The 576716-nt window shown below is 43.9% G+C and overlaps 10 protein-coding genes, 1 long non-coding RNA gene and 1 other non-coding gene across 26 annotated transcripts in view; 6 read left to right on the plus strand and 6 right to left on the minus strand.

The window, feature by feature from the left end:
• Window positions 1-4422: 4422 nt before the first annotated feature.
• On the plus strand, window positions 4423-26866 carry ctu2 (cytosolic thiouridylase subunit 2 homolog (S. pombe)). Of its 4 annotated transcripts, none has more exons than XR_003979673.1 (16): window positions 4423-4668; window positions 4755-4829; window positions 6028-6106; window positions 10223-10282; window positions 10448-10508; window positions 10600-10709; window positions 11935-12200; window positions 13525-13660; window positions 13788-13919; window positions 14009-14100; window positions 16239-16336; window positions 24526-24605; window positions 24752-24851; window positions 25035-25101; window positions 25224-25282; window positions 26607-26866. XR_003979673.1 is itself a non-coding variant. In XM_030379366.1 (16 exons), the coding sequence occupies exons 1-16, from the start codon at window positions 4613-4615 to the stop codon at window positions 26683-26685; spliced, it is 1554 nt and encodes a 517-aa protein (XP_030235226.1). In that variant the 5' UTR covers window positions 4423-4612; the 3' UTR covers window positions 26686-26866. The 4 variants fall into 4 exon arrangements, 2 of the variants coding, with proteins under 2 accessions (XP_030235226.1, XP_030235227.1); XR_003979674.1 differs by having other exon boundaries at window positions 25224-25294; window positions 26607-26696; XM_030379366.1 differs by having other exon boundaries at window positions 24526-24597; window positions 25224-25294.
• Window positions 26867-46586: 19720 nt separating this feature from the next.
• Window positions 46587-73451, plus strand: LOC115560388 (transmembrane protein 41A-B). Its single transcript, XM_030379793.1, has 5 exons — window positions 46587-47060; window positions 48976-49126; window positions 71994-72155; window positions 72890-73028; window positions 73203-73451. Exons 1-5 carry the CDS (start codon window positions 46924-46926, stop codon window positions 73418-73420), a joined length of 807 nt encoding a protein of 268 aa, XP_030235653.1. The 5' UTR covers window positions 46587-46923; the 3' UTR covers window positions 73421-73451.
• A 5898-nt stretch (window positions 73452-79349) lies between these two features.
• On the minus strand, window positions 79350-127113 carry LOC115560384 (integral membrane protein GPR155-like). Its single transcript, XM_030379789.1, is given in 15 exon segments — window positions 79350-79369; window positions 82461-82820; window positions 85019-85143; window positions 85213-85370; window positions 85500-85583; window positions 93984-94139; window positions 121869-122043; window positions 122116-122183; window positions 122455-122601; window positions 122886-123023; window positions 123026-123066; window positions 125610-125739; window positions 126015-126154; window positions 126708-126862; window positions 126968-127113. Coding segments are annotated over 15 exon segments (2043 nt in total).
• A 21996-nt stretch (window positions 127114-149109) lies between these two features.
• Window positions 149110-151632, minus strand: LOC115560080 (uncharacterized). Of its 3 annotated transcripts, none has more exons than XR_003979676.1 (5): window positions 151400-151632; window positions 151236-151300; window positions 151034-151111; window positions 150527-150874; window positions 149110-150425 (listed from the first exon to the last, which is right to left on the minus strand). XR_003979676.1 is itself a non-coding variant. In XM_030379377.1 (5 exons), the coding sequence occupies exons 1-5, from the start codon at window positions 151410-151412 to the stop codon at window positions 149659-149661; spliced, it is 1257 nt and encodes a 418-aa protein (XP_030235237.1). In that variant the 5' UTR covers window positions 151413-151632; the 3' UTR covers window positions 149110-149658. The 3 variants fall into 3 exon arrangements, 2 of the variants coding, with proteins under 2 accessions (XP_030235237.1, XP_030235236.1); XM_030379377.1 differs by having other exon boundaries at window positions 151034-151108; window positions 151236-151289; XM_030379376.1 differs by having other exon boundaries at window positions 151236-151289.
• A 10486-nt stretch (window positions 151633-162118) lies between these two features.
• Window positions 162119-163272, plus strand: LOC115560392 (uncharacterized). The gene is made up of 2 exons (XR_003979746.1): window positions 162119-162326; window positions 162932-163272. It is a non-coding gene; the product is annotated as an uncharacterized LOC115560392 (long non-coding RNA).
• A 12003-nt stretch (window positions 163273-175275) lies between these two features.
• On the minus strand, window positions 175276-217385 carry wipf1b (WAS/WASL interacting protein family, member 1b). Of its 2 annotated transcripts, none has more exons than XM_030379798.1 (9): window positions 217218-217385; window positions 202682-202793; window positions 201810-201939; window positions 201086-201202; window positions 200248-200926; window positions 199638-199738; window positions 198189-198410; window positions 197467-197580; window positions 175276-176788 (listed from the first exon to the last, which is right to left on the minus strand). In XM_030379798.1, exons 2-9 carry the CDS (start codon window positions 202742-202744, stop codon window positions 176739-176741), a joined length of 1476 nt encoding a protein of 491 aa, XP_030235658.1. In that variant the 5' UTR covers window positions 202745-202793; window positions 217218-217385; the 3' UTR covers window positions 175276-176738. The 2 variants fall into 2 exon arrangements, with proteins under 2 accessions (XP_030235658.1, XP_030235657.1); XM_030379797.1 differs by lacking the exon at window positions 217218-217385 and adding an exon at window positions 214280-214470.
• Window positions 217386-218355: 970 nt separating this feature from the next.
• Window positions 218356-222702, minus strand: LOC115560394 (tubulin beta-4B chain). Its single transcript, XM_030379799.1, has 7 exons — window positions 222516-222702; window positions 222238-222346; window positions 220968-221078; window positions 220465-220709; window positions 220050-220372; window positions 219499-219843; window positions 218356-218917 (listed from the first exon to the last, which is right to left on the minus strand). Exons 1-7 carry the CDS (start codon window positions 222570-222572, stop codon window positions 218773-218775), a joined length of 1335 nt encoding a protein of 444 aa, XP_030235659.1. The 5' UTR covers window positions 222573-222702; the 3' UTR covers window positions 218356-218772.
• Window positions 222703-223326: 624 nt separating this feature from the next.
• trnam-cau (transfer RNA methionine (anticodon CAU)) lies at window positions 223327-223398 on the minus strand. Its single transcript has one exon. It is a non-coding gene; the product is annotated as a tRNA-Met (tRNA).
• A 1061-nt stretch (window positions 223399-224459) lies between these two features.
• Window positions 224460-247223, minus strand: cryzl1 (crystallin, zeta (quinone reductase)-like 1). 3 transcript variants are annotated; one of them, XM_030379673.1, is made up of 13 exons: window positions 247058-247223; window positions 245569-245817; window positions 237759-237831; window positions 237482-237526; window positions 231785-231853; window positions 231510-231643; window positions 231249-231360; window positions 230975-230992; window positions 230798-230896; window positions 226693-226805; window positions 226362-226467; window positions 226186-226231; window positions 224460-225099 (listed from the first exon to the last, which is right to left on the minus strand). In XM_030379673.1, exons 2-13 carry the CDS (start codon window positions 245632-245634, stop codon window positions 225003-225005), a joined length of 978 nt encoding a protein of 325 aa, XP_030235533.1. In that variant the 5' UTR covers window positions 245635-245817; window positions 247058-247223; the 3' UTR covers window positions 224460-225002. The 3 variants fall into 3 exon arrangements, with proteins under 3 accessions (XP_030235533.1, XP_030235531.1, XP_030235532.1); XM_030379671.1 differs by lacking the exon at window positions 247058-247223 and adding an exon at window positions 245077-245154 and having other exon boundaries at window positions 245569-245812; XM_030379672.1 differs by lacking the exons at window positions 230975-230992; window positions 247058-247223 and adding an exon at window positions 245077-245154 and having other exon boundaries at window positions 245569-245797.
• Window positions 246143-334647, plus strand: itsn1 (intersectin 1 (SH3 domain protein)). 5 transcript variants are annotated; one of them, XM_030379666.1, is made up of 46 exons: window positions 246143-246332; window positions 254932-254987; window positions 255183-255278; window positions 255444-255507; window positions 263625-263776; window positions 266311-266496; window positions 266740-266818; window positions 266991-267094; window positions 267232-267295; window positions 267670-267807; window positions 268554-268642; window positions 268820-268959; window positions 269192-269314; window positions 269858-270007; window positions 270475-270615; window positions 282954-283041; window positions 283459-283598; window positions 299584-299720; window positions 300095-300375; window positions 301521-301681; window positions 302676-302690; window positions 303167-303408; window positions 303553-303727; window positions 304176-304262; window positions 304417-304580; window positions 304908-304987; window positions 305215-305387; window positions 315599-315644; window positions 315757-315878; window positions 316755-316878; window positions 317576-317770; window positions 322557-322678; window positions 322970-323076; window positions 323264-323365; window positions 323572-323653; window positions 324440-324538; window positions 327805-327888; window positions 327981-328064; window positions 329317-329448; window positions 329690-329770; window positions 329901-330022; window positions 330251-330333; window positions 331401-331484; window positions 331712-331776; window positions 332284-332392; window positions 332547-334647. In XM_030379666.1, the coding sequence occupies exons 2-46, from the start codon at window positions 254960-254962 to the stop codon at window positions 332693-332695; spliced, it is 5289 nt and encodes a 1762-aa protein (XP_030235526.1). In that variant the 5' UTR covers window positions 246143-246332; window positions 254932-254959; the 3' UTR covers window positions 332696-334647. The 5 variants fall into 5 exon arrangements, 4 of the variants coding, with proteins under 4 accessions (XP_030235526.1, XP_030235528.1, XP_030235527.1 ...); XM_030379668.1 differs by having other exon boundaries at window positions 299584-299639; XM_030379667.1 differs by lacking the exon at window positions 302676-302690 and having other exon boundaries at window positions 246144-246332.
• A 23170-nt stretch (window positions 334648-357817) lies between these two features.
• Window positions 357818-446542, plus strand: pdxkb (pyridoxal (pyridoxine, vitamin B6) kinase b). Of its 3 annotated transcripts, XM_030379045.1 has the most exons (12): window positions 357818-357929; window positions 358126-358388; window positions 366039-366093; window positions 366876-366980; window positions 374818-374901; window positions 375570-375604; window positions 375896-375981; window positions 376911-376956; window positions 436247-436358; window positions 436657-436793; window positions 441063-441129; window positions 442580-446542. In XM_030379045.1, the coding sequence occupies exons 2-12, from the start codon at window positions 358308-358310 to the stop codon at window positions 442693-442695; spliced, it is 924 nt and encodes a 307-aa protein (XP_030234905.1). In that variant the 5' UTR covers window positions 357818-357929; window positions 358126-358307; the 3' UTR covers window positions 442696-446542. The 3 variants fall into 3 exon arrangements, with proteins under 3 accessions (XP_030234905.1, XP_030234904.1, XP_030234907.1); XM_030379044.1 differs by having other exon boundaries at window positions 357864-358388; XM_030379047.1 differs by having other exon boundaries at window positions 357864-358388; window positions 375929-375981.
• Window positions 446543-482821: 36279 nt separating this feature from the next.
• LOC115560067 (inactive phospholipase D5) overlaps window positions 482822-576716 on the plus strand; it is a 188147-nt gene continuing 94252 nt past the window's right edge. The window contains exons 1-4 of the mRNA XM_030379363.1: window positions 482822-482968; window positions 560098-560234; window positions 566233-566419; window positions 570366-570474. Of these exons, the coding sequence (XP_030235223.1) occupies window positions 482963-482968; window positions 560098-560234; window positions 566233-566419; window positions 570366-570474 (439 nt within the window). The 5' untranslated portion in view covers window positions 482822-482962. The remainder of the gene's footprint in view (window positions 482969-560097; window positions 560235-566232; window positions 566420-570365; window positions 570475-576716) is intronic.

The raw sequence follows: 576716 nt of genomic DNA on the forward strand, positions 1-576716 counted from the left end.
ATGTGACCCAGACCATATTTCTCATTTAACAAACATGTGTAGCTTATAATGTGTTGCATGGCAGAGCAATTATATTCAATGGCTTAAAATAAACCCATCTGTAAAGATCAGTGAATGCATAGAAATCAATGACAAGTGGTGTAGATGGTTTTCCCTCTGTGCAAGGTCATTAGCCCAAGTCCTACAAAAAAATAACGACTGTAATAGCAGATGTTGAAGTTGTTAAATCGTTAACTAACCATTTGTATGGAACAATCGGTTAAGGTAAGTTAAGTGCTTGAGTCTCGACACTTTAGAGAATGTCTAGCGCGCAACTTACCCGGGCTCCAGCGCCACTTTCCTTACCAGGTGAAGCCTCAGGTAGCCTAGGACCATTCATACAGGAGCAAGCAAGAACGTTACCTTTTTCTTTCCTTGGGAAACGAAAAGACGGAAAAGACGTTTCCACTGTAAGTGCAGTTTATCATTGCACATTTACGAGGCATTTCTTTTTTAAACTATCTTTATTTTCGAAAAATAGACAATGACAGATTAAATGATATTGAGCGGGATATTGACTGTATTATTTAAGGTGGTCATACCGTACCTACCATATGTATATAACACATTGAACATTGAACACAAGAAATTGAAGAAATTCAATTTATGCCCATGTACTTTCACCATACCTTTTTTGACTAATGTACGGCCAACAATGTTTCTAATGTGAAGCTTCAGTTTGACGCTCCGTTTTCCCTTCGTCGCATACCTCATCCACTATCCACGATAATAATCCACCGGACCACGACGTGATGTTTTTAAAGGGTTTACTTGTCCAACGCAAAATACAAAAAACAATCCTTTTCCACAATGAGGTTCTTATTAGAGGTACGAGAACGAGAGAGAAATTGAGAGAGGTTATCTAAAAAATAAAAGGGCCTGCAGGAAAATATAAATACAGTAGCCTACGCAAAAATTGAGTTAACACGTTTCTGAATGCTCTTCAGCTTCAGATGCCGTCAAGAGGGGTCTCTGGTCGTAATCAGTCGCAAGTCCGTCCCTGACCAATCAGCGTTCATTAGCAGAATGCTAGCGTGTATGGCCAACAACGGCCCAAACTGTAAGAAATCGAAAGGACATAAGTACTCACTCATTTGACTTTTGAACCATAATCTATATTGAACTTGCGGAATCTGCAATAAAATTTGCGATATTTCAACGACAAGCAGGTGAAAGAGGCATAATTAGCCGTTTAGCCCCATAGACTCCCATTCAATCTGGACTCGCCCGCGATCACCCCCAGTGGATGTCTCATGGAACTACAACCAAAATCGGTACAATGGGGCGTATAGGGAGTGCCCAGGCTCTTCGTAGACGGGCTCTGGTACTGTCGTAAAACCCGGAAGTGTTCTTGATGCGTGCTCGATCTCGCCGTTTCACCCATGGACATAATAAAGGATGGACCACGGACTGGAAAATGGCCGCCCATTCATTCCTATGCAAACTGCTCAGTGGCGCATGGTAACATACAGGAGCGATTTGCTTCCGCGTTATGGGGCCAAGACACGTGACCTATTCCGTGACGTACCGGATGCAGAGATCTTCTTCTTCTTCTAGTTTAGTGGTGGATCATAGTTTTTCCCCATATACCGCCACCCACTTGACTACTACACAGGAGTTTGTGACAAGGACGTTGGCAAATGATACTTTAAATCGTAAAAAAAAAAAAAAAAACTAACGAAACAAAATAAAACAAACTAACAAAGAAATGAATAAATAAAAAATAAAATAAAAAAATATATATACTTAAGGTTAAATTCTTCTAATTAGGTTAGTATCTTTTAGCTAATTTATCAGCAATTTCATTGCCATATATTCCATGGTGGGCTGGAATCCAACAGAACTGAATAACTAAACCAAGGCTTATAATATTTAAAAGAAGATGCTTTACCTCTATCACCAAATCTTCACGTATTGAATTATCTGTTATAAAACTTAGTATCTACAACCCATCTAAGAGCGGTTATTATTGTGGCCATCTCGATTGAGTATACTGATAAAGTCACCCACTCTATATCCATATCCTTTTTCAAATTCTGGCATATATATGCCAATACCACATTGTCACAAACTTAGTATCTACAACCCATCTAAGAGCGGTTATTATTGTGGCCATCTCGATTGAGTATACTGATAAAGTCACCCACTCTATATCCATATCCTTTTTCAAATTCTGGCATATATATGCCAATACCACATTGTCACAAACTTAGTATCTACAACCCATCTAAGAGCGGTTATTATTGTGGCCATCTCGATTGAGTATACTGATAAAGTCACCCACTCTATATCCATATCCTTTTTCAAATTCTGGAATATATATGCCAATACCACATTGACACCATTCTATGATAGCTGATAACCAAGGTACACACTGTAATACAATAATCAAGAAGACATACAGGCAGTTCAAATAAAAAGAGATAGAACTTTATTGATCTGGAAACTTCATAAATATGTAAGATTGCTCCATATCATACCATAGTAACATAGTAAACGTATGTAGGCCTAAAAAATTCAGTTCAATGTTATTGCTTAAGAAACAGATTCCTTCCAACTAACTATTTTACGAAGAATGCAATCAATAATTTATATAAAAGTAAATGTTTACATATCGACCAGCAACAAAGTTGGAGTAGCCTACCCAAATATTGAATTGTAATACACCAACATTGTCAATTGTCATACATAGCTAACCATAACCCTGTCATACATAGCTAAACAAGCAAATGAAAATGAAATACCTACCAACGCAACTGAAATGTTAATATTAGACAATTAACAATATTATGAAAATTACGTAGGTCTCCCATAATCATTCAGGTAATCAATACGTCCGTGCCTGTTACAGCTATTTCAATGATGTGTGTTATATATCCGTGTTCAACGCCATTCATGTTAAGTAAAAGGACAAATCTCAGACTTTGGAAGTTAATGGAGTTAATTCGGAATTTAATTTAATTCGGAAGTTAATGGAGCCGTGCACTTCAAAATAGGTCCATAGCAAGGAGCCGTTTGTTTCAGTACGGCTCCTTTCAGCTGCCCACCCAACATCAACTGCTAATAAAACGCTTGAGGAGGCGTTTTGAAAAGAAAAAACTTACATTTTTTTAGAACAGTGTAGAAAGATAATTATGAGCCTTTGATTGATATCCAGACATTTTTTGCGGAGACACAATCCTGTTCCCCACTTGTATTGGAGTGGACGGCGATATCTACTTCTGGGCCACATGAAATGACGGACCCCCGTCCACTCCCAGCTAAAACAGCTGCAATACCAGGCTTGGCCTCTGAGCACGGGTGGATTGCGGAAGTATATGCCTATCCTGGGGGCCTGGTTTCACCGAGCATGCATCGGAGGTGGCTCGTGTGTACTTGCAACCATGCTTGCAACCGCTATAAATCCCAGGATGCATTTCGCACTCGCAGCAGTACGATGGCGGACAATATGGAGAAGACGCACAACTGTAGCTTAAGTTACTCTTAACTTATATATATATTTATATAATATATAATATATAATAATAATAATATAAGATAATATATAAATATATATATATAAAGTCGTGTGTGTAGCTTATACACATGACAGGACACGCATATCTTTTCAATTTTTATTCATTCAGAATATTTACATACTATTTGAAAATGAAAGAGGCTGGGATTTTGTTTTATATCATTTGTTTATATTGTTCAGTATATGCCTAAATGAGGCCGTAGCACAGTTAACGGACGAGCAGAGGTGGTGACGTCATCGAGTCCGCTGCTGTTCCTATTGCAGGTACGTACTCGCATGCTCGCAAGTCTGTGCTTGAAGTACGGACTTGCCAAGTACGTACTTGCAAGTCATCGAGTCCGTAGTACGCGTGCTAGGAATTGAGAAACGCCCATACATTTAATGATGGAGTCTCCGGCTTTCGTTTAGAAATGTCAACAATTTATTTGGGAGTTAACATAGAAAATGTAACATTCAAAATTAATAAAAAAAAACTTGATCAAGGAAATGTAGCATTCCACATCAATACAAGCTCCAGCTTGTTTCCGGTTTGTTTACATGATGTGGGCGCATCTGTCTGCGTCACACAAATACCCGGCGCATTTACTGACGCAAATGACGCTTAGAAATGTTCAGCGTAGTTTCCGAATTCTCGTTTGTTCCCTATATAGTGCACTTAATCATAAACACTATATCGGCCGATATATCGGCATATCGGATTTTTAAATCACAAAATATTCGTATCGGTATCGGCCTTAAAAATCCTATATCGGTCGGGCTCTACCACTTACCGTTTAAATACGTCTCCTAACTCCCCCTCAAATCTCCCCAATTCCCCTCCACCAACACTAACCATTTAAAGACGTCTCCTACCTCCTCCCTGCAGCAGGGGGCGCTGAGGGGCTGATCGTTGTGTGCTACACCACTAAATGGGAAAGAAGAAGACAGCCATTGAACCACATGAGGAAATCGCACATACATATTGATCATCTCAAAACACGTTCAGTGAATGGAGAACTTTGTGTGTATTTTTGTCTTGTAAATGTATTTTATCCTGCCGATTGATACCAACTCAACATGTGCCAGGTCGACGAAGAATACAATGGTCTGCTGGAGAGCCCAGTGGCTTCCAGGTGAGCAGATTATCTCTGATATAATTGTATATATTCTATATAATATAAACTCTGTCTGACAGCGTCTGCGTGTCTTTGTCTTTCAGCGCAACCAAAAAGTGTAATAAGTGCAAGGAGACCACAGCAGCGCTGGTCCTGAAGCCAGGAGAAAGCCTATGCAGGTAGGATACATGAGATTTTATACTGCATCACACAAACGCATGGTATACTTTATACTACACGCACGCACGTACGTACACGCACACACATCGATATCACATGTGTTTGGTCCAAATCATATATGTCAAGAATTAAGATTAAAAAACTAAAATAACGTCGGACATAATGGTTTAGATCAAGGCTGCAGATAGCCATAACCGTCCCAAAACCCAAAGCATCTTGGATGAGCCTTTTTGGTTTTATAATGGAAACAAGAGATAAGGGAGGCATTATATTTTTCTAATGTGAGTTAGGTGGAGCAGAGGGACATAACATGACTGATAGGAATGGCCTCTCTGAACTTCACATGAGGTCTTCATGAGTTGTTTCTAGTCCCAGAAAACAAAATTATAATGGACTGTGGTCAAGCCATCCCCAAAAGGTTTTTACATCATTGTTCAGACATAGTCCTCCCAATGTAGAACTGTTAAACTTTGAAATTCTCTACAATGATTCAGTAAAAATGCTTGTGGGTAAGTGTATGGTCAGAGATATTTCCTGATCTCAAATATGTCTGATTTGCATTTTTATGTGCATTTCATATTTACCAACGAGTTAAAGCTATCTTGACAGCAGTTAAAATGTATTGCATTCCTCTTTTTTGCCTTGTCTTTTGATGATTTTAACCGTTCGTATCTAAATTGATCATACAAATAAATCGACACAAGCCATCAACATATTTGCATTAACATTTGAGGCACATTCTTAGTTTACCTTATGAAAATATCCAACATAAACAGAACCTAAACCTATTATCTGAGTTTTTTCATGTGCCGTTTGGCTATGTCAATCCTTTGTGAGCCTGTGCACCCAGCATTATAAAGTAAAACAGGATGAATACAAAGGACTTTATTTGAACCAATTATGAAAGTACTTGGTTTCTGGCAGGCCTACAGGAAATGTGTGGGGAATAAACACAAACAGAATCTCACTATAGAGGAGAAAAGCTGAAGCAGTCAGTGAATTCTCCCCGATCCCAACTGCATGTGCTGAAGCATCCGCAAGGGCATATTCCGTCACTTTAAGACTGCCGATTATGTACTGCACAACTTGGCTCCATTGATGTCCATTACGTTGGATGCATTGTATTAGATTCTGTTTTTTATAGCAATAGTACAATTATTGTGTTCAATATATATGAAATTATGTTTGTTTTTTTAGGGGCTGCTTCAAGGAACACTTTGTACACAAGTTCAGAGCGATGCTTGGCAAGAACAGGATCATCTTTCCTGGGGAAAAGGTAAGCTGTGCGTGTTTTAGTTCAAAATAATAATTATTATTATGTGTAGGCTTAGATCAGACAGACTAGGTTAAGTGTGAGTCAAAGCTTTTAAATACAAGAAAAATGTATCTATCCAAATATAGTAGGTTGGACATTGGAAATCACAATAATTATAATTTGTATAATGTTCAAAATAATTTTCACCTCCAAGCAAAGAAACAAACAAAAACGTCTGGTAGGATTCAATGTCAAACCAGGTCAAACAGTTCGCTGGTGATGCATTATCTTGGGGATTGAAGGGAAAAACGGTCTGTCTAGTTACTAGACCAGATAAAATGAGACGGAGAGGTAATAAAGTCTGTCGGCACGAGGACCTTGGATTTATTAAGTAAAGTGGCAACGGTTATACAGAGTCATAAAGCGTGAGAAATCGAATATGTCTAAGTCCCTAATCAGCGCTGATGGTTCGTCCGGAGCTTCGCCTCTGTGGAAGGTCTGCTTCAGAAGAAGTTGAGTCCCTGTGTGATACAGTTTTATGCTGTATCCTCCTCTCGATGAGGTGTGTGCTAGGGATCGACCGATACAGATTTTTTAGGGCCGATACGATACCGATATTTTTTCATCAGCCTTAGCCGATACGCCGATACGCCGATACCGATATTTAGAGCCGATACTACATTTTTTTTTTTTTTTTTTTTTTTTTGCTCCCTCAATCATAAAAATTACACTGATAACAAATGTTACAAGTCTCAATTAAAAAAAAGGAACATTTATTGAACTTAAATATAAAAAACTATATTTAACAAATAGTAAAAACAGGTGAGGTAGAACAAGTAAAAAAAAAAAAAAAAAAAAATCGGCGAAAATCGGCCGCATATCGGCCGATACCGATACACGTAAAAAACGCGAATATCGGCCGATAATATCGGCCGACCGATATATCGGTCGATCCCTAGTGTGTGCGTTTGAGGTGTGTGTGGTTCTGTGTGTTTTTGCTTGGCCTTTGCCCCCAGGCCCTGGTGTGTATCCCTTGTGTTTTTCCTAACGGGAGAGAGCTTCGAAATGTCTCCTGTGTGATCAATTAAACCGGGGAGTGCCCCCCCGAAATGTGGCTTCTCAGGCCCTGGTGTGGGCAGGGGTATCTCTTGGTTCCTCCTGGTTCCTCCTAACGGGGAAGAGCTCTCAAAATGTCTCCTGTGTGGTAAATTAAACCGGGGAGTGCCCCCCGAACTGTCTCGTGTGTGATAATTTAATGTGGCTCTCAGGCCCTTGGTATGGGCAGGTAACGGGGGAGAGCTTCAAAGTGTCTCCTGTGTGATAAATTAATGTGGCTCTCCCGTTCTTGAGGATGACTGGTGCATTGTCTGAGTGTCCACCATCTGCCAGCCTGGGAAATGGGGCCTTCGGCTCCGGCCTTGACCTGACTATATATTATCATGTTTGTGTTCGTTGAGTTAGAGCAAGAGTTGACTATATTGTAATGTGTCTGCCCTGTGATGTGCTCATCAGGCTAGGGTAGGAGTTAGCTATATTTGTAATGTACATGTGATGTACTCAGCAGGTTATTTTTCCCAACAGGATTAGGGATAACTCGCCGTCAATGATTTGATCCAACTGAATAAGCCTGACCTACACATAAAAATATAATTTACCCACATGCAATATATAGACTAGAAGGCTATCAGCAGGGGATACTATAAATGATCATAACAAATATATTTTCCATTGAGAACACATTTTATAATTGTAATTAGGGCTGCAGGATATATCGGCTATGTACGATATATCGATATCATTTCCAAGGGGATACAAGATTTGACAATATCGTTTATATAGATATGCGTTAAAATGGCCAGTTTCCCCCTCAAGCGTCTGCAGCGCTTGCTTTGGAGACTGTGAGCGCGACCCCTCCCCCTCTTACTGTCTTTCCGAACGTGCCGTGTGCAAAGACGCCTCATTCCCGCCCCCGCCGCCCCCTCACAACACAACAAGCATGGATGATACCCGTAAAGAAAACGAGACGGCGGCGGGAGACAAAAATGTTTCAAAGAGGAGAAACCACGGCTCCATAATGTGGAAATAGTTAGGGTTTAAAAAAAACAGATCAGCAACAGCTGCAGGTCATCTATAGAGAGTGTAGCAAAACCGTTGCGACTAAAAGTGGAAGCACGACAAATCTGTTCCACCATTTACAGCAGCGGCACAAAAAGTGTAGTATGAGGAATGCGTAAAACTCCGTGGCTGTGCTGCTGCATCACCGGCCGCGACAGTATCTTCTGCCCCGAAACCAGGGCCGGCGCTCGGCAAATGTGTTGGGGGCGCCCTCTGGTGACGCTCTTAATTAATTAATTAAAATATACGAAACAAGCTAAATGAAACCAAACATGTTCCCAAATGGAACGGAGAAGGGAGGGGGCGGGGGATTAAAGTTACGGCGCACTGAAACCCTCACCGTAGTATGCAGGACAATGAGACGAAGCCAATGCTTTTAATGGTAGCTAATGTGTGTAACCTACAGCTTTATATTGTTTTGCATAGGTGATTATTTTGTGAAGAAGGTGAAAAACGTCCCTTTTTTTTTTTTAAATGTTCATTCAATTCTGTTGAAAATAACGATACAAAATCACATGTTGCAGTCATACTGACCTATGTTTTAGTAAAAGTGCTTGCAACATCTCACATGTGGCTTTTGACTTACAAAAAAAACATCTAACCCACTCTATAGAAAATATCGAGATATATATCGTATATCGCTATTCAGCCAAAAAATATCGGGATATCATATTTTGCCCATATCGTGCAGCCCTAATTGTAATACACTTCAGGGTTTCCCACAATTTGTGGATGTAAGGCTGTGCCCTAACATTTTAATATTCCAACCATTCCCAGTCTACCCACATTTTTTGCAAACCAATTGTCGTTATTAACAATTATCAAACTATGAAGGCAAATTATTTAGCTTGCTTGATTGGATTCATTTTTTCTATGTGGAGACTTTGCCTAAACCTATCTCTTCTAAAACCTCTATCCTTGCTTTACCTCACTTTATTGGCTTGAAATATTGACCTAATATTAGGTATTATGTTTTGCTAAGGTCCAATAATACTACACGACTACCAAATGATTATATATTCGGTGGTATTCACTCCACAACCGGTGTCCTGGTGATGTATAGTTAATTGAGAAAATACGTATGAACTACACCTCCCAAGAATATCTTTCACGGAATAAGAGGTAGGTCCTTCCCTTATAAATTAATATGAACCTGCCCCCGACATAAATGTCAAGTTTTAGTCTGGTCTTTCTTTTCTTGGCTAGTAGCAGAGAACATTATAGTGACTGTAGTAAACATTAACAATTTTTACAACTTTTTTACAGCAATGAAAACAATATTCTACATGAGGTAGTGCGCTTATTCAATAGAATGAGATTAACAAACTTTGTTTTTGACTAAATTTCAAGTCAAAAGAAAACTAGTGCGTACACATTCTGAAGCTCAGCTTGAAGAGATGCATAAATACGGTACTTGGAAAGCAGATATAATGTTTTCTGGGAGTTTCTTTTTTGTTGCAGGTCGGTTCTCCTCTGCTTCTCCCTGGTACTATATGAGATATAACACTTATGATCATGGTCAAAAATATTTCCTATCAACTGAGACTCTGCTATTCCTGAAGGACTTTTAGCTCAGAGGGGGATTAGTTTAGCTTAAAGTATTACAAATGGATATGGGGATAATAATAAGACAGCGCTCTTATCAATAAGTTAAATGCGCCCCCTGGTTTAATTCTTCACTGATGTTGAAGCGGGAGCTCTCGCCAACCTCCTGAAATAGTGGTGTCAGTACTTCTGGGGCTTTGCTAAATCTATCGTTTTTGTACCTTTTGTGGACTGTTTTGTAACAACACTTGCATAAGGGGTCCTGCTGTTTTCTTTTTCAGTCTAAGCCGTTAGTTTCTATTTGCCAAATACACAGATGTTCCCATGGCCATATTTAACTGTTGATTTTGACAGTTTCTGACATTTAAATGTTGGACTTATTTGTCCTTGTTTCATTTTTTACTCTTGCAATATTCTACCCTTCGGTGGTGCTGTGTCATTCCAACGTCTTAACATTTCAAGACCTCCATTTTCCAGGTGCTTCTGGCTGTGTCTGGAGGTTCCTCATCCTGTGCAATGCTCAATCAAGTTCAGGAGGTATAATCACATTCATCCGCTTTCATCCATATTAAACACTAATTTCAGGTTATATGTTGATTGATTCTTATTGAATATATAATATTGCATGCAATGGTATCAAGAAAATGGATTCTGAATTGCGACGGTTTTGTTTCCCTTTTATCAATGATGTTATTTCGGCAGGGTCTGGGTCAAAATGCTCACAAGAAGCTGAGATTCAAGCCTGGAATTGTTTACATTGATGGTAATTTGGTGTGAATGATTTGTCGTTCTTGAATATGGTGTACCAGTTTATTGTGCTGTCCCTGTAACATTGGCTGTGTCTTCTCTCCCAGAGGGCTGTCTGCTCGGCCAGTCAACAGAGAAAAGGCAGAAGACCATGGCACAAATCAACTCTTTGTTTAAAATGACCGGCTTTCCTCATCACATCATACCACTAGAAATGGTCAGTATTCCAAATAGTGTGGATTTAAATTATAATGGTAATTATAATGGTAATAATTATGATGGTCAATATGACAAACCAAAGAATGATTTGAGGGATTTGTTAGCCCCAGAGAAGAACATTTACATTTACATTTAGGGCATTTAGCAGACGCTAAATGTTCTAAATGTCGAAGAAGCTGTATCTTTTCTCGGGCAAACAAATCCCCTAAATGATGGTTAAGTTTGTCATTGACCATCTATACAATGACTCATCTTGCTTCTCCCATTCAAATGTTAATGGGAAATATGAGGAGAAAATTGTAAGTAGCTTTTTAATAGGCACATGTCAGAAAAACATTATGAATGCAGTCCATTTACCATTTTATGAATGCATGAATATCATGACTTTGTTGAGTCAACCAAAGAAACGAGTATGCCACTACAAGTCAGCACTATAGAATACAACAGAAGAGCAGTTGGCCTACATTATGTTGTTGTTTTTTATATAAAAAAGCAAATGGGCCCTCACGATGGATCCTTTGATTGACTGCTGCTCCACTTGGCTCTCTACTCTAATATATACAGGGGTACAGTGGTATATAAAGTTGACTAAAAAGAGAAATAAAAAATCATCTTTTGGAAATCGATATTAATGCCTTAATTAAACAAATGAGGAAAAATCCAACCTTTTAGGCCACCAATTTTCTTTGTGAATGAAAAATGTATCGTAAATAAATAAATGTTCCACATTAAATTACAGGGTGCATAAGTATAGGAATAGCTGTAAGTAAGCCTAATGATTTCCCAATGCAAATCAAACCAGCTAATAGGCTAACTAAAAAGAACCATGCCAACTCTAGGTATGGTGAAGGGTATGTGATGATGTGGTGCTATTTAAATTACGAAGGCCTAGGTGACTTTATCAGGATCCATAGTATCCTGGATCCATGAAATACATGGCCTTTAAAAATCTGTACATGCCAATCTGCCTGCCTCTATGGGAATTTAACATAGGGGTTCCTATACTTATGCACCCTGTATTTTAGTGAAGAACGTTTATTTATTTACGTTACATTATTCATTCACAAAGAAAATTGGTGACCTAAAAGGTTGTATTTTTCATTTGTTTAATTAAGGCATTAAGATACATTTAGAAAAGATGATTTTTTTATTCCTATTTTTAGTCAACTTTAGCATGGGTGCATAAACTTATTCTTACCAATGTACGTCCTTGTCTTCTTCAGGTCCTTAACCTTCCTCCTTCAGTATTGGAACCAGTGCATTTGGCAACGGATGACCCAGCTGGTAGTTATAAAGAGGCTGTGGATCACTTCATGCAGAGCAGTCCCGTCCACTCTGTGGACCCCCGAGTGGACCGGTCAGAGCTCAGTGCTCTGACTGATGCGACAAATCCTCAGCTCATTGCTGAGGCTCAAACTCAAACACTGCAGGAGTTGTTTTCCAGAGTGAAGACTCTTACAGCTAAAGAAGACCTGCTGCACACATTAAGGTAACACCAAGTAATACCATTAATAACCATTTCATTTATTTATTTTGTTAGGTTCATTTTGATATTTGTTTAAATGACTGGTGGTTTGCTAAGACCCTAGGTTAATTGTTGACCTTATCCAGGTCACCTAATTATCTACATCCTCCATCGTTTTTGTTCAACTCATCCCCTCTCAGAGTATGGGCCAGTTGGGGCCAACCAATACAATCCGTTGTATCCACCAGTTCAAGCCCCATAGCCGTGTCTCTGTTCTGTCCAAAACAGACGCTTTGTATTTGCTTACTGGTGTTGGACTCAACAAAGATACAGCTATGCTAAGCATAGCTGCTTAACCTTGGAACATAAGTACACAGCGATAGGGGAATCAATCAATATCCTTTATTTAACCAGGTAAAATTCATTGAGATTAAAATCTCTTTTTCAAGAATGACCTGGCCAAGAAGGCAGCACCATGATATAATAAGAACAATCAACCACAATTCTCATACACCACATTCAACGTCAGGTAAAGTACAATACAAGATCAGGGACAAGACTTTATGAAGATTGAAATGAGTACAGTTAAAAATTAAATAAATAAACTGGTGACAGATGAATGAAAAAACCCGGCCGTTATCAGAAAATAGCTTTACAAACAATTGCATTGACCAAGAGAACTATCTTCTCTGTCCTTCAGGATTCCTTTGAATTCTCCCAAGGTGACCAGCTCCGGCAGCTTCAGCTGCTTTTGCACAGTGTTCCAGGCATAAGGCGCAGCATATTGAAAGGCCTTTTTCCCTAACTCAGTTCTAGCTCTGGGTACCAACATCTGTAACACATCCCTAGAACGCAAACCATAGCTACATTTGTTTGTGGACATGTAAACACATAGATATGAAGGGACCAGCCCAATAAGACACTTGTAAACAAAAAACAACCAATGTGAGAGTCTGCGTACAGATAGCGATGGACATTTTGCAGTGGCATACAGGGTACAATGGTGGACACGATTTCCACAGCCAGTTAAAAATCGCAGAGCACAGTGGTAGACGGTATCCAATTTCTTGAGGTACTGGTCAGGGGCGTTTATGAACAGCAGGTCACCGTAATCTAACAAGGGAAGAGTTGAAAAAAAATCTTTGCTGATTTAAAACGTTGGCAATGTCTTGGAAAACAACCAAATCCTTCAATGAATAGTGAATCTGAAATTGGCATCTTATTAGCAATAATGTTTTGGCTTTTAATTAAAATTAAAAAAAAAACATATATAATTATAGCTTCTTTTTTTACTATGAAATTCCTGCAGTCTTCAACAGTCCTTTCTCTTCCTTGTAACCCCTCCTAGACGGCACCTGCTTGTCTCAACGGCTCGTACTGAAGGTTACAGCAAACTGATGTTAGGCGAAAACTGTACCAGACTGGCTGTCAAACTTTTGGCTAATATAGCCCTGGGACGAGGAGCGCAGCTGGCTGTTGACACTGTAAGAGGAGGAAAAACCAAGTTCATTATACATTCCACTTTGAGTTGTTTGGCTGTTTGTAAGGCTGCTCAATTAATACAAATAAAAATGGTGTTGCATATGGCGGTTGGCTTGTTGTGTTGTACAGGCTTTCTGTGATCCCAGATACGGGGACATCGTCGCAGTCAAACCGATGCGGGACTATACTGCCAAAGAAATCTCTTTGTACAACTACATGTGGAATGTGCCCTATGTCTTCATACCCAGCTTAGAAACAAAGGTGAGATTGCAAAAATATAGCTATCTTAAGGAATGAAATATATTTTTGTTGAAAGCATTTATTTCTGCATTTCAACTTACTTATTACAGACTGCGGACAAGTCAAGCATCCAGCGACTTACAGAAAGCTTTGTTGTGAAGCTCCAGGTGGACTTTCCTTCCACAGTCAGCACCATTTACAGGCAAGTATGGGGGAACGGCTCAGGAATGAGGTCTTTAACCGTTTTTGGTTAAAAAAAGTACTTGTAATTATTAGTTTAAAATATGATGTATTACAAATAGTAAAAGTAGAGTGAACCTTAAACCCTTGAGGAAGCAAAACCGAGGGGGTAAGATCCCTCGTCGTCACGGAGCCGGCTTTCTTGTTTCACTGGTGAAGGCGGGGCTACGCACGGAGAGTAGACCTCATAAGAAGAATTTGCATACTACGAATGTTTTAATTTTAATTTTTATATGATTGAAGTGACTTGCATGGAAGAATGAGTATACACCTGGGTGTGGGCTAAAAAAGCGATTGACTCTTTACGTGCAAAACTGCCAACATATTCTTTATTTTGCTGAACACTTGTTTTTTTATCCCAACAAAAGCCTCGTAAGGAAAGTTCCTCTGCGTCTTTCTCCTAGTTCGCACCATCTGTCCCCGTATTCGTTTAATGCGACTGCATCACCTTCTCTCACATGATCAGCAGCTCGTGGATTTCAGTCTCCCCGGCTAGAACTGCTCTATGGGGTCAGAACCAGAGCTGGGTTTCGATTCAAATTACAAGAATCGATTCGATTCCGATTTTTAAGTTTCAGAATCGATTTTTTCCGATTTTCTCAGATTCCATCTGATTTTCGATCCGATTTCGATTAGATCCGGGGGTTAATGTTATTAAAAATGAAAAATGTATTTGAACCGTTTCCTTCACTTCATGACTGTGTAGAGAAGCAACATATTAAAACAAGTATTATATCAATATTAAACAGCAAATCTTACAAGTATTGGTAGTTACTGATGGCTGGAAGACTGATGAAAAGGTTAAGGGTCAATCTACCTTCAAGAAAGATAATTCAGGACAATAAATGGAGGACATCATTGAGGTGACTATATCTGCAACAGTGGATTCCTACTGGGACACTAACCAGTGCATTATTATTATGCTTGAAAATAATTAAGAATTCACCCAAAAGCGGTTGCTACCAAAAGCATTTTTATTTTAAAACTGCTCACACTTAATAAACTGAGAAGTACTGAAACTGAAAAAAATATACATATATATTAAAAAAAATTGATCTTTGGACGTACAAATCGATAAACGGAAAATCGATTTTTTCAACACAGCTCTAGTCAGAACAGTCATTAATAATGAATGCAGAGAGAAGGATTCACAAATGTATTTTGTGATTTATATCTTCTCTTCTCACAAATACGTTTCAATGCACACACAAATGGATATCGGTATGTATAAATGTAAAATAAATCCATAAACAAATAACTTTCACAAAAACGTTTCTGAGCCAAACACAAATGTGTCTTTTTTTTAAATAAATGCAATATAAATCAATAGATATATGAATTAAAAAAATATTTGCAATTTTAATCTAAAATGTATTTGGATTTTGTTACATTTATATACACACTGTTAAACTTGAATTAACAAGACGCTTTTCATTTGTGAACTTTGCTTTTGTGTGTGAACTGGTGTGGATTTTTGAGACTCTCCTGACGTGGCTGGATTCGCAAATGCTTTTTTTTACACAAGGAATCAGATGCCTCCCTCGTTTTCAGCCAATCACATTACTACAGTCCCGACCTCTGAACAATAAGTCCAGCCTCCGAGCCTCCCGGTTCTCTCGGTCAATTGTCTGTGGGAAATAACCTGGGGTTTTTGAATGATCGTACATAACAATCTCTACGTGGTGAAGAAGTAAAAGCTGCGTCACGTTTTGAACTGCAAACTTTTCCCATCTAGTTTCGATTATTAATGCTACTTTTACGGCACCGACAAACTAAAAACCCAGTCACTGCAAGTGCTGTGGTTAGACTTTAGGGGCATCTAGTTCTGAGGTTGCAGATTGCGCTCAGTCTTGGCAGCAGTTGATTTGGATGTCCACATCCGAGAGAGGGTTAAGCTCTAGGACACTTAAAGTATAGGGCCATGGTGTGTGGCGCATTTCATTATAACACTTATTCACAGCAACGAGGCCACAAAAACAGGATCCTTACTTTCTAGGGATTATACACTTATTAAAACAACTTGTATTTATTACAGTTATGCCGGTTCTATTCTGCTAGATGCCTGGATTATTATTTATGCTTTTTGAATTTCAACTTCAGGACGGGTGAGAAGCTTCAAACTGCCAGTGTCACTGAAGACATAGAAAGGGCCCCTCTGAAGTGCCTCTTCTGTATGTGCACCTTGGATACGGCTCTGGGTGAGTACTTTATTGGATGCATTTTATTCTGGATGATGAAAAGCGCTCAAATGGCCCACAGCAAAGGTTGTTTTGCACAATTCTGTGTTTCCCTTCAGGCGTTCAGCTTTTGAATTGATATTCTTTATATCATTTGTTGTTTCTATTTATTGTGTAAAATGAGAGCTGGAGGGCAACTGTTCTGTAAAATAAATTGGCTTTATGGGATGACCTCTCATCTGGGTGAGGGCTGCCTTTCTCTGCAATACAAACCACACAGATCTGGAGCACCCAATATGAAGCATCATAAAGGCAGTACTTCAAGTTAATTGATTTGAGATTAGACCTGGCTAAGATGTGCTTGGGCTTAGTCCCTTGGCGTGGGCAGTAGGTCATGATGGTCACCTCCCCTGTCGGGTGAGGGGCCCTTTGAGGACGTTGGCGAGCAGATCAGGGCCGAGCACATACATATTTTGGAGCAACGGGCGGTCCAGCTACCTCTGTCACTTTTTGCCAGAGCATGTGTTAATAAGGTCAGACAACATGTTATTTTATTTTGTTTATTTTATATTTATTATACAAGAAAGTATTAAAAGTAACAAAAGTTACAATTTATAACGGGCCTGTCTCAGTAAAATAGCTGCAGGTTCCTGTTCTGCAGCACATATAACATGTAACAGGGACAAGGCACATCACACGTCACATTTACATACAACACATAACAGGGACATAGCACTACAGACATCAGTAGGACAATCATAGCAGACTGAGCACAGACAGTGATCTATATAAGTCAGTGTTTGCAAGTGTATGTGTTTAGGAGTAACAGTTTATAAGCTTTTTTGAACTGTGTGTTGGATTGCCATTCCAGACTTTGGTGAAAGTATGGGTGAAGGACCTCTGCCCATAGCCGTTATTGTATGCGGGCACTGGGTGGAGGGCCATGGAGACTGATCTAGTGACTCTCATTTGGGGCATGTTATGTGTTGGCAAGAGGGAGATGAGTGTTTGTGAGGTGCTGTGTTGGAGTTGAAAATAAAATGTGATAGCATGACTGTAAATAAAATGTTGAAAGGACAGAACGTGTGATTGAGTTACTGCAGTGCATTGGTGTGTCCATTTTGGAAGATTGCTGTGGATCTTTAAAGCTTGGTTGTATAGCCGTGCGATGGGTTCAGTAACTTCCTTGGTTTTGAGAGACCATATTGGTAAAAAGTAGGTTTTGGAACCAGTAGAGGATAGGTATGGTCTAATCTTGTTATATACATATAGTTTCTGATTTAACTTTTTAGTTAACTTGGAGGTGTGTTCACGGTAAGTTAGGAGTGAGTCAAGTAATACACCCAGATACTTGTATGTTTTGGCGATGACAAGATTTTGATTTGAAAAGATGATTGGGCTGGTAAAGGACAGATGCTTTCTGGATGAGTGGAAATGCATGCATTCAGTTTTTGTAACATTAATGGTTAATTGATGTTATTTAACCACTTATGCAAAGATTGAAGATCAGATGACAGTTTGGAGTTTATGGCATCAGGGTTAGAGTCAGACAGAAAGAGCACAGTGTAATCAGCATACATTAGACATTTAGAGTAGTTACACACTTGTGGGAGATCATTAATGTATAAAAGAAAAGGCAAAGGCCCAAGGTTACTTCCTTGTGGAACACCCATGTCACACCCTAAGGGCTGTGATGTTGCATGGTCAATTTTGACCACTTGTGATCTGTCTGTTTTAGATACAATTTCCTCTCATTTAACAGAGGGTGATAGGTTAAAAGAGTGAAGTTTGGATAATAAAATCAGGTGGTCTACTGTGTCAGACGCTTTACGAAAATCAATAAAAATGGCTCCACTGGTCTGTCTTCTATTTAAAGAGTTTTGAATTTCCTCAGTGAAGAGTAGTAAAGCTGACGTGGTGGACCGCTTTGCACAGAAACCATGTTGGCAGTCACTTAGCCTGTTGTTACTTTCAAGATAGGAGCTTAATTGTTTGTATAACGTTTTTTCAAGCAGCTTAGATATTGTTGGGAGTATGGCTATAGGTCTACAGCAGGGATGGGCAACTGGCGGCCCGCGGGCCGCATGCGGCCCGCATCCTCACTCAGTGCGGCCCGCATCCTCACTCAGTCAGGCCCGCACATAATAAATAAAATAATAAAAAAGAATAATACTAATTGATCGAGTTACAGAAAACTCGGTCAAGAAAGATGAGAAGAATTCATAGAATTCGAAGGCAAACCCATGCGTCTAGTTTGCTTAGAAGCGATATCAGTCATTAAAGATATCCACTTAAGTCGCCACTACAACTACTACAACTGCTTGTTGGGTTTGAGTTCATTGAGTTGTTGCACTTAATGTTGGGCCACTGTTTTTCAGTTTTTTGACTTCATTGAATGATGATGTATGTGAGCCCTTTGCACTGATAAAAATACTGACCATTCATGTGGCTGTTTGAGCATGGAAAACATGAAATGAATGTATGTTGGTTCAATTAACATACCGTACATAGGTTATGATTCTGGATGATTTTTTAGGTAGTGGCCATCCCCAAAATGCACCAGAATACAGGAAATCATATCTACCAAATTCAAAATTGTGTAGCTTCTCTCAGCTCGCGTTTAGTTGAAGTGTGCAGTCATGTGGCCCTCCGATGGTTATGATGAAAAATGTGGCCCTCTTTATCATGAAAGTTGCCCATCCCTGGTCTACAGTTAGAGACGGACACGGGTTGTCAGCTTTGAAAATTGGTGAGATTTGGGCTGTTTTCCAGCTGGAGGGGAAAATAGACAGCCTAATACAAAGGTTGATTAAGTGGTGGAGAAGAGGTATAAGGCTGTTAGCATGAGTCTTCAAAAACATAGTGTTTAATCCATAACTATCACGACTGTGAGAGTTTTTTAGAGCGTTTACATTCTTTATCAGATCGTCTTGTGTGATATCAAAGAAAGAAAACATATCAGTTGGTGAGGATGGGGGAGATATGGAATGTGAGGAAGTGGGAAAGACGGATGCTAATTCTTGAACTGATAATATGAAGTATTTGTTGAAGGCATTTGCAATCTTTTCATTCTGAGCTAAGACTGCCTTGTAGAGAAATCTGCAAATTTGGGCTTTTTTTTTTTCATTTCTCCAGTGATGACTTTAAGAGTCCGCCATAGAGACTTTGGGTTTGAAGTGGATTAAGTGATTTGCTGTTGGAAATATGTTGTCTTAGCCTTGCGTAGTTCAGTAGTGCATTGATTTCTTTTTTTTATGAAGTCATTTTTGCCCTCAGGTGTTCGATGTAATCTGATTTGTTTGAGAGATGAAGCCTTCTGTTTAAGGAGCTTGAGCATCTGAGAGTTTAACCATGGTAATTTAACCTGCCGAGGGCGTACCTTACCAACAGAGGTATATTTATTTTGTATTATGTTAATTCTAGTGTGAAATTGAGTCAGAATATCATCTGGAATTCCTAGTGATAGCTGATAACTCCAGTCAATTGCTCTGAATTCAGCATTGAACTGCGGTAGTTTTGACAGTGGTATCTTAGGTTCAGAAAGATGGGCATGATTTTTTTGGTGTTTTTATTTTTTTTCTGATTGCATAGACAAGCAGATGATCAGATATATCTGCGTCAATCACAACGGAGAGTGCATATTTAGCCGAATGATTAGTGAAAAGGGATAGTGGAGTTTAGCCATGATTCTGAGATTGCGCGTACATCGGATTTTGACTTTGCAAGTAATCATTTCACATAGTCTAGTGTCTGACGGTTTCATAACGTCCGTTGGTATGGGCCTTTACGCATCTGCCTAGTCCGAGGGTAATCCTCCTTCCAGAATTATTCAACAAAGTAGCGGACACATCAAACTGGATTGACCTTGTGTTGACCTGTTTGAGGCCTCACTGCGTTGGCCCCTTTACTTCTCATTGATGGAACATAAGTCCACTGCGATGCGCTGGCTCATGGCCAAGCAGCTGCCTTTTTGCCTTAATCCCTGTGGCCCCTTTGGTCCTGCCCCTACTCCACAAGGGGCTGGGGGCCAACCACAGACTGCTTTTAATAGCTGACAAATGGCCTGGGAGAAGGTGGTTTCAATTACTCCAGGCTTCTGGACAGGAGACCACGGCACCTCCATCATGGCAAATCTGGGGCCGTATTCACAAAGGATCTTAGGGCTAAAAGTAGGTCCTAACTGGCGAATTTAGGAGTAACTCCTAAAAATAAGGGGCGTGTCACTCTTAAATTTAGGACTCCTAACTGTTTTCACTAAGAGCAATTCACAAAGTATTTTAGGCCTAAAATAAGTCTAGGAGAGCTTAAAAGTCCTCAAGAGGACTCCTCTCAGTAAGACCTATTCACAAAGAATCGTAAATGCCTGCGAGACGAAATGTTAGGGTATTAAACTTGTTGTGGAGTTAATGCGCGATGCAATAACATCGCCGACTAACAGGAATAATCCGATTAGTCCCGCAATAAAATGTTTGGCCACACTACGTTATTTAGCAACAGGGGAAAAGCAACTTTGCAATGCCGACGATTTAAAAATATCGCAACCATCAGTCAGCCGTGCCATAAACTTTCCTTTGGACATTCAACAATTACACAGGATCAAAGCCAACTTCATGGCAATTAAAGGTATGCCCGGTGTGGTCGGTGCTATTGACGGGACGCACATAAAAATAATTGCGCCATCAAAAGACGAGGACGTGTTCGTCAATAGGAAGAAAGTGCATTCCATCAACACGCAGGTTGTTTTTGATGCAAATTTTAACATAGACTACTGGATGTTGTTGCAAAGTGGCCTGGATCTTCAGCTACCCATGATTGGCGCATTTTAATGGTGAGCGGTCTGAGGCAGCTTTTTGAGATGTACCAGTTGGGTGTCACTTGCTGGGAGACAGTGACTATCCATGCAAGGCGTGGCTCTAGACACCCTACCTCAATCCACAACCGGGAGCACAGTTAAAGTATAACATGTAAGTGATTATGCAGATTACGCTTAGTCCTATGCGTAAAACACATCGTATTGGCTCTTTGACGCCTTTTATTTGTTGAATCCATATTTATTATTGTTTACTGATTTCTTCCATGTATGCTAGAGCACACAAACATACACGAAATATTGTGGAGAGAGTAATTGGAAAGATGAAACGTCGGTTTCATGTCCTCCACGGCGAAATACGCCTCACCCCAGAGAGGGCAAGCACAGTAATCACTGTATGTGCCATTCTACACAACCTCTGCAAGCGGAGGAACATTCCACAGCCAGACGATGATAATGATGATGGCGATCAACATGACAATGAATTTGGCCGTGTGGAACCAAGTGGACTGGCATTTAGGGATCACTTTGAAAACACATTTTAGGTAAACACCTTGGCACAAATCAGTCAACACTTGTGTAGTTCATAACATTTATTTTATTTTAAGTTTTATGTATTTTTATTGTTTGCTTTCTCTCTCTTGAACGTGCAGGCTACAACGTCATTATCGTGGTCTGCACAAAATTGTCATCATGCGTGTATTCTGCTAACTGCACTATAACTACTTAATAGAAATTCATTTCTAGCCTAGGCTATTTCCTTGTTTTTCGGTGATTCAGTGGGCTCGTTTGAACAACCAATCACCGAACTGACCGCTTCTAAACTCGTGCACGAGAATTGACGTAATCCATAGCAACGGCGCGTCACTCTTAGTTCACTCTTTGTGATTTATCCTTAGTAAGAGTAGGTCTCAGCGCCTTTGTGAATAACTTTTAAGAAAAAACTCCTACGTAAAATGTTATGGCGCGAGTTAGGAGCACTCCTAGCGGTAAGATAAAATGCTTTGTGAATACGGCCCCTGGAATCCTAACTGGAAGGCAAGGCAACTTTATTGATATAGCACTTTTCATACACAAGGCAGACTCAAAGGCAGTATCCGACAGCCCAACCTCGGTCGGTGACTGCTCTGGGTTTGGCTCATAAATGGCGGGAGACAGGTTTTAGCTGTCGGTGACCAGCATTAGTTGATACCAACTAGATCAACACTAGAGCACCATCAATGAAGGCTCAAGGCTGTTGTACCACACTAGTTGACAAAGTTCTTGCAATCTCGGCTGGTCTGTCACCTTCTACAATGAAGGTATACCTGGCTGCCATTTCAGCCAGCCACATGGAGGTGGATGAAGAGACAATACGTCTCAATAAATAAATAATATTTTTTATTTAAGTTACCCTAACCTTAACCCTGTGAATAATTCAAGCTGTATAGCATCACAACCAATAAAACAGATTGAAGTACTCATCTTAACTGAAAAGGCAATAAGAGAATAATGAGGTGTTACAATCACCATCAAATAACTGGCACATTGCATTCTAGCTTCCGAGCCCAGCAGCAGCAGTTATATTAGTAGAAGTAGCAGCAGTAATACAGGTAAAAGTATTAAAAGTGGCTCCAGTTATGTTAGAAGGGGCAACAGTAATGTTAGAAGAAGTAGTAGGATTTGTAGCCGTAGAATAGGCGATATACGATAGAGATGTTGGGGACCAAAGCCCCCCTCCTTGTGTTTCAACCACATGCTACCTACAATGAGTTGTTCCCTATATCTGATAATTCTGTTGTAAGTATGTTCATTTCTGTGTGTGTTTCTAATAACAGCATTTTTAGTTGCTCCATCAATGGAGATCAACCCACGGTTGAGAACTTTATAATCTTTGGTGAGACACTGGTCCCAGCCACCATTTGAACCTCTTAGACAAACGGATTAGAAATTGCTTCTAAAGGGCCTTCCTTCTAGCTATTGCATCTAGGGCTGCAACAACGAATCGATAAAATCGATTACTAAATGCGTTGGCAACGAATTTGGTCGTCGATTCGTTGTGTCGCACGATTAATAAGTTACTCATAGGCGCAGCACTGTTTACAGCCAGCCGCCGACAGGTTGGTTCATGGTTCATGCACGCCCACAGCGAGCTTTAGTGTGAGCGACCACAGCTTGTATTTTGGTCATATCTTAAAACTGGACTGTAGGCCTACATAAAAGTGTTGGACCTTCACTGTCTTTGGGTTAAAAAAACTCCTTCAACTCAGTATCCGTCTAGTCCAACCGAAAACTGTCAGCTGCTGCTGCTGTAGACGTTGTGCAGACGGGCTCGGAGTCGGCACCGCGTGCATCAACAGTCATTCAAAGCAGCGGTAGTAATCACGCAACCGGACGGTGTAGAAAGTCCCGTCAGTTAAAAATAGTAATGCAGTTTTTAAATCCATGTTAAAATCGGCAGGATATAGAGCTAGTTAGCTTAAAAACTAAACAATGGTCACAAACAATGTCAAATGTGATGTGTTCAGTTCAGCTCAGTAATATGATTGATGCGTTCAAATGCAACAGAAAAATAATAATAATAATAATTGAGATTTTGGTGAAAACTTGTTTTCCCAGTAATATAAAATAGATAGTAAAGATAGAATTATGACCTGTTTAATGTCCTATCTTGAACTATCATCTTATCAGCAATTAAAGCAATATTACAAGTTCTATTTCAAGGAGTCTCGAAAATGGTATCAATAGGTTCGACCGGTTAACCATGGACATCCCTTATATACAAATAAAAGTATATCATACATTGTATGTTTTTTTTTGTGTTATCCCAGTTATGTTTTTTTAATTTTTTTATTATTTAATATTACTTTTAATAGTTCCGGGACATTGGAGCAATAACCTGGTGTTTTTACACTTCAGTCAGCACTGTGAATTTGAAGTAATGTTCAGATTTTGAATAAAGATGCGGCAATTCCAAATGTTTCTTTTTTTTATCCGATTCATCGATTCATCGAAAAAATAATCGACAGATTAATCGATTATTAAAATAATCATTAGTTGCAGCCCTAATTGCATCATGTCAAAGTGTGAGTGAGCTCCCTGAACTGAGCGTCAGTTATTATCCTGGACCCTGAGGGAATAGGGGAAACTCTTTGAACTAACTAAGTTTCAAGTCCTGGGACTTCCCCTAGCCATTATCTGGTATGACTGCCTTGGAGGTATGGCTACCTCTTGAGAGCTATTCCATTTTATGTAGCAACCGCTGTCTTATCGAATCCACCAGCTCTTAATGGTGTCTCCCTCATGGCATTGTTGTTCTAAGAAGTCCTCAAGGTGCTATTGAAAACTGAAGGACTGCCAAAAATCACCAAATTATTAACCTTTTGCAATTTCCATTGCATTTCCTCATTTGACTTTGTAGGTGAGACCTCAGCTTTCCAGGCCACACTTATCTCTGAGCAGCTTTCCAATGTGGGGACAACTCCGATGCAGGGTATGGAGGTGTGTGTGTGTGTGTGTGTGTGTGTGTGTGTGTGTGTGTGTGTGTGTGTGTGTGTGTGTGTGTGTGTGTGTGTGTGTGTGTGTGTGTGTGTGTGTGTGTGTGTGTGTGTGTGTGTGTGTGTAAACTTTGATTGTTTTAATTCCAGCTTCCCTTAGACCCGACACTCAAACAAAATGTGGCGCTCCTTGTGATCAGCAAGATGGAGAAGAGCATTGTCAAGCACAGGCAGTTTGCTGCTCTCATAAGTAAGAAATATTGTGTTTTACTTTTCCTTGGGAAATTGTTCGTATTTTTTCTAAATTGTACAGTAACACTTAAAATCGGTGTAGGTCGTTTGCTAATGCCCATTAACTGTGAATGAGCAGCCATGTTCCCAGGAAGCTCTTTCCCCTGCATGAAGTCTGCATTATATGTGCTTCTTATTCCAGGGGAGGAGATTCTATGAATCTTGAAAGCTTACTGTGTTACAGTTGTCAACAGACTGTCAAAGATATGGTGAGGGAATAGTATTTTACTATTATCCATTATTACAATTAGATTTCTTATTCTCCATTATTATCATTCGATTTGTTTATGCATCATATATTTCCAATTTTTTTATTTACTTTCCTTCCTAGACATCAGTGGAGTTTCTTCCTCAATACATCATGTCTGAGGCCCAGAGGAGGAATAGAAGGTCAGAAAAAAAGTTTAAAAAAAACGTATTGCATGAGATGATTAATTTACTGTTAATTTGCCTCTGAATCCAAAACCATTACCGAAGACGAAGTTTGACGTCATGAAGTGAGATTATGGGATTGGTTGTCGTCAACACTGCTGCCGGTGAAAATCGTGACGTGACTCAGGCAAAAATCATGTTAACGGACAAGTTCATGTATTTGTTAATGCAATTAACCGTTGTTCAGAAGAATTGCAAAAAGCAATTGAAGAACTGCCTGGCCAATGGAACTCTAGTTTGGGTCTAATGTGCATATGCAGTTTATAATACGGTGACTTTCCAAACAACAAAACAAGTACACAAGTCCTTGTTGAGATTTAAACTGTATTCCATTCATTTTAGAACAGGTTAGCCCTAACACTAACACTGATTTTTGAACTCTGGATCTATTCTATTAATGAATTCGGCCAGCAGTGTTCTCTGTGGGGAAGCGAGAGAGCGAATCAATGTGTTCACACAGCTCTACAATGAAATAAGATTTTACTGTCCAAGTAAAGTATGTGTTGGAAACACTGCATTAGCTTGGTGGCATGAACAACTTCTCAAAGTAGATGGGTTGGTATTGAAATCCCCTTAAACAAAAAGGCATGACGACGTTGACATGCTTCCAAATGTAGCCGGGTGTTGGTGTGAATAACACTGGATATGCAGTGTTTCCCCCAGCACGGTGTGGTTAAGGCGACCGCCTTAACAAGGGCCCCGCCTTGACTACCAATGTATAAAAATATATATATATTAGAAAATAATTAAAATAAATAATATTTTTTATTTAAGTTACCCTAACCTTAACCCTGTGAATAATTCAAGCTTTATAGCATCACAACCAATAAAACAGATTGAAGTACTCATCTTAACTGAAAAGGCAATAAGAGAATAATGAGGTGTTACAATCACCATCAAATAACTGGCACATTGCATTCTAGCTTCCGAGCCCAGCAGCAGCAGTTATATTAGTAGAAGTAGCAGCAGTAATACAAGTAAAAGTATTAAAAGTGGCAGCAGTAATGTTAGAAGGGGCAACAGTAATGTTAGAAGAAGTAGTAGGATTTGTAGCCGTAGAAGTAGCAGTAGCAACATTGATATCAGTAGAAGCAAGAATCACAGTATGATAGAGATGTTGGGGACCAAAGCCCCCCTCCTTGTGTTTCAACCACATGCTACCTACAATGAGTTGTTCCCTATATCTGATAATTCTGTTGTAAGTATGTTCATTTCTGTGTGTGTTTCTAAAAGTCATCTGTACGTTTCTTATTTCTGTTGCTTTCGTTTTTTCTTTTTGTAGATCTCAGATTAGACATGAGATCAGCGAGTTCCTGCTGACTGAAGACGGCGACTCCCCAAGCATCAAAGCTGATTCTTAATCCCTGGAGTGGCATACCTGAATGGGAACAAAACAAAAAAAAATGTTTTGGTCACTTTGTTATTGTCATTTAGTATACATTTAGAAATGACTGATCTTCCTTTGTATTTCAATCCTATTAAGATTAATCTTGTATTGATATTTGTTTCTTTGTGAACAATAAAGCTTATATTTTCACTCACTATTGTGTGTCTAAAAGGCATTAAATCCTGTATAACCTAAAGATGAAGTATGTCAGGGATGGTTGGATAACTTTAACTGTTGAGGGCTGTTGGTTCCTTCAGTAGATCGAGGGTTCAGCCTTCTCCGTACCCGTTGGCTTAATGATCAGATTGCCTCAGCCTCTTGAGGGGAAAGGGCAAAGAGCTCTAGATGCTGCTGATGTTGGCCTTTCTCTTCCTCTAGGTGTGTCTTAATTCACAGTCCAATGCTCAGAGAATGGAAGAGACCAAATTAATATATATAATTGAAAATAAAATGGCTTATTGGTTGAGCTATGACATTCATGGGGACCCCCAGGTCACCTTAATTACAAAGCTTACTGTAGGGCTACGACCTGCCGTTTGATTTGTCATTTTTTCCATTAACACTGCTGATTTGAGTTTCCATCACCAGGTTCAACGCGCCGAGCTGAGTCGCTCCGCTGCTGTCGGGCTTAAGTTATACTCCAACTCCATCTTGTGGTCATGCAACCGTTGTAGAGCATGTTTTTAAAATTGTTACCTTCATTTAACTTTTTTGTCATCTTTTCTTGAAGTTATCGGTGAATTGAATCAGTATTTCCTTGACTCCTTTCCAGACTCTCTATGTTCCCGCACAAAGAAGGGATCCCATTTGGGCTGGCTTGCTAAAGAGGATAATGTAGCTAACAATAAACAACGACTAGCCAATTTCATGACACAATCACAAAGACGAACGGGAACGCTGTAAATGCTCCGAGATCAAAAATTAGGTCAAAAGTGCAACTCGGAAGGCTGGTCCGAGGATTCACCATTAGCATTGTAGCATCATAAGCGTGAGGTCTGATTGAGCGCAGTCGAATTGTTTACCGACCATGAAAGTAAGATAACTCCATCAATATGAAAGATTGCTCCATATAACACCAACAATGTAGTAAATGTATGTAGGCCTAGAAAAAATAAAGTTCAAGGTTATTGCTTAAGAAACAGATTCCTTCCAACTAACTATTTACGAAAAATGCAATCAATAATTTATATACAAATAAATGGTTACATATCGACAAGCAACGGAAGTTCTAGTAGCCTACCCACATAAATAATTGTAATACACCAACATTGTTAACTGTAATAAATAGCTAAACAAGCAAATGAAAAATTAAATACCAACTCAACTGAAAAGTTTATTGGACTATTAACAATATTCTAAAAATGATACCGTAATGCACCCGTTCTTTGTCGTTGGATCTTTGAATAAATGGATCAATAAATGGTGAATCCCAATGATCGCAAGCAGAGGAACCGTGAGAGTTACTGAGCAGCAGCTGAACCAGTCTAAAAATCCCTTTATCACTAAAACACCTATAGTGATATTAAGTCAGTACACAGTGCCTAAAAACCATCAACGTCATTCATGTTAAGCAAAAGGGAAAACCTCGGACACGGGAAGTTAACGGAGGATCTGTAGTCAAACAGTATCAGCTGACCTACTAGTCCATAAGGTACAGTTCATTATCACTCCCATGTTCATCCGGTGGTGCTCATCATCCGCCAGTCGCATCTTCTCTTACCCCGTCATCCCTGGGCGATTCACCGGCATCGGGGGCAGCCATGCGTCTGAGCAGTTCTATTTCATGTAGGCTACGCCGTCTTAAGGCTTGCCTTTTGGGCTTGTCCCCTTTTTTGAAAATTTCAGCTGTGCACCAATCAACGTTTCCCACGGCACGTTTATATAAGGCAGTGCACACCGCCGATCATCCTCCCTTTTCTTTCAACCAATCAACTTAAAGCTATAAGACAACTTACTACGAAGAATGACTTCTCCCGGTGGCAGCGGCGTGGCCAAGGCCACAGGAAAATGGCCCTTGTCAGGGCCTCTAAAGCGCGGCTCCCTCAGGGCCTCTCTGTTCCTCCTGCCCGGCTTCACTGGCGCTGGGTGACGAGCACTCAGCAGGCTTCCACTGCCTCGGCGTAGAACACGCTGCGGCAGCTCTGTCCACTCCTGACTCTTGCACATTGTGGAGAAGGCCAACCCTTTTGGGGCCCCCCCCTGGCAGCGTTTCTCTGCCCCCCGACCGCCTCCAGAAGAAGATTGTTGGCCTGACGGACAAAATGTTCATCTGTGCCTCTCAATCGGCGGCACCGGTCAACAACCTCACCCTGCTTTCCCTCTGCCCTGGTCTCCCTTTCGGCTGGCAGCGAGGTGTTCATCCAGAGGAAGCTGAGAGATGGCTGAAGGTTTCCCGCCTTTCCAGTGCCATCCTCCTGCGATGTCAGCCGATAGCCATTTAGGCCGGCCGGCATAAGGCATGGTCCACGATCGTCCAGCGGGCCATATGGCTCTCCCACACTGCGGTTACCGAGCGAGAGCGTGCCAGCTTCATCCACGGCCCTTTAGCTCTGGATGGACTATTTTGGCCCCGCTTCTCTGAGATGCTCGCCCACCAGCAGTTCGGGGCGATTCTCACAGGCTCCTCCCACCAGCAGTCCGGAAGGAAGCTGAGTCATGCTCAGCAGTTTTCCAGGGCGCTGCCTCAAACTCCGATGCTGATGCCGCCGCAGCCGCACCGAGGGGGGCAGCAGCACCGAGAGGCCAGAAACACCGCAAGCTGGCTCCCAATTTTTCTTTCCCCTATGTTAGGTCCCTTAATAACAAATCATTTTTAGTTAATGATTTTATTACCACCTGTAAACTGGATTTTATGTTTTTAACTGAAACATGGCTGGAACAAAAAAAACAGTGCAACCGTTCTGATAGAGACAGCTCCTCCCAACTATAACTTTTTTGATGCATGTAGATCTGGAAAAAGAGGTGGAGGGGTTGCTGTTATATTTAAAAATGTTTTTCAGGGGAAACAGATGTTATTTGGTGATTTTCCATCATTCGAATACCTTTGTGCTGTATTGAAATGCTCCCCCAGAGTTCTCCTATTAATTATTTACAGGCCACCCACATACTCTGCAAAATTTTTCGATGGCTTCACAGAATTATTGTCTAGCATCTCCACAGACTTTGACTGTCTAGTTATAACTGGTGACTTCAATTTTCATACTGATGATTTGAATGACAAGTGTGCAAAAAAACTTTTTACCATTTTGGACACATTTGAACTGTCACAACATGTGAAAGAGACTACTCATTGCAGGGGGCACACTCTAGACCTGGTTATCACAAAGGGCCTCAATGTTTCTGATCTCTCTGTGACTGATCCTTCCTTGTCTGACCACTTTTTCCGACATACAGACAAAATCAAATACTGTCAAAAAACGGTATATCAATGAAGAACCCATGTTCTGCTGATGATCTTGTAGAAAACTTTAATTTGAAAATTTTGAAAGTCATGGATGTCATTGCACCTTATAAGGTTAAAACGATTTCTGGAAAGCAAAAGGCACCCTGGAGAAAAGCTGCTTCTGTAACAGCACAGAAAAAAGAATGCAGGAAGGTTGAACGCATCTGGCGTAAAACAAAACTTCATATTCACCATGATATCTACAAAGAGAGCCTCCTTGCCTACAATTTTGACTTAAAAAGTGCTAGAGAAACATTTTTCTCCAATATCATAAAAACCAATACTAATAATGCAAAAACCCTATTTGCAACTGTTGACAGACTGACCAACCCCCCAACACAAATTCCACCTGATCTCCATTCCACGCAGAAATGCAATGAGTTTGCAGCTTTTTATACTGATAAAATTGAAGGCATCGGACGCGCCATCAATATCTCCACTTCAAACAAAAATGTTGGACTACCACCCTGTTCAGGCAAAAGTAACGTGGCAGGGATGACATGTTTTAATGTTATAGACTCTAAAACTCTTGTGGAAACTGTTACACAACTAAAGCCATCCACCTGTTGCCTTGATTCTTTACCTACCAACCTCTTTAAGAATGTTTTTGACTGCCTAGCAATAGACATATTGCAGATAGTTAACAACTCTCTCCAGTCAGGCAACTTCCCAAAAGCCCTGAAAACTGCAGTTATTAAACCCCTTTTAAAAAAGCGGAGCCTAGATACTTCTATTATTAACAACTACAGACCAATATCAAATCTACCCTTCATAAGTAAAATCATTGAGAAAGTTGTCCTCCAGCAACTTAATCACTTCCTGAGGCCTGTTTCAGGTAGCTGGTTTAACATACTCTGAGTTTAATCCTGCGCTCTGAGTTGGTTGACTCAGAGTTCAGGGTTGAAAAGCAACTCTGGGTTTTCGGTTTCAGAACAGTGGGGTGTTCCACAAAGCCGGTTTTATCACATAACCGGGTATAGTACAGCGGATAAGCATAACAATTGTGCACTTTTTGAGAAAAGCATGAAATTTCTAACATAGTTAGTACATGCCATAAGGTGTATTTTAAGATGTGGAGGGAAGTCAGATTTTAACTGTGACGGCCGTGAGACGCCAAATTCAAGATGGCCGACATTCCGCTTGGTATAATGTTCAAACGCTCATAATTTTGGAACCATGCAATGTTATAAAACATTTAAGATGCCATTTCCAACTAAAGTGGATATGCCCAATCATTTGGAGACACTTTTGAGAAACCTAGTGTTTGAGGAAACATATTTAGGTCAAGGTCAAGGTAAGAATTTACCAAATTTTGTCCGTAAATGCGAACTTTTGCCAGGTGGTGGCGCTACATCAAATCTCTTAGGGTTACCAAAATCCACGTGGTTTGTCCTGTACCTGTCATAAATGTTCACAGAAAATTTGACATGTTTCCCATTAAAACCTTTTGAGTTATCGAGGTCACAAGGCAAGCCCACGTTAGCGATGATCTGCTTTTCAGTTGTTGTTAGTTGTCTAGTTGTCATAGTAACAAAAACCCAACAGAAAACCCAACTGTTCAAATCCTCCTCCTGTGGTAAGTTATCCAAAAAAAATGCATTTAAGTCATAAGTTTGGATTCAAAATATTTATTTATTACATTCATACCATTTGAGTTAGTGGCATTTTTGGAAGACATGAGTAGTGATGAGGATAGTGCTCCTGTGTTTAAAATGATAGACATTACTGAGCTTTACACGGAAAGGCTGAAGCAGCTTGGTCTTACTGTAGAAGCACGGATTCACACTACCAGACTGAAAAACCGACTGCTTTCTGCACTACCTGATCTGAGAGCACATTCACATGGAAGAGACATACTTCTTAGTTTTGAGAAAGACATTGGACCAGCACTCATGATGGCCTCTCATCCTGACAGCGATGCTATGCACCTAATGCGGGCAGTACAGGTTGTGCGCAAAGAGATCTTTGACTCAAAATTCTGCTTTGATGGGGCATTCCAGGCTAACTGCCAGCAGGCGGCTGTGCCAGCATCCCTTTTGGCTCTAGCTAACATGATACTTGCTGGGGCAAACATCAAGCATCAGACTCAGATGTTCCATACAACCACTACACAACCTGCCTTAGCAATCTCACAATTAATGTTTTTTAACAGTGTGAAGAATGCACGGCATGTGGATTCACCAAGCTCAGCACGTCACTGCCGCAGCAAAGAAACTCCACTCCCACTCTATCTGTCCCTTAAGATACATGCCGTTACAAGAAGCAGAGGGCTCATTGACACACTGTTCAATCTGGGATTGTGTGTTTCCTATGACAGGCTGTTGCAAGTCTCATCAGAAATTGCAAACAGTGTACGCCAGCGCTTTAAGGTGGAAGATGTAGTGTGCCCACCCAAGTTGCGGAATGGACTTTTCACAACAGCAGCAGTGGACAACATTGATCACAATCCAAGTTCTGCAACAGCCAAAGATTCTTTCCATGGCACTGGAATCTCACTTATGCAGCATCCATCACACACACATGGAGGAACTGATCGTGGAGTATTAGTGATTCATCAGGGTGGATCATCCACCAAATCAGTGACTCCTCTGCCATCAGCCTACACCTTTGTGCCACCAGCTGCCTTCAGGACAAAAGACTTCAATGCTCCTATTGTACAAGGTCCTGTGAGACCTTCTGACCTCCTGGTTACTGCAGCTGCCAAAGAAGATGAGTATGCATGGCTCAACAAAGTCAAAACAGCAGTTGAAAAGTGTACCATGGATGGCATGATATCGTGGTCTGCTTATCACGCTGACGCACACCAAGCAGTCATTCCACCTGCAGCAATCAACTCACTACTTCCTCTGTTTCTTGATAACGCACACTCAGTGGCAATGGTGCGTCACTCAATGGACATTGTCAGGGCGGCAGTTCAGAATGTGAACCCTGGTCAGATTCCTGTCCTTGCTGCTGATCAACCTCTGTATGCACTTGCTAAGGAAATTCAGTGGACCTGGCCAGCCACTCACGGAGAGGATCACTTTGTGATCATGTTCGGTGGTCTACACATTGAGATGGCCACGTTGAAGTTGCTGGGAGACTGGCTAGAAGACAGTGGCTGGACAAATGCATTGGTACAGGCTGGTATTGCAAGTTCGGGAACTTCAAAGTCCTTTATAAATGTCAGCCATGTCACCAAGACCCGCCATGCACACCAGGTCACAGCTGCAAGCCTGTATACACTTCTACAACAAGCCTACACCAAAGACTGCACATCTGATGATATTGATGAAATGCAATCTGATAGTGTGCCTTTTGAGGAGTGGTGCATACAGCGAGCAAAGACCACGGTTCACTTTGACTACTGGCTTAAGACCCTGTCTTTGGAGCTTCTCATGCTGCGTTACATCAGATCACTTCGAGAAGGTAACTTCCAGCTGTATGTGGAATCCCTGACTCAGATCATGCCCTGGATGTTCTCCCTCGATCACACGCACTACTCTAGATGGCTTTCTGTACACATCCGTGACATGATAACTCTTGCCAAAAAACATCCTGATGTTTTAGCAGAATTCATGTCTGGAAATTTTGTGGTGCACAAAACCTGCAACCAATTCTCTGGCATGGCACTTGACCAGTGTCACGAGCAGAACAATGCAAAGGTGAAAGGTACTGGTGGGGCTATTGGACCGACTTCCAATCCAGGAGCACTCCGACGCTGGATGATAGCCGGGCCAGAAATCGCCAGGATCACATCAGAATTTGAGCAGCAAACAGTAAAGCAGCAACATGGTGCTAGTGGCACTGGACAACATCACCATGATCATAAACCTGGAGTACAAGCTGCCTTCTTGAAGGAAGTTAAGGCACTTGTGAATGTGCTGGGAGAGATGGGGAATCCATTCTTAGAACACAGCCAAGACCTACTAGTCATTGACACAAGGGACATCATGGACATCATGGAAGTAGCTGAAACTGTGAGAAGGATTAAAACCCTTGGTGAAGAGCAGTACACCAAGTTTGTGACCGAAAGGCTAGAAAAGTGTACGACACTGGTCACACAAACAATTCCGAAGAACAAACTGCCACTGTTCAGTAGGCCACCATATAAAATTAAGTCCAAACAGAAGGCACAACTTGCAGCTCTAAAAAGTGATTGTGGTCTTTTTTCTCGGCTGTACATCTCCTGCCAAACACGAGATGGAGATATTGACAATTTCTTCTCCCATGAAAACCCCACCAGCTCTGTCAACTGGAGGAAAACTCTGCATTGGGGTTAAAGCTGATTTACTTTGCTGCCTGGAATCAGACCTGCTTCAAAATAAATGTGTGCCTGTGGCAGATGCAACCATTTTTGATGGTGCAGTTGTGGTTCAAATGTTAAATCCTGGAACATCAAGGATATTTAAAGAATATGGAGAAAGAATATTTGCACCATACATCTCTGCTCATCTGGTAAAAAGCTGTCGCATCGACCTCGTCTGGGATGTATACCTACCTGCCAGCCTGAAAGCCTCAACCAGACAGAAGAGGGGAAAGGGCACAAGGAAAAGGGTGGCTCCTTCTACTGTCATGCCAAAGAACTGGAGGGACTTCCTTCTATGTGATGAGAACAAAAGTGAATTGTTCACATTCCTCAAACATGAAGTGATTAACCTTCCTCTAGCAGAAGGCATGGAACTATATGCAACAGATGGAAGTGGAGTCCTCTGCTCTCCTGCTGAGTCAGACTCTGCCTACCTAGCCCCATGTTCACAAGAGGAGGCAGACACCCGCCTACTTCTGCATGTGTCAGATGCTGTTCAAAAGGGGTGTAAGAAGGTGACCATGCGCACAGTAGATACTGACGTTGTGGTACTGGCTGTGGCTTCATTCAGAAAGATAGCTCCTGATGAGCTGTGGGTGGCCTTCGGGGTTGGATCAAGCTTTCGCTACATAGCCGTTCATGAAATTGTCAACACAATGAATCCAACCCAATGTCTGACTCTTCCAGTATTCCATGCTTTCACCGGATGTGACACTGAATCCGCTTTTGCAGGTAGAGGGAAGAAAACGGCCTGGGAAACTTGGAAATCTTTCCCTGAGGGGAATGATGCTTTCACTGAATTGCTCAGTATGCAAAGTGAGTTTAGTCGAAAATCAATGAAACACCTAGAACGATTTGTAGTGCTGATGTACGACCAAACTAGCGAGTGCATGGAAGTCAATGACGCTAGGAAAAGGCTCTTCACACAGAAGTCTAGAAATCTAGAGAACATTCCTCCAACACAGGCAGCACTCAAGCAGCACATTAAACGCACTTGCTACCAGGCCAACTGTTGGAACCAGGCATTGGTCCTGAATCCAGAGATGCCAGACCCATCTGACTGGGGCTGGACAAAGGAAACCACTGGGTGGCAGCCGCTTTGGACCACCCTTCCTGAAGCATCTAAGTCATGCCACGAATTAATCTGCTGTCGGTGCCAGAAAGGATGCACTGGAGGATGCAAGTGTGCCAAAGCTGCACTCAAGTGCACTGCACTGTGCTCCTGTTCTGGAGACTGTTCGTTGTCCTGCTAAACAGTAGCTTAGTAGAAGCAGTAGTGGTGAATCAGCAGAGCTTAATTTAGCTGTAAATATATTGTTCACTGTTTTGTAAAGTAAATACTTTTACACATACCTCTCCGTTTGCTTTTTGATTTGTGGACTGCGGCATGGGAAAATAACTTATTTTAAGTTGTGTCCTCCAACCCCAAGACTAGGGCATAACAGTTAGATTTTTTCCTGCAATCATTTGTATGTAGTATTCAAGTAGACCATGAGTGTTAACTTATCATTATTATTTCTTAAAAAGGCAAGCAAATGGTTTCCCTATTATATATCTCAACCAGTGTTACAACTTAATTTAAAGGTTCTAAACTAAAAGGCAGATCATCGATAACGTGGGCTTGCCTTGTGACCTCGATAACTCAAAAGGTTTTAATGGGAAACATGTCAAATTTTCTGTGAACATTCATGACAGGTAGCCCTAGGTAACCCTAAGAGATTTGATGTAGCACCACCACCTGGCAAAAGTTCGCATTTACGGACAAAATTTGGTAAATTCTTACCTTGACCTTGACCTAAATATGTTTCCTCACACACTAGGTTTCTCAAAAGTGTCACCAAATGATTGGGCATATCCACTTTAGTTGGAAATGACATCTTAAATGTTTTATAACATTGCATGGTTCCAAAATTATGAGCGTCTGAACATTATACCCAGCGGAATGTCGGCCATCTTCAATTTGGCGTCTCACGGCCGTCACAGGCAAAATCTGACTTCCCTCCACATCTTAAAATACACCTTATGGCATGTACTAACTATGTTAGAAATGTCATGCTTTTCTCAAAAAGTGCACAATTGTTATTCAAATGTGAGCTTATCCGCTGTACTTGGTTGTATGTTGGTTGAAAAGTGATTCCAGCGCTCTGAAAAGCATTTTGCAGGCATAAAAACAAGAAAAGTTGATATCTGTCAATTTCAATTCAAACGTGTCACTAAGCTTACCAAAGGGTTATTGGGCCATACGAAACCATTTGGAAGTGGAATACATTCGTTTTGAGCTAAATCAACAATGTAAGGTCAAAAACACATTGTTGGTCGAAAAGTGATTCTAGCGCTCTGAAAAGCATTTTGCAGGCATAAAAACAAGAAATGTTGATATCTCTGTCAAATTCAATTCAAACGTGTTACTAAGCTTACCAAAGGGTTATTGGGCCATACTAAACCATTTGGAAGTGGAATACATTAGTTTTGAGAGAAATCAACTATGTAAGGTCAAAAACACGTTGTTGGTCGAAAAGTGATTCTAGCGCTCTGAAAAGCATTTTGCAGGCATAAAATCAAGAAATGTTGATATCTCTGTCAATTTCAATTCAAACGTGTTACTAAGCTTACCAAAGGGTTATTGGGCCATACTAAACCATTTGGAAGTGGTATTGGCCTACATTAGTTTTGAGCAAAATCAACAAGGTCAAAAACACGTTGTTGGTTGAAAAGTGATTCTAGCGCTCTGAAAAGCATTTTTATAGGCATAAAAACAAGAATTGTTGATATCTCTGTCAATTTCAATTCAAACGTGGTACTATACTTACCAAAGGGTTATTGGGTCATACTAAACCATTTGGAATTGGTATACATTAGTTTTGAGCGAAATCAACAATGTAAGGTCAAAAACACGTTTTTGGTCGAAAAGTGATTCTAGCGCTCTGAAAAGCATTTTGCAGGCATAAAAACAAGAAAAAAATTGAAAATGTTCTAAATTCTTTAGATTTACCAACATTAAATGAGGAGCAAAATGAAATAATGACTGCTGATATAACACAAGGGGAATTAAAAAATGCGATAAGTAGGCTTAAATCAAATAAATCGCCTGGATTAGATGGCTATACAGCCGAGTGGTATAGGGAATTATACTTCCAACACTGAACTGGGCTTTAAAAAAGGCGCAAACGCCACCCAGCTGGAAGGAGGCGATCATATCGGCTATACCAAAAGAAGGCAAGGATGAGATGGATTGTGGTTCATATCGACCAATATCTGTTCTTAACGTGGATTACAGATTATTTACCTAGATTATTGCTGGACAATTAGAAGAGTTCCCTCCCACATTGATGCATAATGCCACAAGACAATATAAGAAAGACATTACACATCATAGATTCTATACAAAAAAATAAGACAGAGGCAATAGTGATGAGTGTTGATGCTGATAAAGCATTTGATTCAGTTTGTTGGGTTTTTCTTTACAGAGTGTTACACAGGTTCGGCCTAAATGATACAATTATAGAAACTATACAGGCACTGTTTAACAATCCTACGGCCAGAATAAAAGTCAACGGATATTTATCTAATAGTTTTACCCTAGAAAGAGGCACCAGACAGCATAGCCGCGGGAACGTATTCTCAGCAGGGGGTGCTGGAAAAAAAACTACTCAGCCTGCACTAGACCCGCAACTCGCTACATTGATAAAAAAAAAGATAGATAGCAGCGCAGCTCAATTACACCAGTTCATGCGAGCACAGTCGAAAATCGATCGTTGTGTTCACACCATGGTTCACATCCAGCTGCTCACAGAACAAGTTTAGCGCACCACCTCTCCCCTCACACTTTTTCATCTAACTTTTTTTCAGCACTAGGTCATATGAGCATTAAATAAATGCTGCGTCTCAAAATGCCTTGGACAGCAGCGAGGATGACTCGCTTTGCCACGGGCCGAAACATTGCGGAGGGACCACAGCCAGAGCTAACACAGCGGGGCAGAGGAGTGTCAGGAATAGTCTTTGGTGTACACATCAGTACGGCCTATTTGCACTACTGTTTAGTGGCCTATGCCTTTTTATTTTCGTATATTATTTCAATGAATACAATTTATTTATTTATAAAAACAAGATCTGGTCTTCAAATCTTTTTTCCAAATATAGGTCGTCTTACAATGGGGTTTGTGTTTATATTCGGACCAATACGGTACAGCGGGCGCTCATGTCAGGACCACTTGGCTCGAGTAGAACTGACATAACCAGGGAGACCACGCTGATCAAAAAGGGATAACAAACATTTATTAAAGGACGAACGAAATACAAGATGTTATCAGTAATGAGAACCAAAAGTGTAGTGCAGATCAGTAGATGACGGACACAGCAAAATGAGGTGCAGTTGAGGCGCGCAGCTGCAGCCAGCCCTCCCGCGTCAGGCCGGGCAGCAGTGAGAGAGCGAGCCGTCGGGAAAAGACGCCTTTTATCTCCCGTCCAATCAGCTTAGAGACAGCTCCCCTAGTGACAACAAAGGAACAACAGGTACCACTGGCACGCCAGGTAGCCAGATCGACAGACCCACCCAGCACGGTAAAGCTGGGCGTGACATCACTCCCCCCTAAAAGACAGAGGCCCATATTAACGGGACTCTGTATCTTCCCAACGTTCCCAACACATAACACATTACATTGACTCATCCGGGGCCCGAGAAAGCGCGTCCGCAAGCACATTCTCAGTTCCACGGATGTGTCTAATGGACAGCCGGTAAGGCTGCAAGAAAAGCGCCCAACGCATGAGACGCTGGTTAGCGTTCTGTAAAGACGAGAGGAATGTGAGGGGGTTGTGGTCTGTATAAACCACAACAGGATGCATACCTCCCCCCACATAAACCTCAAAATGTTGGAGACCCCAGATCAAAGCCAGTGCCTCCTTCTCGATTGTTGAATAATTAAGCTGATGACGATTAAATTTGCGTGAAAAATAACACACAGGACGCCCAATATCCTGTGCATCCTTTTGTACGAGCACTGCGCCAGCCCCCACAAGACTTGCATCCACCTGCATTTGAAAAGGCTGATCTAATTTGGGAGCAGCCAAGACAGGTGCAGAACTCAATAAAAGTTTTGCGTTTTCAAACGCTTGCTGACAATCAGCAGCCCACACAAACTTCACCGAACTTTTTAACAAATTGGTAAGCGGGGCCACCACGGTAGAAAAATTACAACAGAAACTGCGATAATACCCAATCATGCCTAGGAAACGCATTACTTCCTTTTTTGTAGTTGGGGGAGGAAACTTGTCTATGGCCAGAACTTTAGCCCTGACAGTCCGAACCTGCCCCTGTCCGACCACCTTGCCCAGATAGACTACGGTGGCCTGGGCAAACTCGCACTTTGCAAGGTTCACTGTGAGCGTCGCTGCCGCCAACCGCTCAAACAGCGAACAAATGCGAGCCAAGTGTATAGCCCATGTATCTGCATAAACAACTACATCATCAAGGTAAACCACACACCCTTCTAACCCTGCAACGACATGATTCATGAGGCGTTGAAATGACGATGGAGCATTACGCAGGCCAAAACTCATGCGGGTGTACTGATACAAACCCGAAGGTGTGATAAATGCAGATATCTCCTGTGCCCTAGGCGTGAGTGCTACCTGATAATACCCTTTCAATAAATCAAATTTACTGACATAACGTGCACTGCCAACTTGGTCCACACAGTCTTCAATACGCGGTAATGGAAAGGAGTCTGCCTTGGTCACCGCATTTACCTTTCTATAATCGGTACAAAACCTGAAGGTGTTATCCGATTTTTTAACCAGCAGGCATGGCGATGCCCAGCTCGAATAGGATGGTTTTGCTAAGCCATTCTCAAGTAAATATCGTACACCTTCATCCAAGCTCTTTCGTTTGTCTGGAGAAACACGATAGAACCTCTGACGAATCGGTTTTGAATCCCCCACATCTATGTCGTGTTCTATTAGACCGGTGCAAGTTGGCGTGTCTGAAAACAAAGACGAAAACTCAGAAATTAAGGCCTTTAACTCATCACGTTGCCCCTCATCCAAATGTCCCAAAAGGCTGTCCAACTCAGCCAATGCCTCTGTATTGTTTAACCGAGCCTGTAGGACTGCATCATCTGGACCATGCACCCCATCCTCAGCCGCCCCCTGAGAAGTGTCGGGCATGCCCTCCCCAAGAGCGAGCGCCACAGGACTAGCCGCAGTTGCCTCACCCACCACCTGCAATGGTGAGGAATAATACGGTTTTAGTAGGTTGACATGACAGTGTTGTTCTTTCTTCCTGCGCTCAGGAGTCGACACCACATAGTTACTCTCTGAGATTTTACGCAGAACAGTGTAAGGACCAGAGTATTTAGCCCCAAATGGCGAACCCAGAATGGGCAGCAGTGCAATCACTTGGTCCCCAGGGCCGAACACTCGAGCCACTGCCTTACGATCATACAATCGTTTCATTTTTGTTTGAGCCTCACACAAATGTTCAGTAGCCAACTTCCCGGCTAAGAACAACCTCCGGCGAAAACCATATACATAATCAGCCAAATTTCCAGGTGGCTCCTCACCACCATCCAGATCACTGCCCAACACTGACAACGATGTGCGTACTTTGTGACCAAAAACTAACTCATTTGGGCTAAAGCCTGTGCTGTCCTGTACGACCGCACGCGCCGCCAGTAACAACCAAGGCAAGCCATCCTCCCAATCTCGCTTCAGTTCCACACAATACGCGCGCAACAACGCTTTCAAGGTGCCATGGAAACGTTCAAGAACCCCCTGGCTTTGGGCATGATAGGCGCTACTCAGGTTGTGCTTTATGCGCAGTTGTTTTAATGCTGCTGAAAACGTCTTGGAAGTGAAGTTTGACCCTCGATCACTTTGAATTACTTTGGGTAAACCAAAAATGGATATAAACTGAGACAAAGCTTTAACAACTGATCTTGTTGTTATCGTTCGCAAAGCATAGGCCGCAGGGTAACGTGTGGCTTGGCACATCACAGTGAACAGATACACATTTCCAGACTTCGAAGGTGGCAACGGACCCACACAATCGATAACCAGGTGTTCAAATGGCGTGCCCACGGACTGGATGGGTTGTAGCGGTGCAGGTTTAATTGACGCATTTGGTTTACCTGCCAGTTGACAAGCATGACAAGCTTTAACGTACCTCGTTATATCTCTTTTAATACGTGGCCAATAGAAATGCTGTAACACACGATTATAGGTCTTTCTCACCCCAAAATGTCCAGACGCGTCCCCGTGCGCAGTTTTTAACACTAGATCACGGTACTCTACAGGCATCACCACCTGTAACACCTGATCTGCCCCACCTGTGTCTATATGAGGTGACCACCTGCGCACCAATAATCCATTCTGGATCGAATACCCATGATTAGCTTTATCACTACCATAGGCCAATGCAAAGTACTTCTCAAGACTTTGGTCATTCTTTTGTGCTTTAACTGTCTCACTGGAAGACAATGGTACTGGTAACTCTGGGACAAACACTTTAGCTGCCCCAGTCCTTAATACATCAGACGGTTTCTCTGTCTGCGCACGAGCCATCGCTCGCGTCACAGCGCAGGCAGTGAACACCTCTGGGAAATCTAGAAGACATTTGTCTGGCTCTGCTGATGCCGAAACTACTGACTTGACCACCGGAGGAGGACATGACTCCTCAGGCCATACACAACCCCCCCCCAAATCATTCCCGATAATCAGGTCAATACCATCTACAGGCAGAGTCGGACGTACAGCTATAACAACTTCACCATTCACGAATCCAGACTGTAAGTTAATTCTGTGCAATGGCACTGGAAACGGATGAAGGCCAATTCCCCGAATCAAAACACACCTCCCAGTGTCAGATAAAGAGGAGAGAGGCAAAGACGATTGACAAATAAAACTCTCCGATGCTCCTGTGTCACGCAGTATTTTAACTGGCACGGTGCGAACATCTCCCACCATTGACACAAACCCCCCTGTAATGAACGGAGCATAGTTAGACATGGTTCTCTCTTTTGGTCCATCGTCAATCTTTACCTCCTGTACCTTAGAATGCTCGGTCTTTTCAGCCTTCAACTGAAACACATTCGCTTTTCGTTCAATGCCCAAATGCCCATCATGCATCGAAGTCGCACAACCAACATCCTTGACCTCGTTAGTAAAGGCCGTAGGCCTACTCTTCCTATGGGCAAGCAAAGATGGACAATCCCTTTTCCAATGACCCAATTGCCCACAATAATTACATTTATTGTCTGCTTCCATCTTGTTATCGATTCTGCTATGAGGCATCGAATCAACCCTTCCAGGAGGACCCACATTTCCCCGAACCACCTGCGCACCAACGTCGCGGGGATCTCTGCGGTGGTCGCGGTCATCTCCGCGATTGCCATACCGTTGAGAGTAGTCTCGTGCATAGGCAACCTGATTCTTATGGGTCAACACATAACCATCGGCGAGGGCAGCAGCCTCGGCAACCGTCTCCACTTTATGTTCGTTGAGATAAGTAGCAATGCGTTCCGGCACTATGTTTTTGAACTGTTCCAATAACACTAAATTACACAAGCCTCCGAATTCCACAACACCCTCTGCAGTAAGCCAGCGATTAAAAACACTTGTAAGCTCTCTGGCTAACTCTAAGTGGGTTTGCCTTTCGAATTTTCTTACATTGCGAAAACGTTGCCTATACGCTTCTGGAACAAGTTCATAGCACTTCAGCACAGCCTCTTTTACCTTCTCATAGCATCTCCTTTCCTCAAAAGACAAAGCCACAAATGCTTCTTGTGCACGGCCAATCAGAACGGTCTGTAACAGAAGAGTTTTATTCCCACTACTCCAGTTTTGATCCGCCGCAACATTTTCAAATAAAGAAAAGAAAACATCGGGATCACGTTCATTAAACTTCGGAAGGAACCTTATCATACTTCCCAAGTCTGCATGCTGAGCGGCACCGCCGCCGCCTCTACCCTCAGCTTCCAACTTAAACCTGGTGCGCTCAAGCTCTCGAGCTTGTTCCTGTTGATGCTCTGCATGTCTAAGTCGCTCCATCTCAAGCAATCGATCTTTCTCTCTTTCAAAAACCTCGATTCTCTTTTGTTCTAACTCTTGCGCCATTTCTAATTTCCTCTGATCTAACTGCATTTGCAAAAGTTGTTTTTGCTCATCAAATGTTAATTGACTCATCTTTGCCGGTGTTGGTAGGATTAGCTCTACAGGTGCACCCCCAGGCAATACCTGCTCCTCCTTTAAACGTTGACAAATAAAATCCACCAACTGTTCTTTATTAGCCCTCTTTGGAATAGTCAATTCAATCGAATAATGATCTGCCACCTGTATCAACTGCTCCTTCGTTAACGCTACCAATAAGCTCTCTGATGGAGCAGCCAAAAAGTTCTCATATCCGCTCATTATACAAGTTCACAACACAAAACCTATATGCAAAGCGAACTCCAATTTACGCAGCAAAACAGACCGATCAGAGCCTTCCCCCTAAAAATGAACCCCACACTACTATAAACTATCTTCGCACTGAGTCCGAGGACCAGGATGATTGCATCATTCACTCACCAAACGCTGCTGGAGCCCGTACCGTTCCGACCGAAGCCAATGCAGCCGTTTCTCCACAGCGGTGCCCTGGCCCAGACCCAGTGACACGGCAGCCTATACCCAGCGTGGAAGCGCTCTAAAATGGGGATCACAATGGCTCCCAATGACCGATCGCTCCGCTACGAGAAAAGCCTTCACCCTTCCCCAAAACAAAACCAAAACGTGGCGAAACTAAATGCTCTCCATTTTTCCTCAAAACCAAACTTAATTAAAGGATCATCAGCGCTGCTCTCCCCGAAACAAACACTCGGCGATCAGAAGCCGGTATGCCCACACGACTTCCTACACAAAAACCTTGCCGATCACGTGACTACACACCGCACTCACACCGCAAGCTGTTGAGTGGGAATTAAAGTAAACTTACCAAACTACCCCCAATTTCAGGGTAAAACACGGCTGGACGAGCCCCCAATATGTCAGGACCACTTGGCTCGAGTAGAACTGACATAACCAGGGAGACCACGCTGATCAAAAAGGGATAACAAACATTTATTAAAGGACGAACGAAATACAAGATGTTATCAGTAATGAGAACCAAAAGTGTAGTGCAGATCAGTAGATGACGGACACAGCAAAATGAGGTGCAGTTGAGGCGCGCAGCTGCAGCCAGCCCTCCCGCGTCAGGCCGGGCAGCAGTGAGAGAGCGAGCCGTCGGGAAAAGACGCCTTTTATCTCCCGTCCAATCAGCTTAGAGACAGCTCCCCTAGTGACAACAAAGGAACAACAGGTACCACTGGCACGCCAGGTAGCCAGATCGACAGACCCACCCAGCACGGTAAAGCTGGGCGTGACACTCACATGACGTTAATAATTTCCTGGTGCATAATGTGACGCTTCAGAACCTAAAACCCCGTTTCTCCCCGTTGACACGACAACACATAACCGGCGTTTTCAGAAATCTCCACTTTGGCCGGAGTTTTTAGAAATGATCTTTTTCTGTGATAAGACAGGGCCTCAGACAGGGGGTGCTGCAGCACCCCCAGCACCCCTACTTCCCGCGGTACTGCCAGACAGGGCTTTTCATGGTCACCCTTACTTTTCGCGCTATATTTTGAACCATTGGCTCAACATGTTAGAAAAACCAAAGATAAAAGGGGAATTTCTATTAAAGAGACAGAGTACAAATTGGCACGGTTATGCAGATGATATTTTGCGTTTTTTGGGACAGCCGACAGACACTTCACCAAAATTGGTGGAATAATTTGAACAATATGGTAAATTGTTGGTATACAAGGTTAACATTGGTTAGACCCAACTAATTTCATATAATTACAGCCCACCTGAAGAAATTAAGAAGAAATACCCAGTGATATGGCAAAGAAAAATCCATCAGGTATTTGGGGATTAACATACCCGTAGATCTTCCAAAATGATTAGAATGTAATTACCTACCAGTACAGCAAAATATTAAGGAAGATATAGCAAGATGGAACCTTATCCCTTTCTTGAGCCTTTTTTCAAGAATTGAATCTATTAAAATAAGTATATTACCTTGATTATTGTACCTTTTTTCAGACCCTACCAATTGAAATCAATCAAAACCAATTCAATGAATGGGAAAAAATGCTGTCAAGATATAGATGGCAAAGCACAAGACCAAGGGTCCGTCTCAAAACTACAACTGACAAAAGAAAAAGGGGGATGGGGTCTACCCTCTCTCAGAGACTATTTCCTGGCAACACAGATAAGAACCATTGTATATTGGTGAAACCCAAAATATAATGCTCAATGGAAATCTATTGAAGAGAAAATGTGTTCGAACCCCATACAGGCAGTTATAACAGACAATAATTTACAAAATTACATAAAGAGTATTGAGAATCCATGGGTGAAATGTACTCTAAAAATGTGGAAAACTTTCATAAAAGAATATAAATTAGAAGGCGATATTATATTACAACATAATAAAAACAGTGTGTCAGTATGTCTGTGTGTACCTCTGAGAGACTTCTCAAATTCAGGTCATAATGGTGAGCAAACATAGAAGATATGATGAATGATGTGGAAATGTTTGACGCTACAAACCAATAAAAATATATTACAAAAAAGATATATAACATGTTGCTTCAAAATATTTATTAAATGTCCTATATAATGCAGCACTTGACCGATTTAATTCTGCTTATTGTTGAGCTCTCTCTGCAGAACGAAATTAAGCTTATTATATTGCAAAATATTTTTTTTCAGTGAATGTAAGCGCCCTAATTTGTATGTGCCATGTCTTCTATACTTTGCCTACCAATGCATAGTTCATACTTTCTCCTGTATATTGAAAAATATATATATATTTATTGGTCTACAATCAACGATGCTCTCATTGTAGTATAAAGTGTTTGAAATGAGAGAACGTAAGGTTATAAAGAACATCATCTCAGCAATCACATTAGAGCACTACATTTATTGGTTTTAACTTTTAACCATAAAATAATGCAATTACCGTGGTAATAAAAAACATGAACTTAAAAAACACCAAGTTGCTAATATTTTCTCTTGTTTTTTATTAAATGTCTCCATCTCGTCGCTCCAATGCACGCTGATCCTGGGCCCCTGTGTGGTTGAGGCCCTCGTGTCACTGCCACTTAGAGGCCACTTTACAGAAGTGCAATGACAACAGGCACATTTCAGTCGCAATGACAGTTATTTTGATCTCGGCCAGTTGGTCTGCAGGCGCCATGTGATCCCCGTCCCGCTCCAGCCTCTCAGCAGAACTCAGTCACTTGTAGCTTCCTCTGAGTTGACAACTCAGCCCTGAACTTACCCAAGTGTAAAAATATCAGCCCTTTCGCCAGCACACGTTGTCAAATGGTGTGTAGCAGAGCAAACTAAGAAAACATAATCACTGGTTAACTTACAAAGGACTGGAATTGTATAGCATCAGAGAAATGCGTTCCATAGTTGGACTGGTGGGCGTCCTGTCCGCGGCAACCTGCTACCTGTACCTGCTGTCCACGCACCTGCCCGCCGTCTCCCCAATCCCATCAGACAACACAGACGAGGACTCGGAAGTCAAGGAGTATCGGTAGGCATAATTAAGGTTAATTAACTGTGATCCCATTGGCTGTCATTGGTTACTGAAGTCCCCTTTCATTAATTTGCTTTACTTTATTTTGAACAATATAGGCAAACACAAGTTTCAAGCATAAGTGTAATGCAAAAAGTCATTAATTTGGCCTTTAAGCTGCAAAATAAGAACGCTGCTGACAAATGATTGCAATTGCATTAGAGAGAGCAACAGAACCAATGCAAGAACAGAAATCCCCACAAGAGCAGAGCAGGCTCGGTTGGGCAGCACAGCTTGTATGTATCCCATTACTCTTTAGAATGTCTTTAGAGTGTGTGTTTGTTGGTATCATATGAGAGCAAGATATCATTCTCAAGATTTCTTCCTTGCTGATTTCAAGGGAGTTTTTTCTTGCCCGTGTGGGGGCATGGGTAAAGGGGGGTGTCATAAATATTTGGCCTGTTAAGCCCTTTGAGACTGTAATGGTGATTAAGGGCTATACAAATAAAATCAAATTGAATTGAATTGAGAGCGGGAGTGTGTGTGTGTGTGTGTGTGTGTGTGTGTGTGTGTGTGTGTGTGTGTGTGTGTGTGTGTGTGTGTGTGTGTGTGTGTGTGTGTTTTATGTGTGTGTGCAGTAGTCTAGGGACAGTTAGAATAACGCTTAGCAAGCTATTATACTGCCCAGGCATGCACCCAGATGGGCCTCTCTTACACAGTTTGTGTGCGTGTGTGTGTGTTTGTGCATGTGTTTACGCAGTGTCTGTGTGTGTGTGTGTGTGTGTGTTTTATGTGTGTGTGCGCAGTAGTCTAGGGACAGTTAGAATAACGCTTAGCAAGATATTATACTGCCCAGGCATGCACCCAGATGGGCCTCTCTTACACAGTTTGTGTGCGTGTGTGTGTGTGTGTGTGTGTGTGTGTGTGTGTGTTTGTGCATGTGTTTACGCAGTGTCTGTGTGTGTGCGTGTGTGTGTGTGTGTGTGTGTGTGTGTATGTGTGTGTGTGTGTGCTTGTCTGTAAATGTGTGTGGGTACAACAAAAGTGCCACAGTGAGTGCCATGCATACGGTGTCTGCCCTTTCGTCAAAATGTCCTGTGTCATTAAGGTTATGTACATGGAGACGTTCAGGAGTCCATGTCTGGTCATATTGCTGAAGATCTGATCACAGATCTGTTGCAATGAGCTAACGGGTGATGCCTAACCCCCACTTCCTTACCATGATGGTGTAGGGATTCAAACATGACCTTTAGGCCCCACATTCACATATCTAAGGTTCCTTTTATGGTGTGTGTGTGTGTGTGTGTGTGTGTGTGTGTGTGTGTGTGTGTGTGTGTGTGTGTGTGTGTGTGTGTGTGTGTGTGTGTGTGAACATGCATATTGCAGGGTAATGTGTACGAGAAATATAAGCCAAACCCAAAGGCTCCCCTTCCCCTCACACACACATTAATGCCATCAACATGTGACAGTCCATGAGTTGACTAGCTGATCAATGAAAACCACGGATGCTGAATATTAGGTGAAGAGGCAACCAACGTGTTTCAGGGGGATTTTCTTCCGCTATTATATCCAAACATTTATATTGCATGTGTGTGTGTTTTTGTTTGCACACATGCAGCAAGGGCTATTCTTGTCCTTCAATCAGGCAGATACAATTACTCCCCTCTTCTCCCTATGTTTCTTGATTTTCTGTCTGTCTGTCTTTCTTCCCCCTCCTGTTTCTTTCAGCAATCATCTTTAGTTATCAAATAAGTTCACTTGCAACATCCCCGTTTGAGTTTGTAGTGCATCCAACATGCACTACACAATACAGGTGTGTTTCATCTGACAATTAGTTCAATACCAATTCCAATCAATACCAATTAAGATAGGATGTTTCCATCTGTCCGTAAAGCTAACAGAAAACAAAATATACTTTGTTTCCACCATCCAGGCTGAAGTTCCCTTCTGACCTGGACGAGCTAAGGGAGCTAGCGGAGACGCTAAAGTTCTACAAGAGAGAACACCACAACTATGTCCTCCTGCTGTTCTGCAGCGCCTACCTCTACAAACAGTCCTTCGCCATCCCTGGGTCCTCCTTCTTGGTGAGCACAGAGTCTAGAAGCTTTAGTGAAGTTTAACCCCCTGAGATGGAGCATAATGGACGTCAAAACACAAACATTTGATAAAGACACACGAATGATCTCACACCCAAACTGTCAACTAACCAACACAAATGGCATGAATATGCTGTCATCCATTTGGATGGTACATCATCGTAAGGGCCGTTACATAGTCAACACATCGCTACGCATACGCGTCCAGAAGGCTACGCATTATGGCCCTGGGGGACTTAATTAGACTTTGTTTTACGCGTAATTTAACGCGTATCAGCATGCGTGAAAGCCACTCAGCACGCGTCTCAGCACACGTTCTGAAGGCACTTTGGCGCACGTTCCAGAAGGCATTCAGGGAAGTCGATTCCAGAAATCTTCTTTCGAAAATCGTTCCTGTTGCAAAGTTCGCTCAAACTTACCTACTCTACAGGCCTATGGTGATGGTTTAGTGTATAGTGTGTCTATTTATATGTATAGTAGTCTAATAATATAATAGTTTGAAAGGGTACCTTTCATTTTGAGTTTTGTTTAGCTGCAAAAACCAACCTATCCATCGTTTTTAAAGTCTAAAGTTAAGATGTTCTAAATTAAAGGGGGTTAATGTGGAGGTGGCGAACACTACAAGTACATACTCTTTGATTATAGACTAAGTTACTTGACCGAACATTTTGTGTATGGTAAGTGGCAAGTTTGATCATAACAGAATGAAAAAGCAGACATTTATTTATAGCGTATCGTTTTTATTTCTGCATAACATGAGTCAGCTTGGTCTGGGCCCAGTTTCCCGATAACGTTGGATCTTCGCACGATCATTCTCACGATGGATCTCGCGAACCATCGTACATTTCTTTTCCCGAAACCTCTCTTAACATGAACGCGCATTCGCTGCGCTCACAACGTTCGTAGGATTGCACCTGTCCACTGACACGGTGCTGAACCAGGCTATGACGCAGGGGGAGAAGGAGGAATGTCGCAGGAAAATGGGGTTAAAAAAGGGTTAAAATATCTCCCCATCAAGGCCAACCGCAGAGTAGCCTACGAAAAGAATAGAGTGCAATAATATGAATGCTAAAGATATTTGATTAGATAATTGATTAGGCCTAAGCCGACATATATATCAGTCCTAATCCTGAACGCACTGTGTGACGGGCGCATAGCTTCCGTCAATGTTGCCTGTGTGTGTTTGTCTTGTTTGACTATGTATTCTGTTACCTTCATACTGTTTTAAAATAATTTATCAACCTGGACGTGCTCATTTATCATGCGCTCACGGCAGTTTAATACAATCTTGCAAGTACCATCATTACAACGTTCTGTTTAATACCATTTACCATTAACGTCACCTGTTCTGTTGCAATAACCATTCAAACAAGTATGTTGTTGTCAAATTCCAGGTTTGTTTATTTTGTTTAAAAGTTACATGTTAACACAGCATAAATGTTCGTCTCTAGACTTTGTATGAGGGAATGTGTGCCGCGTCAACGGGGTTTAAATTAACGTCATAACTTCCGGGTAAACCGGAAGTGACCCGAGTTTTTGTAATTATGTTTATTGCAGTTTTTGTATATTTTGGCTATGCCAAAATCTAGCATTAGTACACGGTTTACCGTGCTTAGGTTTCTAGCTTATAGAGGGGAGAATTGTAGCTGTTTAAAGCTGTTTAGGCAATTAGTAGGGGAGGAAGTGGCCGATTTAGGCTGACGTCGGTGGTTCGGGAGAGCTGCTCGTGGAAGGACATGCGTCTGATTATTGCTCTCAAGTGACTTGTTTAAAGGTCCAGTATGCTTAAGTTTGAATTTATGTTTTTGTGACTCTCTATCCCATTCAGTTTGTTTGATGAAAAGTATTTTTCTTTTTGTTGATTATTATTATTTTTTTTATTGCCTTATGGGCCTTAAATTGGGAAATAAAAGATCCCATCTTTTTCCACACTTCTCGTCGGCTCCTGAGTGATTTCCAACTAGTTCGAGATGCTCCAACACATCTACCCATGACAATTTGGTGGCAGTGGTTTTCGGGTACCAGTAGTCACGAGCGGCACTCAGCGAGCCAAGATGGAGGATGAAGACAGAGGGACGGCACCCCCTAGAAATGGCTCAGCAACAGGGACCAGGCCAAAAGCAGCGACGTCCAAGCCTTCCACTCCAGTAGAAGACCGGACAGATCGCCTAGAGAGGATCGTGAAGTCGGTGGTGGAGTATCAGAGGCGTCAACATGACCAGGCGGAGGCGGAGTTCTTTCGTCAGGACCAGAGGTGGAAAGCCATGGAGCATCAGTTCCAGCAGCTTCAGAGGATGGCGAGAGAGCCGGCGACGACGCAGGCAACAGGGCTTGCTGATCTGCAGCACGTGCATCCGCCCAGCTCCCGCCCTTCTACAGCCTCGGATCCGGTCGCCAGCATGCCCTTTCTGGATTTACCAACTCCTCTCCTGGAACAGTTCCTGGGCATGCTGAACACCGACCTACAGGTGTGGGTGAGAGAACACACCCCTCACTCATCAGCTGAAGCAGCAGACCTGGTGGAAACCTTTGTGACTGCCAGGCCTTCCAGAAGGAAGTACTTCCTGGGCCCACCACAACATGACTGGAGAAGACCATACCAAGCCGCCCAGCAAGAGCCGGAAAAGACATCTACTGGTATGTCTGCGGGTGGTAGTGGTCGTGTGGTTAAGCACTCCTATAGCCCCAATAGCCCCAGTGTTAGCTCCACTTCAGCTAGAACACCTAGAGGCATTATTTGTCATGGTTGTGGTCAAAAAGGTCACATTAGGCCCAATTGTACAGCAAAGAAAATGTCTGATTCTAGACTGTGCTACCTACCTGGCCCTAGCAAGCACACACATTGTACTTCCTCTGATGTGATTGTCCCAGTGAAAGTGAAGGGAAAGACTTTTCAGGCTGTAGTTGATTCAGGAAGCAGTCAATCTTTTATCCTAAGGTCTTGTTTAAAGTCTGATTTCCAACCACGGGGCAAAATCAAGGTCCGCTGCATCCATGGTGACGAGTCTGATCACCAGACCAGCGAGGTTCTCATTGAGATTAGAGGTCAAAAGTATCTGTTAACCGTGGTGGTTTTAGATAAATGTCCACATCCTGTAATTCTAGGCCAGGATGTGCCAGTTCTTATTGTGCTACGTCAGACTGTTAACACAGTGAATGCATATGTGACAACCAGAGCTCAGGCTAGAGAGAAATCAAATGATTTGTGGTCTGAATTACCATATGACTGTTGCCCTGGTCGCAAAGTTAAGAAGTCCAATGCCGAGAGACGCAGAGAAAAAGTGACAAGGACCTCATTGCAGGAAAGTAGGCCCTCCCCACCACTAGAGGACAATGAAGTGTTGGTGGAGGATTTGGCTAAGCTACAACTAGAGGATCCTACACTTAGTTCCTGCTTCTCCGCTGTCAAAAACCCAGATGAGGCTAGGGAAGCAATGGAAGAGGGTAGTACATGTTTTGTCAGGAATAACGAGAAGCTTTACAGAGTGACTGCAGACACCGAGCAGTTGGTAGTTCCTGAAGTTCTCCGGGCCAAGGTTCTACATCTTGGTCATAGTATTCCGTGGGCAGGCCATCTAGGCAAGGAAAAGACAGAGAACAGGATCCTGAACCGATTTTATTGGCCAGGGTTCCAGAAGGATATTGCTGAATACTGCCGGTCTTGTCCAGAATGCCAACTGTCAGCTCGCTCCAAGAGATGGTTAAAAGCTCCCCTGATTAGCCTTCCCATTATTGATGTTCCATTCAGTCGCATTGCCATGGATGTGGTAGGTCCCCTGGAGAGAAGTAGGGCAGGCCACCGTTACATTCTAGTCATTTGCGACTATGCAACACGGTACCCAGAGGCATTCCCCCTCAGAAACACCAAAGCTAGACAAGTTGCCAACTATTTAATCCATCTTTTTTTCCGGGTGGGGGTCCCGAAAGAAATCCTGACAGATCGGGGTAGTAACTTTACCAGCAAGTCACTGAGACGGGTATACTCCCTGTTAGGAATCCGGGGCATCAAAACCACACCATATCACCCGCAGACTGACGGCTTGGTCGAGAGGTTTAACCAGACCTTGAAGTCGATGCTGCAGAAGTTTGTGTCTGAGTCAGGAACTAACTCGGATCAGTGGCTCCCATATCTGCTATTCTCCTACAGAGAAGTACCGCAGGCATCCACCGGGTTCTCCCCCTTCAAGCTCCTGTATGGACGGGAGGTGAGAGGCCCGCTTGACATCCTCCGCGAGAGCTGGGAGGGGGACGCCTCTCATCAGCCAACCAACCTGGCGGGCTATGTCATCAAGGTGCGGGAGAAGCTGGACCAGCTGAGCTCCATGGCCCACGAACAACTGGCCAAGGCCCAGACACGGCAGAAGACATGGTACGACCGGACAGCACGTAGCCGCACCTTTATGTCCGGACAGAAGGTGTTGCTGTTGTTGCCGTCATCCGAGAGCAGTCTGCTGGCGAAGTGGCAAGGTCCGTTCGAGGTGCTTCGCCGAGTTGGTGAGGTGACCTATGAAATTGCCACGCCAGGCAGACGTCGCTCGAAACAGACTTTCCATGTCAATCTGCTGAAAGAATGGAGAGACCGACCATCGTCTGACATTCAAGATCAATTGTGGGCGCGGACCGAGGAAGAGGAACCATCAGAGCAGTACTTTCCTACTGCAGGCGGTGAGTCGACCTACCCCTCCGTCACCCATCTGACATCTGAACAGCAGGAGGACCTGCTGACCATCATCCCCCGAGGTCTGTTCAGAGACCTGCCAGGACGAACCGAAGTCATTACCCAAGACATCCGCCTGACAGCTCCAGGTCCAATCCGGCAGACCAACACCAGGGTTCCGGCGCGACTGATCCCCGCGTTGCCTTCACAGGAGGTGAAGGCAGGTGCGCCAGGTGGCAACTGAGGCAACGATGAGGCAACGACGCCTGACCGGTACCCAGTGCCGAATATTCAGGATTTTTCGGCACACCTGGCTGATATGGTGATTTTTTCCAAGATGGACCTTGTCCGGGGATATCATCAGGTGCCTGTACACCCACTGGATGTTCCCAAGACAGCAGTGATCACACCATTTGGTCTGTTTGAGTTCCTACGGATGCCGTTTGGCCTTGAAAACGCAGCTCAATCTTTTCAACGCCTCATGGACTCTGTTTTGAGGGAGCTGCCTTTTCTTTTCGTGTACTTGGATGACATCCTAGTGGCGAGCGCGTCCAAATCACAGCACCTGGCGCACCTCCGGAAACTTTTTGAGCGGCTCAGCAAACATGGGCTAATTGTCAACCCTGCCAAATGCCAGTTTGGTCTATCCGTCATCGATTTCCTGGGACACAGAGTCACTAGGGACGGTGCAGCCCCTCTCCCATCAAAGGTGGAGGCGGTCGCGCAGTTCCCACGCCCGCTCACTGTCAAGTCCCTGCAGGAGTTCCTCGGCATGGTGAATTTTTACCACTGTTTCATCCCTCGAGCCGCCCAGCTCATGCAACCCTTGCATGAGGCCTTGCAAGGTCAGCCCAAGCACGCTGTGGATTGGACTGAGAGCAGGGACAAGGCTTTTGTTGCCACTAAGGCGGCCCTGGCGAACGCCACCATGCTGGCACGTCCTTCTCCCACAGCCTCCATCGCCATCACCTCGGACGCCTCGGACTACGCTGTCGGTGCCGTTTACGAGCGGTGGGTGGGTGCCTTCTTCAGCCGTCAGTTGCGTCCCAACGAGCGGAAGTACAGCACTTTAGCTGCTTGGTCTCTACCTCGCCATCAGACACTTTTGTTCCCTTTTGGAAGGTCGGCACTTCACCGCTTTTGTCGACCACAAGCCGCTGACTTTCGCCATGGCCAAGGTGGCTGAGCCGTGGTCCGCCCGCCAGCAACGTCATCTGTCCTACATTTCCAAGTTCACCACGGATTTACAGCACGTTGCCGGTAAGGACAACCAGTTGGCGGACTGCCTACCACAGGCTGTGGTAGGAGCAGTCCATCTTGGCTTGGATTACAACCGCATTGCAGCGGAACAGACCACAGACCCAGACGTGCAACTCCTGAGGACCTCGACTACAGGGCTGAAAATAGAGGATGTGGTTTTTAGCGATGCCGGCACCACGCTCGTGTGTGACGTCTCCACAGGCAGTCCTCTGCCAATCATTCCCACGGGATGGAGACGACAAGTTTTTGATGCCATCCATGGTCTCTCCCTCCCAGGTTCGAAAGCGTCACAGAGATTGGTGGACGGTAAGTTTGTTTGGCACGGCCTCAAGGAGGACATAAGGGACTGGGCTAACACCTGTCTGGAGTGCCAGCGGGCCAAAGTGCACCGCCACACTAAAGCCCCGTTGGAGTTGTTCCCAGTGCCGGAGAGACGGTTTGACCATGTCAACGTGGATCTGGTCGGCCCTCTGCCCTCCTCTCACGGATTCACCTACCTGTTGACCATGGTTGACAGGACCACGCGTTGGCCTGAGGCTGTGCCAATGACGTCGCTAGCATCGGTCGAAATGACACGGGCATTCATCAGCACCTGGGTTGCCCGTTTCGGCACTCCTTCCGACATATCCTCCGACCGGGGCGCGCAGTTTATGTCTGAGCTGTGGAGCGCTGTCACACAGAGCCTCGGAGTGAAACTCCACCACACTACCGCATATCGCCCACAGGCTAACGGACTCTGTGAGCGATTTCATATGTCGATGAAGGCTGCTCTTCGTTCGTGCCATCCTCAAAGACAGCAACTGGGTCGACAAGCTCCCGTGGGTACTGCTTGGCATCAGGACTGCACCAAAGGAAGACCTACAGTCCTCCTCCGCAGAGCTTGTTTATGGCCAGCCGCTGCGGGTTCCAGGGGATTTCGTCCCTGGCACCACCGTTCCTTGGTCTGCCACTCTCCAGCGGTCCACGCTACTGGACAATGCAAGGCTTTTTCGCACCTGTCCCCACTTCCAGTCACGGCCTCCCTCAGTCGCACATCCCCGCTGGGCTTCGGACGGCTGCCTACGTTTTCATTCGCCACGACGCCCACAGGGGACCGCTACGCCCGCCCTACGAGGGCCCGTTCCGGGTTTTGGAGACGGGGGACAAACATTTTGTGGTAGACATGGGCGGCAGGCCGGAGCGACTCTCCATTGACCGCCTCAAGCCAGCTCACTTGGACGTGGCCAGGCCCATTGACTTGGCTCAGCCCCCGCGGCGCGGACAACCTCCAGCTCTGCCCCTGCCGGGCCTGCCCCCTGCTCCCCTCCCTCCCGGAACTCCCACATTCCATGCCCCATACCCGTGTCATGGTGGGACGCCTGTCGCAGTCGTGGCTCCTCGACCTCCTGTACGACGCACAGCCGTTGTGGCCGGTTACTACGCCCGCTCCCGCAATAACTGTTTTGTTGTTGTTTTCTTCTGATGGTGAATTCTGGGGGGACGTGTGTAGTGAGTGTAACATAATTCACCTACAGTATTTTGTTATGTGTTGTTCTTTACATTGTGTTAGGCATGTCGTTTACAGTCTTGGTGGTTCAGGAATCGCTATGCCTTTAAGGATTACGAGCGTCTCATGACGTCAGAGCCCGATGCGGGATTTGTTTACTTGCAGCACGTTTTGATTTCCTGTTTCTCTCTAACTAAATAAACGAGTCACACAACTGTGTGCTCAACGTGCGAAATTGTATCTCTCACTTAATGCAATTTCCACAGGGTTATGATTCCATCTCTGTGGGGGTCTCTTAAAGTTGTTGACGGGGGGGGGGGGGGGGGGGGGGGAGACGTATATAGGACGTAAATATGGGCTATTATGACACGGCTCTTCTCAATGCCTTGGAACGCTCCGTTCACTTGCATGGGCCCTTCACAACAACGCCAGCGTCTTCGGTTGCTAAGCGACGTCAACGTCTTTGGGTAACTATTTCTCTGCTGATCAACACTATGAATGGTAACAAATTAATTGTAAAAAGACACCTTGTGAAGTTATTTTTTCGTTTGGCAAGTAGCCGCTCATTATCGAAAATAAGCCCCTTCAGGTCTAAGCACCTCTGTTTTGCGTCTGTGTCCGGTTCGCCCTGTCTGGGCTTATTTTCCCGATAATGACCGGCGTTCTATTATCCCACTTAACGTCAATATTACTCTGCATGTGGAAGGGAAAATAGCTTTAGTCCTATTTGTAATTACAATATTATGCTGCTGTATTTTCAGAAACCCCCACAGATATTTGAGTTTGCTGGTTTCATGGGAGCCAGACCTTTAGTATCTATGGGAGCTAGGCTCCCACCTAACTCGAACCCTGGCTATAGGTATTTTTACACTGCCGTGCCGGTTCGGTCGCAGCTTGGCACGCCCGGCGATTTCACCTTCTTATCTCAAGTTTCCTGTGTAAAACCGAGGGGGTCAAATCCCCCGTTCGTCACGGCGCGGGGTTTATTGGTTCAGTGGGGAAGGCGGAGACTCCGTGCTCCGCTGTGCACGGAGTCTCTGAACTCTTAAGAAAAATTTGTATTATTGCATACTCCCGAATGTTTTCATTTTTTTATGAATGAAGACACCCGCATGCAATAATGAGTTCACTCTAAGTGAAGACTACAAACGCGATTAACTATGGTCAAGGATGTTCGTACTGTCTAGACAGGGTCCAATAAATAGTGAACTTCATCACAGCCTCACCGAAGCGCATGCAGTGCTTAATGCAAACAATCGCAACAAAAAACGCCTGCAGAAATTCTCCAACACCCGCTGGTCACAGCATGATGCATGTCTAGTGGATGTGTTTTAATAAAAACGCATCCAACTAGGAATGTCCGCTGGTGACGCCACTGAGGCTATATAGGCTAACCATGCTCTTAGCGTCCTACGAGTACCATGGAGTCCTCGTTAGCTACGAGCGTTTTCACGGCGTTCGTTACCAACGATGCTTTCGGGAAACGGTGTGAAAACACGTACGATGCTCGTACGACTCACTTCACAATCCACTCAGGCTAACGATGCTTTCGGGAAACTGGGCGAAAGAAGATCACTGGAATCGACTGATGTCTGTGTGTTTAGCCATGCATATGATTGGGTGAAAAAGTTCAAATCTATTGGCTAAGAAATTCAGGGGAGGAGCTAATTAGCATATACCTGGAACGCGTTCTGAACTTTCCTGAACGCGTTCTGGAACGCGCCGGAAGTGCCTTCAGAACGTGTGCTGAGACGCGTGCTGAGTGGCTTTCACGCGTGCTGATACGCGTTAAAGTTGTTCAGAACGCGTGCTGATACTCGTAAAACGAAGTTGAATTAAGTCCTAACGCTTTTTATGCCGATCCCTACGCTTCGGCCGTTACAAACCTCCCAGCTTTCTTGCGGCATTTCACTGAGGCACACCCCCTTTTGGTCGTAGTGTCTCGTCGCTTTGAAAGTAGAGCGAGTTCACTGAGGCCGCCCGTTCTACCCCCGTCAACAAAAATGGCTGCACCCGTAAAGAGATTTATTTTCCTTGTATTTGTATCACGTTGGTAATTTTAATGTAGATTTTTAAATGCTCTTACACACTTGATTACATTGCTACATTATGCCTGTCACCAATTTATGCATTGCACGGTCTTGCTGTGCTTGCAATACAATGTAAAGTTGTGTTGTTTGTTTTTCGAGCTGGTTTGCTAGAGAGGCTAATGTAGCTAAAAAATAACAATGACTTGCCAATTTGAAATGGGAAAGCTACTTCGACCAAAAGGGGCGTGCCTCCGCAAATGCCGCAAGAAAGCTGGATGATTTGCAACTTACGACTTGCAGGTACCGGTGTACCATCCAATTGGATTACAGCATTAGACTTCTCAACAGAAAGCAGCAAGTAGGATAGTTAATAAAAAACAAAATAATAAACATACATGCATAAAAAACATACATAACATATGCATGGATATGTGTACATCCGTCATACGTTCGTATGTAGGCCTACATACATACAGTCATGCATACATATGTACTGCATATACATGCATAAATATATAGGTATATACTTACAAGTAAGAAATTATAATACAAAGAAGTATAATGAAGTAATGATGAAGAGAAAGTTCTCTCACAGACACGTCGGACAGCGAAATATTTGATTTAATCTTAAGGCATGATCATGGGAAAAGTACTGGCAGCAAAGTTTACCGAGAACACATTTGACGAGACAATAGATTCACAAGATTCTTATAGGGAACATTAACATTGTGGGAAGGGAGTGGGAGTGACCTTAGGCCAAGTAAATTTGTAATACAATGGGTGGGTATTGGACATGTCTGCAGGTTTGGCTCTAAACGAGTTTACACAACAAAGAAGTCAGTCGATTGGCCTGGTCACAAAACCAGACTTACTGGCTCCAGTGGGAACTTGAATACGAATTAACTTAACCTCTCTCAGTTTAAGAGAGGAAGGGATTTGTTTTAAGTTACAGGGAGAATGTATACAGTTCCTTCTAATGTAATAATTATATAAACAAGGTCAATATAATTTGTATGTGATTGTATATTTATAGTTATGATTGATATTTCCACGACAGTTCCTCCCTTTTTGATCATAAGATCAACACTTATTACAGGTGATATATTATGTCACAGGATTACAAATGATGGTAAAACAAGTTAAAACAAAATTCAAAGAAATTAGTAAAAATCAATCATTAATAAAGTAATCAATATGTACATTAGTAAAATTGCAAATTCAAAGAAATTAGTAAAAGTAAAAGTAATCATTAATAAAGTAATAAAATGAAAGTCAAAGAAATTAGTAAAAATAAATCATTAATAAAGTAATCAATATGTACATTAGTAAAATTGTAAATTCAAAGAAATTAGTAAAAGTAAAAGTAATCATTAATAAAGAAATAAAATGAAAGTCAAAGAAATTAGTAAAAATAAATCATTAATAAAGTAATCAATATGTACATTAGTAAAATTGTAAATTCAAAGAAATTAGTAAAAGTAAAAGTAATCATTAATAAAGAAATAAAATGAATTTCAAAGAAATTAGTCAAAATAAACAATAAAGAATTAAATATGTACACTAGTAAAGCTTGTAAATAGAGAGCTTAAGATTAACTATGTGTCAATCATCAATAAGGCCATAAAAATGAACAATAGTAAAAATTATGTTTAGCATGTTAGGTCACTCATTTTCCATTTGGTAACTCTTCATTGGAGTAAGGGGCCCATTCTCAGAAGGAAATGCGAGTAGTCAAGGGGTGATGCTATTCATCATATTTGTAGCAGTTTTAAAGCAGGTTGAAATTAATGCTTTAATACATGCGATTATTATTAACAAAATGATTACTGCAACGGCGGCGTATAATGCATATTGTAAAATAGTGTAACCAAATGACCCTAATGACAGTGCTAAAGGGTCCCAAGAGTCATTATTATTGTTACGACTATGTATTTCAGCGATGGTTGTTTTCATGTCATTTAGCATTTGTGTGAGGTTAGCTGAAACATCTGTGATATCGGTGCAACATTCGTGACCAACTACTTTACATGTTCCTCCAACAGCAGCTAACAAATAATCCAATGCAGCACGGTTTTGCAGCACCATGAGTCTTGTAGATGACAGTTGTGTGTTTATTAAAGTTATAGAGTTAGTGGTGAGATTCGCTAGGGATTCCACAGATACAGATAAATCGCAGACTTGGTCTAGGGCTGCCATGACTCCATAGTTGGGGATTAATGCTCCTAGGATGCGGGACCATGATGTTTGTGTGTGTGTGTGAAGTGGGTCAGATCGTTTTGCCCTTCTAATGACAAGTTTTCCCAGAGGGCCTGGGCGTAGGGCTGGGACTACAGAGGCTAGAGCGCATTTCCCGGTCCATTTTGGAGGCAGAAAATCATATGCTGAGTTGTTGCAAACCCAATACAGTCCCTGAGGTGCAGGCAGTGTACAGTTTTGTGTTAATAGGAACACCAGGGCAACTTGGGAAAGTCTTGGGGATCCTCTTATTTCTAATGCGTTGTGTTTGTGTTGAATGGGTATGGTATAATTAAACATGTTATACAGCTCTGAGCAGTAGGGGTGGTCCAGATCTCCCATTGAAGTGTATCTGGTATTATTGTTTTCTTTTTCTGTTGTTTGGACACACCATGGGAAGGGGCCCATTATTGCATCTATTTTTACAGATAGGGGTTTCTTGCAGTTTGTGCACTGGATCAGGGAGCCGGGCTTTGAAATTACCGTTTCACATGGGTATGTTCTTAGGGGATACTGTGTGATGTTAGGGCATTCTGTTTTCGTCCAACTCCAATCGTTTGTCCGAGTGTTCAATGGATTCAAACCTGATTTGTAGTAGGAGTAGAAAGCGGCTGCCATAGCACATGGGGATAGCGCTACGGCCATCAAGGGTAATCCTGATGATACAGAGTGGGGTCTGATTCCACAGACCTTGGTGGTGTTGAAGTGGGTTTGAGCTGCAGCAAGTAGGCTTGCAAACTGGTTGTGTGATGATGTGGTTAGCTGGGGTTCCGCTATGGTCGGGAGTCGGTCGTTGTTATTGGTGGTTGCGTTGCATTGGTCTGCTGGGCTCATCAGGAGTATTATGCTGATCAGGGTAAAGGTGGTCCATCCGAGGCGTGGTGCTTTCCTCTTCCGGAGGTGCTGGTCCATCCGAGGCGTTGGTGCTTTCCTCTTCCGGAGGTGCTGGTCCATCCGAGGCGTTGGTGCTTTCCTCTTCCGGAGGTGCTGGTCCATCCGAGGCGTTGGTGCTTTCCTCTTTAGCTGAATAGTTGTTTTAGTGCTAATCGCCTCCAAAGGTCCGGGTCAGATCCTAATCACATGTGTTTATCTATTTTCCAAATTCCGGATCCCGTCAGAGGGTCAGAATGGCAAGATAGTCATTTAAAAAAAAAAAAACATAACTTACCAGTCTGATGATCTCATATTGGGATCCTGTCGACAACGCCGTTTGATGAAGAGAAAGTTCTCTCACGGACACGTCGGACAGCGAAATATTTGATTTAATCTTAAGGCATGTTCATGGGAAAAGTACTGGCAGCAAAGTTTACCGAGAACACATTCGACGAGACAATAGATTCACAAGATTCTTATAGGGAACATTAACCTTGTGGGAAGGGAGTGGGAGTGACCTTAGGCCAAGTAAATGTGTAATACAATGGGTGGGTATTGGACATGTCTGCAGGTTTGGCTCTAAACGAGTTTACACAACAAAGAAGTCAGTCGATTGGCCTGGTCACAAAACCAGACTTACTGGCTCCAGTGGGAACTTGAATACAAATTAACTTAACCTCTCTCAGTTTAAGAGAGGAAGGGATTTGTTTTAAGTTACAGGGAGAATGTATACAGTTCCTTCTAATGTAATAATTATATAAACAAGGTTAATATAATGTGTATGTGATTGTATATTTATAGTTATGATTGATATTTCCACGACAAGTAACCTTGCATTTGTGATTCGTCCGAAAGCATCGTTAGCCTAAGTGGATCGTGAAGTGCGTCGTACGAGCATCGTACAGTTTTCACACCGTTTCCCGAAAGAATCGTTGGTAACGAACGTCGTGAAAACGCTCATAGCTAACAAGTGCTCCAGGGTACTCGTAGGACGCTAAGAGCATCGTTAGCCTAGAGTGAACTCATTATTGCATGTGGGTGTCTTCAGTCATAAAAAATGAAAACATTCGGGAATATGCAATAATACAAATTATTCTAAAGAGGCCGGAGACTCCGTGCACAGCCCCGCCTTCCCCAGTGAAACAAGAAACCCCCGCGCCGTGTTGAATGGGGGATTTGACCCCCTCGGTTGTACACAGGAAACTTGAGATAAGAAGGTGAAATCGCCGGGCGTGCGCGAAACGGAGGTGCTTCGACCTGAAGGGGCATATTTTCGATAATGAGCGGCTACTTGCCAAACGAAAAAATAACTTCACAAGGTGGTTTTTTCAACAATTTATTTGATACCAACTTACCATACGTAGTGTTAATCAGCAGAGAAATAGTTGACGTCGCTCAGCAACCGAAGAAGCTGGCGTTGTTGTTAAGGGCCCATGCAACGGAGCTTTCCACGGCATTTGAGAAGAGCCGTGTCATAATAGCCCATATTTACGTCCTATATCCCCCCCCCCCCCCCCCCCCCCCCCGTCAAAATTCAGCGCAAGGCCGGTACGGTCTCCCCCCACCGTCAACAACTTTAAGAGACCCACACAGAGATGGAATCATAACTGGAACCCTGCCTATAGCCTACTTCATCCTGCCCAACATTATGGGCAGGATCTAGACCAGGGGTTTTCAAAGTGTGAGAGAGTGAGCCCCCCCTCAGAGAAGAAATTTCAGCTGAGCCCCCCCCCCCCCTGGATTACTTTCTTCTGTGACCGCAGTTCATTTGGCTTCCTATCAAAAAACTCCCGGGGCTTGGTCACCAGACTTGGGTGCTTGGTCTCAATATGACGCCGGAGTCGACATGGTCTCATACCGTCATTAGCTAGCACCTCTTTGCAAAGCACCCACTGTGGCAGTGGAGCATCTTCAGATCCAGTCCATGAAAATCCCAAGTTTAAATATTCATGGTCATACTTTCTTCTTTTTTTGCTTGCCCCAGACTCTGTCTCCTTACTCACTGTAGCTTTAGATACTAAAAACCGATCCATTTTGCTAAAGTTAGCCAGCAATATTATTTTCTAGGGCTGTCCCCGACTCTGAATTTTCTGAGTCGAATCAGATCTGCCTTTTCAGTCCAGAGATTCGACTATTCGGCGGGGTTTGTTACCGCCGTTGCTATGGTGACCTAAATTATTATAAGCAACTGAAAACGATGCCGGTTTGAAACTAAAACTATGATTCTGAAAAAAGTATAAATGCTATCAAAATTCCGTTAGTATGGAAGATACAAGTGTGTAGATTCGTTTAATGGTTTGAACGATGGTAAACGGTTGAAAAAGGAATGAGTTACGATGTCTAGAAGTAGGTGTATCAGAATGGCCAGACGTCTTCAATGAAAACAGCTGAAAACAAAGCGGTATGAAACTAAAACTGTGATTCTGAAGAAATTCTAAATGATATCGAAATTCTGTTTAGATATTATTGAAGATACAAGTGTGTAGATTTGTTAAATGGTTTGCACGAAGATAAACGGTTGAAAATTGATTTAGTTATGTTATTTCTACAGTTGAAGTACAACTGATGATTTGAATCATCGACTTTCAGGGTTTTTTTCGGGTTTAGTTTTTTCTCACGTCGCGCCCCCTCTGAAGAACTCTGGCGCCCCCCAGGGCGGGCGCGCCCCACAGTTTGAAAACCACTAATCTAGACCAAGCTCTGAAATGCCGTGAATAAATGTATGCACAGTGCGTTCAGGATTAGGACTTATATATATGTCGGCCTAGGCCTAATCAATTGTGTTTTTATATCTTTAGTAGGGGTGTAACGATTCATGCGATGCATCGATGAATCGATTGTCAGTCCTACCGATTCAACTAAATCGATCTGCTAAAATAAATAAATAGAATGAATCGCTTTGGCTTCACCAATAATCGATATCAATGCTTTAAATCGTATGAATCGATTATGATTAATGTTTTAAGACTTAGTTTACACGTTTATTTTGTGAAGTGCAACTCGGTAATCCGTAACTCTGTCATCAGCTAGTCAGCTTGCAAGGAAGTCCCACGAGAGTTTTTTTTCTCCCTCACCCTCTACTGGTGCATTTCAAACATGGCAGAGAGCGGCAGCGAGATTGTTAATGCACCAGCAAACTTGAAATCCAAAGTGTGGAAGCATTTTGGCTTCGCAAAGAATAATGGTAAAATTGACAAGGGGTGTGTGACGGGGCGCATAGCTTCCGTCAATGTTGCCTGTGTGTGTTTGTCTTGTTTGACTATGTATTCCGTTACCTTCCTACTGTTTTAAAATCATTTATCAACCATGTCATTTGGGGCCTGCCCGTAATTCCGACGCCTCATTGTTCCGACGTCTCAATGTTCCGAAATATTTCCCATCAGATCGACATGGCACTATTCTATGAAGGTATTATTGTAGCAAAAGTCTTTAGCACCTGTAACTGCAGAATTTGAATGCGTACACTAAAGTCACAGTAAATTTGAAGTCGTATATATTTATTTTGCATGTGTACTCTAAAGTCACAAATGTGTAACAGTACATTTGTAGTCGTAAAAAAAAAAATATATTTTTTTTATACCATTGTAAACACAAAATAGGGTCTACGAGTACGCTAATCTGTGTTACAGGTGCATAAATCCTTTTGCTACAATTATTGCAGCGCAGTTGGTGCAAAACACATTCGCACACCCGTGTTTCATAATCTGAGACCATGCCCAAAAGGTGTGCATTCGTAAACCCAAATTTGAACAAATGCATCAGAAGTTGCACATCTTTGAACGCTATGTTAATTCAGCATTTTAATGAGCGAGCACAAAACCATTTTACAACTGCTCGAATCTGCTCCTGCAAGTCTCAGCTGTGGGGTTTTTTGCAGGTTGTTTTGCAACACCCCTAGGTGGTAAATGTGTAGCAAAAGTATTCGTATCCGTAGATGACAGAGCGTCCGTGAGCGGGACAAAATAGTCCCGCCCATAATTTCCTAATCCAATGAAAATCGCCGGCAGGGATGCATTTCTCAAATTACACTGGGACCCACTGTGTGCCAGTCATGGAGCTATAAAGATCGCAGCATACCCAGCGCGGGATACGTTTCTTTCTGGAGAAGTGAAGAGGGCGTCCTACTGAACGGAGATGGGTATCCTACATTATGTTAAATTAAATGAATTAGTTCAAGTGAATTCCCCCCAAAGTATTTCATTAACATGCCGCAAATGTCCTTGAATGTATTTTAATGGTCGCCATAACATAAATTCAGAAATGTTAATGCAATACTTTGGGGAGAATTCACTTGAACTAAGTCATTTCATTTTACATAATGTAGGATACCCACCTCCGTTCAGTAGGACGCCCTCTTCACTTCTCCAGAAAGAAACGTACCCGCGCTGAGAATGCTGCGATCTTTATAGCTCCATGGCTGGCACGCGATGGATCCCAGTCAGGGACGGCTGGAATAATGGGCTAACAGGGCTAAGCCCTCTTACAGTGAAAATAAAAAAAATATTATTAAAAACTTAGAACATATTGTTTTATATGTTGGTAGAACCTAAAGGAGCAACAGCACCAAAAAGTGACAGAAAAACCCAGGATATATATATCTTCGTTTTTTTCCTGTGAATGGGCTAAATGTATTCAGCCCAAGCGCAGTAGCGTAAGCTTCCATTGACGTTTGATTGACAGGTGCCCTGACACGCCCCCTTCATATGCTTCCCATTTGGGCTAAATTAGTTTAGCCCAAAGGCTGACCTAGCACAGTAGGTAGCTACAGTACAGTGACCTTCGACTAATCACAGCACAGCACAGTAGCGCAAGTGCAGTATGGCGGGAGTTAGCATGAAAATGAATGAAGTGGATTATTTACTTTCTAATCGGTTTTGTTTAATGTCTTTGGAGGAAAAATTGGAAGTGAAAAGATTGGGGACACATCAACCAAACGATGTACAGAATTAATGTCAGGAGTGCGCTCAGAATATGGCTGGTAATGGTGCATTTGTAAGCGGGTCAACTACGTTTCGTATCGAAACATTTAAAAAGCTGTCTAAATAACCCAACATGACGTGACAAGTGTGTAGAGAAAGTGGCCCCTCTCCAAGCTGCATTTCAGCGACAGGCAGTAACAATAAGGTTCTCTAAGGAATCGGAAATGATCTCATTTAATGTTGCATACAACATTGCCAAAGAGGAGTTGCCATTCTCAATTTAAGAAATTATTCTTAAATTGAGAATTTCTCTTCATGAGAAATTATTCTCATGAAGAGAAATGGATTAAAGATCAACCCGACGTATAGCAATGAGATGGCATGTGCACAATTCATTGCAGTAGGCCTAATGGGCGACACCTTAAAGCAAAAGACAGCTGCGGACGTCGGAAACGCCACATAGGCCTACATGTCCTTCATGATTGACGGCGACACAGACGTCTCTACCAAAGAGTGTGTGATCGTCTACAGCCGCATTTTGCGCAAAGGGCGACCAGTCAACATTTTAATTGTGTAATACTTTAAGCACAAAAAAAGTTTTATTTTGCTTAATTGTTTAGTTCGAAATGTTCAATTTCAGCTCAGTGAAGCACTTTAAACACCTTTTTTTTCTTCTATTTATAATTGTGCTTCAAATAAAGACATGCCTTTCTCTACACCTTAATCTTGTTTAAAAATCATTCACATTATATGAAAGTTATGAACAGAGATATAAAGGTGACCTCATAGCGTCTGGAGCCCTGTGAAGTATTGATAAATGTAATTCATTCTTTAGCCCACCCACCCAAAATCACCAGCAGCCGTCACTGTAATTTGAGAAATGCATCCCTGCCGGCGATTTTCATTGGATTAGGAAATTATGGGCGGGACTATTTTGTCCCGCTCACGGACGCTCTGTCATCTACGGATACGAATACTTTTGCTACACATTTACCACCTAGGGGTGTTGCAAAACAACCTGCAAAAAAACCCACAGCTGAGACTTGCAGGAGCAGATTCGAGCAGTTGTAAAATGGTTTTGTGCTCGCTCATTAAAATGCTGAATTAACATAGCGTTCACAGATGTGCAACTTCTGATGCATTTGTTCAAATTTGAGTTTACGAATGCACACCTTTTGGGCATGTTCTCAGATTGTGAAACACGGGTGTGCGAATGCGTTTTGCACCAACTGCGCTGCAATAATTGTAGCAAAAGGATTTGTGCACCTGTAACACAGATTAGCGTACTCGTAGACCCTATTTAGGGGTCCAAGCCAACAGGTTGGATCCCTATTGTTTTTGTAAGGATTTTTCTTTTTATTAGGGGTCCAAGCCAACAGGTTGTTAGGGGTCCAAGCCAACAGGTTGGATCCCTATTGTTTTTGTAAGGATTTTTTGCCAACAGGTTGGATCCCTATTGTTTTTGTAAGGATTTTTTTTCCTATACTTACCTCCCTAAAACTGGTACCACAGCCCAAACCGTAAATGGTGCGGACACGCCAATTGCATGACTAGATCCAGATCTCTTCGGACTACGCAGACGACAAAATCCAGACACGCCGGTCCCTAGGTGGTGCTATACCAAGGAATACGCGTTTGGGGCTATAACTCCCACACCGAACCTCCCAGAGTCCAAAAACTTGTACACACAGATGCACTGGAGTCTGCTGCATCTTTTGGCCTAGGCCACGCCCATTTGCGTCTATGAATATTTTTCGCTAAATCGCAAAAACCGCTAAACTGTTTTTTCGCTACTCCTCCCTCATTTCTTGACCGATCGACACCAAACTTCGCACACGACATCTTCAGACGCACACGCAAAGAATTCCTACGTTGCTTTTTTGATCCGACCTTCGACGACGAAACGGTAGCGTTTTGAATATTGGTTTATTAGCTAAATTAGACGTGAAAAATCAAAAATCCAAAGAAATCCAGAATTATACATCGGATCGAGTCCAAATTTTACAGACATGTCGGTGCTAACCTTAATGACGTTCGAAAAAAAAAACGGAAAATTTCGCCATTAGGGGGCGCAATAAACGAGGAAATTGTATATCTTCTACAAAATTTCGCCGCGAAAACGCTACACTGACTTCTCGCTACTCCTACCACAGTCAAATCCTTTGTATCCACAGGTTCAGGGTAGCGTTTTGAACACATGCTTCGCGTTGTGCCGGCGAAACGCACATTTCTTGTCGCGTTGTGCCGGCGAAATGCACACTTCTTGGACCCCTGCATAACTGCTTGCAGTTCTAGTTAGGGGTCCAAGCCAACAGGTTGGATCCCTATTGTTTTTGTAAGGATTTTTTTTTTTTTTTTTTTTATACTTCCTACCAAGAAAGTGGTACTACAGCCCAAACCATAAATGGTGCACACACGCCAATTACATGACTAGATCCAGGTACGTGAAGACTATGCAGACGACAAAATCCAGACATGCCGGCCACTAGGTGGCGCTATACCAAGGAATACGCGTTTGGGGCTATAACTCCCACACCGAACCTCCCACAGTCAAAAACTTGTACCCACATATTCACTGGAGTCTGTTGCATCTTTTGACATAGGCCACGCCCATTTGCGTCTATAATTTTTTTTCGCAAAATCGCGAAAACCGCAAAACTGTTTTTTCCCTACTCCTCCCACATTTCTTGACCAATCGACACCAAACTTTGCACACGACATCGTCAATAAAGAATTTGGAATATTTTGCCATTAGGGGGCGCAATAAACGAGGAAATTATATATCTTCTAATTGGCGAAAGGAATGTTCTTCAAACTCAAGGGAAACCATCAAGGGGCAATCCCGAGTCTATATAGAAAATATGGCCAAGAATTATTAATGTGGGCGGGAGTTATTTGGCAAAGGAAAATTGTCTTTGGAAAATTTCGCCAACAGGGCGGCTCAAAAAACGACGACATTGTCTATCTCCTAATTGGCCAATGGAATGTTGTTCTGAGAACGCGTTTTAGGCTATAACTCCCACACCGAAGCTCCCACAGTCAAAAACGTTATATGCACAGATTCACTGGAGTCAGTTGCATCTTTTGGCATAGGCCATGCCCATTTGCGTCTGTAATTTCTTTCGCAAAATCGCGAAAACAGCGAAACTGACTTTTCGCTACTCCTACCACAGTCAAATCCTTTGTATCCACAGGTTCAGGGTAGCGTTTTGAACACATGCTTCGCGTTGTGCCGGCGAAACGCACATTTCTTGTCGCGTTGTGCCGGCGAAATGCACACTTCTTGGACCCCTGCATAACTGCTTGCAGTTCTAGTTTGTGTTTACAATGGTATAAAAAAATATATATATTTTTTTTACGACTACAAATGTACTGTTACACATTTGTGACTTTAGAGTACCCATGCAAAATAAATATATACGACTTCAAATTTACTGTGACTTTAGTGTACGCATTCAAATTCTGCAGTTACAGGTGCTAAAGACTTTTGCTACAATAATACCTTCATACTATTCCGACGGTTCAATGTTCCGAAAACGAAACCCATTGGTCCGAAGGTCCGTTAGTCCGACTTTTTAAAAAGGAGGCGCATTAGGCCGATGGTTCAATATGCCGAATAGGAAAAAGAGTTTTATACCTCGCTCGCTCCCTCTCTCTCTCACTCTCACTCTTTGTGTGTGTGTGTGTGTGTGTGTGTGTGTGTGTGTGTGTGTGTGTGTGTGTGTGTGTGTGTGTGTGTGTGTGTGTGTGTGTGTGTGTGTGTGTGTGTGTGTGTGTGTGTGTGTGTCCGTGTTGAGAATTAGACCTCCGCTCTCTGTCCATGGTGCTGCAACACCGTGTCGAAATGAAGTGAAGCGTTGTCTTTTTGCCCTCCAAAATTCATCGTGAACGTGATATATAGGCCTAGGTTGTATTTTGGAGACAGAGAGAGAGTGAGAGTGAGATTGAGAGAGAGAGGGAGAGGGAGCGAGCGAGGTATAAAACTATTTTTCCTATTCGGCATATTGAACCCTCGGCCTAATGCGCCTCCTTTTCGAAAAGTCGGACTAACGGACCTTCGGACCAAGGGGTTTCGTTTTCGGAACATTGAACCGTCGGAATAGTGACATCTCGATCTAATCGGAAATATTTCGGAACATTGAGACGTCGGAACAATGAGGCGTCGGAATTACGGCATGGCACCTGTCATTTATCATGCTTGCTACGGCAGTTTAATACAATCTTGCAAGTACCATCATTACAACGTTCTGTTTAATACCATTTACCATTAACGTCACCTGTTCTGTTGCAATAACCATTCAAACAAGTATGTCGTTGTCAAATTCCAGGTTTGTTTATTTAGTTTAAAAGTTACATGTTAACACAGCGTAAATGTTCGTCTTATCAGCGTCTCGTCTAGACTTTGTATTAGAGGGAATGTGTGCCGCGTCAACGGGGTTTAAATTAACGTCATAACTTCCGGGTAAACCGGAAGTGACCCTGAGTTTTTGTAATTATGTTTATTGCAGTTTTTGTATATTTTGGCTACGCCAAAATCTAGCAATAATATAAAGGTCCAGTATGCTTAAGTTCGAATTTATGTTTTTGTGACTCTCAAGCCCATTCAGTTTGTTTAGTGAAAAGTATTTTTATTTTTGTTGATTTTCGTTTTATTTTTATTGCCTTATGGGCCTTAAATTGGGAAAATAAAAGATCCCATCTTTTTCCAAACTTCTCGTCGGCTCCTGAGTGATTTTCCACCTAGTTCAAGACGCTCCAACACATTATTGCATGTTTATTTCACGGATATAGAATCGTTCCCAAAAAAAAAAATTGTCCTTGAATCGAATCGCCAACTACTGAATCGTTAATCGAATCGAATCGTCTGAAGCCAAAGATTCACACCCCTAATCTTTAGCATTCATATTATTGCAATCTATTCTTTTCGTAGGCTACTCTGCGGTCGGCCTCGATGGATTGACATTTTAACCCTTTTTAACCCTATTTTCCTGCGACATTCCTGCGTCTCCCCCTGCGTATAGCCCTTTTCAGCACCATGCCAGTGGACAGGTACAATCCTACGAACGTCGTGAGTGCAGCGAATGCGCGTTTATGTTAAGAGGAGTTTCGGGAAACGCTCCAAAGAAATTAACGATGGTTCAAAAGATCCATCGGGAGAATGATCGTACGAGCGAAGATCCATCGTTATCGGGAAACTGGGCCCTGTTCTGTCCACCCTGTCCAGTGGTTGTTTTCAAAATACTTTTGCGCAGTGCTATAACTAAAACAATGTCACTGCTCGAATTTAGATAGTATTCTTTGATTGTTGTCTTTCTTTTGAGTCTCTAAGGGCTGCTGCCAGATGCTACATGATCATACATTGTAAACACATGTGTGTCCTGTGCTGGTGATACAGAACATGCTGGCCGGGGCTCTGTTTGGGACCTGGGAGGGTCTGGCCCTGACCTGCCTCCTGACCACCTCGGGCTCCACCTTCTGCTACCTGCTCTCCTCCGCTTTCGGGAAGGAGCATGTCATCCGCCTCTTCCCTGACAAAGTGGCCTTGCTGCAGAGAAAGGTATAAACACTTTCTGGTGCCCATTCAGGGTGGCCATCGCACACTGAAAACGTCTATTTATAAATTTCTGTACTTGAAGTAAAGCAACTTAAATGTTTACAGCTATTTCCCAAGTTTCCTCACATCTGATCCTATTCATGTGTTGACGATGAATCGACTGAATGTTTTAAGTTCAAGTAACACAGCCTACTGTTTCAAATTTGAATATGATTATTTATCCTTTTTATATATTTCTATTGGGTGACAGTAGGGGGGGGGCATCAGAATGATGCACCAGGGCCCTTGAAGGGTTAAACTCAGTGGGTCAGTGAGCCACCCCTCTACCGTATGGCTTCCCATTCTGCAGCACTCAGACACCAAATGGCTCCGCACCATTTGACAACTGAGCCTGGGCCGGGCATCATAAAATTACATTAGAGGTTATATTCCACAAAATAGCATATCCTTTGAGAAAGAAATCTGAGGTGTGGCATGAGAGTGACACTCACTATCTACGATCTACATATATCTGTCTGTATTTCTTTCTGCTGTATCTATCTACATATATCCAACTATCAATTTGCATGTGTCTGTCTATCTAGCTCTTCATCCAATATTCAACCTCCCTCTCTTCCACATTGCTTTTCTACGTTCCCTCCAGTTCCCTTTCCCTTCCCTCCTTCTGTTTTTACCTGTTCTTGTCGGATCTGTCCCTCTCAACGCCGTCGTTCCATCTCTCTGACTCTCTCCCGCAGGTGGAGGAGAACAAGAGAAGTCTCTTCTTCTTCCTCCTCTTCCTGCGTTTGTTCCCCATGACACCTAACTGGTTCCTTAATGTCACCTCCCCCATCCTCAACATACCCCTGACTCTCTTCTTCCCCACTGTGCTGATAGGTGAGGATGCTAACCCACACACAGACACAAACACATATGTACACACAGTTGCTGGTACACACTCACACACACACACACACACACACACACACACACACACACACACACACACACACACACACACACACACACACATTTGCTTCTTAAACACTGTGCCTTCATCTCGTCTCACAGGTTTGATTCCATATAACTTCATCTGTGTCCGGACTGGGTCCATTCTGTCCAAGATCTCCTCCATGGATGACATCTTCTCCTGGGGAACGCTGGCTCAGCTCCTGGCCATCGCCTGCGTGGCTCTCCTCCCGGGTGCACTGATCCGCCGCTACAGCCAGGTGGCCCTGGACGGCGCCGAGCAGACACAGGACAGAGGCCAGCACCACAAGGCCCAATGAGGGGGGACAACAACACAGATGAGAAACAAAAGAAGAGGAGGAGGTGGACTGGAACGACAATGTTTCACAAGGTGGTGAGCTTCTATCCCCAACGCTCTCCAGCATTACAATAGGTGATTTTTTTATGGTGTGTGCTGCTTTCTTAAACTAAAACGTCTTAAATCTCTGTCTGGGTCAAGGTAAAACCAAGCTTAAACCGTTCAAGGTGAATTATTTTACATAGTTGACTTTCTCTTCACTGCTCAGAATATTTGTACTCTTTTTTGAGCGTTGTGCTCTAAGGACAGAGTGTCTGCTGACACTCTGCTATGTCCAGCAGTGCTCAAGACCCTGAGCTCCATTGTAATTTCATTATTAGTACTAAAGAATGCGGTTGGAACCATCTACAGCCTTCACTGACATTCTCCGCGGGATGTTGTCCTCCGTGGAACGCAGTGTGCAATAGATGCACCCTGTCCTTTCTGATCAAGACACTTCCTTTTTTGCGGAAGTAAACTAAGTATATTTTGTGAAATGCATGTGTAAGTTGATAACGCACACAGCAAAATCCAGACATTTTGTATTTGTTGACATAGGCTTTGACTTCATGGGCTTTGACAAGCAGGGTTTGCATGGGGAATGGAGGCTTGTGTCAGAGTACTATGAATACTGGTCCTGTTAGATTCTTAAGACAATTACTTTTTCTATAAAAAAATAATTGAAAGGGTTGCATTGTTCTCAATTAATGCATTTTCTGCCTCTTTTTAATGAAGATTATTTGCTAATATTACATTTATGGTATTTCCCTTTGTTTATCAGATGTGTTCAAAACAGATGATTGTTCTTCGATATAAAGGTAGTAGCCAATGTGGTATTTAAGTATTTGGAAGCGCCACTAATGATAGACAGAAGTCATCACAAAATAAAAATGAATAAAGTATATTTAAAATGTAAATTAAGTACCTTAACCTAATCAAAGGTCAATAAGGACAGCTTCTCTGCCTCAGTCACTGTTTTTACAACTCAGTTCTTTTTTTTTGATTTTCTATACAATTTACCTTTGTTTGGGGATCATATCCCCAAAATATGACATATATTATGTCATATTGGCTTTGTGGACTTGTAATAAAAAAAATTTAAATTACTAAAGTAATTATATATATATATATATACATATATATATATATTAGAGCTGTCAGTTAAACACGTTATTAACGGCGTTAACGCAAACCAAATTTAACGGCGTTAAATTTTTTATCGCGCGATTAACGCAATTATTTTATTAAAAAAAAAAAAAAAAAATTTTTTTTTTTTTCTTTGGCTCAAAACAAAGAAGCTGTAGCCTTACTGCTATGTCCAAATGACATTTGTTCAAAGCAGTCGTTTAATTGCACTCGTCCTGTTTTGATCAGTGTATATGCCAATGTTGTTATCAATAAAAAATCATTTGCACAAGGCAAGCCGATGCACTTCAGCATGTTGATAAGAGAATTAAAATGAGAAGAATTATGGGCCAAAAAAATCAAGGGATATTTAGCATAGAAAAATAATTTGTGATTAATCGCGATTAATTTGAGTTAACTATGACATTAATGCGATTAATCACGATTAAATATTTTAATCGCTTGACAGCTCTAGTTTTTATTAAATGTATTACAAACATAACACAACAGATACATGTATGTTTGAGATGCAAATTGTGGCTTTGTTGGTGATAACACAGTAAACGACACGTCAACACATACATACCATCCAAAATAACGTCTGTCACATGCATGCACAATAAATCATGGTTTCAAACTGAAAAGATCCCCGATAACATATTCATGCAAATTACATTCATGACAACAATATTGGAGGCAGGAACAATAAACAAAGTTTAAAAGTGGTCAATATTCAAAAGGGCAATAGACCCTTGGTACTAAAGTGAAATGCAGATGAATGGCCAACTTTTTCACCATCATTTGTATCCAAAATATTATAAATAATAATAATAATACATTTAATTTAAAGGGCACCTTTCAAGACACCCAAGGTCACCTTACAGAGCATAAAGTTAAAAATAATAATAATAAATAAATAAATAAAACAAAAACAAGACAAAACAAACAAACAATCAAGACAGTGATCAGTTAGACGTTGTGTGCGAGTTTGAATAGGTGAGTTTTGAGTTGTGACTTGAATGTTGTAATGGTGTCCGACTGTTTTATGTGTGGGGGGAGGGAGTTCCACACTGGAAAAAGGGTTTTAAGCCGTACTTCATCTGATTATTATTTTGTAATTCAATTCAAATAAACATTTTTTGTTTTATTTTTAAAATAACTTTTTTTTATTTCAAAATACTGTGAAATATAGATATTTTTAATTAGGAGCTCAATTAAGAAATATCCATTTTTTGTCAAATGTAAAATTTTAAGGTTGTGTATTCAACTGATTAATACTTTTGTCATTCAATCCAAATATTTTTTTTTTGTTTTCTTCCTAAAGCACTGTTATATTTGATTAGGAGCTCAATTTAGAAATATTTGTTCAGACAAATGTACAATTTCAAGGTTACGTACAAGCCTGCGCATGCGCATTAAATACAAAGGCGCTTACGACTACTGGACCAAACCGCAGTGTTGCCAACTTAGCGATTTTGTCGCTATATTTAGCTACTTTTCAGACCCCTTTGGCGACTTTTTTTCAAAACAGCGACAAGCGACAAATCTAGCTTCTTTTTCAGCTGCTATTGGTGACTTTTGGCGACTTTTTGAGGTGAAAGCACTAGCCTTGACCAGAGTGACGATGACTCACTGGTTCTGTGAGCTAGGACAGTCTGTCTGTGTCTGGAGGGAGGTCTGGAGTAGGTCTAACTCTGCCATTTAGATTGTTAATATATATTGTATATTGTGTGGCGGCAGTAGCCAGGTGGTAGAGCGGGTTGGCTGGTAACCTGAAGGTTCTTGGTTCGATCCCCGGCTTCACCAAGCAGAGTATCGAGGTGTCTTTGGCAAAGCACCTAACCCTGACTGATGTCGCGATGTGATGTCGAATCCAGACAGAAGCGCCCCAAGGCCATGAAGCGGCGAGAGCCGAGCGGGAAAAAATGATGATGATGATGTATACAAAAAAATGTTATGTTTAAATGAGAAACAATTGTTTGATGAAATTGTAATCTTTTTGATTGGATAAAACAAATTATTTCTGATAGATATTTCTTAAATGAGAAACAATTGTTGGAGTGAGTCAATATTTTTTTGTTTAGGATTTAACATACGATTTAAATGTATTAACTTCATTCAAAGAATAGAATTATACTTGGTGCCAAGTTGTATTATTTTGTTTTTATGAACATAGGAAATATTGTTTGAGGCAAGCTATATATTTGTCATTGGCTCAAGTTATGTAATATAGATGTGAACCATTACCCTTGTTTTTTTTAATTGGTTCAACAGAAGGCTTTTTCCAGTGCAGAGCCTGGGTGCTGAACAGCTGAATGACCGGGCACCCATTGTAATGAGTCGTGATGTGGGGATACATAGTAGTCCAGCAGAAGTTGAGCGGAGGGAGCGGGAGGGAATGTATTCTTGGAGGAGGTCGCAGAGGTAACTGGGGACCTATTATGACCTAGCCTACAAAATTGATCTAGACTTGTTCAAGAGTAAAATAAAAAATACATATAACACTGCATCTTTTTTGTTAAACATAGTAATATATAAAGCTTGGTGCATATCTGAGCTGAACCCGGTCATTAGTTCAATTACCGCTACTTCAGGAGACCGGGCGGACACATGCCTGAGCAATTAAAGAATTAGCTCCCAGTTTTGTCAGGTTCAAAGAAAAATCAAACATGGTCATTTGTTCTGTTAACATGCCTCTTGTGCTGCCTAATTTTTTTGGGAAGTGAACATTAACTTCATTGTTAATTGGGAATGACAGAACATCCAGACAATCCCCAGAACATGTAACAAGTTGTACACCGGGCTGTTACAGCAGACCTACCTCCTTTAGAGAGAGGCATTGTTAAAATGATTTTGTAAACCTATGGTATAAAAACAATAGCATAATTACATTTGTCATTGATACAGGGGTACATTTGTCTAATACAGATTAAAAATGTACCTCAGAATGAAGCTTAAAATTCACATTAGCACAAACAGTTCAACAAACACTCACTGACTGGGTTGCATATATTTATAGTTAGCTATGATAGGTTCTATTCAGTGCAAAAGGTTTAGTGCATTGAGGAAATCCAAATCATCTGTCAATCACCTGCATGGTTTGAAAAGATAAGGATCCTCTTGTATAAGCAGCTGTCACGGTGTTAAGATACACAATGCATACAGCATGAGGTAACAATAGGAAGGGCTTAAAGGTCAAAGTCTCCTACTAATTGGCTAGCAGTGTACACCGCTGATTGGCTGGGAGGGGTTGTTTGGTTTCATAAGCAATAACTATTCCCTACTACTCCCAAGGTTCATGAACTGATTAATTGTAAAGGCAATAGTTGGGTGTCATTCACCAAACTCAAAATACAACGTAAAGCAACGTTCACTTGAGATGTGTTTAAAATTGAGTATAGCGCATTGCCCTCCCCTAACTAGAATGGCCGCAACGCTTCCACCACCGGAAATCAATGGAGCGGGTAGCATGGTGTCTGAACCCGTCTCAAGCAAACACAGCTTATCAGAAGTCTCATTATAAGCTTAAGCAAGAGTTCAATCGGGAGCAGACATTCCCATTCAAATTCTCGCCGGCCATGCAATGCTCAAGTTCTCTCTCTCTTCCCTATCTCACAGGGTCATTGCAGAGCAAGCTCAATTATATCTCATCCAATCGGGAACCTTTTTGTCTTCAGCATGCGCTCTGGGATTAATGGCAGCATGTTGGATTCAGGCACCAATCCCTTTAGGTGGAGATAGCTAATATGTTGGACCTGTCCGAAAACGGCTTGACCCTCCTTCACCCATAGGAGCAACCCAAACCGGCTTCACCCGGGCGGAGGAGCACCCCAAACCCCCTACCTGCATCTCAACCATCCCCCCAGCTCAGGGCCCACATCCTCAACCCAGCGCCAGGGCTCTAGCATTCACAGCTAAAGAGCTGGTTTCCCTCATCTGCCAGTCAGACGGTGACGACTGCCTTGCGGGGAGCAGCAGGTACGGTTGCAGGATTTTTCTCTTCTGCCGGGGTGAGGGGACTGTCCCCGCCCATCCGAAGAAAGACAAAAGGAAAAGCAAACTATCTCCTGTTCAAGCTCCAGTCGCCAAACGCATTGGCAGACAGGAAATACAAAACTCTTGTGCACAATTTACAGAGAACAGCATCATAAAGTCCTTGAAAGGCCGGTTGAAGACTAAAGAATCAATCATTCAACCCTCATGTCATCGCCCCCGCCGTCCATCTATCCAACGTCTCTGCTGGCCAAACCATTACTGCCATTTTAAATCCTCTGATCAGGCAGGAATTTGACATTGCAGTTATTTAAACCAAAAATTAAAAACAAAGTCAATATCCCTGTGCATTTTCTAGCATGCAGCCAAGTAGCTACTAGGCGGCTGCCAAGCACCACCATATTCAGCTTGCAGGAACTTGAGCCACAATTCAACCTCCCAACCGGCCCAATACTATTAATCTGTTATACTATTACAAGTTTGTTCACGTCAATCCACCTCGCCCGATATCAAACCATTCTCCCGCCCAAAGCCGACCCACCACCACCGGCAGGTGTTTCATAATTGTAAGAAAAATGTGTGCACCTACAGTCATGTGAAAACTTTTCTTCAACATATTGACATTTGATTTTAATTTCAACGTTATTTAGAGATGGATGTCATATAACTAAATAAATAAAACAGATTTTTATTTTTATTTTATTATTTCGAAGGTGTAATTAATAGAAATTTAATTTTATTTGAGAAAAAGGTAACGACACCCTCTCATGTATTGCTACTTAAAATGCCTTAAATTAGATCAGGTGCACCAAATCTGGGGCAAATGAGAACATTATTAGAGAGGATTCTGGAAGAGCCCATCTTATTTAAACCTCAGACATTTAGTTAGGTTTGCTCTTGCTAGTTAAAGGGCCATCACTAGTATGGCGAGATCAGGAGGCTTTCAGAATGAATTTTACCCTACAGTTGATATTAAAGTATATGCATCTACTATTAGAAAGACACCGCACATGTTTGATATGCATGGGAGGTGTGCAAGGAAGAAACCCTTGCTGAAAGAACAATTTGCTTTGGACAGATGAATCTATGAATCTAAAAATATTATTATTTTGGTTCAGTAACAGAAGGAGCACCTCATACCAACTGTGAAGCACGGGACTGGAAGTGTTATGGTTTTGGGCTGTTGTGCCGCAGCGGGGCCTGGCCAGCTCACCATTATAACATCAACCATGAGGTCTTTGTACCATTCTTTCCTTTACCAGAGTGTTCTTGAGTAACAATTGAGACCATCTGTCAGAAGATTGAAGCTGAAGCGGATGTGGACCATGCAACATGACAATGACCCAAAACGTTCCAGTAAATCAAACAAGGAATGGCTGAAAGCGCAGAAGTTGAGAGCTCTCGAATGTCCAAGTCAAAGCACGGATCTTAATCCTATGGAGATGCTGTGGGTGATTTCGGGCTGTGCATGCAAGACACCCCTCAAATTTTACACAGCTGAAAGAATTCTGCGTGGATGAGTGGGATAAACTTTCTTTAAATTGATGTCAGAGAATGGAAGACAGTTAGAGAATAACATCGAATTTTGAAGGTCGAATTGAGGTCATTTCAGCCAAAGGGGGCCAACTTTTAGGGCATAAGGTGTCCTAACTTTTTCTTCAGCAGAAATTTTAGTTTTTATGTTGAATAAATGATAACAAAGTAAAAATATCATTACTTTTGGTTCCATTACATCACCTTTATCTATATAAATTGTTTGAAAGATACATTGATGATTCCATATCTCTTGAAAAACAACTTTAAACATGACTGTATTTGGTAAAGTATATAAATCAGATTGTTGTCAATATAGTCAAACAAGCAAGAGAGCTGGCAGTGGGGGCAAAAGTCTGATACTTTTGAAATTTCTTTTGCTTTGAGATTTATTCTTTTTAATTCTTATATGTTTGATATTTAATCAGTTTGGTTCAATTGTATTGACACAAATTTGATAGAAAGTTGAGTCCTCAGACTCCACTTTCTACATTTCGGTAGTCCCTGCAGGGAGGCTGATCCTGCAGAGCCCTTTTGCACAGTTGCCCAAATCCATCTAATTTCAGAGAACAATGAAGCATCATCCAGCATAATCAATTTCCAAGCCTTAGCATCAGAACTCTCATGCCAGCCTGACCCCATGTTTGTCAACCACCTCATTTCATCGCTTCTAAAGGGTTTGCGTGGGGGTAGTTTTTCCAACCAACGATACATACTGCTTAATAACATCAGTGGGACGGCCTCTTGTTCTGGAATGAAGAGATCAAGCACTCCTTAGACTCCAATCAACTTTCAGAGATGCCACTCAATCTGGATTTTGTGGGGTGGGGGGGGGGGGGGGGTACTACCAAGGACAATGTTATAAATGAAGCTTGACGCTTAAAAAAGCCTTCTGCACTGTACTAAATAAACCCTGGGGTCGCCCAATGCCATGTCTGTGAACATTCATTGCAGAGGAAGCGAATGCAACAATCAAGCTGTAGTCAGAATCATCAATAAATCCAATTCTAAAGACATAGTGCCTCTCATTAGGCACCTTACTTCGACGGTGGTCTCGCACAATATCATCGTGACCGCTCGGCACATCCCAGGGCATCACAATGTAGCAGTTGACTCTATCTCCCTTCAATTGACAGATCCTCAGGAGCCTCTGCCCGGATGCCATCCTCACCCCAAACGCCATCCCTCCATTTCGACACTTAATATCTTCAGAGAATTTGTTGTTCTGACTTTTAGAGTCCGCTAAATGGTACATGAGAAAGGGCCTAGCAGAGTCCACCCTCAAGTTTAATTAGTAGGGGAGACCAGGTACAGTTGTAACACGGGACGGATGTAACACCTTGAATTCCTCCAATCACAAACAAGCTAGAGTGATGACACTCACTGTGCTCGTGCTCCATCAGTTTCCCTCCTTTCATTCAAAAGGAGAGCCACATCTGATACTTAAAGAGGAAGTTATCGACAAAAGTCTGTTTTTGAGGTAAAAAATCTACTTTTCTTCCAGACGTACTTTTTTGGATTCTGTCCTTATATCAAATGTCTATGAATCCAAACAAGTATTATTAGAATCACTGTTTTGTAAGCTAAAAGTAAAAATGGCTAACAAGTGTCAAACTAGCATTCAAGCTAGCTCACATGAGATGAAAACATGGTTGGTGATACTGGGACAGTTGTAACACCCCGTTACAACTGTCCCAGTATCACCAACCATGTTTCATTTACATTTAAAAACTAGCTAAGGTTAAGGATAGAGTTGCAGATATTGGTAGAATGTGTAAATAAAAAGTAAAATGTGTACTGTGTATTGCAAATTAAATGTAAAATGTCATAAAATCACATAAAAGTAATGATAATGAGTAAAAGTCAGTGGAAACATGCGTTTGCTTACAGCATGCCAAATATCAGAAAGAGGATAACAGACAGGGGAGTCCCCTTACGAATGCTGGAAAGGGCTTCAAATGAGGTCAGACAGGGCAAATCAGTTAGGGGAGTGGCCAAAACATATGGCATTTGCCATGTGACCCTGCACCGCTTCCACAAGAAGAGGCAGATGTTGGAGTCCAAGGGATCAAAGACACTTCCCAGAGTTGGGTACTGGACCTCAAAAAGGGTTTTCTCCATAGAGCAGGAGCTGCTTCTCAAAGATTACCTGGTGAAGGCAGCTGATTTGTATTATGGTTTGAGCCCAAAAGCTCATCCAGGAGTCACCATGACCATTTATGATTTGCCAGGAATTGTGAAGAGTTCCCTTCCCCGTGCTGCATCACCAGGAAATATTCAGGCAGGGTTTGCATGCTCTGGAATTTGGCCTTTTAATAGGGATATCTTTAGTGAAAGTGACTTTGCACCATCCTCAGTCACAGACCGCCCACCACCAGCAGTGACACCAGAGGTTCCATCCTCCTCTTCAGCTCCATCACCCAATGTGGCAACGGTGGCATCCTCCGTGCCACATAGAGCAACATCCCCTGTCACACCATGTGTGGTGTCTGAGCCATCAACCTCTGCTATGGACACAACTTTTTCACCCGTGTCCATCCGTCCACACCCAAAAGCTGGCCCAAGAAAGCAGACGACAAAGGGCAGGAAAAGAAGGGAAACCGCTGTCCTTACAGATACTCCTGTGAAAGAACAACTGGAGGCTGAGAAAGGAAGGTCTACAGCTAAAAGGAAAATGAAGTTTGACAACAAACAAAAGCCCAAACAGAAGAAGCAGAAAAAACAAGACTCATCTGAAGATGAAAATGAAAATGAATGTTGCATAGTGTGCTTCGAGAGCTACTCCAGGTCGAAGGAGGTCTGGCTCCAGTGCTGGTCCTGCAAAGCCTGGGCACACAAGGACTGCACAGATGGAAGGGATAATTACACGTGCCACAACTGTGACTCTGACTAGGTTTTCCGAGCCCTCCTACCCCTCTCTCTCTTTTGTTGGGACTGTTTAAGTTAATTGTTAAACTTTTTAGCTCTGTTCTACTTTTTAGTTCTGTTCTACCCATTGAGGTAGTGAGTCTTGATCTCATGTTTGAGGATGTGTGTTCTACTCATTAAATTAAGTTCTTGCATTGTAATTTGATGGCTTCTTTTTTGTCATGCAGTATGAAAAAAGGTAATGATTACTTAAAAACAAGAAATTAAGTCACAATAATATGACTGATCAATAATATCTTTCATTTTGAGTATATGATTGATTCATTCTGAATATTTTAGACACGTTACAACTGTCCCTGGTATGCGTTACAACTGTCCCTGTGTACAGGGACAGTTGTAACAGTGGAGAGTCGGTATTATAATTCATTTTGCAACCTTTACACATTTCATAAAACCACTTAAATACATTGTTTCAGTAGCTAACAGATTGAAGTTTATAATATAACAAATTGGTTACTCTAGTTGAAATAGTTTTGGATTTATCGCAAAAATTGCAAAAAGTGTTACAACTGTACCTGGTCTCCCCTACATAACTAGAAGTCATTTGCCATATTCTGCCTGTTAGCAGTAAGAACATATCTTACTGTGGAGAGACAAATCATGTAAAATGTCCCTGCTTTCTAAGCTTTGTCAACGCCATACAATCCAATGCAAATGCTCCATCTTTTCCAAGCCTTTTTTTTCTAATTCAGCAATTCAAATGTTGGTCAAAAGTTTGAAGAAAAGTTTCCAACAACACTGACACTAGACTCACCATTACGCTGAACCTCCTGTTTCTCGTAATGGGGAGAATAGTGTCAGAATTGTCGGAAACAGTGCTACGACTGTCTTTAATTACAAGCTTTCAATGGTTTTTTTACAAGGCAAGGAAATTACTTCCCAATAAAATGCTTCCGTCCCTGACGGAGACCTTACAATTTGGGATGCAATTTGGGGTTTATCTATGGTCGGTATCTTAATCATTTTAAGTCCGGGGGCGCTTGCGCCATCAACGCGTCTTGTATTGACACACACACTTTTGTCTGTGCAGGTGCATGGTTAAGTTTTTCAAGCTCAGGCCCAAGGCTTATCCTCATCTCAACTTTGTATGACCCTCCATGTCAGTCCCATGTCCAAGGCATGGTTAATAAACATTGAATCAGGTTCTCAACAGGTGTGAACTCAAATATTCAGGTCTCAATCAGGATAGACGCCGCTACTTCTGCTGAAATGCAAGGCATCCTGTCGTGGAAATATCAATCATAACTATAAATATACAATCACATCCAAATTATATTAACCTTGTTTATATAATTATTACATTAGAAGGAACTGTATACATTCTCCCCGTAACTTAAAACAAATCCCTTCCTCTCTTAAACTGAGAGAGGTTAAGTTAATTCGTATTCAAGTTCCCACTGGAGCCAGTAAGTCTGGTTTTGTGACCAGGCCAATCGACTGACTTCTTTGTTGTGTAAACTCGTTTAGAGCCAAACCTGCAGACATGTCCAATACCCAGCCATTGTATTACAAATGTACTTGGCCTAAGGTCACTCCCACTCCCTTCCCACAATGTTAATGTTCCCTATAAGAATCTTGTGAATCTATTGTCTCGTCGAATGTGTTCTCGGTAAACTTTGCTGCCAGTACTTTTCCCATGATCATGCCTTAAGATTAAATCAAATATTTCGCTGTCCGACGTGTCCGTGAGAGAACTTTCTCTTCATCACATCCCATCAGCATACCTCCAACTAATGGGCTGCTCGCTGGGCCCCATGAAGAATCATTTGATGGTGTCCCAACGCTAAATGTTTTGTTGTCAATACATATATGTGTTCATTTGTATACTAGTTTCTCCTGAAATTGAAATACCTTCACTACCTCCTACCAGCTTGATCTTTGCTTTTCCAGTCAATCAGTCCCAGGACCATGAATAGCTCCCAGTTCTAGGCCCTGTTCCCAGGGAAAAAGACAATATTTCAATCCCAGCCTTGAAGGTGGACGGTTGGTAAGGTAGCAGTACCGGTAGCAAAAGTGTTGGTACGGTAGCAGTAGTGGTAGCAATAACCATGTTGCAAAAGGTAGCAGTATCGGTAGTGGTAGCAACAAGTGTTGGTAGCAGTAGCAGCAATGGTAGCAATCTTAACGCTAAGAATAATATTTCAGCCGCGTAACTGACTCACAGGTTTAACATGTCAATAAATGAAGCAACTAGACTAAGATGAATTTATTGTGCGTGTAAACGACTGACCAGCCCAGATGTAGGTGCTGTACAGAGAGCCGTAGAGCAGGACGAAGGTTAGAACTTTGCCAAGCAGAATGTCTTCATGTTGCACCACAAAGTTCCACAGGATCATACTGAAACATACAAGGAACTGAGAAGAAAGAACAATTATTTTGGTATTTTATCTTCTTTCATTTGTTATTTTCACTTAATAAACTGAATCCTTGATCAAGTGTTCACATAAGATGTGTTAAAACTAATAATTTGAATTGAGACTGACCTGTGCCAGGAAAAGGTTTAAAGTGAAGAGATGAGGGAGCCTGTTGAACTTCTTACTTAGCAGTGTTACTGTGATGGTCCACACCTGGAACACACACACACACACACACACACACACACACACACACACACACACACACACACACACACACACACACACACACACACACACACAGTTTATGTGTATGTTAAATATACCTATACTAGTAATAGCCTACCAACATATGTAACTTCAAACACTGAAAGGTGGCCATGGCATGCTGCTTTTCGTTGCATTCCAATCAATGACTACCCCTGCTGCTTAGCATTATTAAACTGTTTTTGCTGAGAACTATAATAATTCCCAGAGGAAGGGATGAATGGTTGAAATGAGATTGAATTACCAATATGTGTGCTTGTTAAGCACCTAATTAAATTGACTAGTATTTTCGCATGCGCATTGCGCACGCTCAACCTCTAGTTGTACTTAAACCCATAGCAATAATGTGGAAACCCCAGTCGATAATTTAACACATTTCTGAGCGCATAATATAATAACACTTTACCTATAATATTACAACGTATAACAATCGTTCACCACAAATGACAAGCAGTGCCAACATTTAAGTGTTTTTTAACCATTCAGTGAACAAAAGGCAACAGGCTGAATCAGGGACGTCCTTAGGTGGGGGGGGTAAATTAGGATGATTCCAGGGGAGCAGCACTGACGGGGGCGCCCCAGAGGACACTGGTGGTATTATTACAATTCTGAAAAAAAAAAATATATATATATTTAAATCATCAAATCCAGGTGGTTTGTTTCGTTGTTTTGTTGTGGTTTGGTCCTCCATTTTTACAAAATCATTAGAAAGTCTTCACCCTATTATCACCCCTCTCATTTGTCATTATTTGGTACAGCCCACGTCTTACGCTACTGCAGAGCAAAGTAGCAGCCAGGCAGATCATTTTGAAGCAAGTGCAGACTGCTAGTGTCTTAAACTAGCAGCCTAAGTCAGTTTTTGTGTATCCCGGTCGGTGAAATGAAGAAGTCAGGTTGTCAGGGGAGGAAAGAGAGGAAAGAGCTCAAAGCGGTCGACAGTTCGTCACCCAGTTTTTGACCAAGAAAAGGTATATTCCTTCCTCTACACTTTCCCAACAACCTGATAACAAGCTTAGCCTAGCAGCTAGCACTACTGTAGCTAAAATAAACTGACTATTTAATATCTCCCGTATGCAGGTGAGGCCAAGCAACGTGGCCATAGCGTCTTCATAGGGTCAACGTCTTAGGTGTAAATTAACACCTTAACCTACACCCTCCAGCCAATCAGAATCGAGTATTCACCCAGACCATGGTATAAATGGAGATAATGCAATGATTAACATTCCATACTGCTTGCCAGCATGATAATAACATTTATGTAAAAAGATTTTGAATATTTTGATTGGCTGCATGACAATATTAGCAGACATTAAACTAAGGATACTTACATTTTAGCTGACTTTTAAGTTTAAGTCAGCTACAATTACAAGTAGTCTACCCTTAGATTAATAGCTGCTATTTGTAGGCTAATGCAGCAAATCTTTTTAACTTTATGGTCTGTAAGGGGACCTTGGGTGTCTTGAAAGGCGCCCTTTAAATTAAATGTATTATTATTAAAACATGCAATCCAATCAAATAGACTGTTGACAACATTGTTTAATATATTCGGATAATTATGAGACATATTCTGAATTATATCAGAATTATATCCCACTTCTGACACCAAATGTTAGATTTCAGCTTATTTCTAAACCGTTCGGACAGACTCTGCGTTGTGTATTTTCAGTCGTAGTAGTAATTCTTGAAGTCGAAATCAAAGCAGCTTGACAGGTTGGATTAGGGGGTTGAATAGATGGTTTATTTTCCAGGAATACAGCGAGATACAGACTTAGGTTGAATAATCTATAGTGGACCCGGTGGTCGATGACTTGTTTCCTTGGCTGTCGAACCCTCTACTCGTCGAACCAAAGGGTTGGGGCGAGTATTATACAAAAAGGGGATAGATGAATAACACGTAGACAGACGCACTCTCAGCCTTGATAAGGTATCTGGCCCTAGCTATGTCCCAGAGGACCAGGTCGGTTCAACCTTGTTGAAACATAACAATGGCAGAATGTTGGGGATAACACCTTGTATCAGTATGAGAGGCCCTTGCCTGTTCCTAGACTAGAAATGTGAACAATAGAAAGACACTAAAATACACCAACATTCTACATTCCTCCCTCTTGATCATACTAAACGTAGTTTAAAGATCACCCAAAAAATGAGAATTCAGTGTATTTACTGGTGACCCATTAATAATTAACTAAATCAATGAAAGAAAGCATAAAAGGCAATAGACAAGTAAATTCAAATCATACACAAGTAAACCAGGTGTAGGCCACTATAATAAAGAAAATAACAAACTCATTAGGTTACACATGATTAAACCAAAACAGATAAAAATTTTAAAGAATCAAGAAAGTCAACTGTCCAGACACCTCCCTCTGCTTGGCACAACAACATCACAGACAATACTGCATGACTCAGTTGGTTTTGAGTAGCAAGTTGCAACAGAGTTCTTTTCCAGTTGATGGCCACCGCAGGTGTGATGGGGGATGAGGATGAAAGTTTGTAGTAGGACGTCAGGACAAACACTGAGACACAGTTCAGTTCAAGGACTCATCCCAAGGACTCAACAAGTGTCCGTGTCTCCTGGATCTCCCAGGTACGATGAAACATGAAACAAAGAAAAAGTGCAGTATCAGTCATGGGGGAGGCATTGTCACAGCCTCCAACAGTAATAATAATCAACTATGGTTTGTAATGGTCTTAATGATTCGATAAACTATGAAAAAAATGATCATACAAAAATAAATCGCTTGATTCGAAAATGGTTATATCAGTAATCAGTAATCAGTCATCATAGTTCTCCATAAACCTTGTGTGAATGAATGAATGATTGAACCTTTGTTCAAAAATAAAACAAAACAAACAAAATGTTCTAAAGCTGAGCAGTTGTGTCAAGAAGGAACCAACATGAATTCTCACTTAGATAGGCGACAAAAGTCCTAGCATCTTTCGAAGACTAACCTCTCGTGAAAATAAAGGAATGAAAATAACAAACACTCTCTACTCTTCACCCCGTATCAGTTAGTTTGTGTGCCAAATCTAACGAGTGTCATTCCAAGTTGGTGTTATTGTTGGTTTCCGACACTGAATCGCATATGCGGCTGAGTTCTTCAACATTCTACGCCTGTAACTTCTTCAATAGTTCCCTCATTTTGTCTGAGCGGTTTTCTTCCCCTACTCTCTCGTTGGAGCGGTCACGGTACATCTTTCGAGGGGCTTTACATTCTCTTATCCAGTGTCCAATTTGTCCACAGTTGTGGCATGGTCGAGGTTCTTTCTGTCTGTCTGACTGGGGGAATCGTCCTCTGTCCCTGTTGGACTGGGGGAATCTTTCTCGTTCCCTGGCCATTCCCTTCTTCTCGTCAGCCAGGAATCGAATCCTGACTTCTTCATCTCGATCCACCTTTTCTCCGAATTCCTTGATATCTGCCATTGTGCTGCTTTGGTTGTCCCAGCCGGGAAAACCTTGTCTTTACTCCCCTTCGGATCTCCGGCAGTACCTGCTGGAGATACATGGTCTTCAAAGGCAAGTCCTGTGACTGGTCGATGGTGTCCATATCATATTCAGTTTGGCCTGAGTGCAGCAAATAACATTCGAAGAAGCGCTCGTTGAACTGGTCCAGACCCTCGTCTTCCTTCTGCATACAACGAGTGATTGTTGTCCAGTTGACTTGTGCCCTGGAGTGTTTTTGGATCCACGCCTTTATGGCCTCCCATCCCTTTCCTGGTCTCATTCCGTCTTCTCCAATGGCATCTTCCACATCGTATCGAATCTGGGTGCGCTCAGTGCCGCTCAGGTGTTTGAACAATATAGCAAGGCCATCGTAGGGGTGGAGTTCGTACAGAAGCATCAGTTGTTTCAATTTCATCCATGGCTGTAGGCCTGCTCTCCTTGGGTGGTCGATTTCCGTACTCCATCTTTCGATGTCCTTCGGGCTGGAGGGTTCATAGAGGATTGTGCGTCCCTCAGCACTTTCTATCTTCTTCAAGGGCCTGAGGTTAACTATTTCGTCTTTCTCATCTTTGGTCGTCATGTGTGGTGTTGCTGCGCCTCCCGTTGCACCGCAGTGTGGTTGTATGTTGTCATCAAATCCTCCAATGCGTGATTCATTCTTAGTCACTGTTCCAGACCTCACCGCGGGGGGTTGTTGTGTTTGGGGGTTCGGATGTTGAAATTGTTGTGGGAGAAATTGTTGTGGAATCTGGATCGCATCATGATTAGCATAGTCAGGTGGGGCAGATGGATTTCCCTTCCGTGGCACGTGGGGGGTACTGCAGATGACCGGGTACTCGCCTATAAAGCTGTTGACGTCTGAGAGAACACTGTGTCTTGACTCCTGTAAACCACCAGATGGCGTCGATGGCTGCATCGGGAAGATGTATTCCCCTTCTGTGGCACACGATGGCAGTGTGGGGTACATGCGACCATAGACTCACAAGGTTCCTCCTCCGTTTCCTTGGTCACCCCCCCTTGGGGGCCCTGAGTCGAGGGGGCTGGCCGCTACCACTCCTTCTCTAACTAGCGTCGTGTGTAGGTCTGTCAACTTCCTCTGCTCTTTGTTCCGAGTCGCTTCATCCTTGAACAAACGAATTTCGTCGGCAAGCAGTTTGATTTGCTCTCTATCTTTTTTCAGAGCAGTTGTCTTTTCCAATTCATTTATCTTTTTGTTACAGAGTCTCGCTAACTGAATAAAGATCAATCTCTCTAACCTCCACTTCAAAAGAATCTTGTTCCTTTGGTTCAGATTGCTATCCTCTTCCTCCTCCTCTGCCTTCTTCCTGCCTTTACCTTTCGGCATTTTTTCTATCTTTTTCTATCTGTTAAGTAACTAAAACTAGCGACCAATCGCTGCTTAGAAAGAAACAAATAGACGCCTCCCACGGAGCTCGGTATGCCAACAACAGATGATGGCACACTTTTTCCTTCTTCGATTAAAAATAAACAATATATGTGATTCCTCGGCGGGGATCAAAACAACATAGCACAAACAAAAAAACTCTAGCGATTCATGTAACCTCACCAGTGAATTCAATACAAATACGGTTTCACTCCTTGTCTGACAAGTCGTAAAACAAAACCCCTGAGCAAACCAAACGTCTTAAGTTATATTCAGGACACGTATCAACATTGACAAACTAGCAAAGATGAACAAATCACTTGGATGACATGCTATTACAATATTCTAGGACTCTAACCCAGCTTCTAGGACTCTAGCCCAGTTTCTAGGACTCTAGCCCAGTTTCTAGGACTCTAGCCCAGACCAAAGGCCTTATTCAACAAACAAATTCAAAAGAGTTTCATATGGCGTATATTCAGTGATTATTGAGCTCTTAATCACTAATACAGGTTCTCACTTCGTCAAGCTCTTAATGACACAACTTCATTACTCAGCAAATGTAGTGCAGCCTAATAGTAAAACAAATAATAATAATCACAGTTATGTGTGTGTAGATTATTTTAAGATTACTTTCTTGTTCTTTTCTCTTGGTCGAGAGTGTGGAATGAGATTCAGTCACCGTTGATTCCCACGTGGTGCATGGAGATGCGCTGGTTCAGCCGCGTTGTGGATGCGGGTCCCTCAGCAGGGCAGGCGTTGATACGTCTTCCCAGGCAGGGCGCGCGCTCTTCTCGGTCACAGGGCAATCTTCAGAGGCAATCGTCTTCTCACTCCTCTCTCTTCAAGACGGGTTCACGGCACCAAATGTTAGATTTCAGCTTATTTCTAAACTGTTCGGACAGACTCTGCGTTGTGTATTTTCAGTCGTAGTAGTAATTCTTGAAGTCGAAATCAAAGCAGCTTGACAGGTTGGATTAGAGGGTTGAATAGATGGTTTATTTTCCAGGAATACAGCGAGATACAGACTTAGGTTGAATAATCTATAGTGTACCTGGTGGTCGATGACTTGTTTCCTTGGCTGTCGAACCCTCTACTCGTCGAACCAAAGGGTTTCGGGCGAGTATTATACAAAAAGGGGATAGATGAATAACACGTAGACAGACGCACTCTCAGCCTTGATAAGGTATCTGGCCCTAGCTATGTCCCAGAGGACCAGGTCGGTTCAACCTTGTTGAAACATAACAATGGCAGAATGTTGGGGATAACACCTTGTATCAGTATGAGAGGCCCTTGCCTGTTCCTAGACTAGAAATGTGAACAATAGAGAGACACTAAAATACACCAACATTCTACAGATGTATCTTAGAGTCAGGGCCCTCTTCAAGCCATGATGATCCCACAGAAGAAACCAGTGAGGTTGAAATAGAACAAGGGGAGAAGGAGGACATTCTAAGTAGAAGCAGGACTGTCACAGTCTATTAGCTTATTTCTGTCTATAGTAACTACAACCCAGGTAAATGTGTAACTAACCATCTAGTGTACAAAGTAGCCTAGGTAAGTAGGTAAGTTTATCATGTTGTTATTCAGTTATTCATTTTCTTCTGATGATAATGACTACCTAATTTTGACCCAATATTACCGAATATTTAATGATTATAAAATGTGAATGAATATAAAAAATGTAGGCTATATATAATTTTATTTTTTTTGAAAATATATTTTTTTTTTTACTTGGGGTGGGGGGGCTCCATAACTGAATTCTGTCAGGGGGTCCAGAATTCCTAGGGACGTCCCTGGGCTGAATATCATTTAGGGGCCACTCAATGACGTGCAGAAGAGTCATCGACATGCCTACTGAAGTGGTGTGAGAAATACCGACTTTCTACTCCTCATTCACATATAAGGTAATTTAAGATTTCCTACAGAGAAAATACTACCTCAGGGGTATTATTATTAAGGAGATTTTCATTTACATTTTAAAATGCAAGGCCACTACTATTGGTTAGTTGAAAATAATGATCATCATTGAGATTAAACATCTCTTCCAGTGTCCTGGCCAAGACAGGCAGCGGTAGCCTAAAGTCACACATATCATACACACAAAACATAAGAAAAATAAAACTAAAACAGTCCGCAGGGGGGTTGGGGGATATCAATTTCATCAAGACATTTCGGGAGGCTCAAGGAGGGAAAGTAATATTAAGTTTGAGCAACAAAGTGTAAAGACATTTCGGGAGGCTCAAGTAGGGGAGTAATATTACATTTGAGCAACAAAGTGTAGTCTTCTGGTGGACTCTATAGACATAATTCACTGTACTGTGTTATTGACATGTTTTCGCTGTGTTATAGGGACACTGTCTCTTTAAGATCAAGTGACTTGTGTGTTGAAATGCCGGTCAGCGCAATGTTTGAATTTAACGTTTTTTATATGACAAAATGAACGACCTGCCGTTGCTTGTCGAGGAGAGAAGTTGTCTCTTCCCTTCTTTTATCGCAAATTCTACAGTCTATAGACAGAACGTCTTACCTAGGAGTTTGTCGACGGCGGAGTGGTTATGTTTAAAAACATAGCGTCTTACCTGGGTAAGTATGTCACTGCAGTGTGTGCGTGTGTGTTCTTAACTGTTATTAACTACCAGAGATCAGCCACCCATTCCCCTTCTTTCCAGGAGTGGAGCCAGGGACAGGCTGTTGAGCAAGTTGGTTTGGTTTTTGAACAGCCAGACACATGCATAAAATATGTATTGTTTCAGGTGGTTGCGATAAATCAACTGCTTTTCAGCAGCACATTTTAATGGTTTTGACATGGATAAACTGCCTTTTCAACATATTTTAACGGAGCAATCTCAGTTTGCGGGGCCTTGCTGGGTTCATCAAAATTTTGACATGACGCAGAAGTATGAATTAAGGCAGCTCTGCACAGATCTGCATTGTGTCTCACGAGTCCAAAAGTAGATCTTCACTCACGCAGAACGGGGGATTCAGCATAATATGACGGAGGGCTCATCGTTGGGCCAAACACAGGGGTTGCTCATAACACTAATTATGGGTCTGCTACTTTTATGCAGCAGGGCATGGGTAGTAGCCTCACAATGTCACCTCTGGCAAAATGGTCTGGATAAGGACATTGCACCCATTACATTTCCATATAAAGTCAAAGGGCCTCTGATATGGATACCCCTTGACACAGTCAGCTGGACTGAAGCCTTAGATAATAATAATAATAATAATAATAATACATTTAATTTAGAGGCGCCTTTCAAGACACCCAAGGACACCTTACAGAGCATATAGTCATCATTCAAAACTATGTAAAACAGACTAGGAATAAAAGGAAAACAGAGGTTAAACATGAAGAATAATAATGATTAATAACACTCAAAGACGCCTAAAGTGAAGGGGGGACCTCACTAACCACCACCAATATGTAGCACCCACCAACAATAGATGTATTGGTGGTAACAAAGGAAGTCATGCAGCCACATGTACCTACGTGCTAACAAGCCAACAAGCCTACCAGTGCTATGAGGCAGACTATGCTAATGTTGAAGCTAACATTCTGCAGCTCCATCACCAGCAGGATGGGGTCCATCATGGGGATCGTTAGTAACCATGCCGACACATACATGATTGGCGCCGATAAAAACGTACTGATGACCATCCCTGATGTCACCTATAGAAGGGCAGAGGGAAAAGGAGAGAGAGAAGAAAGAGGGTTTGGAAAAAGCAGGACACGCAAACTTGTCACACTGCACCTACTTTCAACTTGCTCCTCCTCATTTCCATCACCAAGTTTCGGTTTTTTTAATTATTTCCATTGGGCATATCTGTGTAAACTTCGGCTCATCGGACCGGGGCAATTGCCCGCTTCCTGGGGACATACAATGCTTTTATGGCATCGTAAAAGCCTTGAGTGTTATTGCAATCTGCCAGGTTCTGGATCTCTTGCTCCTCTTGCACCCACCAGGTGTCCTCCATAGTCCGGAGGGCTCACTGGGTTAATGTTCTTGCACAAGTAAAGGTGGTTTTAAGGGGGGGGGGGAGATCCAGGGCAGGACAGGAGAGCTTTTCGGGCCTCATGCTTGGTTTTGTATCTCAGCTGAGTTACAGTCAAGCTAGCCCTGGTGACATTTCTTCTGTGCTTTTGTCCAATGTTTGAGCGGGAGTGCTGCCAGGTGGTCTTAAGCCTGTTCTTCATTTGGCAGATGGTGTTGGTAATGACCAGCTGGTGCTCTGCACAGAGGGAGAGGAGTCTGATCCCATTGTGGTTCCTTTTCACATGAGCCTGTCGGTAGCCAGGGTTTTCTGTAAGATGAGCTCTGTAGAAATCCTCTTTGATGTTATGAACGGCACCAAGAGTTGGTGCATATGCACTGATGACGGTGGGAAAGCATTCCCTTGCCAGGGGAATGCATCAGTCTTTCATTGATGCCGATGGGGGATTCGGAAATGCGCTGCAGCAGTTTAGACTTCACAGCAAAGCCAACTCCATGATTAAGGCGGGTGCCTTCGGGGACCCCCTTTCAGAAAAAGGTGTACCCAGCACCAACCTCTGACGGGGAGTCTTCTCCATGTAGTCTGGTCTCGCTGAGAGCTGCTATGTCGATGTCATATCTTGCGAGCTCCAGGGCCAGTGTTGTCCTGCGGTGGGGCCTGTCAGGAGTTTCGGCCTGGTCAAGCAGTGTGCGAACGTTCCACGAAGCAATGCTTAGCCTATTTTTCACAATTTTTGGACCACCTTTTCTAGGTCCTTGCCATCTCGGGGGTGAGCAGTGTGGGGCTGCTCCGCCGCAATGGAAGCTGCCGAAAATAAGCACTGCTCCATCCCGCAGTCCTAACGACCATCACTCCTTTGCCACCTGTTTGCATGGTTTAGCTAGATACTCCCAGCCACATCCTTGGCCTGTTTCCACCACCATTCCACAACGCCACAGGACTTTGGGGGGGAGGGGGGAAAATGAGCAAGAAGCTTGCGCATAGGTGAGAATTAAGGTGAGGGTGTGGGTGCGCAGACCTCACTCCCACCATCTTCTTGGCAGGAATTGAAGGGGGCTGCCGGTGGTCCAGGCAGTTGTTCTATGCTTTGGCCTGTCCCCAGGTGCAGTTTTGTCTTCGGGGTTTGCTCCTCATTCTGACTTAATGAAATAAAAAAAGGATTACGATATTTTTATTTGTAAATTATTATTTAAAAAAATCTGTATCAAAATGTATGTTTTTACAGTGCACTCTTCTCACCCCTCCCTCCCTCTCACCATCGGAGGAGGGCAATGTCACCTAAGTGTGACCTATTAATGATTCCATACAAAATGCCGGTAGTACACAAGCTAACGTAAAGTTATGGTGAACATATTAAGGAATCGGATCATTGGACATATTTATATCATCTGTCACGGCAACCTTACCGTGGATTTGACGATTTTGGCATGGTCTTGTGGATGTTTCTCACGGAGATGATGTGCCATGTTGGACGTGTTTGCCGCTTTGCAAGGCACTTGTATCCTGCAGCGTTTGCAAGTCGGCATTCCATCTACAAGAACTTAGCCGTCTTCATCCTTTAGATAGCCGAAAAAATTCCCACACTGCCGACCTGGTCCGTTTTGGTGGCCTAAATAGCGGAGATGCGCCCTCTCCTTCTGCAATTTCTTGTTCGCCTGGATTCATAATTACTGACCCGTGATGAACCACTTTCTGCTCCAACAGGTAAGCTAGTTTCAATCGCTTTTTTTTCACTTTTTCTCTCCAACAGGTAAGCTAGTTTCAATCGCTATTCTTTCTCTTTTTATCTCTGCTAGCGTTTTCTCTTCTTGGCTGCTGTGTACATAATGTTGTTGTAACGGACAGTGCAACACTGAGCTGGTTAGTGTTTACAAACAAAGGTCCACGTGAGAGGGGACCGTTGATTTTCAAGTTAGGCGTCATATTTCAGTGGTGTTGTGTCAATGGTTTATTATTTTGTGTGGTGTAGGCTGCCTGGGCATACTGTGTTAAGTTGAGTGCAACGTTTTAATGACAATGTCGCTCCCCAGACTCCCCATAAATGACAAATGACATAAATGAGTGCGCATTTACCATGCAATCTCGCGGCTATACCGCGACACGGTATTACATGAAAAAACGTACGGTTGACATTCGTGGTCATATCGCGATATACCGTTTTACGGTATATCGTTACATCCCTACTGTACCCTCTCGAGTTAACCCAAGTGGCTGTGGGGTTGGTTTCTTCCACCTTCCCAATCGTTGTCGTGGTCCTCACACCCACCATCTTCCGCCTGCTCCGTTGGGGTCTTCACTATTTAACCAAGCTGGAGCTATTTACCCATAACTGTGACATTGGTTGACGGACAACAGGGCATTTCCACTCACTCACTGGGCCTGCATGCCACATCTTTTGGGCCCACTGCTGCTCCGAGATCCCGTACAGCTTAGCCTGGGATCTTAAGAGGCCAGTTACCATGTGTGCCACGGGGAGGCGTGCTATTTACACCCCTGATAAAAGGGCTCTATCCGGTGGCCGTAGCTGAAAGTAGCAAGCCGACGCAGCATGCACTAACTACAAGCACTATTGTCAAGTTACTTCCTTTCTTTGTGCAGTCTCCACTTGAAGGAGTTGCAAATCTACGCAGAGTTGCTGGGCTTCACTCAATAACCACACTTTTCTTTTCCTTTTTATCTTCTTTTATTTTGTGATTTTAAGGTTTCAGGCAAGTAGGTCGTTTGCTAGTAAGCAGGTAGCAGTTAGCAGTTAGGTGAAAAACCTTTTGAAACAATAAACAAGAAAAAGGTTGTTTCTACCATGTTTTGGAAAATATACATTTCCAACAATTATTGCCTTTTCCCTCTTAAATTAAACAAAGTGCAACATAAATTCTCCCACTTTTATCATTATTAATGTATTTAGGGATCTTATTAAGTTAATATTACAGATTTTAAATATTTTACATTTACCTCATTTAAATGTCACCATAATAATATAATTTCATCATAATCATTTTAACTAATTAATCCGCAACATATAAGCTCACTCAACAATCATGTTCTTAATTTAAACAATCATGACGTCATTAAATTATGAATGAGAATCAACACGGCCCCGTGGCTAACACTAGCGGCTATCGCATGCACAAACATTTCATTTGGGGGCCTCAGTCTCTCCTGATGGGCTCGGTGTCTTACCTCTCTGGCGTTGGTAGATTTGTTTGCACGGGATCAGATACTAAGCACGCTTCAGTTTACGTCTTCTCTCTTCACTTCCTCATGTAGATGTTGTGCCGCCTCTTTTATAGTCCGTGCGGCAAACTCGGACTGCCGAAAGGTTCCTTCCAGCTTGGGATGTGAGTTTCTTAATTATTGCGTTAGTTTGACTTCACACCTCCCACTCGATCTTCGCCTGGAAACGGTGTGAAGATCGACAGCTTCACAGGCAAACTTGGTTCTCCTTTCCCTGCTGCTTTTGACTTTCTTTCTGTTCTTCTGCAGGTAATAGGACAACGAGCCACCTGACGTCCCTGTGAAGGACGGTGGCTTGGATCTTTTCCCTCCTGATTCCAGGAATTGACTTGCCTTTCGGAGCTCTCGTGACCGGGACACAGTAGGTTGGGAAAACTCTTACATTGACGTCCCTTACAACGCCTTTATCATCTGGGGTCGTGCTGATGACTCTGCCAAGCTTGAATTGCCCACGTAGTGCATTTTGTTCACACAGCCACACAACATCTCAGATGGCAACATTTCTTTGTCCAGTATGCCATTTGCTTCGGACAAATAAGTTTGGACCAGCGAGTTGGCTCCAGCTCCTCCAGAACTTGGTCACCTCCGACTGCATAGCTCTCAGTCTTTTGTACGGGTAGTTGTGAAAGTCGAAGGTTTTCAAGCCCCCACTTTGAGAGGCCCGGCCCAGTAGGAGAGTGTTGGGTGTGACATACTGAATGCAGTCCTCTCTGCTCTGTACTCTTGCGTAAATTGGCCGCTCATTTGCTAGGTTGGCTGCGATGTAAAGAGTTGTCTGGAACTCACTGTAGCTTAGTGAGGCCTCATTCCCAAGATTCTGGAGTGCCCTCTTTACAATTCGCACAGCAGCTTCTGCAGCACCATTCCTGTGTGGAGAATGGATGGATTTTCCACTGCCACTCAGTCCCATTCCTTGCGGCGGTCTCTTCAAGGTTTGCTCTGTCTAGGTCCAAAACCCTGTAGAGCTCCTCCAGGACTGGTTTTGCTCCAATAAAATTGGTGCCTGGGTCCGACCACATCTTTTTTGGATGACCTCTGATTGCCGTGAACCTTTGATAAGCCATTAGGAAGCTTTCAGTTGACAGGGTGTTTGCCAGCTCGGTGTGAATGGCTCTGCTTGCCATGCAGCAAAAGACAACTCCCCAGACCTTTAGTGTCACTCTTTTCTTGACGTCATCTTTAACTTGGTAAGGGCCAAAGAGGTCAACTGATGTGAATTCAAATGGCGCAGCAGGTTCAGTCCTTTCTGGCGGCAAGTCAGCCATTACTTGTTGACACGTCTTTGCTTTTCTTTTCCTGCAGACCATGCAACCATCAACAACTTTTTGTGCGATCCTCCTCCCTTTAATGACCCATGCCTACCTCCTCATCTTTAGGAGGGTTCCAGCCACTCCCTCATGACCTTCATTGTGGGCCTCTCGAGCTATCAGCTTGGACACCCAGGCGTCATAGGGTAAGAGGGAGATGCTAACTTGAGCTTCCTTGAAGCTTTGTACTCGGCCTCCACAGACCAATAGCCCAGCCTTTTTGTCTTTGTGGACCACAAGCCTGTCTAACGTGGTGCCAGGGAAGGTTGTGTTTCCTTGTGCTGCAAGAAAGATGTCTCTCAGGGCATCCTCTCGTTCCCTTACAGAGATGAATCCTGTGGAGGAGATTGCCTCCCACTTTGGACTCTCCACGGCTTGACCTCGTTTGCAAAACTGTTTTGCCGCTCTCCAGATCCATGCAACTGTCTTTACCAGACGGCTCAGAGTGCTGTATCTCCTGACATCCACCAGCGTTTGGATTGCTGACCCCGCAGGTAGCCTGTTTGCTCTGTTTGTGCCTCCTGTTTCAGTTTGTGTTCCACTTGCTGCTTCTTAGCCTGAGTTCTGGTCAGAAAGCAACATATGCCTTTTTTTTAAGTTTTGTGACGTTCTCCCTGGCAGTGGCCGCGAATTCTTTGGCTGATGTGACTGGCCACTCCTCCACTGGCAAGCTTAGAAAGTTTGGACCTTTTTGCCACTCTGAGTCCTCATCAAGGTCTTGATGGCTGGCTCCTCTTGTTATATCGTCGGCAATGTTTTGTGGGCCAGGAATCCACCACCAGTCCTGGACCCTTGTGTTGCTTTGAATCTCCCCGATCCTATTGGCGAAGAACGTCTGATACCCATAGCTTTCCCGCTGTATGGCACCAAGGATGGTCTGGCTATCAACAAAATGGTACCACCTCTGAATCTGGATTCGGCTGTGCAGTTCAAAGTACTTTTTCAGCCGTGAGGCAAACACTGCTCCACACATTTCTGCTTTGACAGCATCTGCTCCTGCAGAAGGTTTTGGCCAAATCTCATCTTTTTCTTTCTCCTTGAGAAGTTTATTCCCACCTTGACATGGAGTTTGTCCTCTTCTACCATGTATCCAAGGCCGAGTGCTTTATTATCCTCGTCTCGCATCTGAATTGGTAAGACCATGGTCCTTCCCACAGCCTTTTCCAGCTTGTCACTGCGCTCTTTCCTCCCACTTTGCTCAGAATAGACCCAAGGTTTGAGCTCGAACCCTCCAGCTTTCAGAATCTGTTGCACATTCGCTGTGATGGTTTTCAGCTGGTTTAAGTCATTGAGGGACGTGAGGATGTCATCAACGTAGCTGTCTTCTTGAATGACCTGCCGTTCCTCTTCGAGGTGAGTGAAAGGTGGGAGGTTGGCAGTTTCACGCATCGCAAGCTGTGCGATGCATCCTGCTGGCTTGTCACCGATGTTTACCCTGGTGATTGCATATTCCCCCAGTTCTTCGTCCTCTGAATCACGCCAAAGGAATCTATGCAGGTGCATCTCCTTTTCTTCCAGCCAGACCGAGTTGTACATCTTCTTTATGTCCCCCAGAGCAGCATGCACTCCACCCCTGAATCTCAGAAGCACTGCCCGAATCTGGTTGAGGACATCTGGGCCTTTCATCAGTAGGTCGTTCAGGCTCACACCTCTGAACTTTTGACTACTGTTCCAAACAAGTCTCACAGGGGTTGTGACAGAGTGGGGGTTTGGAGCAATGAGGTGACTCACATACCATACTGGCCCATGCCAGCCGATCACTGTGTCTCTGGATAACTTGATTGCAGCTTTCCGATGTATCATGTCATGGACTTGAGCCGTGTAGGCAACTTTCCATTCAGGTCCTTTGGCCAGTTGCTTTTCCGTCCTGAGGAATGTGGCCTCCACAATCCTTTTATTGTTCGGCAGGGAGTCTGGGTCCTCTACCCATGGATACCTGGTATGCCAGTGTGGTTCTTTGCTGTGGGCGTCTCCTGTGACGTAGGTGAGACCATCTTTCACCACCTGGAGTTCTCGCTCCTCAGCAAGAGTCATTTCTTTGCCACCCGGCTGACAGTTCCCACAGCGGCAGCCTCCACACTTTGGCTCACATGCTGTCCCATCTCCACCATTTTAAAAAGTCTTGGTTGGTGGCTGAAGTGCTTTGATTCACAGAGCTGGATGGTGTCTTGATTTTTTGCCAGTGAACACTCTGGGACCATGCTGGTGAGTTGTTCCTCATATCTTGCAGCCGCTGCTCTCATCGACCTTGCGAAGTGTGCCTTGGACATGTGGGCTGACACGGTGAGTTCTTCAAAGAGTTCAGGATGCGTTCCTCCCACTGTTCTCCCCAGTGGGCCGTCCCACAGCACATGGTCTCCAACAGCTCTGCTCCTCTGTGGCGCCAGCTGACCTTCTTTGTGGCTAATGAGCAGACTTATTTCTTTAGGTCTCCGGAGTTCATCCAGCGGTACATCTGGGAAGAATCTCTTGAGCTGCTTTGGTGTCACATGTTTGTGTATCTCTGCAATGCTGTCAAGTCCATAACACACCAATTGGTGAGCTCTGAGAGTGCCTTTTGGTGTTTTCACTCTGATCTTGAGGAGGTATCGTTTCGTCTCTACACAAACCTCCATGCCCCAAACTCCATGGACGACAAGTGCGACTTCTTCACTTTTGAGGTTTAGCCTGCTTGCAGTCTTGTGGGTTATGTAATTTGTGTCAGAAGCCAAATCGATTAATGTTCCAATTTTCTTCCCAGCGTTTGCTGTGACCTCGACAAGCATCATCAGTACTGGCAGCTCTTGAAGTCTGCTTTCCCCTAAAAGGCTTGGTTGGTCTTTAACAGTATTGAAAGCCCTGGATGCAGTATTGGAAAACACATTTCGGCATTGGTTTGCCAATTCAGGTGAGAGTTTCCCAAAGAAATCCTCCTGCTCCTCTGTGTACTTCCTCCTGCCTTTATGCCCTTCCGGACCAAACCTGCTCCTCTTCTGACCCTCGCTGCTTTTCTTTGCCTCAGCGTTGGGGCATAGATAGAAGTGGTTCTCAGGAGTATCTCCATCCTTGCAGTCCTGGTTTCTGCACAGGAATCCAGGTTTGCACTGTGAGCCCTCGCCATGAACCTCCAAACATCTCTTGCATGCTCCCAATCTTTTTACTGCAGCTCTCTTCTCTGCTAGTTTCAGTGCTCGGAACTGTCTGCAAAAATAGATCTTTGTCCTGTGTTTAACATCACTGCAGACCACACACCCTTCTTGGTCTTTGCTTGATTTGGTTGACTTGGTTCCGGCATATCTTGGCTCCACCTTGGTTTCTCTCTTGCTTGGCTCTTCCTCCTTCAATTGCTCAAGCTGTTCATACATGCTTTCCTGGTCTTTGAGGAATGCCAAGAGACTGTCGAACCGATTACTTGATGTCACATAATTTCTTCAGTCAGCTGCATACACAAGCCATTCCTTCTTGAGTGTCTCCGGGAGTTTACTTTAAATGGACTTAGTCACAAGGGGATTTTTAATAGCACCTGTGTCCCCAAGGTCGCTCAAATCTTGAAGTGCTTTCCCCACAGCTTGAATTAAATCAACGATTTTCCGTGGCTGGTGACTTTTAACAGCTGGCATCCTCTGTATCTCCTCCACTATTTCTATGGCAATGGATGTTTGGTTGCCGTAGCGGTTCTCTAGCACACGGAAGATGTCATCAGACATATTGTAAGCCGTGAGCCGAAGGTCTCGTGTGATTTTATCCTCCAGGCTGTCTAGTAGCTGGACATTTTTCACTTCTTTTGAGCCCGTTGGCTCCCCCTGACTCTGCAGTGCTTCCCAGTCCTTTTTCCACCTGTGAAAATCCCGTTTGATGCCACCAAACTTGGGGAGGGCGGTTGGCTTTAACTTGATGGTTGGTATGCGATAATTAGATGTCGCTCCCACCTGGACTTGTCTTTCAGTATCCTCCTTTATGGTTGCTTGTATGAATTCAGCCTTTCTGGAGACCATCAAGGGGACGTGAAGTTCGAGCCCTCTCACATGACTCTCTAGCTCCTTCCGAGTCTCTGGTGGGGCCCACTGTTTCCACCGGCCAAGCGTGTCCTTCGCTGTCTCTGCCAGCCCTTTCAGTTGGTCCAGCATGAATCATACGCTTCCTGGCTAACGTTCGGTTGCACAGCAGCGACGCGTTCGCATGCTGCCTCTGCTGCTTGTAGTGCTATAGACATTTCACTACTTCCAAAACTGACCCAAAGAGTCTCCTGGGTCAACCTCTTGACCTCCTTCAGCTTCTCTTGGCACTCATTTGTAGTTTTTCCCAGGTCGGCTTTTTGCTGCTCAGTTAACATGACTTCATTTGTTTCCAGCTCCGCTTCGAGATCTGCAATAAAGCCAGCTTCCAGCTCATCATTTGCCTCCATGACGTTCTCTCCTACTGCCTTGAGTTTGCTGAAACTACTTCTGAGTTCTTCTTCAGACATGTCTGTATGTGACCGGGTTATACTGTTGACCAGACACTCTTTTGGCTGTAGTTCTTTCAAGTTTCAATTGTTCAATTGATTTTCCAGCTTCTTGATCAGCCATGTTTACTTTTATTTACAGGTTCCTTCTCTGTGAATTCGAAAAGTGGAGGTCGGTGCAACTTTCCAATGGTGCCTTTAATGTTACTTATGGTGCTTCAATGTTGCTTTATGCTCCACTTCCTTTCCTTTCCAGGATTCCAGGTTTTTGCTCCTGCTGTTCCAGCTTTAAGCTCCTGTACTTTTCCTGGCCAGCTTTATGGTACCGGCCGGTTTTTCACTGTCAAGTTACTCCCTTTCTTTGTGCAGTCTCCACTTGAAGGAGTTGCAAATCTACGCAGAGTTGCTGGGCTTCACTCAATAACCACACTTTTCTTTTCCTTTTTATCTTCTTTTATTTTGTGATTTTAAGGTTTCAGGCAAGTAGGTCGTTTGCTAGTAAGCAGGTAGCAGTTAGCAGTTAGGTGAAAAACCTTTTGAAACAATAAACAAGAAAAAGGTTGTTTCTACCATGTTCTGGAAAATATACATTTCCAACAATTATTGCCTTTTCCCTCTTAAATTAAACAAAGTGCAACATAAATTCTCCCACTTTTATCATTATTAATGTATTTAGGGATCTTATTAAGTTAATATTACAGATTTTAAATATTTTACATTTACCTCATTTAAATGTCACCTTAATAATATAATTTCATCATAATCATTTTAACTAATTAATCTGCAACATACAAGCTCACTCAACAATCATGTTCTTAATTTAAACAATCATGACGTCATTAAATCATGAATGAGAATCAACACGACAAACACTGGCATTTACAGGGTTAACCACGGCACTGCCGGTTCGGCCCCGTGGCTAACACTAGCGGCGATCGCATGCACAAACATTTAATTTGGGGTCCGCAGTCTCTCCTGATGGGCTCGGTGTCTTACCGGCTGCCTCTCTGGAGTTTGTAGATTTGTTTGCACGGGATCAGATACTAAGCACGCTTCATTTTGCGTCTTCTCTCTTCACTTCCTTATGTAGATGTTGTGCCGCCTCTTTTTAAAGTCTGTGCGGCAAACTCGGACTGCCGAAAGGTTCCATTCCAGCTTGCGATGTGAGTTTCTAAATTATTGCGTTAGTTTGACTTCACAACTATTACTCCAACAGTAATGAACAGACGCATCACGAGCACGCGCACACACACGTCAGCATCGTCTTGCCGTCCCTCCCCGTTCTGTGATTGGTTCCCCATCGCAGGCGAAAATCTGATCCATGGAATCCAGGCTGCCTCGGTGCGAAATGAAATCGCTCGCAAGGCAGCATGGCTATTAGGGCTTTGACTCCGAACTTCGTAATTCAAATATAATTCGAATATCAAAAAATCTATCAAAATTCGAACGAATATTAGGCAGCCCTTAATATTCGAACCTGTTATGGGCAGGCCAAGAGGGAGAGACGTCGGAGAACCTGACGCAGTCTATTCATAATATTGTAATGACCACGGAAGAGGCAGTGAATGAAGTATTGATTAGACAGCGATTTATTAGAAACCCAATAAACCGTTGGAACACGCAAGACCGGTAACCATAGCAACGCCGGTAAACAAACCTCGTAAAACCCAATCCAGGGCTGAATCCGAATACTCATACTTATAGTATGCATTTTGTAGTACGCCACAAATATAGCGCGTCCGAATGCTCAGTACGCATTTTGTAGTACGGAAAACGTTAAAGAATGCGTACTACCGCCACAGTATACAACGGTAGGTCACTACGCTATCCCACAATGCAATCGGAGTCTGGTAACGAACGAAGAAGAGCTGACCCGACACTACCAACAGCGGCTTAGAAAGACGTTGTAGAAAGCGGCGAAAAGAGTTCCGGTTGGGGATCGGAATGTAGTGGCCGCATTAGCTTTGCTTCTCCCATTACTTTTTCAAAAATAATAGCTTTAACTACCCCAAACCTCTTCAAATACGAACCAACAAACAATTAACGTGGTATCTATGTAAAACTGGCAAAATGTCATCGAAACCAGGCAAACAATCCAAGAAAGACGACGCCAAAAAGGTAGAGGCCCATGGCACGTGTGGTGGCTCCTGTGTTGCTAACATAGCTGAACTGCTGGAGGAGCACAGAGAAGCCATCTCATCTGAGTTTAAAATGGCATTTTCATCTCTGGAAGAGAAACTGACTCAAACCCAAGCCGCAGTAGAAGATCACGACCAGCGCATCTTCTCGGTGGAGTCAAACGCTAACCTGCTGGAAGGGCGTATGTGTTTGCTCGAGGAGAAGTGCACCACGCTAGCTGAAAGCAACGCTAAGCTGGCAGCTAAAACAGCGGACTTGGAGGGTCGGAGCCGGAGGAATAATATCAGGATAATCGGGCTGCCAGAGTCGATTGAGGGGCCCCGGCCGACAACTTTCTTTTCAGACATGCTTGTGGAACTACTTGGCAGCCAAATCTACCAACTCCTCCCGAACTTGACCGGGCACATCGAGCCCTCATCGCCAAAACCCCCCCGGGGGGTAAGCCACGGGTTATTATTATTCGCTTCCACCGCTACCAAGTGCGATAATTGGTCGTCAGAGAGGCCCGCAAACAGCGAGGTAAACTGCAATACAGGGGGAAACCGGTACTGATTTTCGAGGATTATACACCAGAAGTCCTGGAGCAGCGAACCAGATATCGAGAAGTCATGGCTGAGCTGTACAACTTGGGTTTGAGGCCATCTCTGCTCTTCCCGGCAAGGCTATCGATTGTGCTGAAAGATGGGGCCAGGAGAGGTTTCTCCTCGCCCAAAAAAGCCTGGGTGTTTGCCGCAGCCCACCACCAGCAGCCTGCGGCCCGATCGGGAGTGCCGTGAACGAAACAAAAGGGACAAACAACTCATCTGGTAACAACCTAGATCTTTATTTACTTTTTTAAATAATTGCCATTGCAGAGCGGAATGAATCTTTACCCACTCAGGGTACTAGACTTCACTCACGCTGCGGGCTATTTCAACAAACAGGTGAGCCGATCCCAGCTGTCATGTTAACTTGGCTTACGTCCTCTCGGCAATACTGTTGGGCTGCGTTACTATTGATGAAAATGTTGTGCTCTTAGGAGCTATGATTGTGCTGTTACTCTTGTTATTAGCCATAACTGAGCTGTTACTCGTGTTATTGCTCCTGCCTCGTTAGTTTGCGTTACTGAGAAGGTATGTTTCGCTTATGTTGTGCTGTGAGGCCGAATATAGCCTAATGTAAATTGGACACTTGCTGCTTGATATCCTCTGCACTGAAATTCGCTCAAGCACTAGAAGCTCATAATTCACTCACCTTCTCAAAGCCTGTTGCTGTTAAAGAGGATGGAGTATTATTAATCACACGTATAGCTAATTATACTACGGACCAAGTTCTTTGTTCTATTGTTCGTTTGACCTTAATAATGGGGATACTAGTCACGTGATGGCAAGCTAGAGAGTGGACGCGGAAAGGACGGCTCCGTAACCATAGATTAAATATCTGATTTGTAACGCACTGAATGTTTGAAATAATAGCATAAACTGCATTCTAAGAGTAACGGGACCGGAAATGTATCCTCCACATATGTCACCTAAGAAGAAACCATCAAAGGAACGGCTTTGTGTTCCCACGCCCGTAGCTGCTAGCCAAAAACCTGCGTCTCCGGTCATGGCTAACCAGCAAGAAGGTGCTGAACGGGAATACAGCTCCGCCGAACTGATGGCAGCTATCAGCAAAGGGAACAAAATGATAACCAGCAAGATTGAAGATCTAAATTCCACTCTAAAAACTTTGCAACAGAAGACAGCACTCATCGAAAAGAAACAAGACGACTTTGAAGGCGGCCTGAACAGAATTGATAAAGACGTGGATAACTTGTCAAGGCGCCACTCTCAGGCCGAGCACATGGTGAGCGATCTCAAATTAAAAGTGGACGACATGGAAAATCACTCCCGTCTGACGGGCATACCAGCGGGTTTGGAAGGTAACAGCCCCACCAAATTTGTGGGAACTCTTCTGCTTAACACTTTGGGGCCCGTCAACTTTCCCAATGGGATTGAGCTCCAGCGCGCCCACCGCGCTCTCGCGGCAAGACCAAGGCCAGGTCAACCACCCCGAGTCATAATAATGCAATTCCTTCGCTACCAGGATAAGGAACGGGCTTTGGCTCGGGCTCGTCAGCTGGGCACCCTGCGACATGAAAACAACATCATCCGGCTCTATCCCGATTACTCATTTGATCTCCAACAGAAAAGACGGAGGTTTGATGACACAAAAAAAATTCTGCGGGAGAAGAAAGTGGACTACCGGCTGGTGTATCCTGCCCGCCTGATGCTGAAACATGCCGGTAAAGAAATTAGTTACACAGACCCAGTTGAAGCCCATACATTCGCCGAAAGCCTGCCCGTGACAAACTGAACAAAAACGTCGGGGGATTTGTTTTAAGTGGACTGTTTGGAGACTACATCACGTTTGTGCCCGACTCCGGAATCTCGTTGGGATGTGCAGCTGTTGGGCAAAATAACCTGCTGAGTACATCACATGTACATTATAAATATAGCTAACTCCTACCCTAGCCTAATGAGCACATCACATGGCAGTCACCTTTCAATATAGTCAACTTTTAACACATAACACATACATGAGAATATAGTCAGGTCAAGGCCAGAGCCAAGGCCCCATTTCTCCTCCAGGCAAATGGTAAACACTCAGACAATGCACCAGTCATCCTCAAGAACGGGAGAGCCACAAACAGGAGATACTTTGAAGCTCTCCCCCGTTAGGAAGAACACAAGAAGATACACATGCATATACTAGGGCCTGGGAGCCAAGGTCAAGCAAAAACACACAGAACCATACACATCTCAAACGCACACACCTCATCACGAGGAGATACAGCATAAGACTGTATCACACAGGGACTCTTCACCTTCTTCTGAAGCAGACCTTCCACGGAGGCGAAGCTCCGGACGAACCATCAGCGCTGATTAGGGACTTAGACATATTCGATTTCTCACGCTTTATGACTCTGTATAACCGTTGCCACTTTACTTAATAAATCCAAGGTCCTCGTGCCGACAGACTTTATTACCTCTCCGTCTCATTTTATCTGGTCCAGTAACTAGACAGACCGTTTTTTCCCCTCACAGCCGGGGGCAACGTTACGGCTTCATGCAGATTCGCCCACCTGTTTTTGCCCCTGTATGTGGAGACCGAAGGATTTTGGACTTGTTTCGATAATGGATAAGGCTGTGATGACCAGGCACTACGATTCTCCTTTCCTCTCGCGTGAAGGAGAAATATTTGCACATGCTTCACTATTATTGTTAGCCTACCTTATTCATTATACGATTTCCCTCCTTCCTTTTTTCTCCATTTGACACCAACGGCATGTGGGTGAGTTACGTGTATGTTGGATTTGTTTAAAGTTATTATGTAGAATATAAATGACAAGACATTTCAATTCAATATTCAAATTCAAATTCAAATTAATTTCAATATAGAATAGCCTATCTGAAACAGACATTTTTCTTAAGTTTGTTTTTCTGCTGTTGAATGTAGCCTACGTCTAAACTATTGGCATTAAAAAAAAAAAGGTTTTGTTTATCTATCTCTGGAAGAAGGGCTTTTGGAAATGCGGTCTTCTTAAGTACACTATATTCCTGTGTGCCCTATTTTTCTGCTCCTTATTCAGTGCTCATAAAATAGGGGTTACTGTCACGTTACTACCTATCGATGCGCTTATTTTGTACTGTGAAGTGCAAGCTCGCGCACGCTTTGTTCTTTAGGGGTTTTTCTTGCTCCCATAGTTCGGGAAAGGGGGGTGGGAGGGGCGGAAGGGGAGGGTGGGTGGGAAGAGGGCTGATTTTCTTATCTTTTAGTCTTTTTGTATGCTTGTTACGTTTTTGTTTTTTTTGTTTTTTTCTTTCCTAATTGAACTCTTGTTTTGGTGCAGTACAATCGAACCCATACTCAATGCTGGAGGCACTCTCCGCCAGTCCAGGTTGTCTTTGCTCCACTATTCCTGTGGAGGGGATAGGGAATTTACTCAATATCGATGTCTATGAATACCTGTCGCTTCATATCATGGAACATAAATGGCATGCATAGCCCAGTGAAGAGGAAACAAATACTTACTTACTTAAAGAGAAACAAGACGGATCTGTGTTTTCTGCAAGAAACTCATTTGGATGTTAAGGAACATGAGAAGCTGGGTAAGATTTGGGGAGGCCAGATTTTTTTTAGCTCCTTTAATACTAGCTCTAGGGGTGTCTGCATCCTAATTAATAAACACTTTCCCTTTATATCAGAAAAGGTAGAACGTGACCCAGGGGGAAGATTCATATTAGTTAAGGGTAAAGTTAATTCGGATGACATCACACTTGTTAATATTTACGCCCCAAATTATGACGATGTTAATTTTTTCCAGTCTTTATTCTTAAAACTCAGCGATGTGGAAGGTGATATAATTATTGGGGGGGACTTTAACCTGACCCTTGACACAAAGATGGACCGCTCGTCTGATAAAAATCCAGCTAAATGTAGATCAAGGAAAATTATCAACTCCTCGATCAAGGAACTGGGACTATGTGAAATCTGGAGATTTGCACACCCCAAAAATAGGGAATACTCTTTTTTTTCTCCTGTACATAACTTTTTTGCCAGAATAGATTACCTTAAAATACCCATGGCAATGGTCCACAGAATAAGTAGTTGTGAATATCTTCCTCGTGTTATGTCTGACCATGCCCCTATCTCCTTGACAATCCTTCCAAGAGATAAATCTCAGAAATTTTACAGATGGAGAATTAATCCTGTTCTGTTACACAACCCAGATTTTGATAAATTCATTACTTCCCAAATTAAACTATTTTTAGAGACAAACTCTGAGACCCCCCCTTCTCCTTCTTTACTCTGGGAGTCGCTTAAGGCCTATCTTAGGGGGCAGATAATATCTTTCTCTAGTCACATTAAAAAAGAATATTGGAAAAATCTGGACACACTAGAGGCTGAAATAAAAAGTTTGGAAAAGGAACACTTTAAAACAAGATCGGAAGGTCTACACAAGACTCTCTTGAGAAAACGCAACCAATACAATATATCGAACACTTATAAAACTGAGAGACCATTACTTAGGACTAGACAGAGATATTATGAACTGGGGGATAAGGGTAACAAACTACTAGCTTGGCAATTGAAAAAGCAAATGTCAGCGTCAATGATTCATAAAGTCAAAAAATCTGATAACACTACCACGTGTAACCCAAAAGAGATCAACAATTGTTTTCAAGGGTTTTACAAGAGCTTATACTCATCAGAATTTGATAATACTGCCGATAAATGTGAGACATTCCTATCCTCATTGAACTTACCTAAGCTGTCCGAAGCAGACAGGGCTAGGCTAGATCAACCACTATCCAGGAACGAAATTCTCAAAGCCCTTATGTCTCTTCAGTCCGGAAAAGCCCCAGGGTTAGACGGATTTACTCCAGAGTTTTATAAAAAATATCATAATCTTCTATTGAACCCCCTAATAGACATGTACCAACATTCATTTAATACCAAAACGTCACCCCCAACAATCCAGGAGGCCCTTATCACGTTAATTTGCAAGCCAGAAAAGGACCCGGAACTCGCAGGCTCCTACCGCCCTATCTCTTTGCTCTCAGTGGAGAGCAAAGTTTATGCCAAGGCTATAGCGACAAGACTGGAGGATTATCTTCCCTTTCTTGTACATAAAGATCAGACAGGCTTTATTAAAAATAGAGTATCCATGAACAACCTTAGGCGCCTCTTCTACATAATTACACAAACAGAAAGTTTAAGTGGTTCACCCGTAATTGCCTCACTTGATGCCGAAAAGGCATTTGACCGTGTTGAGTGGTGTTACATGTTTAAAGTCCTTGAGTGCTTTGGTTTTGGCAAATATTTTATTGACTGCGTCAGACTTCTGTATGACAAACCTAGAGCTAGAGTGAGCACTAATGGAACTGTATCAGACGCCTTTGCTATTGGACGCGGCACCAGGCAAGGCTGCCCTTTATCCCCCTTAATATTTGCTCTTATCCTGGAACCACTCGCCCAAAAAATAAGAGAAGACGATGCCATAAAGGGAATTTTAATTGGAAATAATATACACAAAATAACTTTATACGCCAATGACATAGTTTTATTTTTAACCCACCCAGATACCTCACTTAAAGCCTTACTAAACCTAATTGACAGCTTCAGTAGTTTCTCAGGCTACAAAATTAACTGGGGTAAGAGTGAGATCCTCTCATTGGCTAAAACTGGGCTATCAACGTCATTAAATCATCCTCCCTTCCAGGTTAAACCTAAGATCAAGTATCTTGGAATTGTGACAGACAGTAACTTTAATAACTTATACAAACTCAATTATTTACCCTTACTACAAAATATTGGAAAAGACCTAGCGAGATGGACATCCCTCCCTCTAAGCCTGATGGGTAGAGTGAATGTTATCAAAATGAACGTACTCCCGAGACTTGTATACTTGTTCCAATCAATACCAGCTGATCTTCCAGACTCTTTCTTTAGTAAATGCAACAATATGGCTGTATTTACCAATAGAGAGAGGAGGGTTGGGGCTCCCTGATATGCAGCTGTACTACTGGGCTGCCCAGTTCAGACCGATTTTTTACTGGTTTGGAGGAACTGAATCCCCCTCCTGGACACAGATAGAGGGCCATATCCTAGATAGAGAGGACCTCTCACATATCCCATACTGTTTTAATAACAAAAATATAAAGAAGTACACAGACAATCCCATTATAATTCATTCAATTAAAATCTGGTGCAAAGTTAATCGTTATTTAGAATGTAAACCCTCTTTGTCTCCACTTACACCTATCATGTCCAACTCATCATTAGAATTTGTGCAACAAGACAATGGTTTTAGAGTTTGGGCCCAGAAAAATATAACTAAGATTAGTCATCTGTATCACTGCAACGTCCTCATGTCATTCCAACAGCTGAAAGAGACCTACCAAATTCCTACAACTCACTTTTTTAGATATCTCCAATTGCGCCACTACATAAAATCACAACTGGGTGGCTCACCAGATAAACCAAAGCTCTCTAAGCTGGAATCGTTATTAACCAAAGAAATCGCTCGAAAAAATATGTCCCTGATTTATAAGCTCTTATTAGCACATAGCAAAGCCAACACTAACTTGGTCAGAAGAAAATGGGAAAGCGACCTTGGAATGCAGTTTGATGACGATCAGTGGCCTCTATTGTTTAGGGATGCACACAAAGACTATATTAGTGTAAGATACAAACTCTGCAATTTTAAAACAATCCACAGATTCTTTTATACTCCTGAAAAGATTAGCCGTTTCAAGAGTAATACTTCCCCAAACTGCACTAGATGTAAAACTGCGATTGGAAGCCTCCTACATATGACTTGGACATGCCCAAAGCTAGGCTTATGGTGGAAGGCTATAGAAGATACACTTAAGAAGGTCTTAAATATGGAATTTAGTCTTTCAGCTTCAATGGTACTACTGGGAGATCACTCTACTCTGCATTTCAATTCTGTCTATTTGTCTCACTTCTTTGGTCTAGCATTAACAGCTGCAAAAAAATGCATTCTATCCAAATGGATTGCTGAGGACCCTCCCAGCCACTCTCATTGGGTAAACGAAATCAACCAATGCATGCCATTGGAGAAGATCACATATAACTTAAGAGGTAATCCACAGAGATTCCTTAAAACATGGCAAGCCTGGATTGACTTCTCAGATGATTAGCTGGGTGTACCTGTACTGTACCGCTTAATTGTTTTTATTTCTATTGTTATTGTTTTATTACTATTATTTTTTCATTATTTTTACTTTTTTTTTTTTTTTTGGGGTTAGGGTTTTGTTTTTGTACATTTATTCCTTTTATTTTATTCTTTGTTACTTCTTTATCTTATCTTTTAATACTTTGGAAAGTATACAAAAGGTTCAATTTATTCATGATCACTCAAATTGCTATGCGTACTGCATTCTACGGTTGTCTTAGGTGCGGTTGTTACTTACCGGGCCACCCCTTAATGCCTATCTGTTCTTATCAGGTTATAAGAATTGTCAAATTCAATGGCACATATCATTTATGTGTATTCTAGTCTATGTTTGCTGTCGTATGGAAAGATTCCTTTACATATATAAAACATAACTAATGCTGTAAATTAAGTTGATATGTTGAACTGATTATACCTCATAGCAGATTCCAGCAGATGCCATGTATAATTAAGCTGATCCGTTATTATCTTAACTTTCCTTTACTTAACATGCACTTTCCTTTTTTTTTTTTTTTTTTTTTTTTGTCCCTCTGTATAAAACCTGAAAAACTCAATAAACACAATGTTAAAAAAATAAATAATGGGGATACTGTTACATATTTTGGGAAGAGAAGCTAAGCATTCGACTGAAGGTTAGTAAAGGTTGAATAGTGTGCGCCAATGCAATTGGCGAAGAGGTATGATAACCAAAGGGTTAGGGAAGCTATGGGGTTCGGGGAGGTGGGGAGGGGCATGGCTGGGGTAAGTAAGCCAACTTCCTTTTTTGTGTATTTTGTTAGTTTATTTTTTTGTCCCATCGGTCTCATTGTGTCTTTCAATGTTGCATTTATTTACCTTTTATTTTTCTCATTTGCTCTGGAACAATCCACAGACTGCATTGCTGGTATGTTACACTTCATATCGATCTTTGTGCTATGGCCGACGTAGCCCATTCACAGAAGGGTGGTGGACAGGTGGTAAGAATACTCTCATTAAATGTAGGTGGACTCAATGCCACAGTCAAGCGTGCTAGGATATTCTCACACATCCAAAACCTTAAAGCTGACATAAGGTTTCTCCAAGAGAAACCACCAGAAATTGTCTAGACCTTGGATAGGACAAATCTTTCATTCTAAATTTAACCTGAAAACGAGAGGTGTGGCCATACTTGCTAGGAAAAACGTGCATTTCACTCCAGACAAAATTATTGCAGACCCAAATGGTCGCTACGTGATTGTCCCCGGTACACTGTACCAGAAACCGGTTCTCCTCGTATCTGTCTATGCTCCTAATTGGGATGACTATAACTTCATGAAAAACCTATTGTCTTCTCTTCCTAACTTAAATTCCCATGTGCTAATTGCGGGAGGTGATATGAACTGTGTCATTAACCCTCTACTAGATAGGTCTAGCTCCAGAACTTCAACACCATCTAAAATGTCTCAGACCCTCTCTGCCTTTATGGAACAATATGGCTATGTTGATCCGTACAGACTTCTACATCCCACTATTAAGCAGTACTCTTTCTTTTCACACGTACATCGTACTTTTTCACGCATAGATTACTTTCTCATTGACAAAACACTAATTCCCTCGGTAATATCCACACAATACTCACCTATAGTCGTATCTGACCACTCCGCATTAACCCTTGACCTTCGTTTTGACCATAGGCATAAAGATTATAGGACATGGCGCTTAGATCCCCTGTTGCTGGCTGATGGGAATTTCTGTAAACAAATCTCCGAAGCCATTGACCTCTTTTTGGAAACCAATAACACAGAAGGCATCTGCCCTATGCTATTATGGGAAACCCTTAAGGCCTTTATTAGGGGTAAAATTATTTCATATACGTCCTATATTAATAAAAATCGTAGAGCGCGCCAAAAAGAACTGGAAGAATCCATTGCCCCTGTAGACCATCGCTACTCAATTGATCAATCACCTGACCTTTACAATGAAAGGTTGAAACTTAAGACTGAACTTGATCTTTTGACAACAAGAGAGGCTGAACAACTTCTGCTCCGCTCCAGAGGCACTCAGTATGAATTTGGAGATAAGGCAAGTCGGCTTTTAGCCCATCAGCTGAAAAATAAAACTGCTTCCAACCAGATTACTCGGATCCGTACTAATACCGGTGCGCTTACGTCTGACCCCGTAGAAATGTATAACGTTTTTAAAACATTCTATTCTCAGCTCTATACGTCGGAGTCCTCCAATAATGAAGCTCATATGTCTGAATTTTTCACAGCACTAGACGTACCCGTGATTTCAGAGGTTAACAGACAGATGCTGTACAGCCCTTTGCAACTTAACGAGATTACCGAAGCAATAAAACTGATGAATAATAATAAATCACCCGGACCGGATGGTTTTCCGGTGGAATTTTTTAAAAGATTTCTAGAAGTATTAGCTCCATTACTACTAAGGATGTTTACGCAGTCGCTCCGGCAGGGCTGCTTGCCACCCACCCTCACCCAGGCCTCAATTCCCCTTATATTAAAGAAGGCTAGAAGGATCCCTTAAACTGTGCGTCTTTTCGTTCGATATCGTTACTGTCTGTTGATGTTAAAATACTTGCGAAGGCCATTTCACGTCGGTTGGAGACTGTTATGACCTCCATTGTGTCAGAAGACCAGACGGGGTTCATTAGACAACGACACTCATTCACCAACATTAGAAGGCTTCTCGGCATCATCCACACCCCACCCTCCCCTTCTGACCCAGAGGTGATCGTGTCCCTTGATGCCAAGAAGGCCTTCGATAGGGTGGAGTGGTCCTACTTGTTCACCGCGTTGCGGCATTTTGGCTTTGGAGGCAATTTTATATCTTGGATTCAATTGCTTTACACCTCTCCTCAAGCATCGGTATGCACAAATACTTCTCGTTCTAAGACTTTTCCCCTTTCCCGTGGAACGCGCCAGGGGTGCCCGCTTTCCCCTCTTCTATTCGCCATCGCCATAGAGCCACTCTCGATAGCACTTAAAACGGAAAGAGGTTTTCTGGGCATCCAGCGTTGGGGAACAGAACACAAAGTATCCCTCTACGCAGATGACCTGCTTTTGTACGTAAGGAACCCGTTGTCTAGTATTCCTCAGATCTTATCGATCCTTAACTTCTTCAGCACTTTTTCGGGATACAAATTAAATGTTCAAAAAAGTGAATGTTTTCCAGTTAATCAGCCAGCCTTGGACATCCCAGCACTGTCTATCCCGTTTAAGTCCAGCTCAGAGTTTAAATACTTAGGTGTCGTCATTACACGATCTATAAGGTCCCTACGTGAACAAAACTTTGCAGCTCTCACCTCAAAAATCAAGTCTGACCTCCAAAGGTGGAGCCACTTACCCCTTTCACTAGCAGGTAGGGTACAAATAGTCAAGATGAACGTTTTACCTCGCTATCTATACCTCTTCCAATGCCTTCCCATCTTTTTACCCTGATCGTTTTTCAAATCTATTGACTCTGTTGTCTCTCAATTCATATGGGCGGGTAAACATCCTAGAATCTGCTGCCATGCAGTGGAGTAGACCTTCAGGTGGACTTGGCTTGCCAAACTTCCAATCTTATTACTGGGCGGCAAACGCACACAAACTATTACTCTGGTTTACATCCCCACAGAGCAGCTGGTGCCAATTGGAATCTGATTCATGCATATCTTCATCGCCGCAGGCTCTGGCATGCGGCACCCTGCCCTTACCTTACTCACAGTACACATCTAACCCCCTTGTCGTTGCATCACTCAAAATCTGGGCTCAAATAAGGGGACATTTTAAGTGGTCTTCCCTTCCTCAATCAACACCCATCTGCAAAAACCATCTCTTTGCACCAGCCAGAATTGATCCGCGCTTTGTGTTCCTGGGCAGAGGGGGTCTGCGTTCATTAAATGATTTGTATGTGGAAGGGTCATTTGCAAGTTTCAACCAGCTACAAGCCATATTTGGATTAACCAGTTCGGATTTCTTTAGATATTTTCAACTACGGGATTTTGCAAGAACCCTACATTCCCACTTATCCCAACCGTAACTGGTATGGACCACATTCTCTTAGCTAACACCACCCCTAAAGGACATGTCTCCTACCTATATGACCTACTGTTGCCAGCCAATGAATTAACTATTGAAAAAATCAAATCGAACTGGGAAGAAGAACTGCAAGTGACCCTTTCTGATCGGTTCTGGAGTAAAGCCCTTACAAATATCAAACTATCCTCTTCATGTATGCGGCTTAGCCTCATTCAATTTAAAGTGCTCCACAGGATTCATTATAGCATGTCCAGGCTTTCTAAAATCTACCCAGATACAGTTGAAAATAAATGTAATAGATGCTCGCTCTCACCGTGTGACCTTACACATATGTTTTGGACATGCCCTAAGTTATTTACTTAATGGGATTCATTCTTTAAGGTTATTTCTGAAATAACGCAGATCCATATCCCACCATCCCCTCATGTAGCTATTTTTGGGAGACTTCCAGTTGAAAATGTTGCAACAAATACTCCATCCAATGTAATTGCTTTCTCCTCTCTGATCGCTCGAAGGAGCATTTTGCTCTTATGGAAATCCCGCCTCCCTCCATCACTTAAATCTTGGCTTTGTGACATCATGTCCTTTCTAAAATTGGAAAAAATTAAATTTGGTTTGAGGCTGCTCGGATAAATTCCATTGTCACTGGCAACCGTTGATTAACTATTTCGACCGTCTGCCTGCGAGTGAAATTGCTAAGTAGAACCCAAAACATACTTTACATCAAACTACACTACTTTGCATTAATTTATTATCTGTGCGCTGCTGCCTGTCCACCACCCTGCCCTCTCCTGTAGGAGTGACGTATATATGAACACTGTGGTTTTAAAACATGTTTAAAAAACAACTCTGCCTTCTATAGCTGGTGTTATAAGTACTGCAACAATTCCATTATTTGCATAACACAATATTGAGACAGATTATTATTATTATTTTATTTTTTTATTATTATTATTATATATATATATATATATATATATATATATATATATATATATATATATACATATAAAGATACTTTAATATTATAATTCATCTTTGTATCTTTTTTGTTAAAGGTTTTTTTTTATATCATATTCATTTACTTGCTTAATTATTTGCATATATGTCTTTTGTCCTATCCTGTCCATGTCTGTTTGCTCTTGTCTGTCTTTATCTTTTATATATAATTTCTTTTTATTTAGTTTTGGTTATGTTGAGGAAGCTGGGGGTGGGTATGGGAGGGGTTAAGAAGAAATAATAATTTGAAAAAACTGAAAATGCCTTTGTAACTGTCTCTGAATGTACATCATACTTTGTCATCATTTTCTTTAATAAAATGTTTAAACAAAAAAAAAAAAAGAAAGCGGCGAAAAAAGAGACATTTAAAAGAGTAAAAAAGTAAAGCAAGTAATTAAGTAAAAAGAAACATTTTTAATTTAATAGCAACGATGACAAGACCGAAAACAGGTAATTTATCAAGGTAATTTTGCCGGCATCTGAGGGGAGATACGTCATCTCCAAACATCCGGTGCAGTTTCGGCGGTGTTCGGAGCATGGACATAATAAAGGTTCGGAGGCGTTCAGAGGCGTTCTATGCATAGCTGTGTAGACCGTACTACACTGTCAATTGTAGTACGGTCAAGTAGTAGACACTGAACAGAAATAGTATGTACTAAGTATTCGGATTCAGCCCAGGTCTTACTGAAGGCATTTAATGGTCAAAAGATTATTGATAAATATTTGAATATATTCGAATATTAATATAAATAAACAAACGAACTTCGAATATGATTTTTGGGCAAAAGTCAAAGCCCTAATGGCTATTGCCAGGCTATTTCGGAGGCGGGACACGTTCAGAATTCCATTCGTAAATTAAAAGACGAGACTGTGACGTGAATTGTCTAGCTGGCTGAAATTTGAGAGGGGTTCGGGAAGTGTCCATGGTAAGATTTGTGTAACCAACGAGAGAGAGGTATGATCAGTTAAGCATGACGAAGGAGAAGTGTATGGAAGTAAATCTGTGCCATCGGAATTTGAAAATAAAAAGCCATTGAATTCTAACCACTGAATATTTATGCATTGAAATAACGTATCTGGATTTGAATTTCAACGTAATCAACGTCCCCACTTGAAGTTTTTGACGTTGAATCTTTGATTTGGAATTTTTAACATTGAAAAATAAAGCTGAATAGGAGTTCAATTCAAATCCAAATACGTTATTTTAATGCATAAATATTCAGTGCTTAGAGGTCAATGGCTCTTTATTTTCAAAATCCGATGGCCTAGATTTACTTCCATAGAAGTGACTCAAACATTTTGTGGCTAAGAGGGCGTATCGGTTTCCACCATAGGTTTCTACAGGAAAAAATCTTTCTAGGGGTGGGGGAATCTAGAGCGGTATGGAAGTGCGCAATAATTTGTAGCGCCAGAATTCTGAAAATTTAGTCAGCGTTTCAGATTCCTCCGAATTTTCTTGACACTGCAAATTAAAGCGCTACTACTAGCGAACTAATTATAGCGTGACTGGAGAGAACTTCCTTAATTAACCTTTAATGCTAGATTTGCATGAACGCTATTGTGTGAATTAGTTTGGTTCTCTTTGATGGGAGCTGGAAGTGGGAGATTCCTGGGGCTTGCCCCATGAATTCAACCCATGCACACGCTCACACACCACACTTCGTATTTCTCACGCAGAGAAATTACCAGGATAGCGCCAACCAATTTGGGTCGCTATTTAACAGTGTTACAGGTAGGAATCAAATGTGTTTCCAGTACGTAGGGTAGGCCTAACCATACTTCCTCTTTTGCCCGGACATGCCCTCTTTTTGAGACAATGTTTTGCGGAATTTTAAAATCGTCCGGGATTTTATAAAGCTTCATACATGTTCACAGTGAATTTGCATTGCGTTTCTCTGGGTCGTTCACAAACTAGTTAGGCTACGCCCTCCCCTACTCAGTTCTGTTCGATTTGCATTGGTGGAAGTGAGTAGGGGGAGTGGTTAAGAGCTTTCAGATTGGACGGTTTGACTTACTCAGTTACCGTCGTGTTTTGTATTTATTTTTTTACCATTATTGTTTTATAGGGACAAACATTAACAAATTTCTCATACAGTTGATTGATAAAGTTATATCTAGACTATTGAACAGAAAGAAAGTGTTTTTTCTGAATATAAGTGTTTAGGGCCAATAATGCTTACTATCATACGTTAGTTACCATGTCTGTGGACAAATTTGTATTTAGTCACATGTAAATATAAAAAAACTAATTGGCTTATGATGGTGTAGCCATGCATGTTGTTTTATTGTTAATATGTCAATTTGTTTTTTATTGAAAATACTTTGTATGGATGAATTATCCCCAAACTTCACATGACTTAACATGGCAGATACCTGTGTATTGTTTATCGGTAAGAGTGTAAAGTATATTGTTCAAAATGTACGCATTTATTAAAAAAATATATACCGTATAAAAGGTGGCTGGTAAAAAAGATGAGTGGCTGGTAGATTTTTAAATCTACCTGCCACAGTGGCTGGTGGGCAAAAAAGTTAATTTCCATCCCTGGGGTACACGTGGAAACAGTTGGTATAGATGAGAATCACAATAAAATGTGACACTGAATTTGAAACCACACTTTGTAATTTCTGCATCTATCATCAAAATATGTATCAGTAGTACATAAAAAAAAAAAAAAAAGTGCCCCTAATATTTCAGGTTGTGCCCATACAATTTTCAGTTAGAGGCCACAGTGCTCCTAGTGAAAAAAGTTAGTCTGGAGCCCTGCTAACCCTCGTGAACCTGATTATTGACCTAAATATTGTTTAGGAAGTGTTTTTAAATGGGGGTTAACATGGGCGGGGAATGGGCTGATGAGCATGCGGCCCAGGACTACTGCAAAGTGAGAAGGTCAGTGGTGAAGGGTACTCACAACCTCCAGCTCCATGATGAACTATGGGAGAAAATAGCCATTACTTTTTATATTAACTATGAGTATTATCAGGCCTATATGTCATATAGATACATTAATAGTGGGAAGCAGCCAAATCACCTCTGAATTCATAGGAGAGCCTCACACGGCGCCAGAGAGTCTGGGGCCAAGGCGTACTGATGTCCGCCTATTGTTTAGATTAACTGCGGATGATGACCACATACTTAAAGCAATGTATGGCTGACTGGCCCTACCATAAAGGCGATCTTGTGTATATGCTGGGGGCGGTCATACCATATGGAAAACAGCTTAGTTTGGGAGAATAAAAAAGACTGGGATCGGATGACCCGGCAGTGTCTTTGCAAACCTCACTCAGCTTCGTTGTTGCTTGTTCGCGGATAACAATAAAGTCTCTTGTCAAAATCGATCCGGACCCCTCGATTCCTCATGCTCTCTTAGTTAGTTGAAGTGATAGAATTCGGTTATTTTCTACCAAAGAACTGGGAGGCGTAGAGAGAAGCTCAGTGATGGAGGCCACTCACAAACTCCAGCTCCATGTTGAACTGGGAGGCATAGAAAGAAGCTGAGGGATGGAGGCTACTCACCACCTCCAGCTCCATCTTGAATTGGGAGGCGTAGATAGAAGCTGAGTGATGGAGGCTACTCACCACCTCCAGCTCCATGTTGAATTGGGAGGTGTAGAGAGCTACGTTGGGTGCCGTGGGGAACACCCCATACAGGAAGGCAAAGTTAGACAAGCTGCTATGGTTGGCTCTGCTGCTGTCAGCCGCGCCACCGTCCAGCAGCTCCACCATCTCCTTACAGATCAGGGGCATGACCAGGCTGCAGCAGAAAAGGGCCCGTTAGAAAAAAAAGAAGTGTAGCTAGCACACAGACCTTGCAGTGGTAACTTACAGTTTGGCTGTGATCAAAACTATCAGGGCCACTCCAGAGTCCCTAGTTAGCTTTCTTAGTTGCTCCACCTGCCACCAGCGTGCGCGCACACGCACACGCACACACAAACAAACAAACAAACAAACACACACACACACACACACACACACAGTTTTAAGAAAAAACATCCAGGAACATTGGCTCTAAAATCAGATTGTCGAATTGTTATCTGCTCTGTGATTGGTTTAGGTTTTGGTGCAAGCAGCAGCCCAGCAGCCCAAAACAGCTCAGACAGAAGGAACTCCAGACCGAGTTGTGAAGGGAAACTGAATGCTAACTCCTCCTGCGAGGCCATCCTACCATGGTCAGGTAGAACAGAGCCGCTCCCCCAAAGGAGTCCGCCAGCCCGTCGATGAACTGCACCAGAACCAGAGGGATCTTCTGGCCCAGAGCGAAGTGGGACACCAAGCCCACCACCACCATGAACACTATGGGGTTTGTCAACACCTGCAGGAGGAAGACGTGTGGGAGGGAACGCAAACAAGTCAAGAAAGAGAGTTCTTGTGGTGATGGGACAGGAAGAAGAGTAGATGTGGTGAGACAATAAGAAAGCAGGAAGAACATACATTGAGAGTATTGAGTAATGAGGTGGAATAGGAAAAAGGAAAGAAAGTATAGTATGCCAAAGATATGAAGAGAAAAATAAAGAACAGAAGAGGTGAAAGAACAAGAGATTGTCCTTTTCCAGTCCTTCAGAATTGGATAAGGATAACAATTATATCAAACAATACCTGTAAAACTACAACTCCCAGAATAGAAAGGGTTCTGCGCTGTGGTCCACAAGTTTGTCTCCACCTCTGCACCTCACACAGTGCAAAACCGATGGGATTGAGAAACATGAGGGAGACGGGCGCTACCAGGTATATATACACTGGAGATACTCTGGATATGTAGTTCTGTACAGAGCATCCACTGGAAAAAAAAAAGAGATGGAGACCAAAAGAGCATTATGTGTGAGTGTGTGCGTCTGAAATAAAGACACTAAACCTCAGAAAAGGGTATAAACACAAATAAAATAGTGTTTTTACTATACATAGACAATTCAAACACACAGTGGCCCTCATTTATCAAACGAACGTAGAAATGTTCTGAACGCATGATTCATCTTACGATAGGACCCACGTGAGATTTACGAAACCTTCGTATCACACCAATCCCAGCGTACGAAGGATCTTGGTGTTGATAAATACGGCGGCTGAGATCGATCGTAATTAACGTAACACGCCCATATAAAAGCACGTCTTCAGAAGTCTCGCCCCTAACTTTTACGACATGGAGAAACGTCCAACGGTAAAATAGAGGAATTTTTCCGAGACCCAAATGGAGACGCTCGGGTCACTGGTGGATGCGAACCGTCTGGTTTTATTTGGTAGCCTAAAAGCTGGCATTAAAGGCCAGCAAAAGAATGCTATATGGAAGGAAATAACTGTTGCAGTGAGTAGTGTTTCCAATGTTCGTCGGGCTACGGAAGAGGTTTGTTAATTAAATTAATTAAATAATAAATTAAATGTACAACTTCTGTTATCCAGCTTAAAACATTTCACATAAATGCTATTGTTTGCATTCCGTTAAAGTTATTTAATTCCGAATAAGGTGAAGAAAAAATTGTCAGACATGAAGCTCAGCACCAAAAAACGTGTTGCGGCTGTGAAGCCGGCCAAGCAAGAAACGGGAGGAGGCCGGTGAAGTGCGACTGCAGCGTAACTCACCGAGATGACTCTGACCATGTAGTGCGCCCTGATGTAGACGATGCCCAACGTTGCTATTTTGGAAAATAAAAGAATCGTGCGTGCCCCCAGGCCATCGGGCTACCATGTTCAGGATTGACATTCTGGCATCGCAAATAATCGGAACATTAACTGAATGGTAGCTTTTGCGGTTGATGTACGCGTAATCATTTATAGATGGTTCATACGCACATGGGTACAATCAACCGCACCAATCACATTTGGAAACCTAGCAATAGCATAAAAATCCCGTTTGATTCCAGTTTGCTGATCGTTATTATATGGGAATTTAATATAACGTTCGGAGGGACATTATAGCTGCCAAAACTGCTGGCATGGTTCGTCTAATACTTGGCTGGGAAATAGCAGACCTGTCCCCAATCTTCCGCTGCAAGATCCCGGTGGCCAAAAATCCCAAGGTAGAGCAAACCTGCACAGGTATTGCGTTTGATCGCCTAGTTTCTCGCCTTAACTGTGGCTCCAAAGCATTGCATAGCTCCATCAGGAGATGCCTTGGGAGACGAAAACGACTCAAGAGCGTCATCGCCCTCCTTAAAAAAATCGGCGCGGCCTCGAAAAACTCTCTCGTGTGTGCGTTGAGGTCCTTAACAGAGCCAGATCTGCCATCGCTGAGACACGACCACCTATTTGGCAAAGCTCCTGTTAATATGGACAGCTGAATAAACATTTCACCTGTCACATTCTAATTATTTTCATAGCAATACTGTTTTTTATTAGGCCTGACTTGATTGTAATTGTTTGAACGGCTGGGCTAATTCCAATTTATTTAGTAATTAATACAGATGTTGAACATGGGCTACTTGTGCTGCACTATTCATCATTGAAATACCCGTATGTTGCGCCAAAAAAACTTGCGTACACGAGCTCAGACCTGACGTGAGATTTCATCGCAGCCTGCGCTCACGTTCAAATTGATAAATGCCAAGCTCAACGTTGAAATGAGCGTACGTCCATTTTACGCACGTTTTCTGTCGTACGCTCGTTTGATAAATGAGGGCCAGTGTGTTTGTGTGCATATGCGTGTGCAGTGTGCTTGTGCAGTGGCGGATTAAGGTGGTCTTTGGCCCCTAGGCTACAATTTGTGTGTGGCCCCCTTACTGATCACGCAGATAAAAAGGTGTTTAGTGCCATGGAGGAAAGCATTAAGACAGCCTTTACTAAAATAGCACTGCTTCATAAACAAGTGTGCATACGCAATAGCTGCCGTGACCACGTAATTCTGTGGACCAAAAAACCAACCGACCGACATAGCTTAAAAGGCATTTACAGTGTATCTGCAAAATTGACTTTATGAACCAGGACACATGAAATGGCCCACACATCTATCCTATCAGCCGTTATATTTTTTATGATTCTTGCATGGGCCGATCGAGTTTTATTTTTATTTTAAGAAAAATTTAAAATAGTCTGGTCAATCCAGGGCCCCTTGCACAACTGGGCTGCAGCCTAAGCAAGCCTGTGCGTTAACACGCGTCTGTGCGTGTGTGTTGACTGCAGTAGCTAGAAAGTTGTGTGTCTTTTTTGATGGATGATCTTGAAAGATGTCATTCCAATTTGTAAATACCTAAGGCTTAGAGTAGTGCAGAGCAGTGTGCATGTCAAGCCCTAATTGCTTGAATGAAAGTAAGGGACACATTTTGCCTATTTGATGTATGCGGGATCATGTTTTAATACAAATACATTATGTCAGGATCTTTCAAATCTTACCTATTGGGTATCCTAATGCAAAGTCATTGCTTTGCGTAGCAAAGATGGCGTAAAGACCAGCCTTGCTGTATCTGGTGTCTGGGCTGGCTACCATCAGTGTCAGAGTGCATACCAAAGCAAACACCGTCACCTTTAAAGGGGAGCCAGGGGGGGAGGAAGAGGGAGGGAGACAGAGAGAGAGATTAACGAGACGTAGAGAAAGGGAGCAGAGACAGATATATATAGAAAGAAAGAGAAAAGAGTGAGAATGAGAAGGTAAAGCGAGGGAAAAGGAAAAAATGTAAACAAAAATACATTAACACAAATTCTGCAAACACGAGCAACACCAGAAAATCTATATACACGTGCATGCATGTGCACAAACAAATACGTTTGAATACGTTTTGCCAAGCAGTGTATGTATACTGCGTATGGATGCTTCTCTTTAATGCGCTGCTGCACTCCAGACACTTGGCCGGCGGCGCCATCGTAGCTCTGGGCAACAATTGGGATGTTTTTCAGTCCGCAGATCTCCAATCCAGTGTTTATGGCGTCCACGATCCCAGCTGCATTTCGAATCAATAAAACACAAAAAACGCTCCTTGATTTCAAGCTGCTCTGTATATCTTAAACAGACTGACAGCTGCTCAGTGTGGGATGACCTGGCCTCATCTGCGATTACAGCAAAAAACCCAGTGTCCTGCACTTTCTCTGCAATTTCCGCACAAACCAAATTTGCGCATATCTCAATTATTTCGTTCTGAAAATCTGGACTTGTAGCATTGAAATAATTAGACTGCATACTTTGAAAGTCGGGATCATATTTCGAGAAAAATTTGCAAACCTCAAGATAATTCCCACGAGACTCTGAATCGATAGCCTCCCTGTGTCCACGGAAAGGCAATCCAAGTGCAGACAGCAATCTCACGATATCCACAACTTTAAAAAGATAAGATCTGTTCTTCTCAACAGTAGCGTTGTGGCTCTCCGACAATTTGGCAGCTATCGATCCACCTCCAGATGTGCTCTGTTTGAAGTTGTCCCATTTAACCATACAGTTCTGATGGGCCAGTGAATTTGCATGTTTTTCCAGTTTGCTGCTTAGTTTTTTCCAGTCACTTACGCCCTTTCGGAACGATTCTTCCACACTGCTGTCAGTCTGGAAGTGGCGGCAGGCGAAACAGAAGACAGCATCCTTTAAAACCGAGTATTCAAGCCAACAGTACTTGTTGTAGTAGTACGTGGAGAAGGCTCGTTTAGTCTTTCCAAACAACCTTGAAGGAAAATCCGGAAGAATAGGCTTCTTAGGACAGCAGTGCTTGTCGCCAAGATCATTTGGTAGTTGCTGTGAGCTAGTGCTTCTAGGCAAGCTAACTGACCCAGACGACAGCCCAGCAAGATCCGATGGTGAGCTAGCACTAGCTGGTTTTGCCGAGCTGGTTCCAGGTGTTTCCAGGTCATCAGCATTTGTTGGTAGAATTACTGGCTCTGGTTCGACTTCTTGCCGAGTGTTGGCCGAGGTCATGGGACGTTTTAAAAAACGTCGAATATCCATTTGCAGTTTGCAATACTTACATCAGGCTACAACTGTAATTGTTATGCTATTACATACTGGCTAGCGAGATTGATACTGAGAGCGGGAAACCAAGTAGCGGACGGAAACAGTAGTCAACGTCACTATGTCACATGATTACTGAAAAATAAATATATTGCAAAAATGTGCTAGGATTCATATTCATTTCATACTACTACCATGTATTTTAATCAAAACCTTAAAATATCAGTACGTATACATTTTTAACATTTATATTTTGCCATTTCCTTGACGTCATGTCATTACATGTTTCAGACACCAGGGGGGGCAGGGCAGAAACTCCGCCTATGGCCTACGTGGACCTTAACTCCGCACCCCCTGGCGAAAATATCTTCCTGCACGTCTGCATCCATGCGTTTCTAGTCCTCAGTCCCAACGTAACGGTCGACTCACGTTGCAACCTAGGGAAAGCGCGTCGCTAACGTGTACGCTTGTATTACAGTCAACGAAGATAATGTTTTTATCAAAATACTAATTTTAATGAAAGCACAATGGAAAATGTAATTGAGTAAAGAGTAGAATTCTAAATCAAATATTTACTAGAGTAGGAGTAAAATTACAGACTTAAAAAAGGAACGTGAAAAGTACTCGTCACCCGAAAAATGTACTTTTTTACTAATTTGCGTTACTTGTAATGCGTTACTACCCACCACTGGTTACATGCAACCGCTATGCTAACGTGTAGCTTCCACACTATTATCAACCGGCGGAAGCATACGTTCGTGCGTCAGATGATCAACAAAGCCGTGCATCGACGCTAATAGGCTGTATGCACTAAGCTGTGTGACGCAGTGGTGTAGTCTATTTTATTGTAGTGGGTATACTGTGATGATTCCCTCCCAGCCTCGTACAAACCCGTCCCACCGGTACGTGTACGTGTGTGGCACTTATGGGATGTCGCACCACACTCACCAACGCAGGGGTCTACAACCCGCTGACCTATAACGATTATCAACAATCATGGAAAGCTGAGTAGGTTTATCAGTTTTAATAACAGTATGAACAAACAGAAGACAAAAATGACAAGTTGTCCTTTGTATATCTATAGTAGCAATAGCACATGCTAAACAAGGACAAAATCTACGCAAAATAATTGAATGAACTGTTTACAACCATGGCTATGAGAAGGAGATGACAGGAGACTAATGTTTCACTCTTTCAATTGCTCTAATTTGAGCTCTTACTGTTGTTATCTAACATACCATACAGTAATTGAATTGTGTAAAAGTGTGAAATTACTGCACCTTAAAAATGACCATGAATTAGCTATACTCTCATTTGCATAGTGATTAACATTATGAATTTCAATTGTGTATACCAACTGTATGTTGGCTGACATTTACCTAACTTGTTTTCCCTCCACTCTTACCAAGGATGCCTGTTTTTAAATTCCCTAGCCTGACACCCAATCCGAAAGGCTGGCCAGGGGTTCTCATCTAAAAGTAACAAGGAGATATTGTGGGATTAAAACATTGTCTACTGTTGACTACTTGTTATGTGGTTTACACATTAATATGGGAGGACTGGACACACACACACACACACACGCACACACACGCGAGAAGGAGGGGCTCGGCCCGCCTACTAACGTGCAGAGATGCAGGGGCAGCTTCGCGCTTCGTAACAGAGACAGGGCAGAGCGCGAGCGCGCAGGGGGAATTTTATGAATGTGTGAATGTAGGAGATAACTTCCCTTGCTTAAAGTATTTTATTGCAGTTATACCCAACCGATATTTGCAAAAAATAAACACAGAAGTGAAAGATCTGTCACAAGACGATTGATACGTATCCGTGCATATTTTTAAGTGGGTATACGCAAATCCTGGTGCGTTCCTAGTGGGTATACGGTAACACCAGGACCTGGCTGTCCACACAGAATCTGTACTTTCCTACATCAAGTACTGCGTGGGAAACGTCACAGTGGACAAACACATTCGTGTGTTCCCCAACCAGAAGCCCTGGATGACCAGCCAGGTCCGGACGCTCCTCAAGGTCCGCAACGCCGCCTTCAGGTCTGGAGACAGAGAGCAGTACAGCGCTGCTAGAGCCGACCTGAGGAGGGGAATTAAGAAGGCAAAGGCGGACTACAGGAGGAAAATAGAGGATCACCTCTCTGAAAACAACCCACGGCAGGTGTGGCAAGGCATTCAACAGTTGACAAACTACAGGGGACGCAACACAACAACTGTGAACTCAAGTATCTCGCTGGCAGAAGAACTGAACTTCTTCTTTGCCCGCTTCGAGACATCAAGGACATCACAGACCTCAGCTTCATCACCACCCCAGCCCCCACCAGCTCACAGCACCCACTCACTGACTGTACAGGTGCAGGATGTGAGACGTGTGCTTAGTGGAGTCAACCCCAGGAAAGCTGCCGGACCAGACGGACTTCCTGGGAAGGTCCTCAAGGGCTGTGCTGACCAGTTCTCAGAGGTCTTCACAACAATTTTCAACATCTCCCTGACACAGGCCATCATCCCAGCCTGTCTGAAGTCCTCCACCATCATCCCCGTACCCAAGAAATCAGCACCGGACACTCTGAATGACTACCGCCCAGTAGCACTCACACCCATCATTATGAAGTGCTTCGAGCGGCTGGTCCTACACCACATTAAAGCCTACCTCCCCCCCACCTTAGATCCTCACCAGTTCGCTTACAGAGCGAACAGATCCACCGAGGACGCCATTGCCATAGCCCTTCATGCTGCGCTGAGTCACCTGGAACACCGGGAGAGCTACGTCAGGATGCTCTTCATTGACTACAGCTCAGCCTTCAACACCATCATCCCGGCTATCCTGGTCTGCAAACTGTCAGCTCTGGGTCTCGACCCGCTCACCTGTTCCTGGATTAGTGACTTCCTCACAAATCGACCCCAGAAGGTGAAACTCGGTCCCCACTTCTCCTCCACCCGCACCCTCAGCACAGGCTCTCCACAGGGGTGTGTGCTGAGCCCACTCCTGTACTCTCTGTACACCTTCGACTGCAGTCCCACCCACCCCAGCAACACCATAGTGAAGTTCGCGGACAACACAACGGTGGTGGGACTGATCTCAGAGGGAGACGAGTCTGCCTACAGGGATGAGATCCTGAAGTTAACATCGTGGTGTTCAGACAACAACCTGGCATTGAACATCACAAAAACTAAGGAGATCATCCTGGCCTTCAGGAAAAGCAGAGCAGACCCGGCTTCCCTCTACATCAACGGTGACTGTGTAGAGAGAGTCCACACCTTCCGCTTCCTGGGCACCATGATCTCTGCTGGCCTTCCTGGACTGCCAACACGGCGGCGGTCGTCAAGAAGGCTCAGCAGCGGCTTCACTTCCTCAGGGTGCTCAGGAGGAACAACGTGGGAGAGAAGCTGCTGGTGACCTTCTACCGCTCCACCATCGAGAGTCTTCTGACGTTCTGTATCTCAGTGTGGTTTTCACAGTGCACTGAGGCAGAGCGGAAGAAACTCCAGGGAGTGGTAAACACCGCACAGAGGATCACTGGCTGCCCCCTCCCCTCCCTGAAGGACATATACATCTCCCGCTGCCTAAGCAGAGCGGAGAGAATCACAAAGGACAGCTCCCACCCTGGCTTTCACCTGTTCGACCTGATGCCCTCTGGCAGGCGCTATAGGTCCATCAGAACCAGGTCTTCACGGTTCAGAGACAGCTTCTTCCCAAAAGCTGTATCCACCCTGAACACACACATGCACTGACCCCCGACTGACTGACCCCCCCCTAACCTCCCACTGCTGTATTGTACTTTACTTTATTTTACTTTATTATTTATTTATTTTACATTATTTACATTTCTATTTGGTATACTGTTGTTCTTGTTCTATTTATATATTTATTTATTTCTCGAATGCACCAATTGGGAAAGCTTACTAAAAATTTTGTTGTACTTGACTCGTGCAATGACAATAAAAGGCTTTCTATTCTATTCTATTTCTATTCTATACCTGCGTATCACGTAGACTACACCACTGGTGTGACGTACTTCCTGTTTCAAATAATACAGCCAGGTGTTGTGCCGAATTTCGACCCCCCTGCATATTACAACCCCCCTTCACGTGAACGTGCATTCGCTTATTGTCAACGCCCCAAACTTTCATTTAGTTCGAGGCGCTCTTCCTTCTGACAATATTAGTCAAAATTAGTGTTTATATTATATCACATCACAAATTGAGGAATTTATCACAGAAAGCGATGGCATATTTTAGGTTGTAAGTTTTAAGACGAACACATCGCAATGGAACCTCCGACGACCCATGTACGCTACAACATTCACGACAATGAACTACGAGAGCACTTAAACACGTAATAGTTCAAAGTAATAAATGTATGCATTATGTTGACTCTGACTGATCCAAAACTAAGGAAATCCTTTGGTTTACCCGTGCATCGACCTGTTTGCCAGACTAATGTAGTCTCCGACTCCTAGCCTGCTCCCTGCCTGGACTTTGCCTACCCATCAAATTTCCTGTGTATGTCCCCTGCCTGTCCCTTGACCCATCTCCAGCCTCCTCCTTGGGAATTGTGTTAATAAACATTCTATTATGCTCTGCGCTTGAAACCTATTCTTGGCATCCTTCGTATTCATTACAGTCAGGTTTTAATCACAAAAAAATGCAAATGTATACACTACTTTTGTACTTGCACCAAACTTTACTTATTGTCTTCTGGTATTTTTGGCCACAAGACATTGTGGCTATTTTACAAGGGTGTGGGTTTATTCTGTAGGGAACAGTTGTAGGGCTCATTAATGTAATGTGTGTTCAACGTTGATATCTGTTGATATTATATAGGATTTCTGAGAGGAAGTCTACTAGAATATTCCTCAAAGTCAGAAGTTGTTAATTGCAATTACTTCATGCATACATATATGTACACCCAGATACATATTCATAATATGTACTGTTCATTATATTGACATGGTAGGCATCAACACTGGGAGCATTTTGAATGAGTGAGTAGAATTCTGCCAGCATGAATTGGCTGTCAGAATACAACGCCCGCCCGGGCCCCCCCCTCCCCCCCACACACACCTGCCAAATGTCCCCTGTTATGACTACACGTCTGAAATTTCTACAGTCACATCCAGTGGCCTAATGATGTAATACCAATACATTTGAAGTGTCTCAGACTTTGCAAACAAGAAATAGGAGGGGGGGTTGTAATACGGCAGGCTAAATTGCCTGCCAGAATACAACCCCCCCCCCCCCCCCCCCCCCCCCCGCCAAATGTCCCCTGTTGTGACTACACGTCTGAAATTTCTACAGATAGGGTTGCCAACCGTCCCGTAAAATACGGAATCGTCCCTTATTTGGCAATTAAATGTTGCGTCCCGTATTGAACCAATACGGGACGCAATTTGTTCCGTATTTCCATAAATGTCCCATACACATGTCTGTCACACACACAAATACTAAATCTAACAATAATGAGCAAAACAAAACACAGGGGGGAATACTACGGTCAGCAAAATTGTCGCGGCGTGTGGTGGTCACGGTTGCCTAGCGACAGACACCACACACCGGCGCTGCTCACAAAACCCGCGCCTTTTAAAAATGTCCACTACACCCGATACTCCACCACGTCCTCAAAAGCGTAAACGCTTGCAGAAGTACGGACGTGAGCGGGAAGACGAACATCCTTGACTGGACAGCGTCAGTGGAGACGTTTACAAGGCAAGTTGTAAAATATGTCGGCGAGTGTTTTCAGTGGCGCACGGTGGGCTGTCTGACATCAGACAGCATGCAACAGGAGAGCAACACTGCAGACACGAAAGATCACAGAAGACCCAAGCGTCAGTGTCACAGTTCTTCATACCCCAATCATCTCCTGAGGTTGATACGGTATGGGACATTATGTTGTGATTGACTTCCTATCTGGTTGTGCTTTTGCCAGAACATCGCAGTGCATGGGCAGAGCCTATTTTAGTAAACTGTTGTGGTTTGATTGATTGTTTAGAATGTTGAGTTTTAAAAGTCGAATGAACGACCATTTATTTAATATACAGAAGTACATAAATATTATATATGGCCATTTAAAGAACAAATCATACTAATGGATTAACAGTTAATAAATAAATAAATAAATACATTTGTTAAAAGAGAACCTTTATTCTTTAATATACATACATTTCCTAGATTAAAAATGTTTGTAGAGCTTTCTGTGTATTCTGTGTCACAATTTTTATATTTTGGAGGAATGCAGTGTTCAGTGATCATTACATCAATTATATTATTAGTGTGGATTAACTGTTTGGATGACCTGACTTCTTTTCGAGTGACAAGACAGGCAGCAGACAAATGTTCAATTTAATCAACAATATGTCATCCCACTCCTCCTCTCTATATTACCGCAGCTGAGGTGACACAGGTGTACCACACAGTAAGACACAACCTCAGCTACAACAGTGTTGACTGTGCACATAAACTGAATCAAAAGATTCTCCTGGATTCAAAAATTAAAAAAAAAAAATGTATAGGGACAACAATGGCAGAGTCAGTGGTTAAAGATGTCCTTGCTCCAAAGGCAGTGGCTGATGTTCTCAAGGCCCTAACATCAGATAAACCCCTCCCATTTTCCATTCAGACAGAAGCATCAAATAAAGGAAACAGGAAGATGTTCCCCCTTGCTGTTCAATACTTCAGTCCAGAATGCGGGGTCACCAACAAAATGCTGGATTTCATTGAAAATGCAGATGAGTCCGCTGCTGGGATTGTAGCTCTCACAGAGCAGTCACTTGACAAATTTGGCTTATCGTTGGACAACCCAGTCGCCAAGAAAAAACGTTGACGGTGTACGTTTCCATGAACACTGGATACGTAGCATTTCAACGTAAAAAATAGAGTGTTATACCTACAGTATCCACGCGTGCCGCTGTGGAGGCGGGTTTCGGGGTTTGGGTTTCACGGCTTTCGCGGCAAATTGTGGACACGATTGTTTGGGGGGGGGGGGGGGGGGGAGGAAGACTGTTGTTGACCGGGGGGGGGGGGGAGACACGTTTGTTGAGGGGGACGACGACGACACGATTGTAGGGGGGGGGGCGACACGTTTGTTGAGGGGGGGGGGGGAGACACGTTTGTAGGGGGGGGGGGCACGCTCGACAACGAGAGTTGGTTTTTATTGAACGCTCGACAACGAGAGTTGGTTTTTATTGAACGAGACTTCAACACGGAACAGCTGCACGAAACGATGGTCACGTCACTCTCGGTGACGGTGTCGACAACAATGAACACACGAACAATGTTAATAGAACAACACACAACCACATAACATCCCGAACCCATTAACCCCACTTAATCCTAACAACAAAACAAGTTAACAAAAGCCCCTTTTGTCAACTGACAACCCAATTCCCAGAATCCCCCGCGGCTCCGGAACACGGCGTAGCCTATATTAATCTTTATTATCTGAATGGGAAATGCAATATTTTAGGAGAGATACACCATTAAACGCGTTTCTAATGACATTTCTAGCGAGAAATGTACATTTTCCTTACATAATCTTCAGTCAGTGAATGTGTATGATCTTTATTAATCTTTATTATCTGAATGGGAAATGCAATATTTTAGGACCGATTCACCGTTAAACGTGTTTCTAATAACATTTCTAGCGAGAAATATACTTTTTACTTGCATAGTCTTCAGTCAGTGATTGTGTCTGATCTTTAGTTTTATAGTTATTAGGATTTGATCGGCTCGCTCGCATGTTTCAACGACGTCAGGTTGTTAGGAATAGGGACGCTGCTTTCGCTAAACTAGCAGCTCACAATCTTCCTGCGTTTGTGTTATTAACTGCTACTTTATGTAACTTTTAATGATATCATCTTGTTAGAAACACGTATATCTGAGAGCCAACCCAGTCGCCAAAAGCATACGTTGACAGTGTACGATTCGTGAACACTGGATTACGTCGCATTTCAACATAAAATAGCGTGTTATACACACCTACGCACGCACACACACACAAGCACACACACGCACACGCACGCACAGACACACACAGACACAGACACACACACACACACACACACACACACACACACGCACACGGTGCATTTCGCTGCTAAAACAACAACAAAAAAATATTCCCTCAAATATTATTACTAAAGAACCGTTTTCCAAAGAACGAAATGTAAACCAATGCATTCTGAATGGGAGTGTTTCTCAGATTTTTCCATGCTACACAGAACGAAATGTAAACCCATGCAAATAAAGACTTCATGGTCATAATAATTTAAATATCATTAATCTCCTGAGTGTGTTGGGTGGTATTCTATTTTTTTCAAAGGGGCTGGTGCCGTCTCCTTTTGACCTTTTGACCCCAGACTTCTGGGGGAATAGCTGAATCAATTCATTAGTCAATCAGAAGCATGTAAATATCTTCCCAGTGGCGTAGGAGGACGAACAAGGTGTCCTTCAACATCTACGCTTCCAGGCGATTGCAACGGTGCCACACATGAGCATATTCGAACATGTTTAATGATAGTAATTAGCTGTCGAAATTGGAGGCCTTAATCAATAATGAGCAGCTATTGATTTGCTTCCCGATAATGACACCAAGCATGACACTCTAGCTAATGGTAACATGTATTTTACATGGTACACCTAGGTCTAGGACATGATCTCGGTGTAGCAAGAGGGCGAGCTTGATCTCATTGGACTCAGCTTAACGTGTAGATGCTAATTAACATGTAATTTGTCAAAAATCTCCATCGGGAAGCAAATATATAGCTGGTCATTATTGATAAAGGCCTCCAAAATCGACGGCTAATTACTACCCCGAAACATATTCAAATATGATCATGTGTAGCACTGTTGCAATCGTCTCGAAACGTAGATGTCAAAGGACACCTTGTTTGCCCTGTTGCACGACCGGGAAGATATTTTCATACTTCTAATGGATTGATTCATATTTTAAGGTTCTCGGAGTGAGACTTTAAGCGGCTGCAGCAGAAGTGTTGAGACGAAAGATGATATCAAGACATTAATAGAATATTCCCATTCACATTATGATTCTTCGTCATAACATCCGACCAAACATCCTTTACATTCACCGAGCGAAGATTATGAAAGTCCAGGCCCCCCCTTCCTGCACTCGGGGTCCGACCGGGCCAAGTTTCGGTGTGGGGGTCCCAGTTAGGCCCTAGAATATGGTATTCAAATTTCAGGGCGGTAGGACCTTCCTATCTCAAAAACTGTTTTTCCACCACATTCTGAACCATTAGGTCTCGCAGGCAACACTTCTGAAGGGGCTTTGTCCAAATGACAGTCCATTTGGGAAAACTTTTTTTCTCTATGGGCTAGAACTACAAATCTTGGATATGTCGTTCTCGGGGCCCCGGAAAATGTGTGTAAACATTTTAGCATCCCTAGCTATCTCGAAAAGGCCGGAAAAGTCTGGGGAGTCTGGGGTCAAAAGGTCAAAAGGAGCCGAATGGAATTCACGAATGGAATTTTTTCTTGGAGAATTTATGCCCCATGCTAGACGGTGTCCGGGGTACATGGCATGCGGGAACCCATGTATTCCAATGGACCTTTCAGTATGAATCGAGGATTCATCGCATGGATGCAAACTATCATACGAAGAGACCACAGGAGTTCATTTTTTTCAGACGCTGTGTTGATACAGACGAGCTACCACAGTGCTATGATATGCATTACATCGGTAGCTCTCCTCTACGCACCAGTGTTTTAGAAGCTGCTGATTATTTTGATAATGTCTTTTTCATGCAGTGGGCTGATTTGTCTGCACTATGTGGAATTTTTGCAGAGATTGATTCTATGGCTAAGACGAATGAAGAACCATGGAGCACAGCTGATGATGAAAGCCGAATGTGCCTGTTTGAGTCGTCTGGGTTTGATGAGGGGGTACATGGTGTGTTTGAGTATGTTTAGGGTTATGCTAGCATTAGAAAATGTCAGCAATGTATAAGAAGGTGGGGTACATGCTAGTAGTATTAAGGGTGGTTTATTTTCCTTTTTAAATGTGTTTTTTGATAGGCTATACCTTATATTAATATGTGGGTGTTGTGTGTTTTTTTATTTTCATATTCTAATGGTATATTTTTGATACGCTATGCAGCACAGGTCAATGATGAACATGTGCAAGGTGGGGGTGTGGCTATGGAGACTGCTGATTTAAAGGCTGTACAACCCGGACCCCACTGGCTTCAAGAGTATGCCATCTATCTGACCGGATTGAATCTGACCTTCCTACACATCGGAGAGGACAGTGAGCTGGAGGTGGACACTGCTATGAGAGATGACGGATGGCCTGTATCAATACAGATCCGTTTAAACCCTGCATCGCTGGCTGTTCTGCGATTTACCACGGGGCTCTGTGTGGTAGCCATCATCAGCCATCAGAAGCAAGCGGCCTGCTGGGGATGCCAGTGTGATTGGCCAAGTCAACGACGCCATTCATGCCTGCAGGGAGCGACACATCATCACTACGAATCCCACTACCATGACATTTGTGTTATCCTGGACAGACACCCCTTCCTGTTACTTTTAGAAACTGTTTTAAAGAAGACTACAGGGTTGACTGTGTCCCCCGGAAAAATCGATGGTGTGGTCGAATCTTATCTATGTGATTTAATATGCAATACCTATGATACCGAAAAACTGGATTTAATGACCACCGAAGGTGTGTCCGATGAACATCTGCTTCTGATACATGAAGCCATACAAATGTGGCGTCCTACATTGTCATTAGGCAAACCAAAGCCTGCTGGTGGGTGGCGTTTATAATGGGGGTGTTGTTTTCTTATGCGTATGATGCGGATAGCAAGTATGTATCAGATAGACTATCCGTTTTGATGTATGCTGCCATAGAAAATGATACGTATGTCCAACATAATGCTTATATCAAATGCACGTATAAGGGTTGGAATGATCTGGTCATGAAATTCTTGTATGATAAACCTACTGATCAAATGTTAGCTGAAATATTTACCCATTTCCCCGATGGTGACTGTTTTACCGTCGGACATGTCATGTGTATATGTGCTTTTGTATCGGATGTCTTGAAGTTGAATAATGCCTCAAACGCCGAGGGTATTAGAACTGCTAGAATGATGGCTTGTAAAATGGTGCAGAAAAATAAAACTGCCTGTAAACTTTATCTGAGAATTGTTTTGAGTGGACAGACATTTTAAATAAAAGGATGGATAACTCTGATCAGTGTTTCAGTATTCGTTTTTTTTGTCGCAGGCATACGACATGGATAAACGGCTGCATAAGACTTATTATGATCCCTCCGGACCAGGGGGTTACGGCGGCATCAATAAACTAAGAACGGCCCTCGAGCATAGTGAGGGTGCAGTACCTCCACTAAAATATATCAAGAAATGGCTGCTGAAGCAAGATCCCTACACCCTGCATGTACCTGCACCGATACATTTCCGCAGAAATAGAGTATTGGTTAGTGGAATAGATAGACAGTTCCAGGCTGATTTAGTGGATATGGCAGAGTATGCATCCGAAAATGATGGTGTGCATTTTCTGTTGACGTGCATCGATGTATTCTCAAAACATGCATGGGTTCGTCCGTTACCATCCAAGAGGGCTATCGACGTCGCTAAAGCTTTTGATGATATTCTTGGTGAAGGGCGGACCCCCGATAAACTGCAGACTGACGCTGGCAAAGAATTTTATAACAAGATCTTTCAGCGTTTGATGGAGCGGTACAATGTCAAACATTTCTCTACACCTAACGAGACCAAGGCCAGTATAGTGGAACGCTTCAACAGGACTCTGAAAACCCGCATGTGGAGATATTTAACAGCTGCCAACTCCAAACGATATGTGGATAAACTACAGGATATGGTCCATGCTTATAACCATTCATATCATAGATCGATAAAAATGACCCCGGTCAGTGTTGATAAAGATAATGAGAAAACAGTGTTTAATACGCTATACAAAACCACTCAAGAGCCGATGGTGGTGTTTAGATACGATGTTGGTGACACGGTTAGAATTTCAAAAGTCAGAGCTACATTTCGAAAGGGGTATGAGCTGACATTTACAGATTAATATTTTGTAATATCGCAGCGCATTGCAAGGTGTCCTCCTGTCTATAAGCTGCAAGACTATGCAGGTGCCCCTGTCCATGGAACATTTTACGAGAAAGAGCTACAAAAAGTTATAGTGTCTAAAAACAAGGTGTATAAAATAGAAAAGATTATAGATAGAAAAAGGGAGGGGTCTAAGAATCTGCTATATGTCAAATGGCTGGGTTGGCCGGAGGCATTCAATTCATGGATAGCTGAAAAGACACTAGTCGATGCGTAAAGAGACATACAAGAGACATACAATCCATTATAACCAGAGTGTACGATGGATAAGGAGGTGTCTGGGGGTTTCTATGTGACTCTAGCGAGTAATGCATCGGCAGGGATCTACCCGCAAAATAAGATATGGAATTTTAGAACTAAATTAGCAAAATCTATACACACCAATCAGCCCTATGAAGTAGGCCTAATTGAAGCTCAGTACCCATGCAGCTGGCATAGTTTTCCTACCGAGGACGCTACGATGACCGTTCACGATGGTAAAACGGGTCATAGGACATCATGTCTATTAGTTGGTGGGCTTTATGAGAGTATCGGATCGTTATTACTACAAATCAACAAGACTTGGACCAAATATGATCCTGGCAGTAAAGTTATACTACATCATGAAGGTATTAGAAACCGCGTTTATGTAGAAGGAGACGATCACCTATCTATCGTCTTTAGAGGAAAACTGGCTGCTATGCTGGGTTTCGATGCAGGGGTCAAGCTACAGGCCCATAAATCGTATGCAGCATATGCCCCCCATCCCACCGATATTCACGGGGGGTGTTACAACATGTTCATATATAGCGACATTGTCGACCATCAGCTGGTCGGAGATAGTTATGTCCCCCTGCTAAGGAGTATTAATATAACCGACACCAGCAGGAGACACTGCATTCACATGTTCGACAAGCCGCATTACGTACACGTAGCCCGAGACCCTCTTGGAGATATTGAAATCGATCTAAAGTCTGACCAGAATACAAATATAAAATTCACATATGGTAAAGTGATACTCAAGCTGCATTTTAGACCTGTAAAACAGTAGAATTCATAGCTCTATCTAGGGATGAGGGGGTATAGACCGCCTTACGACGAGAACAAATATGTTCAGTATTATTTAAACCAAGCAGGGAGTGGGCTACCTGGCTATGAGGGTAGCAGCACACAATATGGAGCCGGCATCGGAGGGATGTTCCGCAGCCTCTTTAGAATGGCTATTCCGTTATTTAGGCGAGGGGTTAGCATAGCAAAGCCTCATCTGAAGACTGCTGCTAAACATATTATAGGCGACGTTATGACTAACATAGCCCATGCTGCATCTACGCCCAAACAGCAGGGGTCAGGCATGAGGGTATATGCCAGAAGAGCAACAAAGTATCCTCCTATAGGGGCTGGGCGTACCCGTGCACCGGCACGACGTCGTAAACAGAATAAAAGATCGGCACCTATCAAAAAGAGAGCCAAACCTAAAAGGATCAGGAAGGTGTCAAACCGTCGTTTTAGAGGGGCGGCTAACGATATATTCATCTAGTATAGCAGGGGCTGAATAACAATGGCGTTGCTACATAACATGTCAGACGAATGTATTAAGAGCGAACTGGATCTCTTCTCCCTGCCGATGACGCAGACTTCGATAGAAAAAAGTACATATATTGAAATACCCCCGCTATCGGCGCTAACAGATGGTGGCCCCTTAGAGTTCTTTGTATCGGCCAGTAGCGAAGACTATATAGACCTAAACAATACATATTTACACCTGAGGATCAAGATTACTAATCCTGATGGAACAGACTTGGCTCCGGCGGCACCCGTGGGACTGATTAACTATCCAGGATGCACGTTATTCTCCCAAGTAGATATTACTCTGGGTGATAGGCTTATCAACCAGTCGTCAAACACCTATCCGTACAGAGGCATTATAGAATGCTTGCTAAACTATGGAAACGGGACATTAGACACCCAATTTGGATGTGGTCTATTCCAGAAAGACACTCACGGTCATATGGACGATATTCTTCCTGGAGGCCTCAATCTAGGCTTAACGACTAGGAGCGAATATACGGGTCGAAGTCGTATCGTCGAACTGATATCCCCTATACACGTCGATATGTTTTTTCAGGAGAAACTGTTGATTAACGGAGTTGATCTACGCATGAGATTCATTAGAGTAAAAAATAATTTCTGTCTGATGTCCGATGGTGCTGTGGAATACCGTGTATCTATAGTGTCTGCAAATGTTTTCATTAAAAAGGTAGCGGTAGCACCAGGCATCAAGCTGGCCCATGCCAGGGCGTTAAACCAAGCTAACGTCAAATACCCCGTTGATAGGGTGTGTCTAAAGAATGTATCCATCGCTGCTGGCAGCAGAATATGCACCCAGGATAATCTATTTCTAGGACAAATACCCAAGATGGTTATTATAGGTTTTGTGAATAACGAAGCATTCACAGGGAGTTATGCTAGGAATCCTTTCAGTTTCCAGCATTTCGGCATTGAGTTTTTATCCCTATACTGCGACGGTCAGGCCTATCCTGCTAAACCCTTTCAGCCTGACTTTAGAAATGGCCTCTATACCCGAGAATATTTTCAACTCATTCAGGCTACAGGTCGTCAGCTCAAAGATAGAGAAATAGCTATTAATCATAAGGAATTCGGAGATGGGTATGCATTATTTTGTTTCAACCTTGAGGCGGACGAGGGTTGTGGACAACATGTATCGCTAGTCCGAACAGGGAATGTGAGGCTAGAAGCACGATTCAGAGCAGCGCTGGCTACAACGGTCAATTTGATATGTTATGCAGTTTATGATTCTGTTATAGAGATATCAAATAGACGGCAGGTGTTGTTGGACTATTACTGAAAAGACGTTGCGATATGAATACTATAGAGCTGACAGCAGTGTGTCAGAAAATGGCACACAAGGCTTATTTTCTTGGTGCGTTGCCGTGTAATCATCTACCCCGGGAAATTCGTCAGAGGCCTGCAATGCTGGTGATCAACACCGAACCTTCACACATGGCCGGGGCCCATTGGCTAGCTATATATATTACGGCTGAGAGCCAGGGATACTTTTTCGACTCCTACGGCAACCCTCCCTCATACTCTGAGTTTCCTGAGACCATACAGCGTTTTCTCGATCAGCACTGTATAGATGTAGTTCATTCTACACAACAGGTCCAAGATCCATCAAGTACCGCATGTGGGCAACATTGTGTTTTTTTCTTGTTTAATATGCAAAAAGGTGTATCCTATCAAAAGTTTTTGAAAATGTACGGAGATAATCTACCCCGTAACGATGAAAAGGTTTATGACTTTGTGGGCCGTGTACAACCTAGTGTCTGTAATGAACATGATATGTCATGTGTGCAGTCATGTATATGCGGATGTAACATGTAACATGTGTTGTGTTTGGTATGATAATAAAAAATAAAACAATGATTTGATTACATTTCCAGTCGTACTGTTTTTCTTTTATTTTTACGGCTATAACATATACATAAAGATACATAAGAAAATCAAAATGGTATCCACTCGGCCATAGGCATTCCAGGGGAGGTAATAGACGGCAATGTCTGATTACGTTTCCTCCTTTTACCAGATGAGACAGGCATAGCTGCCGTTGCATAGTCATCCTTAGTTGAGGGCGTATACTTATACATGTCTACAGTTTGTCTGAGCTGTTTATTAGGGATAGCCGATAGCGGTATATTATTACTGGCTAAAAATTTCAGAAATACTTTCCATCCCTGTGGTCTGACAGATTCGACAACATGGTATGGGCGGTAACAAGCTTTAACAGATCAAACATATGGGAGCCCTTAATAGTTTCGCCTTGTAAAACGAGCTCCCCCTTGTCCGTCCATGAGACATTTTTAGATTTCTTTAAAGAGTCCAGGATATGTCTGGTGTTGCTCTTGCTTCTGACGGGTATATGTTTCATTATATCCTTATAAATATGATCGCCGATGCCATCATCGTCATCAACACCATGCTGTGCCGCCACAGGTGTATGAACTGGGCCCCCATCCGCAAGTGACAGAGTTAATTCTCCATGCTCACGCTGTCCTTGTTTCACCATGGATAGATAACGCTGCAGGACCGCTCCGTACCTGGCAGCTTTTTCATATAGGTCTGTATCGGGAGTGTTCAACACCATCGCAATGGCCTTATCCAGCTCATTTTCAGCAGTCTGTCTAACAGAATCCCTGGGTTGGGTATGCTTTAAGGCATCGAGTTGATGTTGAGGAACTAGATACATCTTGTGCGTATGATCCATTATAATCACCCTCCTCTTGAGAACAGGCTTGTAAACAACGGTACGGCCACAGACAGCAGGGGTAGAAGAAATCCACCAGTCTGATTAATTAGTCTTTTCTTTCTAGATATTAGCACATTTTTATTGGCGAGTATTCTGAGGTCCTTCTTTCGTCTACGCAATTTCGTATGCTGACGGGGGGTTAGTGGTATTTTGCCTTGTAAAATGTTCAAGGCTATTTCACACAGTGAGTTGATAAAGTCGGTGTTGGCTGTCCTGAGGATAGCTTTACGCTGTGCTGGAGGTGCTTTATATAGCTGCTTAAGACGTTCACGATTTCTGCTTATACGTGAGGACATGGTCTTTTGGGGCTAATCACTTTGCTCTCTGAGTGTATACAACATGCCAGTCCGACAATATATCTGTTCTAAGTCTCATGTTGTCTGGGGTCATGGCTTTAAAGTCTACAAGCAGATACCCATAAGGCATGTCGGTAGCATCGTTAAAGGCTTCTAGAAAATATTTTGTCTTACACGGAAACATCTGTTTGGCTATCAGCATAATCTGATATTTGTCACGTGGGTTCTTAAACAAAACCATGTAATTGGTATTTAGACTAATTGTACGGCTGGTTTTGCCCTGCATGAATAAATTCTGGACCAGATACATACAACTGAGATTACGATGGTGTACATATTTGGTAAAAACGTACTGAACCTCTAAATTATTGCATGCGTCGTTCATCAAGTCGTCAATAATGAGCAGATTTCTAGTATGGACTGGTAAGACTGTATCATCGCATAGAGATTTGGGGATCCCTTCTATAAAGTGAATGTTCCTTATTTCAAGCAGATCATCGTATATGGGCTGCCAGCATGAATAAATATATACTATATTTTCAATCTTTTCTGAGAATAACCGATCCATATTTTCAATGACTTTTTTGACAAAGTAGGTTTTGCCGCTGTTTGACGGTCCCGATACTACCATGCTGAACGGGTGCTGTAGCCTAGGATCAAACGTAGCGTGTGCAACAGCCATCTCTGCGGCCTGTGTGCATCCCCTCTGACAGACGGATGCCTTGTGACCATAGAACCGTGAAACATGTGACAGTTAACATTCTTTATTAACACATGCATGATTATTAACACAGTCATTCATCATTAATGCATGACGCATATAAAAGTATATACAGATACATTATGATACATATACATTTTAACATGTGAATCCTGTATATATACCCCCTAAAATACAGAATGATTCAAATAAAAAGATTAAAAGGAGAAGAACACATGGATCAATTTGAAAACAATAAATCAATACAAAATAGTTGATGACATGATTATAGTATAGTATGAATTGATTTTCTTAACACAATATGCATACCACATCAAAATACAAAATGAATGATATAAAAAAAATATATATATGTGGAAGAAGAAGAAGAAAAACAGGGATCATTTGGCCACTATAAAACAAAATGGTTAATAGCCGTAAGGAAGCGTGGTGTAGTCGGGAAAAACCCTGCGTTTGTTGTAAACCACCCTAAGTCGTTTAACCACAGTAGCGTTTTTAAGCAGAAGCTTATTCTTATTCCTTTGAAAGGTATCTACCGTGGTGGTGATGTCGCGGGTTTGCGGTCGATTGTTGACAAAATCATCTATTAGACATTTCAGTGTCTGCTGGGTGACCACTTTAGCATTTGCTGCATTTAAAGTCACCCCTTTGCATTTGACTACAGACTTGTGCTGACGTGTGTGGTAGGCATAGCTTTTAGGACCTGTTGAGACATATTCGCTAATGTAATCCTCCTGCTCGGTACCATACCGATCGTCATCATTTATCTCGTCGGTCAAGTCGCCCAGATAAGGACCTAAAGGGGGTACCCAATCACCCTCCTTAGAAACAAAATTGATGCTGTCTGTGTCACAATAGAGGATACGCTCCTGTAATTTGTCTAGAAGGTCATAGAGCATGAGCCTGGCATGGGCCGTAGTCACAGCCCCCACAATCACGTTAACATCCCGAGCCCTTTCGAGACGGGCATCTTTGTGTTTCCATTGTACAAGGGCCACCTCATCAGAAACAAAACAAAAGTGGCTAATGTGATAGCTGTCGCTGAACATGAGCTGGGTGAACCTTTCAGGTGCAGCAATTAGCTCACAAGTGGGTAGGTCTGGGCGTAGCGAAAAGCGACCCCACAGGCTGTTGAGAATCAACTTGTTGCAATTACGCATGGCTTTGTTAACGCTCATGTTGTCGTGATCCAGCTGTATGCCTTCCTTAACCAGATAGTTTTGCACATACGCCTGCTGTTTCTCCACAGTATCCACTGTGCTGGGGTATCCTGAAGCCTCCTGTTTACGCTTGAGAAACGTTTTGACATACCCTTTAAACAGAGACTTTGACCGCTTGGGGTAGTGCCATACTTCATGCATCTGTATTATCACGTACCCCTTTTCTACGGCCTTTTCTACCTCTAAAGTCACCCATGTACCTGTCAGAGCCCTTTCATCATCGCCGTGATGACATGCGTCTGTCTGATTGAGCTCAGTGGCGCATGTACCACAGAGGGGAAACATCAGCTTCCCATGACACCTGTAAGGGAGCACAGGATGGTAAAGACCTCTGGGGGGCAACACAGTGCATTTGACGATGCCGAAATACCCATCCAAAGGACCAAAATTCCTGAAAATGATCTTGGGGTGTCCTATAGGATATGGATAGCGGGCCTGTACTGTGGGGTAGAGAGATGTAAAGTCATAGTAGCGTATTTTTTCACCGGGCTCGGCCTTGTGGTACATTTTGATGGCATTGGTGCGACCCCCATAGAGAGAGTCGCGAGGATCAATCCTGGGTTGTATCTTCAGAGTAGCCAAGAATGCCTGCACTGCAGCATCTGTCTTTTTCAGTCTGTGCCACTCACACTCCCACATGACTACAACTCTTAAACCATGCTCTCTTTTGAGGGCCGTGACTTTGAGGTGAAACTGCAACCATAATTCACCATAGGTCTTTTTGACGACAGGATTCTTATGACCAGCGTTGTAGCACCGTTCACACCCATGATAAAAGCATCCTGCAAATTCATAGGCTGTGTTTATAGCAGGTGCATATCCATCTAGGAAGAATGGACCATATTCAGCCTCCCCGTGCTTGAGAGCGTGCTGAATCTCCAGGTTATTGGAGTGGGATAGATATTCAAGCCACTGGATGGATGCACATGAGAACGACTTTTGCTTTTTCCGATAGACCCCCTCGTAGGTCAATGCCAAGACGTTTTTTTTCAAGAACGACTTTTTGAAGGTGGCCATGCACGCCGAAGCCAGAGTGGCATATGCAAAGGGGTCTATAGTTGCACACTCTATGAAATTTTCCCTGTAGATCCCACACGCCGTGTGCAGGATCCTCACATCGTTGACACAGTAGCGGTGCAGCTGTTTCTGAATGTCAAATTTTTTGTGCCTTACAGATCTGTACCATATAGCGAAATCTGTCTTTTGATCGCTAGTCATGGAATCATAACCATAATATGAGATCTCAGGGTATGCACCGACATAAGACTCATTGGCCCGTGTGTTAAATTTATGAGGAAAATGACCTTTCGCCATATCTTCAAAATCCAACGCCTCCGGTGCTTTAGCCAACCGCATGGGCAAAAAGCTAAATGAGTCGACCCATCTCTGGCTGTAGGCATCATCGCGCATCATAACGACTCTGCTACCCTTCATGACTATAAAGGGTATAATACCCTGCTTGGTCATGTATTCCAGAACGAGATAGCTGTCGAAGCCCGATGCGTTGTGTGCAATGAATGTAAACAACCTATAAGCCCCTGTTCTGTAGCGTCTCACAAACTCTCCCACGCAATCTGTACCGCTAGCATACCATTCCTCGCCTTCAGAAGTCTTAGCAGCCACAAAGTTTGCTTCGTGTCGACCCTCATGCACGCGCGTTTCGAAATCATAAAATATGTAATCATCAGATAAACGGCTATTATCAGCATCATCATCATCTACAGGTGCAGCCGTCGTATAACGGTTCCCCCGACCTTTGCGTCGACCCTTGCGCTTGCGTTTCTTAAGGCGGTCGTACGGCTGAATAAAACATTCATGCACAGTGTCGCTGAGTATCGGTTCACCGCAGTGATGACACTTTGACACGCTGCATACATGCCCCTTATAGGCCTTCTCCTCCTCCTCCTCCTCCCCCTCCTCCTCCTCCTCCTCCACCTCCTCCTCCTCCTCCCCCCTCTTCTTTTTCTTCTGCGGTATGATATACTGTCTACAACACTGATTACAGTATTTGATCTTTTCACATGGTATAATTTTATGTACGGCAGAATGTTGCTTATGTATGGCGTAGCAGACCTGCGAGCGGCATATACGACTACAGCCCGTGCACTTTATAGTACGACCTCCCAGGCTATCGCACACTGTCAGACACACATTGCAATGGATCGGGCATTTGTGGAATAGAATGGCCTCGTGGGCCTTGTAGCAATATTCACACACATATCGCGTACCAAAGAAAGCCGTGCGGTTCACTATACAATGATAATGGTTATCATGCAGGTACAACCATATTGTTTTAGGATGTTGGCCCATATGCGTCTGGAACATCTCCAACTTCTTGAATGCATCATTATGATGAAATATCAAGATTTTAACATCTAGATGTCTCTCAAATTTGAAAACATCCGAGAAACCCACGGAGTGATCTGGACCGTACCCCAGCTCCCTATGTAATTTGCGAGCCGCCTCCAAATTAGTCTCGTCGGGCACTGTACTGCCGCCGGTTACCCCCTCCTGCAAAAAATGTATCATGCATAGTGAGAAACACAAATTGTTATGTGTGTTACTAGGTGTGTAGAGATTTAATTTCTTCTTGTTTATGATCTCATCATAGGGAATTGTTTTTAACTTCAAACGCCCACCACCCCGTTTGTTATGGACCCCTGTGACCACCAGCTCTAACACATCATCCGTCAGACCTGTGTCGTTACTCTGTATGACTTGGCTAATATGATCCATAAACAAATCCGCATTGTAATCATCACCTGCCACGAGCACAGCCTGCACATCAGATGCCAATGAAGGCCCTCTCAAAACAACGTTTAAGACACTACCGTCGGCTGTACTTTGTGAACAGTTTGTTATAACCCCCGACAGCCTCTCCCTGATCAAATCAGGGACCTCTTGTACATTTTCAAGGGATATACTTCTCAGATCAATGGTCTGTCTAACCTCAAAACCGTTAAAGCGGGGAAATAATCTAGTATGCAACTCGTCATCATCATCACCCGCCGCCATAGGCGCAGCAGGTGTACCATCAACGTCAACAACACCACCACCACCACCACCACCACCACCACCGCCACCGTCCTGTATATTCGACTCTATAGAGTCACCAGTCCTACCCCCTGCAGCCGCCGGGGGTTCCTGAAAACCCTCACCATCCCCTTCGTCACGTTGCGACACATGCATTACATCTATTGGTGATTTTATGTCTATCTGCTCGGCTATGTCTAGCCTCTCTTGTACACTAGCCAGCCACCCATCGACAGTGTTAAGTACATCTCTGGTGTACGCCGCCGCATACAACACATCCCGTGTGTCTAAACCCCCGGGGACATCTAACCCCACACATGGATCGTTCGAAACATTTATCATAGCAGCCCTGTCTAGTGCATCCGTCATTCTACCCCCCCATGCATCAGCATCAATTAACACACGTCTAGTTCTAGCTATGTCAGTACGTATTTCCCGCATGTCTAAACCACCTTCAGCACTCATCCCCCCACCCCCCACGCGTCCTACAGACAGCAGATGGGACGTATCGCCGGTTGCATCATACCTCATAGCCATCTCTTCAAGATCTACATCCATAATGCTACCCCCGCTATCAGATCTACGCCGTCTCTTGGGATTACCGTCTACAGATTTGAATTTCCTTTTTCTGGGGCTAATAGCTTTATGCATTGTGTTCAGCTATAGTTTTTATGCCAATAGATAAAAAAGTGAATTAGTCAGATATTAAAAGAAAAAAGTTTTATTACGTTCAGTTTAAAACAAAAAAATACCCTCTCCACATAATAAACGACAAGAAAAAAAAAGAAAAAGAAAAAGAACACCCCAAAACCACAAATCAAATACTAACGATTCATCGTAAGCATATCCAGAGCATCATTCATGATAGTCATCTGGGCAGACATGGCCTTGTAGGCCCTGATGTTATCCTGCGCCGTAGTTTCAATTAGCCAAATTTTCCGCACCATATTAGATATCAGAAGCCCCCTATCCAAAGCCAGAGTGTTAACACGCACTGCTGCCTCGACAACCAAAATCTGCTGCTGTATTGATTCTATAGCCAGACCGTAACGCACTAGCTCGTCCTTGATTTCCCCGAGGGTCTCGAGTGACTGCTTAGTTTGCTCTTCGATAGTCTGAAATCTGCTGTCAATACGTTTCACAGACAATGCACCCAGTTTACACTGACGACCAATGGTTAAGGAGTTTACATCAACTGCTGTAGTTACCAAGGTTAATTTACCAACACAATCCTTACAACAGTTGGTACAAGGACCACCCGCAATGTATTCAGCAGCAGCCGCTGAGCCGTCGGGTACCAGCGTAGCCACTGCTCCGATGGCGGTGGGACGACTCACTGTGCCTGGTGGATTGTGGATAGAGGCCTGGATGAGGATGGGTCGTGATCCAGAGGCGGGGGCTGCAGGCTGATGGTTTACAGGCTCTGCCCTGGTGGTACCCACTACGGAAGTAGCTGGAGGGTCTATCCAATGAGCGGGAGTGAAGTCGAGCTGTTCCAACAGCGCTGAGGGCCACAACGGAACGTCGGTAAGACCCTCGAGATCCTCATCGGTCAGTTCTGGTAGTGGTGCATCCTGAGGGTCTCCAAGGACTGTTTGTAATAGAAAAAAAGAAATCGACATAATCAATATCACACCCCATCATGTTCATCCCCCCATCTATAGCATATACAATTTTTCTTTAATTTCCTACCATGCTGAATGCCTCCATCCGGCTGTACAGTAACGGTCTCTGCAGGCGGCTCAGACACAGGTACAACTGATGTCTCAATCAACGGCTGTTTGGACTCAGACCATCCACCCCCTTGGCGGGCGATTTCAGGGTTTATAACAGCATGGAGAACCAAGTTAAGATTCTCTGGAGTTAAAACACTATGGGTGGTGTCCTTGCGTCCCTTTTTATATGGGATCTGCTGTTGCACCACTGCTAGCGGAGAGCTGGGTAGAGGTAGAGCCGGTCCTAGATGGGGTCTTTTGTTATTTTTCTTGGTTAGACGGTTTGATCCAGGGGTCCACTGTTTCACACCATCCACGATAGGTACTATACGTAAACCATTAAAAAACAGAAAATACAAAAGTATACAGGGGTTAGGGTTGGATGGTCTTTATTTATTTATTTATTTATTTTTATTCATTATTAAATGCCCAATAAAATAGATGTAATACATGTATGATAATAGCGTGTGTACTAATAACTCACCATAACTACTGCTGGCCCCCACATTGGTCCGATCACCGAGTATCGATCTTTGATTATTCAACCGAATATCAGCACCTGCTACACGACAGAAACATACGATTTAGCGGTTATTCTATGTGCATATATTTATAGCCGATAATAATAATAATGATAGAGAGTGTGAGGGATCTATATATTATACGTTGCTATAAAATCATCTTACGTGCGCGTGGAACCTGATGCCTTTTCACGCTCTCATAGCCGACGTCAGAAATCACTACGGAAAAACTATGTATCAATCAGATATGGGCCGCGTATACACATGGTCATAGTCATGATATAATAATAATAATAATAATAACATATTACACTCATATGAATACTTACAGTCAGTAGGCATAGTTGTGCAGGTTGTAGTAGCTGTTTTTCTTTCTTCTCCTTTCTTCTGCAGCCGCTATGACGAGTCTACTAGCTTAGCCTAGCGCTCAGACGTTTGGAGGATCAGGGTGTTTGGAGGATCAGGGTGTTTGGAGGATCAGGGTTATCTTCATTCTGCACTGGTTCGATATATATCCCCTATAGGTGATCCACAGAATACCCGACACACCTACCCCCCCCAGTGTTATGACCTCCTGACCAATAGACACGCCGTTAGTGCGCATGCCTAGATACCATGGGCCTACGCCTACTCATTCACACAATAGACTATCTACTAATGATACGTAGGTTAATACATATATCTTATAATAAACGAAATTAATAGAACATCCTTTAATAGTATCATGATAACTCCTAATATGTTGTCTACGTGATCCACAAACGGACCCTCATATGGTGAACACCTCTTTTTAACCCTGAAATACTTATTTATATGTATATATATATAGCATATTACTATACAGGAGATTATGGGGTTGTTTACCGTATTCCCATCCCTATAATACGACGACCACTATATATATATATATATATATATATATATATATATATATATATATATATATATATATATATATGTATTAAGAGGCTACATATAATAATATTCAACACTTTATTATATCAAAACACACACCCACACACACACACACACACACACACACACACACACACACACACACACACTTTTACCTAGGATGGCTTATGGTTGTCTACCAGATGTAAACATGTAACCCTCCGGCTGTTGGCGACGCTAGCCAGAGGGGCATAGAACAACACCATACACATAAACATTGCCTGAAAGCTGTGTCTTAAGTGCCTTAAGTGCCTTAAGACAACACATGCAAATAGAGGATGAGGCATCCCATTAAAACGCCTCACACGACCCTAGCAGGTTCACACTCTAGTTGACTCCATAAGGAGAGGAGAACGTAGACCCCCTTATAATAGTTGAAATTATTAGAACATCAGATAATAGTATCATGATAACTCCTAATATGTTTTCTAAGTGATCCACAAACAAACCCTCCTATGGTGAACACCACTTTTTAACCCTGATATGCTTTATTTATATGTATATATATATAGCATATTACTATACAGGAGATTATGGGCTTGTTTACCGTATTCTCATCCCTATAATACGACGCCCACTATATATATATATATATATATATATATATACATATATATGTGTGTATTAAGAGGTTACATATAATAATATTCAACGCTTTATTATATCAAAACACACACACACACACACACACACACACACACACACACACACACACAAATTCACTTAGGATGGCTTATGGTTGTCTACCAGATGTAAACATGTAACCCTCCGGCTATTGGCGACGCTAGCCAGAGGGGGCATAGAACAACACCATACCCCATTAGGAGTCGTAACTCCTAATATGTTGTCTAAGTGATCCACAAACGGACCCTCTTATGGTGAACACCTCACACACACACACACACGCACACACACACACACACACACACACACACACACACACACACACACACCCACACCCACACACACACACACACACACACACACACACACACACAAATTCACTTAGGCTGGCTTATGGAGGATGTGGTTGTCTACCAGATGTAAACATGTAACCCTCCGGCTATTGGCGACGCTAGCCAGAGGGGCATAGAACAACACCATACACATAAACATTGCCTGAAACACCAAACACTAACACTAACACACTAAAAGAGAGGAAGAGGCATGCCATTAAAACGCTTCACACTACACCTAGCAGGCTCGCACTCTAGCCGACCCATAAGGAGAGGAGAACGTAGACACCTATATTAAAATACACAGCATAGCAATAAGTCATTGATATAACAACACCAACCGGAAGTGCTGTCATAAACACCCCACCACCCCCCCTCCCCCCAACCGGAAGTTGATATTTTCATAAACATGCCCAAGTGGTGGTAAGTATTAACTACTTCCCCTGTGTTTCGAGTGCCAGGGAGTCCCATAATGCTGCACTACAGCAAGGCTCCTCTGGCCCTCGAAACGCACAGAAACTCTCTTCCCCATCTCTATCACTCCTCTGAGCCTTCGTTCTCTTTACTGATCTCTTTCCTCTCCTTTTCTTTCCTGGAGAAGGCCCCTCGCAAACCTGCTCATTGCCATCTTTCACATCTTCATTACTGTGCTCAACACCACTTGCCCCATCTTCGTCCTCATCTTTACTCTCACTAGAATTAATGTCTGTATTGTTACATTCTTCCCTTGCTTTCCTGATCCCCTCATAACAGTCCATGTGTATGGGTGCGCCCCTCCTTCCCTGTGTGTTACATTTATTATCTCCTTCATCTAGTGTGACTTCCCCTTTAGATTCTACGTTGTCTTTTAGCAATGGGTACAACGGTACTAGTTTGTGCAGCGGTGACTCAACCGTCAGAGGCAATGGTTGAGCCTTGTTGTTATTAGCAATTATATCTCCCGCCACTCTCTGTAATGTTCGCCACCTCTCTCCTTCCTCTAAGAACAAAGCTAGTACTAACTTTTCCCTGTCCCTCTTTGCTGAGGCCGTTTTTCCACTTCTGTTATCTATGTAGTTCCTTATCACTACCTCCATGTCCCGATACATTATTGGATCAAAAGTCCCTCCCATGGGCCATATAGTACCTGCTGCTTCTGTCCTTTCTTCCCAATTCTCAGAGATCTTTTTCATCTCACCTTTGAGCAATAGACGGTCTCTACTCAAAATCTCTACCGCTGTTGGTGCCATTTTTAATTATTACTTTATTACTTTATTTATCTATTCTGAAGTACACTATTTATTGATACAATTTATTTGAGTTTATTCTACTAGTTATTTTCTATACTTTACTATCTCTAAGCTACAAATGTGAACTCTTCCCAAGCGCTCGTCTCCCTCCCGAAGGTTGGAATGTGGCCCCCACCCTTCACTGTTATCTTTAACCCCGGCCTGCAGGCTCCTGCTCGTCCCCTGTGTGTTTGCTCGTGCACGTGCAGTTAGAGTCAGCGAGATGTTTAAGTCAAAGAAGATTTACACATTTATTCAGTACTTCAACAAATTAACTATTCTCTATCCGTCTAATTATTTATGATTATCAACTACTTTAAACAAATTAACTATTCTCTGTCCGCCTAATTTATTTATGACAGAATCAACAACAAAAAAAATGAACCGGGTCGTAAAAACCTCCGAGGTAACTTAATCCTAACACGACTTAAATACAGACAATAAGCCGGTTCATACAATTTCTTTATCTTATATTGAAAATGTCCGAATTGTTTATAATTAATTACAAATAAAAAGTTGACCGAGTGTAGAAACTGGCCTTTTCATTAAAATATGAACGGTCGGATGGCACTCCAAACAACAAGCCTATTCTTCCAAAACAATGGCTGAATACATAAACACTCGACCAGATCACGAACAAACAAGAGACTCCTCAAAATACCAACTCAAACGGTACTCCAATCAAGAAACTTATCTACTCAAAAGCGCGAGAGTCTGCTTTCTCAAAAATGCCAACATCGGAACTAAAAATTCACCAGTCGACATCCCAAGCAAACCTCTAAAATAAAAATGAATTCATCGACGGCAATGAATTCCAACTCAACTCTCTGTGATACTCTCAAACATCCAACAGGTACTTCAATCGACCTGTGGACCTGTACTGTCCTATTGGAACATTTCCAATAATTCGATCCTCTAGAATACAGCCACAGGACTTTATAATAGGTCTATTTGACCAAAACCTCAAGGTAACCCTTCCTTTTACAGTCCCCTAATTACTAGGTATTTACCCTGTACATACATGGTAAATCATAGTGTATTACTGGGTAATTACCACTGGTAATAAGAAGGTAAATACAGAGGTAGATACCCGGTAAATACATGGTAAATCATAGTGTATTACTGGGTAATTACCACTGGTAATAAGAAGGTAAATACAGAGGTAGATACCCGGTAAATACATGGTAAATCATAGTGTATTACTGGGTAATTACCACTGGTAATAAGAAGGTAAATACAGAGGAATTATCCGGTAAATTATAGTGTATTACTGTGTAAGTACTACTGGTAATAAGAAGGTAAATTCAGAGGAATTACAGCTGATGTACTAAGTAAAACCTCCACTATTACCCATCAACTCAACTAAGTAGCATGTAGTTGTTGTTTTAGGTTGGTAATAACTCCATTGTGTACGTCCTAGGAAATTAGGCAACCAATTCGTAGAAACACCCATTATCCAAGGTTTATGTTGGTAACAGCCCAAATTGAATGATGTACTATCTATAAATTAGCATAGTACTTTCCAATAAAATACTTTTTCTTAGTTATTATTCATAGCTACACCCATTTAGAAAGGGTTTATTCGATTTACCACTATGGAATTACTTACCTGGTAACAACCTCTGCAGGAACAGTTTTCCTCTAGTGTTATGGTACATCTTCTTAAATAATGGGTACAAAGCCGTTTGTTTCGATGGTATTACCAGGTTCTTACCATATAATTTATAATAGATACATTCCATTATCCATGCAGTCAACACAAACTTGTACCATGTACGTTCTGCGACGTTACCAAGTAAAACACGACAATTTACCCAGTAATTAAGCTGAAACTGTACTGTAAAAGGAAGCCTCGTTTGTTTCCATGGTATTACCAGGTTCTTACCATATAATTTGTAATACATTATTCCCTTTTCCATGCACTCAACACAAACTTGTACCATGTACGTTCTGCGACGTTACCAAGTAAAACACGACAATTCACCCAGTAATTAAGCTGAAACTGTACTGTAAAAGGAAGCCTCGTTTGTTTCCATGGTATAACCAGGTTCTTACCATATAATTTGTAATATATTATTCCCTTTTCCATGCAGTCAACACAAACTTGTACCATGTACGTTCTACAACGTTACCAAGTAAAACACGACAAATTACCCAGTAATTAAGCTGAAACTGTACTGTAAAAGGAAGCCTCGTTTGTTTCCATGGTATTACCAGGTTCTTACCATATAATTTGTAATACATTATTCCCTTTTCCATGCAGTCAACACAAACTTGTACCATGTACGTTCTGCGACGTTACCAAGTAAAACACAACAATTTACCCAGTAATTAAGCTGAAACTGTACTGTAAAAGGAAGCCTCGTTTGTTTCCATGGTATTACCAGGTTCTTACCATATAATTTGTAATACATTATTCCCTTTTCCATGCAGTCAACACAAACTTGTACCATGTATGTTCTGCAACGTTACCATGTAAAACACAACAATTTACCCAGTAATTAAGCTGAAACTGTACTGTAAAAGGAAGCCTTGTTTGTTTCCATGGTATTACCAGGTTGTTACCATATAAGTTGTAACTGGTTATTCCCTTTTCCATGCAATCAACACAAACCATATATTTTCTGCAACATTGTTCACCAGTAGTTAAGCACTTTAATTGTTGTTATTTAAAACCCCAAACCACTGTTGATGAAAGGCATATTAAAATTAAACAAAATCAAAGGCTTAACTTTCAAACAATGCATATCTCACCAACAGGCACTGAACACTGAAAAAATCGGAAAAAAAAAAGAGCCGTCCACATCAACTCAATTTAAATGTTACTGATGGTGTTTTGATAAAACACATGACAGTGTTATGGCAAGTGACCACAAGGAAGGCTGCTTCAACCTCTACAATTTGAATAAGTGGTGAATGCCATGCAGCAATCTGCCTATGGGAGCATCTTTGTGGTCATTCGCAAACCAATGAGTCCACTCGATGAATGAGAGATGACTCTTTAGTGTCTTCTCTGTAAGGTATCCCTGCAGTCTCCACATCTGGGATTTGAAGGCTGACCAAGACCTGACCAGGTACCTCTAAGTCTCCCCTTCCCTACTGTAACAAAGAATCAGAAGACAAGAAAATAAACATTAGGACTGTCGATTAATGAACATTTCTAGAACATGTAGAACTCAAAGATTATTTTGTTTATCAGTTAAGAAAGGATGCTGGTCCTCTGGCCATTGTGTTTGGTCATATTGAAAAGAGAAAAAGGCATAGCCATAAATACAGTTAATAGGACGGGAGGGGACAGGCTGTTAGCTCCGGTTAGCACTTTAGCAACGAGCTAGCGGAGCTTCTGTCATTCAAATAACTCGGACATGTTGTTTAAAACCTATAACACCCAATTTATTAAAATATCCGGATTTAATCGGGCTCTCTCCCATAAGCACAGTTAATAGGACGGGAAGAGACAGGCTATGTTAGCCCCGGTTAGCGCGATGCTAAAGAGCAGCTCTGCCAGAGCATGCCACCTCAACAGGTGCAAGTTAGCCTCCGGTTTGATATTCGCCGGATATCCGGTTTACCACCCAATCGGATTCATCAACATAAGTGCAATACATTACGGGCTTAGTATGTTGAGGACGGTTTAGGACACCGTATCGCGGAAAATTAAAAACACATGTTGGCGCCATCAATGTCTGTGCAACAACTCATTTACGTTCTGGCTGCTACCTGTTTTAGGGACCGTCAACAAATAACACTCACCGACAGGTGGCAGAGACGTTACCATGGAATTGTTTCAGGAAATGAATCACACAAATATATTGCATTATAGTTAATCATAATGCAGTTAATATTTTAATATTAGACAAAAATCGACTAAACTATATTTGAAATTATTAATTGCATCCCGTTTAACAATAATGCAATATATTAGCAAAGTTACCTGTAGTAAGTAGCAGCCCACCATTGGCAACTACTACTACAATCAGGTGACAAAATGTATTTTTTTGTGATTTTTATGTTATTTTATATGATTTATTTCCAGAAACAATTCCATGGTAATGTCTCTGCCACCAGTCGGTGAGTGTAACTTGTTGACGGTCCCTAAAACAGGTAGCAGCCAGAACGTAAATGACGTTGTTGCACAGTAGAGATGCGCGGATGGGCTATTATTTCATCCGCAACCGCATCACAAAACGCTTGATCCGCCCGCCATCCATCCGCAACAATTTTTTTGACCAATTTTCAAAACCGCACCCGCCCGCCATCCGCCTGTTGTTTTTAGGTATATGCGCTGGTGACGCGAGGCTAGAAAGTTCTTGCCTGTTCTTGAAAGGAGACTGATCCAATGCCGCAAAGATATTTAAAGGATAAAGTCCCTAGTATGAAAGCCTATTGGCTATGTTGTAGCCTATCCCCAGAATATTATCAGTGAAGTCTGTCTCCGATCGATGCACAGGGAGAAACTTTAAAATAGCCAAGCACATCGGCAAACCTGACCTTACCATAGGCTAGTAGGCCTACACTTTTTTATCATTGTAATAAAACGCAATTTGGTACACCATTTTAATATGGTAATATAGCCTACTGTGTTGTTTTTTTTGCAAAATGAAAGATAGCAATTTCACCGAAATTTCACCGCATTGAAGGCTATATAGGCTACTGTAACAAGCCCCACACTTGCCTGCTTGCCTTGCAAATCAAAGTTTTCCGACTATTTTTCTTACCTTCTTTCTTAGGTGTTGATGTTACTGAGCTAGAAGTTTAACTTGTTCTGCACATCTCGCGCTGCCAATGCCTGATGTCACTTCTGAGTCAAATCACTCCATCATCTCTTTGAAATTCCATATTCCACGAGTGGTAGGCTACAATGACTGGCTGTTTTAAAATATAACTTAGACGAAACAAAATAACCCAGGCAGTTTCATCTACGAGACGTTAAAGCTTCTTCCAATACTGACAGCTGTCTCATAACTTGCAGGTTTGTGAAGACGCGACATGGGACGGATCGTCACTTAATTTAAACTTTTTTGCTTCCGTTAGTGTGTGTGTGTGTGTGTGTGTGTGTGTGTGTGTGTGTGTGTGTGTGTGTGTGTGTGTGTGTGTGTGTGTGTGTGTGTGTGTGTGTGTGTGTGTGTGTGTGTGTGTGTGTGTGTGTGTGTGTGTGTGATAGAGACAGAGAGGCCAATTTACTGCCTGATGAGAATTGGATTATTTCAAAATGTGCTTGGAAGTAGGTAACGACATTTAACAATGTGTATATATTTTTGAATTTCGTTGGTTAAACCGCCAACCGCCCGAATTTAATTAAAATATTATTTTTTGTCACGTCACCCGCCTGATCCGCGGTTTAACCGCGGAGTCCGCGGTTGCAACCGCCAACCGCGCATCTCTATTGCACAGACATCGATGGCGACAATGTGTTTGTGATTTTTCGCGACATCCGGTGTCCTAAACCGTCCTCAACATACTAAGCCCGTAATGTATTGCCCTTATGTTGATGAATCCGATTGGGTGGTAAACCGAATATCCGGCGAATATCAAACCGGAGGCTAACTTGAACCTGTTGAAGGGGGCATTCTCCGGTAGAGCTGCTCTTTAGCATCGCGCTAACCGGGGCTAACAGAGCCTGTCTCTTCCCGTCCTATTAACTGTACTTATGGGAGAGAGCCCGATTAAATCCGGATATTTTAATAAATTGGGTGTTATAGGTTTTAAACAACATGTCCGAGTTATTTGAATGACAGAAGCTCCGCTAGCTCGATGTTAAAGTGCTAACCGGAGCTTACAGCCTGCCCCCTCCCGTCCTATTAACTGTATTTATGGCTTAGCCTTTTTCTCTTTTCAATACGACCAAACACAATGGCCAGAGGACCAGCATCCTTTCTTAACTGATAAACAAAATAATCTTTGAGTTCTACATGTTCTAGAAATGTTCATTAATTGACAGTCCTAATGTTTATTTTCTTGTCTTCTGATTATTTGTTACAGTAGGGAAGGGGAGACTTGGAGGTACCTGGTCAGGTCTTGGTCAGCCTATAAATCCCAGATGTGGAGACTGCAGGGATACCTCACAGAGAAGACACTAAAGAGTCATCTCTCATTCATCGAGTGGACTCATTGGTTTGCGAATGACCACAAAGATGCTCCCATAGGCAGATTGCTGCATGGCATTCACCACTTATTCAAATTGTAGAGGTTGAAGCAGTCTTCCTTGTGGTCACTTGCCATAACACTGTCATGTGTTTTATCAAAACACCATCAGTAACATTTAAATTGAGTTGATGTGGACGGCTCTTTTTTTTGTACGATTTTTTCAGTGTTCAGTGCCTGTTTGTGAGATATGCATTGTTTGAAAGATAAGCCTTTGATTTTATTGAATTTTAATATGCCTTTCATCAACAGTGGTTTGGGGTTTTATAACAACAATTAAAGTGCTTAACTACTGGTGAACGATGTTGCAGAACATATATGGTTTGTGTTGATTGCATGGAAAAGGGAATAGTTACAACTTATATGGTAAGAGCCTGGAATATACCATGGAAACAAACAAGGCTTCCTTTTACAGTACAGTTTCAGCTTAATTACTGGGTAAATTGTCGTGTTTTACTTGGTAACGTTACAGAACGTACATGGTACAAGTTTGTGTTGACTGCATGGAAAAGGGAATAATGTATTACAAATTATATGGTAAGAACCTGGTAATACCATGGAAACAAACGAGGCTTTCTTTTACAGTACAGTTTCAGCTTACTTACTGGGTAAATTCTCGTGTTTTACTTGGTAACGTCGCAGAACATACATGGAACAAGTTTGTGTTGACTGCATGGAAAAGGGAATAATGTATTACAAATTATATGGTAAGAACCTGGCAATACCATGGAAACAAACTAGGCTTCCTTTTACAGTACAGTTTCAGCTTAATTACTGGGTAAATTGTCGTGTTTTACTTGGTAACGTCGCAGAACGTACATGGTACAAGGTTGTGTTGACTGCATGGAAAAGGGAATAATGTATTACAAATTATATGGTAAGAACCTGGTAATACCATGGAAACAAACGAGGCTTCCTTTTACAGTACAGTTTCAGCTTAATTACTGGGCAAATTGCGTGTTTTACTTGGTAACGTTGCAGAACGTACATGGTACAAGTTTGTGTTGACTGCATGGAAAAGGGAATAATGTATTACAAATTATATGGTAAGAACCTGGTAATACCATGGAAACAAACGAGGCTTCCATTTACAGTACAGTTTCAGCTTAATTACTGGGTAAATTGTCATGTTTTATTTGGTAACGTCGCAGAACGTATATGGTACAAGTTTGTGTTGACTGCATGGATAATGGAATGTATCTATTATAAATTATATGGTAAGAACCTGGTAATACCATGGAAACAAACGGCTTTGTACCCAGTATTTAAGAAGATGTACCATAACACTAGAGGAAAACTGTTCCTGCAGAGGTTGTTACCAGGTAAGTAATTCCATAGTGGTAAATCGAATAAACCCTTTATGGGTGTAGCTATGAATAATAACTAAGAAAAAGTATTTTATTGGAAAGTACTTTGCTAATTTATAGATAATACATCATTACATTTGGGCTGTTACCAACATAAACCTTGGATAATGGGTGTTTCTAAGAATTGGTTGCCTAATTTCCTACACAGCAAATGCCAAAGTGTTAAAATCCCAGAGTATTCATGACCAGAGTAGATTTTATACACTTTGGTGTTGAATAGGCACTAAGTACATTTTTTGGGGTGTACCAGAAACACTCTTGGGTGTTGTCTCTAAGTTAATGCTGGTGTAGAGTAATTTAAGTGTTTATTTTAGGATGATGGACTCCCTGAGTGTCCAACGGTTGATTGACGACCGCACGTCGGCTTAGGTTTCGAATCGTCATTGGCTCGCTGCGCCTCCTCATTGGTTGAATCTAGAGACATGTGACCGTTTGTCCTCTTCCACACTACGCGGCAAACTGTTTCGGCAGAGACGGTGGGTTGACTAGAGAGGATCGAATCAATATCGCCAAGGGATTGCTCAGAGTGAGCGAAGACATTTTTGAACTTCACGGGAATGTAAACAGGTAAGAAAAGTACCAAGTGAATAATGCACAGGGTTTCTATGTTTCATAGTTAGTTGTGCGTGTGTCCTTCATATAGGTCAGCAATTGTATTCATAATGGGTCTTCAGAAGGTATTAAAGTCTTAAATTGAACTTGTTCAAACCTGCAGAAACCCTGAATGCAGAATATTCAGCATTTCATCGTCTTTTAGATCTGATAACCAACTTATAAATGCTAACGATTTTAGCTAACGTCAAACTTAATGGCCAATGCTAATGAGGCACATGTCTTCAATTTAGCTAACGCCTCGTTACCATTTTTAGCTAATGCTAACGAGGCACGTGGCTTTAATTTAGTGGGAGCGTGTCTATGTTCCCCGGGTCCTATGTTCCCCGGGTCCTATGTTCCTCGGGTCCTATGTTCCCCTCTTTGTATGAGACTGGGGAACATAGGACCCTTTTAAAAAAAAAAAAAAAAAAGGGTCCTATGATAATAACCTGTTTGTATTTGGCCACCTTTTTAGATGCTGACTATTTATTGACAAGAACTTTTTGAACCTTTTATTTTGTGTCACGTGCTTTCATCAGGTGTATTTCATGCTCAAAGTATGTGCTCTCCCTTTGCAGGTTGGGATAGTGACATGGCCTCACTTCTCCTGCTGGTCTACCTCCTGCCACAACCTCCAAGTGGAAAGAAGGGAGCTGTCAAAATCAGTATCCGGGAAGCTGTGGATCTTGTAGTGAAGTTTCACAGGGTAATGGTATCCTGATAATTTTTATTTTAAAAGGTATTTTTAAAGGTCCCATGGCATGCCGCCAGAGCTTGTGTGTTGCTGATGGATGTCACAATCTCTGTGTTTGTCAATCTACTTATCGAGTCTTGAAAACAATGGCGTCAACGGGTGATCTACTGATGGTATTGTGTGTATAAAATGTACTTTTTAATAAACAATCTGTACACTTACAAAGTTCTCATTGCCTCGTTTTATATGTTAATACCCTTATTGAACTACCAAAGAAGTGTCGGGCTACTTCTAGCCTTTTAAATGGTTTAAAATAGCAATTTAGTTTTTACCATAACCACTGCCCCCATTGTTTCAATTTTATAGCGTTTTGATAGAATCGGCTAAAAACATCCAACTGAAGAAAGCGTCTATATGCGTTTTTTTGTGCTCCAAAACGAACGTTTCAACTCATTATCATACAAAACATATCCCAAATCCGTTTTACACCGGAATTCCCTTTTAATTGGTTGACAGGGACACATTTATTTATTTTCAGGTTGTTTGTTACATCATATAAATGTAAAACTAAATATGGTTCTTGATGTAAAATAATTAAAGTTTAACTATAATGTTAACTATAATATATATGTATGCACTGTAACAACGGCAGCATCAATAAAAATATAATGTTTTCAAGAATCTAATGTGTAGACTATTCATTCATGAAGTGTTGATAATTCACCTCAAAGGTGTTGGCTGTACACCAGTCAGAGTACATTCTCACTCTAGAAGTATTAAATAATCAGCTCTGCGAAGTGCTACAAAGCACTGACTTGGAGTACATATTTTCTCTCTCTGGGGTTCTACGTTTACACTGCAGGTGTAAGGAAGCACTGAATGAGTGCCCAAAAGTACCACTAATAGAGTACATTTGCACTCTCAAAGTGTTCAAATGTAACTCTAAATTTGGAGTACATATTTTGCTCTTCTAACAGTGTTCAGTGAACACTGAACTCTTGGACCTATATATACACAAAAATGAGTGTTAAATGTACACCCATAGAGTACAATGTACACTGTGATTTTTGCTGTGTAGGAAGTACACAATATCAGAGTTATTACCAACCTAAAACAACAACTACATGCTACTTAGCTGAGTTGATGGGTAATAGTGGAGGTTTTACTTAGTACATCAGCTGTAATTCCTCTGAATTTACCTTCTTATTACCAGTGGTAATTACACAGTAATACACTATAATTTACCGGATAATTCCTCTGTATTTACCTTCTTATTACCAGTGGTAATTACCCAGTAATACACTATGATTTACCATGTATTTACCGGGTAACTACCTCTGTATTTACCTTCTTATTACCAGTGGTAATTACCCAGTAATACACTATGATTTACCATGTATGTACCGGGTAAATACCTAGTAATTAGGGGACTGTAAAAGGAAGGGTTACCAACCTCAAAACTCCAAATAACAACAACTCGTATCAAAAATAGGGAGCCACACAGCGTCTTGGTCATTTAGAACCACAGAGCGCGAATGGCCAATGTGCGCGCGCACGTCAACGGGGCAAGAACAGATCAAACGACTCTATCCTATATATGGCAAGACAACTTACCCTTGAGCTCTGGTCGTATGATCCGTTCGCGTCCCGTCCTCTGGCCCGGCAGCTGACGAGTCCCTATTCCCTCCTGGTCGTGACGCCAAATTGTGTCGTAGATTAATCGAGATTTAAAATACTTAGACTAATTTAAGAGAGAGAGAGTAAAAGAAATCGAGGGGTCCGGAGCAAGAATTGAAAAAGACTTTATCGTGAAGAAAAACAACAACGACAACAGCCTGAGTGGGTCTGCAGAGTCACTGGCCCAACATTGGGCTGCAGCCTCACTTTATACAAGTATAGGAATTTCTTTGTTTACAATGGAGTCACAACGGGTTTCCGCCCGTCAATCTTCGTCCCAGCATGTTATCAACTGCCCAGTTCTGTTGTCCGGATGGATCAACCTCATTAGCCAAGATGACCCAAAGCTGAAAGGACTGAGGTCAACTTTAGCTTGACCCAAGGCTGAAAGGGCTGAGACCAACTTAGCTTCCCCCCAGTTCCCTATACATTCCTGTGCACCTACCATCTGCTCTGAACAGACTCTGCAAGCATCTTGTGGTTTCCACAATTAAAAATATAAAACCTATTAATAATCATGGTTTACCATAGAATATACTCACTAATTTCTACCACACGAGATTAACAGTTCTATGGCTACTTAACTAAATTGAAGCTGCAGCGTCTCCGTCCACTTGATGCTGACATGGCAAGGGCAGATTTTACTGCATTCCTCAACACAGCACTTTTCGGAACACTACTGGTTGTTCTCACTGCAACCTCTCTCTCTGCACCATGGCACCATGACCTTTACTGACATTGAGAGGGTGACCACCAAGCTCAACCTCATCCATAAAGTCAACATGGATGAACTTTATGAAAATGGATGAAACTTTCAGAAATTAAAATAAGGGACGCCCACCACGGGCCCGACTCCTGTGGGGCGGGGCGCCCGCAGCAGTGGTATGTTTTATTTTGTGCTGGTGTTTTTAGTAAAGGGTTGATCAAGAAAGGAATTAGTCATACATAAAGCTTGAAATGCTTTATTACCACATAATATTCTTTTATAAAGTGCAGTCAATTAAATCTTGAATGATATCTCTTTGTGTGGCGTGTGCAGCAATGAACTTTTAAAATATAAACTAAATAAACTGAGAACTTCATGTTACTTTTTAAGTGCATAACTATAGGGACTCTCTTTGAACATTTTTACAAAAAAAAACAGTACAAATAAACAACAAAAACACTTATAAACTTATGTAAAAAAAGAGAGTGCAAAACATTACTCCTCCCCTCAAAACTGTTACTTCTTTTTCCAGGTGTACTTCTTGTTACTCCTTGCAGCACTGAGTAACTCTTTGTCTTTTAAAGCGCTGTTGTAAAACTCTGAACAGGACTGCTCAAAGTTGAGAGTGATCAGGAGCTCATTTCTCATGAGCTCTGTGGAGCACCTGTTCCTGCAGTCACTCCATTTGTTGGCCATTCTGGAGAAGATCCTTTCCACACATCCAGTGGATGCTGGGATGCTCAGGATGTGTCTGGTGATAGACAACATGTTTGGCAGGTCAGCTACTCGAAAGAGAGCCACCCACCTGGCAGCCACACCTTTGGACTTCCATTCATCTTCAGCATCTTCTTTGAGCCTCTTCAGAATGGGTTTTGCTGTGGAGCATTCATCATAAAGTTCATCCATGTTGACTTTATGGATGAGGTTGAGCTTGGTGGTCACCCTCTCAATGTCAGTAAAGGTCATGGTGCCATGGTGCAGAGAGAGAGGTTGCAGTGAGAACAACCAGTAGTGTTCCGAAAAGTGCTGTGTTGAGGAATGCAGTAAAATCTGCCCTTGCCATGTCAGCATCAAGTGGACGGAGACGCTGCAGCTTCAATTTAGTTAAGTAGCCATAGAACTGTTAATCTCGTCTCTGTGTGAGCTTTTGCTTGAAGTTTTCCATGATGGAATATAACTCAACACAGGTGGTTTCATCACTCTCCAGCTTCTTTACAACTTCCTCAAAGAGAGAGAGGATATTATTGCAGAAAAGAAGGTAAACCTCCACAATGTCTCCATCTTCCTCAGTTGAGTCCTCACTGAACTTTAACAATGCTCAAAGTTGTTTGGGACACTCCTCCCCCCAGGCTGATGAAGTACGATTTCAGTGCAATCCAGGTTTGCATTAGCCGGGTGATGGCTGGATTAAGGGAGAGCCACCTGGTTGTGACATGTCGCAGAATTTCCTGGAACTCAACATCACAAAACCTACAAAACTCTTTGAGTGATTCTCTTCGTTTGGCAGATGTGGAAAAGAAGGCATAGACCTTCAGCACAACATTTTCCACATCTACAGTGAGCTGGTCAAGAGCATGCTTCACTGTGTTGTGCAAAATATGGGCATGGCAGTTTCCTTGCAGCAGATCTTTTTGTTACTTCTTCAAGTTGGTGAAGACAGAGTTGTGAATTCCATAATTCACATTTGTGTTGTCTGCAGTGCACTAAATGCTGTCACATGATCCAACGATAAGCCAAATTTGTCAAGCGACTGCTCTGTGAGAGCTACAATCCCAGCAGCGGACTCATCTGCATTTTCAATGAAATCCAGCATTTTGTTGGTGACCCCGCATTCTGGACTGAAGTATTGAACAGCAAGGGGGAACATCCTCCTGTTTCCTTTATTTGATGCATCTGTCTGAATGGAAAATGGGAGGGGTTTATCTGATGTTAGGGCCTTGAGAACATCAGCCACTGCCTTTGGAGCAAGGACATCTTTAACCACTGACTCCATTGTTGTCCCTATACATTTTTTTTTTTAAATTTTTGAATCCAGGAGAATCTTTTGATTCAGTTTATGTGCACAGTCAACACTGTTGTAGCTGAGGTTGTGTCTTACTGTGTGGTACACCTGTGTCACCTCAGCTGCGGTAATATAGAGAGGAGGAGTGGGATGACATATTGTTGATTAAATTGAACATTTGTCTGCTGCCTGTCTTGTCACTCGAAAAGAAGTCAGGTCATCCCAAACAGTTAATCCACACTAATAATATAATTGATGTAATGATCACTGAACACTGCATTCCTCAAAAATATAAAAATTGTGACACAGAATACACAGAAAGCTCTACAAACATTTCTAATCTAGGAAATGTATGTATATTAAAGAATAAAGGTTTTCTTTTAACAAATGTATTTATTTATTTATTAACTGTTAATCCATTAGTATGATTTGTTCTTTAAATGGCCATATATAATATTTATATACTTCTGTATATTAAATAAATGGTCGTTCATTCGACTTTTAAAACTCAACATCCTAAACAATCAATCAAACCACAACAGTTTACTAAAATAGGCTCTGCCCATGCACTGCGATGTTCTGGCAAAAGCACAACCAGATAGGAAATCAATCACAACATAATGTCCCATACCGTATCAACCTCAGGAGATGATTGGGGTATGAAGAACTGTGACACTGACGCTTGGGTCTTCTGTGATCTTTCGTGTCTGCAGTGTTGCTCTCCTGTTGCATGCTGTCTGATGTCAGACAGCCCACCGTGCGCCACTGAAAACACTCGCCGACATATTTTACAACTTGCCTTGTAAACATCTCCACTGACGCTGTCCAGTCAAGGATGTGCGTCTTCCCACTCACGTCCGTACTTCTGCCAACGTTTACGCTTTTGAGGACGTGGTGGAGTATCGGGTGTAGTGGACATTTTTAAAAGGCGCGGGTTTTGTGAGCAGCGCCGGTGTGTGGTGTCTGTCGCTAGGCAACCGTGACAACCACACACCGCGACAATTTTGCTGACCGTAGTATTCCCCCCTGTGTTTTGTTTTGATCATTATTGTTAGATTTAGTATTTGTGTGTGTGACAGACATGTGTATTGGACATTTATGGAAATACGGAACCAATTGCGTCCCGTATTGGTTCAATACGGGACGCAACATTTAATTGCTAAATAAGGGACGATTCCGTATTTTACGGGACGGTTGACTAACGATGTAAGCCCAATAAATTTGAAGTGTGTCAGCCTTTGCAAACAAGAAATAGGAGAGGGGTGATGAATATGGCAGGCTAAATTGGCTGGATATTGAATATATCCAGTATATATCTATTCAATATATCGAAAATATATATTGGATATATTCAATATATATCGAATATATCCAATATCCTTCACTCTCTCGAAGGCGAGGCTGTGCTCACTGAGTCTGTACATAGTAAAGGATTTCCTTAGTTTTGGACATTGCATGTACTTGTATAATGGCGGACAACTAGTAAAGACGTGTTTTTGATTCTAAGCAGCGCATGTGTCCGAGTCACATCAATATACAACATGGTGTCAGAAGAAATCACGGAATGATAAAAGAAAAAATGGCACAATTACAGCCACCGTCAAGTTTGAGCCTACAAGGTAATCTTGCGGAAAACTGAAAATTATGGATCCAGAAGTTGGAGCTGTTTTGTACTGCTAGCGGAATAGCTGAAAAGTCCAAGGCGGTGCAGTGTGCTACTTTTCTTCACGTGGCGGGTGAAGAGGCGATAAAGGTTTACAACACGTTTGTCTTCAGTGAAGCTGAGAAAGACAAAATTCAAGTGTTGAAAGAAAAGTTCAAAGATTACTGTGAGCCTAGAAAGAACCTTCCATACACCTGACATATGTTCTTCACAAAGGCTCAAGGACCGACAGAGACCATAGACGCCTACGTGACGGAGTTGAAGAGCAAAGCCAAAGATTGTGAGTTTGGACTTTTACATGACTCTTTGATACGTGACAGGATTGTATGCGGCATACGAGACGATAGTGTAAGAAGAAGACTATTAAGAGAGGCGGATCTTACGTTAGAAAAAGCCATTGATGTCTGCCGTGCCAATGAGATCACGTCAAGTCAAGTTAAAATGCTCAATGAAGAAGTTGAAGTGCATAAAATAAGACCTGTGAATACAGACAGAAAGAGCTGAAAAGGGCAGAACAAAGCCAGCGTCACAGGATGAGCAAAAGGGATTTGATTGCAATAGATGTGGATATAAACATGAATACAAGAAATGTCCAGCTTTTGGTCAGACATGTAAGTCATGCCAGAAAAAGAATCACTTTGCAAAGATGTGCAAGGCACAAGGCCACACAAGGAAAATGCATGCTGTGGAACAGAGTGACAGTGACCATAACATGTTCATTGGCACAATCAATGTGGAACAAGAAGTATGCATCAAAAAGATTGACAATGCAGAGATGGAGGATGGCGATGAGTGGACTGAAGAACTAAAGATAAACAGGAGAAAGGTGAAATGTAAGCTGGATACTGGTGCAGGTTGCAATGTGATGTCAGCAGACACGTTCAACTCACTCGACATCGGAGGAAAGCTGAAAAAATCCACCTGCAGGCTTGTTGCATATTTCGGCCACCAGTCGGCGCCATTGGGCAAGAGAGAACTCACTTGTGTGACCAAAGGACAGAAACACAAGATTGAGTTTGAGATCACGCAGCAAAATGTTCCAGCAATACTGGGGAAGAAAACATGCACTAAGTTAGGCTTGGTGAAGAGAGTGTATGATATAAAAAAAGACAATGACATTCTGAATGACTTTGATGACTTGTGTTCTGGTTTAGGATGTTTACCAGGGATACACCATATTCAGATTGATCCAACTATTTCACCAGTTGTGCATGCTCCAAGAAAGGTTCCAGTGGCTCTCAGGGACAAAGTAGTGGAATAACTACACAGGATGGAACAGAATGGAGTGATAACAAGACAAATAGAACCGACAGACTTGGTGAGTAGCATGGTGACGGTGGTCACACCGAAAAAAATGAGGATATGCATGGATCCACAGGATCTTAATCATGCAATAAAACGAGAGCACTATCCACTGCTAACTGTTGAAGAGGTTGTCTCCCGTATGCCGAAAGCAAAGTACTTTTCTGTGCTAATCAAGGGTTTTGGCAAATTCAACTGGACGAAGAAAGTTCCAAGTTGTGCACATTCAACACTCCTATAGGGAGATATCGGTTCCTCCCTCTACCCTTTGGAATCTCTTCTGCATCTGAGGTGTTCCAGAGATCCGTGGCACAAATGATTGAAGGCCTGGAAGGAGTAGTCAACATTATCGATGATTTGCTTGTATGGGGTGACACAATCGAGGAACATGATCAGAGATTGATAAAGGTCTTGGAGAGAGCAAGGGAGTACAACTTGAAATTGAACAGAAACAAATGTAAAATCAGAACTACAGAGATCAAGTACATAGGTCATGTACTCAGCACTGATGGGCTGAAAGCAGATGATGAAAAATTGAGAGCTGTGGTACAGCTACCACCACCACAAGACAAACAGGAGCTGATGAGATTAATGGGCATGATACAATATCTTGCAAAGTTCATTCCCAACCTGTCTGAGGTCAGCGCTCCACTGCTAACTGTTGAAGAGGTTGTCTCCCGTATGCCGAAAGCAAAGTACTTTTCGTGGCTAATCAAGGGTTTTGGCAAATTAAACTGGACGAAGAAAGTTCCAAGTTGTGCACATTCAACACTCCTATAGGGAGATATCGGTTCCTCCCTTTACCCTTTGGAATCTCTTCTGCATCTGAGGTGTTCCAGAGATCCGTGGCACAAATGATTGAAGGCCTGGAAGGAGTAGTCAACATTATCGATGATTTGCTTGTATGGGGTGACACAATCGAGGAACATGATCAGAGATTGATAAAAGGTCTTGGAGAGAGCAAGGGAGTACAACTTGAAATTGAACAGAAACAAATGTAAAATCAGAACTACAGAGATCAAGTACATAGGTCATGTACTCAGCACTGATGGGCTGAAAGCAGATGATAAAAAGTGAGAGCTGTGGTACAGCTACCACCACCACAAGACAAACAGGAGCTGATGAGATTCATGGGCATGATACAATATCTTGCAAAGTTCATTCCCAACCTGTCTGAGGTCAGCGCTCCACTGAGAAAGCTGCTAGAGAATGACACGGCATGGCATTGGGAAGAGGAGCAAAAGCAACGCTATGAACAATTGAAGAAGTTGGTTACCAATGCACCAACACTCAAGTTCTATGATGTGAAAGCACCTGTGACACACTGGGTGTGAGAAATTCCACCAGTATTTATATGGCAGAGACATTAAAGTTCAGAGTGATCACAAACCGCTTGAGAGCATCTTCAAAAAGCAACTCCACCAAGCTCCCATGAGATTGCAAAGGATGCTTCTCAGACTACAGAGGTACACGCTCAAAGTTACCTATAAGCCAGGGAAAAAGCTGTACATCGCTGACACTCTGAGCCGTGCTTTCCTAAAAGAGCAAAAAGAAGATTTGCTCGGAGAGGAGTTGGAAGTCAACTGGGTTACACCACAACTACCCATCTCAGAAAATAAATTAATCATGTTCAGAAAAGCAACAACGGATGATCCGGAAATGCAAATGCTACGAGACATCACAATGACAGGATGGCCAAAAGAAAGAGATGATGTTCCAAAAGAAATGAAAACATACTGGACATTCAAAGAGGAAATCAGCTATGCATCAGGACTGTTGTTCAAAGCTGCAAAACTCATTGTGCCAAACCAGATGAGACAGGAAATTCTGAAAAAAAATCTATGAGCCACATTTTGGCATAGTGGAATGTAAAGAGAGAGCTAGGGATATTCTCTACTGGCCAGGCATGTCAACTGAGATAGAGGGCGTTGTGTCTCAATGTGCTGTATGCAATGAAAACAAAAACAGCAATCCCAAAGAACCTCTACTTCCCCACACACTGCCAGGAAGACCATGGGAGAAGATTGGCACAGATCTCTTTCACTACAATGGTGCAGAGTATTTGCTCTGCGTAGATTACTATTCAAAATATCCAGAGATCACCAAGTTGTGTGACACAACCAGCCGAGGTGTCATCACTGCCATGAAGTCGACATTCGCTAGGCACGGAATCCCAGTTTCCGTAGTTTTCTGAGAGTTGGGAATTTGAACATGTTACTTCCAGTCCAGGACATGCTCAGTCTAATGGTCAGGCAGAAAGAACTGTACAAACAGTAAAAAACATGCTCAAAAAGGCACAGAGCGGCAATGGCGATCCATACATTGCTTTGCTCGAATAGCGCAACACACCGCTGGAGGGTATAGGATTATCTCCTGCACAGCTGTTAATGGGACGTCGTCTAAAGTCCAAACTTCCAGCATCAACAACTCTATTGACTCCTGAAAATAGAGCTCAAGTTCAAGACAATCTGAAGTGCAGACAAATGAAGCAAAAGAGCTACTTTGACAGACAAACACAAAAGTTGCCAGATCTACGAACAGGTGAAAATGTCAGGATACAGAAAGGAGATACATGGCAGCCAGCTGTGGTTGTGGAAAGACATCAGCTACCAAGATCCTTCATAGTTCGCACACAAGATGGACGAGTCTACAGGAGCAACAGAAAGCATTTACTGAAGACAGGCGAGAGGGAATTTCCACCTACAGAGATGCAGGACATTCCCACATACACACACACTGAAACGGCACACACTGGATCTGACACAGAAGGCAACGACACAGAGGTCAATCAGGACACTGACTCACATGATGGACAAGCACAGTTACAATTACATCACACAAGGTCTGGGAGACAAGTCAAGATTCCAGCCAGATACAGAGACTAGACATACCTTCAAACTCAAGCAGATTGATGCTATGTCACATAGGTTGTGTTACTGAGTGTTAATGAATGAATTAATGCATTGTTTTATGTTACGTGTCATAACTACAACAAAGAAGTGAGGCATTATTTTGTGTCAGTTTAATTTAAAACAAAAGCAAAACAAAGCATCTTAAGAAAGGGGATGTAATGTATTGCGTGTGTTTCCGTAGTTCAGGTTGTATGACGTTAGGACGTAATTGCATGTACTTGTATAATGGCGGACAACAAGTAAAGACGTGTTTTGGATTCTAAGCAGCGCATGTGTCCGAGTCACATCAATATACAACAGTCAAAATTGAGTAAATAACATAATGCATAAATGTATTACTTTTAACTATTACGTATTTAAGTGCTCTCGTAGTCCATTGTCGTGAATGTTGAAGCGTACATGGGTCGTCGGAGGTTCCATTGCGATGCGTTCGTCTTAAAACTTGCAACCTAAAATATGCCATCGCTTTCTGTGATAAGTTGCTCAACTTCTGATGTTGTGATATAATATAAACACTAATTTTGACTAATTTTGTCAGAAGGAAGAGCGCCTCGAACTATATGAAAGTATGGGGCGTTGACAACAAGCGAATGTGCCTTCACGCGAAGGGGGGTTGTAATATGCAGGGGGGTCGAAATTCGGCACAAGACCGGTGCGTAATTAAAATTATCCCAATAGAGGGGGAAAAACCGCCCTATCTGGCAACACTGCCTGAACGTCCTCCAAAAGTGGCCCAATCTGGCGGGAAAAAAACGCTCAATCTGGCAACACTGCTGAACGTCCTCCCGCTCCAGCGTCAATAGAAATCAATGAGTCCAACTGAAAACGAATCCGGTATGAAACTAAAACTGTTATTCTAAATAAAGTATAAATGATATCGAAATTCCGTTTGGATATTATTTAAGATACAAGTGAAGTGTGTAGATGAAGGACTGAATGAAATTTGTTGAAAACTGTCCAATGATAAAGAACGCCAAGGCTAACTTGGGAATCAGGGCCTTTGTCCAAAGTTCTGAACCACCCCTTTAAGAAAATCAACTCTACTCGTTTTTCCTCCACGAACGACATAATTATCATGGTCTCTCTTCTGAGTTAACCATCATAATTAGGAGAGTTATCTCATAATTAGGAGAAAAGTTTTAATGGAAAATGTATTTTCTGAAATTATGATTTCATAAGGGCCAACATGTCCTGCTGGATGAACGCCGTCATAGTTGATATCTGATGTGTTGGAAGATTTTTTATCTTATTTAACCTTTATTTTTCCAGATAAAACATTAAGAACAGTTTATTTACAATATTGATCTGGTCAGATGCTTGTGTCCATCAGTAATATTGATATCAATGAATATTAGTTTGTCCACTTTGGGGTGGTTCAGAAAAAAATACCCTTATGATCTGATTACATTGTGGTGTTTGCTTCAGGGATCTAATCATTGCATTGAAATAACTGTTCCCAATCTCACTTTTGTTACACGAGGTCAAGCAAGACAGTTCAATGACATTTCTTGACATGTGATATCGTCCCGCACCTGGAACCCCCTGTTGAGGCTTATCAGCATCAGCAACCAACTCACTCACTCTGAGTTTCTCGTATCTCATTCGTTCAGAAAAACACATTTGTTTGCATAAAAACTTTTCTCTGAGATAATTATGTCTCCAATTCAGTAAAACAAGTGAATGCATAAGCTTCATATTAGATATAAAAGATATGAAAACTATGCTATGCTTGTCCAACATACAACAGTTCTAGCTGAGAAAATGCAGATCGTGAATTGTAATAATGTTTGCAAAAAGCAAGGCCTTAATCAAGTGATTGGAAATCAGCCAAACCTTTGTGAGTATTTCAGACAGGAGACACAAAAGGCCCATAGGCCTACTCATTCAGAAGTTAACAACTTGGTTGGCTTGCTCAACAAAGCTTGAAGAAATCTGCTAAATACAACATATAGAAGCGTACTCAGGATATTAGCACAAACATTACGATTTTTTAATTTTCATCCATTCTGTGTGAATTCGTTCAAAAACCCCTCACGATATTGGTTCCATGAATAACATATTATTTGGTTCCATGACCAAAACATAAAACAAAACATACAAAAATATAATCAAAGCAGAGTAGGGTAGAGCAAAGAGTAATAATACTACATAGTCCACAAACGTAACATGTACAATCATTTAAAGTCACTTAAACAAATCATAGCATTGACATTAATCAAAGCTCCTTCACAACCTCGGAAAATCCTCCTAGATTGATTTAACATCCATTTCTTTGTCTGCTTGTGTGAAAGACGAACACATAGATCTTAAATCAATGTCACATGTCACCATGGGAGGGCGGCAAAGTGCAAACACACACTGAAGCGTTTTGCCCTTTACTTTTGGCAACAACAGAGGACTGATGAGAGGGAGCAGTTGGTTCCATCATTTAAACTCGACTCGACTGGGGCTGTTATAGGAACTGGTTGGACATCAACCCTGAACAAAGACATTATCTGACCATGGCTGTTAGAGGGTCAGAAATGTTGCATTATATTGTTTCGACAAAGATCAATCTTTATTTCAGCACAGATCGCCGGCTGTGGTTTGATTAGTTATTTTTGTACCGGTTGATGTACGGCAAGTACAAACCAACAGCCTAGACCACCTCCTCCAGTCCCCTGCCCTCCTGTTGGAACACCATAGAGGGAGCATAGGCATTGTTTAGACACAAAGAGATCCCTAAATAATGTGTCCTAAACATGGATCTCTTATTGGTCCTGTTCATATAATACTGAGTGGACTCTAGGCGCAGGTGTGCTATTACAAGGAGAGAGGGACATAAGACCACAGAAACAGACTGAGTAACCCACAGTTATGGAGTGAGACCACTGCATCTCCAAGGAAGAACACATCAAATAACACTCATTGATTGAATTACATAACGGAACAATGTTTTTCAGTTCAATAGTCTTTGAAGTACTTGTTCACTTAACTTGTGAATTTTGCCAATAGCATAGCACAACATTCACCAGCAGACTTTTGTTGAAGGTTTACATCCTGTTTTTGATAGATGCAAGGGTTAGTTAGTCAAGATTAGTCAAGGTTGTTCAGTTGAAGGCAAGGGGCCGTCTCCTTAATATTCCTAAGGAACAGCATTAAATCGTGCTCGTATAGACATTGCATTGTACTTAAGTATGTCCCACTTTTAAACAGGGTTCTTTGGTCAAGGGCTGTAACACAGATGTACACACACAAACACACAAACACACAGACACACAGTCAATTCTACACAGATGTGAAGCCATTACTTTATAGTACCTTAAATGTATAAAATATTTCTGTGACATTTGTGTGCTACTGGAAAACCAAGAAGCAGTGATAGAGAGAAAAAAAAGATGGGTGAAGAAAGGAAGATGGCTTGAGGGCTGGTGGGGGGGAACCTCCTCTTCACCTTGGTATGGGGGGCAGCGGGGGAGCACCTCTCTCCTTACCAGAACCTGTCCACAAAATACATGGAGAAAAGGTAACAAATCAAGTAAAGTACATTGAAGACACCCAGGGGTGTAGCACAAAATCTGGGCCCTGCACACAAGCATTATCTGAGGGCCCCTCTCGTTTTCATTAAAATTGAATGAAAACTAGGTAGTATTTGTTAAAATGTGTGACTCAAGTTACACACTTTAACAAATACAACCAGCGGTTCAAGGGTATGGAGTACTTAAAACCCAAACCCAATCTGATAAAAAACTAAAGGCTTGAATCAGCTGGCAGCCCTATGCCCTATCCATATATGTAAGGACAGAGGTCGAAAGCTAGAAATGGAAACTAATTTAATAAATGTAATTTAAAAATGTTTGGAAAATAAACAAAATAAGTTGTCAAAGGAAATTAGTTGTGCACTGGGGTTCAAGCAGACATAGAGGCAGAAAGCATGGAGAACCTGACAGGTAAAAACCAGCATGGAGCTGAGAGGATGTGAGGATAAAAGGCCCCAGACAGAGGCGATTCTAGGGTCTGACTTTTGGGGGGGGCTCAACCCCAGGAAGCCACAGGGGTATATGAAGTATAAAAATCTGTCCAAGATTTTTTTATTCCACAACCTTTATTTATTAGTTACTATGCTGTTGTATGTCTAAGCCAAAAGCTGGCAGTGTCAGCTAAATAATGCAGTTAAAGTGATGAAAAGAAAAACTGTTTGGATGAAGGAATAATCAATGGATGTGAACTGCAATAACAAATTTGAAGTGCATTAAATTTCCTTTGATGGTTTCACTCAAAAATGACCATATTTCACCCCTTTTTTTCTATTTACACAGTTACTGAAACACATTGGTACTACATGTTTTAGATTGATAATATGAGAAACATACCACTATTTCGGGAGCAATAAACTACGTTGTCTCACTTTCAGGGACCCATACATTTTTTATAAAACTTCTGATACAAAAAAATCTTGTTCTGATGCAAAAAAATGAGGGTGCTAATTTTCAGTTAAAACAAAACTGTTGGCATTATTTTATCAGCTGTGGGTGTTTTCATTACAACGTGAGCTAATCAACAAGTACAACATGTTCTAGACCAGTGATTCTCCATTATTTTCTGTCATTCCCACCCTAGGAGACAGATATTTCTTCTCGCCCTCCCTGAATTGAAATAGCCTACTATTGAGAACCTGCTAATATTTATTGATTTTGATTAATAAAATTAGCGGAGATAACATTTGCAACAACTTAAAACAATTTCCAAGTTCAGTTTATTAACTCAATTTGTAACAATTAAACAAGACTGCTAAGTCTGTCTGAATCTCAAAACAGAGAAACAAGAGCAAATGATTCACTGGGGTATGCATTTAATTAAAAATCTTTTTAAACAGTAAACTTTGGTCACTTGTCAGCTTCATCAGCTTATTCCCTTTCAAAAAAAATAATATATGTTCATCTTTCAAGCATGAATAAAGACACCAAGTCCCTCTGTCATGACTTTGTACGATCAAAATTCTTGTAAAACTTCTGACCCTTGGTATTATGTTTATTTAAAATAAAATAAGTCACTTATTAAAATAAATAAATAAGAAAATAAGTCCCGTCTGCCGCTCGCACCCTCGAGGCATAGATAAAATCGCCTTGTGGTCAACTGTCATTTAATGGTCATCTGACAGATTATGTCAAGGTTTTAAAATGATTATTATTATTATTATTATTATTAGCTGGTCATGTTATAACACAGCTGGAAATCATGGATTTTCTGATAAAGACTAGCAAGCCTTTTTGACAGACAAAACAGCAGAAACTATGTTAAGTTTGCTTGTGCTGCCTTTTTCGTTTTGTCAAACAGGAGATGCCCTCCCACCAATCAGAGGGTAGAGATTCCTGCAGGAAGGTTGCGCTCGATTTCACTAGCCCAGTTCTGCCTATTCATTAGTGTACAGGATCCATTCTCTCATTGCTTGTGTAAAAAAAGTTAGTTTATTAGATTTGAGGACGAATGATAGGGTGGGCTTAGGCAAGGTTTGGGTGGGGTTGAGCCCACCCAAAAAAGGTCAGATGTCCAAGATGGTGGAAGATGTCCTGGGGAAGACTGTTAAACATGATGTCTATAGGACTTGACTGCTGGGTGAGATTCAAAAGCCAGAAAAGGAGGAGGAAGAATAAGTTCTTGAAGAGCAACAGGAGGACGATATTGAGAGGAGTGAGGCAAGATTTGGAGAAGTCAGAGACATTGTCCAAGCTAACACCGGTTGTGAGGATTAAGCGAACCAGTCTTCCCATATTCAATGGCTGCAAGAGAGAATATCGTAGATGGAGGAAAGACTGGGAAAGCCTGCAAAGACAGGGGGAGCCATCTGGATCAGCTGAATTCAAGAAGATTCAACTCCTTGACACTGTAGGCGGCAAGATTTCAAAGGACCACAGGCTGTCACCCTACAACACTGCAGCAGATATATTCAGATTCATTGAGAATAGGTCTGCAGGACTGAGCATGCGCAACGTGAGGTCAGAAGGATTAGAAATCCTGCATGCGGCGTTTCCACTGCAGGGTGCGGTACGGTTCGGTTCGTAAAAGCTGCGGTACGGATTGCGTTTCCACTGCCAAAAGGGGGCGTGACCCGGACTGAGCCGTACTCGTTTTGCCCTCTTCTTCAGTACTCCTCCGTTGGGGTACTGAGACGCCTGAAAGGGTGCCGGAAAATTCGAGCTACACACCCCCTCCGTTGATTGGTCGAAAGAATCGTCACTTCCGGGCCACGTGGGGATAAAAACAAACAAACAGTAGCCTCGAGGTGTTATTCTTTACAATGAACATAGCTTGCATTCGGAGGTTGATTAACTGCCATATGATTAGCATAAAGGCCAGGAAATGTTGCTGGACGACATCCATGGTAGCTCTTGGTTTACTGTGTCGCGTTCAACTTTTCCATTGTTTTTATTGAGCAGGCTACACTGTCGCGCTGCTATGATGTCACGATGTTTACGTAGCTCCCGCGGCGATCGACATCCGGCCTACCATAAAGGGTACTGTCGGCGGTGGAAACGCGACCTCGGAACTGAGCTGGGCTATACCGCCCCCTCCCTACCGGACTGAGGCGAACCGAACCGTTCCACACCCGGCAGTGGAAACGCGGCATAAGGTCCTAAACTAACCAACTATATGAACTAAGTATGGATTTGTCACCTAAAACTGCAGTCTCTTACATGAACCAAAGTGAGAGAAATACAACCCCAAAATAATGACCGTGAGTGTATGGAAATAAGAGCCCACAAGGTAGCAGACATGCCGACTGCAAACGCAGCCAGGTTTGATGAACTTGAGAGCAAGCTTGACAAACTTTTGGAAATGCATAAGGCTACAAATTAATGGACTAAAATGACCATAAGATGGAATCACTTACGGATGAGATACACGACCACGCAATCCAGCTGGACAATCAGCAAGGTTCCAATACTGAGTTGCAAAAGAATCTGGACCAGGCAATGGCATACATTGACTTACTTGAAAATCGTCAACGTGAAAAAGATCGTAATCTTCTTGATGTACCTGAACAACTGGGAAAAGGAACTGAGATGATTCCCTTCTTGGTCAAGAGAACACAAGCCACACGCGAGGAATACAATTTTGCGTGCAAACTATCCACTCAAAATACAAGATCCTGCAGGCCGTCAAGGTGCGCCAAACTCAAGACATCAATACTTAGGAGGAGAAGAGCAAGTACCGAATTTTCTCCGACATATCGGTTCAATTGCTCAAAAGGAAGGATGAGTTTTTGCCATTACAGGAGCGACTTCATAACCTAAACATCAAAACTAGGGGGAAGGATGGTGTGGCATCCCGCCCAATAAACCTCGGCCCGGGCGGGTCCGAGGTGAGGTGGTAGACGGCATATACCGCCGCCACCCACCGACTGGCGACAGAGAGCCCCACTTCTCTCTCCCCAATCAGCGTGATTGGGGGACACCTGTTGGATGGAGCAGGAGCCATCTTAAAAGGGCCACGAGGACAGACAGAGGAGACCGGGTACCATGGAGAGCTAGGAAGTCCATGAGACGACGACACATTAGAGGCTCACGGAGACCCTAAGTCTATCTTGTATATGGACCCTGTATACCCCGGTTTCGTGATAATAAATGCCGAGTACAGCTTGAACCCCGACTATTCGACTCATTCATACCTGGAACCCGCACCAACGAGTACCGGGTTACCACGTATGGTGGAGAATGCAGGCAGAACAAAGAACCGACTACAACCCAACGGTAGACGACCCACCAAACCAGCATGCAGACGCCGGACGGAACCACGGCTGCCGCCGCCCTGCGTCAACAGCAGGCGCAGGTGCAAGCCGCTTCCCTGCAGCGGGAGACCACGGAGAGCCTTGCCCTGCTCCGCGAGGCCGTACTACGGCTCACTCAGCACGCCGTCCGCGAAGCTCCAACCGCCGCCCCGACCAGCCGGCACACCAAGCTCGGCCCTGACGACAACGTGGAGGCGTACTTGGAGGTGTTTGAGCGGACCGCCCAGAGGAAAAACTGGCCGGAGGATCAGTGGGCCCACATCGTGGCACCGTTCCTCACCGGACCCGCACAACAGGCGAGCCAAGACCTACCAGCAGAGACGGCCTGACAGTACCCCGCCCTCAAGCAGGTGAACCTGGCCTACTACGGCCACAACTTCGCGGCCCGCGCCCAGCGCTTCCACGACTGGCGATTTGACGTCCGGGGCAGTACGAACGCAGATAGCCCAGCACGCGTGCCTGGCAAAAAGGTGGCTGGCGACAGGAGAGGGGCCCAGCCCTATCGACCGGGTCCTGATCGACAACACCATCCGGCAGCTACTGCTGGGCGCCCGGAGGGAACTGGCCCACCAACATCCCGACACGGTTGATGACCTCGTGAAGCAGCTGGAGAACTGGCAGGTGGCCCAGCAGCTAAGCGCCAGCACCGGGACCAGCCCGCGACCAGCCGAGACCCGCCGAGGCCGACGGGGACCCACGACCGGGGCCCCGGCTCCACCACCCGACTCGGCGATCCGGGCTCAGGGGAGGCGGTGTTATGAGTGTGGCCAGGCCGGCCACATAGCCCGCTATTGCCCAGCAGACCAGGATGTGTCGATGCCGTCGGCTTAAGCAGGCGAGGGGACGAGCCGGCCCTGCCTGCTGGCGACCTGTTGGGCGCGGGGGACGACCGGGAGCCCTACCATTCCCGCGCGGGTCATGAATACGGACACACAGGCCCTACTGGACACCGGCAGCGTAGTCACCCTTCTCCGCCCCGACCTGGCAGGTGGAAAGGAGGGGGGGCCCCTGGAGGTGGCCTGCGTGCACGGGGACACACGGGTCTACAAGACCTGCCATGTGCTCGTCCGGACACCGCATGGGGTGTTCACGGTGCGGGCGGGGATCGTACCGCACCACCCGGTACCGCTCCTGATTGGCAGGGATTGCCCAATACTCCAACGGCTGTGGGACCCGGCGCGGGAAGGCCGGGGAAGGAGAGAGCCTCCCCGCCGAGGGGGGAGGGGAGCTCGGCAAGACTGCAGGGCCGTGCGGATCCAAGCGTCTCCCAGGGAGTCAACGGCCGAGGACCAGGGATCTGATGGGAACGGACCCTCACCACCGGGATCCCCGATCTCCTCAGGGAGAGGAGGGACCGCCAGGTCCGGCTCATCGGGCCCCCACCACGACACCCCGGACACCCTCACCGCGTCTGAGCCACATGACCCACCGGGGGATCCGGAGAGCTCCCCTCTGACCGAGTTCTCGGACTTCTTCCCGGGGAGGGGGGGGAGTTCGGACTGTCCAGGCCAGTTCGCCAGCGCCCAGCTCCAAGACGAGGCCCTGAAACACGCCTGGAGCCATGTGTTGGCCCACGACGGACAGACTCGGGACTTGGTGAGTCACCTACCGCACCCTCATTTTAGCACTAAGGGGGGGCTACTATACAGGGTAGTGGAAGGAGAGGGGGGAGTCACGGAACAGCTTGTAGTCCCTAGACTAGAGCATACGTGAGCAAGGTTCTATTTATGGCCCACACCCACCTCCTGGGAGCCCATCTGGGCATGGACAAAACCCGAGACCGGTTTCTCGCGAGGTTCTATTGGCCAGGGGTAAAGAAGGATGTAGAGCGGTACTGTCAGGGAGGTCCTGAGTGCCAGAGGGTAGCGCCGAGAGCTTCCGTCCGCAACCCCCTTATCCCCATGCCGATCATCGAGACCCCGTTTGACCGGATAGCTCTGGACAATGTGGGTCCCCTACCCAAGACCAGCCGGGGTCACCGATATATCCTGGTCCTGGTGGACTACGCCACCCGGTACCCCGAGGCTTTACCCCTTCGCCCAGCCACCGCGAAGGCGGTCACCAGGGAGCTCATGTTGCTGTTTAGCCGGGTGGGGATCGCGATAGAGGTATTGACTGATCAGGGCTCGTGCTTCATGCCTCGTGTAATGACGGAACTGCTCAGACTCCTCCAGGTAAAGCAGCTCCGGACCTCAGTCTACCACCCCCAAACGGATGGCCTGGTTGAGCGTAGGAATGTGCGATATAAACGATATACGATATCAACGATAAAAAATGGCCTACGATAGAGATTTTTGTTATATTGCTCTATCGCGATAATGCATGTTTGACGCGATCTATCCATGACCCGCGAAATATAAAGAGCAGGTCATGGATAGAGCTACAACCGTCTGCAACGCATCGTCCGCGAAATTTAAAAAGAGCCACGAGCTGCAACCGGCTGCATTGCATCATCCGCGACCCGCGAAATTGAAAGAGCCACGAGCTGCAAACGGCTGCAACGCACCGTCCAAGACCCGCAAAATTTAAAGAGCCACGAGCTGCAACCGGCTGCATTGCATCATCCGCGACCCGCGAAATTTAAAGAGCCATGAGCTGCAACCGGCTGCAACGCACCGTCCGAGACCCGCAAAATTTAAAGAACCACGAGCTGCAACCGGCTGCAACGCATCATCCGCGACCCGCGAAATTTAAAGAGCTATGAGCTGCAACCGGCATCATCATCAACGCATCATTGTCATATAAGCAAATATGGCTGAAAGCGAAACGGAGGAGGTGGTGATTGCGCTCATTTCATGTTCATTTTAAAATTGTATGCGTTCACTTTGCACTTTTATGTTTTAATATCAAGTATCTGTGCACACACTTGGAAGATTTTTCTTTATTTAAAATAGCGATGCCTAATACTGGACGTATTTCCCTAATTTACAGTATCCGTTTCTTTATTAACAAGACACCACCAGTTTTGATTTTAATTAGAGAAGTATAATACAATAAATGTTCTCAAAAGGACATACTATGTTTCTTTCTTTTGTTTTATACATTTAGAAGTTTGGCTTTCCTTAGAGTCTATGTAACCTGTTCTGAAATGGTTCTATTATGATTTATATATCGTGATATATATCGTTATCGCAATAGGTTGCAATGTATATCGCAATATGGATTTTAGGCCATATCGCCCATCCCTAGTTGAGCGTTTTAACAAAACGCTCAAGCAAATGTTAAAGAAGGCCATGGGTGGGAAAAATTGGGACCAGCTGTTGCCTCATGTCCTGTTTGCCGTCCGTGAGGTGCCACAGGCGTCCACAGGGTTCTCACCATTCGAGCTGCTGTACGGACGAAGGCCCCGCGGCCTCCTGGACCTGGCCAAGGAGGCATGGGAGAGCCAGCCGTCCGACCCATTTCACTACCCTGGACCACGTTGAACAGGTGAGGGACCGCATGGCCCGGGTGTGGCCTATCGTCCGGGAACACCTCCGGCAAGCCCAGCAGGCCCAGGCGAGGGTTTACAACCGGGGAGCCCAGCTGCGGACCTTTCAACCCGGCGACTTGGTCCTGGTCCTGGTGCCCACGGCGGAGCGTAAATTCCTCGCTAAGTAGCAGGGGTCCTACGAGGTGGTAGAACGTGTGGGTGAGGTCAATTACCGGGTTAGTCAACCCGGGAGGCGGAAGCCGACCCAGTTGTACCATGTAAACATTTTGAAACAGTGGAGAGGAGGAGGAGAACCCCCGAACCCGGCTCCCCTGGCGTTGTCGGCCCGTCGCGAGATCCCAGAGGTTCCGGTAGGAGAGGACCTCAGCCCGGCCCAGAAGCAGGATCTCGCCGCCATCATCATGCAGCACCAGGATGTATTCTCGGAGGTGCCCGGGAGGACCACGATCGCGCACCACGATATCCGGACGGCGCCGGGAGTGAAGGTGAGAGTACAACCCTACAGAATCCCGGAGGCCCGGAGGGAGGCCATCCAGGCCGAGGTACGCCGGATGCTACAGCTCCGGGTCATCGAGGAGTCGCGCAGTGCCTGGTCCAGCCCGGTGGTCCTCGTGCCGAAGCCGGACGGGACATTTCGTTTTTGCAATGACTTTAGGAGGCTGAACGAGGCGTCCGAGTTCGACGCCTACCCGATGCCCCGAGCTCATCGAATGCCTGTGACCGGCCCGCTACCTCACGACCTTGGACCTGACCAAGGGGCAGGTACCGCTGACCCGGGCTGCCCGGGAGAAGACCGCATTCTCAACTCCAGGCGGGTTGTACCAGTACACTGTCCTCCCCTTTGGAGCACATGGTGCACCGGCTACTTTCCAGCGCATGATGCACCGGCTCCTGAGGCCTCACCAGGCCTACGCCGCGGCATACATCGACGACATCATTATCTTCAGCCCCAGCTGGGATGTCCACCTCCGCCAACTGAGGGCGGTGCTGGGGGAGCTGAGGAAGGCGGGCCTCATGGCCAACCCGGCCAAGTGACGCCTCGGGAAGGAGGAGACGGCGTACCTGGGGTACCAGGTGGGACGGGGAACTGTCCGGCCGCAGGAGAGCAAGGTGACCGCCATCCGGGACTGGCCCCAACCTCGCACCAAGAAGCAGGTGAAGTCGTTTCTGGGATTAGTCGGCTATTACCAGCGGTTTATCCCGGGTTTTGCCACGCTGGCAAGCCTGCTGAATGACCTGACCCGGAAGGCCCTGCCCGATCGGATTGCCTGGTCCGAGGCAGCCGACCAGGCCTTCGTGACGCTCCGGGAGGCCCTATGCTCCGAGCCGGTGCTCATAAACCCAGATTTTGCTTCCCCCCTTATTGTGCACACAGACGCTTCGGAGGTGGGGCTGGGGGGCGTCCTCTCCCAGGTCTGGGCAGGAGACGAGCACCCCATCACATACGTCAGCCGGAAGCTTCTGCCGAACGAGAGAAACTATTCAACAGTGGAAAAGAGGCCCTGGCCATCAAGTGGACCCTCGTTAAACTGCGATATAATCTCCTAGGGAGGGAGTTCACCTTGGTCACCGACCACGTGCCCCTGACCTCGATGGCCGGTGCCAAGGACACCAACGCCCGGGTGACGTGGTGGTTCCTGGCCCTCCAGGACTTTCGTTTTAGGGTGGACCACAGACCGGGCAGGGAGTATCCAACGCCGACGCCCTTTCACGACGGGACAACTGCCTGGGCGGGTTCCCCGGAGACCAGAGGCCTAAGCAAGCGGTGGAGGAGTGTGGCATCCCGCCCCATAAACCTCGGCCCGGGCGGGTCCGAGCTGAGGTGGTAGACGGCATATACCGCCGCCACCCACCGACTGGCGACAGAGAGCCCCACTACTCTCTCCCCAATCAGCGTGATTGGGGGACACCTGTTGGATGGAGCAGGAGCCATCTTAAAAGGGCCACGAGGACAGACAGAGGAGACCGGGTACCATGGAGAGCTAGGAAGTCCATGAGACGACGACACATTAGAGGCTCACGGAGACCCAAAGTCTATCTTGTATATGGACCCTGTATACCCCGGTTTCGTGATAATAAATGCCGAGTACGGCTTGAACCCCGACTATTCGACTCATTCATACCTGGAACCCGGACCAACGAGTACCGGGTTACCACAGTGGGTAGTTATATTTCTTAATTTGTAAATGGACCTTTAAGCTACCAGTACAAATCGCAAGAAAGGTGTATATATTCAATTATTAAAAAAACAAAACATAAATGCATCAATGCCTAATGCTAAAAGGAAGGGGCAAACGACCTTAGCAAAGCATGCTCTTATATGGGGAAACCAGGGGGTAAATGTTTGTTTGTCAGTGTGTGTGTATATGTGTGTGTTTGGAGGGTCAAGTACCGTATTGGTACGAATATAAGACGGCCTTTTTTCCCCTCGAAATAGGTCCGAAAAAGTCGGGTCGTCTTATATTCGACTCTATTTAAATGTCAATACACATTCGCGGCCGCAGGTGGTGCCAGGAATTGGTTCCGGGAAGAAGTAGTCCAGCGTCCTTAACAACCAGACCGTTACCGGTGTTTAAAGACAGGCATTTAGAGACAAGTGGGTCAGGTCAATCAACAACAGCGGAGGAGCTATGATGCCAATTTTTAAATAATGGTCAGAGTAAGGCAGAGTCAAGTAACAACTGCCAAGCTGCCAAGAAGTTCGGGGTCACGGAGTGTGACGTAAGAAGATAGCGAGCACCAAAACAACGTCTCAAAGATGCCAACAGTCAGCGCAAATCCTACCGTGGTCCTCAAAGTGGTCGTTTCAGTGAGGTTGACCGGATAGTTTTTGAATACGTCAGAGAAAACCAGCTTTGGGAGGAGCCGCTGGAAGCGGAGCAGCTGGGGAGCGATGACAGCGAGAGCGAACACAGCGGGGCAGAGGACGTGTGTGAGGGATAGAGAGACATCGGAGAAGAAATTTGGCGAATTTTAGTTAAGTTTTGTTAAATATGTGGCCTGTATTTTCTCTGTTATTTAAAAATATTCACAATGTTGCTTGATTATTGCTTGATATTCATTTTGTATCATACTGTACATATTTTGCCTTGAAAGTGCCGTGGCCTTTACTGGCATTATTATTATTGTCATTAATATAACAAGTGTTTAATTCACTGTGTTTTTAATATTGTTATTAAGAAAAAAAAATGAAGTTCTTTGTTCTGCAAATGTGGTCTGCAAATCTTTTTTTCTAAATGTTTGTGTGGAAAAACGGGGGTCGTCTTATAATCAGGGTTGTCTTATATTCGGACCAATCCGGTTATTGTGTATTATGCCTTAGCTTTCCTTAAGTATAGTTGGAGTGAGCGCGTCGGGCGCTACTTTGAGGCTTCCTTGTAGTACGCCATAGATTATGGCTAATAAAACCGAAAGCTCAATAAAAATCCTTCCTAACACATTTCAAATACCAACCTGGATTGTAAATGGTTTACAGGAAGGTTTGCTGACATTGTCTTAAAGTGTAATTCCGGCGTAAATTTAACACAGGGTCATTGTTTTGGCATGAAAATCCATCAAATAAGCCCTCCAGATACCTTTTTCATTGAAAATCGAGTATTAGAGTTTGCCCGGCGCATTGTTCGGCGTCCATGTTATTGGCTTGGGGCATTGAGGTTCGCTGCCAAATCGGCATTTATGAATGACTAATATTGCTAGAAATGGCTCCAAACCTCTGCAGTAGCATGACTACGATCCCTACACATAAAACGAAGCACCAACAACTTAGTTTGCAAACCCGGAGTTTATTTAAAAAGACAGTTTAACAAGCAGTAATAACGGTAGGTCTGTGTTTACAGGAAGTCCACACAAGTCGATTGCCGAATGCACCGGAGTTCAGTTCAAGGAGGAAAGTTTTGGAATTGAACCTAGGCAAATTGTACAACTCAAGAGACATTGGACGGGTGAAGCATTTGAAGCTGCATTTACTTCTAGAAGCAGAGGGGTAGGAATATTAATTAAACCCTTTAAGTTGATTTCACAACATGCAGATGATCACGTCGGTTTTTAAAAATTAAATGTGAATTGTTTTGGGAACTCTATAGCGCTACAAAAAAAATGCTTTTGAGGTTCTTCTTGGATAATGAATTACAGGACATCTGGAGAACATTACATCCAAAAACAATAGACTATACATATTTCTCACACAACCTAAACAGCTATAGCCGAATAGCCTACTTATTTATCTCCAGATTAGACCTGGATGGAATAGTATCTACCAATATAAACTAAATTATGATATCAGACCACGCAATAGTAGTATGTAGTATGTCACCAAGGCAAAACACTCACCATATTATTTGGAGAATTAATAGGAAAACATTTAACAGATACAGAATTTTGAAAATGTAAAAATTAAAAAAAAAAGTGAGAGAGAGATTATCTAACCCCGCGGCTGCGGGCATGCATTGTGCCAGCCGCTCGTCTTAACACAGAACATAGAATCTGTCAGGTTAATATCATGACTTTAAAAGCACCAAATGACTTCCTTTAACGAATTAACGAGTTAAAAAATTGACTATTTGTTGTACGAGGGCAGTCTCTTTAGAGTCTTTTTCTTTCTTTTGTTTATGCTATGCAGACCCGCTTAGCACACGTTTCACAATTTTCACTGTGAAAGTGATCGTTGACCTAGCACTACGATATTGACGTCACGTCACGTTATTATTTTTTTTAAATGTAATGTATTTATTTTGCAAATCAAACACATTCAAATCCTTTCATGACCCAAGTCTTGGCCATTTTAATTTTTTTTAATAAAAAAAAATAAAAATATATAGATATATCAAGCCCCCCCATTGGCCAGGGCCCTGGACATGTGCCCACTTTGCCCATGCGGTAATACGTCATTGGTAATGTGTTGACAAAAATTCAAGAAAGTAAATTAAATCTGGATAATTTGTTATGACAAAAAGCTAATGACTTTAGACATAATTCAAATAAACTTGATTATATCTCAGCTTATAAATCAGGTAAACATTTAGCCTCATTAGTCAAAGAAGTAGTTAAGAGACAACCTACATCCAGTCCCTCCAGAAAAATGTGGCGTTTTTTTGTGAATTATGCGGCCAAAAATTCCTGATTATGCGGCACGTTTTCTTAAAAAATGCGATGAAATATGCGGCATATTCATGCAATTTTATGGGATGAAATTGCGGGAACTTGCAAAAAATGCGGGAACTTGATTCCCCCAACACCCTGTTCTCACTAGGCTACTACCTTAATGTAAAGAGTAATTTGTTTATTACTTTCTATGATAAACAAGCATACTACATCACCGAAAGTGCTGGAAATATTTACAATCTACAATTTACAATTTGACCTGACGAGCTGGCTGTCGCCTTGCATGGTTGACTCTGCTACCGGTGTGTCAATGTGTGTATTAAACGATGTAAGTCGCTTTGGATAAAAGCGTCTGCTAAATGCCCAATTGTAAATTGGAATATTGAAGTTCTCATCTTGTTATTTTTGAGACCTTATAACATGGCTCAAACTTACAAAACATTGAGTACAACTTCTGTAGCTTTACAAAAATAATCTGCCACAACTTCTGTAAAAATGAATAAATAAAATCTAAAAAAATAAATGTTCCTGTTTTACAGAGGAAGCTTTTGAAAAGAGCAACAAAAAAGTGCAATCTTATGTAGGGACCTACAAAAAGACAGTTAAATAATTCTAATTTATTCATTTCATGTGCGGATAAATACCGTTTAATGAATAAATAGTGTGTTTTAGTTAATTTGTGAATAAAGAGAAATAAACTGCATGACCGTTACTCCTTTGTTCGTGGTGGCTTGTAAGGCATTTCCAATGTGTTTAAGCGAAGTAACATAAGCCAATACGATTTATGTACTGCTGCACTCTTAGCCAATCAGAGAGGGGCTTGTTAAAAAGCAGGGTCTCGAGTAGTGATGGGATTTTCGGCTCCTTTGCGAGATGCGGCTCTAATGGCTCTTCTTACTGTGGAGAGCCGGCTCTTTCGGCTCCCAAACGGCTCCCCATACACATGTTTTACATTATTAATTAATTAATAGCTTAAACCTAATTTTAGAACATTTTGTTTCATTATTGACATTGTTAAGCACTTATGAGTAAAAATGCAGCATAACAATGCTTTATGAATAAAACCTTTATTACAAAATAGCACCACTTCCAAAAAAAATAACTTGAAAAAATGTAACAGTTAAATATAAATACAAACACCCACCACAATACAAAAAAGTAGGCAATCAAAGCAGCTTCATAACAGAAAAGCCACAACCAGCCTCTGTGCAGGTTGTTAGTGGAGCCTGCACAATAGGATATTCTGGTTTTGCAGAGTCTACACTCTGCCCTGGTGGAGTCTGACGTAGCATTAAAATGAGTCCAGATTTTGCTCCGTTTTCTGTCACCACTCATTATCACACAGGCCTATTCAATTGTCACACTGACTCCCCTTCTTTATGCCGTGTGTGCTTCTTGACTGCTGCGTGCGTGACTGTGCATTGACACCTGCCCACGAACGCTATACAGCTTGGCCAATTGCCTGCGGTTTCCAAAAAAAAAGTGGAGAGAAACTTTTTTTTCAGTGTTTTCCCGGCACATTATTAATTGAAAGCTGCGTGTGATTGGTCAGATGTGTGGAGCACACGCTTGACACGAGGGCAGTGGAGACATTAAGGCACCGACGGAGGAAAAAAAAAACCTCTGCTTTACCACAGGCAGAACGCGCAAGGAGAGAGAGTGAGAGGGGGAGGTGGGGGGAGAGAGAGAGTGAGAGTGAGAGGGGGAGGGCAGGGGGAGAGACAGCGAGGCACCGCAGGAGAAAAAAAACGAAAAGCAGAGCACAAGCACAGCGACAGGGAGGCGGAGAGAGCGAAAAACTGAAAAAAAAACCGGCTCCCAAATAGGATCTTAAAACGGCTCCCATCGTAGAGCCGGTTCCAATCGTTCACGTCAAAGAGCCGGCTCTTTGAGCCGGATCGTTCGCGACCGACACATCACTAGTCTCGAGGATGAGGTTGAGGAGGTGATGCGTTCAACGAGTGCGTGAGCTTAACGAAAAGAGTGATATTTGTAGACGGAATACTTAGTATTTTATACAAGTACTTTATTGAGTGTTGGCAAAGGGTATCCTCTGGCAGAGAAACATCGTGTGCCACTGGAAGTTCATGACTTTCTAATCCACCGGAGAGGAAAAGGCTTTGGCGGCGTTGGTTAGCTGCTGCGGTTAACCAAGGAGGGACTCTGCTACCGGACCTGCGTTGTACACTGGATTATCATTTTTATATGGGTTTATATCTTTATTTGTTTGTCCTGGACATTTCATTTCATAACATCTATTGGTAAACAGGAGATTTAGCTCCTGTTCACCATCAAATGCTAAGCATTCAGAATCCTGTTCGTTAACACATTTATATAGTAACCTTAAATAATAATATTACACTTCCAGCGCCAGGAAGGGGTTACACTTACAACTGTAAAATTGCATCAACTCAATGAATGAAACTACAACAGTCCACTGTGAAAATGAAAACTAACTACGTAGCCTCTAACACTAGCACATTCCTCATCCTCCATCCCCTCTCCCTCAACGTCCATCTCTTGATCCATCCTTGCATGTTTGGCTGTGGCAAAGTCGTTTTCCAGCGTCGACTTCCGCCAGTGGTCCAACACGCAGTTGCACGGAGTGCAAAATAATTTGCCCCCACTGTCGTGTAACAATCCGGGAGACTGCTTTGCACGGCCTTTTGCACTTATTTTTGTTGACAATTGAGGCCGCTTCATCTTGCCTTCGTCGCGGGGTTTTGCGATGACGTTCACGTCGCGTAATTACGTCACTCCATAACGTTCCCATGGCAACAGGGGGAAATGGCTGCTTCTTTCGCGGAAATTGGCAATTTATGCGGTGAAAGTGCGGCATATTTGAAAAAATGGGGCCCCCGCATGAATATGCTGACTTAGGCTGATTATACGTTGAATTATGCGATCGCATAATCACATTTTTTTCTGGAGGGACTGTACATCAATTAATAAAAAAAAATAGATTTAGTCTATACTAACAATCAGATGATTAATAATGAATTCGAATTGTACTACGGGAATCTATATACATAAGAATTAAAGAATCACACCCCACTCCCTGCCTTAAATCACTTAACTTAAAACATCTAACAGCAGAACAAAAGGAACAACTTCCGAAAGACATTACTTGTGAGGAAATTAAATCTGCAATTAAAACATCCCCTTTAAAAAATCTCAAGGAATGGATGGTAACATACTCTGCCTCAAACAATGTATAAAGCAACTATCTCGGTAATACCAAATCCAGGAAGAGATTGTGATACTTCTGCGGACTATAGACCTATTAGGTGATTATTGTGAATATTACTTAAGTTATAAATAATAGACTTGCTCAATTTCTATCTGAGATCATCCATCAAAACCAGACGGGATTTATACAGTATACAGAGTTAAGAACCAATACTAGGACTTAAAATGAAATAGACTGAACACTTATGGCTGTGGATGCAGAAAAAGCCTTTGATCGTCTTCAGAGAGCATACCTATTTAAAGTGTTGGAAGTTTATGGTTTCCCAGTAGAATTTATAAATATGGTTAAAATAATTTATAAGTCACAAATGACACAAGTATATACAAATGGAATTCCTCAGATTAATTTCCATTAAATAGAGGTACAGCCCAGTGAGACCCTCTGCCGGCGCCCTGCCTGTCGTCCGTCTGCTCGTTTCTGTAAATAAAGGTCATTACCGACTGTCTGCCTGCCTACGTGTGCTGCTTTTGGGTCCTCTCCCGATCCATTACATCCGGGAGATGTATGCACTGTGTGCGGTGAGGGGAGACACAGTGACAAAATATTCTTCTGTAGGGTATTCAGGGGGTTAAGTTGCCTGAAAAGGATGCTGCCGTGAAAAAGTTGGGAGCCTGCAGAAAATGTCTTGGATGTCAGGATGATGAAGGATATTGCAGAGACTCTTTCCTATGCAGAAATAATGACTGTAAGAAGGGGAGAACCTCAGATCACCACTATTTTCTCTGCCCAAAAGGAGAATTCAGAAGGGGAAATGAGGAGAAGTGTGAAAAAGGCAGCAGAGGTATAACGCAAGCAAACAGAGGACCAAGAAGAGTTCTTGTCTGAACTTTCCCCAGAGATAGCAGGAAAGGCCTTCACTAACAAGAAACCAATGACAGGCAGCACTGGTAGGAAACAGCCCGAGCTTTTGGAGTCAAATGGACTGTGCAAACTTCCTGGCCTCATGATGCTGATCACCCACAAGGCTGCTCTTAGGTTGAGGTTACAAACTGAGAAGATAACCGTAGTTCTGCACGGGCAGTGTTGGGGGTAACGCGTTAGAGTAACAATATTACTTTTTTGGGTAACGAAGTAAAGTAACGCTTTACATTTAAAATGTCGGTATCTACACTACTTTACTAGACTATAGTAATGCGCTTTCCTGCGTTACCCCAGCCGTGTTTTTTTTGTGCTAACAGGGATATTGTTCTTTCATATGGTTTATATAAAGATTTATACAATTAACAATAAGTGATGATAGGGCTATGATGTTTGTCCATGTATTTACAGTAAATTAAGAAACGGGAAAGTAAAGTAATAAGTAGTGAAGTTACTTTTCAAATGCAGTAACGTAATCTCATTACAATTTACAGAAGTAACTAGTAGTAAGTAACTAATTACCTTTTTTGAGTAACTACCACAACACTGTGCACGGGGTAGGTGGGATGACCATGAAGGTGACCACTGAGATATATCTCCTCAGAGTCAGAGTCAAGAGGGGGCTCATGAACTTGGATGAGATCGCCAAAGTGCCAAATGTTACCACATCAGAGAAGATATAGAAAATTTTCCCAGAGGTCAAGCTCGAGGAGTTGAAGAGGCCAGAAGATATTAAACTTCTCATCAGTCACAGAGAGGGAAGACTCGCTCCACAAAGGGTGAAAGTAGTTGGAGACCTCATCTTATGGGAGAGTCCATTGGGAAAGACAGTTGGCGGACTTGTTTGAGGATATAGAGCTGGCAGCACACGGGTCTAGAACACACTTTGCTCGCTCCATGAGAACAGCTGCGGCAAAGCATGAGGAGATTGTAATGGGCAGCCCGGTTGCAACAGCAAAACATGGCTGAGGTGTAGGTTAAAGCTTCTACTAACCGTGACTTCCTGGAGTGGTGGAAGTTGGACAGTATCGGACAGTAAGACGGAAACGCGACTGAAGAGAGAGCCAGAGTGGCAAGTCGCATATGCAACCCAAGTCCATGAGCTGGTTGAACGAGGCACAGTCATAAAACTTACTGATGAGATTATGAGCGACTGGAAGGGAACAGTGTGGTATGTAATCCACTTGGTGGCACCACACCCTTATTCATTAACAACTCCAGTGCGACTTGTGTGGAACAGCAGCCAGAAGTTCAGGGGACAGAGCATGAAAGATATTCTTAAGGGGCCAGATGTTCTCAACCCTATCAGAGCTGTCCTGCTGAGATTCAGAAAAGGTGTGTATGCAGCTCTAGGGGACATCAAGAAAATGTACAATTCACTGGGGTTGGAGGAGTGTGAAATTCATCCACACAGATTCCTCTGGAGGGAGAGTCCTGACGAAGAGATAGGAGAATATGCCATCACAAGAGTCAACATCGGGGACAGACCAGCCGGTTGCTGTTAGCGATGAGGGAAACAGCAAGAGTGACCATCTTTGCTCACTTGGAAGAGGAACGCAGAGTCCACGAAGACGATAGTTATGTGAATGACCTCTTAACTTCCCATAAAAACCTGAAGCAACTGGACAAAATCACAGGAGAAGTTGAGGAGATTCTGAAGTCTGGATGCTTCTTTCTCAAACCATGGTTCCGGTCAGGGCAAGTGGGAGGCATGGAACTCCAACAGAAGTCCTGAGTTCAGGAGAATTAGTGGAGAATCCTTCTAAACCAAATGAGGGATGAAGGACAACAAAGCCCTGGGCATCGGATACCAGGTGGAGGAAGACAAGCCATATATATTGGCCTCAATCAACTTTTCAAAACAGAAAAGGAACTTAAGGGTAGGCAAGGATCTTCCCAAAGAGGAGGTGAGACCTGAGACACCCAACCCGCTGACTAGGAAATCATTCCAGGAGACAGGGGGTGGGAAGCTGACCCGAGATACCTTGGATAAACCACTACGAGTCACTTCCGTAAAGATGGAAAGAAATTGGCAGATTCTGAGTTTGCGGATCAATAGCTCATCAGTGAAACATTGTTGCGACACAAATGACACCTCTAGCTAAATGTAGTAACCTAGAGAACCTGTTTTCATACAAACAACGTCTTTAGAGAACGGTGAATTGCATTGGCTTACATGAGCTGTCGGCTTTCAGCCGCGAGCTGAGGGACCGTCTGCAAAGTGTAGAACCGAAAATGACGACAATAGTCAAATTTCAATAGCGTCGCCATTGTTGAATCTAGAGCTCCAAATCATAGGCATGGCCTCTATATGGTCTTACTACAACCTTTAGTTTGGAAAATGATATCTTCTGATTTCTGAGGAATTTCTATTTGGCAAAAATGTCAATAGCATCGCCAATGTTGACTCCAGAGCCCCACAACTTGTTCCATATAGGCACAGCCTCTATATGGTCGTACTACAACCTTAAGTTTTCAAAAGTTTTAGCCACTGGGGGACCATAGACAGGCTAGGGGAACTCATATTTATATTAGAAAACCTCATAAAGTGAGATTTTCATGCCATGGGACCTTTAAGATGATCGCGATCCATTCTGCCTCCGTGCTGCCTGTGGTCAAACCAAAACAAACTGGAGTGACAGCGGCCGTTCGGTCCTGCACACGCCCGGACCCCCGTTACATCAGCTATCGTCATGATCTCTATAGTAACGCTGACAAACATAACCCAAGTTCGCGGGTTAGCAGGTCAATAACCAACACAACACAATCAAACATGGCCGATAGCAAGAAAAAAATATCAAATTTTGTTTCATAGCCCGTTGTCCTTCTTCTTCTTGTTCAGTTCCAGCTGCTCTGAGCGTAGTCTCCACGAAATGGCTGTTTCATTTCAAATACAAAATATATAGGCCTTATTAGGCCTCTGCGTGCGATCTGTTTTCGTGGAGGCCTCTCATTCATTTGTTCAAGGGGCATGGCGGGAGTCGCGGGAGTGGTCGCGTTTGCTCAAAAAAGGTTGAGAACCACTGCTTTAGACCCTACGTCATATCCTACCCCTTGCAAGCCCACCCCCCTAAACTCCCCGGTGATTCCTGATATTGGATTGACATTGATGTCTGCATATAAAGCATCAAGTGTAAATCACCCTCTGGGTCAAAGCTCCTGATATACAAATGCTGAGGACATAAAATCGGCTTATGAGACTGCACAAAATGTTCTGAAGATGGACCACTAAAAGAGCATAGGGTTGGACAACAAAGTGAACCAATTGAATCTGTTGTATTCTGGGCATCGTTTACAATTGCAACTTGCTCCATTACAGAAACAGCCCTCAAATCGCAGGGAATATATTTTAATGCCAAAATTGTCATGCTGACCAAAGGTCAACAGCATATCTCGATATACCATTTCGATTTTATTTATTAAGTGTGTCAGGACCTTTAGGAGGCGTAACAGGTGCGGAATAGATAGACCTATATAGTCAGTGGAATATGCATGATTCCAGTAGATGACAGAATTTCTCCAGACATTACCATCAACAACCTTATCGTACCATAGATTTGTCAATTAAGGTTATTTACCTTATATTGAATAAGTTACAGTTTAGCTGTGTGTGTGTGTGTGTGTGTGTGTGTTTGTGTGTGATTGTGTGCGTGTGAGCGAGTGTGTGCATGAGCGTGTGTGTGAGTGTGAGGCTGTGCGTGCGCGTGTGTGTGTATGTGCGTGTGTGAATGCATGTGTGTGGTAGAACCTCTGGCGTCGCCCTTGCCCATCTTGCTGGGGTAGGTCTTCTGACTTGGTACGTAGGGGTCTGGAGGAGGGAGGTCTGACATGGGATGGAAGGTGAAACGAGACTCCCACTCATCTGAAAGGAGAACAGAGGACTACCATCAACACCTGGACCTGCCCTTCAGCATAGACCTCACAAAAAAAATGGAACACTAATGACCAACCATGTCCAACCTTGGGGAGGAAAAGGGTACATTTTACTTCGCCATGCCAAAAGCATTACATTTCAACTTTTATTTGTTCACTTTCATAACCTCTTGACCAGCTGTCATTGGAACCAACATCTTTCAGAAGACCTTGAGCCCAGTACATCAACATGCAACAATGTTGCAAACTATTTTCAATATATATTCATCTTCGCAACCTACGCAATGTGTTGTTACTAGACGGAGATTATTCAACCAAATAAACAATCGATTTTTTTCTCAAACCATCACTAGGAACACACCTCCTATTTTTTGTGACTACTGGAGTGTAACAAAGGTAAAGCAATTACATTATTTGGATGTTTGTCAGAATTTGTCAGAATCAAAATGTCTCCAGCTAATCAAAGTTAGCTATAGAATGCAGCTGAGAGGCTGCTCACACATTGTCACCAGGTCTAACTGATGTTGTAGCCTGGCTGTGTTACTTATGCATTGATGAGGCTAAACGCATTGAACTGTATTTCAGCCTCAGCATTACCGCCCATCGGCTGCTGCTGCTGGTGGTGAGGGGTCTGTGGGTGAGAGTTCTGGATGCCATTGCCCATGGGAGGGGGAGGGGGGGGAGGCCCGCCCAGGCCTGGTCTTTCTGGTGGAAGGGGGGGCCTTCCGCCAGGGCTTGGCCGACCAATGGGAGAAGGTATGGACGAGGACCTCACGCTTCCCCCGCTGCGAGCCAAGGGGGGGGGTGGAGGAAGTGGACCTGCACATGAACAGAAAATTACATTTATTTGAGTTAAGGAAATGCATGGCCTTGGTTTTATTTTTTTATCTGCAATTAATAATGTTTGAAGGCATGTAGCCTGTTTTTGTTGTGTTTTAGCATATATTTGCAGTGTTGGCACTAAGGTGGGGCATTTGGGGGTAGTGCCCCCCCTAGCGGTCATTAATGCCACTCCTACCACAGGTCATGGCGTGGCAAAAAAATATTACTTACTTACTTTTAATATTAAATGTGCAAACTGTAAATTAAATGAAATAAAATAATATAAAATAATAACGGGGAAATCGCATCATTTTGGTTGTGCATGCATAGCAGGTTAGGCTTGGTCAATGCTCATTGGTTTCTGATTAAACGTGTTTCATTTGATTTCAACATAACGTTGAGCTGCAGCGTACAGAATTATTATCAACCAAAAATGGATTTACAAAAATTGCTTAGACTTGACACGCAAATGATCAAGTGAATGGAAGGACACAGTACTAGACGTTTCAGCAGCAATACTTGTCGCCTGCTACTCTTCTGACGGTAAGTTTCTTCATTTCACTTCTTGAAGCGAGCCCTGGCTTTCTGTATATGGCCTTGTGTCATTTCTGCCTGGTGCGTTGCTTGTCCATTAGGCTACTTGCTGCCTGAATGCGTGCCTTCTGTCAACGGACCTGTTCTGTTACTTATGTTGTCCAGCTGGGTTTTGTTGATTGTGGAGGCTGGTGTCTAAGGTTTATAACCAGTGGCTGGCCTACTTATTGTTTTTTTTTGGAGGAGCATAAACTGTTGAGAGGTAAATAAACTATTTCTGACATATCAGAGGTGGGTAAACTGCATTTATTTGCGTTAGCCTCCACGACAGCTAATAATAATCATAATCTTCTACGTGTCTGTGGCTGCATAAACTGTGTGAAGGGGGCTACTACCAAATAGCCTCTACAACAACAAGAAGAACATATTTTTGCTAATAATAATAATTCATAATTAGTGTAATAATAATAAAGAAAAATGTGTTTCGTTATTGATAGCATTTCTGCTGTGTTTGACCATGCGGTCACCACTGCGTTAAAATATTTCTCAAACAGCAGTGCCCCCCCCCCCTTTGACGCCCACCCTGTATATTTGCATCAATTGATGACTACATTGATGAACAGAGGACGGCATATCATGACTGCCTGATCTTTATGCATCATCAATCGACTGTCCTGCAGGTTTGTTTACCTGTGCGACCTGCGACCTGGTTTCTTCCAAGTGGGGGTGGTCTCTCATTTGGGGGGGGGGGAAGTGGTCCCGATCGTCCAGGTGGGGGGGCCGGTGCTTGGCTGGAAAGAATACCGAAGCTACAGTTACACCTTAGGCACTGAGCAATACCGAGCCAGACATGATGTGTTCTGCAAGCTGCTGCTTTAAACTGACATATTTCCAGGAGTAAAAAAACTCAATGTCCAAAAGGCCAGTCGAAGCCTTGATTGTGACAGTTCTTCTCTGCTCTGGTGATCCCACAAGAAACTCCCACAGAACAGCGTGAGGTTTGACTGCTGCTAGAGGTAAAATAGGCCTTTTGGTTTGTTACAGTTTACAGTCACTTCCAGTTTCAATGCAGCACAGCGATATTAAAACCCTTCTAGAAGGTAGACGTTAATGCGTTTGAATACTGGAGAACTCCACGTTTCACGAAAGGAAAACAACAAAACCAAACCCGTCGTGACGTAGCGGCTTACAGCATCTTGTAGTGGTTTTGATCAGGACAAGTAATACAAACACAATGAAGCAAATACACAAAAAAAACAGCGTCTCAGAAGGAAAGAGGAAGAGTGAAGATGAGGGCTACCTGCTGAGCGACATGTTCCTCTGGGGCAGGCGAGGGGTTGCATGGTCCCCCCCCCCTGCTGGGGAGGGGGGGAGAGGAGGGGGGCCTGGCCGGCCTGGGGGGAGAGGAGGGGCCCCTCCTGGCAAGCGGGGGGAGGGGGAGGAGACAGAGGGCGAGGGGGGTTTCAAGCCGAACATAGAGGACGGAGGAGGAGGTGTTGGCGGGCCATCCCGGGCTATCGACAGGCGGTTACTCCCACTTGGGGCCGGCGGGGGCGGGGGGCGGTCCTCGGACCCTGGGGAGGCTCTGACTCCTGGCGTGGGCGGTAATGGAGGTCGGGAGTTGCTGGAGCCTCCGGGCAGGGTAGGAAGGGGGCCGTGTCTCCCTGGCGGAAGGCCAGGAGGTGGGGGCCCCAGGCCAGAACCAGGCCTGGGACCCCCAGGGGCTGACGGTGGCAAGGGGCCGCCCCGAGAGCCTTGATTGGGTCGAGGGGTGCTGGGCACAGGGGGCGGAGGTCCGCCCGGAGTGTCCGGTCTGGAGGGGGGCATCACGCGGCCCCTCGGTAGGTCAGGGGTGCTGCTACGGGGGGATGATGGGGCCCCGGGAAATCTTGGGGGGCCCCCGAGGGGTGCATTGAAGGGCCTGGCACCAGCGGAGCGGGCCCCTGGAGGGAGTATAGGTCCTCGCTGGCCCCCAGTGTCTGGAGGAGAGGAAACAAATGACAACCTGTTTCACAGCTAGCTAATGATCTTCTGTCTGTCTGTGTGTGTGTGTGTGTGTGTGTGTGTGTGTGTGTGTGTGTGTGTGTGTGTGTGTGTGTGTGTGTGTGTGTGTGTGTGTGTGTGTGTGTGTGTGTTACCACTGGTTTCTCTGCTCCCTGTGGATCTCAGCTTGGGAATACCTCCCTGAAACAGGCCTCCAACACCTCCAGGTGTACCACTACCAAATCCACCCCCTCCTCCACCTCCTTTAGGCTCTGAGACAACGACATGTAACATATAACGTCATTGTATGTAGCGTTCACCTCCCCTTCCATTGGTCCATTGTGGCAATGCGTGGCAGGAGCAGTAAATGATACACCTTGGGATTATTCTTCCAATCTGTCTCTGTGGCCGCTAATGTTGCCGGTGGTGGATGATGGATGGAGGATATAGGTGAGACGGCCAGGGTTGGCATAGCAACAGTTAACTAGCGTCATGCCTCCACCCTGTGTTTTGTTCTTTGATGCTGTGGAGGGGGCTCCTGCCAGCAATTGAACAGATGAGTCGGTGACAGGTGCTGTCCACTAGAGCCAGAGGCATCCTCGTAGGACAAACACTCAAAGGGCTTTTAACCAATCCACTGTCTGCTCTGTAACATTACCCAACGTTACCTGGCAACCCAAAACTGAAGATAAAATATACACAAGCAATGTCATCACCACACAGGGTCATCTGAGTCCATATTTACATCTTACTGTTAACCTACGAAACACTTTCAATCTAAAATTAATAGTTTTTTTGTGTGTTAAAAAAAGTTTTTTCACTCTTTGTTTACCAATAAGAAATGTATCCAGAAAAGCCTGGTTGCCATGAGTGACGTACTGTCTACAACGGGCGCACTGCGGTCGTTGGTCACCGCCTTCTTCAGTCGGGCGCCTTTAGAGATGTCCGTCAGAAGGGCACTGCGGCCCTGCTGCTCCGAGCGGTTCTGAGAGGGCTTCTGGGAGTTTACCTGCACGACGCGCAACAATCAACAACATCTCCACAACACAGGGGCCACAATCACAACAACAGGAGCCTCCAGTAATGACTCATGGCCTGTACAACTGGTCCACTGCAGGGAAAATAATAAGCAGAGAAAACGTTAGGAAATAATACTGATACATTATATGTATTTATTATTTACATGAAATAGCCTGTCATCTGTTACAGATAGCGCAAACAGAGCAAGGATCTGATGGGGAGGTAATAGCTAGTAAACCTTCCTCTGACAAGTAATCTGTGGCCTAATCAGTAATATGTTATTCAGTCACTATCCTGGCTTTAATCATGATGCTGTGGGCTGTAGCCACACGGGGGAATCTCTTCCCCTCATGATTACCAGAATCATTTCAGAAACTAGTGGGTTGGACTGCTGTTTCCGAGGTGTTCTGAGGTACTGAATTTAACTTGTGCAGTACAGTAACAGTAACTTGTCCCATATGCTGCTGAATCTAGAACGAGAGCTGTGGTGATGGGCTCCAGCCACCAGGTGTCTCTGCTGAGCAGGTCATAGAAGAACAGGGAGGTTTTCCGCTGAGTCCCTATGGGCAGACTAATAAACCATTTGATGCCCTCATTTTTACCTGTTATCAGCGATCATTCTCAATTCATAATAAAGCCTGCTGCATTGCCACCACAACATCAACACAGACAAAGAGAAGGATAGACGGAGAGAGGGAGAGACAGACAGAATGAGAGATAGACTCACTGACCGAGGCAAAGGAGGGGGGAGGGGGGGCACAGGGAGGGGGCGGTGGGGGGGGTGGGGCGGGCATCCTTTCCCTCTCCGCCTCTCGTCAACGTCTGTGCTGGAGCCTGCACACTCTGTTTATCAGATCGACACACACAGACACACACACACACACACACACACACACACACACACACACACACACACACATGTACATTTAAACAAATAAGCAAGCAACTATATGTGTGAGCATCCCAACTTCCTGACTGGGAAGAATAAACTGTGTGTAGTACAGCATGGTATCATTTAAAAACAAAGAAAGTCTCTCTCTCTCTCTCTCTCTCTCTCTCTCTCTCTCTCTCTCTCTCTCTCTCTCTCTCTCTCTCTCTCTCTCTCTCTCTCTCTCTCTCTCTCTCTCTCTCTCTCTCTCTCTCTCTCTCTCTCTCTCTCTCTCTCTCTCTCTCTCTCTCTCTCTCTCTCTCTGCTGACAAACAGGAAGTAACATAAGACTCCAACACCACAGATATCCGGTTGCAGGGATGATGATATATGTTTTCACCTCGACAGAGAAAGACTATCTCTAGCAGGATTGCTCACGCTGTTGCATGCGTGCATTCCCATTATGTAACTTTGCACAGACTGTATCAGCTCTGAAGAATACAATCTTGCTGCTGTGCTACCAACTTTATAGTCAGTCGTAAGTGAGTGAGAGTGATCATGATGGAATCGCTCACCAGCTATGACCAACTACAACCCATCATGGCATGATTAGAATGAATGCAGGAGCATATCTGGACAGGAGTCCAGATATGCTGCCTACTTGCTATCATAATCACACATTTGACCATTGATCAAGCATGTACTCTGCTCTGTCAATACATGTGTTGATAATGATCATAATAATAATAACAGTAATCAACAGACACAATGATCCTGGAGTAATAAGCCAAATCAAATAATACATTGCAATAGTAAATGTTAGCGACCAATAATTCATGACTGCATTCATATGCTGCTTTTCTAACCTCTAGGACCAATCAAAGCTCTTTACAAGTAGCCCTTTGTAGAGAACACAAACACACACACACACACACACACACACACACACACACACACACACACACACACACACACACACACACACACACACACACACACACACACACACACACACACACACACACACACACACACACACACCATTGTGAAGACTTAGTTGCAAGATATCCTTCTCAAGGACTTTAACAAGGAGGAGCTTAGGATGGAACAAGCAACAACCATGGGTACATGATTCCACAGCTTATTGGATGTGATGGAGTAATACTGATGAAAAATATGAACTTTGTAAGTTTGTATTTTTCAGTTACAAACACACTATCTTGCGAAGGGACCCGGGGTGGTGGAACCCACACATGTCACAGAGGGACGCCAATGCATGTATTCACAAGACTATGGGGCTGGTCTACTGTCCTGATGGCTGTTGAGATGAATCCTTTGCCAATCACATGATGCAACGACCGTGTCTCAGTGTACAGCAGCGATAGCGGAGATTATTATTGGTTCCCTTCAGCTATTCCTGTTAGCCTGTGTGTCCATTCATTTAAAAAAAAATCTTCATAGCCACTTAAGGCAGAACTAGGTAACTTCTCCCTGTTTACTCTAGAAGCTTACAGCTTAATCCGAGGACTCGCTCACCTAGCTCTAGCTCAAGGACATATGGATTCAACTGAAGTTATCTAAAACATGCACACTTACGGAAAAGTAGTAATTGGTAATTTGGTGATGCATCATTGTGGTTATTAGGACTAGTTTCCAAGCCAATGTGTGCCCTTTTGACACTCCACCTTCAGTACAGAGGTAGAGAAAGAGGGGGAGAAATGGGATGTTCAACACACTCTGTGTGTTGAACTCTGTGGGCTGTCGATATTTGAGATTCTGGCATGTGAAGCCTTTTTAACTGCCACCAAAAGTACACACACACAAAATGTGTTGCACATCTGTTCAGAGTTTATAGATGCCAGGTTAAAAGGATACCCAATTCTGCTATCTAAACTACTGTGCCACACACACACACACACACACACACACACACACACACACACACACACACACACACACACACACACACACACACACGGAGCATGTTATATGGAGCAATCTTACATATTTATGAAGATCAATAAAATTATCTATTTTTATTAGAACTGCCTGTATGTCCTCTTGATTATAGTATTACAGTGTGTACCTTGGTTATCAGCTATCTTCAAATGTCGTCCAAATGGCTGCATGTGTAAGAAATAGGATTTGAACCAAAAGTGTTACAATTAAATTAAATTATGACTCCATCAAAAGCAATGTACACCTGCCATTTACAGTTGTCAGTTATACTTCCTAGACATCTCTAACCTTATTTACATACAGTAGGCCTGATTTCCTCTGAATATTGAAATAAAAAGATTCTCACAATTGTATTTGTTGTGTTTCCTATCTGATGGGTCTGTGTATATATTTGGTCATTTGATTCTCGTTTTCAGAAACAGAAAAACAGAAAAATATATTAAAAAAAGAGTTGTAATTAAGATTTTTGTTTTAAAATACAAAAATGAATATACAAGGTAATTTTCTTTATGAGGTCAAAAATTGACAAACTATTTCTAAAATAATATAAATGATATCTAATTTTAATTATTGTTAAATAATAATTGTTGCCCAGATGGCAGGAGGAGTGTAATTTAAAGAGGACCTATTATACTACTTTTCTGGTCTTCATTTCTTATTAATGACTCCTATAGCACAACCTGACACGAATCACAGCACAAAAAACGATGTCGATTTTCGGGAAACTCTTCCTCTCATCTGGGCGCTTTCAGCATTCTCTGTCAACGCTCGGTTTCGCCCTTCTCCGCCCCCTCGCCCCCCTCCTGCCAACCCAACTCTGTTGTGATTAACCATTGGTTACCAATTGTTACCTCCATTCTTTTTATAATAATAATAATAATATTATTAGCCCCCTTAATTTAATATTATTAAATTAATTTAGAGGCGCCTTTCAAGACACCCAAGGTCACCTTACAGAGCATATACTCATCATAAATCGTTTAAAAAAAAATAAAAAATTGTGGAAAAAAAAAAAAAAAAAACATAATAAATAATAAATAAAAAATAAATAAAACAAAAACAAGACAAAACAAAACAAACAAACAATCACGTTAGAGGTTGTGTGCGAGTTTGAACAGGTGAGTTTTGAGTTGTGAGTTGAAGGTTGTAAGGGTGTCTGACTGTTTTATGTGTGGGGGGAGGGAGTTCCAGAGCCTGGGTGCTGAACAGCTGAATGACCGGGCACCCATTGTAGTGAGTCGTGATGTGGGGATACATAGTAGTCCAGCAGAGGTTGAGCGGAGGGAGCGGGAGGGAGTGTATTCTTGGAGGAGGTCGCAGAGGTAACTGGGGGCTAGGTTCTGTGCCGTGTTCCGATATCCATACTTCCATGAGTACACTATCCGCACTCACGAAGTGTGCTAATTTTAATTAATTAATTAATTTTAATTTTCAGATGTCAGATGTCAGTGTTGTTCCAAATCGAATACTCCGTGGTGCATTAACCGCCGCTGCGGCTCCTCCCCCGCAATAAACATCCCGCTTTGAACGGTGAACTCTTTACGCCTAGCTGCTATAATAAGCAATAAAAACTACAAAATGACTCTATTATTGCAGGCTATGTGGAAAATGCGCCGACTTTGACTCAGCCTGGCTCCGCCCTCGTCCGCTACGTAGCTAAGATGGCTGCCGTTGAGTATGAAAAGTGTACGGCGATCTGACCGTTTTGAGTACACCATCCGGGTCCTTTCAGTACATTTATTTTCGCCCGATCTGAATAGGAACGCCCTACGTACTCAAACTTAGGCTATGCTGCGTTTATACGTAGCATAGCGTTTATACGTCCTCGGAGGTCCGAGGACGTTGCCTAGCGACACGCACGAAAACGCCCCTTTTCCTCGGACGGCAAACTCGCCATCTCGGTTGAACTCGGTGGTGACCGAGCAAAATTCCGAGACAGAATTCAAGATGGCTGCGCCCAGTTTGACTTGAAGCATGAACTCTTTTCATTGTGCTTGGACCGCTTTGGTGATTTACATGGCATCTTCAATCACTCGTATTACTGCAATACCTTACTCCTTCCGTATCTCTGCCTATGGCCTACATATTTCGGAGCGCCTGGTACTCTGCCAACAGCTTTCCGGGTGACGTCCATGTTTTCCTCCAACGACCGAGCGAAATAATAAAACGCTTGAAGTGTGGGCGTGGCGTCGGATCCGAGATCCGAGTCGGTTCGCAGAGAACGCACCATACGGATAGTATGTATATTGGAACACGGCACATGATTCTCACCCATGCACCCATCTTGAATGTAATAGAACATTTTCGTTGCTTTGAGGAGGTCTGGTGGTCTCCGTATATAATAAATAAATATATATAATGAATGTATATACCTATTTACATACATATTTATATTAGAGCTGTCAAGCGATTAAAATATTTAATCGTGATTAATCGCATTAATGTCATAGTTAACTCTAATTAATCGCGATTAATCGCAAATTATTTTTCTATGCTAAATATCCCTTGATTTTTTTGTCCCATAATTCTTCTCATTTTAATTCTCTTATCAACATGGTGAAGTGCATCGGCTTGCCTTGTGCAAATGATTTTTTATTGATAACAACATTGGCCTATACACTGATCAAAACAGGACGATACAAAAAAAGAGCCTATAGTGCAATTAAACGACTGCTTTGAACAAATGTCATTTGAACATAGCAGTCAGGCTACTGCTTCTTTGTTTTGAGCCAAAGAAAAAAAAAAAAAAAAAGTTTTTTTTTTTTTATAAAATAATTGCGTTAATCGCGCGATAAAAAATTTAACGCCGTTAAATTTGGTTTGCGTTAACGCCGTTAATAACGCGTTTAACTGACAGCTCTAATTTATATATATTAATTTATTATATACGGAGACCACCAGACATCCTCGAAGCAACGAAAGTGGTCTATTAAATTCAAGAAGGGCAGGCGAGGATAGGGATATAGGGGAGACCGGGGATAGTTGTCCCACCAATCAGGGATAAGATATGAGCCATGTGAGAGTTTCAGTCTCCTCCTCCTTCCTTTACGATCACTCATGGAAATGTTCCACTAGTTGGTGCCATTTTTCCAGGAGTTAGGAGAAAAATCCAATTCATAAGGTAAGAAAGTAACTTTTTACTTCTTTTTTTTTTCTAGTACTTTTACTGTTGTAGATGAGTCATATCAGGTCAAACTATAGTTTCTCAAGTAAAGAATGGTGTATCTCTCCCTTGCTAATGTCAAAGCACCGTGCCAATACAGCTATTTTAGCAATGGATGACTGGGCGGGATAGGTTGTAACGCATGTTTTGTATCCCCTTACATACAAAGTTGTTACCGGAGAAGATATTGAAGATGTTGCCCTGTTCTCTCTCTCAAGAGACACAAATACGCATTTTGTCTACCTGTTACAACCTACCCCAGTAGGTGTTACAACCTACCCCTTAGGCTGTTACAACCTACCCCGTAGGTTGTAACAGAGGTAAACATTGTATTTGTCATAATCCAACAAATTCCTTGATATAGTTGAGGAGATTTAAGTGTTTACCCAAATGTGGGTACTTTGCCTAAAAGGTTCAGAACTGTAGCTTTAAAAAAAAGTAGTTTTAGGTGCTGAAGAAAAATGTGTTACAACCATACCCGTGCCTCCCCTAGTGCTATACCGTTAATTTCCGAGAGGATGGTCAATGGTCAGATACAGACGCCCCTTATGAGATAACAAAAAGTTAATGTGAATTTCTCTCATAACTTTTTGTCATTAATAAAGAGAGTCCTGATTCTCAGATATGAATATATGATGGATGGGATGTAGGTCTGGGAAGAACTTCAGGCCAAAATCTTGCAAGCGAGCCGCTGGGTGAGGTACAACGAGATGAAGCACTTGCTGAGTAATTCCTTGTAGGGCTGGAATCCCTAAGTTGATGATCGTATGCGTCCTTTGAGACCCCAGGTCTATAGCTTACTGGTTACTGTCCTTAACTCAGTCGTAACCTTGCATCACTTCCTTTAGGGCTGCGGCCTCCTAATTGATCATTGTAGTATATTTGAATGCCCCCTTTCATAGATATGACACCACCACCACTTGGGCATGGCAAAAATTCTCCATATCCATATGGGGGGGGGGGGGGGGGGGGGGGGGGATTGTGGACAGTGGGTACACTAGACATAAATAGGAAGATTGCAATGAGCATTTCAATCACCAAACATAGTCAATACACACTCAGGGGGAGGAATGACCTCTCACACATGATATCTTAATGAATTATTTCAAATAACCCTGCCTCGTTCAATCAATGAGCTCGATGTTTTGCTTTCACAAATAGGTTATAGGCTGTGTCACCATCAGATATGTCCGTGCGCATCTCTCAGAGTGACGTAACTAGCCACCAGTGATTAAAAAAATGTGTCAAGTTGATTTCAAAATTAACTAATTAATTACAAGTCTAAACAGTGGAAAGTTGAAAAATATGGGGGGGGGGGGGGTCGATGGCAACCACCATAACAACCATGACAGTCACGTGACATGGACACTGGCCCATTGAAAAGAATAGGCCAAAAAAACATAGGCGTGTCACATGTTTAGAGACGTTATGGTAATGTATTTTCCGCTGTGGGCAGTTTTACTACAATCTGGTGTGAGACTGGGTTTAAGTAACGTGGTTGGTTTCAGTTTTTGAGGGGTCTGCTCAAAAATCGGATAAATCGGATTGTTGTTTTGACGAATCCTGCGCGCCCCATACTGAAGACGAAAATTATCTCCAGATTGAAATGCACTGGTTTAATATTGAATTAATTAAATATTAAAATATACATTATGTATAAATAAATATACAATTATTTAGTTATAATATTATAAATAGACCATGTAGCTAATATCGTTACAACAACATCTGTATCTGACCATTGACGATCCACTTCCACCAATCCAATCAACGAAGAGGGCTGTAACACCAACTTACACGTGTGCTTTTTCTATGGGGAATGTGGTTCAGGTATGACAATATTTAGATATTTCTAATATAAAAAACTAGCCTATACGTAGGACTACAGCATATCATAAATTTGACATATAGAGTTAGACTATTATATGCATAAGGTTATAGGCCAAATTCGGTTAAAATGCAGCCTCTGCTGGCCCACAAGATTGTCTCTGTTATACACTTTATAAGTTAATTATATTTTATTATAAATTATTATAACCATGCAGGCCTAGCCTTTATTTTCTTTGCGTTATCATTACATCCTTTCCCGTGACATCGATATAAATTATTTAGAGCTGTCAGTTAAACGCGTTATTAACGGCGTTAACGCAAACCAATTTTAACTGCGTTAAAAAAATTATCGCGCGATTAACGCAATTGTTTTATAAAATAAAAAAAATATATATATTTTTTTTTTTCTTTGGCTCAAAACATAGAAGCAGTAGCCTGACTGCTATTTTCAAATGACATTTGTTCAAAGCAGTCGTTTAATTGCACTATAGGCTCTTTTTCTGTATCGTCCTGTTTTGATCAGTATATGCCAATGTTGTTATCAATAAAAAATCATTTGCACAAGGCAAGCCGATGCACTTCACCATGTTGATAAGATAATTAAAATGAGAACAATTATGGGACAAAAAAATCAAGGGATATTTAGCATAGAAAAATAATTTGCGATTAATCGTGAGTTAACTATGACATTAATGCGATTAATCACGATTAAATATTTTAATCGCTTGACAGCTCTAAAATTATTGTTATAACGAGATCTGTATCTGACGATTGACCATCGTCTCGGAAATTCTATGAATGAAATTCATATTGACGGTATGGCACTATATCCCTATTCTCGCCGGCGTAAGTACCACATCGGCTCGGCTTACAGATCGGCTCGGGGTCCGTCGTCTGCTGATTACGTCACACAATATCATTGGCTGTACGCTTGAATGGGCGTACATTGTGATTGACACCGGCCCTTCATGAATTTAATTTAATTTAAAAACGGTTGTAACGGTTTCCACTTCAAGGCGCGGAGTGATACTTTCACAAAATGATCGGGCGTCATAGCAGTTATGTATACGCTCATTATACAACAGTTAGGAACCAATCAGATCGCTGGATTTAGGCCCCCCATTGTATAATTAAACAATAGATCACGACAGGCTGTGGTATGTGCTCATTATACCACTGTTAAGGAGGGCCGGCGACCCCCTTCACAGTGGTATAATGAGCACATACCACTGACTGAAGTGATCTATTGCTTTTATACAACGGTTACTATTATGGCAAAACGAAAGTCATAGACACACTACATTTAAAAAGAAACCAAGGAAGTCAAAGTAGCCGTTTTATTAAAGAATACAAAAAAGTAGTCCCTCCTGGCTGCCTTCAAAAGTGTGTCGCTATGCAACACACTTTAGCGTCCCTCCGAGAGAAGGCTCGGCTAGAGCGGTTCGCCGGCAATTTATCCTATGGAGCAGTTGCTCACTCCCGGAGTAACATCATTTACACCCTCTCCATCATTCAACATATTTTTAGGCTTCAGTGAACTGTGCTATTGCTTTTATACAACTACTTTTATACTTTTTATTGTAACGGTTTCTACTTCAAGGCGCGGAGTGATATGCAAACTTTCACAAAATGATTGGGCGTCATAGCAGTTATGTATACGCTCATTATACAACAGTTAGGAACCAATCAGATCGCTGGATTTAGGCCCCCCGTTGTATAAAATAGTATATATAATATAATTGTATCACGGCCAAAAGCTCTGTGCGCCATGACCCACGCTACTCTGCCTCTTATTGGCTAATACTCGCTGCCTTTACTGATTCGATTGTTGAATAATTGAATGATGATGTTCAATCATCATTTCATATTTAAATACATATTGATATTATATATATCTAACGAGATGATTGATGTGGAAGAGAATGATGTGCGTTTTTTTAATCTAAGGTGAAATATGAACAAGGATGCATTGTCAAATTCAGATCTGAAGTATTTTATTTAAATAAATGTTCAAAAAATTACTGAAACGCCATGTTTGCCTCATCTATATTTTACATTCATGCAGGCTGCCTGTGTGACCAGTAATACCTACAAACTGCTCCTGATCAAGTCATGTTAACTTTATAATAGTGGCCCACTCTGGCCCATGCTGCAATTCAGCTGTTCAAAGACACAACATACAAAATAAATTACGGACTTGCCAAGTGAGAGAATAGGTGTCATTCCAGGAATAAGGAATAGTTCCCTCAAAATGCATAGTTGTCTGTCACTAGTCTGTGGGCCAGTGTTGGTATATTAATTTCATAATCCTTCCTCCCTGAGATCAAGCAGCAGAAATTATGTGACAATGAGCCAATACTACTGAAGGATTTTTGGGTAAACTAAATAAAAACAGGGCGCTTTTCTGGGCTGCGTTAAAAAAGGGCAAACATTTAGAGTATACCCACTTCTCCAGGGACCACTACACCACTGGTTAAGTGCCTGTGGTCGACTCGGTCGTTGATACGGGGGTCTGTGTGTGTGCCACGGAATATGAGTGTCACTTGCATTGGAGCAAATTCCATTGGCATATAACGGAAATTGGCTTGTTTCCGTGAGGTTTCCACGGATTTTGAGTTAAGCGTCCGTGGTCATTTCACAGATTCCTGTGCAGGTTGAAATAATTACACTGGTCATGCATAAAACAAAGCAACATTGCACGTTTATAAAAGGTAGTTTCACTACAGACTTTATCAAAGTGACAGGAACTATAAGTATAAAAAGCATACGAAGAAAACATTTACATACCATTACTTTTATATCTTACTTTTGTCTCCCTAAGCCATAAAGGCATAAATAACCAAAACAAGTTAACTGACTATGAAATTCGATTTGTCTTTTAGGGAGACAGTTTCCAGGGCAGTCATAAATGTGTTAGCATTGCAAGAACAGTGCTAAGTGGCTAGGCTAACATCCTGTCAGGTAACACACACACATACACACACGCACCAAGTGTTGGCTTTCTGGTTATAGAGCAGAATATTTCTGATTTGACTAAATAAAAAATAATAAAAGAAAAGAGAGCTCAGGTGGGAGCACTGAACATCCAACCCCCTGGAAGCATTATCAACAACAAGCATACCCAACCCGCCTCAACAATCTGCCATGTCATAATATAGGCTTATTAAAAATATAATACATTTATTACATCATACATACTAAGAAATAAAATCGTGTGTAACATTCAAAGGTAAAATCATTGGAAATTACCTCTTCAGTTGAAAGGGCATTTCATCTGACGAATCTGATAATGCTAGATGATTCTTCCCATGTTGCTCACAAAGACCACTCAGTGCCATAACTTATAAATCTTTAAATAACAATACCTAATGGTTATCCCTTCCCATGGGCTAGGTCCTATCCATTTCTATACCAGTGCTTGCTCAGCTATACAGGTACATTTTGTGAAAGACCAAATTCTTTGATCAATGCCACATTGATGCTGAGACGTTAGGTTGAAGTACCAACTAAATTCTTCCTCCACATTGGTTTAACACCTCCAACTTGAACAACAAGGCAGAGCAGACATTGAATTCTGAGAAGTCATGGGTGCTTCTGCCCAGCTCAGAGGGACTTCCTGGTTCACAGAGCAGAGATATTTGAAACAGTTATGTCAGTTCCTTATTGAAAAAAGGATGCTTTATGACTAACACAGACCACTAATCTTTACAATAGAACAACTATATATCAAATAACAAATCAATCAATCAAATAATCAAATCAAATAACAAATCATATCTCAAGGCAAATGTCTTAAGTGTACCATTCTACAGCAAGATGAATGGGTTGTAGATACCAATGAAAGAAGAACTAAACCTGACATGCATTGAAATATCCATGCGTTATTTCTGGTGGGATAATGTTATTTAACCCCTGTGGCCCAGAAAGGAAGCCCTGGTTTTAAGGAGGCCTCCGTTGTACGAATGCTCTCAGGAAGGCGCCAGAGGGCACTAACAGTAAAAGTATCATTACGGGGGGGTCTGGCATACATTCCCATACATAACTTTTCAGGGTCCAAGTTAATCCGGCCGTTGACTCTAAAACCTTTATTTATTTTTTTGAAAATGCACATGTGGATCTCCACATGGTGCCCAGATAAATGTATCGTTAACCGTTGCTACAGCAACTCTAACCCAAAGCAGACTGCTATGCATCCGTAGCAGTCCAATGACCACACGGCCAACGTATCGTCACTTTGTGTAACAAATAGAGTCACTTTTAGATGTCAACCATTTTTGTGGATGAACCGTATGCAAGAGGATCTCAAGCAGAATCAATAAGTCATGTGATACTTTGAGGAAATGAGAACATGTAATAATGATATATATAATCTGTATAATTGATCTATATAATCACAGACACTGCTGGATCCACAGAAGACCCACAGGTTCAACAACAAGTTTGATAAAAAAAGATTAAAAACAAAATGAACCATAAAATACGTTGAATCAAGGAGCTATTTATACTTACTGGTTCTGCGTAAGTGAGGGAATCAGCAGTTTCTTGAGAATATCATAGAATAAGCCACTCAGTTCATCCTCAGCCACAAAACTAGTAGAAAAGAGGAAGACGACTGCTCAACTTATTTTAAAAAGTCAAGCAGAACTTCCTGATTCTCCTTCCCCGAACAGACAGACACACACACACACAACCACCCCCCCCCCCCACACACACACACACACATACAGAGACACACACACTCACATACACACACCACTTCCTCTCTGTCAGTGCATGTAGGGGACAGCTATAGCTTCTGCTGCTATAGCCTGACCAAAATAACACTGATGTTCTGAACCAGTATACTTATATAAAGAACTTCCTATCCGAAATTAATAACGTACCATTTATCTTTACACTCTTTACAAACATGTAGAGACACAAGTCAACTGTAGAGTATGCTTTTAAAGTAAATTAGATAAAGTGGGATTGAGTGTTCTATTGTGTCCTCATCAACTGTCTCGAGACCACACTGAATCAATTACTTCATTGGCATTTTTCAAACCATATCTTTGGTTCCAACCTCCAACCCTAGAGTGAGTTTGAATTAGCTTTAGCTGTTTGGCATTTGGTACAGACCAGGCCAAATTCCCCTTCATGAGATTATGATGCATATAAGTGAATAGTGAAATAACTGGGTGAATGAATGGTTTATTGAAACTATGTAAGTGCATTTTGGCTTCTATTTCAGCATACAAAGAAGGGATTGACTGCTTCCCTGGTTATGGCTCATTCCCTACCCGGAAGAACAAGGAAAGCCGAAGGGAATATTCACTCTTTTACTTGAATTTAAAGTGAAAATTCCTATTAAATAATCCATTCAAAGAATAAAATTGTGCAATGAAACCAAATCCAAGCCTTCCTTGGAATTGAAAGGGTATGGCCAGATATTAAGGAAGCTTTGTCTGGAGCTGAGGTTGAACTTAAAATAGTTTCATGCGAGGGTATTTCATTTGAAGGTTAACATATCTTTGAGCAAATTGCTTGGGGCTTTAAGGAAGGCCTGATGTGACATGATAAGGTTCATGGTATGCTACTAATGGCTAGGATTTGAATTGAGGCCTATGCCACATTGTTCAATAGTGCCAACATAAAGGCTGAAGTTAAAATCTGATATTCATCCACTGCTGAAGAATGTATTCCATTGAAAGAAGACCTTCCTTACATTGTCTTTCTCATGGAAGGCAGAACAAAGATAAATTATTGTTGAGCTTTTTGATTTTAATGACATAATTGCTGGTGCACTATTGAGCACAACTGTTTGCCCATCTGGAAAGTTCCCATCCATTGGTCTAGATTAAAAGCTTATACTGACCAAGGAAACCAAAGGACTGTCATAGATCTTGGTTCCTTTCTTTCAACCAAGCAAGGAGCCATTTAGCTACTCGTGAGGAGAGCTGAGGCAGTGTAATCATATAAATGCCCAGCCTCTTACCTCAGTAAAGTATATTCACAGTCCCAATTTCATCACTGCGAAAACACTTCAGAGAGAGTTGACGTTATCTCCCAGCCCATATGAAGAACTACTGTAGAACAAATGTAAAGGCTAACCACTTTCAGTGAGCAGAGCTTTAGAGTGCACGACTCACGTGACCAATGTGGGGTCTACCCTCCCTAGTACTCTACCCTCCTCTACCATACTCTACCCTCCTCTACCGTACTCTATATAAGTGATTACTTATAGAGGAGTGTAGGGCGGTAGAGGAGGGTAGAGTACGGTCCAGGAGGGTAGGACAGTAGAGGAGGGTAGAGTAGGAGGTAACAAAACAGCCCTTCAAACCACTGCTAATCAATATGTTGTAGAAACATTTGCAACTAAATTTTTAGTTCATTTGTTAGTAAAAATATGCTATTATGTTGTTTAAATCATTGCAATATAAATAAGTGATTAGCAGTATAAACATGTCTTGTGTAATGCAAACCTCTGCTTTGCAATATAAACCTGCGGCCTTAAAAGTAACTAGAAGTTAAACCTTGTGCAATGTAACCACACATATACAATTGTGATATATTGTGTGAAGTGCATATAATTCCAGAATGTAATGCCATTTTCCATGTAATGTGTGATTTACAAGATTCACTTGAAAGACAGTTTAACCAAGTGAGAGGAAGTGATGAACTACCCTATGTGCCACTCATTCTCAAAAGCCCACACCAACCACTGCTCTCTCAGATCAGTCCTACTGCTGCAATCACTTGAAGGAACTTGGAGGACCCAGGAAGGAGGTCAAATCTCAAGACTATTTTCATGGACTGGTACAAATCAAACAAAGGGCAAAAACAATGCCTCCACTATGACCTCCCCATTTGTCATTGCTTGAAAAAAGTTAGCATTATATTGGCCTTTAGATAAGCATTCAAGTATTCATAGGACTTTGAGTCATTGTACGAGCGATGCAGTGGTGAGACCGATGCCTCATGAATGCAGTCCTTCAGTCACACGTGTTCACAGGATCATCCATTCAAGGCGTCACACCTTCCAAGATGCATTCCCTGCCTCAGTAAGGTCCTGTGGGCGGATACCAGTTTACTCTAACACGATTGAGTTCACCATGCACGTTTTATTAGTTGTAATATCAACGTAAACTAAAGTTGATGAATTTAATGGAATTGAGACCTTGTTTGAGCCTGGTCCTACCACAGCGTCCAGATGAGGAGCATCTACTGGTTTCGCCCAAAGTTGGGCGTGTTGCCAAATGCGTGTGACGCAAAATTCAAAATATAAACTAAAATGTTTACAATATCAATCCTATCCCATTGATCGGATCACGCTAGAAACATGAGTTTTGTGCCGAGACAGTATCGGTTTGACGAAAAGATTAGAGGCTCATGATTTCCGTTCAGCCGAACTTTTTCTATTCCTCCCACCGGCAGGAAAGTCCTAATCCTGAGCGAACTTTTCACTTACCCGATTAAACCTGGAACTACGTCGCACCGTCAGAAATGTCCCATCGAATGTAAATCATTGGTGTGTAGTTCAGTTCCTCATCTGATCTGGGACTTTAGATGACCTGTCTGCGTCCAGCCGGACACACGCTGGACCAGAGCCTTTGAGACGGGGAGTTGCTCAGGGAACACATGGATATAAACCAATGGGACATAAGATAGTAGGCTAAAGGACTTCTTCCGCGCTGCCCAAAAACATTGTGTATAGCCTTATACAATCCTAATAGAGGACATCTTTATTCCGAGTAAAACTCGCCTTCCACGAAAGGCGACGACTTCTTAAAACATGAAAATATTCAGAAGCTTTGGAAAGTCCAGTCATTCATTCTGTTTAAATATGGACGGGTCGGGTTCTATGGCTATGCCCCGCATGTATGAGATAAGCCGACGGGATGTCCTTTCCTTACATAAAGCCCGAGCAGCCGAACCCCAAAGGCAGGTCTCTGACTGGTCGAACCCTAAAGATTGGTCTCAAATCAGTAATCAAACAGTACATCGTTTTGAAAGTTAACAAACTCGTAAGGCTTCCCTGAAACCCCGCAAAATACGGTTTTAGAACCACAATGTGTGGATACGTTGCCCACTCTACAGACTGCAACTACAAAGTTATGTTAAGATATTTTAATCATCGCAGATCACTTTTTTGTAATGAACATCAAAAAAATATATGCAATTAATATAGAAGATTGTGGCCATTGCCTGTTTTCAGCGATACATTTGTTCTTCCATGTTGTCATTAGACTGCTTAGCTCCCCCTACTGGAGGAACCGCTGGGTGTCATCAGGCCCAGACAAGGTCAACGCTTTTTGGTTTGCATTTAGATTAGATGACAGACCATGCCTGTTTATTTGATGACGATGGTTAAAGCAAGATCATGTTGGATAATGATTGCGTTATCATTTTGAGACACACCTTTTGTGATCTAGGATCTAAATTACCCCAGTCCAGTGGGGTTAATTGGAGTAGCATTTGGAAGATGTGATCACATTAGAGCGAGGCCATTTCCTCATCCTCATGATCTTGAACACCCAGTTTCCAGACTTATCCAATAGCCACAAAGCTCCAGATTTACCACGATTTTGGGTTCTCAAAGCATCCAATCAGTATTTTAACCGGTTTATTTAACAAGGGTAACATCCTTATAGATAAGGCTGCATCTCGAGTCAGTTCAAAACCTCCTCTACAAACATTTACAACCAAAACAGACTTGGAGAATAGTCCATAAGATACACTTTGAAAGTGGCATGGTGCTACATCTTTTGTCCAGTTAATTTAAAGGAAAAAAATTAAGTTTGATCAATTAAACAAGGCATACAAGCATTAAAAACTATGCAGATACAAAAAAACGTCAGGAGTCGAACGCAGAACGATAAAAGCAGGACTGTCGTTTAAAATAAGAAAATTGCATCAGATTGAACCAAAAGATGGGGTTAAACATTTGAGTCATCATCAATGAACAGTGCCAAACAAGGGAGAGGGAAAAGTGGCCAGCAGAACATGAAGACAGGGAGGACCTTCTATGCCACCTCTTCCTCCTCCTCCTCAAACTCCCCTTCCTCCTCTGCGGTGGCATCCTGGTACTGCTGGTACTCAGACACCAGGTCGTTCATGTTGCTCTCCGCCTCCGTGAACTCCATCTCATCCATACCCTCACCTGTGTACCTGCAGTCGACAATAATACACTATTACTACTACAGCCAATGATCCTAAATGCCACACCCCTCCCGAAACATTTGCATGCACATTCAAATGAAAAACATTTCTGGAATCATGTCAGGTGCAAAATGTTGGGTACAGAAAAAATAATCCTGCTACTCGCCACTGGCCCAGTAAGGACCGACCATGTCTAGATCGAAAAGGAGGCTTACTGAAAGAAAGACATTCAAGCAATAACTGCCATGTTGGACATGGAACAGATGGGTGAAACTCAAGTCATCTCATTCCCATAGAGAATACTTTGTGGCAAAGTAGGTGGAGCCATAATGACATCATCCATTGTCTTTCAAGAGTAAAAGCCTAGCAGCTGTCATTATATGTTGTGGTTACCAAGCAACCTGTATTTGCACCCAGCCCTTCCCAGGTATATAATTTCCCTAGTTTTTCATTAGCACAAAGATTCAGAAACAGGCCCATTTACCAACGTTCAAAAACTAACATTTGGATGGAGACTTGGACTAACCAAAACATAAATGTTGCCTGAACCCAGTGGTAAGTCAGGTATAATAATGGGTTGTCCTACGTACCAGTGGAGGAAAGCCTTTCGGCGGAACATGGCGGTGAACTGCTCAGAGATGCGCTTGAACAACTCCTGGATGGCTGTGCTGTTGCCGATGAAGGTGGCAGCCATCTTGAGGCCGCGTGGCGGGATGTCGCAAACGGCGGTCTTCACGTTGTTGGGGATCCATTCAACAAAGTAGCTGCTGTTCTTGTTCTGCACATTAAGCATCTGCTCATCCACCTCCTTCATGGACATGCGACCGCGGAAGATGGCTGCCACGGTCAAGTAGCGACCATGGCGCGGGTCACACGCTGCCATCATGTTCTTGGCGTCGAACATCTGCTGCGTGAGCTCAGGAACCGTCAGAGCTCTGGAGATCATAGGGATAACAACATTTGTTAGACAAATAGAATTGTCTCCCAACCCCTTAAAAGAGCCCACGTATATGCGGACATATAATTTCTTTGGCGTGCAGAACCGGACCTCAGCTTCAACTCAAAGCTGCCTTGCACCAAGGTCTTAATAAACACAAATCTGTTGCACCACAATATAGTTCAATGTTGTTGCTCTTCCTACCTGTACTGCTGGCTTCCGCGGCTGGTGAGCGGGGCGAAGCCTGGCATGAAGAAGTGAAGGCGGGGGAAGGGCACCATGTTGACCGCCAGCTTGCGGAGGTCGGCGTTTAGCTGTCCAGGGAAGCGCAGGCAGGTGGTGACGCCGCTCATGGTGGCCGACACCAGGTGGTTGAGGTCACCATAGGTGGGCGTAGTCAGTTTCAGAGTGCGGAAGCAGATGTCGTACAGCGCCTCGTTGTCGATGCAGTACGTCTCGTCCGTGTTCTCCACCAATTGGTGCACGGAGAGGGTGGCGTTGTAGGGCTCCACCACCGTGTCTGATACCTGCCAGGTGATGGGAGAAATTTTGAAATGTTACACACGGGACATGCACCTTATTATAATGATCCAGTGAGGAGTCCTTGACATCATCCTACCTTGGGAGAGGGTACAACACTGAAGGTGTTCATGATGCGGTCGGGGTACTCCTCGCGGATCTTGCTGATGAGCAGGGTGCCCATGCCAGAGCCAGTGCCCCCACCCAGGGAGTGGGTGAGCTGGAAGCCCTGCAGGCAGTCGCAGCTTTCTGCCTCCTTCCTCACCACATCGAGTACAGAGTCCACAAGCTCAGCCCCCTCAGTGTAGTGGCCCTTGGCCCAGTTGTTTCCAGCACCACTCTGGCCTATTCAACACCAGCAGAAGAGCTAAAAGTTAATATATTATTAAAATATAATAATATTACTGTGTGGAGAACTATTGCTAGGAGATGAGAACCCAAGCATAAATCTATTTAGTGAACCAACTTTTAAGTTTAGGAAGAACCCATCATATACATTGCATCATCATACAATAGCTTGAATACTTAAAGTTAAATAGCCTTCACAGGCATTGGAGACAATAGTGTTGCTAGTGTCGACCATCAGCTGTGCCAAATCCTCACCAAAGACAAAGTTGTCTGGTCTGAAGATCTGTCCAAAGGGCCCGGAGCGCACAGAGTCCATGGTGCCAGGTTCCAAGTCCACAAGCACAGCACGGGGAACATATTTGCCACCTTTAAACAAACATAGGGATGTTTTTATGACATTTAAGAGTGTGGCTTGTTCAATGCGTCCTTATTTAGCATTTGTTTGCCTATAGTGAATAAGAAAATTGTTTCATTGGATGGTAAATAGTGTACCTACAAGTTTATTCTGTGGCATCCAGGTAAGGTTATGTTAGATCTTTATTTTGCTTTTTTAGAAGATACCATTTCTTTTAACGCCGGTGCCTATTCATTTCGAACTAATAAGGAAAATAAAGAAATATTTTAAGAAATTATTAAATTACCGTTACCTGCTAATTGATAGATAATAGAGCACTGCTGAACAAAATGAATGATTTATCCTCAAATCATAACGCATCACCTAACACCACAATTTTGAGAAGTCGAATTAGCACCGTTATTATATATGTATTCCAAGATGGACATTTAAAACAGCAACTACACTTATACAAAGCACATATTTTAAGATAGCTCCTGGGAACCATAGACTGCATAGGAACACTTGAAACTACATTATCTTGAAATATAGATATGGTTTTACAAACAACTGACGCTGATTTGGCGATTCACGGCCACTTAAAGAGGACTCAGGAGTGGTAGTCCTAAACATCAGCGGAAGATGGCCTAATTAGGTGAGTACTACTTAACTATTGATAATCCTGGTCTTTATCAAATCATCTACGTCTCGCATGGAAACGATGTGGCAAGAGTTTAAAACAACAGTGTCTCCCTATAATGACCCATCATTTCACGATTAATTACCAAACTATGACTTAAAAAGCATCATTATTACCCAACATAATAACTAATAACTAAGCAGTAACCACAAGCCCTGTGGCGGGAAAAGAGGGACGTCTCCATAACGATCGCGTCTGTCCACCTTGGCAACCGGCAGCTGCCCTCACCGTTTCCACCAACAGTGTGCATTCAAATAACATCACATTGTATTGAAATGAAAGCAACATCATGTGTTTATGAATTGCCTATTACGAGGGACCATATGCGCGGTGTATTAACGTCGGCTTAAGCAGTTATGTTGTCACACAACGAAACGATGAGTGAAGCGCTCCTCTTAAATGATTGCACCCAGTGCAATAGTAATGTGTTCACCGCCCCCTGTTGGCGGGTGGTGGAGGGACATCCAAACCGCTCCGCCGGGCCAGGTTACCTGTTGCTTCATTGTAATACACGTTAATTCTCTCTAGCTGGAGGTCGCTGTCCCCGTGGTATGTCCCTGTAGGATCGATGCCATGTTCGTCGCTGATCACCTCCCAAAACTGGAATCAAGAATGAAGGAAAATGTAGTTAACTGAAACACGTTACCTTAGCTACTGACGCAAACACAATGGTATCTATGGAGCTAAAGTTAGCTTTGGCCAACTGACCTCCGCGCCATAAACATACAATATATGTAATCAATTTTAACCAATACAAAAATTAAATCACCTTCGCTCCAATTTGGTTACCACATTGGCCAGCTTGCAAATGGACGATTTCCCTCATTTTGATTATTAGAATAATTTCACACCGACTAGAACTGTACCGCGCTCTCGGGCTCCTACGGATTAACTAGCTAACCCTAAGCAGCTAGATCTCTTTATATCCAAAGAGAAAATAAGCCCTACTGGTTGAATTACACGTCCATCAACATCTTCAATGCATTTCATTGGTCAACGAAAACCCGTGCCGTCTTCTGATTGGACACTATTTGGGGTAAATTCATCGTTGCTAGTGGCAACAGTAAATTAAGCATGGACACAGTGAGTAAATGAAAAGTGTGGTTCTGCGTGTATCTCGTGCACGACTGAGTTGTTGAATTTAGAGTTGGACATTAACACGTTTAAACCTAACCCTAACTCTAACCCCGTAACTAACAACACTGTGTCTGGCTTATAACCAGAACAGACTGCGGGTCGAATAACGTTGCGAATCTCATTGATCATTGACCATCAAGTACTTCAATCAGAACCGTCAAGTTATTGTAAATATCAATAACAGATATTGTAAAGGGGTTTAATGTTCAGATAAAATGTATTAAAGCATTCATTGTTTGTATACGAACGTAAATTATAAAAAAAGAAAGATAGGAAACATAAATGTCCCTCCCTTTAATAACGTTTCGTTATTAAAGGTAAAAATACCTCTACTGCGAAAGACTGAACTAGCTCTCCTGCGATAACAATATGCTCCAAATCTTGTTTCCATTTTATTAAAACGTTTTAAAAGGTTTCGATTCCAGTTCAAAATAAGTGCAGCATAGCAGAGGATGGTTTCGATCCATCGACCTCTGGGTTATGGGCCCAGCACGCTTCCGCTGCGCCACTCTGCTGTCTGTGGATATTTGGTGCAGAGCTTATATCTATCTCCTCCCTGCAAAGATACAGCGCAAAGACAGCATCAAATAACAGGCAGCAGGTTCATATTAAGACTTATTTATAAAATAATTGTTTTTCAGATGGAATCATGTCGCAGTCTGACCGCGCACACAATTTTGCTCGCATAATTATTTTTTAAATAGTTGAATATGTCAAAAGTTATAAATGAAAATACAATTTTAAATGATTACTGAACCCCTATGCATGTTATTTAGTTCCAAACATAGAAAGTCAGAAATAAATGTAGATAGCACTTTGTTTACTCTGTAGGCCTGTGTGTGCTGGTTTGTCTAGTCTAGTGGAACCAGGGATAAGGTTACAATGGGGATCCTATTGACCCTGCGGGCCTCTATGACACACTGACCCTCGGACATTTATGCAGTAGAAAGAAATAGCACGATCTGAACATGCAAGAAACCTGTTCTCTCCACATTTTTTGTGTTATAAAAAATATTAATTGAACAAAGCTAGTAGATTTCACATTGTTAAATGTCTCCGTCTTCGTACGAATTTAATAATATATTAGCTATTTAGAACCCGAGAGTCCTGAAAAGTTCCCTCACACTTCAAATTAACTATACATGTAGCAAATATGTCTCCTCTGTTGCCCTATCAATTTACTGCATGCTACAATAACTATGATCAACTAAGATCACTGAGCTAAGAACTCAAAATGTCCCACCTTCAGATACTTGCTTACCACAATGGATGAATTCAAACAGGATGGAGTCAATACGCCATATATTTCCCATTCTCGAAGCGTTGTTACCAGACTCAAATTCTGTTGCCCATCCCACTGAGCAACTTGGTGGGGAGAACAGGTGAGACACACACATCCTGCTGGTTCCGGTGTGGATTGTACCTATGGATCTCACTAGGTATCACAAACCTATCACAACCAGGCTGTTCTCAAAATAACATTAATTCAATGAAATAGACAAAAAACACATTTGAGAAACGTTGTAATACCGTAAAAATAAATAGAAAAAAAAAGTATTAGGTTTCTGAAAAGGTAGACGGATACACAAAGTACTTTTATTTCACATGTACATTAAACCACATGTGGGGACAGGAGTCATTTAACAGCCATACATTAGATTAGACCCAACAGCCATCTTCATTGAAGCCACACCATCTGAAGTTACATAGATTAGTGATCAGGGGTTGGGATCATCAGGAAAAAGAAAAAGAAAACAAAAACCTATATCCACACACACACACACACACACACACACACACACACACACACACACACACACACACACACACACACACACACACACACACACACACACACACACACAACATCTTAAACAGTTGTATGGAACAGTTATTCGGAATTGAAGATATTCAAATGTTTTTTTCCATGGGTTATTATCTTCAGTATTGTCAAATTGCACTAGTTGCAATTTGCTATCGTAATCAAAACATGTGTAAACCAACATGCCCTTTGTTTGATCCAATGGAGTCCAGAAAGTCTCTATGGTGTCAAATGTAGGGTATTAAAGTGATTAGCGGAGGAATTGATTGGATTAGCATCCTATACCAGCGTGCGATGTCAGAACTGAACTATAGCACTCTTTTTCTCACAACGCTGGACCATCTCCATGACAACAGTGGCATCCTGCAGAGGGACCGCCTCCTCAGGCTCGGGTCTAGTAAGAGGGAAGTGTGGTAAACACAGAATAATGTTAGTTCTTACAAACACACAAACAGCGTTACGAAGCGTTTGAAATCACCATGGGGGCATACACTGTAATGGTGCATCTGGAAGAAATTGGGCGAGCATAAATTCTATGTTTATAGAATTTAAATAATTTTAAAGTTTATTGAATTGAGTATTCAGATATTACGTTTTGTTCTTTGAAAGCATATTGCTGTATATATATTAGGGCCCGACCGATTCATCGGCCTGCTGATTTAATCGGCCGATTATATCCTTTTTGAAAATAGTCAACATCTGCCAAAAAGATTTTTTTTTTAGAAATGTTATTGCGCTTAGTATCCTGCAGATTGCGCTCCTACTCGCCTTGCTAACCAACAACTTTAGCTGGAGTAAAAAAGAGGAGATTGAATTTTACCGTACAACATGAAAGCACGCTCGCTCAGGCAGCTGCGCGCACACCTCACCAATGTACACAAGACGCGTTGTTTTTAGCATGTTGTGCCTGTTTTTCTTTAGGTCCCAGGCCATGTTAATTCGTTATACTGTAGACTAACGGTGAGACCATACTGCTCAGCACGCACGTGTTAGTCACTGCGCATGACCGCAGCACATTGGGAGTTAGTTATTTATTTTACATTTTACATTACTCATTTTTGACTGTAAATGTATTCTAAAACACTCAAAGGTTCTGCATTCAATTCACATATTCATCAAAAGTGTTTAAAGTATATTTAAGGTATCAAAAACTAAGTTTTATAGGCTTTTTTTGTTTTGTTTTTAATCGGCCGATTAAATCGTAATCGTAATTTTTATCTGAAAATAATCGGCATCGGCACTCAAAAATCAATATCGGTCGGGCCCTAATATATATGGATACAATCTGTTACCTCAGTTTAAAGTAAATTCAGTGAAAACAATTGGTTGAACATTTTACACAATTTCTTGGTCATGTCATCATTGCCCTACTGCTCAAAACATCTATTTTCTGAAACCTTCATGCTTAATTAAAGTCAGGAGTCCTGATCAAAAGTAACTCTTCTAGAATAGTGATGTGGAAGGAGGTGAATCTGTGTACCCGAGTATTCCAGAAGACATCTTCTCCATTATGTCCTTCAGAATGTCTAGCAGAGACTGTTAAGGCACAACATGATCAAGTATGATAGTAACATAGTGTTTGGTGGCTCACAGCATGGTGTCACGTTTGTGTTAAGTACTATATTGGTGAGTGAGATGAACGGTCATTAAGGATACGGAGATATCGTCCTTGTTGCACAGTCGAAGCGGTCCAGACTTCCTGGTTGAGGAAAGTCACAGAGGCCGACTTCAAGTGGAGCAGTCGGCAATCTGGAGGATCCAGCTGTCAGGGGAGACACATGTTCACATTAACCACACACGTCCCCATTTCGCCTACGAGATAGGACCAGTCTGGAGTATGATCTAATCTCATTGAATACTCCTTTCATTGTACATAAATGATATGAAATCATCTTCACAGAAGAAGCATCATCTGTTCTAAACAAAATATTGCAAGAATTTAGATTCAACCTTTTCACTTCACTTGTGTTGCTTAGCACCCAAGTACCTGCAGCTCCTGGTGTGATGTCACCCAGTGACCCCCAACTCCCAGTACGCTGATGACCTCATGCTTGTGAGGGAGGCGATTTCCATTTGACCCTTCATCTTCCTGGAGACGTACTGAGCATGTGCAATACACACACACACAAGCACGACCACACACACACAAGCACGACCACACACACACAAGCACGACCACACACACACACACACACACACACACACACACACACACACACACACACACACACACACACACACACACACACACACACACACACACACACACACACACACACACACACACACACACACACGTTAGATTGAAGGTTTGCTTATCAGACAATGTCAAACACATAATGGAAGCACTAAGGCCAGGTCCACGCATACAATAATTTTATTTCCCCCCCCCCCCCCCCCATTTTCCTTGGCAGCGTGGCAGGAATTTCTCCGTAATGATGAACTCATTGCAAATACGCAGCTAGCTGTAGAAACGCAGTCGAACATATTCCAGGCCTATATGTGGCGCTGTTTCTGCAACAGAACTCCACAAAAAAAATGAGCATGCGAATCAACATGCCATCAACCCTGCGAGCTGTATACAAACATACAGTCGAAGAAGAAGAATCCAAGAACCGAAACCGAAGAACAACAACAACAGCAGTTGTTAAACCTTGTAGTTTGAGCAGAAAATAATGATCAGTTATCAGTTAGCTATTATATTTACCAAGACGGGTTTCACCTCGGAGGTTGCTACCAAAATAATGCAAATCAAACAAAAACAAATTAGACAGAAAGCTAACATTGCCCACCTGGGGGGTATACCACGAACCTCGCTGAACATACGCAGGCTTTCTTGGGAAAACCTGGCTCGACAGAGCCGCAACTCGCAATCAGAGTTAAATGGTACCACAACGCTCAGTTTAGATTCAATTAGTTGAACCAGGTTTTCCGCTTTAGGTTCAATGCGTGTTCACATAAAAGGGGCGTTTATCGCGTCATTTGACCCACCCTTATGCAAAATCAATCGCGCGAGAGCGGTGTATTTCATCGAAGGCGAGCAGTGTATTATTATGAACTCCTACGAGGAATTGAAAGTTCAAATCACAGCCAAGGGGAACACGGTTGCCCATAATATGGCTAAGGTGGCGTGCTGGCAAAAAATAGCCGACCGTGTTAATTCGTAAGTCACAAGATTTTGCATATTGACAAAAAAATATTATGTATCATCATGCCTTTTACCCCCATATATGTGCTGCCAGCACGCTCCTACGAACATGTGGCCAAGTCAAAAATAAATATAAAAATATTATTCAATGTGGTAAGTTGTAAGCATCCATTTGAATAATTTCAGGTGAATCTAGCCTATGATTCGGTTTTCCGACTATATGGAGGTGATTTTTCTTAAAGGTCCCATGACATGAAAATCTCACTTTATGAGGTTTTCTAACACAAATATGAGTTCCCCTAGCCTGCCTATGTTCCCCAGTGGCTAAAACTTGCGTTTGTTGTAAAACAAGCACTAGATGAACTGCGACATGCCGCCGGTTGCCGCGAGGCACCATTGCCGCAAAGCACCACCGCACGGCAGCGGGCAGCCGGCAGCAGGCAGCGTGCGGTTCAGTCTACTTCAGATTGATGTGAAAGTGGAAGAACTGGAGACGTCGCAGAAGCCGACCGTCGTTTGTGATTCATAATATCGTCTGGAGGCGCACACAGATTTTGGCCGTGATAATATTTATTATATGATATAGATATCTATGTATTATATGATATTATTTAGATATAGAGCTCCAGGACTGTAACTCAAGTGTTGTACACTTCCTTGTTATTTGGATAACCGTTCTGCTTTTGGTGTTATGGGCGCATAACACGTCGGGCTCTCGTCTCTGGTATTTCTACAACGAGACTCGTAGTGGGGGTTATCTCAGCCAGGGTTGGGAATGAATTGGGGGGGAAGGAACTTTGGCTTTGACTCCCTCAAGAACATGAACCACGGCATGGAGGAGAAAGGGATTTTTGGCGGCGAATGTCTCCCGCTTGAGCCCCGCTTCCTGCTGCCGAGGGACCACTGCCGGAGGCGGAGGTGCCTAAGAGCGCTGCCCGGCAACAATCCCTTTCTCCTCCTTGTCGCGGTTCAGTCTACTTCACATTGATGTGGACGTGGAAGAACCAGGAACGTCTGAGAACCCAACGCGGTCGTTAGAGATTCATAATATCGGCTCACACAGCTTTTGGCCGTGATAATATATATTATATGATATAGATATCTATGTAGGCTATATGCTAATATTTAGATATAGAGCTCCAGGACTCCCGTGTGTTCTAGAAAATGTACAGAACACGGCTAAAGGCTGTGTGCGCCTCGCCATTGCGATACATCCACTGCAAACAGAGCGCATGGTACCGTGGCTGCAAGCTGCTCAGGGCCACACCCCCACCCTCCTCCTTGACCCGCCTCGCTCCTCCTCATTTGCATTATAGCTACAGACACCAAAACAGCGCATTTGGGGGAAGCTCAATGTGCGACTGGCTCGGAGTGGCTGTAACTCTGCACCACGGCTGAATTTCGGGAAAGTCTTTGAATACTTTGTTAGTTGCCCACTAATACCTATATTCAAGAATACATAAAATAGCATGTCATGGGACCTTTAAAGAGATCGAGATCTTTCGTGGTAACAGCTAACCCATGCTTTCAGCTCAACATACCTCGCTAACCCTCTAATCGAGCTTCGTAGTACAGGCCCCTGGTGGTCGGGGTGATGACTTAATCATGTACGTATCTGGGGTTCAAATGAATTCTAAAACAAAAACGCAGGTGGCAGTTTTTCTCTCTTTCGGCCTGGGACCTGGTTTCAAAAGAGTGCGTTTGCCTTCTAGACGGTCGGCCCAAAGACTTCCACGTTTTAACACAAACATCTTAGCTGTACTGACAGGGCCCAAGGCCCCGTCCACACGGAGCAGATTTTTGGTGAAACCGCATAAGTCTCGTGCGTTTGGGCCTACCGTCCAGACAGATCTGGCAGATCCGGGTGTTACACCGAATTCTGCGACCCACCGAAAAGTGTGACACCCGGGGGCGCTGTTGTACATTTTCTGCAACATGCACGTGTGCGTTATAACAAAAACATAAAACATAAGATCTCCCCCCACCGGTGGGTCTTTCTTTTCTTGATACTAACATTAATTCTAAACAGCATTTTACACAGTAGCCTATAATAGGAAATGCTCAAATGTAAATCAGCGTAATTTAACACTGACTATAGCTTTTTATGGGTAAAGAAGCAACGGCGAAGGACCGTACTTAACGCCCTATCCATTGTATGGGTCTGTAAAATGCTAATCAAATCAATCAAATGTAATTATTAAGCACCTTTAATAAAAAGGTAATTGGTTGGGGGGAGATCTTATGTATGTTTTTGTCATGCCTGTCTACGGCTCAAACTCAGAAAATATGCAACAGCGCCCCCTGGGGTCACACTTTTCGATGGGTGGCAGAATTCGGTGTAACACCGGCACCCGAAAACAGATTTTTCTGAAACCTCCAGTTTCTCCATTTCAGGAACTTTTCTGAAATCCGGACCTCCATGACTGAGGTCCGGATTCAAATAAAGGAGACCTATGCGGTTTCCTGTTTGGATTTGTGTGTACGCCTGAAATGCAAACGATGAAGTCATTTTTTTTGTGGGGAACAGTTCGATGCGTTTTCGCAATGAGTGCGTTTTTACGGAAATATTCCTGAAACTTATCAAAGGAAAACGGAGGGGAAAAGATCGTTTAGCCTTGTTTCTTGTTCCTCTCGGACTGTATGTTTGTAAACAGCGCACAGGCTTTATGCGCATGCTCGCCTTTTCTTCTTTTTTTTGCTGGAGATCTGTAGCAGAAGCAACGCCCTTTATTGGCCTGGAATTTGTTTCTACAGCTCGATGCGGTTCCACAATGAATCCGTCTTTACGGAGATATTCCTGAACTGCATCAAAGGAAAACGGATCGTTTGTCTGTGTGGACCGTGCCTAAGTCTAAGGAAAACATACATTTGCATATTAAATCGAGCATTCAAATTCCTTCAATGAGCCCTTCAGTTGACATACAAACACAACCAGTGTATTCACCTCCAGTGTCTATGACTATGTCCACGCCTAATCCCCCGGTTTCCTCTAGAACATCTGAAAGCAGGTCCGATGACCCTTCAAACACTGGAATCACCCTGGCTATAAACAAAGGAACATCAAAGAAAAGAGGATATACAGTACTTTGACAAGTTTGAAATACTGAAATGATTGTCTCACCTACTAGATGCTCTTGAACTACTTAGTGGAGAAAGACAGAATAGTTTGGAAGAGGTGTGGAATCACGGACAAAGAACGGTTGAAAAGGCCTCCAGGAGCTTTACCCATTCTTCAAATGTTTCAGTGTCAGGAATTACATTTTGGTGTTATTTAGCAACAACCTTAAAAAAAACTAGCAACTAAAAGTTGATGGGCGCGGAATGGTGCTCGCAGCGTGTGCCTTTTTCTCCTGTTGATAACAATTAAAATTAAAATGTGGAGATTGAATACAGACCTAAACTTGTCTGTAGTTTTTCAAGGAATGTGTGTTGCTCTGGCGTGTGTGAGGTTGCCAACACTTTGACTCCATGGTAACTTGCGAGCTGGATACACAGGAGGCCAAATGTCTGGGAAGAAAAAAGGAGATACGTAACACACACACACACACACACACACACACACACACACACACACACACACACACACACACACACACACACACACACACACACACACACACACACACACACACACACACACAGAGTTTTCATCATACGCTGGCTCCGTCCATGACCAAGAGTGTGTGTCCAGCGGCCATTCGGGCGTGTGTGTGTAGGGCCGTATAGGCACACACTCCATCACGTATTGCCCCTGCAACGCATATCCAGCTCAACTTTTCTGGCTTGTGTACTGTAAAACACACAAACAAACCACACACACACACGATTAACAATTTACCTAAACCTAAACTAAACCCAAAATATATTTGTATATATTTCGACTTTAAACTGGACAAGCATGGTAACATGCACAAGTGTATGCATTTATTACCAAGAAGGTGTTCATCAACATCGATTACATCACACAGTCCAGACCAGGGGGAGTCCAAAGGCAGAATACCTGGAAAAAGACAGCATGGCAGAAAAAGGTTTAATTTACAATATCACAATGTACACAGACAGAACCACACTGAACAACCGAACACACACACACACAACCGAACACACACACACACACAACCGAACACACACACACACACACAAACACACACACACACACACACACACACACACACACACACACACACACTGTGACAACCCGCTCCCTACCCGGGGGAACCGCGGGGTAGTGGTCGACGGGGTGTACCGCCTTCACCCACCAGTCGGCAGCAGAGCATGCGCCGGCATCCGGCGCAATCACCGGGATGCAACGCACCCGGCCGGAGGAGGGGAGAGCCGGCTTAAAAGACGGTCACGGACGCACACCGGGGGAACTAGTAGGAGCAGCCAACGACGAGTCGAGAGGAGAGAGCCTCGCGGAGGCCACGATCGATAGTGTCTGCTTTACCCTGTACCTTCATTGAATAAACGCCGACTACGGCTTACCTTGGACCCTGAGTGTGGTGCATTCCGTGTGCGACAGAAACATCCGCGAACCGGGCTGCCACATATGGTGGAGAATGCAGGCAACTCGACGCCACTACCTCACGCGGTAACGTACCCACTCAATCCAGCATGCAGAACCCCGACGGCGCCGCCGCTCCCACGGTGGCTCAGAGACAACGACAGATCCTGGCGCAGGCGGCCGCGTCACAGCGGGAGACGGCGGAGAGTCTCGCTCTGCTCCGCAAAGCGGTGCTCCGTCTCACGCAGCATGCCGTCCACAACACGCCGCCAGCCGCGCCGACAGCCGATCCGACCAGCCGGCTCACTAAACTCGGGCCGGACGACGCTGTCGAGGCGTACCTGGAGGTGTTTGAGAGGACCGCCCGGAGGGAGAGCTGGCCGGCCGAACAGTGGGCCCACATCATCTCGCCCTTCCTCACCGGACCTGCGCAGCAGGCAAGCCAGGATCTACCACCCGAGGACGCCGACCAGTATCCGGTGCTCAAACAGGCCATAATGGCCTACTACGGGCACAACCTCGCCGCCCGCGCCCAACGATTTCACGACTGGCGGTTCGACATCCATGGTGCGGTGCGGACCCAGATCGCCCAGCAGGGGCGGCTAGTGAGGAGGTGGCTGGCCACGGGTGAGGGACCCTGCTCGCTGGATCGGGTGCTTATCGACAACACCGTCCGCCAGCTGCCGGCCGACGCCCGGAGGGTCTTAGCCCACCACCATCCCGAGTCGGTAGACGACCTGATCCGGCAATTAGAGAACTGGCAAGTGGCCCAGCAACTCAGCGCCAGTCCCCGGACCAACCTGCGACCGACCGAGACCCGACGTGACCGGAGGGGGCCCCTGACGGCGTCGCGGACACCACCACCGGAGCCGCCGGTCGTGTCCCGGGAGGCTCGAGACACGAGGCGGTGCTACGCCTGCGGACAGCCGGGACATCTGGCACGAGACTGTCCCGGGGACAGAGACGTGTCGATGCCGTCGGCCTACGCGGACGGAGACACGCACCGGCCCTGTATGCTGGCCACCTGTTGGGCACAGGGGTTAGTCGGGTCCCCGACTGTCCCAGCACGGGTTATGACCCTGGACACGGGTAGTGCAGTGACCCTCCTTCGTCCCGAACTAGCTGGGGGGAAGGGTGGGGAGCCTATGGAGGTGGCCTGTGTACACGGGGATACCCGGACCTACGGGTCTTGCCATGTGGTCATCCGGACCCCCTACGGGGTGTTTACGGCCCGGGCAGGGATCGTACCCCACCTACCGGTACCCCTCCTTATCGGGAGGGATTGCCCGATTTTCCATAGACTCTGGGATCCGGAGCGGGAAAATCGGGTAAGGAGAGGGCCGCCTCCCCGAGCGGGGAGGAAGACGCGACCGGCGTATGGGGCCACCCGGATCCCGGCGACCCAGGAGGAGGCATCGGCAGAGGACACCGGGCCGGAAGGGGACGGACCCTCGCCACCGGGGACTCCAACCTCCTCGAGAGGCTGTGCTGCTGGACCACCGCGGTCTGGACCCGACACGTCGGATACCCTGACGGCGCCAGACCTTAACGACCCACCCGAGGACGCCGAGAGCTCCCCTCTCACCGAGTTTTCGGACTTCCTGCCGGAGGGGGGGGTAGGAACCTCACGGCCGGGTCGGTTCGCTAGCGCCCAGCTGCGGGACGACGCCCTCAAGCACGCCTGGAGCCACGTCCTCGCACACGATGGACAGACCCGGGACTCGGTGAGTAGCCTACCACACCCACACTTTAGCACCAGGGGGGCCCTGCTGTACCGGGTGGTGGAACGGGACGGGGCGGTGACCGAACAATTAGTGATCCCTCGCCCGTATGTCAGCAAGGTGCTGTACATGGCCCACACGCACCTCCTGGGAGCCCACTTGGGCATGGACAAAACCCGGGATCGGGTCTTGGCGCGGTTTTACTGGCCGGGGGTAAAAAGGGATGTTGAACGTTACTGTCAATCGTGCCCGGTGTGCCAGCGGGTAGCTCCTCGCCCCTCGGCGAGGAATCCGCTCATCCCCATGCCCATCATAGAGACGCCCTTTGATAGGATAGCTCTGGACATTGTGGGACCTCTCCCCAAGACCAGCCGGGGACACCGCTACATCCTGGTGATGGTGGACTATGCAACCCGGTACCCCGAAGCCTTACCCCTGCGCTGCGCTAAGGCGGTAGCGAGGGAGCTTATGCTTCTGTTTAGCCGGGTGGGGATAGCACGGGAAGTACTGACGGACCAGGGGTCGTGCTTTATGTCTCGTGTCCTGAAAGAACTGCTTAGACTCCTCCAGGTCAAACAGCTCCGGACGTCGGTGTACCACCCCCAGACGGACGGCCTGGTGGAACGGTTTAACAAAACCCTAAAACAGATGCTGAAAAAGGCCATGGACACAGACGGGAAGAACTGGGACCAGCTGTTGCCCCATGTCCTGTTCGCGGTGCGGGAGGTACCCCAGGCCTCTACGGGCTTCTCCCCGTTCGAGCTCCTGTACGGGAGGAGGCCTCGCGGAATCCTGGACCTCGCCAAGGAGACCTGGGAGAGCCAACCGTCACCCCACCGCACCGTGGTGGAGCACGTGGAACAGGTGAGGGACCGCATGGCCCAAGTCTGGCCCATCGTCCGGGAACATCTCGGGCGTGCCCAGCAGGCCCAGGCGAGGATTTACAATCGGGGAGCCCAGCTGCGCGTCTTCCGGCCTGGGGAGCTGGTGCTGGTCCTGGTCCCGACAGCAGAGTGCAAGTTCTTGGCCAAATGGCAGGGGCCATACGAGGTGGTCGAGAGAGTTGGGGAGGTAAACTACCGAGTGCGGCAACCCGGGAGGCGTAAGCCTACCCAACTCTACCATGTGAACATTTTGAAACAGTGGAAGGAGGGGGGGAATCCGCCCGGTCCGGCACCCCTGGGGCTGGTGGCTCGTCGAGGGGTCCCGGTGGTTCCGGTAGGAGAGGACCTCAGCCCAGACCAGAAGCAAGACCTCGCTGACCTGGTCCTGCAACACCAGGACGTCTTCTCCGAGCTCCCGGGGCGGAACTCGGTGATCCAACACGACATCCGGACGGCACCTGGAGTAAAGGTGAGAGTACCGCCCTACAGGGTCCCGGAGGCCAGACGGGCGGCGATCCAGGAGGAGGTGGCCCGGATGCTGCAGCTGCACGTCATCGAGGAGTCCCGCAGCGCCTGGTCAAGTCCAGTCGTCCTCGTCCCCAAACCTGACGGGAGCTACAGGTTCTGCAACGACTTCCGACGGCTGAACGAGGTCTCCGACTTCGACGCCTACCCCATGCCCAGGGTGGACGACCTGATCGAGCGACTGGGGCCTGCCCGGTATCTCACCACCCTGGACTTGACCAAGGGTTATTGGCAGGTACCCTTGACCAAGTCCGCCAGGGAGAAGACGGCGTTCGCGACACCGGGGGGACTGTTCCAGTACACCGTTCTCCCCTTCGGAATCCACGGAGCCCCAGCAACCTTCCAACGGATGATGGACCAGGTCCTGCGGCCGCACCGGGCCTATGCCGCCGCATACATAGATGACATCATCATCCACAGTGACAGCTGGGATGTCCACATCCAACAGCTGAGGGCCGTACTAGGCGAGCTACGGAAGGCGGGTCTCACCGCCAATCCGGCCAAATGTCGCCTCGGCCTGGAAGAGACGGCCTACCTGGGCTTTCGGGTGGGTCGGGGGAACGTCAGGCCCCTGGAGAGCAAGGTGGCTGCCATCCGGGACTGGCCCTGACCGACCTTCAAGAAGCAGGTAAAGTCGTTCTTAGGGCTGGTCGGGTACTACCAGCGGTTCATACCCGGCTTCGCCACCCTGGCCAGCCCTATGAACGACCTGACCCGAAAGACATTACCAGATCGGATCCAGTGGACGGAGGCGGCCGAGAAGGCCTTCGAGTCGCTTCGGGGAGCCTTGTGCTCCGAACCGGTTCTCATAACCCCAGACTTTACCTCCCCTCTCATAGTGCACACCGACGCCTCGGAGGTGGGGCTGGGGGGGGTCCTGTCCCAGGTCCGGGCGGGGGAGGAGCACCCCGTCACCTACATCAGCCGGAAGCTCCTTCCCAACGAGAGGAATTACTCGACCGTCGAGAAAGAGGCCCTGGCCATCAAATGGTCGCTCACTAAACTAAGATACTACCTCCTAGGTCGGGAGTTCACCCTGGTCACCGATCACGCCCCGCTGAAATGGATGGCCGGCGCCAAGGACTCCAACGCCCGGGTGACGCGGTGGTTCCTGGCCCTCCAGGACTTTCGGTTCAGGGTGGACCACCGACCTGGCAAGGAGCACGCGAACGCCGACGCCTTGTCACGCCGGGATGCCTGCCTGGGCTGGGCTCCCGGGGACCGGAGGCCTCATCTAAGGGGGAAGGGATGTGACAACCCGCTCCCTACCCGGGGGAACCGCGGGGTAGTGGTCGACGGGGTGTACCGCCTTCACCCACCAGTCGGCAGCAGAGCATGCGCCGGCATCCGGCGCAATCACCGGGATGCAACGCACCCGGCCGGAGGAGGGGAGAGCCGGCTTAAAAGACCGTCACGGACGCACACCGGGGGAACTAGTAGGAGCAGCCAACGACGAGTCGAGAGGAGAGAGCCTCGCGGAGGCCACGATCGATAGTGTCTGCTTTACCCTGTACCTTCATTGAATAAACGCCGACTACGGCTTACCTTGGACCCTGAGTGTGGTGCATTCCGTGTGCGACAGAAACATCCGCGAACCGGGCTGCCACAACACACACACACACACACACACACACACACACACACACACACACACACACACACACACACACACACACACACACACACACACACACACACACACACACACACACACACCATTTCTAGAGCACTTTTTATAAAAAAAAGTGAGAGATATAGAATGAACCTTGGTTTAAAAGTAAAAAGTCTGTATAAGGGACCAAAATTGACACAGCACATGACTCAGCTGTGCATGTGAGAGTATAGGAAGTCACCTGCTCTTCGCCAAGGTAACAATTATAAATCCTGCAAAGGGAGGTCTATTTTGCAATAAAACAATATTAATGCATGGTTGTAAATGCCTGGCATGATGTTGATTGTTTGAGTACCGGTTGATGGAAATGAGCCTTCCTTACCTACAACTTCATCGTCTGGGTGGAAGGACGACACAAGGGAGCCAACTGCACAACCCAGTGAACACAAACAAAATTTACTTTTTACATAATATTATTTATAATAATAAAAATATTTGTCGTTTTACGTTGTATTTTCATTTGATGTATTCAAATTTTAGGCAATTAATACTACAGCTCTTTTGTTATAACCTACACTATTAAACCTGTACACTTTTAGACTGCATTTTGTTGTACTATTTGAACAATGTGCATGACAACAAAGAAAAAAAAGCGTCACCTTGCAGGACGACCCCTGCTACCTCTCGACCAACCGGAATCAAATCCCTCTGGATACCTAGGTCAACTAGCAGCTTGAAACAGATGTGAAAAACAGAAAGATAAACAGTTGAATGTAAACTGTTATAGCCCTGAATTGTCTTTGGCTGGGAAAGTCTGGTGAAGGGTTTTCCTCACCCGTGCTCACAATACAGGACTTTGCCCTGATTCTGATGCCAAAGACAACTTCCAGACAAATGTATACAGACCAGGGGTCTCATTTATAACCGTTGCGTACGCACAAAACGGGGCTGAAAGTTGCGTACGTGACTTTTCACGCCAAGGTTGTGATCTATAAAAAACCAACTTGACGGGAAAATGTGCGCAGCCCTAAGCAAACTCTGACCCATGCGTACGCATGGTTTGGAGGAAAAGGAGAATTGGCGACACAGACGGTGTGGTGGTGAACTGAAGTCAGACCGAAGAATTGCAGAGTGAGAAGAACGATTATGTTTTATCATCGCCCTTCATCAATTTAATTTCAACCCGTATCATGCGTTAGATCCTAATCAGAATAATTTAAGTCCACTGCGTTATTTCTCAGTTATAACTCCAGAAATATCTCCTTAGAATATAAATAAAAATAAATTCTCTATATTTAATCCCGTCACTCCATAGCCTACTGTCCACTGACGGCGCGACTGCATGGAATAAAGCATCTGTCCAACATGTGTCAATAACATAATATTTTTATGTGACACTGTAAACACATAATCAAATGTCAATTAAATCCCAAGTGTGAAAAACCAAGCCACACTCATCACAATCGTTGTCCGTTACTCTTGATGCTTTTCATGACAAATCAGGCATTAAAAAGGGGTTATGTTCAAGAACATTTTACGTGGGTAATTACAAACTGATTATCCAAGGCGTTCTCGTCAGTCTTATTACCGTAACCCTATAAATACAGAGGTGAGCGCCGTGGTAATGCTGCACCATATGGCACTTCTGGCGGACCATGCAGGATTCGGAGGGAGAGGGTATTTAGGGACCATAACGATTTATTGGTAGGCTACATAAAAATATGTAACTCTATGTCAGACCACTTCTTTTTTTAATTCTGGGACTGTGCGCTCCGTGCTACTGACAGAGTTCACTGCTGCAGCAACATGTTGCCACTCACTCTGCTTTTTGTTGTTGGCGATTCCAATCCCGTGACCGCCGAACAAAACTACCTTTCGGGCCTCCATCTCACCCACAAGTGTCTCCACTTCAACCTCCGTGAAATATCGCTTTTTTGATTTTCTCAGTACTTCTGCCATTGTTTCCAACAAGACATAATACCGGCATCTGAGTCTGTTTTATATGCAGATCGCATTCATGAGGTCATTTGCATTGACCATTTATGGTTAAAAAGGGGCGTGTAGAGGGCGGAACGTGAAGCTGATTCAGCTGCGCACAATTATAGTCAGTATGTGATTTATAAAGCAAAGATAGCGTACAGGTGTGCGTACGCAGTGTTTTATAAATCCGAATATTTTTTGGCGCACGCAAAACTTGGCTTCTGGGCGTACGCACATTTTTAGTAACAATCCCACGCACAGTTTTATAAATGAGACCCCAGGTCAGTTGAGCCAGGATCCATTCTAAACGTTTTGATTTTGACCAGAGTCCCGGCTGATCTGCAGTGACACATCTTTCTACGACAATGTCTGCAATGAACAAATGCAGAAGAAACTTATCCAAACCAAACCTCAAGGATGGGGAGAAACGCAGATGCTCTTTGGTGTTTAGGCATGAAGTAGAGTACAGGGTTAATTCAGCCTCAGGATTATGATTATATGTTTAACCTGCCCATGTTAATTGATGCGAATATACTGTGTTAACGATACTTGCTTATACTTTGCAAAAATAAACTGCAAGGACAAGATATTAGCTTCGGAGGGCATTTTTTAGATGCTTGGTAAACGAAAAGCAGTGTTCATTGTGTATCTATTTTGGAAAAGAGTACATACAACACTGGTAAAGGGGGGGGGGGGGGGTAAAAGCTGGGGGTTCCCAAGTTGTGCCAATGTGTTTAGCAGCCTTAGTGAATTACTGTTTTATGCCTGCATCTGCTGATAACCTAAAGAAAAAAATTGTGAAGACTACACAACTTTGAAACATGAGACTTTGAGCATAAGTGTTTTCACCATCTGGTGAAAACGTAATGGATGCTGCCATCTTGTGGCATTTTTCCACAAATTATTGTTACATCTTTTATATTTTTTATCATATCCAAGAAGATTAATTGGCAGTCTCGAAAATCTTCAAATATTAAGTAATTTAAATGAAAGTCAGTGAATTTACTATCTATTGACAAATGTGGGTAAACATTTATGCATTTGCCCACTAAGCCTTTGCAGTATTATTATTAATGTGACTAAGGGTGCACTCACACTAGGCCATCTGGCCGTCGCCGTTTTCACACATAACCGTGCTCAAATGGCCCCATTGTTCTCTGGCCTGCACTCACACTAGGCCACGGATGCCAGGGTTGCGGCCCGCGGGCCGGACACGGCCCGACTGTATGTCACATCCGGCCCCGGGTTGATAAGGGGAGAATATATGTATTTATTCTTTTTTTTTTTTGGAATCGGTCAGTTGGTCTGTTACTGCTGCTGGTCTGTTATGATTCAATAACTGTTCATCCCCCATTCTCCATTCCATTTCGAAACATGTTTAGAAAAAGCGCTTGTTTCATTAAAATGTATTCATCAATTAAGGCCGCCACCAGGGGGCGCCCCCAACACTTTTGCCACTGTCATGCCAAATTTGTACCGGCTGCCAAATTTGTACCGGGCGCGACATCCATACGTAATCCATTCCAAACCTGCCTGGCAACAGATGATCGCGTTGTCCGTTGCCTGGCAACGGACGATCGCGTCGAATGACGTGAAAGGTTCCCGAACATTCGCGAACCTTCAAGCTCTTTCATTCGCACTAGTCCGTTATCTGTATTGTGCTATTTCGTCCTTGACCTGCTTTAAACACTCAGTTTACTTGCTAAATTTGATTAAACAATTAAATACAATACAAATATAAAGTAAAAACAAGTGTTATCTAGCGATCCGTTTTCTGCATTATGTTATTTCGTCTTTGGCAACATGAGCGTGAATGTTTTTTGAAACCCGCTTTAAACACTCAGTTTACTAGCTAAATCTGATTAAACAATTCAATACAATAAAAATATAAAGTAAAAACAAGTGTTATCTAGCCATCTGTTATCTGTATTATGTTATTTCGTCTTTGGCAACCTGAGCACAAATGTTTTTTTGAAACCTGCCCGGCAACGGACAACCCTTACGTAATCAGTAAGGGTTGACAACTGTTGACGTGCCCGGTACAAATTTGGCAGCCGGTACAAATTTGGCATGACACCGCCCCCAACGCATTTGCCGCCCTAGGCGATCGCCTAGTTCAACCTGTGCAAGCCTTCGATAAATAAAATAAAAGTAATTAACAGTTTATACTTGTGTTATTAATAGGAAATGTGTTTTGTTGGCACCTAGTCTATTTTGTTGCATTTCTCATTTATAAATGTAGGCTACTTGCATGAATAGGAAAATGTTAAGTTCTTACTCTGTGTTCACACCAAACGCGACGGGGCGACAGGATCCCATACAAAGTGAACGTATAGACGCGTTTTGGGCGAATTTTTCGCGAGAGAAAACGGCGACAAGTTTTGATTTGTCACGCCACACTTTTGCCGTGGACAGGCGAGCGCGTTCACGAGAATGTGTTGCGCGAAAAATTTGCTCGAGTTCAAATATTTGAACTTTGACGCGAATTTCGTGTGATGACAGCCAATCAGCATTCAACAGCGTGGCCACTGTCTGAGTCACATGTGTAACGTAACAGCCAATCAGCGTTCAACAGTCAAACTCAGTGTAGTGCAGTCCGGGGTGAACTGCAGCATGGAGGAGAAAGTGAATGTTGCCGTTTGCGACTCCCGGAGCTCTATATATAATAGTATATAATATACTATAATTGTATAGATAATATCATGGCCAAAAGCTCTGTGCGCCTCCGGATGGCCGTAGCGCGGGGAGCTCTCATAGGGATTGGGCTTCTCGGGGTTTGTTTACCGGCGTTGCTATGTTTCCGGTCTTGTGTGTTCCAACGGTTTATTAGGTAGGCCTATCTAATAAATCTCTGTCTATTCAATACTTCATTCACTGCCTCTTCCGTGGTCATTACAATATTATGAATATACTGCGTCGGGTCCTCCGACGTCTCTCCCTCTACCACAAAAGGTAAAGACATGCAATGGTGGTTACCTTGTTGTGGCGCGACAAATTCAACAAAACTTGCACAGCGACAGATTATGTGTGGCGCGACAAAAATTTCGCGTTTGGTGTGAACACACAGTTAGAGGGGAGCTGTCTCCTGCTTTAGGCTATGTAATTGTAGGCCTCATTGTGAGGCTATTTTGGGGCCAATGCAATTTATTTTTGATATCTAGGCCTTCAAGCATAATTTAAAATAGCCTACCTATCCATGTGTTGAGGCAGTGTTTGGCCTTTTCAGGCCTTTTCAGTCCGAAAGTGTAATCCGGCCCCCTGAGGTCTCTCTTGAAAAAAATCTGTCCCCCTGACCAATTTCACCCCGACATCCCTGCACTAGGCCATCTGGCCGTGGCCGTTGGCCGTCGCAACTGTGGCCTGGCCACGATAGGCTCTTGTACATACGTCATCACGTCGTAACACGTCATCACCAAGCGTCCGCTGCATGGACCATAATAAAGTCTGCCGCCAGTCAGAGTTTTAACAACAATGGAAAACAACACAATAGTGTTGTTGTCACCTCGAACAAGTTTTTCGTGCTCTCCTTGAAAGAAGGTGGTAAAGTGCACCAAAGACAGAGCCATGTTCCGACTGCGGGATCTGTTTGCAAGTTTTGGTGACGTATATCATACGCGTCGAGAGCAGCGGGAGTTGTAGTCCACAAAGCGCCCCGCACAAAAACTAACCGTATCAAACTCCTACCCGCTAAATTATAGTTTTCTTTGCATGAAAAATTATCATTTAAATCCACAAACAACATATCTGTAATCCGGGGCATATAAAGACTGGGATCAGAAAATAATTACTTCCTCTCCATTGACTCCCATTCATTTATTTCGTTCTCATAGGTCCCATGAGCAATGGCGACTTACGAGCTCTATTATGTCCGCGGCCGTCGCATGGACTATACGTCGTCCAGCTCAGGTTGCGTAGCCGTGCGTGTGCGCGTGTCGGCTCATTAGCATCTGTACCGTAGCGGCCCGTACCGTAGCAGCACACCTCTCCCAAGTGGCCAAATTGGCCTTGCCTGGCCAGACTGGCCACACTCACAATGGCAGATATGAGCACGGTTAGGTGTGAAAACGGTGCACCCGCCTCGTGCCCACTACCTCCGTCCGTTGACTGATCCCCATTGACTTTGAATGAGGACGGACGCGCAATGCATTGTGGATCCGTCCGTTCCGTTGGAGCCATCGGCTCCGTCAAAAAATTGAAAAATGTTCAACTTTTTCGGCAGCGACGGATCCGTCATCCAATAAGATCGCGTATGCAAATTTAAGCACTGTGACGCATCTCGGGCTCTGACGATACTGGAAAGCGGGAAATCTTGCAATGACAACGCCTTCCCACGTCCTTTGACTGACGGTGCAGTGGGCATGACCCTACATGCCCACTGCACCGTTAGTCAACGGACGTGGGAAGGCGTTGCTGACTGATGGGGGAGTAGTCTTTGCAGAGGCATCCGTCAGCCAATCAAATCGCTTCGCCGGGTTCTTCCCGCTTCTTCCTGCATGTTGCGATGCAAGATGACCCGCTTTCCCGCTTTCCAGTATGGTCAGAGCCCGAGTCGCGTCACAGTGCTTAAATTTGCATACGCGATCTGATTGGATGACGGATCCGTCGCTGCCGAAAAAGTTGAACATTTTTCAACTTTTTGACGGAGCCGAAGGCTCCAACGCAACGGACGGATCCACAATGCATTGCGCGTCCGTCCCCATTCAAAGTCAATGGGGATCAGTCAACGGACGGAGGTAGTGGGCACGAGGCGTGACCCTACATGCCCACTACCTCCGTCAGTCAACGGACGTGGGAAGGCGTGGCTGACTGATGGGGGAGTAGTCTTTGCAGAGGCATCCGTCAGCCAATCAAATCGCTTCGCCGGGTTCTTCCCGCTTCTTCCTGCTTGTTGCGATGCAAGATGACCCGCTTTCCCACTTTCCAGTATCGTCAGAGCCCGAGTCGCGTCACAGTGCTTAAATTTGCATACGTGATCTGATTGGAGGACGGATCCGTCGCTGCCGAAAAAGTTCAAAATTTTTCAACTTCTTGACAGAGCCAAAGGCTCCAACGGAACGGACGGATCCACAATGCATTGCGCGTCCGTCCCCATTCAAAGTCAATGGGGATCAGTCAACGGACGGAGATAGGTGGCACGGGGCGTGAGGCGGGCCGTCGTGGCCACATCCTCACAAAGAATTCAAGTCACCAGCGGCGCAGTCAGCGACATATTTCCCCCACCCAGCAAGGGCTGTTCTGACACTTTTTTTTTTTTCCACGTCTCGCTTAAAAAACAAGAATATCTTCCAAAAAACACACAATAATTTCACAATTAATTAAAAAATGACCCGAAAATCCTCACTAATAATCTAATAATCAACATAGCAATGATTGAACAAAATTAACAGATACAATGTCAGCAATTGTCAAACTAAACGGATCAGCTGTTAAATGTGAACTGTTGAAGAGTTTAAGTATTTTTGATCATATGAAATATATATCTATAACTACTGGTGTTTCTGTTATTGTGTAGCCCCAGGTTCCTAGTCCGCTTGGTTCCTTCTGCGAATTAGGATATCGTCCAATGTGTGTCTCCAGTTTTCGCACACCTCCGAAGACAAAGGGTCGATTAACACAAGTTCCTAAAAAGCTATACTCCTAAAGCTCTAGTGAGTAGGAATTTTTACGATGGTTTGAAGATTATGTCGATTGTTGAAGATCTGACCAGACAATCACAACTTTCAGACTTTGTAGCGAATCACATTTGTTACAGGCCTATGTGGCCCTACAGCAGCTTGATAAGTACATTTATGAGGAAGAATGATAAAATAATTGCATTTGGAATAGTGGGTATAATGAGGAACTAGGAAAATATCTGGAGGGTTAGCAGGCAGCGCGAGCCATCGCAATAGACCGACATTCAGAATGCAGGCAGTTTCTCCCTACCACCTCCATGGCTCTTTACAGGAATAAGCGATTGGGTGGATATATAATATAGGAGCTATTGTCATAAGTTACCTTGAGGTCGAGAGGACTGAGTCCACATGCCTTCATCTTAACCCTGACCTGGTGACTGTCTACATTGGCTGGGAGAGACTAAGGACAGACAGAATCAAACGGAGAGAGAGAAAAAGACATGCAGTTAGACCGTTGGGTAACTACAGACATTAAACGGAGGGGAAAAGGCTCACATTGACAATGAGCAGATGTACATTTCTATACTTATTTTATGTTGTTTGGCAGCAAGCTGCTTGTTTCTTTACACATGTAGCCTGCTACATCCATTTGCTTTCAAATAATTAATAATTGGGTCCAACCTTTTTAAATTAGGCTTAAACTATTATATGTGTATCATAATAGCGTTACTACAAGTGGACAGTAATGCTAATTTATTACACATTATATGACAGGTTTGAAAACATTGTGCTTCCCTTTCATTGACTTGGTTTCATTCACCTACCCAAGAATGGATAGTAATGCAATCATGCACGCATAAAGAGCCAGACTCACCATCTCCTGAATAACAAACTTGGTGTCCGCATCAGTCTGTCCGAGTCGGCAGTACAAACCCTTCATATTGGTAAACCTTACCCTATGCTTGGCAGAGACAACTCAGTGAACTCACTCATGAATTACTCTTACGCAAAACCGTCTCTTTTGAGCAGCGCGATTCGGTCCACCCATCTGCCTTCTTCTTCTTGTTCTCTACAGACATGGGGGCTGTTGGCAACAGCGCCAACTGCTGGACCGACTGGATTACTATTTAGAAACATAATGAAAAATTTAGGCCAATCATACATTAAATTATTTGATTATGAAAATAATTGTCATCGTTTTGATTGTAAAACCTTAGATTGCATATCCCATTGATCATTAATTCCATTTATACTAAGATGAAATGGGCTTGTAAGAAGTATGTATATGGCACTGTTTGCGCCAACAGCCAACTATGATTGATATGCACTGGTTTATGATAATTTTACGATATTTTAATAAAGTGGGCATGATCATATTGTATTTATGCACAACATCTCGCGATAAAGCACCAATTGCCATTTCTACATAAATTTTTGTGGAATCTCGCGATATCCCACGAGCATTACCCCATTTTCCAGCTCTCCCTCGGTCGGGATTTCGGATCTGAGATATTCACAGGAAAGGACTTTGGTGAATTAAAAGCGTATTCGAAGTATTCGAATGTTATACGTTGTATGGCTACATCATTTCACTGGGATCTACTTTATCAAATAATATAATGGAATTTTGACTATGAGGTAAGAGCAGAATACAAGACGTATGATGTGGAAGAATGTCCTGAGCGGCTAACGAGCTGACGTTAGCCTCTGGACAGCTAGCCTGATAGCTTCATTAATCTGTTGTTATCCATGGGGTTATCCAGGATAGTTGCTCATGTTGTCCTGTGTGCTAGCACACTGGTTAAATTACAGATTTGTGTTCGGGTCTATTAGCCTGTATTTAACAAAGAGCTGGTTGATACAGCTTCAGACTGCTGTTAGACTGATGAGCAGGAGCAGCAGCTAAATCACAGCATCAGCAGGCTGGTTTTGACGCTGGGTCTTCAGTATGGGGAGGGTCCCCCTCCTTCAGTGTGGCTAGGGTACCCTTCCTTCAGCGTGGGGAGGGTCCCCTTCCTTCAATGTGGGGAGGGTCCCCTTCCTTCAATTTGGGGAGGGTCCCCCTCCTTCAGTGTGGCTAGGGTACCCTTCCTTCAGTTTGGGTAGGGTACCCTTCTTTTAGTTTGGGGAGGGTAAACTTCCTTCAGTGTGGCTAGGTTACCCTTCCCCTAGCGGGTACCAGACATGAACCCATTCAATACAACACAATGATGTACTATCAACTTCCTTAAGTCCATGTATGAACACTAACCTAAGTGCTACGTAGATATTACCCTCACGTCCAGTGCTAGAGGCATTTGTCAGGCGAACAAGTTGTATCTGCCCACATTGTGCTCTTGGGCAAGAGGAAATGCTGCCAATACCTACTGTACACCTTTAAGATCCATGCAGTATGGTCGCATTCAAATATCCATGTCGACTGTCGTTGGTTATGTGCACACGTTTTGCTTGGCGGTGTGGACATGGGAGGTCTCTAAATTATCTCCAGCTGCAGCCAGGGCCGGCGCTCGGCATAGGCGACCTAGGCGATCGCCTGGGGCAGGAAATGTGTTGGGGGTGCCCTCTGGTGGCATCCTTAATTAATTAAACTACGAAACAATCGAAATGAAACCAAACATGTTCCCAAATGGAACGGCGAAGGTAGGGGGCGCACCGAAACCCTCACCGTAGTACGCAGGACAATGTGATAAGCTGTTTAGAGATGTGTAATGAGGAAGTGAGCTGGAGCTAGTACTGATTTGTAGGGTTGGAATATTCCAGGAATTTTCAAAGCTGGAAACTTTCCATGAGAACTTATGGGAATCAACCGGGAATGTACAAAATGAAAGGTTGGCTCATAACATTGGACTTAAATATAGTTTGGGAAAATATATTTTAGCATAATCTTGACTAACACAACCAGATTTCATGCAAGTAAACTTGAATATCTATGCTATTCCGCAATCACGCTGCTTACTGCAGAGCTATTGAGACCACACCCCCTACATGCGCTTTGCATTCTTCCATCACTTGTGCACTGATGACAAGTAGTGCTGCACGATTAATCGAATCGCAATCGCAATATCAGCCTTTGTGATTGTATTATCGCAAAAGGCTATGTATTTTCTTATTGATTCGATTTAGTTTATTTAGTTGTACTATTGAGAAAACCTAACAAGTTTGCACAGCAGAAATGCCTTTATTTTGAAAAATATATATTTCTATTTATTTTATTTAGTAAAATATTGTTATTTTGAAAACAGTACTGTACACATTCGTTTTTTTTGCTAGTTTAAGTTTTTATGTTTGAGTTGAGAAAGAATTTTTTTTAAATTATCGGTAATCTGTGTTCATTTTCCTTGATAACCAAGCAAGTACACTCATGACACCATTTGTTTATTATATCGTAATCACAAATCGCAATATTGTCCACAATAATCGCAATATTACTTTTTTACCAAATTGTGCAGCACTACCCTGGACCACACTTTTGAGCCCAGAACATATTTAACTCAAAATTCATGTTTTTGTTCTTCAATGAAAGAATAAAATAATTAGAACTTGTGAAAGTTCTACTTACAAATAAATCTGATAAAATTTAGTTTTTTAAATTTTTGTATAATTATTTTATCGTGTTATTTTGCATGGATGTCTACTTATTAGGGCTGCAACTAACGATTATTTTAATAATTGATTAAATCTGTCGATTATTATTTCGATTAATCAAATCGGATAAAAAAAAGAAACATTTGGAATTGCCGCATCTTTATTCAAAAACTGAACATTACTTCAAATTCACAGTGCAAACCGAAGTGTAAAAACACCAGGTTATTGCTCCAACGTCCCGGAACTATTAAAAGTAATATTAAATACAAAAAAAACAACAACAATTGGGATAACACAAAAAAAAACATACAATGTATGATATACTTTTATATGTATGTAAGGGATGTCCATGGTTAACCGGTCAAACCTATTGATACCATTTTCAAGACTCCTTGAAATAAAACTTGTAATATTGCTTTAATTGCTGATAAGATGATGATAGTTCAAGATAGGACATTAAACAGGTCATAATTCTATCTTTACCATCTTTTTTATATTACTGGGAAAACAAGTTTTCACCAAAATCTCCATTATTATTATTTTTTTTCTGTTGCATTTGAACGCATCAATCATATTACTGAGCCGACCTAAAGACATCACATTTGACCCTGTTTGTGACCATTGATCAGTTTTTTGTTTTAAGCTAACTAGCTCTATATCCTGCCGATTTTAACATGGATTTAAAAACTGCATTACTATTTTTAATAGAGCTGTCAGTTAAACGCGTTATTAACGGCGTTAACGCAAACCAAATTTAACGGCGTTAATTTTTTTATCGCGCGATTAACGCAATTATTTTATATTAAAAAAAAAAAAAACTTTTTTTTTTTTTCTTCGGCTCAAAACAAAGAAGCAGTAGCCTGACTGCTATGTTCAAATTACATTTGTTCAAAGCAGTCGTTTAATGCACTATAGGCTCTTTTTTTGTATCGTCCTGTTTTGATCAGTGTATATGCCAATGTTGTTATCAATAAAAAATCATTTGCACAAGGCAAGCCGATGCACTTCACCATGTTGATAAGAGAATTAAAATGAGAAGATTTATGGGACAAAAAAATCAAGGGATATTTAGAATAGAAAAATAATTTGCGATTAATCGCGATTAATTAGAGTTAACTATGACATTAATGCGATTAATCACGATTAAATATTTTAATCGCTTGACAGCTCTAATTTTTAACTGACGGGACTTTCTACACCGTCCGGTTGTGTGATTACTACCGCTGCTTTGAATGACTGTTGATGGACGCGGTGCCGACTCCGAGCCCGTCTGCACAACGTCTGCAGCAGCAGCAGCTGACAGAGTTTTCGGTTGCACTAGACGGATACTGAGTTGAAGGAGTTTTTTTTTAACCCAAAGACAGTGAAGGTACAACACTTTTATGTATACCTACAGTCCAGTTTTAAGATATGACCAAAATACAAGCTGTGGAAACTCACACTAAAGCTCGCTGTGGGCGTGCATGAACCATGAACTAACCTGTCGGCGGCTGGCTGTAAACAGTGCTGCGCCTATGAGTAACTTATTAATCGCGCAACGCAACGAATCGACGACAGAATTCGTTGCCAACGCATTTAGTAATCGATTTTATCGATTCGTTGTTGCAGCCCTACTACTTATAACAAAAAATATATATATATTTCTGCTTGGATATGATACAGTTTGATAAGATCATCCTAAATTCCTTGTTAATTCCCATAATTTTCAGATTTTAAATATTTCAAAAATTCCCAAACTTAACTTCCCATGGTAATTTGCCGGAAAGTTTCTGGAAATTTACCGGATATTCTCCACGCCTTTGCAACCCTACTAATGTGCTATGGTAGCCTGGCACCGCCCACCTACCTACTTCCGCTCAATTTTAATTTCACTTCAGTACTAGGTCTGGGAATTCTTCATATTAGAGCCCGACCGATATAGGATTTTTAAGACCGATACGAATATTTTGTGATCTAAAAATCCGATATGCCGATATATCGGCCGATATATATATTTTTTAAAAAAAATCCAGAAACGCGCAACAAAACAAACACATTTCCCTAACATTGGTTATTTTTAGTTATCCTTTAAATCCTTTTCACTCTCAGCTAACACGTAACAACAGCAAAACTGGACATGGTAGTCATGAATTAAGTCATGCTTATCTACTTTAGAGAATTGATGGGGATGTTCTTTTAATTGTTATTCAAGCAATGTATGTCTCGTGACAGTTGCCAACTTACCATGAACACACTTGCACACATGAACAACACCGATGATCTCCGTCGATCTCCGTCATTCACTCTGCCTAACTCTGGCTGAATCAGCGGGTTTGGGTGCCCTCTGTTTTTTTTTGTTTTTTTTTATATTCATTTATCGGCCATTATAAATGCCGATACCGAATAGTTTGAAAAATGCCTAATATCGGCCGATAATATCGGCCTGCCGATATATCGGTCGGGCTCTACTTCATATGCATCGGTTCCTTGGAAGCCAGATTTTTAGCGGTCCAATCAGCGAACACAGAGAGAGTGGCTGAGAGCGATGACATCGAGGTCGCGCGCCAGTTTCAGTTGTCAGAGGAAGACAATGGGGAAGGATACGAGAGAAACTAATCGGTCTGTTGTGGGATCGCTGCCGAATATCTATCAAATCGGAGCAAGAACGAGCTTTGCTGAGTTTTCTTGGTGGCCATGATGTTGTGGCGCTTCTCCCCACCGGGTTCGGGAAAAGTTAGATTTTCCAGCTGGCTCCGTTAGTGGTGAAGGAGCCGGTCCCGTCGCATGACATACGTCACGACCAAGCACTATGCGATTGGTTATGGCAGATCCAGAGTGGCACTGGGCAGATCCAATCATTTTAAAACTTCAACAGACACCCGCCTCCAAGTGAGTGAGCGTTTGTCAATTGGGCAGTTCCAGACCTTCTGTACAAATGAATTGAAGTACGAGGGTCTGGTAGGACCAGAATAGTGCTATGGGGGCGAGAGCCATTTATATTACGCCATCACAGTCAACAACTCTGGAATGGTGGGGCTTCCACTTCCAAAGGAATGGAAACTATTTGTAGCCAAACCCAGTAAGGATTTGAATTCAAGGTTGGACGAGTGGGTTAATACACATTATTAAGCCCATGTTTCTATTCCCCCTAGCAGCCCATACGTTAGTCATTCCCTACGTCCACCCAACCCACATAAGGACACATGTTTATTGATAATAATAATAATAAAAATAATAATGGATTGAAGATATAGCGCTTTTCTAGACACTCAAAGGCGCTCTTGCTACCTTTTAGTTTCACAATTACAAAACCAGGGGAAATGGTTCAGTGAGAAAGAAGATTTGGGGAGTGTTGTGTGCGTATATGAAAGGGCAGTGGCTTCCACAAACAAAGACCGTGTAAGATAACCTATTCGTATGTCAAAGCAGTTTGAAAAGCTGTGTATTTTCTCCCTGACTACCTTAGGGGTTGATAGTTGCAAAAAATGCTACACATGCGGGTGGATGCATGGCTATTCAAGTTTGAAATGAGAGTTCAACTTTAATTCAGTTGCCCTACTCATCAGTGAAGTACAGTGTTATTTATTACAGATGAGTCATTGGTATTGGCATCTGTAAGGGAGTAATAATGAACAATCAGCTACTCTTTTGTAAACATAGTAATTTCAAAGCCCCATACAAGTTGTTAGATTAATATCTATACTAACAAAACGTGAGTGTGTGTGATTTTAATCAGGGAAGGGGGATGCTAAGTAACCAGTTTAACTAGGTCAGAGAAACAAAGGCTAACACACACGTAAACGCACAAACACACACTCTCCCTTCAATGGGCAAAGAACATGGAACAGTAGAGGGAGAGAATGCCCTCATGTTTAAATGATTTCTGAACGACGGGTCTTGCAAACTGAGTATGCAGGAAATACATATATGTGCCAGGATTTTCATAGCTGTCTGGCATATACTTGATAACGGGCCAGAAAGCACTCATGCTATCATTAAGAATATCTGGATGCCTTATTGCGACCATTGGAATATGTTTTGAATCGTAATGCCTACAGCAAAGCCTGTTTCGATCAAATATATATTCGTGGTAAGCAGGTCGCAAAAAACTTGGAGCCATTTTAGCCTATAGGGGACGCTTTATTGAATGGTCGAGGTCAACCTAGACACCTGGAGGCCGAAAATATCGGAAACTTGGTATACAAGCCTTACTTCACATGCTGAGCCTTTGGGCTTCGTGGACCCCTATTGACCGGTGTCTGCATAGTTTTCTCTGTACTGTGAAACTTGAAAAACTTCTAAAAGCCACATGTGCAAATTGCACACATGCTGTATGATGTGTCTGATTTATAACTGTCCAATATAATTTTGATTGCATAAAATTGCCAGCTTGTCTGTTAATCAAAATCATCCAATCTTCAATGAATCATCATTCTATCTGAGAATGAGCAGGATCAGCAGTGCTTTGGGCTGTGAAAACCCATAGATAATGCCAACACTTAAAATTTGCTAAATTTCTTTATTTTATATCTTTGGTGGCATTTGTCTGTCATTGTCTGTCAGGCTATTATCATTTGGTAGGAGTGGGGTCTGCTTCAGGAGTGGGGAAAATAATCGATTTCTTCGATGCATCGCGATTCTGTGTAGAACGATTCCGTCTCGATTCAGATAAGTTAATTATCGGAATAAAAATAAATAAATAATTATATATATTTTTGTTTTAGTTAGTTCCTTTTAGTTTTTATAACATTTGTTCGCCTCCTGCAACATTCTGTTCGACAGAGAGGTATAATTTGAGTAGTTTTAAAATTATTTAATTTATCTTCAATGTATATTGGCCAATCTGATTTGTCTGGACGCAATTGCGATTCAGCCTACGCATAGCATGCACTCACAGCCAGCACAAGAATGACGAACAAGTTCTTATTCTTATGATTGACTAAGAGCGGCTTTTTCTTTAATGACATGGAAAAGAAAGATTAGAAAGAAAATTAAACTAAATCTGTTTATTTTTTACCTACTTCCATAGTATGTTGTAATGCAAAACTAGAGCTGTCAGTTAAACGCGTTATTAACGGCGTTAACGCAAACCAAATTTAACGGCATTAAAAAAATTATCGCGCGATTAACGTAATTTTTTTATTAAAAAAAAAAGAAAAACTTTTTTTTTGGCTCAAAACAAAGAAGCAGTAGCCTGACTGCTATGTTCAAATGACATTTGTTCAAAGCAGTCGTTTATTTGCACTATAGGCTCTTTTTTTGTATCGTCCTGTTTTGATCAGTATATGCCAATGTTGTTATCAATAGAAAATCATTTGCACAAGACAAGCCGATGCACTTCATCATGTTGATAAGAGAATTAAAATGAGAAGAATTATGGGACAAAAAAATCAAGGGATATTTAGCATAGAAAAAGAATTTGCGATTAATCGCGATTAATAATAGTTAACTATGACATTAATGCGATTAATCACGATTAAATATTTTAATCGCTTGACAGCTCTATGCAAAACGCATTGATTTTTGCATTGTTCATAGAAAGTAATATTTGTGTCAAAATCTTTTACTCTAATAAAATATTAGATAAGCTAATTAATCTGAGTGATTAGCAAACTGAGTAGCAAATTCAGATGTATGTATATATTTTTGAAAATCCTGCATGGAAATGTACATACTTTTTTTTTTTTGCTTCGAGATGCATCAATAATCGTTTTAGAATCGAATTGTTGACCTCTGAATCGAATCTTAAGGTGCCAAGAGATTCCCACCCCTATCATTTAGTTGTGTGTGTGACAGTGCGTGTGTGCGTGCGTGCGTGCGTGCGTGCGCAAGGTTGCCATCTAACTGCAGGGCTCAACGCTAAGCTTTTTTTCTACTGGGCCAGTGGGTCGGATTCTACTTGCCCGAAGACAATCTATACTGGCCCAGATACAAATCGTTTCTTTATTACTGGTTATCTAATATCGACAAAGACTCAAGTAAATTTATTGTAAGAAAATCAAATAATTCACCAAGCGTTATCTGACATTGACAAGGGGAGGGGGTAACATATTGGATAACTTTCTCCAAGATGACATGTTGGAGACCTGCCTCCCACCTTCAGGTGAACTTCTCACCTGGATGTACGGCTCTGTGTTTAATAGATATTATAATATATGCTGGTAGGGGAGATCAACAAGTTGTGTACTGTTGTTGCGACGGACGGTGTGGAACTATTAACCAAGGTTGATGTTTTTCTGAGAATGCCACGGAAAACATTCACAATTCGCTTCTTTCCCAGTCTGAGTCACAGCCGGAATTGATCAGTGCTAAACGACTCCGCTTTATCAACAGATATTTTATCCTTTTGAGTACTGAAGTGCTTCAATCCGTTAAAACGATTGTGTTGTTTTAACAATGCTACAATGTCCCTCTGGATTGCTGCATGGATGTCAGTGGAACAGAAATCCTACAGGCGCTATTGTGGTTGATGGATCAAATGAAAAGGAAAATAGATCATTACCGCTTCTATTCATTCAATTACCAACCTCATACAATTAGTAGGAGGGGGAACTTTTTTTTTTATGAGTCAATGTCAGCACTGCATCACACCAGTGGAAGTGAACTATATTCTAGGGCGTTTGCAGACATAAGCACCTGATCACAACCACTGTTGTCATTCTTTTGTTTTAAGTGTGGCCTATCTGAAGACTGACTGAACCATGGCACAGTTCCCTACCACATTTGCAGGTTGGTTTTGTTTTTACTGCTCATTCTTTCATCTTAATTTCTCTATTGGATGTGAACTATAGACCCCGAGCATCTTGTCCCACATCCTGTGTGTGTGTGTGTGTGTGTGTGTGTGTGTGTGTGTGTGTGTGTGTGTGTGTGTGTGTGTGTGTGTGTGTGTGTGTGTGTGTGTGTGTGTGTGTGTGTGTGTGTTAGGTCCAGTATCAGATGTGTTTATGATCTCGTTGGATGAAAGGGCCAAACATGATCAGCAGTTCCACAGTCTTGCCCCTGCTGGAGGGTATATCACAGGTAATGCTCAACACACTCTGTCACATACACAAACGCCTAATGCACTATAGGAAACAATCTTCCTTCATATTAATCTCACCTACAGTAGTTATGATAACTCTTGGATGGTAGCACCCACAGTTAGCCTGGAGTTGGATAACCTGTTTCACCTCTATTGATCCCTAGGGGACCAGGCCAGGAACTTCTTTCTCCAGTCTGGACTGCCCCCTCCAATCCTGGCCCAAATCTGGTGAGTTACGTGACCTGTGATTACCCTTTTTTGATGCATGTATTTACTTCCATTAAAATCATCTAACCATTAAGGTGAATCCTTTTTATTTTGTGAAGATTTAAATATGCTTTTTAGCAATGATTGTAATTCAGGGATTCGGGATTGGTACTGGTACCCGTCATCTTCGATGTGTTGTAAAAACAAAACTGCTACTTCCATTGCATACTTTTCCTGCTCCCGTCCGGCCTCTTACCTACTCTACTCAGGCGCCAGCCCTTAAGTATACTACAGGGAATAGAGTATCTCTAGGATGTGTGAACACGTCTGATGAGGCTTATCTCCTGTTGTGTGTTTCATGTGTGAATGCGCGACTGATCATTAGCAGACCTGAGTTTATCTGGAGTACATGTATGAAAGGTGTCACGACCCCACTGGTATCTAGGGAAACCGGCTCTCTGTCTAGGCAGGAGTCGAGACACATAAGTGGTATAACCACAGCTGGTAGTTAACTGGCTTCCGGGGCACGTGTGTAGTGACTTACCTGGGTTCCTGGTGAGCGCTGGTCCTTCTCTCTCTTGCTATGGAGATAGCCCAAGCGTTGGGGTGAACGGTAGCTGTCTCGTTCAGTTATGGTTTGACATACTTAGACAAACACTTGACAAACAAAGACGGTGAAAGGGGCGGTCACGTTCCCCCCGTTGGACCCCTTAGCTCTGGTGTGTACTGGCATATGGGTGAATGGCTTTACAAAGTCTTATCCTGCTGGGGTGTAACCACTGGCCACCATGCTGTGTATATCCCCCATCTTGGATCCCCCAGGTGACCACAATCAACCAATCAAGGGAGCCACTCCCACTGTTACCATGACCACCAGTTACCAACCAGCTTAACCCTACCCAACAGTAGGATCGTGACATTCCTCCCCCCATAAACAAAACAAAAACACCACAATTATTTATTTATTTTTCACCTATCCTTTTGTGCGGTTTTTTTTCTAATCTTACATTTCTTTTTTACATTTCCCCAAAAATAACTTCTAACCTAAAATAGAACTCAACCATTATGTTGAAAACATGACATCTTGTAAATAACAAGAGAACCCACTGCCAAATCCGGTAGACAACATCAGTCGTAAACAAGGTCTCACACCCTAGAGAGAGCATCAGCAATGACGTTGTCCTTGCCAGCTATATGCTTCACCACCAGGTTGTAAGGCTGTAATATGAGACCCCAGCGAAATACCCTGGCGTTAGCACTACGGAACCTGGCTAAGAAAGCTAGGGGATTATGGTCGGAATAAACCACCACCGCCTGCTCACCTCCCGCAATATAGACCTCAAAATGCCTAATTGCTAAGACTAGAACCAAAGCTTCCTTCTCTATGGTAAAGTACACTCTTTGATGTGAGTTGAGTTTCTTTGAGAAGTACGCCACCGGCCGTTCATAACCATCCTCTCCTGCCTGTAGGAGGACAGCTCCTATTCCGACATCACAGGCATCAACAGCGAGAGCGAATGGCCTCTCAAACTCTGGTGCTCTGAGAACAGGGGCACTAGACAAAATGGTTTAAACCTGAGACAATGCTACCTGACAGCTGACACCCATCTGTCCAGTCCCATTTCACACCCTTCCTCAATAAATTGGTAAGAGGGGCGGTCACTGCTGCAAAGTTAGGGACAAAACGGCGATAAAACCCACACATCCCCAAGATCCTGAGTGCAGGTGCGTGGTGTCGGAAAATCCGCAAAAGCTGACACTTCCTTTGCCCTTTCTGTTAATGGTACCTGAAAGTACCCTTTCAGGAGGTCGATCTTGGTCACAAACCTCTTCTGCCCCACCTGATCAATGCAATCCTCTAACCGAGGAAGAGGGAACGCATCCCCTTTTGTGACAACGTTAACCCGTCTGAAGTCAACACAGAACCTATCTGCTCTGCCCTCTTGAGCAACTAAGACAACTGGGGAACTCCAGGCACTGTCTGAGGGCTCAATTACCCCGATGCCCATCATATAGTCTACCTCCTCCTGTACCACCAACTTCTTACATGGAGGGAGCCTGTATGGATGCTGTTTCAAAGGGTCAGCATACCCTGTATCCACATCATGTAACGCCCTATGTGTGCTACCGGGAGTATCTCTGAAAAGCGAAGGGAAAAGGTCAATCAGACGCACTACATCCCCCCGCTGGGAATCAGTAAGGTACCCCAACTTCCCTTCCAACTCAGCACGAGCCTGGGTATTATACAACCTAGCATTAACCACGTCAGGGGACGAGTCCACATCACTAAGCTCCTCTGTACTTTCTGGGAGGTCTCTCTGAACACAAGTCACTACTGCCTCAGTTACCTCTCCCTTATAAGCTGTCATGGCATTAATGTGACACAGTCGGGTCTTAGACCGCCTCTCTGGGGTACTAACAACGTAGTTGAGGTCCCCGACCTTCCTCAAGACCCTGTAAGGACCAGCAAACATAGGACCTAACGGTCCCCGTGGTCCTGCTCCTAAAACTAAGACCAAATCACCTGGATCAAAACCGCGGCACACCGCCTTGCGGTCATACCTGGCCTTCATGCAAGCTTAAGCCCCAGCTAAATTCTTGGAGGCAACCTCACACGCCAACTGTAGTCGACCCCGCATTAATGAAACATAATCTAGCACATCACCGGGAGGTGCTGGCCGAATAATTTTCTCCCGCAAGAGCTGTAATGGCCCACGAACTTCGTGTCCAAAAACTAATTCAAATGGGCTAAAACCCAAGGATTCAGTGGGGGCGTCCCTAACTGCGAACAACAGAAACGGGATGGCCTCATCCCACTCTTTAGGTTGACTCTCAACGAAGGCCCGTATCATGTTCTTTAAGGTTCCATGAAACCGTTCAATGGCCCCCTGAGAGACTGGGTGATAAGGTGAAGAATGCTTGACCACCACATTCAACTCGGACAAAACCTGATGAAAAAGTTTGGCTGTAAAGTTGGAGCCCCTATCAGATTGAATAGAGAGGGGCAAACCAAGCCATGCAAAGAACTTAAGCAAATGTTCCACGATTACTTTTGTCTTAATGTTACGTAGTGGAATAGCTTCCGGATACCTTGTGGCGGTATCCAATATAGTCAACAGGTATTCGTTTCCCTTCTTGGTTTTTGGTAAGGGCCCTACACAGTCAATCATTATCTCAGCAAAGGGCTCCCGTACCACGGGTAAAGGTTGTAAAGGAGAAACTGGCGGCTTACTGCCCTGTTTCCCCACCACCTGACAGGTGTGGCACCGACGACAAAACTCCTTTACGTCCTTGCGTAACCCTGGCCAATGAAATTGCCTGCTTACCTTGGCTAGGGTCTTTTTAAAACCCAACATAACTGGCCCAGTCCTCACTAGCAGGTCTACTGGCTGGCCTCCATTTCCTAAACAGAATCCACTTTCTCACAATGTGACCTGTTGCCACGTCGTCACTCTCTCTAGCAGACGTTGCCACTTTAACTGCATGCTCGAGGGAAGGATCCTCCTTCTGCTCCTGAACGAACGTGGGTTGGCTTACCTCTGGAGCCCTAGACATCTTAGAACGGCTAACAACCCCTCTGGCATCTGACTCTGCAACATCATCACCACCGACCTCAGATGGCAACACCACCTCTGTAGGGCTGTCAACGAATATTCGAAGTTCGAATATTCGTTCGAAATGTATCCAAAAACGCGAATTCGAACGTGAAAATTAATATTCGAATGTGAAAAAACACTCCCGTGGTACAAGCGCCTCTATCTGCTTTGTGAATGAGCCTCTGTCTGTTCGCGATGTCCCTCATAATATTCGAATGTGAAAAAACACTCCCGCGGTACAAGTGTAACAGACTAGTATGTGAAGAGCGAATGTATTTTATCCCCTCGGGGTTTCCGTACTTGGATATAGGTATTCCAGCTCGGCTATGCCATTCAATAAGCATCCGAAGTAGAGCTCAGGGAGCTAGTAGTCTGGCTGGTGAAAGCTGCTGTAACGCAATGTTCTCGGCAAAGTCCGAGACAGCTTTTTTTTCAGGAAACCGAACGGTGCGTAGTGCTGGCCCTTTCGCTGGCATGGTGGAAGACGTAGGCGACATGCATTTTTTTCTTTATCGATTTTAATAGGCCTTCTCGATAAATGGTAAGCAAAGCAAGGAACGTTACCACTAGCATACTTTGTAACATTCAGAAGCGGGCGTCTTCTTCAGATTACTATAGTTTGCGTGCTTGCAGGTGTGGTGGTGAAATGCAAGCGATACAAAGTTGTGGCTTTTCATGATTAGGCCTCCACGTTACTGGGCTGTTTATAGGATATATACAGTATATATCCCACTAATTTGAACCATGGTTTTGTCGCATTATTGACATATTGACGGCAACTGCGTAAAATAGGCAACCAGATATTCGAATAGTTCGAATTCGTGATTTTTTTCCAAACGAACATTCGAATGTCATTTTTGAGCAATTTTGACAGCCCTACACCTCTGTCACCTCAGCACTCCGTAAACTCTGGGACGTCCCTATTTCGGCAGCTATATCATTGATAGGCTCTCTGACCCCCTTTAGAACGCCAAAGGTCAACCACTGAGGGAAGACAGTGTCACACAGATCCACCATTGGCTCCTCATCAACCAAGGGTGATGACAGGGCACCGGGAGCTGGTGCACCAACAGCTAGCTTTTCCCTAGCCTGAGCTCGAGTGACCACACATAAGGTGAAAACCTCTGGAAACTCTGCCTCCATCTCCTTCATTTCAACCGGGTAGACTGGGCAGTCTACAACCTCTGGGTTGACCCTAGTCCCTGCTATGTCGTTTCCCAGCAGCAAATCAATACCCCTCACTGGGAGACTGTTCACCTCAGCAACCTCAATACATGCTGCAACTAACTCTGATTTGAGATATATATGGTAGATAGGTGCATGCACGTAGCCACCACCTACACCATGCACCAATACATATCTGCCTGTGAATGAGGCAGGTGGAAGATCCACCACCCCTTTGCACAACAGGGTTTGAACTGCCCCCGTGTCACGCAGTATTGTTACTTGCACTTGAAGACCCTCCTGAGACACTGCCACTGTCCCTTCCGAAGTGAACCCTTCATAACCCTCCAGGTCACTGGTAGTACCGCTGCTAGAAGACACCAGTGCCACCGGCCTACCTGAGCTCTCAAACCGGGACCTCAGACCAGGACATTGATTCTTCTTATGCCCCTTCTTATTGCACCGGAAACACAGCATTTCCAAAGGGGATGTATAGCCTTGACCAAGAGATTGGGCACTCCTTGACTGCTGTTCACCACTAAATGAGTCAACTGGCCTTCTCCTGCCTACTTCACTTGTGGACCTCTTGCCATGAATCACTTCATAGTTATCTGCAAGCTCAGCCGCTTCTCGTGGAGATTTCACTGCCCGTTCATTAAGATAAATTTCTACTTCCCTGGAAACACTAGCTTTAAACTGTTCCAACAAGACTAAGGCCCTTAGCTCTGAATAATCAAAGGCTTCCCAGGAGTTAAGCCAGCGATCGATAGCTATTTCCTGGTTCCGCCAGAAGTCTAGATAGGTTTCGCCAGGCTGCCGCCTCAGCTCCCTAAACCTAAGCCTATAGGCTTCAGGCACACTTCCATAGGCCTCCAACACAGCCTTCCTGAGTGAATCATACTCCAGACCCAACCGACAGTCTAGAGCAGCTACCGCCCTCTGTGCTTTACCAGTCATTACACTCTGTACAAGCAGAGGCCACTTTTCTTGTGGCCACTCACTCTCTTTGGCCAATTTCTCAAACATTTCGAAAAAGATATCCACTGCGTCTTCCTTAAAGACGGGCATGAATGTACGGGCCCTACCTAAATCAAAACCTGAGCCCCTGTTTTCAGCATGCCTACCGGAATTGAAGGCCAATTTTTCTACCTCCAACCTCTCCGAGTGTGCATAAGCTGCTTCTCTTTCCACTCTCACTCTGAAGGGTAGCTTGCCCTTGTTGTTCCAACCACAGCTCTTCCAGGTTTAACTCCCTAGTCAAGTAGGCCACTATTGCTGGTTTCCTGATATCTTTAGCCAACTCAATATCCTCAACTCCAGCCAAGGAGATGAGCTGCTCTTTCGTTAGCCTCCTGAACTGGTCCCGCGTCAGACCGACGCACCCTTCAGAGAGATCCACCTGTGCGGACGCCATACTGACTACCCTGACACAACCAAACAATAGTTTCCTATGTAGCAACCCACTACAAACAATACCAACACGTGATCTCTTCAATGCTAAACCTAGCTACATGTAGCCAACAACCACAATCCTTAAGCTAGTTTGCAAATCACCACAAATCATCATCACAAATCACCACAGCCCTAGCTTTCCAAGCTGGCTAACTACTGTTCTTTACATACTCAAGCATCTGTTTACATGATAACCTGATGCAGAGTGGCTAATCCACCCTTAGCCATGTGCTCCTCAAATGCTAACGGCACATAACTTTTAATGAGCTGAATACAACTCCCGTATCGCTTCTCTCGCCAACAGATTGCCTGCCTGTAACACTCACTAGTCAAATCCCGGACGAGCAACCCAATTATGTCACGACCCCACTGGTATCTAGGGAAACCGTCTCTCTGTCTAGGCAGGAGTCAAGACACATAAGTAGTATAACCACAGCTGGTAGGCAACCAGCTTCTGGGGCACGTGTGTAGTGACTCACCTGGGTTCCTGGTGAGCGCTGGTCCTTTTCTCTCTTGCTATGGAGATAGCCCAAGCGTTGGGGTGAACGGTAAGTGTCTCGTTCAGTTATGGTTTGACATACCTAGTCAAACACTTGACAAACAAAGACGGTGAAGGGGGCGGTCACGTTCCCCCTGTTGGACTCCTTAGCTCTGGTGTGTACTGGCATATGGGTGAATGGCTTTACAAAGACTTATCCTGCTGGGGTGTAACCACTGGCCACCATGCTGTGTATATCCCCCATCTTGTATCCCCCAGGTGACCACAATCAACCAATCAAGGGAGCCACTCCCACCGTTACCATGACCACCAGTTTCCAACCAGCTTAACCTTACCCAACAGTAGGATCGTGACAAAGGTCTACAAGTCTCTGGGCTAAATGTGACTGCTGCTAAATGATTTCATGTAAATGTAAAACATGGACAATAGCACCAAATAGGGCCCTATGAAATCTGTTTTATTTTTTTCCAAATTCCGTTTTATTTCTTTCCAAATTCTGTTTTTTCCGTTTTAATTTTCATGAATTCCATTTTTACACTTTAAGCAATAGAAATCATCAAAACGAGTGTCAAATATGTGCGAACGAATACAATTCTTACAACTTAATCAGATAGAAGACTACATTTATTAAAACGTCCCAACATTGCACTGTTTTTAGTGCTTCAAATAAAAACAACATGACATAAATAATAAAGTGCTTATAAACTCTTTTTTTATAAACTCAAATTGTGGTTTGAAGGGGCGTGCCCTGGCTATGGCGTTCATTGTTTTTTATATGGATTTTGGACTTCAAGTGGTCATCGCACCTATCTTTGCGTTTCCAATCGATAGTATGTTGACATATTCTACAAAACAGCTGATCACCTGAGTGATAGAAGTGTTTTGGATATTGTTCGGCTCTGAATTTGGGGGTTAGAACCGAATCACGGGTGCTTCAACTTCTTCTTCGGCTACTTGTTAGGAGCGGGAGCGGGACCTATTGTTTGCATTCCCGCCACCTAGGCTGGAGTGGTGGACCGGGGATTTTTTTTTACATTTTTGTGGGAATGACTGCTAAACATTCATTGATGTTAATGTCACCTGTGTGGTTTCCCTTTTCCCTCGAAACTGAATTTCACCAAAATAATGGCGAATTTCGCTGCATTCCGCTGCATATTGTAAATGTGACGTGTGATGTGCCTTGTCCCTGTTACATGTTATATGTGCTGCATAACAGGAACCTGCTGGAAATCAGTTATTTTACTGAGACAGGCCCATTTTAAATTGTAACTTTGTTACTTTTAATACTTTCCTGTATGATAAAAAATAAATAAAATGATCAGTAGATTCCGTTTTTATTGTCCGATTCCGTGATTCCGTCCGCGTTTTAGTTATCGCGGAAATCATAGGGCCCTAACCAAATAATGTGTGTTTGTGTGTGTCTGCAGGGCTCTGGCTGACATGAACAGTGACGGCCGCATGGATATCTATGAGTTCTCTATAGCCATGAAACTCATCAAACTGAAACTCCAGGGTCACCCTCTGCCCTCCAGCTTGCCCCCCAGCATGAACCTCCCGCTGCCCCCGCAGACTGCCTTTGGTGAGTCTGGCAATATAAAGGATGCCCCTTCACCTTTCTTTGGGCCTACCCCCATCACCAATCTTTTTAATATGTGATGGGCCGATCCGATCAGCGATCTTTTTAATATGTGATCAGCCGATCCGATACCTATCAGCGATCTTTTTAAAATGTGATCGGCCAATCTGATACGTTATATATTTATTTTTAATGTATTAATAGGATGTTTCTGTTGAAATTCATTGTATGCCGATTAGGTATATCAGGGTTCTCGGTTAGCGTTATATGAGAGTTATTGTTAATTAGTTGGGCAGATGAAAAATAAGTTTGGTTTGGACTAATTTAGAGTGGAACCACACCACACCGTCTGACCTATAAGTTTATCTGTAAAGGAACTTTGATGTAGTGATTTAACATTTATAGCACAACATATATTTAATGTTACATCACTAACAAGGTTAAAGGAATCAGTAGGTTTATTGGAATGAGTGTCGGACAAAATCTCACGCACTATTGGCGCATTTCCAACGGCAGCGCTTCATCCCAGCACGCCTCAGCCCAGTAGTGAAGGTGCGGTACAGCCCAGCTTATACTGAACCGGAAATGCGCCATAAGGAAAGGAGCTATAACGGATAGCAACCTGGACTATATGGAAAATACACAACCAAAATATAATTATATGTAACAGTAGCACCTGTGATACGCTCTACACGTATCAATACTCACGCGTTGAGGGAGTACATCGGCCAAGAATGATAGGTGGGCCATCAATCAGTGCATTATCAATATGATCATGTGTGTTCTGTGCATTGCTAAACATCTTTTGTGTCCTATGCATCCAAGTTCCTTTATTGCGTCAAATACAAAGCATGTTTCTAATGTTACCAGCAAGAACACCTTCCAAAAGGCCATAGAACTTAATAATGCATGATAATTGAACAGAGATGGCCCCGGCTCCATGTTTCCATTTCTGCTGAGGTGAACATATGAGTCAGAGTATATTTATGCTGCCTGCTGTGTCTCCTTGCTAATGCGCATCCATGAGTTGTCTTATGCTCTCTGCATGTGGACCTTTGCTTTAAGGTGCGGCCACACCAGACGCGTATCTCGCGTACTTCGCGTATGAAATCGCCATTTTCTCCATAGGGAACCATTGGTTTACGCGCGTATTACGCGTATTACGCGTATTTCGCGTATTAAGCAACATTTTACGCGCGTATAGCGCGTATGTGGCGCGTATATTTACGCGCAATACGCGCTATACGCGCTATACGCGCGTATATCGCGTATATCGCGTACATTTCAAAAGAGTTCAAAAAATTGAACTTTTTACGCGAAGTACGCGAGATACGCGTCTGACGAGACACGCATTGCCCAATCAGCGTTGAGCTTGACCCGACGTCACTGGCAGAGAGTAGTGAGCTTGGACAGAAGCATACGGCTGACATCTTACTTTTTTCTGTGTGGAAATAGTAACATAGTTACGCCATTAAATGCTTTTATGGAAACATTTCTAGCGAGAAATGTGCATTTTACTTTGATAATGTTCACTCGGTGAATGTGAAGGATGTTTGGTTTGATAGTTATGACGAAGAGGGAACGCTCCGTTCACTTGCATGGACAGAGTCTCTGGTTACTAAGCAACCTCAACGTCTTGGCGGACTATTTCTCTGCTGGGAAACACACCAGACACACCATGTGAAGTTATTTAACCCGATTATTGTTATTTATATCCGAGATTATTTAATCTAACCCGATCTAAACTCTATCACCCAAACACGGCGGCGTTGGGGTTTCCTACCTCGGACTCCAGCGCAGCCACGGCCGACAACTTTCTTTATTCTGGGTGGAAATAGTAACATAGTTACGCCATTAAATGCGTTTATGGAAACATTTTTAGCGAGAAATGTGCATTTTACTTTCGTAATGTTCGCTCGGTGAATGTGAAGGATGTTTGGTTTGATAGTTATGACGAAGAGGGAACGCTCTGTTCACTTGCATGGACATGGACTCATCTAGGCGAGTGACGTAGGCGCGTATAGCGCGTATTGCGCGTATGCGACCATTTTTGACACAAAATGGTCAAGCAACATTTTACTCGCGTATCTCGCGTAAAAAGTACGCGAGATACGCGTCTGGTGTGGCCGCACCTTTAGTCACCATGAATTGATCTCATATTAATTTTTAATTTAACGGAAACAAAGATAAATTCTACAATGCTTCTCTCCTTTGCTATTTAGCAAAGTCCTGTTCCCTTATATAATCATTTAGTACAGTGTTTCTCAAAAAGTTCTGAGTCAAAGTTAAATGGTGATCTGAGGCATGGTTTCAAACAGGCATGAATAACAAAAAAACATAATTAGTACTAGATCAAAGGCATGGTCCTCTTTCAGGAAGGAGAGTACAATAGGTTGCAGATTGGCAGATATTTTATAATAAAGCAAGTGACTTAAGAAATAATAAATATAAGCGAGGCTAGTAGTAGTACAGTGTCTGAGACCTAAGCAGAAGGGCTTTTGATTCTCATTCTGTCTTTGCCCTTTCCCACCTCCTAGGCATGCCTCCTATGGCTTCCATTGCAGCCGGCCTGCCAGGGGTCCCCCCTCTACCCCTTCCTCCGCTCCTGTTAGGGGTGTCCCCGCCCCTCACCTCCTCGGCCCCGCCTCCCCTGCCCCCACCCATTTCCAATGGGGCCCCTCCCACAGGCATTATTCAGCCAATCGCAGTCTTCCCTCATCCAGGTACAAAATTTAAACATAATTGTAATTACAACCGGTGACTATCCTTAACCATGGTAGTTACAAAAGTTACAAAAGAGTGTTATATACAGGGAATATTCAGGTATATGGCAAAATAATATTATTGGAGTGCGATGCCGTAGCCCTAAACCAAGTTAAACAAAGTTGTCTGTCTGTGTGTCGTAATCCATTGAGCAGACAGGTGATCTTCCTGGTAGGTCTCATCCAGTCGTCCTCTTTTTCCAGGCTCCTCCGTCAACAAGTCCTCGTCGTTCAGCCGCTCCAGTAGCAAGCTCCAGAAGGGCCCATCTGTGGAGGCTGCTAGGTAACAGCCATCATAGTTCATGACCCACAGTGAGCCACAGGAACAGCCTTCACTCAGCCTCTCATCTTGTGGATATCTATCTATTCTGAAGGCTATGTATGTTTTAGGAAATGTCAATAATCTTTTTTGATTATTTTGTATGTGGGTTAATGTTTCCCTTTGTCCCGCCCAGTGCTCTGACGCCGCCCCCTGATTGGGCAGTTCCTCAGTCATCCAGGCTTAAGTACAGGCAACTCTTCAACTCCCAGGACAAGATGATGAGCGGACACCTCACTGGTGAATGACAGCTGCCGCATTATTTACTCACACACTGCTTCACACACAAACACACTCTGAACTCGTGTATCAATCCTTTCTAAGAAACTAATTATATTTGTGCGTGTGTGTGTGTGTGTGTGTTTGTGTGTTTTCAGGTCCTCAAGCTCGTACTATTCTCATGCAATCCAGTCTTCCTCAGACCCAGCTAGCTTCTATATGGTAAACTTCAGTCAACAATACGTACACAGGCACACAGTTCTGCACTGCACAAAATATGTCTCCTACTTCCATTGCACTGCACACACTACACATATTTTAATATTTAATGTACATGAGGGATTTTTTCTAAAAACATAAAACACTCTTTGTGGAATATTCAGTTTTTATATCACCCTGGATAATAACGACTCCATGACCGACATACTACATTGTACATGTTGCTCCCATACGTCACAATCTTCGGAAAAAATCCCACTTAACACAATCCATTGCAGGATTTCATGATCAATATTGAATCCCTTAAATAGTCTGTGGGTTCCCAACCCCTTTGTTCATGTTTGATCAACCATTGATGTGTACTGTCTCCCTCCCAGGAGTTTATCAGACATAGACCAGGATGGCAAGTTGACGGCTGAGGAGTTCATCCTAGCCATGCACCTCATCGACATGGCCATGTCGGGGCTCCCCCTCCCCCCCATCCTCCCCCCAGACTACCTGCCTCCCACCTTCAGGTGAACTTCTCACCTGGATGTACGGCTCTGTGTTTAATAGATAATATATGCTGGTAGGGGAGATCAACAAGTTGTGTGCTGTTGTTGCAACAGTGTGGAACTATTCACCAAGGTTGATGTTTTTCTGAGAATGCCACGGAAACCATTCACAGTTCGCTTCTTTCCCAGTCTGAGTCACAGCCGGAAGTGATCAGTGTTAAACAACCCCGCTTTATCAACAGATATTTTTTCCTTTTGACTTCTGAAGTGCTTCAGTCTGTTTAAACGAATGTGTTATTTTAACAATGCTACAATGTCCCTCTGGATTGCTGCGTGGATGTCAGTGGAACAGAAATCCTACAGGCGCTATTGTGGTTGATGGATCACATGAGAAGAGAAATAGATAGCTACCGCTTCTATTCATTCAATTACCACCCTCATACAATTAGTAGGAGGGGGGACTTTTTGGTTTATTTTGCCTTTGTTGAAAAAGCTGCTAAATAGGGTGAAAACCATGAAACCTTCTTTATTAATACCGCCCGCTTACTGCCACTTCTTATTTCTATGGCTGAAACTAGCTAGTGGAAACAACCCCATGGGAAACAAGATCCTAGGGTCAACCGTAGAACCATGCATAAATATCATCATTGCAACCCTTTTTGATAGCAAAAATAGCTAGGCATAATAATTCTAATAGAATAGAATATAAGGCCAGAGGGCACAGAAGCCCAGGGACACGGTATCATTAAAAGCTGTGTGTGTTTAAGGAGAGTACGGAGCGACAGTGTGCAGTCGGACCAGAAAAGCGTCCAGGAGGAGGCTGAGGAGGAAGCTGAGACCAACCAGAAACTACCAGGTGATTGGTCGCTGGTTCAATGTACCATAACGTTGGATGAGTTTAGTTCTTCGACACAATCTTCTAAAGCCTAATTACCACCAGTGTAAAATAAAAACAAAACTCGTCATATATTTGACACCGTCTTCCGTCTGTTTTTCTCCATCCATCCATTCATGTCCATCCCTTACCCTCTAGTAACCTTTGAGGACAAGAAGAGGGAGAACTTTGAGCGTGGAAACCTGGAGCTGGAGAAGAGGCGCCAGGCCTTGCTGGAGCTGCAGAGGAAAGAGCAGGAGAGACTGGCCACACTGGAGAGAGAGGAACAGGAAAGGAAGGTGGGGTCCCCTTTCAAAAAAATACAATGGTATTATCGTTTGCCCTCTTTCCCTGGTACCACAAATACAAATAAACACCTGTATTCTACCATCAAGTCTCATTATATAAATGTAGAAGTTGAATGTTAATTGTGAAATATGTAGTTTAAAATAAATCCAGGAAATCACAAGTGGTCGAATTGATTTATGTAACTGAAAGAATTTATCTTATTAATAAATTGTATTTTGTTAGGAGCGAGAGCGAATGGAGCAGGAGAGGCGGCGGCAGCAGGAGCTGGAGAAACAACTGGAGAAACAGAGGGAGCTGGAGAGACAGCGGGAGGAGGAGCGGCGCAGGGAGATAGAGAGGAGAGAGGTGAGGTGGAGAGGGGGATGGAGTGACAGGGAGGAGGAGCGGTGCAGGGAGATCGAGCGGAGAGAGTTGAGGAGGAGAGACAGGGAGGAGGAGCGGTGCAGAGAAAGGGAGGGGCAGTAGAGAGGTGTAGAGGAGAGGCTGGAAAAGGAGAAAGGTGCAGAGGAGAGTTGCAGAGGAGAGGTAGTGGAGGAGAAATGCAGAGGAGAGGGTGGAGGAGGAGAGGGAAGAGCTTGTTGATCAACACTATGATGTGGGAGGAAACATGGACTTCCGGGGAGAAGGACAGTTTGATATGAAAACGAAGAATATAGAACATTTCAAGAGGGAATCAACTCTAAATTACTAGTTCATTTTTTATATTAGGTATTTCTACGTAGATTCCCATAACTCACATTTATGTTATCGTCAGATAACTTGATTGACAATGGATTTCATAACAATAACTGTCACACATTGTGTGTTGGCGGGGGGCTATAGCCCAGGGCCGAGGGGTCAATTTGTATCAGTAGACAGTAAACGTGTGTCTGCTGACGGTTTGTCCAGGCTGCGAAGCGGGAGTTGGAGCGCCAGCGGCAGCTGGAGTGGGAGCGGCAGCGCCGGCAGGAGCTGCTAACCCAGAGGAACCGTGAGCAGGAGAGCATCGTCCTGCTGAAGGCCAGGAAGAAAACCCTTGAGTTTGAACTGGAAGCCCTGGTACATGAATACACACACATACATACCTGATGTAGAGCAGTGGTTCCGCACCAGGGGGCCTTACCCCCAGGAGCAGGCTGCAGTGGGGACCTTGCTGTTTATACCTACAGCTCCCAGTATGGCTCCATGGTTCCTGACGTACAATTTGAGTTTAATTTGTGAAGATTATATATGTTGTTGCTGATCCATATATTTGAGACCAGAAAAATAAGTAATCCTCAGCGTCGTCCGTTTTCAAGAGCATTATTAATACGACTAATGAGGCTGAATGGGATAAGTAGGATATCAACTCTGAAGGAAACCTTGAGCTGTACTGATCGGGTACATCAGATGCATTTGCTGGTAAGCACTGACCTAGAGGAACATACGTTAGAAACACAGCCAGCTTGAATCACACGGTGCAAACATATTTGATCACTGGATTTTTGATCATTTGATCATGATTTCTCTGATCATCATATTCACAGAACGATAAGAAGTCCCAGCTGGAGGGGAAACTGCAGGATGTCCGGTTTAGACTGTCGGCTCAGCGGAGAGAGGTGGAGCAGACCAATCAGACCAGAGAGACCCGCATCGCTGAGATCACTCTGCTGCAACAGCAGCTGCAGGTAGGCAAGCTGGAAACAAGATGCAAACAGGATTTAAAACACCCTGCAATCTGAGTGCTCATTTTAGAATTGGCAATTATGTAAACAGGTTTCAGGGTTCATCATCATCATTGTCATCATTCTAACCAAGTTTAAAGTGTAAGTGAATCCTCTGACTTGAAGGGATGGGAACCTGTTCCCCATGGTAACGACCCACACCAACTTTGTTAAAGGGGACATATAATGAAAACAACACTTTTTCTGGGTTTTGGGGTGTTGTTTTTGGTCTCTGGTGCTCCCACACGCATACAAATATTGAAAAAAGTCTGTACATTGTTCTTTGAGTGAGTTATGCATTTCTGAAAGTACCCCGCCTTCAGTTACCAAACGAGCGAGTCAGTTTCGGGCGTCCGGCCGCCAATCGACCGCGATCTAGCATCTAGGATGGATTGTTCTTCCTTGGGTGCCCGGATGTTAACACTAAATTTCATACATTGAATTTTGCAGCTGAATTTGGCATTTTAAATTTGGGGACGTTGGAAATATTTAAGTTAAATTTTTTAACATTGAATATTTAATTTTGAATCTTTTAACATAAAAAAAATAATAAAGCTGAAAATTATTTATTGACGATTTTAAGAGTTAAATTCAGAGGCAAAAGATCCAGATACCTTATTTCAATGCATTAATATTCAGTGCTTAGAATTCAATGGCTTTTTATTTTCACAGATTAACTTCCATACCATGGAGTTATACTTTAAATGTATGAGAAGCCTTACCATGTCCCGGACCCAGCCATGAACATTTGCCTGTCACGAGACGGCGCGCCATACAGCCACTCACGCTGTTGCGTTATCGCTCTCTGTATCTGCGTTACTTCAACGTCCCAAAAAAAGCGTGACCCAAGTCAGAGCTGATTAGAACATTCACAAACTGGATGGCAGTAACATAGGATTTTACACCTGTGTTTCCTGCATTTGACTTTTATTACAGTAATGGTGACAAAATAGCATAGATCAGTGGTTCTCAAATTTGTGTGTACCACCTCATACAATATTCGTCTCCCCAAGTAACACCATTATGACCGATGTTATAAAATATAACAAAATACAGTAGCTTAGGCCCTATTCAGCCACGCAGAGTTCACGCAGTAGGCACATTCATCCTTAAAAATAATATGTATTTCTAACTGCTGTCAACTGTCCAGAGTGGAAGCGCTAAAACTATGAAGGTATTATTGTAGCAAAAGTCTTTAGCATGCGTACACTTAAGTAACAAATGTGTAACAGTACATTTTAAGTCGTAAATATTTATTTTGCATGTGTACACTTAAGTCACAAATGTGACCGGGGCTACATGTACGCCGACGGAGAGTACCTTGTACTGGTATAGTCCTCCGGGGGTGGCGAACGCCGTTTTCTCCCTGGTGGTTCTAGTGAGGGGGACCTGCCAATATCCCTTGGTGATGTCGAGGGTGGTGAGGTAGCGAGCGGGCCCAAGCCGCTCTACGAGTTCACATGGCACATGGTCCGCTTGAACATCCTGGAAAGCTCAGGGAAGGTGGGGGGAATTCTCTCAAAAATTGTCCAAGCTTGTCTACTTTCCACACACCTCCCTGAACTTGGCTTTGAGTTCAGAATTACACTGCAGGTCAATGAGCTCCATTTGAAGCACAACAGGGGCATCTTTCACATCGAAAGAGAAGGGGTCAGCATATTTTGAAAACTGGCTCTGTGTGTCTTGAAGTCTGTCAATGTCAATGTCAATTTTATTTATATAGCGCATTTACAGACGGCTTAGCCGCACCAAAGTGCTTTACAGTAAAGTGCAATATTGCAGGAAGGCACAAAAACAAACAAAAAACAATAATAAATAAGAAGTGCAATAAAAGATAACATTTAAAAACTATACACTTTTTCATCAAGGGAGATGCTAGCCAAAGGCAAGTGAATAGAGGTGGGTTTTTAAAAGGGACTTAAAAACATTCAGAGACTGAGCAGAACGGACTTGGAGGTCTGCAAAACTTTGATCAAATTCCTCCTGTAGTTTCACAATGGCATCAGCATACTTCTCAACAGTGAATAGTGTGCCCTCATCCATGAGTGCCTTGCATGCTGGGAAATTGCAGAGGTTTGTCTGAGGGAGCTGGGCTTTCCATAAGATAAAAAGTTTTGCGGAGAATGCTCTCACGTTGTCATAGGCAGAACTGACAAGTTGCCCATGGCATGGTAACTTCTTGTTCAGTACATTCAGCTCCTGTGTGATGTCAACAAGAAAAGCTGAGTCCATGAGCCATTTGGGATCACTTAGCACAGGAACAGCCATCCCAACCTTCTCCATGAAAGCAATCACTTCTGCTCTCAACTCAAAAAATCTCTTCAAGACGTTTCCTCTGCTGAGCCACCGTACCTCGGTGAAGTAGAGAACATCCTCATATGCTGACTCTATTTCCTCCAGAAAGGTGCATAACATCCGGTGCTTTAAGCCCCTGGCAACTCCTCCATCACTTCAAAATTCTCTTCAACACCACGGACATAGATTGCAAGTTATGCAGTGTCAGTGATGTCTGTGCTCTCATCAAGAGCGACTGAGTATGCATGGAAACTAGGGATGCACCGAAATAAAAATTCTTGGCCAAAACCGAAAATGAGGAAACCAATGAGGAAAACCGAAACACCGCAAGAAATTATTATGCCAATTATTAGTACCATTTAGGGTTGCCGCAGTATACGGTATTACCGGTGTTACCGGTGTTGAGGCCAACACCATCGGTGTTGCACACCGGCAACAACAAGTTATTTTTTATTATTTTTTACCAGTAATAAAAACTTTTCGCCTTCATCTTTAGGGCTATTTGATTAACATAGTCTTGTCTTGATTAATTTTTTCATAAAATAAATAAATATACAAACCTAATAGGCTAGCTAATAAAGCGTTGGAACACACAAGACCGGTAACCATAGCAACGCCGGTAAACAAACCCCGCAAAGCCCAATCCCTACAAGATTTCCCCGCGCTATGGCCATCCGGAGGCGCACAGAACTTTTGGCCGTGATATTATTTATACAATTATTATACACAATTATATATAGAACGTTATAACACGCTGTCACCGAGAATTGGCGTGCTGCCAGACGCTGTCACCGAGTGTGAGAGGAGAGTTGACGGAGAAGATGGCGGTTGACTTAGTTTCAAAGTTTATACCGTTTATACTCGGTAATACCGGTGTTGACACGAGTGTATTACTCTGTGTGAAAATGTCCACACCGCGGCAACCCTAGTACCATTGCATTTATGGCTATGACTGTGTACTAATTTCATTAAAAGGCATTGCAATTTTTGCAAATCGCTATACGTGGGTCTTTCTCAGAAACATTGAAAAATGTCCCCACCGCAGACATATGGGCGCTTATCCAGACAAGCGTGTGCCGGCTGCGCTTTTTGCTTGCGTCATCACAAATTTCTGTTTCGGCAGTGTTGTTTCGGTGATAAAAGTATTTCGGCCGAAAACTGAAAATGTGCTTTTGGGCCATTCTCGGCCGAAAAATTTCGTTGGCCGAAAATTCGGTGCATCCCTAATGGAAACGTTTTGCTTTCTCACGCAGTTGATCATATATGTTACTTGACAGGTCAGAAATGCGCTCTGCCACTGTGTTGGCTGAAAGGCAGATTTTACTAAACTGACCCTTCTTTCCGGACAAACTATACTAACAGCCAGTAATGTGCACTTTTTGACGAACTCTCCTCCTTTTAATGGTTTTCCCGCCTTAGCAATCAACTCACTCACCACGTAGCTAGCTTCAACTGCTGCATCACTCTCTTTGGTGGCTTTCTTGAAAAAATCTTCCCGCCTCAGTAGACATGTTTTAAGATTTGCGACCCGTTTCTCTCTCTCCTCTCCCTGGTGTTTTGCATACACCTCAGCATGTCTAGTTGAGTAATAACCTCTGATGTTCTGTTGCTTGTGCACCGCAACTTTCTCTGTGCACATAAGACACGTCGGGATGCCCCTGTGCTCTATCAAAAATATTCTGTCTCCCACTTTCCTGAAATAGTCTGAGCTCGTCACCAACCTTTCTCTTCACGGCAGGTTTTGAAAGAGACATGACTGGGGCTGGAGAACATGCAGGATATATTTATTATACTTTGTGTCACTCCGGGATCACATTTCAACCAAACGACTAATGTTGCTGTTCGCGTTAGTAAACTTGACAACAAGCGTCTCTGGAAGCGGTCACGACCCTTTCACAGCACAGGCTTCATTTTTTATTTTGTGATAAAAAAATAAATATATAAATCTCAGGGGTCTCATTTATAAAGCTTGCTGTGCCCAACAACCTTGGGAAGACGGGGTGAAATGTGCAATAGCATTCTTCACCGCAAAACTTGGTTGGCTATTTCTAGAAAATATAGGCGAAGCCTACACAGGCGAAGACGCCTGTGTAGGCTATTCATACGCCAACTGGAAACACCATGAAATACAGCGCAGACAACAGAATAAACACAAACATATAAACCGATTGACAGCAAATTCACAATGTATGATCGCGAGTATAATACATCGTTGGCATGCAGTTAAGATGTGGGTTGAATTACCTATCAAGTCTAAACATGTTTTAACTAGCCTATATATTTGATTGAATTTCATAACTGCATAGGCCTAGATGCGTCCGCAGGAGTGTGTGTGTGTTCCTGTGTGTGTCCAGCGGGAGAGGAAATATTGACGGTGTAAAAAACTGTTTTGTATCAAGTTGAGGCCGACAAATAATTGATATATATAATAATAATTTGTTAAAAAAATTTAGGAAATGATTACATGCATCTCTTCTCCATAATATTCGACCGTGGAAGTTTAAACTACTCTGTTTCTCTGCCGCATCCTACTGCGCGTCTATGGCTTTTTTATTTTTTTCCGTGTTAAAAGAATGAGCAGATATAATGAGCAGCAGTGATCATCAAACATCAGCCCAGATCGCTCTCCCAATGAGCAGTCACACTTTTTTTTAATTTCAACCTTAACGTTTGACCACTTTTTATTTTAACTGGGCAGCTTTTCTTTCAGGGAAGCTCACGAAGTTTACAGCCGCGGTCACATTGCTGTTAACATCATTTTCTTTGTTAGAAATACTGCTGCAGCCTGTTTGTTGATCACTGCTGCTCTTCATCTGTTCATCATTTTAACACGAGTAGAAAAAAAAAGAAAAACTGACACACATTTCCGGCTCAGGGATATTAAGCTCCACAACTTCAGAAACTCGGTTGCTAAGCGGTTAGTTTCAGATACTTCACTAAGTATATATCTAAATAAAATAAGATAATATATAGATATCTATATAATATAATATATAATACCACGGCCAAAAGCTGTGTGAGCGTCCGTATGATACTTTGAATCTTTTCGGCTGCGTCGGGTTCTCCGACGTCTCTGGTTCTTCCACTTCCACATCAATCTGAAGACCAGATTGAAACGTGCGCGACATGGAGGAGAAAGGGATTGTAGCCGTTTGCGGACTCCCGGAGCTTCCGCCAGACTCCTGATGGAGCTCCTCCAGCAGGAGTCCGGGAGCTTAGCTCCGGGGGCAGGCGGGAGCTCCCGGAGTCCTGGACAACGCGGACGTCCGGGAGTCCGCACCGGCAACAATCCCTTTCTCATCCATGTCGCGCACGTTTCAATCTGAGCCCTGTTTCAGGTAGCTGGTTTTGAGGCAACCCCGAGTTTGTTCGCTCTGAGTTAGTGGAAACTCTGGGTTTTCCGTTTCAGGTAGCAGGTTCAGCGCAACCGAGAGTTAGTTGCTGCGGCAACATACGCCGTGGACCTAACCTGCTCGGGAGGTGGTTAGACCTACTCTGAGTTTGTTGTCAAGGCTGAAGGCAGCTCTCCGACAGAAGGAAGTGTTAGAAATGGCATGTCCTTTTCTACGAGAGCCTGTGGACGTAGAGGCTGCGATCCTCAGAAGAAATCTCCGTGAGGAACGATTATTAAGACCCCGGTTGGATGTACTTTATTTTCCAGATAGTTTTCTTCACGAGCGCTATCGTTTTTCAGCGCAATCCATCATTTATTTAGACCACCTTCTCAGCCCCCATGTTAACTGTCAAACGCACCGGGGGCATGCTTTAAGTTTATTTTATTTTTTTTATCGCAATTAACGCATGTGCAGAATGATCCCCGTGCATCCCACCCGCTCTGTACTACAGTCACTTCAACGTTGTGGCTTTCCCATGATCAGAGTAGCTGACTAACCACGGACCTATAACTGCTGCAAGTCAAGAAACTAATTTTAAGAATGCAAGGCAGAAAAGACCCTGGTACTGCTTTTAACCAGATGCTGTTCTTCTCTACATGCACATGCTCAGCATAATCGTCTGCATTGTTCACTGAAGTAAAACCCTTTGAGTAAACTGTTCAACAAAATAACTTGTCCCACCACAGCCCGTGTTCTAATAAAGACAATCTACTTATTATGAGGATTTTTTTATTTCCTGAAAGCACCAAAAAAAAAAGGTCATTTATATTGGGTATGTTTTTAGAGCAGGGAACAGTAGCCTATCCCAGTTTGCACCTCACCCACCTATAACTTATGTTCCAAAATTTGGATCTCCAAAGCATCCTTTTGCATCTTTTGAATTGTTACAATTGCATGGAGGTTGGTGAGGGCATCTGGTTCAAGTAGGGCAATGACGCCATCAGTAACTGGAAGAAGATGATTAGACAGTGCAATTATTACTTGAGCCAGAATATTGCCCCATCTAATTTGCAACGCGCTGGGTTGCGTGTACATGTTTAATTATTTTGAATAACCAACCTCTTATACTGTAAAGGCACTTCTATCCTGGGGGGTGGGGGGGATCAGAGGAGCTCCCCCCAGGGATGCCCTCAGCCACAGGACGCATACTCTGTTGGCTGAGGGCCATCTCCTAGGCCTCTGTGAGGGCTGCAGGTGGTGGACCCCCTCCAGTCTGCCGGGCCTCTGCATTTTTTCGATTTGCTAACATGGAGGAAAATGTTACCCTAATATTCAGTAAGCGCTATTTTGAAGACACATATATATTTATAATGTATTTTGCCTAGGTGTAGCCTTCTAATATATCTAAATCCTATTAAATATTGGCAGTGTTGGGGTGGCTGCGAAATGTAGGCCTACTTATTACATTTACTGCTTAAATATAGTATACAAATATATAATACATGTTGAACATAGCTGTTAAATTAGGTAGAGCAGGCAAAACAGCACAATTGGTTTGATTTAAATTAAACATTAGTTTACCTGTTTAAACTATATTTTTGTACTTCATTTGCTGCCAAGTCCTCATGGGGCAACTCGGGGTTGCGTAAATTGACACACACACACACACACACACACACACACACACACACACACACACACACACACACACACACACACACACACACACACACACACACACACACACACACACACACACACACACAATTTACATATTGAATAAGTGGAAGATATTAAACTTTCCTCTTATTTTATTTTATTTTACTAATTTATTTGACTCACGCATTGACTTGTTCAGCTATTTCCTGCCAAGCTCTCTCTCGCGCTCTCGCTGCCGTGGCGGTATTGCTTTTTTTTGTTAAAATGGGTAACTGCTTGGCATACACGTTCATTAGAATTTCCAATTCCGTGGGGGAAAAGTAAGTGGATCTACGCTTTTGGTCCATGTTTGATCATGTTATCAGAGATCCATTGATGATGGCTCTTCATAGTCAACAGGCACGCCCTCAACCCAGAGTGAACATACTCAGAGTTGATTAACCCAACGCTGATCACCTGTTCTGAAACCGAAAACCCAGAGTTGCTTTTCAACCCTGAACTCTGAGTCAACCAACTCAGAGCGCAGGATTAAACTCAGAGTATGTTAAACCAGCTACCTGAAACAGGCCTCTGGTCTTCAGATTGATGTCGTGGTTTGATCTGGACTTCAGGGAGTCAAAGCCAAAGTTCCTTTTCCCAAATCCTTTGCAATCCTTTTGAAACCGAACCATCCTCTGAAGTTCGTCCTGTTTGTTTCTCAGTTACTGTACGTTTCTAGGTGTGTAACGATACATGTATTCATATTGAACCGAATCGGTACGAACGTCACGATTCGGTGCATGGATTTACACGGAGAATACACGGTATACAATTAGATAAAACTGGCGTGCAAATGAATTAATGTAATGCAGAACTAATGTTAGATACGCAAGTTCTTCACGGACAACTAAACTGCAGCCCTGATTGGCGCCTAAGTAGCCGAGCGTGTTATGGCGCATAACACGTCGGGTTCTCTGACCTCTTCCACAACGAGACTCGTAGTGGGGGTTATCTCAGCCATGGTTGAGAAGACTTGGGGGAAAGGAACTTTGGCTTTGACTCCCTGAAGTACATGAACCGCGACATGGAGGAGAAAGGGATTGTTGCCCACGATTGTCTCGCGCCGGAGCCCCAGAGCCCGCTGCACGCTTCCGGCTACACCCCCACCCTCCTCCTTGACCCGCATCTAAAAAACAGCGCGATTGTGGAAAGTGTGGTAGAAAACAACCGAATTCTATCACTTCAACTAAATAAGAGAGCATGAGGAAGTAGTCCGGAGTCCGGAGCAAGTATGACAGAAGACTTTATCGTTACCCGCGAACAAGCAACAAAGAAGCCGAGTGAGGTTTGCAAAGAAACTCCAGAATGATTCTTGTCCTGCTCCATATATACCCAATCCTAACGTAACATAACGTCAGATATATAGGCCTGATAATAATCAATATTTGCCATAGAATGTAGAGTTCATTTCTTCCATAAAAGCTTCCATAAAGGCTTGCAGTGGCCGTAATTCTGTGTAATTTGCACTTTGATAAATAAGACATGCTGCATTTTTCAGTTTTAGAACTGATCGTCTTATTTTTTACGGATGTCTGGAGATGATGTAGGCTACTTATTGTTTACTGTTTACATCTTAGATTACACAGTTCAGGCTGTTGCAGCTAGCTCAGGGGAGAGACTGTATGACACTAGGGCTGCATCCGAATACCTAGTACATACTATTTCTGTCTAGTGTCTACTACTTGACCATACTACACTTGACTGTGTAGTACGGTCTACAGACATGCGTAGAACGCCTCCGAACGCCGCCGAAACTCCACCGGATGTTTGGAGATGACGTATCTCCCCCCAGATGGCGGCAAAATGCACCTGTTTTCCGTCTTGTTATCGTTGCTATTAAATAAAAAAATGTCTCTTTCTACGCGAATGGCTCTTGAAATGGATATCTCTGCTAGAAGGCGTCGTCGTCGGTCATCTCGTCGAGCGACTTACCGGGAGGTTATGTTGTATATATGTGGACATTTGGTAAGTCATTTTTTTGGAATAATAATAATACATTTACAGTTATTTGTTACTCCGTGAAAAAGACGATTGAAGTTAATTTTTACTTTTTTATTGAACACACACACACACACACACACAAATAAAAAGCCGCTGTTGGTGGTGTCGGGTCAGCCATCTCTTCTTCGTTTGTTACCAGACTCTGGTTGCATTGTGGGATAGCGTAGTGTGGTCCGTGGTTCACTTTGGCGGTAGTATGCATTCGGAAACGACTTCCGTACTACAGAATGCATACTGAGTATTCGGACGCCCTAGATTTTTTCGCATACTACAAAATGCATACTATATAGTATGCAAGTACGAGTATTCGGATGCAGCCTAGGTCAGGGATGCCAGGGTGAAATTGGTCAGGGGGCCAGATTTTTTTCAAGAGAGACCTCGGGGGGCCGGATTATACTTTCGGACTGAAAAGGCCTGAAAAGGCCAAAGACTGCCTCAACACATGGATAGGTAGGCTATTTTAAATTATGCTTGAAGGCCTAGATATCAAAAATAAATTGCATTGGCCCCAAAATAGCCTCACAATGAGGCCTACAATTACATAGCCTAAAGCAGGAGACGGCTCCCCTCTAACTGTGTGTTCACACCAAACGCGAAATTGTTCGCCCGTTCGCGTTGTCGCCGAAGTTTTGTCGCGCCACACATCATAATCTGTCGCTGTGCAAGTTTTGTTGAATTTGTCGCGCCACAACAAGGTAACCACCATTGCATGTCTTTACCTTTTGTGGAAGCAGGAGAGACGTCGGAGGACCCGACGCAGTATATTCATAATATTGTAATGACCACGGAAGAGGCAGTGAATGAAGTATTGAATAGACAGAGATTTATTAGATAGGCCTACCTAATAAACCGTTGGAACACACAAGACCGGAAACATAGCAATGCCGGTAAACAAACCCCGAGAAGCCCAATCCCTATGAGAGCTCCCCGCGCTACGGCCATCCAGAGGCGCACAGAGCTTTTGGCCGTGATATTATATATACAATTATAGTATATTATATACTATTATATATAGAGCTCCGGGAGTCGCAAACTGCAACATTCACTTTCTCCTCCATGCTGCAGTTTACCCCGGACTGCACTGCACTGAGTTTGACGGTTGAACGCTGATTGGCTGTTACGTTACACATGTGACTAAGTGGCCACGCTGTTGAACGCTGATTGGCTTTCATCACACGAAATTCGCGTCAAAGTTCAAATATTTGAACTCTAGCAAATTTTAACGAGAACAAATTCTCGTTAACGCGCTCGCCTGTGCACGGCAAAAGTGTGGCGCGACAAATCAAAACTTGTCGCCGGTTTTCTCTCGCGAAAAATTCACCCAAAACGCGTCTATATGTTCACTTTGTATGGGATCCTGTCGCCCCGTCGCGTTTGGTGTGAACACACAGTAAGAACTTAACATTTTCCTATCCATGCAAGTAGCCTACATTTATAAATGAGAAATGCAACAAAATAGACTAGGTGCCAACAAAACACATTTCCTATTAATAACACAAGTATAAACTGTTAATTACTTTTATTTTATTTATTGAAGGCTTGCACAGGTGAACTAGGCGATCGCCTAGGGTGGCAAATGCTTTGGGGGCGGCAAAAGTGTTGGGGGCGCCCCCTGGTGGCGGCCTTAATTTATGAATACATTTTAATGAAACAAGCGTGTTTTCTAAACACGTTTAGAAATGGAATGGAGAATGGGGGATGAACCGTTATTGAATCGTAACAGACCAGCAGCAGTAACAGACCAACTGACGGATTCCAAAAAAAAACAAGAAAAAAAACAACGAATAAATACATATATTCTCCCCTTATCACCCGCGGGCCGGATGTGACATACAGTCGGGCCGTGTCCGGCCCGCGGGCCACAACCCTGGCATCCCTGCACTAGGTGATACAACCTGAGACGTGCACAATATAAAAGAATTGCCTTCTGCATTTTAGTTTTTTCTTTCCCTTCACTGTACCAAATTCTTACCGAACCGTGATATCTGAACCGAGTAATGAACCGAACCGTGACTTCAGTGTACTGTTACACCCCTAGTTTCCCATAATGACAGACGGCAAAGGAATTTTATTAAGATATTGTTTCCTCCACCGAAGTCTGTTGCCTCCCTGTTTCCCATGCTTCCTCCGTTTTCTTTTAGTTTCTCCACTGGATACTGGAGAGGATCTACTAAGAAAGTCTGGTATTCCATGCCTTACATCTGCGGTGCGAGATGGACTTAAAAACATTGATTTGTAACAACTCCTGTCGCGGGTATTGTGGTCTGTTTGACAGCCCAGCTCTCCCAGGCTAGCAGCAGGCAAAACAAAGTTCCCAAAGCGACGGCGTGAATAAAATCAATTCTTATGTGTCGGCACCAAGAACACTCCATGAAATAAACAAGAAGAACACTTAAAAAGACTTAAAACAAGTAAAAAACTGGTACAAACCATGCATATAGACAACAAACTTTTTTTCCCCTGCCGGTTGCAGCGTAGGCATGCACTCGCAGAACTCTCTAACACACACGCATACACACAAACACACACACACTTCTGCCATCACTGAGAAATATTTGCGGAACTGTTGCGAGAGAGATGATTTTTGACTGCTTCAATCCAACACGTTTTCTAAGGAAAAATAAACTTTTTTTCGTTTAGATCTGCGTGTTCGGTTGTAAGATGATTTTTGAGATGCGATGGTTTCATGGATTCATTACTAAGAGCATCACCACATGCCACCACATGGGACCTGTGCTCGGTTTTCTGTGTTCTCCTTCTGTCCACAATCTTCAGAATAGTGCCTGTTTTGAGCCAAGGTCGCAGTTTTTTTTTAACCATTCATAATTTTAGCGCTTAGGGGTTCACTGGCACCTTCAAGTGCTATATGGTGTCCACTTCCGCATGGACAATAAAATCATGCATCATTTTTGTTTCACTACAGGGCATCAGGCAAAATTGACCCTTGTCCCTTGTTGTCTGTCTCTCTCACAGGACTCCCAGCAGTGGCTGGGCAGGCTGATCCCTGACAAACAGTGTCTCAATGACCAGCTGAAACAGGTTCAGCAGAACAGCCTCCACCGTGAGTACAGCAGAAGAAACATACAGACCTGGACCATCATTTTAGCATGAACATTTGGGGTTCTTTAATGCAACATCTCAAGACTGAAGACACTTAACTTTAAGTTTAAATCACTGTCTCACATCTGAAGAGAAATATTCAGGATAGTACAGGGTAGTGCCACAGGCCAGGCTTGAGTTTCTGCTTACATCACAGCTTACGAGCCAAGCAGCCATTAGTAAGATGCCCCTGAATTTTCAATATCCCCACTGTTCTCTGAAGTTTCCATTAATAAATAAACACTGTGTACTAATGGTAATCAGAACAGTAGGAAAGAATGGACCCCTCATTCTGCCTTTTAGCAATACATTTGATATGTATGGAGTAGCTAGCCTTAAACAATTTGGCGTGTGTGTGTGCACGTTTGTGTGTGTGTAGGTGACAGTCTAAACTCCCTTCAGAAGGCCGTTGATCAGAAGGAGTCCAGCAGGCAACAGCTCAAAGACCAGCTGGACTCTGTGGAGAAAGAAACCAGGTCTAAACTTCTGGAGATAGACGCCTTCAACACTCAGCTAAAGGTACCTTTCAACACACATAGCACAGTGGAGTAGAGATTAGCCCATCCTATTTAGAACTTCATAGAAAGCACACACTTTCTCTCAGTGTGTGGAATGATCTTACAAAAATTATCCAGTATAAATCCATCCAAATGTTTTCGTTCATTTTAGCATATCGTATTGCATATTCTTTCTAGTCCATGAAGTTATACGATTCCTACCTTGATGGTGTGGTATGTAAAGTAGCAATGTAGGTCAACCCGATATCCCGCATTTGGTAAGGAACATTCAGAACCCCTTATACAAACCAAAACATACGGCTGAAGTTCAATGGCTCACCAAGTTATCTTTATATTCGCCTCCTTAACTTTCAAATAACTATTGCGTCTAACGGTGTATACTTGCCCCGGAGAGGGTAGGAAAGCAGTACTCCTCTCTCTAGAGCCATTGTTTGGGCATTTTTTCTACACAATGGAAAAATGACGAAGGACCCTACCCGAAACAATAGCCAAACTAGAACGCATTAACACAGAGACGTTTCCCACATCAAAATATCCCTAATGGATAGAACATTAAAATCGTCGTTAGTATCCCACTAGCGGTACAACAATAAAAAGCAGATAAAAGACTGCGTGGCCAGTGGAGCTCTGGTTTGTGTGTAACGCAGTTAGGCTGTATATCACACAGGTCACACTGACTTAGTTTAGCCTAGTTAAAATACAGGTTTAACTAAATATCCATATAGGTACATTGTTGGAAACTATCCCGGACTAACAATTCAAATGGGAGCTCGTTGAGATTTGGACCGAATCTAGGGAAGAAAGGTGCTTATTCACTATTTATTCACTATTCATACTATGGCAATTTGCATATTAGAATCACAGCAACACTGTAGGCCAGACAATGTCATACATGCAAAAGTGACTTCTATCACCAGCAGCTCAGATTTTAAGATTTTTAACTATAGTAATTGTTTTATTTATCTTCATATACCCTGGTGAAATGTCAGGAACGTATGATGGTATAAAAGATACAGCCCTAGCCTACTTCAAGTCATCGCCACTGCGTTTCACTTGTTGGATGTTTTTTATGGTTCTCGCTTGTGTTCTCATCCACGCTCCTGAAAGGGTTTATGTGTCTTTTCTGTGTCTATGACCACAATGTGTGTATTGATGAACAATCTACCAATATTCTGTAACAGTGATAGGAAAGATAGTTGCTGCCCAATCTCATTTGTGTTTGGGTGGCTGGGGAATTCTACACTGACGATGGCAGTTTTATTTTTAAAGATCATACATTTTCAACCTGAAACGCCCGGCTCTCATGCTGCACAAAGTGATGAAAATGCATGCTGCCATATCTCTCCTTATTGGAAACATTCAAGAAAAGCACTAGGTGTGGGAATGACACGATTCGATTCCGATTATGAGGTCAACGATTCGATTCTAAAATGATCAGCTATGCATTTTTTTTATGTACATTTCCATGCGGGATTTTCGAAAAATATATACGTATACACATCTAGGCCTGTCACGATAACAAATTATTCTGGGCGATTAATTGCCCCAGAAATTATTGCTTTAAGCGATAATATTGCAGTTTTTTAACTAATATAATGATAATGTAAACAAAAAAAAATAAAGTACACCCTTTCGAAGATCTATAAACTTTTATTTTCTTTTTTTACACTGGAACTGGACGTCTGGAAGACATTTAAAATATCCAGAATAAATTAACAAAACAACCAAAAACAATAAATAAAATGGACTCAGTCTATTTTAACAAAAAATGCTCGAGGGGGTTTATTCGTTGGGCCCTGTAATTATGAGCCCGAGCCCGATTTCAACCAGTCACGGTGTTATGGGTGTGCCTGACGGACCTAGGACCACCCACTGTTCAACAGGCCGACCCAAAACTTTTCTTGGCAGCGATATCAACATTAGCAGTTCTATCTTGAGAGACTGCGAAATCCGCGAGCTGCTGACCATCATGGGAGAGAAGGTGATGCAATCGCATTTAACAAAGACGTTGAAAGATGGTGCGATCTACGAGAAAGACGCAGCGGAACGTTCCTTCGTGCCAAGCCGCGACCGAACCGGCTTGGCAGTGTGAAAGGCGTGATCGCGGATAGGTCCGTCCTATGCACTGAAACTTTTTACAATGTAAAAAAAAAATTAAATTGCATCAAGCTATTATGCACAGATAATATAACAGTATATTAGTCAGTCATTTGTATTAGGTTAAACAAGGATTTGATAAGGTTTTTAATTTAAGGACCACCCACAATTGGTCTTGCCCATCCACAACTGGAATCCTGGCGCTGTCACGTTAAAATTGTACCGGGGGCGAAAATTGTACCGGCCTACGTCATCGTTTGTTTACATCCTGACAACCTGCCCGGCAACAGACGACGCGATGCAGAAAACATGTTTCCAAACGACGAAATAACATAATACAGATAGCGGATCGCTATCTGTATTATGATAGATAGCGATAACAATTGTTTTTACTTTATATTTGCATTGTATTTAATTGTTTAATCGAAACAATAAAAAAATTTGCCCGCGAAACGGGCGATCGCGTCAAATGACAAATGTTTTGCCCGCGAAACGGGCGATCGCGTCAAATGACGTAGGAGGGTTCTTGAAACATAATACAGATAATGGATTGCTAGATAACACTTGTTTTTATTTTATATTTGTATTGTATTGAATTGTTTAATCGAATTTAGCTAGTAAACTGAGTGTTTTAAGCAGGTTTCATAGTCTAGAATGTTCAAGAACCTTCCTACGTGATTTGACGCGTCATTTGACGCGATCGCCCGTTTTGCGGGCACATTTTTTTATTGTTTCGATTAAACAATTAAATACAATACAAATATAAAGTAAAAACAAGTGTTATCGCTATCTATCATGATACAGATAGCGATCCGCTATCTGTATTATGTTATTTCGTCGTTTGGAAACATGTTTTCTGCATCGCGTCGTCTGTTGCCGGGCAGGTTGTCAGGTTGTCAGGATGTAAACAAACGATGACGTAGGCCGGTACAATTTTCGCCCCCGGTACAATTTTAACGTGACAGCGCCGTGCCTGAGTTCATCCCGACATTTGTTACTTAGGCCTACTCTGCTAAATATATCATATATTTAAGCAATAGATCACGCCAGGCTGTGGTATGTGCTCATTATACCACTGTTAAGGGGCGTTGTCCGGCCCCGACGCGCAGCGGAGGGCCGGCGACCCCCTTCACAGTGGTATAATGAGCACATGCCACTGACTGAAGTGATCTATTGCTTTTATACAACGGTTACTGTTATGGCGAAACGAAAGTTATAGACACACTACATTTAAAAAGAAACCAAGAAAGTCAAAGTAGCCGTTTTATTAAAGACTACCAAAAAGTAGTACCTTCTGGCTGCCACTATGCATCGACGGTCGCTATGCAACACACTTTAGCATCCCTCCGAGAGAAGGCTCCGATAGAGCGGTTCGCCGGCAATTTATCCTATGGAGCAGTTCACTCGCCGATTTTAGACTTCAGTGAATTGTGCTATTGCTTTTATACAACTGTTAAAATTAAGGCAAAATGCAGTGGAGCGGAGGTGTCTTGCTTCGCCTTGAAGGGGCTTAATTTTTGATAATGACCGGCGACGTTCTATACATTATCCCGCTTATTACACGGCTACTTGCTGTAACGAAAAAATAACTTCAAATGGTGTGTCTTTTTACAATTTATTCGTAAGCAGCTTTCTTAGTGTTGATCAGCAGAGAAATAGTCTGCCAAAGACGTTGACGTTGCTTAGCAACCAAAGACGCTGGGGTTGACAAGTTATCGGACTACTATCTATGCAAATGAAGACCCGTGTAATAAAGGCCTATAACATTTCTGTTCATGGCATAGATTTCTTCTCAGATAAGGCCAATAAAGCAATGATTTAAAAAAAAAAAAAGAGTGCGAATGGAAATTATTGCGGCCGGCAAAAGATTATCGCTCATTTTAATTTATCGCGCAATTAATTGATTTATTGATATCGTGACAGGCCTATACACATCTGAGTTTGCTACTCAGAGTTTGCTAATCACTTCCTACTTTTGTGATGATCATTAAAGACGTCAACAGATGAATTAACTTATTTAATATTTTATTAGAGAATAAGCTTTTGTCATAACTATGACTTTCTATGAACAATGCAATAATCAATGCAGCTTGCATTACAACATAATATGGAAGTATGTAGAATAGGTTTCAGTTTTCTTTTCTTTCTAATCTTTCTTTTCTATGTCATTAAAGAAAAAGCTGCTCTTGAATTAGAGGGGTTCGTGAGTCTTGCTGTGAGTTTGCGTGTAGCGCGTAGGCTGAATCGCAATCGTGTCAAGACAAATAAGATTGGCCAATGCACACTGAAGATAAATTAAATAATTGTAAAATTCCTAAAATTATCCCCCCGCTGGCGAACAAAATGTTGCAGCAGGCGGAAAAAGAAAATCTTTTTATTTTTTTAATTCTGATTATTAATTTACCTGTATCGAGACGGAATCGTTCTAGAGAGAATCGCGATGCAGCGAAAAATCGATAATTTTTCCCAACCCTAAAAAACACCCTGCTAGCACTCAGAAAATAACACAGGCCCTCCGTGTCTGGGGCTTATATATCCAAATCCCTCTTAATCAGCTTTTAGTGTGACCTCGGGGATCTTTAATACTTACTCAACTATTAAATCCAACTTCTGGGACAGCGCCACCTCTCGTGAAACAAATGTTATGCAGATGTTTGCCATAAATGCAACAAGCCTTTATGGACTTTAAATATGTGTAAAAGTAGGGTCATTATGGTAAATTAGAGTCTCTGAGCATTTCAGTGGCCATGATTAACTTTCCGAGGTCCACTTGTGTCCCTCCTAACGGTGCGGCCACACCAAACGCGTTACTCGCGTTGGATAACGCGAGTAACGCGCCTAACCTGACGCTTGATCATTGTGTGGTGGTTACTCGGTTCAACGCTTCCAACGCGTCAACGCGCCAACGCAGCTAGATGAGTCCATGTCCATGCAAGTGAACGGAGCGTTCCCTCTTCGCAGGGCTCTAAAGTGCGACCAATTTGGTCGCACATGCGACCTAATTTCTCAATGGTGCGACTAAAAAAAATCTGAGGTCGCACCGGTGCAACCAGCGGTTCAAAAAGAAAAAAACTCTGCGACTCTGAAAGGCCCATATCATGGTCCAAACCAATCAGAGATAATGAAGAGCGGGACCCCCCTCTGATTGGCCGTGGTCCAGATATTCCTGTTTATTCTACTTCATTTAAGAATGCTCGTCAGAATTTTGCGATTTTCACTGGCTACTAGTGGTGCAACGGTTCACGGGTTTCCCGTGATCCATACGGATCAACCATCACGGTTCGGGACGCAAGTGATCCGCGGATCGGCTGATTAAAAAAAAAAGTTGTGCGTTGACGTGATCAGCGCATGTTTAGAGGACAATTCCGGTATTAACAACATCATCAAGTATCGTAGCGAAATACAGTTTCTGTTGTGTTTTATTTGCCGTTCCGTAAATCCCATTGAAACGTAAACCGGAACCGGACGTCTTTAGGTTTGGTTGTAGTCTTTACGCGCACATTTTTTAAATATTGACCATGCTTAAAGGAAGCAGGATTATTACCTAATTTTTCACTTTATTTTGTTTTTACACAGTTATTTTATTTTAAATGTGACTTTTTATTTAAAGTCACATTTGTCTTGTTATCTTTATTGTTGTTGATCCGAAAATGATCCGACCCGTGACTCAAAAACCGTGACCCGATCCGATCCGTGAGCTTTGTGATCCGTTGCACCCCTACTGGCTACAATATTGCATCTGTCAGTTGTCAAATTTGCTGAACAAAATGTTAAACTTCAATAATTGTTCAGTCAACTTATATCGTGCATTTATTTAAGCTCTCAACAGCATAACCATACAGCTTTGCCACATCGGCGGGAAAACACGGCACACGCAAAGTAGGCTACATCCATGGAATCAGCCGTTCAAAACCAGTCTGCATGAATCGTATGACAACTGGATGGCAGGGGATGCGGACAAGGTATACACCGCAGGGGAGAACATGAGAGCCCCAGCTCGCCGCATAGTAGCCTGGGTGCTTTAAGCATGGAATAAGCTGCATACGGAGTGGGTGAAAAACTATGTGTGTGTGTGTGTGTTTGTGTGTCACTCTGTTCGAGCCTGCATGAGAGTTCAATGTTGTCATTAGCTGTTACGTCTTTCTGACCAATCGCAGTTCAAGGCCGACCTGGGCTGTTCCTCTTCGGGAGGGGGCGCTCAGTTACTCCTCTCTAGACAAAACGGAATTGGTTGCGACGTTGACGCGGCGCCGCCCGAAACGTTAACGGGCCACCGGGAATTCTCCCAACTCTCCCGATTACCACTCTGCGTGTTCGTGCGTGCGTGCGTGCGTGCCTGTGTGTGTGTGCAGGCGTTATTCAATTGCCTGGTAAACATATAGGCCTACGGTAATATTCATACTGGTTTAAATAATGCATTTGATAGTAGGCTATTTCCCATCGTTGCTAAGCAAGAGTTTTGTTCGAAAGTTCAGTGATAGAAAACAAATAATAGCCCGGGCTATTGCCAAAGATCAAGAAGGCCAAACTACATGAGTTGGCCATCAGAGGGGCATGTGACTGCAATTGAGGATAGTCCATAAGACCTGGAGCCATGAGATGTTCAGTTTGAAGTTTCAGTTTAAAACACTTGCACTTTTAATTTAGATTTTCTTTTTATTTAATTTATCTTCAGATGTTTTAAGTTTAAATTGCAGCTCAGTGAAGCACTTACAGCACCAAAATGTTTCAGTGAAATTACCTTTCTTGTGCAAATATTCAAATAAAGAACATTAGGTTGACCAGATTCTTAGTTCATCATTTACAAGTCAATATTGCCTACATGGACAGCTATTTAAAAAAAAACGTGAACCTGTAAAACTGCAGTGTTGAATGCGATATGGTCGACAATTTGGGTGCACCTAACTTTTGTGCTGGTGCACCTAAGAAAAAAAGTTAGGCGCACCAGTGCAACCAGTGAAAAATGTTAGTTTAGAGCCCTGCTTCGTCATAACTATCAAACCAAACATCCTTATGAAAGTAAAATGCACATTTCTCGATAAAAATGTTTCCATAAATGCATTTAACGGCGTAACTATGTTACTATTTCCACCCAGAATAAAGATAGTTGTCGGCCGTGGCTGCACTGGAGTCCGAGGTAGGAAACCCAAACGCCGCCGTGTTTGGGTGATAGAGTTTAGATCGGGTTAGATTAAATAATCTCTGATATAAATAACAATAATCGGGTTAAATAACTTCACATGGTGTGTCTGGTGTGTTTCCAGCATTCGTAGTGTTGATCAGCAGAGAAATAGTCCACCAAGACGTTGAGGTTGCTTAGCATCCAGAGACTCTGTCCATGCAAGTGAACGGAGCGTTCCCTCTTCGTCATAACTATCAAACCAAACATCCTTCACATTCACCGAGCGAACATTATGAAAGTAAAATGCAAATTTCTCGCTAAAAATGTTTCCATAAACGCATTTAATGGCGTAACTATGTTACTATATCCACCCAGAATAAAGATAGTTGTCGGCCGTGGCTGCGCTGGAGTCCGAGGTAGGAAACCCAAACGCCGCCGTGTTTGGGTGATAGAGTTTAGATCGGGTTAGATTAAATAATCTCTGATATAAATAACAATAATCGGGTTAAATAACTTCACATGGTGTGTCTGGTGTGTTTCCAGCATTCGTAGTGTTGATCAGCAGAGATATAGTCCGCCAAGACGTTGAGGTTGCTTAGTAACCAGAGACTCTGTCCATGCAAGTGAACGGAGCGTTTCCTCTTCGTCATAACTATCAAACCAAACATCCTTCACATTCGCCGAGCGAACATTGTGAAAGTAAAATGCACATTTCTCGCTAAAAATGTTTCCATAAACGCATTTAATAGCGTAACTATGTTACTATTTCCACCCAGAATAAAGAAAAATGTCGGCCGTATGCTTCTGTCCAAGCTCACTACTCTCTGCCAGTGACGTCGGGTCAAGCTCCACGCTGATTGGCTATCGCGGCCAAGCGTCACGCGTTGGAGCGTTGAAAGTTCAGATTTCTGAACTCCGGGCGTTGGCGCGTTGGGCGCGTACTGCGTTTACGTGCGTAATTACGTGCGTCTGACGTGCGTAACGCCCCTAACGCGACGCTTCATCGCATGTAACGCGTCTACGTGCCTATACCAATGGTTCCCCATGCAAAAATGCAGAATTTTGACGCCCCTAACGCGAGTAACGCGTTTGTTGTGGCCGTACCGTAAGGTTAAAGGGACACCGTGTAAAAATTACTCCCATCTAGTGGTACAATTGTATATTGCATTCAAACTAATAGTGCTCGCTTGTTAAAAAACTACGGTGGGCAGTATGTGCCAAGAAGCTGTGTCATGACATCCAATACTACCTCATCGAGTCATTCGATTATGAGGTTCGTTATTTCAAACAAATTTCAAACTGCATTGAATCATTAGTGTAAGCTAATGATGTATGAGTAATTACTCCTCGAGCAAGATAGTGAATTATTTCGGTCATCATTCACGCGTTTGCATTTCCTGTACCACGTAGTGCTTTTTGTCCCTCTCGGCAGTTCATAGATCGGAAGTGTTCGTATAGCCAAAATCAGTACAGGATTGAACTTTCTTGCATTTGAACTAGGGCTGTAACGATACACCAACTCACGATTCGGTTTGTATCACGATTTTTGATCCACGGTTCGATACATCCCACGATTTTTTTAAATATAAAAAGCATTTTATTTAAACAACTTGTATAACAATTAACTTAATGTAACATTTAATAACAAATAATTTGGAACACTGAACAGATTTGAACAGAATGAATACTATTAAAGTATAGCTAAATTAATGAATAAATAACCAAAGATTGCAGTTGGAGGATGCTTGCAGGTAGGCAAAAACCCTCAACTAGTTTGGTTGGTTTAGTCAAATATCCTATTAGCGCTTCTTATTAGGCTATAGCTTAAATAATGACATAATCAGGCCGTATAGAATGCAACATGTTTAATAGCCTAACTTTCAATCGATGGAAAAAAAAACACGAACGTCATGAACGTCGCAATAACGATGCATGTGTTACGATTAGCGTATGTGTGTGCGCGAGAATGGCAGTGTACGTATGTATGGCGACACATTAGTGCCATAATTCACTAATGTGATAAAAGATGCATTCGGGCGTATTATATTATTCCACACGAGTAGATATTAACTGCGAGCGCGCAAATGATCTCTGCGCGCGCAAAACAGCCTCTCGCGCGCGCAAATTGCCTCAGCGCGCGCAAAACAGCCTCTCGCGAGCAGCAAATTACCTGAGCGCGCGCAAAACCTCTCGCGAAAAATGTTTTTACACTCTCGCTCGATTTAATTTTGGCACTATGGGGGAGGGAACCAAGGCAGGGCGGGCTTTCCTATGATTGGCCGTTTCTGAAGCGCGATATTTGATTGACAGCCCTCCTCAGCCCTCCTCTCATTGAATTCTGAATTGTACAATAAATGGCTGAAACGATAGTTACTTATTGTAACTCTAGATTCTATGAGTATAGGCGCAGCCTTTTAAGGCTATCGATATTGGGTTATCCCCAGGCGTGAGCCGTAGCACTGAAAATGTGTAATCCCCGACCACCAAGAGCGTGGGCCTCAATTACGTCCGCGTGCGGCGTGCCTCAACTACGTCCGCATTTCGCAGATATAGTCGGGTGCCGAGGGACGTTCTGCTCCCAATAAACAGCTTTTCTTCAGCTATTTAAAGGACAATGAGGCCGACACTTAAAAGGCTGCGCCTATACTCATAGAATCTGGAGTTACAATACGTAACTATCGTTTCAGCCATTTACTGTACAATTCAGAATTGAATGAGAGGAGGGCTGTCAATCAAATATCGTGCTTCAGAAACGGCCAATCACGTTTGGCCGTTTCACGTATTGCCCTGCCTTGGTTCCCTCCCCCAAATTACCAAAATTAGCTGAGGTAATTTGCGCGCGCGAGAGGCTGTTTTGCGCGCGCTGAGGTAATTTGCGCGCGAGAGGCTGTTTTGCGTGCGTAGAGATCATTTGCGCGCTCGCAGTTAATATCTACGCGTGTGGAATAATATAATACGCCCGAATGCATCTTTTATCACATTAGTGAATTATGGCACTAATGTGTCGCCATACGTATGTGTGTGTCTGAGTTACGTTAGCGAGTGAGTGGACGAGCGAGGAGAGCGAGCGGTAGCGTGTGTCTAATGAAGAAGCGAACGAGTCCGGTAGAATAAAGTATCCATCCTGTCAATAATCGGTGGCCGCTTCATTCCGACCTATAAGCAGACAAACTGCCGGTCAAATCCCACAAAACAATAGAGAAAGGGATCACACAGGCAGTTTTTTTCGCGCTTGGCCCATTCTGGATAAGTGTAGTTCATATCGCATATGAGGACTTCGACGGCTGTGGAGAAATGCAATCCTCCGTAGCCACGGAGAGCTGTCATCACAGAGAGGGCATCTCGTCGCATACTTACGGCATCAATAAGAGGGGGGCGGTGTCAGCAGACTATTATTAGCAAATTTCAATCGGACAATTTGACCGGAGAGTTAGAAAGGGCGTATCGCGCTTCTGCCTTCTCACACCGCGAGACAGGTTTGTGGCTTTGAGTGTCGCGATTTCGGTTTCGATTCGCGTATCGTTACAGCCCTAATTTGAACCATGATAGCTAATTATTCAACGTCCATGACAAATTACCTTTGACATAATTTGTTAGTTTGACTTTACTGCCCTACTGCTTCCCTCTTAACATATAAATATACACCCCTATATGGGATGTATATTTATCTATCCTCCTCTGCCATGTTGCCTCACTGTCTCTCACTGCTGTCTTGCCCTCACACTTACTCTGTCCATCCATCTCAACTAGGGATGTTAACCGATGACCGTTTGACCGTTGGTTGACCGTATAAACGTTAACCGATCAATCTTGTCGCTGGTCGGTTAAAAAAAAAAATTGAGGCTCAGTGTGGACTGTGGAGTGTGTGTTGGTTTCACTTCACACAAAAAGATGATCAGATGAGGTGACTTATTGGAAGATGGACAGACACAGACTAAATGCTATAAGACTACAGTTAGCCATCTCATTCCAAGATCTGTTTGTGTGAAGTGAAAAATATTTTCCCTCGCACTAAATTTTTCCATCTCCTCCACACTAAACTAGCGGCGATTCTTCGGAGCTGTCATTTTCCTAAATGAGCCGTGGCAATGTTTCAAATGAGCTCCTAACGCTGCCCTCTTCAGATGGCCCCGCTCTCTACACACAGTCAACTTGCAGTAAGCATGCCTCGTGTTTCAATTCAAACACAGGTCGTGCCGCGCGGTTAGAGCCACTGCCTCACTTGGAGAGTATCTGTGTGTGTGAGTCGGAGGCAGAACGGGAGAGAGATAAGCAGAGTTACGAAATAGCAGGTGGCTGGATGGCTGTTATTTCAATTTGCACATTTTAATCTGATGGGTTAACTGGTATCAACCGGTTATTGAGGCTCCGTGGTCAGTCAAGAATATTTGACATTTTCCCCATCCATAATCTCAACATGACTAACGTTGGTATGCTTTTAAATTATATTCTGTCAGTAACCCCTTTTATTTTGTATTTCTTTATCTCCCTTTCTACTCTGTTTCTACCTCCTGGTTCTCTTGCCTTTGCCCATGCCAGTGTCTGTGTGAGTTCTATGCAAACCACTGTGCCAGGATAGAGGCCCTGCAGGAGACGCTTCAAGAGGAAGAGAGTGGGAGACAGGTAGAGCACAGTGCCTCTCCTGGTACTGCAGCTGGAATATTAATAGCTCAACAATCCTACTTGCTAATCCTAGTGGTATAGTAGCGATGATAATGTAAATGGGCTGCATTTATATAGCGCTATTCTAACCATTGTCCACCCAAAGCGCTTTACAATATTGCCTCACATTCACCATTCACGCACACATTCACACACCGACAGCGGAGTCAACCATGCAAGGCGACAGCCAGCTCGTCGGGAGCAGTTAGGTGCCTTGCTCAAGGACACCTCGACACTCAGCTAGGAGGAGCCGGGGATCGAACCAACAACCTTCAGGTTACCAGCCAAGCCGCTCTACCTCCTGAGCTACTGCCGTCTATGATGGAAAGTAAACTTAAAAACAGCATGCTGATGTCATGCAATTGTCACTTGTTGGACAAAAGCTTTGGGAAATAGTAACTTTTATTTGTTAGTTTAAATCGTTTGCTTAGTATTTTTGGATATCGAGCCCCTGATAACATAAGGTGTATGTAAAACATTGTTTCACATACACCTTGCTCAGTGCTGCCCCTGGGTGCAGACAGTTGTATGGCAGCCTTTCGGTTTGACTGATCACCTTCACTCGCACACAAACTTGCATACATTGCCACTGGTATGTTGTGTGTTTTTTCTCTATGGATTGATTTATAATGAGCAGTTCTGTCTCTTATCTGGACATCGTTTGTCTGATGAGCCCCCAGTCTCTTTATTTCTTTACTCCCGCCTCCAACAGTGACAATCACCAGTGAGAGTCACTGTCACTGTTGGTCTGGGCTTTATTCATTTAATTAGTGTGGGCTTAGAAAAGTCAGCCAAGACAGATCGTCTGGGCTGACTTTTCTAAGCCAACACAACATATCTATATGTATCTCCTGCATTTTTGTGATCATTTGGTGCCGTTTCTTCTACCGTTGCGAAAATTTCAAGCAATTCTGAGTTTTACTAATTATTATATTGTAATATATTTTCATTAATTTAATAATGTTCTCATGCTTATTGAAAAAGATAGGGAGGGCTTTGCCCCACTAGCCCATTGATACGAGCCGTCCCTGCGCTAATGGACCTCGCCCCTGTGCTGCATGGCATTTCAGCGACGCATCACTACGTTGTTCTAACCTCACACCATGCCACTAACAAGGGACAGCCAATTAACACACATCAGCAGCTAGCACTGTATAAAAAACCATATGTAAGATGTCTCAACATCTCTAGTGTCCCCCACCCCACAATTCTCGTCTCCTGTCATGCAGCATGTGGACAAAGTGCATAGTTAGCCGTTGTGGTTCCCATTTCTAGGCAGAATTTCCTAATAGCTCCTGAGCGGCTGGTGTCCGGAATTGAGCAAGTGCCACTTTAAATTTTACTCAGAGATTAGATTATTAGTGGGATATTGTGCCATTTGTGGAATGGAGATGAGACCTTTATGGTCTGTCCCCCATGAAGCCGTCCCATGAGTTGACCAGCAGCCTACTCTACTGTTTTCAACCGCAACAGTTGTTTTCATTTTATCAGTGTGTGTGTGTGAGAATGAAATTGGGAAGTGTGTGTGTGTGTGTGTGTGTGTGTGTGTGTGTGTGTGTGTGTGTGTGTGTGTGTTTTTTCAGTGCCCGGTGCAGTTACATGATTGTGAGTCAGCCGCCAGGGTGTGCTTTACTTGACTTTACACCACCAACTCATCCTCCTTCCTTCATGTCCCTTACCTCCTCTACATTCATCCTTGCTTCCCCACCACCTTCCCTTTGACCCCTGCCTTTGGCTCAACTGACTTGTATGCTCTTATTTTACCCTTATAGTGCTTATTGAATAACTATAATTAAGCCAGTTTACGCTAGCAGCTGATCGTTCATAAAGTACTTACCTAGCTAAACTGGCTTAGGAATTACAAACCAGCTAAAGCTACTTGTTACTTGGAAGGCAAGTTGTGTGTGTGTGTGTGTGTGTGTGTGTGTGTGTGTGTGTGTGTGTGTGTGTGTGTGTGTGTGTGTGTGTGTGTGTGTGTGTGTGTGTGTGTGTGTGTGTGTGTGTGTGTGTGTGTGTGTTGAAATGACTACAGTTTACTGCGGTAGTGATGAGGCACATCCTAACAGCACAGCTGGTTGGCATAAAACTGACAGCTCACCACTTTCTCTTCCTCTTTTACAAAGAATGCTCTTTTACAAAGAAGAATCCTTCCTACAAGGTCTTCCCCACTGCAATGTACAAGGCCAAGAAAAATATAAACAAGCGTAATTTTACTAAGGATAAAGATGATCTTGATGTAAAATAGTTGAAAATAGTCAATTTAATGAAGCGTGATCATAGGAAGACATAGGCAGCAATTACCAAGCCTCTTCATTGAGACAATGGGTGTGCATATGAACGTTCACATTGTTAACACAAGCAGCAAAGGGTTTTAAATACGGTACACAAGGACAAAGTGGTTCCCAGAGTTTCCAACTATTCAGGTGCGATTCAAGGCAACTAAAGGTAATTACGGTCTAGTCTAGGGCCCTAGATGTCAGTAAAAATACTGAGAGTCTGAGATGATAAGCAGTTCATGTTCAAATCAGGAAGGGGGGAAGTTGGGGGAGATAATTTATTTCATACAAAGGGGGAAAGGTGGTCAATCCTGAGGAGAAGGCCATAGGCCTGGCTGTAGTGTTAGGTCTATCCTGGGGAGAAGACCATAGGCCTGGCTCTAGTGTTGGGTCTATCCTGGGTAAGAGGGCTATTCCTGGCTGTAGTGTTGGGTCTATCCTGGGTGAGAGGGCCATAAGGCCTGGCTTTGGTGTTTAATCTATCCCTGTAGTGTTAGGTCTATCCTGGGTAAGATTTATTTATTTATTTATTTATTTATCTATCTATCTTGTAAAAAATCTTGGCATTCAGTCTGTGGAAACAAAGGAAGAATTTCATTGCACAACTGAGTCCTCATGTCTCATTTGTGCATATTGCAATAAACACATTGAATTGAATTGAATGGCCATAGGCCTGGCTGTATTGTTAGGTAGGTCTATCCTGGGGACACTACACAATACTACAGCCATAAGGCTGTAGTGTTGGGTCTATCCTGGGAGAGGCCCATAGGTCTTTCTGTAGTGCTAGGTCTATCCTGGGTAAGAGGGCCATAGGCCTGGCTGTAGTGTAAGGTCTATCCCGGGGAGAGGGCCATGTGGCTGTAGTGTTAGGTCTATCCTGGGGAGAGGGCAGTGTGGCTTTAGTGTTAGGGCTATCCTGGCTGTAGTGTTAGGTCTATCCTGGGGAGAGGGCCATGTGGCTGTAGTGTTAGGTCTATATTACGGAGATGGCCATTGGCCTGGCTGTAGATTTAGCTGTTTTGGTTATGTTTGTAGAGGAAATAAGTTTTCTTTGAGCTGCAAAGAGACTTTATGCAAAGGCTTATTTTTTTATAATGCTATACTATAGCACTATACCATACTATATGGAATGGGAGCTTACAGGTTTTATGTGTTTTTTAAATTCACATCCAACTGCAAACAATCAAATAATATTCACATGATCGACTAGTTTTTTCATTTTATTCTTATTTTAATTTGGATTCTATGGTTACGTTTGTATAGTTTTACATAATTTCTGCATGTGTGTCCATGCAATCACAAGGTATAGTATATTGTGATTTCTAGAATATGTTGTGTTCTAATTATCGCATCATATTATAACTAGGCAGATTAAAAGCAGGGAGCTAAAGAGATTATTGGTTCCTCCCATTTTCTGTGAGGCTGAAAATATATTTGCATTTAAAAACTTGTGAATCGTAGACCTTTGGTCAAATACTAAATGGTGTTGCTATCATTCAACTCAATACAGTTTAATCTTAATTCAACTCCTTCATGCAAAGCTAACCTTTATCCTCAAGTAGTTTGATGTTGATCTCACTAATGTTCTTGCATTATATTTATTGCCTGGAATTATAACTTATTTGAAAGTATAACAAAGTATGTTTTTTTATCCCAAGGCAACTGCCTTGACTAACCACTAATGAAGTGATTAATAGCGTGTGCAGTAAATGGAGCAAAGCTATAAAGCCATTTCCTGAAACATGGCATCATGTGACACTGAGTTTGGCTGGTTACCTGCCTCAACCCTCCCCTGCTCACCGCTCACTCCCTCCCACAATGCATTGCAGGAGCTAAGGGAAATTCACTGCCGTCAGCAGAGACAGAAGCAGAAAGAATCGGAGGGGTATGCTCACACGCAAACACACCCATTCTCACACGCACACACACAGAATGAGAAGAGGTCGGCTGAGCTCCAGGACATCAGGCAAGTTACGGAGAAATGATACTTGATATGTTTTTGATAATAAATCCATTGAAAAGTTATAAAAAGTCTCTTTAAGGCCCCGTTCATACCAAATGCAGAGAAAGGATTGTACTATTGGGAAACAGATGCACTAAAATGTCAAAATGTGGGAGAACTGTCTTAAAAATGGCATCACAGACCCGAACGTTTGGGATCAGTGCATTATACGATCTTAATAAGAAGATTATGCCATTATACTGTACCGTCAAATCAACTACCTATTTATGATGTTGGTATGACATGGGTTTCCGTTTGCTGTATGTAAGAGAAAGAGTGTATGTATGCAATTGTGCATAATAGTTTATATTTATATTTGTGCACACACGGTTTCTCAGGTGTCCCTCCGAAGAGGTGGGGGCCTGGAGAGGTGAGGGGGGCGCTTTGGCCCCAAAAGTGCCCAGTCCCGGGGGGACATCCGCGTCACAGGCCTGGCTGAACCGGGTCACCCTGGAGGAGGAGGAGCGGAAGAGAAGGGGGATGGAGGAGGAAGAGGAGGGTCGCAAGCAGACGTTGGAAGGAGGACAAGAGAAGGAGGACGAGGGCATAGCCAACAAGGACGTGCAGGATAAAGTCAACAAGCTGTTCAGCCATCAGCCGGACCCCTGGGCCCCCACAGGTGTGTGTTCCCATTCAATCATGTTTTATAGATGGGGTTGGATGGTGGAGACGTGTTGAACTAACTGCATATCCAAAGCGCTTTGCAATGTGATTTGACAAGTGCTTTCAAGGAAAACACAAATGCAAAGGCCACAACCCAAATGCAAAGGCTAGAACCCAAATGCAAAGGCTAGACCCCAAATGCAAAAGCAACAACCCAAATGCAAAAGCAACAGCACAAATACAGAAGCAACAGCACTAATGTATAAGCGACAGCACAAATGCATAAGCAACTGCACAAATGCAAATGGAACTGCACAAATGAAAATGCAACTGCGTAAATGCAGAAGCAACAGCACAAAGGAAATCGGCTGTTGACAATGAAACAATGACTGTCACTGCCTACACATGTGCGGAGAAGAGTTCTACACCAGTATTATTACCCATTAAAATCTAGGCTTATTGTCCTCTTTGAGGATAGTATAAACCTGTGCATATAGCATACACGTTTATAGAGTATACAATAATAGTTAGCCGACAATTATAGTCGAATAGTCAAATACATTGTTAACAGCCGTTGATACTCACTTCAGTGTGTATTTTCTGTTGATGCAGATTCAAATTTTGTATATGCAGTGGGTTTGACAGGTCTGGACCACTACAGGATTTTCTGATGTTTGAGGTACATGATATCCTCTGTATCTTTTTCTGTTTCAAAATTCAGTTTTTGAAAGATTAAACTATTGTTAGAAATTCTTAGAAATCCAGCTTACCTTGCTGCCAACGACACAAACAACATGTGTCCTAAAATTATATAATAACTGTTATATAAGAACTCAGTTGAGCCATGAAATATTTTAATAAAGGTTTCCTCATTAGGTTTGTTTTCTGTTGAAATCTCAATCCATCACACAATGCTTTAGTTATGAATATAATCGCAGGATGGCTTTCATTATAACTTTAATCCTATTGTATCATGGCATACGACATGTCATGGTAAAGGCTTCACATTGTCCATCTCCACAGGCTTTATTACGCAGTTGTCCATTGCCTTGTCCTAAGAATTTCACTGCCCAGTATGACCCTCTGTTGCACTGTACATTTGACAAATAAAACACTTTGACTTTGATTTGGACTTGTGTTGTGATCTTGTGGTTGCCATAGGGATTGCAGAGCGGGCTCCGGCCCCCGGCCTGTTGGAGCAGAAGGTTCCAGTCACCAGCTTCGACCAGCAGCCCATGAAGGTGGTCTACTACAGGGCCCTGTATCCCTTTGACGCACGAAGCCACGACGAGATAAGCATCGCGCCAGGGGACATTGTTATGGTTGGTCATACACACCACACACCACACAAACACATACTTCTGTACACTCAATTAATGTCACATTGATTGGTAAAAGTCCTGTGTGGGTGGGTGTCTGAATGCAAGCTTGGAGCGGGACAGGAAATGAATGGAATAACGGGCGGTGAAGATGTTTCTGTATTGAAGATTCTGTATTAATCTGGTTGTTAGTGGTTATTAGTGCTGAGCTCGATGATTCAGATATTGGTTTGTTACATATGCATTCAAATCTCAATTCTGGATTCATATGCTTCAGGTGGGGGGTTTCTAAAAATATATTTGCGAACCAAACGAATATCCCGGTGAATACTTATGATACTTAATATGTATGGAAGGGAGCGAGACACCCCAGTTCCACCAGTCCAGTCCACCCACCACTAGCCCTCATCAAAAGGATGAGCAGGCCGTGTGACGTCTGGGCTTCACTGGTTTGGTATTGGGATGTTAGGCCATTATCCTAACACCTCAGTGTAGCACTTGGACACCTGCCGTCCAGTGTGATAAAAGCAGACCGAGACGTTCTCTCACCCGCACTGATGCTCTGATGAGTTGATCTGAAGGCTAATGGTGCCCACGCAGTAATCCTACCTGATATCCTAGTTTATCTTTTTGCGTTACAAAAACAAAACAACAGTAGTTGTAAACAGGAAAAAAGCATCAATTGACAACTGATTCTGCAGCAGGAGTCTCCGCCGGCTACCCCTCAGGCAGGAAAAGATGAGCACTATGAACTCACTTTTTTTGAGTTTCTTCCTCAGAATATTCCAATATTTGTTGGGAAAACCTAACAAATATTCAAAGCTTGAATTGATGTATTCGGGCCAGCCCTAGTGTCACTTACCAAACCTTCCTGTGTCGTAAATGTGTTTGACTCTAGATTGTCCCTTCATAGTGTGCGTGGGTCTTTGTGTGGATTTTCCCACGTGTGTGGATGTGTAATAACTGTTTGCTTCTTCCTTTGCCATCCAACCTGAAGGTTAAAGGGGAGTGGGTAAGTTCTTGCCCCGCCCACTGTGTTGTCTTCACCAATCACAGGCCATGATTTAGTTGTTCAGAGCGGCTCGTTGGCTCGTTCAGAGCCAGTGGATGCATGTCTTTATCTTGATTTGAGTCACACCTTGTTGTTGTCGTTGTTTGTTACACCTGTTGTTTGACCTGCTGCCTGATGCACCTCTAACCGTCTGAACAAGAAAAATACATTCTCCTGTCAGACAAGTTTCATACGGCACCATAAGTACTAAAGCAGGCAATGCCCTCCCTGCTGTTGTTGGCCCAAACTATTGTTTGCTAGGACAACAAGTCAGGAATACTGGATAATCCTTCATTTTGGATATCCTTTCTTTGCTTTTGGGTTTAAAACCACCACTCATCCCCATACAGTGGTCGATATAGGGAGTGTTAATGCAGATCTTATACTGCTTTGGATGTGGAATTGATGGCTTTGTTGCTGTTGCATTATTCCAATAGGTGGATGAGTCCCAAACCGGGGAGCCCGGTTGGCTAGGAGGAGAGCTGAGGGGACGGACTGGATGGTTTCCGGCCAATTACGCAGAGAGGATCCCTGACAGCGAAGCACCAATCAGCCTGCGTAGCTCTGCCTCCGCCACGCCCACCCCCACCCGGCAGCCTGTAGCCACCCCTCCCCCCGCCCCTGGACAGAGCTCCTCCGCCTCTTCAGTCAGCAGTAACTGGGCCGACTTCAGCACCACGTATGTACCGGCTGATAGCTCAGTACATTGCAGATATGTATAGAAAATAGTTTGAAAGCAAAATTTAAAAAACAAGATTTAAATGTATTATATTTTAGAACTCAATTGAAGAGTGTGTGTATGTGTCTTTGTCTGTGTGTGTAGCTGGCCCTCCACAACAGCCAACCAGTCAGACAGCGAGGGATGGGATGCCTGGCCAACATCCTCCACCAATCAGAACCCTTCCCTTAGTGTTCCTTCCGCTCAACTACGCCAGCGTTCCGCCTTCACACCCGCCACCATGACATCAGGCTCCTCCCCATCTCCTGTCCTGGGACAGGTAGCATTGTTACTTTAAAGGTCCCATGACATGCAACCAGGTGTGGTGTGATTAGCCATTACAAGCTGTTTTGAAAATCTGCCCCTTATGTCATCACAGGTGGGCGTGTCGACCTAGATGTGTGCTGGATAGAGCAGTCTACCAGCCTACCCAGTGGACTGTAGCAATTGTTGCTCATCTATCCGTCACACATCTAAGTGGACACGCCCACCTGTGATGTCATAAGGGGTAGATTTTCATCATACCACACCTGGTGGCATGTCATGGAACCCTTAAAATAATGTTATTTTACAATTATTAGGAAAATTATGTTTACAGTGACTTACAATATGACACATTTTTGGTGTCATATTCGTCGTAAGTTGGTTACTGAGGATGAAATTATTGTAAGCTTATTTCTCTGACCCTTTCTCTCTTTATTTCTTTCTCTCTCTCTCTCTCTGTTAAGGGAGAGAAGGTAGAAGGCCTGCAGGCTCAGGCCTTGTATCCGTGGAGAGCCAAGAAGGACAACCACCTCAACTTCAACAAGAATGAGGTGGAAATGATCATACCACTCATGCCTTGGTTATATTATTTATTGATTTATTTTAAAGAATAACAATAATAAGTGTTTACATTCAAGCATTATGGTAATGCATTTCTTTAGTATGGTATCCCATGGCTTCCTCATACTCCTCTTCTTGTGGCAGGTCATCACAGTTCTTGAGCAGCAGGACATGTGGTGGTTAGGGGAACTGCAGTCTGGCCAGAGGGGCTGGTTCCCCAAGAGCTACGTTAAGCTCATCTCAGCCTCCATGACTGCTCCGCCCCCCCCAGCAGCCCCTTCCCCGGCCCCCCCACGCAGCAAGACCAGGTGATGGGCTGGAAGAGTCACAAGTGGAGAGACAAGTGATCTTTCACATACAAGGACTCCTCTGTGGTGCATTGGTGCACCACACAGATAGATATACAAGATATTTAAATACACCAACGCTAGAGGATACAACATAGATGCTTGTGTATAAAAAAAGAATATCTATACATATAATCAATGTAATGTTTCAAAAAATATATATTATGTTCATCGAATATATAATAAGTAAGTACAAGTAAGTACATCTTATAAAACATAGTAAATGTCTTGACTGTGTTACCTGATATATTTCAGGACCACTGATTCCTTCACACTTCTTCCCCCTAGTGAGTCTGGAGCGTCAGAGAGTCCCCCCTGTGGAAAACACCCTTCTCCCTCCCCCACAAAGCTGTCAGATTCTGGGGAAGGTAACACACACAAAATCAAACACAACTCTGCTCACACACATGCAAGCTCAATAACCACACCCACTGTCTGCACACATCGGCCCTGAATGATCTCGCCCTGTGCACCAACGAGAGCAGCTCACACACACACACACACACACACACACACACACACACACACACACACACACACACACACACACACACACACAGGGGCTCATCGCTCATTGTGCTGTGTCTGTCTCTAGAGTATATGGCCATGTATACCTACGAGAGCAGCGAACAGGGAGACCTCAGCTTCCAGCAGGGCGACGTCGTCTTGGTGACCCGCAAAGAAGGGGATTGGTGGACCGGCGTGGTCAGCGGCAAGAACGGGGTCTTCCCGTCCAATTATGTGAAGCCACGGGACTCCAGCTCTGAGGTTTGTTACACTCCCAGCTAGGGATGGGCACGAGTAGTAAATTCCAAACTCGAGTGATCGAAGGAATTCCTCAAGGATCAATCGAGTACTCGTTAAATCAAATCTATTTTTAGAATGCAACAAATCTGCAGCAGGAATAGGCCTGATGATGAACGGCAATATTACCAACAAAACATGTAATGCTTATTCTCCATCAAAACAGTCAGAGTTATCAGAGTATTAATTATTTATTTTTGCAAACGTTCAACAATTTAAATCACGTCGAACCAAGGCCTGTAACAGTTTAAAAAAAACGAAACAAGTAGCCTAACCATTGCAAATAAATGCTTAAAGCAATAAAACGGCAGCAAATGGACTATGGAAATACTCAGCGTTGTGATCTTCTCTACACGCCCGGGATTACAGCTGCGTCTTGCGGCGGTGAAAATAGCCGACACACTTTCACTTTCACCGTTGCTGCGGGTCCCGAACTCACCGTTGTGTTTCAGGAGCATATGTTGCCGCATAGTACTTTCTGGTAGCTCGATTTCGCTTGGCATATTTTACATTTCACCTTATGATCTCCTATTTCTTTAAAGTATTTCAATTCTTCGCTGCGGTTTGCTTTAACCGCCATCTCTTAACTTTTTGAATTCTGGCGTAACTGCACACGGCACGAAACGCGCCATGGAAATGGATGCATTTAATTTTCTTTGTGCCCACGTCATGCGTTAGTGGCGCCGACAGAAAATTGATACATTTGCTTCAGAAAACTTTGTTTGTGTGTATATGCAAACTCGAGTTTGCCTGTCCACCAACCGAGTTCATTTGTAACGAGGAGTACTCGAGTAATCGATTCCTCACGCCCATCCCTACTCCCAGCACAAGACACCTTGGCTACATTCCATTGGTGTTCATAATTAAACTCTAACTTAGGGGTGTATGGTATAAACGGTATAGCAAGTACATTTGTGCTTTTGTGCTACAGTATGGATTTTGACGTTAACGTGTGACCGGTAGACAGTGTTCTGTGTAACGCGTTACAAAGTAAGTAACACGTTAATACACTAACGTAACTACTTTTTCATGTAAAAAGTTAATTTGCGGGCATTTACTGAAAATATGGAAACGAAACGTAGTTCCTTTTTCAATTCGGCGCGACGTTACTTTTACCCAGGGACAGATTTGACAGCGATACTGCCTTCTCAGATACTGCCTATTCTCAATCCACCCCGTACGAGACAGACGCTGGTAGCGTGAGGCTGTCTCTGCATATCTTCCACAGATATCGCTTCCGCAGGCAATTTCCAAAGCCAGTTCTTACAACCACAAAAACCAGCGCTGGAACGAGATCACAAACGCCGTCACTGTCAACCTGTGTAAGGACATGGTTCCCTTTCAAAATGTCGATAGAAAGGGCTTTAAAGAGATGGTCCAAACACTCAATCATAGGTACGCGTTACCTGCCCGCACACAATTCAGCCAAATTGAGACGCCAAAACTATACGGCAAGGTCATCGAGCAAGTGGAGAAAGAAATCCATACTATTAAACATTAGTGTTTGTAAGAGATGGAAGTAACTTGAGAAAAAAATAATAATAATCTTTTCATGCAGTTTTGCTGCCTAACCAATATTTTACCCCTTCAGAAGCATTTATATTGACACTAGAAGACACAATTACCATACCGTGATATAATACCGCTACCGTCTATGCCTCAAATCATACCTTTACATACATTTTAGTACATACCGTACAGCCCTACACTGACTAGAGTAAATGGATGGGCTGAGCCAAGGGGATTATTTTATGCTTAATGATCTAATGTCCAGAGAAAATCGGTCGCCAATGATACACGGCTCTGTGATGATGTAAATGCGTAGTTATGCAAGAGGCCATGGAAACAACCCATGGTTTTGTGGTTATTTTTGGATGGTAGGCATGCTGGCGATAGGGAAGGCTTCATAGATGGCCCTGTCAGTCGCTTGCTTAACTCTAGTGTTGCAGGGGCTTCGGTATCGAGGCTAAGCGCATTTTGGTAAGCAAGCCAGAGAGGCATTTCAAACATACCAGGCTTCCGTGAATTTATTATAATATGGATGGATTTATGTATGCATTTTCCTGTCGTGTGACGGGATCAAATGGAATAGCTCCGAGGACTTTAAATATTCATAGAGCAGCGGATTGGACTGTTTTAATTACATCTGGACTCCATTTGTCTAAACTCCTTCTAGTGGCTTAGCTGTGAATGAAGTGAAGGGGGACAGGGATCTGTTCAGGTTAGGTTCCTGTTTAAAACAGGCCTGGGTTGTAACGTCTCCCTGAAGTCAGGTTAGGTTCATGTTTAAAGCCGGCCTGGGTTGTAACGTCTCCCTGAGGTCAGGTTAGGTTCCTGTTAAAAGTCTCCCTGAGGTCAGGTGAGGGTCCTGTTCAAAGCCCGCCTGGGTTGTAACGTCTCCCTGAGGTCAGGTTAGGTTCCTGTTAAAAGTCTCCCTGAGGTCAGGTGAGGGTCCTGTTCAAAGCCGGCCTGGTTTGTAACGTCTTTGTGAGATCAGGTTAGGTTAACCACCTATCTATGTTTCTGCCTATCATAAAGTATCCAAAGTTATTTAGCTGCATGCCTAGCAGTACATTGAACAGGACACCTCAAGATAATCTTACTACTACAGAGTTTCCCCTAGGATGGAGTTGCAGCAGCGGAGGTGAAATGTATTCTTTTCCGCTCACAAATTTTTTTGTGTGCTCGGAAAGCACACCGTGCCGGGAGACTTGTCTGCCGGCACCAGAAGGGTGTACATACAGTACATTTGTGCACAGTTATGAATAGGGGAAATATGGAGAAATTGAACATCATACAAGTATAATCTTTAAAACAATTATTTACATTTATTTAACAAATAATATATCACCAACCACCCTATACAGTAAAATCCCATGACACAAATACTACAACAATCGAAAAGGTCTGTGCCTCTAACCAATGCATCTTTCCACTCCCTCCCCTCTCCCCAACACAAAGATTGCAGTAAGACCATAAAGAGCCCAAGCCTATATGGAACGAGTTTTGGGGCTCTAGATTCAATAATGGCAATGCTGTTGAAATTGTTCCTAAATAATAAATCCTCAAAAATAAGAAGAGATATATTTTTCAAAACTAAAGGTTGTAGTAGGACCATAAAGAGGCCATGCCTCTATGGAACGAGTTTTGGGGCTCTAGAGTCAATAATGGCGACGCTATTGAAATTGTTGCTAAATAAAAAATCTTCAAAAATAAGAAGAGATATATTATTCAAAGCTAAAGGTTGTAGTAGTACCATAAAGAGGCCATGCCTCTATGGAACGAGTTTTGGGGCTCTAGCGTCAATAACGACGACGCTATCGACATTTTACCATTGTGGTAGTTTTCTGCAGTTTTTTGCAGATGGTCCCTAACCTCACGGCTGAAAGCCGACAGCTCATAGAAGCCAATGCAATTCACCGTTCGCTAAAGACGGCTCGTTTGGATGAAAACAATGTTGTAGCTGGTTCTCTAGGTTACTACATGTAGCTAGAGGTGTAAATTGTGTCGCAACGATGTTTCATTTGAATCTATTGAACCGCAAACTCAGAATATGCCAATTTATTTCCAACTTTACGGAAGTTCCTTTCCGTTTATATGCTTTACTTACAAGTGCGTGAATTGACCTCGACATGAAGTGCATATCCAGCGTCCGTAGCGTACGGAATGTTATATTATAATTAGAGCTGTCAAGCGATTAAAATATTTAATCGTGATTAATCGCATTAATGTCATAGTTAACTCTAATTAATCGCGATTAATCGCAAATTATTTTTCTATGCTAAATATCCCTTGATTTTTTTGTCCCATAATTCTTCTCATTTTAATTCTCTTATCGACATGGTGAAGTGCATCGGCTTGCCTTGTGCAAATGATTTTTTATTGATAACAACATTGGCATATACACTGATCAAAACAGGACGATACAAAAAAAGAGCCTATAGTGCAATTAAACGACTGCTTTGAACAAATGTCATTTGAACATAGCAGTCAGGCTACTGCTTCTTTGTTTTGAGCCAAAGAAAAAAAAAAAAAAAAAAACTTTTTTTTTTTTTTTATATAAAATAATTGCGTTAATCGCGCGATAAAAAATTTAACGCCGTTAAATTTGGTTTGCGTTAACGCCGTTAATAACGCGTTTAACTGACAGCTCTAATTATAATATAAGATTCGTATTTTAAAGAGTTAAGCTGAAGCTCTCCTCTCCTCTTGTTAAAAAAAATTAAATTCAGCAGCGGCGGTGATATTTCAGCAGCGGCGTACCGCCACTGCTAGGTGCATATAGGGAAAACACTGTACTATAATAGAAGGCCTGTAGCACCACAAACTCAAGTTATTCATGTGCGCATGTGCCAAGCAGCCTGCAGCTCACACACACACAGCACTCGCGAACGCATGCATACACCGCAAGCACGCACATGCACATGTATTGTGGTAGCATTAATAATAACAACTTATCTAATTCACTTCAACTAGCTATAAGCAAAGAGGAGAGAATTTGAGAGTCCAGGTCAAGTATAGATGGAGAGTTTATTGCCACCCGCAAACGAGAGACAACAAAGCCGAATGGTATCCACGAATACACACTACTGAATGAATCCCGTACAGCTCCTTATATCCCCAATCCTTACTCAATACAAAGTTGGACTTTCATCAAATATTGATGTGCATAGAATGTTTTTCTGGGTCATACTGTGTGGATGTCAGTATACTCTCATGTCTTCTGAATCCCAATGTGACCTTAGAACATATATTATCCTTATACAAACAGAGATGATGCACACGTGTAAATCTAAGCATTGTCTTCAGAGAGTACATCGAATGGGAGTAGACTGGACCCTGTCACTGGTGTGCCACATGGCACATCAGATGGGAATGGACTGGACTCACTCACTGGTGTCACATGGCACATAACACAATTGCATTTCCTGCAGAAAACGTGTGTGAATGCTGACGGCTGAATGAAAAGGGCAAAGCATTGCTGAAAATGAAGAAATGTAAAATTAATTGAACCGAAGAATCTGAAAGTAGTAGCTGAAGTAGTAGTAGCTGTAGTATAAGTAGTAGTAGAAGATGAAGTAGTAGGCAGTAGCTAAAGAAGTAGTGGTAGCTGAAGTAGTAGGTAGTAGCTGAAGTAGTAGTAGCTGAAGTACTAAGCTGAAGTAGTAGAAGCTGAAGTAGTAATAGAAGCTGAAATAGTAGTAGTAGCTGAAGTAGTTGTAGTAGCTGAAGTAATAGTTGTAGCTGAAGTAGTGGGTAGTAGCTGAAGTAGTTGTAGTAGCTGAAGTAATTGTAGTAGCTGAAGTAGTAGTAGTACTAGAAGCTGAAATGGTAGTAGAAGTAGCTGACGTAGTAGGTAGTAGCTGAGGTAATAGGTAGCAGCTGAGGTAGTAGTAGTAGCTGAAGTAGTATGTAGTAGCTGAAGTGGTAGTAGTAGTAGCTGAAGTAGTAGGTAGTAGCTGAAGTAGTAGGTAGTATGGGAGAAAATAACCATTACTTTTATATTAACTTTGAGCATTATCAGGCCTATATATATATATCAGGCATATGCATTAAAGGTGCCATGGCATGAAAATTGCACATTATGAGGTTCTCTAACATAAATATGAGTTCCCCTCGCCTGCCTATGGTCCCCAAGTGGCTAAAACTTGCGTTCGGTTTAAAAGGAGAACTAGGTGTTCTGCTCGCCTTTGAAAAAAACGGTGGCTCAAGCCCGCTGATTTGGAATGTGGTTTCCTATGTCGTCACGCTGCAGTAAGCTCCTCCCCTTACTCTGCCTGGCCCGCCCAGAGACTTGGCCCGCCAATGAGACACGACCGTGCGAGCGCCACATAATGTGTGTGTGTAAGTGTTTCTTGTCGGTTCTTTGACGTCTCTTGTATTTCCGCAACGAGACTGTAGTGGGGGTTATCTCAGCCATGGTTGAGAAGGAATTGGGGGAAAGGAACTTTGGCTTTGACTCCCTGAAGTACATGAACTGCGACATGCCGCCGGTTGCCGCGAGGCACCACCGCCCGGCAGCGGGCAACCGGCATCAGGCAGCGCGCGGTTCAGTCTACTTCAGATTGATGTGAAAGTAGAAGAACCAGAGACGTTGCAGAACCCGACAAAGTCGTTTTTTGATTCATAATATCGTCTGGAGGCGCACACAGCTTTTGGCAGTGATAATATGTATTATATAATATAGATATCTATGTATGATATTATTTAAATATAGAGCTCCAGGACTGTAACGCAAGCGTTGTACACTTCCTTGTTATTTGGATAACCGTTCTTCTTTTGGTGTTATGGCGCATAACTCGTCGGACTCTCGTCTCTGGTATTTCTACAACGAGACTCGTAGTGGGGGTTATCTCAGCCATGGTTGAGAATGAATTGGGGGAAAGGAACTTTGGCTTTGATTCCCTCAAGAACATGAACCACGACTTGGAGGAGAAAGGGATGGTTGGCGGCGAATGTCTCCCGCTTGAGCCCCGCTTCCCGCTGCCGAGGTACCACCGCGCTGCAGGAGGCGGAGGTGCCTAAGCGCTGCCCGGCAACAATCCCTTGCTCCTCCTTGTCGCGGTTCAGTCTACTTCACATTGATGTGGACGTGGAAGAACCAGGAACGTCGGAGAACCCAACACGGTCGTTTGAGATTCATAATATCGGCTCACACAGCTTTTGGCCGTGATAATATATAGTGGGTGGGGTGGCTGTAACTATGCACCACGGCTGAATTTCGGGAACGTCTTTGAATACTATGTTAGTGGCCCACTAATACCTATATTAAAGCATTTATAAAATAGCATGTCAAGGCACCTTTTAATAGTGGAAAGCAGAAAAAAACACCTCTGGACTCAGAGTTGGGCCTCATACAGAGCCAGGCAGTCTAGGGCTAAGGCGTACTGACATCCTCCCATTATTTAGATTATCTGCAGGAGACGACCACATACTTAAAGGAATTTATGGTTGACCGTCCCTGCCATATGAGGGAATTCTGAGCCTGTACCGAAGGCGGTCATTTGATATGCAAAACAGCTCAGTTTGAATGGATAAGAAAGACCGGGATCGGACGACCCGGCAGTGTCTTTACAAACCTCACTCTGCATTGTTGTTTCTCGTTTGCGGGTAACAATAAAGTCTCTGTCAATACTTTATCCAGACTCCCCGATTCCTCATGTTCTCTTAAATTAGTTGAAGTGATAAAACTTGGTTTAGTTTCCACCACTGAAATAGTTGTTGTAGCTTAGGTAGAAGTAGTAGCTGAAGTATAAGGTAGTAGGCCTAGTAGTAATTGTTGTAGTAGGCTAGTTGTATTGGCAGGAGAAGTAGCTGAAGTAGTAGTAGTAATGGTAGTAGTAGTATTGGTAGTGTGTGTGTGTCTTAAGAGAATGGCAAAGCTATTGCGTGTGTGTGTGAGTGTGCCTGAACGTCCTCAGTTCTGACGTCAACGGAAATCAATGAGAGCAACTGAAAAGTATGACGGTTTGAAACTAAAACTGTGATTCTGAAGAAAGTTAAATGATATCGAAAATCCGTAGACATTATTGTGTGTACATTTGTTAAATGGTTGGAACGAAGATAAACGGTTGAAAATCGATTGAGTTACGTCTTAAACAGTTGAAGTACCAGAGGAAATGGCTCTGCCGTCCTCCTATTGACTCCCATGTTAAAAAGAATGTGGAAAAAGCTGAATAGTTTAAAATTTTGAAAGAGTTAAAAAACGCTGAATTATAGCCATCATGTCGTTAAAGAGCTGAACGTTTTAATAGTTGAATGGTTTCTGTTGCCAAAAGTATGGCGGAGGAGTTGAAGACCAAAAAAACGGCGGAAGAATAAAGAATAAAGATTTCAATATTTAGAGTGTGAATGCCTCAGCATTCTAATATGCTGAGGCAACTGAAAAGTTATGAAGAATAATATTTGAGCGCTGCATGCAGCACTCACCTAATTTATGCACAGAGAAGGATTCACCAATGTATTTTGTGATTTATATATAAATTAATCCCTTCTAACAAATACATTTCAATGCACACACAAATGAATATCGGTATGTATAAATGTAAAATAAATCCATAAACAAAAATAAGTTTCACAAACACATTTCTGATCCACACACAAATGTGTCTTGTTTCAAATAAATGTAATATAAATCCATTAATATATGAATCCACAAGATATTTGCAATTTTCATCAAAAATGTATTTGGATGTTGTTACATTTATATACAAACTTTTAAACTTGAATTTACAAGACGCTTTTCATTTGTGAACTATTTGCATTTGTGTTTGAACTGGTCTGTATTTATGTGTGGATTTTTGAGACTCCTGACATGACTGGATTCACAAATGCATTTTTTTCAACAAGGAACGCTCTGTAGCCAATCAGATTCCTCCCTCGTTTTCAGCCAATCACATGACTGCAGTCTCGACCTCTGTGCCTTCCGGTTCCCTCGGTCAAATGTCTATGGGAAATAACATGGGGTTTTTGAATGATGGTACATAACAATCTCTAGGTGGCGAAGAAGTAAAAGCTGCGTCACAATTTGAACTACACACTTTTTCCATCTGGTTACGACTGGGATTGTCGGTGCTGTTAAGTAGTAAACGATTATTAATTCTACTTTAACGGCACCGACAATCTAAAAGAGAGTTCCTTGTTGAAAAAAATGCTTTTATGAATCCAGCCACGTCAGGAGAGTCTCAAAAATCCACATATAAATAGAGACCAGGGGCCTCATTACAGAAACTTCCTAACTCTGAAATCCTATCCTATCTTGAGATAGGAAGGCATTTAGGGGTTTTGATATTACAGAAGGAGGTATCCTAACTTAACTTAGGAAGAAATCCTATCTTATCTTAAGATAGGAATTTAGCTATTACAGAACTATCCTAAATTAGGAGTTTCTTAAGTTAGGATCCCTAAGTTAGGTGGCCATACACCCTGTCCTAAATTCAAAATAACTGTCAATAACAGAAGAAAATGGTAGCGCCTTGCTAGTAGGTCTATATGACAATGAAGACGAGGAACATCAAAACAGAAATGTGATGGCTAAAAGGTTACCGAGGCCGCATAATGATTTGTTACATTTGTATTTTAATTTCATTTTATCGCCTGCAAAGACATTTAATTTTGAATTTGATGGAAGAATTACTTTACTACTTTATTACTACCTCTTCTTGTTCTCTGTATCAATACCCGCCATGTACTAGTGCTAGCTTGCCGTTATTAACAAAGGTCCTCAACAGTCTCTGTTAACATTAAAAGTAACTCATTCTATCAATCTCACGGACACTCGGAGTGCAGAAACAGACATAACCTGACGATTGCCGATCGAAAAATCGGAGAGGATAGGATTACCTAAATTAAGATAAAATAGAATGCCAAAAATAAGATGGGAAACTGCCAACAGGTTAGGGACTGCTTCTGTAATAGGAAATTAGGATTTTTCCTATCTTTGAGTCCCTAACTTAAATTACGATGAGAAGTTAGGATTTTTTCTGTAATGAGGCCCCAGTTCACACACAAATGCAAACAAGTTCAGAAATGAAAAGCGTCTTGTTAATTCAAGTTTAACAGTTTGTATATAAATGTAACAACATCCAAATATTTATGGTTTTATATTACATTTATTTAAAAAAAGACACATTTGTGTGTGGATCAGAAATATTTTTGTGAAACTTATTTTTGTTTATGGATTTATTTTACATTTATACACACCGATTTCCATTTGCGTGCATTGAAATGTATTTGTGAGAAGAGAGTAATTTATATATAAATCACAAAATACATTTGTGAATCCTTCTCTGTGCATTCATTATTAATGACACCATCCATGAAGATGATGCTTCTGCATGTCATTGAGTGGCCCCCTAAATGATAATCAGACTGTTGCCTTTTGTTCGCTGAATAATTAAAAAATATTAAAATATTGGCACTGCGTTTAAGAGTCATTGGTGGTGAACGAATGTTATAAGTTGTAAAATTACAGAGGGACATTCTGGCATAGTTTGGATGGCCTGATTAAAATTTCATATTATCTTTCCCACCCTGAAATTACAATGTCTGTGTGCGTGTGTTTAGATATATATATGGTATAGGTATAGATGTGTGTACTTCATTTGAAGTAAAACTGTGTTTATCCTTAATTTCTTTCAATAATTCTTCTGCTTTCTTCCAACCTTTCTCTCTAGTCGTTGGGTCCGGCAGGGAAAACTGGCAGTCTGGGCAAGAAGCCAGGTCAGCAGTCCATCAATCTGATGCTTGTGACCATAATTTATGATATCCTTGCGCATTTAAGTGATCAAAGTAATAATCCCTCCCTCCTCCTCTCCTCTTCTCCTCTACTCAGAGATCGCCCAAGTGATAGCTCCATACAGCGCTACCGGGGCTGAACAGCTGACCCTGGCCCCAGGACAGCTCATCCTGATCCGGAAGAAGAACCCAGGAGGCTGGTGGGAGGGAGAACTCCAGGTAAACATTCACATTTCAACTAGCTTGTTTCTTTAAATGACATGGATACATCTGTAGTAAATGCTGAACGATATGTATCATATATAATGGGATTAATAAAATCAGATCCCCTAGCAATTCTTATATATTCCAGAAATAAAAAATGCTGGCCAGCCTGTACCTATTTGTTCGAACAGTCGTACCATTGAAACTCCCAAAGCCCCTCCCACTCACTAGCCCAGCCCCTCCCACTCACGCCCCAAGTCCCTCCCACTCATGCCCCCCATCCCCTCCCACTCATGCCCCACATCCCCTCCCACTCACGACCCAGAGGGCTTCCCTCTCCCAACCCCCCCAGCCCTTCCCACTCATGCCCCTCCCACTCACGACCCCCCCCAGCATCCCACTCACAACACCCAGCCCCTCCCACCCACGCCCCCAGCCCCTCCCACTCACGACCCCCGGTCCCTTCCACTAACGCCTCTTTAGCCGAACTACGCTGGACTGCCATGCCCAGATGCACAGCCAGTCAGAGAACAGAACACTTCTCCTGAACTACTAACTACTAACTCAAGGCTGCACATTGAGATTCTTGAAAATGGACATGTAGGGCAGTGTTTCCAAATCTTTCAGATTTTGTGGAATACCTTCATTTATTTGTTTTTTGAATATCAGCGGTATTTATTGCCTGCAAGACATGATGAATAGATATCAACACAAAACATGGATGAGAACCATATTTGTTTCTGTTTTTATCAAAAAACACAAAAATATAGGTAGAAAGATAGAAATATGATACAAAATACATGTTTCTTTTGCAAATTCCATGTATTTCAATATTAAACCTTGTCAAAAGACTTAATTCAATTAACCATTCAATCTGGTGTGTTGCACCAGGCCCGGGGGAAGAAGCGCCAGATTGGTTGGTTTCCGGCCAATTATGTGAAGCTATTGAGCCCCAGCACCAGCAAGACCACGCCCACGGAACCCCTTCCACCCAAGTTGGCTCCCTCTCACTCAGGTAACCAGCACAGAACCGGCCTTCAACCCAAACAATGTCCCTCTTGTTGGGGAAAGCAGAATGCAAACAGCGCAACATCAATGTACCCAATCAGAAACAACCTATGTACGAACTCAGAAACAGACCCATCTATGTACCAAATCAGAAACAGCCCTATCCAATCAGAGACAACGCTCCCTGATTTGGGTCCCTTTTTCTTCAGTTTTAAGGGAATTGGTCTAATTCCCCTTGCTAACATAGTTGCTTAATTAGGATTTATTGGTTTCCAAACATCAGAAAGGTCAGTGTATACTAATCTCAGGCCGTCCTCTAACCAAGTGTTATTTAGTCCCAATATGAAGGTGAATAGTTATTTAACTGTATTGCTGGTAATATCAGTTCATTAGACTGTAGCGGGACAATAAGCAGAGTCCCTCCCTTTCTCTAGCTCTGTGTCAGTATCAGTTCATTAGACTGTAGAGGAGGACAATAAGCAGAGTTCCTCCCTGTCTCTAGCTCTGTGTCAGTATCAGTTCATTAGACTGTAGCGGGACAATAAGCAGAGTTCCTCCCTGTCTCTAGCTCTGTGTCAGTATGAGTTCATTAGACTATAGAGGAGGACAATAAGCTGAGTTCCTCCCTGTCTCTAGCTCTGTGTCAGTATGAGTTCATTAGACTATAGAGGAGGACAATAAGCTGAGTCCCTCCCTGTCTCTAGCTCTGTGTCAGGTGATCGGCATGTACGACTACGTGGCCCAAAACGACGACGAGCTGGCCTTCCTGAAGGGTCAGGTGATCACGGTGATCAGCAAGGATGACTGTGATTGGTGGAAGGGAGAGCTCAATGGGCGAGAGGGTCTCTTTCCTAGCAACTACGTCAAGCTGACCACGGATACCGACCCCAGCACTCAGTGTAAGTTCACAAGGGCACGCACATACACACACACACACACACACACACACACACACACTGCCACAAACACTGATTGAAATGTGTTGAGCTTGCACATTGTACACAGTGTGAGTGGATAGGAGTAGAACAGAGTCCAGGGACACACGGCACCATCTTGCTCTCTTCCTCTCTCGCTAGCTCTCTCTCAAACACACACACAACCCAGAGCCAGGTGTGGAGAGGCTGTCCCTCTCCTTTCCGTTGACCTTGTCCGGTGGGTGGCTGAACTTCACACTACCATGGACCTCTTTGAAAGCCTCCCAGTCATCCACCACCTCTGGGTGTGCGTGTGTGTTTGTTTGCATGTGTTTCTGTGTTTCCATGCATGCGTCCCTCCTGATCCTCCATGGACTTAGAGTCTGCAGGCGGCACCCGGGGCAGTTTGACTCTCATAGCTTCATCCTCATGGTCTCCATGTTCTAGACCTTCTTCCTCTCCCCCTTGTCCGGGTCTGCTCTGTACTAACATGATGCCAGCATGCCCAAACTACCACCACAAGAATGGAGAACGTGAGGCTCCTCTGATACTTGAGTCCTTTAACAGCAGAGATGGCTAGAAAGATGCATTTAAAGTCTGTCATTGTTCTATAATAAGCTGATGCTTATTACTATCTACATTTTATATATATTATTATCAGTAGATTCAGATGGAGACACAGAAATGTAAACTGAATTGAAATGTGATAATATTTAATCAAACTGCCTCATAATGGTTGTCTGTTGTAGACCCTATTTCTACGTTAGAGAACACCTCCACATTGCCTGTCTGGCTGCACGCCCTGCCCACCTAGCACCTGATTGGTTGTTGTGTTTTTTTTGTTTAGTTGTTTTTGTTGATGTTGTTGTTGTCGTCCTCTCTCTAGGATCATATCATTACCCAGAACCCCCCTCTCCTCCTCAAAGCCCTCAAAGAGACCCACTAGGCCACGCCCACTAGGCCACTCAACCAATGGGACAGCAGCAAGACATGACCATGATCACATGACCAGGAAATGGCGACTCTCCACCAATAGAAGTCAGACAGACAGACATTAAGACAGACAGACAGACTGTAATGTTAAAAGGCCAAAAACAGTGGACAGCAGTGTTCAACCGGAGGGGCCTGCTGCATCTCTCTTTCTGTCTCTCTGTCTCTCTCTCTGTCTCTCTTTCTCTCTGTCTCTGTCTGTCTGTTCCAGACTTTGTTCTTCTCTCCTCACCTCACCTGACCCCCTCACTGTTCAGCTCAGCTGATCCTCCTCCAGGTTTAAGATGAGAGAATAGAACAGGAAGGGGGAGGTTTTGTTTCAAAGGAAGCATTATTATTGAGCCCTTTCTTTGCAAATGGATAAATATTGGTTGTTCGACTGGACCACTGTATTCACCAAAAAACACACACATTCATGCACAGCCCAACGTACATCTAAATACACACGCTCGTACGTAGAGCCATCCCTATCCCAGCGTGGTAACGTGGATAGTGGGTCATTTTGTGGCTTTCAGAGTGATCCCTGCATAAAGAATCACTATCTTATGCCCCGCCCTCTCTCTAACCCCTGCTCTCATTGTTTCAACTGTATCATTTAGTGCGTCCCCCCCCTCCCACTCACCCAACAAACCCTTACTAACTCCACCCCTCCCACAGCATCACAGAAAGACCCACTATCTGCGAGAGGACGCATCTCAATGTCAAAGTGTATCCCCCCCTCCTCCTCTCTAGCTCCCTTGGACTCCTCCTCTCCTCCCTGCTGGTAGTTGTACTGTGGTGTACGCCCCCTCTCTCCTCTCCCCCCTGCTTTTGAGGATGGAGGAGAGGAGGCCAAGAGCTGACACAGAAGGAAGGGGAGGAGGACTTCACCTTGAGACGCGGCCCCCTCCCAGGCCGAGATGCTGTGCTCAGTCTGCTTCCGACAACAGTTAGCCGGTGCTAGCCAAGAGGAGATGGGTGCACAGAAATGGGAGACATCAGACAAGCTATAACTGCTTAGCATACCGGCTCTAAAACCCAAACACATATACATGCACACGGGTCACACAAACAAGAGTTAAGGTACAGAATGTAAATGGCTTTTTAAAGTGAATCAACACTTATCTTCCAAACCTCCCTGAATTGTGATCAAGTTGTAGTTGAATATTCACTCTGTGTTTTATGTTGTGTGGGTTGTTGTTTTCTTGTCTCATGTTCATTGTCATGTGGTTGCGCTGTCAGTGAATGCTGGCCACACTGTTCAGGGCTGGGGTCAGGACAGGATGGGGATGTAACACGCAGGCAGGGTTGGAACGATTTGTCAAAAGACCTTGTCTTGTGTTGAAATGCATTCAATGTTGAGTTTTAGCATTGGGAGAAATGGTTGCTTTCCTTTATTGTACGATATAACACGGTGTTTGTCATTCATGTAACGGTTGTGTTTAATCCCCCTTTTGTGTATTAACTTGTATGATGTTTTTTAATTGCAGAAATTTGCACAACCAGCCATTTTAATATCTTAAGTATATTTGATATCTGCCTTCAATCATATCAATGTTAAAAAATACGTTTTGCTAAGTGTTTAAGAAAGTACCTTGGCATATTATGTTTTCTTGTACATGAAAAGGTGGAAAAACCTTTACGTTGATGCCAAAGCACCACCAACGCTTGGCTTTTGGAAATCGCTCCAACCCTACTGGGAAGTTTATCTGGAATCACACAGACACACAGGACTGCATCGAGGTCAAACGAACAGATCCGTTGTGTGGCTGGACTGACTTAAGGCCAACTCACTGTCTGTTACTTTTACTTTATAATTGATTTTCAAAGGTGCTATTTATGGTCCTTCCATAAAAATTAAGTATTAAGGGTTAATTTGCCAATGTGAGGTAGTCTACTTCTACAGCACTGTTGCGGACAGCTTGTAATGCCCAACGTTTCCTCAAATGACCTAGCAGAATGCAGTCTATTTTCCAGAGCAAGACCTTTCTGACCACACTGATGGGACCAGTTGATATTGTTGTTTTACATGCACGTACTTACGACCCACCCATTCAGTTACAAAAATGCACACGCACACAGGCCGACGTTCATATGAATGTGACAGACAACAAAGTCCATCCTTAAGCCATATCTGGCCATTGTTTCCATGATAACACACAATGCCGGGGTGGTCCTCTCACAGGTCTGTGTGTCCCTCAACCACCCAAGTATTATAGTGTTGTCGTATATACCATTTGTTTATTGTGCTGTTTATTTTTTCTTTGATTTTATTAAATTGCAGTATTGTGATATAATTGTTAGCCATCATAAAAATAATATTAATGAATTACTATCATGAATATGCAGCTTTGTATAAGACTAGCAATAGAATATAATTATGAATAACCTGCTTGTATCACAGGGCTACTGTGTATTAGTGCTTGAAGATAAAGGTCTGATTGGATTATTAGTCAAAAGCAGAGGTTCTGAAACTAATTTAAAGTATAACCAAAGTCTAAAATCAAACTGTGGGGTAGCACCAACTTATTGCATTGCCAGCAAGTCTTGTAAGCTGTATGCTTCTTGAGATGGTAGCGATCACTGTGTGATCGCCTGTGTTAATGATTGTTTTGTTGCTCTGAATTGTATTCCACACAGTATCTGTCCATCTGTTGTTTCTCCAAATGTTCCCTGATTGAATGAACCGGACAAGGATTTGGTTTTCAAACAAAATCTCTAGACCAGCAGAATGCTACTGTTGGTTTGACCAGAGAACGGTGCGGAGAAAAGCAATGCTGCACAGCACCCTGTTACAGAGTCTACCAGGAGAGACCTGTTGGTCTCCCTGGCAGCTTACTGTCTTTTCTTTGTATGCATTGATCGTCATAATTCATTTTGGGGAAACTGATTGGTGTCAAGGTGCCACGATAAGAGAGAAGGCAATTGCCATGCTATTGAGGAAAAACTCCCATCAAAAGAATCGAAAAGATCTAACATTACTCCATTTCCTCTTGAAAGTGCTCTGTAATCTATAGTCTAGCTATTGAATTAAGGTTGATGCTTCATATCCATATTGGTTGTCACGCTAATAAAAAATACGTAAGTATGGAAGGAAAGATGAGGCAATATATATAATTAGTGCAAATGAATATACAATAGTAATGAACTGGATGAATGAGAGGAATGTACACAGTAAACTCATGATGGCTAGCTTTGATAGTTAAGATGTCAAGGTTTTATTGGTGGAAATTTGAGTGGCGCAGAGAATCTGATTGGTCCTGATAATTAAACACTCAGACATAATGAAGTCCACTGGCCTAATTACTCTCGCATGCAACCCACCACTTGTGTGTGTGTGTTTGTGTTTATAGTCTATCTGTCCATCTATCGAGGAAGTAAAGGGAAACGTGTGTGGAAATACATAAACTATGTTTAGTTAGTTTCTTGATGGGTGAATCTATAGTAGAGTCAGCCTAACCTGATTATGGCCTCCTTTCTCAAACAAAGATGCAGAGCAATGTTTGGAGCACAATGTTAGGATAGAGACTCCTTGACACCCACATAGACCAGCTATAAACACACAACACTGAGGATTGATCAGCTAGACACTTCTATCCCATCGACCGCATGGGTTACTCCCACAGGCCTGGCTGCATGGCTGTGTTGTTCCTGTGTGTTCTGCCTTCAGGTATGTAGCTGTGTGTTAAAGTACTTGATCCTGGGGGTCAACTCATTTCATTGTGAACTTGGGGAGGTTTGGGGTGTTGTAAAGCCCTTTGATTGACAGCAGTGCTGGCCTATTGTGTGGCTCTATATCCAGGGTGCGCTGACCTCCACCTGCTGGACATGCTGAGCCCCATGGAGAGGAAGCGGCAGGGCTACACACATGAACTCATTGTCACAGAGGAGAACTACGTCAACGATCTGCAGCTCGTCACAGAGGTACACGCTCCTGGTTAATTTCACCACCAACTCCACCCTTCCATGCTTCCCCCACATCTGGGAAGCAGGTCTGAGATTTAAGAGGGAACATGTGTAAGGCTCTGACCTCAACACAGTAAATTATCATAATGTCATTGATTAGTTTCACTTGATTTGTTTATTTGTGTGGGTACTTAAGAAAAGTAAAAGTAGTTTGTTGATATAGAAGACATGTCCAGCTCCCCTGCCCCGAGAAGAGCATTACCTAAAAGACGTGTGTGTGTGTGTGTGTGTGTGTGTGTGTGTGTGTAGATCTTCCAGAAGCCTCTGTTAGAGTGTGAGCTGGTGACGGAAAAGGAGGTGGCCATGATCTTTGTCAATTGGAAGGAACTCATTATGTGCAACATCAAGCTGCTGAAGTAAAACACACACACACACACACACACACACACACACACACACACACACACACACACACACACACAGATATACAGACAGACATGATCATCTAAGTAGAGGTAGAGATAAAACACTCATTACATAGAACACATAAACTCTATTCTACTGTCCAATCAAGCTTCTTTGTATCCTCCCCCCAAAAAAAAGAGCTCTGAGAGTTAGGAAGAAGATGTCAGGTGACCGAATGCCGGTGAAGATGATTGGTGACATCCTGACCAATCAGCTGCCTCACATGCAGCCATACATCAGGTTCTGTTCAGTCATTTGTATTAGCATGTTCCCTCATGGGGGAAAAAACAGATTTCCTAATCATTATAAAAAATGACATTTTTAGATTTTAGTGCTTCATAACTCAAGAGAAGACAGACTTTTTAAGAATGTTTTACTCAAGTGAATTGTCTATGCTGGGTATAAATATAACATATTAGGAGCTATAATTCTGTGTTTTTATGAAGGTTTTGTTCGTGTCAACTTAACGGAGCTACGCTGATACAGCAGAAAACTGATGACAACCCAGAAGTCAAAGACTTCCTTAAGGTCTGTACAGAACACATGAAAACACTTCCACAACCATGAGTCCAAGTATCGAATCTAATAATTATTACACTAAATTAAGTAAAACAGCTAGTGCCCAAAAATTCATATAATCCAGGTAATGTAGATTTAAAGATCTCGTATAATGCTTTTTAGGGGTTAATAATTGCATTTGGGGGTTCTACTAGAATAGCGTTACATGCCTTTATCTTAAAAAATACCCCTCATTTTTCTCACAATGATCATCAAAAACATTCAGTTTTGTATCATGTCGCTTTAAGGCCCTTGTCGGCTGTTGTGATTGGTCGAACGCTTTGCGCGTGTGTCAGCAAGTTCACATCCCCCAGAAGTTGTAAACGTTGCAGGTAGCCGAGAAGCGCTACTTCTGCACTTCAGCACCGCCCACGTCACAATATTACAGAAGTAAAGTTTGTGGGCAAACAAGCTGTTTCACGCACCTATTGAGGGTTGTTCTCGGTGGGCACGATTACTCCCCCTGGCTCGTACTTAGATTTTTATAGTTAGCAGACGTAAACTATGTATACATATTTCATATAACTGTCTAAAGCAAAGGGGAAAGTTGAGAAAGCATGATATCACCCCTTTAAACTCTTCTTTCAATATTGAACTGATTATGACATGAATCTAGATGTTTAGATTAGAGAAACCAACAAATGAAACCAGGACAATTGAATGAAGTTGTGTAACCAAGGAGCAGGTTGAGGTCAACTGTGCTCGTGTATAATGTCTCTCTCTCTCTCTCTCTTGTTGTCTCTCTGTCATGAGCAGCGGTTAGCCATGGACCCACGCTGTAAAGGAATGCCTCTGTCCAGCTTCCTCCTCAAACCCATGCAGAGAGTCACCCGCTATCCACTCATCATCAAGAATGTAAGGATTACACAAAGGATGAGCAACGCATCAGGACACAGTAATGTCCCCTTAGATGGAGAATGAGAACTAGTGATAACTCAAGTCCCCTTAGGTGGAGACTGATAAGTAGTGATAAGTAAAGTCCCCTCAGATGGACACTGATAACTATTGATAAGTAAATTCCCTTTAGATGGAGCCTGATAACTAGGGTACTGTAGATCACATGATCAGGTACCCTGGAATCATTTGATTTGATATTTGAGCTTACTGAGTCAGGGTTAAAGGTCCCATGACATACTATTTTATGTATTCTTTAATATAGGTATTAGTGGGCAACTAACACAGTATTCAAAGACGTTCCCGAAATTCAGCCGTGGTGCAGAGTTACAGCCACTCCGAGCCAGTCGCATATTGAGCTTCCCCCAAATGCGCTATTTTGGTGTCTGTAGCTATAATGCAAATGAGGAGGAGCGAGGCGGGTCAAGGAGGAGGGTGGGGGTGTGGCCCTGAGCAGCTTGCAGCCACGGTACCATGCGCTCTGTTTACAGTGGATGTATCGCAATGGCGAGGCACACACAGCCTTTAGCCGTGTTCTGTAAATATTCTAGAACACACGGGAGTCCTGGAGCTCTATATCTAAATATTAGCATATAGCCTACATAGATATCTATATCATATAATATATATTATCACGGCCAAAAGCTGTGTGAGCCGATATTATGAATCTCAAACGACCGCGTTGGGTTCTCCGACGTTCCTGGTGCTTCCACGTCCACATCAATGTGAAGTAGACTGAACCGCGACAAGGAGGAGAAAGGGATTGTTGCCGGGCAGCGCTTAGGCACCTCCGCCTCCGGCGGTGGTCCCTCGGCAGCGGGAAGCGGGGCTCAAGCGGGAGACATTTGCCGCCATAATCCCTTTCTCCTCCATGTCATGGTTCATGTTCTTGAGGGAGTCAAAGCCAAAGTTCCTTCCCCCCAATTCATTCTCAACCTTGGCTGAAATAACCCCCACTACGAGTCTCGTTGTAGAAATACCAGAGAAGAGAGTCCGACGTGTTATGCGCCATAACACCAAAAGCAGAACGGTTATCCAAATAACAAGAAAGTGTACAACACTTGCGTTACAGTCCTGTATGATATATAATATCATATAATACATAGATATCTATATCATATAATACATATTATCACGGCCAAAAGCTCTGTGCACCTCCAGACGATATTATGAATCACAACCGACTTTGTCGGGTTCTGCGATGTCTCTGGTTCTTCCACTTTCACATCAATCTGAAGTAGACTGAACCACGCGCTGCCTGCTGCCGGCTGCCCGCTGCCGGGCGGTGGTGCTTCGCGGCGATGGTGCCTCGCGGCAACCGGCGGCATGTCGCAGTTCATGTACTTCAGCGAGTCAAAGCCAAAGTTCCTTTCCCCCAATTCCTTCTCAACCATGGCTCAGATAACCCCCACTACAGTCTCGTTGTGGAAATACAAGGGACATCAAAGAACCGACAAGAAACACTTGCGTTACAGTGTGTGTATTCACACACACACATGTGGCGCTCGCACGGTCGTGTATCATTGGCGGGCCAACGTCTCTCGGCGGGCCAGGCAGAGTAAGGGGAGGAGCTTAGATGCTTTGTGACGACATACCTAAAGACATTCCAAATCAGCGTGCTTGAGCCTCCGTTTTTTCAAAGGTGAGCAGAACAGCTAGTGCTCTAGTGTTTTAGCCACTGGGGGACCATAGGCAGGCTAGGGGAACTCATATTTATGTTAGAAAACCTCAAAGTGAGATTTTCATGTCATGGGACCTTTAAGGTTAATCAGGTTGCAAAAGAAGTTCTTTACACATGGTCACACAACTTAACCATGGTCAGAATATGTATTCAGGGATGCAAACTTGTCACCTTTCGGCGAAATTCGCCGTTTTTGTTCCGAAAAAGGTCATTTGTGTGATTCATGGAGATCTGCAATAAAAATATTTCGGGGGGGGCGTCCAAGTAATCGGCGAACGCAAGCTGTCATCAATATTTATTCCAAGCTTGTTCGTTTGGCCAACCCGTGTAATCATTTCATCTTCGGGTCTGTAGCTGCCTTGATGCCGTACTAGACAGGAGTGACGTTGGTACGCTTCAAAAACGTCAGGCTTTCTAACGTAGGCTAACGTGCTAATGAGAACATTTGTTTGACCGGTTGCCGGTTATATCCGTGTGGTTAATTTGTAGTTGCGGTGTTGTCAGCTTACTGTTACATTAAACTGCAATCAGAAAATGCGGTTATATGCTATAGACCCTATAGTGTCTGTGGTGTAAAGGGTGCTGGGACGAATTAAAAAATATAAATACACTTTATGTTGAAACTATAGACCGTCCCGATTCCCATTGAAACGAATGGCGCGGTGATTATTCTTCAAAACGAGATCTGTTAAATTGTGAAAAATAAATCAAACTGTAATCAGACAACACGGTTATATGCTATAGACCCTAGAGTATCTGTGGTATAAAGGCTGAGACTAATTTCGAATTATAAATATGTACAATCCATAACGTTAGCTCTCTGGCTCATAGCTCAGCGGACTAGAATACCTCCTAGAATCATTGCCTGTTGGCCGGAAACGGAAATGGGGGCTGTTTACGTTTGGTTGTAGTCTTTTCGCTCGGTTCTCCGACTCAACAGTAGGGCTTGAACCGAGCGAAAAGACTACAACCAAATTTGAACTACAACGAAACTAGTTCCCTTTCCGCTTCCGGCCAACGAGCAATGAGTCTTCCAACAGAAATCAATGGGATTTACAAAATGCGCTAAATGTACAATAAAACACGATAGAAACTGTATTTCGCTACGATGCTTGATTCAACCACTCTATTTCATCCTAGACAAATCACGAAGTGGGCTCGATGTTCAAAATACCGAAAAAAAATAATAGCTCACAGCAACATATTGAAAAAAAGAACTATGAACTAGTTCATTTTTTGGATCTGTGAACTTAGTTCAAATCTTTGAATTATGAACGCTGAACTGAACTAGTTCATTTTAAAATTTGTGAACTGAACTTTGAACTAGTTCACGTAGAAAGTGAACTATCCCAACACTGTGTGTGTGTGTGTGTGTGTGTGTGTATATATATATATATATATATATATATATATATATATATATATTCCGTGAGGGGGTTTGGGTCCTTGTCACCTTTTTCATCCCTGATGAGTTTGCACCCCTGTGTATTGGTTGTGTTTTAATCTGGTGTCCTTCCCTCTATGTGTTCCTCTTGGTGTCATGCAGATCTTAGAGAACACGCCAGAACCTCATCCTGACCACAGCCACCTGAAGGCTGCTCTAGAGAAAGCAGAGGAGCTCTGCTCACAGGTGTGCATGCACACACACACACACACACACACACTCTTAACAGTTGTAAGTAAGCTGTGTTTATATACCAGCTCCTGTGTGTGTGCTTTAAGGTGAATGAAGGAGTACGAGAGAAGGAAAACTCTGACCGACTGGAATGGATTCAGGCTCATGTCCAGTGTGAGGGCCTTTCTGAGGTAACAAACACACACGGCTGCATGCCAATGTAGAGTCAGAAGTAGGAACTAGCTAATGATTTTGTGATTGAGCAACTCATCGAGTTGCTCAACCACAGCACATTTAGTTTTCAGCTCTCTGTGCCGTATACTGCATCTTATTGATTAAGTTTAACTTGCCTTGTAGCTGATTTAAAAAAATATATATTGCAAAATTTTCTTATCATTTATTTATGTAGCTGTTTTTGACTCCTAAAGCTAGAGTAGGCAGTAGGAGTGACTAAGCAGAGGAAGCTAAAGTGGTTTCTGTACTTCATTCCACCCTAAAACATCTAGCCCCTCCCTTCAGGCCTCCCCCAAACCCACACCTAGTTTGAGCCAGGTCACTCACTTTGCACCTCTTTTAGCTTTTTTTGTCACCGCATTTGATTTATTTGTTGGTATTGCGGGCGCCTGGTCTGTGAGGTACAACAGTGGGATCACCAATTAGAACTGAAACAGGCAGAAGCGGGGTTTGCGATGAAATCAACTCATGTCATTTATTAATAAAAAGGTGCCGGGGAAAAAGGGAGGGGGCAAAAGGCAACTCAAATCTTCACCGGGTCGGCGGCTGTCGTCAGGGTGCCTCTTCCTGGGGTGGGGCCAAAGAGAGAGAGAGCGAGAGATTGACCAAGGTTAGTGGGGTCTGTGGTCCCTGCCACTGACCTCTTCGCCCTAGCTCGGCTTGGGTTTCCTCTTGGAGTCTTTGGGGTTCCTCTTCAGCTGCAGGCCTTCTCTCGGGTTTCTGCATGACACAATTCACACAACGATAAAACAGTGCTTCGGTCCACTTGGACGTTATTTCATTAATGCGGTTTGGATTGATCAAGAGGGTTGGCCACAGGCCTCTTACCATGAGACTGGCCTAACGTGTCTCTGGTCTCCACGCGCTCCTCCAGCCAGTCTGTCTTCAGCTTGTTCTGGTGGAGTTAAAAGGCCTCCTGATTGCAGGGCTAACTCAGCACACCTATGAGCGGTTAGCTGAGACACCTGAGTGGGGCGGGGTCTCTATGACACAGCTTTTAGAGAAGTACCTCCCATCCAACACCACACCCCTTGGCTGCCTTTGCCTGCCTTTGTGGCCACCACGTGGCCATGTGGCGGCTGGGCCACCAAAGTATTGATTGCTATTTTTGATTGAGTGCTGTCGGGATGTAAAGAAAAGGTAAACAAATATGACAACAATTCCTTCCTACACCATCTTTAAGTTTTGTGGTCTAAATGTTTCCTTCAGCAACTGGTGTTCAACTCGGTGACCAACTGTCTGGGGCCACGGAAGTTCCTCCACAGCGGGAAACTCTTCAAAGCCAAGAGCAGCAAGGAGCTCTACGGCTTCCTGTTTAACGATTTCCTGCTCCTCACACAAGTAAGTACTGTTGGTATCGATCTGAGAACAAAAAAAGGTTCCCATAGCAAAAACAATAGCTGTTTAGGAGATAGTCGATAACTGTTTCACATTGTGATTGATCATAGTATTAAATTCTCTCTCTCTGTCTCTGTCTCTGTCTCTCTCTCTCTCTCTCTCTCTCTCTCTCTCTCTCTCTCTCTCTCTCTCTCTCTCTCTCTCTCTCTCTCTCTCTCTCTCTCTCTCTCTCTCTCTCTCTCAGGTGACCAAACCTCTGGGTTTTTCAGCCTCAGACAAGGTTTTCTCCTCCAAAACACACCTGCAGTACCGCATGTACAAGACCGTGAGTACACACTTGCACAAACACACACACCAAAAACCGGTAAGGTAACAGGATATGGTAAGATTTGTGTGTTAACATATTCCCATGCACATACATGTAACACAAACACAATAATAATGTGTGTTTCCAGCCAATCTTCTTGAACGAGGTTCTGGTGAAGCTGCCCACCGATCCTTCTGGAGACGAGCCTCTCTTCCACATCTCTCACATCGACCGAGTCTACACGCTGAGGGCCGAGAGCATCAACGAGAGGTCAGGATTTAATACATGTATATCTACACCCCCTCACACAGAGTCCACATGCATAAAAAAACACAATTTACTTTAAGAGCATTTGGCAAGCAAATTATCCAATAATCTAGAACCGTCTATTTCATACAAGATGGGCTTTCCATATCCTTTAAAGTGTGTGTGTGTGTGTGTGTGTGTGTGTGTGTGTGTGTGTGTGTGTGTGTGTGTGTGTGTGTGTGTGAGATGCAGGACGGCGTGGGTTCAGAAGATCAAAGCGGCATCTGAGTTGTTTATCGAGACGGAGAAGAAGAAGAGAGAGAAGGCATATCTAGGTACCCTCCTCCTCCTCCTTCTATTCCTCCTCCTCGCCTGTCCTCCTCCTCCCTCGCCTCCTGCTCCTTTTCCATCTCCTCAACTCTCCCTCTCTTCCGCCCTCTCGTTCTTCCTCCCCTCCGCCCTCTCGCCCACTCTCTCATCCTCCCTCTCATGCTTCTCTCTTCTCCTGCTCCTCCTCCCTCTCATGCGTCTCCTCCACCCTCTCCTCCTGCTCCTCCTCCCTCTCCTCCTGTTCCTCCTGCCTCTCCTCCTCCCTCTCCTCTCCCCCTCCCTCTCCTTCTCCTTCTACTCCCTCTCCGTCTCCTCCCTCTCCTTCCTCTCCACTTCCCTCTCATGGCTCTCCTCCCTCTCCTGCCTCTCCTCCTCCCTCTCCTCTCCTCTTCCCTCTCCTTCTCCTTCTACTCCCTCTCTGTCTCCTCCCTCTCCTTCCTCTCCACTTCCCTCTCATGGCTCTCCTCCTCCCTCTCCTGCCTCTCTTCCTCCCTCTCCTGCCTCTCCTCCCTCTGCTGTCCCTCTTTCTCCATCTCATCCTCCCACTCCTCCTTCTCCTGCCTCTTCTCCCTCTCCTGTCCATCTTTCTCCCTCTTCTCCTCCCTCTCCTGCCCCTCATCCTCCCTCTCCTGCCTCTCCTCCTCCCCTCCTTCCTCTCTTCCTACCTAAGTGACAACGTTCTCTTGTTGAGAGTCTTATGGGTATTATTCACTTATTCTGCAGCCATCTTTGTGGCATCTTGGTACAAAACGCTAGCTTGGTCAAGCAAGCAAAATGAGGACAAACAAAAGTATGTTTGGAAAAAATAATTCATCAACTAAATATATTTACAAAAAAAACATAACCAACTCAAACAGTTTTGTCTGACAAAACAAATGAACATTTACTAAAATGAATTAGAAAATGACTTTTTTTCCTGTTTGTCTTTTGTGTATGGTTGTTCAAAACTATGATAACCTTTGAACCATGATGACCGCTAGGTGTATAACATGCTGATAAGATGTTGTTTTTTGCAACCTCCAGAACTCACACTCATATAAACATTCTTTGTGTGTCTCTCTCTGTATCTCAGTGCGCTCTCAGCGAGCTACGGGGATCGGCAGACTAATGGTCAACATCGTGGAGGGAATCGAACTCAAACCCTGCCGCTCGCATGGTATACATACACACACAGATAGACAGACAGACGGTTGCTTCTTCTGATTGAAAACCTTCAAAATTAATGAATCTCACAAATGAAGGAAGATAACGTAAGATAAAGCAATCTTGGGAGTAGTGCATGTCTGAATAACAGCTGTCCCCTCGAAAGAACAGGTTCATAACCCCTGTGTCCGTCTGTCTGACTCGTCATGTATTTTGCTGTTAACTGTGTTGTGTGTGCAGGCAAGAGTAATCCATACTGCGAGGTCACCATGGGGTCCCAGTGCCATATCACTAAGACGTTACAGGTATTAACGTCTCACATATCGCCCTTATGTTCTTTGTTTCACTCTACAGCATGGTCTGTTCAAGAGAAACTAAATAGTAAAACATGTAGTGATGCAAGCAGAATCTTCTCTGTTGAAAAAAAACTGTAAACGGTTGAGCTATGAGTATGGTTGGATTTTAGGCCCGGATGAAATCCATGGTCCAACTTCACTGCATCTTTTGTCTGCGCGAGAGTACTGCTTAATTGTTCTTGATGAAGCAGAACTCTCTTATATTAGAAAGTAGCTCAACGTGACATGACTAAATACTTTCCTTGTGGTTTGACTTTCTACTTTGCTCTAATACTACATGGGTAGGGAGGTCCTATTAGAAAAGTAGTACACTACCTTGGTGTTTGTTGTTGCTCTCGCTAACTGATATTCAGCTATTATGAACTCAAATGAAACAAAATATCCTCAAACAACAACCCAATTTGATTGTAGCGTTGTTGTGGTAGTTTGTACTTTATTATTCTCTTTGGTTCTCAGGACACGCTGAATCCTAAGTGGAACTCCAATTGTCAGTTCTTCATCAAGGACCTGGAGCAGGACGTGCTCTGCGTCACGGTTTTTGAACGAGACCAATTCTCCCCTGACGGTTGGTTCACACTTGACACCACTTTTCCTTTTATTCAAGAGTTTTGTTGCAATTTGGCCAGATCTGTGATCACAGAGCTGATTATCTTCAGCTCTATTCAGCTTTGTATCACCCTCTACTTTTTCACCCTCGAAAATGTCCCTTCACATTTCAGACTTTCTAGGTAGGACAGAGATCCGATTGGCTGAAATAAAGAAGGACCAGGGTTCCAAAGGACCAATCACAAAGCGGTTGCTGCTCCACGAGGTACCAACAGGCGAGATAGTGGTGAGGCTGGACCTCCAGCTGTTTGAAGAACCTTAGCTAAAGCCCGGAGTGGACTTCAGTAGACCGGACCAGACATGCAGCTTTTGAAGAGAACGCTATCATTTGGATCAGATTCCATTTTCATACCTAATGTAAATTGCTGGACAACCAGGATAATGTGTTTGCTCCTCAGAAGGGCTGCTGTGTAACAGATGGGGTGGACCACAACCATGCCAAAATTAAACATAAATACAAAATAAAGAAAGGATTTTATTTCACTTAAAAGGGAAAAAAATCGATTCATAAATCAACAAGTAAAGTATTTTTAAATGTTTTTTTTTATCTATTGTATTTTATTGACAGAATAAATCTACACAGAATAAATATATCATTTAGCATTTTATTAAACTTAATTCCTTTGATGGACTTCCACTTAATTTTGGTACGGATCTGCTTCTGCGTTTCATTAGCCTGTATTTGTTTAAGGGAATGAACACTGCAATGCAATATAATCCCTTGATAACCGTGATCTCACAAGGTAGCAAGCTCACTTACTGGGTAATATAAGGCTAATCTAGGCTGCTTTATGCAAAATTATGCCTCTACCCTAGTTAAGAGGTACAAAAACGTTTCAAGTGGCAACCTATATCCATTTCTTCACATCTGGGTTATGGGAGCAGTCCAGAGTTTAGAGAGCCACTGACGGGTGTCCCAGCCCCTTTAAAAGGAAGGGGTAGCCACCATTTGAAACGTTTTGAAACCCAATACTTGATAAAATGGTTTGTTGTTCATACCGATTTGGAAAAGGAATTACATTTAATTCTAGCCCATCCAAACAGGTTGAAATAGAATAATGGAGTTCAATCGGAAATCCCCCTCTCATTTTCCAAAAACCCGCAATACCCTGGAGTGTGTGTGTGTGTGTGTGTGTGTGTGTGTGTGTGTGTGTGTGTGTGTGTGTGTGTGTGTGTGTGTGTGTGGTGTGTGTGTGTGTGTGTGTGTGTGTGTGTGTGTGTGTGTGTGTGTGTGTGTGTGTGTGTGTTAGAAACACTTTGAGAGTAAGAAAGAGGTGTGGTATACAAATGAAAGGTAGTGTTCATTATTTTTGTTTATTTTTACAGTTTAACGGTCTATCTAAGATTATAAACAAGGTACTGAATTTAAAGAAAACAAAAAAAATATTTAAAAATGATGCTCTGTTTAAGCAAAATGGCCAAAGCAACCTGACTGCAATTTAATATGTCAGCACCCCCAGAATCAATGTTTGGAATAATGGCATGGTTACATAATGCATATAATGTTTGATGACTTGGATTGAGGTACAGAAAATATGTTGTATTAATGTTATTAATTTTTTTTACGTGTGTCAAGCAAACAAGGGTCATAGTTTTGCTGGTTTAGGGCGAAGAGTAGAAAGGGGGGGTCATAAATGAATCACTTTTATGACGATATAGTAACCAGTAGGCTAGTTTATGGCACACAGCTGTGCTACTAGATGCATAGTCGCAGTTATGGTCACAACACATGGTTTGTTTTTATCGTCCGACAACCCACATTAAATTGGCTTCATGTATTTATTTGATATTTTTTATCTGTTAACTGGGCTCATGAATCTGTATTTACGCAAAATGAATTTTGTTAACACATAGTGATGAGCCACTGTCCAATCTACATCAAGCGAGCCTCAGTAAATTATAGGTGTGTGTGTGTGTGTCGGCTGATGTTAGGCTATTCCTTTTTCAATGATGATTGATTTTTATGACGATGACTGGTGGATGTAACAAACATACATCCCATAACCCCCCCCCATGTCCCTACTATACTAAAACAAGTCTAATATTATTGTCCACCTGCTAGGTTGTGTATAATAACACTGTTATCTGAGAGTTAATATATGAACACTATTGGGGGGCCATGGAGGCAGCCTGCTGGTTATCACTGTAAGAAGATGTCTACGTTGTTGTCTCTCAATGTTCAAATTAAACTCCAAATGGACCAAGTCCCTTTGACCCATTGTTCTCTGGTTTGTGATGAGGATGAGGATGGGGAGGTTTTGTGAGTGAGTTCTATGTGAACGAGGTGACCCATTAAAGCCACCATGTTCAGTCGTTAGCTGAAGACAGCCTGAAGGGGAGGACTGCTGGGCTCAAAGGTCCAGGGGTCTCATTTATAACCGTTGCGTACGTGTGGCATTACGGGAAAAACAAGCTAGCCGACAAGTTAACGCCACCCTAGGAATTGCACCCAGGGATATACTAATCGATTAAATCAAAACAATTATCTAGCACACACGTTACAATTATCTAGCACACACGTTCGTTGACTGACGGCACCAGAGACGAGGTTCCAAAAATAAGTTGTTTTCATTAACTAAAACATGTGGGTTCCACATGTAACAAACATGATAAAGGAAATCAATTGGTATGTAGGGGATAGACAGGATGGTTAGGGCTGAGGCTTACCAGCAGGGGGCAAGATACCAGAGCCCTGTTTCAGGTAGCTGGTTTTGAGGCAACCCCGAGTTTGTTCGCTCTGAGTTAATGGAAACACTGGGTTTTCCGTTTCAGGTAGCAGGTTCAGCGCAACCAAGAGTTAGTTGCTGCGGCAACATACGCCGTGGGTCTAACCTGCTCGGGAGGTGGTTAGACCTACTCTGAGTTTGTTGTCTATAAGGCTGAAGGCAGCTCTCCGACAGAAGGAAGTGTTAGAAATGGCATGTCCTTTTCTACGAGAGCCTGCGGCCGTAGAGGCTGTGATCCTCCGAGGGAATCTCCGTGAGGAACGATTATTAAGACGCCGGCTGGATATACTTTCTTTTCCTGATAATATTCTTCACGAGCGCTATCGTTTTTCATCGCAATCTATCATTTATTTAGACCACCTTCTCAGCCCCCATGTTAACTCTCAAACGCACCGGGGGCATGCTTTAAGTTTAAGTTTTTTTTTTAACGCAATTAACGCATTTGCAGAATGATCCGCCCCATGCATCCCACCCGCTCTGTACTACAGTCACTTTAACGTTGTGGCTTTCCCATGATCAGAGTAGCTGACTAACCACGGACCTATAACTGCTGCAAGTCAAGAAACTGTTACGTATTTTAAGAATCTAAGCTACCCACACATAGACCCAATGAAACAGGACCAAACATATAAGCCGTAAATACTATACATAGCCACAAGGGGAGCAAGACCTTATTGGAGGCTGCTCCAGCCACAGATAGCAGATACGAAGAAGCCGAAGCCAGTACGGCATCCCGGCCACGCCCACTAGGCCACGCCCACTTGACGGTCTCTACCTGAGGACAAGGGGTGGAGTTGGCCAGAGATTTTCAGCGACACCCGCGTAGGGTCACGGGCCTCTGCCCGTGGCCCATAGTAGCCAGAGTTATTATCTCTCACACGTGTTCTACAAGATTCCTAGAATTCCCTCCGTATAGCTTCACTTACCATGCCGAAACATGCCGACGACTTTATAATAAATAAAGTGAGTTAAAGTTAAAGTAAAGCAACCCGGGATTGGACAACTTTCTTCAAGAATATGCAACAATTTGGTGACCCGCGACGTTTGGAAGAAAGTCCCGAGAATCCCGGCGGGCGCGACGCTAAAACAACTTCAACAGGCCACACACGTCTGAGGTAAGTATAACTCATTGTTTTAAAGATTAAATCTGAAATAGGATTGGTTATAAGAACATTTAGGTGTAAGTTTGTTTTAGCCACCGTCCGGTCGTGCTGCTCCAGAGGCCTAGACCTCGACTTAACAAGACATTTTACATTCAAGCCTGCTGGTATTTTGTTATTAAAGACGATGAATTATTAAGGTAAAAGACCTCCAGGCCCCCTACACATGAGTACCCTCCCCCCCCCCCCCCCCCCCCCCCCCCCCCCTCTCCCCATCCTTTTGTTTACCTGGGCGCTCCTGGCTGTTTGATAAGGCAATGGTAGCCTGCACAAAGGGACCCCCGGTGTGTTATGTCTGTCTGTCTGTCTCTGTCTCTGTCTCTGTCTGTCTCTGTCTCTATGTTGTGTCATATGATGAATGTCTCGAAGTTAAGCCGAGACCATCATAAGGTAAATGGTGAAAGTGCCGAAGTTAAGCCGGGCCACTATAAGGTTTATTTATTACCGGCCACAAACTTCCAAACTCTTTACGGCGGGGCGAGGAAAGGTCAGGTTTTTAACGTTAATCTAGCTTAGTTGCATATTAAAACGGAGGCTTGGCCAAGGAGTTCAAATTGGATTGATTCTTCCCGGTTCATTTAAAATCGAATGTGCAATTTTGATTAGTATACAACGCAGCCGTAGAGTGTAACCACGTGGTGTTAAAGAGACGGCGCGTCTTCATGACGTGGGTTTCCTTTGTCCAGACGTCCGCCATCTTGGGTCTTGCAGAGACCAAGAGCAGCGGGGAGCCCCCCCCCCCCTCTCTCTCCCTCCTCTTCCCCCCCCCACCCTCTCTCTCTCTCCCTGTCTCCTCCCCCCCTCTCTCTCTCTTCTCCCCTCTCTCTCCCTCTCCATCCTCCCCTCTCTCTCTCTCCCTCCCCACCCCCCCCCCTTCTCCCTCTCTCCCTCTCCACCCCCCCCCCCCCCCCCCCTTCCCTCTAGAAGATCATATCGTGAAACCCCCCCACTCCCTTTGTCCCAGTCTTCACAGGTCCAGTCCAGTAGTCAGACCCCCCCCCCCCCCCATCCTTTTGTCCACAGGTCCAGTCGTCGGATTCCCCCCTCCCCACCCTTTGTCCCTGCAAACATTCTCTTCCCCTACCCTTCCTTATTCATATTGCTTAAAGAAGATCGGGAACGGTGGGACGGGGGCTTCGATATAACTAACAATAGAGAGGCAAATGGCCTCGCTGTTGTTGGTTGGGTTGAGGTTCTTGTCTTATTGTTCTTTCTTCGCCTTGCCCCCTCACACCCTCACACCTAGCCATGTGTTGGAACCAAGATGTAAATTTAGTTAAGTGTTTGTATATTTGAGGGTCTGTGTGTCTGTGTGCTGAAATACAGAAAGCAAGGCCCTAGTTGATATCGGCAAAACACGCAAATATTTGTGTAGGTTGTAATCAATGTTTTTTGATTCACTAACATTAATAGTTTAAACGATCTGTAAATGTTCACATTTGTACTAAATTTGTTCTTCCTCTTCAGGCCTTTGCAACCCAAGCAGTGATGGACGCCCGGCATTCATGGCTTTAACCGGTGCCCAAGGCGGGAGTTAGCTCAACTGCTGTAGTTCAATTACAATAACATTTGTTTCATCCGATAACTTCTGAATTTTTCTTTTAGGTTCAGTTTTTGTTTTGTTTATAGAATATCACCACATATTTAATACCCAGATGTGCATAATTGTTGTGAGTTTGGATGACTCTTTATTCTGCCTAGTTTAGACGGTTTTGATTGACCTAGCTCAAGGTTCACCAGGTGTCAGACGTAGGATTGTGGCACTTCCTGGGAGCCCCCGAGCCACACGTCAACTGCACCAGGTGTCAAGACGTAGGATTGTGGCACTCCTTGGAAGCCTCCGAGCCACGCGTTAATCGACTAATCGTTCCTGCAGTGTTCTGAGGTGGTAACGGTGGAGCTCAATGGAAGGCTCCGGGAGAGTTAGCAATCGCGGGCTCACACGGGGAGTAGTGGCGGTGGAGCTCATGGGTTGGCCCCGGGAGAGTTGTCATTCGCGGGCTCACACGGGGAGAAATCGGGTAGGTCAGTAAGTCAGAAGGTTGAATTAAAGTATCGATTTGATGTTGACCAAAAAAAAACTAGATAATTATAATAATAAATACTGTTCATGTAATGGTATAGTTAGGTCTGGGACCTGCGTAGCTAAAAAAAACTGTTTTGGAAATAGTAATGAACTTGTCCGGGACATGTGTAGCTATAAAATAAGTAAAGATAAAACTGGGTTTTACTTTACTTCACTTTGCTAAGACATATTTACGTTTGATGTGGTATGCAGAAAGTGGCGCAATAGGATGTTGTGCCGAGAATAAGGCGTATTCACGTTTGATGTGGTATGCGATGTACATAGGAGTGAATCAAAGTGTGGACAACATCAAATTCGAGCAATAGGTAGAATAAATGAAGATTAGGTCATCCAATATACATAGTTAGTGTAGGACAATCAGGTAGTATGATGAAGGTAACTGTTATTATGAGATACGGTTAACACAGAAGTGATATTGAACATGCACATTTTAACATTGTTATTTCCCTTTTACATCTTTTTGGTTATAGGAACTTGGTGGCACTACGGTGTTGTTAGCTTTGGTTGTCATTCAATGCGCATGGCTGAAGATGCGCAAGGAGGGATGTAGTGTGAAATTAAATCAAAGTAGATACTGTAAAACAATTAAAATTAGAATTAATGGAGATATGTTTTTGAACAACTAACTGCTGTACATGAGTTTGTATTTCTGCAATAGAAACAAAAGTTCCAGAACCAGATGCAGACACACCCGGAGCCTACAAACTACCACCGCCGAGCAAGGACTAACAGTCACATGAGGAGATCAAATAACAGCAGGATTTGAATCGGTTCTGTTTTGGTTGTCCACCATTAGAAACAAATTTTAAAACAACCATATCAGACTATGTTTGTTCTGAATCGCTGCATTGATAATGGTAATGTTGATCATCTTTGAGACGGTTGTTTACAGGCCACCTGTTGCTGACACGACGACGACGGAGAACCTGTTTTGAGGCGCCCATGATGTAAAAGTAACCTCTCTGAGCTGAACCCTTGACAAGGAGGGACGATTCTTGGGTTCATGAATTACAGGCCTGACGGCGACAGAAGAAACAATGGCTACGATAATAACAACGCCCAAAACCACCCACATGCAACAGCGAACCAATGCACGAAGATCACCTGAACCACCCGAATCCATGCTAGGCTATTAATAATCTTGAATTTCTTAAAATTGTATTATGACTACCAATTTTTACTTTACTTTTGCACATGATGAAAATTGTATGACCTTGTAGCACATGACCAAAAGTATTAGCTCAGGATTTCTATGGATAGTTTTGTTTATGTGCTGTTTGGCCATGTGATTGTATGATAACAAGATTTATGTTAATTGTTGTATTGTTAAATAATGACCTGTATTTCCAATGAGACCCACAAGGTGAATGCCGTCTCAGTATTATGAGCGCGTTGTGGTTTTTTCCTCTATTCGAGAGTCGTTCCCACACGGTTGATGGTGTTGATGATTGATCCTACTTTGACTATGTTTTCGGTGTGGTAAATGGTGTTTATGATTTAAAATATTATTGTATGGTCATCTAAGATGACCAAGGAGGGACTGTTACGTATTTTAAGAATCTAAGCTACCCACACATAGACCCAATGAAACAGGACCAAACATATAAGCCGTAAATACTATACATAGCCACAAGGGGAGCAAGACCTTATTGGAGGCTGCTCCAGCCACAGATAGCAGATACGAAGAAGCCGAAGCCAGTACGGCACCCCGGCCACGCCCACTAGGCCACGCCCACTTGACGGTCTCTACCTGAGGACAAGGGGTGGAGTTGGCCAGAGATTTTCAGCGACACCCGCGAAGGGTCACGGGCCTCTGCCCGTGGCCCATAGTAGCCAGAGTTATTATCTCTCACACGCGTTCTACAAGATTCCTAGAATTCCCTCCGTATAGCTTCACTTACCATGCAGAAACATGCCGACGACTTTATAATAAATAAAGTGAGTTAAAGTAAAGCAACCCGGGATTGGACAACTTTCTTCAAGAATATGCAACAATTCGCATATTAAGAATGCAAGGCAGAAAATACCCTGGTACTGCTTTTAACTAGATGCTTCTTCTCTACATGCACATGCTTAGCATAATCGTCTGCATTGTTCACTGGAGTAAAACCCTTTGAGTAAACTGTTCAACAAAATAACTTGTCCCACCACAGCCCGTGTTCTAATAAAGACAATCTACTTTTTATGAGGATTTCTTTATTTCCTGAAAGCACAAAAAAAAGTAATTCATATTGGTATGTTTTTAGAGCAGGGAACAGTATCCCAGTTTGCACCTCACCCACCTTTAACTTATGTTCCAAAATTTGGATCTCCAAAGCATCCTTTTGAATCTTTTGCCTAAGGCGGTCCATTTCCAAGTCTGCTTTGTGTATTTGCTTTTCTAGATAGATTTTATGTAAGTCTTTGACTGGAAGCTATAGGAATGCAAAAGATGAGATTGGATTTCACAGTGCCAAGTAGAGCGTTTCATTATAATTCCAGGGAGAATCTTACAGAGGTAAGCTGTGATTTAGAAGTGGATGTCCTCTCATTGGATTCTAATTCATCCTGTTTGAGAGAAAGAAGATTTTTTGTCAGTTTTAAATTGTACAACGCTATCATCAACTTTTAGAGGTTATTTTTAAAAGGTGTTAACCTCAATAGGCCTTTCCTCTTCCCTTTCGAATGCCGCAGACAATGTTCTCCATCATCTTCCTGTAATGACATTAACGGTTGTGTTCAGCAATTACCAAGACATTATTAACTAGAACTGCAAGCAGTTATGCAGGGGTCCAAGAAGTCTGCATTTCGCCGGCACAACGCGACAAGAAATGTGCGTTTCGCCGGCACAACGCGAAGCATGTGTTCAAAACGCTACCCTGAACCTGTGGATACAAAGGATTTGACTGTGGTAGGAGTAGCGAGAAGTCAGTGTAGCGTTTTCGCTGCGAAATTTTGTCGAAGATATACAATTTCCTCGTTTATTGCGCCCCCTAATGGCGATTTTTTCCGATTTTTTTATCGAACGACAGTAAGGTTAGCACCAACATGTGTGTAAAATTTGGACTCGATCCGATGTCTAATTTTGGATTTCTTTGGATTTTTGATATTCCACGTCTAATTTAGCTAATATACCAATATTCCAAACGCTACCGTTTCGTCGATCAAAAAAGTGTTTGAATTTTTTTTTGTGTGTGCGTCTGACGATGTCGTGTGCAAAGTTTGGTGTCGATTGGCCAAGAAATGTGGGAGGAGTAGCGAAAAAACAGTTTAGCGGTTTTCGCGATTTTGCGAAAAAAAAATATAGACACAAATGGGCGTGGCCTATGCCAAAAGATGCAGCAGACTCCAGTGAATATGTGGGTACAAGTTTTTGACTGTGGGAGGTTCAGTGTGGGAGTTATAGCCCCAAACGCGTATTCCCTTGGTTTAGCGCCACCTAGTGGCCGGCGTGTCTGGATTTTGTGGTCTGCGTAGTGTTCACGGACCTGGATCTAGTCATGCAATTGGCGTGTCGGCACCATTTACGGTTTGGGCTGTGGAACTGCAAGCAGTTATGCAGGGGTCCAAGAAATGTGCATTTCGCCGGCACAACGCGAAGCATGTGTTCAAAACAAATAGGCGTGGCCTATGCCAAAAGATGCAACTGACTCCAGTGAATCTGTGGATAGAAAGGTTTTGACTGTGGGAGGTTCAGTGTGGGAGTTATAGCCCAAAACGCGTTTTCATAACATTCCATTGGCCAATTAGGAGATACATTATTTCGTCGTTTTTTTGCACCCCCTTGTGGCGAAATTTGCCAAAGACAATTTTCCTTTTCCAAATAACTCCCGCCCACATTAATAATTCTTGGCCATATTTCCTATATAGACTCGGGATTGCCCCTTGATGGTTTCCCTTGAGTTTGAAGAACATTCCTCTGGCAAATTAGAATATATACAATTTCCTCGTTTATTGCGCCCCCTTATGGCGAAATTTTCCGAATTTTTTGTCGAACGCCATTATGGGTAGCATCGACATGTGTCAAAAATTTGGACTTGATCCGATGTCTAATTTTGGTATTTGTTGAATTTTTGCTGTTCGACGTAAAACATAGCTAATAAACAAGTATTCAAAACGCTACCGTTTCGTCGTCGAAGGTCGGATCAAAAAAGTAATGTAGGATTTATTTGCGTGTGCGTCTGAAGATGTCATGTGCAAAGTTTGGTGTTGATTGGTCAAGAAATGTGGGAGGAGTAGCGAAAATGCAGTTTCACGTTTTTTGAGATTTTGCGAAAAAAAAAATTATAGACGCAAATGGGCGTGGCCTATGCCAAAAGATGCAGCAGACTCCAGTGAATATGTGGGTACAGGTTTTTGACTGTGGGAGGTTCGGTGTGGGAGTTATGGCCCCAAACGCGTCTTCCTTTGGTATAGCGCCACCTAGTGGCCGGCGTGTCTGGATTTGGTCGTCTGCTTAGAACTCAGGGACCTGGATCTAGTCATGCAATTGGCGTGTCGGCACCATTTACGGTTTGGGCTGTGGACCCCATTTTTTATTGAACGACATTAAGGTTAGCACCAACATGTGTGTAAAATTTGGACTCGTTCGATGTCTAATTTTGGATTTCTTTGGATTTTTGATTTTCCACGCCTAATTTAGCTAATAAGCCAATATTCAAAACGCTACCGTTTCGTCGTCGAAGGTCGGATCAAAAAACTGTCCGACGATTTCTTTGCGCGTGCGTCTGAAGATGTCGTGTGCAAAGTTTGGTGTCGATTGGTCAAGAAATGTGGGAGGAGTAGCGAAAATACAGTTTTGCGGTTTTCGCGATTTTGCCGAAAAAAATTATGGACGCAAATGGGCGTGGCCTATGCCAAAAGATGCAGCAGACTTCAGTGAATCTGTGTGTCTAGCGTTTTGGACTGTGGGAGGTTCGGTGTGGGAGTTATAGCCCCAAACGCGTATTCCTTGGTATAGCGCCACCTAGTGGCCGGCATGTTTGGATTTTGTCGTCTGCATAGTCTTCACGTACCTGGATCTAGTCATGTAATTGGCGTGTGTGCACCATTTACGGTTTGGGCTGAAGTACCACTTTCTTGGTAGGAAGTATAAAAAAAAAATAAAAAAAATCCTTACAAAAACAATAGGGATCCAACCTGTTGGCTTGGACCCCTAACTAGAACTGCAAGCAGTTATGCAGGGTTCATTATCACTATTCTCATCTCCATCCTTGCTTTCACTAGAACTAGTTTCAGTATCGTCACACTCTTCTCCTGCATTTCTAATCCCCTCATAACAGTCCATGTGTATGGGTGCGCCCCTCCTTCCCTGTGTGTTACATTGCTTATCTTCTCCATCTAGTGTGACTTCCTCTTTAATTGCTACCATGCCTTTTAACAGTGGATACATTTTTGACGGCTTGTACGGCGGTGGCTCAAGCTTCCGAGGCAAAGGTTGAGCCTCTTCTTCCTTTGTAATTTTTTCTCTGGCCCCTCGATGTAATGTGCGCCATCTCTCTCCTTCCTCTTCAAAAAAAGCCAACACTGACTTTTCCCTGTTCCTCTTCTCTAAGGCCTTTTTTTCACTTTTGTTAGGTTTGTAGTTCCTTAATACTACCTCCATGTCCCTACACACTATGGGATCAAAAGTCCCTCCCATGGGCCATATTGTGCCTGTTTTAGCTGTTCTTTTCTCCCATTTCTCAGAGATCTTTGTTATCTCATCTCTGAGTAATGGATTGTTTTTACTCAAAATCTCTACCGCTGTTGGTGCCATTTAAATTATTTTTGTAATTATTTATTTGTTTATTTATTTATTTATTTAAACACGCTATTTATTAATACAATTTATTTGAGTTTATTCTACTAGTTAGTTTAAATATTTTATTATTTCTAAGGCTACAAATGTGCACTCTTCCCCGGCGCTTCTCTCTCTCCCGAAGATTGGAATGTGGCCCCTTGCTTGAGCTATGCTATTTTTTATCCCTGCTGCAAGTCCCTGCTTTGCTCGTCCCCGCTGTTTTCTCCGTGCTTATGCTCGTCCACGTTTTCTGCTTCTCCCAGCTTTTGCAGTTTAGAGTCAGCGCGATTATGTTTAAGTCAAAGAAGATTTACACATTTATTCATTACTTCAACAAATTAACTATTCTCTATCCGTCTAATTTGTTTATGATTATCAACTACTTCAAACAAATTAACTATTCTCTGTCCGCCTAATTTATTTATGACAGAATCAACAAAAAATAAACCGGGTCGTAAAAATCTCCGAGGTAACTTAATCCTAACTTAAATACAGACAATAAACCGATTCATAAAATTTTTAATATTGAAAAATTTCCGAATGGTTTGTAATTAATTACAAATAAAAGGTTGACCGAGCGTAGAAACTGGCCTTTTGATTAAAACATGAACGGTCGGATGGATAATCAATCAACCAGAATTTCAAACAAGAACCTATTGCCACACAGCACCAAGATCAGAGTTAGGAGACTGGCCCTTTCTTTGGATCCAATACTGCAGCATGATTGGAAGATTAGCGGGTCAAACTCATTCAAACGGAACGTCAAACAACAAGTCTATTCTTTTAAAATAATGGCTGAATACATAACCAGTCGACCAGATCAAGAACAAACAAGAAACTTCTCAAAACACCAAGATTAGGATTAGCTAATCACCTGAAGCGACCAAGAGACTTGTCTATTCAAAAAGTGTGAGAAGCCTGTTTTCTCAAAATGCCAAGATCGGAATTAGAAATTCACCATCATTGGTGCAGGATCTGCAGGTCAACTGCCCCAAGATGAGAATTGAAAATTTACTAGTCAGCATCCCAAGGAAGCTCCTCAAATAAAAACCACTGAATTCATTCCCAACTGACAACTCAACTCCAAATAGGATACTGTCAGAAAAATTCCTACAGGTCTGTTTCTTTCGACCTGCGGACCTCCTGGCCCTGTCCTTGGTAGAACTTTCCACTAATTCGTTCCTCCACAAGACAGTCACAGGACTTACAGTAGGCCTACTTAACCAATAATACCAATAACAACAACCCGTATCAATTTAGAACCACAAAGCGTCTTGGTTATTTAAAACCACAGACAGTTCATGGCTATGTGTGGGCACACGTCAATCTCTTCCGGAGGTCCCCCATTTCTCTCTCGCTCTTTGTCTATAATTTTTGTTCTTTAATTGAAGAGACACTTTACCTGCTGCCAAGCGTCCAGACGGGACAGGAACAGATCAAACAACCGTTTAAATTAATGGTCAGCCAACTTACCGGGAATTAGATGAGCTCTGGGGTTGTGTGATCCGCTCGCGCCCCGTCCCGCCACTCAGCAGCTGGGCTGCCTCTTGTCAATCCTGTTCGTGACGCCAATATGTCGTAGCAATTTCTATTAACGACTTATCTAATTCACTTCAACTAGCTATACGCAAAAGGAATCGGGGAGTCCGGAAAAAGTAATGACATAGACTTTATTGTTACCCACAAATCAGGCACAACAGAGCCGAGTATGTTTTTTCAAAAGACACACACTGACTGGCGCTTCGATCCCGCTCTCTCTTATCCATTCCAACTGAGCTGTTTTGCATGTAATATGATCGCCCTGGTAAATGTTCAAAATGGTCATACATGGCACGGAAAGTTAGCCTTACATTCCTTTACGTATGTGCTCATCTCCTGTAGTTAATCTAAAAATGGGAGGATGTCAGTAGCTTGGGCCCCAAAGTCCTTGGCGCCTTATCAGGCCATTACTCTGGGTCCTGGTGTGGTTTCTCTACATTCCACCATTAATGTTTATACCTGATGTATATAGGCCTGATAATACTCATAGTTAATATAAAAGTAATGGTTAATTTCTCCCACAATAGCCCACTGTTTATCCTCAGCTATAAAAAGGCCTCCTGCCAGTGGCTTAACAGAAGCAGGGCTCAAAACAAGCCATAAACAGAATCCCCCAAATTAAACCAAACACTTCCCCAGGACAAACACGCACGCACGCGCAAACACTCTACACACACACACACTGACACACACTAGTTGCGACACGGACAGGTGGAAACACACAAGGACAAGTCAACAGACAGCCGGATCACGTTCAAAAGGAGTGGTCGTTAGCGTCTTCGCCGCTATCCTCCAGGCTAGCCCAGGACAGTTGGGCAGCTTTGGTGGTAAACAACGGGTGGCAAAAACAGCAGTCGGCAACGACACAATCGGCAGTACCTAGAAGGCATACAGGTCACCCCGTTAGTGCTAAACATAATTCTAAAAACAATAGCGATATAAAATAAGGGATACCTACCAGGACACAAAAAGCTACCTCAGAATAAATAGGATGGAGACGCAAGCCATTGGCTGTGACGGCCCTGATCATTACAAAGGGCTCTGCCCCTGCGTCTCACCACAATCTACCCCCACATTTTCAGTCGGCGTCCCGACGATAGGCCGGTTGGCAGCCCCATTCGAACCCTCGGTTTGAAGAGCAGCACCAACTGGACTCGACACAGGGCCACTGGGGCACACCCCCATCTGGCCGGCTGTCTGAGGTAAATGGTGAATGTTAGAATGTTGGCCTGCCATGGCTCTACATGTCTGGCGTAGAGCCACTCCACCAATGCTCGACTCCGGGACCACTGGCGATAGCACTGGCACACTGACCTCTACCGGATCCAGACTCTCTACCACCCGTACTACGGGTGTACCGTCAGTATGAACCACTCCGCTAGTACTAGTTTGAGTTTCTAGACTAGGGGAGGGGCTGGCTGGGATACTGGTGTTTACCGCAGTAGACCTTGGTCCAGCCGATGGTGTTGGGGGGTCAGCAGGCACCACCTGGGGGCCCGGACAGGCAGGGCAACAACAGGCGTCGCTACTGGATGTAGCAGTGACGCCGGGGGCAAAAACGCCAGATCAACATCCATGTCGTCCTCCGTCACGACAACAGTCTCAGCGACTGGCGGACTTGTAAGGCAGGCCTACCGGTGCATCACTCCCTAGCCGGGCTTTAAGGAGACCACGATGTACCTGTCGGACTTTGCTCCGATCAGTCACTGGAGCAATAGTGTACACTGCCCCATTTACTGGGGGGACTTTGATAACCTCATATACCACTGGGCTCCACAGGTCCTGAATTTTGTGGCAGCCCCTCCTCCTGAGGTTACGGAGGTAGACCAACTCACCCTCCCCCAGTGGTAGATCTTTAACCTGACGGTCATAGGCCTCTTTCCGTTTACCGGCTGCAGCTCGAAGCCGGCCTTCAGCCCCCTGAAAGGCGACTTGCAGCCTGGCTTGGTGTTCGTCAATCCAATCCTGCACCGCCCGGCTACAGGGTCGGGTACTGTTCCCAGCAAAAAGTCAAGCGGCAGGCGTGGCTCCTGGCCGAACAACAGGAAGTGAGGGGATTCACCGGTTGCTGAATGCGGGGTGGTATTATAACAGAAGAGCAGCTGTGGGAGGCACGCAACCCAATCATTTTTACGAGATGCTGGCAGAGTACGGAGGAGGTTATGTAGGGTGCGGTTAAACCGCTCACACTGGCCATTACCGGCAGGATGGTAGGGCGTGGTGCGTGATTTCTCCACACCATAGAGCTGGCAAAGTTGTTGGATGAGAGTTGCCTCAAAACAACGACCTTGGTCGGAATGGATGCGAGCAGGGACACCGAACTTGTAAAACCACTCATGGACAAGCACTCTTGCCACGGTGGAGGCACGCTGGTCCTGGGTTGGGATGGCTAGCGAAAACGTACTGAACACGTCAGTCATGACTAGAACATTTTCCACACCCGACCGAGACGGTTCCAGTGACGTGAAATCCACAGCAAGTACCTCATTTGGCCTTGAGGCCAACAGATGCCCCATGAAGCTACGTGCTGGGGGTTTAGTGTCTTTTGCAGTTTGACATCGCTCGCACTCAAGGCACCAACGAGCCACATCGGAGGACATCCCGGGCCAATAGTACCGTTTACGGGCCAAGTCCAAGGTGCGCTCCACCCCCTGGTGGCCATGCTCTTGATGTAGCTGGGTCAGAACATCAGACTTCAAACTAGCAGGAAGCAACAGTTGGAAATATTCCTCTGCTCCGTCTGAACGAAACACCCTACGGTACATAGCACCTTCCCTTTCCACTAGTCGGTCCCACTGGCGTAAGAGAACCAATGCCGACTTGGATATTCGCTGTCTCTCAGCAGGCCCAGGTTTAACACTTCGCCTCCAATGTGGCACAACATCCTGGAAGACGGGATCTTGTTCCTGACTAGAGTGCAAATGGGAGGTTTTGTTATCAGGGAACGCCGTAACCACCGCTGTAAGGCAGTTGGAAGGGTCGTGCCCAGGGCCAAATCCCCCAAAACAGGATGGTCCGAGGGGTTCTGCCTCGACAGAGCGTCCGCATTGCGGTTCTGTCTGCCGGAGCGATATTTGACCTTGTAGTTGAATGGAGCCATCTGGGCAACCCAGCGCTGCTCTAATGCTCCTAGTTTTGCAGTGGACAGGTGACTTAGGGGATTGTTGTCCGTAAAGATGATACAGCGTTGCCCCAACAGATACTCCCTAAACTTTTCGGTGAGGGCCCACTTGAGCGCGACGAACTCCAACTTCATGGAACTGTAGTTGGACATGTTGCGCTCAGTGGGCCTAAGACCACGGCTGGCATAAGCTATAGGGCGCACCTTCCCTCCCTGTTCCTGAGATAGAACAGCCCCTAATCCGCTGTAACTCGCATCCACTTCTAAGATAAATGGCAAGCTGAAATCAGCATAGGCAAGGACAGGGGCCGTGGTCAGCCTTCCCTTTAGGGCATCAAAGCTTTGCTGGCACTCTTCAGACCAAAGGGACAGCAAACTTTGGCCCGGGCCTCGCTTTGATTTAGTGCCACCCAGCTCCGCCACCAGCTTGTGGAGGGGGGCCGCCACCTTGGCAAACCCCTCCACAAACCGGCGGTAGTAGCTGGCGAACCCCAAGAAAGAACGCACCTCCGAGACGGTGCCTCAAACTTTTTAGGGTCTGTCGCCACCCCCTGACTCGAAATGACGTGACCGAGGTAGCCAACCTCCTGTTTGAAAAATGCACATTTGCTCAACTTGGCCTTAAGGCCCTCATGCTGCAAACGCCCCAGAACAAGCTCCAACCGTTCCAGGTGTTGGGAAACAGAAGTAGGAAATACCACAATGTCATCCAAGTACAACAACAAGGTTTGACATTGCTGGTCCCCAAAAATCCTTTCCATCAACCGTTGAAAGGTTGCTGGTGCGTTACAAAGGCCGAATGGCATTCTCTGCCATTCAAAAAGGCCGAAAGGTGTACAGAAGGCCGTCTTGGCACGATCACCCACCGCAACAGGGACCTGGTGATACCCGCTGGCTAGGTCCATAGTAGAGAACCAGTGGGCTCCTGTCAATGCATCGAGGGACTCCTCGATGCGAGGAAGAGGGAAAGCGTCTTTGCGTGTCTTCGCATTTAGTTGGCGGTAGTTAACGCACATGCGGAGACTACCATCCTTCTTTCGGGCCAACACTATAGGGGACGCATATGGGCTGCAACTCTGTGATAACTTGTGCCTCCATCAATAAATTTATATGAGCCTTAGCCATCTCATATTCCGATGGGGGGATACGCCTGTATCGTTGTCGAACTGGCGCCTCATCGACTAGTGGAATCTGATGAGAGAGGAGGTTAGTACAACCCAAGTCCCCATCATGGGAGGCAAAGATTCCGCTGAACCTCTGTAGCAAATTCCGGACCATTTCCTGGTCTGAAGCCTCCAAGACAGAGAGGTCAATTTCCTCAATCTGGGATGGTACTGATGGTGTAACCATCTGGGAGGCAACAGTGGCCGTCACAGTGTTTACCTCGGTGACACTTGCGGGCAAACTCACCACTTGCACACAACACAAACTACCCAAATCGGTGCGAGGATACAGTAACACATCTTCCGTGCCCACATTCACTATCGGTATATAGCTAGTACTACGGCTCACCCGGATCAGAGATGGCGAGGCCAACAAGCCCGCAGGAAGTCCTCTGTCCGTGGGCTCAAACAATACCGAGGTGTCGGAAAACTGTGCTGAACATGTAGCAGCTACCATAACCATAGTGCCACCCGGGATACGATGGGCTCGGCCTTCACGGACTTTGACCCTCCCTGGCCTAATGGGGTGAGTTTCTGCAAAATGACACCGCTGTAGGGCCTCAGCATCAGCACCATGAGCCTGAGAGACAGAGGGCAGTCCGAAGAGGGCAAGACCATGCTGCCCAAAAAGCTCATGGTAGCATTTGTTCAAAATGTTCATGCCGAGCACACCAGGTGCCTGGAGGCCAATCCCCCCAGGTGGGTCTCTCACAACCAGAACACCGCACTGTGCTATGGACTTTCCACAAAGCTCAACATCCAGTTCTAAATAGCCGACATAGGGTATGCTCAGCCCATTGGCTGCCCGGAGCTGTAGCCATTGACAAGAGCGTAGACGGTCAGAGCCCCAGGGCTCAAAGTGATTCAAAAAGAAGGTCTCGGTGACGGTAGACACCATTGACCCGGTGTCTATTAGGCATGGTACCGGGACACCACCAATAAGTACATCTAAATGGGGACATGATGAGATTAAGCTAGATCCGACGGACACGTTACTCGAGCCAGGCAACCCCCCACCAGAACTTTGGCTCTGCAGTTCGGTGGGTGCTAGTTTCCCGCCGACGGACGAGGTGAAAACTGTCCATTGCTCCTAGGGTGGTTTGCCGAGAAGGCCTGGGCACGAGGAGGAACCCTTGGCCCGTCACAATCTTGGGCAAAATGGCCAGGCTGTTGGCACCGCCTGCATATAATGGGGTTGCCACGAGGCCTTTGATAAGGGCGCTGTAACGTGGCAACACTCTGGGACAGTTGATTAAGCTGCTCTTGTTGACGTCTCAACATGTCCTTTAGCTCTGATAGTTCAGACCCCTCTGTGGAGCTGCTAGAAACGGGCATATGACCACCATGCACTGCATACTGGACACCATGTATGGATGGAACAGATTGACTGCGACCCCTCGCGCCACCCGGCATACCCTCGTGCTCCCACCTGATAGCCTCTGCTCTGAGCTCTAGCATGGTCATGGTTGGCTGGCGTCTTATAAGCTGCTTAAGTTCCCTCCGCAAAGCACCATCGATAACATGCTCAGAGAATTGATCGCGTAACAAAACCTCAGCGTTCACCAAACCATCGGGTGCACGATGCTTAACTCTATCCATAATACTCATCAAAGCCAAAGAGAACTCCAACAAGGTTTCACCATCCTGCTGCTTCCTCGAAAAGAAAACCTCTTGCAGGGCTACATACGACTGAGAGCATCCGTACAATTCCCGGAGAATACTTTTGATCTTTTTGGGATCATTTCTATCGGTGCTCGGGCGATACTTTATCTCGTCTCTGGCCTCCCCTTCTAACTGGTCAAACAGAAAGAAAGCTTGATCATTCACAGAAAGGTGACGTGCCCGCATGCATGCCTCTGCCTCTTCAATCCATTCATTTACCTTAATCCCTGACTTTCCTTTAAACATGGGACACTTTCTATCACGGGGGACGAACACCATTCTCTGCCACAGAGGCCCCAGGCTCAGCACGTAAGGCATCGCCCGAAAGTGCTGGATTCGGTCTTTGGTTCAATCTCTCATTATCTGCTTTAAGCTGTGCCACCAATTCCCTAAGCTCTTGTAGCTCTTCTATATTCATGGCTAAACTATGACTTACCTGTGCCAGCGAGGTTTTTGGTCCACTGTAAAAGGAGCACAGCAGCATACCGCTACGACGGTCAAGACAACTGCTGTTTTTGCCAACATACACTCACGCAGACACAGAGAGAAAGGTCAATCCAAATGCCTGAAGTGAAAAAAAAATATATAAGTAAAGTACAACCACAGTAAAGACAACCTATAAATATCGGAACATGCGCCTCTGGTGTTTTAGAAAGTCGATCCTGCCGACAACGCCAAATGTGGCATTACGGGAAAAACAAGCTAGCCGACAACGCCACCCTAGGAATTGCACCCAGGGATATACTAATCGAATAAATCAAAACAAGCACACACGTTCGTTGACTGACGGCACCAGAGACGAGGTTCCAAGGGATGGAGACGCAAGCCATTGGCTGTGACGGCCCTGATCATTACAAAGGGCTCTGCCACAGCGTCTCACCACATACGCACAAAACGGGGCTGAAAGTGGCGTACGTGACTTTCCACGCCAAGGTTGTGATCTATAAAACTCTAACTTGACGGGAGAATGTGCGCAGCCCTAAGCAAACTCTGACCCATGCGTATGCATGGTTTGGAGGAAAATGAGAATTGGCGACACAGACGGTGTGGTGAACTGAAGTCAGACTGAAGAAATGTAGAGTGAGAAGAACGATTATGTTTTATCATCGCCCTTCATAAATTTAATTTCAACCCGTATCATGGGTTAATTCTATGTAATCAGAATAATTTAAGTCAACTGCGTTATTTCTCAGTTATAACTCCAGAAACATCTCCTTAAAATCTAAATCTAAATTCTCTATATTTAATCCTGTCACTCCATACTGTCCACTGACGGCGCAACTGCATGGAATAAAGCATCTGTCCAACATGTGTCAATAACATAATATTTTTTATGTGACACTGTAAACACATAATCAAATGTCAATTAAATCCCAAGTGTGGAAAACCAGGCCACATACTCCTCATCACAATCGTTATATTATTGTCCGTTCCTCTTGATGCTTTTCATGACAAATCAGGCATTAAAAAGGGGTTATGTTCAAGAACATTTTACATGGGTGATTACAAACTGATTATCAAAGGTCAGTCTTATTACCGTAACCCTATAAATACAGCGGTGAGCCCCGTGCGTAATGCTGCACCAATGGCACTGCTGGCACTGCTGGAGGACCATGCAAATGGCAGGATTCGGAGGGAGAGAGTCTTCAGGGACCATAACGATTTATTGGTAAATAAAAATATGTACCTTTATGTCAGACCACTTTTTTTTTAATTCTGGGACTGTGCGCTCCATGCCACTGACAGAGTTCTGTGCTGCAGCAACATGTTGACACTCACTCAGCTTTTTATTGTTAGTGATCCCAATCCCGTGACCGCCGAACAAAACTACCTTTCGGGCCTCCACCTCACCCACAAGTGTCTCCACTTCAACCTCCGTGAAATTTCGCTTTTTTGCTTTTCTCAGTCCTTTTTTCCGACAAGGCATAATGCTTGCATCTGAGTCTGGTTTATATGCAGATCGCATTCATGAGGTTGTTTGCATTGACCATTTATGGTTAAAAAGGGGCGTGTACAGGGCGGAACGTGAAGTTGATTCAGCTGCGCACACTTGTAGGCACTCTGTGATTTATAAAGCAAAGATTGCTTAGAGGTTTGCGTACGCAGGGTTTTATAAGTCTGATTATTTTTTGGCCCACGCAAAACTTGGCTTTTGGGCGTGCATACACTTTTAGTAACGATCCCACGCACAGTTTTGTAAATGAGAACCGCGCAAGGGGTGTAACGATTCATGCGATGCATTGATGAATCGATTGTCAGTCCTACCGATTCAACTAAATCGATCTGCTAAAGTAAATAAATAGAATGAATTGTTTTGGCTTCACCAATAATCGATATAAATGCTTTAAATCGTATGAATCGATTATGATTACCGTAATTTTCGGACTATAAGCCGCGCCTTTTTTCCCATTTTTTGATCTTTAAAAATATTTCAACTTTGACGCGACATTCGCGTGATGACAGCCAATCGGCGTTCAACAGCGTGGGCACTGAGTGACAAGTGTAACGTAACAGCCAATCAGCCTTCAACCGGCCAACTCAGTGCAGTGCAGTCCGGGGTGAACTGCAGCATGGAGGAAAAACTGATTGTTGCCGTTTGCGACTCCCGGAGCTCTTTATATTATAGTAGGCCTATATAATATAATTGTATAATAATATCACGGCCAAAAGCTCTGTGCGCCTCCGGATGGCCGTAGCGCGGGGAGCTCTCGTAGGGATTGGGCTTCTCGGGGTTTGTTTACCGGCGTATGAATAGACTGCTTCAGGTTCTCCGACGTCTCTCCCTCTTCCACAAAAGGTAACGACATGCAATGGTAGTTATGTCGGCCGGAATTTGGCAGTAATGGCGGAAAAAGTAACAGACCGGGGAACATAGAACCCTTTTTTTGAATAAGGGTCCTATGTTCCCTGGTCACATACATATCGGGGAACATAGGACCCTTTTTGGGAAAAGCGGGGAACATAGGACCCTTAAAAAAGGGTCCTATGTTACCCAGTCTCATACGAAGAGGGGAACATAGGACCCGGGAACATAGGACCCGGGGAACATAGACACGCTCCCACGAAATGCTAACTTTAGCTTAGTTGTTTGTTTACGCTCGCTGTACAGCGCCGCGCCAATCAACTGTGAATGGCTTGCTGCAGAGCGTGAGCGCCTTGGGCAATATAATGTCCAATATAATACCCGAACAATATAATGGATATAATATGGACACATAAGACAATCAATATTCAGTATTTGTTATGGATTTATTGTACAAATTCCCTGAAAAGATGCACGTTCCAGGATGAATTGAAAAGCTCCCGTAAGGGCTGAGATGGCAGAGGACAGCTGATTTGGAATGGGACAACAGCTGTTCGCTTTCATGGGGAAAAACTAAGGAACTTCAACCTACTTAGGCCTACTAATTAACGTTCAAAAGCTATTAAATATTCAACAAAATATGCAGATACTGTCAAAATCGGTTCCAGGGAGTATATAGGGATTATTAATGTTGTTTTTGATGGTGTTTTTTTCTGGAACGAGTATTCGAATATTCGCTTGGAAAAACCAACGAGTATTCAAAGCCAGAAAAATGGCATTCGGGCCAGCCCTAATGGTAATTAAACATTAAAACACCTGCGGCTTATAGTCCAGTGCGGCTTATATATGTACACATCATTCAATTTAGCTGCTGTGGCTTATAGGCTACTCCGGTGCGCCTTATAGTGCGGAAAATACGGCAATGTTTAGTAAAGGGGTGTCACATTATTGCATGTTTATTTCACATATATAGAATTTTGGTTCAAAGTTACTGAATTGAATCGTGGTTTACAGAATCGAATTGAATCGTTCCAAAAAAAAAAATTGTCCTTGAATCGAATCGCCAACTACTGAATCGTTAATCGAATCGAATCGTCTGAAGCCAAAGATTCACACCCCCAACGGGGTGTATACTTATACACCCCGTTGTATAAGTATTTATAAATATATATTTTTAAATATAATATATATATAATATATATTTTATGTATAAATATATTTATACAACAGGGGACCTAAATCCAGCGATCTGATTGGTTCCCAACTGTTGTATAATGAGCATATACCGCCTAGCTGGTATTGGGATCACTGGTGCTGCACTCTCCTGGTTTACATCCTACGTCACCGGCCGTCAACAATTTGTTCAACTAAGCAACCACAAGTCTGGGTGTTCAGGTGTCTCACTGGGTGTCCCCCAGGGGTCAGTCTTGGGTCCACTCCTCTTCACCACTTACCTCCTCCCGCTGGGCACACTCCTCCGTCACCATGGGGTCCATTTTCACTGCTATGCTGACGACACAGAGGTCTACATCTCCACCAAACCCACCGCTGCCATCCCCCCCACCTCCCTCATCACGTGCCTGGAAGAGATCCGGAGCTGGTTGAGCAGGAACTTCCTGAAACTCAATGGAAACAAGACCGAGGCCCTGCTCATCGGATCCAAATCCACCCTCACTAAATCACAACACACCCCAGCTCCACTCATAATTATCGATGGATTCCCAGTACCCTTCTCCTCCAAAGTCAAGAGCCTCGGCGTCATCCTGGACAACACCCTCTCATTCGCACCCCATATTCACAACATCACCCGGACTGCATTCTTCCACCTCCGCAACATCGCCAGACTCCGCCCATCACTGACCCAATCCAGCACTGAAATCCTAGTTCATTAATTTGTCACATCACGCATAGACTACTGCAACGCCCTCCTCACCGGACTCCCCACCAAACTCATCAACAGACTGCAGATCATTCAGAACTCAGCCGCCCGGATCTTCACCCGCACCAAATCATCTGACCACATCACCGCTGTCCTCATTCAACTTCACTGGCTCCCAGTACACTACCGTATCCAATACAAAACCCTACTCCTCACCTACAAAGCTCTCCACAACCTAGCCCCCAGTTATCTCTGCGACCTCCTCCAAGAATACACTCCCTCCCGCTCCCTCCGCTCAACCTCTGCTGGACTACTATGTATCCCCACATCACGACTCACTACAATGGGTGCCCGGTCATTCAGCTGTTCAGCACCCAGGCTCTGGAACTCCCTCCCCCCACACATAAAACAATCAGACACCATTACAACCTTCAAGTCACAACTCAAAACTCACCTGTTCAAACTCGCACACAACGTCTAACTGATCACTGTTTTGATTGTTTTTTTGTTTTGTTTTGTCTTGTTTTTGTTTTATTTATTTATTATTGCTTATGTTTATTTATTTTTACACAATGTCTTGTTTTTTTAAAAAATGTATGATGACTATATGCTCTGTAAGGTGACCTTGGGTGTCTTGAAAGGCGCCTCTAAATTAAATGTATTATTATTATTATTATTATTATTATTATTATTATTATACATAACTGCTATGACGCCCGATCATTTTGTGAAGGTTTGCATATCACTCCGCGCCTGGAAGTAGAAACAGTTACAAAGTAAAACATGTGTTGGATGATGGAGAGGGTGTAAATGTTGTTACTCCGGGAGTGAGCAAGGCGATGGAGAGACTAACGAACGCTTAGGCACACGGCGAGTGAACTGCTCCATAGGATAAATTGCCGGCGAACCGCTCTATCGGAGCCTTCTCTCGGAGGGACGCTAAAGTGCGTTGCATAGCGACCGTCGATGCATAGCGGCAGCCAGGAAGGACTACTTTCTTGTATTCTTTAAGAAAACGGCTACTTTGACTTTCTTGGTTTCTTTTTAAATGTAGTGTGTCGATGACTTTCGTTTCGCCATAACAGTAACCGTTGTATAAAAGCAATAGATCACTTCAGTCAGTGGCATGTGCTCATTATACCACTGTGAAGGGGGTCGCCGGCCCTCCGCTGCGCGTCGGGGCCGGACAACGCCCCTTAACAGTGTGAGCACATACCACAGCCTGGCGTGATCTTTTGCTTAAGATGGATAGCTCAGTTAACCCTCCACAGTCACGACTGAAGAGATGACACAAACACACACTTGAGTAGGCAAAATGGAATATTCACAACACAATATATATAGGGACCGCATAGAATGATTGGTATGGCTGAAGTAGCCTTTCTCTTCATCGTTGTGTTTCCACAAGTGGTCCTCCGCTCTCCTCCTCCTGTATCCCGTGCAGCGACATGATGGATGACGCAGAGATGATGATGCTGATGAATGCTGATGATGATGCGTCTTGGTTTTCCTCCACTCTAGTGACGTCACGTCGGTTAGGTGGCCGCTCGCTGCCTGAAGAACCGCTCGTGCCCTTCACCGACCCGCTGAGCTTCGGTAGGACACTGACGGGACGACCTGGTGGATTAATGCACTCGTGTATTTATGACTAACGTATAACTACCTAATACATACGATTGTACGTGTGTGCACGCACGACCACACGCGCGCTCGCGCGCTACTAACAGACACGCACGCATAACAAAACGAGCACCAACAAGGCAATCTTCCACCGCCTTCCTACGTGTCACAGACAGCTGGTGAGTCAGCTGGTGAGCGAGGGACATCCACCAGTCCAGGCTGGGTCGGTTCTAAGTCTTCCCTCGGTTAGCGGAGTGAGGATCATCACATAGGGAGGACGGGTCATCACATCGGGACGACGGGTCATCACATCGGGAGGACGGACCATCACATCCCTCCTGGCTGCGGGTCGCCATGGAGTGCCGCGTGCTGTCCATCCAGAGCCACGTCGTACGGGGCTACGTGGGCAACAAGAGCGCCTCGTTCCCCTTACAGGTAATCACGAATGTCATCCACCACGGTGAATATTCTCCTTGTTCATACTTAAATATATAGATCATGCCAATACCCCCGCTGTGCATGGTAAAGGTTATTATGATGACACATGTGAGGCATTGGATCATATCCTAATGTCACGACATGGATCATTTTCTAAACGTGCACACCATTTCCATATCTTCTCTAGCAGGTTGAGATGGTCTGTTGGCTGTCTGTGTGTTGGGATCGATGTGGCCGCATAAGAGAGTCACACGAACTATAGCCTACTAATAAATGTGACCACGGGCTTGTTTGGTGAAACCAAAGCATCCTGATCCCGTGGTGACATTTTGTTGGTGTTGAAATACTAAGACTCCATGAAGCCCTCACCCTATTGGGCTTCATTGTTAGGATGTGCCTTGATGGCGACTTTCTGCACTGGTTCCTAGTTCTCTTCAGTATTGACCACCATGGGACTGTGTGCTGACCAGGGCATGCAGCCCTGTTCAGCTGTTTTTGGTGTCAGGTCAAATATCTTTATTTTGACAACCCCTTTGTTGAAAAGACTACTTCTACTTTCGAAATGCATATCAATATAACAGCAACTAATGTCACAATTATCATTTGCGTGCTGTTATGTGATAATACCTTATCCAACTGTTATTTGATTTACGTAGAGATTATGCATGCTTCAAGATTTTTCAAGTTTAATTACAAACATGTGGATCACAAACAGCTTGTTGACATGTTGGTAAACATTTTATCTAGTGTTGGGCCACTGGCATTAGCGGCCATCTAGTCCATAAAGTGGCCTTTGGAACCAACCTGTCCACGTTAAGAATCTTCTCCTGGAGCTTACTTTAATGCTGAGGTACTTTTTACTGGTAAAAGCTAGCAGTCAATTTCCTAAACAAATAAATAGAAAGAAAAAAAACTGCTACTGCAGAGGTTGAAAGTGAAAAGGCATGGTGGGTTGATATTGAAAGTGCAGGACGGGTTATTATTGGTGTGAGGAAATCCCTCTCACTGCGTCGAGGTTTGCAAGCAAGCTGTCTGGCCCTCATTACACGACAACACTGCTGCGGGCAGGAAGAGTCGGGGAGCTGCTTCTGATTGGCCCTCACGTCTCAGCTCACTGATGTCACTAAAGGAGACATGCAATGCAAGGCGATTATTCATGATAAGAATCTTTTTTTTTTTTTAACAAACTGGGAACAGTAATAAATGTGTTTGATGTAGGAGAGAGACTAAATTACTGGAATTACTAGGTCTCTAGGGGTCTACGTTAATTTAAATATGAAAAATTATGTTTTACCCGTTATTCGAAGAATACCTCTCCCAAAAATGAAACACAGTAAGAGCAAAATGTGTTCAAACATCAACTGCACAAGCTGTGATTGGTGCTTATTTATATGTTTGATTTAAAGTTATGAAGGTTATTCTTTCATCTTTCACCGTCTCATTCAAGGAACGCAGCTTACTGCCACCTGCTCAGAGTTCAAGAGTCAAGCTCAAGGGCACTTCAGAAACACACTTGTTAAAAGTCTCGTGCCTATAACCAATAAAAACAGCAGGTGGGGGTCCGATGGTTCATTAGAGGAGAAGCCCCCAATCCATATAGTTCATCTCCTAGAAAGGCTGAAGCAGTGAGCAACAAGGGCTACTTTGACACTGGGGCCAGCTACTGGGACACTGGGGCCAGCTACTGGAGGTACACATAGAGGAGGTACCACATGCGCTCTGGGTCTGGGCTTTAAGACGCTTCATGTTGTGGGTGAGAGACATCTGTGTGGACGCTAGAGGTCAAAGCCATCACAAAGGCAACGTCTCAAGAAGCAGATGTTAGACCACATATAGACTAACTAGAATTGCCTTGATGAACTGAAATAACAGGCCCATTTTTTACTCTTCTGGATAAAACCCACGGTCTAATACTCACAGAACCAGTGGGTTTGCAAAGAACTGCCAAGTGCGGCCCGGGCTCTGTGAGATAACCCCAAAATCTGTGACTTCCTTGACCAATCACAATGCTCTACACTAAACCCTCCCCGTTCCCCCTTATCTTCCTCCACAGTACATTCTATACAGTAATTCAAGCATTATGTACAAATGGGTTAAACATTAAACATTATAGTTACATGAAGTAACATATTACACATTACAGTTATATGAAGTGAGGTCATTGATTAAAATCCATCCATCACCTTGTTTATTAACCTGATCTTAAATTGCCATTACTTACCACTTGTGTTTAACAGATGAGCCCTGTAAAAGCAATTTTAATTTAAACAGTAAAACCTGCATTTGTAATAGTTAACAATACCATTTTATTTGTCTGTGGCCTGTACAGTCATAATCATACATCTGGTAGTGTCTGATTTTGATAGGAGTATGGATTAGTTAACTTAAACTTCTAAGTTCAAGCCTACAGAATAAACTTTCTGAAACCATAAGGAGGGGGAACCGCAGGAGGGCCAGACGTCTCTGTAAGGGGCCACTTATACGTAAATGAGGCTTCGGTGTTCATCAGAATTAGGGCTGCAACTAACGATTATTTTAATAATCGATTAATCGGTTGATTATTTTTTCGATTAATCTATGAATCTGATAAAAAAATGAAACATTTGTAATTGCCGCATCTTTATTCAAAAACTGAACATTACTCCAAATTCACAGTGCAGACTGAAGTGTAAAAACACCAGGTTATTGCTCCAACGTCCCGGAACTATTAAAAGTAATATTAAATAATAAAACAATTAAAAAAACATAACTGGGATAACACAAAAAAAAACATACAATGTATGATTTACTTTTATATGTATATAAGGGATGTCCATGGTTAACCGGTCAAACCTATTGATACCATTTTTGAGACTCCTTGAAATAGAACTTGTAATATTGCTTTAATTGCTGATAAGATGATGATAGTTCAAGATAGGACATTAAACAGGTCATAATTCTATCTTTACTATCCATTTTATATTACTGGGAAAACAAGTTTTCACCAAAATATCAATTGTTATTTTTTTCTGTTGCATTTGAACGCATCAACTATATTACTGAGCCGACCTGAACACATCACATTTGACACTGTTTGTGACCATTGGTCAGTTTCTTTTTTTAAGCTAACCAGCTCTATATCCTGCCAATTTTAACATGGATTTAAAAACTGCATTACTATTTTTAACTGACGGGACTTTCTACACCGTCTGGTTGTGTGATTACTACCGCTGCTTTGAATGACTGTTGATGCACAACGTCTGCAGCAGCAGCAGCTGACAGTTTTCGGTTGGACTACTAGACGGATACTGAGTTTAAGGAGTTCTTTTTTAACCCAAAGACAGTGAAGGTACAACACTTTTATGTAGGCCTACAGTCCAGTGTTAAGATATGACCAAAATACAAGCTGTGGTTGCTCACACTAAAGCTCGATGTGGTCGTGCATGAACCATGATCCAACCTGTCGGCGGCTGGCTGTAAAGGGAGCGTGTCTATAGCTGTGTTCGAAATCGTTCCCTATCCACTCACTCACTATTCCCTATATAGTGTTCATGATATAGTGCACTATTTAGGGAACGAACAAACGAGAATTCGGACACTACGCTTACGATTTCTAAACGTCATTTGCGTCAGTAAATGCGCCGGGTATTTGTGTGACGCAGACAGATGCGCCAACATCATGTAAACAAACCGGGCACTCACGACGAAAGCTGGAGGTTGTATTGATGTTGAATGTTACATTTCCTTGTTTAATTAATTTTGAATGTTAAACATTCTATGTTAAATCCCAAATAAATTGTTGACATTTCTAAACGAAAGCCAGAGACTCCATCATTAAATGTATTCGTTTTCGCGGTTATTCAGCTTCTTCTTCTCCTCTGGGAAAACACGACCGCATTGCATTGTGGTATACGGGAGTAACATGTAGGGAGTAACACATAGTGGACTATTTTAAGTCCACTATGTGCCCTATATAGTGGACCACTGAGAATTCGAACACCCTACAAAATGGCGTGCACCCTATTTAGTGCACTACATCCATGATAGGGAACGATTTCGAACACAGCTTATGTTCCCCGGGTCCTATGTTCCCCGGGTCCTATGTTCCCCTCTTTGTATGAGACTGGGGAAAAGAGGACCCTTTTTTTAAAAAAGGTTCCTATTTTCCCCGATATGTGACCGGGGAACATAGGACCCTTTTTCCAAATAAAGGGTTCTATGTTCCCCGGTCTGTTACTTTTTCCACCATTACTGCCAAATTCCGGCCGAGATAAATACCATTGGATGTCTTTACCTTTTGTGGAAGAGGGAGAGACGTCGGAGAACCTGACGCAGTCTATTCATACGCCAGTAAACAAACCCCGAGAAGCCCAAGCCCTAAGAGAGCTCCCATGGTATTATTGGCCGTGATATTATTATACAATTATATTATATATAAAGAGCTCCAGGAGTCGCAAACGGCAACAATCACTTTCTCCTCCATGCTGCAGTTCACCCAGGACTGCGCTGCACTGAGTTGGCCGGTTGAACGCTGATTGGCTGTTACGTTACACATGTCACTCAGTGGCCACGCTGTTGAACGCTGATTGGCTGTCATCACGCGAATGTCGCGTCAAAGTTTAAATATTTTAAAAGTTTGGTTGATTTTCCCAAAAAGGGTCCTATGCTCCCCGGTATGTATGGCTACAGGGGAACATAGGACCCTTTTTGGGAAAAACGGGGAACATAGAACCCGGGGAACATAGGACCCGGGGAACATATAGGGATGACGCCGCTGTAAACGGTGCTGCGCCTACGGGTAACTTATTAATCGCGCGACACAACGAATCGACGACCAAATTCGTTACCAACGCATTTAGTAATCGATTTTTATCGATTTTATCGATTCGTTGTTGCAGCCCTAATCAGAATGCAGGCATTTGTTGAACAAGGAAGGCCAGGTAATATCAATACAGTGTTTAACATTTGGTTCTATTGTAACAATATTTACCTTATATTCTTGTCAACTTTAAACTTAAAGTTAACCTTACTTATACTTATTACCTAAGTGAACTGGGAAATAGACGAAATAGATGAAATTGACTACAGAGTAGGGCTGGGCGATTAATCGAATTTTGATCGCGATTACGATTTTAGCGTCAAACGATCAGAGAATTAACATAATCGAGTTATCCGATTTTTTTTTTTTTTTTTTAATGATTTATAGAAAGGGCAGAACAGCTGGACACATATCTGTATCATTTTAGATTGGAACATTTTTTTTTGACCATTTTGCGTATTTTTTTAAGGCGTAATTTCAAAGTTCTCAGTTACAACGTTTTTTTTGGGAGAGACATGGTGAATAAATACAACACGTTTTCAGACTCAAAGATAATCGTTTGAATAATCGTGATTTCAATATTGACCAAAATAATCGTGATTATGATTTTTCCCATAATCGAGCAGCCCTACTACAGAGGGATATCTGTCTAAGGCCCCATCCACACGGGTGAAAACTAGGGATGCACCGAAATGAAAATTCTTTCGGCCGAAACCGAAAACCGAAAATGAGGCCAAGGCCAAAAACCGAAAACCGAAAGACCGAAAGAAATTATCATGACAATTATTAGTACCATTTAGGGTTGCCGCGGTATACTGTATTAGGTTAAAAAGGTTAAAAGTTCGGCAGTTTGTCTTTGCAGTTTTATTTTTGATGTATTTTTTCATCAAAAAAAAAATATATAAAAACCTGATAGGCTACCTAATAAAGCGTTGGAACACACAAGACCGGTAACCATGGCAACGCCGGTAAACAAACCCCGCGAAGCCCAATCCCTACGAGAGCTCCCCGTGCTACGGCCATCCGGAGGCGCACAGAGCTTTTGGCCGTGATATTATGTATACAATTCTATTATACTATTATATATAGAACGTTATAAGACTCTGTCATCGAGAATTGGCACGCTGCCAGACGCTGTCACCGAGTGTGAGAGGAGAGTTGACGGAGAAGATGGTGTTTGACCTAGATTCAAAGTTTATGCCGTTTATAATCGGTAATACAACCCAATTGCATTTATGGCTATGACTGTGTACTAACTAGTGTTGGCTCGTTCGTTCGCGATCCGGTTCGAATGAACGAGCCTTTAGGACGAACGAACCGAACCGGTTTGTCTCTCTCTTTCATTCGGTCGTCTCGTTCACCATTCGATTCACCGGAAACTCAACTGAACGAAAGAAAGAGTTTCCGGTAGCACTAACTCCACGTCGGACTGACTCAGCTGAGAACCATGCAATGGCGTGCATTCCATGATGCGATTCAACGTTACCGGAAACTAGGCTGAAACGCGAACGACTCCTCCACGTTCAGTCGAGTTTCCGGTGAATCGATTCACCGGAAACTCGACTGAACTGGGAGGAGTCGTTCACGAATGGTATGTTTGTTCAGCCTGTTTTCCGGTAGCGGTAAATCGTATCATGGAATGGACCCCATTGCACGGTTCTCAGCTTAGTCAGTCATACTCAGTGGAGTTACTGCTACCGGAAACTCGACTGCACGAACGAACGAACGAACGATTCGCGAACGACTCCTCGTGGCGAACTGAATCACGCGGACTGGGTCACGGAAACGAATCATTAAATCCACCACTAGTACTAACTTCATTAAAATCAAGGCATTGCAATTTTTGCAAATCGCTATACGTGGGTCTTTCTTAGAAACATTGAAAACGTCCACACCGCAGACATATTGGCGCTTATCCAAACAAGCGTGTGCTGGCCGCGCTTTTTGTTTGCGTCATCACAAATTTCTGTTTCGGCCGTGTTGTTTCGGTGATAAAAGTATTTCGGCCGAAAACCGAAAAAATGCGTTTTTGGGCCATTTTCGGCCAAAAATTCGGTGCATCCCTCGTGAAAACGATCTTTTCCCCTCCGTTTCCTTTGATTCGTTCCAGGAATATCTCCGTAAAGACGGACTCATGGCGAAAACGCATCGAGCTATAGAAACGCTGTAGTAAATATTTAAGGAGCTGGTTCTCCACGAAAAAAAGTAGAGCGCAATAAGCCTGCGCACATCCAGCTTGCGCGCTGTTTACAGAAATTCACACAAGGAGGAGATAAACCTTTTAAATTGAGCAGAAATACTTTTTAATGTAAAGTTAGTAGTTACATTTACCAAGGATGTATTTAAAGCTACATAAAGAATGCCAATACATATTTTTTATAATAATTCAACGCAACTCTAAGCTAGTGGGGGGGCGATGGACGTCATCGTTTGCGTTTCAGGCGTCCACACGAATCCTAACACGAAACCGCATGGGTCCGTTTTTATTTGAGTCCACCCTGGGACCTGGTTTCAGAAAAATGCGTCTTCGGACACCGGATCCGCTGGATCCGTCTGGACGGTCGGACCAAACAAACAAGTCTTATGCGGTTTCACCCAAAGAATCGGCTCCGTGTGGACAGGGCCTTAGTGATCGCCGGTCAACCCAGGACCCTCTGAGGTGTTATGAATGACTATGGGACAGGGCCCGGAACAGGCGCCTCCCCCCTGCTGACTCTGTTCTCTCTCTCTGCTAATATTCCAACAATTTGGCTGAGAAGTCTCCCTTATTTTCCACCATACTCTTAATTTCGATTGTTATCAACAGTTGAGTGAGTCTCTCTCCCCCTGACTCTCCTCTATGTTTACAGGTGTTGGGATTTGAGGTGGACTCGATCAACTCTGTTCAGTTCTCCAACCACACAGGTACACTCAGGCCCTTAAACTGCCCTCTATTTATGTGTGTGTGTGTGTGTGTGTGTGTGTGTGTGTGTGTGTGTGTGTGTGTGTGTGTGTGTGTGTGTGTGTGTGTGTGTGTGTGTGTGTGTGTGTGTGTGTGTGTGTGTGTGTGTGTGTGTGAAAGGCTGCCCTACAGATGGTTTTGTTGTCATGATTCGCTGCTGTCCCAATTCCCACATTCCAACACTGGTTCAAACCAACGACCTCTGTGGCGGTCTCCTTGTGCCTCTGTTTCTTTGTCTGTCTTTTTGTCGTTCTCCCTGAACACAACATTGTGAGCTGTGTTCAGTACTATTTCTTGGAACCCTCCGGCTTTCTGCGGCTGTGTTGCCTAGCAACCCACACTATACCATGTGACATGGCTGTGACTCACCTGGAGTTGCGACATGATGAGCGCTCTCACACACAGGCACAGGCAAACCACAAAACATTTTATATTTCCATGGCAGATATATGCATAATCATCCCCCCCATCACCCACCCACACAATGTCATAACATTTAAATACACAGATATATACAAAGCGGGTCATGCTTATATATAACTATGTGGACTCTAACTTGGGAGGTGAATCAAAGAATCCCTTACCCAACCAACTTCTTCTCTCGACAGACCAGAAAGAAAGAAAGAAAGAAAGAGCGAGTGTGTGTGTGTGTGTGTGTGTGTGTGGGTGTGGGTGTGGTACTGTTGAAACATTCACCTCAGAATTCATCTTCCTGTCCTCTCCCTGCTCCTCTCCTCTGTTTCAGGTTATTCCCATTGGAAGGGTCAGGTGTTGACAGCAGATGAGCTGCATGTCCTCTACGAAGGCATCAAACTCAACAACGTGCACCACTATGACTACGTTCTAACAGGTAGATGTACACCTCTTATAACATCATTAACGATCATCTCGATGACTACGTTATAACAGGTAGTTTGTACACCTCTTATACCATCAACGTTCACCACCTTGACTACATTCTAACAGGTAGTTTGTACTCCTCTTATAGCATCAATAACGTTCAGCACTTTGACTATGTTCTAACAGCTAGTTTGTATGCATTTTATAAAAACAAGATGAAATCATGGACAAAACTATCTATAATACATGTTAACTTAAGAAACCAACAGATTTTGCATGAAGTTTTCTCACAATTATGAGTCAATTTACAATAATCAAGTCCTGAGGTCAGAAATTCGATTAATGTTGATTGTTGATGAATTGGTGAGGTTAGGAAATAGGTTTGAGATGGTTAACTTTAGGGCAAGGGTCAGAGATAGTTAAATTTAGGTATTAGGTTAGAGATGGTTTACTTTAGATATTAGGTTAGCGATGGTTCGTTTCGGTACAAGGTTAGAGATGTTTTGCCTTAGGTATAATAGTCCAGTCATTTTATGTAAAAAGGTGCATCAAATTGCAACAGAAGCAAACTCAACTGATTTTGTGTCCCTATTATGTCCTGAGTGAGGAAAAAAAGCCCAGAAGAATCCCAATAGGGGAAAGTTTAGAAAAATACCCAAATATACCTATCATATGCCTATTCATCACCATGAAAATAACTGAGTTTATTACTTACATCAAGACAAACAAAAATTGTATTATTATTGTATTAAGTTTTTTGAAATTGTTTGTTGACATGGGCATTTGCATAAATAGGCTACCACAACAGATCTAAACAATGGGTATAGCCACGTGAAAATGTCTTGTTGAATCTTGTTGACATGTAACAGTAAGGGTGCACTCACACTAGGCCTTGTGGCCTAGTGTGAGTGGCCAGATGGCCTAGTGTGAGTGCAGGCCAGAGAACAATGGGGCGATTTGAGCATGGTTAGGTGTGAAAACGGCCACGGCCATGGCCAGATGGCCTAGTGTGAGTGCACCCTATAAGTACATGTTAAGGTTTGAATAGAACTAGCCTTTATTATTTATAATTTCAGAGATGGGGTTTGGGGCTGGGTCCGTGGGACTGTTTCTGGGGGATTAGTCTTAGGGAAGAACAGGAGACAATGGTAAGAAGAATGCAGAAGAAAAAAGGTAGCTAAAATAAAAAGTGTCTGTATCAAACAATCAAATTACGTATACAATGCACCACTAGACAATCTCATCTTCATTCTCGTCACAGGCCATCTGCATTGAGTTTGTGCAGCTCATTCCCCTGCAGTGTCCATAGGCCGGGGTGCACTCTAAATTGTTTTTCTTACAACTGCATTTAAGGGTGCTGCAGTCAGACTGGCAGCAGCACCTTATGAACTTGATGAGCTTATCAGGAGCAGGATGTAGGATTGTCTTTATCGGCACAAATCCCTTGCCACACTTGTTCCATCCCCACTCCATAGTACAAGGTCCATCTAAAAAATAAAATACAATTTATGAACCTCCATGCAGAAGCTGTGTTACTTTGCTGCTCCTGATGTTGTTGGTAAGACCGGTGGCTGAATATAAGTAGAACTGGATGCCACCTTCTCGCAGAACCGATGATGTCGGAGGGAGTCCAGGGTGTTTGTAGATCTTCCATTGTAGAGAATCACGATAGCTTTCTCTCCTGCTTCTGCTACATCATCTGTTGAAGCTAAATGTTCATAGAACACCTTGGCTTGCTCTCGAAACATGTCACTTTCTTTGATTTCTTGAGCGATGCTCCCTTCCCGATCCCATAAAGGCGGGATGTAGTGACACATCCCTGAACTTCGTGTAAGAACATGATATGCTTACATATGCCTTGACCGAGCAGTTCTTTTGTAGCCTTCATGTTCCACATCTAAGGCTTCTTTGTGTACTTCCTTGACTCACTACAGAAGAAAATATCATGGGAATCCATGCTTGCATGGTAGCAGAGAAGGACTAAGAGATCTGTTTCATCCCCTATTAGCACAGTGTTCTTGATGGTAGCACATTGCACTGCTTTCTGCACAATCAACAGATAAGCATCTCCTGAGGCATGGTAGGTCTCACAGTTTGTCGTCTGTAGCTCTCCACTTAGCATGGAAAGGAATAGGTGTTTATTCTGCCTGTTTGCAAAGAACTCTTCCTTCTTCATTGTGAGCGTCATGTCAGCTGTAAATGTCACTGTAGCGCCAATCCTCCCTTTTGACCGTCTCTGGTGTGTCATATCCTTCGTGTTGTTACTTTGATAGCAATCAAACACCACTACAGCCTTGCCATACTTCTTCCCTACATAATCTGTATATTGGTGGAATATGTCTTTGTAAGTAGATCCCTGGGACCATGGGATGCTTGAAGAAGTGCTCCACCATCCAAGACGCACTGGCTGACATAGCCCACCATAATTTTCTGCTGAAAAATCTTGCCCAACAAGTTTCCAGATGGCATTAGCGAGGGCAGGCTTCTTCACTTCATGAAGCAGAAGGGAGGAATCAAATAGAGATGGAGGATAGCTACAGAGCTCGTACTTGAGGGTTGCCTCGAGTTCATCACACTTCTGTGCCACTATCACCAGTCTCTGGAGGATAAGCTGTGGATCAACTTGAATTTCTTTTCCATCAATCCTCACAGAATACCTCATGCCAAAAGTGACAGTTTGGTCTTTCCTTTTGAAAGTATAGTCACCAGGTGTTTGTCCATCCATTGACTTCAGGATTGCAGTGCCAACAGACCGTGCCATTAACGTTGGTAAGAGCATGCTCCCTGTGTGTGTGGTCTGGAGGTTTTGCATCTGCTGAAGTTACACCCTAGCAGATTTGGTGAACAGATTGTGTCCTGATGCTGCCAGAAAGGGTAGCATGTCCTGGATAGCCTGCAGATGCAATTGCCAGTTTCCGGTGCGCTCTGCACTTATGTACTTTCGTAGGATGTCTTGCATATCCATGTACTGCATCCAGAGAGCTGAGGTTCTTGAGGTCTTCTCGATGGACTCAATGTGCTTTTGAGGCAGCCTTTGGTTCTCAAGAGAACATCTGACTCACTGGCCTCTTCAGCTGATATCCTTCCATCCATCAATATAGGATCAATAGGTCTAATAAGGGAAGCTTCAGCTTGACGCTCCGTTTCCCTTCGACGCATACCTCATCCAATATCCACAAAAATAATCCACCGGACCACGACGTGATGTTTAAAGGGTTTACTTGTCCAACGCAAAATACAAAAATCCTTTTCCACAATGAGGGTATGATTAGAGGTAAGAGATAGAAAGAGAACGAGAGAGAGAGAGGTCAAAAAACTGTGGCTCCACGCTTGTTATCCTAACAGTCTGTCACCGGTAGTTAAAACAATTAAGTTCCTGTCACACTTCAAAATAAAGTAACTAAATGTGCGCATACACCAAAAATATTGCAAGTGAATTGGAAAATAAAATTCCATATATTCAAAATTAACCCAATTAACTATTATATTATTTCACTTATGAAAATCCAAACGTCATTGTAAAATATGAACTTAAATAAAGCAAATAGGCATTTAGGCTCCTACATTACGACCCCTAATGTTATCAATCTCTTTGAAACAATTAACTCACATTAAATTAAAGGAGCCTACATGGTATGATACATGTTATATTAACACAAACATCAAAGGATATCATCTTGTTCTTCACTCCATGGCATGAGGACTTGACTTCAGAACAGTCTTTAGAACAGTCCATTATTGTCATCCGACTCTTGGAGCAAACATAGCTTTGTTATCGGGCGACAAAGCTCATTGGTCTTGGTCTTGACTTTAACCTGACGGACAAAGCCTTTCTTGTCCGGAAAAGTCTCCAGGATCCTCCCTAGAGGCCATGAATTTCTGGGAGATGTGTTGTCCACAATCAGCACCACATCGCCGACGCAAAAGTTTCTTCCAGGAGTGGACGGACCATCATTGGCGTTCTTGAAGCTGTGTCAGGTACTCCTTGCACAAACGTTTCCAGAAGACGTCCGAAAGATACTGGACCTGTCTCCATCTGCAGTTAGCATATTGATCGTTCTTGTTGAATACTCATGGATGTAACTCGGGCTTAACCTTGAGTAAAAACAGGTGATTAGGTGTTAAGGCCTCTAAATCGTTGAGGTCTGAAGATGGCTTTGTGATGGGCCTGCTGTTTATGACAGCCTCAGCCTCACACAGCAACGTATGGAGACCTTCTTCATCCAAAAGTTGTTCCTTCACGGTGACGTTCAGAATCTTTCTCACTGAACGGATCAACCGCTCCCAGCTTCCTCTATGGTGTGAACCTGCTGGAAGATTAAAGTGCCACTGAACAACGTTGTGTAGCATTTTGTTTACGATCTGGCTGGTATTCCATTCTTTGATTGATTACTTCAACTCACTGTTAGCCGACCGAAAGTTGGTTCCGTTATCCGAGTGCATCTCTCTGACTTGTCCTCTTCTGGCAATGAACCTCCTAATTGCATTGAGGCATGCATCAGTGTCAAAAGAAGTTGCAAATTCTAGATGCACAGCTCGTATGGCGAGACAGGTAAAGATGACAACGTGCCTCTTTACTTGCACCCTACCTCTTTTCACCAGGAACGGGCCGAAATAGTCAACGCCAACTCGTGTGAATGGAGGGTCATCAGGCAGAACTCTGCATGGTGGTAGATCTGCCATGAGTTGCTTGCCAGCTGATCCATGTAACTTCTTACAGAGGACGCACTTGGACAAGAAAGTTCTGATGGCTCCGTTAGATGTGTGTCTCAACACAAGCCTTGTGATGTGTGAATGCTTTGGCAGGATGGCTGGCTGCTTAGAATGATCTGGCATCGCCACTCTGCTCAACCTTCCTCCAACCCTCATGACTCCTTCTTGAAGAACTGGATTCAACTTATAAAGTGAGCTACCTTTCTTCACTCTGTGATGTTCTTTCAGCATTGTCAAGTCGTCCTCAAATTTGTCTTTAAAACTTTGATTCTGACAGTACTTAACGATTTCTGTTTCAGCTTCTAACAAATCATCACATGTAAGGTTTTTTCCTTTGTAAGCCTTCTTGAAATGCTCCACTCTGCTTTCTCCACATAATGTGTTAGGTTCTTTTCTCTTTGCTTTCAGCTATTTAAGCAACCCTTTCAGCTTCAGAAGCCAGGCAACAGCACGTTTGAGCTTTTTCCAGGATGAGAAGTGGCTCATCAACTGGTCCACTGGATCTGTTGAGTCTTGCAGCAAAGATGGAACTGACGAGGGAAAGCAGGCCTCTCCTAGTGTGTGGTCAATCTTTGAGGTTTATCTTGAACTTGTACTGATCTGATTCGGCACGCCACTGGATTCCTAATGCTCTTTCGATTGGTAGGTTATCTTCATCAAAGTCCAGATCCTGAAAACCCTTTGCCTTTTCTTCTTCAGGAATTGAACTGAGAAACTTCTGTTGGTCGACCATTTCGTAAGTCGAAATCCACCTCTTGCCAGCATGCTCCTCAGGTTGGCACAAAGTTTAATAGCCGTATCTTCATCAGTTGTTGTTTTAAGACAGTTAAAGATGGGACTCTGTTGACCTCAACTGAGGAGGTTGTCGGACGTTGGAAGGAACACTTTGAGGAACTCCTGAATCCGAATAACACACCCTCTATGTTGGAGGCAGAGCTCGAGGTTGATGGTGTTTCGTCGTCAATTTCCCTGGTGGAGGTCACTGAGGTAGTCAAACATCTCCGCAGTGGCAAAGCCCCAGGGATTGATGAGATCCAGCCAGAAATGCTAAAGGCTCTGGGTGTTGAGGGGCTGTCATGGTTGACACGCCTATTCAACATCGCGTGGGAGTCGGGTACAGTGCCAAAGGAGTGGCAAACCGGGGTGGTGGTTCCCCTGTTCAAAAAGGGGGACCAGAGAGTGTGTGCCAATTACCGGGGTATCACACTTCTCAGCCTCCCTGGTAGAGTCTACTCCAAGGTGCTGGAAAGGAGGGTTCGGCCGATCGTCGAACCTCAGATTGAAGAGGAACAATGCGGTTTTCGCCCCGGACGTGGAACTACGGACCAGCTCTTCACTCTTGCAAGGATCCTGGAGGGGGCCTGGGAGTATGCCCATCCAGTCTACATGTGTTTTGTGGATCTGGAGAAGGCTTATGACCGGGTCCCCCGGGAGAAACTGTGGGAGGTGCTGCGGGAGTATGGGGTAAGGGGGTCTCTCCTCAGGGCCATCCAATCTCTGTACTCCCAAAGCGAGAGCTGTGTTCGCGTCCTCGGCAGCCAGTCTGTTTCGGGTGCTGGTCTCCGCCAGGGCTGCGCCTTGTCACCAATCCTGTTTGTGATATACATGGACAGGATATCGAGGCGTAGTCGTGGTGGGGAGGGGTTGCAGTTCGGTGGTCTGAGGATCTCGTCACTGCTTTTTGCAGATGATGTGGTCCTCATTGGATCATCGGCCTGTGACCTTCAGCACTCACTGGATCGGCTGGCGGCCGAGTGTGAAGCGGCTGGGATGAGGATCAGCACCGCTAAATCTGAGGCCATGACTCTTAGCAGGAAACCGGTGGATTGCTTACTCCGGGTAGGAAATGAGTCCTTAGCCCAAGTGAAGGAGTTCAAGTACCTCGGGGTCTTGTTCGCGAGTGAGGGTACTATGGAGCGTGAGATTGGCCGGAGAATCGGAGCAGCGGGGGCGGTATTGCTTTCGCTTTACCGCACCGTTGTTACGAAAAGAGAGCTGAGCCGCAAGGCAAAGCTCTCGATCTACCGGTCGATCTTCGTTCCTATTCTCACCTATGGTCATGAGGGTTGGGTGATGACCGAAAGGACGAGATTGCGGGTACAAGCGGCCGAGATGAGTTTTCTCAGAAGGGTGGCTGGCGTCTCCCTTAGGGATAGGGTGAGAAGCTCAGCCATCCGTGAGGAACTCGGATAGAGCTGCTGCTTCTTTACTTAGAAAGGAGTCAGCTGAGGTGGTTTCGGGCATCTGGCAAGGATGCCCACTGGGCGCCTCCCTTGGGAGGTGTTTCAGGCACGTCCAGTGGGGAGGAGACCTCAGGGAAGACCCAGGACTAGGTGGAGAGATTATATCTCAACACTGGCCTGGGAACACCTCGGGATCCCCCCGTCAGAGCTGGTCAATGTGGCCCGGGAAAGGGAAGTCTGGGGCCCCCTGCTTGAGCTGCTCCCCCCGCGACCCGACCCCGGATAAGCGGATGAGGATGAGGATGAGGATCCATTAAGTCTCTTCTCCGGCAGATTAAGAGTACATTACAGGGTTTCTTCAACTGTTGAATAGGAGAGCTTCGCCAAATAGTGAAGGTTCACATCTGGAGCTTAATGGCTCTTGAACAAGGAGGTGTGTTGCAGAAGCTATAATGGATAGTAATAATCAAGTAGCAAGGCTTTCTTTTGACTCTTTCTCATGGAGTGAACCGAGGGCCTTCTGTTTGAGTTTAGAGAGCTTTTGAGCGTTTTTCCACACTTACTTTCCTTCATATAGCATAAAGGCAAGATATCGATCATACTTTCTTTATATGTTTACTCTTGTGAGTGCTGAGTGGTATATGAGCACTTGATAATTATATTCCTTTAAAAATGTAACTGAAAGGGATGTGGGCGGCTTTAGATCCAGACTGATACTGATCACAAAATAATGTGTTTTGTATTGATTCAAGACGTGAGTAAATATTTGTGTTATGTAGACCCTAATCTGCACAAATATTAAGTCAAGTGGCACAGCTTGGTGGGGTAGTGACCTTTATTTGACCTTTGGATGACCTCTCCTAGCTCCTACTGTTTGTAAGGTCCCCTTAGCAGTCAGCCTAATATGTATCATCTGTAGGACTCACCCTCTTGTCTCTTGTCTTTGGTCAGGGTACTCCAGGGACACGTCCTTCCTGGAGATGGTGGTGGACATCATCCAGGAGCTAAAGAGGGCCAACCCCAGTCTGGTTTATGGTAAGTGTTCTGATGCTGCAGCATGTGACTGATGAATACAGCTGATTTATATTAATTAAAAAAAAATGAATCAATATTCTTAAGGTTCATCTTATTTTTTAGCATCCTTGAGCAAGATGATGCTAATCCGACCAGTCGTTCCGCTTTTTGGAATGAAAATTTATAAAGGAACATTGTAAACGGTGGTAAAAATGACAACACACAAACCCTGACCTGTCCAACACACTAATGATTAGATGTAGGCTTCACCTTACTAATTGGCTAAACTACTTATTAACAGTGCTGACCAATTTAACAATCCTTTTGAACCAAGACATGGTTCGTGTTTGTGGTTCTTCAAAAACAACAACTGGCAATTGTAATCTCGGACAATAATGATGTGTGAAACATTCCCAACATGAATGATACAGGAAGCATTCTCTCAGTGATGGACACACTGGCCTAATGTTGGAGAGAGACACTGGGTGGACATTCATCGCAGAATTTTCATTCAGATCGTCAAAGACGATCTGAATGACGTCTTATCTTGCAGTGATTGTCAATTACCAGTATTATTGCCTGTGGTACCTGGTAGACTAGATACCACATGGCACCAGGTACGACTGCAATGGAAGGCCTTCTTAGACCAGACCAATATCAGCTCACTGACTCAGTGTGTGTCCTTTCAGTGTGTGACCCTGTGCTTGGCGATCATGGTTCCATGGTATGTTGGCACGAACACAACCACACACAAACACACAAATGCCAATTCTTTACTGAGGTTGTTGGTTCAGTTCCTTTGTGTAAGGAACTTTGCTACCATCTTCCAGGACTCAAATAACATTTCCAGTAAAATCTGTGTCTGTGTATATGTATTTGTATGTGTATGTGTACGTGTGTGTGTGTGTGTGTGTGTGTGTGTGTGTGTGTGTGTGTGTGTGTGTGTGTGTGTGTGTGTGTGTGTGTGTGTGTTTGTGTGTGTGTCTCTGTGTGTGTGTGTGTGTGTGTGTTATAGTATGTGCCTGAAAACCTCCATCCTGTCTATAAGAACAAGGTGGTCCCGGTTGCTGACATCATCACTCCCAATCAGTTTGAAGCAGAGTGAGTAACTTTGATGATCAATCAAATGAATAACTGATAATACGATAGTCAATAAAAACCTTAGTCTCCAGTCACCTTTGCATTGGTAAAATGATGTTCTTGTGACTGAATTGTGTGCGAGGTGGCTATTTAAAGGCGGCCATTTATTCTTTGTTAACGCTGGTAATTAACAAAAATCTTTACACTTAAATTTTTTCAGTGGTGCTTTTTCCTAGTTAAGGGATGTTTTCTATGGTCAATTTAGCCTTGCTAAGGTTTTTTTTCTGTGTTCCATTTAGCCTTGTTAATGGGTGTTTTCTGTGTTCCATTTGCCTTGTTAAGGGGTGTTTTCTGTGGTCCATTTTGCCTTCTTAAGGTATCTTTTCTGCAGTCCATTTAGCCTTGTTAAGGGGTGTTTTCTGTGGTCCATTTTGCCTTATTAAGGGGTGTTTTCTGTGTTCCATTTAAACTTGCCTTCCAGCAGTTTCAAAATTTTCCCTTTGACTCAGTGACTTCACAAGTGGGAGGGTCCATCTAGATGTTTGAGGAATAGATAAGTCTACCAAGTGCTACAGTCCACTAAGTAGGCTAACCTACCATCAGACCTGCTGGTAAAGTAGGGGCCCTTTGACATAGGCACTGCACTTCCTGATCTTACTTGTTTATTATTTCTTTATTTTAATTCAAAGGTTTTAATTGATGCTTCAATAGAGTAGCTTGTAATAATCATAATACTTTCGATTTATATAGCGCCTTTCAAAGGACACTCAAGGACGCTTTACAATGTGGGCAGGAACATAGAAAACAAAATCACTTGATAAAAATTAACACAAGGATACGAGCAGAAAAACAAGAGGAAGAGTCCAGAGGGAGAATGGCAAGGAGTAGAGCTTGTAGAGTGGATGGAATCACTGTTAACGCTGGGTTCGTGTTTTTTGTTTTTATTTTAGGTTATTGACTGGGAAAAACATCAGCACAGAGAAAGAGGCTGTGGAGGTGAGAATCCTAACAGCCCTTCAACCTGCTCCCTTCCTTCCTCCTCCTTCTGTCCTTCCACCTCCCTCCCTTCTAACACTGTGTCTAAGGAGGTGACTTCTAATGTTAGTGACCCACTTGGGTAGATAATGATGTGTCTGTAACAGAAGTTACCTACTAGGTAGATAATGAAAGTCTGTAACAGAAGTGACCTTACTTGGTAAACTATGATGTGGATTCTAATGGTAGTGATCCATGATATATAAGATATATTAGATATATAAGATATTGAAATCTTTATTATTAGTGTGAATGCTATAGCATTCACACTCTAGATATTGAATTCTTTATTATTCTTATTCTTCTTCCGCCGTTTTTTGGTCTCAATTTCTCCGCCATACTTTCAGCTACAGAAACCATTCAACTATTAAAACGTTCAGCTCTTTAACGACATGATGGCTATTATTCAGAGTTTTTCAACTCCTTAAACTTTTTAAACTATTCCGCTTTTTCGACTTTTTATAACATAGGAGTCATTTCCTCTGGAACTTCAACTGTTTAAGACGTAACTAAATTGATTTTCAACCGTTCGTTGAAACCATTTAACAAATCTACACACTTGTATTCATACGGTTCATCTACGTCACGTTTTCTGGAACGCCACCATTTGCTCGACCGATCTCGCCAAGTATGGCCGCCCACACCGCTCATCTGAATGTTAGAGAGAGACAGAGATATTATAGATTTTAGGCTCCGATCCTTATTTGTTATCCCTAGTTTTTTTTAGTCCATTAGTATGCTTGCCTCAAATCAATCTTCATGACATATATATTTATTTAGTCCACAACCCCTCCCCATACAGTGGAGATATCTTGAAAGCATTCAAGAGCACTGATGCCTACCAATATGCTGTGGCTGGATGGGTGAAGGACGCTAAAGTGAGGCACTTGGCCACCAATAATCTTTATCTGATAATGGCAAAGTTAAGTACTATATATTTGTGACTTCTTGTGAACAGTTTGTTGTGGGTTACTATCATTGATTGTTGAAATCAGTCATCAAATCATAGACGATAATTTCGCCGGGGACGCTTAGGACGAGTCTTCTTCAAGATTCATTTTGTACCCACAACAAAACCCGATTTGAATTATTATGGATTATTTTGGACAATGAATGAGGTATTAATACCAATACTCTTTGGCTGGGACAATGTCAACATTGGGTATATGGAGCAGAACATAGTGGGTCATATGTCAACGTTTTTTGTATGCATTTTATTCATTAGTAAGCTACATGGATATGGCATCTTTCAGAACCTTTCATTACCTGTACTAAAGAGAATAAAAGAGCGCATCCTCATTGTTTGATTGTGGTCGTAGGTGTTGTTGTTGGTGCTGAGTTACCACTGAAATCAGTGGGTCAGTGGGTGGGATCTGTCGTCAAGATGGCAGCGCAAAGCTACAGTGACGTCACATGAACCTTATGAATACGGAATTTCAATATCATTCATACTTTATTCAGAATCACAGTTTTAGTTTCAAACAGTCGCATCTACAGTTGGTCCCATTGAAGCCGTCTGCCCCTTCTGACAATGGAATTACTTAGGACATCGTAACTCTGTCAAATTTCAACCGTTTACAATCGTTCAAACCATTCCACAAATCTACACATTTGTATCTTCAATACTATCAAAACGAAATTTCGATAGCATTTCTAAATTTCTACTTTTACTTGTTTCAAACTGGCATAGTTTTCAGTTGCTCTCATTGATATCCGTTGAGACACACACACACACACACACACACACACACACACACACACACACACACACACACACACACACACACACACACGCACGCACGCATTAGCTCCGCCATTCTCTTAAAGAGACACACATACGCAATGGCTCCGCCTTTCCCTTAAAGAGCCACACACACCCAAACACACGCAATGTCTCCGCCATTCTCTTAAGACACACACACACACACATACAAACACACACACACACGCACACAGAGCTTTATTCACATTCGATTTTAACATTTTGTTTAACTATCTCACTTGATTAAAGCTATTCAACATTTCTACTGCCTACTACTACCACTACTACTACCAATACTACTACTACTACTACTACTACTACCACTACTACTACCAATACTACTACTACCATTACTACTACTACCATTACTACTACTCCTACCAATACAACTACTTCAATTACTACTACTTCAGCTACTACCTACTACTTCAGTAACTACTACTACTTTAGCTACTTCTACTACTACTTCAGCTTCTACTACTATTTCAGCTACTACTACTACTTCAGCTTCTACTGCTACTTCAGCTTCTACTACTATTTCAGCTACTATTACTACTTCAGCAATACTACTACTACTTCAGCTACCACTACTACTTCAGCTACTACCTACTACTTCAGCTACTGCTACTACTACTTCAGCTACTACTACCACTGCTACAACTACTACTTCAGCTACTACCTACTACTTCATTTACTATTACTACTTCAGCTACTACATACTTCTTCAGCTACTACTACTACTACTACTTCAGCTTCTACTACTTCAACTACTACTACTACATCTTATACTACTACCTCAGCTACTACTACTGGTTCAACTACTACTACTACTTCAGCTACTACCTACTACCTCAGCTACTACTACTACCTCAGCAACTACTACTACTACTTCAGCTTATACTACTACTTCATCTACTTCTACTACTATTTCAGCTAATACTACTACTACTTCAGCTTCTACTACTACTTCAGCTTCTACCTACTACTTCAGCTACTCCTAAGACTTCAGCTACTACTACTACTACTAATACTTCAGCTACTACTTCAGCTACTATTACTACTTCAGCTACTACCTACTTATTCAGCTACTACTACTACTTCAGCTACTACTACTTCAGCTACTACTACTACTTCAGCTAATACTATTACTTCAGCAACTACTACTACTACTTCAGCTACTACTACTACTTCAACTACTAATATTTATACTTCAGCTACTACTACTTCAGCTGCTACTACTACTACTTCATCTACTACTACTTTCAGATTCTTCGGTTCAATTGATTTTACAAATCTCAATTTTCAGCATTTCAACGCTTTTCGCTTTTCATTGAGCCGTCAGCATTCACACGTGTTTTCTGCAGGAAATGCAATTTCTAGTTTGTATTTATTCATTTATTTGTTCATTTCAATGGGATAGTGCACAATAGTTAACTGGCTACAAGCTAATTACAAGCTAACAAATTTCAACCGTTTACCATCGGTCAAACCATTAAACAAATCTACACACAACGGAAATTCTATATAATTTCAACTTTATTCAGAATAACAGTTTTAGTTTCACACCGGCTTCATTTTCAGTTGGTCATATTGATTTACGTTGTCGCTGGAGCGTGAGGACGTTCAGCCATGTTGCCAGATTGGGTGTTTTTCCCCGCTGGTTTGGGCTACTTTTGGAGGACGTTCAAGCATTGTTGCCAGATTGGGCTGCTTTTAATCACACACCGGCTCGCTATTCTCTTATAAACACACACACACACACACACACACACACACACACACACACACACACACACACACACACACACACACACACACACACACACACACACACACACACACCAGCAGTGCAGGGCAATACATTTGACCTTTTACATTTCTGCATTTTTAGCAATGCTTTGCGCTTTTCATTCAGCTGTCACTTTATTTGTTTCCAACCATTTACTTTTTCTTAAATGGTGTGCATGTTTACATTGTTTACTCCATTTAAACTTTTGTTCAAATCCCTTCACTTGATTTAAGCCATTTAACATTTCTTTATGTCTTAATCTATGTGGCTTTAGTAAAAAGTATTTTCAACCTCATTTTGTACCACAGCACTCACCGCATTTTCTAGTTTAGATTTGTAGTCCACTGGGCGGCAATGTAAATATCTCATGTAAAAAGAGCGTAATTAAAAACCTCAACACATAAGGCAATTGGGAGGAAAATTCTAATGAAATATTTCATACTTGAATTTGGTCCACGGTATTCATAGGTAGTCTGACTGCACTTATCCTGCTGCGGCGGAGCAACTCCGGTCAGGATCTTGTACTTTATTGGTAAAAAGGAAGCTGTCCAGGGATTATGTTTTTTGATAATATTGCAGTAGTGGTTCGGATAAGACAACCTCTTCTGTACGCCGGTCATTGTTATTTCTATTTTTTGTACGTGTTTCAGGTCCAGGAGACATTTCAGCAAATCTTTAAAAATGTATCAAAGCTAATAAAAAGCTAAAACTTCCTCAGCCGATAGTTTTCTGAGATTATTTCTCTCTAAATAGAACGTTGCAACTGCATACAAAACTACTCGGACTACGAACAGTCTGTCTTGTCTACAGATTCTGCTTTCACATGCTGATATATTTTTATTGAGATTATGTGGTTTGCAACGTTAGTGACTTAGATAGGTAGATAATGATCTGGTTTATAACGATAGTGACCTACTAGGTCAGGGCCGGGCAGATATTCTCCCTAGGGGCCTCATGAGAAACAGGTACTGTTACGTGCCAGTCGCACACTGAACTTTCTCTGATTTGCAGTCTTCTTTTTCTTTCAGTTCACGCTATTCCTGAAAAGCTTGCCCAACGTTTACTCGTGTCTGGCCTCTCTGTCGGTCAGTCTCCCTTTTCTCTTCTTCTGTTCCTCCGACATTGGGTTTCTCTGTCTCTTTTTAGTCGGCTGATCTATGATGAATGTAACAATCCCTTAGTTACTTGTGTTTATATCGAGCCGGTTCCGTGTTTGGGGGTCTGTGCCTTAAAGCAATTCGTTACATCGCGAGACCCGAGACTCCCGCGAGAGTGGGCGGCGGGTCGCCGGCAGAAACATATTCCTTTTCTCTGCCAAGATGCGCAAGGGGGAGTCGAAACAACGAACAAAAATGTATAATAGAACCATCGCAATGACTCTTAGCCTGTTATATTAAGGTAAATCAAGCCAGAAAAGTTCCCCTTTCACTCGTGTCTGATCTCTTTTCTGGTCCATTCTTCTTTTGTTCCACCGACAGTCGCCTCTTGGGTCCCTTATCGGTCGATTGATCCATGATGAATGCAACAATTGCCTCGCAACTGGCTGTTTATGTCTAGCCGGTGACATGTTTGGGTGTGTGTCTGTGCCGTAAAGCATTTTAGAAACTACAATCTGACTACATTTTCGAGGCGCGATTGGATACTTCCGCTGCGTCACATCCGGATTGTGTCAGTCCGAACAGAGCAAGTTGCATATGCGCTTTTTCCTTGGAGAGGAGACATGGGGCAATGACACACCCACCAAACGACCCAGAAATGGTTGCAGAACCATCAGAATAACTCAACCAGCATAATTAATGTAATTTTGGCTAAAAAAGTTGCATAGTGGGCCTTTAACGGTCTGAAACGCAAGTGGGAAGCGCAAAGCGCAAGTAGCTTTGTGGGCGGTTCTACGGCGCTATCGCTATTTTACAGGCGGATAAAGTGTCAAAAGGGTTGGTCTGAAGCAGCCGAATTACCCGTAGGTGTGGTTTGGGCGTAACGTGCAATGAACCAATGAGAGCGTTTTCCGCATCCCCTTTATGAGCGATCGGCGCTTGTTCCATGGCGGATTGCTATTATGATGGCGGATTTGCTAGGCGCACGCCAAGAAAGGTTCACAACAGATGATGTCCAGAGGAGGGAGAAAATAATTTATTTTTCGGCTAAATCTCCTTCAAATCTTTGCAACTTTTCATTTTTTGTTCTGTATTATTTCTTTTCATTTACGCCTACGAAAATTTGGACAAGTCGAATAGAAAATGTCTCAAGGACATACTATACCTTCCGATGTTTTGGGCTCACTTTCTCTGAATCACAAGGTTATGAATGCATGGTAATAATTGTACAATGTAGCTAAACAATAGAGCGGAGATGTCATTCGTTTGCTTACCTCACTATATACGATGCAGCTCCTCTGACAGATGAGCTCTCCTCTTCCGTGCTGCTGCTGGGGCATTTGGACGTAATGGCATCGGCACATGCAGTTCAGCATCACGTCTCCCTAAGTCCTCTAATCTATCCTCATTAATGTCATCGACACATCCATAATTCATGGCAATGTTGTGTAAAACACAACATGCCACAAAGAATGCTGCAACTTTTTGAGGACCATACTGTAAAGTACCACCTGACCTATCCAAACACCTGAAGCGCATTTTCAGTATTCCGAATGTACGTTCAATTACACTGCGTGTTTGTGTGTGTTTCCTGTTGAGTACAATTTTGCGCACTGTTGCTGGCATAAGAAATGGGGTCATGAGCCATGTCTTCAACGGATAGCCGTTGTCCCCTAACAGCCACCCATCCAAGGGAGGATTCCCCTCGAATATGGCAGGAATGGTCGAGTTTGCCAATATGAAAGGGTTATGGCTTGAGCCAGGGTAATTAGCAAAGACATGATTTATTCTACAATTAGCATCGGAAATGACTTGGATATTAATCGAATGAGTTCCGTTCCGGTTTATGTATATGAGTGTTTACTGATGGGGCACGTAGCTGCACATGGGTGCAGTCTATAGCAATAAGGACGCCAGGGAACCCATACTTGGTCCAAAACTCCTGCTGTGTTCTTTCCTGGTTGTCAGGTGTAACGGGAAATTTGATGTATTCCCCAGCATGTCGGACTAGACCTGACGTAACTGCATGTAGGCCTATAGCCAAACTTATTGCCGATTGTGAAATGCGTCCAATAGAACTAAGGGGATGCTGGAACGACCCAGATGCATAGAAATGCAGTGCCGCTGTAACTTTCACTGCAACGGGGAGGGCATAGGGACAGCGTGCATCAGTCCCCAGCTCATCTGCAAGGAGATGGCAGATATCTGTGACAGCCTGACGGGTCAGGCGTAGCTTACGCCTGCATTCCTCCTCACTCAGGGAGAGATAGGTGTGTCTGGGCCGGTAGACACTATCCCCCCGGCGTCTGATCCTCTGTCCCACGACGTATTCCATTCCACTGTGCAATAGAAAAATTATGAGCAACCTCAACTTAACTGGTAAGTTGCAGAGTAAGGTTTTAAATGGACTTACAGAAGGTGATTTCGCAGTCTTCAGAATTTATTTCGCAGTCTTCAGAATTTTGGTTCCTGATTCTTGACAGACAACCCACTTTGACAGGTGTCCTTATATACATGTGTCTCTTGCCACTATTGGTCAACCAGGTTAATTTGATCCGTCATTACGCCTGCTACAATTCGCGTGAATAATTTGGGTAAATGTGTAGGCCTACGCTAGATTTATGCCTATTTATTTTATCTTTATGGACACCACAACGATTTTCCTTGTGTGGTAATATTTTATTTTCCTTGTAATTATGTATGGTTTGCAAAAATGGGAACTGCTGTCCGTGTAGATGAGAGAAGCAAAGTGTATGCGCGAGGTGCACAAGCAATCCGTATGCATCGCATGCGCATTTATGCATGCGCCCTTAAAATAGCATCTGAACAACACGCCACTGACTTTAAACCAGGTATTTGCTAAATACCGTTTGCGCCAGAACACGCCTCCTCCTTTCGCCGAACCGCCCCTTGGGGCGCAAGATCATTCCCTAATTTACCGGCGAGTGGCGGTGGTGGGAAAAGAACGCTCTGCGCCAGTTGTAAACTAGCAACGACACATGCGCCAGTGACAAAGTCACTTGTGCCGGATGCAAGATAGGGCCCAGTGTGTGTAATCACCCACATACACACACACACACACACTCACACACACACACTTGGCGCTCGCATGGCGAAGCTCATTGTCTCATTGGCGGGCCAAATTCTCTGGGCGGGCAAGGCAGAGAAAGGGGAGGTAACTTAGCCCCTTATGACAACATATGGGGCCACATTCCAATCAGCGTGCCTGAGCTTCCATTTTTTCAAGGTGAAGGCGCAATGCAGCGAGGGGAGCGCACGGAGAGTTTGGGGGAGACAACCTTAATGGACCATGCTAAAGGGAGGTATGAGTAATACAGTATATAACTGGACGGAAAAACTTTATATATGTCAGGTTTCACAAAATGGTAGACGAGTAACCAATAGCACGACAAGAGAAACAGTTCAGGTGAAGAAACAGTGTTTATTCCAAGCAGAGGTAATACCAGGTAGTCAATCCGTGTCGCAAACAAATCCAGTAGGGGCATGCAAAAGGGAAGGTCCAAAGTCCAAACAGGCAGGTCAATTCAGTCGGCAGGTCAATCCAGTAGGGGCAGGTAAAAAGGAAGGTCCAAAGTCCAAAAAGGCAGGTCGATACACGAGCAGGCAGGTTCAGGATCAGAATGAGAAGACGCGGGAGGGCTAGGTAAACACACTAGACAATCTGGCAAAGAACTGAGGGAAATGGACCGGTACATATACTGAGGGGCTGATTAGCTGATGAGGAGCAGGCGAGTATGGGGGTGGGGCAGGCCCGGGGAATGAAAACAGCAGGTAGGAGGAGGAGGGAGTGGCAGAGTCTGAAATGAGTTAGTGTGGCAAAACAGGAAACAGACAAATAAAAATCTAAAGCCTTGCTGAAGTTGTGACAGAACCCCCCCCCCCCTCTAGGGATGGCTCCTGACGTCCCATCGGGCTGGTCAGGATGGTCCCTATGGAAAGCTGAGATGAGGTCAGGGTCCAAGATGTTACGAGCCGGAACCCATGAGCGCTCCTCAGGGCCATAACCCTCCCAATCAACAAGACGTATTGCTCTCCTGTATTGAAAGGTATTGAAAACCCCTTCCCCGCCGTTGCGACTTGATGAGGTAATGGACAGAGTAAGCAGGACCCCCATCAATGAGCCGGGGGGGTGGCGGGGGTCCTGAGGAGGGCTGGAGCTGGCTTTCCTTAACGGGTTTGACCTTGGAGACAGGAAGGTGGGATGAATCCTCATAGAGTGAGGAAAGCAGAGACGGACTGCAGCAGGGATGATGGCCTTAGTGATGGAGAACGGGCCCACAAACCTTGGGGCCAACTTCCTAGACTACCCGGAGTGGGTGGTCATGTGTGGACAGCCAAACCTTCTGACCAGGAGTATAGCATGGTGCAGGGATCCGACGGCGGTTGGCATTTCCCTGGTACCGGTTGGACAAACGCAGGAGAGCAGTACGGGCCCGCAACCAGTTGCGCCGACAGCGCTGGATGAACGCCTGGACAGACGGGACACTGGCCTCTCGCTCCTGCTCAGGGAACAGTGGAGGTTGATATCCCCGAGAGCACTGGAAAGGAGAAAGCCCTGTTGCTGAGCTTGGAAGCGTATTGTGAGCATATTCAACCCACAAAAGCTCTTTGGACCAGGAGGATGGTGTCTGGGACGCGATGCAAAGCAAGGCAGTCTCCATTTCCTGCTCCATCTTTTCAGTCTGTCCGTTGGATTGAGGATGGAACCAGAGGAAAGGCTGACCGTGGCCCCCAACAGCTGGCAAAGGTCTGTCCAAAAACGAGAAGTGAACTGTGGCCCCCGGTCTGAGACAATGTCACAGGGGAGGCCGTGTAGAGACGGAAAACATGATGCAACATAAGTTCAGCGGTTTCTTTGGCAGATGGTAATTTGAGCAATGAAACAAACTGAGCAGATTTAGAAAATCTGTCCACAATGGTTAGAATGGTGGTGTTACCCTCTGAGGGAGGCAGTCCGGTGACAAAGTCGAGTGAGTTGTGGGACTATGGGCGATGAGGAATAGGCAGTGGCTGAAGAAGACCAGAAGGGGCATGGCGAGCAGTCTTGTGCTGAGAGCAAATTTGGCAAGCATCAATAAACTCCTTGGTGTCCTCTTCAATGGAAGCCCCCCAGAAACTTTGCTTCAGCAGAGCTAGGGTGTGCCTAACCCCCGGGTGACAGGCAAGGCGAGAAGAATGTCCCCACTGGAGAACCTGAGATTCACAAGCACATACAGGCGATTATCAGGGCAAGCACTGGGAGTCGGTTGGTCGGCCAGAGACCGTTGTACCTTGTCCACAATATACCAGGAAACTGCGCCGATGACCACCTTAGTGGGGAGGATACTTCCATGTTGTGTGGGAAAGTTGTCGGACTGGAACTGACGGGACAGGGAGTCTGGTTTGACATTCCTTGTACCTTGGCGATAAGACAGGGTAAAGACAAAGCGATTAAAGAACAATGCCCATCTGGCCTGACGGGAGCTCAACCGTTGATGTACTCAAGGGTTTTTGTGGTCTGTCCATACAATAAACTGAGGTTTTGCCCCCTCCAACCAGTGCCTTCATTCCTCGAGAGCCAGCTTGACAGCCAATACCTCCCGGTTTCCGACGTCATAATTTCTTTCTGCTGGGGACAATTTGCGGGAGAAAAAAGCACACAGATGTAACTTTTGGTCCTCTGCTGACCGCTGAGACAGGACTGCCCCCTCCCCGGAGTCTGACGCATCCACTTCCACAACAAACTGGCAGTCTAGATCTGGAAGGATGAGAATGGGAGCAGAAGAGAACCGTGATTATAACTATATAACTATGGTTAAACCTATGATAAAAATTGGCCAACCCCAGGAACTGTTGAAGCTTCTTCCGAGTGGTGGGAACCGGCCAATCCACCACTGCTTTAACTTTGGTGGGATCCATGTGAATGCGTCTGACTGAAATTATGCATCCCAGGAACGACACCTCAGTGGCATGGAACTCAGACTTCTCTGCCTTCACAAACAGTTGGTTCTCAAGGAGTCTCTGGAGAACACTGCGGACATGCTGCACAAGTTCCTGTTCAGACCTTGAGAAGATTAGGATATCATCAAGATACACAAACACAAACACATTGAGGAAATCCCGGAGCACATCATTCAATAAGACTTGGAATATTGCTGGAGCATTAGTAAGTCCAAAAGGCATAACCAGGTGCTCATAGTGGCCCGTAGGGGTGTTGAACACCGTTTTCCACTCATCCCCCTCCCGAATGCGAACAAGGTGATAGGCATTCCTGAGATCAAGCTTGGTAAACACAGAAGCTCCTTGGAACAGTTCAAATGCAGAAGAGATGAGTGTGGGGGGGAGAGATGAGTTTTTAATGGTGACATCATTCAGACCGCGGTAATCGATGCAGGGTCGGAGGGATTTGTCCTTCTTATCCACAAAAAAAAAATCCAGCTCCAGTGAGTTGTTAATGTATTCGTCCATGACCTTGGTTTCAGGGGCTGACAGAGAGAAGAGTCTCCCCATTGGTGGTGATGAGCCAGGGAGGAGGTAAATGGCAAAATCATATGGGCGGTGTGGGGGAAAAGAGGTGGCCTGTACCTTGTTAAACACCTCCTTTAAGCCAGAGTACTCGGATGGAACACCTGAGAGATCTGAGAGCTCATTAGAGGAAGAGGTGTTGAAGGCTGGTAACACAGCAGATTTCAGACGGACCACATGGCAATGTTCACTCCATTGTAGAATGGAACCTGTCCTCCAGTCAATATGTGGATTATGTTTCATTAAACAAGGAAACCCCAGGATGACTGGCTGCTGAGGAGCATTTATCAGGTGAAAGGTAAGCTATTCAGTGTGGTTACCTGATATGCCCAGACGAAGAGGAACAGTGCAGTCGGTAACTGTGCAGAGGAGGCGCCCATCCAGAGCAGTAGCCTTGATAGGCTTGACCAAGGGATCCTGGTTAATACCCAGCTGCATGGCAAGACCACGATCCAGAAGGTTGGTGTCGGTCCCGGAGTCAATGAGGTCAGAGACAGTGATGGTTCATTACTGTCATGATCCGCCCCTGGTTTTCTCATTCACCTGCCTGCCACCCTGATCACTCCCAATTAACCCAACCACCTTCACCTGTGTTTCCCCTATATCAGTCCTCTCCTCCCAAACATTCCCTGCCAGATTGTCTCTTGTGTTTCACTGTGCTTTCCCGCGATTCTACTCCTGACCTACCACCGCTCCTGCCTGCTCTCTGATCCCTGCCTGTCTGACTATCCTGCCGGTTCCTGATCCCTGCCTGTCTGACTCTCCTTTTGGTTCCTGATCCTCGCCTGTCTGACTCTCCTGCCGGTTCCTGATCCCCGCCTGTCTGACTACCGCGTTGGTTCCTGATCCCTGCTTGTCTGACTACTCGCCTGTCTACGAAATAAACTATTGACTCTGTTCCACGCTTGTCGCCAGTCTGTGCACTTGGGTTCAGCCAAACGCGCACGTTACAGAACAATCTGGCCAAGAATGGACCCAGCCCAGATGGACGATGAATTTTGCTGTGAGTTGGAGGATTTATTATGGTTCATTTTGAAAGCAATGGATTTTTGGGAGAACATTCCCAGCAGGAAGGAGCAGGAGGCTATCGTGGAGCGTACACGCAGGGCTGTCTCTTCAAGGCCCGAGTTGGAGGACGCCTTGCCCGAGTGGGCAGTTGAGCTGCTCAGCCCCACAGTCTTTTGGCCTGAGAGCTACATGCCGGTGCCACCAGACTTTTGTGACCGGCCTAAGCCTCCACGCTCCTACTCTCACCCTCTGCCTCCGGTCCCTAGCTACCAGCCTCCTCCCTTGCGGACAATCAGCGTGGGGGTGGTGAGTCTGGGGTACCACCCGGTTCCTCCTGGCACTCCTGCACCCGCACTGACTCCGGTCCCCGAGCCCTGTCCGGTCCCTGAGCCCACTCCGCTCCTTCCAGAGGGGGACCGGCCTCTGCTCCTGCCGGAGGGGGTCCGCCCTCCAGACCGTCCAGGGGAGGCACGCCCTCCGCTCCTGCCTGAGGGGGCCCGCCCCCTGCTCCTTCCAGAGGGGGACCGGCCTCTGCTCCTGCCGGATGGGGCCCGCCCTCCAGACCGTCCAGGGGAGGCACGCCCTCCGCTCCTGCCTGTGGGGACCCTCCTCCACTCCTTCCCGAGGGGGGTTCCTCTTCAAGGCCTTCCAGAGGGGTCCCGCCTTCCAAACCTTTTGGAAGGGGCACGCCCTCTTCCTCCAGAGGGGACCAGCCCTCTACCTTGCCTTCCTGAGGGGTCCCGCCTTCCAGAGGGGGTCCGCCCTCTACCTGGCCCTCCTCCAGAGGGGACCCGCCCTCTACCTGGCCCTCCTCCAGAGGGGACCCGCCCTCTACCTGGCCCTCCTCCAGAGGGGACCCGCCCTCTTCCTGGCCTTCCACCAGAGGGGATCCACCCTCTACCTGGTCTTCCACTAGAGGGGATCCGCCCTCTACCTCTCCTTCCTCCAGAGGGGACCCGCCCTCTTCCTGGCCTTCCACCAGAGGGGACCCACCCTCTACCTGGCCTTCCACTAGAGGGGATCCGCCCTCTACCTCTCCTTCCTCCAGAGGGGACCCGCCCTCTTCCTGGCCTTCCACCAGAGGGGACCCACCCTCTACCTGGTCTTCCACTAGAGGGGATCCGCCCTCTACCTCTCCTTCCTCCTGAGGGGACCAGCCCTCTACCTCGCCTACCTCCAGAGGGGGTCCGCCCTCTACCTGGCCTTCCACCAGAGGGGACCCGCCCTCTACCTGGCCTTCCTCCAGAGGGGACCTGCCCTCTTCCTGGCCTTCCACCAGAGGGGACCCGCCCTCTTCCTGGCCTTCCACCAGAGGGGACCCGCCCTCTACCTGGTCTTCCACTAGAGGGGATCCCCCCTCCACCTGGCCTTCCTCCAGAGGGGACCCACCCTCTACCTGGCCTTCCTCCAGAGGGGACCCACCCTTTACCTGGCCTTCCTCCAGAGGGGACCCACCCTCTACCTGGCCTTCCTCCAGAGGGGACCCACCCTCTACCTGGCCTTCCTCCAGAGGGGACCCGCCCTCCACCTCGCCTTCCTCCAGAGGGGACCCGCCCTCCACCTCGCCTTCCTCCTGAGGGGACCCGCCCTCTACCTCGCCTTCGCCGGCCTCCTGAAGGTTTCCGCCTTCGCCACTGCTGGCCGTCAGAGGGGTCTCCTTGCCGCTGCAGGCCTCCTGAGGGGCTGAGCCCTCATCGTCCTTGCCGCCGGCCTCCTAAAGGGTTCCGCCTTCACTCTGCCTCTGCTTGCCCCCCTGGCCGCCCGCCTGACGTCCCTCCGCTCTGCCCCAGTCCATTTATTTTTTTTTTGATTCCCCCCTCCTGGCGCCCCTCCACCCTCCCTGTTTGGTTTAGGACGTCTGGAGCCGTCCCTTGCCGGGGGGGGGTACTGTCATGATCCGCCCCTGGTTTTCTCATTCACCTGCCTGCCACCCTGATCACTCCCAATTAACCCAACCACCTTCACCTGTGTTTCCCCTATATCAGTCCTCTCCTCCCAAACATTCCCTGCCAGATTGTCTCTTGTGTTTCACTGTGCTTTCCCGCGATTCTACTCCTGACCTACCACCGCTCCTGCCTGCTCTCTGATCCCTGCCTGTCTGACTATCCTGCCGGTTCCTGATCCCTGCCTGTCTGACTCTCCTTTTGGTTCCTGATCCTCGCCTGTCTGACTCTCCTGCCGGTTCCTGATCCCCGCCTGTCTGACTACCCCGTTGGTTCCTGATCCCTGCTTGTCTGACTACTCGCCTGTCTGCGAAATAAACTATTGACTCTGTTCCACGCTTGTCGCCAGTCTGTGCACTTGGGTTCAGCCAAACGCGCACGTTACAATTACAGTTGAGCTGGGCGTGAAGTAGTGCACGAGAGGGCATTTCAGAGTTCATGATACGGCTCACCAGCTCCCTCTGGATTCCTGGTGAGCCCTGTCTTTTACTGGACAGGAAGACACGTAATGACCTCCCTGCCCGCAGTACATGCAGCAGTTCTCCCTTTGGCGCCGCTGTCATTCAGCAGCTGACAGCCTGGTCCGGCCAAGTTGCATGGGTTCAACCGGGTCTCTAGGGGCACCGACGGGAGGAGAAAACAATGAAGTCGGAGGTGACGCTGGAGGACGTGGAAAGCTCCGGGGAGTACTGGTCAGCGCTCTCCCTCGTCTCCTTTCCTGGAGACATCAATCGATGCGGATGGCCATGGCAACGAGCGCGTCTAAATCTGTCGGAGGGTCCCGAGCCGCCAGCTCATCCTTGATATCATCAGAAAGGCCTTTGTACAAAGCGTCAGTCAGGGAGGAAGCGTTCCAGTCACTCTCCGCAGCAAGGGTCTGGAACTCAATGGAATATTCCAACATGGTCTCACAGGAATCCGTGAAATGACTACGGTCGGACGCTTAACTCGAAATCCGTGGCCACATCACGGAAACACGCCGATATCCGTGTGTGAGCCACGGAATAACAGTGTCATTTACTTGCATTTGGGCAAATTCCGTGGCCACATCACGGACAATTGAAGTGATTCCGTCAGACCACCACGGATTTTGAGTTAAGCCCCCGCTGTGGTCAAATGTGGCACACACACAGATTGAAACGGGAGCACACACACACAGATTGAAACGGGAATCTGTGTGTGCGCCACGGAATATCATTGTCATTTACTTGCATTGGAGCAACTTCCGTGGACACAACAAGGACAATTGAAGTGTTTCAGTGAGACCACCCCGGGTTTTGAGTTAAGCCCCCGTGGTCGACTCGCTCGTTGAAACGGGGATCCGTGTGTGAGCCACGGAACATCAGCGTCATTAACTTGCATTGGAGCGAATTCCGTGGCCAAATCACGGAAATCAGCGTGTTTCCGTGATGTGTCCACGGATTTCGAGTTATTCGTCCGTAGTCATTTCACGGATTCCTGTGAGAACAAAGAACAGAAAGCCGACTGCTTCTCCCACTCAGCGGTGCCCCAGTCCCGAGCCTGCCCGTAAGCTGGGTGATCATAAAAGACACTCTTGACCTCTCAGTGGGATATGTGAGAGGCTGAAGTCAACTTGCACAACGTCAAAAAAGAGTGGCAGGTACCTGGAGCTCCAGAAAAGCGTTCCAGAGCATTTAAGCGGGGTTCTGGACCCAGGGCAGTGGGAGGTGAAACCGCTGGCGGTCGACTGGCCTGCATGAGCTGCTGGAGCTGACCGCTCAGAGTCTCCAAATGTTGGTTGTGGCGTGCAGAAGCCTCCCGGGAAGCCACCTCCATAATTGCTCCTCATGATGGTGTAGAGCAGCAGCTTAAGCTGCCATTTCTTGATTCATTTGCACAATGTCGGCTGGGTTCATTTTTGGCCAGATTGTACCGTCAGGTTTCACAAAATGGCAGACGAGAACCCAATAGCACGACAAGAGAAACAGTTCAGGTGAAGAAACTTTGTTTATTCCAAGCAGAGGTCAAACCAGGTAGTCAATCCGTGTAGCAAACAAATCCAGTAGGAGCAGGCAAAAGGGAAGGTCCAGAGTCCAAACAAGCAGGTAAAACCAGTAGGCAGGTCAATCCAGTAGGAGCAGGCAAAAAGGACGGTCCAAAGTCCAAAAAGGCAGGTCGATACACGAGCAGGCAGGTTCAGGATCAGAATGAGAAGACGCTAGGTAGAGAGCTAGGTAAACACTAGACAATCTGGCAAAGAATTGAGGGAAATGGACCGGTACATATACTGAGGGACTGATTAACTGATGGGGAGCAGGCGAGTATGGGGGTGTGGCAGGCCAGGTGAATGAAAACAGCAGGTAATGCAGAGCAGGATGGAGTGGCAGAGTCTGAAATGACATGAGTTAGTGTGGCAAAATAGGAAACAGACAAATGAAAAACAAAAGCCTTGCTGAAGTTGTGACAATGTGGGTCCACTAAACACTAACTAAAATGACCTGAACCTGACTACGAGACTCTAATATTGAGATGAAGAGATGAGATGAGATTTTTTCTTGTGCGTTTCTTCTCTGCATGTCTTTTTGTTTTTTGATGCTCAAAATCTCGGCCAGACATGATTTTTCTTGTTTTGTTTGTTTTCCCTGTGACCAAGAATGAACTTCAGAACTGGGACTATTTACTAATTACTATGATGACTATTATCATTGGGTTATTTAGTTTTTCCTATAAAGAGCATAGTCTTCTTTTATACTTGATTTTCCTTTGTCAAAGAACGGTGCTTGGTACAAGAATAAGGGGAAGAAAAAGGAAGGGGGGGGGGGATTAAAGTAGGATTAAGGAAGAAGGAAGACTCCTACCTATTTATCAGCTCATCAATTTGCTAGGTTTCTTAATATAAATATGGTTTATGAGGAAAATACGGCCATGTTGGCTTAGTAGAAAGTATATAAAAGACGTAAGCCATAATGAAGTTAACGTTGGAAAAATGTCTTTAATTCACTTTATTATTTTGTCGGCTTAAAATCTGTTTTGTGATATTGATTTTGGACTGAGCCTGGTATATGAAGAAAGAAAAAAAGAAAATAATATATTATTTAAAAGAACATAAGAAGAAATGACAGGATCAATAAAAGTAACCTCACTCAAGGTAATCCTATAAAAAGGAAAAAGGTGTTATTAAAAATGAAGCATGGAAGCATAGATAATGAAACAATAACATTGCTATAAACATACAAGTATACAAGCCTCCAGAACAAGGATCTGATCTTATATCTAAAATAATAGACTTAATAACTCTGGAAGCAAAAGGAATAATGATTATCGGGGGGGATCTGAATCTAGTCGTGAATTCTAAATTAGACTGTAATATAGAACATAAAGGAGCAGAGGTGGGGGTAAGTCACTCATGTGCAAGTCACAAGCAAGTCTCAAGTCATAACCTTCAAGTCTCAAGCAAGTCCCAAGTCACTGTGGTGAGAATCAAGCAAGTCACAAGTCAAGTCATTGCTCAGGTCACATTTAAAAATCGGTAGAGTGAGTGGTTCATAAGTTGAGTTTTATTTCAACATTAACAATAACAATGTCTTAACATTAACAATAACTCAAACTATTCAAAACATTCCAAAACCATTATGTGAATAGGCCCAAAACTGAAGGCAGCTCTGTCCATCACAAATGTCCAGGTAGTGGTTCAACTGAATTTGGGGACTGGAACTTGAACCCTCTTAATTTTTTTGCGGTATGCTGAGAACAGCCTAGTCTGACGCTCTGGCTCTGACGGTGTAATTTTACTTGAAAATCACTTGAAATCATTATTATAACCCACTTACAGCCACTGAGTTAGAAGTAGCCTACTGACATGAAAATTAAACAAGTCAATCATCTGTGGAACGGGCAGGGCTCGAAAAACTCCAGCCAATGATTTTCAGAACCACCGAGTGGCATTGGACAGTAAGTACGTCAATCAAACGGTCGTACTGCACTCCCCCTCCCCCGCTCCCCGCGAGTGACCCCTTCGTGCACGTGCACGTACTCAAAGCTCGTGACCCAGAGCAAGTTTCTGTTTGTTGTTATCCTGCGGTAGCTACTGGAGCTAGCTAACTAGCTAATCCACATTTGGACCTAGCACTAGAAGACAACCCTAAACTCCAACCTAGCTAGCCTGGCTCACTCTCGCGCATCTGTGTTCGCGCTCTTGCGTGATTGCGCGTCCATGTACTTGGAATGGGTGGAGTCAGAGTCAGCGTTGAACGAGAGGGGGTAGGACCATTTGAGATGTGTATTTTTAAAATCGGCTGGCGTATCGCAAATCCCATATCAAACATTTAATCTAACTTTAAAAAAGTCATTTCGAGTCATCTGTCTCAAGTCTAAGTCAAGTCTCAAGTCATGAAGACCAAGTCAAAGTCAAGTCGAGTCTTTTATCATTGTTAGTCAAGCAAGTCTCAAGTCCTCAAATTTGCGACTCGAGTCTGACTCGAGTCAAGTCATGTGACTCGAGTCCCCCATGTCTATAAAGGAGAAGAAGCTGCACAAATCTTAAAGAGAGCGGAGTCCGAGATTGGTCTCATAGATGTCTGGAGAAAGTTAAACCCAAACAAAAAGGATTACACATACTCTACGGCTCATAATAAATACTCATGATTACATTTTTTAGAATGATATATTTAAGAAATAGAAATATCAGATCATGAACTGATATCCATGAGATTAAATCGAGGAACTGAAAAATATCAACAGTTTGGAGATTGAATAATTCAATTTTGAATGATGCTGACTTTAATAATTTAATTAAAAAGCATAAAACAATACATAGAAATAAATGATAATGGAGATATTTCCCTAATCATAGTGTTGAAAGGGGCAAAAGCAGTAATAAGAGGAGAAATAATAATGCTTTCTTCACATAAGGTCAAGGAAATAATAAAAAAAACGGATCTAATAGTCTCCTAATGAAACTTCAAAGTGAACATTAAAATAATAACAGACACACTTTAAATGAAATTAGGCAAATTAGGAAAAGAATAGATCAAATTGAACTAGAAATTTTTGAAAGAGCATTAATTTGCACCAAGCGAAAATGATAGTGGTCAAAAGTGCAATATTATATCATTCAGACCAAAAAAAAGTACACAAGTAAGTCTACTCAAAATAAAGGGCAGTAATCTAGAAATGTTAGTTAAAAGGACATAAATAGCTGATGAATTTGTTAAATACTATCAGCAATTATACTCCCCAAAATCTCAAGGAATAAATAGCTAGGATTTAGAAATACCTAGAAAATATAACACTGCCTGGACTAACAGAAGATCAAAATACACAATTGATAAAGCCAATAGTAATAGGGGATACTATAAGAAAAACAAAAAATGAGTCATGCCCAGGAGGTGGCTTCACAAATGAATTCTACGAAGCATTTCAACATGAAATAATAACTAATGTAAATCATTTTATTGTGCCTTACACAACAAAGAATATGCTCCGACATGGAATTCTGCAACAATAACTTTTATGAACAAAGATGGTAAAGAATCAACCAATTGCTCCTCATATCGACTGATTTCATTGTTGAATGTTGACCCAAAAATACTTCAGGTATTTTTGGGTCATAAATCAATCATAAATTCCGACCAGTCAGGCTTTGTACCTTATAGACACCTCAGTCATAACGTAAGGAGGACATTAATATAATGAATTATTCTCAAAAGATAAAACAATTACTTAGTGTGGAGGCCATCCTATATAAGCCTTAGTATGGATGGCAAAGTGGTCTCAACGCGTAGCAGAATAATCCATGGTCCAGGCATCAGCTCTTTTTGGGTGGTGTCCACACCTTATAACTAATCAGCACACCTTTAAATATATCCAATTCCCAGTATCGTTCCAGAATACTCCCCCAAGTGGCTAAAATAAGTAATATCTAAATGGTGGCTATAAATGGCTCCTACACAAAAGTTTTCGACAGGGTATTGTGGCCTTTTATATTTGATTTATTACATGCTATGTAGAAACATAACATTCATTGAAACATTTATTAGTTGGTTGCAGATGATGTATAATTCCCCAAATGCCAGAATTAGAGTGAACGTTACCCTGTCGAGATCCCTTGAATTGTTAAAGGGGAACTATGCAACTTTTTTGGCTAAATTTACATTAACATAATTATGCCTTGTCATGAGGCTTGATGACCCAAGACGGCTCGGCCTGCCTGCCCCAGTACAGCCACCACCCACATCCAAGTGGGTGGTGTCACAAGGAAATCCAGAGAACCCTCAAGAATATGTTACACAATAGCCGTAAGGCAAAAAACAAACCATGAAGAACTGTCACTTGCATTTCTTTCAATATCCAAAATAAATATTTTTCTAACCAAACTGTGTATTATTGAACAAATGAAAGAAAGGTGGTTTTAAAACCATATACAATTAGATTTATTTACAATGTTTATTTGCAGGCATTTACACGTAAACGTAAATGTGTTCCTAATCTTCCAGACACAGCATCTCCCTATGACAACTCTCCTGCGGGGACTAGCAACAGCATACCGTCTCGATATCTAAATCCATTTCCCTGTAATTCCGTACACAAGGGACGTACTTGAGCAGATACTAGGGGTGTGACGATACACTCAGCTCACGAGACGAGACGAGACACGATATTGGGTTCACGAGGACGAGACGAGATTTTAAGAAAACTACAATGACATGATATGATATGACTGGACCAACAGACTTTTATTTTACCAAGTTGCATATGCATTTTGAAATGTTTTATTATAACTCTTTACATGCATGAAATTTAAACTAAAACTAAAATATATAAAAGTTAAAGTAAAATAAAATAAATAAAATAATTCTCTTTTTTTCAAGTGCAAACAATATTATGTGCAAAACCAAATCAAACCACCCAAAATGCTGCCAAACAAATGACTTAAAAGTGGCGGGGGCATCTTCGATGGTAATACGGGTATTTTCCGACGTCATTCTGGCTGTCTTTAGCTGTGTTCGAAATCGTTCCCTATACACTCACTCACTATTCCCTATATAGTGTTCATGATATAGTGCACTATATAGGGAACGAACTAACGAGAATTCGGACACTATACGCTGAACATTTCTATACGTTGTTTGCGTCAGTAAATGCGCCGGGTATTTGTGTGGCGTGATGCGCCCACATCATCTAAACAAACCGGGCTGGTGGTTGTATTGATGTTGAATGTTACATTTCCTTGTTCAAGTTTTTTTAAATTAATTTTGAATGTTAAATATTCTATGTTAAATCACAAATAAATTGTAGAAATTTCTAAACGCAAGCCGGAGACTCCATCATTAAATGTATTCGTTTTCGCGGTAATTTAAGCCTCTTCTTCTCCTCCGGAAAAACACGACCGCATTGCATTGTGATACACAGGAGTAACATGTAGGGTAGGCCTACATCGTATGTACACTCAAATTTTGGGTATTTTAAGTGCACTATATAGTGCATGAAATGAACCACTGAGAATTCGAACACCACTACAAAATGGCGAGCACCCTATATAGTAAACTATATCCGTGATAGGGAACGTTTTCGAACACAGCTTATGGCTGCTTTCGATGCTTCCCCTGCTTCCCCTCCTTCTCCTGCTCTTCTTTTCCTTCTCCTTCTTTAGGTTCTGGCTGGCTAGATGTATTAAAGGCGCATTACTGCCCCCACAGGCGACAAATAGAAGTTTGGATAGCTCAAAAATCTCGCGAGACAGATTTTTAACACGACGGGTAATATCGTTGAGTTTAATCTCGCGAGATCTCGTGGCACGAGATCTCGTCACACCCCTAGCAGATACATAAATGTAAGATTGCGGCGCAGATTGTTCATGCTATCGTTATGTATTATGTTGGCCAACACTCTTACACTGATCGTTCTGTTCAACAACCAAAGATAGAACAATTCTAATCTAGTACATAACATCTCCCTGTCAACTATTTAAAAGGATTGGTTTATTTTAACACATACACCCTTTCAAAATGTATAACCATGTCTACTCTTTATGAACATCTACCTCGGACATGGCTCCAAGCATTCGCCGGCTTCTTTGAAAACAAATGCACATGGCTAGCGTAGAAGTGGATGGGGAAGGGTCGTCAACGAGTTGTTACGACAGTGTTGTAAAATATCTCCTCCGAAGCTGTAGGGGGAGCTCAATACGAGCGCAAACCAAGAAAACAGCGAAGAAGTGGCCAAAGTTGCAAAATTACCCTTTAAAGGCTGGTTTAGACTACACGATTTCAGCCCGATTTTGCCCCGATTCGTTCGTCGCAGACAAATTTGGGAGTCGTACACACGATTTTGTCGGCGACGAGACGAGGTCTTTTAATGTGATGCTTGCGATCTGCAATGTTTTCGTCTGCCACGTTCAAAAACCCCACGACGAAAAGTTTGGCATGTCAGAATATTTCGGGGAATCGCATGACGTATCCATGTTGCGATGAGGGAACCCCACATACAGCTGGAGCTCACGCGCAGTGTTTACCAATTGACTTCACTGCTGAGTACACAGTAACTACTACAAAAATGAATACGATCAATAGCAAGAAGAAGAATGCTAATAATGAGAAAATGGAACAACATTATGGAGACATTTGGTCGAAATGCGGTAGCAAAGTCCCTGTATTTTCGACGTGTCCACAAAGGAGTTCCACGATAGGTTGAAGGGATACAGCCTGGTGAGAAATAGCGGACGCCCTTGACCTACCTGGTAAGTTTGGAGCCAACAGCTGTTGACGTGCTAATAGCATAACCCACCATAAACCTCAAACCGCCAGTATAATTCCTAGTGCCAGGCACTCGGGATCCATTGTTGACGCTCTGTTGCTAGGTTACGTTGTTGCTGCGGGTACTTTGTATCGCTCGTCACGTGCAACACAACTACTGTGAGTACGAGTTGCTGCATTGAGCAGATATAAAACTGGAACCTTTATGACAAAAAAGTAAAACACATTTATGTCAGTTCTAAACCTTAGATTTTCTAAATATCTTGGAAACGTGAATGTTACAAAATAGAGAGCATCGCACCCTCGAATCTTGTAGTGTGGCCAGTCTTCCGACGAGACAAGGCCCAGTTTTCTGGCTCTGTGATCGTACAGTGTGACATGTTAAATCGTGGAGGAATATCTGAGAATCGTGTAGTCTGAACCAGCCATAAGAGGCACAGGAGGAAGGGAGATCCTCTTTCCCATTTGATCTTTATTTTATCAATGGAGACATTAGCAGAAAAAATAAGAAATAATTCTATAAAAGGATTACAGTGAGAAGAGGATGAACAAAAAATTGCAATGTATGCAGATGACGTAATCCTATACTGAACCAACCAAAATCAATCACTTGGTTGGGTTAATGGATGAAATCGAGCAATATAGTAATATATCTGGGTACAAAATTAAATAAAAGTTAATCAGAAGCAATGATAATGGTCAACCAATATCCAGAGTCATTATCCCCAAATGCCTAATTTAATTACTAGAAAATAAATTTGGACTACTGGAAAATAACCTTAAACAGGGTTAACTTAGATGGTGTATAAAACCACTATCTATAACCGGAGAATGTAATCTGTCAAAATGAACATCTTGCCTAGATTCATCAAATTGTTTTCACCCAAATGTAGCAATGTGTGTATCAAAAAAGTCTAAACGAATGGGACAAATTGCTAAATTATTTAATTTGGGTGGGATGAAGCCAGTATTAAATTTGAGACGATTAACAAACTATCTGGATATAACTGCCCAAATAAAAGCACTCTTATCTTGGATGAATGAAAACCATATAGGAAAATAGAGAAAAATTGAGATTTTACAAATGAAGAAATCATGAACTTATATTTACTAGACTAACTGATATATCTCCCACCAAAAAAGATAATGTAATAATAATAATAATAATAATACATTTTATTTGTAACGCACTTTACATCCACTCAATGACTTCAAAGTGCTACAATACACATTAAAGGCCTACGTGCAGGTTAACCGGAAGTTTTGATTAATGGGTACATAAAGCACTCAAAGTATGTGTATAATTTATGAATTGTCTCCAAAATAGTGTTAAAGTCCAGTTTTTGGCGTTTTTGGCGGTAACGGATGTTTTCTGACGCCATTCGGCGATGACGTCACGTTGGGGAGATGTGGTGGAAGGTAGCCTCAGCCAAGTACTAGAACTATGGCGTCTAAGAGGTGGCAAGAACCATAAATAACATGTATGATGGCCCACAGCAGTATAATTTTGAACCTGTTAGACGTAAGAGGGCGAATGAGGAATTGCCGAGAACTGATGGCGGTCAAAGCCAATTAAATGCATGGTCAGAGGAGACTTATTATTATTATTTATTTATTTTTTTTGACCTTTATTTAACAAGGAAAGTCCCATTGAGATTAAAAACCTCTTTTTCTAGGGAGTCCTGGCCAAGAGGCAGCAACAAATAACATATATACACTCACAACATATAGACAGAAATTAAAATGATAAAAAACAGTTACAAGTAAATTAAAATTCATAAAAAACATCTACAAGTAAAAGAAGTGGTCTGAAATGCTCTCATCTTAGATTTAAAAGCATTTAAAGAAATCATTTCGGTTAATTCAAAATCTTTTTGCAGCCAGTTCCATGTGGTGGGAGCAGAATGGACGAATGCCCTTTTTCCTAATTCAGTGCGGGCAAATGGAACTGACAGAAGCATCTGATTGTTTGAACGCAGACTGTAAGAAGCAACACTTTTCTGTGTGATTAAATTACAAATATATGATGGCAGTAGCCCAAGCATGGCCTTATAAATAAAAGTGCACCAATGTCCCAGCCTCCTGGTGGACAAAGAGGGCCAACCCACTCGAGAATACAATTCACAATGATGGGTCAGGGCTCTACAGTTAGTAATAAACCTCAGAGAAGCATGGTAAACAGCATCAATCTTACATAGACATTTAGCTGAGGCATTCATATAAATCAAATCTCCATAATCTAAACTGGATAAAAATGTTGCAGTGACAAGCCGCTTTTTCACCTCAAAAGAGAAACAAAATTTGTGCCGGAAGAAGAAGCCCAATTTAAGTTTCAATTTCTTCACAAGATTGTCAATGTGAGGTTTGAAGGAAAGGGAATCATCAATCAAGACACCAAGATATTTATAGATATGAACTACCTCTATGACATTTCCCTCAAGAGTGGACACTGTGGGGACAGTTTGAGGTATTTTCTTAGAGTTTGAAAACAACATTTGTTTAGTTTTTTCAGTGTTGAGGACTAATTTCAGTTGCAGGAGTGTGTGCTGGACTACATCAAAAGCTTTCTGCAGAGATTCAACTGCTCTAGCAGGAGTTGATCCAAAACAGTAAATAATTGTGTCATCTGCATAAAAATGCATGTTAGCATCTGACACGTTTTTTCCCAAATCATTAATGTACATAATGAACAAGAGGGGTCCTAATATTGAACCCTGTGGCACGCCCTTGTGGACACTCACAAATTCAGAACACAGACCATCATATTTAATACACCGAGTCCTGTCACTCAAATAATCTGTGAACCAGGAAACTACATGATTTGACAAACCCAAGCAAAAAAGCCTTTGCTTTAAAACAGCATGGTCCACAGTGTCAAAAAACTTTGACAAATCAATAAAAAGTGAAGCACAGTGCTGCTTCTTATCAAGAGCAACTAATATATCATTGATCACTTTTGTAGCTGCAGTGATGGTACTGTGTTTTTTCCTGAAGCCTGATTGCAGTTTTGAGAGAAGATCATTGAATGTTAGAAACTCTTTTAACTGATCACACACAAGAGATTCAAGAATTTTTGACAAGGCACACAGATTTGATATTGGCCTGTAGTTGGTTAAAGCTGCTGGATCACCTCCTTTTAATAAGGGGGTAAGAAAAGCTGACTTCCAAACAGATGCAATTTCTTTGTTTTCAATTGAGAGATTAAAAAGGATTGTAAGAGGCTGTGCTACAAAATCAGCTGCTATTTTTAAAAAGTAGGGCTCTATTGCATCTGGTCCAGGGGATTTTCTGCTATCCAACGTTTTGAGGGCTTGATGCACTTGCTGCACAGTAAAAGGTAAGAAATTAAAGGGTTCTCCTGAAAACCTTGGAGCTTCTGTGCAGGGAGACACAGGGGCAGCTCCCATAGATTCAAATAAAGAACCAGATGATACAAAATGATTGTTAAAACAATTTAGAATCTCAGTTCTATCATAGACTGGGACCGAGTCTTTTAGAACATATATCGGAAGAGCCGGAGGACTTTTACTTACAGATATAGATTTAATTACTTTCCAAAATTTCTGTGGATTATTAAGGTTCTCAGTTGTGACAGATAAATAATATTCAGATTTAGCCTTTTTAATAAGAGTAGTGCATTTGTTCCTTAGTTGCCTGAAAATAGACCAGTCAGAGGCCAAATCACTTTTTCTGGCTTTGGCCCATGCCACATTACGTCGATGGATGGTATCTGACAACACTGGGGAAAACCAGGGATTATCTCGTCCCTTAACCCTGAATTTCCCGATGGGGGCATGTTTATTTACAATTTTCACAAAGTGTTCCTTAAAGAATGTCCAAGCTAACTCCACGTCCGGCAAAAGACCTATGTGTCCCCAATTTACCAAAGACAAATCATGATGAAAAATTCCTCAATTCCTCTTGAAAATAATGCGTGGTTTACGTTTGGGGATTTTTGTGTCCCTGCAAGTAGCAACAACACAATGATCACTCAAATCATTGCAGAAAACTCCCAAGGATAAGAATTTATGAGGAACATTTGTGAGAATTAGATCAATCAAAGTGGACTTTTCAGAATTTTTAAGATTTGGCCTTGTAGGTAGGTTGACCAGCTGGATAAGATTAATAGAGTCACAGAAAGATTTAAATTCATCCGAAACTGCATTTAGCCAATCCCAATTCAGATCTCCAGCCATTAAAAGCTCATTATAATTTAATTTGGACAAAAGATGCTGCAATGACGATAATGCCTCCTTTGTGGCAGATGGAGGCCTATAGCACCCGACAACAGTCAGAGAGGGACTTTGCTATTTCCACCTTCAATGCCAAAAATTCAAATTGCTTAGAGATAGACTCAGACAGAACAATTGAAGCATCAAATCTTGATTTAACGAAAATGGCTACACCACCGCCTTTCTTGGGCCTATCACTACGATAAACATTGTATCCGAGTATGCTAATGTCTTCATTTGTAATAGATTTTGTCAGCCAAGTTTCTGAGATGACCACAATGTCTGCATCTGTTGATTTAACCCAAATTCTGACCATGTCCATCTTTGGTACTAAGCTGCGCACATTAAGATGAATACATTTGAGACCAGACATTAAATTTAAATCAGCGGGAGTCTGGATACATTGCAATTCAGGACCAGGGTTTGATTGCACATCTCCAGACAGAAGTAAGAGTAGCGCAATCAACACTCCTCGTCTCACATTACATTTTGAAGCAGTTTTTTCATGTGTTAAAGCCAGGCAATGCCTTTCCTTAAGGGAAAGAGTAAGATTATATAAAGTAAAAAAACGTAGAAGTTTAGGTAAGTCCCTAGGTGGCTCCGACCACAGGTTTGAGGCCCAAAACAAATCAGACTGTGGTTGCTGAAAATGCCCGGCAACATTAGCATTAGTGCCACTATAGTTAGTGTCTTGCATGCTCAACACATAGCTAGTGGTACTCACCAAGGGGCAATTCCTTGGAGTCAGGTCCCAAAATGTCAACAAACATACTAAAATTAAGAAAAATGCCATTGTCTTTAAATTACTGAGTTTACTATGCTAGCTGCCGCTGCTGGGGCCTTGAGATGTTAGCAGGGCTGCTGCTGCTGGGGCCTTGAGATGTTAGCAGGGCTGCTGCTGCTGGGGCCTTGAGATGTTAGCAGGGCTGCTGCTGCTGGGGCCTTGAGATGTTAGCAAGGCTGCTGTTGCTGGGGCCTTGATGTGTTAGCAAGGCTGCTGCTGCTGGGGCCTTGAGATGTTAGCAAGGCTGCTGTTGCTGGGGCCTTGATGTGTTAGCAAGGCTGCTGTTGCTGGGGCCTTGAGATGTTAGCAAGGCTGCTGCTGCTGGGGCCTTGAGGTGTTAGCAAGGCTGCTACTGCTGCTGCTGGGGCCTTGAGGTGTTAGCAAGGCTGCTACTGCTGCTGCTGCTGAGGCCTTGGGAATTAGCAAGGCTGCTACTGCTGCCTTTGTTCTAGCCCTTCAGAGTCCAGGTAGTCCGCGGAGAATTGCTATCATTTAGCAACGCAGCAACCGGCGCTGGAGCTAGTCAATGAACAGCAGTGCATACAATAAGACACTTTTATTTTATTTTACTGTCAGTGAAGCAGACATGGGGGACTTGAGTCACATGACTTGACTCGAGTCAGACTCAAGTCGCAAATTTGAGGTCTTGAGACTTGCTTGATTAACACTGATAAAAGACTCGACTTGACTTTGACTTGGTCTTCATGACTTGAGACTTGACTTAGACTTGAGACAGATGACTCTAAATGACTTTTTTAAAGTTAGATTAAAGGTTTGATATGGGATTTGCGATACGCCAGCAGATTTTGAAAACACACAACTCAATTGGTCCTACCCCCTCTCCTTCAACGCTGACTCTGACTCCACCCATTCCAAGTACATGGACGCGCAATCACGCACGAGCGCGAACATAGATGCGAGAGAGTGAGCCAGGCTAGCTCGGTTGGAGTTTAGGGTTGTCTTCTAGTCCTAGGTCCAAATGTGGATTAGCTAGTTAGCTAGCTCCAGTAGCTACCTTAGAATAACAACAAACAGAAGCTTGCTCTGGGTCACGAGCTTCGAGTATGTGCACGTGCACGAAGGGGTCACTCGTGGGGAGCGGGGGAGGGGGAGTGCAGTACGACCGTTTGATTGACGTACTTACTGTCCAATGCCACTCGGTGGTTCGGAAAATCATTGGCTGGAGTTTTTCGAGCCCTGCCCGTTCCACAGATGATTGACTTGTTTAATTTTCATGTCAGTAGGCTACTTCTTACTCAGTGGCTGTAAGTGGGTTATGATAAGGATTTCAAGTAATTTTCAAGTAAAATTACACTGTCAGAGCCAGAGCGTCAGACTGGGCTGTTCTCAGCATACCGCAAAAAAATGAAGAGGGTTCAAGTTCCAGTCCCCAAATTCAGTTGAACCACTACCTGGACATTTGTGATGGACAGAGCTGCCTTCAGTTTTGGGCCATGAACAGGCGCACCCTCCCCTCTTTGGTCAAGGTGGAGGTAAGAGTTATGGCAGTCCCTCCATCAAGTGCACCTGTTGAACGTGTGTTCAGCCATGGTGGGGTGATAATGTGACCCCATCATTCACAACTCAGTAACCTAGTACTGACAAATTATTTTTTTTGCAAATGCAATGCATTGTAAGTCGATGTATGTTGCGAGGCAGCAAGATTGCTACCAGCTTTCAGGCTTGTGTATTACTATTTCCCCTTCCTACAGCATGTGTATGTCATATTACTTTTGAAAAATTATTTTTTTTCATGTCTGATGCCATGTGTTGCAAATAATATTCTACAACATCTAGGGAGATTGAGTGATTGACTTGAACTGTTCTCGTATACAGCCACCTAGAGGTTCTAGTTGATTCTGTTCATAGGTTGGAGGTAATGATCGTAAAAACATTTTCAAACTATTCACATAATGGTTTTGGAATGTTTTGAATAGTTTGAGTTATTGTTAATGTTAATACATTGTTATTGTTAATGTTGAAATAAAACTCAACTTATGAACCACTCTCTTTACCGATTTTTAAATGTGGAAACTGGGTTAGATCATCAGATTTTTGTATGACTTGACTTGTGACTTGCTTGACCTGAGCAATGACTTGACTTGTGACTTGCTTGATTCTCACCACAGTGACTTGGGACTTGCTTGAGACTTGAGATTATGACTTGAGACTTGCTTGTGACTTGCACATGAGTGACTTACCCCCACCTCTGGTGAGTAGCACTGACAGTAAAAACTTTCACTCGTTTGAGTGAAAGTCAATGTTTTCTTTATATCGAGTGACAGTGACTATGTCGTTAGTACCACCTAACTTAGTCAGAACATTTAGGGGGGCGCTCGTGCGCAGTAACGGTACGGCCACACCAACCGCGTTACTCGCGTTAGGGGCGTCCAAACTCTGCATTTTTGCATAGGGAACCATTGGTATAGGTGCGTAGACGCGTTACATGCGTTGAAGCGTCGCGTTAGGGGCGTTAGGCGCGTCAGACGCACGTAATTACGCACGTAAACGCAGTAACGCGCCCAACGCACCAACGCCCGGAGTTTAGAAATGTGAACTTTCAACGCTCCAACCCGTGGCGCTTAGCCGCGATAGCCAATCAGCGTGGAGCTTGACCCGACGTCACTGGCAGAGAGTAGTGAGCTTGGACAGAAGCATACGGCCGACATCTTTCTTTATTCTGGGTGGAAATAGTAACATAGTTACGCTATTAAATGCGTTTATGGAAACATTTTTAGCGAGAAATGTGCATTTTACTTTCATAATGTTCGCTCGGTGAATGTGAAGGATGTTTGGTTTGATAGTTATGACGAAGAGGGAACGCTCCGTTCACTTGCATGGACAGAGTCTCTGGTTGCTAAGCAACCTCAACGTCTTGGCGGACTATATCTCTGCTGATCAACACTACGAATGCTGGAAACACACCAGACACACCATGTGAAGTTATTTAACCCGATTATTGTTATTTATATCAGAGATTATTTAATCTAACCCGATCTAAACTCTATCACCCAAACACGGCGGCATTTGGGTTTCCTACCTCGGACTCCAGCGCAGCCACGGCCGACAACTATCTTTATTCTGGGTGGAAATAGTAACATAGTTACGCCATTAAATGCGTTTATGGAAACATTTTTAGCGAGAAATGTGCATTTTACTTTCATAATGTTCGCTCGGTGAATGTGAAGGATGTTTGGTTTGATAGTTATGACGGAGAGGAAACGCTCCGTTCACTTGCATGGACAGAGTCCCTGGATGCTAAGCAACCTCAACGTCTTGGCGGACTATTTCTCTGCTGATCAACACTACGAATGCTGGAAACACACCAGACACACCATGTGAAGTTATTCAACCCGATTATTGTTATTTATATCAGAGATTATTTAATCAAACCCGATCTAAGCTCTATCACCCAAACACGGCGGCGTTTGGGTTTCCTACCTCGGACTCCAGCGCAGCCACGGCCGACAACTATCTTTATTCTGGGTGGAAATATTAACATAGTTACGCCATTAAATGCGTTTATGGAAACATTTTTAGCGAGAAATGTGCATTTTACTTTCATAATGTTCGCTCGGTGAATGTGAAGGATGTTTGGTTTGATAGTTATGACGAAGAGGGAACGCTCCGTTCACTTGCATGGACAGAGTCTCTGGATGCTAAGCAACCTCAACGTCTTGGCGGACAATTTCTCTCCTGATCAACACTACGAATGCTGGAAACACACCAGACACACCATGTGAAGTTATTTAACCCGATTATTGTTATTTATATCAGAGATTATTTAATCTAACCCGATCTAAACTCTATCACCCAAACACGGCGGCGTTTGGGTTTCCTACCTCGGACTCCAGCGCATCCACGGCCGACAACTATCTTTATTCTGGGTGGAAATAGTAACATAGTTGCGCCATTAAATGCGTTTATGGAAACAATTTTTAGCGAGAAATGTGCATTTTACTTTCATAATGTTCGCTCGGTGAATGTGAAGGATGTTTGGTTTGATAGTTATGACGAAGAGGGAACGCTCCGTTCACTTGCATGGACATGGACTCATCTAGCTTCGTTGGCGCGTTGGAAGCGTTGAACCACCACACAATGATCAAGCGTCAGGTTAGGCGCGTTACTCGCGTTATCCAACGCGAGTAACGCGTTTGGTGTGGCCGCACCGTTAGGGGCGTCAGGCGCGTCAGACGCACGTAATTACGCACGTAAACGCAGTAACGCGCCCAACGCACCAACGCTCGGAGTTCAGAAATGTGAACTTTCAACGCTCCAACGCGTGGCGCTTAGCCGCGATAGCCAATCAGCGTGGAGCTTGACCCGACGTCACTGGCAGAGAGTAGTGAGCTTGGACAGAAGCATACGGCCGACATCTTTCTTTATTCTGGGTGGAAATAGTAACATAGTTACGCTATTAAATGCGTTTATGGAAACATTTTTAGCGAGAAATGTGCATTTTACTTTCATAATGTTCGCTCGGTGAATGTGAAGGATGTTTGGTTTGATAGTTATGACGAAGAGGGAACGCTCCGTTCACTTGCATGGACAGAGTCTCTGGTTGCTAAGCAACCTCAACGTCTTGGCGGACTATATCTCTGCTGATCAACACTACGAATGCTGGAAACACACCAGACACACCATGTGAAGTTATTCAACCCGATTATTGTTATTTATATCAGAGATTATTTAATCTAACCCGATCTAAACTCTATCACCCAAACACGGCGGCGTTTGGGTTTCCTACCTCGGACTCCAGCGCATCCACGGCCGACAACTATCTTTATTCTGGGTGGAAATAGTAACATAGTTACGCCATTAAATGCGTTTATGGAAACATTTTTAGCGAGAAATGTGCATTTTACTTTCATAATGTTCGCTCGGTGAATGTGAAGGATGTTTGGTTTGATAGTTATGACGAAGAGGGAACGCTCCGTTCACTTGCATGGACATGGACTCATCTAGCTGCGTTGGTGCGTTGACGCGTTGGAAGCGTTGAACCACCACACAATGATCAAGCGTCAGGTTAGGCGCGTTACTCGCGTTATCCAACGCGAGTAACGCGTTTGGTGTGGCTGCACCGTAATGGTGTAGACGTGTTTTTTGACTGCTGCGTGCCATCTCCTTAAATTTACACTCCTTAAAAAACACTGCACACTGACATTTTTTTCCGCTCAGACACTGTAAGCTTTTCTGCAACCTCTCGGTGGTGATTCGGTGTCACAATGCCAAAGAAAATCAATACCCAGCCGGACCAAATGGACTCAAGCAACAAAGCTATATTAGCTACCATCACTCACAATGGAGCGGATTTAGCTAAAGTCACAGCTCTCGTGAATGGAGGGCTGCTCCCGCCGACTCAATGTCAGAATCATGGGCATTAAAGAAGGTGCAGAGAAGGACAGCCCTACTGACTTTGTTTCAAAGTTGATTCCGGAGCTACTCGGCCAAGACAACTTCAGCAAGCCTGTAAACATTGACCGAGGCCACCATAGCCTGAGGCCCAAGCTGCAGCCTAACGAGCGGCCGCGGGTCATCATCGCCAAGGTACACAACGACCGAGATGTTTTCAACATGCTACGGCTCAGTCGTCAACATGCACCCCCGCGCTACCACGGTGAGAGGGTCTCCATATTCCCAGACTACACGGCAGAGGTTACATCACAGCGACAGGCCTTTAACAGTGTGAGGAAACGGCTAACCGAAGCGGGCCGCTAAGTGTTCTCTGCGTTTTCCAGCCAAGCTACAGGTCGACTACAACAACACAACAAAGTCGTTTGATTCTCTGGGTAATGCGGTTTGCCAACTCTTTGGTCCGAGCAGATGCTTTCTAACTATAGGCACACATACTCTTTTATATTCTAATGTATGAACATTAAGGTTGTAAGATGCATTTGTACTGGGTAGTGGGAATTTAACCTTTTCTTGCACTTTACTTTCCAAGACTTTTGCTTTGCCTCACGCACAAACGATCCATGCACGTCGATGGACGTCTCCCATGTGGCGTTTGCCATTATTTTAAGTTGACATGGGTTTTTTTTTTCCTCGTTTTCGTTGAAGTTGAATATGAAGCAATGTTACATTTTGTGTTGTGGGACTTGTTGTGCGTCATGCTGCGTTTGCCATTGTGCATAGAATAACTGCCGGGTCATTTGGATTTACTATCTTCAGGACTAATCATTATTTGCTGACAGGCCCGGTGCTTGATTGTTTTGAAGTTGTATGTATATTATGCCGCACCGTTTATACTACCTTCCAACATATCCTACCAAGTGTGATCTGAATGATTCTTTATACTAGGATACTTGTTTAGATGTTGGAGATGCGCACGTTGCGCTAGTGTAGGTGGGTTTTTCAGTATGCAATCTGGTTTGCTCTATTTCCCGGCAGCCTCGTTGTTAACTAGTGGGATGTTCAGCTTAGTTTTTCCAGCGGGTTTTGTTTTTGTGGGGTGTTTTGTTTGTCATTTTCTGATCATTTATGTTTTTTTTGTCACTCAATGTCCTGCCAGCTCTCTGTATGACACATGTCAATTTTCATTTCTTGTCCCTCTCTTTAGATCCATGTTAAATTACTCACTCAAGTTAGAAATCAGTCACATCACTTTCACTTCTTGGAATTGTAGGGGTATGGGGAAAGCTCTTAAACGGGGCAAAGTCTTTTCGCACTTAAAATCCATGTTATCTGAAATTGTTTTTTTACAGGAGACCCATATGCATCCTTCAGAGGGGGGTAGCCATTCTTGTTCGCAGAACCATTCCATTTGTATTCAAATCGCAGACTACTGATCCAGGTGGGAGGTTCGTTCTTGTAACTGGCACGGTCAACTCATTTCCGTTAGTTCTCTTAAATATTTATGCCCCTAATTTCAACCACCCTGAATTACTCTGTAAAGTATTTAACCTCATTACTAAACATAATAATCACAATATAAGTCGGTGGTGATTTCAATTGTTACCTACCGCAAAATCTGAGCCCATTCCGGGCTAGTTCGGAGCTAGAGCCAGTGTTTTGGTTTCACATCGCCAGAGAACCGGCACCGGCCAGTAAAAACCGGTTCAACTCCAGCCCCAGAATTAAGCTTGGCTAGAACGAGAACTGCCTTTACGCCAGGGGCAGGGGGCGGGGTTATCCTTACTTTCATAAACAGGAAGACCAATGAAGACCGGCATTTTTAAAAACACTGAAGTAAACAATGGACGTGAATCCGTGTATGGTTCGTTCTTGAATATTCCGATTTAAAAAAAAAAAACGGAAAAAACAGTCAAGTCGTTTTGTGGTTTTTCTGATGTCCTTCCACCCGCTCAACCCTCTCCAACTGTTTGACTGACATCAAGACCTGGATGCAAAACAGCTTTCTCAAACTCAACTCCAACAAATCCGAAATCCTCATCATTGGTCCTGACACCCTCACTCACTCCACTCTGAACTTCACCCTTAACATTGACGGCCACCATCATTTCTGAAAGAGCAAAAGGAATAAACAAATAAACTGCATTTTATTTGTGTTTGTGTGTTTTTTGTGTGTTGGTTTTTTAAACCCGAAACAGAAAAACAAAAACAAGAGTAGATACATTTATAGTTATAGGCTACACCAGAAGGCAGAACGCAGCGAAGAAAAAAGAGCCGACCACCTTAACCAGCAATAGTATAATAGTCTAATTATATTTAGCCTTAGTTATGGCTGCACTTGAACCTTATGGTGATTTTATTAGTGAACTATTTGACACTGGAAAGACACACTGTTCTGCCCCCGCTTCTTTGTGTGTGTGGCGCGGTCTAGCCTGGTACAGCAGCTCGGCAGATAGCTAACAGTTTTCCCTCATAAAGAATGAAGCTTTACTTAGGAAGCACTGTAAAACTGGACGGATACAAAATACATCTTTCAGTATCTCATACAGACGTTGTTCAAGAACAATATTCATATATTGTCTGTTTAAAACGTTTCATAACAAACATTAACACATGCGTTAGCTTAGGGCTAACGTCTATTGGAAATTACATTAAGATGCTCGCGATTAGCATAAAGGATCAAAATATACATTCTGAACGAACTTAATTCCATGTCAAGATAACTGTATGACATGTACTTACAGGCAAACGTGTTTTCTGGCCAACCAATACAAAAGAGAAAAATACGTGACTATTGCTTCGCCATGCATCGTCGAACTACGGCATGACTGCTAGTACAAAAACATTGCGTTAAAAGTTGACCACTAGGGGTCTCCCTTTCACCAAATAAACATCAGAACAGCACACTCCACGCTTGTTATAATGCTTTATGACACTATTCCCCTTTTACAAGTAGAACAATTTCAGAGACTGGTCTAGAATATACCCGTTGAGTACCCTGTCTGACCACCCTCACATCTACTTTTCGAACTTTAGAGTCTTTGCTTGGAATGGCATTGAAGTTCAATGCCATTCCGGAGTGGTGTTCAATGATTGAACACCACTCCGACAGGCCATTCATTCCGCTTGCCCTGTGCATCCTTGAGCAGCACAACATCTCCTTCGCTCAGGTTTGGCTTGTCTACGTGCTACTTTCTCCTTGGCTGGAGTGACACCAAGTACTCTTGACGCCAGCGTTTCCAGAATGCGTCAGCCAACGCCTGTACCTGCTTCCACTGCTTGATGTATAAGTCTTTAAGGTCGTACTCTCCAGTGGGTGGCAGCACTGGCTTGACTTTCTGTGTTAGCAGCATGGCAGGTGTAAGGACTGTAGGCATGTCTGGATCAGATGACACTGGAACAAGGGGTCTGCCGTTCATAATGGCCATGACTTCAGACATGAGTGTGACCAAAACTTCATGAGACAGACGGGCAGTGTTTGTCTTTAAAAGCAGTGCATCCAGTATTCTGCGGGCATTGCCTATCATCCGTTCCCACACTCCACCCATATGGGAAGAGTGTGGAGGGTTAAAGGTCCAGGTGCTGCTTTGGTCTTCAAGGTAAGTAGTCAGTTCATGGTCATCAGATTTGATCTGCAGTTCCTTGCATGCGCCTATGAAGTTTGTTCCTCTGTCAGAACGGAACAGGCGGACAGGGCCACGGACAGCTGTGAATCTCCTTAGTGCATTAACAAAGCTTGAGGAGGACAGAGACTCTAGCACTTCGATATGTACTGCTCTTGTGACCATGCAAATAAAGTTGACAGCCCAGCGTTTATTTTCTGCTATGCCACCTCGCGTGCGCCTTGTGCTTATGGTCCATGGACCGAACACATCAACACCTACATTTGTGAAAGGGGAGCCTGGGTCAAGCCGTTCAGCAGGTAGGTTTGACATTTTTTGTTCTTCCATTTTTCCTCTCAGCTTGTTACAGGTTACACAGTTGTGAATGATGCTTGACACCAGTCTCTTGCCTCCAATCAGCCACAGTCCAGCAGAGCGAACAGCGCCCTCTGTCAGATGTCTTCCCTGATGAGCAACCTTTTCATGGTAATGCCTCACCAATAAGGTTGCTACGTGGTGCTTTTTGGGGACGATGATTGGGTGTTTCCCTTCCCAGGGTAAGTCGGCCAAAGGAATCCGTCCTCCAACTCTTAGCAGGCCGTCTGCGTCCACAATTGGATTCAGTTTCCTCATAAGACTGGACTTTGGGACAACTTCACCTCTGGAAAGGCATTTCATCGCCTCAGCAAATGCATCGTGTTGAGCATTTCTGATGATTATTAGTTTTGCTTGTGTCATCTCATTCATATTGTTGATTGAGTCATTTGTGTAGGACCTGGCCTTGTGTATGAGCTTGGTAACGGCTCGACTGAGTGACTTCCAGCTGGAGAAGCGTTCAAATCGGTTTGACCCCAGCTGACATTCAAAGGCCTTGATTATGAAGGCTTGGACCTGTGGACGTATGTCTATGTCCGCTTCAGGGTCAATTAGCTCAAATGCCTCTGGCTGTGGGGTGTCTTTGGCTAAGAAAGCTGGACCTTTGAGCCAGTTGGTGTCTTTCAACATGGCTGCTGGCACTGAACGAGTTCCATGGTCTGCAGCGTTGTGTTCAGTGCTGACAAAGTGCCACTGTTCAGGGCTTGTGGACTTCCTGATGCGAGTGACTCTGTTGGTTGCATATACATAAAATCGTCTGTTATCGTTGTTGATGTAGCCCAATACGATTCGGCTGTCTGTGTAGAATGTGACCTTGTGGATGTCTGTGTCAAGTTCTTCTGTGATTAACTCCGCCATTTCAACAGCCAAGACAGCACCACAAAGTTCGAGCCGTGGTACAGTGTGTGGAGGATGAGGTGCCAGCTTTGACTTGCCCATGACGAATCCAATGTGAGTGTGTCCATTTTCATCTGTTGCTTTAAGATAGGCCACTGCTGATATGGCCATAGTGGAAGCATCAGAGAAGACACAGGGCCCTATCTCAGTGACTTAGTCAGTGGCGCATGTGTCGTTGCTAGTTTACAACTGGCGCAGAGCGTTCTTTTCCCACCACCGCCACTCGCCGGTAAATTAGGGAATGATCTTGCGCCCCAAGGGGCGGTTCGGCGAAAGGAGGAGGCGTGTTCTGGCGCAAACGATATTTTGCCGTTTCTGAATACAACTGCGCCACAGACCAGGAAATACCTGGTTTAAAGTCAGTGGCGCGTTGTTCAGATGCTATTTTAAGGGCGCATGCATACATGCGCATGCGATGCATACGGATTGCTTGTGCACCTCACGCATACACTTTGCTTCTCTCATCTACACGGACAGCAGTTCCCATTTTTGCAAACCATACATAATTACAAGGAAAATAAAATATTACCACACAAGGAAAATCATTGTGGTGTCCATAAAGATAAAATAAATAGGCATAAATCTAGCGTACACATTTACCCAAATTATTCACGCGAATTGTAGCAGGCGTAATGACGGATCAAATTAACCTGGTTGACCAATAGTGGCAAGAGACATATGTAGGCTATATAAGGACACCTGTCAAAGTGGGTTGTCCGTCAAGAATCAGGAACCACAATTCTGAAGACTGCGAAATAAATTCTGAAGACTGCGAAATCACCTTCTGTAAGTCCACTTAAAACCTTAATCTGCAACTTACCAGTTAAGTTGAGGTTGCTCATAATTTTTCTATTGCACAGTGGAATGGAATACGTCTTGGGACCGAGGATCAGACACCCGGGGGGAGAGGGTCTACCGGCCCAGACACACCTATCTCTCCCTGAGTGAGGAATGCAGGCGTAAGCTACGCCTGACCCGTCAGGCTGTCAAAGATATCTGCCATCTCCTGGCAGATGAGCTGGGGACTGATGCACGCTGTCCCTATGCCCTCCCCGTTGCAGTGAAAGTTACAGCGGCACTGCATTTCTATGCATCTGGGTCGTTCCTAGCATCCCCTTCTATTGGACGCATTTCACAATCGGCAATAAGTTCGGCTATACATGCAGTTACGTCAGGTCTAGTCCGACATGCTGGGGAATACATCAAATTCCCTGTTACACCTGACAGCCAGGAAAGAACAAAGCAGGAGTTTTGGACCAAGTTTTGGCGTCCTTGGTGCTATAGACTGCACCCATGTGCAGCTACGTGCCCCATCAGTAAACGCACTCATATACATAAAACGGTAGGGAACTCATTCGATTAATATCCAAGTCATTTCCGATGCTAATTGTAGAATAAATCATGTCTTTGCTAATTACCCTGGCTCAAGCCATGACTCTTTCATATTGGCAAACTCGACCATTCCTGCCATATTCGAGGGGAATCCTCCCTTGGATGGGTGGCTGTTAGGGGACAACGGCTATCCATTGAAGACATGGCTCATGACCCCATTTCTTATGCCAGCAACAGTGCGCGAAATTGTATTCAACAGGAAACACACAAACACGCAGTGTAATTGAACGTACATTCGGAATACTGAAAATGCGCTTCAGGTGTTGGGATAGGTCCGGTGGTACTTTACAGTATGGTCCTCAAAAAGTCGCAGCATTCTTTGTGGCATGTTGTGTTTTACACAACATTGCCATGAATCATGGATGTGTCGATGACATTAATGAGGATAGATTAGAGGACCTAAGGCGACGTGATGCTGAACTGCATGTGCCGATGCCATTATGTCCAAATGCCCCAGCAGCAGCACGGGAGAGGAGAGCTCATCTGTCAGAGGAGCTGCATCATATATAGTGAGGTACGCAAACTAATGACATCTCCGCTCTATTGTTTAGCTACATTGTACAATTATTACCATGCATTCATAACCTTGTGATTCAGAGAAAGTTAGCCCAAAACATCGGAATGTCCTGGAGACATTTTTTATTTGACTTGTCCAAATGTTCGTAGGCGTAAATGAAAAAAAAAAATACAAAACGAAAAATGAAAAGTTGCAAAGATTTGAAGGAGATTTAGCCGAAAAATAAATTATTTTCTCACTCCTCTGAACCTTTCTTGGCATGCGCCTGGCAAATCCGCCATCATTATAGCAATCCGCCATGGAACAAGCGCCGATCGCTTAAAGGGCGCGAGAAAACGCTCTGATTGGTTCATTGCACGTTACGCCCAAACTACACCTACGGGTAATTAGGCTGCTTCAGACCAACCCTTTTGACATTTATCCGCCTGTAAAATAGCGATAGCGCCATAGAACCGCACACAAAGCTACTTGCGCTTTGCGCTTCCCACTTGCGTTTCAGACCGTTAAAATAGGGCCCACAGAGTTCTCTATGTTTGGTGGAGCACAAAGAAACAGGCACATAGGTTCTTTCAATCTGAAGCTGCTCAAGCTCACGGAGTGAGTCGGTCCACATTTTCCACTGTTCCTCTTTTAGCGCTGGCAGGGGAGCATCCCATTCAGCTTGTTCGGCAGACAGCTCCCTGACTAAGGCCTTTCCTTGAATTGTGAAAGGGGCCACGTAGCCCAGGGGGTCATAAAGCCCATTTGCAGTAGACAGGATTCCCCTTCTAGTAAATGGCTTCTTCTCTCTGGATACGCGGAAAGTGAATGTGTCTGACTGCAAGTTCCAGGTGAGTCCCAAGCTGCGCTGCAGTGGCAAGGGGTCAGGAGTTAGCTCCAGATCCACTACGTTTTTGGCCCGCTCCTCAGGCGGAAAGGCATCCATCACAGTGCGGCTGTTAGAGGCTATTTTGTGTAGCTTAATGCTTGACTCTGCTAACATTTCTTTTGTACTTTGCAGGACGGCAATGGCCTTTTCGTCAGTGGGGAATGAGGATAGCCCATCATCAACATAGAAGTTTCTCATGACAAACTGTCTGGCTTCGCTGCCGTGTTCCTTTTCTCCATGCAGGGATGCTTTTCTCAGGCTGTAATAATACTAATAATAATAAATGAAATTTATATAGCGCTTAATATGGTACTCTAAGACGCTTTACATATTGCCCTATCAAAACTATGTAAGACAGACTAGGAATAAAAGAAAAACAGAGGTTAAACATGAAGAATAAGGTGGGAGTTAGGTGGGGAAGGCTAGTGTGAAAAGGTATGTTTTGAGGGCAGATTTGAAAGAAGAGAGTGTTGGAGAGACTTTGATGTGGGAGGGGAGTGAATTCCAAAGGGTGGGGGCAGCAACTGAGAAGGCCCGATCACCCCAAGTCTGTTGCTCAGTCCGTGGAACTTGTAGCAGGTTGGCAGAATTGGACCTGAGGAATCGGGAGGGGGCGTGGTGATGGAGGAGGTTGGCAAGGTAGAGGGGGGCTAGGCTGTTGAGGGCCTTGTAGGTGATGAGTAAGATTTTGTAGTTGATTCTGTGTTTAATTGGAAGCCAATGGAGTTCACGGAGGACAGGTGTGATGTGTTCTCTGGAGCGGGTACCAGTGAGGAGGCGTGCAGCTGAGTTCTGGACATTCCGAAGTTTTTTGAGGACTTTGTTGGTGGTGCCGTAGAGAAGACCATTGCAGTAGTCAAGCCTGGATGAAATGAATGCGTGGATGAGTGTCGCAGCAGCGGTAGTTGACAGGTTGGGGCGGAGGCGGGCGATGTTTCGGAGGTGGAAAAAGGCAGTTTTGGTAATATGGTTAACATGGGGGAGGAAGGAGAGAGTGGGGTCCAGGATAACTCCAAGGTTACGGATTTTGATGGAGGGGGTGATGGTGGAGCCGTCAATGTTAAGGGTGAAGTTCAGAGTGGAGTGAGTGAGGGTGTCAGGACCAATGATGAGGATTTCGGATTTGTTGGAGTTGAGTTTGAGAAAGCTGTTTTGCATCCAGGTCTTCATGTCAGTCAAACAGTTGGAGAGGGTTGAGAGGGTGGAAGGACTGATGGTTTTGGAGGGGAGGTAAAGATGTGTGTCATCGGCGTAACAATGGAACCGGAGTCCATGGTGACGAAGGATCTGACCAAGAGGAAGCATGTACAGAATGAAGAGGAGTGGACCAAGCACAGAACCCTGGGGGACACCGTGGATGAGAGGAGTAGTGGCTGATTGACAGTTGTTGATGGCGATGAATTGATGTCTGTCGGAGAGATAGGATCCAAGCCAGGAGGGGCGGTGCCAGTGATGCCAAGGGTGGATTGGAGACGGGAGAGGAGAATGGAGTGATTGATCGTGTCAAAGGCAGCACAGAGGTCAAGGAGGATGAGGATATTTAGGGAGCCAGTGTCAGAGGATAGCAGAAGGTCATTGGTCACTTTGAGGAGGGCAGTTTCTGTACTGTGTTTGGAGCGGAAACCGGATTTGAAGAGTTCAAAGAGGTCGTGGGTGTCAAGGTAGGTGATGAGTTGTTTGGCAACAACACGTTCCAGGATTTTAGACAGAAAAGGTAGATTGGAGATGGGGCGGTAGTTGTTAGGGGAATCAGGATCCAGGCCGGGTTTCTTTAGTACGGGGGTGACTGATGCAAGCTTTAGGGAGGAGGGGACATGGCCGGAGGATAGAGAGGAGTTTACAGTGTTAGTGATGAGGGTGGAGAGAATGGGGAGACAGGCCTTTAGAAGTGTGGTGGGGAGCGGGTCCAGGTTGCAGGTTGTTGATTTCATGGTTGAGACTATGGAGGAAAGATCAGAGGAGATGATGGTAGCAAATGTGGAGAAGGATTGACCGGTGGTTACGGGGGGATCCGGTTTGGGACGTAGGGCGGGGTCGATGGTCAACTGGCTGTGGATTGTGCTGATTTTATCATTGAAGAAGGATAGGAAGTTATTGCATTTTTCAACTGAGAAGGAGTGAGAGATGGTGTCCAAAGGCTTGAGGAGTGTGTTAATGGTGTTGAAGAGGGTCCTTGGATTGCTGCTGCCAGACTGGATGATTCCTGAGTAGTAGGAGGAGCGGGCTGAGTTCAGGGTGTCGTTGTATAGCTGGAGGTGTTGTGTGTACATTTCCTGGTGGACGGTAAGACCTGTTTTGTGGGAAAGCCGTTCCAGTTGGCGTCGTTTGGATTTGAGATGGTAGAGTTCGTCAGTGTACCATGGGGCAGAGTGGGAGAATGAGACCGATTTAGACTGAACAGGTGCAAGCTGGTCAAGGCAGGATGAGAGGGATGAGTTATAGCAGTTAACCAGGTAGTCGGGGGAGTTGTTGTGGGTGATGGTGAGTTTAGCGATGGACTCAGAAAGACATGTGGAAAGAGAGGATGGGTTAATGGATTTGAGGTTGCGGAAAGTGATGGTGCGTTTTTGCTTCTCATGGGGGGAGGGAGTGTGAGTTTGAAAGGTAATGGCCGGATGGTCGGAGATGTGGAGGTTGTTACTGGCCAGGTGACTGATTGTGACTGCCAGTGGAACAGACCAGATCCAGGGTGTGGCCTTTGTTATGAGTTGGAAAATCGATGTGTTGGGTGATGTTGAAGAATGAAAAGATTTCCAGAAGTTTGATTGTGGGTTTGCAGACAGAGGAGTCCACATGAATGTTGAAATCGCCCAGGAGGAGAACGGTTGGAGATATAGCACAGAGCTGGGTAAGGAATGCCGATAGATCAGAGGGAAAGGCAGGGTCGGGCTTAGGGGGACGGTAAATGACTGCAATGACCAGGGGCTTGGGACCAGACAGTTTAAAAGAAAGGGATTCAAATGAAGAAGGGGTTGGGATGGATGTTGCACTGGTTTTAATGTCATGGCGATGGATGATGGCAATTCCACCACCAGAATGACCATCCAGACGAGGTTTGTCAATGTAAGAGTATCCAGGGGGCGTGGCTTGATTGAGTGAAAAATAGTCCATGGGTTTTTGCCAGGTTTCAGTGAGACAGAGAAAATCCAGTGCTGAATCAGAAATAAATTCACTGAGGAGAAGTCCTTTTTTATTAAGTGAACGGGTGTTTAGAAGTGCAAATTTCAGAAGAGATGAGTTTTTGTTGGTGACAGGTTGAGGAGCTCTGGGTAGCGGAGTGAGATAAACAGTGCGCACGGTGTGGTTGTAATGTTGATGACGTCGCGTCTTTGGCGGGTGCCGATTAGCCCACAGTGAGGAAATGGAATTTTCTGAGCCAGAGTAAACAAACGTCCTCCGGCTGCCTCTGTGGACATATCGTGGCCGACGAAGGAGTCAGAGTTCTTTGATTTTGTTGGATATAATGTGTCCGGGAGGAGTGCATGGTGAAGAGCGTAATTGGAGGAGCTCGGAGATGGAATACCAGTGTTTAAGCAGGGGACCATGACGGAGGGCAGGGTTGGAGCAGCCAGCTAGCATGTAGTCACCCCGCAATGGCTCACCCGGCAGCCAGCTAATCAATGGCCCAGCGCTGCAGGCAGGTCCCGGACAGCTGACAGCAGTGGCACGGACAGGTAGCATCCAGCTGGTCACAAGCTGGCTAGCTAGGGACCAGTTTCCAGGGCTCTGTGGCTTATGGTGAAGCCACAGAGCCAGCACAGCGGAGGCAGAGGAGTGGAGCAAGCCGGTTGTAGCTACGCTGGAGACGGGGAAGCCAGTTGGACGGCGCCGGGGGTTAGCAGCAGTCTAGCCGGCCAGCAGGTGTCATCCACCAACAGCTGCACGACTCCACGCACAAAACACAAAACAAAACACGCAGACGTTTAACATTCAGGAATAAATAAATAAAGAAAACCGACGCACTTACTTAACTTAACTTTGTAGTCTGATCCGAGGTCCAGAAGGGTTTCAGACAGAAGGTGTTGAAAGTAAGCAAAAGAAAACTGATGAAAAGGTAAAAGACTAGTAAGAAAAAGTGAAAAAAATCGTGAAAAAAATAATGTTCAGAATGACGTTCCGGTGAGCAGCAGCAGCAGCAGCGTTCAAAATCAACAGCGTCCACCTGTCCAACTGTACGACTCCACGTATAAAACACGTAAAAATAAAGAAAACTGGCGCACTTACAATAGCGAAAAGTGACTATATATAACTGGTAAATTTAGCTAAACTACTAAAGACCAAAAAAAGCAACAAAATGTTCAATGCAATCGTGAGAAATATTGAAAATACTGAATAAAAGCCATACAGAGCGGCGTTAGACTCGCCACCGTTACTATGTTCATGCTGTAGATGGCTACCGCAGGGGAAGGAGAGTTGCCGAAAACATGTACCTTCATGCGGTACTCAGTGATGTGTGTTCGGGTTGTTACCTTCAAACCACAAAAATCTCAGAAAATCTCGATGCTCTTTCTGGACGATGAAGCAGTAGAACATCTGCTGCACATCGGCTGTTACTGCTACAGGCTCTCTGCGAAAGCGCATCAGGACCCCCAGTAAGGTGTTGTTCATGTCAGGCCCAATGAGAAGGACGTCATTGAGGGAGGTGCCTTCGTGCTTCGCACTAGAATCTAACGCTACCCGTATCTGGTCCTTTTTCTGTGGGTGATAAACACCGAATATTGGTAGGTACCAGCACTCTTGTTGAGGCCTCAGCTCTGGAGCAGGATCTGCTTGGTCTGCGCCAAACATGGCTTGCATGAAGTTGAAGAAGTGTTCTTTCATGGCACTTTTCTTCTCCAGCATGCGACGGATGGTTGACAGCATGCTGTCTGTTGTTGGGCAGACGCGGCCTATTTGGCCTGAACGGCAGCGGTGCTACCCAGCAGTTTGCGTTGTTCATGTAGACTTCCTTATCCATGAGGTAAAGAAACAACTCATCTTCGATGGACAGGCCAACTTGGTCGTCGCGCTGTGTTCTTTGAAACACGTTTCTGCCCAGACTGTCTATTTCATTGGTTGCAGGAGACACACATGGAGAGGTGTGGGGTGGCACAGCGCTGTCAATCTTCTCTCTGACTGTTAAGCTGCTGTTGCATGGGAGGGGGGAGTGGCGCCCGCTTATCAGCACACTGGTTCTGAAGACGCTTACAGTGGTGGGTTTGTGTGCTCTTCCCAGACACACATCTCCGATTATCACCCATCCCAGGTCGAGTCGTTGGGCAAACGGTGCTTTGTTTGGCCCGTTACATTGTTCTCGCACTTTGTGCACCTGAATTAGGTCTCTTCCGAGGAAAAGGAGGATGGACGCTTCTGGGTCCAGGACTGGCTTTTGTCTGCCAAGTGTTTGAGGTAAGGATGATGTCTGGCTACATCTGGTGACGGTATTTCAGACCTGTCGTCTGGCATCATGTCACACTCAATCAGCGTAGGCAAGTGAATGTGGATGTTGCCGTCTAATGACTCCACCATGAAGTTGCTGGCTCGCCGTCCGGCCGTATCTACCACTCCTGAGCACGTCTTCAAAGTGTATTGTTTTCCTGTGCCTTGAATTCCAGTGTTCAAAGAATTCTGTTCTGCCTAGCGACTTGTTGCTCTGCTCATCAAGAACAATGTAGGTCTTCATGGCTAGGTGTCTTTGACCTGCAGGATACACTAATGCAAGACAGATTTTGGAGCATGATTTTGAAGTGTTCACACTTCCACAGATTTCCGTGCATTTCAACGTCACAGACGGAATGGCTTCCAGCGTCTGCCGCTCCCCGCTGTGGTCCACGTTCCTCACATGGGCCTCGGTTTTCCATGGAGCGGGACCTGGATGTAGCGCTGCTGGGTGTCTGTCGCTGTTGCAGTCCTGGCACAGCACAGGCTTCCCACAGTCCTTAGCAACATGAGTGGACGACGCACAACATTTGAAACAGATGTGTTTCTCCTTCAGATACGCTTTTCTTTCTTCCAGAGTTTTGTTTCTGAAGCTACGACATTTTCTCAATGGATGAGGCTTGTTATGTAGTGGACACTGTATGTCTGGGTCATCATGTTTCCTGACTGCTGTGTTGTTATCGTCGCCACTTGTTGAGATTTCAGTCCTACTCACAGCAACTGATGTTCTTGTGTGATGACTGGACGGCTGAAAAACACTTTTCTGTCTTTGTTGCACGCCATGCTTCTGTTATGCTAGCAAAGCTAGGATCGTTGCGTGTTTTTGCTTGTTCACAGACAAAGTTCACAAAGACTGAAAAAGGATATGGTACTCTGTGCTGATCCTTGTAACGTGATCCTACAGTAATCCACCTCTCTTGCAGGTTGGACGGGAGTTTCTGGACTATTGGGTTTACTCCACGGGAGGTGTTGAGGTATGCGAGACCAGGTAGGTATCCAGGTATCCAGAAGCTTTTCTAGTTGGGGAAAAAAGCAGATAAATTGTTATCCAGGCAACTGAAGGTCGTCCAAGCTGAAAGAGCAATACATAAAATATGTTCATCCACTGGACAGCTATTAACCGATCACAAGCAGATCAATGAATGATTTTTTAGCTTTTATAACCAGCTGTACACCTCTAAATCTGCTGCAACTGACTCTGATATTGCTAGCATACATTAGATATCCCAGTCCTATCAGAGCCTGCAAGACAGGAACTGGACTCTGACTTTACCCTAGAGGAGATAAAAAATGCCATTCGGTCCTTTCAAAACGGCAAAGCATGCGGCCCTGATGGCTTTGGGGATCGCATATAGATGTTATCGCACCTCTTCTGCTCCGTATGATTAATTGCTCTTTAAAAAATGGTAGGGCTGTTGCCTCTCTCCAATGCTCTTCGCTCTGGCTCTTGAGCCGCTAGCTATAGCCGTTAGAGCTAGCGGCCAAATTTCTGGCATAAGTTGTGGCGAATCTGACTGCACCATTGGGCTGTACGCGGATGACGTGGTTTTTACTCTTTCCGATGTGAGGACATCCCTTTCACCCCTTCTCAATCTGATAGACAGCTTTGGGCGACTTTCTGGGTTTACCATAAATTGGGGGAAGTCTGTTTTTATAGATAGATAGATAGATAGATAGATAGATAGATAGATAGATAGATAGATAGATGGATAGATGGATAGATAGATACTTTAATAATCCCAGAGGGAATTACCTCTGTCTAATGGTCTCGACCCCGGCTTTCTTGACAATTTGCCCTTCAGAATTTCCCTTGACCATCGTTCGTACTTGGGAATTAATATCCCCAGAAATACAAAACTTCTCTTCAAACTCAATTATTTGGATTTGGTGTATAAGCTTAAGAACATGATAGATAGATGGAAACTTCTCCCCCATTCTTTGATTGGCCGTGTTAACATTATTAAAATGGTAGTACTCCCTTAATTCACATATCTTTTTCAGAATGTGCCCATTTTTCTCACCGCTTCTTTTTTTAAGGCGTTGGATTCTATCATCAGGCCTTTTATCTGGGCCTCCAAGCCCCCCCGTATTTCTAAAGCTCACTTACAGAAGCCCACGGAGGAAGGGGGTTTAGGACTCCCTGGCTTTCGTCATTACTATTGGGCCTGCAACGCCAGAGCGTGGGTTTTCTGGAATCAATCTTCGGTTGGGGGTGGTGAAGTGTGCGGCCCTGGCCCTAGGTGGCCTGAGCTTGAACTTTGTAACGCTGTATCATTTACTGTTGCCCCCCTGCCGGCTATTTTCCAAATCTAACATTATTATGAAATTGCTATGCAATAACTTTTTCTGTGCAATGTGTTTAAGATTTTAAAGCAAATTAAGCGTGTCCTGGATCTCCCAAACCGGTCAATTAATGCTCCTATAGGTCAGAACCCCTGTTTTAGACCAGGTCTGATGCATGCTGTTTTCAAGCACTGGTCAGTTAGTGGTTTAATAATTATCGGGGATCTCTATCTAGATAATTGTTTTGCTTCTTTTGCTCAGCTTCAGTCAAAATTCTATCTCCCTTCTAGTCATTTTTTTTGTTATTTGCAAATTAGGAATTTTGTTAAGCATTTTTTTCCTTGCCTTGATACAATCTTGGTTTGTAAATCTATTCTCCATGGCGACCCCCTCTCTCCATATTAAAGAGGCATGGATCAAGGACACTGGTGAAGCAATATCCTATGAGCTGTGGGAGAAAGGGCTTAGTAGGATAAAAGTATGCAAGGGATAATGTATAGAACGCCAGTAATTATCGAGAAAATAAGCCCCGACGAACAGGACACCGACGCGCAGAGGAGGTGTCTTGCTTCGCCATGAAGGGGCTTATTTTACGATAATGACCGGCAAAGTTCTACACATTATCCTGCTTATTGCACGGCTACTTGCCAAAACGAAACAATTTATTTATAATGTATTTGTTACCAGCATTCATAGTGTTGATCAGCAGAGAAAGACGTTGACGTCGTCGCTTAGCAACCGACAGCGCTTGGGTTGATACATATCCCGCTTATTACATTAATAAGTTACCGGACTACGTGTGGAGTGTTACCAAAGGCAAAAATTCCTTTTGTTTACCTTGACAGCGGTCATTATTCATCCGTTGCCAATGAATTATCCAAAAATAATTGACCGCCGGAAGTTGTGAAGTGCCCATGCAAGTGAACAGAACGTTGAAAAGACCCGTGTAATAAATATATATAATATATATGTATATGTGTGTGTGTATATATATTTAAGCAATAGATCACGCCAGGCTGTGGTATGTGCTCATTATACCACTGTTAAGGGGCGTTGTCCGGCCCCGACGCGCAGCGGAGGGCCGGCGACCCCCTTCACAGTGGTATAATGAGCACATTCCACTGACTGAAGTGATCTATTGCTTTTATACAACGGTTACTGTTATGGCGAAACGAAAGTCATCGACACACTACATTTAAAAAGAAACCAAGAAAGTCAAAGTAGCCGTTTTCTTAAAGAATACAAGAAAGTAGTCCTTCCTGGCTGCCGCTATGCATCGACGGTCGCTATGCAACACACTTTAGCGTCCCTCCGAGAGAAGGCTCTGATAGAGCGGTTCGCCGGCAATTTATCCTATGGAGCAGTTCACTCGCCGTGTGCCTAAGCGTTCGTTAGTCTCTCCATCGCCTTGCTCACTCCTGGAGTAACAACATTTACACCCTCCGTCATCCAACATATGTTTTACTTTGTAACTGTTTCTACTTCCAGGCGCGGAGTGATATGCAAACTTTTACAAAAGTATCGGGCGTCATAGCAGTTATGTATACGCTCATTATACAACAGTTGGGAACCAATCAGATCGCTGGATTTAGGTCCCCCGTTGTATAAATATATATATATGTGTGTATGTATATACATGTATGTGTGTAAATGCGTATATAATAGGGCTGTAACGATAAACAATTTTAAACACTTTGATCTTTTCTCTGCGAACTAAACACACAGCTTTACCTTTGACTTTGATAAATAAATACTTGGAAGTCTGTGTTTTGTTAAAAAGTCTGCCCTCAATCTCAATCATTTATTTTTTAATTTGAGCCAACCTTTTTTAGGGCTAACCGATAACTCATCTCTCGTAAGCGCTGTTCGCCATATAATACATTGTAGTGATCGCATACACTCAAATACATTCACAAACGTACTTGCATGAAATTTTGGCAAGTCTATTTAATATTGAGAAATGCATGGTGTAAAATAATTTACTTTTCATTCCTAATTTCCCATTGAAATCACGCGAGCCGGTCAGGGACAACCAAAGGGCCAGGTGTGGCCCGGGGCCGTACACTGTCTAGGTCTATACTAGGCAGATGATGAAGTGATTTGTAAAGATATTGACCTAAGTAGATAATGGTCTATAACGATAGAGGCCTACAAAGTAGATAATGATCGGGTTCAAAATGATAGTGACCTACTCGTATATAACGATCTGGTCTATAACGATAGAGACCTACGAAGTAGATAATGATCCGGTTTATATCGATAGTGACCTACTAAGTAGATATTAAGTGGTTTGTGTCGGTAGTTATCTACTAATTAAAAAATGAAGTATTCTGTCCGTTAGTGACCATCACGTCGTCATATCTTCAACTGCTTATCTTGCGTTGGGTCGCGGGGGCAGCAGCTCTAGCAAGAGACCCCAGACTTCCCTTTCCCGGGCCACATTGACCAGCTCTGACGGGGGGATCCCGAGGCATTCAAAGGCCATTGTGGAAATATAATAATGTCTCCTTCCGCATGCTGTGACCTTGCCGTGATGGAGAGGCTTGCATGCTTCCCCCACAAGAGCATCCATAAGCTCACATGGCAGTCACCTGATGGTAGGACCATCAACCAAATCGACCGAATCATCATTAATGATAAATGGCACAGGTCACTGCAAGATGTTAGATCTTACCGGGGTGCAGATGCCTATAGCGACCACCACCTAACCGCTGCTACTATTAAACTCAAGTTGAAGAAGTCAATCCCAAAATTCCAGTAGCCAAAGAAAAGAGTTTGTGTTGGAACTCAGAAACTACTTCAGCACGCCAGAGGCTACCTCTGAAATGGAAGAAGAACCCACCATAAACAGCAAATGGAATACTATAAAGACCATATACTCTGAAACAGCACAAAAGGTTCTGGGCTTCAACCAGAAAGGAGCCAAAGAATGGATATCAAGAGAGGAAGCAACTGAAGACAAAGATGCTGAACACCAAGTCCCAACGACTCCTCGAGAAACCAAGATGCCCTATGAAAACAAGGACAGAGAGGTGAAGAGGAGTGCTCGGAGAGACAAAAGGGTGTTTGTTGAACACCTGGCAAGTGAAGCCGAGAAAGCTGCAGCCTATGGAAACCTCGGCACAGTGTACAAAATCACAAAGCGACTCACAAAGCGACTTCCTGCTTCAGGAAGGGAAGAGGATGTATGGACCCGATCTTTGCTCTGCGTAACATCATACAACAGTGTCATCAACTTCATGGACTTCCGGAAGGCTTTTGACAGTGTCCACCGAAACACGCTCTGGACGATACTGCACTCGTAAGGAATACCATCAAAGATCCTCTCAATCATAAAAACTACTATGAACATTTGAGTGTACTGTCATCATGGGAAATTACCTCTCTGAGTGGTTTTCTGGAGCATCACAAAGGAGATTACGCACAGACGCCTGAGATGGTTAGGACATGTGTTGAGGATGGAGCAGGACAGCATCACAAAGGTCGCCTTAAGATGGTCACCACCAGGCAAAAGAAAACCGAGCGGAATGGAGACTGCTCATTGAAGCCTTATGTCCCATAGGGGACGAAGAGTAGTAGTAGTAGTAGTAGACCTGGATGCCAGGAACAACTCCCTAGGGAGGCGCCCAGTGGGCGTACTTAGCAGATGCCCGACCCACCCGGCTTCACTGACTCCTTTTTATGCAAAGGAGCTGTGGCTCTAGGCAAGGCAAGGCAACTTTATTTATATAGCACTTTTCATACACAAGGCAGACTCAAAGTGCTTCACATATAAACATTGTCATACAATAAAATAAAATAATAGATAAGTAAAAGAAAAACAAATGCAAAGAAATGGGTAAAATAGAAAAAGGCATTTTATAGAAAATAAAGGCAAAGTTAAAAAAGCTTTTTAGAAAGTGCAATGTATTTAAGATTTAGCAGAAAGCTATAGCAAACATAAAAGTCTTCAGTCTTGTTTTAAAGGTGCTCAGAGTTGGGGCAAGTCTTAAATCCTCTGGGAGTTTATTCCAGCTATTTGTTGCATAGTAACTAAATCCTGCTTTCCCATGTTTTGTGTTTACTCTGGGGATAATTAACAGATTGATCTCAGAGGATCTTACTGGTCTAGAAGGCTAATGTAGTGGAAGCATATCAGTTAAATATTTTGGGCCTAAACCACGTAGGGATTTATAGGTTAGCAACATGATTTTAAAATCAATTCTCTGACCTACAGGAAGCCAATGTAACGATTTCAGAATCTGTGTAATATGATCAAATTTTTTGGTCTTTGTTAGAACTCTAGCAGCAGCATTCTGAACAAGCTGAAGCTTCCTCAGAGTTTGTTTTGGGAGACCTGTATGGAGGCCATTGCAGTAATTGCAGTAATCAAGCTTACTTTTGGGAGACCTGTATGGAGGCCATTGCAGCCATTGCAGTAATCAAGCTTACTAGTGATAAAGGCATGTACAAGTTTTTGTAAGTCTTCGGTGGACATGAGCCCTCTAAGTCTTGCTACATTTTTAAGGTGATAATATGCCGATTTTGTAACTGATTTGATGTGACTGTTGAAATGTAAATCTGAATCCATGATAACCCCTAGATTTCTGGCTTTGATTGAGGTTTTCAGGGACAGAGAGTGAAGGTGTTGGGTTACTTTAAGCCTTTCCGTTTTAGAACCAAATACAATTATCTTTGTTTTGTCCTCATTTTCTGTTTTGTCCTAAATTTCGGCACATCCATTCTTTCACTTGCTCAATGCACTGGCACAGCAGATCTATGGGCCGATAGTCATTTGGTGATAGCGATACATAGATTTGCGTGTCATCAGCATAGCAATGATGGTCAATATTGTTATTTTGCATGATTTGCCCTAGTGGGAGCATGTAGATGTTGAATAAAGAGGGTCCTAAGATCGAACCTTGTGGGACTCCACATGTCACGTTGCTTGATTCTGATACAAAGTCGCCAATGGAAACAAAGTAGTTCCAATTTTTAGGTAGGACCTGAACCAATTTAAGACGGTGCCTGAAAGCCCCACTCAGTTTTCTAACCTGTCCAGAAGTAATGTATGGTCTACAGTGTCGAATGCAGCACTGAGGTCAAGTAGCATTAGTATTGAGGTTTTGCCAGAGTCTGTGTTAAGACGGATGTCGTTTACAACTTTAATAAGGGCGGTCTCAGTGCTGTGCAGGGGTCGAAATCCTGATTGGAAGGTGTCATAGCAACCAGTTGATGCCAGGAAGTGATTAAGTTGCTGGAGGACAACTTTTTCAATGATTTTACTTATGAAGGGTAGATTTGACATTGGTCTGTAGTTGTTAATAACAGAGGCATCTAGGCTCCGCTTTTTTAAAAGGGGTTTAATAACTGCAGTTTTCAAAGCTTTTGGGAAATTGCCTGACTGGAGAGAGTTGTTAACTATCTGCAATATGTCTACTGCTAGGCAGTCGAAAACATTCTTAAAGAGGTTGGTAGGTATAGTATCAAGGCAACAGGTGGATGGCTTTAGTTGTGTCACAGTTTCCACAAGATTTTGAGAGTCTATAACATTAAAGCATGCCATCCTTGCCACGTTATTTTTGCCTGAGCAGGGTGGTAGTCCAACATTTTTGTTTGAAGTGGAGATATTGATGGCGCGTCTGATACCTTCAATTTTATCAGTATAAAAAGCTGCAAACTCATTGCATTTCTGCGTGGAATGGAGATCAGGTGGAATTTGTGTTGGGGGTTAGGGTTAGGGTTAGGGTTAGACTGTCAACAGTTGCAAATAGGGTTCCTGCATTATTAGTGTTGGTTTTAATGATATTGGAGAAAAAGGTTTCTCTAGCATTTTTTAAGTCTAAATTGTAGGCACGGAGGCTCTCTTTAGAGATACTGTATCATGGTGAATATGAAGTTTTGTTTTACGCCAGATGCGTTCAACCTTCCTGCATTCTTTTTTCTGTGCTGTTACAGAAGCAGCTTTTTTCCAGGGTGCCTTTTGCTTTCCCGAAATCGTTTTAACCTTATAAGGTGCAATGACATCTATGACTTTCAAAATTTTCAAATTAAAGTTTTCTACAAGATCATCAGCAGAACATGGGTTTAGAGGTAGTAGCAAGGAGATGGCCTTTTTAAAAAGTACATTAGAATCTTCATTGATATACCGTTTTTTGACAGTGTTTGATTTTGTCTGTATGTCGGGAATAAAAGATATGTTACAGAAAACACAAAAGTGGTCAGACAAGGAAGGACCAGTCACAGAGAGATCAGAAACATTGAGGCCCTTTGTGATCCAGGTCTAGAGTTTGCCCCTAACAATGAGTAGTCTCTTTCACATGTTGAGACAGTTCAAATGTGTCCAAAATGGTAAAAAGTTTTTTTGCACACTTGTCATTCAAATCATCAGTATGAAAATTGAAGTCACCAGTTATAACTAGACAGTCAAATTCTGTGGAGATGCTAGACAATAATTCTGTGAAGTCATCGAAAAAATTTGCAGAATATGTGGGTGGCCTGTAAATAATTAATAGGATAACTCTGGGGGAGCATTTCAATACAGCACTAAGGTATTCGAACGATAGAAAATCACCAAATAACATCCGTTTCCCCTGAAATACATTTTTAAATATAGCAGCAACCCCTCCACCTCTTTTTCCAGATCTAAATGCATCAAAAAGGTTATAGTCGGGGGAGCTGTCTCTATCAGAATGGTTGCACTGTTATTTTGTTCCAGCCATGTTTCAGTTAAAAACATAAAATCCAGTTTAGAAGTGGTAATAAAATCATTAACTAAAAATGATTTGTTATTAAGAGACCTCACATTAAGTAGAGCCATCCTGATGGTGCTGTTGATAGGCTTTAAGGTTGTTTTTGGTTTGGAGGCAATAGATATGAGATTTGTGAGGTTAGCAGTGTGTCTAAGTTTCCCTTTGTTTACTCTCTTAGTGACTACAGCATGAATGCGAAAGTTGCCCTGCTTTGACGTAGGCAACCTTTGGTTCAGCAGATTATGTGAAACTTCCTTTATACTGCGTCTACGGCTGAACCCTTTTTTGTCTCAGTAATACTCAGGACTACTATCAGTACAGGGGGGGGGCTGGGGCGCCATCCTCTTGGGTGTTATCAGCCTGTGGCCATGACGTGGCGATGCTATCATTGACACAGATGCAAGTTTGATGCCAACATATTCCAGTTTCTTAAATTCGGCTGGAAAATCGCAAAGGGAGTAGACATTGGAGCTGGAGTTGTTGTTGTGGCTATGGGAGAGATGAGGCTGGAGGTCATCGTCGATGGGGGAACGCAGAGGAGGGGGGTGGCCGTTCCTCGCCAAGCCAGCATCCGCGATGGGGGAAGGCACAGTGTTGATGGCGTCGGGCGGGCTGTTGTCTCTCTTCAAGGTCTGTGGGCTGTCTGCTATCTGTGTGTCAGATAGTGGCAGAGTAGATGTGTTGGGGAGGCTGTAGTCTCGCTTCTTCTCAACCTGTGCTCTGACTGTGGCCTGTGCGTCAGACCATGGAGATTTGTGGGAAAGCGAGAAGAGAAGATTATCCCTCAACAGTTTTGAGCCTAACCTGTTTGGGTGTAGGCCATCTGCTCTGAAAAGATATTTGCGCCCCCAGAATAAGTTGAAATTGTCAATAAAGCCCCTTCCTCTTTCATTGCAGACTCTGGAAAGCCATGTATTCAGTGCAAGTAGACGACTGAATCTGTTTATTCCCCTGTCAACTGCTGGTATTGGTCCACTGATGAATGACTTGATGTGTATTTTGTCCAGTGTATCCAATAGATCAGTGTAATCCCTCTTCAGAAGTTCTGACTGTTCTCTTTGAATATCATTAAATCCTGCATGCACAATAATCTGTGAGATTTTGGGGTTTTCCAATATGATTTTTGGCTAGTTTATGGTTGATATCACTTACCATTCCATATGGGAAGTTGCATGTTTTGATCTTCTTACCGGTTAGATCCTTGATGGTTGAGTCTCCTATAATCAGAGTGTCTGGTTCATCTGCCTTCTCTGAGATGGGCCCTTGTTGGACGGTGGCAGACACATGCGCAGCCCGCCTCCGTGGCAACTGGTTGCTCTGTCCGTACCGTCTCTGTCTGCACTGTCCGTCCGGACGCATCTCGGGGCTCAGGGGTGCATCGGTGGCAGGCGCGTTCGTGGACTCTTGAAGTGGCAGGAACTGGTTCTTCAGTGGCAGGGTTAATTTCAGTGACGGGCTAATCCGGCTGATACATGTAACTTTAGCTTTGGGTAGCTTAGCATTTGGCGTTGAGTGAACTTGTTGATTCACTTTGGTATGTTGTTTTGGCTTAGCGCCGACTCTGTGCCAGTGAGACGCAGCTGGAACTGTCTCTCTCTTGTCCAGCTTCGGGAAGGATACAGTGTAGCTTTGATCATCTTGCTGTATCTGAGTGAGCTCAGCAAACTCACCCATCGGCACTGTATCCTGGAGGAGTCCTTTGCATTTTTCTAATGCTGCTAGTCTCGTTTCAAATAAAGCCACTGTCTGTTGCAGTTTGGTGCAGTCTGTGCATTTCCCAGTCTCCGTGCCTGAGATATAGTACAGAGGCATGTTCAGGCATGCAAACTGGCTCGGGGTGAAAAAGGTGAGAATGATGCGTGAGAAAAACACAGACCCACTATAGGGTTCCAGGTTTATACTCCGGGGAGTTTTCTTTTACATTTTTTAATGTATTAGGGTTAGTCACAAGCTAAAAAAAATTACAGGACTGCGCACAATTACGAACAAAGCATTAATTTATTATGTGCAAGGGCAGCCCCAATAGTTACATAACTTATTACAAAATTAAGAACGAATATTGAGAAGAATAAAAAGAGGTGGGAGGACAGGGCAATAGGAGTATGCCATTATTTATTTTTCTTCTTGGCCTGGACCAGTGTCTCAAGGGCCCGCTTTCGCTGTTTTGCATGCTGCAAAACAGCGACTTCTCTCGGCTATATCGACTAGTATGTATCAACACAACTGGTGACCCGCTGAAAAATTCTCTTTTGGCGCGTTTCCACCGGAGGGTGCGTTCGGTTCGGTTCGCAAAGTTGCGGCACGGTTCGCGTTTCCACCACCAAAAGTGGGCGTGACATGGGGATAAAAACAAACTGCGAGGTATTATTCTGGACAATGGACGTGTCGCGTAAAACGTTAGCTTGGGCGAACAAGGAGGTGGAGCATGGACCTATTACAATACTTTATTAAAGCATGCAATTGTGATGTAGAACAAAATAAAAAGAAAACAAAGTGCTTGCATGATATTGAAGCCTACAGCGATCGTTAATTAACTTGTGTGGTGGTGCCTTATCATTTGTTTACCCTCGCACTCTCATTGGCTGAATCGATGAGAACGTTTTAGATAATATAAGGTCGCGGGGAGACGAAGCTCTGTTCGTTTGTATATTTTATTTACGTGACCATATTTTTGTTATGTTTGTTTTGGGAATCAGTTCTCGTCGTTAACCTTTGGGATGTTTACGTAGCTGCCGCGGCGATCGACATCCGGCCTACCATGAGGGTACTGTCGGCGGTGGAAACGCTCGGTGGAAACGAGGCATTTAAAGGCTCCGCTGGGCTCACGCTTGGCCGTTTCAGATGGTAGGCGACTTTCCGCTCACGCTGTCGGTTGGCCGCGCGGCTTCACGAGCGCGCGCATGCGTTCGACGAGCACGGAAGCGACAGTTCCACGGGAGTGCGCCCACTTGTCGTGCCGCCTGACAGAATGCTGCGCCTTCTCTCTGTCCGCTCGCCTCTCCATTGAGAATGTATTAGCAGGCGCTACAAGGACTCCATGGCTGGCCATCAGACCCCCCCCCCCCCCCCCCCAAATGTTTTCTCAACGGATCTCCACGAATCACACAAGTGGTCAATTTTGTCTTCAAAACGGCGAATTTCGCCGAAAGGTGACTAGTTTGCATGCCTGCATGTTGGCGATAGGAAAGTCCAAGGCTTTTTCTGCGGTCTGATCCGGGAGTCATCAAAAGTGCCAAAATATATTGTTGAATCGAGCGATGGAGGACGACGGAAACAAACAATATATTGTTAGGTATTATGATCATGAAATAAAATAAGATAAAGTAGATCTGAACAATGAATTAAGTAGTTTTTTCCAATGCCTAGCGGAGCTTCGGGAAACATGACCTCTCTCTCTGCTGCCTCTGCTGCCATCCGAGTTCCTCACGGATGGCTGAGCTTCTCACCCTATCCTTAAGGGAGAAGCCAGCCAACCTCCTGAGAAAACCCATTTTGGCCGCTTGTACCCGTAATCTCGTTCTTTCGGTCATGATGGCCCATATTTAATGACCACGAAGATTGACCAGTATATAGAGACTTCTGCCTTCCAGCTCAGCTCTCTTTTTGTCACAGCAGTGCAGTAAAGTGAATGAAATACCACTTAGATTCTCCGGCCAATCTCATGCTTCATCTTCCCCTCACTCACTAACAAGGTAACAGGTTTTCCTTTGAGTGTTGGGCCAAAAGGACGGAGAAGCCAACATCGGGCTGTGCCCGGCCGGGCTCCGTGGCAAAACCGGCCACCAGGCGCTCGTCTGGGCCTCGCTCCAGACGGGTGCCCCGGGCTTCCTCCGGCAGGGTCTCTCCTCCTCTTTCTTGATCTTCCATGGGATCTTTGTTAACCTGGTTTGTCCGGTAGTGACCTACTAGGTAGACAAAGAAGTTTGGTTTGTCCGGTAGTGACCATGTGACTCTATTCCCAGGTGATGGATCTGCTCCATGCGATGGGTCCAGACACAGTTGTCATCACCTCGTCTGACCTGCCCTCCAGACTGGGAGACCAGTTCCTGGTTTCTCTTGGAAGCCAACGCACTGGTAATTAGTTTCCTGCTTGTCTACATCAATGTGTTTCTAGTCAACCTTGCTTTTTCTCATGCTTTGTTTTGTACATTTGGATGTTTGCCTCCCTATATGTCTTTTGTTAGACTGTTGCCCTTAGGATAACTGAGGACTGAATAATGTTGTTAATGTTGGTGTCTAGTAAGTCTGTCTTAAATGCTTCTTTGTGTCTGCGTGTAGGCAGATCTGGCTTTTCCTGTTGTGGGAGCATGTGCTCCAGGACTCCTTAGAGGGGTGGTTCAACTGTGTGTTGATGTGTGATGCATGTCACCAGTTCACCCAGACGGGAGCAGATCCACACAGAGGGTGCGGATGGACGTGCCCAAGGTGGATGCTGTGTTTGTGGGCACTGGAGATCTCTTCGCTGCTATGCTGCTAGCATGGACACACCACTATCCCAATGATCTGAAGGTATGGGAGACACACACACACACACAAACACGTTATAAACATTAAACACACAAAATGCGTGTTTAATCAGGTCCTCTGTGTTGTTATAATGGTTCTCTACTTTGTTTTCTATAATGGTTCTCTGTGTTGTTATGTATAATGATTCTCTAGTGCTCTGTTAATTTGTTATAATGGTGCTCTGGGCCCCGTTTCCCGAAAGCATCGTTAGCCTAATTGGATCGAGAAGTGCGTCGTACGAGCATCGTACAGTTGTCACACCGTTTCCCGAAAGCATTGTTGGTAATGAACGTTGTGAAAACGCTCGTAGCTAACGAGGACTCCAGGGGTACTCGTAGGATGCTAAGAGCATCGTTAGCCTACTATAGCCTCAGTGGCGTCACGAGCGGACATTCTGTGTATTGGATGCGTTTTATTAAAAGACATCCAATACCACCCAGCTGGCGCAATTTCGCAACCAAATACAGTTATATTTTTGCCGATATATTACTCATATACTACTGTTAGATTTAAACAGCAAAGATGAAGTCAACAACAAAATAATTTATTGCAGCAATTTTAGGCATATAATAAAATCAAATGATTCCATTGCTCTTGTGTGGGAGGTCGCTTTATAGCTGCACTTGCTGTCTCCCTCTGATTTTAGTTCAACCATCGTGCTTAAAATGTCTTCATATTGATCAATGACAGAAGACATAGGCTACAGTAGACATGTATCATGCTGAGACCAGCGGATGTTGGAGAATTTCTGCTGGCGTTATTTGTTGCTATTGTTTGCATTAAGCACTGTAGGCGCTTCGGTGAGGCTGTGATGGAGTTCACTATTTAGGCTTGGACCGTGTCTAGACAGTAACAAACATCCCTGATCATAGTTAATCGCGTTTGTAGTCTACACTCAGACGTGAACTCATTATTGCATGCGGGTGTCTTCATTCATAAAAAAATTTAAATGTATTGTTTATTCTAAAGAGGTCTAGACTCCGTGCGCAGCCAGGCCTTCTCCAGTGAACCAAGAAAGCCTGCGCCGTGACGAACGGGGGATTTGACCCCCTTGGTTTAACACAGGAAACTTGAGATAAGAAGGTGAAATCACCGGGCGTCCCAAGCTGCGACCGAACCGGCTTGGCAGTCTAAAAAGACCTATAGCCTACTTCATCCTGCCCAACAATATGGACAGGATCTTCTAGACCAAGCTCTCCTAATCGGGTCAGCAATAGCTGTGTGTCAATGCCTAGCCTCTGCGTTTAAATGATAATGAATGAATGGAACGTTGCATTTTTAATGTCTACAAATATTCTAGACTAGAGATTGCGGGCCAATCAATGAAACCTTATGTGGAATCAGACAAAGTCGGCTCTCTTTGCTTCACTAAATATGTTTTGTCGCGCCACAACTTTTGGCCACCAACGGTTCTTACATTTACATTTACATTTAGGGCATTTAGCAGACGCTTTTATCCAAAGCGACTTACAATAAGAACATTAACAATATATCGCTGTCGGTACAGTAAGGATTTTCATAGAACCAAGTGCAAGTACAACAATCGCTAGGCTAACCAATTCCCCGTGTTACAGCAATGATAGCAGCTACTGCAGTTGCTACACAGTTAAGTACTATAATACAATACAACACAATACAATACAATGTTGCGACACAACATTGCTACACAGTTAAGTACTATAATACAATACAACACAATACAACGTACAATGGTGGCCAGAAGGGGGAGGGTGGCTATGCAGAGTCAAGGTGGACTCTGAACAGGTGAGTCTTGAGCCTTTTTCGGAAGATAGTGAGCGACTCTGCGGTCCTGAGACCGGCAGGGAGCTCGTTCCACCACTGAGGTCCCAAAACCGAGAAAAGTTGTGACTTTGCTGATCAACCTTTGCTAGCTCTTAGCGATGGCGGTACCAGACGTCCAGCTGAGGTTGTTGAGCGGAGGGATTGAGCTGGGGCGTGTGGCTCTACCAATGCTTGGAGGTAGGCAGGGGCAGTTCCATTGACTGCCTTGTATGCCAGTACCATCGTTTTAAATTTGATGCGAGCTACTACATCATGGTTTTCTCAACGGGGGCGTTCGCACAACCTAGGGGGGCGCTGGGAACGTGATTCCATTTTTGGGGGGGAATTTTAAATTTTCATTGTTTTTATTTTTTTTGGGGTGAAAAAATTGGCTACCTGAAATAATTATTTATTTTATTTTCATTTATTGGTTTCTAACCCCTATACCGTCTCAGCTACTTTTTACTGTCTATGCGCAGTGGAACAGTGATAATACAGCGCGGTTCGGTCCTGCACACGCCCGGACTCCCGTTACATCAGCTATCGTCATGATCTCTATAGTAACACTGATAAACATAAAAGTTTGTGGGTTAACAGTTCAATAACCAACACAACACAATCAAACATGGCCGATAGCAAGAAAAAAATCACAAATTTTGTTTCATAGCCCGTTTTCCTCCTTCCTCTTGCTGTTGTTCAGTTCCAGCTGCTCTGAGCGTATTCTCCATGAAATACAAAATATATAGGCCTAATTAGGCCCCTGCCTCTAATATCTGTTTTTGCTGTGTCCGCGATGCCCGGGCCGCGGTTCCCATGGTTCCCGGGCCATTCATTCATTCGTTCACGGGGCACGGCGGGAGCCGCGGGCGTGTTCACGGTGCCCAAGGTCACGGTGCCCGGGCCGCAGGGTGCCGTAGCGGCCGGGAGTCGCGGGAGTGCTCGCACCGCGGTCACGGTGAATGAATGTTCAATCCAACCATTTCTTCCTCAACTCTTCTTTCTTGTCCAATAAGATCTCTCTCTCTCTCTCTCTCTCTCTCCAGTCAGAGGTGACACATTTGCATTCCATGAATATTCATTAATATTCTTTTATTTTTTGCACCAAAACCGACTCAGAGGGCATTCATTGCTATTAGTGACCAACGCAAAATCAATGAAAATTATGCATTGACAACTTTAAGCAATATAACACGGGGGGGTGCCAGAGGATCAGGGTAAGGTCAGGGGGGCGTTTTCTCAAAGAAGGTTGAGAACCACTGTACTACAGGGAGCCAATTCATTCTCAACCATCGCCGAGATAACACCGTTGCATGTCTTTACCTTTTGTGGAAGAGGGAGAGACGTCGGAGAACCCGACGCAGCCTATTCATAATATTGTAATGACCACGGAAGTGGCAGTGAATGAAGTATTGATTAGACAGAGATTTATTAGATAGGCCGCCTACCTAATAAACCGTTGGAACACACAAGACCGGAAACCATAGCAATGCCGGTAAACAAACCCCGAGAAGCCCAATCCCTATGGGAGCTCCCCGCGCTACGGCCATCTGGAGGCGCACAGAGCTTTCGGCCGTGATATTATATATACAATTATATACTATAATTGTATATACAAAGTTTAAATATTTCAACTCGAGCAAATTTGTCGCGCCACAAATCCTCGTGAACGCGTTCGCCTTAAATGCTCCCACAACAGGAAAGGCCAGATCTGCCTACACGCAGACAAAAAGAAGCATTCAAGACATTTAAAGGCGAAAGTGTGCCGCGACAAGAACTTGTCGCCGGTTTCTCTAGCGAATAATTCACCCGATACGCCGTAACGTGCCTCTACGTTCACTTTGTATGGGATCTTGTCGCCCCGTCGTGTTTGGTGTGAGGCACCCGAATGGTGCTTTGTGTTGTTTATAATGGTTCTCTGTTTTTGTTTATAATGTGTGGCAACCCGGCTTGGTGAGTGAGCTGCCTCCTTCCAATCAGCACAAGAACTGGAGCTTACTTAAAGCCAAAATGGCACTTTTATTCAAACCTAAATTATTTTTCTATCAAAGCAAACAAAACTCTGCTTTGAAGGAATTCACAGTCTTGTTCCTCCGGGTGGAATCACATCACCCACGAGACTGGTCTCTCCGCACACGCAAACCAGGAGAGCCCTGAATGAGTGTGGAAGCATGCTTTTTAAAGCATGCTTCCCCACCTGCTCCTCAGGTGTTCCGCATTCAATGATTGGCACCAATGTTCTTACTGGCGCCATCTGTTGAGAATCGGTGGTACACCACCTCCACAACCTGCCCCCTTGGCCTCCAGGGGCGCTGTGCCAGAGACGGGTTGCCACAAATGCTACTCTGTGTTGTTTATGATGGTTCTCTGGTATTCTGTTTAGTTGTTTATAATGGTGCTCTGTGTTGTTGTTTATAATAGTTCATTGTGTTGTTGTTCATACTGGTGCTCTGTGTTGTTTATAATGGTTCTCTGGTACTCTGTGTTCTGTAGACAGCCTGTGAGAAGACCTTCTCAGTTATGCACCATGTCATCCAGAGGACCATATCTTACGCGCACGGTGAGACCCAGGGTGGTTTGTAATAATAATAAATAATAATAATAAAAATTGATTTTATGTACTGCCTTTCAGCTGGTCCTTGTCAGAGGATCTTTGAGGACCTTGTGTAAATATATGTAGGTCCTCGTCTAAGATTCTATAGCAGTCATACTCAAGTAGCGGCCCGCGGGGTGTCTATTAATGGCCCTCGAGCTGTTTTGAAAAGTCTTTTTAATTATAAAAAAAATAAATAAAAAAATGCTGGGCGCTCTTATTTTGAAACCGCGCGCCGCGATCTCAATACGAGGCTGGGGGTTGCAACGATAAACAGATAGCACTCCAGCCCACAGACCGCTCCAGCCCTCCCAAACTCGAGGCAGACAGTCCATCTCAGCAGCAGTCAAGGCCGATTTAGGATCATTTTAGACGCAGAGACGTAAGCACGTAATTTACACAAGGGACTTGTTTTAGACAAGTTTTGATTTACGGTTCCCTTAAGGTTCCTTAAGGATTGCGCGTGTTGAAAGGGGATTCTCCGCCAGAACAGTAGGGGGAGCAACGAACGAATCTGTGGGCGTGGAAGTGGAAATCGCTGGCTTGTTTATATTTATAATTATCATCATTCGTTCTTGTGTTTTCTTCTTCTCCTTATTCAAAATTCCTCATTCGCTTCTGTCACGGCCTTTTAAAAATGGCGCTATTATGCTGTAAAACCGGAAATGTGGGACTCCTGAAAGGATGTGGTTAGCTGGCCAATCACAGTCTTTGCGAGCTGCGTAGGGCCGTAGTGTTTTAGTCGCATAGTCAGGAATTTTGGCCGACGCACTTAAGCACGTAAGGGGGGATATTTTACCGCGCAAGGGGGGGTTATGTATCTTACGTGCTTACGCGTTACGTCTAAAACAGAGCATATATCGGCCTCAGTCACACGTATACCGACCGGCCCCTTGAGTCACTGAAAAAAAAAATTCTGGCCCCTCATCATTTCTACTTGAGTACCCCTGTTCTATAGGTATATCTAAGATTTTTGAGTATAGCCCTTTTGTATATGTTTATATGATGTTGAAGTATAAATGTAGGAAGCTCTGCACAGAAACTTTGCAGACTTGCTAGACACAGAACTGTGAATTTAGCTTCATCCAAGTGACCAGTGTCCATGGCTTACACGCTACGGGTTCAAGAAATAGTACTCCATCCAGGTACTTTTAGTCTAGTTTAGTCTGGTGTAGTTTTAGTTGACTTCGGACAAATGATATACTACTGTTTCCTACTGTCTTCCTTGCCATGAAGCATTGTTACAACAACGATAAAATCTACCAAACACAAATTTCCTTACTTTTTGTGGCTAGTTTATATATATAATACACAAACATATTTGAGGTAGTCATGATTACTTTTCATTTGATCCATTGTATTGAGCTGTACTAAGAACAGCAGCAGGGAGTCACATGATGTCTTTGTTCCCATCCAGAGCTGGCCGGCCCTGGGAGGCGGCCCAGCCCGCCCCAGCTGGAGCTGCGGATGGTCCAGAGCAAGGCTGACATAGAGGACCCAGCTATCGTCATGAGGGCCACCGTCATATCCTAACATCGACACCCTCAGACTCATGCTCCACCTTATAGCCCTGAAGAGAACACCTGATGTTCCTCGTCAGTGATCGCTCTCTGTACCCCCGATAGTAGAACACCTTCAGTCCGTTGTCACCCTTACAAAACCTTTCCCTCTGTGGTACCCTAAACCCCCCTATTTCCTTAGATAGCCCCCCCCCCACACACACACACACCAGCTCCCCTCCGAGCACCCTTATGTGACACTTAATCCTTAAGCAGTGCCGTAGATTCAATGTTAGCTGAAGAGGTTGTAGTGAAGTAAACTCATCGTAGCTGTGCCACCATTCTTGTGTGAAAATTGCAACAAGTTGACTGCAATGTCTTTTGCAGTCTTTTTACACATTCCAAGACATTGGTGATGCGACCAGTGGCCAGGACTGAGGTTCAGGAGCGGAGGCGCTAGTTCAGTCGCTAACTGAAGACTAAAACAGTCCTAATGGTGTCTATCCTTTGTGTTGACCAATACCTCCCCACCCATTTTAAACCCCTGAAGAAGAAATTATGACCAATTTCCACACTCCTCATCCTAACCACAACAAAGAAAAATACATGCACAATGTATAGTTGATGTATAGATGTTGTACTATAACTGTGTTGGACCATTTCTATATCTTCAATGAGATCTGTATGTTGGACCATTGATGCTAGTGTACTATAGACCACACATACACAATAACACCCAGACAGGTGGGGACCGATCTGCCATTCTGATATAGTGAGGCTCGGGTGTTCCACTAGTCACTAGTTAATACGGTTTTGTGGTTTCATAGCTGTGAAAAATGCTAGTTCTGAGCATAGTCCTCTCACAGCACATCTTAAGGAAGACCCCATTGAGCAAAAAAAAGTTACCTGAGCCCTCATTGGTCAATTTATCTTGAATAAGCCAATCAAAACTCTGCTTTGTCTGTGTCATGACCCGCCCCATGTGCAGTGCTGTCCTGACATCAGATCGGCCCAGAAGGGGTAATTCAAGTACTTGTGGGTCTCTATTATGGTGTATCTATGATTGTGCGTCGATGGTTATGTGCCACCAAAAGGTTTTCTCTTCACAAAAAGCTCCTGATTAATTTCACGGCCTGCAGAAATGAACCGGAAGACATACCAGGCTAGTCAGTGGGCCTCCTTACGACGCAGAAGCATAATAATCCCCCTTTCAGACCCTGTAGGAAGAAGTGGTGTTCTATGAAGTCAAACATTTATTCACACATGCACTCTGGGCCCTCTTCATAAAGGGCTCCATTGACAGTCATTTGGTGCAGATTTGCTTTGAAGAGGTATGTCCGAGGTTCAGAACAACCGCTAAGCGAGCTAGTAATCTGTCAATGCTTGTGGCTTTTCCAATCTGTATGTACATTTAAATCATTGGAACCAGGATATGTCACCTATTCACAAATGTCTCAAAGTAAAGCCAATTCTCATTATTCTTGATTCATGAGCAAAAAACAACAACAATATCAATTGATTTTCTAACATTGCTTCATTTAGAATAATTCCCAGTGGAGGGTGACAGAGAAGAGCGAGATGGGGAGTTATAGGATGGTGGGAAGTTTGATACCCATGATGTCGTGAGACACAGCCTGTGCCTTATCCAACATAATACCAGGGCAACCTGGTAATTTAAATTTGACTGATTTGACTCTTGGCATGGTAACCGTCAGATAGAACTCCCCTGCATCCCTTCCTTACTGACTGGTTTAAGTGTTGACTAAATGCCTTCGGATCATCAGTTACCTGTTTCAGTTGTTTGTTTTTGTGTGCCAAAATGCACATTTGAGATGTAAGCCTTTGGCTGTCTTAAGTTCTTATTCTCGTTCCTTCCTCCCTAAAAGAAAATATAAAGAAAACCAGCCTGTAGGGTTAAAGACTCATGAGACTCAACTAAATTAATTTTCAGGCTTCAGACAAACTAAATCTGCCTTCCCTTGATGCTCTGTTCAGTGGCAGGCAATGGGTGTGCCAGTGATAAGACCCCTCTGTACTTATGTTGGTCCTCCATCCACTGTACTGGGATCAAGGACTCCTGCAGCCCAATACACCAGTCACCCATCAGAGTGGAGGAAAATGGAGTGGAGAATAGACTAAGAGGAGGAGAGTAAGCATACCATCGCTTCAGATTTGACTACAAATCACCAAGTCGTTACTCAGAAAAGAGAAAATGTTCTATCTGAATTGCTGTTTAACAAATCGGGATTTGAATAACCTCAAAGTCCTTTTCTGTGTGTCAGGGTAGGCTCAAGCTGTACCCAAGTGATACTAAATCACCATTGTCTAATGGAAAATAAATTAAAGGCTCGCTAAAATAGCAGGAGGCAGTGCGTGTGACTCTGATAATCATATCATATTATGCCCCGCCAGCAGTGACTGCCACATTAAAAACAGTCAGCAGTGTTTGTTTGTCCAGCCAATGAAAGACACGTGCGTGGTCCAATCACCAACCAGCTCTCATGATGACCGCTAGATTGGGTCCAAAACATGTCAAACTTTGTAATTAAAGAGGGTCTTTTTGGGGCAGGTGTGAATGTTATTTTTTTATTCTGTTAGTGTGTATTTATATGTGCCTGTCCGAGGTGTGTGTGTGTGTGTGTGTGTGTGTGTGTGTGTGTGTGTGTGTGTGTGTGTGTGTGTGTGTGTGTGTGTGTGTGTGTGTGTGTGTGTGTGTGTGTGTGTATCTGAATACCTAACTAATTATGCTCACAGGGTTTGTTAAATGTGTACATTTTTATGTACGTATGTGTGGTTGTGTATGCGTTTGCTTGTTCATGGGACAGATAGAGCTGAGAAACTGCTGGATACATGGATAAAGTGGGAGAGGAGAGAGGAGAAGGGATATAATGAGGGAGGGGATGTTAAAGTGAGTGATGAGGAGCGTCCAGAGGACAATCATTCTGTGCTACAGATTGTTGTGTAGCATTTTGTGCAGCTTGTTAAAATTGACACAATATACAGTACGTGTATACCTTTTCTGGTTACAACCATAGGTTTGGAATACAGAAACTATTCAGTTTAAATCTGATCTCGTAATCTGAAGTATTCGTCACGTTTTGGCTGAAACTCATCATCCCTCTTTATTCTCTCCATCTTCCGCTGTTTTAGCTCCCCACACTGTAACTGACCTTAAGAATATGTTGGGCCTCATTTTACTATGTATTTAATATAATGTCCTTAATCAATTCCCATATTGCCAGGGTAAAATGTTGACTAAAAGTAAGGCGTTAAGGCGAAACACATTGCATGTCCTAGGTATTGTTTAACATAACGAGAATCAAGGTGGTAATGATATCTTACAAACAATGAATTTAATAAATACCAGTCTCTTGGTAAACAGCTAGAGGCTGCATCTCAGCTATATCTCCTTCAGCAATAGGTGTTGATGAAGGAAATAGAGAACAGCAAAGACATTGCAATCATGAAAATCCAATGAGATGTCTATTCAATTAGCAATAAATTCACATATCATACATGGGCCAGGTATAGCTACTTCTGTCTCGCTGTGTCTCCTCCTCTTCTTTGTTTTGATCATTTCTCCTCGTCTCCTCTGGTGTGAACGCATCTTGCCATCCTGTTCCTGTTCTTGGTGGGAAAATAACTGTGAAAAAATTTAAAACTGAAAAAAAAACTAAATTCAATGAAGAGAAGTAATAATCAATGTTTGGTAGCTGTTTTTAGTGCTTTGTTTTTGGAGCGTTACGAGTATTTTCTAACATGTTACAATAAAAGATTGTAGTGTACAAATTTACATTTATAAAGTATATTATGTATAGATATATATGAAAAATGTATGTTCTGATGCAATAAAGAGACTAAGAGTAAAGAAATCTGTGAAACCTGTGTTTATTGAGTGTCTTTATGACTGAAACAGGGCTTGAGTTCTGCTAATTCACAATCTATATGGAAACCTGAAAATAACTTTACTGAGGTCTAGTTACTGAGATCTAAAAGAGACAAAACTACATTTATTCATATCCTTTGGAAATTGAGTACTATCTCAGAGCCTCCCAACACATGTTTAGGAGAAACCCCAACCCCATGAGCCACCGTTTTATTGTGGGGGTGCTGGCTCCCCTGTAAACAGCCCTTCACCCACTCTCCATAAGGAGAGGACAGGTGTCACATCAACACTCAACAAGCAGCTTCCCTGGTAACCATATACGCTAATTGAGAGGTCATGCATGCATAGGGTGTGCTTAACCTGTATAGGGACTCATCTAATGCACTGTGCATTGTACTATTCATCAGGCTCAACTTGCTCTATAAATGAATGAGATTAATGCAGACTTCAATACTTATTACCTCAAGCCGCATGACATATTGACTCAAGAGTTTTTTTGAGCACACACTGGTATTCAGTTCTGTACTTTTGTACATTTATTTAGGATGTGATAGTAGGAGTTTTGGAGACAGGTCAGTTACTGTTTTGTTATTTGATGATTGCGTTCCTTTCCCCCTGACTCTACTAGTCAGAGACAGACTGTCAATCAGCTGGGGAACAGGGCCATGTGGACTGGGGTTTGAGATCAATTGTGATGAACACAAACGGGTTGCTGGGCCTTCTGGTTTGAGAGAATTTCCCCGATAGGGCAGACACATCAGGCCATGTCTGAGACACACCCCACTTTGCACACACGCTCTAACGGTGCAGCTGATAAAGAAAAGCTTCAGCTCTCAAGATCCTCAACCAAAAAAAGTATCTGCATGACATAGAGACAGTCTGTTACTGACCTCAGGGGACCATATTATAGCGAGTGTAGCCAGTAATCACTACCTAGTACTGCAATAACACACAATCTTACTGCCCTAAGGTGCGGGGTCCCAACTATCTGAGGTAAGTGGCAATTGTTTCTTTAATTTGGCGGACATGAGGTAAATAGAGGATTCAGATAACATTTTAGTTTCAGTATGGCTGGAGTTGGAGAAAAAGTTAATGCCATAATGAGGTAGATATTGTGGCAACCCGGCTTGGTGAGTGAGCCGCCTCCTTCCAATAAGCACACCAACTGGAGCTTACTTAAAGCCAAAATGGCACTTTTATTCATTCATAAATGATATATCTAACAAAGCAAACAAAAAACTCAGCTTTGGAGGGGTGTGCAGTCCTTTTCCTCCAGGTGGAATCACATCACCCACGAGACTGGTCTCTCCGCACACGGGAACCAGGGGAGCCCTGAATGATTGTGGAAGCATGCTTTTTAAAGCATGCTTTCCCACCTGCTCCTCAGGTGCTCCGCATTTCAATGATTGGCACCGATGTTCTTACTGGCGCCATCTGTCGAAAATCTGTGGTACACCGCCTCCACAACCTGCCCCCTTGGCCTCCAGGGGTGCTGTGCCAGAGACGGGTTGCCACACTCCTCCACCCTTTGATGAAGGCTCGGGGCAACTCTGACTGACCAGAAACCCGCGTCAAGACTGGATAGGGTGTTGGCGTTGGTCCGCCCCGGCAGGGGACCCCCCTGGAACCTGTAGGCCCTCTTTCTGGAGCGGTAGATCTGCCCGAAGCGTAGCTGCTCCTGCTGCCAGCGCAGCTCGACCTGCTCCCGCTGCCGGCGCAGCTCGACCCACTCCCTCTGGATGCCGTACTGCTCAGGCGGGCGCTCAAACCTGATGCGCTGCCGCTCCCGCTCCAGGAACTGCAGCTCCATGCAGTCGGCGTCCAGACGCCGCTTCTCCACCTCCAGCCAGTTCCTCTTGCGGATCAGGTGCTCCCGTTCCTCCCCTTCTTGGAACTGACGGATGCGATCCCGCCTCTCCACATCTCGGACGCGTCGCCTCGGCTGGGCTGCCCGTCCAGGTGGCGCTGTTCCCCGTCTGTCCTAACAAGTCTCAAATGGCTGGGGCTGGGGTCCGCCGTTGAAGCTCAGCTGTTGGGCGACCTGCCGGTTCACTTCCAGCTCCTTCATCAAACCCGACAGCTGGGCCTTCAGTGCCTCCCTCTCCCGGAACCAGTCCATGCTTTGGGCCTCGTTTCTGGCGGCAGTCTCCTCCAGGGCCATCTTGTGCTCCACCTTCAACTTCTCCAGCATAGTCCCGCTGGCCACCAGCTCCTCACCTTTCCCCTGGTCATCCTGGAACCTTTGTTCCTTCAGCCGCTGGATGATATGCTCCTTCTCAGCGAGGAAATCCACCAACCTGGTGAGGGCGCTGTCTGTGTTGGAGGTGTCCGCCTGCAGCGACTTGATCCTCCCTTTCAGGCTACCCATCTGCTTCTCCTTGTCCCGAGCTGTTCCTGCAGGTTCTCCATCCTGTTCTGTAGTTCATTGACCTTCCGTTCCTTAACCTCCAGCATGTCCTTGAGATCCTGGATCTCCCTGTTCAGGGTGCTCTTCTCCTCGGTTAGATCCTTTCCTGGATCTGCTTGGTCTTCTCGTTGAACATGGGCCCCTGCTCGAGCCGTTTGACTGCCTCTCGGAGGAGGAGTTCAGTTTCTCTCTGGGTGGCAGCTGCAGCTCTGTTGGGGCTCTGCATCGGGGTTCTGGCGTCCACTGAAAAACCTGTGGCTTGGTCGAGGCTCTGCATTGGGGTTCGTTCATCCATTGAAAAGGAAAACCTGTAACTCGGTCGAGCTGCCTCCATTGGAAGTCGGCGTTTACTTAGAAAATGGTCCGTAGATTGGTCGAGCTGCCTGCATCCTCCACCATATGTGGCAACCCGGCTTGAAAATTGCACTTTTATTCATTCATAAATGATATATCTAACAAAGCAAACAAAAAACTCAGCTTTGGAGGAGTGTGCAGTCTTTTTCCATCACCCACGAGACTGGTCTCTCCGCACACGCGAACCAGGAGAGCCCTGAATGATTGTGGAAGCATGCTTTTTAAAGCATGCTTCCCAACCTGCTCCTCAGGTGCTCCGCATTTTAATGATTGGCACTGATGTTCTTACTGGCGCCATCTGTCGAAAATCTGTGGTACACCGCCTCCACAACCTGCCCCCTTGGCCTCCAGGGGCGCTGTGCCAGAGACGGGTTGCCACAATGCAAGCTAAATTTTGGGAGTTGGAAGTCATATGGCTATCGTATTGAATCACATTGTTTTGTTTACTGTGTTTATAATTACATTAGGGCATTTAGCAGACGCTTTTATCCAAAGCGACTTACATCGGTTAATACACACATTGTAGTGGCCTTTTGCCAAGATTAAAAGGCCACTATAGGAGCGGGGTAGACGACGCGCAATCCAAAGAACAAAGTAGGCAATCCGATCCGAAGTTCAATCAAAAATGCTTTATTAAATAAAGCTTCAAACTAAATGATTTGTCTTGATAACTATACTTATTTGCCAACATTTGCGAATATTTGCGGTCAAAAAACGGTCCTGCTGCCGCGTCTTACTCTCGTTTGTGTTACAGTCCCGCAGGTGAATTAAATCCCTTTAATTAGCTGAATAACTGCAATAATAGAACTGACCTACTGGGAGAGCCAGACGGATTACAAACTCAAATTAACCATAGATATATAAATTATTATTGTTTCCATTTCATTTCATACTTCCGTTATGGCTCCAACATACCGGCCCCTAATTGTTGAGGCGGTAGCAAGACAATTAATCAATTAAATAAGGAGCCAAAGTAAACAATTTCATAAATAGACAAACACAGCATAAACTTCATAGCCCATCAGAGTCCATAGATCATCATTTCTCATAATCCATAGTTCATTATAATCCAAACCTTGGGAAGAAAAAAGTAATCCATGGAACAAAAAAGTAATCCTTTGGGGAAAAGTAATCCTTGGAAATCCATGCATGAATTCATGGGCAATGAGGGGTTCAAAAGTCAATGAAATGTGTGCGTGCATGTATGAGAAATGAGAAACTCAAGGTTCAGGGGGTATGTGTGCAGGTGTGTGTTTCTGTTCACAATCACGACTCCATCACACTCAATCACCTGCCTCCAGGAGCAGGCAGAGCTTGTCAATGGGTCGCTGCAGGATGCTACTCTTGGTTTTCACCAAGACACTCCGAACGAGCCCTCCTGGCCCAGGCAGTGCCTTCACCACACGGCCCATGAGCCAAGAGCTCCTTGGTGCTGTGTCGTCGACTATGATGACCAGATCATCAGGGTGAAGGTTCCGCTTAGGATTGTGCCATTTGCTTCGCTGCTGCATGATAAGGAGATACTCTCTTATCCATCTCTTCCAGAAGAGGTCAGCAAGGTACTGTGCCTGTTTCCATCTCTGCCGAGAATACATATCCTCCTTTTTAGATAGTCCCGGTGGCATAACTGGTTTGGCCTTTAGGTGCAGGAGGTGATTTGGGGTTAGGGGTTCCAAAGCGTTTGGATCACTGGACACTGTTGTTAGTGGTCTGTCGTTCATGATAGACTCAACCTCACACAAAGCATTCTGCAGAGTCTCATCATCCAACACCTGTTCCTTGAGGACAGAATGCAGAATCTTCTTTACCAGCTTAATTAGCCTTTCCCAAACTCCACCGAAGTGGGCTCCAAATGGCGGATTGAAAGTCCATTTGACTCCATCTTTCAGCAGTGCATTTTGAATCCTGTGGTGATCTATTTCCTTGAGAGATTTCTGTAGCTCTTTCTGCGCTCCAACAAAATTGGTCCCATTGTCTGTGCGTATGCTGGTGACTGGTCCTCTGCGGCACATGAACCTGCGCAACGCATTAATGCACGAGTCTGTATCCAAGTAGCCTGCTACTTCCAAATGCACAGCCCGGCTCGCGAGGCAAGTGAAGATCACTCCCCAGCGTTTCACATGTGCCCGGCCCCGCTTTACATTTATGGGTCCAAAATAGTCAATCCCAACATGCGTAAAGGGTGGGAGATCCGGCAATACACGATCTTCCGGAAGGTCAGCCATTTTCTGCTCTCCTGCTGCTGCTTGCATCCGCCAGCAGAAACACACCTCTTGATGATCCTTCTGGCGGAGGAGTTGGCACTAGGCAACCAGTATCTTTGATTCAGTTTGGAGAGCATATGAATTCTTCCAGAATGCCCAACTCTCTGATGAATGTCGCGTAAGACTAGCATGGATATGTGAGAACCTTTTGGAAGGATAATCGGATTCTTCATCTCTATCGGCATTGCCAACCTGCTTATCCGCCCTCCCACTCTCAACATGCCCTCATCCAGAATTGGATTTTGTTTACAAATTGAGCTACTTGCCTTCACTTGTATACCTTTCTCCAAGTGAGCAAGCTCCAGAGAGAGGTAGCATCTTTGCTTGAAACGAATGATGGAATTTTCAGCTTCTCTGATGTCTTCCACAGACAGCTCCTGTGCCCCAGCTTCTATCTTAAGATACTTCATCTATCCTTTCAATGACTTTAATTTTGTCCAATCTGGGCTCAGGTTTCCACTTGCTGCTCTCTTCCTTTCCTGTAGTAAAAGGAGAAGTGCCCGCATCCTTAATATCCATGCAATCCCTTTCTTCAGTCTGTTCCATGATGAGTAATACTCAATCAACGTGCTGGTTGGATTAGTGTCCACACTAACGATGGTTGCAGAGACCTCCTCTTTGACCTCGGGATCATCTAGGGATTTGTCCTAGCCTCTCTGGGATTTAAGGCCAGTCTGTTTCCTCCTTCTCTAGAAACTGAGGACCCTTCAGCCATCTTACCGACTTCAAGAATGGCTCTATGTTTAACCCACATGAAGCGTCGTCGGCTGGGTTGTCCTTAGAGTTAACATATCTCCATAGTTTGTCTTGAGATAGTTCACAGATCAATGAAACTCTGTTGGCAACAAAGGTATGGTATCTTCTTGATTTGTTGTGGATATATCCCAATACCGATGTGCTATCCGTCCAGAAAACAGAGTCCTTGAGTTCCTGTTGTAGCTCCCTCTTCAGCATCCGATCCACTTTCACGGAAAGTGCTGCTGCAGTAAGCTCCAGCATGGGTATCGTGATCTGTTTGAGAGGAGTAAATGGACTGCATTTATATAGCGCTTTTCTAACCATTGGCCACTCAAAGCGCTTTACAATATTGCCTCACATTCACCATTCACGCACACATTCACGCACCGACGGCGGAGTCAACCATGCAAGGCGACAGCCAGCTCGTCGGGAGCTAACAGTCAGGGTTAGGTGCCTTGCTCAAGGACACCTTGACACTCAGCTAGGAGGAGCCGGGGATCGAACCAACAACCTTCAGGTTACCAGCCAACCCGCTCTACCTCCTGAGCTACTGCCGCTAAGTCACTCTTGATTTTCCGAGAACAAATGCAACGCAGACCCTTCCTGCTGTGTTGGTGAGCCTGAGATAACTGCCAGTGCCGTAACCTATTTCACTTGCATCACTGAAGTGATGGAGCTCTGCAGTCTCTATAGGGCCAAAATCCTCAGGTTTAATGCACCTATCCACTGTAAATCTGCTGAGCTGCTCCAGTCCTGTGATTTTTTTCAGCCATTGGTTGGAAAAGTCTTCTAGGATAATTTGGTCCCATCCTGACTTTAATTTGCAGAGTCCTTGGAGTATTTGTTTGTCTTTCAGGGTGAATGGAGAAATGAATCCTAATGGATCATAGATTGAGCTAACCATAGAAAGGATGCCTCTTCTGGTAAGGGCTCTATCCTTGATGGCAACCTTGATGGCGAAAGAGTCACTTTCGGTGTTCCATTCGATCCCAAATGCCCTTTCGATAGGCAATTTCTCCTTGTCTAAGTCTAGTTCCTTAAATTGCTTGGCTCTGTGATGTTCTGGAATACTCGCCTGCACTTCACGGCTATTACTGACCCATTTGGTCAATGAGAAGCCCCCTTGGGCACATGCCTCTCTGAGGTCACTGATAAGCTTGATAGCTTCTTCCACTGTGGCTGTAGACGTCAGGCAGTCGTCGACATAGAAGTTGTTCCTGATTGTCTGAGTTACTTCTCTGTCGTACCTGTGGCAATTGTCTTCTGCAGTTTGCCTTAAAGCGAAATTAGCGATGCTAGGAGAAGACACTGCACCAAATAGGTGGACATTCATCCTGTAGGTCTCCAAGGGTTTGCTGGTGTCTCCTCCTGGCCACCATAGAAATCTGAGGAAGTCCCATGATGTTCTTGGACTTGCACTAGGTAGAACATTAATTCAATGTCTGCCATGAAGGCAATCTGTTCTTGGCGGAACCGGAGGAGGACTCCTATGAGGTTGTTTGTTAAATTGGGTCCTTGGAGGAGTTCCTGGTTTAGAGAGGTGTCTTTAAAAGATGCAGCACAATCGAACACAACTCTTAGTTTACCCTTCTGTTGATGGTAAACACCATGGTGAGGTATGTGCCATACCTGTCCATCCTTACGATTAAGCTGTTCCATTGGCACCTTTTCTGCGTATCCCTTTTCCAGCACTTCAGTCATGAACCTTTTATACTCCATGGCATATCCTACATCCCTCTTAAACTTCCTGAGGAGATTTAGGCCCAAACCCGTTTCTTTGCTCACTGTCTCAACCCTACATCTCAACCCTAACCCTTACCCTCATAGCTCATGCTCATTGCTACCCCTAACCGATCCCCTACCAAATGGGACAACCCTACCCTGTGACGTCATCATGGCCTCCCCGTGCCCCCTAGCAGATAACCAGACCCCTGGTAATGTTACAAGAGACAGACTGGCTGCCATTGTCTCGGGCAACGAGCAAGACCCATTGTAAAGACGTTTAACCTGAAATGGTATTTATATTTTGTAATTGGCATGTTTAAATAAAGGATTTTTTTAATACTATTTGTCCCTCGTAATATACCTTTATTTTGAATGTCACTCAGCTACATGTTAAAGGTGGTATTAGGGTGCACTCACACTAGGCCATCTGGCCATGGCCGTTTTCACACCTAACCGTGTTCAAATGGCCCCATTGTTCTCTGGCCTGCACTCACACTAGGCCATCTGGCCGTGGCCGTTGGCCGTCGCAGCTGTGGCCTGGCCACGGAAGGCTCTTGTACATACGTCATCACGTCGTAACCCGTTATCACCAAGCGTCCGCTGCATGGACCATAATAAAGTCTGCCGCTAGTCAGAGTTTTAACAACAATGGATAACAACACAGAGAACACACCAACAGTTGAACCGCTTGACGCGATGTTTACCGTTTAATGGGAAAGAAGGCTCGTCGCCTTTATTATGTCCGTGGTCGTCGCATTGACTATACGTCATCCAGCTCAGGTTGCGTAGCCGTACGTGTGTCGGCTCATTAGCATCTGTACCGTAGCGGCCCGTGCCGTAGCAGCACACTTCTCCCAAGTGGCCAAATTGGCCCGGCCTGGCCAGACTGGCCACACTCACACTGGCAGATTTGAGCACGGTTAGGTGCTAAAACGGCCACGGCCACGGCCAGATGGCCTAGTGTGAGTGCACCCTTAGATAATAATCGGTTAAGAACAAGAACACTTTAGAAGAAACACTTTATTTAAATAAGAAACACTGAACCACACATCTAAAAATACACACACACGCATCTAAAAATACACACACACGCACACCTAAAAATACACACACACACACACACACACTCTCTCTCAGCTTTTGAGAGAATGGTGGAGAATCACATCTTCTCCACCATTCCGCCAACTTTGCCTCCCTCTCCTCATGCCTCGCCTGCTCCCTGGCACTCTCCTCTTGGAAGGGGTGTCTGGGGTGGTGGAAGAGGTGCCTGGGGTGGAGGAGCATGAGGGAGAGGTGGGGGGGGCTGGTGGCAGTGGACTCAACGATGTCCTGAAAGAAAACGAACAAGAAGGAATTAGGAATTATATGCCAGAACTGGGTGATATGGCCATATGTTATGTACAATATATAATAGCTATGTACACAATATAGTACTGCCAAAAAATACATTGATTAACCATGTAATATTACTAATATAATATAATATATTAGTAGGCTATATATAATAATACTTATAGAATATTACTAATATAATATAATATATTAGTATAAAGCTTATTTTTAACCGACCCCGGTCGACGGCCGGGCTGCAGAGACCGTGATCGGGCTCTGCAGCCCAGCCGAGAGAGAGAGACTTTCGCGATCTTCCGAGAGTCCGCGGCCGGGCTTCGAAGCCCGCGGCCGGGCTGCAGAGTATAATTGATAAAATAATGAATAGTTAATTACAGAGAAAACACTTACATTTGTGTTTTTCCAATCCTGTCGCATCTTTTCGCCCTCCATCTTGTCTAGGATATTTCTTGATTTTCCGTTTTCTCGCAAAGTATTGTGGGAGCAAGTCAGAACTGAAGCGCTTTGAGTGTGCCCATCGAAAATCTCAATTTTGAGGGGATGTTAGCCCTCCCCCTTACCCCTTAAGCTACCTTTAAACTGGTATTGGGACATGGCTTCACGGTGCGTGAACGCACAACAGCGAGAGCTAGGGCTGAGATTTTCCTACGTTGTACGTTGTTGAGCCACTGCATAGTTGTCTGGCATAACTGTGTCCTTGTTGCGAAAAGGTAAAGCAGCTGGTAGTGTCCATTTTTGAGAACAAAGGAATTACGTGCCATTGTCATGAACCTTTTATCCTCATCCGATGTTTCTTCCTTTTCGTCATACTCCTTTTCGCAGAAGTCGTGGTTATACTGCGTAAGGAGAAGGTCCTTGAGATTGGAGACCGATATTCGATTGGCTTACACCACGTTGGGTCCAAGTTCGACAGCAGAGCAAGAAGAGAGTGGACCATTTACCACCCATCCAAACAGTGTCTTGACTGCATATGGGCCATTGCCTTCGCTATTTTTATTTCCCAGGGTTCCATTGCCTTAGGGAACATCGATCCCAATCAGCAGTTCGATATCCGCATCGATTTCGTCCAGCTGTATCCGGCTCAGGTAAGGCCATCTTTCAAGATCCTTTTTGGTGGGTATATTTTCTTTGGAGACAGGAATCTCTTCCTGCGTGTAAACCTTTGGTAGATTAAGATGTGTGCTACAATCCAAGTGACTTATCTCCAATCCTGATATCTCGTAAGTCCTAACAGGCCTTTCCTGACCCATGGTTCTTAGGAGAATTGTTGTTTTGCAAGCCTTTGGACTCAACTGCCTCATTAAATTCTCTGTGCAGAATGACGCAGAGCTGCCAGGGTCAAGGAAAGCATAGGTTGAGATTAACCTATTTCCTTTGTCAACCTTGATTTTGACGGGAACAATGGCAAGCGCAATGTTCTTACCGGCCCCAGTTGATTCACCTGCTGATACAAGGGCACTGTTGACAGTTGTTCTTCTCTCAGCTGGGCTGGACGTTGGCTGATGTTCCAGGTTTGTGTTTTCAATGTTCTCTACATGCAGTATGGTTGGGTGAGTCCTTTGACACTTGTCACATGTCAGCCGTCCCCCGCAGTTCTTGCTCATGTGACCTCTTAGCAGACATCCAAAACAATAGCGATTTATTTTCAGAAAGTCTACCTTTTCTTTGGATGGGCTTTAAACTTTCGGCAATCAATGAGTGCCTGTTTGGCTTTGCAGAAATTGCATGAAGAAGTAGGATTGATACATTGAAGCTGTTGCTTAGAGGCCCAACTTGGTGTATTTGAAGGTACGATGCCGTCTTCTTCATTAGATGGTTCCACTATGGTCGCAAAGCTGCTGCCTCTGTTCTTGGGTGACTTGGGAACAACCGCTTGGTTCCTTGTAACTATCCTCCTGATAGGGGGGTTGTGGTCTTGTATATCCCCAAACAGTGGATCCAGGAGTATTTTTGCTTGCCTTTCCATGAATTCCACCAGGGTTATGGAATCTAGCTCTGCCCTTCGTTCTCTGTTGTCATAGGCTGTTGTTCGCCATCTTTCTCGCAGCTTGTAGGGAAGTTTCGAAATTTGATGGCATATCAAGCTCTTCCATATACTCTAAGCTTCTCATTGCATTACAGCATCCTCTTATGTACAGCGCATAGGCATGGAGCCCTTTTCCATCATCAGCTCTGACTGCTGTCCAATTTAAAGCCTTCTCCATATAGGCGTTGGTTATTTTAATTTCATCCCCAAAGTGCTCCTCTAGTAGCCGCTTGGCTTTGACATATCCATGACGTGCGTCCATGTGGAGACAGCTGCGCACAAGGCTCCTTGGCTGGCCTGATGTGTACTGTTCCAGAAAGTAGAGCCTGTCTTGACTGCTACTAGTTTTATCTTCAATGACGCGTTCAAATGCCCTCATGAAAACATGGTAATTTAGCGGGTGACTATTAAATGCTGTGATCTCCCTAGCCGGTAGCAAGGCTAGCTTTTGCTGCGTGATAATGAGTTCAGCAAGATCTCCTTGACCTTTTATCACCGTGCTGAGGTTATCATGAGTTTCATGACTGTGGCTTAATTCATCCGTGATGCGTATTCTTGAAGGCTTAGATTGCTTTATTGGAGCCTGAGGGCTACGTTGGCTCTGTACATTTTGTCTAAAGCCAAAGGTTTCAACAGTGTGCTGGAGAGGTGTTTTGGGTAATGCACCCATTCTCATGAACTCCACTGGTGAGACTTCAGAATCCATAAAGTCAATGGTCTTCAATTTGCTGGCTTCAAAATAATCGTTCATTGCATCCTGTTGAGTTTCCTCATCCATATCCATTTGTAGAACTTTTATTTTAGCAGCCGATGATGCAATTTCTGTGTCCAGCTCTATTCGTTCCAATCTTGCTTTCAGTTCAGCTTCTTGAAGTTTTTGAGCGTGTTTTTCCTTTAATGCTGCCGCTCGGGTCAGCAGAGCCGCATTCTCAGCAGCTGCTTTTTTACATGCAGATGACACTGAGGATTGAGCCCTTGATCCTTTTGATTATCGAGACACATTGGAAATACTGTCAAGGGGATTGATCCTTGATTGAGCCATTTGTTCGCTTTTCCACACTTTGACCTCTTTCTCAAAGTATTTGAAATTTGCTTTTCGTGGCTCATACCAGTCCACATGATCCTCTTCTCTCTCCTCCTTTGATAGGAGCTTTTGCACAGAATGATGAACATTTTTAAAATCATTAACAGCTTGAATAAATGTTTCCACACCTTCCTCCACAATGTCCACATTTCCATCATCAATGAGCAACGCTCTTATTTCATTCATCTTTCTTGTGCATGATCCCAGTTTCCCTCTGCGTGTGGCTTTAAGGGATTTTAACAATGCTTCTGCGTCAGCAGCAGTCTCAAGTAGGCCTATGTCCGACATATTCACACTTTATTATGAAGTTGTTGTTTTATTTCTTTTTATGGCGTGTGTCAGGGACGAAGTGTGCGCTGTTCCTTTAATGACATTTATACAGCAACACCGTATCCTATTACACTGCTTGCACACACAGATCGCCGGTATTCAAATCAACTTTCCATTTTAAACCACCGTCATCATCTTCTGTGTACATCCCGACATCACGTTGTCAGTGTTGTGTACGGGTTCATTCATGAACTTATCCATGTACTCACAGCCGGTCCAAGACGTCCACTCCGGTATGTTCATAGCCGGTCCGAGACGTCGGCTTCGGTGTGTTTTCCATTCCGATACGGTGTATATCCTCTTCGTCCTGGCTGAGTTTTTTGACTTGTTGTAGTGGCCTTTTGCCAAGATTAAAAGGCCACTATAGGAGCGGGGTAGACGACGCGCAATCCAAAGAACAAAGTAGGCAATCCGATCCGAAGTTCAATCAAAAATGGTTTATTAAATAAAGCTTCAAACAAAATGATTTGTCTTGATAACTATACTTATTTGCCAACATTTGCGAATATTTGCGGTCAAAAAACTGTCCCGCTTCCCCGTCTTACTCTCGTTTGTGTTACAGTCCCGCAGGTGAATTAAATCCCTTTAATTAGCTGAATAACTGCAATAATAGAACTGACCTACTGGGGGAGCCAGACAGATTACAAACTCAATACATAACCATATATGTATGTAGATGTATAAATTACTATTGTTTCCATTTCATTATTGCCATACTTCCGTTATGGCTCCAACACACATTGACACACCGACGGAGCAGTTATTGCTGCTCAGGGACACATCTATTCAGCTAGGAGGAGCTGGGGAGCGAACTAGCAACCTTTGTCTTGTAACCTTTGCTGTTATAAGTGCTCTACCTCCTGAGCAAAGCCTAAGTAGTGTTTATCAGGCGAGCACGTCTGTTTACGGCCAACTAGGTAAATGGTTTAGAGTCTGTTTGAAAAAGAAGCGTGTTTCTCAAAGTGGTCCTTCCCTTTATGGAACAGAAGGCTAGTGCCTTTCTAAAATATCCCAACATTTTTGCCCTATCAGTAAAAAGGTTTGGGCATGCATATACATTGAATATACCAGAGGTCCATGTATGAAGAAAAAGTAATATACACTGCGATAGAATGAAGAGACAGCAAGAAGTCTGTGTCGACAACACTTATTAATTTACATATCAGCCACATCCAATGGAAGTTGTAAAATAAACCATCAAGAGAAATGTACACACATTTACTCTGTACAAAGTTGAAAAGTTAAGGTTCTTTGACACCTGTTGACTGTGTGTGTTTAGTGTGTGTTTGTTTTCAGATTATGGGCTTGAAGGACGTGTTTATCGTTCAGCTTGTGCTTGGTTTGGTGTTTGTGGCCAGCGGATTGGCCATCAACCTCATCCAGCTAATCACATGTGTGCTGTGGCCAATCAACAGGCAGCTTTATCGGTGCATCAACACGAGACTCTCCTATTCCCTGTGGAGCAGTGTGTCAGAGCTTCAGAAGAGGTCCCTACAGGTGTAGGAGTTATGTTCTGCTCAGAACGTACCTTCAGAATAGGTCCCTACAGATGTAGGATTTATGCTATGCTCAGAACGTTCCATCAGAAGAGATCCCTACAGGTGTAGGAGTTATATCAACAGGCAGCTCTATTCGCGCATCAACACCAGACTCTCCTACTCTCTGTGGAGCCGTGAGTCAGAGCTTCAGAAGAGGTCCCTCCAGGTGTAGGAGTTATGTTCTGCTCAGAACGTAGCTCCAGAATAGGTCGCTACAGGTGTAGGAGTTATGTTATGCTCAGAACGTACCATCAGAAGAGGTCCCTACAGGTTTAGGGTTTATGTTCTGCTCAGAACGTACCTTCAGAAGAGGTCCCTACAGGTGTAGGAGTCGAAGGGAGATTGTATTATCAGCTGATTCTAAATATTGGAAGATTCTTGAGATCAGAATGAAGGAAGAATGAGAAAGAGAGAAGTACAACCTACAATAAGTCAGGCAATAGAAATAGAAATCAAAAAACAAAAATAAATACTTGATAATAATAATTTGTTACAATAATCTCTTTCTTTCATTCTATATATCCCACTGTGTCCAGAGTTAGTGATGTTGCTGGAGCGGTGGTCGGGGACTGAGTGCACTCTGTTTCTGGAGCAAAGCTCTACGCTGGAGAAACTGGGGAAGGAGCAAGCCATCATCATCCTCAACCATAAGTACGAAATCGACTTCCTGTGTGGCTGGACCACATGGCCAAGCGCTTCAGGATCCTGGGGGTGAGAGGAGGGACATGATGTGCTCCTAGCAGTTATTGTTCTGCTCTTTCTCACACAAGGAATTTGTTTTGGCGTAAAGGATAAGAGATTTTCAAATACCAACCATAATGTGTAGTCAGTGTTGGGGGTAACGCGTTACAAAGTAACAAGTTACAGTAACGATATTACTGTTTTGGGTAACGAAATAAAGTAACGCATTACATTAAAAATATCGGTAACTACACTACTTTACTAGTCTATATTAACGCGCTTTCCTGCGTTACCCAAGCCGTATTTGCCTGCGTGTAAAGTTCTGATCTGTTGTGGTGTGTGCATGCAACCCGGTATCACGCGATTGCGTGCTCATGCGCACGAACGTTAATCTATTGAAGCGTGTTCCAGAGCACGATAGTCCGACTTTTCTCGTGCTACACAGAACGATTTGTAAACCAATGCATTCTGAATGGGAGTGTTCTCAGACAATTAACGTGCTCAACAAAACGGTACGAGAGAGAGAGAAAGAGAGAGAGGGAGGGACAGAGAGAGAGAGAGAGAGAGAGAGAGAGAGAGAGAGAGAGAGAGAGAGAGAGAGAGAGAGAGAGAGAGAGAGAGAGAGGGAGGCTTCAGAAAGGGTGTTCTCAGATAGTACAGTGCACCCTACTTATGTTTATGCCAAAACCACAAATGCTATATATATATACATATATATATTGCCTAATTATATATATTTTGCATATATATAGCCTATATATATACGCTATATATATAATTAGGCTATAATTATATTATTTAGCGTGTCATGAGACAATCTACAGCCAAATTGTCGAAGATGCCCGAGAATCTCCGGAGATATCAGCATGGGAAATCGGCGCATCAGACCCATGAACCTATAAAGAAAGACGTCATCTCAAGCGGGAGAGAACGTTTGCGGTGCTGGTGTGTGTCACGTAAGTACAGGGCTCTCATGTCTCATGCATTCGGCGTGAGACACACGCAATTCAACCCATGCACACGCTTGAACCTGGTCTCACGAAAATACGTGTCACTGTCACGTTAGTTAATCTATTGAAACGTGATCAGGGACACGTAGGCCTATTTTCTAAATGTTGTATTTCAATTGGAAGTAGGCTATTTGTCGTGTCACTAGCACGACTTCCAAACTAAGGTTCTGTCCGGGAGCGTTCTCCCTAATGTCCCTTATGGAGCTCCGTACAGATCATTCATTGTTGAAAATTGTCTGTGATAACTAACAAATGACAGATTTTGGCCACTCGTTTCTACTTAAAATTGTCTGTGATAACTAAAAATATGACAGCTTTTGGCCACCCGTTTCTACTTTCACCTTTGATACAGAGAAATTGTGACAATAAACAGATATATTAAATGCAGGTGCGCTGCTCTGTAGGCAAAACGCGAAGGAAAAAAGGGTAGGTGCGTCATCTGTTCTTTTTAGAATTGTATGTCTTGATGTTTATTTTATCTAGCCATCTATTCTCTTGTTTTTGGCTATGTGAATGAACGTCCGCGTCGATGCCTCGCAAGTCCAGTTTCGTGAGCGGACGTTGCCATGACATCTAGAAATCATACCGTATTTAATGGGTTGTAGTGAGTGTAACATAATTCACCTACAGTATTTTGTTATGTCTTGTTCTTTCAATTGTGTTAGGCATGTCGTTTACTGTCTTGGTGGTTCAGGGATTGCTGTCCCTTTAAGGATTACGAGCGTCTCATGACGTCAGAGCCCATGCGGGATTTGTTTACTTGCAGCACGTTTTGATTTCCTGTTTCTCTCTTACTAAATAAACGAGTCACACAACTGTGTGCTCAACGTACGAAATTGTATCTCTCACTTATTGTAATTTCCACAGGGTTATCATTAATATTGATGTGTAGGGGTTGATTATAACTCGTGAATAATATTGTTTAGACCACGGTCTGGGGGAAAACTCGTATTGTGATTGGCTGCAGTGCGTGCATTAACTCCTGATATAGCCCTACAGACACCTGCTAAGTAGTTCCAGTCAGTGTTTAGATTCTCTGACTGAGCCCGACGCGGGCCGGGTCGGGCCGATATTTCCCACCACTATACTCGGGCCGGGCCTTTGATCGAGCGTTTTTATTTTTATTTTACCATTGGTTTATTGGCCTAATCTGAGGAGAAATCTATGCCATAAACAGAAATATTATAGGCCTTTATTACACGGGTCTTCTCAATGCCGTGGAACGCTCCGTTCACTTGCATGGGTAGTAGTCCGATGACTTGTCTACCCCAGCGTCTTCCGTCGCTACCGTCTTTGCGGACAAATTATTTCTCTGCTGATCAACACTACGAATGGCCAAAAGACTTGTATCCCCCCCCCCCCTTAAATAAATACTATGGCAGAATTATTATTATTATTATTATTATTATTCTCATTCAACTTGAACATGTGTTTTTACAGTAGAGTGGTGGAGGGATGACGTATGTTGGCCAACCCGGAAGTGAGCGTCGCCCTGGATTCCCTCGACAAAAAGCCAACGGCTTTTGCCATTGGATTTTGGATTATTGCAGAAACATTTGCATCTTTGAAGCACCTCCTCAAAAACTGAAAATAAATAAATAAATAAAAATAACCGTGCTCTCAAGAACGAAATGCAAACCAATGCATTCTGAATGGGAGTGTTTCTCAGATTTTTCCATGCTATACGAAATGTAAACCCATGCAAGTAAAGACTTCATGGTCATAATAACTTAAACATCATTAATCTCCTGAGTGTGTAGGGTAGTATTCTATTTTTTTCAACGGGGCTGCATCCAGTCACTTGACCGTTATGGTTGCTATGGTGGTTGCTATCGACCGCCCCCTCTATTCCTTACATGGCTCTAAAAACCACGCGGCAAAGGAGCTGCCGTCAATTGTGTTGTTTTTGTCGTAAACTAGGGTCCGATGGTTAGAAAATAGACAGATATTCCAAGGTATCCTTAAAAGGCAGCTTGGATGTTTTTATTTTCTGCAGTTTAGACTTCTTCTATAACCTATTTTTGAAAGCAAAACACCAAGTTCATTGATTTAACGAGGCAGGGTTATTTGAAACAATTTATTAAATAAATATTTGTGAGAGGTCATTCCTTCTCCTGAGTTTTCTTCCTATTTATGTCTAGTGTACACCCCTACTGTCCAAAAGCATCCCCCCCCCCCTCCCCATATGGATTTGGAGAGTTGTTGCCACGTCCCAGTGGTGGAAGTATCATATAATATGAATATAATAGAAAGAAAGAGGGCATTCAATTATACTACAATGATCAATTAGGAGGCCAAAGCCCTAAAGGAAGTGATGCAATAGGTGACTGAATCGAGAATATTTAAGTAAACTGTACCTTGGGGTCTCTTATATAACAAAGGGGGTTTCAAAGGACGCATACGCTTCAACCTGTTGATCCAGCCCTACAGGAAATGACTCAGCAAGTGCTCCATCTCGTTGCATCTCACCCAGCGGCTCGCTTGCAAGATTTTGGCCTGAAGTTCTTCCCAGACCTACACCCTAACAGTCCAACATGCATATCTGAGAATCAGGCCTCTCTTCAATAATGACAAAAAGCTATGAGAGAAATACACATTAACTTTTTGTTATCTCATAAGCGGCGTTTTGACCCCAGACTTCAAAGACGTGGCCACAGGCCAGCTGTGTCTACACACATTAAGCCACAAATGTACACCTCCATCCCGCAAAAAATGGGGCCTAGAAACTAACCTCTGTCTTATGTACATTGACTGTACTGTTGGAGGTCACGCCCCTTTTCCGGCCTTTTCGAGATAGCTAGGGATGCCAAAATGTTTACACACATTTCCCGGGGCCCCGAGAACGACATATCCAGTTCTAGCCCATAGAGAAAAAAAGTTTTCCCAAATGGACTGTCATTTGGACAAAGCCCCTCAGAAGTGTGGCCTGCAAGACCTAATGGTTCAGAATGTGGTGGAAAAACAGTTTTTGAGATAGGAAGGTCCTACCGCCCTGAAATTTGAAAACCATATTCTAGGGCCTAACTGGGACCCCCGCACCGAAACTTGGCCCGGTCGGACCCCGAGGGCAGGAAGGGGGGGCCCTTCCTGCCCGAAACTTGCAGGAAGGGGGGGCCTGGACTTTCATAATCTTCGCTCGGTGAATGTGAAGGATGTTTGGTCGGATGTTATTACGAAGAATCATAATGTGAATGGGAATATTCTATAAATGTCTTGATATCATCTTTGGGCTATCAACACTTCTGCTGCAGCCGCTTAAAGTCTCACTCCGAGAACCTTAAAATATGAATCAATCCATTAGAAGTATGAAAATATCTTCCCGGTGGCGTAACGGGGCAAACAAGGTGTCCTTTGATATCTACGTTTCGAGGCGATTGCAACAGTGCCATGATCAGGATCATATTTGAATATGTTTCGGGGTAGTAATTAGCTGTCGATTTTGGAGGCCTTTATCAATAATGACCAGCTATAGAATGATTCCCGATGGCGATTTTTGACAAATTACATGTTATTTAGCATCTACACGTTAAGCTGAGTCCAATGAGATCAAGCTCGCCCTCTTGCTACACCGAGATCATGTCCTAGACCATAGGTGGGCATGTAAAATACATGTTACCATTTGCTAGAGTGTCATGCTTGGTGTCATTGGACTCAGCTCAACGTGTAGATGCTAAATAACATGTAATTTGTCACAAATTTCTATCGGGAAGCAAATCAATAGCTGCTCATTATTGATTAAGGACTCCAATTTCGACAGCTAATTACTACCATTAAACATGTTCGAATATGCTCATGTGTGGCACCGTTGCAATCGCCTGGAAACGTAGATGTTGAAGGACACCTTGTTCGCCCTCTTACGCCACCGGGAAGATATTTACATAGCCTGCTTCTGATTGACTAAGGAATTGATTCAGCTATTCCCCCAGAAGTCTGGGGTCAAAAGGTCAAAAGGAGCCGGCACCACGCCGCTTATGAGACAACAAGAGTTAATGTGTATTTCTCTCATAACTTTTTGTCATTATTAAAGAGAGGCCTGATTCTCAGATATGCAGGTTGGATGGCTACGGTGTAGGTCTGGGAGGAACTTCAGGCCAAAATCTTGCAAGCGAGCCGCTGGGTGAGGTGCAACAAGATGGAGCACTTGTTGAGTCATTTCCTGTATGGCTGGAGCCACAGGTTGAAGCGTATATGCGTCCTTTGAGACCCCCTTTGATATATAAGAGACCCCAAGCTTACTTAAATGCTGTCGACCCAGTCACCTATTGCATCACTTCCTTTAGTGCTTCGGCCTCCGAATTGATCATTGTAGTATAATTGAATGCCCTCTTTCATATATATGATACCTCCACCACTGGGACGTGGCAACAATTATCCAAATCCATATGGGGAGGGGGGGGGGGGGGGTGATGCTAGTGGACAGTAGGGTTGTACACTAGACATAAATAGGAAGCAAACTCAGGAGAAGGAATGACCTCACAAATATTTATTTAATAAATTGTTTCAAATAACCCTGCCTCGTTAAATCAATGAGCTTGATGTTTTGCTTTCAAAAATAGGTTATAGAAGAAGTCTAAACTGCAGAAAATAAAAACATCCAAGCTGCCTTTTAAGGATACCTTGGAATATCTGTCTATTTTCTAACCATCGGACCCTAGTTTACGACAAAAACAACACAATTGACGGCAGCTCCTTTGCCGCATGGTTTTTAGAGCCATGTAAGGATTAGAGGGGGCGGTCGATAGCAACCACCATAGCAACCATAACAGTCAAGTGACTGGATGCAGCCCCGTTGAAAAAAATAGAATACCACCCTACACACTCAGGAGATTAATGATTTTTAAAATATTATGACCATGAAGTCTTTATTTGCATGGGTTTACATTTCGTATAGCATGGAAAAATCGGAGAAACACTCCAATTCAGAATGCATTGGTTTACATTTCGTTCTTTGGAGCACGGTTATTTTTATTCATTTATTTATTTTCAGTTTTTGAGGAAGTGCTTCAAAGATGCAAATGTTTCTGCAATAATCCAAAATCCAATGGCAAAAGCCGTTGGCTTTTTGTCGAGGGAAGTAGTTAATACTACACCCCCTCTAAGCCGGTTCCTATTTACAGCCACTTTCGGTTGGGGGGAGGGGGGGTGGCGTGGTGTTTATCATGGTTCATAAAACATAGACCCCTTTGTGTTGTTATGTCATGTATAATGTCTGCGTTGCGCCTGTAGGGGGCGCAGGGGTGCTGGGATCGGTATAATCCCTGGGTGTGTGTGTGGGCGATTAGTGCATGGGGTGTGTGTGTGTGGGTGTGTACCTCAAATAGTTTAAAAAGGGGTGAGACGACTGCTGTAGGGTCATAGCATTCAACAGGTTGTCGGCAGTGTTCTTTTCGTTCAACATGGACTGCTCATCAGAAGATACCCACGGATCAAACAGCGCTAATTGGATGTATAGGGACCCTCGCACCCTGTCGCCCCTGTCTTCTCCCACCAAGGACTACTCTGCATCGAGCATTGTGGACGCTGAAAGCCAGTTGTCTGAGGGTACGTCCAGTTTTAGTACTAACTAGTAATAACTAGTTTTAACTATGTCAATAGTCATGGAGATGCGGCAATGCTTAATGCTCCACTCAAAAGAACGAGGCCTGTTTCAGGCTTGAGAGACCGGAGTGCTGGGGATTCATTCACACACGTTGGCGAATACGGCTTGGAGTACGTAATATCATGGGTCGACGGATGGGTCATTTTGAAAGTTAAAGATTGTGATACAGAGTGGCGGTTGAACGTTCATGAGTGGAATTTTTTCTTTGAGATTTTATGCCCCATGCTAGACGGTGTCAGGGGCACTTGGCATGTGGGAACCCATGTATTCCATTGGACTTTTCAGTATGAATAGAGGATTCATCGCATGGACGCAAACTATCATACGAAGAGACCCCAGGAGTTCATTTTTTTCAGACGCGGTGTTGATACAGACGAGCTACCACAGTGCTATGATATGCATTGCATCGGTAGCTCTACTCTACGCACCAGTGTTTTAAAAGCTGCTGATTATTTTGGATAATGTCTTTTTCATTCAGTGGGCTGATTTGTCATCACTACGTGCAATTTTTGCAGAGATTGATTCATTGGTTAAGACGAATGAAGAGCCTGGGCGCACATCTGATGATGAATACAGAATGCGCCTGTTTGAGTCGACTGGAGCTGATGAGGGGGTATATGGTGTGTTTGAGTATGTTTAGGGCTATGTTAGCATTAGAATATGTCTTAGAGGTATAAGAAAGTGGGCTACATGTTAGTAGTATTAAGGGTGTTTTAAATGTGTTTTTTGATGCATAATATGTGTGTTGTGTGTTTTCTTTTTTTTTTTTTCATATTCTAATGGTATATTCTGATACGCTATGCAGCACAGGGCCATGATGAACATGTACAAAGTGGGGGCGTGGCTATGGAGACTGCTGATTTAAAGGCTGTACAACCCGTACACCACTGGCTTCAGGAGTATGCCATCTATCTGGCCGAATTGAATCTGTCCTTCCTACACATCGGAGAGGGCAGTGAGACAGAGGTGGACACTGCTTTGAGAGATGACGGATGGCCTGTATCAACACAGATCCGTTTAAACCCTGCGGCGCTGGGTGTTCTGCGATTTACCACTGGTATCTGTGTGGTAGCCATCATCAAACAACAGAAGCAAGCGGACTGCTGGGGGTGCCAAAGTGATTGCCCAAGTCAACGACGCCATTGCTGCATGCATGGATCGACACATCATCACTACGAATCCCATTACGATGCCATATGTGTTATATTGGATAGACACCCCTTCCTGCTACTTTTAGAAACTGTTTTAAAGAAGACTATAGGGATGACTGTGTCCCCAGGAAAAATCTATGGTGTGGTCGATTCTTTTCTATGTGATTTATTATGCGACACCTATGATACCGAAAAACTGGATTTATTAACCAACGAAGGTGTGTCCGATGAACATCTGCTTATGATATATGAAGCCACACAAATGTGGTGTACTACATTGTCATTAGGTAATACAATGCCTGGTGTCAAGCGCCGTTTATAATGGGGGTTTTGTTTTCTTATGCATATGATGCGGATAGCAAGTATGTATCAGATAGACTAGCCGTTTTGATGTATGCTGCCATAGAAAATGATTCCATCATAATGCTTATATCAAATGCATGTATAAGGATTGGAATGATTTGGTCATGAAATTCTTGCATGATAAACCTACTGATCAAATGTTAGCTGAAATATTGACCCATTTCCCCGACGGGGAGTGTTTTACCGTCGGACATGTCATGTGTATATGTGCTTTTGTATCGGATGTCTTGAAGTTGAATAATGCCGCAAACGCAGAGTGTATTAGAACTGCTCGAATGATGTCTTGTAAAATGGTGCAGAAAAATAAAACTGCCTGTAATCTATATATGAGCATTGTTTTGAGTAGGCAGACATTTTAAATAAAAGGATGGATAACTCTGATCAGTGTTTCAGTATTCGTTTTTTGTCGCAGTCATACGACATGGATAAACTGCTGCATAAGACTTATATGACCCCGCTGGACCAGGGGGTTACGGCGGTATCAATAAACTACGAACGGCCCTCGAGCATAGTGAGTGTGCCGTACCTCCTCTAAAATATATCAAGGAATGGCTGCTAAAGCAGGATCCCTACACTCTACATGTACCTGCACCGATACATTTCCGCAGAAATAGAGTATTGGTTAGTGGGATAGATAGACAGTTCCAGGCTGATTTAGTGGATATGTCAGAGTATGCATCCGAAAATGATGGTGTGCATTTTCTGTTGACGTGCATCGATGTATTCTCAAAACATGCATGGGTTCGTCCATTACCGTCCAAGAGGGCTATCGACGTCGCTAAAGCTTTTGGTGATATTCTCAGCGAAGGACGTATCCCCGACAAATTGCAGACTGACGCTGGTAAAGAATTTCATAACAAGATCTTTCAGCGTTTGATGGAGCGGTACAACGTCAAACATTTCTCTACATCTAACGAGACCAAGGCCAGTATAGTGGAGCGCTTCAACAGGACTCTGAAAACCAACATGTGGAGATATTTAACAGCAGCCAATTCCAGACGATATGTGGAATACAGGATATGATCCGTGCTTATAACCATTCATACCATAGATCGATAAAAATGACCCCGGTCAGTGTTGATAAAAATAATGAGAAAACGGTGTTTAATACACTATACAAAACCACTCAAGAGCCGATGGTGGTGTTTAGATATGATGTTGGTGACACGGTTAGAATTTCAAAAGTCAGAGCTACATTTCGAAAAGGATATGAGCAGACTTTTACAGATTAATATTTTGTAATATCACAGCGCATAGTGAGGTGTCCTCCAGTCTACAAGCTGCAAGACTATGCAGACGCCCCTGTCCAGGGAACATTTTATGAAAAAGAGCTACAAAAAGTTATAGTGTCTAAAAACAAAGTGTATAAAATAGAAAAGATTATAGATAGAAAAAGGGCGCGGTCTAAGAATCTATTATATGTCAAATGGTTGGGATGGCCGGATGCATTCAATTCATGGGTTTCTGAAAAGACACTAGTCGACGCGTAAAGAGACATACAACCCAGTATAGCCAGAGTGTACGATGGATAAGGAGGTGTCTGGGGGTTTCTATGTGACTCTGGCGAGTAATGCTTCGGTAGGGATCTACCCACAAAATAAGATATGGAATTTTAGAACTAATTTAGCAAAAGCTATACACACCAAGCAGCCCTATGAAGTAGGCCTAATTGAAGCTCAGTACCCATGCAGCTGGCATAGTTTTCCTATCGAGGACGCTACGATGACCGTTACTAATGGTAAAACGGGTCATATGACATCATGTCTATTAGTTGGCGGGCTTTATGATAGTATCGGTTCGTTATTACTACAAATCAACAAGACTTTGGCCAAATATGATACTGGCGGTAGCGTTATACTACATCATGAAGGTATTAGAAACCGCATATATGTAGAAGGAGATGATCACCTAGCGATCGTCTTTAGAGGAAAACTGGCTGCTATGCTGGGTTTCGATGCAGGGGTCAAGCAACCAGCCCATAAGTCGTATGCAGCATACGCCCCCCACCCCACCGATATTCACGGGGGGTGTTACAACATGTTCATGTATAGCGACATTGTCGACCATCAGTTGGTAGGAGATAGTTATGTCCCCCTGCTAAGGAGTATTAATATAACCGACACTAGCAGGAGACACTGCATTCACATGTTCGACAAGCCGCATTACGTACACGTAGCCCGAGACCCTCTTGGAGATATTGAAATTGATCTAAAGTCTGACCAGAATACAAATATAAAATTCACATATGGTAAAGTGATACTCAAGCTGCATGTTAGACCTGTAAAACAGCAGAATTCATAGCTCTATCTATAGGGATGAGGGGGTATAGACCGCCTTACGACGAGAACAAATATGTTCAGTATTATTTAAACCAAGCAGGGAGTGGGCTGCCTGGCTATGAGGGTAGCAGCACACAATATGGAGCTGGCATCAGAGGGATGTTCCGCAGCCTCTTTAGAATGGCTATTCCGTTATTTAGGCGAGGGGTTAGCATAGCAAAGCCTCATCTGAAGACTGCTGCTAGACATATTATAGGCGACGTTATGACCAACATAGCCCATGCTGCATCTACGCCCAAACAGCAGGGGTCAGGCATGAGGGTATATGCCGGAAGAGCAACAAAGTATCCTCCTATAGGTTGTGGGCGTACCCGTGCACCGGCACGACGTCGTGAACAGAATAAAAGATTGGCATCTATCAAAAAAAGAGCCAAACCTAAAAGGATCAGGAAGGTGGCAAACTGTCGTTTTAGAGGGGCTGCTAACGATATATTCATTTAGACTAGTATAGTGGGCCCTCGACTCCCTGAGGTATTACCTCTTGGGGAGACCTTTTCATCTGGAGACCGACTACAGAGCACTTCAGTGGCTGGAGAGGATGCGTGACACTAACTCCCGGGTCACAAGGTGGTACCTGTCTCTCCATCCATACAGGTTCACCATGACCTACCGGCCTGGGGCTACGAACAGAGTGGCGGATTTCCTTTCCCGCATCCCGGAGGCGGGGGGGGGAAGGAGTGAGCATGGAGCCCGGCTTGGAAGGGCCTTTTTCTTCCCTGGAACGACAGGAGATGTCTGTACGGGAGGGGGGTAACGTAACGGTGCGGCTGCCAGTTACCGCAGGCAATGGATACAAACAGGACTGACACCGGGATTTACAAGTACCCTTTTATTAACACACACAGAACATTCAAACGCTTTCAAGACACCACCTGCAACACACAAAAATGTACGTTATGAGGAAGCCGGTCATGGGACACGGTACAAACAAGGACAAGATGTAAAAACACTCACGTTACGGTTGCGCGGGCTTCCGGGTGCCGGGGGCTGCGGGAGGACCCGACGTGAAGTCCGGAAGAACATTTGTGCGGTATGGGGGTGACGTCAGACGGGCGAGATCAAGTGTGTGGGAGGAGAGGGGTGAGTTGGGGTACTTGGGGAATATTTAAGGTGTCAGGGAAGTAGGGGGTAAGGATGGGTTTTAGACCAGTAGGTCTGGAGTAAGGTGTGTAACTAGGGGTGGGGATAGGTAAATCGGAAATGTGTCGGGGAGGGTTAATTGAATTAAAAGTGGTATGGGTCGGGCCATGTAGGATATATTCAGGTCCAAATCATGTAGGTGGGGCAGAAGGGTCTGAGGTGAGCGGGTGACAACACCTGGCTCTTAGTAATTAATGCCGAGGGGAGTTCTGTTGTTTTTAGATTATTGAAAGTTTAGATTATTGAAAGTTGTTTTGAATTATTGATTTGGTTTTTTTGTTTATTCATTTTTCATTTTTTGCCTCCTGATGGATATTTTTGTACCTGAATAAATTCAAGCCAACGGCCTTGCTAACAACGGTCTCACTGCCTCCAATCCTTCCACCGCCGCAAGGCCAGCGTGGTAACAGGGCACTTCTCTGATCGAGAACATGAGATAGGGGAGCAGCTGGTCCCAGTTCCGCCCGTCCGCCTCCATCACCTTCTGTAGCATTTGCTTCAGGGTCCGGTTTAACCTTTCTACTAGTCCATCGGTCTGTAGGTGGTATACTGAGGTGCGCAACTGTTTAATTTGCATTCATTTGCAGAGTTCTTTCATGATTTGTGACATGAAGGGGGTTCCCTGGTCTGTCAATATCTCCTCGGGAATGCCTAACCGGGAGAACATCAGGAGCAACTCACGTGCAATTCCTTTTGAGGCCATGGTTTGCAGTGGAATGGCTTCGCGATACCTAGTGGCATAATCCAGTATCACCAGGATGTATTGGTGCCCTCGGCTGCTCTTGGGTAGTGGTCCCACCAGGTCCATGCCGATCCTGCTGAAAGGAACTAAAATAATGGGTAGGGGGATTAATGGGCCACGGAAATGGGGTTTTCGTGCCACCTGTTGGCACTCCGGACAACTGCGGCAGTAATCCTCCACTGCCCTCTTCACCCCTTGCCAGTGCAATATTGCCTTGATCCGGTCCAAGGTCTTCTCCACCCCTAGATGAGCCCCGAGAAGGTGGGAGTTTGCCAGCTGCAGGACTGATTGGACAAAGGGACAGGGCACCAACAGCAATCCTACACATTCGTTATTCCTCTTCACAACCTGATATAATAACTTGTTCTTAATAGCAAAATGGGGTTATGTGACCAGTCTTACCCCTTCGATGGCCTTTCCGTCCACCACGGTCACCTGCTGGAGAGCATTAGCCAGGTTGGGATCCTCCAGTTGGGCCGTTCCGAACCGTCCCGACAATGAAGCCGGCTCTGGCGCCGCCTCGTGGTCAATCGGGAACAGGTCGCCCATACTCGCCTCCTCTTCCTCCTGTCTTGCGTCCCCCGAGTCGCTTTCCGATAGAGGCTCCGTTGACCCCTGTGGGTCCACTTCATGCAAGCCACACATTTGTACATCCCTTCTGTCGTCCCTCGCACTCCTCCGGTGTCCTCTTACTTTTAGGTTCCCTCGACTTCCCCCTTCTCCGGCCATACTGACCCAAAGTTGGCTGAACAGTGGGGAGTCCCTCCCAATAAGAACCGGCACAGGTAGATTTGGGACAACTCCCACTGGTCCTGTGTTATTCCCCTTTGTGGTCTGTAGGTGAAGGATGGTAGTGGGGTAGTTCCAAGTCTCACCGTGTATGCATGTTATTGCCACAGTGTCCACCAATCTCTGTGATTGGGCAAAGTCAGGTCGGATCAGGGTCACCATGCTCCCGGAATCCAACATGGCTGTTGTGTCTCTTCCGTTGGCCTTCACCGGCGTGACTGGTGAAGGGCCATTTTCCTCAGCCCAGCAAGCCGTCAGCAATCTGCAGAGACGTCCTGTTGCTTCCTCACTGGCTGATGCCGATGGCATCGAGACATCTCGATTCGGACAGGCCCAGGCGATGTTTCCCGGTTCGCCACACTCGTAGCACTTCCTGCTGTCTGGGTTCAGGAAGGGCCGCGTCTCGGGAGTCTAGCTTTTGGAGTCTCCCTGGCCGGGACCCCGCCGTGGTCCTCCGTCCTTATCCGCTCCCGAGGGCGAGGGTTGGGTTCACCCCTCAGTGGACGTCCACTGCGCAGGACTTCCACAGCCACCTGGTGACCTTCCACCAACTCCACCAACTGATCTGCACTCTGTGGGTGCAGAGCTTGGCTGGCCAACTTTTTAGCTTTGTATGGGAGAGATCTTAAGAACTTGTCCATGACCACTTTCTCTGTGGCTGTAAGCGTCAGTGGGGCAGCCATCAGCCACCCTTTGGCCATTCTAATCAGATTATGCATCTGTGAGCGCGGAGAGGCCGTCGCATCATATGTCCAATCATGAAATTTCTGTGACCTATTACTCAAGGAGTATCCATACCGCCGTAGTATCACCGCCTTCAGCCCTTCATAATTAGCTGCCTGGTCGTCCGTCAGGTCCTGATACGCCTTCTGTGCTATACCTGACAGAAAAGGTGCGAGTAGGCTGGCCCACTGTTCCGGATTCCACTTCTCCCGAACCGCTGTCCCCTCGAAGGTTTGGAGGTATGCCTCTATATCGGCAGTCTCTGTCTGCTTTAAAATAAATCTGCTGGGGGCAGGACGGGAAGCTGTAGCGCCTGCAGCCATGCTGGCCTGTCCTGCTGTCAGCGCTCCCATCCACTCCCGTTGCATGGCCTGTTGCGTAACGCTCGCTTCAACCAGCTGTTGTAACAACGCTTCCATTGTTCCTGTGTCGATCTATCTATTTAACTTGGTTTGGCTACCAGCACGCATTCTCCACCACGTGTGGGTGTGGGGTTTCCACACCACCAGGTTAAATGACAAACCCAACACAGAGAGCAGTTCAAACGGGTGATTTATTCACATAGTAAATAATTGTCACCAGGGTGGGGAAAAGGGTAATCTGCGTCTGTAGTCCGTGTCCAGGGATCATCACCGGGAGGGTCCTCATACAAATCGGTCGGTACACAAGCAATCGATCAAGGTCCAGGTCTCTTGCACTCTTGGCCGTACAAGGTTTACAGAAACTCACGCAGAGGCTCTCTGTAGTCGGCCCCTTCCATGTGGTTGCACACTCCACTTTATCTACCAGCACTCATCTACCAGCAATAAAGTACCCATCATGTTATTGACAGGAGTGGTACTTTATTCTACTTTATATATCGAACCGTGGGCCAAAAATTGTGGTACAAACCGAATCGTGAGTCGGTGTATCGTTACAGCCCTGATATATATATATATATATATATATATATTATATATACATTTTAATATTTAATTCATTCAATATTAAACTAATGCATTTCAATCGCGTGATTTTTTTTTACATCAGTAGGGCGGTGCAGTACCCTTGACCAATCCATCTAGTTATGGATGGTCAAAACAATAGAAAATCTGAAAGATTTTTCAGATTTTTGCAGCAGACTCCTTCAAAACTGAAACTAACCACGTCCCTTAAACCAAGTCTCACACCCGAATGTAGTATAACTACGTTGCTCCACCGCGGAAAACGCACTCCAAATATGACATGCCCTATTCTTTTCAATGGGGCTGCATCCACGTAACTTCACTGTCATGGTTGCTATGGTGTTTGCTATCAACCGCTGCTCTGCTCCAAACCATGTTAACGAGGGCGGCAACTGAGCTGCCGTCAATTGTGTTGTTTTTGTCTTCAGCTGGCTAGGAAATAGACAGATATTCTGATTTTCCTTCAAAAGGCACCTTGGAATATGTTTCTATTTTCCGCAGATTAGACGTGTAATTAATAAGTTACTTTAGTCGTGAACTTGACTCGTTTTCCTTTTAATCGCTGTGTGGTAATTTGTTACGTCACTCTGAGAGATGCGCATGGACAGATTTTATATTGACACAGCCTCAATTTTTTGAAAGCAAAACACCAATTTTATAGATTTAACGAGGCAGGGTTATTTTAAACAATGAATTAAGTATCGTGTATGAGAGGTCATTCCTCCTCCTGATTGTGCCTGTCCAAAAGCACCCCCCCCCCCCTCCACATATGGATATGGAGAATTGTTGCCACGTCCCAGTGGTGGTGGTGTGACTGGTGTCATATAGAGGGCATTCAAATATACAATGATCAATTAGGAGGCAAAAGTCCTATAGGAAGTGATGCAATAGGTGACAACAAGTAAGCTATAGACAGGGGATCTCTTTTACATGCAGGGGGTCTCAAAGGACGCATTTGAGCATCAACTTGGGGGCTCCAGCCCTACAGGAAAGTTTCACACAGCATCATCAAATGCTCCATTGAAACGCATTGGCAACAAGCCGTTGCTAGAAATTAATCTAAATTAGTTAGATATTTAGATTAGCTATTAGCTATATTATTAATTGTGGGTCTCTGGAAAAAAGAGGGCCCTAACCAGGGTTTGAGTTAGGTGGGAGCCAGTGGGAATATTTTAATTACAAATAAAGCTATTTTCCCCTCGATATACAGAGTAATAATGACGTTTAGTAAGGGATAATGTATAGAACGCCGGTCATTATCGGGAAAATAAGCCACGACAGGGCGAAACGGACACCAAAGCAGAGGGTGTCTTGCTTCGACCTGAAGCATTATCCCGCTTATTACACGGCTTGCCAAAACGAAAAAATAACTTTAAGAGGTGTCTTTTTACAATTTATTTGTTACCATTGGTAGTCTTGATCAGAGAAGAAATAGTTCGCCGTTGACGTTGCTTAGCAACCGAATGCGCTGGAGTTGATGTTTTATCGGACTACGTACCTGGCAAATGCCGATTGATACGGTGGCAGACTTTTTTTTTTATTATTATATATGTATAAATATACAATTATTCAGTTATAATATGTAGTAGACCATGTAGCTTTTATTCAATTATCTTTATAACAAGATCTGTATGCTAGAGCGTACACTGCCCAGCCCACTCCCCCTTCTGAAGTCGAAGAAAATCACCCGATTTAAATCGGGGGTTATATTTAAATTATTATGACCATGGAGCCTTTAGTTTCTTGCCGTTATCATTGCATCCTTTCTTGTTATATCGATATAAATTCTCGAATCACAGTGGAAAAGAGAGAGAGGGAGCCATAGGGACCCTGTAGCACTGCGGAGCCAAGTAAATGATGGGCTTAAGAGGGCCTCTATATATATATATATATATATGTATATATATATATATATACCTGTGTATATTCTGAGAAACGCTCCAATCCAAAATGCATGGGTTTACATTTTGTTCTGTGCAGTACGAATAATGTGGGACAATCGTGCTCTGGGATACGATTCAGTCGATTACTTTTCGTGAGCGTGAGAACAAAAGGTTTTTGAGGAGGTATGCTGTAAAAAACGGGGAATTCAGAGTAGGCTATCCCTAATACACTACATTTACCCTTTGATGCATTGGTTGTTTTGACACATACATAAGTACAGGGTGCACTGTACTATCTGCGTCTCTCTCTCTCTCTCTCTCTCTCTCTCTCTCTCTCTCTCTCTCTCTCTCTCCCGTCTAAAAAACGCTCCCCTTCAAAATGCATTCGTATACATTACGTTCTGTGTAGCACGAAAACATCATAGACATACTGCTATTCAGAATGCATTTCTGTGGTCAAAGAAAATATCCCAATTGAAAGGCAATGGTTTGAATTTCGTTCTGTGTAGCACGAAATAAATCAGACAATCTTGCTCTGGGCACGATTCACTAGATTACGTTTCGTGAGCATGAGAACTAAATGTTTTTGCGGTGGTCTGCTGTTAAAAAACAACAAAAAAACCGGGGAAATCAGAGTATCCCTTTACACTACATTTACCCTTTGATGCATTTATTGTTTTGACACAAACAGAAGGAGAGGGTGCATTGTACTATCTGCGTACACCCCTTGTACTAAGGTCGCACTCACAAGGTGGCCAGTGAAAGAGAACCTCGCTTTGGTGTGAGCCAGGATGCTGTCGCAGACCTCTTCAGACAGCCTCTGCTTCGCCTCTTCTGTCAAAGCCGTCCTTGGTCTGTCGGTTCCTGATGGCTCTTGCAGCTGGTCAGAGTCTCTGAATGCAAACAAAACAATAATGTGTTTGTTAGGCTGTGTACAGTACTGTAGTCTATGTGATGAACATGTTCACACTTTATCCAGTAAAAAGATGTCAGCATACCCACTTAAAATGGGAAGGAATACATAATGTTAGTGTTAAACACAGTTTTTAATCTATTGTGTTGGTAACTCACTGATAAATCTATACAGTCAAGTATGCATTTAGACAAATATGATCAAATATCAATATAATATGGGCAAACTTTTATGTGTGGTTGTTCAAGACACACTGAAGGCATGCTGAATATACCCACTTAAAATGGGCAGGGATGCATAATGTTAATGTTAAACACAGTTTTTTAAGCTATCCATTGTGCCTCGCCTAACCAGGATGTCCAGCACAGAGTAAAGCATGCTAGATAACACCACTGGCAATATTGTGAAGCTCTCGAGGGCCCCTTTGATGAAGACTGCTGCATCAATGTCCTTCTTCTGGAGCTTCTGGTACAGAATGTCAGCGTGCGACCGCTTTTTTTATTAATTTTGGTCTTGGAGGTCCTGATGGTTTTAATGCCAATTTATCTGAATTGGATCGTCGACTAAAAGAAACTTCTTTCAGAGACGCAACGGAATTGCAGACATCCGCAGCCATGTTGAAATTAGCAAGTGACTTGATCGAAGATATCCCTTTGCGCTCTTTGCCCAGTTACGTATGATGCAAGCACGTTAGGGCGAGTCCCAAATCCCCATTGAAAATGCATTGAAGGCTAATTTTCCGAAAAAAAAACTTTCAAAATGACAGTCAACGGTGAATCCTTGGGCGATTTTCAACGTCAATGAATTCGCCCAGAAAGAGGCGGGACCATTTGAAACGCGACTTGAATCTGACGATACTGATCGGACAATAACAGGTAATATGTCTAGAACAGCGGTCCCCAACGACCGGGCCGCGGACCGGTTCCGGGCCGCAGGACATTCCTAACCGGGCCGTAGGTTAGTAGGCTACGACATGAATATTATTTTTATTTTTTATTTTTTTATTTACAAATTCATGCAAAATGCATGCACACTTAATAAACTCAATTTATTTCGCAATACTGTCACTCTTTTACATGCCGTAAGTATATATGCAGTTGTTAGACTGCATATAACATGTTTGCATTTTTGGCAAGGTCTTCTTTTCTCAGGCATAACTGTCTGTCTGTCCCGTCCTCAACACGTATTGGCTTCAGCGGCTGCGCGAGCAGCCTAAGCTCACTTCACTTGTTCAGTTCAACAGCAGTGTCACACTATGAGCTCAGCTCAACCTGACACTCCAGGGGAGAATGACGACTGTCTTTAAACTGGCAGATAAAGTTGCTGCATTTAAAGCCAAGCTTGATTTGTGGGGACGACGAGTGGACAGGGGAGTATTCGATATGTTCCAAACATTAGTGGGGCTTTTGGGAGAGACTGAGGCAGGGCCCATCCTCTCGCAGCTGGTGTGCGATCACCTTGTTGCGCTTTCAAATGAATTCGAACGTTACTTCCCATCCTCCAAACATCCACGGCGAACGAATGAGTGGATCCGCAACCCATTTGTCAATGTCCCGAAACAGTTGTCAGTGCAGGAGGAAGATCAAATAATCGAAATAGCTTATGATGGTGGTCTTAAAAGTGTGTTTGAGCAAACCTCTCTGGCGGGTTTTTGGATCAAAACCAAAGCGGAGTATCCCGAGATATCCGTAAAAGCGCTGAAAACGTTGCTTCCATTTCCCACCACGTACCTATCGAGGCCAGGTTTTCGGCAATGACTGCAACTTAAACAAAATTGCGCAATCGATTGGACATTTCAAACAAGCTAAGGGTGTCACTGTCTTCCATCACCCCCAGATTGAACCTTCTTGTTGCAGGGAAACAAGCACAGGGCTCCCACTGATTTGTGACTGAATTGTATCCTATTCTGTGGCCTCACAAACGCGTGTTAATTTCCCTTACTGACATTTTGTGTTGTGCATGTTTACACTTGATAGATGTTACTTCAAGTTTAGTTCAATATATTTTTGTTCATAGTTGTACATTTTTCACTTGTTCAAGTTCACATTCTTTTTTAAGAGTTTGTTACCTTCACTGTTCATAAATAACTGTAACTAGTTATTTTAAATGAATGCATGCATAACACTATATGAAAATATCAACAAATTGGCCCCGCCGGTCCGTGAAATTTTTTGAAGAATCAAACCGGTCGTTGGTGCTTAAAAGGTTGGGGACCCCTGGTCTAGATCACTGAAAACTACTTTTGCTGCGATAGAATTTGTTAGAAAAAAAATACTCTTTCTCCCAGTTGGTAGTGCGTCGCCCAAATCGCCCCTATACACCATCCGTCCCTGTTGGTTTGTCATTCTAGGGAAGGCCTGTAACGGACTAGCAAATTGTGTGATTAAGATTTGGCTGAGAAAACAACTCTCTGTGAAGGCAGATTACGGAGACATTTGAGACATTTTAATCGTTCACATTTAGGGATGTCCCGATCCGATCCACTTCATCGGTACAGTAGCAGTGCGATATTAGCCCATTACGTTGGATCGGATATCGGAGGGGAGAAAGAAATATGATCTACATTCTAATTATTCAACTCATAGTGCGGATGGAAATGTTAATTTCAAGGAGCTGATCCGAAAGCTGTCTTCACACACACCGCCATCTCATTTATTCAACCATTGCAGGTAGAAATATAAAAACTACTGTTCTGCAGTAGATTTGTGCTAGTGACTCTATTGCTGGATGTTCTCTTTGGTTAAAAAGTATGCAGCTAACACTGCGCATTAACATGTGATTTACTGATGACCACCACCTTCAACCCATGAAGTCTGGCTGGGGCATGTTTAGATATGTGGATGGTGGTTGGTGGGTACACAAACAAACAAACACACACACACACACACACACACACACACACACACACACACACACACACACACACACACACACACACACACTCTCAAATCGCAACACATGCACATATACACACACTAACATTTTGTGTAAGAAATTGTGTGTGTGTGTGTGTGTGTGTGTGTGTGTGTGTGTGTGTGTGTGTGTGTGTGTGTGTGTGTGTGTGTGTGTGTGTGTGTGCGTGTCTGTTAAGACACATTTCCAGAAGCATTAGAAAGCAGAAACAGTGTGTTAAGTTAGACTGTGAAAGCCAAGTTAAGGACACAGGGGATTGTCAAATGACTGCATAGGCACCAGTGTAAGTGTTGTCTTGGTTTGCTACGGCAAGCCTTTGCTGTTATTTTATCGATCGGACCGATGCAGCAGAAGCTAGGATCACTGCCAAGTGGAAAGGTTAATTCGATGTGACATGTGGTAGTTATATGTGGTTGTATAAAATACATGAAGACAATACTGTTTAAAAGAGATGAGTACTGTTGAGATGAGATACGCCTTTGATTAAGGGCTTTGTATTTTATTCTAGATTCTGCTTTTTCCTATTTCTTTACTGACCCTACTACATCAATTTAGTGGCACTATCCAACATTGTGCAATGCGTTGAACTGTGTCTTAGAGGCCTCTAGTGGTGGTACTTTGTCAGTACAGTGTTGCAGGGCAGACCAGTGGGAAGCACACAATGACACAGGGGTTGATCCAATATGAAGCGTCAGATCAAGGCTTTCATCTGTGAGTCTGAAATGCAGATGCATTTCAGACTCACAGATCTGGGTTTCAGGTCCTGTGGTCCTGTATGTGTGAGCAGTAGAAACCAAATGAAATTACAAGTAGAGTAGAAGGGTAGTAGAGGAGTAGAGGCAAGGAGAGGTGAGGGGAGGAGGAGACAAGAGGAGAGGAGCCTAACATTGTTGCTAGGCATCTCATCGGATGGAGGAAGAGAGGGCGGAGAAAATTAATGGATGGAAGAAAAAAGTCAGCTGACTTATGAGATACAAACCCTACATTCAGTATAATATATTTAGAGAGAGGGGGAGAGAGAGACCGACAGAGTCCTATTCCTTTACTTTTCAAGGGAAATAGGTGGAGCTTGCTCTCGCTCATATCCCCACCAACAACAATTAGACACACACACACACACACACACACACACAAACATGCGTAGCCGAGAGACTGCTTTTCCTCCCCATGATTCTGACAGAGTGAGCATGCGAGGGAGTGATTAGATCGGAGATATACGCAGATATTCTCTCTCTCTCTCTCTCTCTCTCTCTCTCTCTCTCTCTCTCTCTCTCTCTCTCTCTCTCTCTCTCTCTCTCTCTCTCTCTCTCTTCTCCTCTGGCTTCCTCCGTGCCTTCCTGTGTCTCTTTTCTCTCGGATCACAACAGCCCTAGCAGCACGTGTTTGGAGGATAAAACCAGCAATGCATCATGAAGGTAAGCCTACACCACACCAGAGCTCCCATGGAACATATCTACCTGTGTGTCTGTCTGTCACTGCTAGAGATAGGATGGTGTGTTGTATGTTTATGCATACCTGTGTGTATGCATGTGTCTCTGTGTGTCTGCTTGTGTACCTGTGTGTGTGTGTGTGTGTGTGTGTGTGTGTGTGTGTGTGTGTGTGTGTGTGTGTGTGTGTGTGTGTGTGTGTGTGTGTGTGTGTGTGCAGGTTAATGCAGATGTAGGTTTTGCTGGGTTGTGTGTCGCTTGGTATACAAAGTTGCTGTTAGGGGGTCATACACAAATGTTTTTTGCGGATATTTATAATTAGAAAAATTGTGTGTCTGTGTGTGATTCACTTTATGTAAATGTGTCTTTGTGTGTGTGTGTTTGTGTGTGTATGCGTGCAAGCTTTTGTATGTGTGTGTGTGGCTAGGATTCCTAGAAAGCCAATATTTATGCCGGTCAGGAGGAATCTACTGCACTGCTGCTGTTATATGAATAGAGTGCTGTATTAATGATGTATGGAGACATTCTGCACCATTGTAATTAACACAATCATCCAGTAAAGACGCCTGTTTCCAGAGCATTTCTGATGATCACCACTGTAGCTCTACGACTCCTAAAGGATGGCATGAATACATACATCATCCAAAGGGCTCTCCTTGGAACATTTTAATGAACTTTTTAATAAGTAACTGAACATTACTTATGGCTCATTTACATTTAGGGAGCTTAGCAGACGCTTTTATCCAAAGCGACTTACAACAATGGTGCATTTGTCAGACGGAGAAACAACAATACATCGCTGGGTACATTACTGTGACTCCACATGTTTTGAACCTTAAAGTACAAGTGTAAAAGGTCCCTTAAAGGTCCATGTCTAGGACACGTAGGAGAGGCTGAGTGGCCTTTACTGACAACATAGCCCCCCTAACCGTCATTACATCGTCAAAAAACGCTTATCCGGGGTCGGGTCGCAGCAGCTCCAGCAGTGGGCCCAAGACTTCCCTTTCCCAGGCCACATTGACCAGCTCTGACGGGGAGATTCCGAGGCGTTCCCAGGCCAGTGTTGAGATATTTTCCCTCCACCTAGTCCTAAAGTCTCCTCCCCACTGGTCGTGCCTGGAACACCTCCCTAGGGAGGCCCCCAGTGGGCATCGTAACCAGATGCCCGAACCACCTCAACTTGTTCCTTTCTAAGGAGAGGAGCAGCGTCTCTAATCCAAGTTCCTCACGGATGACTGAGCTTCTCACCCTATCCCTAAGGGAGACGCCAGCCACCCTCCTGAGAAAACCCATCTCGTCCACATGTAACCACAATCTCGTCTTTTCGGTCATCATCCATCCCTCATGACCATAAGGGAGGATAGGAATGAAGATCGACCGGTAGATCGAGAGCTTTGCCTTGCGGCTCAAATCTCTTTTCATCACAACGGTGCGGTAAAGCGAACTCAATACCGCCCTCGCTGCTCAGATTCTCCGACCAATCTCACGCTCCATCGTACTCTCACTTGTGAACAAGACCAAGAGGAACTTGAACTCCTCCATAGAAAAAAATTAATTTGGTCGATTTGATCTCCTGTATTCTGGTGCAATCGATTTCAGCTTATTTCTAAACTGTTAGAACGACGAAATTACACTGTGTTGTGTATTTTTCGTCGTAGTAGTAATCCTTGAAGTGGAAATCAAAGCAACTTTACAGGTTGGATGAGAGGGTTTATTCCAAGATGTAATACAGCGAGATACAGACTTAGGTTGAATAATCTATAGTGTACGCGGTTGAGGAGCAGTTCTGTTTCATGTAGGCTACGCCGTCTAGGCTTCGCCTTATGGGCTTGTCCCTTTTGTGCGCATGCTCGCGCGCACTGAATCAACTATGCACCAATCAACGTGGTCACCGGCCCACATTTCCCACGGCAACATGTATATTATGCAGCACATACCGCCGCTCATCCTCCTTTTTCTTTCAGCATTGTACTGATCAACATCATGACTTCTAAGCTTCAAGAACCCTGTGGCAACAGCGTGGGCGAGGCGACAGACCAATGGCCCCACTGGAGAGCACTTCCTTAAGAGCTGGGCCCTTTTCAGGGCCTCATTGTGCTTCTTGTCCCGCTTCCCTGGCGCCGGGAGACAGGCACCTGGCGTGTTTCAGATGACTCGGTGCTGAACACGCCATGGCTGCCTTGGTTAGCCCCACCTCCTACGCCACCTGCCGCACGCTGCCTGAAGAGGTGCTCCTCTCCAGGCACTCTTCTTCTCACCGTCGGTGGACCTCTCCGAGGCCATCGACATTTTTAAGGCCGGAGTTCCGGACGTCGAAGACGACGACGACCACATTGAGGTGGACTACGTCGCCTCCTTGGACGACGTCTTTGCGGACTCTGCGTCTGGGTTCTCCCACTCTAGGGCATCCACCGCCACGGATGTCCCCAGGGAGAAGCCACACCGGAGGGCCAAACTATACGACGAAATCATGGGCGAGGCGTTGGCCATCAAGGGCATCCCTATGCTAGCCCCGACTCTCGCCCCCATGTCGGATGCCATGCAGGGTGAGTGCTTTCGAACCCTGTCTTCCTCCCGGCGGGCTACCCAGTGCCTCCTGTTCCCACCCGTTCAGCATTTCTCCACCGCTGAGGGTGGAGACCCTTCTACCCTGAAGGCCCCGGCTGTTACTCAGGCGAGGGGGATTCCCTCGCCTTGAGCCTACCCTGGCAGCGCTTCTCTGTCCGGGCGCTGGATGTCGTCCTAACGAGAAGCCGCTGCCCCCCGACCGCCACCAGAAGCAGATTATCGGCCTGACGGACAGAGTGTTCGTCTGTGCCACACAAAAGTTCTTGACCGCGGCGGCGGTCAACAACCTTGCCCTGCTCTCCTCTGCCCTGGTCTCCTTGTCAGCTGGCAGGGAGGCTTACAGCCCGGAGGAAGCCGCAAGATGGCTGGCGGTTTCCCGCTTCTCCAGCGCCATCCTCTAGGTATGCCAGCCGATAGCCGTTTCGGCCAGCTGGCATATGGCCTGGATGACCATGATCCAGAGGGCCATATGGCTCACCCACTCTGCAGTGCCGGAACGAGAGCAGGCCAGCCTCATCCATTAGCTCCGGATGGACTACTTGGGCCCCGGTTCTCGGAGCTCGCGCACCAGCAGTCTGTCCGTGAGAATCGTTCCCGGTTCGGGGCAATCCTCACGGGCTCCCCCTACCAGCAGGCTGGAAAGAAGCGGGGTCGAACCCGGTCCCAACGCTCCAGGGGGCCACCTCCAACCCTGATGCCGCAGCCGCCGCAGCCACAGTCGCAGCAGCAGCCGTAGCCGCAGCCGGGGAGAGCAGCACAGCGGAGCCAGAAGCACCGCAAGCTGGCTCCCCATCTTTCTTTCCACAATAAAGATAATAAAGACTGTTCGGCCGAACGGCAGTACATATTTCCTAAAGAGTGATAGCCAACTGCATCCTACGCTTGTTGTGCATTCCTCTAGGCTGCCTCTTTCCCCCCCTCAGTCTGGTGGCTGTAGGGTGGCGGCCAGACGGCGTCTTTACATAAGCTCTGGTTCACCTGCTTCAGATAAGCGGCGTCCCTTTGAGCTTTGTGGGCGGACTGGAGACTCTTTACGCAAGCCCGTAGATATGGACGCTTGTACCAGTCTCCTAGTTCCCCACATTATCCCCTCTACATCCCTCCTAAGGTCTGTGGAAGGTGAGAAGACGGGTCTGCGCGCTGTGGTTCCAGCTAGCAGACAACGCGGCGATCCTAGCACGGCTGCTAGACAACTCGTTGCTCGTTCATCAGCTGCCTGTTCAGCGGACACGAGCGCGGCATCAAAACAGCTCGCTGTGTATACAGTGACTGACTCTGTAACGTCTACCACGCTCGCTGAGCCCCCTCCCTTTCATGGGATGCCCCCCTTGGTTCACACACAGTGTCCAGGCGGTAGAGGCCGAGGAATACGGGTTACTCCTGGACAGCGTTCCTCAGCTGTCACCTCACCCTCACACCCTCATCAGCTCACCCATACAGTTCAAGCGCCGTCCCCCACCTTTTATCGGTTTGGTGGGGACCAGGCTACGGATCCCAGTGGCAAGCATGGCTTTGGCAGCGGAGGTGGCCCGTATCTTGGGGAAGGGGGCCATCACTACCCTACCCCCCCATGAGTCACACCTAGGGTTTTACTCCCGCTACTTTCTGGTTTCCAAGAAGTCAGGGGAGAAGAGTCCTATTCTGAATCTTCGCATGTTCAACAGATTTGTTGCCGCGAGGAAATACTGAATGCTCACTATCAAAGCGTTGCTCCGATGTGTGAGAGAGGGCGACAGGTTCACATCCCTTAATTTCACGGATGCTTACTTCCACGTCCTTGTTCGGCAGGCACACAGGAAGATCTCCGCTTAGCCTTTATGGGGGTGGCTTCCGAGTATCAGTGCCTGCCATTCGGTTACTCCCTGGCCCCGTGCAGAGCTGGGCGATATGGACCAAAACTCACATCTGGATATTTTTGGTTCGAATGGCAATATACGATATTATAACGATATTTTGAACAAAACGGGTAAAGTCTCTAGTTTTAACTCTGCGCCACAAGTATTCACCATCAACCATTTATTTAGGTTTAGTTTTATTTTTGCTCAACGAAGAACAGCTGGGCTTTAAGTAAGGGATAATGTATAGAATGCTTGTCATTAAGATAAGCTGATATAAGCAAACTGGTAGGGACAATCCTTTCTTTCCCAAAGTCGGTTTGGACATGTCCCTCCGTCCCTATGCAAAATAACGCCCTTGCTTTATTCTTACACATAACCAGACTCGGTCATTACTTCACTAAACTGACATGCACGCTACCGCTCGCTCTCCTCGCTCGTCCACTCACTCGCTGGCGTCACACACACACACACACACACACACACACACACACACACACACACACACACACACACACACACACACACACACACACACACTGCCAGTGATATGCGTGTGATACTTTCTCGTTCGCACAAGATACTTTCTCGTGTTCACGAAATATTTTCTCATGCTCACAAGATACTTTCTTGTGCGCACCAGATACTTTCTCGTGAGCACCAGATACTTTCTTGTGCTCACGAGAAACGTAAAAAATTTTTTTTTACCCAATGACCCTTTACGGGTTCCATACTCTCTACCACCGTGTCCGCCATGTTTTTGTTCAAAGTTTGTTGTGATGTGTAACGTGGGTGGGCGAACACTATGTACATGAAAGGGGCGAGATTGAGCAGCTGAACATGTCTTGTAGGCTCAGAGAGCAGCGGTCGGCCTTGGCACTCGCAAGGCAACATAAAAATAATATATAATATGCCGGAATGGCGATATTGTCTCAGCTAGATATCTCTTTCAAAAATATACCAGTATAAATGTTACTACCGGTGTATCGCCCAGTCCTACTGTGCACCTTCTCAAAGTGTGTGGAGACCACTTTGAGACCTCAGGCATGAGGGAAAGAGGGTTCTCTTCTACCTCGACGACCTACTTATTCTGAGCAACTCAGACGAATCTGTGAGAAGGGACACCATCACGGTGATAAGCCATCTCTCTTTCCTGAGTTTTGCCATCAACTGGGAAAAGCCGGCAGATAGTCTACTTGGGACTTTGCCTAGACTCAGCCACCATGACAGCAATGCTCTCGCCTCCTCGACGAGACGCCATCCTGTTGGCAATCTCCTGCTTTCGTGTTCGCAGAAACGTGACCGCACTGTCCACCATGCGCCTGTTAGGGCTGATGGCAGCCGCCCATCCTGTGGTTCCCCTGGGTCTGCTCTTTATGCAGACCTCATGTCTCACGGCGGTTCCCACCGAGACGAGTGGCGGTTACATCCCAACATTGTCAGACTGATCTGGCAGAGGTTCGGTCTGGCTCAGGTGGACCTGTTCGCGTCCAGGGAGAACACACACTGCAGGTGGTAGTTGTCTCTCAACCCTGTATGCGGCGAAGTCGGGAGCTTTCTCCAATTGGTGTGACAGGAACCACGCTGTCCCATCTGAATGCGAGGTGGGACGTGTGCTTGCGTTTCTGCAGTACTTATTGGAAAAAGGTTTGGCCTTCTCTACTATCAAGGTCTATGCGGAAGCCGTTTCGGCTGGCCCTGCAGGCTGTGATGGTAGACCTATCTTCAGCCATCCACTGGTCAAGAGATTCTTGCATGGGGTTAGATGTGTTAGGCCTGTTTTGCGCGTGCTTACACCACCCTGGGATCTCCCCACCGTGTTGCGCGGGTTGTCCAGGGACCCTTTTGAGCCTCTGTCTCAGGCCTCTTTGGATGCCCTGTCCTTTAAGATGGCGCTCTAATTGGCTTTGGTTTCTGCCAAGCGGGCCGATGAGTTGACCGCTCTGTCTGCAGCCCGAGCTTCTTGTTGCTTAACGAGGACAGCTCCTTTGCACTGCTCAGACCTAATCCTGCGCTCCTCCTAAAGAACATTAACAGTTATTTTCAGTCGAGAGATATTGTGCTTAAGGCTTTTCACCCCCCGCCTCATTCTAGTGAGGCGGAGGCGGAGTTGCATCTCCTGTGCCCGGTGCGGGCGCTGGCTATGTACTTGAAACGCTCAGCCGTGTTCGGCTCCACACAAACAACAGTTGTTTGTGTGTTTTAGCGACGCTGGCAGGGGCCGCACTCTCTTTAAACAGTGGTTTTCTCGCTGGATATGTGATGGTGTTTGCTTAGCTTACTCCCGGCAGGGCTTAGCGCCACCGTTGGGCGTTAAAGCTCACTCAACACTACTCAGGCTCTACTCAGAGGCGTTTCGGTGAAAGACATCTGCGTGGCTGCATCTTGGTCTTCCCCCGGTCCCTTTGACCATTTTTACATGTTAGACATGTCCAGGGGCTCTCTCTGCCACTCTGTGTTGGAGTCCGGGGCCCCTTCTACGGCTTTTAAGCGGCATCGTTAATATCCTCTCTCCGGCTGGCGAGTTGGATTTGACTGCCGGTATTTCTCCCGCCGTTTTTCAAATGAAAAATGGACTAGAGGGGTTCCTATTGGCTCACCAGTTGACGAGTTGGATTCTTCTGCCAGTATAGCACTCCCGCCGTTTTTTCAAATGAGAAACGGACGACAGAAGTTCCTTATTGGAGAGATGGACTCCATAGCCCCGCCTCCGGTGGTAGCGGACCTAATGGAAACCATATTACGCAGGTTTTTCTTTTCCATTTCATGGATTCAATGAAGCACGGATTGAGCCAGAGTTCTTACAGACTCACTTTTTTCTCTTGGTCATCACCTTGCTTGATCTAGGAGGAATTCGTTTTTTATTAAGCTGTTGTGTTTTGCACTTCCTCTGCTTTTTTGAGTCTGATGTGCCCTGGTGCCTTAAGTTTTTTGACTGGGGTCCAGCAGGAGTACATGATTGGGCTCCGCTTGCAGCTTCGCCTTAGCCCATGAGGCGAAGCCTAGATGGCGTAGCCTACATGAAATAGAACGATAGTTATGATATTATAACTCTAGTTCTATGATTGTAGGCTTAGCCGTCTAGTTTCTCACCTGCTGCACCTTCCAAATGCTGAAAGAATTGCGTGGAGGATGAGCGGCGGTATGCGCCGCATAATATACAAAGAAATGAAAAATGGGGAAATGTGTTGGGTGCCCACGTTGATTGGTGCATGGTTGAAATTTTCAGTGCGCGCGGGCATGCGCACGGGACAAGCCCATAAGGCAAAGCCTAAACGGCTACGCCTACAATCATAGAACTAGAGTTATAATATCATAACTACCGTTTCGAGACCTGTTCCTTGGCTGTTGATCCCTCTTCCCCCAAGAGAACAGAAGCACTCTCACACTTGATAAGGTATATGGCCCTGGCTATGTCTCAGGTGACCAGGTTGGTTCATCCTTGTTGAGACATAACAAATTGCGAAATGCTGGAAATAACACCTTGTATTTCTGAGAGAGGCACGGGCCTGTTTCTAGACTAAGAAATGTGAATACAGAGAAACATTAAAATACACTAACATTTTACTTCATCATATTAAATGTAGTTTAAAGATCACCCTTAAAAATGAATGAAAAAATGAAATAAGCAGAAAAGGCAATAGTAAACATAAAAGTATACTCATTATACTCAAGTAAACCAGGTGTAGGCTACTTAAAAAAAATAACCAACTCATTAGGTTACTGATGATTAAACCAAAACAGATAAAAAATCGGAAAAATAAAGGAAATCGACTGTCCAGACACCTCCCTCTGCTCTGCGGTGAAGCTCCACCTTTCTTTAATAGATCTCACTGTTCCAAGCATAATTGTGGTTCCATTAGTCTAAACAAAATTAAAGGGCTCAGAGGAAGGCTTAGCTTTGCAAAGAATAGGGCACCAGACCATGCGACGGGGTGGGCTCTCTAGCACAGCCACCCTAAGGGGGGCAAGAAGCTCAGGGCAGTCCCCGGGGGGGGGGGCGGTTGGGGGGCGGTTATTCTGGTTACTCTTCTAACACACAGAGAGATAACTGGATGACCACATTGAGCATAATAATGGAAAGGACAATTGGCAGTGCGATTTGGACTATCTGAGAAAACATAGACCCACCCAACCCACTTAGCCAACCTCCAAAAGACCAACCCCAAATCTCATCAAGAGCAACTATGACATCATAGTGTGGAATGATAGCAGAAAATAATCTCTGATCTGAAGTAGCATGAACATGAACCACTCAAATTAGGAAGCAGATATGAAAAAGCGTTCTGTCCACACACAAACATGGTCCCATTTACTGCAGGCAAGGCATCCGTAATTCCTTTCCTGAAATGGCAACCTGTTCCCGTGCACACACACTATTACCCACATCCTGCCCTTTTCCATCATTGGGATGAAGAGGGCATAAGCCTACAAACCCTACATGATTGTATCAATTTAGCCTTAGCTAACTGATTGGCAGTTTGTTAAAAAGTGTTATCTTTGTGATTTCATTATGGCTGTCAAATGAAAATTTCCCCCTGTAAAAAGATGGCACAACAACATCAAAAGACTGACCTCCCGTGAAAATAAAATAACTAATAGAATTTGGTATGGCCCCTCATATTTGGCCTCTAATGCTAGTCGTTGTGGTTTGTGAATCATAACCCATTGCCCTGGCACTAATGAGTATCCTCCCTCTGGGGGCTCTGCCCAAGCTTCCTTGACCTGGTTTGAAGTCACCTGGAGAGTCTGGGAGAGTTGGATGCAGTAGTTCATCAGAGCATCCGATATCAGGTGGGCGTCTGAAGTCCGCAAGTCAACAGAGCCTGGGAAACTGAAGCATCGGCCAAACACAACCTTGAAGGGGGACAGTCCAACGTCTTTGTTGTATGTAGCTCTCAAGCTGCACAAGGTGATGGGCATCGCGTCCACCCATGGAGTCCCTTCTTGGTCCATCACCGCCAATCGCTCCTTCTGTGTCGGCTCATTCCACCTGTCCTGACGATTGGGGTTGACACGGACATAGGAAAGACAATGTGATGTTCAGCATATGGCTCACCTCGGCGCACACTGCTCCAGTGAAATGGGTTCCATTGTCTGAGCAGATATGATCAGGCAGCCCGTAGTGTGGAATGATATCTTTAACTAACACTTTGCCGCTGTGTTTGCGGCTGTTGAACGTCGGACTAGGTATGCTTCGATTCAGCGGGAGAATTTCTCAACGACCACGAGGACATCAAGATATCATCTACATGGAGGTAGTGTGATGTAGTCCACCTGTAAGCATCGGAAAGGAGCCGGGGGTGCAGGGATTTTCAACATCGGCAGTTTCACTTTCCTGTCATGGTTGTTCTTGAGACATGTAGCACATCTCCTCACGATGGCTTTTGCCAAAGCGTTGAATTTTGGTGACCACGAGACTTGCCCAAACCTTAGACGCATCTTTTACACACCCACATGCCCGAGTGAATGAAACTGTGTCGCCAGGTGTAGCAGTAGGCTCTGTGGTTCAACTGCCTGTTGCTGTGTCTCCATAAGTTGTCGTTGTGGAGATTTCCTGCATTCACACTCCATGGCCCTTTTTCTTATCGACTCGCGGCGTCTTGCATCTCCATTATGCTTTTCAAGCTTTCCTTGTGTTCCTCCTCTGATGTATGTTTATCTGTTTTCCTCAGTCTCATACAATTGCCATTCTCGTTTTCGGTTCCGTTTCCCCCTCCCTCTCTTTGTCTTGCGGCTGTTCTGGATACCGCATTTGCGAGTGAGTGTCCATTTTTGTGTGTGCTTTTACCTTCACTAGAGCCAGTTCTCTGGGAAGTAGCATTGCATCCAATAGTTCTGCAACTATCTTACCATTCTTGATTGGTGTGTCTTTGGCAGTTCCGAATCCCTGTAGTTTCCACAGAATGCCAAAATCCATTACAACACCCAGTGCATATCGGGAGTCGCATTAGAGTGTGGCAGACTTTCCTTCTGCGAGAGTGCTTGGGTCAATGCTTTGAGTTCTGCTTGCTGTGCTGACATTCCAGTGTCCATTGATCCTGATTCCAAGACGTCTTGCTCCGTTGTAGAAGCGTATCCAGCTCCACGGATCCCATCGTCGACCAGGGAGGACCCATCAGTGAACAAGACATGATCAGGGTTGTGGCGAGGGTCTTCCTTGCAGAAGTGACCCTGCTCCATCATCGTTATCAAGTCCTAGAAAACATGGTCATCCATCTCGTTCGATGCATCCGTGGGGGTGCTAATGTAGAGATGTTGGAGACTGATGCTTTCTGGATTGAAATGTTAGGAAATTCCAGCACGGCTTGCAAGTTTCCCAGCGGCTGCAGGGCTCCAGAGTGCGCCTAATTTGGGAGCACATGCGCCTAGAATTCGGGGTAGTGCGACCAAATATTTTATGTGGGCGCACCGGTGCGACTGAAAATTTATCTGGTATAATTATTATTATTTTTTTTTTTTACAGAGCAGTCTATTCATAATATTGTAATAACCACGGAAGAGGCAGTGAATGAAGTATTGATTAGACAGCGATTTATTAGATACCTAATAAACCGTTGGAACACGCAGGACCGGTAACAATAGCAATGCCGGTAAACAAACCCGCGAAGCCCAATCCAGGGGCCTGTACTACGAAGCTCGATTAGAGGGTTAGCGAGGTATGTTCAGCTGAAAGCCTGGGTTAGCTGCACCATGAAAGTTGATCTCTTTAAGCGTCACTGTATCACCATTGGTGACTTACGCTCGCAACCAAACCTGGTCTGGAGCAGCTTTTCAGCGAGTCTACCCGGAGATCGGCTACTTATATCGGCGTGCGCAGCTACCTAGCCCCTCCTCCGATAATGGCGTCACCATTTGTGGGTGTTCCCATGGACCTCGGCGCACTTATCGTACAGGCGTCTCTCCGGAGACAGAGGGTTTTTCGGGACAGAACCGATCCCTTGGCATTGTCTGACGATATTCTTTATGAGAGATACAGATTCAGCATTTATTTAAGGCATTTATTTAATGGTCAAAATATTATTAATCAATGGCGTAAATATCGACCTCCCCTAAATGATGCTTCTACACCTCAAAAGCTTTTCGTGATTCGTCTTCCATCTTGGTCTTATCCCTGGTCGTTCTTTCAGCAAGTCATTCAATGGTTGTAAAATACCTATTACCTATTACCTACAATTCTTTCAGATTCATAGCCTACATCCTGACTTGCAGGGCCTGGACAAGATTACACTGCATATACAGACCTACTTTATGGCCATTCCACCAGCCATTGCTACTTGACCCATTGTTGTTATTCTGATATTGAGACAAATCATGATCACTGTCCATTAGCATCCATTTTTTGTGAGTCACAATGTCTAATTCAAATGCAGTTAAAAATATGGGACAATTGCTTAATTTTGTTTATATGCTATAGGCCGAAAGAACATTGCTTGGGGAGTCCAATTCCTCCACTGAAATGGGTGGAAAGTGCTTACAACTCTCTGCTAGTTAGCGGTCTATCTCTTCTCTCCATGTGGTTGTGTTGCGCGAATGCTGCTAAGGGAGGTAGTCTATTTGATTGCTTCGCTGAATTATCCAATCATGTAGTGATAACAAAAAATAAGTAGAAGAATAAATGATTAAACAATCTCTTCCCTCGTCAACGGTTATGTACCACATGATGGTTTTGCCCTAATTACTGATTGTAGGATTTTCAATTGGAATTGAACATGGGAATCTGAATAAACCCACACTGTCAAAGTCTAGAGTCTATCTCTATAGGCCTATGCTCCATCTTATTTGAGAGGAGGAGGCTGTGTTTGATTCAGCGTTCATGTAAATTACTTCCATCAGAGTCGTAATGGGCAAGATGAGGTGTTTTTTGACTCAGGACAGCACATTAAGCATCACTGAGAAATCACATTGACCTCACCTGGTGAGCATGGCGGTGAAACAGTGAAAGCTCTTAGCAAAGTACTTTCAGTACAAAGTACAAATATACCATTCCACCATGGATCTCACACCTCAATGGCAGAACAGGTTGTTTGTCAATATGATCCAAAACAACCTATATCCCCTTGACTGGGATAGTAGCGTACATGTGAATCACCATGGCAACTAAACATCATATACATTCAATGACTGATGATTGAAAAAATAAAATGCACATATATGCTAGAAATGTTGAAGTGCACTTTAATGCCAAAACTATCTTCAAATGTTTCATTTTCCATTGAGAATTTAAGGATTGTCATCCATTTTGTTTTGGCACACAGAACCTTGACATATGTGACGTTTTGCTGTTTCTTCAGCCATTGGGGTCGTTTTGACAACAACATTTTCTGTCGTTTAGGTTAGAGAATAGGCTGAACATAACATACCCTACTGAGCAATCCATCACTATCTCTTTTATGAGACTGTAGTATTGTTGCTCTTACAGTGAGAACAAACATGTCAAGTAGAAGCAACAATAAGTACCGCTGTGTGGATGGCTGTTATTAGGACCTGAGCTTATCCATACACACAGACATACAAACACACACAACTCACTCTCTCTGCCAATGTGTGTATTGCAGGAAAATAATATCACCATCCTAACAAGGCTGTTACAAGGCATAACAAACATTGACCTTCTGAACATAACCAGATCGAAGAGGATCATGCATCTTCTGATTCATGAAGCCATTCATATATGTTATGGTCCTTTATTATTGACACACATGGAGAGCCGAGAGTAATAAAAGAGTAAATGTCTGGACCCATTTCAAGCCCTTCCTTCAATTTCCTTATTTATTTAACATCAAACATTCCCCCTGGCTCATTATGATCACATACTTAAACTGGTAATGGACCCCATGCATTATTACCATGCCGCCACCCATGCATTACCTTTTAATTTGACTTGTTTACGCATCCTAAAACTCTTTGCACACCCTCAAGTAAATAAAGTTAATTGGTCAGCAGATTACAGTGGATTGGCTAGGTTCAGTCCTACTATCTTGTCTTCAAAAACCATACATACAACCATAACGAAAACATATCCTTTCCTTCACCTGTCTCGATCTTCAATGTTTTTCCAATAATAAGCAGAACATAAAAGCACTTTGCTTGATGGCTATAGCCTGTGACATAAGCCTCAGCCTGGTGTATCGCTGATCTCATCCAGCCAGACCCCAATGTTATTAAAACAAGGTGGTTTATTGGAGTTGTATAAAATGCAGAATCTCAGCATTGTCCATGAACTGCAATGGATCTCCACAGCCAAACTCCGATGCCAGGTCTTTGTAACCTTCAGGGATATTCCAAGCTTACTCAGTGTCAGTGTATTTTCATTACAGTCATTTAAAAAAGAAAAAATCCGGACAAATGTACAGGGTGGTTGAATCATTAACACACCAAACATACACTAACGTTGTGTGTACACAATCACACATACACTCAGTGTGTGTCATTAAACGTTTTTACACTGCCAAAATATGCACGTCTTATGCCCGCCATTTTCCCGGCATAGTGCGGGAAAATGTACCCATTACCCTCTCGGACCCTACACACATTGGGGATTTCATTTTGATGTAAATGCGATTAGACGACTTTGTGGTCCCAGGGGCGGGACTTGGGTACAGGTTTTGCTGCGTTGTTTCTACAACAGAGACAACGCAGCGATATCAACATTAGTAGTTCTAACTGGAGAGACGGGGAAATCCGCGAGATGCTGACCATCTTGGGAGAGAAGGTGATGCAGTCGCATTTAAGGAGGACAGGGAAAGATGGTGTTATCTATGAGAAAGACGCAGAGGAAGTCTCCTTACAAGGCTTTTGTCGGGATAAAAAACATGTGGTCAGCAAAACAAAGAATTTGTTGCCGTTTTTGCACTTGTAAATAGTAGCTCACACTGAGATCTCGTCTACTCATTCGTGCATGCGAGTGGCTTGAATAATTATTATTTAAATTTTTTGATTTTTTTTTTAAGAGGTCTCCTCTCTCTCGTGCGTAGCCCCGCCTACCCCATGAACCAAGAAAGCTGGCTCCATGACGAAGGCAGATTTTACACCCTCGATTTTACACAGCAAGACAGTGAAATTGCAGGGTGTTACAAGCTGCGACTGTACCGGCTTGGCAGTGTTAAAATGCCTAGCGTGTGAGAGGGTGTGTGTGAGCGTGAGAGTCTGTGTGTCAGTGTGTGAGTGTGTTTGTGGGTGCATTTAAGGATTGCTTGTGAGTAGCTTGACAACCACAATGAGATGCAGCAACACACTGAGGCCTTTCCACAGTATAACAGAAGGCTTATCTTATTGAACAAAGTGCTGATCGTGTCTTCATTCAAATGACACAGAGAAATTGAGACGCTGTATTATTTAGAATTTAAAACATTATCCTCATACTTTCATTTTATACTTCTCTGAAACTATCCTGTTGTTAGCATCCTTTCTCTCTCAACCCTCTATCTCTCTATATCCCTAATTTGCCCCACTGGGTTTTAATGAATGTGCAATATTGTGATCTGTTATGTTATGAATTATTCTTTGTGTGTATGTGTTACTTAATCATATTTCAGCAACCTGCTGTTCAACAAAAAAAACACGCACTCACACACACTCACAAAATAAATATTGAGACTGGTGGTGACATGGACGGTAGCAATATGATACTCAAGCAATATACATGGAAAACAGGAAATGCCATTAGATAACAGATGAAAAATGGATTGAGAAAAACGATACGGTCGACCAATCATGAGCTAATTATAGTAGTTGAGGACTGTGGGTCTCAGGAAGGCTAGTGTGTGAGGATATGTACAGTGTGTGTGAAAGACAACACTTTGTGAGTAAGGCTACAGTGTTTGAGTAAGGCTTTAGTGTGTAAGGGAGACTACAGTCAGTGTTGGGAAGGTTACTTTTAAAATGTATCCAGTTACAAAATACATGCCTAAAAATGTAATATGTAACGTATTCCCTTTCATCACTCAATCTGAGTATTGTATTCTGAATACTTGGATTACTTCCACATTGAATTGCATTTTATAAGTGTAGGAATGCGGCATCAAATCCTGCTTACTAAACAGGCCTATTCTGGTGTGTTCTTCTGTTCTTTTTTATATAATTTGCTGTAGTGGAACAAAGACTATAAGGGTATGTTTACGCGAAAGATATTTTCTATTACATCTAACCTTTTTTTCACTCAGTAAGTAAGTGCATAGGTGTTGCCTATAAAAGGGTTAGGGTTAGAGAGAGAGAGTGAGAGAGAGAGAGAGAGAGAGAGAGAGAGAGAGAGAGAGAGAGAGAGAGAGAGAGGGAGAGGGAGAGGGGGAGGGGGAGGGAGAGAGAGAGAGAGAGAGAGAGAGAGAGAGAGAGAGAGCGAAAAGATCGTTCAATCATCAGCATTTTCATGTGTGTTTTTCCAGCATACGTTTTATGTGGGTGTCTGGCCAAATTCCCCTACTGTCCGACAATTTGCTGCTAGTCTTGGAGTTACCGCTAATCAAACAATATTTCCCATAATGCGCACGGCTGAGCGGTTGCCTGTTACTTCCAAAGAGGCATATGCTTTATAGAACTGGATCGGACAAGGTGCGTCCGTTTTCACATCTCAAGCGAACTGTACCAGGGTTTGTTTGGAAGCGAACCGAGACCAGCTGTTCAGGGACGTCTCGGTCAGCTGATTTGGTTCACATCGAAGTGAGGTGGTTGCATTCACACCAACACAAATGTACCGAAGCAAGGGGACCAAACTCGTTTAGTGCACACTAAATGCTGTTGATGTGAAAGCACGAATAAACTGCTGAAACAGAAGTATCGTCATGTAATCCATTGAATTCAACAATATAACTGTATTCTAAGTACCTATTTAATATAACTGTATTCTAAGTACCTATTTAACTATTTAAATTGTAACTGTAACGGAATACAGTTAGCTACAATTTGCATTCTGAATACGTAACGCCGGTACATGTATTCCGTTACTCCCCAACACTGACTACAGTGTACGAGTAAGGCTACAGTGTGTGAATAAGGATACAGTGTGTGAGGGAGACTACATTGTGTGAGCGAGTCTTACTCACACACTGTAGTCTTACTCGGGATAAAAAACGCAGACTTGGCGTATCCTGCCAGGACTAGCAGGGGCGGAGCCTTCTCCAAAAGAAAGGACGTAGGCCTACGCTGGAAATAAGTGATACCTCGGCATGTCCTGCCGGGACTGGCAGGGGCGGAGCCAACCCCAAAAATAGAATAGCGAAAGGGAGTAATGAGACCGTACATACCCGCCGTAGAAAAAGGATCTATGGGTGACCTTGAGTTCTTTCGTGTTGTACCAATAATGTGGTCCACAAACTCACGAGTGCCCTAGTTGTGCCACCGACGTGGTGCACAGACTCACCGGTGTTGCTGCAGCAAATATTGTGTACTTTCGTGTTGTACAACCGACATGGTCGATGAGCTCAGAGTGCCCTGCACTTGAGCGTTTGATATTGTGCCACCGGCGTGGTAATTCAATTCACAAGTGCCTGTGTTGCGCTCACCGACGTGGTCAACGACACTACCGGGGTTGCTGCAGCGAACGTTGAGTTCTGTGTTGTACCACACCGACATGTGCAACGAACTCACGAGTGCCTGAATTGTGCCCACCGACGTGGTCAACGCACTCACGGGGTTACTGCAGTCAAACCATGAGTATTAGATATCGTGCCTCCGACGTGGTCATACTCATGATTGCCCGAGTTGTTGCCACTGTGCTGTGGTCAACGCAGTCACCGGGGTTGCCTCCGCGAACCTTGAGTTTTTAGTGTTGTGCCACCGTTGTGTCAACAAACTTAAGAGGGTTTTCTAGATGATCCACCGACGTGGTCAACTCACTCACCGGGGTTGCTGCAGGTTAACCTAGCCAGATTTTACGTCATAAGTTTAGAACCTGATAACCACCAACTCCACCAGTAGTTGCCAACATGTTAAGCATACCTTAACCGACGTTAGAGAGCATCGTGTGCGCTTGAAGAAAGAACCTTGAATTCGACCGGATGTAAGATTCGTATGCTGTGGAAGACAACCTTCCCAGTCGTTTGATAGAAGCGTCCGGCAACCCTTATTCGGCGGCTGTGGTTGCCCTCCTATCCGGAAGGAGTGGCCAGTGTAGAGGGGAGATGGTAGGCCGCACCCTTCTACCACCTTAGCGAGATGGACTCTGGACCACTCTTTAGTCATTGGCAGGCCATTAGGCAGAATATGCAGAGGTGATTCGGGGGACGTGCGTTGCCGAAGCTTGAGATAGAGGAGCATAGAAGCATAAGGACAGAGAGAGTTGTTGATTCTTGAAATGATAATAGTTACGCCTGCCCCTAGGCTATCGCTTTTAGACCGTTTTAAGAAGATGGAAAAATGCCTTGCAGAGAAGGTGACATCGGCGAAAGCCAGGCCCCGTGTAGGGGAAAAAGTCTGAGTAGGTGACGTGTATTCCCCTGGACGCATAAACCCATAGAACGCTGTGAGAAACACTGTCTCAAGTAATATGATAAAATAGGGATGGAATCTCCCAGCTCTGAGAGAGCACACTAATCTATTCAATATTGATATATATTGAGAGTGATAGGAGAGCGTTTGTCTGGTACTTTTGGCACCGATTTATACATGCCCTTCAGTAGGAGATGGATTGCGGGAGTCGAAAATAGACTAAGAGAGCCAGGATCTTGGCATCTTATATAAAATTAAATACCAGCCAAGTTTCGTGAATTGTAGACCATTTATGTCTACGAGATTCAGAGCAGTGGACGATAAAAGCGCTGACGATAGGGGCCGACACTGGAAAAACTGGTCCGTGCATGGAAATGCTAAATAAATTAAACGGGGACCACGCATAGCTATAAGCTTTAAGGGTTGATGGCGTTAGAGCTTTTGCCATGAAAATACTCGCGGAGTCTAGAAGCGGATTTAACCTGTTGCCTAATCCAGCCGGAGTTCGTGGAAGGGTGGGCTGATTATTTGGTCCGTATCCCCTGCGGGGCATAGACGTCTGAATTCCGGGAACCCTTGTGAAAGGCCCGTGATGAGATTGTCTACGAAACCGGTGTCGGGGTGAGATGAGAGAAATTATTCTAGAGAAGCAGTGTCAGTGTATTTTCATTAGTCATTTAAAAAAGAAAAAATCCGGACAAATGTACAGGATGGTTGAATCATTAACACGCCAAACATATACTAACGTTGTGTGTACACACTCACACATACACTCATGTCGTCTAATCGCATTTACATCAAAATGAAATCCCCAATGCGTGTAGGGTCCGAGAGGGTAAATTGGGGTGCGAAATCTACCTCAGTATGTGTAAACGCACGGACTATGCCGGGAAAAAGGCGGGCATAAGACGGGCATATTTTGGCAGTGTAAAAAGGTTTAATGACACACACTGAAGTTGATTGGGGTAGATGGGTGAGATTTTAGAATCTCTTGCAGGGATGGGCCTTCCCTTGGTTTGCCGGCCTTTTGCGGTGGGGGCAGGTGGATTTCGGGTGTGGGTCCCTGCAAATACTGCAGATGTGGAAGAATGTACAGTTATAAGAACAGACAGATTCATTGAAGTTATTACAGATGGGCCTCCCATTAAGCGACGTCCAAGACGATCGCTCGGTTGGCTTGCGTGTTCGTCACCGTGGACGGGTGCCGATTTGAAGGCATGAACGGGGGGGTAGTAGCGGCCTTAGGACATAGAACCGTTGTGTGCCCGTGGGAACTACAAATAGCACAAGAAAGTGACTGGTGGCCACCGAAGTGGCAGAGCAGAAGTTCGGCGTCCATGGTGGACCAATCAATCCTAGCATTGAGCCTAGCTATGCATTGGGCCGATTTAGCAGAGAACGCTTTGTGATATTCATAGAATAAGGTCCCCCCATAGCGCTGGTTGAGGTCGGCAATAATAGCGAGGTAAGCGTCAAATCTATCCTCCTATCGGGATATCTTGGAACATGATGTCGCTGAAGATACTGTTAGATTTCAGCTTATTTCTAAACTGTTCGGACAGACTCTGCGTTGTGTATTTTTCGTCGTGGTAGTAATTCTTGAAGTCGAAATCAAAGCAACTTGACAGGTTGGATCAGAGGGTTGAATAGATGGTTTATTCCAGGATGTAATACAGCGAGATACAGACTTAGGTTGAATAATCTATAGTGGACCCATTGAGGAGCCGTTTGACTTGTTCCTTGGCTGTCGAACCCTCTTCTCGTAGAACCAAAGGGTTGGGGCGAGTATTATACAAAAAGGGGATACATGAATAACACGTGAACAGACGCACTCTCAGCCTTGATAAGGCCCTGGCTATGTCCCGGAGGACCAGGTCGGTTGAACCTTGTTGAGACATAACAATGGCAGAATGTGGGAGATAACACCTTGTATCAGTATGAGAGGCCCTTGCCTGTTCCTAGACTAGAAATGTGAACAAAAGAGAGACAGTAAAATGGGAACTAGGAACTGTAGTTTTTAAAAGAACGGACAAGTCACCGCAATCAACCCATTGGCGCTCTATGGCTGGGGAGGGTTACAATAATCCCGCGAGATTAACATCTCTGCCCTGGAGTACGTTGTTTTCTGTGATCTGGGAAACGGTTATCGCGGCGGGCGTGATGAAACTCCTACCCGGAAGCTGGACTGGTAGAGCTGTGGAGAGAGAATAGGTTATGGGAGCTAACGCGGCTACTGCAGGGGCTGCAGTAGCCATGGGAGCAAGGCACGCGCCTGGTGCGTAGCCTGTGGAGGCAGAGGAAGCAGCGCCGGATGGTTGCTGGAAGTTGAAGGGCGCCGTGGCGACTGACGACAGCGGGTTGGGGGCCTGGACCCGTCCGGGAGTCAAGGGCCCTTAATTCCAATGATTATTATATTATTGAAGAAATATTTATTCTAGTAACTATTCAATTAAAACAAATTGCATACATGCACAGTTCAAATATTATAGTTTTTCCATGTTTGTGGGGAGCTGTGGTGGGAATTCTGGAACCACGTCAATCATAAACTGACCAAACTGGGTAGAATAAAGAGTCATCCGAACTTATAACAATTATGGTCATACATTGGTAACTCTTCCTTTTACAGTCCCCCAATTACTTGGTATTTATCCGGTAAATGTATGGTGAATCGTAGTGTATTACTGGGTAATTACCACTGGTAAAGAGAAGGTAAATACAGAGGAATTACAGCTGAAGTACTAAGTAAAGCCTCCACTATTACCCATCAACTCAACTAAGAACCGTGTAGTTGTAACTGTTTTAGGTTGGTAATAACTCAGATATTGTGTACATCCTAGGTATTTAGGCCACCAATTCTTAGACACACCTATCAATTCAAGTTATACTTGTAGTTATCCAAGGTTTATGCTGGTAACAGCACCAGTTTAATGATGTTCTATCTACAAATTAGCATAGCACTTTCCAATAAATTACTTTTTCTTACATAGTTATTATTAATGGCTACACCCATTTAGAAAGTGTTTATTAGATTTACCTTAGGAACTATGGAATAACTAACCTGTAGCAACCTCCGCAGGAACAATTTTCCTCAAGTGTCATGGTACATCTTCTTAAATACTGGGTACGAAGCCGTTTGTTTCCATGGTGTTACCACGTTATTACCATATAATTTGTAATAGTTAGATTCCAGTCCATGCAATAAACTGGAACTTGTACAATGTACGTTCTGCAACGTTACTCAGTAAAACATGACAATTTACCAACTAAGTAAGCTGAAACTGTACTGTAAAAGGAAGCCTTGTTTGTTTCCATGGTATTACCAGGTTCTTACCATATAATTTGCAATAGATTACTAATCAACACAAACTTGTACCATGTATGTTCTGCAACGTTACTAAGTAAAACATGACAATTTATCCAGTAAGTAAACTGAAACTGTACTGTAAAAGGGAGCCTCGTTTGTTTCCATGGTATTACCAGGCTCTCGCCATATAAGTTGCAGCTGGTTATTCCCTTTTCCATGCAATCAACACAAACTTGTACCATATATATTCTACAACGTCGTTCATCAGTAGTTAAGCAATTTCAATTTTGTTATAATACCCCAAACCACTGTTCATGAAAGGCATATTAAAATTAAACAAAATCAAAGGCTTATCTTGCAAACAATGCATATCTCACAAACAGGCACTGAACACTGAAAAAATCGGACAAAATAAAGAGCCGTCCACATCAACCCAATTTAAATGTTACTGACGGTGTTTTGATAAAACACATGACAGTGTTATGGCAAGTGACCAAAATGAAAACTGCTTCAACCTCTACAATTTGAATAAGTAGCGAATGCCATGCAGCAATCTGCCTATAGGAGCATCTTTGTGGTCATTCGCAAACCAATGAGTCCGCTCGACGAATGAGAGATGGCTCTTAAAGGCCCACTATGCAACTTTTTTAGCCAAAATTACATTAATTATGCTGGTCGAGAGTTATTCTGATGGCTCTGCAAACATTTCTGGGTCGTTTGGTGGGTGTGTCATTCGTTGTTTCGACTCCCCCTTGCGCATCTTGGCGGAGAAAAGGAATATGTGTCTGCCGGCGACCCGCCGCCCACTCTCGCGGGAGTCTCGGGTCTCGCGAAGTAACGAATTGCTTTACGGCACAGACCCCCAAACACGGAACCGGCTCGATATAAACACAAGTAACTAAGGGATTGTTACATTCATCATAGATCAGCCGACTAAAAAGAGACAGAGAAATCCAATTTCGGAGGAACAGAAGAAGAGAAAAGGGAGACTGACCGACAGAGAGGCCAGACACGAGTAAACGTTGGGCAAGCTTTTCAGGAATAGCGTGAACTGAAAGAAAAAGAAGACTGCAAATCAGACGCCGACTTGGCCGTGTTGCTTTTGAAATTGAAAGTACCCTTGGGTGAACTTTGTCTTCGTGGTATTCTTGATGTTGATAGTCTCTGTACAAATGTGTTTGCTCAACCATTTTGTTGTGAGCCCTGTAAAAATTGTTTTCTCGACCGTTTTGTTGTGAGCCCTGTATGTTTCTAGCTTGCTTGGTTGCAACCATATAAACACCTTTGTTTCCATGGGTGTTTTGCTGTTCGTCTGTCTCGTCCCCCAGACACAGACTGAATCCCCGAATCCAGGTTCTTGTTTATTTAGATTATTATGTTGGCCAACACTCTTACACTGATTGTTCTGTTCAATAATTATAATCTAGGATTTAAATTCTCCCCGTCAACTATAATAAAGGATGTATTTATGTTTATTGCAATACAAATACACCATTTTAAAAATGTATAACCTTGCCTACACTTTATGAACATCTACTTCGGACATGGCTCCACGCATTCGCCGGCTTCTTTGAAAACAAATGCACATGGCTCGCCTAGAAGTGCCTGGGGAAGGGTCGTCAACGTGTTGTTATGACAGTGTTGTAAAATATCTACTACGAAGCTGTAGGGGGCGCTGTGTAGAGAAATGTGCGTGCCAAAACCAAGAAAACAGCGAAGAAATGCCCGAAGTTGCATAGTGGGCCTTTAAGTGTCCTCTCTGTGCGGTATCCCTTCAGTCTCCACACCTGTAATTTGTAGGCTGACCAAGCCCAGACCAGGTACCTCCAAATCTCCCCTTCCATACTGTAATAAAGTATCAGAAGACAAGAAAATAAACATTAGGACTGTCAATTAATGAACATTTCTAGAACATATAAAACTCAAAGATTATTTAGTTTTTTCAGCTAAGAAAGGATGCTGGTCCTCTGGCCATTGTGTTTGGTCATATTAAAAAGTAAAAAAGGCTTAGCCATAAATACACTACAAAATAACTGCTGGAGTCAGGACATGCTATCCGCTAGTCTGGGCACTTAGGAAACATGAAACCTTACAGAGAGTAGGTAACAGGTTTTACTTGCCCAAGTTATATGGGGAAGTGAAAGCCTACTGTAGGTCCTGTTCTAATGATCAGATGTCAGGGAGGAGAGTTATGGCTAGGGCCCACTGATTGCCGGTGGAGGACAATTCCTTTCAAAGAATAGGGGTCGATGTTGTGGGACCTGTAGAGAGGAGTAAAGCTGAAAATAAAATCTATTTTGTAATTTGTCATTACACCACTAGATACCAGAGGCGGACAGAGTACACAGCTTCCTTACTTGAGTAAAAGTACAGATACCCCTTGCTAAATTTTACTCAAGTACAAGTAAAAGTACTACAGTCAGATGTCTACTCAAGTAAAAGTACTGAAGTACTTGTTTTTAAAAGTACTTGAGTATCAAGAGTACAAGAGTATGTTTTCTAAATATTGCATTACTACTGCCACAGTGCTTACATTTATGTATAGAAACGTCCTACATGGAGTTATGAAAAATGTTAACACCTTGGAGAATGTAAAAGGAATTGAAAGTAAAATCAAGTAATTTTCATCTTTTTACCATGGCAATAGCACAATAGTATACAGTATAACAGTATACTCAAGAACATAAAAACAATTGCTCAGCTTACATAAACATGCAATATCAGAAAAGAAAATTCAGCTAACAATTCTATGTGTGTGAGTTTCTCCGTTTTTTTATCAATCAAATCAACAATCGTCTCCCATCTAATTCTGACCATGGAGTTGGCTTTGGCGGAAAGCGAAGGTGATTGCTGATAGGCTGAAGGCTGTCCTAATCAGTTTGAGAGGGAATCACGTTTGAGAGGGAAGCAACAAATTTAGGGTTTCCGTGATTTTTCTTTTCTCCTTTTATTTTTCAGAAGGAGTAACGGGTACTCATGGTTATGGATAGAAATGTAACGGAGTAAAGAGTACAATATTTGCCTCTCAAATGTACTTGAGTAAAGTTATGAGTACTCCCAAAAAATGATACTCGAGTAAAGTACAGATCCCTCAAAATTGTACTTAAGTACTGTACTCAAGTAAATGTACTCCGTTACTGTCCGGCTCTGCTAGATACCCTGAAGCTTCCCCATGAGAGAGGTTACAGTTAAGCAAGTAGCCAAAGCTCTGTTCCAGCTGTTTTCCAGAGCAGGTATTCCTCTGAAGTTCTTACTGACAATTTCATGAGCACACCTTAAAGCAAATGTATCAGGGATCAAAAGGATCAGAACCCCACCTTTCTAACAGCAGGATAGATGTTCTTGTTGAGCGCTTCAATCAGATCCTGTTCGGGATGCTGAAGAGGTTTGTCTCCAAGACAGGATGTACTGGGACCAGTCGCTTCCATACATCCATTTGGTATTTTATTTTTGGACAAAAAACATGATATGTTAAATAATTAATGAATATGCTAAACAACAACTCCAGGGTTTATCAAGCCGACATAACAACATGGTAAACACTACAGGAGAATCGGGGCATCCCCAATTAAAAATAAATTGAATTCACAATTTTCCAATATTAAACATGTTCAATATTTACAATCCCACAGCCTGTAATGTGGGGGAACCAGCACTACAGCCGAGTACGTGGGCAATTGATTGTCAAGAGGGAAAGACGAGAGCCAGTTTTGAGCCACACTGACTTAACGTAATACCAACAACTTCTCTTTGGCCCGGACCAAAGCACAATGTTTATTTTTTGGTTTGGTGCGGTTCGTTTTCAAATTGCAATTTTCACAACAGTCCCAGAATTGGTCAACAACGCATGTGTGCAAAGATCGTTAAATCATTGTACAAGAAGGTCTGGGGCGGGGTAAAGCGGTAAAGAAAAAAATGGGGGGAAAGCGCCGGTGAAAGTAAACAAAACATTCATGGATATCCAGCAGGCTGACCTCATTGTGCTGATATTGATTTGTTTCATGCAGTTGTGGACCGGTCGAACTCCTTCTGGTGCTGAATGTGTTAAATGCATCTGCATTTTTATGTGTGTTTTCCAGCATACTTTTATGTGGGCGTTGTCCAAATATCCAATGGACATTCTGTCTCCTCTTTGCTCCATGTTGAGCCAGGACAGCTTTTCTCCAGACGGCCCGACAATGATGCTGCCTTCAAAATGCTCAGAGTTTCCGGGAGGTTCGGACCTTATGCTCGGAGGAAAGTGCTTTGACCACTCTGTTGGGTCTGAGTTTTGACTCAGAGTTTTGTGCAGAGGTAAAGCTACCCGAGTCCTCCGAGATCACGTCACAACAATGGCTGCTCATTTCATTGATAGACTAAAGTGAACTTGCAGCAAGTGAGGCAAACTTAACACCCATTCTAAAATTTGCATTATGATACATTATAGATTACAATTATAAACATCACCTGATAAATTCTCGCTCATGTTCAACCATTGCAAGCAGTTCTAATAACTGATTCATCTGATTCAGCAAAGAAGCGCAAAAAAGTCCCTGGTGGCGTCCAACCTTGTTGTTGTTATGAAGTCTAGTCTCACGAACAATCAGTTTTTTCCAGTTTAATATCATAGCCTGTGAACTTCTGAGGGGCGTTTCCTGAACATTCTTATTTCGGAAGAAGGGAAGGTTTACATGAAGACACGTAAGAGCTTCCGAACCTGTTTTCAAGGCGGCATGTGCTCCTAATCTTGGAGTTAATGCGGCACCCTGAGTTCAGGATAGTTAGTAGTTCTGCTGAGTTCAACCAGTTTCTGTTAGGTTGGTTGTAAATGCACCAGCCATTCCACTAGGGGGCAGCAGCGCTATGGTACGTATCACCAGAGCTCGAAGAAATAGAATGTATCGCGAGTACTGAATGAAAGACGTTCATTGCGAACTGTTGCCAGAAACGGAAAGTCTGTTACAGGTGAGCTGGTGTTAGTTTTGTGCACAATGATGCTATCAGTTAATAGAATGTAATATAACATGTAAAGGTTAATTATGCCGTTTGTTTAAGTTAGACTCGATGTGTTTGCGGACTACTCATTGGCGCGTAGTAGTAGGTTAGCCGATGTTTCCCTCCAGTAAGGTCATGTGACCACGCAAGGGGATCGTACTGTTGTGTTTTATGAAGAAAGAGAATGTATCGCGAGTTCTGAATGAAAGACGTTCATTGCGAACTGTTGCCAGAAACGGAATGTGTTTTGGCTGTTACAGAAAACATGATCAAATAAATCGATTGTGAGACCAAGAAATCAACCTCATCATTGAGCCCGTTCAAAAAATCAAACAATAATTTCCATAATGCGCACGACTAAGTGGGTGCCTGTTACGTCCAAAGAGGTGTATGCTTTTTAGAACTGGATCGGACCGAGGTGTGTTCGCTTTCACATCTCAAGCGAACCGCACCAGGATTAGTTTGGATGCAAACCGAGACCACCTCTTCAGGGAGGTCTCGGCTGGCTTATTTGGTGTGCACCAAAGTGAGGTGGTTGCAATCACAACAGCGCAAATGTACCGAACCAAGGGACCAAACTTGTTTAGTGCTCGTTTAAATGCTGGTGTGAAAGCACCCTAGAGAGTGAATAAATTCTTGAAATAGCTAAGTATCCTTATGTAATCCATTGATTTTCAACAATGTAACTATTCTAAATACCAATTATTTAAATTGAAACGGTGACGGAATACAGTTACTTAAGGCCGGTACATGTATTGCGTTACTCCCCAACACTGCCTGTATCTCTCAATAAGAATATTCTCAGGCAATGCCAAGGGATCAGATCTGTCCCGAAAGACCCTCTGTTTCCGGAGAGACCCCTGTAGGGTACGGGCTCCAAGGTCCATGGGAACACCTACAAATGGTGTCGACATTGTCAAAGGAGGGTCTAGGAAGCTGCTCTTCGCTTTAAGTAGGCGATCTAACCCAAAGTCTTAGCTGATAACCTCCTTCCGACCAGGTTTGGTTAGCAGCATAAGTCACCATTGTGATACAGCAATGCTAAAAGTGTAACGGGGGGGGTTAGGCAGAACCCAAGTGCACAGACTGACAATGGTGACAGGGCAGTTTAAAGGTTTATTGATTGCACCGATGATCAGGATCGGGCAGGCAGAGTAAATGGGGACAGGCAAGAGTTTGGGGACCGGCAGGCAATCAGGTAGACTGGGGGTACCGTAACCGGCGGGTAGTCGGACGGGTGGGAACTCGATCACTGGTGTGCGACCAGGCAGGCAAGGGCTCGTCGGCGTGCGGGTGGTCGGGCAGGCTAAGGGGCGATATCAGGAGGGCAGGCAGGCGAGGAGCCGGAAACAGGAGAGCAGACAGGCCGGCAGTGACTCGACAACAGGCGGGTGGTCAGACAGGGGAGGGTTCGGTAACAGGAAGGATCAGTGTTGGAGAAACAGATCTGGAGTTGCGGGACAGCTCTCTGAGTAACGATAGACGATCTGGCAGAGACTGAGTAGAGAGAGAGGATTGATATAGAGGGAGCACAGGTGAAGGTGGTTGAGCTAATGAGGTGAGATCAGTGTGGCAGGCAGGTGAACGGGAAAAATCAGGAGCGGATCATGACAAAAAGAGAGCGACTTTCATGTCACAGCTAAAGGCTTGATTCCACCGGACACGTTACGGCAGCGTTACGGCTGCGGCACGGAACGGCTGCGACTGTGCCCTGCTTGCATTTCCACCGGACACGTTACGGCAGCGTTACGGCTGCGACTCTGCCCTGCTTGCATTTCCACCGGGCGCGTTACGGCAGCGCAGCGGCAGCCGTATTCAAGCGAGATCACGAGATCACGCGATAATCCTAAACCTAATGTACTCACCTTCCACTCCCAAAACTACTGCAATTAAATGCCAGGCTCTGTCTTTTCTGACATTGTCCTTATAAAAAGGATGATTTGTTACATAAATGACTTCATGTTGCGGAACTTCGACAATGAGTCTCTCGTCGTCCATGTTGCCAACCCTCTGAGACCCTTTGATTGAAGACTGCTGACCTGGTGCCACCGGTCATGAACTAATAATGTTGATGTGAAGTTGTGATAGGCTACATGAGCTAAGTATTGTGTTTTATTTTGAAAATTGACCGTATGCTCTATGGCTTTTACTTTTTCACTTCCTGCCCTGCTCGATCTGCTCTGTTGAAATTGACGCGGTTCAGCAACGGCTTGTGGCAAAAATAGAAATGCTACGGAATGATTGCGCTGCGGCGCGGCGAGCCGCTCCTGGGACGCTGCTGAGACGTTCCGCAGCCGCGCCTGGTGGAAATGGTCTCATTGATTAGAGTGGAACCTATCTGCTGCGGTGACCGCGGCCAAGGCGTGCCGCAGCCGTAACGCTGCCGTAACGCGTCCGGTGGAATCAGGCCTTAACCGAGGCTTTGAGGGCAACATACCTCGCTTACTCACTAGGGGTGTAACGGTACACAAAAATCTCGGTTCGGTACGTACCTCGGTTTTGAGGTCACGGTTCGGTTAATTTTCGGTAAAGTAAGCAATCAAAATGCTAAATATAAATGCGCTTCATAACATGTGCTTCAAGTTGTTCACAACACACTTTTGTGCTTTTTACAATAGGAACATTAGGCAATACAAAGCTAGAATTCTGCTCAAAAATATATAAAGATTCTCAAATGTAGAAATAAAAATAAATAACATTGGCTCACTGTTTTTCTTTTTAAAATGTATTATCTAATGTGCAACAATGAACAATTGCAACACTAAACAGTTTCAAGTTGTTGCTCAGATTAATTTTTACTCCCACCCCCCCAATCTTTAGCCCTGATGACTTTCACTCAATCTTTATTTTTTTTGCCAGAAAAATCCGCTTATCCACATTATTTGCAGGATAATAATACCCAAAATTTGAGTGTACATACGTTGTACCCTACATGTTACTTCCGTATACCACAATGCAATGCGGTCGTGTTTTTCGGAGGAGAAGAAGAAGCTGAATAACCGCGAAACCGAATACATTTAATGATGGAGACTCCAGCTTTCGTTTAGAAATGTCAACAATTTATTTGGGATTTAACATAAAATATTTAACATTCAAAATGAATGTTAAATATCCAGCTTTCCTTGTGAGTGCCCGGTTTGTTTACATGATGTGGTTGCATCTGTCTGCGTCACAGAAATACACGGTGCATTTACTGACGCAAATGACGTTTAGAAATGTTCAGCGTAGTGTCCGAATTCTCGTTTGTTCGTTCCCCAAATAGTGCACTATATCATGAACACTATATAGGGAATAGTGAGTGAGTGAATAGGGAACGGTTTCGAACACAGCTACAGTGCGCAACTGCATGTGCGGCCGCAGCGTGTTCCACACATGCGGTCCTCTACTTAATATGTCCGTATGGAAACTCGTTCGGTACGCCTCCGTACCGAACCGAGCACCCCGTACCGAAACGGTTCAATACAAATACATGTACCGTTACAACCCTATTACTCACTAATCAAGGTTTTTAGCATACCCCACAAGCCTATAAAACACACCCACAGAAACACATGAAAATAAGAGGCGGCACCGTGAAAAGAAGTGCACGGGATCACAACAATGGCAGATCTGGTTCTGGGATGTGTGGTATGGTGAGCCCTATAATGCAACCCTCTTTTGCGGGCTGGATGCACCACTCAGCTCTCACAACACTGTAGTATCCAAAAGGGTTAGTGTTTTGAGGGAAGAAATAAAAGGAAATCAACTAAAACGACCCGAACAAAGCAGCAGTGGCGTGATCTAGGGAAAGGTGCAGGAATTTCACCGGAGGCCACGACGGCCTTGCTATCTGGTCGTGATGCCCTTCTGAAAATCATGTACCCACTGTTGCCTTGGTGCCCCGTGCTCTACCTGTTATTTTCTTTCCCCTTGCCTCTCTGCCCTCTCCTGTCAAGACCAATAAAAATGCAAGCGTTAAAGAGCTGTCGTTGACCGGCTGCCCGATCCGTACAGCACAGCAATCCCAAAGACGACGTGACAATAAACTTAGTTGATAGTTCGAAAAATCAACAAATAGCTTTTTTCTGAATTAAATAGCTTTTGAGTTGCTTAGCTCTTTTATTGACCAAGTAATGTGGTAGCGTCCACACAAGTTAAATTTTCTCAAGCATTTCTGGAGTTCCAGCGCAGCAGAGCTTTTTTCTGCACTCTGAAATAAAGCTGCTTAGGATCAGTAAGTGACGCCTCCGCCAGTGTTGCCAAACAGATTTCCCGCCCAATCTGGCAACACTGGCAACCCCCATGATTGCATAGGGAAGGTTATTGTAATTTTGAAATAATCGTAATTATAATGTGTAATTAAAATATATATATTACTTATCTTATAGACAATAATACAGTTTTACATAACATAACATTTAACATTAACAAAATTCAACAAATTCACTCAACTTTTTTTCTTTAGAAAAAGTGGATAATTATTTCAAAAAGGGCTCTTCAAGATGCAGATAAAAACTGCAAAACAAAGAACAATTTCTCTAGAAGTGTAATGTTAATACTGGCGTTAATGCTTATAGAAATGGATTTGTCTGTTTAAGCAAAATAAAAATCATGTTTTTCAAATGATGGCCTTGATGCCCTGGCATGAAGCATTTGTACCCTCAAAAAAATTGACCGCTGCAGGCCAAGTGGCCTTGCCCCTAAGTTCACGAAATTCCAGGCCTGGAAAGGGGTATTAAAAAAATGCGTAGCCTCATATAAAGGTTCTTCTTTTTAGAGTTTGTAGATAAGGTCCGGCAGGGATCGCATCGGGTCAACAGTATCATGTACGTGGTTTTCAAACTGTGGGGCGCGCCCCCCCTGGGGGGCGCCAGAGTTCTTCAGGGGGGGCGCAACGTGAGAAAAAAATAAACCCGAAAAAAAAACTGAAAGTCGTTGATTCAAATCATCAGACGTACTTCAACTGTAGAAGTAACATAACTAAATCAATTTCAACCGTTTATCTTCGTGCAAACCATTTAACAAATCTACACACTTCTATCTTCAATAATATCTGAACAGAATTTCGATATCATTTAAAATTTCTTCAGAATCACAGTTTTAGTTTCATACCGCTTCGTTTTCAGCTGTTTTCATTGAAGACGTCTGCCCATTCTGATACACCTACTTCTAGACATCGTAACTCATTCCTTTTTCAACCGTTTACCATCGTTCAAACCATTAAACAAATCTACACACTTGTATCTTCAATACTATGGAAACGGAATTTTGATAGCATTTATACTTTTTTCAGAATCACAGTTTTAGTTTCAAACCGGCATCGTTTTCAGTTGCTCATAATAATTTAGGTCGCCATAGCAACGCCGGTAAACAAACCCCGCCGAATAGTCGAAACTCCGGACTGAAAAGGCAGATCTGATTCGACTCAGAAAATTCCGAGTCGGGGACAGCCCTAGAAAATAATATTGCTGGCTAACTTTAGCAAAATGGATCAGTTTTTAGTATCTAAAGCTACAGTGAGTAAGGAGACAGAGTCTGGGGCAAGCAAAAAAACAAGAAAGTATGACCATGAATTTAAACTTGGGATTTTCATGGACTGGATCTGAAGATGCTCCACTGCCACAGTGTGTGGTTTGCAAAGAGGTGCTAGCTAATGACGGTATGAGACCATGTCGACTCCGGCGTCGTATTGAGACCAAGCACCCAAGTCTGGTGACCAAGCCCCGGGAGTTTTTTGATAGGAAGCTAAATGAACTGCGGTCACAGAAGAAAGTAATCCAGACATTTACCAATGTATTGTAATTGAAAAAAAAATTTGTGGGGGGGGGGGGGGGGGGGCTCAGCTGACATTTTTTCTCTGAGGGTGGGCTCACTCTCTCACACTCTGAAAACCCCTGATGTACATCCACCCATTACCCTGTCGATTGATCCTTTCTGCAGGTTCCACTCGAGAAGTAAATTATCATTCGTCGTTGCATAGCCTTTGGTTGGCGGTGTGTCAGGGAATGACTTCAGTGGTTTGGCTAGCGCAACTTTGAAGGGATCCAGTTTATTTATTGTACTGGTATTCTATGGCAAGATGTTCCATAGTCTTGCCGCCTTTACAGCAATGAGGTTATCATAGTGTGTAGCCACTGACCTCTGGGCTTTGTTGTTCAGTGGTGGTATAATAGCCCTTAGCCCCTGACAGGTGTGGTCATAGCCGCTGGAACGTATTCTCAGCAGGGGGTGCTGGAAAAAAAAAACTCAGCCTGCACTAGACTCGCAACTCGCTACATTGATAAAAATTCAGAAATCTCCACTTTGGCCGGAGTTTTAGAAATGATCGTTTTCTGTGATAAGACAGGGCCTCAGACAGGGGGTGCTGCAGCACCCCCAGCACCCCTACTTCCCGCGGTACTGGGTGTGGTCTTTGAATGTCATTCCAATATCATTTGGGGCTAGGCCGTTTGCTATCTTCCAAGTGTGGATGATGATGTAACGCTCATGGCGTCGCTGATTATGCTCCAAGTAATCAAGCTCTCTACAGGAGCTGATTCTTCGCGTGTAGTTACTAAGGCACAGGCTACCCCTTAAACCTTAAATCCCATCCAGCTGTACCCCTCACCGTTCCTCTCGCCGCACGTCAACATAAATAATAATGACAAAGAAAATACTCAAAATGATAAAGAAAAACTAACAAGATGGTAGGCCTATCATGCCATCTGGACATTACTCACCCTGCGATCTCCCCAGCACAAAAACGAACCACAACCCGGCACGGCTACTCATCTTTGTGCTCGGTAGACGTCCGCAAGCTTAAATAGCCGTGACATTATTGTTGACCAGGAACAATTACATTGTCTATGGTGGCCTCTAAGGATCAACTTTGACCGGCTACATGTAGTTCATTGATAGTCTGTCTTAGTGTAAATTCTGTGTAATAACACATTGTTTGGGTTGTGCACAGAAGTATAAAATGAAAACGGCTCGGAACATTGTTGCCTTGCGTGTGCAAGTAGAATTCAGAGAAACCACACAGATGCATGTTGAGAGGGGACTCTGGGCTGTTTTGAATCCAGAGCAGAAGGCTGGGCTGGCTTGTGACAACCGGTCAACAGGTTACCAAGTTTTTAATCCATGATTTAGCTGCCGCTAACAAATCATCCTCCTTCATCAGCCTAAATTTAGACATATATAAACATAGCGGCCGTGGAAGTGAAAGAGGAGGACATCAGTGGCAGGCTGAGGCTGTTTGAAGGGCAGGGGCAAAACAATATAAGGCCACCTATTGCTGACAAGGGCCCTCCCCAGCACACAAAAAGCTGTGGGCATTATGGAGGATTAAATAATCTTCATCCTCTCATCTCATCGTCATCCGCTTATCCGGGGTCGGGTCGCGGGGGGAGCAGCTCAAGCAGGGGGCCCCAGACTTCCCTTTCCCGGGCCACATTGACCAGCTCTGACGGGGGGATCCCGAGGCTTTCCCAGGCCAGTGTTGAGATATAATCTCTCCACCTAGTCCTTGGTCTTCCCTGAGGCCTCCTCCCCACTGGACATGCCTGAAACACCTCCCAAGGGAGGCGCCCAGTGGGTATCCTTACCAGATGCCCGAACCACCTCAGCTGACTCCTTTCTAAGTAAAGGAGCAGCGGCTCTAATCCGAGTTCCTCACGGATGGCTGAGCTTCTCACCCTATCCCTAAGGGTGACGCCAGCCAACCTTCTGAGGAAACTCATCTCGGCCGCTTGTTCCGCGATCTCTTCCTTTCGGTCATCACCCAACCCTCATGACCATAGGTGAGGATAGGAACGAAGATCGACCGGTAGATCGAGAGCTTTGCCTTGCGGCTCAGCTCTCTTTTCGTAACAACGTGCGGCAAAGCGAACGCAATACCGCCCCCGCTGCTCCGATTCTCCGGCCAATCTCACGCTCCATCGTACCCTCACTCGCGAACAAGACCCCAAGGTACTTGAACTCCTTCACTTGGGCTAAGGACTAATTTCCTACCCGGAGTAAGCAATCCACCGGTTTCCTGCTAAGAGTCATGTTCTCAGATTTAGCGGTGCTGATCCTCATCCCAGCCGCTTCACACTCGGCCGCCAGCCGATCCAGTGAGTGCTGAAGGTCACAGGCCAATGATTCAATGAGGACCACATCATCTGCAAAAAGCATAAACGAGATCCTCAGACCACCGAACTGCAACCCCTCCCCACCACGACTACGCCTTGATATCCTGTCCATGTATATCACAAACAAGATTGGTGACAAGGTGCAGCCCTGGCGGAGACCAACACCCACTGAGAACGAAACTGACTGGCTGCCGAGGACGCGAACACAGCTCTTGCTTTGGGAGTACAGAGATTGGATGGCCCTGAGGAGAGACCCCCTTACCCCATACTCCCGCAGCACCTCCCACAGTTTCTCCCGGGGGACCCGGTCATACGCCTTCTCCAGATCCGCAAAACACATGTAGACCGGATGGGCATACTCCCAGGTCTCCTCCAGGATCCTTGCGAGAGTGAAGAGCTGGTCCGTAGTTCCACGTCCGGGGCGAAAACCGCATTGTTCCTCTTCAATCTGAGGTTCGACGATTGGCCGAACCCTCCTTTCCAGCACCTTGGAGTAGACTTTACCAGGGAGGCTGAGAAGTATGATACCCCGGTAATTGGCACACACTCTCTGGTCCCCCTTTTTGAACAGGTTTGGACGGTTTGCCACTCATTTGGCACTGTACCCAACTCCCACGCAATGTTGGATAGGCGTGTCAACCATGACAGCCCCTCAACACCCAGAGCCTTTAGCATTTCTGGCTGGATCTCATCAATCCCTGGGGCTTTGCCACTGCGGAGATGTTTGACTACCTCAGTGACCTCCACCAGGGAAATGGACGACCAAACACCATCAACCTCGAGCTCTGCATAGAGGGCTTGTTATTCGGATTCAGGAGTTCCTCAAAGTGTTCCTTCCAACGTCCGACGACCTCCTCAGTTGAGGTCAACAGAGTCCCATCCTTACTGTACACAGCTTGGATGGTTCCCTGTTTCCCCCTCCTGAGGTGCCGGATAGTCTTCCAGAAACACTTTGGTGCCGACCGAAAGTCCTTCTCCATGGCTTCTCCGAACTTCTCCCACACCCGCTGCTTAGCCTCCGACACGGCAGCAGCTGCAGCCCTTCGAGCCTGTCAGTACCCTGCAACTGAGTCAGGCCTCCTTCTTCAATTGGACGGCTTCCCTGACCACCGGTGTCCACCACGGTGTCCGAGGGTTACCGCCCCTTGAGGAGCCTAAGACCCTGAGGCCACAGCTAGCCGCCGCAGCTTCAGCAATGGAGGCTTTGAACACCGCCTACTCCGGCTCAATGCCCCCAACCTCCACAGGAATGTCAGAAAAACTCAGCCGAAGGTGTGAGTTGAAGATACCTAGGACGGGGGCCTCCTCCAGACGTTCCCAATTCACCCGCACTACTCGTTTGGGCTTACCAGGTCTATCCGTAATTTTCCCCCATTCCCTGATCCAACTCACCACCAGATGGTGGTCGGTTGACAGTTCTGCCCCTCTCTTAACCCGAGTGTCCAAAACATGCAGCCTCAGATCAGATGAAACGATCACAAAATCGATCATTGATCTTCGGCCTTGGGTACTCTGGTACCAGGTACACTTATGAGCACCCTTATGTTCGAACATGGTGTTCTTTATGGATAATCCATGACTAGCACAGAAGTCCAATAACAAACGACCGCTCGGGTTTAGATCAGGGAGGCCGTTCCTCCCCACCACGCCTTTCAAGGTGTCTCCATCGTTGCCCACGTGGGCGTTGAAGTCCTATCCTTCATAAGAATAATATGACGTTATGTTCTAGTATTTGTTGGCCCTGCCGCAGCCCTGCCGGGTAAGCCTGCCCTAGAGAGCGCCGGAGGGCCCTGCCAGGTAGGCCTGCCCTAGAGAGTGCTGTAGGAGACACTGCAGGGCCCTGCCAGGTAAAACTGCCCAAGAGAGCGCTGTAAGGGACACTGTAGGTACCTTTCAGGTATGCCTGCCCAAGCGAGCGCTGTTGGGGAAATGTAGGGCCCTGCATCTCACTTTCTTCACTGGGATTGTTTTTTTTTGGGATTGTTTTTTTTACTTCAGTTCCTTTCATGAGAAAGGCACCTGTAGGGAGTTCCCATTGTAAGGGCACCTACATGGCAACACATCACATTTTCTTTACCAGAGGGGCATACAATACTAAACTTCTCCACATGCTCATGCATTATTCCTTAAAGGCCCCATGGCATGTACATTTCACTTTGAGGTTTTCTAATATGAGTTCTCCTAGCCTGCTTATGGTCCCCCAGTAGCTAGAAATGGCGTTAGGTGTGAAACGAGCACTAGGTATCCTGCTCTGCCTTTGACAAAACAAAGCTCAGACGTGCCGATTTGGAGCATGTTACCTCCCCTTTGATAATTTGGCCCGCCAATGAGCTGCGACCGTGCGAGCACCACATGTGAGTGTGTGTGTGTGTGTGAATACACACTGTAACGCAAGTGTTGTATACTGTTTTTTGGATAACCATTCTGCTGCATGGTTGAGAAAGAATTGGGGGTAAGGAACTTTGGCTTTGAATCCCTGAAGTACATGAACCGCGACATGGAGGGGAAAGGGATTGTTGCCCGCGATTGTCCCCTGCCAGAGCCCCGCTGCCCGCTTCCCAGGCGTCGGTGCCTCGGCAGCGGGCAACAGGGCTCTGGCGGGAGACAATCGCGGGCAACAATCCCCTTCTCCATGTCGCATTTCAGTCTACTTCAGATTGTTTTGGAAGTGGAAGAACCAGAGACGTCGAAGAACCCGACGCAGTCATTTGAGATGGAAAAGCTTACAGTGGGCCTGGCTCGGAGTGGCTGTATTTCTGCACCAAGCCTGAATTTCTTGAACGTTAATATAGCTGTTAGGGGCCCACTAACAGCTATATTAAGCAGATAAATTAGCATGCCATGGGATCATTAAATTGTTCATATTTGGAACCCAAGTGAAGGGTAGCCAACAGGGCACTTTAGCAACGACCATGCTACTAGGGGGCTGCCAACTTCATCCAGACACACTCCACATGTTCTTTTTCTCATTTTGGTCACTCTAGGGGGAACTTTAGCACGCTTTTTCTTCCATGTAGGCACCAAGTGGGACGAAGGCGGCCATCATCTATGCTAAGGTGAACAGGTTTATTTGGTGTTACCGGCAGAAGGCAGGTTGGAGAGTGGGACGCATCAGGCTGGATGGAGTGAAGCAGGAGGGTTAGATCCACAAACTATAAGCAAAGAGAGCAAAGTTGAGGCACGAGATTTCAAAAGGAGAACTACTGGAAAGTGTATATACTGGAGCCAGGTACGAAAAACTACCACGGTGTGGCGAAGTACGATCTGGCGACGACTGCCGGGAAACCAGGTGTATTTGAAGAGGGTTCATTAGCTGATGCAGGCCAGGTGTGAGCAGTTGAGGGTGGCAGGCAAAGCACAGAGACAGACAGGGGGTGTGGCCAACATGAAGAGAACACAGCAACACAACTGTGGCCATGACAATAACACTGCTTAAATTGTGAGGGAAACCCCTATTTTTCTATATGACCATGAATAAATGAAAGATTCGACCTAGGACCAGTTCCAGTCTTGCACCGTTTTGTACCTAGGCAATCTGCTTCCTTTCATCGTAAAGCAACACAACGAAAGTGACCGAAATCAGAAGTTGAGAATCAAACCAATTTACTATTATTAATGCGGACTATTATTATATAGCCTACTCATACATTATAGAATGTTGCTAACTTAGGCCTATTTAAAAAAAAATCCCCCCCTTGTGCACGGTTTATGGGCATCATGCAATCATTGGTTCTTGCCCCACTAATGCCATTTTCTGAATTCAGGTTGCTAAGCATTTGAGGTATGCAGTTTGTTTGAAACTCATCTAAGTCAAAGTAAATATCTCTGAGAATGTGGATAGTATGGGAGAAATTTACCGTATGTTGAAAGGAAATATAATTATTATAGACGATAATTTTAAAGATATAGGCCTATGCTTACATTTACATTTATGTTTAGGGTATTTTGCAGACGCTTTTATCCAAAGCAACTTACCATAGGTATATCTTTCATAAGAAAGTGAAATAATACATCGCTCTTGGTACAATAAGGATGTTCATAGAACCAAGTGCAAAGCACAAACAATCACTAGGTTAACCCATTCCTCATATACAAGATAGCTAGGATAAGATGCTACATAACTAAGTATTATAACTAAATACAACATACAATAAGTGCGTACATTAAGTGCCAGGACGTACAACATACAACAAGTAGGAGGGGAGGGACGGGGTGCCTATGCAGAGTTTAGGTGAACTCTTAACAGGTGAGTCTTGAGTCTTTTGCAGAAGCTGGTAGTGGTGCAACGGTTCACGGGTTTCCCGTGATCCGTACGGATCAACCATTACGGTTCGGGACGCAAGTGATCCGCGGATCGGCTGATTAAAAAAAAAAGTTGTGCGTTGACGTGATCAGCGCATGTTTAGAGGACAATTCCGGTATTAACAACATCATCAAGTATCGTAGCGAAGTACAGTTTCTGTTGTGTTTTATTTGGCGTTCCGTAAATCCCATTGAAACGTAAACCGGAACCGGAACCGGACGTCTTTAGGTTTGGTTGTAGTCTTTTCGCGTATCAACAGTAGGGCTAGAACCGAGCGAAAAGACTACAACCAACCCCCCTTGCAATGAGCATGAGTATCCCAACCGAAATCAATGGATTTACAAAATGCCAAATAAAACACCACAGAAACTGTATTTCGCTACCAAACTAAAAAAAAGAAGATAAGGATGTCTGCATTGCTTTGGGAGAGTGTAGACTCTAAACTCTCCCCAGGCAATGCAGACATCCTGAATTGTAAATCCAGGGTTAGGGATTATTTACTATCCTATCCATGTTAAAAAGAAGAAGGAATAATGCCTCAAATTGCAATTTTTTTAAATATTGACCATGCTTAAAGGAAGCAGGATTATTACCTAATTTTTCACTTTATTTTGTTTTTACACAGTTAAAAGATTTTATTTAAAGTCACATTTGTCTTGTTATCTTTATTGTTGTTGTTGATCCGAAAATGATCCGACCCGTGACTCAAAAACCGTGACCCGATCCGAACCGTGAGCTTTGTGATCCGTTGCACCCCTAGAAGCTGGTGATGGACTCTGTGGTCCTTACATCGGCAGGGAGCTCGTTCCATCACTGCGATGCCAAAATAGAGAAGAGTTGTGACTTTGCTGATCGGCTTTTACTGGCTCTTAACGATGGCCGTACCAGACGTCCAACTGAAGTAGTATGCTTGCCTATATGCTATATGTATGATAATAAGTGTGGAAAAAAACTGTCACTCACTTTATATATAAACCCTAAATGTTTTATGCCACCAATATAATATATGCATTGGTGGACCCTGCTTTTGGAAAAGGTTTAAATGAGAATCACGAGAAAGCCTCTAATAATAACAACAATCAACCTACACATTAATTTAAATTAAATAAATATATTACCTCATAAGACCACAAAGAATTAAAGCTTAAATTAATATCATTGGACCTGACACGGTATTATAGCTAACTCCGGTTGCATGAACATTGCATTTTCGATTCATGATGGAGCTTCTCAGGCTGGAGGGACTACAGTGTGTAAAGTGTGGAGGCTAGAGACAGACCAGGAGCATGGAAGCTTGTCATGCACTGGCGATTAATAGTGGCTGCTGGAAGGCAGCAATGCTGGGAGAAAAGCACAAAGGCCATACAGAGTTTGAGCTAAGGCAGACTACATCCCCGTTCTCCCTTAGGATGATGATGATAGTCTTACAATGCTTATTCCATTTCCTTGTGCCCATAAGCTAACAAGGGCTGGTGGCAATTTGGAAGAATGCGATGCAAAGTGTTTTGAATAATATAATCAATGTACATTGATGAAGAGAAAGTTCTCTCACGGACACGTCGGACAGCGAAATATTTGATTTAATCTTAAGGCATGATCATGGGAAAAGTACTGGCAGCAAAGTTTACCAAGGATACAATCAGCGAGACAATAGGTGAACAAGATTCTTATAGGCAAACGTTTTCATTGTGGGTAGGGAGTGGGAGTGACCTTAGGCCAAGTAAATCTGTAATACAATAGGTGGATATTGGACATGTCTGCAGGTCTGTAAGACATGGCTGTAAACAGTTTACACAACAAAGAAGTCAGTTGATTGGCCTGATTTCAATACCAGACTGACTGGCTCCAGTGGGAACTCAAATACGAATTACATTGACCTCTCTCAGTTAAAAGAGAGGAAGGGATGTGTTTTAAGATACAGGGAGAATTAATACAGTTCCTTCTAATGTAATAATTAACAAGGTTAATATAATTTGTATGTGATTGTATATTTATAGTCATGATTGATATTTCCACGACATACATAAACAATAATTAATATACACAGGAATAACAGAGGGGAATGTATGCGCTGAGCATTGTCTTGAAAGCTAGAGTTGTTGAAACAAAACGAAGTCATTAGAAACAAAATGTTGAAGTGCTAAGCATAGAATGCTAGAATTGTTTATACCTGTTACAAAACAATCAAAGTCCTTTGAGAGATAAGCCTTTTCAGAGAACCACGATTACCAAATGCCTTTGATGCATATGCTTGTGTGGGGGGAGTGAATTGGGATAAGAGATGTTTACACAGCACCTGTTCCGACATTAATAAAAGCAGGTTTTTTACACAGCGTATTCTTCTGTGTTCTGAGCCAACAATCAAAAGGCTATCTTTCCTTTTCGTGCTTTCAATCGAACCAGGGAACGAGAGCGAGATGCTCAGCACGACCAGGGATGCAGAAACTAAATGTTACGCAGCTAGCTACAATGCTAGCACTCATGTACTCTTGGGATGTCTGGATGTTTGTAGTGGATGTATCCCTCTCACAGTTTGACGGACACAATACTCTCAAGGCACCCCTTCATGCCTCTCTGGCGCCGGTTGGTTGAAGGGCCGCTGGGCCAGCCTACGTCCGGGGCTGAGGACATCTTTTGGTTTAATCTAGCGTCATGTATCTGTATTGGTATGCAAGCCCAGCGACACAACCCTTGGTTCAACCATTGAACAATTCTTTGTTGCATGAACATAGCAGGGAGGACATAGGCTGTTACTGAACATCACCAGAGCATAGAGACTACACATTTAAGACAAAAGCAACACTTTTCATAACCCACCGGTCCTACACATGAATAGGACCAGAATGTCAACCTTCAGCGTTTCATTGAATCTAAACGATAGGCAGTTGGCCAGCTGTGGGCCTTTTCTGTCTCTGTGATGGGAATTACTTTTTAGTGTGGTTGGCTATCGGGAGGGGATTCATTTCCAAAGCACAGCTGAGATTGTGGAAGAGGTTTTGAAGTCAGATCAGGATGGATGGATCATGTGTTTGAGGGCTATAAACTTCAAACACCACATCAGGTCAGATAGTTGATTAAAAGGTTGCCTATGTTAGTGCCTCTCTCTACCTCCCTCTTCCAGTATGCCCACTCAGCATTTGAAATGAGAGGATGTAGCATACACTCTCTGGTGCTGACCAACACATTCTGAGCTTTACAATGAGTCGGTGGTGGAGCACTGCGGGCAGAACCCCTTGGTTTATCTGGAGTCTCGTACAACCTAAATCACAGAAGGAATGACAGAAAATATAAATGCATGTATTTATTGTGAAGGTAGTACCATTATGGACTGGAAACGTAAACCATCCATATTTTAGTCCATATTCCTCCCTAGATGCCCCTGTACTGTGTGTGTGTGTGTGTGTGTGTGTGTGTGTGTGTGTGTGTGTGTGTGTGTGTGTGTGTGTGTGTGTGTGTGTGTGTGTGTGTGTGTGTGTGTGTGTGTGTGTGTGTGTGTGTGTGTGTGTGCGTGCGTGTGTACAAAATGTTTTGACAATTCTTATTTGGGGGGAAATCTGAGGAATGTGATAACGAGAAATCAAGGAATAAAGAGAGATCACAAAATCCTTTTGTATCTCCTGCTTTTATTATTCTGTTATTTGATTACTTCTTTCATTCTGTTTTGATGATTTATCTTTCTGCTCTTACATTCTTCATTTGTTCTTTGATTACATTTTTTGGAACACCTGGGTTATCGCCAATTAACTCATTAAATTGGTCATAACAAAGTCTGTCTGGTTGAACCACTTCCTGCTCATCATCCTTCTGGTTCAGCTCCAAGCAATATACAACTGGTCTTTTTTCCTGCATGAGTTTGTGTGTGTGTGTGTGTGTGTGTGGGGGGGGGTGTGTGTATCTGTGCATGTGTGTGCCTGTGCGTGTGTGTGCATGGATCGATGCGTGTGTAAAGAGTGTGCCTGTCCAAACAAGAATTACAATTGTTCAGCCAAGTTTCAAATGTTTGTGCACTTCATATCCTGGTGGAACGCATTAGAATGGTCATGAATGATAGAGTTCTGCTGAGAAGACAGATTTGTCTGTGGACAGACAGGAGCAGTGAGTTTTAAAGGTCCGGAAGAGAATACACACGAAGAAAGTATTAGTTTGCAGAGAGAGAACAACTGAGAACCCAAACGTACATAGAGAAGAGTTCGAGGCAGCAGGAATTGACGACTAAAAAGGGAATAAGTCTCAACACAGGAAGGGGCTGGGGTCTGGTGACGCAGACACAAGGTCTCGGCTGAAACCAGAAGAAGGGTTGAGAGGCAGTTGGTGGAAGAGAGAGGATGGGAGAAAGAGAGAAAGAGAGGGTGAGGGCCTTTTCCTGTTTCGTGTTCCACCATATTAAAGCGCAGACAGCTGACATGCATTGGCACACACAGGCCTGCCCACATGCCCCCTGAGCAGACACAAAAGTGTCTGCTTAGAGGGGCCGGGGCAGAAAGTGAGTGGGGCCGGGGCTGAAAGTGGGTCCGGGTCCAGACTGAGTATCGGCCGGTTCTGGACCTGCAGCCCCAATTCAGTTCCCACTTCCACTTTCATCCAAGCACCAACTCACCCACGCATGGCAGAGTTCCAGGCAGGAGAAGGTGGGGCCAGGTCTGGAGTATGGCCGGGTCCGGAGTGTGGGGGTCCTGAGTTGGGCCGGGCCCGAAGTGGGGCCGGGTCTGGAGTGGGGCCAGGTCTGGAGTGGGGCCGGGTCAGGAGTGGGGCCGAGTCTGAGGTTGGGCCGGGTCTGGGATGGGGCCGGGTTCTGAGTGGGGCCGGGTTCTGAGTGGGGCCGAGTCCGTAGTGGGACCGGTTCCGGGGAAGAGACCGGGTCCAGAGTGGGGCAGGGTCTGGGGTGGAGCCGGCCAAGCAGCGGGTCCGTGTGTCGTGTCAGGTGTGTCCCTGTCTGCTTCCATTCTACATGCTGACTCATGCCCCTGTCAGACCCGCTGAGGCCCCAGAGCTCACACGGCCAAGTCATTCTTCACCTATTTCGGTGTGTGTCTATTTCCATAAAGCAAAGAGTGCTGAAAAATAGATTGGCTCTGCACTATTATTTCTGCATTGTTTTACAAATTTGTTGCTGTGCTGTTGAGCTGGGCGCTAGAGTTACAGCCAGTCTGCAGAGAGTGAAGTCTGCTTGATCAATGTGTTGAACAACAATCAATAATACTGGGCCAATGAGAAGCTGAACTGGTGTAGGTGAGCCTCCCAGGTTACTGTGTGTGTGTGTGTGTGTGTGTGTGTGTGTGTGTGTGTGTGTGTGTGTGTGTGTGTGTGTGTGTGTGTGTGTGTGTGTGTGTGTGTGTGTGTGTGTGTGTGTGTGTGTGTGTGTGTGTTCGTGCGTGGCTGTGTGTTTTTTGTCTCAGCTCTGCTCTAAAGGTTCTCTGGTAGTTAGAGCTGGGAGCTCAAGATTCCCTCAGAGTTTAATTTGAGACCTACAAATTTAGCTTGTTTGTGTGTCAACCAAAACCATAAGTAATCTACTTACACTAAAAGCTGCATTACAAATCGACCATCTAGAACACTGTTTGTACGGCTATTTTGTCAATTATTTCTGTGCGTTAATGTTGACGGGTTGGCCCGCCCCTGAAGTAGGGCCCTCTTACTGACAGGGATCAGAGCCAATCACCAGCAGACAGGCCTCAGCACTTCTTGCTCGCAGTGCATGCTTTCAAAAAACACTCTGTCTTGATGCTTGAGTAGAATTAATAATTAATTATGATGTTTACTAGCTTGCCATCTTTTGACCACAAGTTAGGTGATTCAGCTCTGAAGATAAAGTTATTTAAAAGGTTAACAGAATAATAGCCATTTGAAGATACAATCTACAAGGTTTAAAATAACTTATTTTTCAGACGGATATGCACAGTGCTTAAGAAGCAGTCGGCTCAGCGGTGATACTAAGATGTGTTAATTTGCAGATTTGGAGTCTGACAAAAGAGAGCCTGAATCCTTCTGTGTGTCCAATAAGGAAAGGTTAGTAACACCGTACAATTTGGTGGAAAACAATGTTCCTTTTCTTATCAAACGCATTTCTAGTGAAGACTGCATTTGGAGCTGACCTGGCAAACCTCTGAATTCATTTCTGTCAGCCAAAAAATGTAATCAAAGAACAACAATTTTGTCAACAATTTTCTTAAATAGCTATTGTTCCTGTACACACCCATTAGTAAAGGGTGCATAAGATTTACTTTGGAATTGGAAACTATGGAATTGATTTTATTTTTGGTTGAAAAACACATCAATACTTACTGATAACAACCCCCAAAGGAACCATGTTCCTCTAGTGTCATGGTACATGTTCTTAAATATTGGGTACATTCTTGCAAATGTTTTACAATTTACTCAAAAGGTAGGCTGAAACTGTATTGTTCTGGTATTTTTTATTCATTGCTTCCTCACCTTGTGTAACACACTGTCACTGCAGACCTTTTCTGGTATACCATGTCTCACCTGTCTCTCATTTGTGACCAACAGTATCGGTGTGGATATTGTGCAGGCGTTCAATTTACAAATATCTACTGACGCGCTCACATATGCCAAGGTTATTCTCAGAGTTGAGGGATCTGTTGCTACTGTCTGTATCCTATGGGAATGTATGTGAGGGTATTTGCTCCTTAGTGTTGGCATTAAAGTGTGTTTGGCATCTGTCACACTTCTACTATAGCATATAACCGCAAAGTCTGATTACAGTTTAATTCATTTTTCACAATTGACCAGGGCCCCGTTTCCCGATATCGATAGATCTTCGCTCGTAAGATGGTTCGAAAGAGGGATCTTTCGAACCATCGATAATTTCTTTGGAGCGTTTCCCGAAACTCCTCTTAACGTGAACGCGCATTCGCTGCACTCAAGACGATCTTAGGATTGTACCTGTCCACTGACATGGTGCTGAAACGGGCTATGACGCAGGGGGAGACGCAGGAATGTCGGAGGAAAATGGGGTTAAAAAGGGTTAAAATATCTCCCCATCAAGGCCAACCGCAGAGTAGCATACGAAAAGAATAGATTGCAATAATATGAATGCTAAAGATATTAAAACACAGTTGATTAAGCCTAGGCCGACATATATAGCAGTCCTAATCCTGAGCGCACGATCGGGAGGTGGAAGTTGCGCTTTAGATGCCTTCACAAGTCCAGCGGAGGGCTCCAGTTTTCGCCGGCCAAGTCATGCGCTGTGATATGTGTGACAGCTATGTTGCACAACATTGCAGCTAAGGCTGGGGTAGCTTTGGTTGAACCGGAGGACATTGAGGTCGATGACGACGAGGAAAAAGATCGGTGTGAGGACGGCCTCCCTCATAACTATGCGGCTGGTTTTCATGCACGTCGAAGAGTGATTGACTTTTTTTTAACCCCCTCCACCCTCCCACATGTCACTGAACATTCCCGTCAACGTGACCAATCCCCACCATATCCCAGCCTTTGGCCTGCTCCTTTGCTTGTTTTTTATAAAAATATATAATTTTTTTTATAATTGTTTTATTTTTAAAAAAAATTTACATTATTTTATGCTACGTTTTATGAGTAGCCTATGTCAGTCTGCACAAATCCCCCCCACTTTCTCTCACACATTTTAATTGCCCTGCCTGCTCAAACATTTCCTGGACTGTCTCTCAAACTAAGAACATAATGGCCCACATTAGGCTCAGATGCACGTGATACACCATTACCAATGTGTTATAATAAAACGCATCCAATACTAGGAATGTCCGCTGGCTACGCCACTGAGGCTATAGTAGGCTAACGAGGCTCTTAGCGTCCTACGAGTACCCTGGAGCACTCGTTAGCTACTCGTGACTCGTGAGCGTTTTTAAGACGTTCGTTACCAAAGATGCTTTCGGGAAACGGTGTGAAAACTGTACGATGCTCTTACGACCCACTCTGCGATCCACTTTGGCTAAAGATGCTTTCGGGAAACGGGGCCCAGCTCTCGGTTGAAGAATAATCACGCGCCATTCGTTTCAATGGGAATCGTGACGGTCTATTCTTTCAACATAAAGTGTACATAATTATAATTTGAAATTCGTCCCAGCCTTTATGCCACAAATACTATGTATAACGTGTTTGTTCTCTTCCGGGTTCGTGCCGGGGATTCTGGGGGATTCTGGGAGCGCATGTTGTTGCGGTTATTGTTGCTGTTATTGTTGTTGTTCTGGGTCAGTTGTTGGTGTTGTTGATGATCATTGGGGTTAATGGGTTGGGATTGTTCATTGTTGTGTGCTGTTCTGTTGTGTGTCGTTGTTGCCACCATCACCGAGAATGACTTGTGTGTTAGTTAGGTGTGCTGTTCTATGTACGTGTTGGTGAGTTAAATAAAGAGGGTGTTGCAGTAGTCGAGCGGTGTATGAGGCACAGAACCCCTATTTGACCAAAAGCCTGACTCCCTGTTCTTCCTGGTCGGCGCTACAATATGGTCTATAGCATATAACCACATTTTTCTGATTAGAGTTTAATGTAACAGTAAGCTGACAAAATCGCTAATTAACGCCGCAACTGCAAATTAACCACACAGAGATTACCATGGCAACCGGTCAAACAAATTTTATTTTTGCCATCATTCTGCAGGCGCATCTGCCGTGTGGATAAACAAATAATCCCCCTATTCATACTTTGCAGACACGTGACTACCATGGCTACCTGGAGGAAAACAGACGCCGACAAAATGGCGACGAACAGCGGCCAGCCAGGGGAATTTGCAGCCTTGCAGATTTCCAATACTACAATCAATCAACTATTTAGACCATAAATGTTCAAATTATGTATCAAGAAAAAATAAACATACTCGGAACTTGGGATCCACACACAGCACCGGCTGATGTGTTCCTTGCTTTGAAGTTTGCAACGTCTCGACCAGACGTGGAGTTGGAGATATTTACATATATCTTATAGAGAATCCGTCACCTTATGACGCACAAAAAATGAAAGCCTACAAAAGTACGGATAGCAAGCTTTTTTTCAAGAGTGGGTTGATTAACATTGTCATGGTGAGAACATAGGTGAGAAACAGGAATATCTTCATAATCAAAGCAAAGTTGAGTGAGTACTACCTAGCTACCCGCAAAACGATCAACAAATAGCATTTTTTTGGATCAGATAACTTTAAAGTAGATATTTTATTGACCAAGTATTGCGGTACTGTCCACACAAGTTACATTTTCTCAAGCATTTTGAAGTTCCAGCGCAGCTTTTTGCTGCACTCTGAAATAAAACTGCTTAGGGTCGTTTAGTGACGCCTCCGCCAGTGTTGCCCATGACGGCAGTGGGAGGGTTATTTTCATTTTAAAATAACCGTAATTATAATGTGCAATTAAACAATATATATTACTCATGGTCAATTCTAATCTTATAGACAATAATTCAGTTTTTCTCCTTTTCGGATGGGATACGGTAAAAACATAACCCCAGCTTCACTCATCGGCAGTTATTACATCCAATCGCACAAGAACTATCTGGCATATCGTTTCCACCTCAAAATACCAACTTTCGTTCGTATGGTAAAAAAATTTGTCCGTTTTTTTCAGTGTTCAGTGCCTGTCAGTGCTAGCAATGCATTGTTTGAAAGACAAGCCTTTGTTTATGTTTAATTTTAATATGCCTTTCATCAACAATGGGACGATATCTTCACTTCAACTTTGCGAACCTTTCCGTCGCCGCTCGGAAAGGTTGATGTGACCAGAGCCAATGGCCACTCGTTCCTTGGTGCTTGGGTTTGCTTTAACAGCACAATGTCCCCAGGTTGAAGGTTGCGATGTGTACTGTGCCACTTACGCCTTGGATGGAGAGTGCTCAGGTACTCATTTCTCCAACGGCTCCAGAATTCATTGGCAAGCGCTTGCACCTGTCTCCACTGGCCTTTCAGGAGGTCTTTTCCAGTGACGTCACCCGGTGGAGCGAGCAGGCCTGGCTTTTGTGTCAGGAGCATGGCAGGAGACAACAGGACAGGAGAGAAGGGATCCGATGAGATGGGGACCAGCGTCCTTGCGTTGATTATGGCAGAAACTTCTGCCATCAGCGTGCATAGAACCTCATGCGTCAGGTAAGTATATTTGTTTTGCAGAAGCATAGAGTCCAATATTCTGCGTGACACCCCAATCATTCGCTCCCACACGCCTCCCATGTGGGACGCGTGCGGGGGGTTAAACTCCCATGTGCAGTCCTTGCTGTGGAGATATTTCAGGATGCTGTTCTGCTTTTCATCAGGAGGCCTCATTCCATATTCTGCACTGGCAGCAATGAAGTTGGTCCCCCTGTCTGACCTAAGCTGCTTTGCTGGCCCTCTAACTGCAAAGAATCTGCAAAGTGCGTTGATACAGCTGGCTGTGTCCATAGACTCAATTACTTCGATGTGTACTCCTCTGGTACACATACATGTGAACAGAATGGCCCACCTTTTGTTTTGCGATGCACCTCCTCGAGTGCGTCGGGTCACCACTGTCCATGGTCCAAATACGTCCAGCCCCACGTAGCTGAAGGGTGGAGAGGTGTCGAGCCGCTCTGGAGGGAGGTCAGCCATCTTTTGCACTCCCAGTTTCCCTCTAAGCTTACGGCATGTCACACAGTGATGGAGGATAGAGCTGACCAGTCTTTTGCCAGCGACAATCCACAGTCCAGCCGCTCTGATGGCCCCCTCTGTGAACTGTCGCCCCTGGTGCTTCACTAGTATATGATGGTGTTCCACAAGCAGTTTAGTGACATGGCTATTTTTTGAGAGAATAATGGGATGTTTTACCTCTGATTCCATGGAGGAATGTCTGAGACGCCCTCCTACCCTCAGCAGGCCGTCACTGATGTAGGGGTCAAGGGTCAGGAGCGGACTTGAATTGGGAATTTCTCTCTTTGCTTGAAGAGCAGCACGTTCGCCTGGAAACGAGTCTCTTTGAACAGTCTCTATTATGAGTCTCCTCGCTGCTGCGAGTTCTTCAGGAGTGTGAGGCCTGCTACACTGATGCCATGCTTTACATGTATTCTGTGAAGTGTCTGAGATGGAGCTTGACTTGTGAGAACGCACCTGATGTATCAGAAAGAAGACTGCTCTCAGCAAGGAGTTCCATGTGGAAAAACGCTTGAATCTTTCAGAGGTGAGCGGCTTGGCTTCGATGTGAGTGGCTCAAACAGTCACTTGCGGTCTGACATCCACATCCGTTTCAGGCTCTAACAGTTCAAAGTGCTCGTGCGTCTCTGGCTTTGGAGGCCTGCAGAGGAAGTCCGGCCCCTTGAACCACATTGTGTCCATCAGCTGTGATGCAGCTACTGACCTGGTGGCTAAGTCAGCTGGATTCTGTTCTGAGGGCACGTAATCCCACTGCTCAGGAGATGTTGTCTGCCGTATGCGATGCACACGATTGTGTACGTATACAAAGAAGCGCTTTGAGTCATTGAAGATGTATCCGAGGACCACTTTGCTGTCGCAGTAGAACTTAACAGCGTCTGGCTTGTGGTCCAGTTCATCCAAAATATGCTCCGCCAGCTCAACAGCCAGGACGGCCCCACAAAGCTCGAGGCGTGGGATTGTGGGCTCGGGCTGCGTGACAGTTTAGCTTTTCCCATCACAAATCCAACTTCACAACAGCCCTCTTAAGTGACAGCTCTCAAGTAAGCAACCGCCCCTATAGCCCAGTTGGAGGCGTCAGAAAAAAGGCAAAGTTCTGTGTGCATGGGCTTTGAGAGTGAAATTGGAACATAGCAGCGGGGCACGAGGAGGCTGCTCAGCTCCTCGAGCGATGATTTCCACTTTTCCCATGTGCTCACCTTTTTAACAGGCAGAGGAGCGTCCCAGTCCTGGACTCCCCTGGACAGCTCTTGCAGTAGCAGCCGGCCTCTGATAGTCACTGGGGCTGCCAGACCCAGCGGGTCGAAGACACTGTAGACTATTGATGGCACCCCGCGACGGGTGTAAGGCTTGTCAGTGACGGATACCTTAAAGGTGAACATGTCTGTGTTGATGTCCCAGCATAAGCCTAGGCTCCTCTGCGCAGGCAGAGTCTCGTCGTCCAGGCCCAAGTCTCTCTGATGCCAGAGGCCAGTTCCTCGGGTTCGAAGGCTCTCATCACAGCGATACTGTTTGATGCAATTTTGTGCAGCTTCAGGTTGGACTCTGCGAGTGACGCACAGGTACGTTTGAGCAGATCTATGTCTGCAGACTCTGTGGGCATTGACACAAGCCCATCATCTACATAAAAGTGTCTTAGAACAAACTGCTTTGTGTCCGCACCATACCTTGCTTCACCTCTCTGAGCAGCTCGCCGTAGACCGTAGGTGGCAACCGCTGGCGATGGGCTATTGCCAAAGACGTGTACGCGCATGCGATATTCCTGAATCTCCTTGGAGAGGTCATTGTCTTTATGCCACAGGAATCGGAGGTAGTCTCTGTGTTCACGGCTCACCAGGAATCCATAAAACATCTGCTGGATGTCTGCAGTGACTGCGATGAGGTCCTTCCTGAACGCAGCAGCACACAAAGGAGAGTGTTGTTCAGGTCGGGGCCTGTGAGCAGCACTGAGTTGAGGGAGAGGCCGTGCTGATGGGCGCTTGAGTCAAACACGACTCGTATTTGCCCAGGCTTCTGGGGGTGATATACCCCGAAAAAGGGCAAGTACCAGCGTTCCTGTGCGTCATCGATGGGCGGTGCGATTTCTGCGTGCTTGTTTTCTAACAGCTTTCCCATGAAGGAGGAGAACTGCTGCTTCATCTCAGTGTTTCTGCTCAGAGTGCGCCGTAGAGAGCTGAGACGGGACAGCGCTTGCTCTCTGTTGCTTGGGAGCAGAGGACGAGGTGACTTGAATGGTAGGGGAGCTACCCAGTTGTTCTCTTCATCTTGCTGAATTTCTTTCTCCATAATTTTCAAAAAGAGTTCATCTTCAAAGGACATGGCGCACTTGTTGTCACTGTCTGTTCGCTGGAAAACAGTCAGCCCGAGCTGTTCCTCAGCTGGCATAGGCTTCAGTGTGTGTGTGGGGTGGCCATACCTGGGCTCCCCGCCATAGAACAGTTTTTCCTTCACGCTGATGCTGTTGTCGCATGGAGTGAGGAGTGACGGACGTCCATTCTGGAGCACTTGTGTTCTGAAGACGCTCAGGGTTGGTTTGTGGGCGTTGTCAAGGCACACTTCACCTATAATCACCCAGCCCAAGTCTAGACATTGAGCAAAGGGTGCATTATGAGGTCCATTTACTTGATCTCTCACCTTGTGCACGCGTATCATGTCTCTCCCTAACAGGATCATCATCTCAGTGTCGGGATCCAGCTTGGGGATGTGGGGAGCGATGTGTTTCAGGTGAGTGTGCAGTGCCGCCGCTCCCATAACGCGCACTACGCGCTGCGCGTAGGGCCTAAAGTCCTGAGGGGGCCCCCAAAAAAATAAAAAATAAAAATAAAATAGGCTGTCTCTGTTTACAAAGTAAAGTGTGTAAATATTTGTGTAAATAGTTTCTGCTTGTAAATCTTTTCTTCAAAGAAGAATTTTTCTTACTTGTATACTTCTGGTTTTAAGTTTGTATTTATGGATAACTATTTCATTTAAAAGATTTTGGACATTCCAATACTTGTGTGTACTGTATGTATGTTTTGGCTGTTCTGTGAACTGTGTTTACAAAGTAGATTTAACTTTTGCGTTTTAATAAAATGTTAAACTGGCAGAAACCAATTCTTTTTTTCGGGGGGGGGGGGGGGGGGGCCCATAAAGGAGTTATGCTTAGGGCCCCAAAATAGCTAGCAGCGGCACTGAGTGTGTGCGAGGGCTACCTCTGGAGTTGGGATCTCAGATTTGTTGGTCATTATTTCGTTGCACTCGATGAGAGGTGGAAGGTCCAGGCATACACCTCCATTCACTGCTTCGATCTGAAAGCCTGCTGCCTTTCTTCGGTCATCTCCATGGTGCCGGCAGTTTTTTTAATTTCCAACTGCTTCTTAGCATAGGCTCCCTTGGTTGCGGCTGCTTCAGCCGAAGCTCTGGCTCTGGCGGCAGCCTCCTGGACAGACCTGTAGTAAGAGGAGCACTTGGAGCTAGCGCTAGCTCTCGATGTAGGGTGGACCGATGACTTGGGGGAGGGGGGTCGGCGTGAATCCTCCTCAGAGTTTACCGTTTCCCCTTTGACGACGCTGGATACATCGCTGGTGGCCATGCTTGGGTCTCTCAGCGTTTTCTCTACTCACTGTAGTGTGGCTTTTCACTGTACTGTTCTCCCTGCGCGTTAGGTATCTCTATACGTTATCGCAGTTTAACAGCAGGCCAAACTCAGATATAGCACACTTGAGCCAGGATCGGAGCGTCTTGCTCCCTTTATTTCCTTTTTATATTGTGTCAATACCACGAGTGAAACTATAACAGAAACAACACAAAACCTTAGTTTCCCTTATAGCACAAATTGCTAATAAACAGAATGGAATGAACCTAGAAAGAATAACTAGGACTACGCGCCAAAAGCGAGCCTGCCCACAGCAACAATAGGCTAATCTAACGCAGGCGCATACTTTACATTAACTGATCATCTAGTTGACTAAACATCACGTTTTTAGAATGCCACACATCTTCATACATTAAATACTGCATTATGAACTTACAGCCATTGCTTTCATGAGCTTGAGAGGGGAAGAGAACATTCACAACCGTCTTTCTTACCGAGTTACGGTTATAAACAGTATAAACATCACGTGACCTACTTTAACACTTCAAAATAAAAGTCTAGTTCGCATCATGCAAATATTGCTACATTCATTAAATCATTCAGTACATCCAAGTTTGAACACGAATACCATTCTTAGGGCAGAACAGGAATTATCTAAAGGATATCGTAAGAACATGGTAATACCATGGAAACAAACAAGGCTTCGTACCCAGTATTGAAGATGTACCCTGACACTAGAGGAAAACTGTTCCTGCAGAGGTTGTTACCAGGTAAGTATTGCTGTAATTTTCATCTTAAATAAAAACAATTCAGTAGTTTCTGAGGTAAAACGTATAGCCCTTTTATAAATGGATGTAGCTATGAACAATAACTAAATAAGAAATAGTAATTCATTGGAAAGTATTATGTTAATTTCTAGATAGTACATAATTAAACCTGGGCTGTTACCAACATTAACCTTGGATAACTACAATTGTAACTTGAATTGATGGGTAATAGAGGAGTTGTTTCTAAGAATTGTTTGCCTACTATCCTGGGAAGTAGGCTACACAATTATATCTGAATTATTACCAACCTAAAACAGTTACAACTACACGGTACTTAGTTGAGTTGATGGGTAATGGTGGAGGTTTTTATTAGTACTTCAGCTGTAGTTCCTCTGTATTTACCTTCTTATTACCACTGGTAATTACCCAATAATATCTATGATTTACCATATATTTACCAGGTAAATACCTAGTAATTAGGGGACTGTAAAAGGAAGGGTTATCGGCATATTTTTTCAAAACTTAATATAAGAATAATATTAAAGTCGCAGTAAGATAGAGCTTTAAAGGAGCATTTCACCGGTGGAGGCATGAATATGTATTGAAATTGGGTCCTATATGTAGTCGAATAATAAAATATAATTCTAATTTGGTGCCGTCTTGACCGAGAAAAGGCAGAAAGTGAATTTTTGGCGCTTGTGGATTGAAGACAACAACTCCCACCATGCACCACGATGCACAGCTTCGCTGGCCACTCCCACTGATCTAGATCTCCGCCTATCGGACACATCGCTGTTCCATCTACCAAGCTGATACCGCAAGACTGCTTGAAAATCATTTCACACAACATTTCTAGTGAAGAGTATTAGTTGGTGAAAACGATCCGATTTCGTTTTATGCGGTTCAGGGATATCTCCGTAAAGACGGAGTCATTTCGAAACCGCATCGAGCTGTAGAAACGCTGTAGTAAATATTCAAGGCGCTGGATCTCCACAGATAAAAGTGGAGCGCATCAAGCCTGCGCGCTGTATACAAACTTTCACGAGGAGATTCAACCTTTTAAATTGAGCAGAAATACTTTTTAATGTACAGTTAGTAATTAAATTTATCAAGGGGCTTTATTTAAAGCTACAAAAAGAATACAAATAAAATAATAAATAAAAAATTCAACGCAACTCTGACGTCCCCCAGTTGGTGGGGGGCTTTGAGAAAGAGGTATTGAACCCCCAACTCACATGCGGGACGGGACGCAACCAAGGAGTCAGTTGGTCAAAAGCAGGAGTCGGCTCAGAGAGTTGAAGGTTGCAAAAATGGTGCCGGTTTATTTACAGTGCCCAAAAAGTACAAAAAGATCACACAAAAGAATACAGCCTCTCGGCAAGCTGTTGCATGTCAAATGCCCGACTTTTTCCCCTCCCATGTCTCCCCATTAAATAGGCCTACCAATCAGGGCCGATTGGGAGAAACCACTGGGATAGGTCACACATCAATATCACATGATTAATTTCAACCCGTATCATGCGTTAAATCTATGTAATCAGAATAATTTAAGTGAACTGCATTTTTATTTCTCAGTTATAACTCCAGAAACATCTCCTTAGAATAGAAATAAGAAAAAATCGCTATACTTAATCCCGTCACTCCATATTGTCCACTGACAGCGCGACCGCATGGAATAAATCATTTTTCCATGTGTCAATAACATAATATTTTCATGTGACACTGTAAACACAATCAAATGTCAATTAAATCCCAAGTGTGGAAAACCAAGTCACACTCCTCATCACAATCGTTGTGCGTTACTCTTGATGCTTTTCATGACAAATGAGGCATTCAAAAGGGGTTATTATGTTCAAGAACATTTTACGTGGGTGATTACAAACTGATTATCCAATGTGTTCTCGGTCAGTCTTATTACCGTAACCCTATAAATAAGCGCCGTGGTAATGCTGCACCATATGGCACTTCTGGCGGACCATGCAAATGGCAGGATTCAGAGGGAGAGGGTCTTTAGGGACCATAGCGATTTATTGATAGGCTACATAAAAATATGTACCTTTATGTCAGACCACTTCTATTTTAATTCTGGGACTGTGCGCTCCGTGCTACTGACAGAGTTCACTGCTGCAGCAACATGTTGCCACTGACTCTGCTTTTTGTTGTTGGCGATCCCAATCCCGTGACCACCGAACAAAACTACTTTTCGGGCCTCCATCTCACCCACAAGTGTCTCCACTTCAACCTCCGTGAAATTTCGCTTTTTTGATTTTCTCAGTCCTTCTGCCATTGTTTCCGACAAGACATAATACTTGCATCTGAGTCTGTTTTATATGCATATCGCATTCATGAGGTCATTTGCATTGACCATTTATGGTTAAAAAGGGGCGTGTACAGGGCGGAACGTGAAGCGGATTCAGCTGCGCACACTTGTAGGCACTCTGTGATTTATAAAGCAAAGATTGCGTACGGTGTGCGTACGCAGGGTTTTATGAATCAGAATATTTTTTGGCGCACGCAAAACTGCTTTTCGGCGTACGTACACTTCTAGTAACAATCCCACGCACAGTTTTATAAATGAGACCCCTGGGGCTTTTGAAGTGAGATTCGGGGCTTCAGTCCCAAAAGCCACCCCCCCCGCTCCGCGCCTGGCCATCTCAACACTCCTCACCAGTGTGGTGGAGTCCTTCACTAGAGATGAGAACAGCCATCTCCTAGCTGGAAAAAAAGACAAAGTATCGGGTCAAAGAACAGCGTTGGGTGTTGACCAAGTCGCTAAAAAAGAGCTTAATAAAGACTATAATGCATAGGCAGGAGAGGGACGGGCAGTGTCATACCCGCAGTTTGTCCTCCTCCATCCATTTTATGTAACTGAGCCAAAGACTAATGACCGAAACAGCTGTGCCTGCCTAGACCATGAAAATGTAAGCCTCCTACTCGAGAAACTGCACCAGAGTGGCCTTGTAGGCAATATGAGTACTTCTGAAGCACTCACGCACATTGCGTTTTGAAAAGCAGGACTTGTATGATTAGGCTGTGTGCGAAGTGCTTCTATACCGATATGGATCCACTTCTTCCAGACAAAACCAGCCAGGTGTCATGGAGTCAATGGCAGAGGGAGAGGGTCTGCACTGAAGGGAAAACGTATTCACATTTTGTGAAGAAAACTCTGACTGGGACGTGGGAGGATCTCATGAAGAGCTTCAATAAAAAAACTTGATGGATTGGCAAAGCATCAGTACACTTGGATACACCAGGTGGAAGAATGCAGGGCCCTCAAGAACAGCCTCCAAGACCATGAGGCTGTAGTCCAGATGGACTTTTCTGAGAACTATGCTTGTAAATTGAATGTTGAGGTCCAGCACTACCATTGGAGGGTAGTCGAAAACAGGACACTGTCCCTACCTGCATGGTTTATACTGCAGAAGGGTCACAAGCTTATGCCACAATTTCTGACTCCTTATGACATGACGAGCGGGCAGTATGGGCATTACAACTGTGCGCTTCATGAGTGATGGCCCATTCCCACAATATAGGAATAGGTAAAGCATCTATTTGATGTGGTAACATGGAACTTTTTGGAGAAGGCACATGGAAAGGGTGCGCCAGATGGTGTTGGTGGCTCAATGAAACGAATTGCCGATGCATTTGTGCTTCAAGGAGGAATAATTGTACTCCTTTCTGACAAAAGCCAATTCAACTGTGAAATTCCATTGGGTGTCAGAGGCTGACATTGCCAAGGTGGATGAGGCTGTGCCAGGTGCTTTAGCAGTAGTCAAAGGCACTTTGGGTATTCATCAAGTGAGAACAAACACCCCTGGCAAGATCTTCTACAGAGAACTGTCCTGTTTTTGCCATTGTGTGGGGCTTTCCTGTGAATGTGAATCAGTCTTGGATTATAATGCTAAAAAAGCTGCACCCTCCCCCACCATTCCAGCACAAGGTTGGAAAGATGAATATTGTCTCTTATGACAAAAAGCGTTTTGTTGGGCAGGTACTGAAGATCGTCAGGGAAGAAATCGAAGTCTCCTTTAATGCAACACTCTGGGACGAAAAATTGCTTCATATGGCCCCAAACCCGAGATGTGCTGTTCTACTTACAATCAGATGTAATAGCTGTCATCTCAAAACCAGAACCATCAACCAGTCGGACCTCAAAATTGTCATCTAAGGACTGGGAAAGATTCATATCAGTCTGAAAATACAATGACCAGCCCTTTGTAGTAGAGGTGTTTGTGTGCGTGCATGCGTGCATGCGTGGTGGTTGGGGGATGTTTGTTCATTTGCATCAAGAATGACAGGTTTGTCTTTATTTTTAATGGTTTAGTAAAGAAATGCATTTTGTTGTAGCTGAAACTAAGGCAAAAAAGAGTGTGAGGGGTTACACATTTGATATGAATTAAATTTTGAGATATTAAAGTAGACAAAGATAAATCAACTGACAATTAGATTAATTGAGGAAAGATAATATTACTGTTTGTCTCAACGATGTTACTGTTATTTGTTGTATGCTTTCCGTTGCCAAGTGAATATCTTTTGAGTCTTTTGATATGAGCTATTACTGTAAATGATATGAGATTAGGATGTTCAAAACCTTTTGATAGCAGATATGAATGTTACTGTTCTTTTTTTAACTGATAATTTATCTGAATGATATAGTCATGTGTTACATATAGCACATACTGACTATGTGTTCCTTCTTGTATTGAAAGAAATGTTGTTTGCTGGGAAATATATTCTACTGTAAATAAAGGTTCACTTGAGATGCCTTGTGCAATGAAACACTGACGTTGTACTATGGCATATGGAAAAACAAAATATGTCATACGGTAAAACATTTAATGAAAAAAAAAGAAGAAAATAAATGCGAAAAGGAGATTTAGTATGATATATATATAACTTCAAGGCATTTTTGACTAATTTCTAGCAAAAATATAACAAATGTTAATATATGACATGCTGTAGTCATTAAAAAACAAAATATCTAGTATTTGTGGTTTAAGAGTTTATATTTTACAACTAGTTATAGAATACTTTCAGATCAAATATTATATATTCAGTTATATTTAACCGTGGAATTAATATCAAACTTAATATATTGCTAAAAATAATATTGTTTTACCGTGTGACATTTTCAAGGACTGTATACAATGAAAAACATTAAAATGCCATATATTGATATTTTTTATGAAGGGCAATTATGAGAACAAAAAATGTACACATAGATTTACACAAAGAATGCTATATTTAACTTGTCTATTCATTTTTTTTTTTTAACTCTTCTAACATTTTAAAACGTCAGTGCTCTGCTCAGTGTCACTAAGGCCCCGTCCATATAGAACCAATTTTTGGTGAAAACGCATAATTCTTTTGTGTTTGGGCCGACCGTCCAGACGGATCTTTTAATACAGCCCCTTGGTAAATATCCTACAGCGTTTCTACAGCTCCATGTGTTTTCGCAATTAGTCAGGAGTTACAGAGATATTCCTGAAACGCATCAAAGGAAAACGGAGGGGAAAGTGGACCGGGCCTAAAGTGTTACAGCTTCATAAACACTGGAACCGATCCTTTTGCATATGCATGGGTGTATTGTTTAGTTCAAGGGTTGGAGGGGAAGTTGATTTTGTGGTTGTATTGTTAACCTTGTAGCAAGTTGATGTCTTATCTATTGTCATAGATTTACCACTGGGAGGGGAGTGTGTTATAAACTTACTAAGCTGTGCTGAGCCAGTGCATCAGTGTTTAAATTAAACAGAGATTGTGTGTTGGAGACGTAATGAACCTTGACTGGGATCACGCAGGCACATAAACAATCACACACACACACACACACACACTCCAGGGCCCCGTTTCCCGATAACGATGGATCCACGCTTGTACGATCATTCTCACGATGGATCTTGGATCCATCATAAATTTCTTTGGAGCGTTTCCCGAAACTCCTCTTAACATGAACGCACGTTCACTGCACTCACGACGTTCATAGGATTGTAACTGTCTACTGACACGGTGCTGAAATGGACTCTGTAGGAGGAGGAGACGCAGGAATTTCGCAGGAGAATGGGGTTAAAAATGGTTAAAATACCTCCCCATCAAGGCCAACAGCAGAGTAGCCTACGAAAAGAATAGACTCCAATAATATGAATGCTAAAGATATTAAAACACAATTGATTAGGCCTAGGCCGACATATGCCATATCAGTCCTAATACTGAACGCACTGTGCGTACATTTTTTCATGGCATTTTCACCCGTGAAATAATTCCATATTACAAAATTTAAAAAAAAGCTTGTGTGACAACTACTTTTATCTTAATGTGCTGATTTGTCTGTACTGAAACATGCTTTGCGCAGCAAAAACAGCTGACTTTATCTGATTCTGCATAAGGTTTCATTGATTGGCGCGCACTCTCTTGTCTAGAATCTTTGGTGTAAACATAAAAATGCAACATTCCATTAATTCAGTATCATTCAAATGCAGAGGCTGGGCATTGACATACGGCTATTGCTGACCCGATTAGGAGAGCTTGGTCTAGATCCTGCCCATATTATTGGTTGGAATGTGTATAGGCCTTTTTACACTACCAAGCCGGTTGGGTTGCAGCTTGGCACGCCCGGCGATTTCACCGTCTTATCTCAAGTTTCCTGTGTAAAACCGAGGGGGTCAAATCCCCCATTTTTCACGGCGCGGGCTTTCTTGGTTCACTGGAGAAGGCGTTGCTGCACACAGAGTCTAGACCTCTTTAGAATAATTTGCATACTTCCGAATGTTTGAATTTTTTTTTGAATGAAGACACCCGCATGCAAGAATGAGTTCACGTCTGAGTGTAGGCTACAAACGCAATTAACTATAAATTTACAAATGCAAAAACGCCAAAATATTCTTTATTTTGTTGAGCACCATCTTTCAAGGTCCTTTTAATGCGACTGCATAACCTTCTCTCACATGATCAGCAGCTCGCGGATTTCACATTCTCTCCATTTAGAACTGCTCATGATGATATCGCTTCATTGTCTCTGTAGAGACAGCGCAGCAACACATCTGTCCAAGCAACTCCATGGAACCGCGGAGCCGTCACATTTACATCAGATTCAAAATGAAACCCAATAAACCGCAAATATGTGTAGGGTCCGGGAGGGTAAATCGGTGCTAGCTCAAGCAGGCAATTTACATCGGACAGTGTGAACGTGCGGACCATGCCACGAAAAAAACGTGCATACGACGGCATATTTATGTAAAAACGCCTTATGATGGTGCTGGTAATGTATGCGGGAAAGCACGCAGCGTTCAGGCACGCATCGTAGCACAGTTTCCCGCAGCAGTCTACGTTCACTGCAGAAACCACACTCTAAACTTGGCGGTAGTGCACTGTCAGGGGATGTTTGCAACTCTCTAGGCACGGTCCAATAAATAATGAACTTCATCACAGCCTCACCGAAGCGCCTACACTGCTTTATGACAAACAATTGCAACAAAAAACACCTGCAGAAATTCTCCGACACCTGCTGGTCTCAGCATGATTCATGTACAGTAGGCACTAGTAGCCTATGTCTTCTGTCATTGATCAATATGAGGACATTTTAACCACGATGGTTGAAGTAAAATCAGAGGGGAGAGCAAGTGCAGCTCGAAAGCGACCTCCCACACAAGAGCAATGGAATCATTTGATTTTATTATATGCCTTGTGAGAGGGTTGCCTTGTGACATGGCATTTGATCAGTACATTTCGGCTGCGCATGTATGTTTGTATTTTAAATTGCTGCAATAAATTATGTTGCTGTTGAATTCTATTATGTCTCTGTATTTGCTGTTTAAATCTAACAGTAGTCTATGATATAAATGTTTGGAAAATGTGATTAATTATACGCAGATAATAATTACCGTAATTTTCGGACTATAACGCCTCGTGCCCACTGCACCGTCAGTCAACGGACGTGGGAAGGCGTGGCTGATGGATGGGGGAGTAGTCTTTGCAGAGGCATCCGTCAGCCAATCAAATCGCTTCGCCGGGTTCTTCCCGCATCTTCCTGCTTGTTGCGAGGCAAGATGACCCGCTTTCCCGCTTTCCAGTATCGTCAGAGCCCGAGTCGCGTCACAGTGCTTAAATTTGCATACGCGATCTGATTGGATGACGGAACCGTCGCTGCCGAAAAAGTTGAACATTTTTCAACTTTCTTACGGTGGCGAACGCTCCAACTGAACGGACGGATCCACAATGCATTGCGCGTCCGTCCCCATTCAAAGTCAATGGGCAACGGTCAACTGACGGAGGAAGTGGGCACGGGGCGTAAGCCGTGCCTTTTTCCCCATTTTGCGATTCTGCGGCTTATATAACGGTGCGGCTAATCTTTGAATTTTATAGCTAACGGCCACTAGGGGACCTCCTAACTCTATGGATTTTTAAGCTGCGGGCTCCAGTGCGGCTTATATATGTAAACATCATTCAATTTAGCTGCTGCGGCTTATACTCCGGTGCGCCTTATAGTGCGGAAAATACGGTATCCATTGACAGCAAATAGATGTACTATTCTTATAACATCATTGTTATCATGATCTCCCCTCTCAGTCATCTACGGAAGAGGATTAGGGCCACACATGTAAAAAAAAATTAAGTTCTGACTTTATTCTCAGAATTCTGAGAAAAAAGTCAGAATTCTGACTTTAATCTCAGAATTCTGAGAATAAAGTCAGAATTCTGACATTAATCTCAGAATTCCGAGAAAAAAAGTCAGAATTCTGACTTTAATCTCAGAATTCTGAGAATAAAGTCAGAATTCTGACATTAATCTCAGAATTCCGAGAAAAAAAGTCAGAATTCTGACTTTAATCTCAGAATTCTGACTTTTTTCTCAGAATTCTGAGATTAAAGTCAGAATTCTGACATTAATCTCAGAATTCTGAGAAAAAAGTCAGAATTCTGACATTAATCTCAGAATTCTGAGAAAAAAGTCAGAATTCTGACTTTAAAGTCAGAACTACGGGTATCTGTAAGGACCAACCTCCGTGGGAGAGACACTTTGCTTTATGCAGTAGGAGGAAACCTATGGAAAGACAAGAAGGCCACAATCCGGCCCTAGAATGGCGCGGTAAAAGTGCAAAACCTGTGCGGTTTGGCAAGAATTCCGTACGGTTTTGAATGACTAATAGCCGCGGCTATTAGTCATTCACTCCGGCTATTAGTTATTAACTCCGGCTATTAGTTATTCACTCCGGCTATTAGGTATGCAGAACGAGCCCTCCCTCTTCTTAGCTTGACCACTAAGTTGGGATGCACGTTATTTTACATAACAGGGAGGGGCAAAGTTGTGCATTACAATGCAAACACGACAATAATTGGCACAGTTCTTGCGCACTCAGAAGAACATGAACTGAATAAATGCCAGGTATATAGCATATCGGAGACAGGCACACAATCAGTGCATTTGCAAATAAGAGCCTGCAGTATGACCGTTCTTGTGACATTATTTAACCATCCATCTACAGCTAATACGATAAGACAGATACATCATTGATCACATATAAGCCAACAACAAGCCCAACATCGCCACGGCAGGTGCGCTCTCTCTCGCACATTCACACAATCACTCCAACTTCTCCAACTCCAAGGCAAAGCTGTTTCACTAAGACCACAAACAACCACAACTAACCAGCCTACATATCCACAACAATGCACAACAATCAGTTCTATACATTGCGTCTATCTTCTGTTTGGCGCACATGGCTAATGTGCATACTTGCACAGGACTGTCGGCTCCGCTTGTCAAAAAAATAGAACGTATTTGTGAATAAATGCTTTGAATTCTGAATACTGGACTTGGTGAGCTTGGTGAGTTGGCTATGGGACGTGCACTTTTACCGCGCCATTCTAGGGCCGGATTGTGGCTTTCTTGGACTTCCATAGGTTTCCTCCTACTGCATAAAGCAAAGTGTCTCTCCCACGGAGGTTGGTCCTTACAGATACCCGTAGTTCTGACTTTAAAGTCAGAATTCTGACTTTTTTCTCAGAATTCTGAGATTAATGTCAGAATTCTGACTTTTTTCTCAGAATTCTGAGATTAAAGTCAGAATTCTGACTTTAATCTCAGAATTCTGAGATTAATGTCAGAATTCTGAGATTAATGTCAGAATTCTGACTTTATTCTCAGAATTCTGAGATTAAAGTCAGAATTCTGACTTTTTTCTCAGAATTCTGAGAATAAAGTCAGAACTTAATTTTTTTTTACATGTGTGGCCCTAATCCTCTTCCGTAGTCATCTCATTCACCTTAGCTCCCAGTGTTTTTCCACCGGCCCCTCCTCCTCACCTGCTCATCAGTCCAACTCTCCTCACCTGTTGCGCTCAGTTTTCTCTGATCACTAATCAACCCGGCATATAGACTCTCCTCTCAGTTCACTCAGTGCCAGATTCTCCTATGTCATCCATACTAGTCTCTTCAGCGTTTTCCAGACTGATTCCCCAGTATTGACCCTGCCTTTCCCCGACCTGCCTGCGCTGTCTTTGTCCCGGTGATCAATACTGCCTTCCGCCCCCAACAAAGGATTATCGACCCTGCCTGTCCCCTCTTCTGCTCTGTCTCTGTCTCGGTGATCGAACCTGCCTTCCACCTCTGACAAAGGATTCTGCCTGCCTGTCTTTCGTCTGCTTGGTTTTATCCCCGGCCTGCTCCCAGGACACTCCGTGTCTACCCATGAAGCAAGTTTAGCCCACTGTGATATCTTCAAACTGTCTATAAGGAACATGTTAAATATAAGTCATTACCGACTGTCTGCCTACGTATGCAGCATTTGGGTCCTCTCCCGACCCATTACAGTACAATCTGGCCAGACATTGACACAGCACACACCACTGAGCCGTTGGCACGACTGGCCCGAGTTGAGACTCAGCTCCAACACCGTGAGGTGATCCTAGCCTCCACCGCTGCTGATGTTTGGCAAGCAGTGGTGAATCAAGAGCAAGCGTTTGCCAAATTAGCCAGACCATCGCTCTGCCTGCCTCCGCGGATACACCTCGACCGCTACCGACGCAGCATGGTCCTGCCTCAGAGCCTCGGGTCGCGGTTCCAGAGCGCTTCTCTCACAGGCCACCCCTGTGAGAGAAGCAATGGACACGTACATAAATAATTCTCTGGCGTCCGGCATCATCCGCCTTTCTTCGTCCCCGGCAGGAGCTGGGTTTTTCTTTGTTGCAAATAAGGATAAGACGCTTCATCCTTGCATTGACTACCGAGGGTTAAACAATATTGCAGAAAAGAATCATTACCCTCTGCCTCTCATCGCATCCGCCTTCGAGCTCCTAGAAGGCGGCACCATTTTCACCAAGCTTGACCTACGCAACGCCTATCATCTGGTCTGGATCCGCGAGGGGGACGAATGGAAGACTGCTTTAAACCCCCCCCCCCCCCAACCTTTTGATGCCCTTCGGCCTCACCAGCGCCCCGGCAATCTTCCAAGCCCTGGTGAACGATGTGCTTGAAGAATGGCTTCAACAGGCTTTAAATTAACCTTACTTATACTTGTATCTAAGTGAACTGAGAGATAGACTGATGTCATTGGCTACAGAGGGATGTCTGTCTGATCCTCTGAGCTGTTGAATAACATTGGAACAAGGTCTGGAGCCTGCCCCTCCTCCCCCCCTGCTGGTACATTTCTTTCCACTAATATATATCAACATTTGTCAAATATCCCTTTAAACCTTCATCATTTTCTACCACACTACATGGACTAGGAACTGTAAAATGTGGTTAAAGCCGAAAGGATCTCCTGAAGAAGCAAATGTCATCATGGTAATGGACCTCAATGACCTGGGCCCATTTTTCCGATAGCCTTTTCTTAGCGCGCTACAAAGACTCCTACGTTTAGACTTATCAAAGTTGTTTACCTCTATAGGCGTGGTTCCCGAACGGTCTCTTAATGTGCGTTCAGATCAGAAGCGAATTGAGCTGCCAAATCACCGTAAGTCATTCACTTTCTATGGGCAAGTGCGACCAAAGCGACACAAGCGTCAAACGCTGGCAGCGCAAAAGGTGAGCAACCAGAGCGACCAAAAAAAGTTCAAGACGGCTGAACTTTATGCAAATTACTTTGACGTGTTTCGGCGGCAAAACACTGACAGCCAATCGGAATTTAGACGCTCTTCACTTGCGTGGATCCCCGGGAACACCGGCAATTTGGTTCCTATCTAATTTTTTGGTTCTTACTGACAAAATGTCGACTGAAAAATGAATCGCGGCTGTAACTGGGCACCCGGTGTTGTACGATCCGAGCCTTTTTCATTCCAGAGATCGCAACAAAAAGGCTCTGGCCTTTTTGTGTCACACGTAGTTGGTTGGTCTGGTTTGTGAGTTAATGAAACGTCTGAGATTATTATAAAATAGGCGCGATACATGCCTGCTGACCGAGATCCTGGCATACTAATCTTCCTTGCTCTGAATGGGACGTTATCGTTTTCAAATATCAAAAATACATACGTTGTGCAAAGGAAAAATGCACGCATAATAATGCAAATGAATGATGCACGGAACAAACGTGTCACTTCAATGCAGTTTAATTGAGGATAGACCGCTGACAAATGACCAATTAGCAGACGCTTTTATCCAAAGCAACTTACATTCAGTACATTTGTTATAAGAAGTGAAACAATATATCGCAATTTTGATTGACAGGTATCGTGACACGCCCCCTTCATATGCTTCCCATTTGGGCTAAATTAGTTTAGCCAGAGCCCGTCTACGAAGAGCCTGGGCACTTCCTATTAGCCCCATTGTACTGATCTTGGTTGTAGTTCCATTAGATATCCACTGGGGGTGATCGCGGGCGAGTCCAGATTGAATGGGAGTCTATGGGGCTAGACGGCTAAATATGTCTCTTTCACCTGCTTGTCGTTGAAATATCGCAAATTTTATTGTAGATTCCGCAAGTTCAATATAGATTATAGTTCAAAAGTCAAATGAATGAGCACTTATGTATTTTCGATTTCTTACAGTTTGGGCCGTTGTTGGCCGTGCACGCTAGCATTCTGCTAATGAATGCTGATTGGTCAGGGACGGACTTGCGACTGATTACAACCAGAGACCCCTCTTGAGGGCATCTGAAGCTGAAGCACAATCAGAAACATTATCTTAAGGAAGACTTTCCGTCGAAGTTCATTTTTGCGTACTGTATTTATATTTTCCTGCAGGCCCTTTTATATAGGGTTTATATAACCCTATATTATATAGTTATGTATGGTGAAGTACATGGGTATAAATGGAATTTCTTCCATTTCTTTTGTTCATGTCCCGCTCAATATCATTTCATCTGTCATTGTCTATTTTTCGAAAATAAAGATAGCCTCGTAAATATGTAATGACAAACTGCTCCAACAGTGGAAACGGATTATCCTTTGTTTTGTTTCCCAAGGACAGAAAAAGGTAACGTTCCTGCTTGCCCCTGTATGAATGGTCCTAGGCTACCTGAGGCTGCACCTGGTAGGGAAAGTTGCACTGGAGCCTGGGTAAAATCGCACATGGCTTATTCAAGTTGCGCGCTAGAAATTCTCTAAAGTGTCGAGACTCAAGCACTCAACTTACCTTAACCGATTGTTCCATACAAATTGTTTGTTAACGATTTAACAACTTCAACATCTTCTATTACAGTCTTTTTTTTTAAGGATTTGGGCTAATGACCTTGCACAGAAGGAAAACCATATACACAACTTGTCATTGATTTCTATGCATTCACTGATCTTTACAGATGGGTTTGTTTTAAGCCATTGAATATAACTGACAAGAACTAACAAGAACACAACAAGAACACAATAAGAACAGTGACTAATGGTAAATAAAAAAAAGAGAAATGATTTAACAACACTGAACATACTGAACAGAGGCAGGGAAAAAGGACAGAGGAAGAAGACTTGTCCGTTGTCACAGCATCAAGGTCCAAGTGTAGAGATCAAGAAAGGAAGAGGCATGAGGAGGAGTACAACAGAACACAAAGTTGATGCAGTCTTAAAATCATGATTCTAATCCAGGTTTCTATTTCAGGAGAAAGAAATGGCTCATAATCGTTACTAAAAGAAAAGCTTTATCATCGGCACTAGTGAGGATTAAAAAAAAACACTCTGTAAGCAGGGGTGGGTAGTAACGCGTTACAAGTAACGCAAATGAGTAAAAAAGTACTTCTTTCGGATAAAAAGTACTTTTCACGTTCCTTTTTTAAGTCTGTAATTTTACTCTTACTCGAGTAAATATTTGATTTAGAATTCTACTCTTTACTCAATTACATTTTCCATCGTGCCTTCATTAAAATTAGTATTTTGATAAACATATTATCTTCGTTGACTGTAATACAAGCGTACACGTTAGCGACGCCCCCTCCCTAGATTGCAATATTGTAGCGATTCCATTGCCGGGGAGACAGCTCACAATTACGTTGGGGCTGAGGACTCGAGCCAGACCATGCTAGGCATAGGCTGAATCACAATTGCGTCAAAACAAATCTGTGTGGAAATTGCAATAAGTGAAAGATACAATTTCGCACGTTGAGCACACAGTGGTGTGACTCGTTTATTTTGTCAAAGAGAAAAGCCGGGAATCAAAACGTGCTGCAGGTAAACAAATCCCGCATGGGCTCTGACGTCATGAGACGCCGTAATCCTTAAAGGGACAGCGATCCCTGAACCACCAAAACAGTAAATGACATGCAGTAAACGACAGCACAATTGAAAGAACAACACATAACAAAATACTGTAGGTGAATTATTCTACACTCACTACATCTGATTCATTACCACTCTCGTCATCCCACACCACAAACATGACATACAAAATGTCGTGGAACAGAAACAACAACCAGAGCTATTTATAATTAAGCAATAGATCACGACAGGCTGTGGTATGTGCTCATTATACCACTGTTACGGGGTATCCTATTCTCTCTCTCTCTCTCTCTCTCTCTCCCTCCCTCCCTCCCTCCCTCCCTCCCTCCCTCCCTCCCTCCCTCCCTCCCTCCCCCCCCCCCCCCCGCCCCAGCCAGGTTAGTGTTTAATTGGTAACTGTTCCTACAATGCTTTTGTCAAAGCTGAAGTTAAATTCCATGTTTAGTGTAAATTTGTTTGATGGCCTATGTTTGTTTAATGAACAATATACAATGAAGCAACTTGTGAAGAAATGTTTGAGAGTGCATCTTTCTCACACATACACACGTTAGGTCTTTTTCACTGATCCAAGCACTGCAATACAAAAATGTAAAGTAACTTGTAATTTGAGTAACTTTAAAACAAAGTACTTTTTTACCCTTACTCAAGTAGGTTTTTACAATTGGAATATTTACTTTTACTCAAGTACATTTGAAGGAAGTAATTGTACTTTTACTTGAGTATAGATTTTCAGTACTCTACCCACCTCTGTCTGTAAGTAACATACATATGTAAAACATTCGCGCATTTCTTTTTTTTACATTAGCTCACTAAAACTCTGTAACTAGTGTATTAAGCAATAAAAAGCCTTACCTCCAACAGTTGGTGTTATCGTTGCGGGAAAAGGGAAATACGGAAGTGCCGAATTGCTTCAGAAACTCCCGTAAAGCAGTACCTCTGAAAGTATGACAATGTGTGACGTCATCACATTATTTTAACGCCTTTTTAGAACAGATACGTGACCTTAAAAATTGCAATATTAAGCTGAGTTTATTATCTTAGCCCCTCCTTTTGATGGCAACTTTCAAATTACTTGACAAAAAATTACATAGAAAAGTAGATTCTGAGGATAAAACCCCATAGGCTCCCATTCATTCTGGACTCGCCTGCGAGCGCCCCGCGTGGACAGAGAACCGAAAAAAGTCCAGAAAACCGGAACTAACCAGCGAGTGCCCATTCTCCTCATATTAGACTCTCTGGTTTAGCCCAAAGGCTGACCTTGGACTTACAGCTAGCACAATAGCTACAGTGCAGTGACCTTCGACCAATCACAGCACAGTGGCGCAAGTGCAGTATGGCGTATGTGTAGTATGTGTTTTTAAACGTATCATCATAGTTTATTTATTTAAATAAATGAATAAACTTTAAATGTATCCATGAAATTTAGTTGTTTCTGTCACACAAATTAATTAAATGCTGACTCATCTATGTAACATTTTATTATTACGCTGTGCATTACGGAACGCACTGCTACTGTCAGGAGTGTGGTCAGAATATGGCCGGTAGTAGTGCATTTGTAAGCGGGTCAACAACGTTTCGTATCGAAACATTAAAAAAGCATGCCTAAATAACCCAACATGACGTGACAAGTGTGTAGAGAAAGTGGCCCCTCTCCCAGCTGCATTTCAGCAACAGGCAGTAACAATAAGGTTCTCTAAGGAATCGGAAATCGGATCAAATTTAATGTTGCATACAACATTGCCAAAGAGGAGTTGCCATTCACCAAATTTAAATCCGAAATTATTCTCATGAAGAAAAATGGATTAAACTTCAACCCGACGTATAGCAATGAGATGGCATGTGCACAATTCATTGCGGTAATAGGCGACACCTTAAAGCAAAAGACAGCTGCTGACGTCGGAAACGCCACATACATGCCCTTCATGATTGACGGCGACACAGACATCTCTACCAAAGAGTGTGTGATCGTCTACAGCCGCATTTTGCGCAAAGGGAGACCGGTCAATATTTTAATTGTTTAATACTTAAAGGTAAGCACCAAAAAAGTTAAATTTTGCTTAATGAAGTGAAGCACTCTAAACACCTTATTTTTCATCAATCATGGCGTCTGGAGCCCTGTGAAGTATTGATAAATTTAATGCATTCGTTAGCCCACCCCCCCAAAATCACCACCAGCCGTCACCAGATAGATAGATAGATAGATAGATAGATAGATAGATAGGACTGGATAAATATGTTCGTTTAAAACAAGACATTGTGGAAAAATAATAATAATAAATAAATAAATAAATAAAACAAAAACAAGACAAAACAAACAAACAATCAAGACAGTGATCAGTTAGACGTTGTGTGCGAGTTTGAACAGGTGAGTTGTGACTTGAAGGTTGTAATGGTGTCTGACTGTTTTATGTGTGGGGGTGGAGTTCCAGAGCCTGGGTGCTGAAAAGCTGAAGGACCGGGCACCCATTCGTAATGAGTCGTGATGTGGGGATACATAGTAGTCCAGCAGAGGTTGACCGGAGGGAGCGGGAGGGAGTGTATTCTTGGAGGAGGTCCCAGTGGTAACTGGGGGCTAGGTTCCACAAAGCTCTCCAGTATTTAATAATGGAGAGCTTTGTAGGTGAGGAGTGGGTGGAGACGGTGGATCTCCCGACCCTATGTTTCGCACCCAGTGCCTGTAGCACTTGGGAAATCTTTGTGTTTACCACACTGGCGTCAAAACGTACCAGTGAGGATTAGTCGTCTATCCTATCTCCCAGAACAAGCACTCTATCTACTGCATCTGTGTCTTCAACACGATTGTTCTCCACATCATCGGCCAAACTTCGGAGCATATCAATAATCTCTATCGGTGACCATGGACCTGACACATACGAACTAGAAGTGAACAAGGAAATTACGAGCAAGTGACGTAGTTCCCGCCAAGACGCTGATTGGCTGACACGTTTGCCCCTTTGCATATTGACTTTTTGGTTCCTCTTTGGATTCCTCTTTGGATTCCTCTTTGGAATCCTCTTTGGATTCCGTTTTGGATTCCGTTTTGCTGATTGAAATGTCATTTGAATATCCCAACACACGGAGGGTGGCGAAGTGGATTGCAATCACGGGGACGCTATAGCTTTTCAATTTGTATAAAGGAACTCAAAGAATTTGACAAAATGTTATTCTATTTGTATTGTTATAACTTTTGCAAATTTAATTGAGGATTGCATTGTCACTTTGCATGTTAAAATACACTTTGAATAACGTATTTACAAATTACATTATAAAATTGCATAATGAATTGTCAAATGCATAATGTAATTCCAAATTGCATTGCCATTTGAATTTTGCTACATTTATGCTTCCATATAGAAGTGCATGGGGAAGGGTCGTCAACGAGTTGTTACGACAGTGTTGTAAAATATCTACTACGAAGCTGTAGGGGGCGCTGTGTAGACAAATGTGCGTGCCAAAACCAAGAAAACAGCGAAGAAATGCCCGAAGTTGCATAGTGGGCCTTTAATTCTTGATTTGAATTTCTAGCAATGCTAGTTTATAGTCACTCACCGGCAAGGCGTACTAGTCCTGACCATCAACTGAATATAATGCAACCTAAAGGCGTGGCCACCTGCGAACTGGGACTAGTCATGCATACACAGACACACAGTCTGGAGACCAGGAATGATAATAAACAAACCTGTAACCTGGTATAATTATAACATATATAGAATATAACATATAATATTCCTGCATTCGGAATAAGGTGGTAAATGTTCACACTTATTTCCTCAAATAGCCCAGAACATAATCATAACATCTATCACTTCCAATATATATATATATATAAAGCAATAGTTACACTTACTGGGAAGTTCTACAGTCCCAATGAGATGGTCAAGCCTTCCACCATCATCCCAGCCTCCTGCCTCATCGCTTCCATACCCTGGGAGACACAGGAGACGAACCGCCACTGTGGACCAGCCAGCTCCCAGTTCCTGTCCACCTGACCGCCTGTTTGTCCCGTCACACCTCCGTTCAGACGTGCTCCAGTGGGGCCATGCTTCCCGGCTCACCTGCCATCCCGGCATTCAGAGGACCCGGGACTTCCTGCGACGGCGCTTCTGGTGGCCATCACTGGAATGTCCGGGGCTTTGTCAACGCCTGTCCTGTAACCAGAATAAAACCTCTCACCGCCCACATGCCGGCTTCCTGCACCCCTTGCCCATCCCCCATCGTCCCTGGTCGCATATCTCTCGGGACTTTGTAACTGGTTGGCCTGCATCCAAGGGCCACACCGTCGTCCTCACCCTTGTAGACCGATTTAGTAAGTTGGCCCATATCAGAGGGTACACTGTACTGTCTGCCACACTCTCTCTCGTCTGAAAAACGCTCCCATTCAAAAAGCATTGGTTTACATTTCGTTCTTTGTAGCACGAAAACATCGGAGAACACTCCCGTTCAGAATGAATTGGTTTACATTTCTTTCTGTGGAGCACGGTTATTCTTATTTATTTATTTTCAATTTTTGAGGAGGTCTCCTTCAAAGATGCAAAAATGGAAATATTGACATATATAAAACTAGAGGGTGCACTGTACTATCTGCGCACACCCCTTCTGAAGCCTCTCTCCCCCTCTCTCTTGCTTTGTTTTGTGAAGCACGTCAATTGTCTGAGAAACGTGCGTACTGTGGAGCACGATCATTTCAGTTTTTGAGGAGGTCTGCTTAAAAAATCTGAAATATTGACATATAACTAGAGAGTGCGCTGTACAATCTGCGCACACCCCTTCTGAAGCATCTCTCTCTCTCTCCCTCTCTCTCTTTCTCTCTCTCTCGTTTTGATTTGTGGAGCACGTTAATTGTCTGAGAAACGCGCGTTCTGTGGAGCACGTTCGTTTCAGTTTTTGAGGAGGTCTGCTTAAAAAATCGAAAATATTGACATATAAATAACTAGAGGGTGCACTGCACTGTCTGTGCACACTCTCTCTCGTCTGAAAAACGAATCCTAAAACGATGCTTTGACACTAATAAGCTGTCTCTAAATTTAAAGAAAACTAAGTTCATTGTATTTGGATGCAAAAAAAATCTAATATGAAGTGAATATCATGATAGACAATGTTGAAATAGAAAGAGTCTATGAAAACTAATCTTAGGAAGGATCATAGACCACAAATTATGCTTGAAACAAAATACAAAACAAGTGAAAAGAAAAGTATCTATGTCCACTGCAAAACTATACGAAACAAAAGATGTACTCAACCGTTGCTTAATATAACCCTACATTACATACTGTGTGGAAATACGGGGAAACACGTACAAAACAAACCATATTTTTATTTTACAAAGGAGGTCAATGAGAATCATTAACAGAGCAGAATATCTTTAACCAATAAATTTTTCACTGTTATCGCTATTTTTGCGATATTTTCCTATTTTGTTGCTTATATCGTGTATGAACTCTTGACTTTAAAGCCATCTGTTAGTTCGGCCCTTTCGATCTAACACTGTGCAACACTGAAACACCAGTTAAACGGTCTCTACCTGTCTGCTGCTACTATCTCGCCACTGGTTAGCCTCTGAGCTAGCTTCGCCGATACAAGGCTCACCTGCACGGGCCTCCTGGGACTCCTCTCTGCGATCTTTTGCTGGATAGCCTGCTCTGGTGTGCGCAACGAAGACTGGTCTGCTGGCATCCTGCCAGCTCTCCCGGACGCTTACCTTTGCTGTTAACACGGAGGACGCTGCATCCCCGACACACCAATGCCCGGTATGCCCCGAGGGTGTTCGTTTGCCGGTTGGCTAGCCTGCTGCTAATCCCTGCCATCACTCAGCTGTTTCCCCATCTCCAGCAAAGCTACAACCTACACGCTTCATTCCTCTATCTCCACCGCGCTGGTTCTGTATCTTCATCACCTGGACCATCTACCGCTGGACTACATCACTGACCATCTTATTTCGTGTGGACTTTTAAACTGCTCTGGATTGCGCTGCGTTCGACTCGGACAAGTGCAACTCTGCCGCTCTGGTACTCGGTAACGGAGATGTTACGTCTCTGGACCTTCTCCAGGACGCCCCCACCACAGCTTGCACAACACACTACACCAAACATCACGTGGACTGCTTTCTTCCACCTCCGAAACATCTCCAGACAGCGCCCATCACCGTCCCAATCCAGCACCGAAATCCTGGTTCACTCATTTGTCACTTCCCGCATCGACTAATGCAATGCCCTCCTCACGGGACTCCCCGCCAAACTCATCAACAAACTCATCCAACTTCAATGACTCCCAGTACAACACCGCATTCAATACAAAAATCTCCTCCTCACATACAAAGTCCCCACCATCTAGCCTACACTTACCTCTGTGACCTCCTCCATGTACAGCCCCTCCCGCACCCTCCGCTCAACCTCTGCTGGACTACTCACCATCCCCACACCACGCCTTAGTACCATGGATATCCGAGCCTTCAGCTGATCGACACCCAGACTATGGAACTCCCTCCCCCAACACATAAGATCCAGATCCAAAACCCACCTCTTCAAACTGGCATACTCACTCTGAGTGGTCACTGTGCACTACACTTGTCTATTTCTAGGTGGATGTTTGGTTTTAATAATTATTGGTCCTGTTATTTTATGCTTCGATTGTTGTTGTTACTTTATGCTTTTTACTCTATATAAGGTGACCTTGGGTTACTTGCGGTTACTTAAAAATTGATTGAATTATTATTATTATTATTATTATTAAACAGATGGCTGGAGGAACACCTGCATCTGTCCTGAATGACAGCTGTATCCGTCCTGAGGAACAGCTGTATCTGCCTGGAGGAACAGCTGTATCTGTCGTGAGGAACAGCTGTATTTGTCTTGAGGAACAGCTGTATCTGTCCTGAGGAACAGCTGTATCTGTCCTGAGGAACAGCTGTTCTGTCTGGAAGAACAGCTGTATCTGTCTGGAGGAACAGCCTTATCTGTCATAATGAACAGCTGTATTTGTCTGGAGGAACAGCCGTATCTGTCCTGAGGAACAGCTGTACCTGTCCTGAGGAAAAGCTGTTTCTGTTTTCTTCTTTAACACTTTATCAAACTTTGTTGGTCACACGATGCACTTTGTTGGCCACATGGCCACATGGCGCTTTTTTCGAGGCAACTGTATACAACTGGGCCAATTTTCCCGATAACGATGGATCTTTGCAGGTACGATCATTCTCACAATGGATCTTTCGAACCATCGTTAATTTCTTTGGAGCGTTTCCCGAAACTCCTCTTAACATGAACGCGCATTCGCTGCACTCACGACGTTCGTAGGAATGTACCTGTCCACTGACGTGGTGCTGAAACGGGCTATGACGCAGGGGGAGACGCAGGAATGTCGCAGGAAAATGGGGTTAAAAAGGGTTAAAATATCTCCCCATCAAGGCCAACCGCAGAGTAGCCTACAAAAAGAATAGATTGCAATAATATGAATGCTAAAGATATTACAACACAATTGATTAGGCCTAGGCCGACATATATATCAGTCCTATTCCTGAACGCACTGTGCATACATTTATTCACGGCATTTCCCCCCCTGAAATAATTCCATATTCCAAAAATCCAAAATAGCTTGTGTGACAACATCTAAATGTGCTGATTTTGTAAACATATATTTTGCGCAGCAAGAGAACCGACTTTATCTGATTCTGCATAAGGTTGCATTGATTGGCTCTCTAGTATAGAATATTTGTAGACATTAAAAATGCATCGTTCCATTCATACATTATAATTCAAACGCGGCTATTGCTAACCCGATTAGGAGAGCTTGGTCTAGATCCTGCCCATATTGTTGGGCAGGATGAAGTAGGCTATAGGCAGGGTTCGAGTTATGATTCCATCTCTGTGGGGGGAGAACGTACCGGCCTTGCGCTGAATTTGGACAGGGGGGGGGGGGGGGGGATATAGGACGTAAATATGGGCTATTATGACATGGCTCTTCTCAATGCCGTGGAACGCTCCGTTCACTTGCATGGGCCCTTCACAACAACGCCAGCTTCTTCGGTTGCTAAGCGACGTCAGTAGGTAGCAAATAAATTGTTAAAAAACACAAGCTGTGAAATTATTTTTTCATTTGGCTAGTAGCCACTCATTATCGAAAATAAGCCCCTCAGGTCGAAGCACCTCCGTTTCTCGTCGATGTCCGGTTTGCCCTGTTTGGGCTTATTTTCCTGATAATGACCAGCGTTCTATTATCCCATTTAACGTCAATCTAAATCTGCATGTGGAAGGGAAAATAGCTTTATTTGTAATTACAATGTTATTCTGCTGTATTTTCAGAGACCTCCACAGATACTTGAGTTTGCTGTTTTCATGGGAGCCAGACCTCTCTCAATTGGAGCTCAGCTCCCACTGGCTCCCACCTAACTCGAACCCTGGCTATAGGTCTTTCAACACTGCCGAGCTGGTTCTGTCGCAGCTTGGCACGCCCGGCGATTTCACCTTCTTATCTCAAGTTTCCTGTGTAAAACCGAGGGGGCCTCGGCGCGGGGTTTCTTTGTTCACTGGGGAAGGCGGGGCTGTGCACGGAGTCTTTGACCTTTTTAGAATAATTTGTATTATTGCATACTCCCGAATGTTTTCATTTTTTATGAATGAAGACACCCGCATGCAATAATGAGTTCACTCTATAGTAGGCTAGCACTCGTTAGCTACGAGCGTTTTCACAACGTTCGTTACCAACGATGCTTTCGGGAAACGGTGTGAAAACTGTATGATGCTCGTACGACGCACTTCACGATCCACTTAGGCTAACGATGCTTTCGGGAAACTGGGCCCTTGTCTCTCTCCCTGTCTCTGTATCTGTCTCTCTCTCTCTCTCTCTCTCTCTCTCTGAGATGCTCCAAGTGTCATCTTGGTCATGTTTTATGACATTCTGAGCATTGCACTAAGTATGGGGAGGGTAGTCATCTAATCCGGCCACCACACAGAGGCCAAGGGGAAGGCTCTTTGGCTTTGTTTGAATGTCACGTTGCCGGGCAGCAAAATAAGTAAATAAAAGCCCAGGATATTCAATGCGATTTTTTTATTGTTTTTTTTCTCCTGCAGTCTCAGCAGAAATGCATCATGATCTTTGCTTTGGTCTGCTGCTTCGCCGTCCTGGTGGCGCTCATCTTCTCAGCCGTGGACATCTGGGGTGAAGACGAGGACGGCATCACAGAGGAAAACTGCAGCAGGACCTGCAGGTGAGCTGAGCACCACGTAGCAGCTGCAGCCCAGTGGCTCTCGCTGGGGACCCCTGTACCGAACGCCTTCCTCCAAAGTCCTAATATTGACCCTTTCCCTAACCTTGCTGCTGTTGTTGTTGTTGCTGTTAGTAAGAGGTCGTTGATTTTAGTTTCAGTCACAAGGTGACAACAATAGGCTTCATTGCTGGGCGGAGCTAAGTCGGCCTGAGTTGTGCATTTAAAGGCTAGTTATTATAAGCGTCAGCTGGACCCTTCAAACAAAGACTAGGGAAACAAAGACTAGGGGAGTCTCTCTGTGGGAGTCCCTCGAGGAAGACAAGGGAAGCCACCCCTATTGTGGCTATTTGTCGTACTTCAATCATCGTCAGGATATCCACTCATAGAAGATGCCCCCATAGATCCTCTGCTCGGCATAGCAACCCATCCAATCTGTGCCACCCACCGACCCCTACCTAGACTGACCTTCAAATGATGGGAGGACTCTGGAACTGCCAATCAGTGGTCAAGAAATCAGACTCCATTTCGGCCTACGCATCCCTCATGACCCTCCACGTCCTGGCCTTACAGAGACTTGGATTACTCCAGAGAACTCTGCTACTCCTGCTGCCCTCTCCAGCGGGGCGAGGAGGAGGGACTGGATTCCACATCTCGCCGAAGTGGTCCTACCAGGTCCTTCCACTAGAATACTTGGCCAGATCTGCATTTGAACTCGCTGTCACTATCACCCTTCCTATCAAGCTCTTCATTGTAGTGATCTACCGTCCTCCAGGTCCCCTTCTTGACTTCAAGGACGAGATGGATGCCCTTCTCAGCTGCTTTCCAGAAAATGGCACACCACCCGTTGTCCTTGGCGACTTCAACATCCTGCCAGAGAAGTTGCACCCACTTTAATTAATCAACTTTTTCGCCACCTTTGACTTATCACTCTCCCCTTCTCCTCCCACACACAGGGCTGGGAACCAACTTGACCTGATATTCACAAGATCCTGCGGAACATCGTCTCTCTCTGTTACCCCGCTCCCTGTGTCTGACCATCACTTTATTGCTTTTTCTCTCGCCTTGAAGTCCTCTCCCTTCCTCCTCACATTGTCACCACCCGCCGTAACCTGAAATCTCTCTCTCCATCTACGTTTGCCTCAACTGTTCTGTCTTCACTACCTTCTGTTGAACGATTCTCTCCACTATCCACAGAGGAATCCTCCGAAACTATGCTGTCCCCCCTCTCCACCTCTTTGGACTCCCTCTGTCCCTTCCACTCCAGACCTGCGCAATCTTCAACCCCCCCCCTCCTTGGCTGTCCGAATCTCTGCAGACTTATGGAGCAGAGTTGCGGGCAGCTGAGAGGAAATGGAAGAGATCAGACTGTCCTAATGATCTATCTCACTATCTTCACCTTCTCTCAGATTTCCCCCCCAACAGCCAAATCTGCCTTCTACCGGACCAACCTAACTCCTCCGCCTTAAACCCCAGGAAACAGTTTTCCATGTCTTCTTCCCCTCCACCTCCTCCCTGCCTCACTGCTGATGACTTTGTTACCTACTCTTCCCAGAAGGGGAAGGACATTAGCTCCTCTTTTATCCCTGCCGCCATCCACCCTCCACCCATCCCCACCTCTGTTATCACCCAATTTATCCCTCTCACATCCAAAGAGGTCAACAGAATAGTTACTTCTAACCATGCCACCACCTGCCCCCTTAACCCTATCCCTTCCACACTTCTCTAGGCTGTCCCGAGCAACATCCTGCCATTTCTCACTGCGCTTATAAACTCCTCACTCACTTCGGGCATTGTTCCAGCATCTTTCAAGACTGGCAGAATAAAGCCTCTCCTCAAAAAACCGACCCTTGACACCACCGACATCCAGAATTATACGCCGGTATCTCTTCTTTCATTCCTCTATAAAACACTGGAATGTGCCATCGCTAACCAACTGTCCTTCTATCTCTCATCTAACAACCTGCTTGACCCTCACCAGTCAGGCTTCAAGAAGGCACACTCCACTGAGACGGCTCTCCTTGCGGTGACTGAGTCCCTCCGTGCTGCCAGAGCCTCATCCCTCTCCTCGGTTCTCATTCTCCTCGACCTGTCAGCAGCATTTGACACGGTGAACCATCAGATCCTCCTTACCACTCTCGCCGAACTTGACATTGCTGAATCTGCCCTTTCCTGGTTGACATCCTAACTGACGAATCACACAATCAGGTGACATGGAATGACTCCATGTCCAAATCTTGCATGCTTGACACTGGTGTCCCTCAAGGCTCTGTACTGGGCTCCCTTCTGTTTTCCCTCTATACCAGATCTCTGGGCTCTGTAATTACATCACACTGCTTTTTCTATCGCTGCTACACTGACGATTCTCTCTTTCCCCTCCTCTGACAAAGTCCTGATTGCAACACGCATATCTGAATGTCCGGCAGATGTCAGCACTTGGACAACTGCTCATCACCTGAGGCTTAACCTCAACCAGACTGAGCTCCTCCTAATGCAAGGGAAAGATTGCCCAAACATGGACTTACTGGTCACTGTTGAGATCATCACTGTATCTCCTTCTCCAACCGCCAGAAACCTTGGTGTGGTATTGGACAATCAGTTATGCTGCACCGCAAACATCACGGCGGTGGCCCGTTCCTGCAGATTTGCACTTAACAACATCCGCAGGATCTGGCCCTTCCTCACAAGGGAAGCAGCTCAGCACCAAGTCCAAGCGCTGGTCATCTCCTGCCTCGACTATTGCAACTCGCTCCTGGCTGGAATCCCTGCCTCTGCGATTAAACCTTTGCAGCGTATCCAGAATGTGGTAGCGCGCCTCGTGTTCAACCTACCTAAGTTCTCCCATGTGACCCCCCTCTTCCGGGACCTCCCCTGGCACCCTGTAGTAGCTCGCATCAGATTGAAGATGATGGTACTGGCATACAAGGCGGTCGATGGAACTACCCCTGCCTACCTCCAAGCGTTGGTCAAGCCACACACCCAAGCTCGATCCCTTCACTCAACTACCTCAGTTGGACGTCTGGTACCGCCATCGCTAAGAGCAAAGGCCGATCAGCAAAGTCACAACTCTTCTCTGTTTTGGGACCTCAGTGGTGGAACGAGCACCCTGCCGTTGTCAGGATCGCAGAGTCGCTCACCAGCTTCCGCAAAAGACTCAGAACTCACCTGTTCAGAGTTCACCTAGACTCTGCATAGCCATCCAGTCCTTTCCGCCCACCATTGTATGTTGTACGTCCTGCCACTAAATGTACACACTTATTGTACACACTTAATGTACGTTGTACTTATTCATAGTACTTAATTGTGTAGCATTTGCTGTAGTAACTGCTATCACTGCTGTATATGGGGAATGGGTTATCCTAGCGATTGTTAGTACTTGCACTTGATTCTATGAACATCTTTACTGTACCGACAGCGATATATTGTTTCACTTCTTATGACAAATGTACTGATTGTAAGTCGCTTTGGATAGAAGCGTCTGCTAAATGCCCTAAATGTAAATGTCCCTGAAGGAGGGCCCCCAGGGCCATGGGCCCTTGATTCCCTTCTGCATGAATTATGCTGTTGGCTCTAACTACCACAGAGCGGCCCTCTGACCTGGCATCCTGCTGAAATCCTCCACAGGGAGAATCCAGGCACCATGAGCACCTTTGTCAGCACTTAGCTGTCTTGGTTTTCCCACAGGACGGAAAGTGGTTGACAAGCTCCAAAATTTATATTTTGTAATTCCTTTATTCTTTGTATAATAACGTGCATTCAGTGTACCATAACGCAGTCCCTGATTGGCTTGACCAATCCGGGATTGGTGTCCTCGGTCTCAGAGCGCCTTGGAGTCAGAGAAGGATCATCCTCACCAGGGATATTTACACAATATATTCACGTAATAACACAGTAGCAGACAGAATGAAAATCGCTCACTGAAAGAGTTAACAACTGCATATAGCATGTAGCCTACACATAGCATGGATATTTATGTCTAATCAAATATGTTATATATTTATTGTGTGCGTAATCATGCAACACAAAACAAAGCAAAATGGTTTCTAAAAAGAATAAGTATAATCGATGGCAGACAATGTTTGATTTATGTATGACTTGTGTGCTACTTCTAAACACTTGAAGAATTAGAGCAACCCCAACCGACTGTAATTATTTGCTTTGTATGTATGATTTAAAAAAAAAATAAGTGAAAGAATAATCCAGGAGGAAAAAAGGTGCCAAGGGAATCTCAGTGTACACACACACACACACACACACACACACACACACACACACACACACACACACACACACACACACACACACACACACACACAGGCGGACTCAGGGGGGGCGACCGCCCCCCTCGTGGCTCAATGGTTGAAAAGGCGCGCTAAAGTGCCCTTCAAGAGTGTCGAAAACGAGAGGAAATGCCTTATTCGCTGCCCTTTTCACGTGCAAAACATGATTAGGTGCCCCTAGTGTGCTCCTTCATACAATAAATTATGATGATGTGCCCTCTAGAACAGTGCACTTATAGTCCCCTTCTGTCCGTCTGGTGCCCTTTTAGTGCCCCCTTTAGTATCCTGATAGTGCCCTTCTGCCCGTCTGGTGCCCTTCTAGTGCCCTGATAGTCCCCTTCTGCCCGTCTGGTCCTTCAAGTGCCCTTCTGCCCATCTGGTGCCCTTCTAGTACCCTGATAGTGCCCTTCTAGTACCCTGATAGTGCCCTTCTGCCCGTCTGGTCCTTCCAGTGCCCTTCTAATGCCCTTCTAGTATCCTGATAGTGCCCTTCTGCCCGTCTGGTCCTTCTAGTGCCCTTCTAGTACCCTGATAGTGCCCTTCTGCCCGTCTGGTCCTTCCAGTGCCCTTCCAGTGCCCTTCTAGTGCCCTTCCAGTGCCCTTCCAGTGCCCTGATAGTGCCCTTCTGCCCGTCTGGTGCCCTTCTAGTGCCCTTCTGCCCGTCTGGTGCCCCCATGGTTGAAAAAGTGTGCTAAAGTGCCCTCTATGGTGGTGAAAATGAGAGAAAGTGCCTTATTGGCTGCCCTTTACACGTGAACAAAATTAATGAGTGCCCTGGAGCAAGAATATGGCAAACCGAAATAAACATGTTGTGGTTAGCTATTGAGGTGCAGACGTTCCTCTCTTTGGTAGCTGACGAACAGGGAATGCGAGGCTTTGCTTTCATGTGGCGTTGCCATGACAAACAGCTACATCGAGTGGTACTTAAATCTCCACTGGATAACGAAGCAAAAGCGGATCAAGAGTATGTCAGTACCCATAGTGGAAAAGCGCAATTAGAGGCCAAGTTAGAAAAACTGTATTTGCATAATCCGTTTAAAATGTATATACATTTTTTGAGCGTTCAAGATCATTCAAGTGTAGGTCATTTCATGCAAGAGAGACGATAATGGTCAGCTATCACCTCAACATGAAGGAAAACTTCCTTAAATGCTTCTGTAGCTGGCTGTCAGCGGTCAAAGACTGTATGGTAGCGACACATTGAATTTTCTCCAGTCTAATTTTTACTTAAATGTTAGTAAAGTTGAAAGCAGTAAGGCATCCTCCTTTCTTTGGCTAAAATGTGAAAGTGCACAATGAAGTGAACAACTCATTTTGGTGTTTATAAAGTCGCTAGAATAAGGGGAAACAGTGTTTTTGAAACAAAAAAAATTATGAGCCCAACTATTCTTTTAAGTGCTACATGGAGATGTAACAAGTGCCCCGAATGGGACCTTCAAGGCAAAGCTTGCTAAGGTTAGGGGATAGTTAGAAAAGTCACTGTGTCCGCTGGTGGGGCCCCATGTTGTCCAGAATGTGCCCTTTTTATTTTTTCGCCCCTGCCCTTCAAACAGTCTAACTCCGCCACTGTACACACACACACACACACACACACACACACACAAACCTTTGTTACATTTTCAATTTTTAATTTATCCATCATTGTCACAGCATAAATAAAACTATATATATTTTTATTTTTTCTTCTCTATTTGTTTGACCTTTGACCTTTGTCTGAGCAGGGTCGTCCTGGTGGAAAACATCCCGGAGGACGTGTCCTTCCCCCCCAGCGGCCCTACCTACCTGCCTCTCACGGCGGGGCTCCATGACCTGCTGGACCGCGCCATGCGCTCGCTGGAAATCGTCTCCCCCGTCTGGCTGCTCAACTCCTCAGACTACGAGGCCAGCTCCCAGCGGGCGTCCCTGCAGGTATGGGAGCCTCACAGCCTCCATAAGGCCTTTCACACCGCCGCAAAATCAGAGCCCGTTCCAGGCTAGTTCAGAGCTAGAGCCAGTGTTTTGGTTTCACAACGCCAGAGAACCGGCTCCGGCCTCTAAAAACTGGTCAACTCCAACCCCAGGATTGAGCTGGGCTAGAACGAGAACTGCCTTAATGCCAGGGGCAGGGGGCGGGGTTATTCTTACCTTCATAAACAGGAAGACCAACGAAGACCGGCATTTTTGCAAACACCGAAGTAAACAATGGACGTGAGGACGAAAAAGCAGTGGACCATGGAGGAGACAACCTGTCTTCTTGGATTCTGGTCTTCTTCCGAGGTCCAGAACAAGTTAGAGGGAGCAACCCGGACGAAGGCTAGCTTTGAAAGCGGAGGCGTATGCAGAGGTTTGCAGTGACGTCATGACGTTGCTCTCGCCGGCTCCATGGCTGGCTCTGGCCGGTGTGAAACCAACTGGTTCATAACTGGGATGAGGCTGGAACCAGTTTTGAACTGGCCCTAGCACCAGCCCGGAACTGGCTCTTGGTTCTTTTTGGTGTGAAAGGCCTACATGAGAGGTCAGCCTAACAGCCCCCATGAGGACACCGTCTCCACATCCTCCACCCTCTGATCTGATTGGAGCTGGGCAGGACTGATGCCTTAAACTGCAGTCCTTCATAACTCACCCTAAAACTCACGCTTATTCCCACGCTATGTCCCATGGTGCATCGTGGTTTTCATCAGGTCGGCACACAATGACAATCCAGTCATTAGAAGACCATCAGTAACTTAAGTGCTATCGGGTTATTTTAGCTAAGTGTTTAATCAGCACCAGTGTTGGGCAAGTTACTTCCAAAATGTAATATATTTCATATTACTAGTTACTTGCATTTGAAAGTAATACGTTTCTTTACAATATTACCTTCTGTGTAGAGTAATAAGTAATAAGTTACTTATTACTTTCACCAAAATAAACATTCAGGACAAGGCGGAGGGGGGGGGGGGCAAACATTAAAGTCTAATGAGGTCTATATTGCATCTGCATGTAGTGTGTACCATGAATAGCTGAATTACAATAATGTTCTGATACAGAATAATTAAACAACCAAAACCTTTACACGACATGACACAAACTCTTTTTCTATGCCTCATTTATTAGCTCCTTAGTTACAAAGTGCAGCCACACAAACATTTAACAAAAAAAGTTGCATTTCCATGAAATCAAACATGTTAATAGTTTATACTATTTCAATAATAAGATAAAAGTGCACTTCAAGAATGACGTCTAACAGCCACCAGACAGGGCATGTTTTGTAATCAAGTATTTTAGAACCTGAGCATACAGGTATATCCTGCCCTGAAATAGCAGTAAATAGCAGTAATAAAAAAGAGCATGAGAACAGCATAAATAATGAAACACATTCAACATTTCAGTCCCACAGAGACTTTACAAGGAACTTATGCTTAGAGCCTATTAATGTTTTGGTTAGGACCAAACAACAAAGTCTTAATAGACAAAATATACAGCCAAACAAGGGCTGGAGTCTGTGTGGCTCGGATTGTAACCAAGCCCCCAGGAACACTGCATACTTCCGCAATCCACCAGTGCTCAGCGGCCAAGCCTGGTATTGCAGCTGTTTAAGCGGGCTGTGGACGGGTCCCTCAAATCATGGGACCCAGAAGTAGATATCTCCGTTCACTCCAATACAAGTGGGGAACAGGAATGTGTCTCCGCAAAAAATGTCTGGATATCAATCAAAGGCTAATAATTACCTTCATGCCATGTCCTCAAAACGCCACCTCAAGCGTTTTATTAACCCTTATCTTGCTGGGGAAGAGGGGTGTGCATCTGAAAGGAGTCGTAGTGAAACAAATGGCATCCGAGAGGGCCTAGTTCAGTGCTCCGTTAACGTGTTCGATTTTTGGACTGGTTCATCTGCTGCTGAATAACTCTCACGGTCCTCTGCTTGCGATCATTGTGATTCATCATGTATTGATCCATTTATTCAAAAGATCCAAAGACAAAGAACAGGTGCATTACGGTATCATTTTATATTGTTGTTGGACCGGAGTGGGGGGATGGGCACGCATGCGTTCTATATTTCTGCATCCGGTACGTCACGGACTAGGGCACGTGTCTTGGCCCCATAACGCGGAAGCAAATCGCTCCTGTATGTTACCCTGCGCCACTGAGCAGTTTGTTTAGGAATGAATTGGCGGCCACTTTCCAGTCCGTGGTCGATCCTTTATTATGTCCATGATTGTAACGCGTTACCGGACTCAGTAACTGTAATAATATTACCGTAATATAGTTAGTAACTCGTTATATTACTCCGTTACTGACTAAATGTAATATATTACGGTAACGCGTTACGCCCAACACTGATCAGCACACACGTGGAGCACAGACACACACACACACGGACACACAGACACACACACACACACACACACACACACACACACACAAAAAGCATCCACTAGGAGCAATCGCTTACAAGGAAATAAAACTCAATGGGCCCTATCTTGCATCCAGCGCAAGTGACTTAGTCACTGGCGCATGTGTCGTTGCTAGTTTACAACTGGCGCAGAGCGTTCTTTTCCCACCACCGCCACTCGCCGGTAAATTAGGGATTGATCATGCGCCCCAAGGCGCGGTTCGGCGGAAAGGGGGCGTGTTCTGGCGCAAACGGTATTTTGCCTTTTCTGAATACCATTGCGCTACTGACCAGGAAAAACCTGGTTTAAAGTCAGTGGCGCGTTGTTCAGATGCTATTTTAAGGGCGCATGCATACATGCGCATGCGATGCATACGGATTGCTTGTGCCTCTCACGCATACACTTTGCTTCTCTCATCTACCTAGCCGCACATTCTTGGTAAATTATTTGGGAAAGAATGGCTGATGCAGCGGTAATAAGTTGTACTTTTAAATCAATGCATCTGCAAACACCGTACAGCAAACACATATTTTCTTGACACAGACATCGTGTAGGCCTACATGCCCATAACTTTTAGGATTAATGAGTATTTGATCGTGAAAAACATTGTTTTACCGTGAGTGAGTGTTAAAAAGAATGAATGAATGCGGGCGCGCGAGTGTGCTCTGTTTAAACACACGCAAACTAAACACGTAACGCATAATACAATCAATGGCAATGTCTATTACCGCGGGGACACATGCATATTAGGATAGCATACAATACTGATGAGAAACAATGTTTATAATGTATTGCGTATATCATTAAATAGAACCACAGTTACCGCATATCATATGTTATATCATATACGTTTTCTTTGCCGAAATTTATTTGAGGACTCAGTATTTCTGAAGTTGTGGAAGAAAACCCCTTATTCCATGTGTGAATTAGGCCATATTATTTGGCAATAAACTGAGCCATTTGCAGTTTGAAATTCATGTGCATCTGTCTCATCAGAGGCAGACGCGCTGTCAAAATATAAACTTGTCCGATTCAAATGCGCTCATGGCTCTTAAAGGGGATGGGAGCTGGCACTCTCATTGGTTTGTTGGACGTTACGCCCAAACCACACCTACGGGTAAGTAGGCTGCTTCAGACCAATCCTTTTGACACTTCGCAAGTGTCATTTATCCGCCTGTAAAATAGCGATAGCGCAGTAGAACCGCCCACAAAGCTACTTGCGCTTCCCACTTGCGTTTCAGACCGTTAAAATAGGGCCCAATGTGTGTGGTTGATACCTGTAAAGAGTGCAGACTTGTAAAATAACCTTCCAACTACTTGTGTGTGGTGTGGGTGTGTGTGTGTGTGTGTGTATGCGTGCATGTGTGTGTGTTAGAACACCAGATAATACATATGCAACAATCCACATTGACAATGTTACCTTCAGAGCACCTCCGTCTAGTGCTGCCCCCGGGCCATGAGAACAGAGAGAGTGAGGCTCCGTTGTCCTGTGTCCACAGGGCAGGGCTCTGCTGACCAGGCTACAGGGACTGAAGGCCAGGGGTGTCCAGCTGAAGATCTCCAGCGAGGACACAGACTCAACTGAACTCAGCATGCTGGCCAGACTTGGTGAGAGCTCACTCTCAACATTCACACGATACTGTCCACCACCCTGTGACTCTCCCTGCTTTTCTTAGGGAGGGTGTCTTAGGGAGGGTCTATAACAGGGCGGTATCAATTGGCGGACTCCGGTCCGGATCCGGACCCAAACGCAATGAAATTCGGACCAAAACGAAAATCAATATTATTATTATTATTATAATTTTTTATTTTTTTATATGTTCCAAGCGTGTGATTTTGCGATGTGTTTCCAATCACGTATCTACCTCGTGCCCAATCAAAATGTCCTATCAGCGGTTGTATAATAACATCACTATGACATCTTGGCCGCGAGTGCAAGCAAGGTCTGCGAGTGCTTTTTTCCTCCGCAGTCTGTCGGCCCGTTCGGGTCACATTCCCCGGGGGGGATTTAAGACACGCAAGCATGCAGGGTTGAGAAGGAACTGGTGGAAAGGAACTTTTGCTTTGACTCCCTGAATCCCAAATCTACATGGAGGAGAAAGGGATAATTGCCGGTGCGGACTCCCGGACACCCGCTGGTGCTCAGCTCCGGGGCGCTCTCCGACTACCGCCGGAGATTGTCCGGCGGGTGCTCAGCTCCGGGGGCCGGCACTCCTGCCGGGACCCAGAGCTAAGCACCCGCCGGATTATATAGATATCTATATATTATATTATATTATATTATATTATATTATATTATTTAGATATAGAGCTCCCGGACACCCGCCGGAGCTGCTGGAGTGTTCTAGATTAGATTATTTTATAGAACCGACGCACACTGCGGCCTCCTACATAGCTTTACCCAATAAAAGTTCAGCGCAGAATATTAAACATTAAAAGAAATAGCATTTCTGTAAATATTTGTAACATAATGATACTTATTTATCCTAAACAATTTTGTCAGACATCATAATATGGGCTATTTTTTCGTTCCTTGAATTTCAAGTTAATGCCGGGAACTTCTGATAGGGTGGGCCAGCTGTCAATCATAGTGGCACTGGCCCACATTGGCCCTTGTGGCTACGCGCCACACAGGTCATCATTGGCTGCAACAACGCGGTCAGATTTGCGAACAGTGTTTCTTTAGCTAGCAATCATCATGGTGTGCTCCAAACTTGAAAAAAAAAGAAAGGTGGATTCCGAAAATCGTGAATTTAAGACAGAGTGCACCGACAAATATGCATTTGTGCTGCCTGCAGGAAGCACAAAACCAATGTGTTTAAACTGTAATGAGACAGTTGCCCTTGTAAAAAGTGGAAACGTGAAACGTCATTACGAAACAAAGCATGGCCACTTCGAGCAGAATTACCCACAAAACTCTGAGGTAAGGACCAGAAAAATAAGCCAAATGCAAGCATCATACCAGGCAACACGCACTATGATAGTCAGGTCAGCCACACAACAGGAGTGTGGAAATGAAGCCTCACTGCGAGTGGCATGGGTCTTAGGCAAGCACAAAAAAACATTCACTGATGCGGAGATCGTGAAGGAGTGCATGAAGGAAGTAGCAATCGCTCTGTTTGCGGGAACTCAAAAAGATGACATCATACAAAAAATGAATCAAATACCCCTCTCTGATTCCACTGCAGTAAGACAAACTGAAATCCTAGCTGATGATTTATTGGACCAACTAAAATCTGCTGATAAAAAGGCTAAATGCATTTCACTGGTTTTGGATGAATCCACTGATAACACAGATGAAACCCAACTTCTGGTGTTTGTCAGATTTTTTGATGAAGAGAAGGGGGAATTCTTCGAAGATGTGTCAGGCCTCACAACCCTTCATGGGGGACTAGTGTCCCGCTTAAAGGTTCATCACCCTGACCTCATAGCATAACACTGTCATTCATCAGATTCATCAGGTTTTGTGTGCCAGCCTTGGAAAGGAGTACTCAGAAATCATGACAACAGTAATGAGACTTGTCAATTTTTTGAGGGCATCATTCTGCTCTGCAGCATCGCTTGCTGCGCTCATTCCTCACAGAGGTTAATGCAGAATTTGACGATTTGCTTCTACACAACAATGTCAGGTGGCTTAGTAAAGGCAAAGTACTGGAGCGTTTTTGGACACTACGGAAAGAGCTAGAAACATTTCTGTTGAATCAGAATGGTCCAAAAGCAAAACCATTTGTGGAATTCCTACAAAACAATGAAAAAATGGAAATTGTTGCATTTCTATCAGACATTACTTGCCACCTCAATGATCTGAATTTGAAGCTCCAGGGCAAAAATAACACAGTGTGCACCCTCATGTCAGCTATCCGTGCTTTTCAAAGGAAACTGGAAATATTCAAAATTGACATTCAGGAAGAGGGCCTGCTTCACCTCCCAAAACTGAAAACTCAAGCTTCAGGAACACAGCATCACAATTATGTTGAATTCCTGGACAAATTGATTGAACATTTTGAAACCCGGTTTGGAGATTTCCCTCTGGGAAAACAGGTCTTACTGTGTATTGAAAATCCATTCCTAGTGAAAAATATCACAGAATTCTCAATTGAAGCCCTGAAGGTCTACCCATGGGCTAGTGCTGCTTCTCTTCAATCAGAGCTGATTGAGCTTCAGGAAAACCTTGCACTGCAGGAAACTCTTTGTGACCCAGCCACCTTTTGGACGAAGATGGTCCCTGCAGCAGGTGTCCCCGTCTTGTAAGAAATGAACCTGAACATTCTCACCATGTTCCCTTCAACATACTCTTGTGAGTCAGCCTTTTCAACGATGACTATGGTGAAGAACAAATACAGGAGTACACTCACTAATGAAAACTTACACCAGTGTCTACGCCTGGTTTAAAGAACTGGTGGCACAAAAAAGGTGTAACTTTTTACACTGATGTGGACAGAACACATCATCCTTTGTGCATAGGTCAAATATTCTTTGTGGATTCACTGCCTTTTCTTTTTGTTCTGAGTTCTTATTTTTTAATTACATCGTCACTGTTCCGGACCCTTGACAGAATGGAAATTTGGTGAGTGGACCTTTTGATTTTCTAATTGAGTACCCCTGGTCTATACCCTCCCTGGAGAGCCAAGAAACAATCACAGCCCAGCCTGCCCCGCCTCAATGTGGTGTTGGGGGTGATCGAGGCTGCACACCTGTTACTACACATTATTACTGTACATTGGGTAATCAGCGTGCACATGTTAAACCAGCTATCCGCACACACTCACACAGGAGAGTTCTCCTATATGGTATTATGGGGCACCAGGCTATGTATCATTATCAACAAATCTTTACAATAAACCCATCTTTCAACTCCCCCTCCCTGGAGGAGCCCAATAGGATTAATTGGTGGAGTGTTGCGGCCACCGAGGTGGAGTGTAGCATTGGACCTTTGTATTTGAAGGATTTGGCAACAACTATGTCACAGGATATATATTTATGTACATCAACATATTTTCCATGGTGCAGTCTCGTGTTTTAATTTCTTTGCTCATGGGTTCATGTACATCTGGGGTTGGAACCACTGCGCCACCGCCTTTATGGACACGTGTGATGTGGAAGTGTAAATGCAGGCAGCAAGAGTCTCGTGGATTTTCATGAACTTGGGGTACACAGAAGTGTGGATTCAGCTAGAGACAGACACAGGAAGACTTAGAAAGACAGAGACGGAGAGAGACCTACAGGAAGACAGAGTGACAGAGAGAGACCAACAGGAAGGCAGAGGGACAGAAAGAGACCTACAGGAAGGAAGAGGGACAGACGGAGAAACACAGAAAGACAAAGGGTCAGAGACAGAGAGAGACTCAAAGGAAGACGGAGAGAGACAAAGAGAGACTCAAAGGAGAGTGTGTGTTTGTGAGAGAGACACACAGGAAGACACACAGAGACGGAGAGGGCCCTCTCTCTCTCGATCTCTCTCTCCTCCCCTTGCCATCTCTCTACTCTGTCTCCCCTCCCCTTACACATGCGCTTTTCTTCTTTTCTACTTTTCTACTGCTTCTCCCTCTTTCTATCCCCCCTTTCGCTCTCTCCCTCCCTCCCTCTCTCTCTCTCTCTCCCTTGCCCCTCTCTCCCTCCCTCTCTCTCCCCCTGTGCCTCTCCCTCCCTCTCTCTCCCCCTGTGCCTCTCCCTCCCTCTCTCTCCGAGTTGAGGGGGGATAATTCCCCTTTGGAATTAAAATGATCAAAATCATCCCCCTTCTGAAACATCCATCCCCCCTTCCCATCCCGTTATTTTATCAGTTAATGTGGAAATATTACCGCTATTTCATTATAGTGCATTCCATTTACAATTCGGCACAACGTTACTTTTCCCAGGGACAGATTTGACAGTGACACTTCATTCTCGGGCACTTTGCTATTCGCTTGGTGCAAGAGTCTACATCCATTCTACTTCCGCTCACTCCAGTGTGTGGGTCTTTGCTTCCGGCGAGATGGTGATGTTTTACAGCCGATTTCTACAAGACCTGCCCAAGCTAAAAAAACTGAAGTCATAACAAAACCTGAGTTCATGTCACCATGCTGTCCAACTCATGCACACAGGCAGACAATAGATATAACAGACTACCTCAACTTAATTACTTTATTCCATTTACTGTGCAGTGTACCTCTATTTATTGTTTTTTGCACATTTGTATTTTTTAAATTGTTACAGATTTGTATTCTATGTAGGGCTAATTTGTATAATTGTTATTTTATTTATATTCTATTTGTCACCTTATTTTAATATCACTGCCACTTTGGCATTTCACTGTGTTTCTTTCCTTATTAAATTCTACATATTCTGGTGTTATTACTGGTGCATTTTCATTTCAAGTCAGTAAAAACCCAAAGCTAATGTAATGAGGACAATGACAAAAAGCATGTTGGTTTAAGAAGCAAGATCTTTAATTAATTTCTTAGTAGTCCTTGCCCATTCACCAACGGCCCATTCTGGTAATTGACCAGGAAGCAGGCCACGCTTAACAATTAATCTATGTTCCCGCATATAGACAGTTGTACGACCTTGTCGAACAGTTTGTTCTCCTTCAACCTCCTTATACACCTCTCCATAGGCAGTCTCAGACGTGCAATCACCTGTGTCTGCCTGACATCCTCTTAACTCATTTGTTGTTTGTTGCTGAGGAAGGCCGGTAAACCTTACAAGGAACAAGGTTGTCCACAACAAATCCGTTGTCCACAATGATCGCCATACCTGGCTTCAACAGCTTCACAATCCCTGACAGCTTGAAGATCTCGCGATCACTCTTGGAGCCTGCATACAGTCCAGACACGAAGGTGACAGCACCGTGGGGTGCCATGCCAACCATGGCCTTGAATGTAGTGTGTGATTTGTAGAACGAGAAAACCTCACTCTGAAGGAGCAGAGAGGATGGCATCTGACAGAAAAAATCTCAGTATAATCAGTGGCGAACTTAGCCCTTTGGGGGCTCCAGGCGAACAGTCATTTGGGGGCCCCTGCATCTACCGGTCTCAGTACCTTATATCGCATAATGAGATACTCCATACAAGGGATGAACAAAAGTCACAATCCTTCTTTCATGCAAATGTTAATTATCTATTTACAAATTGAGAATAACATACAAAACAATAAGATTAGTTATGTTGACACATTACACTGACTGTTAACCATAAGTCCTCATTTACCTGAGGGTTTCCAGTAGCTCACAGCAGCTATCTGCTGTGAGCTACTGGAAACCACTACTGGAAACCCACTGATAGCTGCGTCCAGCTATCACTATATTTCCTTTGCTCTTCAGACCTTTCATGGTTGATTAGATGCATTGCAAGGTTATTCTAGTCTTTAAATCCTTCCTCACTCAGTTGTTTTTGTTTTCCAGAAAGGCAACAACAAAAGCAAAAAACACGGTCTGCACTTTCACTGTAGACTAACCAAGACCTGTTCACCCTCTCACCATTTTTCATTACTATGTAATAGTATGCTTTTGTGAATCTGCGGCCCTTGGGCCAGAGTGCTGGGTCATCCACAAGAATATGTGTGCACCTGCCCAAGACACAGCAGCTTGGGCCAGAGTGCTGGGTCATCCACAGGAATATGTGTCTCGCAGTCATTGTTATCGTTATTGTCATAAATTTCAATAACCAAAGTGGAAGAAGGAGAGTGAGAAATATTCACTACCAGTTGTGCATCATCTCCGTCAGTTTGTTGACACACGTCATTAGCATCGCTGCTGGCTGAGCCAGAGCCACTTGGAATGAAAGGAGCAGTATCGTGACAGCAAACGACGTTGACGGCTGCTCTTGATCCGCCGACGGTCCCGCTGCCACTGCGGTGGCTGTAAAACAGCT

Source organism: Gadus morhua, chromosome 15 (genome assembly GCF_902167405.1).
Source record: "Gadus morhua chromosome 15, gadMor3.0, whole genome shotgun sequence".
NCBI classification, from domain to species: Eukaryota; Metazoa; Chordata; class Actinopteri; order Gadiformes; family Gadidae; genus Gadus; species Gadus morhua.

What these genes read in the sequence shown, in the direction of transcription:
- itsn1 (XM_030379666.1), top strand. Translation starts at nt 254,960, where the DNA reads ATGGCACAGTTCCCTACCACATTTGCAG. An exon ending in TGCTGGAGGGTATATCACAG is followed by an intron (nt 255,279 to 255,443) that starts GTAATGCTCAAC and finishes ATTGATCCCTAG; the next exon opens with GGGACCAGGCCAGGAACTTC. An exon ending in TGCTGCAACAGCAGCTGCAG is followed by an intron (nt 270,616 to 282,953) that starts GTAGGCAAGCTG and finishes TCTCTCTCACAG; the next exon opens with GACTCCCAGCAGTGGCTGGG.
- ctu2 (XM_030379366.1), top strand. Translation starts at nt 4,613, where the DNA reads ATGTGCCAGGTCGACGAAGAATACAATGGTCTGCTGGAGAGCCCAGTG. An exon ending in GAGAGCCCAGTGGCTTCCAG is followed by an intron (nt 4,669 to 4,754) that starts GTGAGCAGATTA and finishes TTTGTCTTTCAG; the next exon opens with CGCAACCAAAAAGTGTAATA. An exon ending in TGCTCAATCAAGTTCAGGAG is followed by an intron (nt 10,283 to 10,447) that starts GTATAATCACAT and finishes TTATTTCGGCAG; the next exon opens with GGTCTGGGTCAAAATGCTCA.
- cryzl1 (XM_030379671.1), bottom strand. Translation starts at nt 245,634, where the DNA reads ATGAAGGGTTTGTACTGCCGACTCGGACAGACTGATGCGGACACCAAG. An exon ending in TGTTGATGAACACCTTCTTG is followed by an intron (nt 231,644 to 231,784) that starts GTAATAAATGCA and finishes TGTGTTTTACAG; the next exon opens with TACACAAGCCAGAAAAGTTG. An exon ending in ATGTCTTCTGGAATACTCGG is followed by an intron (nt 225,100 to 226,185) that starts GTACACAGATTC and finishes CCCTCTTACTAG; the next exon opens with ACCCGAGCCTGAGGAGGCGG.
- LOC115560388 (XM_030379793.1), top strand. Translation starts at nt 46,924, where the DNA reads ATGCGTTCCATAGTTGGACTGGTGGGCGTCCTGTCCGCGGCAACCTGC. An exon ending in TCCCTGGGTCCTCCTTCTTG is followed by an intron (nt 49,127 to 71,993) that starts GTGAGCACAGAG and finishes CTGGTGATACAG; the next exon opens with AACATGCTGGCCGGGGCTCT. An exon ending in CTTCCCCACTGTGCTGATAG is followed by an intron (nt 73,029 to 73,202) that starts GTGAGGATGCTA and finishes CTCGTCTCACAG; the next exon opens with GTTTGATTCCATATAACTTC.
- wipf1b (XM_030379798.1), bottom strand. Translation starts at nt 202,744, where the DNA reads ATGCCCGCCCCACCCCCCCCACCGCCCCCTCCCTGTGCCCCCCCTCCC. An exon ending in CAGTGCGCCCGTTGTAGACA is followed by an intron (nt 201,203 to 201,809) that starts GTACGTCACTCA and finishes TCGTTGTCTCAG; the next exon opens with AGCCTAAAGGAGGTGGAGGA. An exon ending in GGGCAAGGGCGACGCCAGAG is followed by an intron (nt 176,789 to 197,466) that starts GTTCTACCACAC and finishes TTTTGTGGACAG; the next exon opens with GTTCTGGTAAGGAGAGAGGT.
- LOC115560080 (XM_030379376.1), bottom strand. An exon ending in GGGGGCCAGCAGTAGTTATG is followed by an intron (nt 150,875 to 151,033) that starts GTGAGTTATTAG and finishes GTTTACGTATAG; the next exon opens with TACCTATCGTGGATGGTGTG. An exon ending in GGATGGAGGCATTCAGCATG is followed by an intron (nt 150,426 to 150,526) that starts GTAGGAAATTAA and finishes TATTACAAACAG; the next exon opens with TCCTTGGAGACCCTCAGGAT.
- LOC115560394 (XM_030379799.1), bottom strand. Translation starts at nt 222,572, where the DNA reads ATGAGGGAAATCGTCCATTTGCAAGCTGGCCAATGTGGTAACCAAATT. An exon ending in GTATTACAATGAAGCAACAG is followed by an intron (nt 221,079 to 222,237) that starts GTAACCTGGCCC and finishes GTTTGTTTAAAG; the next exon opens with GTGGCAAATATGTTCCCCGT. An exon ending in ACCAGACAACTTTGTCTTTG is followed by an intron (nt 220,710 to 220,967) that starts GTGAGGATTTGG and finishes GGTGTTGAATAG; the next exon opens with GCCAGAGTGGTGCTGGAAAC.
- pdxkb (XM_030379045.1), top strand. Translation starts at nt 358,308, where the DNA reads ATGGAGTGCCGCGTGCTGTCCATCCAGAGCCACGTCGTACGGGGCTAC. An exon ending in TCAGTTCTCCAACCACACAG is followed by an intron (nt 366,094 to 366,875) that starts GTACACTCAGGC and finishes CCTCTGTTTCAG; the next exon opens with GTTATTCCCATTGGAAGGGT. An exon ending in ACTATCCCAATGATCTGAAG is followed by an intron (nt 436,794 to 441,062) that starts GTATGGGAGACA and finishes TGTGTTCTGTAG; the next exon opens with ACAGCCTGTGAGAAGACCTT.